The sequence below is a fragment of the Syngnathus acus genome, chromosome 1 (genome assembly GCF_901709675.1).
Source record: "Syngnathus acus chromosome 1, fSynAcu1.2, whole genome shotgun sequence".
Taxonomy (NCBI): domain Eukaryota; kingdom Metazoa; phylum Chordata; class Actinopteri; order Syngnathiformes; family Syngnathidae; genus Syngnathus; species Syngnathus acus.
Window position 1 is genome coordinate 235001 of NC_051087.1, and position 460000 is coordinate 695000.

The 460000-nt window shown below is 50.5% G+C and overlaps 49 protein-coding genes and 5 long non-coding RNA genes across 130 annotated transcripts in view; 25 read left to right on the top strand and 29 right to left on the bottom strand.

Moving 5' to 3' along the window:
- The window catches only part of LOC119120763 (voltage-dependent T-type calcium channel subunit alpha-1H-like), a 13847-nt gene extending 9573 nt beyond the window's left edge, over positions 1 to 4274 (bottom strand). For 3 of the 5 annotated variants that reach the window (XM_037247972.1, XM_037247965.1, XM_037247990.1), the window contains exons 1-5: positions 3631 to 4274; positions 2640 to 2833; positions 532 to 625; positions 263 to 396; positions 1 to 61 (exon numbers count right to left, since the gene is read on the bottom strand). The exon at positions 1 to 61 is cut by the window's left edge and continues 37 nt beyond it. In XM_037247972.1, coding sequence (XP_037103867.1) covers positions 1 to 61; positions 263 to 396; positions 532 to 625; positions 2640 to 2833; positions 3631 to 4090 — 943 coding nt within the window. In that variant the 5' untranslated portion in view covers positions 4091 to 4274. Of the gene's footprint in view, positions 62 to 262; positions 397 to 531; positions 626 to 2639; positions 2834 to 3410; positions 3553 to 3630 lie in introns of those variants that run through there. The other 2 variants (XM_037247997.1, XM_037247981.1) reach the window with 1 other exon arrangement.
- Positions 4275 to 6535: 2261 nt separating this feature from the next.
- LOC119120803 (E3 ubiquitin-protein ligase RBBP6-like) lies at positions 6536 to 16349 on the bottom strand. Of its 2 annotated transcripts, none has more exons than XM_037248020.1 (20): positions 15185 to 16349; positions 14901 to 15000; positions 14769 to 14808; positions 13404 to 13445; positions 13200 to 13288; positions 13014 to 13110; positions 12797 to 12939; positions 12548 to 12720; positions 12353 to 12456; positions 11940 to 12274; positions 11779 to 11872; positions 11599 to 11659; positions 11428 to 11530; positions 10980 to 11306; positions 10793 to 10888; positions 8955 to 10623; positions 7775 to 8838; positions 7624 to 7697; positions 7465 to 7543; positions 6536 to 7392 (listed from the first exon to the last, which is right to left on the bottom strand). In XM_037248020.1, the coding sequence occupies exons 1-20, from the start codon at positions 15348 to 15350 to the stop codon at positions 6597 to 6599; spliced, it is 5652 nt and encodes a 1883-aa protein (XP_037103915.1). In that variant the 5' UTR covers positions 15351 to 16349; the 3' UTR covers positions 6536 to 6596. The 2 variants fall into 2 exon arrangements, with proteins under 2 accessions (XP_037103915.1, XP_037103922.1); XM_037248027.1 differs by having other exon boundaries at positions 11428 to 11485; positions 15185 to 16348.
- A 540-nt stretch (positions 16350 to 16889) lies between these two features.
- On the top strand, positions 16890 to 19910 carry ufl1 (UFM1-specific ligase 1). The gene has a single exon (XM_037248106.1). The coding sequence runs from the start codon at positions 17031 to 17033 to the stop codon at positions 19380 to 19382; it is 2352 nt and encodes a 783-aa protein (XP_037104001.1). The 5' UTR covers positions 16890 to 17030; the 3' UTR covers positions 19383 to 19910.
- Positions 19911 to 20111: 201 nt separating this feature from the next.
- LOC119120795 (general transcription factor 3C polypeptide 1) lies at positions 20112 to 30364 on the bottom strand. The gene is made up of 38 exons (XM_037248008.1): positions 29891 to 30364; positions 29482 to 29664; positions 29223 to 29399; positions 28931 to 29074; positions 28741 to 28837; positions 28556 to 28679; positions 28272 to 28460; positions 27951 to 28066; positions 27722 to 27774; positions 27347 to 27639; positions 27109 to 27233; positions 26930 to 27036; positions 26693 to 26846; positions 26514 to 26620; positions 26281 to 26411; positions 25726 to 25995; positions 25516 to 25661; positions 25343 to 25440; positions 25171 to 25267; positions 24902 to 25085; positions 24739 to 24835; positions 24401 to 24536; positions 24215 to 24296; positions 24039 to 24100; positions 23796 to 23904; positions 23546 to 23688; positions 23334 to 23476; positions 23171 to 23255; positions 22993 to 23105; positions 22858 to 22917; positions 22675 to 22768; positions 22359 to 22531; positions 21930 to 22271; positions 21657 to 21802; positions 21260 to 21597; positions 20843 to 21189; positions 20481 to 20670; positions 20112 to 20407 (listed from the first exon to the last, which is right to left on the bottom strand). The coding sequence occupies exons 1-38, from the start codon at positions 30109 to 30111 to the stop codon at positions 20213 to 20215; spliced, it is 5871 nt and encodes a 1956-aa protein (XP_037103903.1). The 5' UTR covers positions 30112 to 30364; the 3' UTR covers positions 20112 to 20212.
- Positions 30365 to 32246: 1882 nt separating this feature from the next.
- On the bottom strand, positions 32247 to 39545 carry LOC119121361 (axin-1-like). Its single transcript, XM_037248866.1, has 13 exons — positions 39279 to 39545; positions 36763 to 37399; positions 36365 to 36558; positions 36148 to 36294; positions 35871 to 36005; positions 35677 to 35773; positions 35465 to 35602; positions 35021 to 35393; positions 34652 to 34832; positions 34353 to 34523; positions 33308 to 33586; positions 33072 to 33221; positions 32247 to 32814 (listed from the first exon to the last, which is right to left on the bottom strand). Exons 2-13 carry the CDS (start codon positions 37324 to 37326, stop codon positions 32688 to 32690), a joined length of 2556 nt encoding a protein of 851 aa, XP_037104761.1. The 5' UTR covers positions 37327 to 37399; positions 39279 to 39545; the 3' UTR covers positions 32247 to 32687.
- A 174-nt stretch (positions 39546 to 39719) lies between these two features.
- On the bottom strand, positions 39720 to 44054 carry LOC119121266. 3 transcript variants are annotated; one of them, XR_005097644.1, is made up of 4 exons: positions 43340 to 43549; positions 42941 to 43271; positions 40591 to 40673; positions 39720 to 40416 (listed from the first exon to the last, which is right to left on the bottom strand). XR_005097644.1 is itself a non-coding variant. In XM_037248680.1 (4 exons), exons 1-4 carry the CDS (start codon positions 43816 to 43818, stop codon positions 42506 to 42508), a joined length of 855 nt encoding a protein of 284 aa, XP_037104575.1. In that variant the 5' UTR covers positions 43819 to 44054; the 3' UTR covers positions 42356 to 42505. The 3 variants fall into 3 exon arrangements, 2 of the variants coding, with proteins under 2 accessions (XP_037104575.1, XP_037104566.1); XM_037248680.1 differs by lacking the exons at positions 39720 to 40416; positions 40591 to 40673 and adding exons at positions 42356 to 42830; positions 43782 to 44054 and having other exon boundaries at positions 42941 to 43267; positions 43340 to 43505; XM_037248671.1 differs by lacking the exons at positions 39720 to 40416; positions 40591 to 40673 and adding exons at positions 42356 to 42830; positions 43782 to 44054 and having other exon boundaries at positions 42941 to 43505.
- Positions 44055 to 47451: 3397 nt separating this feature from the next.
- Positions 47452 to 50124, bottom strand: thumpd1 (THUMP domain containing 1). Of its 6 annotated transcripts, none has more exons than XM_037248452.1 (6): positions 50010 to 50124; positions 49260 to 49495; positions 48813 to 49032; positions 48610 to 48695; positions 48319 to 48481; positions 47452 to 48225 (listed from the first exon to the last, which is right to left on the bottom strand). In XM_037248452.1, the coding sequence occupies exons 2-6, from the start codon at positions 49467 to 49469 to the stop codon at positions 47651 to 47653; spliced, it is 1254 nt and encodes a 417-aa protein (XP_037104347.1). In that variant the 5' UTR covers positions 49470 to 49495; positions 50010 to 50124; the 3' UTR covers positions 47452 to 47650. The 6 variants fall into 6 exon arrangements, with proteins under 6 accessions (XP_037104347.1, XP_037104356.1, XP_037104374.1 ...); XM_037248461.1 differs by lacking the exon at positions 50010 to 50124 and adding an exon at positions 49832 to 49952; XM_037248479.1 differs by lacking the exon at positions 50010 to 50124 and having other exon boundaries at positions 47452 to 47805; positions 47866 to 48225; positions 49260 to 49819.
- Positions 50125 to 50176: 52 nt separating this feature from the next.
- Positions 50177 to 53191, bottom strand: eri2 (ERI1 exoribonuclease family member 2). The gene is made up of 9 exons (XM_037248361.1): positions 53035 to 53191; positions 52624 to 52679; positions 52471 to 52551; positions 52269 to 52396; positions 52028 to 52190; positions 51867 to 51967; positions 51582 to 51663; positions 51431 to 51519; positions 50177 to 51086 (listed from the first exon to the last, which is right to left on the bottom strand). Exons 1-9 carry the CDS (start codon positions 53055 to 53057, stop codon positions 50343 to 50345), a joined length of 1467 nt encoding a protein of 488 aa, XP_037104256.1. The 5' UTR covers positions 53058 to 53191; the 3' UTR covers positions 50177 to 50342.
- A 237-nt stretch (positions 53192 to 53428) lies between these two features.
- LOC119120917 (RNA exonuclease 5-like) lies at positions 53429 to 57966 on the top strand. The gene is made up of 18 exons (XM_037248173.1): positions 53429 to 53562; positions 54053 to 54310; positions 54372 to 54498; positions 54557 to 54659; positions 54741 to 54848; positions 54933 to 55018; positions 55071 to 55186; positions 55262 to 55400; positions 55462 to 55659; positions 55739 to 55827; positions 55894 to 56002; positions 56125 to 56220; positions 56290 to 56427; positions 56492 to 56584; positions 56709 to 56970; positions 57038 to 57192; positions 57259 to 57368; positions 57440 to 57966. The coding sequence occupies exons 2-18, from the start codon at positions 54069 to 54071 to the stop codon at positions 57507 to 57509; spliced, it is 2241 nt and encodes a 746-aa protein (XP_037104068.1). The 5' UTR covers positions 53429 to 53562; positions 54053 to 54068; the 3' UTR covers positions 57510 to 57966.
- parn (poly(A)-specific ribonuclease (deadenylation nuclease)) lies at positions 57958 to 62603 on the bottom strand. 4 transcript variants are annotated; one of them, XM_037248204.1, is made up of 25 exons: positions 62458 to 62603; positions 62188 to 62265; positions 62031 to 62110; positions 61883 to 61950; positions 61614 to 61695; positions 61460 to 61520; positions 61210 to 61378; positions 61077 to 61139; positions 60956 to 60994; positions 60833 to 60878; positions 60690 to 60770; positions 60558 to 60614; positions 60412 to 60489; positions 60285 to 60328; positions 60165 to 60207; positions 60024 to 60099; positions 59838 to 59948; positions 59683 to 59752; positions 59550 to 59605; positions 59395 to 59481; positions 59071 to 59314; positions 58856 to 58974; positions 58714 to 58756; positions 58500 to 58651; positions 57958 to 58361 (listed from the first exon to the last, which is right to left on the bottom strand). In XM_037248204.1, exons 1-25 carry the CDS (start codon positions 62474 to 62476, stop codon positions 58300 to 58302), a joined length of 2028 nt encoding a protein of 675 aa, XP_037104099.1. In that variant the 5' UTR covers positions 62477 to 62603; the 3' UTR covers positions 57958 to 58299. The 4 variants fall into 4 exon arrangements, with proteins under 4 accessions (XP_037104099.1, XP_037104090.1, XP_037104081.1 ...); XM_037248195.1 differs by having other exon boundaries at positions 58500 to 58654; XM_037248186.1 differs by having other exon boundaries at positions 58500 to 58665.
- A 499-nt stretch (positions 62604 to 63102) lies between these two features.
- Positions 63103 to 66303, top strand: atpv0e2 (ATPase H+ transporting V0 subunit e2). Its single transcript, XM_037248852.1, has 4 exons — positions 63103 to 63337; positions 64017 to 64064; positions 64276 to 64374; positions 64732 to 66303. The coding sequence occupies exons 1-3, from the start codon at positions 63234 to 63236 to the stop codon at positions 64367 to 64369; spliced, it is 246 nt and encodes an 81-aa protein (XP_037104747.1). The 5' UTR covers positions 63103 to 63233; the 3' UTR covers positions 64370 to 64374; positions 64732 to 66303.
- Positions 66304 to 67113: 810 nt separating this feature from the next.
- On the top strand, positions 67114 to 74613 carry LOC119121045 (CREB3 regulatory factor-like). 3 transcript variants are annotated; one of them, XM_037248407.1, is made up of 11 exons: positions 67114 to 67502; positions 69630 to 69695; positions 69764 to 69861; positions 69942 to 70055; positions 70162 to 70482; positions 70542 to 70782; positions 70865 to 71032; positions 71149 to 71338; positions 71431 to 71504; positions 72231 to 72365; positions 72460 to 74613. In XM_037248407.1, exons 3-11 carry the CDS (start codon positions 69766 to 69768, stop codon positions 72561 to 72563), a joined length of 1443 nt encoding a protein of 480 aa, XP_037104302.1. In that variant the 5' UTR covers positions 67114 to 67502; positions 69630 to 69695; positions 69764 to 69765; the 3' UTR covers positions 72564 to 74613. The 3 variants fall into 3 exon arrangements, with proteins under 3 accessions (XP_037104302.1, XP_037104310.1, XP_037104320.1); XM_037248415.1 differs by having other exon boundaries at positions 67118 to 67502; positions 69803 to 69861; XM_037248425.1 differs by lacking the exon at positions 67114 to 67502 and adding an exon at positions 69113 to 69137 and having other exon boundaries at positions 69803 to 69861.
- LOC119121371 lies at positions 67660 to 69119 on the bottom strand. Its single transcript, XR_005097664.1, has 3 exons — positions 69011 to 69119; positions 68449 to 68509; positions 67660 to 68363 (listed from the first exon to the last, which is right to left on the bottom strand). It is a non-coding gene; the product is annotated as an uncharacterized LOC119121371 (long non-coding RNA).
- Positions 74614 to 74789: 176 nt separating the features above from the next.
- Positions 74790 to 79499, bottom strand: LOC119120985 (ectonucleoside triphosphate diphosphohydrolase 7-like). 4 transcript variants are annotated; one of them, XM_037248288.1, is made up of 14 exons: positions 79299 to 79499; positions 78771 to 78852; positions 78532 to 78687; positions 78160 to 78398; positions 77935 to 78085; positions 77602 to 77705; positions 77218 to 77288; positions 77009 to 77161; positions 76762 to 76928; positions 76225 to 76432; positions 76020 to 76139; positions 75840 to 75925; positions 75372 to 75533; positions 74790 to 75283 (listed from the first exon to the last, which is right to left on the bottom strand). In XM_037248288.1, the coding sequence occupies exons 2-14, from the start codon at positions 78776 to 78778 to the stop codon at positions 75067 to 75069; spliced, it is 1842 nt and encodes a 613-aa protein (XP_037104183.1). In that variant the 5' UTR covers positions 78779 to 78852; positions 79299 to 79499; the 3' UTR covers positions 74790 to 75066. The 4 variants fall into 4 exon arrangements, with proteins under 4 accessions (XP_037104183.1, XP_037104190.1, XP_037104199.1 ...); XM_037248295.1 differs by having other exon boundaries at positions 77009 to 77163; positions 77229 to 77288; positions 79299 to 79493; XM_037248304.1 differs by having other exon boundaries at positions 78160 to 78353; positions 79299 to 79491.
- Positions 79500 to 80171: 672 nt separating this feature from the next.
- Positions 80172 to 82753, top strand: LOC119121098 (mitoferrin-2-like). Its single transcript, XM_037248532.1, has 4 exons — positions 80172 to 80605; positions 81664 to 81892; positions 81963 to 82019; positions 82095 to 82753. The coding sequence occupies exons 1-4, from the start codon at positions 80264 to 80266 to the stop codon at positions 82670 to 82672; spliced, it is 1206 nt and encodes a 401-aa protein (XP_037104427.1). The 5' UTR covers positions 80172 to 80263; the 3' UTR covers positions 82673 to 82753.
- A 2976-nt stretch (positions 82754 to 85729) lies between these two features.
- LOC119121475 (homeobox protein Nkx-2.3-like) lies at positions 85730 to 88274 on the bottom strand. Its single transcript, XM_037249067.1, has 2 exons — positions 87663 to 88274; positions 85730 to 86409 (listed from the first exon to the last, which is right to left on the bottom strand). The coding sequence occupies exons 1-2, from the start codon at positions 87985 to 87987 to the stop codon at positions 85730 to 85732; spliced, it is 1005 nt and encodes a 334-aa protein (XP_037104962.1). The 5' UTR covers positions 87988 to 88274.
- A 4603-nt stretch (positions 88275 to 92877) lies between these two features.
- LOC119121089 (aspartate aminotransferase, cytoplasmic-like) lies at positions 92878 to 108906 on the top strand. Of its 2 annotated transcripts, XM_037248510.1 has the most exons (11): positions 92878 to 93095; positions 94125 to 94306; positions 94426 to 94549; positions 94618 to 94730; positions 94844 to 94948; positions 95031 to 95181; positions 95342 to 95507; positions 96057 to 96199; positions 96290 to 96444; positions 102126 to 102127; positions 108895 to 108906. In XM_037248510.1, the coding sequence occupies exons 1-9, from the start codon at positions 92987 to 92989 to the stop codon at positions 96427 to 96429; spliced, it is 1233 nt and encodes a 410-aa protein (XP_037104405.1). In that variant the 5' UTR covers positions 92878 to 92986; the 3' UTR covers positions 96430 to 96444; positions 102126 to 102127; positions 108895 to 108906. The 2 variants fall into 2 exon arrangements, with proteins under 2 accessions (XP_037104405.1, XP_037104414.1); XM_037248519.1 differs by lacking the exons at positions 102126 to 102127; positions 108895 to 108906 and having other exon boundaries at positions 96290 to 96550.
- LOC119120861 (metal transporter CNNM1-like) lies at positions 97698 to 103567 on the bottom strand. 3 transcript variants are annotated; one of them, XM_037248097.1, is made up of 13 exons: positions 102934 to 103567; positions 102380 to 102641; positions 101822 to 102174; positions 101416 to 101749; positions 100265 to 100408; positions 99995 to 100135; positions 99733 to 99902; positions 99492 to 99582; positions 99278 to 99399; positions 98936 to 99215; positions 98693 to 98772; positions 98479 to 98587; positions 97698 to 98096 (listed from the first exon to the last, which is right to left on the bottom strand). In XM_037248097.1, the coding sequence occupies exons 1-13, from the start codon at positions 103366 to 103368 to the stop codon at positions 97987 to 97989; spliced, it is 2631 nt and encodes an 876-aa protein (XP_037103992.1). In that variant the 5' UTR covers positions 103369 to 103567; the 3' UTR covers positions 97698 to 97986. The 3 variants fall into 3 exon arrangements, with proteins under 3 accessions (XP_037103992.1, XP_037103986.1, XP_037103981.1); XM_037248091.1 differs by lacking the exon at positions 97698 to 98096 and having other exon boundaries at positions 98144 to 98587; positions 100257 to 100408; positions 101822 to 101927; positions 102047 to 102174; XM_037248086.1 differs by lacking the exon at positions 97698 to 98096 and having other exon boundaries at positions 98144 to 98587.
- Positions 104145 to 107972, top strand: hoga1 (4-hydroxy-2-oxoglutarate aldolase 1). 2 transcript variants are annotated; one of them, XM_037248637.1, is made up of 8 exons: positions 104145 to 104391; positions 104422 to 104559; positions 105123 to 105251; positions 105394 to 105521; positions 105639 to 105773; positions 106755 to 106851; positions 106916 to 107049; positions 107202 to 107972. In XM_037248637.1, the coding sequence occupies exons 1-8, from the start codon at positions 104325 to 104327 to the stop codon at positions 107349 to 107351; spliced, it is 978 nt and encodes a 325-aa protein (XP_037104532.1). In that variant the 5' UTR covers positions 104145 to 104324; the 3' UTR covers positions 107352 to 107972. The 2 variants fall into 2 exon arrangements, with proteins under 2 accessions (XP_037104532.1, XP_037104525.1); XM_037248630.1 differs by having other exon boundaries at positions 104146 to 104386; positions 104417 to 104559.
- A 7234-nt stretch (positions 108907 to 116140) lies between the features above and the next one.
- On the top strand, positions 116141 to 138265 carry lcor (ligand dependent nuclear receptor corepressor). The gene is made up of 7 exons (XM_037248275.1): positions 116141 to 116379; positions 131005 to 131070; positions 131431 to 131510; positions 132653 to 132791; positions 133941 to 134312; positions 135702 to 135780; positions 137078 to 138265. Exons 1-7 carry the CDS (start codon positions 116283 to 116285, stop codon positions 138183 to 138185), a joined length of 1941 nt encoding a protein of 646 aa, XP_037104170.1. The 5' UTR covers positions 116141 to 116282; the 3' UTR covers positions 138186 to 138265.
- A 12738-nt stretch (positions 138266 to 151003) lies between these two features.
- On the bottom strand, positions 151004 to 164271 carry slit1b (slit homolog 1b (Drosophila)). Of its 2 annotated transcripts, XM_037248054.1 has the most exons (38): positions 164192 to 164271; positions 162176 to 162962; positions 161735 to 161806; positions 161320 to 161391; positions 161169 to 161240; positions 160667 to 160738; positions 160514 to 160585; positions 160370 to 160441; positions 160131 to 160294; positions 159853 to 160000; positions 159614 to 159685; positions 159369 to 159440; positions 158960 to 159031; positions 158732 to 158875; positions 158204 to 158367; positions 157969 to 157992; positions 157458 to 157602; positions 157221 to 157295; positions 156841 to 156984; positions 156603 to 156749; positions 156343 to 156509; positions 156128 to 156269; positions 155975 to 156043; positions 155651 to 155722; positions 155497 to 155568; positions 155351 to 155422; positions 155025 to 155188; positions 154739 to 154869; positions 154511 to 154605; positions 154111 to 154250; positions 153930 to 154017; positions 153657 to 153794; positions 153260 to 153482; positions 153038 to 153168; positions 152687 to 152835; positions 152375 to 152601; positions 152189 to 152294; positions 151004 to 151951 (listed from the first exon to the last, which is right to left on the bottom strand). In XM_037248054.1, exons 2-38 carry the CDS (start codon positions 162370 to 162372, stop codon positions 151701 to 151703), a joined length of 4437 nt encoding a protein of 1478 aa, XP_037103949.1. In that variant the 5' UTR covers positions 162373 to 162962; positions 164192 to 164271; the 3' UTR covers positions 151004 to 151700. The 2 variants fall into 2 exon arrangements, with proteins under 2 accessions (XP_037103949.1, XP_037103956.1); XM_037248061.1 differs by lacking the exon at positions 161169 to 161240.
- LOC119120886 (B-cell receptor CD22-like) lies at positions 158756 to 176964 on the top strand. Of its 6 annotated transcripts, XM_037248128.1 has the most exons (15): positions 158756 to 158761; positions 162718 to 162724; positions 163467 to 163528; positions 164225 to 164343; positions 172842 to 173082; positions 173340 to 173537; positions 173616 to 173948; positions 174156 to 174395; positions 174663 to 174935; positions 175000 to 175260; positions 175392 to 175646; positions 175735 to 175819; positions 176032 to 176056; positions 176325 to 176497; positions 176659 to 176964. In XM_037248128.1, the coding sequence occupies exons 3-15, from the start codon at positions 163468 to 163470 to the stop codon at positions 176726 to 176728; spliced, it is 2334 nt and encodes a 777-aa protein (XP_037104023.1). In that variant the 5' UTR covers positions 158756 to 158761; positions 162718 to 162724; position 163467; the 3' UTR covers positions 176729 to 176964. The 6 variants fall into 6 exon arrangements, with proteins under 6 accessions (XP_037104023.1, XP_037104031.1, XP_037104039.1 ...); XM_037248136.1 differs by lacking the exons at positions 172842 to 173082; positions 173340 to 173537; positions 173616 to 173948; positions 174156 to 174395; positions 174663 to 174935 and adding exons at positions 164842 to 165030; positions 165109 to 165441; positions 165653 to 165892; positions 166160 to 166432 and having other exon boundaries at positions 164225 to 164584; XM_037248144.1 differs by lacking the exons at positions 172842 to 173082; positions 173340 to 173537; positions 173616 to 173948; positions 174156 to 174395 and adding exons at positions 164842 to 165030; positions 165109 to 165441; positions 165653 to 165892 and having other exon boundaries at positions 164225 to 164584.
- On the bottom strand, positions 170605 to 187670 carry LOC119120819 (complement C3-like). Of its 2 annotated transcripts, XM_037248038.1 has the most exons (45): positions 187559 to 187670; positions 187252 to 187266; positions 187143 to 187178; positions 186955 to 187020; positions 186686 to 186721; positions 185976 to 186165; positions 185700 to 185865; positions 185451 to 185521; positions 185296 to 185387; positions 185133 to 185215; positions 184978 to 185065; positions 184773 to 184875; positions 184582 to 184696; positions 184309 to 184424; positions 184105 to 184245; positions 183803 to 184018; positions 183522 to 183713; positions 183282 to 183437; positions 183078 to 183207; positions 182943 to 183011; positions 182581 to 182850; positions 182234 to 182504; positions 182069 to 182154; positions 181620 to 181759; positions 181342 to 181551; positions 181070 to 181130; positions 180897 to 180980; positions 180613 to 180816; positions 180465 to 180540; positions 180234 to 180396; positions 180067 to 180177; positions 179853 to 180006; positions 179562 to 179722; positions 179328 to 179483; positions 179068 to 179127; positions 178910 to 179000; positions 178742 to 178793; positions 178547 to 178634; positions 178372 to 178461; positions 178170 to 178275; positions 177973 to 178062; positions 177798 to 177881; positions 177638 to 177718; positions 177427 to 177574; positions 177099 to 177355 (listed from the first exon to the last, which is right to left on the bottom strand). In XM_037248038.1, exons 1-45 carry the CDS (start codon positions 187633 to 187635, stop codon positions 177214 to 177216), a joined length of 5337 nt encoding a protein of 1778 aa, XP_037103933.1. In that variant the 5' UTR covers positions 187636 to 187670; the 3' UTR covers positions 177099 to 177213. The 2 variants fall into 2 exon arrangements, with proteins under 2 accessions (XP_037103939.1, XP_037103933.1); XM_037248044.1 differs by lacking the exons at positions 177099 to 177355; positions 177427 to 177574; positions 177638 to 177718; positions 177798 to 177881 and adding exons at positions 170605 to 170718; positions 170798 to 170881.
- On the bottom strand, positions 172408 to 174211 carry LOC119121378. The gene is made up of 2 exons (XR_005097666.1): positions 174143 to 174211; positions 172408 to 172620 (listed from the first exon to the last, which is right to left on the bottom strand). It is a non-coding gene; the product is annotated as an uncharacterized LOC119121378 (long non-coding RNA).
- Positions 176141 to 192231, bottom strand: ccdc130 (coiled-coil domain containing 130). 3 transcript variants are annotated; one of them, XM_037248580.1, is made up of 12 exons: positions 191934 to 192113; positions 191709 to 191830; positions 191142 to 191191; positions 191013 to 191066; positions 190838 to 190920; positions 190629 to 190684; positions 190495 to 190555; positions 190272 to 190414; positions 189793 to 189965; positions 189395 to 189536; positions 188734 to 189036; positions 176141 to 176959 (listed from the first exon to the last, which is right to left on the bottom strand). In XM_037248580.1, exons 3-11 carry the CDS (start codon positions 191142 to 191144, stop codon positions 188747 to 188749), a joined length of 1005 nt encoding a protein of 334 aa, XP_037104475.1. In that variant the 5' UTR covers positions 191145 to 191191; positions 191709 to 191830; positions 191934 to 192113; the 3' UTR covers positions 176141 to 176959; positions 188734 to 188746. The 3 variants fall into 3 exon arrangements, with proteins under 3 accessions (XP_037104475.1, XP_037104467.1, XP_037104480.1); XM_037248572.1 differs by lacking the exon at positions 191709 to 191830 and having other exon boundaries at positions 190838 to 190921; positions 191019 to 191066; positions 192015 to 192231; XM_037248585.1 differs by lacking the exon at positions 191709 to 191830 and having other exon boundaries at positions 192015 to 192108.
- ier2b (immediate early response 2b) lies at positions 187610 to 206111 on the top strand. Its single transcript, XM_037248752.1, has 2 exons — positions 187610 to 187621; positions 204910 to 206111. The coding sequence occupies exon 2, from the start codon at positions 205053 to 205055 to the stop codon at positions 205611 to 205613; it is 561 nt and encodes a 186-aa protein (XP_037104647.1). The 5' UTR covers positions 187610 to 187621; positions 204910 to 205052; the 3' UTR covers positions 205614 to 206111.
- LOC119121205 (transcription factor IIIA-like) lies at positions 192290 to 194164 on the top strand. 2 transcript variants are annotated; one of them, XR_005097638.1, is made up of 3 exons: positions 192290 to 192891; positions 193173 to 193935; positions 194017 to 194164. XR_005097638.1 is itself a non-coding variant. In XM_037248592.1 (2 exons), the coding sequence occupies exons 1-2, from the start codon at positions 192415 to 192417 to the stop codon at positions 193755 to 193757; spliced, it is 1062 nt and encodes a 353-aa protein (XP_037104487.1). In that variant the 5' UTR covers positions 192290 to 192414; the 3' UTR covers positions 193758 to 194164. The 2 variants fall into 2 exon arrangements, 1 of the variants encoding a protein (XP_037104487.1); XM_037248592.1 differs by having other exon boundaries at positions 193173 to 194164.
- Positions 194387 to 196709, bottom strand: wdr83 (WD repeat domain containing 83). 2 transcript variants are annotated; one of them, XM_037248650.1, is made up of 10 exons: positions 196502 to 196707; positions 196244 to 196354; positions 196061 to 196181; positions 195827 to 195932; positions 195704 to 195752; positions 195488 to 195614; positions 195292 to 195359; positions 195107 to 195215; positions 194920 to 195034; positions 194387 to 194731 (listed from the first exon to the last, which is right to left on the bottom strand). In XM_037248650.1, the coding sequence occupies exons 2-10, from the start codon at positions 196344 to 196346 to the stop codon at positions 194564 to 194566; spliced, it is 966 nt and encodes a 321-aa protein (XP_037104545.1). In that variant the 5' UTR covers positions 196347 to 196354; positions 196502 to 196707; the 3' UTR covers positions 194387 to 194563. The 2 variants fall into 2 exon arrangements, with proteins under 2 accessions (XP_037104545.1, XP_037104554.1); XM_037248659.1 differs by having other exon boundaries at positions 194569 to 194731; positions 194837 to 195034; positions 196502 to 196709.
- wdr83os (WD repeat domain 83 opposite strand) lies at positions 196780 to 197915 on the top strand. The gene is made up of 4 exons (XM_037248825.1): positions 196780 to 196993; positions 197130 to 197235; positions 197366 to 197463; positions 197626 to 197915. The coding sequence occupies exons 1-4, from the start codon at positions 196944 to 196946 to the stop codon at positions 197690 to 197692; spliced, it is 321 nt and encodes a 106-aa protein (XP_037104720.1). The 5' UTR covers positions 196780 to 196943; the 3' UTR covers positions 197693 to 197915.
- LOC119121279 (syntaxin-10) lies at positions 198912 to 201887 on the bottom strand. The gene is made up of 9 exons (XM_037248697.1): positions 201770 to 201887; positions 201271 to 201346; positions 201108 to 201201; positions 200651 to 200745; positions 200506 to 200568; positions 200339 to 200434; positions 200028 to 200134; positions 199830 to 199924; positions 198912 to 199752 (listed from the first exon to the last, which is right to left on the bottom strand). The coding sequence occupies exons 1-9, from the start codon at positions 201802 to 201804 to the stop codon at positions 199676 to 199678; spliced, it is 738 nt and encodes a 245-aa protein (XP_037104592.1). The 5' UTR covers positions 201805 to 201887; the 3' UTR covers positions 198912 to 199675.
- On the top strand, positions 202458 to 208360 carry LOC119121384. Its single transcript, XR_005097667.1, has 2 exons — positions 202458 to 202637; positions 207946 to 208360. It is a non-coding gene; the product is annotated as an uncharacterized LOC119121384 (long non-coding RNA).
- Positions 208361 to 213465: 5105 nt separating this feature from the next.
- On the bottom strand, positions 213466 to 251863 carry cacna1ab (calcium channel, voltage-dependent, P/Q type, alpha 1A subunit, b). 15 transcript variants are annotated; one of them, XM_037247901.1, is made up of 49 exons: positions 251463 to 251859; positions 250478 to 250777; positions 246301 to 246406; positions 246100 to 246239; positions 243187 to 243278; positions 242965 to 243117; positions 242697 to 242884; positions 242212 to 242315; positions 242025 to 242140; positions 241894 to 241941; positions 241748 to 241813; positions 241265 to 241462; positions 241074 to 241186; positions 240895 to 241007; positions 240567 to 240698; positions 240418 to 240490; positions 240133 to 240253; positions 239950 to 240017; positions 239776 to 239882; positions 239364 to 239499; positions 238577 to 239124; positions 238170 to 238480; positions 237964 to 238096; positions 237767 to 237896; positions 237629 to 237688; positions 237418 to 237524; positions 235843 to 235854; positions 235099 to 235198; positions 234781 to 234941; positions 234559 to 234696; positions 234286 to 234487; positions 234049 to 234213; positions 233483 to 233593; positions 233170 to 233253; positions 231022 to 231138; positions 230883 to 230948; positions 230706 to 230803; positions 230474 to 230624; positions 230194 to 230321; positions 229208 to 229304; positions 223608 to 223713; positions 223275 to 223382; positions 221926 to 222029; positions 220185 to 220306; positions 219676 to 219817; positions 219136 to 219249; positions 215667 to 215871; positions 215367 to 215599; positions 213466 to 214759 (listed from the first exon to the last, which is right to left on the bottom strand). In XM_037247901.1, exons 2-49 carry the CDS (start codon positions 250774 to 250776, stop codon positions 214019 to 214021), a joined length of 7167 nt encoding a protein of 2388 aa, XP_037103796.1. In that variant the 5' UTR covers position 250777; positions 251463 to 251859; the 3' UTR covers positions 213466 to 214018. The 15 variants fall into 15 exon arrangements, with proteins under 15 accessions (XP_037103796.1, XP_037103805.1, XP_037103753.1 ...); XM_037247910.1 differs by having other exon boundaries at positions 238170 to 238438; positions 239343 to 239499; XM_037247858.1 differs by lacking the exon at positions 229208 to 229304 and adding an exon at positions 227767 to 227863 and having other exon boundaries at positions 221926 to 222026; positions 239343 to 239499.
- A 5853-nt stretch (positions 251864 to 257716) lies between these two features.
- Positions 257717 to 270199, bottom strand: LOC119123592 (nucleus accumbens-associated protein 1-like). Of its 4 annotated transcripts, none has more exons than XM_037252807.1 (8): positions 269845 to 270199; positions 266380 to 266533; positions 265583 to 265828; positions 265334 to 265501; positions 264276 to 264684; positions 263918 to 264203; positions 263330 to 263427; positions 257717 to 263257 (listed from the first exon to the last, which is right to left on the bottom strand). In XM_037252807.1, the coding sequence occupies exons 1-8, from the start codon at positions 269946 to 269948 to the stop codon at positions 262938 to 262940; spliced, it is 1785 nt and encodes a 594-aa protein (XP_037108702.1). In that variant the 5' UTR covers positions 269949 to 270199; the 3' UTR covers positions 257717 to 262937. The 4 variants fall into 4 exon arrangements, with proteins under 4 accessions (XP_037108702.1, XP_037108729.1, XP_037108720.1 ...); XM_037252834.1 differs by lacking the exon at positions 269845 to 270199 and adding an exon at positions 269731 to 269820; XM_037252825.1 differs by lacking the exon at positions 269845 to 270199 and adding an exon at positions 268709 to 269266.
- Positions 270200 to 270537: 338 nt separating this feature from the next.
- trmt1 (tRNA methyltransferase 1) lies at positions 270538 to 275513 on the top strand. The gene is made up of 16 exons (XM_037261244.1): positions 270538 to 270716; positions 271267 to 271569; positions 271749 to 271926; positions 272057 to 272244; positions 272313 to 272428; positions 272504 to 272616; positions 273414 to 273562; positions 273655 to 273738; positions 273806 to 273875; positions 273943 to 274077; positions 274151 to 274236; positions 274340 to 274448; positions 274570 to 274646; positions 274718 to 274837; positions 274945 to 275059; positions 275318 to 275513. The coding sequence occupies exons 2-16, from the start codon at positions 271280 to 271282 to the stop codon at positions 275384 to 275386; spliced, it is 1899 nt and encodes a 632-aa protein (XP_037117139.1). The 5' UTR covers positions 270538 to 270716; positions 271267 to 271279; the 3' UTR covers positions 275387 to 275513.
- Positions 275514 to 275729: 216 nt separating this feature from the next.
- man2b1 (mannosidase, alpha, class 2B, member 1) lies at positions 275730 to 282460 on the bottom strand. Of its 2 annotated transcripts, XM_037261182.1 has the most exons (22): positions 282189 to 282460; positions 281384 to 281486; positions 280907 to 281080; positions 280614 to 280807; positions 280318 to 280450; positions 280104 to 280249; positions 279784 to 279983; positions 279597 to 279717; positions 279456 to 279537; positions 279274 to 279383; positions 279071 to 279178; positions 278709 to 279008; positions 278488 to 278585; positions 278297 to 278417; positions 277891 to 278009; positions 277719 to 277820; positions 277417 to 277504; positions 277191 to 277271; positions 276633 to 276857; positions 276397 to 276546; positions 276191 to 276293; positions 275730 to 276048 (listed from the first exon to the last, which is right to left on the bottom strand). In XM_037261182.1, the coding sequence occupies exons 1-22, from the start codon at positions 282306 to 282308 to the stop codon at positions 275945 to 275947; spliced, it is 2982 nt and encodes a 993-aa protein (XP_037117077.1). In that variant the 5' UTR covers positions 282309 to 282460; the 3' UTR covers positions 275730 to 275944. The 2 variants fall into 2 exon arrangements, with proteins under 2 accessions (XP_037117077.1, XP_037117086.1); XM_037261191.1 differs by lacking the exon at positions 281384 to 281486 and having other exon boundaries at positions 282189 to 282304.
- Positions 282461 to 282497: 37 nt separating this feature from the next.
- Positions 282498 to 286496, bottom strand: LOC119128643 (E3 ubiquitin-protein ligase TRIM7-like). Of its 2 annotated transcripts, XM_037261223.1 has the most exons (10): positions 285407 to 286495; positions 285181 to 285276; positions 285010 to 285090; positions 284675 to 284827; positions 284384 to 284546; positions 284209 to 284247; positions 284081 to 284149; positions 283921 to 284001; positions 283086 to 283314; positions 282498 to 283026 (listed from the first exon to the last, which is right to left on the bottom strand). In XM_037261223.1, exons 1-10 carry the CDS (start codon positions 286079 to 286081, stop codon positions 282705 to 282707), a joined length of 1908 nt encoding a protein of 635 aa, XP_037117118.1. In that variant the 5' UTR covers positions 286082 to 286495; the 3' UTR covers positions 282498 to 282704. The 2 variants fall into 2 exon arrangements, with proteins under 2 accessions (XP_037117118.1, XP_037117126.1); XM_037261231.1 differs by lacking the exon at positions 283921 to 284001 and having other exon boundaries at positions 285407 to 286496.
- Positions 286497 to 287487: 991 nt separating this feature from the next.
- On the top strand, positions 287488 to 290373 carry mfng (MFNG O-fucosylpeptide 3-beta-N-acetylglucosaminyltransferase). 2 transcript variants are annotated; one of them, XM_037261262.1, is made up of 8 exons: positions 287488 to 287889; positions 288525 to 288570; positions 288647 to 288749; positions 288861 to 289014; positions 289409 to 289494; positions 289569 to 289734; positions 289876 to 289961; positions 290030 to 290373. In XM_037261262.1, exons 1-8 carry the CDS (start codon positions 287602 to 287604, stop codon positions 290079 to 290081), a joined length of 981 nt encoding a protein of 326 aa, XP_037117157.1. In that variant the 5' UTR covers positions 287488 to 287601; the 3' UTR covers positions 290082 to 290373. The 2 variants fall into 2 exon arrangements, 1 of the variants encoding a protein (XP_037117157.1); XR_005099058.1 differs by having other exon boundaries at positions 289569 to 289961; positions 290030 to 290092.
- Positions 290374 to 290496: 123 nt separating this feature from the next.
- On the top strand, positions 290497 to 327549 carry elfn2a (extracellular leucine-rich repeat and fibronectin type III domain containing 2a). 2 transcript variants are annotated; one of them, XM_037261203.1, is made up of 7 exons: positions 290520 to 290597; positions 293066 to 293236; positions 311159 to 311216; positions 322970 to 323341; positions 323645 to 323794; positions 323860 to 324857; positions 325214 to 327549. In XM_037261203.1, the coding sequence occupies exons 4-7, from the start codon at positions 323171 to 323173 to the stop codon at positions 326664 to 326666; spliced, it is 2772 nt and encodes a 923-aa protein (XP_037117098.1). In that variant the 5' UTR covers positions 290520 to 290597; positions 293066 to 293236; positions 311159 to 311216; positions 322970 to 323170; the 3' UTR covers positions 326667 to 327549. The 2 variants fall into 2 exon arrangements, with proteins under 2 accessions (XP_037117106.1, XP_037117098.1); XM_037261211.1 differs by lacking the exon at positions 293066 to 293236 and having other exon boundaries at positions 290497 to 290597.
- A 3546-nt stretch (positions 327550 to 331095) lies between these two features.
- LOC119128670 lies at positions 331096 to 336046 on the top strand. Its single transcript, XR_005099061.1, has 2 exons — positions 331096 to 331499; positions 332432 to 336046. It is a non-coding gene; the product is annotated as an uncharacterized LOC119128670 (long non-coding RNA).
- A 6336-nt stretch (positions 336047 to 342382) lies between these two features.
- Positions 342383 to 350215, bottom strand: LOC119120619 (GTP-binding protein 1-like). 4 transcript variants are annotated; one of them, XR_005097552.1, is made up of 16 exons: positions 350126 to 350215; positions 349639 to 349824; positions 349029 to 349140; positions 348784 to 348964; positions 348527 to 348710; positions 348297 to 348461; positions 348093 to 348216; positions 347740 to 347854; positions 347511 to 347655; positions 347224 to 347406; positions 347020 to 347155; positions 346600 to 346778; positions 346407 to 346541; positions 345853 to 346058; positions 345639 to 345759; positions 342383 to 343794 (listed from the first exon to the last, which is right to left on the bottom strand). XR_005097552.1 is itself a non-coding variant. In XM_037247673.1 (14 exons), exons 2-14 carry the CDS (start codon positions 349816 to 349818, stop codon positions 345930 to 345932), a joined length of 1968 nt encoding a protein of 655 aa, XP_037103568.1. In that variant the 5' UTR covers positions 349819 to 349824; positions 350126 to 350215; the 3' UTR covers positions 345368 to 345929. The 4 variants fall into 4 exon arrangements, 1 of the variants encoding a protein (XP_037103568.1); XR_005097550.1 differs by having other exon boundaries at positions 342384 to 343794; positions 345639 to 346058; XR_005097551.1 differs by lacking the exon at positions 342383 to 343794 and having other exon boundaries at positions 345368 to 345759.
- A 509-nt stretch (positions 350216 to 350724) lies between these two features.
- Positions 350725 to 352398, top strand: lgals2b (lectin, galactoside-binding, soluble, 2b). Its single transcript, XM_037247723.1, has 4 exons — positions 350725 to 350855; positions 351595 to 351668; positions 351740 to 351899; positions 352065 to 352398. Exons 1-4 carry the CDS (start codon positions 350853 to 350855, stop codon positions 352209 to 352211), a joined length of 384 nt encoding a protein of 127 aa, XP_037103618.1. The 5' UTR covers positions 350725 to 350852; the 3' UTR covers positions 352212 to 352398.
- A 72-nt stretch (positions 352399 to 352470) lies between these two features.
- LOC119120638 (urotensin-2 receptor) lies at positions 352471 to 354916 on the bottom strand. The gene is made up of 2 exons (XM_037247710.1): positions 354245 to 354916; positions 352471 to 354044 (listed from the first exon to the last, which is right to left on the bottom strand). Exon 2 carries the CDS (start codon positions 353957 to 353959, stop codon positions 352952 to 352954), a length of 1008 nt encoding a protein of 335 aa, XP_037103605.1. The 5' UTR covers positions 353960 to 354044; positions 354245 to 354916; the 3' UTR covers positions 352471 to 352951.
- An 89-nt stretch (positions 354917 to 355005) lies between these two features.
- zgc:92360 (uncharacterized protein LOC436988 homolog) lies at positions 355006 to 358456 on the bottom strand. The gene is made up of 11 exons (XM_037247698.1): positions 358143 to 358456; positions 357421 to 357551; positions 357253 to 357344; positions 357026 to 357108; positions 356740 to 356852; positions 356503 to 356649; positions 356340 to 356423; positions 355987 to 356049; positions 355602 to 355673; positions 355151 to 355379; positions 355006 to 355075 (listed from the first exon to the last, which is right to left on the bottom strand). Exons 1-11 carry the CDS (start codon positions 358213 to 358215, stop codon positions 355047 to 355049), a joined length of 1116 nt encoding a protein of 371 aa, XP_037103593.1. The 5' UTR covers positions 358216 to 358456; the 3' UTR covers positions 355006 to 355046.
- LOC119120653 lies at positions 357519 to 357940 on the top strand. The gene is made up of 2 exons (XR_005097557.1): positions 357519 to 357615; positions 357837 to 357940. It is a non-coding gene; the product is annotated as an uncharacterized LOC119120653 (long non-coding RNA).
- Positions 358457 to 361060: 2604 nt separating the features above from the next.
- Positions 361061 to 384381, bottom strand: LOC119120611 (voltage-dependent T-type calcium channel subunit alpha-1I-like). Its single transcript, XM_037247659.1, is given in 35 exon segments — positions 361061 to 363029; positions 364099 to 364268; positions 364418 to 364598; positions 364664 to 364798; positions 364862 to 364996; positions 365083 to 365496; positions 365780 to 365901; positions 365965 to 366043; positions 366253 to 366323; positions 367208 to 367341; positions 368408 to 368517; positions 368606 to 369067; positions 369869 to 369958; positions 370031 to 370156; positions 370453 to 370579; positions 370647 to 370825; positions 372352 to 372420; positions 372736 to 372859; positions 373551 to 373651; positions 373792 to 374230; positions 374328 to 374398; positions 375559 to 375716; positions 375789 to 375873; positions 375940 to 376095; positions 376172 to 376289; positions 376610 to 376795; positions 377512 to 377663; positions 378676 to 378908; positions 378993 to 379311; positions 379627 to 379719; positions 379836 to 380169; positions 380503 to 380662; positions 381166 to 381263; positions 383196 to 383329; positions 384058 to 384381. Coding segments are annotated over 35 exon segments (5934 nt in total). The 5' UTR covers positions 384151 to 384381; the 3' UTR covers positions 361061 to 362753.
- Positions 384382 to 399503: 15122 nt separating this feature from the next.
- LOC119122887 (protein FAM83F-like) lies at positions 399504 to 405880 on the top strand. Its single transcript, XM_037251579.1, has 5 exons — positions 399504 to 400088; positions 402642 to 402809; positions 403103 to 403224; positions 404679 to 405397; positions 405484 to 405880. The coding sequence occupies exons 1-5, from the start codon at positions 399618 to 399620 to the stop codon at positions 405528 to 405530; spliced, it is 1527 nt and encodes a 508-aa protein (XP_037107474.1). The 5' UTR covers positions 399504 to 399617; the 3' UTR covers positions 405531 to 405880.
- Positions 405881 to 405942: 62 nt separating this feature from the next.
- Positions 405943 to 410485, bottom strand: cyth4b (cytohesin 4b). Of its 2 annotated transcripts, none has more exons than XM_037251786.1 (13): positions 410352 to 410485; positions 409309 to 409391; positions 409137 to 409207; positions 408774 to 408837; positions 408289 to 408407; positions 408114 to 408194; positions 407912 to 408024; positions 407660 to 407808; positions 407482 to 407593; positions 407334 to 407410; positions 406988 to 407059; positions 406765 to 406919; positions 405943 to 406557 (listed from the first exon to the last, which is right to left on the bottom strand). In XM_037251786.1, exons 1-13 carry the CDS (start codon positions 410362 to 410364, stop codon positions 406476 to 406478), a joined length of 1191 nt encoding a protein of 396 aa, XP_037107681.1. In that variant the 5' UTR covers positions 410365 to 410485; the 3' UTR covers positions 405943 to 406475. The 2 variants fall into 2 exon arrangements, with proteins under 2 accessions (XP_037107681.1, XP_037107601.1); XM_037251706.1 differs by having other exon boundaries at positions 405945 to 406557; positions 406988 to 407062.
- Positions 410486 to 410969: 484 nt separating this feature from the next.
- Positions 410970 to 413413, top strand: rac2 (Rac family small GTPase 2). The gene is made up of 7 exons (XM_037252321.1): positions 410970 to 411081; positions 412066 to 412137; positions 412226 to 412343; positions 412432 to 412494; positions 412703 to 412862; positions 412934 to 413070; positions 413212 to 413413. The coding sequence occupies exons 1-6, from the start codon at positions 411047 to 411049 to the stop codon at positions 413062 to 413064; spliced, it is 579 nt and encodes a 192-aa protein (XP_037108216.1). The 5' UTR covers positions 410970 to 411046; the 3' UTR covers positions 413065 to 413070; positions 413212 to 413413.
- A 2049-nt stretch (positions 413414 to 415462) lies between these two features.
- On the top strand, positions 415463 to 416972 carry LOC119121487 (somatostatin receptor type 5-like). The gene is made up of 2 exons (XM_037249075.1): positions 415463 to 416325; positions 416418 to 416972. Exons 1-2 carry the CDS (start codon positions 415543 to 415545, stop codon positions 416970 to 416972), a joined length of 1338 nt encoding a protein of 445 aa, XP_037104970.1. The 5' UTR covers positions 415463 to 415542.
- Positions 416973 to 417437: 465 nt separating this feature from the next.
- LOC119123369 (protein CutA homolog) lies at positions 417438 to 420006 on the bottom strand. Of its 7 annotated transcripts, none has more exons than XM_037252688.1 (7): positions 419764 to 420006; positions 419260 to 419425; positions 418991 to 419222; positions 418536 to 418595; positions 418159 to 418204; positions 418041 to 418090; positions 417438 to 417963 (listed from the first exon to the last, which is right to left on the bottom strand). In XM_037252688.1, the coding sequence occupies exons 3-7, from the start codon at positions 419167 to 419169 to the stop codon at positions 417864 to 417866; spliced, it is 435 nt and encodes a 144-aa protein (XP_037108583.1). In that variant the 5' UTR covers positions 419170 to 419222; positions 419260 to 419425; positions 419764 to 420006; the 3' UTR covers positions 417438 to 417863. The 7 variants fall into 7 exon arrangements, with proteins under 7 accessions (XP_037108583.1, XP_037108524.1, XP_037108340.1 ...); XM_037252629.1 differs by having other exon boundaries at positions 418991 to 419139; positions 419361 to 419428; XM_037252445.1 differs by having other exon boundaries at positions 418991 to 419139; positions 419361 to 419425; positions 419752 to 420006.
- Positions 420007 to 426943: 6937 nt separating this feature from the next.
- LOC119123230 (voltage-dependent calcium channel gamma-2 subunit-like) lies at positions 426944 to 440195 on the top strand. The gene is made up of 4 exons (XM_037252195.1): positions 426944 to 427426; positions 433991 to 434074; positions 437507 to 437647; positions 438443 to 440195. Exons 1-4 carry the CDS (start codon positions 427216 to 427218, stop codon positions 438958 to 438960), a joined length of 954 nt encoding a protein of 317 aa, XP_037108090.1. The 5' UTR covers positions 426944 to 427215; the 3' UTR covers positions 438961 to 440195.
- Positions 440196 to 440502: 307 nt separating this feature from the next.
- ift27 (intraflagellar transport 27 homolog (Chlamydomonas)) lies at positions 440503 to 442762 on the bottom strand. Of its 3 annotated transcripts, none has more exons than XM_037251989.1 (7): positions 442613 to 442762; positions 442125 to 442204; positions 441480 to 441539; positions 441330 to 441389; positions 441147 to 441264; positions 440942 to 441051; positions 440503 to 440877 (listed from the first exon to the last, which is right to left on the bottom strand). In XM_037251989.1, the coding sequence occupies exons 1-7, from the start codon at positions 442644 to 442646 to the stop codon at positions 440773 to 440775; spliced, it is 567 nt and encodes a 188-aa protein (XP_037107884.1). In that variant the 5' UTR covers positions 442647 to 442762; the 3' UTR covers positions 440503 to 440772. The 3 variants fall into 3 exon arrangements, with proteins under 3 accessions (XP_037107884.1, XP_037107965.1, XP_037107808.1); XM_037252070.1 differs by having other exon boundaries at positions 442125 to 442209; positions 442613 to 442734; XM_037251913.1 differs by having other exon boundaries at positions 441330 to 441539.
- A 536-nt stretch (positions 442763 to 443298) lies between these two features.
- Positions 443299 to 453113, top strand: LOC119126973 (synaptogyrin-1-like). Of its 7 annotated transcripts, XM_037258634.1 has the most exons (13): positions 443300 to 443666; positions 445674 to 445911; positions 445988 to 446147; positions 449240 to 449362; positions 449449 to 449602; positions 449883 to 449978; positions 450320 to 450422; positions 450778 to 450894; positions 450964 to 451075; positions 451145 to 451289; positions 451387 to 451603; positions 451685 to 451838; positions 452202 to 453113. In XM_037258634.1, exons 1-13 carry the CDS (start codon positions 443565 to 443567, stop codon positions 452425 to 452427), a joined length of 1947 nt encoding a protein of 648 aa, XP_037114529.1. In that variant the 5' UTR covers positions 443300 to 443564; the 3' UTR covers positions 452428 to 453113. The 7 variants fall into 7 exon arrangements, 6 of the variants coding, with proteins under 6 accessions (XP_037114513.1, XP_037114497.1, XP_037114521.1 ...); XM_037258584.1 differs by lacking the exons at positions 443300 to 443666; positions 445674 to 445911; positions 445988 to 446147 and adding an exon at positions 448748 to 448826 and having other exon boundaries at positions 449232 to 449362; positions 452202 to 453111; XM_037258592.1 differs by lacking the exons at positions 443300 to 443666; positions 445674 to 445911; positions 445988 to 446147 and adding an exon at positions 448748 to 448826 and having other exon boundaries at positions 449232 to 449362; positions 452205 to 453111.
- A 1442-nt stretch (positions 453114 to 454555) lies between these two features.
- Positions 454556 to 460000, top strand: part of mgat3b (beta-1,4-mannosyl-glycoprotein 4-beta-N-acetylglucosaminyltransferase b) — a 16060-nt gene continuing 10615 nt past the window's right edge. For 2 of the 3 annotated variants that reach the window (XM_037258571.1, XM_037258556.1), the window contains exon 1: positions 456367 to 457122. The gene's annotated coding sequence lies outside the window, so the exon portion shown is untranslated. Of the gene's footprint in view, positions 454708 to 456366; positions 457123 to 460000 lie in introns of those variants that run through there. The other variant, XM_037258564.1, reaches the window with a different exon arrangement.

The following is a 460000-nucleotide window of genomic DNA, read 5'->3' on the forward strand; positions in this document are numbered from 1 at the left end:
ACGCACGGTGCGAATGGCCGACAGGCTGACGTTGTGGCCGTCCAGCGAGTACTCCAGCATCCTGGAACAGACAACAGAGCCAGAGCGCTGCAGCCTGTTAAGTCCCAGCCAGTGGCGCCCCCCCCCCCCAGACGCACTTGCCTGACATTTCCCTGGCATTAAACAAGTGGCGGCGGGCGGGCGGGCAGGCGGGCGTGCGCACGCACGCACGCACACAAAGCTCCTGCTTAATGTCAGCGCCGCACCAGTGTCAAAAACTCACCCCACCACCACGATGAAGAAGTCCAGCCGGTTCCACGGGTCTCCCAGGTAGCCGTTGTGGCCGATGATCCCCAGCGCCACCATCTTGACCAGCATCTCCCCGGCGAAGAACGCAAAGATGCCGTCGTCCAGTGCCTGGAGGGAGGGAGGCAGGGAGGGAGGGAGGGAGGGAGGGAGGGAGGGAGGGAGGGAGGGAGGGAGGGAGGGAGGGAGGGAGGAGGCTCAAGCTTCACCTCAGCCAAACCTCATTTGTCCTTTGGGCCAAGTTACCTGCAGGAGGACGGGCGTGTCGTCGCAGGGCTGGAACATCCCCAAAGTCACGCAGTTGAGCAGGATGGCCAAGATGCTGACACGCTCGAACCAGGTGGCCAAAAGGTCAAGGGTCACATTTGCAACTTTGACCAAATGACTGAACGGCAAATCCATCTCAAGGGACATTTGGGCACGTTTGCACACCGACCGGAGGAAAACAACGCAAGGCGGCAAACTGCCAATTGTGCTGCTGAATGCCAAACCACACGTGCCAGATTGGACGCACGCACGCACGCACGCACACAGGCGCACATGTTTGCGGCGGACACTTTGCTCTCAAGAGGGCGGCAAAATAATGAGAGCACAATCCTTCAGCACACAGCGAGCGAGACACCGTGAAAAGGAGGGAGGGGGGGGCAGAGGCTAATCCAGTGTCATCCCTGTGCTTACGTTGCCATGGGAACCACACTGCTCTCACCTTGGGACTCAACTGACATGAGTTGGCCAATCGGCTTCGTCTGGGCCGCCGCGGAACAAATGCATGTCAACACACGCTCACTCGCGCGCACACACACACATGCACACTTGGAACATTTGGGGCCCATTGTGCATGCACGCAAAGGGAAGCTCGCGCCTGAGACGAAGCAGCAATGCCGTTGGCTGGCTCGCTCGCTCGCTCACTCGCTTGTTTTTGCCCAAGTCGTCGAGCGCGGCCGCAGCGGGTCGGCAAAAGAAGGAAAGAGTACAAATACGAGTCGGCCGCCGATGCTTTCCGTGAAGGGACAAAGTGACGAGCGACCGGAGCGAGCGGGAGAGCGAGCGGCAGTGTTCCTAGCATGGCTGCCTGCATGGCTGCCTGCATGGCTGCCTGCATGGCTGCCTGCATGGCTGCCTGCATGGCTGCCTGCATGGCTGCCTGCATGGCTGCCTGCATGGCTGCATGGCTGAATGGCTGCCTTCCGACGCTGGCTGTAAAACACGTCCCCTTCCCCTTGTGCGTGCGTCCCCCCTACGTTGGCGGTGCGGGCGGGAAAGGTCAGGCGGATCAAAGCCACTCGCATCACTTGCCAGCCCACTTTCCACGCAAAGCCTTTGCTTACTTAAAGCATGGCGGGCAGCGAGCCCAAAGTCGTTTGTCCGCCCTTCCGCCCGCTTGATTTTGATGCCCACTTGAAATTTGCCTTCCAAAGGTGCGTTTGGGGTTTAAACAAGATTTTGATGACAGCTAAGGTGTCAAAGTGTCTCTGTCACCATTATTGCCTGGGCAGTGCCCCTCAACCGGTTACCATGGCAACACGCCGCAAACACCTTAATTGGCTGCTTGGAGGGAGGGAGGGAGGGAGGGAGGGAGGGAGGGAGGGAGGGAGGGAGGTTGGGAGGGCTGGGCGACAGCTTCGGCCTACTTTGGGCGGCCATTAAGCTCCAGCCCGTTTCGTCAAATGGAGGGATGGAGAGAGAGAGAGAGAGAGAGAGAGAGAGAGAGAAAGAGAGAGAGAGAGAGAGAGAGAGCGGCAGGGGGAGAGAAAGGGAAGTAAGCGGGAAGAAAGCAGCAGTAGAATCCACATAAACAAAAGGAAACACCTTTTCAATCTTTCATGCACTGATGAATAAGTTAGCGTGCGCGCATTTCTCGTGTGACATGAAGCGAGCACCACGTCAAAGTGGCAGGAGGGGGAAAAAAAAAAAGAAAAAAAAAAAAAGGTTGGAGCATTGCAGAAGCAAGCGGCTTTGCGGGCCCAAATTCAAGTTTGGCCGTTTGTTTGGGTTTGAAGCCGCTCTGGTACGCACGCGCTTGGGGGATCAAATGAGCATTTCAAGCCAAACATAGCATTTCAAATGAGATTTTTGTGAACGTTTCAAAGAGGCGAGCGGAAGTGAGGCCGTCACACCAGAGTTGCTAGGCAACCGGGTGATTCCTCCAAAGAGGGAGATTCCCTGCCCGAGCCGAAAACGCCGCTGGGATGGGCTCTGCAATTGGGCCCAGAAGGCAGGATTGGCAGAGTGAGCCTTACGCTGGGGGGGGGGGGGTGGGGGGGGGGGGGGGGGGGGGGGGGGGGGGGGGGGGGGGGGGGCGGCGCTTCAAACGCCGGCCGCCGGAGCCTTTCAAACCAAGGCCAAAAGGATATGGGTGGCACACGGCCCGCAGGCACCAGGACCTGGGCGGGCTGCTCTGCGTAAGCGCCAACAGAACCACTGGGGCCAGCCAGGGGTACGGCAGCTTCTCGGCTTCCTCCTCCTCCTCCGGCGACACGCGAGGCTGCGGCGAGGCCCCCCCACTGTGCGCTTCTGGTTCCGAGGCGTCCGTCATGACGGGGAGCACCTGGAAGGAAGGAAGGAAGGAAGGGAGGAAGGAAGGAAGGAAGGAAGGAAGGAAGGAAGGAAGGATGGCGCAGCGTTGAGGAAAGCCCCCTATGCCATCCGCTCACAAAACGCTTTTGGCAGCCAGAGCGCGCGCGGCCTTGCATTTCCTGGAAATCCGGGATTGATGACAAAATAGATGTTAAGTTCATAAAAAAGATGTGATCACTTTGAATATTTTCAGATGTCAATCAAACAAACTCATGTTTGTGCATGTCCAATGCTGCATATATCTTGCTTTGATGACAAGATTGGTGAGGTCGGCCCAGCGCCACCGAGATCGTGACCGAGACCGCCATCAACTGGAACTCACTCGCCAAAAGCGCCAAACCAAGCAAGCAAGCAACCAAGCAAGCTACCAAGCAAGCAAGCAAGCAAGCAAGAAACACATGACGTGCGCGGCAAGCAAGCAAGAAACACATGACGTGCGCGTGCACCTGAGCGCATTTGCATGAGCACCGTCGACAGCAAAGTCGAGTGCTGCGTGCGTGGCGAGAGGATAAGGGAGAGCAAGCAATGTCTGCTGTCAAATGACTTACAATGAACGAATCCACCGCGGCGCAGTCATCCAACATTGCTCACGAGGAGGAGCAGACACTCCAAAGGCTTTTCATGGCATGCTGCACTGACGACACACCCGCCCGGAGAGCGCGATAGCGAGCGAGCGAGCGAGCGAGCGAGCAAGCGACAGCCCGCTCGCACGCCCGCGTGCGTACAAAAAGTCAACGGCGAGACCAAAAAGTTCCTGGCGGGGCTTACCGGGGAGCGGCGTCCGTCCATCGTTACTGCGCGTCGGCCGCGCGCCCGGAACTCCTGTGGGAGCCTCGGTGCTCCATGGAGACCCCGCCTCGCGCGCGCGCGCGCGTGTGCTCACTCCAAAACAAAGATACGTAAGTACATCCACGGGTTGGATGGGGGGCATCGAAGTTAGGACCACGCGACCCCCGCCTGCCTGCCTGCCTGCCGCCTGTCTGCACGCCCTCTCGACCGCCCGCCCGCCGGCCGGCCGGGGTTCTGGAGTCAGGTAAAGGAGTTGGCCAGCACCGGGGGGAGGAACCGGAGAGTGAGGGGGAGAGACAGAGCGAGCCGAGTCAAGCTGGCTCGCTCGCTCGCTCGCGGCAACACCGGATACACTTACACCGCGAGCTCCAAAATAAGAGCCTCTTAAACTTACTTCCGGTACACGAGGCTCCCTGCTTGATTGCGAGAACACCCCCATCGTGCAACAATGAGCAATCTATCTGCTGCGTTACCTCCCAAGAAACTTTCAACGTTAACTCCTGATAAATGTCTGCTCTGCTCAAGTCTAGTTCATTGACACTACATCCACATGAATGAAGTAACAATCCATTTTTAATCATCGCTAACGACGTGAACGATTAACGCGTGCAAATCTACGAGGAATCCTTGTTCAATCCCAACAAACGAACGCTTGCGCACGACTCGCTTGACCCGCGTTGAGCCACAAGGCTATTTGTAGCATCGTTTGGCCGGCCACAAAATGACAAATGCCGACCGCACATCTGCCAGCCGGGCCCGGCAGGTGTCAGAGTTCGCTGTCACTCCGCGTCGACACCGGAAGGATTACATTTGAACAAGACGCCACGTGGTTCTGCAGCGACGGTCACGATCGCCAAACGCTCGTGTTCATTCAAAGTGACCTCGGTTGATGATCGAGCGATTGATGATGATCTTTATGAAGAGAAGAAAAAGTTGGCCTTTTGCGTTGACGTCGATGCGCGCGCACAAACCCGCGGACTGCTGACAAAGCGTTCAAGGAACTCCCGGCAAATAAAAGTGCTGTTGGTTTGGTTAGCAACAGCTGAGGTTGACTCGCTCGAATATCGGAGGAAGGCCATCCGGCCACGTTACGTAATCCTCAGAGGTACGCTTCCGCCAACTGATAACGATGATCTCACCATCGCCTCCTTCCAGCGTGACTCGCGCGCGCGCGTGTGTGTTCCGTGAACTCGCGAGTCTCTTTCGTTTTGCTTCCGCGGACTTGGTTCATGCATTTTTCACTGCGTTGCTGTCACCGCGCCGTGTTCAGACGTCGTTTTGCACAATAACCCCCCCCTGTTGCCGGTCGGTCGAGGATGAGTATCTAGGCCAAACATGATTAACGCCCCCCGTCTCCCCACATGGGTGCGTTTCCATGGCAACCAGCAAAGTGTCTCGTTTCACGCCGCTGTGACGGAGAAACACAAAGGCTGCGGGTCATTGTGGCTATTGAATCGATAGGCGCTGATCAGTCGGCGGGATTGCCATGGAGACCATCCAAGGGTACATCCCAGTCGTATCAGTACACGCCTTAAGTGGACCGGGTTCGCCACACAAAGCGTTCAATGGAGCACGCACACGCACACAAGGTTCCCCCGAGAGAGAGAGAGAGAGAGAGAGAGAGAGAGAGAGAGAGAGAGAGAGAGAGAGAGAGAGAGAGAGAGAGAGAGAGAGAGAGAGAGAGAGAGAGAGAGAGAGAGACAGAGAGAGAGAGACAGAGAGAGTGAGGCCGTGCTCCTTGTGCAAAAGGCCAGCTTCCATTCATCAGCCAGTTTTGGAATCTGGTGTGTTGTTGCACTTGGGACGGACGGCGGCTCTCCACGACGGTCCAAAACATGCACGTTCGCCCAGCGCACGGCTCCATCTCTTGCTCGACGAAATATGGACGACTAAGTTGATTATTTTTTTTTTCTTCCTCCCCCGGTAAATCTCAAGTACCTTGAGTTTATTGAACCATGCTTGAGTTTCCAAATGAAATGACGGTGAAATGCACGTTTCTTTTACAATTTGTTTGTTGATATCCTTTGTTGTCAAGAAACGATTGTTTTTGGTTATATTCAAGTGATTGTACAAACAGAGGCATTTATTTCTCCATCCAAACTAGTAAGTTTTTTTTTTATGCTGGAACCTGTTTAAAATAAAAAGGGTGGCCTAAAAAGTGGATTACACTATTTGAGAGTCAACAGAAGGTCACGTTTTGCTCACTTTGAGCTGCTGGCAAATTTGTACCGAGTTTATTACGTTTACATTGAATGTTAAATCAAAACAAGAACAAGGGCTTTCCAGGGGCAACACCTTTTAATAAAAAACAAAACAACAAACTGCAACAAGTCCTCAGTAAGAATCCTCAATTTCCGTCGAGTCAAAATCAAACTGGAAAAAACAATGACACTCGCTCAACGCCACTAAACGTTTTTTTTTTTTTTTTTTTTTTTTTTTGGGCATCCAGTGTAGCCTGATTGCACAAGAAGTGGTGGATCGAAGAGTTCTTCTCCTTCCGGAGCCTACAAACAGTTTGGCGTTTTAAGTGCAACGCAACTAAAACGCCAACGCGGAAGGAACCCCGCTGAGATACATTGCAGAGTGGCCGCATGAATTTGAAGCTGTCAAAGTGCGTCTTTACGGGCAGGGCAGGGCAGGATGGCAGCATGGCGGCAGGGCAGGATGGGATGGCAGCATGGCAGGCAAGGCTGCTGCCTGCCGTGCGCTGAAAGCTTGTGTCCCTGATTTACCCAGCGGCGTGCGTCAAGCCTTTGGGTTCTCTCTCTCTCTCTCTCTCTCCTCTGCCACAGCAGCTTTGTTGTTTGTTCTCCTTCCTCTTTTGGAGCTGCAGCACTCAAGTTTGGAGGTCGGCCCTTCAAGCCCGTGTCCTTTGTTCGGCTGCTTTTTTTGTTGGCTTCCTCGGTGTCCTCGTTTTCGCTTTCACATTCGAAGCGGCGGCCGTGTCAAGCTTTGACGCTGTCGGTTCCGGCGGGGCTCTTGGGCCGCTCCTGCTCGCCGTGACCTTCCTCCGCGTCCTTGTCTTTACTCTTCTTGTGTTTCTTCTTCTTGTGTTTCTGCTTGTGTTCGCCGCCCTCCTTGTCCTTGTCAGCCACTTTGTGCTTCTTGTGCTTCTTGTGTTTTTTGTGCTTCTTGTGTTTCTTTTTCTTCTTCTTGTCGCCACCGGCGGCGGAGGAGGAGGGCGAGTCGCTGCGGTCGCCGGAGGGGCTGCTGTCGGAGGCGTCGTCGCCCTCGCTGTAGTCAGGCACGAAGGCGGCCTCGTCTGTCTCGCGGGCCAGGTCCGAACACAGCCGCTGCCTCTTGGGCTCCGGGCCGCTGGGGTTCTTCTCCTCCTTGGCCTCCCTTCCCTCGGCTTTGGGTGTCCTTTGGCCCGCTGCCACTGCCACCGCCACCTTCCTCTCCTCTCGGGCGGGCTTGACTTTGCCGCCTTTGCTCTCGTCCTTGGGCGTCCTCTTCTTCTCCTCCTTGAGCACGACCTTCTTATCAGTTTGGAGCAGCTCCGTCTTGTGGGGAACGGGCGACGGCTCTTTGGGGGTGACTTGAGGAGCCACTACCGTTGGCGCCGCCCGTCCCTCTTCCTCCTCCTCGTCGTCGTCCTCTCGCTCCCACTTGGAGCGAGGAGGCGCCTGAACCAGGAGCTGCTGCTCCCCAGCGCTTTGGGGGCCAGCCGGCGTCACCTGCTCCAAAGTTGCCACAGAGTCGCTCTTCTTCTCACCCTCCAGCTTGGGCTCCTGAGCGGACCTGTGAGGAGGAACAAGGAAGGAAATTCAGTCAACCCTTTGAAAAATACTGTCAAAGGTATCGAGCGCTCACCTGGCGGGCTGACTAGTGGATAAGACCTTGCGACTGATCCTGGGCTTGGTCCTCACCGTTTTGGTTTCTCCCTCTTTCCCTGCGAAGGCGCCAGACAATCAATTCACATCAACCGTCCAAGTAAAAAAAAATAAAAATAATCCATCCATCCAGACTCACCATCTTTGGGAGCGGCATCTGCTTTTCTCCCGGCGGCGGCGGCGCTCTTGGCCGTCCTCTCCTTGGAAGCACTCCTGGGAAGGCCAATACCGACCGCCAAGGGTCAAAGGGCGTTTGAAAAAGCAAGCGCAGGCGGCTTTGCAATACGCACCGGTCCGATCTGGCAGCTTTGTCGGCGGAGGAAGGGGCGGTCTTCTCTTGGTCGTGTCCCTGCTTCTTGCCGATGGCCGATTTCTCCGCTATGGTCATTTTGTCCAAGCAGACGGCTCTTCCGCCAGCGCTTCCGCCGGCGCTTCCGCCGGCGCTTGCGGAGTTTTTGCGCTCCGTCTTCTGCGACTTTTCACCGCCCTCTTTCACCGCGGACACCTTCTTTGAGCTGGATCCAGACGCTCTGTCGCGCTCTTTCTCTGAAGCCAGAGTCCGATCTCGGTCAGATCCCGACGCTTTTTCTCGATCCCTATCAGAACTGGAGGCCTTCTCTCTATCCCTGTCCGAGGCTTTTGCGCGATCTCGGTCCGAACGGTCCGAACTTGCCGCCTTGGCGCGATCCCGGTCCGAACTTGCCGCCTTGGCACGATCCCGGTCCGAACTGGACGCCTTGGCACGATCCCGGTCCGAACTGGACGCCTTGGCACGATCCCGGTCGGAAGCCTTTTCTCGGTCTCGGTCTAAAGCCTTAGCCCGATCTCTGTCGGAAGCCTTTTCCCGATCCGAAGCCTTTTCCCGATCTCTGTCTGAACCTCGTTCCCGATCTCTGTCGGAGCCCGAGGCTTTTCCCCGGTCCCTGTCGGAGCCCGAGGCTTTTTCCCGATCCCTGTCGGAGCCCGAAGCTTTTTCCTGATCTCTGTCCGATGCTTTTTCCCGCTCTCGTTCCGACCGCGAGCCTTTTTCCCGCCCTCGTTCAGAACCTCTCTCCCGCTCTCTGTCCATTCTGCTGTTACTGTCCCGCTCTCTGTCGACTCCCGAGCTCCGGTCAGAGTCTTTGTCGGAGAGCGAGGGCTTGTCGCCGCCAGCTTTTTCTCTGGAGAGCGCCCCGTCAGAAGACGACAAGCGCTCCTTTACGTCCGGTCCTTCGGCAGGTTTCTCGGCATCCGGGTCGTCGGCGGATCGGTCCGCGGCGGTCTTCTCGGTGCCCGACGACGGTCTGTCTGAGACGGCGGGATTGTCTTTTTTTCCAAGGTTGAGAGGGACGCTTCTCTGGGTCACCGGCTTGACCTGGGAAAAAAAACAACAACACAGCGCTCACATGCCAATTCGCACGGCGGGCTGAAACAAACCGGAGCGGCGACGGTGCCGACGGCGCTTCTCGGGCGTGGTGCCATGTGACCCACCGGCAAGTCCATGAGAGGCCTGATAGCGCCTCGGTCTTTGTCCGCCCAGACAATCTCACGGCCCACCAGCACGGGAAGAAGCCCGGGTCTGTCGGCCGGGTGCGAGAACCTCTGTAGTCCCGACTGATGAGTGTCGTGCGGGTGCGAGAAGACCTCCGCTCCGATCGCGGCTCCATCCAGTCTGCGGAGTTTTCCAGGCGGAGACCCGAGTAAGGAGCGGCCCTCCTCACCCAAGCGTGGGGGAGGGCGGTGGAGGTAGGGGAGGGCTTGGTGAGGCAGGGGGATGAGCCCGCCGCCGTGCGGGGGGGGGTCTCTTCGCCCTCGGTTGTCGTTAGGGTGGAGAGCCGGATGCGGCAGAGGCAGGCCTTGGGAGAAGAGTGGGGGTGTCTTTAAGAGCGGCGGTCTTACAGAAACAACTTTGGACTTTTCCTTTTTAGGCAGCACGCTGGAGTTGTGGGACTCTTCGGGTTTGGCTTTGGCGGTCTTTGATGTTTTTGGGGCTGCAGCAGCAGCAGCGGCGGCGGCGGCGGGAGCAGGAGGTGTTGCGGACGAGGGCTCTTTCTTTTTGCTCATCACACAATCGCTGGTCTTCTTCTTGACTTTGTCGCTTTTGACTTTGGAAGCATCCGTCTTGGCTTTGGTCTTTGTCTTCTGAGCCCCCTTGTCCTTCTTGGCCTTGTCGCTCTTGGGCGCTGACTTGAGTGAGGGCTTGGAGGGTGCCGCGGCGGCGGCGCTCTTGGAGCCGGTCGGAGCCTTGGAGCCGGCCGTGGACGACACGGTCTTGGAAGAGACTGGGGGCGTCTTGTTTGGCGACAGGATGTCATCCATGGGTTCATCTCTGACAGGCGTGGCGTCACCCCTGTCCACAGAATTGTGCGATTGCTCGCCGTCCTCTCCGGCTTTCCTCTTTTTGACTTTCTTGGTCTTGAGGAGCTTGCCGCCGCCGCTCTTTGTCGTTGACGAGGAGGACGGCGGATTGTGAGCGGGCGCAACTTTGTCATCTCGACCTCTTCTGGTTCTGCCGCCTTGGGGGGAGTACTCCCGATGGAGCGGGGACACTCGCACTCGCTCCCTTTCCCGCACCCTATCGCGCTCCCTTTCCCTTTCTCTATCCCTTTCCCTGCTACTGCGGCCCCTGTGATAGATGGGCTGGTGTTGGTTCTCGTAATCTTTATAATATTTGTTGTACCATTCTCGGTACTCGCGCTCCCACTGCCGGTAGCTATCCCGCTCCCAGTGTTCGTGAGGGCCGGGGCTGAGAGGCTTCAGCTCATAAGGCGGCGCCGCCGCTGCCGCCGCCAAATCGCCCCGCGGCGGTGCTTTCCGACCGGCGGGGCTGCGGTTGCGGAAAGCGCCCGGAGAGCGCGAGTGAGACCTGGAGCGGAAGGGCGGCGCACCTTCCGCTCCCTCCCAAGCGGCGGTGCGGAACGAGGGCGGCGAACCGGAGCGCCGGAACCCGTAGGACCTGGAGCGAGACCTTGATCTGGAACGAGAGCGTCCGTAGCTGCGTCCGTTGCGTCGGGAGTAAGGCGAGCGGGGATACGCTCGGCCGTGGGAGCGCGAACGCGAGCGGGATCGGCTCGGCGTGTACGAGTAAGACCTCGATCTGGACCTGGAGCGAGAGCGAGTGTAAGAGCGGCTGAACGGAGAACGACTGTACGATCGGGACCTGGGCGAGAGAGAGAGAGAAAGAAAGCGAGATCAGCGCCAAGGTTGTAGCAGCAATGGCAAAAGCGGCTCACTCACTCACTCACTCACTCACTCACTCACTCACTCACTCACTCACTCACTCACTCACTCACTCACTCACTCACTCACTCACTCACTCACTCACTCACCTGGAATACGAAGGTCTCTGCCTCTTTGGTGCGTTTCGGTACTTCATCAGCTCTTTGTGGAAGTCCTTTGTGAACTCATCCAGCTTGGACGTAATGCTGCCAAATGAAAAGGTTCTATTTGTTAAACACAAGGTGAGCCAGCGTTTCAAATTGAGGAGGTTTTTTTGCGGCCGGCCGGTGTAATCACTTGTCTTGTCGGTGGTGGCGCTGTCTGTAGAAATCTTCTTTGGAGAGAGGTGGCTGAGTGAGGGCGGAGGGCAGGGGGAGCAGAGGGGGCTGGCCGCCGGGGGCTCCCCAGGGAGGGTTGACCCCCGGCGGCCCGTACACGGGCTGAGGCTGATAGCCCATGGGCGGCGGCGGCGGGAGGAGGCCGGGAGCGGCCGAGTACAGAGGCGGATAGGGCTGCGGCGGGGGCGGGTACAGGGAGGGCGACACGTAGAGGGGCGGGGCCGCCAGAGGGAGTTGGGCCGTCGGGAGGTGGCCGGACGGGGGCTCGCCTCTGCTTCTGTACGACCTACAAAAGGTACCAAATGATTTCCAAAACAATCGTAAACATGGCAATTTGAAAATGGACATCCATTTCCCGTCCGTCAATGGCTCCAATTCCCAGCAAGACTCAATGGTTTTGTGCTCACCTTTCCCAGTGTCTTCCACCTCGGTCCCTGTGAGGCTGCTGGGGGCGGGAATGTGGGCCTAAAGACAACACAAAGTGAGGCTGCTGGGGGCGGGAATGTGGGCCTAAAGACAACACAAAGTGAGCCATCCTAGCCTTTGGCCAGAATGACAAGAAAGGTGGCCGCGGTTACCTGAAAGATGAGAAGGTAGCCTGGAGGATGGCGCCGCACCCAGGAGAGGCAAGTTGTAAGCCTAGTCAAAAGACGAGAGACAAAAAGCAAGCCCTTTCTTTAGGCTGGACTTTATTCATTCATCCATCCATCCATCGTTAAAAACAACTGCCTGGCTGCCAGACAGACTGACCGACCGACCTGTGACCTGCTCTCTGTGCTTTTGGTCAGGCTGGGCTTCACGAGAGGCAGGGACGTCGGCAGTGGCAGCGGCAGCGGCGGCGGCTCTGCCTCGCTACAAAAGCAGAGCAATTGAGCGCGTGCGTTGCTTGCTTTGGGCGCCCGCTCTGTTGAGAACTCACCCTGGCGGCGGCGGCTCGTCCTGGCTCCCAGAGACCCGGGGAGAAGCGCGGCCCGCGACGGGCGGCCCAACCGGCGAGGCGGCTTTCCTTTCCTCGCTCACGTCGGCTCGGGGAGGCGGCGAAGGCGTAGGGGCGGGAAGCAGCGGCGTCTGAGGCCGAGGGGCTGTCGCGCTAGCGTGCGGCGGCTGGGAGATGTTGGCGATCAGAGGGTCCCGCTGCCTGGACGGGAGAGGCCTGTTGAGGAGGTGAGGACGCGGGGGAGGAGGGGCCGAGGGCTGGATTTGCTTGCGCCCGCGTTTGGTGTAGCCCGTCTCGTTCTTGAAGTTGTTCACCGCCTACGCGGCAAAAGCAGGCAATTTAGTCCACGCGGAAAAGGTCGGACGGCGTCTCGCTTTAAGCTGAGCAAAGGTGACCTGTCGAAGGAACTTGTTGGCAATGAGGTTGTCGGGCGACACGTCCGATTGTTTGCACGTGAAGCAGACGTGCTCGTCAGAGTCCAGCAAGGTCGTGCGGATACCTGGGCGCAAACAAAACAACAGACGGGTTTTGGAGTCCAATCTCGGCCAACGGCTGGCTCTCAATTCGGCCCGTGGCGGCGGGCGCCTCACATTCGTCACAGTAGCTGTTCCCGCAGCAAGGGATGACCACGGCGTCCGTCATCAGATCATTGCAGATGGGACACAGCAGCTCGTCCGGGATGGGGTCCGAATCGTCCTCGGAGGACGAGCGCTCGTGCGCCACGAACGGCGGACGCTCCTTCTTGCCCTGCGCGTACGCCTCCCTGCGTTCAAAGGCACATTTTGCCATCAAGGGCCCGAAAACGCACCAGAGACTCGAGCGGAGACGGCGGGGCGTACGCGTCGATGGCCGGTATGGCGTATTCGCCCGTGCTGGTCAGCATGGCTCCTTTGGCGCCGGGCTCGGCCTTCACCATGAAGCTCTGGGGAATCCCCTTGCTGGTTCTCACCTGCTTGGGACCCTCCATGCTCTTGTCCTGAACCTGACCCAAAAAGACCAAAAAATGCCATCACCTCCAGCACACTAAACGTCTACTCAAGTCAACGCGGCCGTTACCAGGAGCAAGGGGCACTGCCGAATATAGTGACCCGTCTTTCCACAACGGAAACAGAGGTAGTGAGCCGGCGGAGGTCCGACGGCCTTCTTGGAGTAACTACGGCAAAGGGGGGAAAGGGGAGAATGGCCACGTTCAAAGCAACTGCGCCATCTGCGCGTGCACCACAACCGGGCCAGAATGCTCACTGAATAGGGTCGTATTCGTGGTTGGACTGCGTCATCATGGCTTTAATCTTGTCCTCCTCGGACGCGTTGGCGTCAACCAGGTTGGCCGTCTACGACGACAACAAGCAAAAGATAAAAGGGGGCAGGCAGGCAAGCGACGTGCACGCTTATCAGCGGGCCAAAGCCTTTGGCAAACAGTGGCGCGGAACAAGCGGGCGACAATACCTTGGTGAGCTGCGCGAGCGACATAGACGGTGACGAGTCGGTCTGCGGGAGAATCAGAATACAAGACATTCAAGGTGTTACAAGACGAGCTCGCGTCGTGGCCGCTCCCTCAAAGTTGCAAGCGGACGCATTCCTAGAGCCACAAAAGGGAAACCTCGTGGCAAGTACAAAATCAAATCGACCCTCGTTAAGCTTCACGGCATTCGTTTGATTTTTTGGTCTTCCAATGTTCTGAACTACAGCTTGACACGGGCAAAGCCAATTTGTAACGGAGCGTTTCAAAAGGTGGTCCGCCGGCGTACGACTCGACGCAGAACACGAGCCAAAAGGAGATGTGCCGCCATCGCAACAATGACCGCTTTCAGCGTTGGCAACGTTTGAAAGCTCACGCTAGCCTTAGCGTTGTCTAACGCCAGCCAGCACGCAAAAGGGGCAATTTCCATGCGCAAGACCACTTTCAAAGAGAAATAAAAGGGAGGGAACCGCCCGCCCACCCGCCGGGACTGCTGGGCATCTGCGGAGGGAACACACAGGGAATGTGGTGCAAAAGCGACTCTGACAAGTCACTTGAAAACCTTTATTGACAGGCTTCTGCAGCTTACAGGACAACCACGCAGCCCAGGGGGGGAAGGAAACTACGGTTTAGCTCCCTACGCTAGTCTGGAAAGATGGCAAGCCTGGAAAGAGAGGGAGGGCGGGCGGGCGAGTGAGTGAGCGGGATGTGTGTGTGTGTGTGTGTGTGTGTGCAGTCCATGAAACAAGGCAGAGAGCCATCTTGTACATGAGAAAACAGCTGACAAATGTGACCGAGTGACATTCAAAGAGTGGATTCCACGTGCGGCATGGTCAACTTTTCCAAGCTGCCAAAAAAAAAAAAATTCTAACAAAAGAATCCGTGAAGATTCCGCATGCCCCGTTCAGCCAGTCAGCAATGAGTCATTAATGACGTTCCACGCCTTGCCGGCCGGCTTCATATTTTCACAGAAAACACAATATGGTTATCATGAGGCATTAACATTATGTGACACAAAGGTTTGCCCGAACGAAAGCGGGCTACAAAAGCCATTTCAATGTGAAACACAGGTCAGAGAAGTGCACCCGCACTTTGAAGCTAGCAAAGACAGTACAACATGAGAAAAGTGATGCTCCTTGTTGTAAACAAACAATTCAAGCGCTTTGGCGTACCACGCCCTCCCCACCCAGCACACGGAGAATCACCATCAACACAAAAGTGACACAAGGTCATCAGGAAGGCAGGCGGGCGGGAGAGAGAGAGAGAGAGAGAGAGAGAGAGGCGGCAAGGGGATCAGTGAGTGTTGCTTTTGGGGTGTGTTTGCTTTTTTTCGGGTTGGTTTGGTTACATACGGGTCTTGACGATCCCGCCGCAGACGTGTCAGAACGATCTCTGGGGAGACAACATATGAGGCATCGCTAAGTGACCACAGCCTTGATTAGCATCACGTGGAGAGATCAAAAGAACCAAAAAGAGACACATACACTATGAACGTCCTGCCAGCGGGTTTGACGCCGCCAATGGGCGTTCTGCGGACAATCACCGACGAATGCTTGGGGATGTGGGCTTCATCGTCCGTGTATTCTGTGTTCGTAAAAAAGGCAAATGGAAGGAAAAAATGGATGCAAGGAAAAGAAATACATTTCTATAACTGCCAAATTGGACAATTTCCTACTGTGACTCATTTGTTGGAACTACCTTCAAATGTGTGACTATAATGTGAGCACAATGCAAGTGACGTGGGCTGGGCGCTCGCTCGCTCGCTCACCTTCTCGCGTCTGCGCGTTGGTGATCTGCAGGTCGCAGTCTGTGGCCTTGAGGCGCTCCCTGGACATGATCTGCCGCTTCAGCTCATTTAGGGTGATGTGCAGCCCGTCGAACGTGACCGTGTTGTAGTCCAGTTTGGAGGAGAACTTGTAGTGAACACACGACATTTTTGCCACACTTTTCTTTTATCACAACAAGGGTTAGGGGAGAAAGGAGGTTTAGGGTCGGGGATAATGGATGAACGGATGGATGGAGGGAGGGAGGGATGGATGGAGGGAGACACGGGCTTCGGATGACCAAACCAACCAAACCAAAAATAAACAGCGTCAACACTCAAATCACAGGAAGGCAAACCTGGAAACTTTTTAATGCGGCAAAATGGGCTTCACCGGCCCAAAAAATGAAGAAGAAGGGAAAAAAACTGGAGGGCTAGTCAATGACGCAGAGTCCTCGATTAATCCCAACGCAAGGGATAAAAGGTCGGCGCGCCAAACGACGGCGCCATGTGCCTTTTCGTCAAGTCCTCTCGAGTCCAAAACCAAAGCGATATACACAAACAACGCCCCAAAAATCCAAGCAAAGAGGCCTCAAAATAGTCCGAGCTCGCTTCTACCGAGAGAGCGACGTTGTGGACGGCGCTCACGTCCGCCACCAGCAGTCCGTCCGCGGCAGGAGAGGAACGCAAGGGAAGGAAGGCCGCTACGTTAGCAGCTAATGTTGCTAAGCGCAGTCCAGCCAGTGCTTGGTTGGGGACGGGGGTCCCCACCCTCAGTTCTTCACAAAACAGTCCATGTCCATAAAAGAGTCCACAGAACGAGTCCACGGGATTTAGGTCGACGCTAACAACGCCCCTTAGCTGGGATGACAACTTATAGTACACGCAGAGAAAGCCTGGCGGAGAAAAACAATGGCGCCGAGCTAACAAGCTATGGCTACCGGGAGGCCTCCATTCGCCCCGAAACGCTCTCCGGGTCCATCGGGCTGTCCTTCTTCACCTCCTCGGCACGAAAACAAAAACACCAAAAAATGGTAAAAACAGAAAAGATAAAAAGGAAATGTCCTCACAAAAAGCACACGGCGGCGAAAGACGGCAACAGTTGTGGCCACTCTCGTCGCTGTTTCATCAAAATGGCGTCGAACGGAAAGGCCCGTCGTCTAAAGAGTAGCAAGCACATGACGATGAGAGGATGCACGCGTTTCATTTCCGGTTTGGGCCTACAAGTGCTAGCTGGTTCGTCACCATGTACTGATTGGGCAGTCCTTCCTTCCTTCGCGTGTTACGTTCACGTTGTCTTCCGCAACGTTTGAACATCGTTTTCTTGAAGAAAAATATGTCATATAGGAAGCGGATTCAACATACAGGTTACGTTTGAAATGGTTGAAAAGCTTAGGGAAAACAAAAAGACTAGGCAAGTCATTGTTACAGATGCAAGAGCAAGAAATGCTGTTCTTGAATGTGCGCCATAATCGGCAGCGCCTCTGCACTGTATCTATCACGTTTCCGCCTGTCGACATTTGGGAAAAGACGGACGCTTTCAATCCAGCTCTTCAGTCTTTCTTTTGCTTTTCAAGCCACTCTTGACACCGGCGGACGGACGTGTGCGCTCATCCATGTGGTTCACGCGTGGCCAAGGAGATGACTGTAACTATTTGCGTTGTGGGTTGGAGGGGTCAACCGTCTTTTGGTTTTTTTTCCCGCCCCCCCCCGCCCCCCCTCTCACAGGGTTACATCTCGCTCTGCGAATCAGCATTCGTTGCTTCCCCGTGCCCTACGGTGGGTGACGTGTACTTGTCTCCTTTTTCTCTTTGCGAGTGAACGAGCGGCGCTAACGTAGTCAAGCGCAATCATGGCAAGCGAATGGGAAGAAATTCGACGTCTTGCAGCTGATTTCCAGAGAGCTCAGTTTGCCGATACTGCGCTAAGGTTGTCGGAGAGGGATTGCATTGAAATCATTGCAAGACTTGTCCAAGACAAGAAAGTGGAGGTGGTGCACACGATCGACGGAAAAGAGTACGTCACCCCAGCGCAGATCAGCAGAGAAATCCGAGAGGAACTTGACCGCCATGGAGGCCGGGTGAACATTTTGGAGCTCCAGCAGATGATCAACGTCAATTGGGTCGACGTGGAAAGTCGAGCGAGTGACATTGCCAAGTCCGACAGAAGTGTCCAGCTTGTGCTCGGACAACTTGTCGATGACACCTACCTGAACCGCGTGGCCGAGGAAGTCAACGATCGACTCCAAGAAGCGGGCTTGATCGGCATTTCGGAGCTTTGCAAGAGCTACGACCTGCCGGGGGATTTCCTTCACGACGAGCTCGCCAAGCGCATCGGGAAAGTCATCCAAGGGGAATTGGATCAGTACAGTCGGGGTGTCATCTTCACGCCCGCCTATGTGGCCCGCCACACGGCCAAGATAAGAGGGCTATTCAGCGCCATCACCCGGCCGACGCCCGTCAGCGGCTTGCTTGGCGCCTTTGGCCTCCAGGAGCATCTCCTGAATGGCGTCCTGGAGGAGCTTCTGACAAGCGGACGCCTGCGAGGAAGCGTTGTCGGAGGGCGGCAGGACAACGCCGTCTACATCCCCGAAATCTACTCCAAAACGCAGAATCATTGGGTGGACGCTTTCCTCCAACAGAACGGATACTTGGAGTTTGATTCGTTGACCCGTCTGGGCATCCCCGAGCCCGTCGGCCACATCAAGAAGCGCTTCAAGGACCGCAAGCTACTCTTTCTGGGCGCGGCCTGCGTGAGCCAGGCTCTGGTGGAGCAGGCGGAGGCGGAGGCCGAGGAAGCCGTCAACTCGGCCACCTGGAGCGACATGCGAGGCGTCCTGCCCAGCTGCCTGTCGGACGAGGACGCGGCGGCCGCCATCGAGCAGGCCATGAGGAACGCCGACGTGCAAACGGCCGCCGTGCTCCTGGCGGGCACGGTCGTGGTCAGCCAAAAATGGATCGGCGAGTGCCTCGCTCTCTTCGACCGCTCCGTCCAAGAGCGGGCCCAGAAGGAGTTCAAGAGGAACCCCGTCCTGCTGATCACCGAAGAGGATGTGAAGCGAGCCGCCGTGGCGGAAAACGCCAGCGGAGCGTGCAAAAAGGACAAGCGGGAGGTGGAGCGCAAGGGAAAAGGCGCGGCGGCGGAGCCAGCCAAAGCGGGCGGAGGGGGCAACGCCAGAGAGATCCGAACCCGCAAAACCAAGAAGAAAGGCAAGCGAGAGGAAGACGAGGAAGAGAGCCCAGCTCCTCCCAAGAAGCAGGAGGAAGCCCCCTTCATGACGCCGGAGCAAATCCAAGCGGCGCTGGAGGAGCGCCTGAGCGGCGGCGGCGGCGGCGACTTTCCGCAAGAAATCTTGCCCGAGCTGGCCGAGCAATTGGTGCGGCCTTTGAGCAAACGCTACCAGGAAGCGCTGCGGCAGTTGGCGGCGTCCAGCGCCTGCCCGCTGGCGCCGGGCGCCAACAGGAAGTCTGTCAAGGATCTGCAGGAGGAGCTCACCAACCTGTACAACAACATCAGGCTCTTTGACAAAGGCGCCAAGTTGTTCTCCGACGAAACCCAGGCGCTGGTCGCCAAGCACGTCCTCAGAAGCGTGGGCAGCCGCGCCGCCAACATCCTGGTCAACTTCCTGGCCGCCGACCTGATGATGTCCGTGGAGGAGCCCGCCGCCATGAGCGCCGAGCTCCGCGCCAAGATTTTGTCCAAAGTGTCGGACGAGACCAAAGCGCCCCTGATGAAGCTGCACAACAGCCTGAGCGCTAAAAGCACGGCGGACTTTCTGGACAACTTGGAGAGCTCGGCGGAGGCGTGCGGCTTCCTGCTCAAGAAGGCCGACAAGAAAAAAGAGCGAGCGGCTTTCCTGCTGCATCGCCGCACTCTGGCCGAGCAGCTGAAAGAGGCCCGGGACCCGGCTCTGGTCCTCCACCTCACGGGCGCGCTGCTCTTCCAGGACAGCACGCACTGCATCCTGCACGCTCCGGGCCGCTGCGTGCCTCAAATCGTCCAGGTCCTGGCGGGCCGCATCCCCCCGGAGAAGCACGCCCTGCTCACCCTCTATCAGAGCCTGGTGGTGAAGCAGCTGACCGGCCGCAGTCAAGGACGAGCGCGCGACGACCCGGACCGGGCCCCCTTGGAGGGCGATGACCAGGCCCGCTTGGAGGATTTGACGCCGCAAGTCAAGGAGCTGGTGCTTTCCAACAATGAATGACCCCGCTCGGGCGGGGACGCCTTTTGGAAGCGGAGCGGAGCGGCCGCTCGGGCGTCCGGTCCGACCACGGCTTCCCCAACGTCTGCTGTCCGCAGGCCAGCCGGGAGGGAACTCCAAACACGTCTCAATGACATAACGGACAAAGTTGTTTTCATTGATTGAAGTTGCAAGTTGAATAGCGGCCACCCGGCCGGCCAGCCAGACAGCCAGCCAGCAAAGGCCAGCCAGCCAGCCAGCCAGCAGGTGTCTTTCTCTGAGAGCTTTTTTTTTTTTTTTTTTTTGTCAAGCTGCTGCAATTGTTTTGTTTTTGACTCTCAAACCAAGCACAAGTGCTTTTGATGGAAAACATTCACAATTGGACCGAGACGCGATAGACAATAGTTGTTTGCGTTCGGGCATCCAGTGGACAAAAATAAACGTCCCTGCCAGTGAATGAGTGGAAAATGCAGCAAGTTTGTAATTTATTGAAAAGATGGCTTGAAAATGTCACCATTTGGTGTGAATAAAAGCGAGCAAAGAAAAAGAAAAGCTGTTGTGTACTTTTTGACAAAAACCATTTCATTCACATGGGAATTTTGGTAACTGAGCATAGAAAGTAGTCCACAAATTAGTAAGCAGTCAATAAGATTTGTTTTCCCCCAATGTTCATGATATTGTTTTTTTAAAAGAGAAAAAGAGCTCAATTCCAAGTACAGAGTGAATGAATTGTTATTTTTGTCCGACTATTGCGCGCAAAAGGCAAGGCCGAGGACCGGGAGTTGGAAGCCTTCTTGAATTTGAATGTAAATCCGACGGCAACCCAAAGAAGGCGATTGGCCCGGCCAGTCCTGTCAAGGCTGCTTCTTACAATAGTTCCAGTGGTGTTCATTGGGCAGCACCCGAGCCAGTCTGAGGACGCAGTCGACGGTGGGCTCGTAAAAAACGCATTCTTGCCTCTCCGTCGTCACCGGGGGGGGCCCGAACAGCGCCGGCTTGCCTCTCTTGACCAGCGTGCGCTTGACCACGCAGCCCAGCTCCACCAGCGACTGCGGGAGAGAAGGCGGCGTGAGCGGCGAGCCGGCCGCAGACGAGAGAGCGCCGGCCGAAAAAGGCTTTCACCTGGAGCAGCTCCAGCGCCACCACGGGCTGCAGGACCGCCTCGTAGTAGGACAGCAGCCTTTGCCGAGTGATGCCGGGACGGGACATGATGTGGAAGAGGACGGCCTCCAGCATGCCTTTGCACACCTGACTGTTCAGCGTGCCGTCCACCAGGCGCCACGGACGGCTGGCGAAGCTCACGCTCTCGCCGCTTTGCCAGCCCACACAGAAAAGACGGCAAGGTTGGAACGGCGCCACGTCATCGCGCTTGGGAGACAATTGGCCACAAGCCAAGATTGGAACTCCCTCCTTGTCGAATGACTGACTACTTTTAGCTTCAATTCTCAAAAGATGCATTCTCGTTCCAAAAAAGGGAAACTTACCCGTCAAGGTCATCGACCTGTTGCGGCAAAGCGCCTTCTCCGTCTTTCTTCTCATCCTCCTCCTCGGAGGCACGGCACTGCTCCTCATCCACAGAGTCCTGGGCTCGCGGCTTTGCCTCCTGGTTCTTCTGGCCGCTCCCCTCGTCCGTGGCCATCTTTTTGGCCGGCGGCTCCCCTTCCGTCTCACCTGGCCTCTTGTGAAGGAAGGGATCGTCGCCGGGGGCGGCCTGCGTGTGGGGCCAGGTTCTGGGCTGGATGGTAAGGATCCAGGGCGCGGCGTGGCGGCTGAGCACCCAGCGAAAGCCGTAAGCGCCCACCCTGACCACCTGACCTTCCTCCTGTAAATCCTGCCAAAGCAAAATACTCAAGTGTGCGTGCGGGACGTGCCGAGAGGACAGACGCCGCCGGGGGACTTACCTCCAGGTAGCGCTCCGGGCTCGGGAGGTGAGCGAGCTCCCGGAGAAGGTCGGCCTGGTCCACGCCGATTTCTCCCGCCGTGTCCAGGCGCCGGCTCAGCTGGGCGCGGGCTCGCCAGTCCTCTGGGGAGTAGTCGGCACGCCGGGCCGGAGCGGGCGCCCCCTCGCCGACGCAGCGGGTGAGGACGGACGGCAGCAGGGCCGGGCCCGATCGGGACAAGTCCAAAGAGGCGCCGTGGTGGCTCAGCAAGGCGCCGAGGGGCGTTTGTCGTAGCCGCATCCTGACCACGCACGACTCCACCACGATGTTGTCGCTCGTGTTCAGGTTGCGGAGTTGCACTGCCGAGCCACGCGTTGGTTATTGACAGCGACTTTCGTTCTCCTTTCCGTTAACGTACCGATGCCGGGAACAAAAAAGCCTTTCATCAACAGGTACTTTGTGTGCGAAGCCCGGTAAGCGCTGACCCGCAACTTCTTTTTGCCCTCGCACGACACCGCGCCGGCCACTTCGTCCTCGTCGTCTTCGTCCTCCAAAGACGCCGTGCTGAGAGTCACACGAAGGAAAAGTGGCCAGAGGCGATCACGTTGCTAGCTAGCTCTCACGGCACGGCACGGCACGGCACGGCACGGCACGGCACGGCACGGCGTGCGTGCTCAGGCTGCGGCCATACCTTTTAAAGTCATTATCCACCAGGTCGCTGTCCACCACAACCATCTTGTTAGGGACAGACACGTGCACGGACAGGAGTCCCAAAGACATGAGGGCGAGCGACACCACGCACGCTCCTCCGGGAGAGTCCAGAGAGAAGCGCGTCGTGGGGGAACCTTCGGGACCGTGGCCCGGGAGCGCCTCTCCTTCCGGCTCTTCCTCGCCGTTGGCCGCTGTGCGGTTTTTCCTCTCCAGACGGAAGGAGACGGGCGGCCCGTCGTCGCCCGTGCCGTTGTCCGCTAAGGTCTTGAGGAAGCGGAAGGAGTCGCTGCACAGGGTGTGAGGAAAACGCCAGGAAAACAACCTGCCGGGGAAAAGCAGCAGCAGCAGCAGCAGCAGTTGTTGACGACAGCCTGAGAACCTTTTGCTCGTACTTGTTGAAAGAGGATACCTGAAGTAGGACTGCGAGAGCTGGAAGGACATGGGCAGGATGGGCAGCGCTCGGTTCTTCTTGGGTCCCACCGTGTGGCACACGCGCCGACGGTTGACCATGTGACGTTTACGGCACTGAACAAACACCTGGCACAGAAGGTCCTGTGGGTAGTGGCTGTAAACGTGGAACGTCTGACAGCCGGACAGACAGATGCACGCAGACAGACAGACAGACAGACAGACAGACGGGAGACAGACAGCATTAGGGGGCCAAGCGCAAGCCACGGCAAAAATGACACTTGTCAAGAGGCCTTTTCAGCACATTGCAGGAGCACCTGAAAGGATCTGGACTCCTTCATCTGATGGTTGGTCATGGCCAGCGTGCTCTGGATCAGGTTGAACAGCACTAAGGTCTGGATGTCCTTGGTGCTGCAAGAGTAGCAGAAGCAAGCTTGTTTGCCGTCCGTCAGTGGAGGGAGGGAGGGAGGGAGGGAGGGAGGGAAAGACGGGACGCCTACCAGGTCAGGGTGTCCCTGCAGGGAACCTGCTTGTCCGTGGCGATTGTGCACACTTTGGAGCTGAGGGGCAAAAAAGAAAAGAAGGATTAGGACAGGTTCCCGCTTGCCTCGCATCCTTGGGCTTTCCTCACTCACAACGAGAAGACTTGGCTTTTGCTTTCGGGCAATCGGGCGTCGTCGGCGCTGAGGACCGAGCTGAACTTTTGTCGGAGGAGCTCCACGTACTGGGCGAAGGCTTTGGCGCAGTCCTGAGGACCGTGACAAAAGGGGCCGTTGGGGCCAATCGGCGAAGGACGGGCCGAGGTGTCGTTACCTCGGCGTTATTGGGATCGGCGGGCTTGTTGTCCTGCAGCTGCTTCAGCAGCTCTTTGTCCTGATAGATTTCAGCCAGGCAGATCCTGTCCAACCAAATAAGCAGAATGGGATCCAATCATTTGAGCTTGTATTTGTGACTTTTTTTTTTCTTTCATCGGAACCTGTAGTTGAGGAAGGTCTGCGGATTCTTGAGGATGTAGCGAGTGCGCCGCCCGACGGCGAGCGAGGTCTTGTCCTCGGAGATCTGAAACTCGCCCTGGAGAAGGTCGCGCACCAAGCAGTGGGCCACAAAGGTCCTCCGCAACTGAAAGGCAGGCGCCGGCAGAAGATGAGTGGCAAAAGCCACAAAGAGCAAAAGCCACATTGTGCCTACTTTGCTGTTGAGCAGATGCGAGGCCACGGCGCAGAGCATGAGCAGAGAGTCCTCCTGCACCGCCCAGATGACTCGCCGCCTGGTCATCTTTTTCAGCGCGCGGTGGTCGGCCTCGTCGTGAGCGGGGATGCGCTTCTTGGGCTCTACAAAGCAAGCAAGCCAGCAAGCAAACAACATATTTGTTGATTTCCCCTTTGTGCTGAGTATCTTTCTTGTCCTGTCGCTCACTCAGCAGATGAACCGTACACACCTTTTTTCTTCTTGCGAGGAATTTTGACAACTTCCTTTTTGGGTCTCTTCCTCTTGCGCCCCTTGCCTCCGACCACCTCCCGGTTCCTGGACGACGGCTCGACGGCCACCTGCCGGCAAAGACGCGAGTGACAAAGGCTTTCCCTGATGTGGCTTCCTTGAAAAACATCTGCCCCTCTCTCAAAAATTCGAAAAGCATTTTGTTACCACCAGAGCAGGCGGATCGAGTCGTAAAGCTCCTCACCTCCACGGTTTCTTGCGTCACCGCCGACTTCTTGGCGGTCAGGAAGCGAGGCGAAGACGCTCCTGTGGAAAAGACGAGCCAGAGAGCCAGAGAGAGCCAGTGAGAGGGAGGGAGGGAGGGAGGGAGGGAGGGAGGGTGGTTGCCTGGAGAGGTCCGGCGACGGCCAACTCACTCACCGGCTCTCAGCGCCGCCCGCAGCGCTTCTTTACTCAGCAGGCTCATCAGACGCAATTTGCTGTTGTCGGATCCGGCGGGGCGCTGCAAAGGCACGCCAAGGCAAAAAGCGGCTTAGCAATGGCCGTCCCCTCCCTCCCGCTGTCCCCTCCCTCCCTCCCTCCCTCTGTTTGGGCGAGCAGACGTACCCTTTTGTTACAGGACAGCAGGCTGTTGGTCCACAGCCAGTTGCGCTTGAGATGAGCAAAGAACTCGGAGGCCAGACCGGCGGCGCCTCTGCCGTCGCCGGGCGTGGTGCCGTCGTCGCACACCGCGTTGCTGCCCCTGTCCATTTGGGACAATGGCTCATCAAATGGCTTTTTTCAAACTGGCTCTTTTCAAAGGCACTTTTCATTTTCTCCTTTTCACATTGCTCTTATCTCTTCTGACCTGTCATGAACTACGTTTCTAGTAGTTGTACTCGCGTTTTGGCTTAAGCCTTTGAAACTCAAGAGAACGAAGCAGCCGCGCCGTGCGTGGAACCTACTTGAGCAAGGAAGCCAAGCCCAGAAAGAGGGTTCGATCGTTCACAAAGGACGGCGCCGCCTCGTCGTCAGCGGTGCCGCGCTTGGGCCGAATCAAGCCTGACAAGGAAGGGCAATTGCAACACTGGGCATCCACGAGGTGGCGCTGTGTGTGGCGGCACGCACCCAGAGGCGTGTTGAGGCAGATGCTCATGAGGTCAAACCAGTACGAGTCCACGTCGTCGCCGCTGCTGAAAGTGTAGCGACGTCTGTCAAAGGGTTTGTCGGCGGGCTCCTTCGCCAGCCAGTAGTGCGGCTCGGCGTTCATGGTGTCCACGATGGTGGCGTGGCGCTTCAGGTAGCAAAAGAGCTGCCCGCGACATTCGGCGCAGCGGTGAGGCCCGTTAGGAGTCGAGCCGACCCGGGAAACAAAGGTCTCCTCTCCCCGCGCTCACCATGTCTTTCTCCTTCAGCTTCTCCACGGGAGCCAAGTGCAGCAGGCCCATGCAGACCAAGCGCTGGAGGTTCTCAAAGAAGACGTAGACGTATTTCCTGGGAGGGTTAGAGAGCACAATCGGACTCGGCACGGGCGGGCTACGCTGGGCGCCACGGGCGGGCTCCGCTGACCGTCTGAAAAAGAGCTTTTTCCTCATGGCTAGGGGCAGCTGCTGAATCAGATGGTGTTGCTTGACCGGGTCGTTCAAGTACTCCTCCAGGCCGTCCACCTGCCCGCCCGCCACGGAACCGACACGCATGTGGACGCACGTCGCTTTGCTTGGGATGAGACTTTATTTGCTCACCTGGTAGTTGATCTGGATGAGCTGGACGTAGATGGAGAGCGGCAGGCAGAGCAGCAGGTCCCCCACGATCACCCAGCCGCTGCCCCGATCGCAGTGCCTGCGAACGGGCGGGACGAACCTCTTCCACGAATCCTCCTCGCTGTAAACTGATGAGCAAAGGCTGACGGCCCGGACCGCAACAACGGAGAGAGACAGACAATGGTCTCTCACCTTTGATTTCACAACTGGCGTGACTGGGAATTTCCGTCACCGCCTCGTCCTCGGACAAGGCGGCGTCCAGGTCCTTGAGGGTGACGACGCGCTCGTCCGGTTTTTCCGGCGGCTCTTGGACGACGACCTCGGGAGCGCCCGGAGGGCCGGCCATCCAGGGGGGTCTGGGCCCCAGGGGGTGGTCGTAGATGACGTACCAGAGGAAGGAGTGCAAAACACGCAGGCGGTGCATCTTGGGCTGGAAGCCCAGAGCCTTGCCCAGTCCTCGAACTGATGCGGGAACAAAGCAAAGTTGTGCCAATGGGTCAGCATTCTGGTCCATTTTATAAATGTTCAACCAACCAACCAACCAACCAACCAACCAACCAACCAACCATTAACCAACCATTAACCAACCATTAACCAACCATTAACCAACCAACCAACCATTAACCAACCATTAACCAACCATTAACCAACCAACCAACCAACCAACCAACCAACCAACCAACCAACCAACCAACCAACCAACCAACCAACCAACCAACCAACCAACCAACCAACCAATTCACTCACCTAGCGTGGGCTTGAACACTTGGTCCCCCGCCGAGTGTTCCTCCTTGATCTCGGCAAAGCTCCTGAAACTCTTACTGGTCTCCTGCGTTTGGGCTTTGGGGGGCCGCTCTTTGCCCCCCGGCGCCTGCCGGCTGCAACCACGGAGCACGTGAGAAGCGGGCCGGCGGGCACCACTTGGGCGGCGGGCAGGCGGACACCACTTGGGCGGCGCTCGCTCGCTCGCTCGCTCTTACCATGCGGCAGGAAGGACGGAGCTGGTGATTTTGAAGCGGGCCTGATCGATGCTCGCTCTCACCAGCTCGTCGTCGGGCTGGACGGACGGATGCACGTACAGGTCGAGCTGGAAGGACGCAGACGTTATAGACGGCATGTTAGCGCGGGCGCTGCTGTTGCTGGTGCCTGGGCCAGCCACCTTCCTGCTGATGCTGTCCTGGATGACGGTGGTGGTGAACGTCTTGAGCAGTCCTTCTCTGCACAGTGTCTGGACGAGACGCGCCGTGGTCTTCTTGCAGCACTTGGCGGAGAGACCCTGCAGCTTCTCTTCGTCGTTGATCAGCTTCTGCAGGCTGGCGAGAGAGGGAGGGAGGGAGGGAGAGGAGACGGATGGCGGTCACGGTTGCGGGCTAAAACGGCGTCATCGGGGACTGACGGGTAAAGGCCGTCGATGACTTTGAGCTTGTGCACGGCCTCGATGATGAGGTTCTTCCTCCGGAGCATGCGGTAGGTTTCGGTGGACCTGCGGTTGCGCTTGGCGAACTGGGTTAGAGACGTTTGGCGGTTAGCTTCGGCGTCGATCGCCATCGGAGAGGAAGAAAAAAGGAGACAGACCAGCTGCTGGTCGCTGGGATCCACCAGTTCCACGTCCTTTGATGGCGTCCCTTCCTCCTCCTCCTCCTCCTGGCGTGGAGGCAAAGCTCCTTCTTCCTCCTCTTTCTCCTCGACTGAAGCTTCCTCTGGAAGGAAGGATGCAGGAAGAAAGAATGAAGAGGAAAGGAAAGAAAGAAAGAAATCAATCACTGGTGGGTAGCCCCAACGGCCGAGACGCCACTCGTTGCCCCGCCCTGACCTGAGGCGCTGATGGGCTCCGCGTCCGGCACCTCTGGAGTCAGAGCGGCTTCCGCGACGGCCTGCTGGAACGTCTCCGCGGGCTTTGCTGTGGGTTCGGTCCCGACCGGCAAATCCAAAGCGGCGTCACGGCCTTCCTCTTCTGCCCGTTCGCCGGCCGCTCTGCTCTTCTTGGGAGTTTTGCATCGTCGCTTGCCGGCGGCCGAACGGGGCGGGGCCGAGGAGTGGAAAAGCTTTGCTTTGCGTTGCTTCTCTTTGGAGAGGAGCCGCAGGTCGTCACTGCCGCACACGCTCCTAGCGAGGAGGAGGACAAACGTAGCGGAAGCGTAGCGTAGCGGCGGCGAGCTCCGGCATTTGTGGCCGCCAGCGAGTGTACCTGTGGCCGATGAACTTGGTGACCCTCTGGCGGCCTTCGTCCACCATGAAGCCCTGCAAGGTGAAAGGATTGCGACGTGAGGAAACGGGAACTCCTTTCCCAAGAAGTCCACGCGCTTGACTTATTGAGCTTCTTCAGAGTGCAAGTGCAAGGCTGCTGGATGGACGGAGGGAGGGAGGGAGGCCCCTGGGAGGGAGGGAGGGAGGCCCCTCCTTTCCAAGTGTCTTACCTTGACCACGGCGTCTCTCTCCAACTTCCTCCAGACCATGCGAGCCTCCAGCTTGCCGATGTTCATCCTGGACGCGATGCCCGACTGAGGGATTCCCTTGGTGCCGCTCGATACGACTGCGTGGCCAAGCGACAAAATCAGACGGCGGCCAGCGGCGGCCAGCGGCGGCCAGCGGCGGCCAACGTCGCTGGCCAGCGACGGCCAACATCGCTGGCCAGCGGCGGCCAGCGGCGGCCAGCGGCGGCCAGCGGCGGCCAACGGCGGCCAACGGCGGCCAGTGGCGGCCAGCGACGGGCAGCGGCAACGCGCTCGCCAACACACCCAGCTTGTACGCCTGCGACAAGAAATCCGTCTCCATGATCCGGCCCACGGGGGGCAGCGCTCGCCTCTTGTCGCCCTCGTCGTCGTCATCGTCGTCGTCCGCCTTCCACTCGTCGGCGGCGGCGCCGCTCACCGCCTTGCCCGCGTACGGCTTGATGAGCTTCAGGCAGCGCACTTTGACTTTGTTGCCTGAAAACAATTTTTCAAATTCAATCTCAAAAGGCTGCTTTCATCCTACTTGCAATGGCTTGCTTCCATTCTCTTTTTGTTTCATTTCACTTGACCTTTTCTGGTGCGCACGGGTTTTCTCTCTTGGTCCAAGTCCTCCAGAGGCAGGCTACAGTATTCCACCAGATTGGCATCTCGCATGTAGCGAAAGACATGCTTGCATATCACCTCCGGCAGCTCCTACGGCATTTGGGAGCGTTAATGTTGAAAACATCCCATCCAAACAAAGTGAAATCCCCACCAGGTGCTCTCGGATGGTGACCAAAGCAGCCAGCTGCTGCGGCATCTTCTGGAGTAAGTTGGACACGTACTCCATAAGCATATCGTACTTGGACCTCCTGAAATGGACGCCACAGAGCAGTTGTTTTTTTTGCATTCGTTTTGACGTCCTCGAGTCAGTGGTCGTTCGAGCGGATGCGAGCGAAGCAGACCTGACGACGTGGAAGCGATTGAGCAAGAGGAGGATGGAGCTTTGCCACTGCCCCGACTTGAGGCGTTTGGTGCAGGCCTGGGGGCACACCAGGCGATGGCGGACCAGAGGCTTCCTGATGTAGAACAACTTGCGCGAGTCCACCCTGACAAAGACGACACGGGGCGTTTGCGCCAGCTGTATTTGTGCATACCAAACTTTCACCACATACAAATTGTCCAAATCCAAGAAAGAAGAAATGGCTTTGACGCGCATTCGTACTGTTTCAACATAGGAAGCAAGGAACTGCGTACTTGAAAGAGGACTTGTGCAGGTCACTCTGCAGCTCCCCCTGCCATCGTGCCCGTCCCACTCGCTCCAGCATGCAGTAGGACTCGTCCATCAGTTTGATGTCGGGGTCGCTCTCGCTGCCGATGAGCGCGCGAAAACGGCGCCGCCGCGACGCCACCGCCACCAGCTTCCTGCCGTACCTGCGGCGGGGTGAGCGACGAGTGACGCCTCGGACCCACGGCAAGCTGACATGACAGTCGCGCTCGCTCGCTCGCTCGCTACCTTTTCAAAACCTCTTCCAGGCCGACGGGTGACGGAGAACGCAGGCGCGCCGTGACGTCGGTCCTTTGATGGAAGGTGGCGCACGAGCCCTGGAAGCCGTCCTTGTTGTTGTGGATGATGCACAGCGGGTAGACGTCTTGGCCGCCGTCTTCAACGCCGTTCTCCTCGTGGGACATCTTGAACCTGACATACATCTCATTAGCACTTTGTCGACTAGACTACGCCGCATAGGCTTGACTTGAAACCGGAGCTGCAGAGGTTAAAACAAGAATCCTTCCGTGAGTGTAAGAAGAAGAGAGCTGGGAAAGTGAGTTGGACCCCAGTGGGATGGGAAACTCAAGAGTTGTTTCGATTTGAAACATCTCTTTATGACGTTAGCGTAGCTCAGTGAAGGCACGCACGCACGCACCTGTCGTTCAGCACCACATCGTTCCTCTCGGCGGGCAGCAGGTAGAACGTCAGGTCGCTGTTGGCCACCAGCGACCTCCAGACGAGCTCCTTGGTGCCGTCGTCCAGCTGGAGTGGGAACTCGGGCTTCCTATCCCCGAGTCGTATCCACAAAGCAGGGATAGTGATGCCGTCCAGTCCCTCCAAGGCCACTTCATCCTCCACCATGTCCAGCGGATCCATGGCTAGTGACTTAGCGTTCAGCTCACTAGCTAGCTAGCTAGCATGTTTATCTTACGCAGGCAGAAGAGCGTGTGCTCCTACACCTTGACGTGATTTCGAAATAAAAAGAAATGTTCACCACTCCGTTTGGAATAGACTTGTCTTCAACAAACGCTCTTTCGTGGAGTTTGGATTCCAGTTGGAGCTCGCGCCCATGGGTTGCTTACACATGATGCATGTCAAGTTGCAAACCACGACGACTCACTAGACCGCCGCAAGATGGAGCCCGAGGCGAGCGCCGCTTCTTGGTAGCTTCGTCTTCTTCTGTGGTCTTTTTAGAGCGACACCTGGCGCCATCTATTGATGAAATTGGCTCACTACTTTAGCACGACCTCTTTGTTCATCCAGAGTCACTTCTGACTATGGAGCAAGACTACCATTTAGCCAACATCTTTATTTAGGAAGTACCTTTTTTGAAAAGAAATGTACAAGTGGAACCGGCACAGTGACATCTTGCGGTGGCGCGTGTATGAAATGATAATGTACATATTTACAGAAAACCGGATGATAGCGACAAGTGAGCTGGGCACATTTGAAGCGAAACTAATTAAGCAGTGGGAAAATAAGAGTTTTTTTCTATCGACAAAAATAAAGATAGGATAAAAAGGCACTGGTTTTCAGAAACAAAGGACGAGATGTTAGCTAGTGTTTAAAAAAAATCCACTAGCAAGGCAGTTACAAGTACAGAACATGCTTAGTATTAAAATTATTTTTTCATAAACAAATCATTTTTAAAAATTTATAAAGGCATAAGTTGACGTCAGTTTGGGTGGGACGCCGACTTTTTCCAGAGGTCCACACATTCGAATGTACTCTTTTTTTTTTTTTTTTAAATGCTAACCATGACACGCACACAGTGAATGAAAAAAAAAAATAATAATAATAATACATTCAACTTCCCAAATTCAGTTTTACATTCAGACAAATTTGCTGCCTTCAATGACGGGTAACTTTACATCGCTAAACCAATAGATCCAATTTTTTGCGGGGGCCCAAATTTGAACTATTTTTTAAATCTTAGTTAAATAAAACAAAACAGAGGAAATAGTCTAACCTGCGATCTGCACTTTTCATCTGACTCAAGGTAATAGAGCAAATATGGATGCTGTCTGTGAAATAGCATCCAATTTTTCTTCCTCCACGTTTAAAAGTAGGCATGCAATGTTTTGAAAGCGTGTCTAGAGAAAATTTGCAATGACAATACATTTCATTCACTTACAAAAAATGTGGAACATACTGTACATGATTTGAATTGGACATTGTCATCATTTCTCAACAATGAGTCGAATAAGATCTTAAACAGCGCTTTGTCCAAATCATTTTTTTCCCAGGAAGAAATTTGGATGCGCATGCTTGTCTTAAGTGTAGCTAGTAGGCATAACATGTCTTAAAAGCATGTACCATGTTTTTGGACTATCCGTGGCACTTTTTTCATAGGTCCTGCGACTTGCAAAACTGGAGCTCGGAATCAAACCCAAATTAGCTATCGGCGTCCGCCACGTTACTATTTACAGCACTAAAAGGCACACGAGCCGACCAGGATGCGACCTTTGGCCCCAATTCCATGCGGGATTCGAATGAGTTATTTTAAACTAAAAAGAAAATCTTTTCTGTCGTTAGAGGAGGACATTTCGAGCCCACCGCAACTCGTTTGTCGTCGGAGCTCTACCGTTTCTGGTTTCAGTTTTTGTCAAATACATTTCCCCCAATCTACTCTGGAGTGATGCACACTTGGGTATAGTACACCCGTGTAATAATAATCAGTAAAAAAAAAAAATTTTTTATGCAGTTGTGTGGAACAGTCCCCCCAGACCGATACCGGTACAAATACTCAGTTCTTGAGTAGTCCCCAATACCACTAAAACGTTTGCTATGTAAAATGTTTTATACCCAAGTGTTGCAAGATGACATGTTCCTTAAAATGACATGAAATGATTGGCAGCTTTCTAGTCTTCCAATTCCTAGTTGCTACAATAGGGCTGCAGATACCGGGATCGGCCAACGTGGCCAGTACCAATTGGACCGGTATCGGCGCCGATACGATGGCCGCTGTCGATACTCGCCCATCCCTAATTAAGAGACGACAATTTGCAATTTGCGACAATTTGGGGGCATTAACGCAAGGAGATATGTCCAAACTAGGCTGCACGAATAGTACCATACCTTGTACATACACAATTCATAGATCAATTTGAACACAACGCAACAAAAAAAAACAAAAAACGTAGCTTTGGTTGTGTGGAGAACTTGACCGCCCGCCGGCCAGCCGGCCCGCCTCGGGCCGGGCGACGTCCCGCATGACTTGCGTACTTCCTTCCCTCGGTTCCGCCGAGAATCGAGCTGCAGGTTCAAGGGTCGAAGGTATTTCCGTGTTGAAGTAGCAGCATGGTTAGTGACGGTCCGCGAGACGACATCATCCGCTGCCAATTTGTCCAGGGCGGCGGCCATTTTAGACAAAGGTGACAAAACTTCACTTTGTCCATCCTTCTATCTCCACATGCCGCTTCACCTGCCGTGGTATTTTCCCGCCCGACTTTTCAGTCCACCTTCTCCACCTTGCCGATGATCTTCTCCTCGAAGATGGGCAGGATGGCTTCTTCGTCGCGCACCTCCTCAAACACCACGCCGCAATCGAACTCGTCGCTCACCTTCTTGAAGTAAAACCTAGAGGAAAATTCAATGCGACTTCATTTTCAGCCAGCGACAAGAGTCTTGAGACGGACGCTCGCAGAGACACCCAAAGCACAAAGACAACTTTTGTCCAGTGTACTTTGTCACTTTTATGATTGGTGGCACCGTTTTTAAAGGAAAATCATCTCATTTGATAACAATGTTTCCCGGGATTTTTTTTTAAGCGACATACGAGGAAAAAGAGTAAGAAAATGTTCTCGTGAGAACAATGACATTTATAAGGTGCTCACCTGTAGTGGCCCTTTTTGGTGAGCAGCTCCTTGAACTGGCCCAAGGTCACCACCCGGCCCTTGACGGAGGTCCGGTACGGGATGGGCTCTCCGCAGAAGTAGTAGGCCACCGTCATGTTGTCGCACACTTGCCGCTTGCCAGACTTGTGCCTGCTGCGGTGGGTGGAAAGGTGCGTCAGCCGCCGCCGCACGCCCCATGCCCGCCCGCCCGCGCGCGCACACGCCTGGAGGCCCACCTGAGCTTGGCTTGCTGCACGGCCGCCCTCCGCCTCTCCTCCTCCAGTCGCCGCCGGGCCTCCTCCAGCTGCGTGAGCGGGTTGGGCGCCGAGTTGGGCGGCATGGCGGGGTCCTGGACGAAGGGGTGGGAGGGCTGCGCCTGGGCCGCCGAGGGCGAGGAGGGGTTGTTGCGCAGCTGGGCCGACACCCAGGGGTGGACGGCCCCGGGGCGCTCCACCGAGGCGGGGCGCGGCGACTCGCCGCTGCCCCCCGTCCGCCGGGAGCTGCCGGCGCTGCCGCTGCAGAGAGGCGCAGACCATCAGCTCATCTCGTCCGTCGGTCGGTCGGTCGGTCAGGACGGAGTCAACCAAAGCAATCTTTCCGATCTCGGTGCGTTACTTGTGTTGTCCTCGTTCTCATTCACGAGACGAGCGTCTTTTTGATCAGTGTTTGACATGTTTTTGCTATGTACTAGCAATCATTCAGGAGCAAGCACACATCCAATTGTCTTGGACTTGTTTGAGCAATGCAAAACGCCTTCTAGCATATTCTTCTGCCCTCTGGGAGGAGAGAGGTACAGGAGCCTGCGCTCCCTCCCGCACCACCAGACTCACCAACAGCTTCCTTCTCCAGGCTGTTAGGATCCTGAACTCTCTCGCCCCTCGGCTGCGTCGGTCGCGTCCTGTACTTTTGCGCTCTATTCTGACTGTCTGCACACTTGCTCCATTTTTGCTCCTCTTATTTATTGTCTTATTTGTTTATTATTTATTCATCACTCTTATTTATTCATTGTTTGTGCCTTCTTGTTTTTATTTTTTGGTGTTGTTTACTTGTACGTATATTGTGTACTATGTCTTGTCACCGTGGGATAGTGGGAAGGTCATTTCGATTTCTTTGTGTCTTGGCATGTGAAGAAATTGACAATAAAGCTGACTTTGACTTTTTGACTTTGACTCTCCAACTTTCCTGTGACAGCAAAGCTCTTGGCCTCTACTTTCTCCTTTTGGGGATCCACTGCGCACCTGGATTTGTGTTGTCATGTTTGCGGGGTGGGGCGGGGCTCACCCGTGGGAGCTTTTTCTCTGCCTGTCGCCCTCCATCATCCACTGGAGGATCTTCTGGTTCCTCTCCAGGTCCTCCAGCGGCACCTGCGCGTCCATCCCGCGGCCGTCGTCGACTTTGCCCGAGGCGTCCGACGGCTTCTTGCCTCGCCTCGACAGCGTGCTTCCTTTACTGCTGCAAAACAAGGCGCAGCGAGCCCAGTTGGTCGGTCGGTCGGTCGGACGAGGCCGGAAAGACGCGAGGGCCGTGCGGACGGGACGGCCCGCACGGACGGGACGGCCCGCACGGACGGGACGGCTTACTTGTAGCCCATTGCGTCCAGGGTGCTGGCTCCGGCGCCGTCGGCGTAGTTGCGGCTGCGGGCGGCGTACTGGAGGGCCGGCTCGCCGGTCCAAGGGAAGTTGGGTTGCGACCGGGAGCCCGCTGTCTCTTCCGGGCCTTCTCGTGCTCGGTGATGGTACAGCGGCTTGTGATGATGCGCACCTGACACCGAGCCAGAACGGTGGCGGCTTTTTAGTACATTATGTGACAATCAAACAAAAGAAACGACTTCCAATGATTAGCAAGCGGGTCCAGCGACGGTTCACTTATATGGACCCCCCGTGCGAAAAGCAATTGTATCTCTTGATGGGACAGAGGCTTCTGTTGGGTTTGAGCCTGCAGCCGCTCACCTTTGACCCCGGCGGCAGGCAGCCCGTGCCCCCCCGCCCGGTGCGGCGGGCCGATGCCCCCGTCGGGCGACCGTGACGATTTGGGCGGCGTGTGTCGGCCTCCCGAGGCCGCGTTGGTGGCGCCGGGCGACTGGCAGCCCGGCGTCTTCATGACCCGCTGCACGTGCTCGTCCAAGATGGACTCCGGGTCGTCGTCGTCGTGCGCATCCCCCATGGAGGCCAGGCCGCCGTAGGCGGCGACAGACGCCGTCGCGTTCTCAGAGTAGTGGGCGCCGTAGAGGGGCGGAAAGGACGAAGGGAGCGGGAGCAAAATGCCGTGCGACGGCACGGAGGTGCCCACGTCGGCGGCGTTGTCGTCGTCGCCTTCTTCTTCCTGTGCGTGTTGACGTCGGTTAGCAATGGTGAGGGGCTGGAGCGACGGCGCCCTCGTTAGCGCGCGCTCACCAGTCGCACTCGCTTCAGCCTCTCTTCCAGTCGCTCCTCGGCCTCCCGCTCCCGGAGAACCACGTCCAGCCTCCGGATGAGCTCGGCCGCAAACCTTTCGGGCTCGACGTGGATGTCCTTTGGCATGCGATACGTGCGCTGTGTGGCGCGCACAATTTGCTGTCTTTTCTCTCCTTTGGATCTGATGTTTTTTGAGAGAAGCATCTACTCACGGGTATATGAGGTAGGGGCACACGTCCGTTAGCTTTGGCACTTTCATGCATCTCCTTGCGATGCTGCTTGCGATATCGGTACGGAGGAACGCCATCTCTGCACGCACGAGAGAGAGAGAAAGGGGGCAAGGCGACTAACTTGACACGGGTGGCGACGGGAAGCGGGCCCTAACCCTAAGCCGCCACCGACTTACACGCTGCTGTCGGTCAGCGACATGGTGTCGGCATCGCTCGACATGCTCTGCTGCTCGCTGTCGTTGGCGCTGGTGGCGGGGGCGCGGGCGTAACCCATGTTGGCGTAGTACGGGTTCACCGGCTCTCTCCAGGGTCTGCAACAGAGAAAAACACCCGAATTAGCAAGAAGCCGATCGATTCAAGCAAAAAAGAGGGCCAGCCGATGGGGTCCGGGGCGCTGCCGAGCGCTGCCGAGCGCTGCCGAGCGCTGCCGAGCGCAGCCTTCGTTGGGCTCACCTGTACTCGCTGGGGTCTTGCCGCCGCCTGCCGGTGGAGGTCCTGTGCGGAGCGCTCTGCATGAGCAGGCTGTGGGTCAGCCTTCCCGCCGGCGTGTCCTCCCCCCCGCACTGGTCTTTGTCTCGCTCCGCTTCCCTCTGCCCGCATCTTCAACAAGTCACATTTTTGGTGACGATTTTCGTTTGGTTCAAAGCAGGTGCCTGGAGAAGGTGCTCACCTCCACTCCTCGTCTTCCGCCAGGGTGGGCAGGCAGCCGGGCGCGGGCTTGGCGGGCTCTGACGACGGGCTCCGCTCGCCGGGGTTGAGCTTGGGGCTCTCGCCGCCCGTGCGCGTGTACTCCAAGTACAGGTCCGACTTGAGGAACAGAGGGTAGGTGTTCTCTTCCATGGCGGCCTGGATCTCCGTCTGGGCCTGCCGCGCGAGACGGACAACGGAGGGAGTCGTACGTAAACATTTGCGAGTGGGCGTGTCCGTTGCAAAGCGGGGAGAAAAGGAAGGCTGATGTGCAAACAACCAAACACACGCGTCAAATGGGCCACGACTCACTGACAAAGGACAGCGGCAACACGACGGAGCCCTGTCAAATATGCAATTGCGCCGACTCGGAAAACGTGCCTGTTCAAACATGGCGGGGTCGGGATGCGGCTTCCCCACGCAGTCTCGAATGAAGCTCTTGGTGGCCGGCTTGATCTGCCGGGAGACGATGGCGGCGCCGTCCACGATGTACTTCCTGTAGATGGCCTTGGCCAGCTTGGCCCGCTTCTCCGGGCTGGTCTTGCGGAACCCGGAGCAGGCGAACCAGAAGTCCAGCAGGTCGGCGCAGCTTTCCTGGCACAGAAAGTTGCGGAAGAGCTGGATGCCTTCCTGGTCGTCCAGCAGCGAGTGCAGCGACTCGGCCCACTTCAGGTAGGGCGGCGTGGGCGAGGCCGAGCCCTCCGGTTCGTAGCCCAGGTCCAGGTCGGGACGGCGGGGCGTCGCCGAGGACGAGGACGAGTCGGCCGTCTTGGCCGACGGCGGGAGAGGAAAGCCGGGCGTTTGGGCCGGCGCCGACTGGGCCGGCGCCTCCACGTCAGAGCCCTCCTCGCCGGGGACCGGCGGCCGCGGCGCATCCTCCGTGAAATGGGCCAGCACCCCGCCTCCTCTGAAGCCGATCCCGTGCAAGTCCCTGACGACGCTCATGTCTGTGGTTGCGCACGGCGCCAGAGGTCACGCTCGCCCCGGCAGCGATGATTTTGTGGACAAACGATTCACCCTGCAAAAAGAGAGAGGAGAATAGCGGTCGGTGTCACAAAGGGAATCATTTCGTCCCATCTATTCTTATGGCCTTGCCATGGGCCGGCCAGCGCTTGACAAATTGGATAGCTATTCTTACGGCGTTGGTAACAATCCTCTCGCGGCTCAGATTTCCCACGCTAATGTCATGCTACTTTTATCAAGTACTTGAACTCAAATGCCTCAGAAGTGTGCCGTCTTTATTCCTTCCTCATGCATTCTAACAACGTAGAAAGCCTTTGCTCCCTCGTAGGTTTTTCTTCCATGCGCGAGCCAGACGAAACCACGCGGTAATAAGTGCATTGTGCCGGCGGGTTGTCGGTTTGAGTTTCTGGCAAGCTTTCCCCTTAACAACCTTTTGAGCATAGGATAACAACAAGGCTTGTAAGCAAACCAGAACAATGAGTTGATTTGATTTAATCAAATGAATCGTTTCACTTTGAGACAACTCGAGTCAAATCAGCTTTTATCGCCGTGATATATCGTATTGGAAACCGGAACAAATCGTACCCCTAAAAATGACAAAGAAAGTTAACTTGGGACAACTGTAAAAATTGTGAGGGGGGAAAAAAAAAGTCACCCAAGATCTCCATTCCAATTGACTGTACATGAAGATGTTTATCACCAGATTTGGTTGGAACTTTCTTAATATTTGTCTTGGGGAAAGTGACACTTGGAAACCTCCTTAAAGCGCGCTGGCAGTCTTGTAAATTGTCAATCATAAAAATATACGTCTGAAAGCGAGGACGCTGGAATCAAGCTGCCGAGTCTGTGCATTTTAAAGTGCATATTTTCATGAGGAAGACCAGGTAAGCAGGCAAGCAGGCAGGCAGGCAAGCAGGCAAGCAGGCAAGCAAGCAGGCAAGTGTCAGGGAGCTTAAGATCAGGGGATGCTTTGAGAATAATTGTCCATTTTTGTCTATGTGAAGCCCTTTGAAGTCGACTGCTTGTGATTTAGGGCTATACAAATCAACTTGACTTGGCAAGCAAGCAGCCGGCTACCGTGCCGTGTGAAACAAACACAACATGGCACAATGCATACAAGAATAGCCGGAATGCTGCTAGCCTTGCTAAACAAACAACAGCCAGCACGATCTCGCATTCTATACGGTGGTGACAGTTAGCAAAAGTTTGCTGCCGCCGATGAACATTCGAATATGCCGCGTCAAAGACACAAAAGTCAGCAAAAGCCCACTTTTCGAGGGAGCCCCGTTGACGGCAACTCCAAGACGCTGCGAGCGAGCGAGCGACTAAGTTAGGCGAAGGTGCTAACACGCTAGTGCTAGGTGGCTAACTAGCCTTGAAGCCGTGCCCACCAACAGTGTGCCAAGCCTGCCTTTGAAGTGACAAGCTCATTCATCTTGGGCCTGGCGAGAGGGGCGCTCGCTGTGCGGCCTGGGGGAGGGATGGATGGATGGATGGATTGATTGGATGGCCCGGTCTGGCCCGGTCTGGCCTGGCTTGGGGATGGGGTGCTGTACTGTGCTGCGCTGCGGTGTAGTGTGGTGTGGTGTGGGGGGAGCACAGCAACAAACTCCACAACTACAGAAAACGGCCTGAATGAGAATCAAAAAGCAAACACCCCCTCCTCCGCCACATGCACGGCCTCTCATTTTAATCGAGGAAAAAAACAATAAAGGTTCCCAAAAGTGCCCAAAGTGGCCCGCGACATTTACAAGAAACAAAACCAAAAAAAAAAAGAGCGGAGCCGCACGTTTTCCACTCGAGCTGCTGACTCGTTAGCTACTTTAGCATGCTAGTTAGCATGAGCTCCAAGAGACCCCCCCCCCTCCACGCACGCACACACACGGTGTTTTTCTGCTTCACACACGCGCGCGCACGCACAGAAAAAGTCTTACCGTCTCTGAGAGGCTGTTCCCCGTGTCGTACCGCATTGGGGAGACTGCCACCGAGTGCGTTCTCCGCAAGGCGGCATAAGGAAGACTTCATTGGCGTCAATGTTGGGGGAAAAGAAACAAGAAATGAAGACGACGTCTTTGGACCCCTCCCTCCCCTTCAACTTAAACTCCCCATGGTGGCCGAAAGGCTCCACGGCAAGCAATGATGAGCGAGCGAGCGAGAGAGAGAGAGAGAGCGAGCGAGAGAGAGACGCGCGCGTGATTGTGCGCCTAAGTGCACGCGCACGCCAAAGTGGCCATCCGTCGAATTGCGACGTGGAGAACGGAACATTTCTCGTGTCGGTATTTGTTAGTTCGTACTTGACAATTGGACTTATGCACGACTTAAAGCTTCTTTCATTGCCAGGGATGCTACCCAGGATTCAGATTTGTCATTTTTCTGATTTCTGATCGTTCAAAAACGATTTTTGGATTTATTTCGTTGATGAAGTCATATTTGTTTTCAAATTGAAACCATTTTAGGTGAATGTACCTCAATAAAAGCAGTAAATGATATCATATTTTCAATGTTAACGTTGCATTTGATATCTTTTCCATCTGAACATATGTCTGTTTATGATCAATTTCATGACTTAATGCAAGAGCCACATGTCCTCTAATTTGGGGGGCTTCAACTATTGATAAATACAGAAGCCTATGCTGCTAATAATAATAACACCTGTGTCTACGTGACAAAAGGGAAAAAAAGAACCTAGTTGTCAACGATGGTCGATGAAGCGGTAAAATGTCGGTCGGTCGGTCGGACACGTTGCGGTTCTGTCCGTTCGGCTACTCGCCGACAACGCTCCGGTCGGTCAACACGGTCACCCCGCAACCCCGACAGCGAGTTCAAGAGCTGCTAATCCATCCGTGCAGCTTTTGACGAAAAGAAAGAAAAAAAAAGTCTTCTCACCTGTCGTGTCGGACCTGCCCTGCCCTGCCCTGCTCTGCTCTGCTCTGCCCTGCCCTGCCTGCCGTCAGTTGAGAGGGGATCCCGTCCGCTTCCGCCGGGAGCCGGCGCGCCGCGTCACGCCGCCCGCCAGCCTCATTGCGGCTGTCAGTCATTCAGTCGGACGGGCAGAGTGCCATCCCGCCCGGCCTTCATCAGAGGAGCGAGAGAGAGAGAGAGAGGGAGGGAGGGAGGGAGGGAGAGAGAGAGAGACAAAGGGAGAGAGTGCGAGAGAGAGCGCGAGCGAGAGAGACGTTAGACCCCAATGCACTGGCACGCTTCAATGAGGACAGTCCAATTAAAGATTTGAATGGAATGGCTCACCATGAAGCATCAGGTGGGGTCCACACACTTGCACAGGTCCACCGAGCCTGGCTGGCTGCTGTCTCGTGGCGATGGAGCGTAGCCTTTGACAAACAAGCGTACGCACCTGTACAAACACGTGTCGAGCGCCAGTTAAGCCCAAGCGCTCAGCCCATTGGTGGGCACTAAAGACGCCAACGCTACGGACCGTGTCACTTCATAAGAAGTTGGACGGCTTGGTCTCGGCGGGGGCTGCTTTCCGACAACCGCCACGCCATGCCACGCCACAATGGGCTCTCAAATCAAAAGTGCTTCTCCATGTCAGAAGGCTTGCTTGGCTTGATTGGCAGACCTTGGCGGGCGGCTAGCACGCAAGCATCATTATGGAAGTCTATGCACATCACTCCGACGCACGCACACGCACGCATACACACATACACACACACACACACACTAGTGGCGTTGTTATTGTTTGCGGCAGTTGTCCGCGGAGACGAGGCGAGAGAGAGCGAGAGAGAGACAAAGATGGAATACTGAGAAGGCTGAACTTGACCTTTATGGTGTCTTGGTGAGGAAGCGTTGGGGGCACATTGCTACTTATGAATCTATAATGAGCCTCCGCCGTGTGTGTGTGTGTCCGTGTGTGTGTTTGTGTGCGTGTGTGCGTGTGTGCGTGCGTGCCGTCTGAGCTCTGGGCTGAAGAAAGGTCATCGCACCGGGGGGCTTTAATACACCCGGCATCAGTTGCTCTACCTTGAGAACACAACAACATGAATATTTACAGCAGTGTCAAAGTGCAGCGCCCCCGACGCACGCACGCACGCACACAAGTCACGTATGTGCCAGCACAAGAGCCCTTGTACACTGACCACTTGGCGGCGCTTTTTTTCTTCCTACCCTAAACTTTCCAGAGGGCATCTCAAAGTATGCGAGTCAGCACACGGCAGTTTTGGGATCCCCCGGGGAAATCAATCCCAGGGCTCCAAGCAGACGGCCCGACGGCGGGCGGCACACTGTCAGTCGGTCGGTCGGTCGGGCAAAGCCGTCACTCGTTGACCGCTGACAAGCATGCGAGCGCGACTGCCACTTCCAATGAAGATACAAAGCAGCCAGCGAGACACCAAAGTGAGGAGACGGCCGCGTTTTGTCCGGAGACGGACAAGGGGGAGGGATGGGGACGGACGGAGGGGGGGGTCCTTTGTTCCAGCTGCCACTGCAGATTTGGGCATCTGTACGGAGGAGGGCCTGTCAGAAACCAGCTTATCTCTTCCACCCTCCCTCCCTCCCTCCCTCCCTCCCTCCCTCAATCTTCATGAAGCCCAATTGGAGACGAACACAGAGGAGGAGGCAGGTGCACACGCACGGCCGCCCGCGCTCACGGGCGCCCGTGACGCCATTGGCGTTCTCGGAACCCGTACGCGGCCGCCACGTTGCTTACGTCAACTTGCAAAGTCAAATTCTTCAAGCCCATTTCCACAAATGCCGGGTCGGCGTTCCGGATGACAATGGCGCTCGGCCGGCATAAAATGAATTCAACAAAATCGACGCATGAGAATGTCGACTTCAGGGCGAGCCCAGCGGCTCGATCCGTGCGCGTTGTCTGCTTGGAGACGCGTTTGGGCTGGAGCGCTGCCATGCTAGAGGAGTGTGACACGGGCGCGCCAAAGGGGCCGTCACGGCTCGCTAGCGGGCGCTATCGCCCAGCAAACGGAAGAAAGCGGCGCCGACGAGGCCGCCGGCTGGCCCTCCGCGTCTGTCGGCCGGCTCTCCGCGTCTGTCGGCCGGCTCTCCGCGTCTGTCGGCCTTTCCCAGCCGTGTAAATCCGCCACGGCGTCCCGCTGACGCGCATTGTGACGCGGCTGAATACGGCCGGGATGGCCCTCGCCAATGCTGGATTAGCCACACCGGATTAGCCGGCCGCCCTCCTGCTGCTTATTCAAATATTGTTGCCCGCATTGTCATCACGCGTCCGGGAAAGGCTCCCCCCGACAAAACCGTTGGGACGGGATGGGAAAGCCACGTCGGCCGCCGACCAAAGGCAAAGGCGGCGTGAAAGCGAGCCTTGATCTTTGCTAACATGGCGTGCGTTGGTTGGTTGGTTGGTTGGTTGGTTGGTCTGTCTTTTTTCCCCGCTCTCTGTCTCTCTGTCTCTCTCTCTCTCTCTCTCTCTCTCTCTCCCCCTTGTCTCTCCTTCAAGGCTCTTGCACATACACTTGGGAGTCAAGGCAATTGATGTGCTGCCTTTGATGGCAAAGAGAGGCCTATATTAGTGGACCCCGATGAAAGAGGGGCAAAAAAAAGAACAGAAAATGGACGGCAAAAATATGAGCACAGGCGATGGCGGAGATCGGACGACGGCGGAGAGGCTTACCGTGCCAGGCCGACGGCGGCGGCGCTCGGCCTTCCGCCGCCGCACGCTTCCTTCCTTCCTTCCTTCCTTCCTTCCTTCCGCCAGTCATCCCGAGGCCGAGCGACGGGGGTGCCGACGCGGGTGGAGGTTTTCGGGGGACGTCCCGCCGGCCGGCCAGCGGACGCCGTCGCCATCTTTGTCCCGTTGTTGTCTTGGATGTGCCGCTCCTCCTCCTCTTCCTCCGCATCTTCATCCCACCCCTTTCCTCGCCTTTGATGGTGCCTCGCTCCCCTCCCTCGCGATGACATCATCACGCAGCGCATCAAAGGGGGCTCGTCGGGCCGGACCCTGGCTGGGTGGAAATATGGCGCATAAGGAGAGCTCGGATGACAGAGAGCAGCGCCCGTTGGGCGGGCGTACCCCAAGGCCCCCTGCTGAGACCCTTGATGATTTTTTTTTTTTTTTTTGAAGCCTTCCTGCACTGGCAACGGCACCGGCCACTTGTGTGACGCTCCCTGGATGACGGACGGCCACCCCTCCCTGTCTCGCCTCCAGCAAATGGCTACCAGTCTCCACATCCTGTTAGCTGTGTGTATGTGCAATAACACATGTTGCACAAAGTCAGACTCTGACAATTATTTTGAAGATAAAAAGCAAGAGTAAAGTCTGAGTCATATGAGAACATTTTTCAAGTTCCATTTTTCAAAAAGATTTGTTGGAAAGATTTGTTTAGAAAAGTCTCTTTCTTTTTTAGAGTATAAAAAATATCACGTTTAATTTAAAAAAATATGAGTCTTTGGAGAAAAAAGAGCATTTGGATTAAAAACGTTATTTCATGCTAAATAAAGGGCCACTTACTTACCTCCGTCCCTGGACGAAGGCCACCCAGCCCTCCCCATCTGACTTCCAGCTGGGGGGCAGCGGTCCCCAAATCCTGTTAGGGACACCTCTCTCGCTCTGCGTGTGTGTGTGCGCGCTGCACATGTTGCACTGTCACCCTCAGCTGCCAATTCAATCTGATGAGGTCTTGTTGGAGGACAAAGACGTTGACAGAATGAGCTTCATTTAAATGATAGGAGGTAGCGAAAAGTAAAAAACAAAAAAACATGATGACATTTTTGGGGTTTGGGGAAAAAAGTCAGAGAATAATGAGAATAAAAGAAAAGATTGGAAAATGGAGTCAGAATTGAGCTTTTTCAAGACAAAATGTTAGGCAGGCCAATGATTTTTTTCCCCTCCTCGAATGTCTCCACGGTACAATTTGGCCAAAATGGCCACCTTCCCCGTCATGGGACTTGGAGACTTTTGTTTGGACGGAGATGGGGGGTCAACGTGGGCAGAGCTAAACCGTTGGCGGGTCTCTTTGCAACCATTTGGACACGTATGCTGAGTGAACAAAAACGCTTCCCCCATCAGCATGTTAGGAGCGAGCACCTTTTGGCTTTTTGAAGCACTCCTTCATTTCAGCCGCTTTGCCGCAGACAAATTGAATATCCCGTCGACACTGGCACGCGAGTGACCATGTCACGTTGACGATCCCGGTCAGCCCTAAACAGTCATTTGCATGCAAATTGCCGCAGGTATTACGATAACTCATTCGGCCGCATTAATAGCGCTCCCGCTCGGCTTTCTCTTCCGCCACAAATGACTGACTTCCCGCGTAATCCTCATCAACAAAATCCCAATAGACCACCTGTAGCATCGTCTAATAGAGGGCTGCCCAGGCTTGATAAGCATTTTTCGACTGGTACAATCAATTGTCTCTCCTCCCGACCGATTACGCACACCCACACACACTCCAGAATGTTGCCGTCATCCAAACTAACAATGGAAATAAACAAATGTGCAATGTGTGTGTGTGTGTGTGTGTGTGTTTGTGTGTGTGCAGGAAGCCACAGCACCTGCCTGCCTGCCTGCGTGGCTGCCTGCGTGGCTGCCTGCGTGCCTGCCTGCCTGCCACAAAACAGCTTGCGGCTAAATCCCAGTTTGAGCACGTCGTCATAGGTTTTCTTCTTGTTGTGCAGCAAGTTGTCCAGCGTAATTGCGCTGTAAGAAATACAACACACACACACACACACAGGCATGAGAGGTGACTCATTTAAATAACAATGACACTCATCCGCCACTCTATTATGCAAACAAGTGCATAGTGGAACACAGTCTGCATCTGTTACGGCAGATTTTTTTTTTCTATCAAAAAATAAAACCACATCTTCTCCAGAAAAGATCGTGGCAACAAGTCTGCTAGATTTAGTTCTGTATGAATTTATTCATTTATGTTTGTAGAGAAACTGTGAGAGAATCCACCTGTGTTTAGGGTTAGCATTGCAAAATAGACGCCATTTAGCGTCAAGCTAGCGGACAGAGAGGCTAATTACTTTTGTAATGATTGCAGACACACGCACTCCTGGCGGGGCATAGTGCAGAGTGTGCGTATGTGCGCCATCACTTCACCATTCGGCGAGACAAACGAGACCCTGGAGAACACTACTTAGCCGCTCATAAAGGTCAAATATGGAAGCGCAGCGGCTAATCCCCGAACCCCCGGGGATGCCCAAGGATGCCATTGTTTCACGGCCGTGTGACATTTCAACCGGAGAGCGCGGCAGAACGTCGCGGACGTGTCGCCAGCCTCCCCGCTTGGCCCCAGACAGCCCGCCGAGGCTTCATTAGAGGCGGCCTCGGAGGCCAAGTCCGACCCTTGGCTTCCATGGCTGTGTTTAAGCGCGCGCGCCCCCCTTTCTTCATTACTCTTGACTAAGTCCACGTCGTGCACTAAATCTCTTTCGATATTGTTGTTGTCGCCTGAGGATAGTCCTCAGAAGCAAATTGTGTTGTTGCCAGCTCTCACTGTGCTGAAGGCAGCCACATCATTAAAAGTCCACCGTGACGCTAGCTATACTGTACGCTCGCCGTCGCGTCCCCGAGTCGCGTCTAATTGGCTAATCCAATCGGAAAAGTCTGACTCGTCTGCGGGGTGACGCTGATTGGAGGCACGACAACTCTGGCGAGGCGTATTTTGCAGGTAAATAACCCCGAGATAACGGATGCCGGCCGGGTCAGCGACGGTCCCGCCAAAGTGTAACGAGCACCGAGTGAGCCCAAAAGTGGAACAGACAATGATTAAATATACAGCTCTCCTGATGAAATAAACATCTCCCCGGCCAAACCTGAAATGCCACATTTCCAGTTACAAAAGAGTGTGCACATTTGCACTACCACTTGATCCTGGTTAATTTGACCCCCCACGCACGCACACACACGCACACCCCCCAAAAAAATTCTCATTGAGTTAAACAGGTTAAAGGTCAAATTTCTGGTGGGAAAAGTTTTGAAAAGGTTCATTGTGGTGTGTTTTTCTTTTAAATCTAAAATTTAGAGAGGGCCAAGTGGACTTTTGAAATCTAGGCTATCTAAAGTTTAGCATAAAAATGCACTTGTACTATTGATATTGCCCATGTTAACGTCTTTAGCATGAGTATATGTGCGGCCGGCGCGTGGGAACTTAATTATTCACTACAACTATATCAAACAGCTTTACATTTCTACTGCTTTAGTTGAACTAAAATTTGGTGAGCAAAACAATTGACCGCAAACAGTACGTATTTTAACACAAGCTAACCATTAGCATGACAACTAGCCTTCTTACGTGTAGGAAGAGTCGTTTTAAATGCATGAAAACAATACAAGTAGCTCAGTCTGACCATTATCGTCCTGCAACGTCACACTAGAAATGCGTCTATGCGTTTTATAACGTTCATTTTCAAAAAGAAAGAAAAAGGATGTCAGTGTGCTGGTAAATGGAAGTTTTGCGCCGTCTGGTGGCACACGGGAGCACTGCGGCTACCATTGAACTCCAATCGTGATGATCATAATAATGATAGCATAGAGCCAGCCACTTTTAAGGGTCACATTGAAGCTGAACGACAACGAACGGAGGAAATCAAAACGTTATGCTGACCGCCAACCTGAAACATTCCAGTTGAGGGTGGTAAACTTGTCAAAATGATGCAAAGAAAGGTACAACTTGGCTGGCAGTGGTGGAAGGTCTGAGCTGAGCTGAGCTGAGCTCATCATATGCCAACGACTGGCTCTGTCACGCAAGGTGTAGAGGAACTGAAAATGGAGCTGTTTGCCGTTAGGGGGGAAAAAACCTCGCATGAGATTGGGGTGGAAATTGAACCAATGAAGTGCACGTAAAGTACGGCCAATCGCGCATGCAAATGGAGCGCGCCTTCTCTCCAAACACTAAAGGTAGAAGAAAGACATCAGCGTGCCTCCCTTTGTTGACATTTGATTAAACCACACAAGTTAGTCATTCCTGGCCACAAATTAGCATGATGCGTGCTGAACCGTAACCACAAATTTTCATGAGCTTCTTCAACGATATGTCATGTCTGTCTGGAGCTCCCAAACGTAAATTGGCTCATAGAAAGCAGTCATGTATACTCATTTTACAGCTTGTGGAGCAGACGCATAAATAACAATGGCCTCAAACGTGAAAATTAAAACATTGGGGCACAAAAGTGGTCAAAATGTACACGAGTCGAAGCCATGTTTAATTCTGGACCTTTCTTGACAGAAAAACAGAATGTGACACATGTTGACCTATAATCAAATCGCACGAGTACAAAAAAAACACTTTTGAAGGGTTAAAAAGACAGCGCAGAAACGACTTACTAAGCTTGCTTGACCCCCCCCCCAAAATAATCAACTTTGAAAAACAAACAGTTACTCTCCATCACCTTCTGCCTTATTCTGCTGGTCGTCCATTGCAGATTGTTCCTGCAGGTGTTCCTCCGCCAGCTGCATCTCCTCCGCGCTGCCTCCCACAACCGCCGATTGGGTAGCGGCGTCGTCTTCCTCCTTCTCGGGCGCCTGGCTGCCTCCCGCAAGCGCCGGTTGGGTAGCGGCGTCGTCTTCCTCCTTCTCGGGCGCCTGGCTGCCTCCCGCAAGCGCCGGTTGGGTAGCGGCGGCGTCTTCCTCCTTCTCGGGCGCCTGGCTGCCTCCCGCAAGCGCCGGTTGGGTAGCGGCGGCGGCGTCTTCCTCCTTCCCGAGCGCCTCGCGGCCGCCCGCAAGCGCCGGTTCGGTAGCAGCGCCTTGGCCGTCCTTGGCCGCGTCCTTGGCCGCGTCCTCCTTCTTGGGCTCTTCGTCTTTGACCACTTCCTGCAGGTTGTACTTCCTGTAGCGTGTGTACTCGCGGACCACGCTGACACAGCATACGCTCTTGATCACCTCCAAGATGATGGTGAGGTCCGGCTGGGTCAGGTTCACCTTGTTCTTGGGGTTCAGCTTGCCTACCAGACCTGCGAGGGACACAACACGTGGGGAAAAGCCATGAAAAGCGGAGGAAGACATAGACCTCACCCTAACCCTAACCCCCCTCCCCGGCGGCCTACCGGCTATGGCCTTGATGACGTCATCTCTCTTGTTGTGGCTGTTGTTACGCGCCTTGAAGGCGATCTGGTAGGTGGCGTGGTTGGGCTTCTTGAACCAAGGCTCCAGGAAGGTGGACATATACCGCATCATGTCCTCCGGGAAGGCCTTGCACGTGCCCGTGACCTGCGTGGATTTGACACATGACATACATGACCTACATGAAAGAAATGCCGACTGCTCGCTTGCTAGAAGTGCATTGTAGTCATCTTGCTAAAAGTAGGACGCTGTTGTATTGATTTTTTGCTTCTCACCGGCAGCATGCGGAGAATGACGCGCGTCTTTTTCTTCTTGGTGGCGTGCAGATCGGACAAGATGTGATGAACCAGCTTGTCGGACTCTACAGTTTTGAGTAGCAGAAATGAAAACGCGCCACTCCCCATCCGACCATCCATCAGATTTGGACACTGCGGGCAGCCTACGTAGCTGACTTGGACCCAGCATTGATGATGTTTACCCAGATTGCGAGTTCTGATGAAGATGACGTTGTTGGCTCCGCTGTCCAGGGCCTGGAAACGTCGCTCTTGTCTCCCGCCGCCCGCTCGCAGCTGCGCCACCTCTTTCTTCAGAGCGTCCTCCACGTCAACTTCTTCTTTGGCGTTTTCTCCTTCGCTGCATTCTCCGGCTTCCTCTTCAAACTGGCCGCCGGCGGAAAAGTCGCACGTTGTCAATGTCAGCTTAAAAGTGTCATGAAATGAAGATGAATAAAATGCAAGCCATTCGGTCGGTCTTGTTTGAACAAGTCCTTCTGTCTTGTGGAAAGCATGACTTCACTGGAGCAACTGACATTTGAGGTAAAGCTGAGTTGATGTTCACTGTCATGTCAACACTTTTCACCATTCAGTGTAAGAGCCAATGTGACAGACACTGACCTTCCTTCCTACCTACCTAGCTACCTACCTACCTTCTCGGGTCCGTACAGCTTGTCCGCGTACTCGCTGAGCAGGTTGAAGGCCTCCGCCGCGCATTTCCTCTGGTTCATGCTGCATGTGATAAGGATGCCCTGCATGCCCACCTCGAGCTCCCTGGAGCCCCTCCAGCGTTTAGCGTGATGCTGGGCGCCGAAGAAGTGCTTCTTGCCGCGCTTCCGAAACGCGTTCTGCGCCTCCGACATCTTGCCAATGACGTCACTGGAGACAGCTATTAATAAATGGGATGATATTTACTTTTTTTTCTTTGGAGGCTCTGTGTGTTAGCCGCTGAGCTCGGCGGCGGGCTTGGCTGCAAGCTGCGAAACGATTTAAAAGCGACACGCAGTCCCAAAGACGTCGAGGGTTTATCCAAGTCAAGTTGCTAAAATGTGTTACTCGAAAGGTGCGCTCACACTCTGTGACGGAAGGACGCTACTTTCACGTTTTGCAGGGACTCTACGGAGTGCGAGGACGGACAAAAAGCACGCCGTCGAGCTACGCCAAGCAAAGTTAAAAGAGAATTCGTCGAGGTCGTGCACTCGAAAAATAGCGTTTGGAATCTTACCCAAGTGGTGTAAAATAGGAGAAAATGCAATTGATTGACGGACACCTCATTGGGATTAAACGAGGCTTCTACGGCACGAGAGGAGGGACAAACAATTACGCCAAGTAAGTGATCAACAACGTAAGAATGTATTGAGTCACACTTACTGTGAAAGAAATAATGGTCACACGCAACTTACTAGCTCTTTGTTGTGATAAATATTCGCAAGTGTAACTAGGTGAAAAAAAGACACCCCTCACTCACTCACTTCAAAAGACCAGGACTTCTACGGAGGCCTATGAGGGTCAGTATACCAATTTACGCCGCTCTGTCATGTTATGGGGACCAAATAGAGCGGGAGTCGACTCTGTGACATCTTTCTTGTTTATTGGAGTACAATCTAAATGATTGCTCGTTTTGTTCAAAAGTAAAAAATATAAATAACTGCAATACTTTTCCCCCCCAAATCATTCCGCCCCTCCACATCAGGCTTGCAAGCATAATGTGAAGCCCTCAAATGACTTACTGAGCGTTACCAGCTCTTCCTCAACATGGACTTGGGAGGCGGCCGCGTGGCTCTGACGCGAGACGTCGAAATAGACCACCTGGACTTTAGGGCCGACTCCCACTGGAAAAAGTGGCACCGCTTATTTTGGGTTGGCCCCGTCTGCTCGCCGCCAACTGAGCGGCGGCCGGCGCAGCAGTAGAACCCCTTTCCTTGATTGGGTCCCCCGTTGGACACCCGCAGACGCTTGGCGCGTCGTCCACAGTGGCAGAGTGGCGACGTCACCTTCCCATGGGTGGAAAGGGCGGCGACGCCAATGGCGACATCAGGGCCAGGCGCCCTCTCCCGGAGGAAGAAGCAATTGGGCTTGAACGGGCAGGCTTCTTTTGATTTGCTCGCCTCAGGATTCTCCGCGTCGTCGTGCGAAACAAGCGCCCCCTCGGCGCCATCCTCCAGAACCACGTCGTCGTACGTGGACCGCTCCTCGTCTTCCACGGAGAACTCCTCCTCCCTCGAGGTTGGAATTTGCGGGCCGCCAACGACGGAGGAGCACGGAAGCGGGCCGTTGCCGTTGTTCTCTTTGCAGATGCCCCACAGCGGTGTTGTCCTCCCACCCACAAGTGTCTTTAGGCTTTGAAGGGAGCCTCGGACCTGAAGGCTGTTTTCCTCGGTGGACCTTGTTTTATTGATCGCAGTCTGATGGCTTGCTCTGTTGGGGCCGGGGGCCTTTCGGCAATTTTCTCTCAGCGCAGGTTTGGCTGCCAAGGGTGTCTGTGATAAGATGACAACAGTACGTAGGGAGCTTTGAGGAATTCTTCAAAATAAAACCATTCCTGTAAACCTAACAACTCTTTTTTTTTTTTTTGGTCGTATTTTTCTTCTTTACTCTTGCAAAACAATGAATTTGTGCTCCTTAAATTGCCATTTTTATCTCAGAAGAAAACAAACATTTTTATTCAAGTACGGTATACAGCAACTACAACTTTATTTCTGGGGAAAAAAAAAAAAGCCCATCCATACTTGATTCATTTAAAAGAAGCGTGCGCTGGGGAGGACGGTGGCGAGCAAGAGGCGGGAGTCGAGGAAGGGGAACGTGAGGTGGGACGTCCACTCACCCTCTCCAAGCTCCTTGTGATCTTCATCACGCAGCCGTCCCTCATCATCCTGGCCGCCAGCCGAGCCGTGTTCCTGGCGTCGTCCAGACCTGAAGAACAAAATGGAATCGTTACGAGCTGACGAGTCGAGGTGAAGCTCTTGTTCCCGTACCGCAATGTTCTCTGCCAGAGAACTCTATTCCCACGTCTTGCAGTGCTCCGTTCAGACCTCGGGGTTTCCTGTCGTAGAATTTCTACAAGAGAGCAAATCACGTTTGAAGCCACGGGCAGCGCAAGGGGGCGCTCTCTCCGGACGGCGCCAGAAAAGTTGAGTCCAATTCTTTTCGCGCAATAGTGTTGCCTTTTCAGAAACTTTCAATTGACTATTCTCAATGACACAACGTAAGCGTTTCCCCCCCCTAATTTGTTTGCCCAAAGAAGTGCAAAATAAACGTACCCTGTACGTGTCCCTCAAATCGATCCAGCTGTTGAGCACGTGGGGTTTGTGGATCTGCTTGCGTTGACACTCGTAGCGCAAGCAAACGCCGAGATCCCAATCTGATGACGAGCGCCTTCTCACAATCACGGATTGACGTGTTTGGATAGCGAATGTTCTACCTGACCACGTGAGGAAAGCGCAGAGCTTTTGGCCGGGCGGCTGGGCCGAGGAGCTCTGTTGCCGGGCGGCAAAGACGGCACCCTTCTCCAGGCGCAGCTTCTGCAGCCAGCGGCCGAACTGAGACAGACAAATCTGGAGCGGGACCCCCGCCTCCACCTGCATCTGTAAGGCGTGGCTGTTTTTTTTAATTGAGCTTTTTTTTTCTAACAACTCCCGCCGTCCGTATCTGCCGTCAGTCACCTGTGTGATCCCGGTGAGCTCGGTGCAGAAAGTTGACAGTACGGGCCGCTCCTGAGGTTGAACGTACGCGTGAAACTCCGACTCCATCTCACCCGTGCAGGTATCGAGAAGAACGGCCGGGAACTCGACTCGAGGAGAAAACCAAAACAATTACCATGCAAAAACAATGAGAAGGCACTTTTGAAAATGGATGGAAACTTACTTATTTCTTGAGTGAGGTTGTTTTTCTCTCGCCAACATGTGGACTCAAAATCAATGACAATCAGGTATGAAAATATTTGATCTGATACAAAACATCAAACACAATCAGCTACGAAATTCCAAATGAGCGTTCTTGTTTCATGACGTCACTAACTTGACAGCAGAGTCTTCTTTGGCCCCGCGGATGACTGCCTCAGCAGGCCCAATTCTCTGGACACAATTATGTATAAGAATAGCAAGATTCCGTTCAAATAATCACACGTCATCTTTCACAATTCAAACACAAATTGATTCCTCGCCGCACGTCGACAAGTTCAGCAAACATTATTAGCAGAAGCCGATGGTGCTAAAGCCAATACTGCAGCAGCCTTGTTTACCTCTCTCTCTCTCTCTCTCTCTCTCTCTCTCTCTCTCTCTCTCTCTCTCTCTCTCTCTCTCTCTCTCTCTCTCTCTCTCTCACACACAAAGGTTTGACTTGATTGTTTATCACACATCTGCTCGAACAGACATTACAAGTACGTACAATTTAAGGACAATGTGCTTGAGCTCAACACAACATACTCACTTGGCTAGCTTCTTTGTCGACATTTGCGCCGCTTGCGCTTGTCCGTGTTGCAGGATTTCAACGGAGGCAAGCAAACAGCAAATGGCAATGGCGCTTTCTTTTCAAACGAGTCGCATCCATGATTGGGTGCTTGGCTAGTTTGGTCCGCAAGGCAGCAAAATCGAGAGCAGAGTGAAAGCGGATCCGGACACCGCGCGTCCGTATTGAGCTTCAAAATAAAGCTTCACCCGTCGGATTTCACCACGTTAATTCGATGAAACACCTCTGAGAAATATGTATTAATCATTGAAGATGAACTGGATTAGCAGTCCCAAAAAACGGCCATACACCCCAAGCATTGTTATCGATGTGTATGATCTGCGATTTAGTTTGAAAGTAAGCGACTCAAGCCAGCGGATTTGACGTGTCTCCATCGTCAAGTAGCTTTCCTTCCTTCCTTCCTTCTCCGCTCACGCGCTGCGTGTGTGCGTGTTTTCAAGCGTAATTTGAAAGATGTGAATTTGGAAGGTGCTGGAACGTCATAACACGGTAACTAAATGTGCAGTTTCTTTTATTTATTTATTTAGTTTTTATTATATTTTGGTGGCTTAACGCAGCACACTGATGTATTAGCATGAATATTAAACTGAAGTGGTTGCATTTGGTCTGAACTTTTTTTTTTTTAACTTAACAATTTGATCGAGCTTTTTTTAAAATCCTACTTGTTTAAACTTGCTTACTCACTCGTCAACTCGCGAGATGACTTATGAACTGATTTAATAACTCAACTAATTCCCTCACTCGTTCATTAAATAAAGCATTCACCGACTCACTCCATAATCCGCCGCCACCAAATCACCGTCCAACTCATGAACCCACCTATGCTCGTCGTAACCCGCTCATGCACTCAGCCTACAGTCCCTAATTTGCTCCTTCACACCCGCCCGCTTAGCAACAGCCTCATTCATCAATGATGGTAAAAGTCCAGCACGAATTGCGCTGCAAACGACTTCAGTGTTCATTTTGCCTCCACGTCAAGATCGGCCGGCCGCAAAATGGAGTCCTCGCCCTCGAAGCCCTTCAACGGGAAGAAAAGAAAAAAGGATGCGGATCTTCCTCCCGATGCGGCGAAGAGGGGCAGAAGGCAACGCGCCGACGAAAGCGAGCGAGCGGACCCGCTGATCTCTGTGGCTCCCCAACGCCTGCGGCAGCCCATCGCGGCCGAGGAGCTGACGGAGCTCCTGCACTACGCCGCTCTCGGGGACGGCGGCACGGTCGGACGGCCGAGGTCGCCGAGGTTCGCTCGTTCGGGGCCGCCTGAGTGAATTTAGGCCTGAGCGGCCGTGTGTGTTTTGCAGTTGGTGTGATGTGCGCGCACAAAGCCGTGTTGAAGGCGTCAACGTGGTGCTGGTGGAGGGCGTGAGCCAAAGCGACTTCTACAATCACTACCTGACTCTTAGCAACTTGAGGAGCCACTTCAGCAATGTGAGTCCATTCCCTGACTAAGGAGAAGCCACGCTTATTGTTGCCTTGTTTGCGTTAGAGGTTGACCTTCACGTCGGGCGGCGGCCAGGGCGCCCTGCTTTCTACCATCTTCGGCACGCCGGTGGAAGCGCCGCCGCGGCAAGACGGCAAGCTGAACAAAGGTCGGCGAGAAAGGCTGGCTCTTCTAGACCAGTTAGTCGGTCCTGGAGAATGTGTGTGAGGTGACGCCACGGTGTTTGCAGCGCTGAGGACTCACCCGGTGGTGCTCAAGTACGGGACGGGCAAACGGGGCCTGACGGCCTACGTGCTCGGCCAGGAGGAGCTGATCAAGCGGCGTTACCCCGTGAAAGGTGACGGCTCGTCGCCGCCTCCGCCCTTCCTCTGGAGAGGCTGGCGTTCACCCTCCGCTTGGCCGTCGTTCTCGCCGTCGCCAGGGCTGCCCGGCTTCGAGGACTTTGCGTGCGCCGACTGCGTAGACGTGACGGACGCCAGCCCTCTCTTTGGACTGGACTGCGAAATGGTGAGACGACCTGAGCTCCGCCCCTTCCCCAAGTGACCGCAGCCGGCGACAGTGTCTCACCAGGAGGGGCTACGAGCTGACCCGAGTCTGCCTGGTGGACAGCGAGGGGAAGTGCGCGATGGACCGGCTGGTTAAACCCGACGGCCCGATCCTCGACTACCTCACCAAGTAAGCGCCGTGGAGCTCGCCAACGTTTATGAGTTCAGACAAACGCAAACTTCCGAAGCCTGCGTGCGCCGCCAGGTTCTCCGGCATCACGGCGGCCATGTTGGATCCGGTCAAGAGGAGTTTGCGTGACGTCCAAGCCGAGCTGAGGACGCTGTTGCCGCGCGACGCCGTCCTGGTGGGCCACTCTGTCAACAACGACCTAGCCGCTCTCAAAGTAAGCGGGAGGCGCCGGGACAGAAAGCCACAGCGGCGCGTAATTCTCCGACTCCTCGCAGCTGATCTATCCTCACGTGATTGACACGTCGCTGCTCTACGTGAAAGACTTTGGCCAGAGGTTCAAGTTGAAGCTCCTGGCCGAGGTGGTGCTCGGCAGGAGCATCCAGACGCCCGAGCGGGAAGGCCACTGTCCGGCGGAGGACGCCTTGGCCGCTTTGGATCTGGCCAAATACTTCATAAGCGAGTCACCTCTGAAGGTAAGGGTTAGGGTTTGTGACTGGTGACCCCTTGTGGAGATTTGCCGCCGCCGACCCATCTTTTCCATTCTTCTGTTAGCTTGTCGAGGATCACCTGGAGGACCTTTGGGGTTTGACGGCGGAAGAAGACGACGGCGGCGGCGGCGACGAGCCCGCGCCCAGTAGCGGGTGCGCGTCCAAAGCGCGGCTTTGTGTTGCGTTGCTATGGTAACACCCCCTGCCTGCATTGCCCAGGTTTGCCGATGTTTTGCAGCGTCTGGGCAGGTCCCTCTGCTATGTGGGGAAACGCCGTGACATCACCTTACACCCGGCCAATCAGCTGTGGCACAACTCGGACAAACAGGTGAGGCTCCGGGCCTTGGCTGAGTTTCTGCGTCCTAACAAACGGATGGACGGAGGGAAAATGCGAGCGAGCGAGCGAGCGAGCGAGCGAGGGCTTCTTCTCGTCAAGGCACTCGTGTGCAGGTGCTGGCCTCTTTCCTGGGACAGAGCAAGCGGCCCTTCTTCTCGGTGCTCAGCTTTTCCTCCTTCTCGAGCCGCCCTCCATGTCGAGACCACAAGGTGAAGACTCGGCGCACGAGTGTGTGCGCGCTGTCCCACTGACTGTGCGTGCGTGCGTGCCTTTGTTAGGTGAGCCGCCGTCTTCAGCAAATGCGCGTGGTGTTTGCCGGACCGTTTCCCGCCGGCTTCTCCCAGGGAGAAGTGAGGCGACTCTTCAGCCGCTGCGGCTCGGTCAGGGCCGTCCAAATGCTGACCGGCACGCACAGGGTGCGTTTGATTCACACGCCCGAGCGAAATATCCCGCGTGAGATCTGAGGTGGCTTTTGTGCAGGTTCACGCCGCCGTGGAGTTCAAGTTACTGGAAGGAGCCGCGCTGGCGCTGCAACTGCTCAACGGGGCCCCCGTGCAGGGACACGCCCTGAAGGTGGGCTCGCCGAGCCAGCCATTCATTCATTCATTGGATGCCCTATTTTCTTTTACAATTGCAACAGTGGCAATTGAAAAAGAAAAGCCCCCTTGCACACACGCATTTGCTCCGTCCCTTTCAGGTTCAGAGGCCGGTGAGCGAGTCCACGCTGGATTTTGACGTGACTCTGGAGGCGCTGACCAATGACGCCGTCAACGCCTGCCGCCTCTACACGCTCAAGCGCGCTCACGCATGGGACGGCCAGGCTTCTGCCTCCGGCCAGGCTTCTGCCTCCGGCCAACTGAGCCACGAGACCTTGATGAAGACGTTTGGCCGCTTTGGCGCCGTGGAGAGCGTCACGTTGACGGGCAAACCCGGAGGACGGGCCAAACGGGCCTTCATACGTGAGGATGCACGTGGGTCATTTAGGCCGCGTTGGCCTCAACTGTTGTGGCTCTTCTCCTCTTCCAGAGTTTGAGCGTTCCGAGGGCAAACGGGCGGCCGTGGAGTCCGCCGCGGAACTTTGGTCGGAAAAGTACGTGACGTGTCCGGCGCTGACTCCGGCCCACGCCGCTTGCCGAGGGCCGCATCAGCGGAGAGGCCAAACGGAGCCGGAACCTCCTCAGGTGGAGCGGCCGCTTCTCACCTACGGGCTGACTCGGCACTAACCCTCTGCGCTTTCTCCCGTGAAGAACGTGGCGGAGCGTCACCGGATGCAAAAGCTGGACGCGCGCCTCGGCAAAGTCTTCCGCTCTCTCCCAGAAGGCGCCTTGTCTGTGGTGCTGCTGCTTGCTCCCCACAGGTGAGCTTTTGGTTTGTTTTCCAACCCTGCGACTTCTTTCACTTGACCTTTCCTCCTTTGCGTCTCCTCAGCGTCGAGGAGCCGCCGTCACCTGGCCTGTGCTTCTTGGAGATCAAGTCCAAAGTCAAAGGTCTCACATGACGGACGCCTCTTGACTTTTGGAAATCAAATGGATTGGTGTCTTCAAGGCCCAAACTTTCACCGTCATCAAGGCGTTCTGAAACTTTGTCGCAATGAAAATCAGTGATGCTGTTGCTTTGCTGCTGTTGGGCAGGCAAAAAAACAACAACAAAAAAACAACAACCCTGGCCTTGTACTGCGTTTGCCCAGGTGACATGGCAGAAGAAAAAAAATGTGCTGAACAAAGTGACGGACGGAGGCGGTGATTGTAAGAAAATGCTTTAATTTTTTCATCTCCCTGCCCTTTTTTCCAAGGAAATACCGAAAGATTTTTGAACCTCGTAGAAAAACAAGGTAAATATTTGTAACCATTTTGTCACATTTGCCGAACAGCGACAAAACATCTGTACAAAAACAAAACATAGAATCATCACCTCCAACCAAATCAGTGCCATAATAAATGATCACATTGTTTGGTGATATCCTTTCTGTACGTTTGCTAAAACAAGATCATATTTGTTGATTTTAAAATGACAGCATTTTAAATAGACCTCACGCTCAACCCTGATGTTGTCAACGACACTTTCACCTTGCGGCAGCTTAGCTAATGCGCACGCAAGTATAAAAAAAAAAAACTAACAAAACACAAAATGGAGAAGAGCGCACCAGCTCCATTCCGGTTTTGCCCCGTGTGTAAAAGAACTGTTTGGATTGTGCGTGTTGAAGTGTGGGAAAGCGCAACCGTCCATCTCTATGGCTTGTGGGCGCCTCGCCGCTCCGCCTGGCTGGTCCCGAGTTGCCTCGGTGCTACCTACCACACCTCGGGGACCTCAAACGGCGACGATGACGTTCCAGCACCGGAACGAGGAGAAACTGAAAAAAAGCAAAAAGGAATAAGTCTCTTGGCTGCCATCAAAGTACACTCAAGTAAAAATGTGTCTCAGTTGGAGCAGATATTCTGCTTATTCAAGACCCCCCAACAAATGAACAACACGCTGAACTGGATCGGACCTTCAGCTTTCTTCTTCTTTTGACTTTGATGCACCGGCGGCACGACCGCTGCGGCCCGCCGCCAGCAGAGCGTCTCGTCGTCCTTTGCCGACTCTGCGCCTTCGGATCCGTCCTCCCCGGGACTCGACTCGGAGGACTCGGCGGCGGCGTCCCTGCGGGGACCGTCACTCAAAAGGGGCGTCCGACGGACGGATGGAGGAAATGACGGACTTACGTGGTCTTCAGCCACCCTTCTGACGTCTTGCTCTCCACAACTTCTACAATCAATGACAATTTGGTTGCAATCAGGAAATGTCACCAGTTCAGGATGAAATCCACTTCACGATGAAAAGCAAAGCGCCCGCCTGCCCGCCCACCGTCAGTTTTCATCTTCTTGCTCCCGACACAGTCCGAGTACGAGTAGCGAGTCCAGCCGTCGGCGCCGCCGCTTCCCTGCTCCGCCTGGATGGGACTGCCGCTGCGCTTCCCAAGAGCACTGAGACCGTGACAAAAGACGGGTCGCTCTCACGCTTACTGCACAAGCCGGACCCTTAGCAAGAGCCGACGCGGCCAAAGACCTTTGCTTTCGTACCCGGAATATCCAAAGACGGAAGAAGCGGCGTAGTGAGGCTTGAGCCAGCCGTCTTCGGGCCAGGACTCGGGAGCCGGCTTCTCCTTGTCCTTGTCCTGCCGCTTGGCCCGGACGTAGTCGGCGTACGTCCGGATCTTGTAGCTCTCGGCGTAGCGGCTGGTGTTCATGGCTATCTGCACCTGCTCCGTCTGGCTGAGGGACACAAAGGCCGACGTGTCGTCCACCCACGAGACCTGGATGTTTCCTGAGCGGGCGGGAAACCACGGCAGGTGAGCGACGGCCAGAGAGTTGCCGGCAGAACCGCGCCGGCTGCGCCGTCTTTACCAAAGGCACTGAAGAGCTGATAGAGGTCACTGGTCTTCCATTCTTTGGGGAAGGTCACGTAGAGGACGTTGTCCCGCTTGGGTTGCACTGGAACCACAAAGACGGCTCGACATTTCCGGACCACGTGAGTATTGCCGCAAATTGCCAATACTCACAGTCCGGTCCCGTGATGTTGAGGTAGGGGATGTCGATTATCCTCATCAGGAAAAGTCTGCAAGCAAGCAAACAATCAAACAAACGGCGGAGCGGACGCAAACTGGAGCGGCGGCCCGGCTGAACATCGCTCACTTGTTGTAGAAAGGCTCCACCAGTTTGGAGCCGGCCGACACGTGCGCTTTGGGCGGCGCCAGGTAAGAGCCTGAAAATAGAAAAGGAGCGGAGCCATTAGGCCAAAGCCGTCTGGCTGGCTCGGTCCCAAGCTCATCGTCCAGCCGTCCGCCCACCCAGGTAGTTGGCCATGGAGATGAAGCAGCGGCCGGTGATGTAGGCGTCGTAGCCGGCCTCGTGCAACTGCTCCTTGGCCGTGTTGTAGCTGGGAAAGCCTTGGGCGGCCTCTGCGGGAAAAGCGCACCCGTCAAAACACGTCCCACGGTGCGTGCGTGCGTGCGTGCGTGCATGTGCCCGCTCACCTATCTGAGGAGCTTTGAACGGGCTTTCATTCAGCTGCTTCTCCAGCTCGGCCAGAGACGTGTTGCTGATCAGCTCCTGCATGGAGAAGAAGTTTTTTTGCAAAAGATTGCAATAAAAAGGATTCACGCGGGGAGATCCACCTTAAAGGGCTGAGTGGACGCCATCAACTTTGTATCCAGAAGCCTGTGGGAAGAAGACAAAAGAAAAGAAATCACGCAACTGCCGACACGCAAAGCATTCTCCCGTCATGAGAAACGCACCTTGGGAAAACGCACATGGTGACCTCCTTAAAATCGTGAAGATCCTAAGAGCCAGAAAGTGGAGCAAGCGTCAAATGACATGATGACCCCCAGCCCCCCCCCCAAAAAAAGAAAGCTGTGCGCATACTTGCGGCAGAGGGCAATAGAACTGGTGGATAGTGTGCATGACGTCCAGCAGCATGTTGTGGCCCACCACCAGTTTGGCCTGCCCAGCAACACGTTGCGTTAGCGGCGGCTCGCGCTCACACTTGCGCAAATACCAGGTTGACTCACAGACTTGGAGATGGCGTGGATGACCCGGGAGAAGCCCACGGCGTCGTTCAGTTGCCCCTGGCCCAGTTGAAAGACACGCCAATCGTCATGGTCAGAACGATTCAAAGCGAGAGTCTCGTTTTGTTAGCAAACCTGTTCCTTCTCCAGTTTCTGCTGCTCCCTCTTCCTCCTCTCCTCGTCGTCCACCTTACTGACCTGGATGATGCGCTCCTTCTGTCACGCAGAGGGAAGAAAAGGTTGAGCACCTTCATCCATTTCATCTTCTTTCTCTCTACCTTGTCCTCCATCTCCACAGTTTCTACATGGAGCCCCTTTGGAAACCTGTGGGCCCAAGAGAAGCGTCGCGTGAGCCTTCGCACGAGTTCAACAACAAACGCAAAGAGAGACGACGCACTCACTTCCAGTTGAGTGTCTGGTAGATCAACTTCCTCTGGAACCTTTGGACACAAAACAAATGGGAGGACATCGGACCTACCATCTGATAACGTAGCCCGGCGGGCGGGCGTGCGGGCGGCCTACCCGCTGCACGGCTCCAGGTCGGTGCTTTTCTCCGTGCCGGAGAGCAGGGCCTCCACCTTCTCCCTGCGTCGGGCAACGTCAAAAGCACGTCATTGCGCGGGCCACGTCAAAAGCGCGCCACCGCGAGACCTACACGGCTCGGTCGATGAAGTCCTTGTGCTCGTCGGGCACGTGGGCGGGGCCCTTGGAGCAGGACGGCGACACGTAGGACGGCGTTCCCGCGCCGTTGGCCTGCTGGTTTCGCCTCTCCTCCGCCTGCTCCCTCAGCTGGGCCTCCTCCTCGTGGTTCAGGTAGGGGATTCCTGTTGAAGCCGGACGTTAGCACCGGGAGGGAGACTTCGCCGAAAAGTTCAGACCATCTCCCGAATCTCCATTTCACTCACCGTGACAGAAAACCTTGTTGAAGTCAAAGCCTTGACTGGCCAAAAAGTCAATACTGGAACTCTAGAACCATAGAAACAAACAAATACAATTTAATTTTAATCCAGGTGCTCCATTATAGTGGAAACATTCTTAACAGGAAAGTAGCAGACTTACTTGGCAGATAAACTTGATGTCAGGTGACGCCCGGTTGAAAGGTTTCGGGAAGATATAAAAGTTAAAAGTCTTTGTGATGTACCTGCAGGAGAGAGAATGACAGCGACACTTTGGAAGACCAGAATGTTACAAATGTGCCATTTGGGGCAAGCATCTGGATTCAATCAAAATGAGTCAAATAATACTCAATATATTCGATGGTGATTTCGGGGGGGAACATCCACACTCGGGTTTCTATTCCCACTCATCTCTTTTGGGAAAACACTCACTTGGAGTCTTTCTGGTCATACTTGAAGGTGCACAGGCCAAATTGGAAGAGTAGAAAATCCATAGAATGCTTGAAGACGGGGAAAGAAGAGATTCAATTAGCAGGCCGCCCGCGGGGATTGCTCCGAATGTCACAAAAGGTGTGCAAACCTTTTTGAGCTTAGTGTAGCGTTCCTCCGGCGTGTCCAGCCCGTTGGTGAGCGCACTGACGCTGGGTCCATCGCTGATCCCTGGGCAACACAACGCAACACGCAAGCGGTTCGCTCACATCCACGCTAGCCGGCTCTGAGCACGCATTTAGTCATACCTGAAAACTCTCCGTCGATGGCGAGAAAGTCCGCCTCCTCTATCGCGGCGTACACCAGGTTTAAACAGTCTTTAAAAGCTGAGAATGGCAATTTTCGCGTTAGCTTAGCGGGCTAAGGTTGCTCCAAGCACACGAGCCAGCGCTAGCGAGGGGGGGGGGGGGGGGAGTCACAGCGAGCGCAGCGCGCGTCGTTTTCAAGCGACACGCTGCGCTTATAAAATAGCGGCCCGTGCGGATGACAAAATACAAGGGCCGCCGTGTGAGACTTACATTTGCGTGTCACCTCCATCTCGAAGCGACGCTTCTTGAGGCCGCCTGGCCTGCTGACTGTTAACGGTTGCTAGCCGACCGACCCGCCGACCGACCTCGTTTTGCTTTTCAAGGTGCGTTCAGGTGGCGCTGGGAATTTGGGTATTCTCAAGAACGACCCCCTACCATTCGCAACTCCAAGCATTTCCTACAGACGCAAAGATTTAACATTTGCTCGAGTATCTCCCGGACGTTATGATGACTGACTACAAATAACGAGCATTATTTAGACTTTCATTACATTAATTAACCAAATAACATATCGTCGTCTCTTACGTTCAAATACTGGGAATAAGCAAACGTGATTTCAATGAAAAAATAGCACAACAAAAAGCTATTAAAAAAAAACAATCATAGGAAACAGTAAATACAAGTACAAATTTAAGGGATTTTTTTTTTTTACCCCAATTTCCTTTTCCAGCTTGAAATTAAACATTCAAATAAATATCAATCATTCTCTCGGATCGGATAGGAACCTTGCTAGGCAACAACAGTGAAAGGCAGCCATGTCGTCCAATCAGATGCTAGTCCCGCTTAGTGGGCGGGCTGTTTTGGCACTTTAAAGATGGAAGGCGCCCAATACGCGGCGCTCGCCCGCCCGCCCCTCTCTTTGGTCCGCGGGCCCACCGTGACAAGCGATCTGTTCGCCTGTGCGGCAGCCATTGATGCTCCCGTTATTGACCGCCGAAAGCAGACATTTCTGAAGCAATTCGATTTTTTCCCCCCCGACTGGAGCCATGGTGTCGCACTCTCTCGCCCTGCCGATGATCTGCTTCACCACCCTTTGGGCGCTGGTGGGGGTGGTGGCTCCCTTTTTGGTGCCCAAAGGACCAAATCGAGGGTAAGAAGGTTTAGCGGCTAACGCTAGCGATGTTACGTTTCAATTGGTTCGCTCCCTCTTTATCTTTTCTTCTTGCTCGCCCTATTCCAGCTCAATGCTACAATAAGAGCCTTTTTTGTTGTCGTTGTGGTTGCATCACGAAATGTAGCAGTGATGAGGGAAAGTGTGATGATAACCATAAACCCAGAAATGGAAGCGCAAATCATCTGGACAGCATATTCTTATCACGGGATGTATTCAGTGCCCCCCCCCAACCAGGTTCAGAATGTATTCAGTGCCCCCCAAACCAGTTTCATTATTGCCCTTTACAGTCCGCAAGTACATTGGTAGAAGAGTTTTCATTCTTCAAGGTTAATCCAAAGGTTGCTAGTTTCCTAGTAACACCCTTTACTAGTTCCTTCTTCCATGGTAGAGTTTTTGTGGTACAAACATGTAAGGCTCCTCCAAAGGTTCCTATCTGGGGCCAAATCTTTAGTTGTGGGATCAATGCCCTATTTCTTTGGTGATTTCGTCATGACAGGCTCAAATCGCTTGTTCTGGGCAAACTCCCTCGTGATAGGATAAGTTGCTAAATTTTGCGACTTATTCTTTGTCGCACTACAAGCCTGCGAGAGCCTCCAAAGGTGCAGGTAGTTCCTGTGGCGTAAAGTCTCCTGTATTGTGCGACTCTCTTTTTCAGGGTGATTGTCTCCAGTTTGATTCTCACTGCCATCTGCTGCTACCTCTTGTGAGTACTTTGTAACTACACTTGTGTATTTTCAACGTCGTTGTGTTTCCAACCAAATGTATGGACACTTCACACAAGACACCGCCAGAGGGAGCCAAACGCCATCATCCAGTCTGAATTTCGGCGAGCACGTTTGACCGCAGCCTTAATCATGTTTTCATATCGAAGTCTTTGATTATTGTGTGTATTTTTTTTATTTTTTTTTCCACAGCTGGTTAATAGCCATCCTGGCACAGACCAACCCTCTGTTTGGCCCTCAACTGAAGAACGAAACCATTTGGTACCTGACTTACTTCTGGGAGTAGACCAGGTGAGACATGAACATGAAATGTCAACATCCGCATTTAAGTGAGATGTGAAAATATTAGACATTGAATATGAGACACTATTCATATTTCAAAATCAAACCAATATTCTGCACGTATGTTACTTGACACATGGGATATGGTACATTAGACATCAATAAGATTGAAACATGGTACATTGTAGGCACAGCAATTAAATACCAAATAGGATTTGAATGTGCTACATTAGCAGTATATGCTCTGGATATCATTTCAATGTTTTGTTCATTGTGATGCCAATATGGTCCATTAAATATCTTAAGACATTCAAGAATCAATCATGAAAATGAATAATGTCAAATATTGTGTTCCTTTTCTTCCAGGCGGCCCTTATATCGCCGTCATGCACGCACACACACACACACACACACCCCAAGTTCCATACTTTTAAGAAGAAGACTACTGTACTGGTTGATATTTATTTAAATGAGTGCTTAACAAACCTTTAAATGTGCAATGTGTTAGTTCCACTTTTTTTTTTTCATGTGTATTTATAGTTTAATCTGCGAACGTAATGAACGGAGTGCTATGTCATTGTAACACCCCCAAACATGGTGAGCAACCCCAAACTCCTTCTCCTCATCCTTGTTGCCGTGGTGATCCGCTCACCCGATTCACAGCGGGGCACACGTAAGATGCATTTGAGCACGCTTTGCGCGGCAAAATGTACATTCTGACGGATGCATGTGCGTTTGTAAAACAGTTTCAAAAGAAAACACTCCAATCAGAAGTATGACACCAAGTTGTTACAATTGAGCATTTTTCCTGTTGGACATGGTGGAAACAATTTGTTTTAGACACCTGCCATCCTCAAAAAACAAAATACCCCTCCTTGGCGCTTCCTCTGCGATTTGCTTTTCGCTTTGAGCCTCAACCGCAGCGAGGTGTCCTGATTGCTCCTCCCTCTTAATTTTCCTTTAACCAGCGATGCTTTAGCCCAAAAGACAAAGCCAACAAACCCAAAGATTCCAAATCAACATCTAAATACAGCTACTTTTCACAAAGACCAAATTCCGCAAAAAAGACAACGGCATTCTAAGCCCGACCCTCTCGACTCAACTTTTTTTCTTTTGGATCAGGGAAGCAACTGTGGAAATCTTCCAAGTTGTGGCGCGCCACATTCCGCTCGGCAGCCGCTAAGCACTTTGGATAACGTTCCGTGCTTCCTGCTTTTAATATCCGCTCGTAATCCCGTCAATGTGTGTGTGTGTGTGTGTGTGTGTGTGTGTGTGTGTGTGCCCGCGCGTGTGCATGTGGAGTCGCCATGGCAACAACATCCATCACAGCTCTAATTGTCATTGTGACCTGGTATTAATGATTGTTATGTGTGTGAAGAAGTGAAAGAATAAAAAGAGTAACTTCCTTGTGTTGAATTCAACAGTATGGAATGTACGCAGCAGCTCCTGTAGACTTTTCCGTTTCAGACATTTCACAATGACACAGCACTTACAATTTTGGTCTTGCAGCCATTTGAGGTTGTTGGGCTTCAAAAGTACTGCGCATAATCACAGCCTCACCTTCTGTTAGCTTGGTCCTGCTACACAAGGGGGGGGGGGGTATTTTTGTCCTTGTATTTCTACACACAACATGAAATTGTTTTTGCCATTGAACAATGAGCAACTTGAAACTCACAGGTGTTGCACGCCGTGACATATATCTGGTTACTATGGCGATGAGAAGATGATCTTGACCGTTATCAAGTAGGCCGACATGGAGCTGCCACTCCCTCGCTACACTATCTCGTCAGATTCAAAATGTTGCAAATTTATGATTTTTTTTTTATTCTGATGAAAAAGAGACTTTTGTGAAAAGAAAGACCTTTTCCTTCAAACACTACCTTGTTCTCATACTCTATTTGAATTCACAAAGCTGTTCGTAAATCTCAAATGAAATGACGTGATTGTCTCAGACCACTCGTACACAAACGCCTGCAAATGTGGGCTTTAAATGGGATAAATTTGCAGATTATCCTTCTGTAATATTCATAAATAGGCCATGATGTTCCGACGCCTGACTCCTCCCCAAAAAAGAAATCATTATTTATGCACGCATGTATAGGAGACGGCCTGGATGGAGGGATGGATGATTGTATTCATCACCTGGGAGTCGCTGCAGGAATCTTGTTACCGCGTGCCAATTCCACTTGTATATGTATCTCTGTGTAAATGCGGGGATTTAGCTGGACGTATTTCGGGGAGGCCTCGGGTTCACTGGGTTCACATCTGCTGCTGCCTCCCTCTGTCCTTAAACGCGGTCGCGTCACTCCGCCCCGTCGGCCAACCCTGCGTTTGTAAACACACGCCACTTCCGCTGTTACGTGATGCCAATTTAGTCAAGCTCGTGACATGACTACAACCGGAAGTTGCGTGCAATAACAATGCCATTTTGCTCAGAGTCGACTTCCATTGTAAAAGTCCTCAGTCAGAGGAAGTGTCGGCGCTCGCTTCGTTGTTTTCTAGTTAACTTGACCTGATCGTGCTTACCTTGAGAACAAACAAGCGACTAGTGGGGAGGGAAAACGCGTGTTTAAAGTTGAACCGCTTCCCAGCTAGAATAGAATAGAATAGAATAGAATAGATCTTTATTTGTCATGTCACATGTACAATGAAATTTACAGGTCAACAAAGCTGATTTTTTTCCGCGTTTACGTTCGATTCGCTGCTGTGTCACTTCCGCCGCGAAGCCGGGCGGCACCATGTCGCGAGGCCGCGGGGGTGCGTGGCTCTCCCGCCCTCTGTCTGTCCCCCGCCCCCACCTATAGAGGCCCGGGAGACGAGACGAATAGCGGTGCTAGGAGGGGGGGTGTCCACCGATCGCACGTCCGTCGTTCGTTTCCAGTGGGTCCGCCGTACAGTGAGGCGAAGCTCGCCGTGAACTAGCCACCCTCCCCCGGGTTCGGAGCGGAACTTCCCGGCCGAGCAGTGTTCACGGAGGTTGCAGTCTCGCTCGCTCGCGGCGGATGGTGCGCGCCCTCCCCGAAAAAAGCACCAAGCTTAGTGGCGCACACCTCGGCGGACATTTTTGTTTCTTATCCGGGGTCCGGAGGAGCCTTCACTTCACTCCCGCGAGGGGGGACATGCGGGGACACGGAGAGGTAAAGGCCATGACACCTCCGTTACCGCTCCAGCCACTTTATTCTTCTTGTTGTTGTTGTTGTTGTTGTTACGATTTAGTTGACCATTTGAATTGACGACACATGAGACGTTTTTAATATGCTCTCGGTAGTATTCCTGAGAAAACGGTTGTCGACGAGACACTTTGTTGGACATTTATTATTTATTTAAAAGTTGTCTGCGAGTGCTTGTTGAGCTCTTTGAAACATGATGTTGTGTTTACAAAGTGTGGAATGCGCTTTTTGCTTGGTTTTTGGGAAAGGCTGTCTTCGAGTGGCTAAGTAAGTAGTAGCCGGCCGGCCGGCCGGGTCCGTGTACGTGCTCCGGGCCTCGGCCGCAGGTGGACGGACGGCTGATGTCTTTATTTGGAATGATAGTGTACTTGCCTTGTTTTCGTGTTTTGCACACACGCCTGACTTGAAGATGTGTCACTCGTGGAAAGTGGGCGTTTCCAAATGGGGGCCATTCACAATTCATGTTGGACATTTGGTGGCAATGCCAGCTGCTGCATGCGGGCCCTTTTTTTTGCTGCTGCTGCTGCTGTTGTTGTTGTTTAGTTGTCTGCCAGCTCCGCCACGCACAGCGACTGCTTCCCTGTAGGATTTAGTCAATATGACCACGTCCACGCTTGTCGGCTAATCTACATCGTGGAGTCAAAGTGTTGTCGTCATGTAGACTCTCGCACATTTGGGGCTTTCCATGTGTCAGGTTGTCTTTCAGTCGCCGGTCCCGCCTACTTTTGCCCGTGTCATGCGCGCGTCCCCCCGCTTTCCAGCCAGCCCCCTGGGTTCAATGTGGTTCCTTCGTTCACTTTCTCTTTACAATTGAGGCTCCTTCCACACCTCCCTTTTCTTTTCTCCCTCTCTCCCTGGGTTCAGTGTGGTTCCTTCTTTCACTTTCTCTTTACAATTTAGGCTGCTTCCACACCTCCCTTTTCTTTTCTCCCTTGCTGCTCAATTCTTTGTCTGGTCACATGGCCCCCGAGGACCTGGAGTGACACGCACACGAAGAAAAAGCACAGAGTATCATAACTTTCTACGTTGTCCCGCCAGGACAATTGTGGTTCCGAAAATCATGTGATTGTGATTACGCAATGACCTCTGCGTCTCGTTATTTTTCTCCAGCAAATGGCGTTTGAAACGTAAAGTCATGGCAAACGGTGACAACACAGGATTGTGGCGTCACATTCAGCCAGCACAGCAAAATGGCCAAGTCACCAGCGACATACGTACGTATGTACATACGGCGCACTGGGAGTCGTTCCCAAAATAGGCGTCTATTTTGGTAGCTGGCAGTGTGACTTCCTGCCTCACGGAGAGCGTCACGAATGGACGGATAAAACCATTTTGATTCCGGCGCGGAGCCACCGATGAATTTTGGGGCCTCTATTTCAAGTTGGCCGCTCTGTTTTTGCAGCTCGTGTGCATCCGACAACACTGCGGCCGGCGGCGCTTTTGGCTTTGACACGATCGTACTTGATCGTACTTACAGCTGTGGCAAACGCTACCCGCTCGTTTGCCGACTCCCACGTCACTCGCCGGGTCTTTTAAAGCCGTCCGTACGTGTTCAAAGTCACAGATGAAACGGTCGTGGCCCCTCTCCGGCGTTTGCCAAACGTGACTTTTCCGCGAGGCCTGCCAACAAGGCGCTATCGTCGCGACCCCGCCTATCCTCATTTCCTCATTGCGGCGGGCGCCATTGTTCTCCCGAGCGGGTCAAGCGGGAGCCGTCGCTGCTTGTTGACAGGTAGCGAGCGGTAGCCATACCGCCGCTGCGCACGTGATGGTGAAATTGCATGACTCTGTGTTTCATCATCGGATCGGCCCGCTTCCCTGCGGCGGAATCTGGCTTTTTGGCCGGCTGCCGCCAGCCGACTACAAAAGGTGGAGCCGGAGAGCGAGGGGGGGGTCAGTGTTCGCTCGGGTCCGTCCATCCGAGACGACAATAAATGCGTATTCTTCCGTCCCGAGCAAAAAGACGTGGAGCCTTTGCCGGCAAGCGATCAGCGGGGCTCAGATGGAGCTGAAAGGCACTTTGTTGCGGCCTTCCGGCAAAGCGCCCGCCGTTCAACTTCCTGATTGTGTCCTTCCTTTTGTTTCTCTGGTCAGTGAGCTTCAAGGCTCCGTCATGTGAACAAGGCGCGACCTTTTGACCGTCTCCACTGTGATTCCGAGGTAAGTGTGCAAACGTCGTGGCGCGCGCGTGAGGCTCCTTTGGTTTCGGGGTGGCCTTGGTGTTTAAGACATGTACCGGATTGACCGAGCGGCGTCGATTACCGCAGTGGATTTTGCGAGCAGGACCCGAGCCCGCCGTCTCTCCAAGGCCTTGGGCATGCCTCAGGTACGGACTGCGGCGTCACCATCGAGCGGCGATGGCTAACCCACGTGCTCCTCACCCGTGCTTCTTCTTTACCCCCTCAGCCGGGTACGAATGGCATGGAGCCCGCTTTTGGCGAGGCCTACGGAGGCCACCGAGCTCTACTCGGCCCCTACGCCGCCGCGTCGGCGCAAGGGGGTAGGACGGAGTACGACCAGGTGAGGAGCCCAATTCAAAGTTTGCGGCCTCCGTTTGAAGGCTTACGTAAGCGCGACTGGAAAGTCCCAATTCCAAAGGCTGCCTTCCTCCTCCCGCGCCACGCAGAGCATCCTCCTCATGCTGGGCTCGCCGGCGTCGCCCCGCAAACGGCCCTTTGAGCTGCTCAGCGACCTGGTGGACGACGGCGGCCTGGGCGAGGACCTGCACGCCGAACGCTGGGACGTGTCGGCTCTGGACGAGATGGCCCGCTACGCCAAGCCGGGCCTGGCCGTGGCTTCCGAGGACGCCGTGCTCATGGGCCGATGGGGACGCGCTCGCGAGGAGGACGAGCCGGCCCAGAGGACCGCCCGAGACGAGGCGGCGGTGGGGCGAGGACGCGACGGAGGCGCGAGGAAGGGGAACGGCGGGGAGCTGGACGGCTCGCAGGTGAGGGACACGACCCTAAAACATGGCCATTCCAGAGATGAAAAAATGCCGCACCTCAGGTGACGGCGGAGGACCGTCAGAAAGAGATGGCGGCGGCGCCGGGTTTGCTCCTGGAGCACTGCAGCGAGGAGCACAACTACTCCCTCAGCCAGGAAGAAGAGCCGCCCGTCAGCGTCCAGGAGGAGGTGCCGCAGGAGGAGGCACAGGAGCACGGAGAGGAGAAGCTGGACGAGGACGAGGAGGATGACGAAGAGGACGAGACCGCGGCCGATCTCTCCAGCTCATCGGAAACGGAGTGCGGTGAGTTTTCTCCTTCACTTTCTCAGGTTTGGATTTGAGAAGCGTTGTGGGCCTGACCGCTCGAACCGCCGTTGACCCGCAGAGGCGGAGCCCGCTAGGCCGGCGGGCCAGCGGCCGTCCAAGCGCCGCTGCTTCTGGGAGTACCGGCGCTCCCGCGAGTCTGCCGCCAAGAAGAAAATGTGCGCTGGAGGCGATTGGTCGCTGTCGTGGAGCTCCAGCACGCTGCCCAGCACGCTGTACCGGCGCCAAGGTGACACACGAGGGAGGGGAGGAGGCGAGCGAGCGAGCGAGCGAGCACCAGAGACTGAACATCAAAAATGCAACCGAACGGTTGAGTCAAGTCGTGACGGTCGGGCTCATTTGCAGGCAAGAAGGGTCGGCGCAAGGCCCGCAAGACGGACGCCAGCGACTTGACTCCCAACCCGCAGAAGCTGCACAACATCGGCGAGCAGCTGCAGAAGCTCAACGCCGCCATCGACAGCGTGGGGCCTGTCAACGACCTCCCCGCCCTGGCCAGGGCCCGCTCGCGCAAGGAGAAGAACAAGCTGGCCTCCAGGTAAAGCTTGGAGCCGTGTCATTGCTGCTGGGGGGTTTTCCCTCTCCTGCTACTTTTTGTCAAAGCAAGCCTTATTGTGTGTTGCGGCGCAGGGCGTGCCGCCTGAAGAAGAAAGCGCAGCACGAGGCCAACAAGATCAAACTGTGGGGGCTCAACCAGGAGTACGGTAGGTTCAAAGAATAGTTGTCTTTTTGATTGCTCCGAGTTGATTTAAACGGCACGTCGGAAGCCGAATTGCGCCCTGACTTGTGACGGCGCGCGCTCGCTCGCTCGCCCAAAAGCTGCGCTTCTTCTAACGTGGCTCGACGTTTCCCTTGCCGTGGGCGTCCCCACGCAATGTGGCAGCTGCTGCCTCTTTTGCTTTTGTTTCTTCAGAAGAAAAAGACAAAAAGAAAAGAAAAGTGACATTCTGCTCATTCCTGTTGGCTCTACAAGGCGAACAGGAAACACGCTCACATTTTCAAGGCTTCTGTCACGGCCCCTGACTCACTCACATTTTTCGGAGCGATGGAACAACACAAATCAGTTCTTGTCCATTATCTTCCACAACATTGCGACTTTTGTAGTTCTTCATTGTTAGGATGGAACATTTCATATCATCAAAAATATCACCATCCTCTGAAAGTGGAAGGTTTTCTTTCCTTCCCAAAACTCTGTTGCTCTTTTTTTCTTAAGACAATCCCACATTATGGGAAAAATGACTTTTTGGCTTATATCAGACCTGCAGACTGACTATATTCTCCTATTTCAGTTACTTCCTAATAGACGACTTTATCTGGCAGTTGTAGAAAATGTCCGTTTTATTTTGGTAGTCACACAAACGAGCCGTTTGTCTTTGTAAGCCTCCGAGCCGCAATAATCTGCCTTTTGTGTGGCGCTGTGCTACCCTCAGAGAACCTGCTGGGGGCGCTGCTGCGCATCAAGGAGCTGATCCGTCACAAGGTGGAAGGCAGCGGCGGCGAGCGAGAGGACGCGGACGAGCGAGGGATGACGCGGCGTCTGGAAGATATCCTGGCTGAGTCCAGCGGTGAGAAACGCTCTGCACACACACACACACACACACACACTCACCATGCATGCTCCAGACATTTCCAATGAGTGTGTCGCCGTGGCAACCGTAGGTCCTCTGGTGGCCGGGCGGACCAAAGACTTTGTGCAGAGGATCTTGGCGGCCAGCGGGGGCCCCGGCCAGCGCAAGGAGCCCCCCCGGGAGGTGTCGCTCTGAAGCCCCCCTGCCCACGTCCTTTTGTGAGTGGATGCTGCTCTTGTAAAATACTGTATGCCCCTTTTTCCCGCCGTGTGCTGTACTCGTACTCCATCGTGCCTATAAATAGACATTGCACTGTTCTGTAGACGCCGGCCGGCGATGGCTGGGAGAGTAGGATTTCTCAAACGTGATGGGAAGACCAAGCATCCCCCTCAAAAATGAGCGCAAATTTCCCGTGGTAATGTTGCGATACCAAATTCGACAAAAAAAGTCATCACGTGGTGCCCCGAAATTCAGTCATCCGGGTTACAAATTCAGAATTTGGAAGGGAGGGAATCAAAATCATTATGTTATGACAACAAATGATTTTTCTTCTAAAATTCCGTTTTTCTATTTGATTTAATGAATAAGTTATGTTACAAAAAGAAATAAATCCAAAAAGTCATCCTAAATTCAGATTTTATTTTTGAACTAAATTCATGCCAAGATTAAAAAAACCAACTATTTTCATAATATTCAATGTTTGTATTCTAAAGGGCCAGCGCATTGTCACAAGATGATGACTTTTCTTCTCTAAAGCCGCTCTCAACTTTTTTTCTTTTAATTCTCCAATTTATTTCTTTTGTGGAGCCCAATTTGGCAAGCACTGATTCAGAGGATGCGAGGGGGGATGTCTTTTTTTTTTTTTTTTTTCCTCCTTTTCTTGTGTGTGTGTGTAAAAACAATGTTGAGTCCTGATGTCAGAACAGCTGTATGCCCTGCCCCGCCCCGCCCCGAGCTTTAAGCTGCCCACTTCCTCTCCCTCGCCAGCGTGTTTGAAAAGCTGCACCTTACTTCATCCAAAGTGACCAAAGAGAAAAGAAAACACCAAAACCTCGCACGTGGCGCCAATGTTTTGCTTTTCTTTGATTTTGACTGAAGCAACCCCTACCAGCAGGCAGCCCAACTTTGGCCCGATGATGTAGCGCACCTTTGAGAGTAAATGGTGCATGCGGCCGTCCATAGCGTACGCTCAGCAAAATTGGGAACATTTCCCAACGGCCGCTTTCAGCCATCGCTCTGGACACGCTAAGACCACGACAGAGGTCCCATGCAAAGGCCGCATGTCGGGCGGGCATTTTAGCGCCATCCTAAAATGTCAGCGCAAAGTCCAATGTTGGCAACTTGTTGTCTGTTGTTGACTTTGGTTTTGGCTTTGGCCACATCTGCCTTTCTTCTGTGAAGCTTTAGACCGACGGTGTCCAAGGTCTCTAAATGTTGTCGGACATGAGAAGAAAAAAAAACTTTTGAATTGCACTGTGGTTTAAAAACAACGATGCACCTTGCCAGGGGACGCAAAGTCGTCCTTAAGAAAAGAAGAAGAAGAAGAAGAAAAAAAAAAGACTTTAGGCACCTTTCTTTCAACTGAAGCGGGAAGCGCTGAACTGAGCCGACTGCTTTCTGGCACGAGAGCGGCACTGCTTTTGTTTGTCACAAAGTGCCTAGCGTAGCCTCGTAGCGTAGCGATTTTTGGTGTTGACACCGCGTTTCCGAATCGTCCATTAAAATCACGACAAGATTGACTTCCAAGTTTTTGGGAGATCCCAGCTGCTTCTTTGGTAGCGCTACGGCTCGGACAAAAATATTGCAGTGTCGGTCGGTGTTTACAGTCAACGAGTCCTGTTTTCTTTGTCTAAACCAGCAAGTAAATGTCTTTTTTCTTTCTTTCTTTCTTTCCCAAATGCATCTCTTTGGCCAGAAAGCAGTCAGCCCATTTGTTTGCGCGGAGCTTGAAAAGACGTCGCCCGAGCCAATAATTGCAAACATTCCGCCAGCTTCTTGTCAAATAATGTACTTTGTTCGAGTCCCTGAGTCATGGCACGACGACACTACTCCTGCGCTAGTCTTTGAACACATTGACACAACTCCTTTTGTCACACACAGTCAACCTTTAAGGTAGAAAACAAAACAAACGTACAGAAGTGCCGTGAAAATAGAAGTTTGGGTGTGTGTCTTTCTTGTCAACTGCTATAATGTATATTTTAATATTTATATGCAGCCGTTGTATTAAAAGTATATTTTTAAAATACAAGCGTGTGCTCGTGAGAGATTCGTGAGCGCTGCCTGCTGACTTTGCAAACCAGTGTTGTCTTGCGCAATACAAACAGGAAATGCAGCGTTTCTTTGGCCTTTCTAATCGCCTTAAACACTTTTGTCACTTTTCAAATCATATTTTTCTGACAATTTCATTTGAAGGAGACCCAGAGAAGGTGTTGGTTTTATTGGCATGGAATATATCTGCATTCACATTTACTCACGATTGCACCTTGCCCACATTGGACAAATAGCTTTTCTGCTTCACTTTGACAACCAACAAAAAGGAATGTGCAAAAAGGAACACTTCTCCTCCAGGTGCCCAAGAAGAGTCTGCCGCCGCCGCCGCCGCCGCGGCAGCAGCAGCTTTGGCTCAAATCATTTGATCAAGACGACATTTGTAGGGATGGAAAATGCCGAGCCATGACGCGCCGACGGAACCATCATCTCAGGGTAAGAGCACCTCTCCTTCGTCCACCCAGAGCATGTCCAGCGCGTCCACCTGCCGCTGTTCTCGCCGGTGGATGCGTCTCAGGCGCAGGACGTAGAGCAAAATGGCCAAGACCACCACCAGCAGGCACAGAGAGAACAGGTGGTGGTTGTAGACAAAGGACGAACGCAGCCAGCTGGGGTGGCTCTGGCGCAGCGCCTCCTGCTGGAGGTCCCTGAACACCACACAGCGGAGCAGAGCGGCGTGGAGAAGAGGAGACTTTTGAACGTTTTGGCCCCCCGAGGGCCGTTTGCTCAATGTACCTGAGTGGCAGGAAGCGCGTCTTGTACAAGATGGCTCCCAGCGTCCACTGCACCTCCTTGTCGTAGACCAGCTGCGCCGTCCTCAGACTGCGGTAGTCGGCGGGAAAGCGGAAGCCGGCGTGCAAAACCTGGAACATCCACGCCGACTTGAAGCACTGGTACCTGAAGAAGGCACACACACACACACACACACCGTTGGAGCACCAAAGCGGACATTGACCACGAGTGCTCCCTGGCTGTTGTCTCGTCACAAAAGGTGTCGTCGTCGTCGTCTTTTTGTTGTCCCGGCTCAAGCTTTGGAAGGAAATGTCGCCGTCTTCGCTCTCGATATTCCAATTTTGCCTAAGCAACAAGTCAAGCCGGGTCCTCTTGTCCCTCAGAGAGGTTCCAACATGTGCACGTTTTGTCTGCGCTCTCCTTTCTCAGCTGTCTTTAAAAAGCTGTCGGGGAAAAGAAAAGGTCAAATACTTGAGCCTGTCGATGTCAGCCTGCTGGGAGAAGAGCTTCTTGTCCAGACGCTGTTTCAGCGTCAACCACTTGGTGGCGCAGAAGTCCTACATTGGCATCACAAAGACAAGCGCAAACTAGTAATTGTCTTCTTTGTTGGAAAAGAGACGGCGGGCGGCCGGGCGGGTAATGCGTCGCTACCGTGGCGGCCCTGGAGTATTTGGCGCTGTCGTACTGTCCGCCGATTCGCAGCACGTCCTCCATGCAGTAGTAAAACTCGGAGAAGCCGTAGAACTCGCTGTTACTGAAGTTGATGGGCGCCTAAAAAGAGACGGACGAAATGATCCCGACAGCAAGTTTTGTCCTGCCCGAGAGGGGCAGAGGCGGAATGGATGAGCCATCCCACCTGGTAGGTGGCCCCCGCCGTGGTCATGGTGCCGTTGCGGAGGCCCAGTAAGGGGCGGACGGCGTCCAGGCAGCGTGGCCAGTCCCCCTGGCCTCTGAGGTACAAGGTGCGGTTGTCTCGGAGCAGCGTGTGCGACAGGCCTAGGGGCAGGCAGGGGTCCAGGTGGGGCTTGTCCTCGCTCAGCCCCGTCGTCCCAGCGCCCGGGGACCTGAGAGAGAGAGAGCGAGCGCCCTTACTTACTGGCGACTAACAAAGTGCAACCGAAATCTGTCGCTTTGACCGAAAGATGTCCAAAGGCCCGGCCCGGCCCATTGACATAGCAACCAAAGAAATGTGAGATTGCTCAATTGACTCTTTAGCGGGAGGACTGTAACCATTTCAAAGCTTGCTTGGGATCGTTCCAGATGAACGAATCATTTTTCAATGATTTGGGGAAATAAATTCAATTAAGATCAGATGTTCGGGCCACCGATAATGAGCCCACCGCTACAAAATAGGTCTCGGGAGCAAATGATTGCATATTGCTCAGTCCTCCACCTGTTGTCGTCCAGCGTGGTGTTGGCGACGCGCTGGTCGTAGCGCTGTCGGGCCATGTTGCCGCCGAAGCCCAGGAAGGTGGTGACGTAGACGCGGTACACGTGCTGCGTGTGCTCCACGTCGCAGCCCAGGTTGAACTCGGCCAGGACGCTCTTGGCCGCCTCCTCCTGAAGCGCAACCGTTCCAATTCGTGACAGTGGTTTCGGTGGTTAGTCGAAACACGTAGCCGTGAATTGAACTTCGTGACCTCCTGCGGGGACCTGAAGGTGATGGCGCCGGGCACCTCGTAGGCGATCTGCAGCGAAGCTCCGCCCATGTCCATGATGCCCACCGTGCGGCGGCGGCTGATCGGACGCTGGTGCTGCGAGTTGGTGCTCACCTCCACGGCGGCGGCGGCGTCCTCTGCGCCGCACAAAAGGAGAGCGAGGTTCCTTCGACGCCTTCAAAACCGGCGACGGCGTTCTCACCGTTGTCGGCGTGGTCGAAGCGGCCCAACACAAAGTTGATGCCGATCCAGGCGTAAACACCTGTAAACCATGAGTGCTTCTCTGTTATCTGTTCTCGTGCTCTTTCTGAAACACGCTAAAATGCCACAAGATGGAGCCAAAACCAGGTCGAATGGAAACGTAGTGCTTTCGAGCCACAACTAGAGCGAATGCCCCGACAGATGCCACAAGATGGTAGGTAGCAAAGCGCTACTTTCCCCGCAACGACAAGTCTTTGGCACCATCTTGTGGCACGTGGCAGAAAAGAAGCACAAAAAATGCAACTAAGACAAATTACAGTGTATTAATCATGCAATTAATAAGCGATGCCCCACCAAAAAAAAAGTGGGCTCACCTTCCTGCTTCCCAGAGATCACCTCAGCGTGAGAGCGGGAAAACAGGAAGTCAAAATCCAGAGGAACGTCGCTCACCAGGTCGTCCAAGATGGCCGCCTGCTGGCTGCAGCAAAAACAATACTTAGGCTGAGCTAAGTTAGTGCCAGTAACTATCTTACTGACTGTGAGTCCTCGCTGGTGCGGGATCATTTGGCTTGGGATTGGTGAGAACCACGAGAGCGTCGTAAGCCAGCCAGCCAGCCAGCCAGCCAGCCAGCCAGCCAGCCAGCCAGCCAGCCAGCCAGCCAGCCAGCCAGCCAGCCAGCCAGCCAGCCAGCCAGCCAGCCAGCTACCTGTCGGGCAGGAGTCTCATGCCGGCCGTGCAGAGGATGTAAAGCGGCGTCTCCTTGTGTTTGCGCCGGGGTACGTGGGCGGCGGCGAAACTGAGCAGAGGGTGCAGGTAGTCGCTGGCGCTGCTCGGAGAGGTCGCCAGCGAGGAGATACCTGAACGCAAAAGCGTTCCGTCGTTACGGCCTTGGCGTTGGCTTTACTACCGGAGAAATGAAATAGTCAGTCACCCGGTTTAATCTTCTTGACGACCGGCTGTCGGTCCAGGTCCCTCATCTGGCGGATGTCGAGCAGCGTGTGGGGGTTTCCGTTGTGGGGGGGCCAGTAGTACACAAAAACGCGAGAGCCGCTGCTACCGCAGTCCACCACCACGCCGTAATTGAGGCCCTCGTCCTCCACGTCGGTGGCCTCCATGGGGAGGAACCTAGAGGCGGCCGAGGGGTCAGTCGTCAGATGGACGCTACTGTACCTTTAAGACAGGAAAGGTGGGACCAAAAACACCTGCGCTTCTTTTCTGCTAACTCATGGCTGGTGGTGTTGTGTTTGCTCGCGCCAAGGACCAACCAAGACCGCGTGAACATTCGGAACACGTGTTCACTCACTTGCTGAAGCGAGTCCCCTGCGGTCTGCGCGGGTTTCGCAGGAGCCTCTGGTGGGTGCCCAAGAGCAGCAGGACCGAAGCGGCCAGCAGCAGCAGCAGCTTCTGCCTGGGGGCCACGCCGCAGTACCAGGACGCCGGCAGGAACCACAACGTGATCCTGGACACACAAAGGGGAATACTCGTGGACCTTTTTTGGGCTGGGGGGGAACCGGATGCCATGAAAAGCCACGGAGAGCTTACCGTGCCATATGTCCACCACGTGGCCTTGTTGAAGCACACGGTCGTCACCTCATGGTCGCTCCCGCACACCACTCTCGCCTCTCTTGATTGATTGATTGATTGATTGATTGATTTCAATACCCACAACATGAGAAGATTGTTTGCAGTTAAAAGCAACCCTATCACCTGTAGTCTGAGGATTTAGTTAGTTTGTTCCAGTAGGTAATTTATGAGTGGTTAGTCATAACGCTTAACTGGTAAATTGGAGTGAATGGACAGTGTCACTGACGGGCCGCAAAGGTTCGTGAGATTACATGTCAACACTTGAACGTTCACCGGCGTGCATGTTAATACTGAACTTCTGCAGTTGGCATTGCCGAACAATCTTTGTTAATGCAAGTTATTTAAAAAAAAAAAAAAAAAAAAAGCATAGTAAATCGCTCAAAGATGCTCCGGCCGGGCTGAGCTGCACGTCCGTCCGGTCGTGGATCTTAGCACTCGAAAGCCAAAGCAATCCATATGGTGTTGTCTGACGTCATTTAAACCTACCATAAGAAGCCTCTCCTCGTTCGTGATGATACAGTCTGACGGTTGTTGTTTCTTCGACAAGAACAAATTGCAAGCAATGTGGCTTTTTTGGACTGAAACAACTGTGTACCAACAGTGTTATACGGGAAGGCAGGCGTCTGTACAAGCCGTCCTACTTCCGGTCGGCACGACGTCATTACGTCACAGTCTACGTGGACGAATTCGAGAGCTGCATTCAAGTGCCGCAAGAAACCACTGCAGATGACATCTCACTCCAAATGTTGTTTTGAAAATGGACGCAAAAGCCCGTCCTTCGTGGTTGTACCAACGAGCCAGAAAAAGACATTGACTGCTTAAAATGACTTTTATCTTGACGTACTGTGTTTTGCGGCAGGGCAAAACCCATCTCCATACATTCACCAAAATATTTCAAACCTATCTCCATACATTCACCAAAACATTTCAAACCTAACGATTGACAAACGAGCCAATTCGGTGTCTTCAAAGGATCGACTTGGATTGACAAACCGCGTCAAAATGGAACGTTTTCATTGGAGATTGTATTTTGTGTTGTTGTGCGTGCCCGCGTTCCGTAAAGAGCGCACACTGGCCAATGAAAAGGGCTATCGGTGGTTGGCTGTCGTGTCATCCAATCCCAATTAAGGTAAACGTGAGACGTCACACTAATGTCCCGCCCAGCCTTTGCTAACGGTTGCTCAACTGAATTGGCGGCTCCGCATGAGCGAGACCGCGGACGAACGAGCGAGCGAGCAGCCAAGAGCAGCCAAGAGCCAAGAGCCAAGAGCCAAGAGCCAAGAGCCAAGAGCCAAGAGCCAAGAGCCAAGAGCCAAGAGCCAAGAGCCAAGAGCCAAGAGCCAAGAGCCAAGAGCCAAGAGCCAAGAGCCAAGTGCCTGCTCTTTCCGGCTGCCGGCAGTGGCAGCCAGGAGAATAAGATTGGTGGATTCCCTTTTAAATCCGCCACCTAAATGGAAACTGGCGGTTTCGTGACCCGGCGCACGTCGCTGGACACGCCGGGCGTCGACAGCCGGGTTGCAGGGCTCGCCACCGGCACAGACGTTCGATGGCTGGACGGCAGACTGCTGGGCACACTGCTGCGCAGACTGCTGGCCACCGCGGGAGGAATCGTCGGGGTTGTACCCGCAAGGGTGCCCGGAGAGCTGGACTTTTCGCCGGTGTTCTACTCGACCGAGGTGGACGTGGATTATGAAGGGCTTCCCCAGGGAGCCACCACCGGCACTCACATGCTTGCCGGATCCGTGGCTGGAATTCTGGAGCACTGCCTCATGTACCCTATCGACTGTGTGAAGGTATGAAGGAGGTCACGCAATGTATTGATAAAAGCTGTGCAGGCATTGTTTGTTGTTGGTTTCTCGAATTTCAGCGAAATGCTTGTTGCGTAAAGCAGCCCGGCCGCCGGCCGGCCGGCCCTGCGCGACGTCACCCTGAGCTCGACTTACAAGTCACCTTGCTGGCCGACAGGTCCGATCAGAGTCACCACGCACAGCGAGCAGACTGAAGTAGAAAGTTACACTTTATGATATGTGAAATGATTCAATTCACTTTGAGGACAACGGCTGAGTGTGATGTTCCTGAAGTAGGCTGCTAGCCCACATCCATTCTCGGACACGCTATCAATCCGCTTTTGCCAACTCTGTGACATTAGCGCGGGAATCGTTTTCAAGTGTGACGGACGGCTAAACATCTGCGTCATCACAGAGTGCAGTTACAAAAGGAGTCCATTTTCACATTGTCATGTAGATCATGTAAGCTGGCGATCATTGAGTGACGTCAAAGCTTACGTAGCCGCCAGCGTGGTGTGTTTGGACTTTTGAGGCGTCGGAGCAGACTTGAAACAAGAGCTTGTAAAGGTCAAATGTCACCGTGGGATAGTGGGAACGTCATTTCGATTTCTTTGTGTGTCTTGGCATGTGAAGAAATTGACAATAAAGCAGACTTTGACTTTGATTAGAGTGACGACGATATCTGGCGGCGGCAAGTTGAATTGGCTCCGCATACACTTTTCTTGAAGGGGGGGCGGCGTCCCGCGGCGTCAGATGCCCCTTGTCAGATGCCCCTTGTCAGATGCCCCTTCGCGGCGTCAGATGCCCCTTCGCGGCGTCAGATGCCCCTTGTCAGATGCCCCTTCGCGGCGTCAGATGCCCCTTGTCAGATGCCCCTTGTCAGATGCCCCTTCCGCTGTACCGACTTGTCACCATCGCTTTTTGGGAAATAGCTTGTATCGCTCACGTCACCGTGTCATACAGTTCGGTCGGGAAGTAACCTCGCCTTGGAACTTGGGCCATTGGCGCGATGGCGCTCTCCAACGGAAGCGTTTTCAACTTGTCTCTGCCTCCCGTCCCGCTAGACTCGCATGCAGAGCTTGCGCCCTGACCCAAAGGCACGCTACCGCAACGTGATGGACGCCCTGCGACAGATGGTGCGCACGGAAGGCGTCTGGCGACCGGTCCGCGGCGTCGGCGTGTTGGCGGTGGGCGCGGGCCCCGCCCACGCGCTCTACTTCGCCTGCTACGAGCGCATCAAGTTGACGCTGAGCGACGCCATGCACCCTGGCGCCAGCAGCCACTTGGCCAACGGTCAGTGCGGGCCGCGTCTTTGGCTGGCGAGTGTCGCCGTGTGATTTCAATGTGGCTTTTCATCGTGCAGGAGCGGCAGGCTGCATGGCCACCGTCGTCCACGACGCCATGATGAACCCGGCTGAAGGTAGACGCGACGCGGTGCACCCAATGACATCCCAAAGGCTTCACCTCCTTTTTGCTCCCATTTGAACCGGCGCAGTGGTGAAGCAGCGCGTCCAGATGTTCGGCTCGCCGTACCGCGGCGCGCTGGACTGCGTGGGCGCCACTCTGCGCCAGGAGGGTCCGGCGGCCTTCTACCGCAGCTACACCACGCAGCTGGCCATGAACGTGCCCTTCCAGGCGCTCCACTTCATGACCTACGAGTACCTGCAGGAGACGCTCAACCCGCGCAGACACTACGCCCCCGCCTCGCACATGCTGTCGGGGGCGCTGGCCGGCGCCCTGGCCGCCGCCGCCACCACGCCGCTCGACGTCTGCAAGACGCTGCTCAACACGCAGGAGGTGGCGCTCGCACGCGTCTTGCCGGCCGTCCTGCCGCCGGCCGTCCTGCCGCCGGCCACCCTGCCGCCGGCCACCCGGCACATCTCCGGCCTGGGCGAGGCCTTTCGGACGGTGTACCGCACTGGCGGCGCGGCGGCTTTCTTCAAAGGAGTGCGGGCCCGTGTCATTTACCAGATGCCCTCCACCGCCATCAGCTGGTCCGTTTACGAATTCTTCAAATACGTCATCACCAAGCGGCAGCGCCAAAGGTGCCTGCGAGAAAACGCGCACAAATGAGCAGCCAGCCCTCAAGCGCGTTGGCGTAGGGAAGAGTTTTCAATGGCAAAGGGCTTGCGTTCAAAGAGTTGGCCAGCAGATGTCGACAAATAGTCGGTGAAATAATGTGAGGCATCTCAACACGCAAGAATATTTGATTCAAGAAAAGAGTTAAGGGAGTTTATTTTACTCCATTATTTTCTTAAATACCACGAATATATATATATATATATATTTTTTTTTTCCCCCACTCGTGGCACCCGCAACCAAAGTCCAGGTGCCACGCACGCTTGCCTAGAGGCCGCCACGCAGTCAGTCAAACGCACGCACGAGCGTTCGTGCTTCTTACGGAAGCTACACAAGCCGTTTCTATGTTTATAGCGTTAATGAATATTGAAGTAAGCAACAAGCTAACCTCACTTATCCTGGGCTGTGCTTTGGGAGCATTTTGTTCTGCTTTGAAAACCAAAGAACAAACAAAAGTGGGGTCTGAGAGCTATCACTTCAATGTGAAGAAGGAAAACAGCGGCTCCATTTTTTGTTTGCTTGTTCATAAAGTCACATAAGGCAGCTCCTCGCAGAAGCAAGGTCTTCTCTTGGCGCTCGCTCAACTAACGCACACATGTATTTGGCTCTTCATTTCCGCCTTAAATAGCACTGAAATAAAGAGAAGTGGAGTTGATGTGGTCGTATTGCACGAATGTGTCCGCCAGAGGGTGCTGTTGACTGACTGACTACCCATCCCAGAGGTTCACATACATTGCTGGTCGTATCTCAAGTCTTAGCGCGAAGCCCCTGTTTGTTTGGATTTGTTTTTGCACTTTGCCGATTGTGCCTGAAAAGAATATTGTTTTCAAACGACATTCCTCAGCGTGCACCGCTGGCTGCTTCCCACGAGCACACAAAAGGAAGGAACGCGACACCCTTTGCTTTTTCCAGGTGGAAGAAGCATGTTGACCTTGAACCCTGCCATGCCATGCCATGCCATGCCACGACTGCACATTCGAGAAAGGTATGATCACTTTTCCAACCGGGCAACAGTGTCCCATCATCGACTGCACTTGTCGTCATAACCTGGGCCACAGGTGGGTGGGTCAAGGAGATGTCAGAAAAGGTGCTTCACTCTTTTCGATTGACTGGACCGGGAGTGAGTGTTACACGTCATTTCAATTGATTGATTGATTTATTTGGCCCAAAAACTACATTTAGAACAGGATGCGATTTTAGCTAGCTTGTCCTGTAAAACATTTGAAAGTTTTGCATTCATCACGCAGCCTTAGTTTAGGGCAGATATTTAAGAAAGGGAGGAAAAAGCTGTTTGCTGGGGAGGACGTCGAATGCTAGCATTAGCATCGCGACTGCCTGCTGCATGCTGCGTGCGGGCGTAGACGGACACATGAACAAGTATTCCCTCATAGTCAACTGCAAAAACCATTTGTCAAAAAGTTTGCGATTTCTATGTATGTGTGCGTGCGCGTGGTCTTATTTGTCTGCCGTGTCAAGCAAGCCCGTCTTTGCCCTTGACGAGAAGTGCGTGACCTCCTTGTCCGACATGCCGGATCATCTTTCTTCTTTTCCTTCATTTTATCTTTGAACGTGTTTGCTCCTGGCATGCACAGCACTCACCTGAAAAAGATGAGACTACCCCCCCCCCCCCCCCCCTTAGAAAATGGGGTTTGTCGTTTTTAATACAAAATCAGGGTTGCTGTTTTATCTTAACAATGCAAACAAACAAAAATGATAATCTTGTTGACAAAGAAAATCCTGCCAAATAACAAAAGTTTGTTTTTTTGTAATCATGTGAACGAACGACGCCAATATATCTCATATGGTCTCATAAGTGCAAACGGATTAATTTTGTAGAATTTCTTTTCCCTATTTACGCAAAAAGTGCTTTTGTAGTTTTTGTGGTATATTAGGGTACCCTACCAAAATTGCTTTTGTATTTTTGCCAAAAACGTATTTGTAGTTTATCACACAACATTTTCCTTGTAAGCCTGCTCTTCAGCTTCCCTACAATAAAACATGTATTTCTTATAGTTTGCCATGTATAAACTGCCTATAGTGCTTGTGTCGTGTTTTGTGCTAACTCGAGAAATGTCTTTTTTACTAGACCCGCGAACAGCAACCAATGTTGAGCTCAGCCTTGGGAATAAACCAAAATAAACCGCATGCGAGCAAGTGTGACCACTCCCGCTATACTGACCATTTCCAAGCTTAATTGTCAAATTGTATCGCATCCATGCAAAGCCTTCACAATCATTTCTTGAAGCAAAAACATTTCAAATTCATCCTGACGTTTTAATGAATGGGACTTCTGGTCGCATGCATGTTAATAACCTCACTTGGCCAATTAAAGCTGCATTTGTCCCCCTTTGTAATGAACTAAATAGATTGAAGTGCTACCTGCATGTGAGAACAAGCTGTCGGCCGGCCGGCCGGCCGGCCGGCCCGCACTAAGCCCTTCCACAATGAAGCGACCTTTGTACTTGCACTCCCAGCCCTCCTCCCACTGGAATAAATGGTGCAACTTGTAGCAATAATGCCCCTTCTTTCACGAGCAAGACCCCCAGTGGACCGAGAGTGCTCCTCACCCGCTCCCTCACTTTGCACCTCCACCACGGCGGGCCGGCGTCAATGTGCACGCGCGTCTTTGTCTTTTTGCATTACCCCATTGCAGCTGCGGGGTGCTTTTAATGACGCCATTTTCTCAATGGAGCAGCACAAAATGGAGTTGGGCACTCCCTCCGCATGGATTTGGAGGGGGGTTGTACTTTTTGGAATGTCAAGAAAACATAATGAAAAAAAATCAAACTACAACCCTTTATAGTAAAAAAAAAGTAACTTTGCCAAAGGATAATTCAATTTGACGTAAAAAAAGTCATTTTGTCCATTTTCTCTTTCTCTTATTTAATAGAATACACGTGAAAGAACTAACAGCAACCAAAAAAAAAAAAAAAAACGTCAAAAAAACTTCAAACTTGCATCTTATCACGAGTCCTCTCTCTTTGTGTGACGTCAACAATCCCGTCAATGAACCGATTTTTTAATTTTTTTTATTTTTCTTTTTTCTTCCCCTTACCAAGCCCGGGTGCCCCTCTGGCTGTTGTGGGCCGGCAACGAGAGCCCCTGCAGGCCGCCTAAGCTGACGAAGGCGTTGGGGCAGCCTGCGAAGGAGGCCAGCCCCGGCGCCGAGGAGGCCAGCCCCGGCGCCGAGGAGGCCAGCCCGGGCGCCGAGGAGGCCAGCCCCAGCCCCGGCCTCGGCCCCGCCCCCGGGCCGCCGTATGCGCAGCTGGAGTTACTCTGGTGGTACGCGGGGCCTCCGTACGTGTAGGCCGGGTAGCCCCCCGCGTAACCGTACGGCGCAGCGGCGCTCGGATAGCCCGGAGTTGAGCCCCCGCTGCCGTGGCACGGCTTCCCGTCTCGGACGAGCACGGGCACGGCCACGCGCCTCGGCGGCGGAGTTGCGTGGGGCAGGCCTCCCGCTTCCACGGTCCTGGTTTGCCCCTGACGTTTGCATTTGTAGCGGCGGTTCTGGAACCAGATCTTGACCTGGTTGGAGGTGAGCTCGAGCGCCGCCGACAGGTGCTCCCGCTCGGGCGCCGACAGGTAGCGCTGCTGCTTGAAGCGGCGCTCCAGCTCCAGCACCTGCGCCTGCGAGAAGAGCACCCGCGGCCGGCGGCGGCGGCTGCGCGGCCTCGGCTGGACCCCGTCCGAGGAAGCTTCGACCCGGGACGACGCAGTCTCCGCATGCTTGCCTAATAGACACATATAATCGCGAGTTTCACAAAATCTGTTGTGCACGTCCACTAAAAATAAATAAAAATAATAAATGCTGTGTTGAATTTAGTGCGTTTCGTTTCGTCAATGGCTGCACAAAATAAACCCATGCATGCATCTGCATGGAAAATCATCCAGAAGCGTTATTTAAGTAAATCTACTTTCCAAAAATATGTCGAGTAAATTCAACACAAACTTTTTTTTTTGTCTACATCCACTCAAATTTACAAACGAAGGCAATCATAAAGTAAAAAAAAAAAAAAGCACAATCGTGGGGAAAATAAAATCCACAATCCGCGTCACTAAAAAGTGGTTCCAAAAGAAAACGATTTGTAAAAAAAAAAAAAAAAGTGTATTGAATTGACATCGTGTTAAACGTAAATAACACTTAATTTAGCGCAAAAACACAAACGTGCGTGTGCAGATCATCATTTGTGATTCCAAATGATTTTAGTCCAAAAGTCGCAGCACCTTATCTCGTCCGCCTCCTGTTTTTCTTTTGACTGCACGTTTGAACTTGATGCATGTGTTTTTGCCTCTCTTTTTTTCCAGTGCAGGCGCTTAACAATGGGGTGAACGGAAGACCTTTGGAAACTGTAAGTACAGCTTTGCTATAGCTATCTTTCTTTGCTTTTGGAAAAACGCACGGCGGCTTTGCCGTAGACAAATATGAAGTGACGCAGCAAGCCAGCCAGCTCGCTTCTTTGCCCGACACAAATGGAAGGCACTTAGCCATAGAGAAGGGGCGCCTTCCTTCGCCTTGTTATTCGTTTTGATTGATTGAATATTTCAATGATTTGATAGCCTGTGACAAAGATATTGCTCCTTTCCCCCAATGGCGACCATTTATGCTCAACTTCCTTCCAATATTGCAATATTCAAAAGATGATAGCTACGCCTTTCGAGCTTTCTTTTCATGGACATGCATGTGGGCCATCTTCACGCGTGACATGCATGTGGCCCGCGTGTCATATACAACCTTCATTTTTCACTACTCCCGATGATAAATCAACATGAAATATTTGAGTAGATGAAGGAAAATATGAGGCCGCACTACGATGATGCGTTGTGCATGAGGACGTGTCAAAAGTGCACGACCTTCGTGTTCAATGCGGCTGCTTAGTTGTTGGCTGTGCGTGGAAAAGTGCTATACGTGGCCCGTGCATGCGCGACTCTCATTGAAGTGGCTTCCCTTTCCTTTTCCGCGTCTGCCGCGCAAAAGTCGACTTACTGCTCTTCTGCTGGTCCATGTCTTGGGGGGTCCCCAGCCGTCCCCCCCGGTGCGTCCCGGGGTAGCCGTCCGGGGTCAGTCCGCTTCCCGCCTCGCCGTCTTCCTCCTCCTGCTCCTCGTCCTCCTCCGGGTCTCCGACGAGCCGCGTGAGCTCAGGGTCCAAGAAAGGCATCGGTGGCGCCGGGGCGCTGTCCCGGGCCAGCGCGCCGGAGGGCGGCGGGACGCTGTGGGCCGTGTGGACGGGGGGGTAGTCCCGTCCCGATCTCAAGATGTCTTTGACGGAGAAAGGCGTGGAGCTCTGGAGCATCATCGTCATCGTCAACATTTTCAACGGCCTCCCCAAGCCCGGGCGGCCGTGCACGGGTGCGAGCGAGGGAGTCCGCCCGAACGCACCAAAACTGGGAATTAAGGCCGCGGAGGGAGGGGGGGGGGTTGTGTTCAAAGGACGGACCAATCACAAAAAATCCACATGCTTTTGAAAAGTGTGTGTGCGCGCGCGTGTGTGTGTGTGTTGTGAGGAAGCAACCTGCTCCTTGTGATGGTTTCAGCCACTTTTGTTCTTCTTTTCCATGCATGCATCTTTCCACGTGTTTCTTAATCTTCATGTGGTTGTTCCCCCCCCCCCCCCCCGCTTGAGTTTGCGTTCCATTAAGTCTTTGCTTGGGTTCCTCTTGATTCTATTTTCTGCTCCAAGTGGCTTTGGTTCCACTTGGTGATTTGCTTGACCTTGGGCTCTCTGGTTCCAGCCTTATAGATTCCTTTGGTTCTGTGTGATTCTGTGCTCGGTTCTGCGGTTGGGCTGGCTCAGCTCGCTTGTAAGAGATGGGAAGACAAAAAATGGACGTTCTGTTCATACTATTGTGAATACAAATAACGTGCATGTGTGTTGCTTGTGTGTGTCCGTGTGTTGGTTTTGTGTGAGCGCGTGAAGAAAATATCTAGGAAAGGTGACACCTCTTGTCTGCTGTCATTCTTGGAGGCGCCATGCAGACTTGGTCTTCTTTTTTCCCCCTTTTCCCTTCTCCGGGCTGAAATCATCTGCAGCCGTCCACACGGCAGCAGAAAGGAAGAAAAAAAAGATCTGTTTCAACATGAGCCGTAAGAACACAAAAATCGATTCTAAAGCAACATTTCCATTCTTTGCGATAGGAATTTATAAAATGCAGCTTTTATTTGATTTGTTGTCAATAAAAAAGTAGGTACAAATCACCACGGTTTATATTTCCTATTTCATTCTAGACATGCATTTTGCAATGTGATTCTGTTTTTGACTTGAATGTGATATACAAATAAATGGGAGTCGTCATACGCTTTGAATGATTGTGACGAACGCAATTGAATGATATAGAAGGGAAAAAATGTTTACACATAATGTTCATTTTTTTTGGACCAACTTTTTGGTCTTCAACTTGTACAACAAAACAGCAAATAGAACTTGGAAATGATCTTGGCCGCATCGTGTCAAAAAGTACAGCCGAAAATAATGGAGCAGTTTTCTCGATAGCTTTCACTTTTACGCACTTTGTTCAATTCGTTATTTGCAAAGTTTAAAGTCTGCCATTGGAGTTGGACGAGTTGGAATCGAAACGAACATGCTGCAGAGGCCCTCGCAAAGTCGTGCGGAGGAGACACCGAAAAAAGGCGCTCAGCAGAAAATGTTGATTTGTTGACGTTTGGAAAGGTACAATTAGGAATAAGACAAATCTCGACAGTATTTGGAAAACTCCAGAATTTAAGATCAATGATGGCAAGTTACACATTGAGGACAGGAATTAAAATGAATCTATTCTTTTGTCTTAAAGTCAAATACTAAATTGGTTTGATGAAGGAAAATGCACTGTTGTACATTTGTCGTTTGTATGTGAAAACTTAACATGGATGCAATGTTGCTGTTTTGGGGTCTAAAGTGTGTGTGTGTGTGTGCGTGTGTGTGTGTGTGCGCGTGTGTGATGTGTGCGCTCGCTCGCGCTTGTTTGGTTCACATGTGTTACGCGTGTGTGATTGCGCCTGTCTCTGTCAGGTGAGCAGCTAAACGTCATGTGAGTGCTAATAAGAAGCTTGTAATTGATCTCGTAATGAGCTGGCAGGACTTAGTGGCAACAAGGAGGCTGCATCCACGCATGCATGACGCAGCCATAATATCAGGATAACTTGATACACAACTCTGAACAAAAAGTGCTGAAATGCGAGCTAGCGTTCTGACTCGCTCGATATGTTCCAAGTCATCTTGACATGTGAGATGCATGGGCGCACTTTTAAACCTGCACACACACACCCACGCAAATCGCCTCTGGTGCGGGGATGATAACAGAAAGAATGATCTAAAACGGGGTTTTTTTCTCTACATTTGACACACCACAGAGACGAGTTGTGTGTGCATGTGTGTGTCTGTGTGTGACTGTGTTGTGTGTGTGTGCGCACGCGTACAATTGTGTGTGTGTTGTGTTTACTGACATTTGCTCGGGACCTTGTTGACCTGTGCCGGATTAGCAGCTCATCATAACACACACACACACACACAAACACTGCGTGCATTGTGGGAGTACAACAGGTCACCACATGCGATTGAACATGTAAACACACACAGACAAACACCTCAGCAATGTAGCAGGACCCACGTCATGCACAGGCCTGTTCTGCAAGCGTGCGTGTTTGCGTGCATTTGCCATCCATCCATCCATCCATCCAGCCAGCCATCCATCCAGCCAGCCAGCCAGCCAGCCAGCCATTCATTTTGTGACGTATGCAAGGCTTCACCAAACTTACCATCAAATATTATCATGGTACATATGCTAGTATAAATAATCAGCAGTGTGTATTAGCATCTTTTACGAGTCGGGTATATGCACCTTAGCATGCCATCAGCATTGCATTTGCTTCTTCTCACTTATTTCACTGGTTCTCATCACGCTCAATGTCTGTACTTGATATACAGCATTTATTCTGCTCTTTAAAATGTCAGTCAGAAGAAGGTGTGTGCCTTGCCACCTCTCGGCGGGCGTGTTGGTAAAAATGACGCTAGCAGCATGCATTTAGTTTCATATGTTAGCGTTGCGTGTTAGCATTGACTGCACGTGCGCATCCTACTGTGCCTTACCGTGGATGGTAAACGACTCAATTGTGGAGTTGGCTCTGCTTCATGTTGACCGATCGCCATTTTGGCTTCCCCACAATGAATGCAGATGTGGGACCTTTGTATTTTATTTACGGGAGCTTATAATAATAATAATAACAAATGGTGTCCACGGGCGGGCTCCGTCACGCTGTTTACTTCCTTGACGACACGCTGCTGATTTAGGAATAGGAAAGGTGGGTCGTCCGTCCTCGGGCGGGGGTCATCTGTCATAAACAGCGCCGAACCAGTGTATACGTGCTCAAGTGTGTGTGCGTGTGCGTGCGTGCGTGTGTGGTGAAAGCGCACTTCCTGCCGCAGGGGCACAAATAACTTGTGGCCTCTCCCAGGCAATGGCATCTACAAGACTACGACAATTCCTGAATGTAAACATAGCACAAAGTATGTCCACTCCACATTGCCTCTGGCGTGGCCGTGGGTGCTGTTTATGTGTACACAGCAACACGGATCGCTTCCTGCCACAGATCATCTCGATTTTACACACACACACACACACACACACACACACTTGTGTAAATCAGCGCGTTGTGCGCTCACTGGTGACGGGAGGCTGACAAAGTCCAGAGCTCAGGCCACAAAGTGACATTAATGGGAGAAAAGGTGCTGTTAGGTCCCACTTCCAGAAGAATCTTCTCAACATAAGGGTGCTCCCCCCTCAATTTCATCCAGTCTATCTACGGCAGCAAAATGCTGCCAAAAGGGCTCCCGTTTGCACCTGCCCAAATCAAGTGGATCTGCTCAAAAGACAGCAAGAAGTCCAGAGTAAAGAAAATCTAGCAATTAGGTTTCTTGCTTTGGGATCCTCAAAGACTCCATCATCCTGGTCTTTGAAATGAGACCTGAAAATAGCGTCGGCTCGCTTGTGTTTGCGGAGAGCAAAATGGCAGGAAGGACACTTTGGGCTGCTTTCTCATGCGTGTCGGATGGACTTAAGGCATGTCTGTTGACCTCTGTTAGCCTTGCTTGTTTGGACTTTGTAGGTTTAGGTGGCCTCGGGGGAACAATGAATCTTCACGCAAGTACTCATCAGTGTGTGCCATAGCAGCAACGGGCTGAAAGTGGAAGCCATTCATCAAACACTTCAGAACGTCTGACACACCTGAATGTTTAGTTTGTTTGATGCACGCTAAGTTACACCTTTCTTCATTTGTCCAAAATAATAAACAGCCATTTTGGTGAGTACGCCATTTAATACGTTTGCTTTGGGTATTTTAGTGCGAGATGATTGCGTGACAGGCTGTCTGATTATCGAACTGTCAAATGCCTCCCAAACTGCCCCAATCTAAATATTGGATTGTTTTGGCATGGTATAAATTGGGAATAAGGCGGAAGCACTGGTTGGTGCCTCACAGTTCAGAGGTGCAGCGTTCGCACCTTGTGTGGGGTTGCATGTTCTGAATGTTGTTAGTCGCTTAAATGTTGTACAGAGGCTGAGATCAACCGACCGGAGTCAAATTCCTTGTTTGGCATGCACAAACTTGGCCAAGAAAGCTGATTCTGATTCTCCCCGTGCTATAAAAAAAAAAAAACACTCTTACATTCCTATAGGTAGGTCGATTGAGGTGTGACTGTGAGTGCCAATGGTTGTTTGTTTGCGTGTGCGTGTGCGTGTGTTCCCTGCGATTGGCTGGCAACCAGTTCAGGGTGTCCCTCGCCTACTGCCCAGTCAGCTGAGATAGGTTCCGTGCTGCCCGTGGCCCCCCTCCCTCGTCTCGTGAGGAGAACCTTTTCAGACAATGGATCCAAAACACTCAATGCATTCAATTTGTACGCGAGTAAACAACGCGAATGCGCCATTTCGTTCATCCTTGTGAGGTAACACTGACATCTAACGGTTAAACGTTGTTCCTGCGTCCTTGAGTTGCGCTCGCTCCTCTTCGGTCGGTCAGTTGAGCAGGGGAAAAACACATTGAATTCTACAAGTCCAATTGCATTGATCGAAGATGCACGTTTGAATCAGACGCGCCCGATTGGAATGGAAATAGGCATAAATAACGGAGCACTTCCTAGTTGACCTCCCATTGGTTTAGGAAAAGACGTCACAAATAAGGAGGCGTCTCATTGGTGGCGGCTGCGCGCTGCTGACGCTTCGCTCTGTTCCGTCCTCCCAGATCCGTGAAGGTGAACTGCGTTCCGTCGCCGACCAGGTCACCGCTTGCTGCCGCCGTCCTATTGTCGCCACTCCGCAGCCATGTCCGTGTTCAGCGACGTCCCGCAAGCGCCCCCGGTGGCTGTCTTCAAACTGAGCGCCGATTTCCGCGACGACAGCCATCCACAGAAGGTGAATCTCGGGGTCGGAGGTAAGCGAAGCTAATGATGCTAAAAGGCTAGCTGATCCCATTCAGACAGCTTGGCCGAGGTGCGTTCACGGGTCACGTGGCAAAACCGCAAAAGCAATTCTCTGCAATGGAGGCAGGACCGCAAACGCATCACTTCCCCATCTCTCCCAAGATTTTTGCAGTTAACGAAAACTCGTCGTTACTCAAAAAAAAAAGTCAAGTGAAAAAAAACGAAATTAAAAGTTGCAAACTACTATAACTGAATTTTTTTTAAAAAAAAGGTCAAGTCAAGTAAAACGAAACCAAAAGTTACAACATGAGGAACGCGTCCTTTGTTCATGTGGTTGACAATATCAATGCATGAGTTTCGGGTTTGGTTTTAAATGCGTTTGGTTCTGTGGCCAATCACTTAACTGAATTTATTTCAACTTTCCTCAGTTGCCTTTAGTCCAATATAAAAAGAAACGGTGCTTATTGTAAAATACAAACTTGTTGCCTTCACAGTGCCATTAGGGAGCACGAAAGCGATCAAAAGAAATGCCGCGAGTACTTTCAGGAAGCAGCTGCTTTGAAAGCGCGTGTCTGTGGCCATCTTTTCAGAATACACTGTGCTGATACGGGATACGACACACGTCTACGCGCCACGAGTTCCTCGGAGGTCAAACACTCGCGTACGCTCTCAGTTTAGTTGGCTGCGACCTTGACGTATCGGCTCTCGCTCACTCTCTGTTCTTCTTTAAATAGTGGTGAGCAAAACATATTTTGGTATGCTTCCCACTCAAACGACCAGATTTTATGTTTGGTGCCAACAAAGTGAGTTGAGGAGCTTCATTGAGACAAAAGCACTGCTCTGCTGCCATCTTGTGGCGGCGGCTGTAGGTAATTATAGCCCTTAATATTGACATGGCTCCTTGAATTGAAGATTGTCCCACCGATTTCCGTTTTCACGTTCGCGGCACCCGCCCAACCAGAGCAGGACCTCGGACCTTCTTATCCAACGGTCATGTCAGGTGAGGAGAAGTGAAAGTGTTTTTCTGCCGTCTCCTTCAGCCTACCGCACCGATGACTCTCAGCCGTGGGTCCTGCCGGTGGTGAAGAAGGTGGAGCGCCTCATCGTGGACGACGCCACCCTCAACCACGAGTACCTGCCCATCCTCGGGCTGCCGGAATTCCGCTCGGCCGCCTCCAAGGTGGCCCTGGGGGAAGACAGCGCCGCCATCAAGGAGGGCAGGGTGAGTCTGTTGGCGTGCTAGCTAGCTGCTAGCATTTTTAGGGATTCAATTTTGTTGGCGTCAAAGAAGGTCGACTAGTATGTGATGACTTTTTTTTTTTTTTTTTTTTCCTGTCTCAGGTGGGCGGAGTCCAGGCTCTGGGCGGTACGGGCGCCCTGAGGATCGGGGCCGAGTTCTTACGGCGTTGGTACAATGGCGTCAACAACACGGCCACGCCCGTTTACGTGTCCAAGCCCACCTGGGGTGCGTCCATGTTCATACACACACTGGAAGCACGTGCGGCATCTTCCTTTTTTTCCCTTCAATCTCAGAGAACCACAACGCCGTGTTTGCCGACGCCGGCTTCAAGGACGTCCGCCCGTACCGCTATTGGGACGCCGCTAAGAGAGGCCTGGACCTTAGCGGCCTGCTGGACGACCTTGAGGTGACTCGATTTGTAAAATTGCACAGTTTTGGCCATCCGATTGGCTCGTCACGTGTGTAGGAATGGAAATGGCCGTAAGGTTCCACGGTGACGCTTTTGTGGTGTTTGAACAGAACGCTCCGGAAGGATCCATTTTCGTGCTTCACGCCTGCGCTCACAACCCCACGGGCACCGATCCCAGTCCGGACCAATGGAAGCAGATGGCGGAGATCATGAAGGTCTCTTCAGGTTTTTTGGAAGACCGGAGAGGTCTTCACAAATCTTTAATGACATTCCCGGTTGTCTTCTCTCGGTCTCCAGCGGAGGAATCTGTTTGTGTTCTTTGACTCGGCCTACCAAGGCTTCGCCTCGGGCTCCCTGGAGAAAGACGCGTGGGCCATTCGCTTCTTTGTGTCTCAGGGCTTTGAACTCTTTGTGGCTCAGTCCTTCTCCAAGAATTTTGGCCTCTACAGTGAGTACACGCCAAGTTTATTACGGTGAACCCGTTGCTTACTGGGTGGCCGTTAAGGGTGTCCGAAAGGAGGGGGACAATAAGCTTTAGCAAGTTCCACGTCCTAAAATTGGTGGAACGAGTCGACCCCGAACAAGCCGGCTCCCTTACCTCTCCTCAGACGAGAGGGTGGGCAACCTGACGGTGGTGGCGCGAGACGGCGACAACCTGGGCCGCATCCTATCTCAGATGGAGAAGATCGTGCGCACCACCTGGTCCAACCCGCCCTCGCAGGGGGCTCGCATCGTCAGCAAGACCCTCAACTGCCCCAAGCTCTTCGCTGAATGGTACCTTCCCATTATTTGTAATTGTAAAGAAAAGAAAAAAATCCTCTCAAACAGGGGTGTCATTTTTACTGCGGCTTCCGTTAGAACGAAATGCTTGATTGATTGGCTCGCGTGAATACGCGACAAACAGATGATTCATAGTTTTGAAATCAGCCTCAATGATTGTTCAGATGACCTTTTTTTTCATTAAAATGATGATTTTAAAAAATACGATTCAAAAGGGGAACAAAAATTTGGGCAAAATGTCCACCTTATTATTTCTGACATATTCCCAAAAATTGCCCAGTAAGGATCGCGGGAGTTGACAGCATTTGCTTTTGCAGGCCGGGTTTGGGCCCCGCCCGGGCCTACGGTTTGACATGGGTGCTGGAAAATGGCGCTCAAGGTTATCGGCTCCTACTTTGCTTTAGCGACACCTACAGGACCGTGGAAGAATAGTCGCTCAAACTCGATTGTGTCGCGGCAGAGTGACGTGGAAAAGACGCGGGACGAGCCGACGTTTCCGGACGCGACGAGTGCTCGTTTGCCAATGGCTTTGTCTGCCCGCAGGCAAGGGAACGTGAAGACCATGGCCGACCGTGTGCTCCTCATGCGGGACCAGCTCAAGTCCAAGCTGCAGGCCCTGGGAACCCCGGGGACCTGGGACCACATCACGCAGCAGATCGGGATGTTCAGCTTCACCGGCCTGAACCGTACGTCCGCCTGCACGTGGACTCCTTCCCCGCCCGTCTTTCTCCAACGTGACGTGACGTGACCTGTCTGACTTGTTTCTGCCGCCGCAGCCGACCAGGTGGCGTTCATGATCAAAGAGAAGCACGTCTACCTGATGGCGAGTGGTCGCATCAACATGTGCGGCCTCACCTCCAAGAACCTGGACTACGTGGCACAGGCCATCCACGACGCCGTCACCCAGGTCCAGTGAAAGGGAGTGCAGTGCGTCAGGCCAGTAACCATCCGTTTTGTTCAACTTGTGCATTTCACTCCTTCCCACCTTTGCGCTTCCCAACCTTTACGGAGCGATGCCGTGGCGTCTGGCCAAACGGGAAAAAAAAAAAAAAGAAGCATCGTTGGCATCCTCCCTGAAAATGGAGGATTTCATCGATTGTAACGTTGCGCGCAGGTTCACAACGCCTGACGTGCTTTGCAAGTAGAATAGCAAAAAACGGAGCAGCTAAACAAACATTTCATTGCTCTGCCTTTTCCTTACGGATGTCACGTCACTGACAGATGAAAGACAACGCACCATTTGGAGCGCACGCATTGTTTTTGGTGGAGAATCCCTGCTAAGCTACGCTGTGCTACGCTACATTAGTCACCTACTGCTGCCAAGTGTAAACGCTACGTCATCACGGGTCATTTGATGAGTCAGGAATGTGTGTGTTCTTTCCAACTCACTGCTGTTTCACACCCACACATCCACTGAAATCATCACATAAAGACAAATATGATATGGAAAGCTGCTGTATTCACCTCCAAGGTCCTTCTTGAATTGCCGTCTGTAAACGTGTACGCTGCTTGAAATGTTTGTCCTTTTGGGGCAAAATACAGATGATTTGGGGAAAACCAATAAATGACTCCACTTACAAATCACATTTATTCATTATTATGTGTGCACTACTGGATACTGTGCATGTACTTAGGTACATAGGTACATCTTTCTTCTAAAAACGTATTTTCTTCATGTAAACAATTGCTTGTGTCTTTCAACTTCTCCTAAAATTCTTATTTGATGATGACAAAGTCGTTGTGGCCGGCCGTCCGTCCGTCCCTGCCTGACAGGTAAAAGTCACTTGTTGATATCTTATTCAGTCCATCAGTCCACTCCAGCGTTGCTCAGCCTCCGTCCGAGCGGTCTGCAAAACGCGTTCCTCGAAGAACCACGCCCGTAGCAGGTTCCTTATTGCTTTGATGATGGCATGAGCGGGAAGGGGAGGGAGGGAGGGAGGCCTCTCGACATCCATTTGTAACGTGACAAGTCTGTCGTATCAATAATTCATCCCAAATGTTTTTCTTGTTCAGACGCAAAATGCTGCAAGATGTGTGCCGCTGTGTAAAAGCTGAGTGATATTCAACCATGAAAAAAAAGCTTCTTCATTAGATGGTGAATGTAATGATGGGATGCGTATGTGTGCAAGCAAATGAACTCAAAATGTCTCCTTTTTTTAGCTGAGAATAGTTGTTGTTTTTTGCACAGCAAGAGCGACTCATTGGGAAGGAAAGTTTTCATTTCATTTGCATGCACAGTGCATAAAAGTATCAAATCTCTCTAAAATGCTTTAAGTGCTAAAGAATGTATTTCACCAAGTCAAGTGCGATATACGCAAAGAACATTCAATAGCAAGAGTCAAAGTTGACTTTCTGCGCTGTGGCGACATCTTTGGTAGCGCAGAAAAACAGATCGATTCCATTGCAGCAGCGCCCCCTGGAGGGAGGAGCTCGTTAGATGAAACCAAATCGTCTCGGTCAGCCAGTTGCTAAGCTAGCCCTCAGAACTCTCCTCCTGTTCTGTTTCACGGTGTTTCGTTATCAAATTGTCTTCTGGCTCGTCTGTTTTATCGTCTTCTCGTGACTTTTGTCTCTTCCTGTGGCCTGAGGGAGGAGGACACACACAAAAGCAGCGGCGGCAGCAGCAGCAGCAGCAGCAGCAGAAGAAGAAGTCATGCCAGAGGTCAATTGATACGGTGGCCAAGTTAGCAATCAACATGCGCTACATACTATATGGAATGAAATGATGAGCATTGCTATTTTCTGTCTGTTTCAGGCAGATCAACGCTGGAGGAAGAAAGACTCAAGGTGAATAAGGTGTGTGGATTTGGCAAAGTGCACTCGCCCATGCCCCTGTGTGTTTAAGTGTATGCAGTACACGCTGAGGACCAGGGAGGGAGGGAGTAAGGGATTCGGGTTTGCATGTGAATCAAAACTGAAGAAAGACATTGAAAGGGCCGATGAATAGCGTGCGCGTGCGACTGACCGAGTTTAAGTCGGAGTTTGTTTCCCAGCGTGTCCTCGGAGGCGCTGACCGACTGACCGCCGCTGATGAAAGGAGACTTGTCTGTTACCGTGGGAATGCTGGCCACATCTGACACACACACACAAAGGCTGTGGTGAGTTTGTGGCCACCGTTTTGCTGCGCTTCCTTCCCGCTTGCAAGCCAAGGAAATGTTCACCATGGCATAGTTACCGGCGGCATCTCGGACGTAAGGGATCTCGTCCATCCGCAGGAAGACCGAATCGCCGGGACTCGTTTGGCCGTCGGACTTGCTCCCTGTAACATTTTTGACCGCGACACAATGTGTCTGTCTGTCAAGTCAAGTGATGTTTTGGCAACAGCAAAAACAAATGCATGGGGACCAAAAATTGGAGAAAGATATCTCCCCCAAAAAATGCCAGGAAGTCAGGCGCCATCAACATCCTGTCTTACGACTTACTGACGATGCCGTTTCTGCGCTTGAGCACAGTGGTGCTGTGAGGGAGGCCACACTTGGCTTGGAGGCCACACTTGGCTTGGAGGCCACACTTGGCTTGGCGTCCTCCCGTACCGGCGGCCGGGTGTCGACCCGGCTCCCGGAGCGGCGGCATCAGCGCGGTGCCCGCCGCCGCCGCGGCCGCCGCCCCCATCTCTGGCTCGGCCGTGAGGGGTTCGGGCGTCTGCGGCGAGGTGTCCATCTTGGAGGCGCCGAGCGCATCGCGGTAGCGGCTCCTGGTGATCTGCGGCCGGCGGACATGTGACTAATGTGGCCCCATGAGGCGGAGCGCTATCGATCGCTCACCTTGACGATCTGCAGGGGCGTTAGCTGTCTCACAGAGTAGTCGGGCACGTAGACGTTGGCCCCCCCGTTGAGCTGGCCCATGGACCGGCCCTCGGACTCGGAGCGACACGGCGACCTCGAGTCTGAACAAAACAAAAGAATTTGTCACGGCCGAGAAGATTGTGTGTGTTCTCTGCGACTGAATTGAGATATTTAGTTGTTTTGTCCCACCCACCCGCTGGCACGATGGCAGGAACCCCAAAATACGAGAAGGCTCCATTTTCAAATTTGAGACGCTCGTTGCCAAACTCCACCTCCACTCGACCCTGAAGGAAGACGAAAGGCCCTTTCAAAATAAAAGCAGGAAAGACGTGATGACTCAGGAGCCACGGCAAGCGTGGAACCGCAACCCGGAGAAACGATTTGACCCAAAGTGGCACAATGAGAAGGCGGGAGAGACTGATTGCAGGTTGTACCTGCAGCACCAGGACAAAGTAGTCTGCCGCTTTGTTTCTTTGGAACAGGAAGTTCTTGGGCGACTGTTTGTCTTTGTCGTCTAACTCGAGGTCCTGGACAACGCTGGGATGCTTGATGAGCCTCAGCAAGATCTTCTCAGAGATGTAAAGCGGTTTGAAGGGATCCACCTCTGGTTGATACAAAGCATGCAAAGCACTTAGCCTAGCTTAGCATTGGATCGGTTTGGTCCTTTTTCTCCACATTGGCGTGATTGGCCAATACCTGTGGACAGAAAGCGGTGCGTGGCCAGGAGGAGCTGTGGGGAAATGTTGACTTTCAGCTCGTGGTCGGCCATTTTGAAGCTGGAGAAGTCCTGCGGCTTCCTCTCGTGGCGAGAAACGCGACGCTTGCTGCGATTGTCGGCTGTCGTCGCGGCGATCGCGGCCATGGGAAATTGAACAAATCACGAATACGATCAAGAATGCGAATGCAAACATGCAGCTATGCTAACAGCCAGCTAAGCCGTAGCGTCCGCTAATGTCACCGTCGTACTGTAGAGGTCGGTCTCGTCCAGAATTTCCGACTTGATGATCTCCTCGATGACGTCCTCCAGCGTGACGATGCCCATGACCTCGTAGAACGGGTCGCCCTCGCCCTCGTTGTTCACGCGCTGAACGATGGCCATGTGAGATTTGCCTGGCAAGGAGCACATGGCAAAGCACAAACGTCGCTGTGGCGTCAAAGAAAAGCACACAATTTCCCTCTTTTGTCAATGAAAAGGCTCTCGAGAGCAAAGCCCAAGGAACTCAATGGAGTGGCTGCCTGCCTGCCTGCCTGCCTGCCTGCCTGCCTGCCTGCCTGCCTGCCTGCCTGCCTGCCTGCCTGCCTGCCTGCCTGCCTGCGTGGCTGCCTGCCTGCGTGGCTGCCTGCCTGCGTGGCTGCCTGCGTGTCTGCCTGCGTGTCTGCCTGCGTGGCTGCCTGCCTGTCTGCCTGTCTGCCTGCCTGCCTGCCTGCCTGCCTGCCTGCGTGGTTGCCTGCCTGCCTGCCTGCCTGCCTGCCTGCCTGCCTGCCTGCCTGCCTGCCTGCCTGCCTGCCTGCCTGCCTGCCTGCCTGCCTGCCTGCCTGCCTGCCTGCCTGCCTGCCTGCCTGCCTGCCTGCCTGCCTGCCTGCCTGCCTGCCTGCCTGCCTGCCTGCCTGCCTGCCTGCCTGCCTGCGTGCGTGCTTCTCATCACAACGTGCGCCTTTCACTGCGACACACACGCTTCATTCATCTAAGTGGGTCAGTGCAAGCCAAGCGAGCGAGAAAGGGAGGGAGGGAAGGGAAAAAGCTTTTCCGCGAATAACCATTCGCTGAATGCCCAGAGAAAACGCTTCCGCTGTTAGCATTCAACTCAAATTCAACACACAGAAACCAACGCTGCATTTTATCACCAAATCTTGCATGATGTGGCCCAATACAAATCGTGGCAAAGTCAAGCCTTATTCTAACATGCTAGTGTAAATCTATGCTAACAGCGCAGCTCTGCTTACCTTGTGGCTTTGACTGACTCCATTTTGTCATCCAGCCCTGCGGCTGCCCTGCGGCTGCCCTGCGGCTGCCCTGCGGCTGCCCTGCGGCTGCCCTGCGGCTGCCCTGCGGCTTGGGTCATCTTGGGCCTCTGCTTGCAAGCCTAGGCTTCAAAGGCCGCAGCGGCGCGCCGTACCTTTCTTGAAGTCCTCCAGCATGGCGTCCAGCGTGGTGTCGCTGAAGACGTAGTGGAGCGGGCGGCGGTAGAAGCGCGTGACGGTCTGCAGCGGCGTGCAGTCGTCGGGGTCGACGAAGGCCAGGTCCTTGACGAAGAGCACGTCCACGATGTCGGCGCGCGCCTCGCGGTAGACGGGGATGCGCGTGTAGCCGCTGCGCATGATCTCCGTCACGGTGTTGAAGTCCAGCAGGGTGTCGGCGGCCAGCATGAAGCAGTCGCCCAGCGGGGTCAGCACCTCCTCCACTGTCTTGCTGCGCAGCTCCAGCGCCCCCTGGATGATGTTCAGCTCCTCCTTCACGAGCGAGCACACGCGCTTTTGATTGGGCTCCACGGCGGACGCGAGCGAGCCGACTTTTGGCCGCACCTTGAGCAGGTCGTGGTAGGGGTCGGTGACGCGCAGCATCTCCAGCAGCTTCTCCCTGGTGTAGAAGTTGGAGATCTCCTGGTGCAGGATGAGATCCAGTAGCTTGCTGAGCGGGTAGGACACGGGGAAGGAGAGCAGCATGAGCAGGCGCGTCAGCCAGATGCTGCGCGCCGCCATGGCCAGGCCGTGGCGCGAGGCCGCCGAGTGCGGCAGGATCTCGCCCACCAGGAAGATGCCCAGCGCGCACGTGGCCGTCGACAGCCAGGTCATGCCCAGGATGCGGCACGTCCACACCGCCAGCGAGGCGTTGATCAGCGCCGTGCCCAGCAGCAGCGTGCACAGCACGTAGTTGCCTGGGGAGGGGGTGGGGGGATTAGGCCGGGGTTCTCCCGCCTTTTCCCAACACCGCCCGAGGTCTCAAAACCTGATTTGAAACCCTACCTAAGACCGCAAACCTTACCCAGGCCTTGGAAGCCAAACCTGACAAGCGAACTTGAAACAGCGGCGGCTTCAAAGCCTGACTCGGAATCAATCCAAGCCAACGCATTGGGCACTTACCGTGACGGCGCACCGACTCGATCTTGCGGGCGTAGCGCTGTTCCCGGTCGGTGCCGCTGTTCTGCAGAACTTGCAGCTCCACCGGGTCCAGCGCAAGTAGACTGAGGTTGAGGCCGCCGAAGAGCGCCGACAGAGCCAGCAGAAGCACCGACACCAAAACCTGGATCCAAAGCTCGGGCGCCTCCCCCGAGCGCTCGGCGACTGCCACCCAGAAGTCCCGAGTGCGGTGGTGCTCCCACTTGGACCCGTCAAAGGCGCACATCTGCGGAAAAAACTCGTTGAGCGTGGATTCCGCATAGCTCCCGCTACGCCTTTTGTGCTCAACGCGCTGTGCGTCAGCGTTGAGTCTCGTCTCGTCTCGTCACGGCGCAGCGCAGCGCAGCGCAAGTACAAAAGTAGCACGAGGAGAGGAAAAGTTGACGACTATGTCCCACAAGTGGGTTGAATTGTCAAACAACATCCAGAAAGCATTGCTTTGACCAAGTTGTGACGTACGTCCCTCGCACCGTGCACGGGCTGGCATGCGGTGCGGAAAGGCTTACACACCCACCCACCGAGTAGAACTTGATGCTCTCCCCGTCCCGGAGCTCCTTGGCCAGCAGCTCGACGAGGACCGAGTTGCGGCTGGAGGTCGACTTGAACGAGCCCAGCACCTCGATGTCGGACGTGCGCGCGCTCTTGTCCGCGCACATGTTGCGCGCATGGGGACGGGGACCCGGGCGCGGCGGCGGGGGGGGCACCTCGGTTCCGGGCTCCTCGATGAAGGCGATCCACGGGGCCGCGCTGGTGGCCCGCGTCCGGTTGAGCTTGTGCTGCGGGGGTCTGGAGTAATAGACCCGAAGCGTGAAGCGCGTCCCCTCGGTGGCTTTCAGTACCCCGTCCTGCACGGAGAGCTCCGGGCCGGTTTCCTCCGGACGGAAGCCGAGCAGGGCGAGCCCCGACCGGGGCAGGATGAGGAGGAGGCAGAGGCGGAGAAGGAGGCTCGCCATGATGATGATGATGATGATGATGATGATGAGGTGAGACGCCCTCCTCGATCAGCTCTGGTGTCGCGTGTTTCGGTCCATGCGCTGAGACGATGCTGCACTGACGCGCCCACTCTGACGTCACGGCTTCTAATTATAGAACCAAGTGAGAGCCACTGCTGCAGCAGCAGCAGCTCAGCAGCAGCAAGCAGCTCAGCTTCCCCTGTTTACGTCGCATTGCATTTTTAACATCTTTTTTTCGTCCGCTTATCCCCGCCATACACTTGATTCTTTTTCAAATTCAATTGGAAATGATTTCAGAAAAGCAACTGCAGGCAACAAAACAGCAATAAAGCGCCTTTGTTGTATGACTTCATTTTGCCCCATGTAACGCATCCCCATTTTCTTCCATTTAATTGGTATGCACCCACCGTTGCATTTTTACATATCAGAAAATAAGATTTGAGCAATTTAGGAATGACAAAAGATTTTAAAGCACATGGAGCAAAATTGCTTTTTAAAGGTACTTCACCAACTTGGTATGCAGCGGCCGTTGTTTTAAAGTGCTCTAGAAATAAAGTCGAAAGGCAACTTTAATGAATGCAGATTGATAGATTTTTATTAGTATTGATAGTCGCGACGATTAAAGTGAGAAAAGTCCCTTTGACAGCAGCAGCAGCAGCAGCAGCAGCTTTTCTTTCATATGTGGCTCCGAGTTGACCAATTGTTGATCCTATTTCAGCAATCAGCCCCTTGGGGGCGCTAATGCGTCACGTATCTTAATTCTCAACCTACGTGGAAAGGAACAAAAACAGTGAACAAGTTCGGTCAACATTTGAGCCACCGAACGGGTCGAAAAGCACCAACCGTCCGTCGTCAATATTTAACCAGGAGGCTCACACATTAACTGAGCAAAAGAACCACAGTCCAAATACACCAGCGAAAAGAAGCACAAGAGCAACTGCGGCGGCGGCGGCAGCATGTTGATTTCCGGGGCCCCGATGATGTCGTTCCGCCGGCTGTGGACAACAAGTGCACGCCTCGGCCGAGGCTCCAGGCCGAGCGGGGCCCGCGGCCTGAGTTCGGCCGCCGGCGTCCGGCTCGACCTGAGCGGCGTGTACCCTCCCATCGCGACCCCCTTCACCGTGCAGGAGGACGTCGACTACGACAAATTGGAGCACAACCTGCGCAAGTACGCCACGATTCCATTTAAAGGTCAGAGCAGCTGGCTGAAGCGTCATCCCAAAACACGTCCACATTGGCTTTTTCTTTTCACATTTTCCACACTTTAAAATCGATTGAAACGCCGAGCTCTGCGTCGAAAACTCGCTTTCCAGCAGCATCGACGTTACGTTTTGGATTTCAAAAATGTCTTCCCATTAGAAAAATACCAGGAAAACACATTTTAAAGAAATAAATTCCTATCATTCCATCTTTGATCAAAAGTGAATGGACAAAGAAATTTCAGAAAACATTTGAGGTTTTTTCACTTTTCAATGTCATTTAATGTACTGTGCTTTTTTCCTTTTTTTTTTGTAACACTATTTTACAGCGTTCTTAATTTATTTTCAACCCACTATCATGCTGCATCTTTTTTCTTTCGACCTTTGTTCATTCCTGACTAAAACAATATTTTTCCTGTTATGTTTTTTCCTTTTGAAAGCCATTTCATGTTGGCATGTATGGCTTTACCGTACTTATGTTGTTTGTATTTCTTACACAAAAACACCTTGGTGCTATATTTCTTTGCTTTGAAAGCATTTCTATTTTGTCCGCAGGTCTGGTGGTGCAGGGCTCCAACGGCGAGTATCCTTACCTGACGGAGGAGGAGCGCGTGGAGGTGGTGAAGAGGGTTCGACGCTCCATGCCCGCCAACAAGCTGCTCATCGCTGGCTCTGGCTGTGAATGTGAGCTACAGTGTGTGTGTGAAGCTGGAAGTATCCAAGTGCAAATATTTCCCTCCCGTAGTTTACCGTTCTTACTTTTGAGCGGGGGTCGGTGATTTGGCGAGTGCCGGAAGGTCATTTATGTTCTGATGTTGTCGTTTAGCCACGAGAGCCACGCTGGAGCTAACGGCCAAAATGTCAGACGCCGGTGCCGACGCCGTCCTGGTGGTCACGCCGTGCTTCTACAAAGGCAAGATGGACGCTCGCGCCCTGGTCCAGCACTTCACCAAGGTCAAAGACTAAAACTACAAAACGCATTGAATGCTCTTTTTTTCTTCTTCTTCTTTTTCTTGTCCCCCCCCCCCCCCCCCCCCCCGATTGACGTCGTCGCTTTGCCTCCCCCTTCAGGTTGCGGATGGCAGTGCGGTCCCGGTGATCCTGTACAGCGTCCCGGCCAACACGGGCCTGGAGCTGCCGATGGACGCCATCGTGCATCTGTCCCAACATCCCAACATTGTGGGACTCAAGGACAGCGGCGGAGATGTGAGGAGCGCTTTTGACTTGTCTTTTTGTTTGTTTGGGGGGAAAAGAGGGTGGTCTTTCCTTAACCGGGGCACTGAGAGAGGGTGCAGAGAGCTGGCCTTGTCACCAGCCACTGGGACCAAGTGGGCGGGACTTTGAGCGAGGGAATCTCCTCTTTAAGGAAAATTCTAAATAAAAAAACAACAACGAATAAATGCAGGGACAGAAAGCCAATAAAGAAGAAGGTTTCCAAATCAGAAGTAAAAAGTTAAAAATGGCAAAGCAGCGTGCGCTCGCTCGCTCGCTCGCTCAGCAGCCAGGAGGTCAGCCGACGCGTCGCGTTTGAGGCCGCGGGGGCAACAAATAAAACCACGCTCGGGCTGTGTGGGTGGCGTCTGACTGGATTTGCGATTTGGGAGGAAGACGACGGCGCTCGACCCCGCGGCCCCTCGCCCACGCCGCCGTCTCGTTCGTAGGCGGGAACTGGCGAAGCAAAAGGTGAAAGGTTGCCAGACAGATTGCCGGAACAATTCTTCCCACTGTCAAAACGTCTGATGACAAATCTGGCCACTCAAATAACTTTTTACCGACTGTGGATGCTGGCGAGAGGCTGGCTTCTTTTACGTGTCTCTTTGGGGGTCGGTCGGCCGCTCGCTGGCTGGCCGGCTGGCTGGCCGGCTGGCTGGCCGCTCGCTGGCCAATTTGTCAGTCGGCGGCGTATTAAAAAAATGTTGTCATCCTCTTTGAGGAGCTGTGATCATCCAAGGCTGTGACGCCCGATTGACAGCCGCGAAGCTATGAATACGCACTCGGTAGGCGGAGCCTATTCCCTGCGGAGTCCTTGAATAGCTTTGCAGACGTCCAATGGAAGTGGTTGACCGACACATTTATTTGTAGCGTGGCGCCTTCCCTCTGCTGTCCAAGTTGGGACACAAATTGTGACGAGTAAGGAATGAACAGTCGCAGACGTGCGAGCTATTTTCTCATGTGTTTCCTGCGCAGATCACCCGGATGGGCCTAATAGTGCACAAAAGCAAAGATCAGGATTTCCAGGTTCTGGCGGGCTCGGCCGGCTTCCTTATGGCCGCCTACTGTGTCGGTGAGTTGGCAAATGCTAGTAGCGGCTAGGAGTAGCGCTTTAGCAAACACTGGTTGTGTTTCAGGTGCGGTGGGCGGAGTATGCGCGCTGGCTAACATTCTGGGCCAGCCGCTTTGCGACTTGGCGCGTTTGTGCTCGTCAGGCCGCTGGGAAGAAGCCCGAGAGCTGCAGGCGCGACTTATTGAACCCAACGCTGCTGTAAGGACGCGCCAAAAAGTGTCCATTGTTGCGGCTCCAACTTGGCTCCCCAGTTGCCTAACTCCTCAAGTCTTGACTTGATGTGACTTGATTTACTGGGCTGGAAACGTAAGAGTCGGTGGGGCTGACTTGCTCCCTCCCTCCCTCGCTAGGTAACCAGGAAGCTGGGCGTGCCCGCCCTCAAGCAGGCCATGGAGTGGTTCGGCTTCCGCGGCGGCGCCTGCCGCTCGCCTCTCGGCCCTCTGCGCCAGGAAGAGACGCAACGACTCCGACGGGACTTCTCCTCCAACGGGTGGCTCTGAACAACGTGCGTACGTGAACAATCAATCATACACTACTCACAAAAAGCGGGGAAGCGGTGGGTTCAATGGGAAACATAAAATTGGGCAAGTACTTTTCAAAAAGAGAGACAGAGGTGGGTGTCACAGAATGGCATAGGCAGTGATGTCCTTGGAAATAAGGAGGGGGGAAAAAATCCTGCCTGTTCAGCTCCTTGTTCGAGAAGGTCCGTCGAAGTTCGCCTTACAGTGCTTTCTCGATTTATTCACAAATTTGATTGCAAACGTTTTGAGAGAAGATTTTCAAATTTCACCAAATAGAGTTCATTTCAATTTCAGATATTTCATTTTTGACACACATTGAACTATTTCATTCATATTTTTAAAAGCGTTTTATGAATTGGTGATCAAAACTGTTTTATACCATTTTTTAATCATAAACCTGACAAAGTGAAGAAATGATCAAAATGGTCTCGGGAACCACGTGACTACCCGCAGCCAATCGGTGACCAACAATGCTTGAATACATTTGTTACAAATACAAAAATGGAAGAGAGAAAAAGAAGCAATTTGTCAAGATTTGCATTTCTAATGTAATGTTAGACTTTAGACAATAACATTTCAATCAAATAATCGATGTTGTGTCCATCCTTATGTTTTGTTGTCAGTTACACATTTCAAAAAGTAGTTGCAGTTGCTTTTAACTTCCATTTCCACTGCTACGGCAACACTTTGAAGTGGATGGATTACCTGCAGCAAGGAGAAAGCCTCATGTTTTAGTTGCTATTTATCGAAGCGCTCTCTTGTGTTTTGAAAAGCAAGTATCCCAGCACCAGCACCGAGGTTTGATCCACACTAATGATCTTAAACGGTTCATTTCCGATTAAAGCGTGCACATAAGCGGGTCCCACTAGCAGCGAAAATTGGAAGCAATGGCTGTGGTCCGCCTCAAAGCCAACTTTCTAGATTCCATCTAAATTGTAACGTTATCTCTAAGCTTGAGGATGCGATGCAAGTGAGGCATCTTCCAAACGTTGGTTGGATATGCAAACAAGGCTCATTGTGCTACCCCCCGTCCCGTCCCATCCCGTCCCGTCCCATCCCATCCCATCCCATCCTCCTTTGCACTATTTACACATGCACCGCCATCATCACGCCTGCAGCGTGCGTGGGTGAGAGAGAGAGAGATTAAAATAAAAGCATCAAATTAAAGCAGCCTTATGGGACAAGCGATAGCGTTTTAGTGCAAATTGAAAATGTGACTCTGGGAATAGATCAAATATTATAATAGTATATTGACAAATATATACATAGTATATGGATATATATAGGGTTATAGAAGGTGTATACAGTGCTGTAATATTTCCTCCCACTGTAAATGTAGGTTCAGACTGACATTGACGCGCACAAACTCTCTTATATCCTGCAGTGCACAGTGAGGCGCAAAGCAATTAGACACACATATACGTGTGTGTGTGTGTGCTGGTTACATGTTTCATTTTGATTGCATCTTCTCAGCATGTGCGCGGTTTTGTCCTCTCCAAACAGAAAGGAATCTTTTGGGAAGCTTCCTTCCCTGATAAGATGACACAAAAGGCTTCCCCCACACCTTCCTCATTTTTACACAAGAAGCATAAAAATAGGCGCGTCCTCCCCGTGGAGATGGATTAACAAAATGAAGGATGGAAAAGACATTTGGGACTCGGGGAGCATGGCTTTTGTAACTCCGACACACATGCGCAGACACAAATAGACAGGAATCAAAACACATTTTTGACTTGACTTCCCTGCAAAAAATACAAATGAAAAAGTTGTTCTCCCTCAAAGGAAGGGATTAGCAAAAGCGCTTCTCCCCAAAAGTTGTTTTGATCCCTTGAACACACTCCCACGCAAACCGAGCCGTCCATTGAAGGAATCATAGCAATAAGAAAACTAAGGGGAGATGATATTTAAACAGCTTGCCATGGCAACAGGCTGCAAAGCTAAAGCGCCGCCGCCGCCGCCGCCGCTGCACTCGGGATGGAGATGATACAAATTAAAGGCAACTCTGGAAGGTTGCCGGGGAAACGCAGCAGGAGGAGGTTAAAGTCCAACCCAAACACACCTTGAAGCTATTTCAGTGACACTGGCTGAGGGAAGAGGCTTGGGGGAGGGAAAGACACCCGGCCGGGTTGATGCCAAAAAAATAAATAAATAAACCACTCCACCCGGCAGGTAGTGTGGTCCCACTTGAAAATCCTCCATATACTGCTGTGTGTGTGTGTGTGTGTGTGTGTGTGTGTGTGTGTGTGTGTGTGTGTGTGTGTGTGTGTGTGTGTGTGTGTGTGTGTGTGTGTGTGTGTGTGTGTGTGTGTGTGTGTGTGTGTGTTTGATGTGGCACAGCAATGCAAAATAAAACACTTTGCTTTTATGTGGCTGCTTTTTTACTGCCACCATTCTTTTTAAAACTGAAAATCATGACTTGACTGCATTCTTGCGAGAGGTTTTTTTTACGCCTTTGTAGGGATTTTCTGACTGAGCCTAAAACTTTTTTTTCCTACAAAATTATAACATATGATACTTAGGAAATACAGTTTTTTTTTATAGTTGCTAAAATAGCCATAAGAGAATTGTATTTGATGTATTTATTTCATAATTATAATGATAATAATTATTGTCTATTTATACACATGAGCACATTTGGAGTCCTCTTTTGTTGGGATGCTGTGCAAGCAAGCGGCTTGGCTGGTGCTTTTTCAAGGGCTTTTCGTGATCCTCTGCGAGTTGCGCAACGCAAACACACAAACGACAAGCGCGCGCGCGCGCGCACACGCAGGTGGAGCCGCACCAGTGTCGCGTCGTCGGGGCTCAGATCCAATCCAGCCAATTAAGAGTGTGATCGCCCCCCCATGCAAAGTGCTTCCAAAATTAAACACAGATAATCATATCACTGACAATAGACTCGAGTCTATCTGCTGTTTAACACGCACGCACACACGGGCGCGCGCACAGGCGCACTCCACCCACACACAAAGACATACTGCACATAAATCCCAGCAGGCAGGCAGGCAGGCGGGCAGGCAGGCACGTCGACTTGGTTGGAACTCTTCACACGCCTCGCAAGTGTCATAATAAAACGCTGAGGGCACTCCAAATGGAAATGTGGCCTAACAAGAATTGGACAAAAACCTAGTCTTACCTTTTTAGAACAAAGTTGTGTAACAATTGTTAAGCATATCAATATGCCACTTCAACAAGCGGAATGAAAGTGTGAAAAGATCCACACTCCATTTTAAGCTTCGGTTGACATTGCCATTTGGATCCGTTCTGCAATGCCCTCGCTTGTGTGTTTTTTTTTGTTTGTTTTGGATTTCGGCGCACGTCATATCAAGGCCGGACTTGGACTTGAGTCAGCGACGTCGCCTTTGTGTTAAATGTTAACCAAACTCTGCGTTAATGCTTAACGCCAAGACAACATTTCGGACGCCGCATTTGGCCACTCCCAAAAAAAAACCCCCTACCTCTTTAAGTGTTTGACAAAATATGCTCGTTCCTCAGCAACAGTCGATTTGTGTTTTCGTCAGCTGGCAACGGTCCGCTTTTGGTGGGCCAGGACAATTTGGATTTCTTTAGGCCAAACGAATAAGCCGCAAAATTAGCTGAACGTGCCCACTCGTAGGGAGAAGGGCCGACTTGCGGGCGTGGCTTCTTGAGACTTTTTGGTGGGCCCAATCGTGACCTGGCCAATTTCACGTTGCTAAGTGAAACTGGGCTTGGGAGGCTGAGCAAAGCAAAGCAAAGGAAAGGAAAGGAAAGCAAAGCAAAGCAAAGCAAAGCAAAGCAAAGCAAAGCAAAGCAAAGCAAAGGAAAGGAAAGGAAAGGAAAGGAAAGGAAGGCGCCGTGTTGTGCGTGATCAAGACAGGATTTTCTTTCTGACATCTCTGGAGATTATTTTTAGAAACGTGTTTCATAAATGCTAATAAACACGCTGTGACTTTCTTCTTCACGAGCAAAGACCAATTGTATTTTCTCTGTTTTGTTTTCATTTGCGTGTCACATTTGAGCTGGCAAAAGAGTGACACCTCCTGTCACGGCGGTCTCCGAGCTGTCCCGCGCCACCTCCCCGAGGTGGGCGCTGCTGACAAAACCGCTTTGCTGCCACCTTTGGCGTGTGTGCGCGCTGGTAGGCTAACGCCTGCGTTTGTCCTGAGACTGAGTGACAGCAAAGGCAACATTTGAGAGTTTCCTTTTTTCAAAATGAGCCTCAAACATGAAGAATGGACTCTGAAGCAAGCCTTGGAATTCCCGCCAAAATGTCGACTTCCGATCCGTGTGGCAGGAATGCAACCGGAAGTCAGCCATTTTGGGAAGATGTTGCTGGCAGTTTTGGAGGGCCGGCCTTCACGAAGGTTACATTGCGAGAGTTTTGCGTGTGGGCAGAGGAACGCAAGCGTCAAAGATGATCACTTTGAAGCTTCGCTGTGGAAAAAGGAGCTGTTTGCTGTTCACATCAATGCACGACTGGATGAGCGCCTGTGCGTGTGATGAAGAAAGCCCACTCATGTGAAAGCGGCTGAATATTCTCATTTGCCGTTCGAATATATTCCCAGCGGGGCACCAGAGCAACGAGCACTTCTCGTTAGCAAACGAGGCCGATAAGTGGCCGCGGGTTCTGAGCGAGGAATGTGATTTAGTGGCGTTTAAAGGGGCGGATCGGGAGGGAAGGTGGCTGGCTGGCTGGCTGGCTGGCTGGCTGACAGGGGAAGGGGCTAGCTAGGTCAAAGGGGTGTTACACAAGGGGGAGCTTTATAGCGGGCAGACAGACAGACACACACACAGCCAGTTTGCTAATGGCAAAGTCAATTAAGGCTCCATCTGTCAGGAGAGTGCGCTTTGCTCTTTAATCTCAGCGGGCCATTTGGACCAGAGATTTGGACAAACTAAGTCCAGATCTCTTTGCTCTCCTCAAACATCATGGGAATATGACACGTAGAAGTGTGTCAGGATCTAACGGCGACACTGTTGCTAGCCAAAGTGCCATTCCCGCAGCGCAAGTGGAGCTTTTGCCCATGGAACCAAATGGGTCTTGGACGCCTGCTCCCATTTGGGGCTCATTTTGGCTCATTCCAGAGGAGGAGTCAGGCTAGCCAAGTGACCGAGCCACCTAACAAACGGAACGGAAAGAGCGACTGCGTCGCTAGCTTGTGGAGTGAGTCAGTGAGTGAGTGAGTGAGTGAGTGAGTGAGTGAGTGAGTGAGTGAGTGAGTGAGTGAGTGAGTGAGTGAGTGAGTGAGTGAGACAATGAGACAGTGAGTGAGTGAGTGAGTGAGTGACTGACTGACTGACTGACTGACTGACTGACTGACTGACTGACTGACTACCTTTGAAATGACAAAGTGAGCGGCTTAGTCGCTAGCTGTGGCTGAGCAATGAAGCTGCTTGGCTTCCTTTTTGTTGTCATTGCCTACTGAATGTTGTGTGGTGACAACACGGCAGCCAAAGCACGAGGCGGCGGCGGCGACGAGCGTATGTTCGCGGGTGGCCGCCTCACACCTTGGCGGGCGTGTTGAACCTCGCCCCAAAATGCTTCAACGACAACAAGAAAAACTCCCGAGGAGAAATCGGGGCTGAGGTAGTGTGATGGCGAGTCCCGCCGTGCGACAGATGGTGCGTACGTGTGCGTCCTTTTCTGCCTTTGCGTCGAAACGGAAGGCCTTTGCGCGCTGCTGTCACCATTCAACCTGTCCCACAAAGATATTCTTTCTGCAAAAAGGAGCTAGCGTGCCTGTGGTGTGACCGTGATAATGAAGATGATGATGGTGAAGTTGAGCCGGGTTAGGATGCAAGCGACATTCAAATGGGCCTTGCCTTCTCGCCATTCCCCGTGATATTCTTCAGCGCTCGAGTACGTGAAGGAACCTCGTGTCAGGGTCATGAAACCTGTACGCACACGCACAAACTCATCATCGACATGGAAGCTCCACCTTTCAAAATGCTCATTTCAGACTAGAATGGAAACGGCATTAACCCGTTGCAGCAGTTTTTTTTTTTTTTAAATAAGTAAAGCAAGTACTCTCCAGTGTTGTGTTTAAAACAAGATAGAGTCGTAATGAAATAGAATGCAAATAAAAAAGAAAAATAAACTAGCAGTTTATGCATCGAGATAAAATGCTGCATTCCAATTCACTGGGCCGGTCCTCATGCTGTGCTCACCGTAGCCACCAGGGGGCAATAAAGTCAAGAGGACATAAACGAAGAAGAACAACAGCGCGACTTCTTCTTCTGTGCGGCTCATCGTTCTTCCTAGCGGCTAAAGAATCCATCCACGCCTGTGAGTATTGTTCTCCATTTTGGTGTTGCTTCCATGCTAACATTAGCATGCGAATGGCGTTTTGTATTATTTGTTAACATGAAGCGACGCGGACATTCCTATGCTTGTTTGGAAACGTGACAAAAACAACACCAATTGAAATCAAATAGAATCTTTTTTTTACCTTTACTCCTGGCAGAAAAGTCGACCCATGGAAGCTGAATTCTGATTAGACAATCCAAAGACAGAGTTAAATAAATGAAGACAATTTAGTTTTAGAATTGAGGTGTTGCTTGTGATCCAGCAGAGAGGCTCTTGTTGGCCTTGACCGCCCGCCCGCCCGCCCGCCACTTCTCTCTCCATGAGCTTCTTTTTTTTTTTTTCTTTTTAATTTTGCTGCTAATTTTCAGGCCTGTGCTTTGGTGTCTAGCTAAATGAAAGGGTGTTGATGATCTGTTGAGACACGCACGCACGTGAGACATTTCCTTTGTTTTGCTTCACTGTTGCGTTGTCACCTTCTTTTTTAAAATGTCTCCCTCCGCCTTGCTTTGGCCGAAAGGGAACGTGAACCGTTTGGCCTTCTGCGACCAGCTTTATTGTTTGCCAAGTGCCATTGTTTGTTGCTGTTGTGTGATGAGCTGAAGAGTGGACAAGGAGGAGGAGGCGGCAGAGGAGCGTCTCCTCCAGCGTATGTTGCCACAGTAACGGCGCCCCCTTTAAATCCTGCCGGTATCGGGACGCCGCCTGCCCCCAATCCATGCACGAGCCAAAAGACGCACACAGAGCAGAAAAATGAAGGTGGCGGAAAGGGCCGACTCGCCTGTCTTGCGTCTACATGGCTGAACGCAGCCCTGACGGATGGCGGAAAGGGGCTGCGAGCGGCTACAAAGTACAGTAGCCTTCCCCTGAGCTGAGCCGACGCTCTTTGCCCGCCAGAAGTCCCGTCAAACGCGGTGCCAAGACGCCGCTCCCCCATTGGGTCTCCCGCCTGAGCGGCCATTCAAGCTCGGCTCCCGTTGGCCGGATCGCGACGGCGCGCCCACATATTTGTGGAGGGCGGCGGGTTCAACCACTTAATTAGCGGGAGTGCTCTCCTCTTTAAAACGTTTGCCCTTGGCAGCTTTTTATGTGCCACAGGATGACAAAAGGGCACCGAGCTTTCCCCCCTTTTAACGACACGGTGCCGTTTTGCCTTTCAATTTGGTGATTAGGGCCGCCGCTGCCGTTTTTGGTGACTTTTATGGAAGTCCATTTAGCCGCACAGAGCTTGCGACAAGATGGCGCGGACGTTCAAACGGACAGCCCCACGGCCTTCGTCAATTCACGAAAAAAGCTGACTACGATTTTTTTTTTCTCTCAAGGTGACCCAAAATAAAAAGCACACCATGACTTCCTAGAGATTCATTAAAGCGGGCTAGTGATTACCAGTCCGTTTCACATAACAGGGAAAGGGTTCTCCTCGGGACCCGTGCGGCGGCATCTTCCACGTCAAATCTTGGACCCTCTTGAGAAGAAAGAGAAGCGGCATCAATAATAAATCCACATCAAACGTTGGGATTGGGCAAATAAACATGGTTTTTTTTTGCCTCCAGAGGTGACGAAAAGCATGCAAGCAACGAGCGCTGAGTTTAACGTGATTATTGAAGCACATTACGGCATTAACAAAAGGGGCCTTCATAAGAGAAGTTAGTCATACCTAAATTGGCCACACGAGTGTCACCAATGTATGAATTCTTCCCTGACAGAGAGCGATAAAAATGGAAGGAAAAAAAGCATGTTTTCCGCATGTGACGGTGGCGGCGGCCACGGATCATACTCCAGCGAGGACTGCGGGCAGGAAGGAAACGGAGCGCTGCAGCCAAGTGGAGATGTGGCACAAAGGGACCGGCGGCGGCGGCGGCGGTGAGGTAAGCCAACGTTAGCGACCTGACTGTGTTTTGCCACCAAAATTCTACTTTCGGACATTTTTGGACTGCATCTTTGCGAAGAATGGAGGCTATGTTCCCCTTCAAAGATCACGAAAATGCCAAAGGCACCTTTTACAATGCAGTGGGGGATTTGATGTCACCCACTAGTGGCTCGGCATACACATTACATCATTTTAGCTTTTTCTTTTTTGTGTGTATGTGTAGTTTGCAGTCTAGTCTTTATGTACAAAGTGAAAAAGGCAAATAAAACCATGATTAAGCCTACATTATGATATCCTCACCACATAATGCTGGCACAACAGCAACAAGCCCAAAGACCCCTCCCTCCATGTATGTTTATTTATTTCTATTTGGTGCGGACGCGCTAACAATGCGCCTTGTCTCAATGCTTTCAATCCGCCCGCACCTTTGACACATATCGGCCAGGCCACATTTGGTGCGCATACACAACATTAAAAGAGAGAGAGAGCGCGAGAGTCGGGGGGGGGGATCCCTGAGGACGACCAATGGCTGCAGAGATGCTGGAAGGGAAAGGTGGAAACGGCCAGGGAGGGGGTGGGTGAGTGGGTTGGTCGGCTGAAGAGAGAGAGAGAGAGGTATAGAAAGGGAGATGCTGCAGTCCCGTCCACTCACATCTCACTCCACCCAGCGTCAGAAGGGCGAGCGAGCGAGCGAGGGAGGGTGACGGACGCGCGCGCCCAGCACTATGTGCGCGCCCACGGGAGGGGCCGACAGAAAATGGCGAGCCTGTGCAAGCGGCAGCAATGCACACTAGAGAGGCGCGGCTTTCGGCAGGAGCTTGACTCGTGGAGGCACAAACTCATTCACTGTGTAGGTAAGCTCGCTTGAAATCGCGCGCGCGCGCGTGAGAGAAAGCGACTCCGAATAGCTGTCATAATTGTTTTTATTGACGTGGAGGCTCAAGAACTTGTTTCGTGCGCGTGTGGTGCTGTCGTCAAGCGCTCGATTCTTTTTCCCCGTGTTCACTTGATTTATTTGATATTTTATTCTTACGCGTTCCGCTGTTTATTTATCGTAGCGTCACGTGCTCTCACGGAGCCGCGCCTTAGCCAATCAGCGTGGACACTGTTCCCTCGTGCCCGCGCCGCGGCCGGGCTTTTGGGTAACAGGGAGGAGGACGTGCGCGCTCCCGATCTCCAAACATGACCCCCCCCCCCTCAGTCTCTGGGCTCTTCTTAATAGCGTTTGGGAGGCGCATTGCTGCATCGGGGAACGTCGAGAGATGCTCGCTTTCAAGTGTTCCTTTCTTATTGTTGTTGTCGTATGTATTGTTTTGATTTTGGATCTGCCGGCCGGCCAGCCAGCCAGCCGGCCAGCCAGCCAGCCCCTTTGCCGGTCCTCCGCCCTCCCCCGCCCGCCCGCCCGCCCGCAGCCTCCATTTCTGGTGTATTTCATTAGCTGTCGTTTTAATCCGGTTACATGCAGCCGTCCCGATGTTATGTCAAGATTATCGTCCACTCCACCGGTGATCCCGCGACCTCGCCGGCCTAATCCGCCTTTTACGGCGTCCCCAAGTGGGAAGCGGGAGTGCAGCCCAGCCAGCCCAGCGCAGCGCAGGTGGCGTTGCTGGGGATCGACACCAGTTGTTTTTCTTTTCTCTTTTCCTTTTGGAGCAGTAGTGTCCAGATGTTGCGCATGGAAGCGTCACCTACTTAGTGACCGTTCAGCCCCTTCTTCTTCTTCTTCTTCCCATCTGATTTTTAGCCAGCAAAGCTCCCTGTGAGAGGATGAGGAGGGAGTGATCTCTGTGAAGAGCCTCGCTTTAATTCCTCATCAATGCGCAGCTGACTGAATGCATGTAGTCCCTGTATGGAAGGCACGTTAGGAAAACCTCTGTCAGTGTCAACATGTTTGATCATCTCCATCCTTTTGTATGTGTTGGTTTGGACGTAGCTTCAGTCTGTCTGTAACGGCAAAGCGGCGAGCCGACCGGCGCTTTCTTATCTTGTCATTTGTAATTGCACACGAAATGAGCTCTTTATCGGTCCGTTTGTCTGTACCTCTTTGCAATAGATAGCGGAAGATGCCAAGCTAGCTAGTCTCCTCCATTCCTGCTCAGCGCGGCAATTTCCGCGCCGGGCCAAAGAATCGCCGCCCTGCGCCTGGCCGGGCATCTGACGTGAAAACTGTGCCAAACAAATCCTGCAAGTGAGTGGCGGCGGCGGCAGCAACCCTGACGGGGAAAAGCTTATGGTCACTTCTTTGGTCAGCTGTGCTGATTCTTAGATGCGTATCAAGTGTCCCATCTGTCGAAGCTCAGCTAAGCTTTCGTCTTTGTATGCTACGCTAGCTAGTAGCTAGCTGCAAAGCTACCACACACTCCACTCTCCATTGGTTGAAATGATTCCAGTTTTCAATCATGTCGCTCGACCTATCGGGGTACAAGAAAGAGGCAGGTGTGAGCCACATCTTGGTTTGGAAGCGCTTTCTTTTCTGGGCTCACGCACGGCAGGTTCACCTTTTCCCTTCCGCTTTGCTTTTCTTTCTTTTTGTCTTCTTATCTATGAATTGTGACTTGTTTGAGGGCTAATTAGCGGCCAGGCGCAGGCTCACGTGGACTCCGGCGATGAGCGCTAAAGTGCTAGCGTGTTAGCTCGAGTGGGATCCTTGGACAAACGGACGCGAGGCTTCTCAGTCTCTTGACTTGTTGTAAATTAGCATGAAAGGATTTTCACTTGGTTGGTCAAATTGTCACGCTGCTGCTATTCTTCTTCTTCTTCTTCCAATTATCGATGACTGTAACTGTTTCAAAGTGAAACACTCTTTGTCCTGGAGGACGGGCAAACGTCACAGCGAGCCAAACGGGAATGCCTTGGCTTGCACTCGTATGTCCAGGCCTGATGAAATGGTGCTGCCGTATTGCTGTGCTTCAATTCACTTTTTGCTTTCCTTCCTCGCCCCTCTCTCAAGTACTTTCAACGCAACAAATGCACGTTGTAAACTTGGAACTGCATCTTAACTCCTGCCAACTTGTGTGCGTGCGTGCGTGCGTGCGTGATTGGCAGATTGTCTTTCAATTGTTTTTTTTTTTGTTTTTTTTTTTTAGATCCTCAACACCTCCACATCTCCTCACGCTGAATTAAACAGTCATTTCACGCCTTGTGTGTGCGTGTGAACTGCGCACACACACTTAGCGTAACGTATTAGCAGATAAGACGGCAGCTAAATGTCATCCAGAGCATGCTATGTTAATCATGAAGCAAAGTGGCAGAAAGAGGGAAATTGGATGGCTTCATTTGTGTGTGTCATGAGCTAACCGTCTGGCTTGAGTGGAATGGATGGAGACAAAAGCCCCAAAGTCACTCCCTTCAAGGTCCATCCCTCAGTTGCAGTACAAATGCTATCGGGAGGGAGGTCTTGGAAGATCAAGTGCCTAGCATGCTAGTCAATGCTAGCTCTTCTTTGCATCTTGTTTTATAGGAAGCTACATGAATGACGTTGTACTTTTTGTGCTATTATCGGATTGTGCGTGGTGGCTAGCTTTCTTTATTTTATGGAAGACGAATGAATCTTCTGTTTTTGTAGTTTTGCTCTCGCCGGCCAAGCTGCTCGTTCCGACTTTTGTAAGCTAACGCCCTAGCTATGGCACTAACTCGGCATTCCGTTAGTCATCTGCGGCCGTGTCCTAATTGGTAGGCCGGTTCCTCCCTCCAAAGGCTGCGTGACATAACTACCCGCACACCTGGACCAGATTGACACAGCCTTGGAATTTGAACATGAAAATCTGGCCTTTGTTTCCATGGAGACGAGCTACTTTGGAGCGCACCTTTGTAGCTGACATTGCTCCGCCCTTTGCCCGTCCTCCAGGATGCAGCCTCCACGTTGGGACACAGTTTGTGTGTTGTTCTTAGAACATGATGACTTTTTCCGTATTTGTCGTTGTGAGTCTTGTGTCAGGTAACATGTTAGTTTCAGGTTCTGCAAGCTAGCATGCTAACTAGCAGTAACAAAGCTTTACAGTTGATGCAAGACTTTGATATTGGGCCCCCCCCCCCGCCCGTTCCATCAGCTCACTAGCCAGTTTGAGGTCTGGACTAAGTAGTATGCTAACACAGCTTCGATGAGAGCAAATTTCCATCTTCTCCAATGGCACAAATGGCGGATTTGTTTGATCGCACTGTTGTGCATCCCCCATGTCGTTAACGGGATACAATTTGGCCCGCCTCCCATGCTTTCCATCGAAATGCACAGATGGAGCCATCCCCACCCCCCACACCTCCACATCGGCAGCCACCCTCTCATCTGCTTCCGTCTTTGAAAAAACAAAACAAAAATGTCCACGGTGAATGAATTAGAGTGGGAGGTCTCTACACTGTAAATCTTTGCACTGACTGCTCATTACATATACACACACACACACGCATATATATATCTATATATACCATAAAAATTCATATAAATTATAATCATGTAAATGAATAAACAAATAATAAGCCACATGCTACAGAGCGTAAGCTAATTCCTGGCTTCCTTATCATTTGTCTGCCCCAAATCTATGTAAGGCGTGGGCACACGTGTGTGCGCTTCTTTTGTTTAGCGAGTTGTGTGAACCCTGCCTGCGTTTGGTTGGCTTCTTCTTTGGACATTGACACCTTGTGAGCTCATGCGAAGTTGGAAGTATTTTGACTAAACACACACACAAAGGCACACACACAAAGGCACACAATGCACAAAATGTTGACTCGCGCCCGCCCAGGTTTTTGCTTCATTCCTTTTTAACATAAAGGCCTTCTTTGTATGGAGGGTCATATTTGAGCTGCTTTTTTTCTCCTCAGCGCTTGATCATTGTCATGAAGCGTGTGCGTGCGTGCGAAAACCAGTTTGGGACACAGTGTACAATCCAAAGTGTGAGTGTGTTTTGTCTCTTGCGGTTTGTAGATTGCGTTAACGTCGGGAAGGATTTGGTCAAGAATGTGCGCTATGCCACCAAACGGGCCGGGGATTTCTGATCTTTGTTTCAGATTGTCCGACCGATTGAATGATAAGAATACGTACATGGCGACAAAGACATCCCGCATGCAAGGTGGTGTGCACCTTCAAATAGGTTCAAGTCAATGCAACTGCACAAATGTTTCAAATGTGGCAAAAGTCTCTGGCTTCGGCCCGCTCCTCCCCTCTCGTCCCGCTTCCTTGCGCTTGTCCTCCGCGGCCAAGCGGAGCGAAAATTGACCGTTAATGAAATTACAGGCGGCGTCACCCGGATGTCTGTGAACAATTAATGAATATTAAGAGGCGGTGCGTCGTGCGCTAAGCAGACAATAATGACAAGAACGGAGCTGAGTTAAAGGGACAGGCCTGGACCCTGGTCCTCAACCCTGGCTTGCAACCAGGGGGCTTTGTTTGCTTGTGGAAAGTTCAAGAAAATACCTCCGCACCTTGCATCTTGATGCATTTGAGCAAACGCCACCAAATGTTGCAACGTCAACAAAGCACGTGTGGCTAGTTTGCGGTGGATCGAGATCTGCTCCAGATTGTCCGTTCTATCACGTGTACACACACGTCCATGCACGCTTCAGACACCCGCATCTGTGTCCAAAAGCATCATTTGTTTGATCCAGATTGGACGTTGGGACGCAATGTCAACTTGGCACATTGAGTCGCTTCCAAATTTCCTCACTGGGTTTCTCTCCGTCGTCACCGCTTGTTCATTTGTGGTAGTCGTGTTGCAAAGTGAAGATGCAAGAATGAAAAAACAAGCGTGTCACTGTCATGTTTAAAAATGGCGTTCACTTTGCTAGCAAAACGTTCCAAAAGGAAAAGCAGGTGTTCAAAAAATGCTTTTGTTGTGTACCACCACCATTGTTCTGATCTTCAGCTAATTAAACACTATGTCAAGCGCGCACGACACCAAGCCGAGGTGCTAATGGAACCGTATGGAGGCTGTCAATCAAACCATCACAAAGCAGTGTTATGGTATTCAAGTTTTTTTTTTCAAAATGAGAAATGCCAGTCTTTATTTGGCCACAAAGTGGGGTTTTTATTCAATCCAATCCGGAGCCGATTGAAACGACATGAAATGTAATCGGCGGCGACCATTTGCGGGGCCACGCTAGTTGCATTGTTGCGGATGGACGCAAACCAACGCGGCCAAGAGCTTGTTAGCAAACCCGCTCCACTTGCTCTCACGTCGTGGCGGCTCCCAACAGAGTGCGACGCCTTGGCTCTCCTGCCGCCGATGGTGTTCACGCTCTCGGATTGAAACATCAAACGGCTGGTAATGAGTGCAAAGTGCCGCCGCTGGTGGATGACTCCCAATATTGACTCTTCCTGACAGTCATTATCTTATGGCTCTCTTAAAGAACAATCGTAGCCTCAACCCGCCTTTCCAATGCCTTTCCATGATGCTACACGCACAAAGCAGATCGGGCCGGGATTCGAATACAAGTTTCTCTCGCTCTCTCTCTCTCTTTCTCTCTCTCACAGATTGTGTTTTGTTGCTGTCATAGTTGGATTCAACCAGTTGTGGCTTAAGGCGAGTTTCCACTTGATTACGACTGCAAGGCTTTTTTTTTGGCTATTGTGTTAGCTGATTGCTAATGTCACCTAAAATGTGACATTGATCTACTTTAACCGTACTTACACTGCAAAAATAAAGTCCTCGGTATATAAAATCCGAACGAATAATAATTATCAATAAATGAAATCTGGACTTTCAAAGTTTGTTGGACGGACGTCTTTGACATTTTGATTGCGCTCATGCACAGTGCGTGCGTGCGTGTGCACGTTTGTGCAGCTGCAGACGCTCTCAGCACTTAATTGACGCGTGGGCGCAGCCGCCGTACGTATTTTCTCGTTGCCGTCAAATGTGGCCCTTTTTATTTTTAACATAAACGCCTCCTCCGACATCGAATGTCAGCCACCGCATGCCTTGGCTTGGCTTGGCTTGGCTGCGCGTCTTCATTCGTGCTTGACGATTTTTGTTTTTCCCAAAATTGTGAGTCTGTCAGATTTGTAGCTTTATGAAGAGGAGGGCGAGTTTGAATCCTAAATTGTTTTTTGCGCCGAGTTGAGCGCAAGTGAAGGCGGGATGAGCGTGAAAGTCAACTTTCAACAAACAATGTGTGCTGCTCGAGTGTGTCTTCTGTCACGAGAGGATTTTGACTTCCATCAGCCTTTTTTCCCCAGCTGTTGCGTGTAACGTGTTCTCTGCGCTACTTGAAGACGCTCTCGCGCTACAATGGCCGCCGCGTGCCGCATGCCGCACCGCGCCGCGTCCCTCGCCTCGCCTCGCCTCTGCTCGTCATTTGGAGAGAGCGCATCAAGCCCAAATGTTCACTTCACCCTGACCTTAAGCCCCTCCTCCTCGTTGTTGCGCATGGAAGCTGAAATAAGAATCAGGCGCGTCCGCCTTGAAAATGTGTCTTTCTTATCTCTGAGGTGTGTCTCACGCACTCTTTGGACCTGACTGACACCTTTGGACCTCTCGCACAAACACTCCCATGCGTGTGTGGCGCTGCAGTGAAGAGAACATTCCTCCGAATTACGGCTAATAAATATGTCCTATTCATGCAGGCAGCCTCCTCTGCTCCTCCTGCGTGTCAATATTATTAGACTGGAGAGAGCCTCCCCCACTCCTACAAGCCTGCGCGCTTCATCGCACACACACATGCAGCAGCAAATTAAAAGTAGAGCAGACCTTTGATTTTCCGAAAGGGAAATATTTATGACTAGTTCTATGCGCGGGCGGGCGCGCGTCTTTGTCTATGTGGGTCTGGGTCAGTGATATGTCAGACATTGTTCTGGGCATGCTCCCTGAAGGCGTGTACCGTGTGTGGGTGTGTACTGTGTGTACTGTGTACTGTGTGTGTGTGTGTGTGTGTATCACGTGCCCCATTAAACTCAGTAAATTACTCAAGCCTCCAAAATGTCTTCCGCGGTCCCGCTGACAAGCTGCTTGTACGTTACTAAAGCAAAAAAGAAAGCAGGCAATATTTGGAAGAGCGAGATCCCAACGTAGGTAGGCACTTGTTTGCCAACATTCAAAAAAGACTGTTTGGCCAGTCAGTGCAATTCGTTTTGGGATCATGCTCAGAATTCGACGCAATGAAATGAATGGAAATGTCTGTTCCGCACCAAATCAACTCCAACTTTTTCCCCCAAAGAATTAAAACAGCACTATATGCTCTCGTTCGCGCTTTCTAAAAACATGGAGCAGTGACAGTCCTGTTAAGACGAACTAAACCTGTTTGTGTCGCATGATTGACTCATTGTGGCTCCTCCTGACGTGTGTGTGACTTGGCCTTTGGGGGGCAGCCGTGCAGTCAAAAGCGGAGAAGAGTTTCATAACTGCCAGCGCCGGCCGCTGCTGTCATTAATTTTGGTCATTTTGCGTTGCGTCTGATATGCTCTGTCTACACGTGTTGCCGCACACATTGTGTCGCCGCGGCTATCCATGCACTCTTTGCTTTTCAGTTATGTGTTAGCATTAAGCTAACGACGGGCCGTTGTAATTCTTCATTTAGTTTAACATTTTGCGCTGCAACAGCTCGAAGCCTCGGTTTTAGTTGATGTTTTTGAGGGGGGGGGGGGCTGTAATTGAGAAGTGGCTTTTGGATTTATTTCATTGGGGGAATCTTGGTTTCCCCCCCCAAAAAATAATGATATGTAAGCGCATCACGTTCTTCTCTGCATATTTGATCTTGGTCTGTTTCCATGCTGCCATCTGGCCGCCACCAAGCGCGCTGCGCTGCCCGTGAGCGAACTGCCCGTGAGCGGTGCGTGCGTGTGCGTAGTCGCAGCAGTGGGGTGCAGCGACGCTTTTGCATATCGGTCAGAATTGACTTGCCTAATGTCCAAATGAGTCCAAGACATCCTCCGAGAAGACAAAGAAAAAGAACATTGTGCGCTTCTTTGTCCTCCGCCTGCAGCTCTGCTTCATGTGAACATCATATGATAAGCGGAGCGCGTGCACGCGCACACACACACACGCACGTCTGTCCAAAATATGTCTTTGATTTAGCAGCTCGGGGCCCCCTGACCTCGTTAGCTCACCCTCATTTCAGAAAATCCGCCTGCACAGCTGGCTGACAGCAGCCAGTGAAAAAACACCTTCAATTAAAATACAGAATAAAAAAAACACACACCAAGAGCATCCAATGACATGATGAAAATATGGCCCATAGTAGCATTAAACAAATGCCCCAAAAGCCATAGAGTGACCGCACTTAAGACAAACCTGCAAATAAGCAGTCTTAAATATGTTCAAAAAGTCATGACAAGACGGCTATCAAACACATATTGAAACAAAAGGGACCCACATTCATATGTATAGAACATGCTTCAAAACATACGCAAGGATCAAAAGTGAAAAATAAAAAAGCTCAACACAAAAGCCATTCGAAAAGATGGACAAAAACAAAATGTGAACAATCCAAATATGCGCCTGCCAAAAATGCCCCAAATTCAACACACCATAAGCAGAAAAGAAGAATGGGAGAAGTTTTGCATATTGACCATACGTGGGCTTTTATTTTGACTGCTTTATTTCATCTTCTTTGGTTCTGTGGGAGTCAGTGGTCACCCTGCATGCATGCTCTTCTTAGCCCTTTGTGCGTGCGCCTTTGTTGTTGCCGTGCGCTCTCGCGTACCTCTGTCTACGTGCGTGCGTGCGTGGCCTTTGTGCCACAGATCGGAACATGTGGACTGGCGGCGGGAAAATGCCTGGTTTCCGTGACGACGGGAAGCTGCAGAAGGAACAGATGATGAAAGCCGACGAGGGCGGTGTCAACGTGATCCAGACCGGGAGGGAGGGAGGAAGGGAGACTTGCAAGTTGTGGCAAACTTTGACTTTGAGATATCCAAAACTACATCTATCTTCCAAAATGAGCCTAAAAATGGCCGCTCCCACCTCCTGATGTCATCAAGTGGAACTGGCTTTTCCCAAAACATCAGGGAGCATCAAAACAAAACTTGTTTTGTGGCTCTATTGACGAATTTCATGCGGCCAAGTGAAATGGGCATCAGCAATAGTGTGGGGGGCGCCCAGCCCCTTTTCTTCTCGCGTGCGTTCTCCTTTGTCTCATCCCGAGGTTTGAAATCCCGGCAGGAATTTACCCACGTGCCCCGGCGGGAGCTTTGACCCGACGTCCCAGAAGCTCGCGCGACTGACTCTCTTAGGTTCCGTATGGGTAAAGAAGAAATGTCTCTTTTCTTCTTCTTTGGCATCAATGGCACATGTCAACATTGTAGGGATGAACTGTACCTTCAATTTGGTCTCTCTATTTGGAGTGAAAATGATAATAACAAAGAAAATCATTGGATAAAAAGTAGTCGTCAAATCGTCATCTTTCCATTTTGCCTGACACAACAGGAGCAAAATCCTCTCTTTTGTATTTGAAAGGGTCAAGTTTTTTGAAATTGACAAAATAGGTTATGTTTGTGAAAGCCATCTGCATATGTTTTCGTCTGGCCTTAGCTGGCTGGCGGTCTTCTCACCTCTGCCTCTAATCAGGAGCTTTAAAGAGCGAAGGCCCCACCCAGGGCGTGGCCGCCGTGTTAGGTGGCCGAGGTCCTGCCTGCACAAATTGGATTTTGTACTATCCACTCGCTCAGCGTGCCTGCTGTTTGCATGGCTTGCCGTGTGTCACTTGTTTGAAGGTTTTTAATGAGCCCAACATTGCAAAGAGTATTGAAGAATTTTGTCAACAAACAATTCAGCACCATCAAAGGATACGAAATCTACAAAATGTGTTTTTTGTCTGCAAAATATGCGAGCGGCGAGAATGCGAGAAGCGCGTCAACCTGCTGCTCACCTGGGTCAAAGTACTTGTCGGCCAAAGGGAAAAGGCAAGGTCGCCCGCCCGCCGCTTTAGCTTCGGCTATAGAAATGCTTTTGCGTTTTTCATTTGGCGTCTTTTCATTGGAATCATCTGTTCTGCCGCCTGAATGCAATTTGAAGAAGGTCGTCGCAAGAAAAAGAATACAAAAAATGTTACCTTGCTCTCCGGGCGCCTCGCGAGCTCGTTCTCCTTTGAGACTCTTCAACGAGTCTCGCGGCCAGCGCAGCCACGCCACGCCACGCCACGCCACGGCCGCCTCCACCCTTTGGTGCTTCCTTTTCTTCTTCATTTTTTTTTTTCGGTGCAACCTTGACGCCATTTGACTTGCGAGTCCCGTGCTCTTGTTTGTCGTTTGAAGTTCTTGCTAGCATTTAGCGCTAGTATTTAGCATTAAGATGGCTTGCGTTGCTGAATGACGTGAGCATTTGGGGTGAGGTTACCATTTTGCATTTGTTGCCATTTAGTGGTCTTTGCTGCTATTGTGAGGTTAGCGTGCCGAACAACAGTTTGATGGACGCATTCAGCACTGTTTGGCGTTTCACCGTTTTCTTGTTGAATGGCAGTTGGCTAAACTAGCACTAGCTAAGGAACAATTATCTATATGCCGTATTTTATTTTGACCCAGTGACAATGGTGTGACATTAGCGTTCAGCACTATTTTGTCAACACTGGATGTCGCCTCGGTAGCACGTAATCAACAGTGAAATTGGGGGGGGAAGCTGCCAAGCTAGCACCAGAGACATCGCTGGGATTTCTTTTGAATAATCATGAGCAAAATTAGCCATCACTTAATCTTCTTCCTAAATTAATTGGCACCGAATGAAAGAATGCACGTGTTAAAGCCGCCCACTTGAGCTCCCCACCGCTACACCCACCTCGCTGCTAATTGCTATCAATTAGCTTCTCATTAGCACGTTCGCGCGCACGATGGGCACGTCGGTTTGGGAGGTTTAGTGGCGGTTAGCGCTGGGCGGCCTCCTTCCCGGTCCTCACCGCATAATTATCTCATTAGCGCAATGATTTCGCTCAAATGACCAGCAGCTGTGTGTGTGTGTGTGTGTGTGTGTGTGTGTGCGTGCGCGTGCTTGTGTGTGTTGTGTGAGTGTGTGTGTGTGTTGATTTTCCGTCTTTTACGAGGCACAATCCTATTTTGCTGATGAACGACAGTAGCATGACATGAAGTCATAACAGATGACAGTTGAGCGCTCTTTTGTTACGGAACAACAGTGGCATAACATTGTGATTCAACGCTATTTTGGCGCTATTGAACACTGATCGACACACACGTGACGTAAGGACTATTTTGATGTCGTGTCACACCGGCATCTGGTGTTATTGTGTTGTCCGACGACATTCATCTGATGTTAGCATTCAGCGATTATTTGTTGCAGAAAACCAAACGTGTGACGTTAGCGCCTTTTGGCCTTTATCGCAGTAGCGTCAAGCATTGAACAGTATTCTGTCTGTGAAAAACAGTATTGAACATTTTCTTTTCGGTAGTGCGATGTTAGCGTCACACACCTTTTTGTTTCTGTAGCATCGACAACGGCAAAGTTAGCATTATTTGCTTTCCTATTGACAATAATAGTGTCATGCTGCAATAGCATCTAGCATTGTTTTGTTGCTCAACCAAAGCATATCTCGTATCCATTTCCCACTCGTTTGCGGCCGATTGTTTAATTCTTTGTTGCGGTTGCTGCTGTGTTGCCGTGGTAACGCCACATAAGGCAACACCAAATTGTGCTGCTCGTGAGGGGCGTGGTCTTGAATTACTGAGTCGATTTGCACAATTGATCGCAAACGGCCCACTGAGTGTTTGATTGCAATTCTGAGTGTGTGTGTCTGTCTGTCAGCCTCCTTTGAGCTCATCCTGCTTTTTGTCTTGAGAGAAAAAGATGAGATGAGATTAGGGATTTGGTTCACTCACAAACACACACCTGACACCTACATCCACAAAAAACATAGGTCCCCCCCAAAAAAACAAATGAAAAAAATCTGCATTTGTTCAGCACAGATGTTATCGTTTTGTTCCATTTTATGGTCTTGAGTGTCTTGAAAGTACAATATGTTTCAGTACACAGCAAAGGTTGTGCGTCTAACGTAAATGATTATGTCTGTGTATGTTCTTCTGTGGGTTTTTAGCTTGTTTTTTTATCTTTTTATTCTATTTATTTTTTATCGCATGCGCGGATCGGTTGGCACTTTTTGAATTTCGTTGTGCATGTGACAATGGCAAATAAAGATCTATTCTATTCTATTCTGTTCTGTTCATGTGCACGGAACGACGCTTAGTGCCCCGGAACACACATTCCAAACGATAGGAGGACTCGCGCAGCAAATGATTCTGCTGCTTCTTTCCGCTTCAAGCAGCTATGGAAGCGCAAACGTACGTGCCAAGGAACAGCGCGTCAGCTGACGCCACATGTGGCGTGGCCGTGTCATTAGCAATTTGGACGGCGTTATTGTCGCACATGTTTTTCCAATGTTGCGGTTCGAATCGGGCACAAAGGTCGCCCTGTGATCCGTCGGTCGGGTCGGCTAAATAAAAGCAGCTTGGGGCTAGCGCGTCCAGCCCAATTTGATGCCGACTTCCCTTGAACGGGTTTTGTGCCTTGATCCCCCCCCTAAAAGGATGCTAATGCTAACAGCTAAACGAGGCATGTCAATAATGAATGAAGCTGAATGGACGTCAAGTGCGGTTGCGACCTAAGCTCAGCCCGCTCTCCAGCCCTAATGAGCTATGGATTGGCCGAGAACGAGGCTTGGGTCATGCTGAATTATGAATGCTCACGCTGCGCTATATTTAGCTGTCGTTCCCTAGTCACAAGAAACGTCAACATTCCGGACTCTTCCTCCATACATACACACGAGGCTTCCTCACTTGGAACTCTTGAGAAACGCCGCTGTTTTGTTTTTTTCTTAACTCTTGGGCTTATTTCACTCCCTTTCGTGTGAAGAATAATGCCGACGTCAACATCATTACGTCTTTGCGATAGTCCGTCCATTCAGCTTTTTACTTGAAAAACGAGGAGCCCAACCTGAGTTTTAGAGTCAAGCTTCAGTTTTGCTACTTAGTTACAAGGAGTATTTATATCCTTGTTCATTGCTTAGTGACACTCAATGCACATAGTGGCGTGGAAAAACACAACAGTGCCATCGTCTTCCGCTACAAATGAAGAAGTGCTCTGCTAACATACGTACCTGTGTGTGGGCGTGCATGCGTCTACATGCCTACGTACGTGCGTGCGTGCGTGCTTCCGTGGATGTTTTTGTGGATTTGGGTTGCGTCTACAAGCTTCCGTGGATGTTTTTGTGGATTTGGGTTGCGTCTACATGCTTCCATGTATGCTTTTGTGGATTTGAGTGGCGTCTACATGCGTTGTGTGACTTGTCAGTCCCTCCATGCATGTGGAAAATGGCTCCCTGTGTGTGTGTGTGTGTGTGTATGTGTGTGTGTGTGTGCGTGTGTGCGTGTGCATGTTACGTTGCTGTTGGACTGTGAAGTGAGAGGAAGTGACAGCTTTGTGTTAGTGAGCACACACACACACACACACACACGTACATATGTACATATGTATTGTATGTACGCACATGCAATATAGATGGTATACGTCTATACTGTATATATGTTTATTTATATGTATATATATACACACACACACACACACACACACAGGCACTGTGTGTCACCGTGTGTGTGTGTGTGTGTGTGTGTGTGTGTGTGTGTGTGTTTGTGCGCATACGTACGTGCGTGACCTACATTGGTAATCTTTTTTTGCCTGTGGCTGGCTGTTATCTCATCTGGCCAATCCCATCTCCTAATAATATCCGTATTGTCTCTTCCGTGGATTACAGTTGATGCAAATGATTTTTGTTTTTTGAACATCCGAGCGTAAAAACAAGTCGCGAAGCGTCGTTCATAGCCAAGAGCCGTTGCCAAATGAGCCAAAGCGACACACTTTGCCTTGCTCGCTGAGAGAGAGAGAGAGAGAAATGTCAGGCTTTTGGTTGCCCCGATGATGTGGTTTGTTGTATTTGTGAGCATCGTAAAGGAAGAGATTTTGTTCATTAGCGAGAAACAAACTGCGTGCGTGCGTGCGTGCCATATGAACCTTTTTGCATTTCAACACATGCGTCTTTGTTTGCCTCTGCTTTCATTTCGATATGGTGGAGGCGGCTGGGTGGGGGAGGGGAGGGGAGAATCAATCGTGGGAGGTGTAGGTGGATTTTTTGGGGGGCGGGGGTGCCATCTTATGTATTTATGTCGGACCGTATGCGGTCGCTAGGCAACTGTGACAGCAAGGTGTTTACACTTAATAAAATGGGAGTGACTTTAGCGCACTAGTGTCCTAGCGCTAAAGAGAAGAAAGACTGCGTGCATGTGTGTGTGTGTGTCTAGTAATTGGCGCAAACACTCGTTTGCGCTCGCTCTGTCAGTCTGCGTTGACACGATGGTGCAGTCTGTGTTTTATCATGATTGCGAGTTTTCATGAACCACACAAGGACTTTGGATACACACGCGCACGCGCGCACACACACACCTAGTATATATAAGGTGTTGATTCCCAGACGAGAAAGTGTTTCTTTCTCAAGTGTGATTTTAGCTGCGGTCACATGATTGCCAATGTGGACGTTAACGCGATCTCTCGTTTTGTCGGCAGGGTTCGAAAGCATCCTGGAAGGCTTGTTTGGGCCGGGAGTAGTCCAAGATAGCCCCTTTTCCCAAGGTAACGCACGCACGCACGCACGCACGCACATGCCGCCGTTTGCTTTGTACTGACGGATGAGTCCACTTGTCCATTTGTGAAGGGATTCTGGAGGACAAAAGGCGCTCCTCGTCGCCGTTCCTTTTCTTGACACGTCTCCCTTTCTTAACGTGTCAAGAAAAGGAACGGCGAGAAACGGACAAACTCGGTGTTTGGACGGAGGAAGCGCCATCCTAAGCGCTCCAATGGCCATGTTCATCTCTCAACTGATGATCCAAGGACAAATCGTGCCTCTTGTTGCAAACTCGTGTGCCGTAAAGCTTTTCCCAAAAAAGCACATAAAAAAAAACGGTTGGAAACAAAGCGATGTATGTTTTGCAGATTGCGAGCCAGAGGAAGTGTCTGACTGGTCCTTTGATGACAACTGTCTCTTCTGCTGCCTGCGAGTTGATAAAGTCAAGGTAAGGCCGAGGGAGCTTCTTGTCATTGCTCCAAACGTTTTGCCGTCTTTGGATGGAGCTAATAGAGAAGCTGGCAGATTAGCAGTCCACACTTCAATTCCTTTATGCCTGTTCAAATAACAATCATCTCTCAATTAGCATGTTAGCTTTGAGCATCTCGGCACGCCGCCGTTGCTAAGCTACTTAGCTGGACGTCCAGGCCCCAAAGTAAGACAGTTTAGCCGTGAGCAGATTGGAGCTCGAAAATTGCACAAATGTGCTCTTTCACTTTTTCATTTGTATTTTGACAAAACGTGAAAATATGTCAGCATCTTAGCTTTTGCGCCGTTTGCCGGGCGGGGTGGGGTGGCTGCCGCTTGCTTCCTTTGAGGGAGGGAGGGAGGGAGGCTTAAGACGAGTACAATGGTGGAGCGGGCCTTGTTCTCCGACGTGACCCCGCTCTGACCTCCCAGGTTAGCCATCTGCCTCCTAAAAATCTCCTCCAAATCAAAACCTCCCTCCCTTTTGTCCTACCCATCTGTCCCGCAAAGAAGCGTTTTTTCCTCTCTTTATCAAAGGCAATTCGCACGGATCGTAAAAGGAAGATGGAAATCGATGTCAAAAAATAAGAGCCCTGTGGCGGCCGGGAGAGAAGCACAAATAAAGCAGCAGCAGCAGCAGCAGCGAGGCATTCTCGTCTTTCTGCGTTTTGTTTTGCGCCAAGGATTATTGATTGATCGATTGGAAGGCCGATGCCCAATAGAGAGCCAGGCACTTCAATTACAGCCGCTCGTTTTCTTGCAGCGTTAATGAGTGCGCGCGCATGCTGACAGTGTGTCTTCCTTGGCCAAAGGAGCATACTTGGTGAGTGAGGGAACCAAATCAATTTTGGATTCAAACAAATCATATCAATCTCCAAGTAATCGGATCCCAATTCATACAAGTAGTCATACAATGACGCTCATTGTTGTCTACAAAGTCAAAGTTGAACAGGAAGTCGGCCATCTTTTCTCCAAAGAGCCACTTTGCAGGCACCAGGAAAGTTGATCATAAGAATGATACTAAACCCGCCAAAAGGAGCTCCGAACAGAAGCTCAGTTGGCCAACGCAAGCGGGGAAGCGCTCGCTAGCTAGCTACAACGGTGCCTGGCTTTTTCCCGCAGGATCACCGCGCCGACGACACGGTCGCCGGCGACGGCCGGCCGCCGGCGGAGGGCGACCACGCAAAACGGGAAGAGAGCCGCCTGGGCCGGCTGGAGAGACAAGCGCAAGACTTCCTCAATGCTGTGTTTCACAGGAAAGGTACGCACCAACGTCAATGTCCTTCCTTCCTTCCTTCCTTCCTTCCTTCCTTCCTTCCTTCCTTCCTCCCTCCCTCCCTCCCTCCCTCCTTCCTTCCCTCCTTCCTACCTCCCTCCCTCCCTCCCTCCTTCCTTCCCTCCTTCCTACCTTCCTTCCTTCCACTGGGAAATGAAGCCACACCATCCCATTTCAGGAGTGCCAATCATTTTGCCTCCCGTGTGGAGATGATTAAAATTCCATTTTTAATACCTTTCTCCAAATTTAGATTTTCACTTTTGGGGGTGAGCGACTCATCTGAATGTTTGACTCGCTCCCAAGTCACGTACCAGTCTATATATTTTTTTCTCTTCCCCCCTCCTCCACACAGATGAAGCGCTTTGCCTGCAGGTAGACGTAATTAAAGTAAATTGTTTTAAGTGGGCCACGCGAGCCACCCGCCTGCCCCACTTTCCTGAGCCCGACGGTACTTTTTGCCAATGCCAAGCGTGCGTGTTGACTTTTGAAGACGCTATTGAGCCAGATGGGACGTGACTTTGTACGTTGCTTTTGCGGTTGAATCAAAGCGGCCGGCCGGCGCTGGAATGAGATGGACGGCGACAATGAACATCCATTTTGGAAATAGAAAATATCTGCGTTGAGCAATGACGACGAGTCATCGTTCCGACACAACGTTGGCGGGCGGCAAAAGAGGATTTATTTATGTATTTATTTCTTTGGCGGCCCCCCCGCGTCGTGGCCGCCTGCTGTGAAATAAAGGGATTAAAATGAATTTGCTTCAACAAACCAGGGCGATTATTCATCTGGACGGGCGGCGGGCCGGATGTCCCAAAGTGGCTTTGCCTTTGACAGCCGCCGGACGGCGTGTTGCCGTGCGCACGCTGTATTTGTGTGCAAAGGTTTGGCACATGGCATTGTTACGGCGTGAAAGCCAAACTCATTTGAGTTTGATTTGAAACCGAGAAGTGGCGCTCGCTAATCTGGTGTCAAGGGCGGGATTAGAGGCTCTCGCTGCTGATTTTTGGGATTATTTCAGGATCACACCAGGATTATGAGCGCGGGATTCGGCTCACGCTGCCACGTCAACATCTCGCAATGTAAAATACGATTGCTTGCTTGCTTCATGACCAATAGTCCCTTGGTTCTTTTCAGACCTCCCAAGTTTGTCGGACCCCCACATTCCTCTAGTGGCTCGTGAGATCATGCAGCGAATGATCCGCCAGTTTGCCGCCGAATATACCTCAAAAAGCACTCAGGACGCTCCGCTGCCGCCCAACGGAGCCATGAAGGACCAAAGCCTGCCGCCCTGCTCGCCGGCGCCCGGCTCGCCACCCTCGCCCGCCTCCTGCTCCTCGCCGTCGCCTTGCCTCAGCCCCCCCGGCAGCGAGGGGCCAGCTGCCGCCGCCGCCGCCGCCTCTGCACAGAACCCCGTCCTCAGCAAGCTGCTCATGGCCGACCAGGACGGCCCGCTGGACCTCACCGTCAAGAAGAACCCGGCCGAGAGCGACGCGCCCGCCCAGCAAGGTGAGATGCAATCAAAGTGCCACGCTGCATTTTGGGATGGTGCCAGAACCTTCCTCGCTCCCTCCCTCATGTGTGTGCAGCTGAAAATGAAAAAGTACAAAATGAATTTAAAGAGGACAAGAGAGAGGAGCAAAGTCACCCTCCCCACGAGGGGTGTGACCGCCGCCCGCCCTGGTTAAGATTTTAAGAGCGGCTTTTAGGAAGCGGCTTAGCTTAGCGCGCCGTAAGCTTCCTCCATTTCAAAAGAAGAAATATTTGGGCTTTTTGCGTCCAACCTCCCGCTGGCAGGAAGCTTTCAATTAAACATCATATCAAATCATTCTTAATTCCATATTGGTATTTGATGTTAATGCCAATAAAGTTATTAGGCGTAATGGGAGCCCCAGAAGTTGGATCTCATGGAGGAAGAATCCACATAACTGTGATTGATGTTTTATTTGCGCCACAATGTTAATCCTTTACTTTGTCATTCCAGTACCACCTTAGCTTTTCTCCTTTTTTTTTGTGTGTGGCCGTGATTAAATGCTAAAAGCTGAGCCTGAAGCTTAGCGTTAGCTAGCGTAGCATGGCGTACGTAGCGTAGCGTCTCGGTGTCCCATTAAAGGGTCGGTCGGTTGCTTGCTGGCCGGTCAGCGGGGTCAGCTGCACTTTAGGGATTACCAAAGACACAAAGCCCAACAGCTCGCTCTGCTCAATCGATGATGCATCATCGCAGCACTCAAACAGCAAATATTAGCTCTTTTTTAATCACGCTAAATGTTTTCATGCCATTGTTATTTTGTTGGTGATAACGGAACACATTTGTAGCCTTTGAAATGATTTCATTCATTTCCGGTCTGACTTTGTGATTGCCATCGAAAAAAGGAAATCATCATGTTTGAAGTCACCACTGCTAACTTAATGGTTTCCGCCCCCAAAAGGTTACAACAGCAATGATGTGCCTCATTTTTGCATCGATTGATCCATAGATTTGCAGCTAAAGTTTCTTTGAATTTTCAAAGCGTGTCGATTGATTGATTGATGGATGGATTGAGTGATTGAGCGAGCGAGCGAGTGATTGATTGAGGGCCGCTGACTAATGCTGCCTATTATGGAGCGGTCCCCGCTAATGAGCTGCCAAGACATTAGCGGTGGCGGCGGTGGCGAGCTAAAAGGCCGCAGCTGGAAAGGCTTTGGCCCTCGCAGCAGGATTTCAAAGTTATCCTAGCAACTTGAAAAAAACACTTTCATCATCTTCCAGAAAGCCATGCCCGTGTTGAGAAGGAACAAATGGAGTTTTTGCTGTCGGGAGAAACCAGAATAGAAAAGAACAATTCCAAAGTTTAATATTAGGGAAAAATATGTCCGCGAGATGGTTTTATTGATTGATTTTTTTGATTTCTTTTTCAGATGGAGTTTTGGATCTTTCCACCAGGAAGAACCAGAATGACAAGCAAGGCTTCTCTTTGTCAGAGCACGGACTCAAAGGGTAACGCAGGCACGCACACACACACACATGCACACACACACACACACACATACACACACGCCTCACCCGTCCGTCGCTCTGACAATTTGAAATCAGGACCGAAGCAAATGAAATTTGGCTTTTGAATTTTTGCCTTTCCAATGGGGCCTTGAAGGCCACCGAGGGAGACAGTGCTCGCCGTTCACAATTGTAAACAAGCGTTTGGCTCGCAGATTTCAAATCCAGGTTAGGCTTTCAGGCCTGGATTAAGGAACAATTTGTTGTTGTTTGGGGTCACGGCCGAGGTTTCAAAGCCGCTGGGAGGCTTCCCAGCAAGGCTAGCGGACTAAAAAGTCAACTTTAGGCTTTCACTAGAAGTTGATGGATGCGCTCAGGCTCACCGTGGAGATTGCAAACGCCAGCCGACTAGCGGGATGGGGGAGGTGCCTCTCCAATCTCAGAACAGGAATCTGGATCCAGCCCGAGGGCTGTTGGGTTCCCCCTAAGGCAGCGAGCCCCAGTGGGACTCTCTAATGATAGGCTCATGAAATATTCACCTGTGGATGAATAGGCTCCTCCCTCAGCAGCTCGATTGTTTTTGTCTGAATCGACATTAGCATTAGCAATACCATCTTCCCACTTCTATCTATCTATCTATCTATCTATCTATCTATCTATCTATCTATCTATCTATCTATCTATCTATCTATCTATCTATCTATCTATCTATCTATCTATCTATCTATCTATCTATCTATCTATCTATCTATCTATCTATCTATCTATCTATCCATCCATCCATCCATCCATCTATATCCATCCATCTCCATGTATATGTTCTATATGATGAGCAAACGTCTCCTTTTCTACTGGAGCCCGGTCGGAGCTGGCTCTGTCGCCATCTCATCAGATAATGCCTCAGCGTATGCTGCTATGGCCTTCCTCTTCTCCTTCCTCATCCTCTTCTTCTATACTTTTTTTTTTTTCTTCCTTCTTATGCTGTTGCCATGGCAACCGGCCCTCACTTAAGCAGAAGGACTTTGCATCTTTCATCTGGCCGCCGACACATTTACATGCCGCCGCCGCCGCAATGCTGTCTCTTCATTTGACATTCGATTGAAAACGATGGACAAAAGTATTGGGACCGAAACTGACAGCTTTGGCTCTGTCTATCTGACAAATTGCCAGAAGTGTCCAGGAGTTCCAAAGCCACAATTGTTGCTTCTTTCCTGACTTGAGAGTCTTTGATTCTTTTTCCTTCAGTATGGTAGAAAGTCACCATTTTGCTGGGTGTGACCGGTTGTTTTCGTGCACGCAGGCACCCGCCGGCCAAGGCGGACCATCGGGCCGTGGCGGAAGCCAACGAGGAAGACGGCGCGCCGCCGGCGCCGTGCTTTCGAGACGGCTTCGGGGACGACGGCTCCTTCAAGCCGCCGCTGGCCCGCTCGCTGCGCATCAAGGAGGAGTTGCTTAGCCAGAAGCACCGCCTCCTGGGCCAGCCCGCCGCGCTGTCGTTGGCCAGCCTGGAGTCGTCGGCCGCTCTCCTCAATCACGGTCAGTCGCACTCCCTGCTGGGCCAGAAGGGCTCCTCGTCGTCCTTCTGGGGCAGCAAGGCCCACCTGGAGAGTCTGATGAAGCTGAAGCAGGCCAGCCCCGGGGACCTCAAAGACCTGCCTACCTTTCTGGAGAACCATCACAAGCACCACGGAGCCTTCTCGTTCAAGAATTCTCTGCTTCAACACCACCACAATCCCGTCTCCAAGACCCAGCATCACCGTCACCACCATCACGCCAAACGGGACCACTCGCCTCCGGTGGACCTCAAGATCCCGCAGGTTCGAGGCATGGATCTCTCTTGGGACTCCCCGGCTTCGGAGCTGTACGCTTTCGGTGGACCCGGCGGCGGCGGCGGCAACGGAGGACTCGGCGAGAACGCCTTGAGCCGGAAGCTGAGGGCCATCCTGCCCAAGCAGAACCGGCGGGGCGGGAGCTTGGGAAGCCTGCTGGACGGCGCGGCGGAATACTGGGCCGCCGACTTGGAGCACTCGGCCTCCGGGCCGGCCTACCCCACCTCGGACGCGGAGGGGGACCCCAACTCCAAGCAGCCGCGGAAGAAACGCGGTCGCTATCGGCAGTACAACAGCGAGATCCTGGAGGAGGCCATCGCTGTGGTGATGAGCGGCAAAATGAGCGTCTCCAAGGCGCAGAACATGTACGGCATCCCGCACAGCACCCTGGAGTACAAAGTCAAGGAGCGCATGGGTACCCTGAAGAACCCCCCAAAGAAGAAGCTCAAGCTGATGATGAAGACGGAGGCGGCCGGCCCGGAGTTCCCCGCCACCGACGCGGACAATCCGCCCGCCGACGAGGCCGGGCCCGCCGAGCTCAAGGCGGACGTGGAGGAGGAGATAGAACCCGTCCAATAAAAGCCACCTGCGGAACCACCGGGCTTCTTCACGTGTGCCAATTTCCTTTGCGGTATCCGGGCCGAGCACAAACGCAGGGATGGAAAGCGAGACGGGTTGTCGGAGACCCCAAGCATTTTGAACAATTTGATGACAATTCCTCGAGATGGTGGGGGCTGCAATTTTGGAAATAGCGCTCGCTCAAACACCTTTCCGTTGGCCTTCAGGTCCACTCAGTCACCTGCAACATTTTGCCCAGCCCGAAAAGCCTCCCGCTTCTCTGGAGCAGAACCTCAGCTGCTCATGAAGGCAGTCTCTTGGGAACATTCCACTTTGGGCGGAGAGACAAATGGGCAGAGTTGAATCACAAACAAAACCATTGGGAAGGGACCATTTTCGTGTACGTATGAATCAACATCTTCGAGATTGGTCGTCAGGGTTGCGAATGGAAACCCGCCTGCCAGGTAGCCACCATGCTTTAACCGCAAGACCTTTCTGCCCGCCCCGCCCGGCCGCGCCGCGCCGCAACGCCCCGCCCGAGTTGCGCGCGGAACCAGAAGACACACAAAAAGTCATTCAGGGATGCATGTTTGTGAGTTTTGCGACAAACTACTGACTGGTGAGATCATTTTTCTCCTCTTTTACGTTTGATTGAGTTTGCTTTCTTTTGCACTACACTTTGGGTCCGGCGCTTTGGCGGACGGACCGGGTTACCTCGGCATCGTTGCCCCTCGCATCATGCACTTATTACGGTCCGTCTCACAAGCCGGGTCGGGAGGGCCCGCCGTCGCCGCCGCCGGATCCGAAGGCGGGTCAGCGGCGCCGGCCGGCCGGCGCTACCTCATGGACCTCCGTCGGTGTCCGATCGCGGAAGGCCGGCACGCTTTTCGGCCTTTCGGGACGGGCGCCAAGCTCGGCTGCTATCCGCACGAGGAGCTCCCGCTCCTATGCTAATGTCTTAGCGGGGCTAACCGCTAGCTACAGTAGATAGCCTGGCCTTAGCCAGGATACTTTGCTCTCCTCCTTTTTCCTTTTTCTCTTCTAATCAAGCTCAACTCATGGAGTTGCTCTCCCGTCCAATTTCAAGTTTTAAAGGCAGTTTACTACTATTACAATGTGCATTTATATGGGGTGGGCTTCATATGCAGTGGGGGCGGGGCGGGGCGGGGCGGGGGGTTAGCTGATAGTCAGATTTAATATATTATAAATTATTACGACTGATAAAAGCCAATTGTTTCTTTTCTGCTGGTTGTGAACTCAGGGTGTAACTGAGACGTGGTTCGCGGTCCAATGAGACTACTTAGCAAAAACAGCTAGCGGTGCAGCCACCGAGCTCACCTGACACACACACACACACACACACACTGCAGCGCAACTCCCCTAAATGGAACAAAAAAGCAAAAAGAAACACGACACTCCCAACTCTCCTATTCCACGTCATAGCACTTTGGGACGTGAAAGACACCAGGTTGTGCTTGGAGCCTCGCTATTCTGGGGCGGGCGGGCGGGCAGGCAGGCGGGCGAGGGCGGGCGGGCGAGGGCGGCGCTGACCTAGCTTTAGCGCAGCCAGGTCCCACTTGGCTCCCTCCCGCTGGAGGTGCTTGGCTCAAGTGTTTTTTCCCCAGCTCTGACAGCGCTAACTGGATGGATGGATGGAAGAAAGAAAGAAAGAAAGAAAGAAAGAAAGAAAGAAAGAAAGAAAGAAAGAAAGAAAGAAAAGGAAAAAAACGCTCTTGTTCGTAGCAGCCCCGGTGGGACCTGAGGAAACTTTGATATGGACATTTTGGTGTGCACCATTGGGCGCCTCCAAGACGCGGCACAAACGGGCACACACTCAATGCGTATTGTGGCCGCAGCGTCACTCCCGTCTGGAGCTCCCTTGCTTTCTTTTTTTGCTCAACGTTCTGAGCAACTTCTCTTCAATGTACGTTTTGCTCTAAAACGGCACGCACCGCTTTGACGATTGAGGCTTCTTTACGCCTAGCCTAGCCTAGCAGTTCCTTACAATCACTCGCGTCTGGATTGGCAGCAAAAAGACGTCCCGCATGAAATGCGTCCACACTTTGAACAATGCCGAGCATTTTGAGTGTCTAAAACGAGGTTTTGGTTTTAGCGTGTAGCATGAATTTGTGTTTGAAAAAAACAGAATTGGCACTTACTTCAAAGGAGCAGCACTTATCACTTTGTCCAAAAGGCTCTTTTGCAGTGCGACCACAAAAACACTCCAGTGTCTAAAGGCGAGCGTACAAAATGTACAACGAGCATTTCAAATGACGTAACGGAGCAATGCATGCTTACGTTCAACAATTGGCTCTGGAAGCAAAATCGAAAAAGGTTTGTCGGCAAGCAAAGGCCCAGGAGGAACATGTTTGTTTTCGGGGCACCTATAAATCGCAAAATCCTGCTCGCTCAAATCTTTCCGGAGCAAAGTTAACAATCGTGAGCACGGTTTGAAGTTTTTCAAAGAAAAGAAAAACAAAGTGAACATAGTGAAATTGACACTGTTCTTCCTCAATGCGACCTGCCCCCCCCCCCACAAAAGGCCGAAGCGGTGCGTGCCCTTTCTTTGAATGTTTGGACTGTCTACGCTCACAACGGCGCCGCCCTCGCACGATCGGAACAATGTCTTTGACTGGCTCTCACCTTGAATGTAGAAGAGAACGGTAGCCTTCAGTACTGTAATCGTCTCAGGATGCAGCCCAGCCGGCGGCACGGGGGCAGCAATATTATGTCAGTCGGGAAAAACAAAACAAAAAAAAAGCGGCGAGCGCACACACATAACTACCTGCAGCAGATGTTTAGAGAATATCTGGAAAGAATATGATGTACGGACGGACCACAAGTTATACCTCAATCTCACTCAAAGGACTTCTTTGCCGTGCCTCGTATCCTAGCGACGGGAAACCGCCGCGAGCACACTTTCTTTTCTTTTTTTTCTCCAAGTCGCCTCCCCCTTGCTGAGGGCCAGGTGTCAAGTCTCTGACTGACCAATATTTGCCACCCTACCTCATATTTCTGTCTTCACACACACACACACACAGTCACAAGACAACCTTTCGAGAAGTGGTGGCGCGGATCCTAGTGGGATGGACGCCGAAAAAAACCTTTTTGGGTGGTCAGGTTTCATCCTCCGGGGTGAGGAAAAGCCATTCGACCGAGGAACCGGAGACACCGGGGGGGCGCGAGGCGGGAATATATGTCACTTTTATGTTGTTTGTGCTTGGCTCCACCATCTTGTTGTTTGGATGTTTTTGTCTCCGAGACTGCCAGAAAAACAACAACAACTGCGCTAAGCTCACAGATGCTGCCGCCATTTTGTCCACACCCGTTGTGGTGGTTTCCTCTTGCGGTTGTCGTGGATACCTCAGGTCTGACCACTTTATCCAAGCAGCTGATTGTACAATACGCACACACACAGTCAACACATGACAAATCAGGAGTATTAGTGCCGCTACTTGACGTCTTTGTAGGCCTTTTTAAAAGCGCCTACCTGTCAGTGTTGCTGTTTTCCTTCTTGTTGAGGACAAAAAAAAAAAAAGTCCTTTAATCCAACGTCAGGTTTGCTGTCGTATTCCTTTGAGCAAACACTCGTCAGGTAGCCAGCCATATGCTGGCTGAGTGGGCGGCTGGATTCCTTGCCAGAAGCGGACGGACGGACGGACGGACGCACGCCTTTGTTTGCTCGCTTTGTCGGCAATGTCAAAAACATCAAAAGGTTGTGTAGTGAAAGGCCAAACCATGTCATTAAAGTCAACTAGCTTAATGCTAGCATATCATGTGAAATGCCATAGATGTGCTAGTGAGGATTAGCGTCGGGATCGTCTCGGTGCTGCCTGGCATGTTGGAAGTTGAGCGACTCTCAATGGAGACTTGCCTGTGGAAAGCTCAGAGTAGCGCTTGAATCAAATCAACGTCGAAACACAAAATATTGCAGAAACACTCCAATGTCGCTTGCTCATGACTTTGGCCGCTTGCTCGTTTGCTGTAGAGTTAGCCTCCCCCCCTTCAGCTCAGAGGAGTTCTTTGGCGACACACACCATGGCGCCAAAGCACTAGTTGTCCATCAAACATGGGATTTCGGGCTCTCGCGGCGTAATGAACAAGCTGAGAAATGGAATTCAAGAGGCTTAGATGAAGGCCGGCCGATGTTTTGGTCTTTTCGCCTGCCGCCTTTCAGGCCGTCTTAATAACTAACAATCAGCACGCGGCTAATAGAGCCTCTCGGACGCTGGGGAAAATGTCAAAGCCATCGAGCCGACTAAATGCGCAGCTTCAAAGGCCAACTTTTCTCTTGTTCAGAAGCATTTGCGTGCTTACGGACGTTGGCCAAGGCTGGAAATCGGGGACAGGCTTGAGGCTTGAGGTCCTCCGTCGTTCAAAGAAGGCTCTCTGAGTGCATGGCCACAGCAACACCATCGTCCACCGGGAGGCGCCTCCTGGCGGTGGCTCGCCAACCGTCCGCCGACCCTTGTGTTCTTCTCACGGGGGCTTTGTTGATTGACAGCGCTGACCGAGGGACAAAGCGCCCGCTCAACCGTCCGTCCGTCCGTTCAGCATTTGGCTAGCTGGCGGTGGGCCGTCTTTTCTGCGTTGAAGCGCCTTCTCCCTCCCCATTTTTGTTGTTTTCCAGCCCAAACCTCTTTGAGTGCTTTAGGAGGCGCCACGATTGTACACATCCGCTTCACCTCAGTGGCACACCAATTCCCAAATGTTAGGAAAGCTGCTCCCCCAAGACCAAAAATGGACGTTTTGGAATGTCTCAGCAAGGGTTTTTGTTGTTGGTGTTGTTTTATGTGCAAAAAAAAGAACGTATAGGAAGAAAAACACTGAATACCTCAGAAAATAGTGGCGGGCAGGAGAATCTCACCTCACCTGACCTCACCTCATTTGACGTCACGCTCTTTAGCTTGTGTTGAAACCTTTGACTCAAGTTGTGAACGGAGCCAATTGGTAAAGTGATTGCTTCCTTTCTCGCTTCACTCCAGCCGTGCGTCCGAATGTCCGTCGGTGGCGCGACAAAGATGCCGTTTCAAGATTGGGACTCTTTGCGGGCCACTTTGGAGAGCAGAAAAGATGCTTTTGTCTGCCTTTGCCATCCACGCGTTGGTCCATTTGCTCTTCTTCTCTCACTGGCGTCTTTGTTGGCACCGATCTTTGAGTTGTTTTTTTTCCCCTTAGCGTTCCTTCTGGCTTGCAGTATACCTCTTGATCCGCGTCAAGTGAATGTAAACACATTGAACCTCACGCACGCACGCACGCACGCACGTCAACCTTGTACATAGAAAACATGTCGAAGAATAAAGTTGAATCTTGAAGCGGGAGAGGGCGGTGCCTTTTCCGGTGACCATTCAGGGAAAACGTTAGTTCCGCGCAGTCCGTTGACGTGTCCAGTCGCTAGCTAGCTTCTCCTTTAGCGAAGCCAACGGGGGAGGGGGGGGCGACACAAAAGCGGGCGCCGCTGAGGAACGCACGCTTGCTTGTACATAAAAATGCTTTACCTACCCTCGGAGCCTGTTTACCCCTCAGGCTGAGCGAGCGTACGCGCTTTCATTTTCTCCACTGATATTTTTGCATGCTGGTGTAGATAGCAAACGCCGCCCCCTTCAGGCCTTTTTGTCGGACCCAAACGTCGGCGATATCGAACGTCGGCGGAAACAATCCCCTCGCCGTTGAGCCCCCCCTCCCGAGTTCTTGCAATCATTTTTGTTTTTTTCCCGGTCGTGTATGTGACATTTGCGCGCGTGCGAGACTTAAATTGATTTTCCTGACTTTCAATCAATGGTTTTTAGCGTAACTCCACAGATGTGTCGGGATGGGGGGGGGAAGGCCTCAGGGACCCTCAGACGCTTTGTTCAGGTATATGAAGTAGAAAAAAAAAAGTCAAGGTCGTCTTTTTACAATTTTCTAAAAATGATCCTTTCTCTGAATTTTGACCGTCAGGCTCTTTTCAGGTGGTACATTTTGGATCCATTCCAGAGGGAGCCCCTGCCTGGAAATTCTTGTTCAATCAGAATGAGGTCAGATTAGCGCAGCTGCAGGGTTGGGCTTCTTCTTGTTGATCCTGCTAATTAACAGTCAAACAAAATAGTTGGCAAACTCATGAAGCAGCCAGTGGCCGATTTTGCCCTTTGATTTGCATTTTGCTTGGATTTTGCCAAACGGCTCAGTTCTTATTCGCTTCAGGGACAACAAAGTCAGACCTCGGAAAATGTTGCCATGGTGATTGCAAATGTGATTCCGTTTTACAAAAAAAAAAAAAAAAAAATTCAATACCTCATGTTCGAACATACAATTTCCCCAAGGTTTCAAGCGACTCCCAGCCTTCGCAAGCAGCTTGCGACGTTTGTGTTTTTGGAGTTTTTCTTTTTGATTCTGGTCTTGTGGCGTTGCAGTCTACTTACAGATCATCCCGTTGATGATTTTTTCGTTTTTCTTTTCTCTGAATCTTACATTCTCTGGGTTTACAGTGTGGTTTGGCCATTTCACACTAATAGCTTTGCTAAGTGAGCTCACAAAATGGCAACGACGCGGCAGCTCGGTCACGTCTTCTTGACTTCGTCAACGCCATGTTTCGGTGTCGGAAACGAGATCGTTGGAATTCAGAATGTCGATAGAGTTTGGCTAACTCAATTCATTTGTTTTGTACCCAGCGGTCAAACGATCTGGACTGCTTCCGAAAGTCCCTCTGCACTTATCGTTTGCATCATGTCGCTAAAATTTCATAAGCGCTAGAACCTTTGTTTTTTATTTTATTTTGTTCTGCGTGTGGTTTTCTTGGTTTTGTTTTTCTGTGATCTTTTTTTCGGAACATTCTGAATGTGCCCCTGGAAGGAAGCTTGCTGAGCGCACTGCGTCACGGTCACGCGTTAGCTTGCTTTGGATGGACAAGCAACTTTTTGTTTTTGTTTTTTCTCCATTCTGCCTGTGTTGATTTTTGCATTGTGACAAGTTGCCATTTTGATACGCAGAAAATTGGAAGATTAGCTCATTCAGCTGACTGTTATTTGTCCAGAACATTGACAACAACACTTTGAACTCCTTCCGACATTCTGGAAAGTGTCCTAGCACTGTCTGCGTTTTGGTTCTTTTTTCCAATTCTGGCAGCCTGACGCTGTTTTGTTTCTTCTTCTCTCTCTTCTTCTTCTTGTCGTCTCGTCGTTTCGGGTTCGAAGATGTATAGAAATACCTCATTCCTTCCGCCCAGGGGGCGCTGTGCCCCTGCTCAGGACACCCAAGCATCCCTTCCACACTTTACCTCACACACGCACGCACACACACTCACACAAAGGTTCACACCCCCTCCAAAAAAAAAAAAAAACTCAAAAAGGACCTTTCCTTTCTTTTGATGCTGTTTACAGTTTGACGGGGGGAAAAAAAGTCACATTTTAAAAAATGTTTTCTCAAGTAGTTTTATTTATGTACAATAAAGTTTTTAGTTTGTTTTGTACCTTGTTTGTGACTCATAGGCTTCTCTTCTGAGTGCACGTGAGCACTTAAAGTCACTGTCCATTAGTACTGATTTCTGATTGGTTGGTTGATTTCTGACTGACTGACTGACTGACTGACTGACTGATTGATTGATTGATTGATTGATTGATTGATTGATTGATTGATTGATTGACTGCACTGTTTTACTTTTCTTGTTTTGTTTGTATGCCAAAATCTGATTGGACGACAATAAAACGTCTCATCGTGTCTGTGATTTTCTATTTAATGGTCTTTATTTTGGAGACAAAGAAACAAAAACAAGAAAGCAGCATTTGATCTTTTTTGTTTCCCTTCTTTTCTCCGCTGATTAGATCTGTCTTTGTGCATGTGTAAAAATTTATGATTCTTCTTATGTTACTTTTCTCTTCAAATTTGCTAAGAAAAAGACAAAGCAGAAGGAAAAGAAAGCAACGTTTCACATTTCAGCTGTGATGTCGTGTAAAAGGTCGTATTCACTGGATGCTAGAACCTTCTTTCCAAAACCACTATTCTTCTAATAAATGTGGTTGTCAAAATAATGTGTCCAACTTTATTGTCACAAATTCATTTGCTCAAGTCGTTTGTGGCTCACGGGACACCAACTCATATAACAACGTAAAACACACACACACACACACATATATATATATATATATATATATATATATATACATACATACATACATATTGTCATATAAAGCAGTTAACCAAATGTCTGATTTTTATGTTTTGATTGGCGAATATAAATACAAGGGTTAGGGTTAGTGATTCGTTCTTTTTTCAGTTCATATGACTTCAACCAGTAGGTGTCGGTAATGCACATTGAAGCCGGTGTCACCACGCCGTAAATCAAAACGAAGAAGAAAATGACGTAACTTCCCGCTCACGAACGAGTCGTGAATTGCATTTCCCGTTCACCAACGAACGAATCTGTGAGTGAACGAATGAGTGAGTGAGTGATTCGCATTTCCAGTTCATCGCGCGAACGGACCAGTGAGGGAACGAATCGTGACTTTCCCGTTCGCGAACGAGTTCATGGGTCAACTGCCTTCCTTCCTTCCTTCCTTCCTTCCCGTGCGTGCATCAACGGATCAGTCAGTGAACGGTGTAAGCCAGAATGTCGAATACCATTTGCCAAGGAAAGAAAGAACAGAAAGGATAACAATATATCTACTGCAATTTCACATTAGATTGCTGGTTTTAAATGTACTATTATTATTATTATTTTAATAAACATTAAAACCAGTTAAAACTTGTCTGGTGTTTTATTCCTTGTTTTCAATTTTTGGGGCATGAAAACCAAAATCTGACATTTGGTTAACTGCTTTATATGACAATATGTATATGTGTTTTACGTTGTGTAATATGTGTTGGTGTCCCCCCAAATAAAGAGCAAGTAGTCAAATACACATTCTTGACACGTACAAAAAATGCATAAAGTTATTAGGTACACCTGAAAAACCTAATGGAGTGTCCGTGTGACGTCACAGATCAACCAGCCAATCGGGGGGTGGGGGTGAGGGCGGGTGTGGCACTTTTCACTTTCAGTTCAGCTTTGGCCATGATTTTTCCCTAATGAACTGGCCTGTTATTAGGTACACTTGAAAATGGCGGCGTACCTAATGGAGTGTCCGTGTGATGTCACGGATCAAACAGCCAATCAGAAAGTGGGGGTGAGGGCGGGTGTGGCACTTTTCACTTTCACTTAAGCTTTGGCCATGATTTTTCCCTAATGAACTGGCCTGTTATTAGGTACACCTAAAAATGGCGGTGTACCTAATGGAGTGTCCGTGTGATTCCTTCGTTAAGCGCACCTGCGTGAAAAGTTTTAGCTCCTGCGGAACGTGAAAATGACCAAAATCTTTTCACGCAGGTGTGTTTAACAAGGGTAACTTGGAAAACATATTGGAACGCGGCCCCAAGGACTAGAGCTTGACACCTGTGACCTTTGACCATGATATTTCCCTAATAAAGTGGCCTGTTATTAGGTACACTTGAAAATGGCGGCGTACCTAATGGAGTGTCCGTGTCATTCCCTCGTTAAGCGCACCTGCGTGAAAAGTTTTAGCTCCTGCGGAACGTGAAAGGAGCTAAAACTTTTCACGCAGGTGCGCTTAACGAGGTAATCACATGGACACTCCATTAGGTACACCGCCATTTTCAAGTGTACCTAATAACAGGCCACTTTATTATCTTGGAAAACATGTTGGAATGCGGTCCCGAGGACTAGAGCTTGACACCTGTGGCCTTTGACCATGATATTTCCCTAATAAAGTGGCCTGTTATTAGGTACACTTGAAAATGGCGGTGTACCTAATGGAGTGTCCGAGTGATTCCCTCGTTAAGCGCACCTGCGTGAAAAGTTTTAGCTCCTGCGGAACGTGAAAGGAGCTAAAACTTTTCACGCAGGTGCGCTTAACGAGGGTCACTTGGAAAACATGTTGGAACGCGGCCCCGAGGACTAGAGCTTGACACCTGTGGCCTTTGACCATGATATTTCCCTAATAAAGTGGCCTGTTATTAGGTACACTTGAAAATGGCGGTGTACCTAATGGAGTGTCCGTGTCATTCCCTCGTTAAGCGCACCTGCGTGAAAAGTTTTAGCTCCTGCGGAACGTGAAAGGAGCTAAAACTTTTCACGCAGGTGCGCTTAACGAGGGTAACTTTGAAAACATATTGGAACGCGGCCCCGAGGACTAGAGCTTGACACCTGTGGCCTTTGACCATGATATTTCCCTAATAAAGTGGCCTGTTATTAGGTACACTTGAAAATGGCGGCGTACCTAATGGAGTGTCCGTGTCATTCCCTCGTTAAGCGCACCTGCGTGAAAAGTTTTAGCTCCTGCGGAACGTGAAAGGAGCTAAAACTTTTCACGCAGGTGCGCTTAACGAGGGTAACTTTGAAAACATATTGGAACGCGGCCCCGAGGACTAGAGCTGGACACCTGTGGCCTTTGACCATGATATTTCCCTAATAAAGTGGCCTGTTATTAGGTACACTTGAAAATGGCGGCGTACCTAATGGAGTGTCCGTGTCATTCCCTCGTTAAGCGCACCTGCGTGAAAAGTTTTAGCTCCTGCGGAACGTGAAAGGAGCTAAAACTTTTCACGCAGGTGCGCTTAACGAGGGTAACTTTGAAAACATATTGGAACGCGGCCCCGAGGACTAGAGCTGGACACCTGTGGCCTTTGACCATGATATTTCCCTAATAAAGTGGCCTGTTATTAGGTACACTTGAAAATGGCGGTGTACCTAATGGAGTGTCCGTGTCATTCCCTCGTTAAGCGCACCTGCGTGAAAAGTTTTAGCTCCTGCGGAACGTGAAAGGAGCTAAAACTTTTCACGCAGGTGCGCTTAACGAGGGTCACTTGGAAAACATATTGGAACGCGGCCCCTTGAGGACTGGAGGTCGACACCCCTGGATGAACTGAAAAATGCCATTTATTGCCTGTTATTAGGTACACTTGAAATCGGCGGTGTACCTAATAGAGTGTCCGAGTGACGTCACAGCGCAAACAGCCAATCAGGAGGTGGGGGTGAGGGCGGGTGTGGCACTTTCACTGAAAGCTTTTTCCCTATTGGCCTGTGATGCACATCACTAGTACAAAACAGTAAATATGACCACAGCTTGTCATATCGAAACAGCTGACTGGTTAGTGACATGGGCTCTTACTGGGTAAGTTCTTGGTTCGATCCCAGGTGCGAGACAATGCTTACATGTGCTTTTATTGTGCAATTAACCCTTTATTTGTCTTTTTTTTTTTTTTTACCTCGTGTAGTGTACTTATTGAAGTGTCCATGAGGTGTACTTACACATGTTGTCATGCTAAGCAGTTAACCAAATGTCTGATTTTTATGTTTTAATTGGCGAATATAAAAACAAGGAATAAAACACCAGACAAGTTTTAACATAAATGTTTATTAAAATAATAATAAAAGTAAATTTCAAACCAGCAATCCAATGTGAAATTGCAGTAGATATATTGGATAATAATATTCAGGCGTATATATGCATCCACGTTATTTGAAGTGTTCTAAAATCAAGATGACCCAAAGAGAAGCATCATCTCCCCGTTGTTGCATAACGGGGCATCCCTTCATGCAATAAAGTTAGCCGTTAGCTTGGAGAAAACGTGCATAAAAGAAGTGGTGTTTCAGTGAGTGGTTCTTTCTTCTGGCTTCCAGAGTTGACGCCAGGAGGGAGACGACGCAACACGTTCACTGACTGATCCGTTGATGCACGCACGGGAAGGAAAGCAGTTGACCCATTGACTCGTTCGCGAACGGGAAAGTCACGATTCGTTCCTTCACTGATCTGTTCACGCGATGAACTAGAAATGCAAATCACATACTCGTTGACTCACAGCTCCGTTCAGTAGGTGAACGGGAAATGCAATTCACGACTCGTTGGTGAACGGGAAGTGACGTCATTTTCTTCTTCGTTTTGATTTACAGCGCGGTGGCACCGGCTTCAATCACTTTAGGAAGTGATTCGTTCACTCTCGTTCACTGAAAACAAAATCGTTCTTTTGAACGAATCGTTCACTCACGAGCCAACACTAACAGCAACACACACATAAAGTGAGTATGTGCCGATGCCACAACATGAAATGTCAAGATTCCCCGATTTGCCACGCATGCACGATTAGCAAGTGGGTGGCCAGGCCTTGCGCTAGCTAGCTAACTGACCTGTGGTTCGGCGATCCTGTTTACAATGCGCTCGGTATTTAATGTTGGACAATTTCTCACGGCACACGGAAACACTGCTCTATAAAGTCAAACAATCAAATGGTTTTGTGACATTTTTTTGAATAATGCACAAAAAAAATGAATTAAAAAAAAATCTCATTTCCGTCATGAATTGACAGCAAAATTGTAAACAAATTGTGTGTGTGTTGACAATGCACGCACAATGACCTTTCGCATACACGCACATGCGTGTACACGCACACACGGCTCCACACACGCTGCGTGAATGTCAGCGCTCGGCCCTCCCACGGCGCCCCCCCCCCCCCCCCCCAGTAGGCACCCCACCCGGGCCCAATAATTAATGGACGCACACAGCGCCTCGGCTCAATTAACACTCACCCACTGTGACTGACACGTGCACAAAAACACCAAGAACGAGGGTTAGGGTTTTCTTTAACAAAAGTTCAAATCATCAGGTGAAAAAAAGGCCCGTTTTTCTTTTTGTTACTGTGATGAAAGGCTTTTTTTGATTGATAGGGCTAGAGTTAGGGCCAGGGGGCCAGGGTTAGGGCCAGGGGGCTGGGGCTAGGTTTAGGGTTACAGCCAGGGGGCTAGGGTTACGGCCAGGGGGCTAGGGTTACGGCAATCAAAGGCAATGTAACACAATACAACAGGGGGGGGATCAAGGTAAAAGGGAGCAGCTTCGCTTTATTTCAATGTATTTTGTTTCAATAAATTAATCCCAAAAAGTTAGAAACTAGCAAATAGCGTCAACATATAAAAATACCATGAGCGCGTCATGTTATCTGACAATCTACGATTAGCTTGTTATTCTTTGTGTGTCCAAAGAGCTACCATGGATTATACAAAAGCAAAAGAATACAAAAAGTTAATAACAAATGTCATCTTGGTCTAAATCATTTCAAAGCTACATTTATTGTTGATCACAATGGCCTGCCTCATCACAAAACTGAGGAACTCCTCAACCAACAAAGACACACAATGTGTGTCTTTGGGTGGCAGACTCACAGATTTGGTTTGGTTTCATGTTTGTATTGTGTGACTGGGATTTCAGCATCTTCTAACCTTAAGAAATACAAACGTCAAAGACAAGTCACACGTTTTGGGGGACAGCCACATAGTTGTTTTCAATTACACATAAACGTCAAAGCTCATTTGAAGCCTACGACCAACTTGCCATTCAAGACATTTGGACTCTTCAATGCATTCGCCTTTTTGTTAGCATCAGACAATTTGTGCTTTCACAAACATCCAAATCAGTTCATCCTTCACTTTGTCTTAAACTTCACGCATTTCCTCTTCACAAATGTTGAAGACATCTTTGCGTTCAATCAACGTATTGTGTGTGTGTGCGTGAACTACACACACATTTTGCATCCACACTCGAGCGGCTTCTCCACATCTTGCGTCACAGACGTTCCGTCGTCGCACAGAAAGCTGATCCGACGTCGCCGCAGCCTCAGCGGGGCGCAGCAGGTCGGGGAACCCCCCTCTGGCTGGCAGCGGCCCTGGCACTCCACCCAAGAGAAGGTCTTGGAGGTGCGGCACAAGAGCGCCCCACGCTGGAGGCGGTGGTAATCGCGCACGGGCAAACCCAAACACGCCGAGCCTGGAGCAGGAAATGACAGCGACGAGACGATCAGTCAAAAACGCCTTCATGTCTTCAAGAAACATCTCAAACAATTTGCTCTCTAAAGAACTTAACACGTACTCTCACAAATATCAAATTTGTCTTCAACAAACGTAAGAACCTGACGGACATGACTTCTTTGGACCAAAACAAAACAACAACATGTAACGGCTCTCAGGTTTGTGCACTCTTCACAGACAACGACGAGCGAGCAACCTAAAGCTTCAGGAGCTCCCGCAGCGTCGACCGCACCCCTTGCTTCTCGGATTGGCTGGTCACAGTGGGGCCCCGCCCACCCCGACTGGCACACACACTGCACGCCCTGAGAGCAAAAGAGACGAAATTAAAAAAAAAAAAAAAAAAACACCCAAGCGAGCGCTCTTAATTGCTCGCTTGTGAGACCTGTGCGCCCCCTCCTGGTTGGCAAGAGCCATGCACGCAGAGGAGCTCGCGGCAGGCGCGGCACCCCGGCAGCACGCCCGCCTGCATGTGCCCTCGGGTGAAGTCCTGAAGCTCGTGGTTGATGTAAAGGTTCCGGATGCAGCCGTGGAAACCCGACGTGTTGATGGCGTGCGAGGACAGCGACAGCAGCGAGGCGGCGGCGGCGGCGACTGCCTCCTCTGGAAGGCCTGGAAAGAAGAAGAAGAAGAAGAAGAAGAAGAAAAAAATCATCTATTGACAGTCTATTTGGTCTTGTTTGCTGTGGCGACCCACCTCCCACGTAGAGCGGCGCGTCCGTCCCGCCGGCTTGCCGGCGTCCGTCCAGCGTGGCCGCTTGGCCTCCGTCCACCGACAAGTTGAGCGTCCGCTCCAAGGTCAGCAGCTCCACCGTGTGGAAGAGACCGTCGTTCACCGTCTCCGAGCTGAAGGCAGGCGGGCAGGCAGGCAAGCAAGCGCCACCCACAAAAAGCATTTGCTCCAAAGAATTGCTCCAGCCCATCCCCACGTTTTTAGGCTTGACTTTGCATCGTCTTTCTTGCTTGTTTGAATGAACTTCTAATGTTGCCTTCAATGAAGCTTCATTTGGGAGCTCAAAAGGACACAATCACTAGTTCTCAAACACACCTGTAGATGGCGGTGGCGGGCTGGTTGCCGGGGTCATAGGTCACCCTGATGTGACCTTGATGAAGCTCCACAGCGATTGGCTCCTTATCGCCATTAAACAACAAAATGCCATTGTCATCCCCAGTAGACACCTGAAACATAATTGGTTTCTTTGACATAGTGATTCTTTTTTTTTTCCTTTTCAAAATTCATTTCTTTGACATTCCTAATGAAGCATCCCACCTGCATGGTGATGTTGGCTCGGGGGAGGTTCTTGACGTCGAGCAGTTGGACGTAAGCGTTTGCGTTGACAAAGTTGACGCCGACCAGCTTCTCGCAGGCGGGACCCTCGAAGCCCGCCGGGCACTGGCACAGCGCCGCTCCCGCCTTCTCCACGCAGGGGGCGCCGTTTTGGCAATGGGCCAGCTGGCAGGGCGAGGCCGACGACACCTCGCACAAATCGCCCCTGGCAAAGGAGGAAGAAAAATGTATACCCACTTTTGACCTACTTTATTCCATTTGACTGACTTTGTTGAATTTGTTTTTCACATTTGTTTTTAAATTATACTATTAATGATGCTCCTTTGCTATGTTCCCCCCCCCCCTTCCTCATGAATGGATATTGTGGCGTGGGACATACGTGTATCCCTGGGGGCACACGCAGGTGTATCCGTCCAGGTGGTCCACGCAGCGCGCCGCATTCTGACAGCGGTGGTCCGCGCACTCGTCGTAGTCCAGGCCGCAGTCGGGACCCACCCAACCCGGGACGCACACGCATCTCACCCAAAATGGAGGAAAGCAAGAAGTCAGCATCCATCAGAAAAGCTCAGCAAAATAAAAGCATAGAAAAACGATGAAACAATCAAGTGCGTCATAGACGGATCGTGCGTGCGTGCGTGCGTGCGTGCGTCACCGGTGTCCAGCGGCTGTGGCGACACAGGTGGCCTGATTCTTGCAGGGGTCGGTTGCGCAGGCGTCACGCTCTTCCTGGCAAAAGAGGCCTGAGCCGCCAAGCGCAGCACATGACATGACATGACATGACATGACATGACATGACGCCAGCTGCCGCCGTGCCGCCAGCCGAGCGGTCTTACCGTCTCGTCCCGGGGGGCACAGGCAGGTGTAGTTGCCGGCGCCGTCCACGCAGGTGGCGCCGCTCTCGCAGCCGTGGTCCCGGCAGTCGTCGGCGTCCACCTCGCAGTAGACTCCGTGGAAGCCAGACGCGCACGCGCAACTACGCGCAAAACGAGGAGGAGGAGATGACAAATGAATGCAACTCCCGCTAGCTCATTAGCCGCCAGATGAGGCCGACTCATTAAGTGGCGGCTGGGCCTGTCAAAACGGCGACATCACACGTTTAGCACTTGACAACACGCGTGTGAAACCAACGACTCCACACCACACACGACGGACGGGATAGACGGAAAATTCCCTTTGGAAAGAAAAATCACATCTTGTTTGGCAAGTGGCCCACTTGCGATGTTCCTTTGCTACCTGAAGCCGCCCGTCTGCTCGTCCCGGAGACAAGTGGCTCCGTTGACGCAAGGGTTACTGGCGCACGCGTCGGCGGGACTCTCACAATGTTGGCCCTGCCAACGCACACGTCGCAGATGCGGCTCGTTAGGTCACGGCGGGCGGGCGGGCGGGCGGGCGGGCGGGCGCAATTTTGGGGCACAACTGAGGGCTGTGGGCGGGCTCCTTGAAAGGTAGAAAATTGCGTACCCTGAATCCGTCCTTGCAGGTGCACGCGTACGGCGGCGAGTGCGAGCGCAGGGCCCGGCAGAGGCCTCCGTTGAGGCAAGGCGAGGACGCGCACGGGTTGCACTTGGCCGCCACGCTGGCCTCAACCGAACCTGAAAACACATCAAGGAAGGGTTTGCCCAAGTCCTAAACCCACTTTCTTTTTCACTGTTATATTAGCCCTTTTTTTCTTTTTGATATGTGCAGCGCAGCAGGTGGCGCAGTGTCTCCCTGCCTGCCTCCCTCCCTCCCTCCCTCCCTCACTCACCCTGACAGAGGAAGCGTTCGGGCGGCGTGGTGAGCAAGAGTTTGCCCTCCATGGCGGGCGGTCCGCTGCAGCGCGCGATGCCCGGCTCCTTGTAGCCGCTCTTCAGCCACTCGGACAACCACAGCAGGCGGCAGTCGCAGTACAGCGGGTTGGAGCCGATGGCGCTGGAGCGTCACGTCATCGAAAAGGCACACACAGCCACAAGACACGCACTTGGACACCCTCTCTAGTTTGAATCCTACCTTCTTTCTTTCTTTCTTTCTTTCTTTCTTTCTCGGAGGTGGTCGAACCCGATATTGATCATCGCCGTCATCTACGGCACTTACAGGTGCGAGAGTGACGCGACGTCGTCGAAGATTCCTTGCTGCAGCTCAGAGATGTCGTTACCGTGCAGAGATCTGAAACACAAACAGTGTGCACGTTTACCGGCACCGCTGACGCGCACCGTGCGTGCGTGCGTGCGTATACTAACAAGAGCCTCAGTTTCCGCAGGCCTCCCAGTGCCAGAGGAGGAATACATTGTAAAGAATTGTAACTGAGGATCCTGAGCACAACAACAACAACAACAACACATGAAAAGGATGGAGCGCTATCCCGTTAATTGGGTAAATCATTCTGCTACTCACAGGGTGGTGAGTTGGCTCATGTTGGCAAAGGAGTCGTCGGACAGGGAGCTGATTTGGTTGTTGCTTAGATCTCTGCACAGTCAACACACACAGGTGCGACTTGGTATCAATTGGCAGCAAAAAGGGAGCAAAAGTCTCGAGCTCCCTCTGCCGGACATTCAGATAGGCAGAAGGCTCCGTCAGTGCATCGAGTTGGCAGGGAGGAGAGAAAAGTTGTCCGCACAAAGTAAAGGTCAACCGGAAGTAGATAGAACACGTCAAAAGGATGTGAGCGAGCGGGTAGTCAAAGTTGTCCGGGCCGGGAAGGAGAAAGGTGGCGCTCACATAAGCTGCAGGTGGCGGAAGTTGCCGAGGTGCCCGGGTACTCGCGTGAACCGGTTCCCGTCCAGATATCTGCCAGGGTGAACAGAAGGGATGGATGGATGGATGATGCTATTGGTTTGAAGGGGAGCGACGCGAGTCGAGTCGGGCGCCCACAGTTCGGTGAGGTTAGCAGGAAGTCCCCTGGGCAGGGCCTGCAGGTGCTTGTTGCTGCAGCGCACCACCGTGTCCACGCAGGTGCAAGCCCCGGGACACTGCGGGCCCAGACGGCAGCCGGCCGACTCTGCCGCCGGAGAGCCTGAGAGGACACGCGGGAGGGAGGGAGGTTGGTCAAGGCTCGCTACGGGGGAAGCCATATGGCGGCCGCGCACCGTCATCGCAGCGGAAGTCGGGCGCCGCCACGTCCTGCAGCGGGATCTCGCGCAGGAAAGCCGGCCCTCGGCAGCGAGGGTTTCCCGTCACGATGCGCCGGCTCCTCAGCCAGGCGGCCAACCAGGACAGACGGCAGTCGCAGTTGAACGGGTTGGCCAGCAGGTTCCTGCAAGTGGAGAGCAGCAGCCTGGCTCAGGCCCGCCCACGGCTGCCGTGCCCACGCCAAAAAACACAACAAAAGCAAAACGCTTTGACCCACAGCGTGGAGAGGTTGGGAAGCGCGTCAAAGGTTCCGGGCAAGATGGCGCTCAGTCGGTTGTCGTAGAGCGACAGCAGACGCACGTTGGCCAGGCCGCCGGCGAAGCTGCCGTTGTGCAGGCAGTCGATCTTGTTGTTGCGCAACATCCTGCACACAAGGCAAGGCAAAGCAAAGCAAAGCAAAGCAAAGCAAAGCAGTTCACCTTTGGCTCCATCGTGCTACGAGGGCTTTGGCTTACAGCATGCGCAGCGAGTCCATCCCTCGGAACATGGCCCCCCGCACCGCCTCCAGGTGGTTGGCGCTCAGGTGTAGCTCAGCGACGGCCGAGGCGCCCTCGAAGGCGCCGTCCTCGATCTCCGAGATTTTGTTGTTGCTCAGGTTTCTGGAAGGGAGGGGAAAAAGAAAAGAAAAAAGAAAAACACGCTTTGACAATCGGATGAGCTTGGAACGCAATTGAAGGCAACAGCCGCTTGAGCAGCGGCCATGTTGTTTTCATTGCCGTTGACGTTTGAATCGCCCCTACCGCCCGCCCGCCCGCCCGCCCGTCAGACAAAAAGCAGGACGCTTGTCACTTTTGTGCAAGTCACTCAAGCGTGCATTCAGAGCGACACGACCTACATTTTCTTGAGCTGCGAGAGGCCCTTGAACGCGCCCGTGGCCTCCAGCAGGGTGAGGTCATTGTTGTTGAGACGCCTGAGACCATCATCATCATCATCATCATCACCGGGGCAGCCCAAGAAAACAAAAGAAGAAAAAAGAAGATGGTTAGCAGAGTAGGCATGTCACGCGTCCAGTCGCGCCACACACACACACGTCAACATGGATACATGTTATGTATGCACGTGCGGGTCATACAGTTCCTCCGTGGCCGGCGGCAAGGGTTGGGGGAACTTGGTGAGTCTCAAATTGGAGCAGTCCACCACGTTGGCCTCGCAGCGGCACTTGCTGGGACACGACGGCTTGCCGTCGCAGCCGGAAACCCGCCGGCGGTCCTCGGCCCCTGGTGAGGCACACGCGCGGCTAAATGGCGCTCTCTCCATACGGCACATTTTGGAGCAGCGCAGACGGACGGCTTGGCTTCTACACGACAGGCTGACAGAGGGGCAGAGAGAGAAGGTCCCCTGCAAAGCCGCAAGCCGTCCTTTTGTTTGACACCGACGGGTTGTATGCTCATTTGTGTTAGCCTGTTGATGTCACGTAGCTTTTTGTTAGCATTTGGACTTTATCTTAGCTTTAAGCTAGTAGCGTTTCATGAGGTCATCGACGTGAGCAAGCGTGAGAAGAAAGGCTGCGAAATACTTTTGATCAAATGTGTTGGACTTGCTGGCTCATACGTGAGTTGGGGGCGGGGCGATGTGTTACGCACCTGGAACGTGGTACTGCTCCTTGGCTAAACCATGAACACAAAGAAAAGTCCGTCAATACATTGATTTTCATTTTGAAATCATTTGCTATCTTCTCGATCCTGGCAATCAACAATCGAAGAATACTATCTTAAAAAGACCAAAATAGCCACCGATCCAATTGACATGCGCTCGACACCAATGACCAAGAAAAACGTAACACAATATCGAGTGCTCATTTCCTACACACAGACTGACCGGAGCATCGGAACTTGCTGCTTTTAATTTGCGCGATGCGCTTGTTGGCGAGGCGTCGCGGGCTGGCGCAGCGCGCCCCGCTGGTCTCGATGGGGTTGGCGCCAAGGAAGTCGGCCAGCCACTTGACGTTGCAGTCGCACACAAAGGGGTTCTGGGCCAGGTGGCTGATGATGGCAAAGCACAAAGCGCTCACAAGATGGGGGACAAGAAGGAGGCACCGCTCGAGTCAGCGGCGCTCATCCGTCATGTTCACCACATGACTGTCAATCTTGTCTCTGCCTTGACATTGCTTCAAAGGCAGCAACGTCAATGCTAGCCAGTCTATGGCATTAAGCTAGTAAGCTTTCCAAAGGCCTTTGTTGTCAATATTGTGACATTGTCTCAAATGCTGGCAGCAACGTCGATGCTAGCTTCATTAGCTAGTGTGGTAGCATTAAGCTAGTAAGCTTTGACAAGGCCTTTGCTTTGCTAATGCGACTTGAGCAGCATCGATAGGAGGAGAGCACGCGTGGCGGCGGCGGCGCTCACAGCGTCTGGATGCCTCGCAGCGAGCCGAAGGTTCCTTTGGCCAAACTTGCGATCTTGTTGTCGTACAGCGAGAGCAGCGCCAAGCTCTCCAGATCCTCGAAGGCCGAGGCGCGCACGCAGCGGATCTCGTTGGCGTTCAGCAAGCTGCCGGAGGAGCAGGCCACGCCACGCCACACGCGTCCTTCACAGAGCAAGTCACAATCCCGGCTGGCGTCCGCATCCACTTACAGCAGCTCCAGCGAGGACAGGCCGTCAAACACGCCGGCGGGAAGCTCCGTTATCTTGTTGCCGTACAAAACCCTGAACAAGAAACGCACCAGGGGTGGAATGCTTTTTCACTCCAGCTTGCATTTTAAATTGTCTTTTCCAAATGAGCAAGTTAATTTGGGAAAATGCTTCAATGCTATTGTTGTGTATTAACGCAAAGTAAATAAGGACTAGGGATTGACAAAAACAAGAGTTTGTCTTCGAAGATGGTGAGACTGCAATTCTGGGAGTTCTTGATTTTTCAAAGCATTCTGATTTGTGTTTTACATCATGAATGAAAGTGCTTTGGGGGGTTTTCCGCTCCAACTGTAGATTCATTCATGGAAGGATAATAACCTTGGACCACCCACAAGTAAGCAGCAATACTCACAAGGAGTTGAGAGCTTTGAGGCCTTGAAAAGCATCTGGAGCAATCTCTGAAATCTGGTTGTTACTCAGGTCTCTACACAAAAAGGAAATGCAGAAAACAAAGAGAAATGAAGCAGAAAAGTTGGTTTTAATATGGCCAAAAAAGGAATTGTGGCCGTAACAAAACAAAATGTGCATTCGTGTTCTGCATGTCATCAAAAAAAACAAAAAAACATTTGCTCTTGTTTGAACGCAAGTTGAACTCACATTCGCCGAAGCTTCTTGTAGGAGGTGAAGGCACCTGGAGGAATAGACTTGATGCCATTCTGTTCCAGACGACTGAAAGGGGGCACATTTTGAAATTCAGTCCCTGAAGCCACTGAGCAACATGAAATTCGCCGCACAGGTCAGGCTAAGCGTGTCAACCATGAGCTGACCCACAAAAAAGCTCTCAAAGGAAGCCATGGCATGCTGGAAATAGGCAGCCATTTTGGCTCGTCACTCACATCTCTGCCATGGCCTCCGGGAGGTGGGCGGGGATGGCGGTCAGGCCTCGCCCCCGGCACTCCACGATGTTGTTGGCGCACGAGCACGTCGGCGGACACGAGCCGGACGCCAGGCTGCACGGCTGCACGAAGGCGCTGCCGCTGTGGCCTGGAGCCCAGTCCAAGTTTGGATGCATTTGGACACAACTGTCTGTGACCTCCGCCACACCGAGGGAGGGAGGGAGGCAGGGAGGGAGGGAGGGAGGGTGGGAGGGAGGGAGGCAGGGAGGAGAACTCACCTGAGCAGGCCAAGTCGCTCTTGCGCAGCTCGGCCAGGTTGAGTCCCCTGAGGGCGGGCGGGGCGCTGCACTGGGTGTAAAGGCCCAACGCCGGGCGCTGGCGCAGCCACGGGGACAACCAGGCCAGGTGACAGTCGCAGCGCAGAGAGTTGGAGTGGAGCCGACTGGGGGGGCATGACAAATGCAACTTCATCCAGTCAGATTTGACAGCAAATTGCGGCGGGCAGGGCAGGACTCACAAAGTGCGCAGTTTGGGCATGTGGTTGAAACTGGACACGGGAATGCTGCTGATGTTGTTGTTGTTCAGCGTCCTGCGGACAAACAAGCCAGGCTGGAAGGAAGGGGGGTTGCTGAAGGAAGGCACGGCGCCAGAACCTACTCACAGTACTTGCAGAGATCGCAATGCTCGGAAGGCGCCCTCCTCGATGCAGCCGATGCGGTTCTTGTCCAGCTGCCTGTCAAGGGACACACGCTCACGTACCGTACGACCACAAGGGGGCGCCGCCTCCCTCCTCCCTTGAACATTTCCAACTTACAGATTTTTGAGGTCGGCGGCTCCTCTGAAGGCTCTCCTGGGAATGGCCCGGATGGCGTTTTCACTGAGGTCGCTGCAAACACAGCGAGGCCGAGCTTGAAGTGTTTCCGCACACTTGACCGCGTCACGAGCCCCCCCAAGACACGCGAGCGAAGGCGTCAGTTGCGAGGTCGCGACGACAAGCCCCGAGCACATCGACGGATGCTTTCCCAGCGAGCGGCTCGTCAACACTGCCGTTGCCGGGACGCGACAGGTCAGACGTTGACCCCAGCTGGTCGCAGCTGGACGCCCTGGGCGCTAATATTTGATTTGCTCTCTGAGTCCGCTCGCTTTTGTTCGCGTGTGAGAAAGGTAAACTTTCCCACTCGCTTTGCCTTCCTTCGGAAACTCACTCACTCGCCTTGCCAGGACGCGAGCACGCGCACGACTTGAATTTTCACCATGGCGGCTTCATGCAATATCAAAATGCGAAGGAGGGCAGTCGAAGGAGTTGGCAAACTTACAGTCGCGATAAAGCTTCATTCTTCTGGAACAGAAGCTCCGGAATTTGCGTCAGACGATTCCTGTTGAGACGACTGAAGGCACACGCACGCAATAAATACACAAACGAACAAACAAACAAACACGCTGTGTAGTTAAGTTGCGCACACTCACAGTCGTTCCAGATCCTTCAGCTCATCCAGAGCGCCTCGCTCCACCTCTCGAATTTGGTTCTCCATGAGGTGACTGCCGCGCGCGCGCACACACACATACACACAAATTCCAAAAGGATTGTGAAAAATATTTCCTGACTGACAAAAATTCAAACATTTTCGAGAAGAAAACTATTTGCCTCCACAAACATATCACATTAAAAATGCATGAATATTTCCAACAATATCTTCAAGTATACTGAAAAAAGAAAGCTGGGTCAAGCGTTGCCTTCTGATCAGACTGCCCAGTGCAAAATTCCAAGTGCTTGGGAAACGAACTTTGCGCGTTTGGGAAAAGGCCGCGGTGTCGCTCTGCACCTCGGGCATCTCGTGCGACGACAACGCCGGATGAAGCTACAACAAAGGAGAAGACTCACAGCGCTCGCAGATGCTTCAGGCCGGAAAAGTCCGACTTGCTGATGATGGTCAGGTTGTTGCCGTTCAGGTCCCTGCAACAACAAGAAAAGCGGGAAATGGAAATCCTCCAACACTTAGCATGCCGGCGGCCTTTTCAATTTATTTGCTCGCTCGGAGCGTAAAGCGCAACGGGGAGCGGGCGCCACAAATTTCCCTCCCTTCTCGATGCAAAGGAGGAGGAAGGCCATCAATTATTTACGCAGAGTCAATTTGATGTGATCATTTCTGCTGCATGTCAGGAATGCTTCCCTCTGACGTTGAAGTCAGGGAATCTCGCTCCAGCCGCTAAAGCTGACCTGTCCAGTTTGCCACTTTGAGGAACTTGCCAGCGCAAGCACGCGTGCCCGCCCGCCAAACTTGTTTCTTCAACACATGCACACATGCACGACGCACATACTCACAGCCTTTCCACTCCTCTGGGGATGTCGCTGGGCACGGTGCGGATCCCGAGGCCGTGGCAGTCCACCGTGTTCCCCAGGCAGCTACAGGGAGCCGGGCAGGCCCGCGCACTGCCGCCTCCTCCAACCCCCGACACCACGGCCAGCAGCGCCAGGAGCCGCAGCGACGCCCGCCCGCATCCTCTTGACCTCCCGCTCATGACAGATACGCAGATGCGGGAGCGCCGCTGCTTCCTCCGGGAAGCCGATGCGCAAGGAAGGAGCGCCCAGGTAGGGTGGGACGACCAGAAGCAGATGCCGCCGATTGGGGGAGGTCGGCTTGGGCTCCGGTGCACTGTGCCGACTGACTCGTCTTCTTCCTCTTCGCTTGGCTTCTTCCTCTCATTGAGTCATTGTGCGGCGTGGATGCCAGCCACTGGTGGGGGGTCGGGGGGGGTGACTCCCTCTCTCTGTCCCTCTCTCTCTCTCTCCACATGCACAGAGCAATCATCCATCAAAAGCTTTTCCAAACAACAGCAGTAAGACTCCGCCCCAGCAGCTCCCAGGGGCAAAGTCATCCTCCCTGTCCTCGCTACTGTAAGCCCCGCCCCTTCAAAGTGTGTGTGGGGGGGGGGGGGGGGGGGGGACTGCGAACATGATGGGGGGGAGCAAATAGAAGCGACGCCAAAGCATCCAAGTCAGCAGATTGGCGGGAAAGCACAAGTGCGCTGGATGTCATTTGTCTTTTCATTGTCTTCCTCCAAAACGTATTTCTGTCCAATTGCTTGCAAAGGCGTCAACTGGTTCAGATCTGGATTCAAACACGTTATGGCAACAAATCAGACATCAATTGTCCAATACCATTTCAATCATTTGAAATGTCTGATCTGGATCAGATCCGGATCAACACATGACCGACGAAGCGAATCGTTATTACATTGTGCATCGACAAACGCGTGACCTGGATCAGATCTGGATCAAATCTGGATTAAAAGACATTTTGACAAAGATGGAAGAGATTGAACTCCATTTTCCATTTGTCAAGGAGCTCATCATTTCCACGGCTTCCGGAGTAGTCGACACCTTGTTCCTTCCAAAGGCGCGCTTTGGATGAGGCAAGGAGATACATCGACAGTCGGGGGAGGAAAGCCAAAAGTGAAAGTGCAACACATTTGCTTATCTCATCTCATCTCATTTCTTTAAGAGTGTGCTCATGCGTGTCAGTGAGGGGAAAGAGGAAGAAGGCCAGCTGTCATACTTCATTTGGTTTTCGCACACACGGCCGTAGACGAGAGAGAGGCGACGGACTATCAAGTATGCGCTGGACGCCACAAAAGGGATTGGGCCTGTTCGTGGCCTTGCTCTTGGACGTACAAGGTACGACGTTTGGCTCACAATCGATTGCAATGCCGACTTTTGCCATTTGATTATTATCGTGCTTTCATCGACTGTAATCCGGCCACGTTCGGCAGCGCTAAAAACACCTTTGCCGGACATTTGCTCCATCTGGATCTGATCTGGATTTACATTTTGAAAGGGCGACACGCTCTAACATTGAATTGGCATGGCTTTGCTTCCTTCCAGATGCCTAATCTGGATCAGATCTGGTTTCAAACACAATCCCAGCGATATTGTCTGTCAGCCGCCCGGCCCGGCCCGGCGTGTCTTCAATCACTTCCAAATAGGTCATTGAGATTAGATTTGCTCCAAATGCGTTTGACGTGTAACATTTGCATGGCTTCGAAATAGTCGTCGGAACAAATTGGCTTTTCAAAAGTTTTCTTGGGCTTAATAAAAAGGAGCAGGAAACGTCGACCGCAGAGAGCAGAAGGAAGAAGCTTGCGCCCGTCTCACGGTGCGTCTCATTTTCTCACACTACAAAGTTGTGGTCGTGCATGTCAATGAGGCAAAGAGGAAGAAGCTCTGAGACGGACGGCCTCGTAGTCGCTGCGTGCCATGCTGGAGCAGAGCAGATCTGGATTCAAATATGGTTGCAGTTTTCAGTGCCCCCTCCCCAAAAGGAAAAAAAACAAAACATACCTTGATCCAAGAGTACATTTGCATGCTTTTCAGTGCTGGCGACGGATGACTGGGGAGGGGACTACACTCTCGGCGCCGTCTGTGGCCTGGAGGGAAGCACGGTGGAGCTCCAGTGCACCTTCTGGCACCCGACAACCGACAAGGGCCGAAACATTTACACAACGGCGACTCGGTGGCACACCGAGACCAACTGGCCCGGTAAAACGCATCCCGAAGATTTGCGTTCGGACCCCCGATACTCCGGTCGAGTGCGCGTTGAGTGCCAACAGAAGAAGTGCAAGTTGGTCATCCGGGAGCTGAGACAAAGCGACGCGGGCGAATACAGATTCAGATTCGTCACGTCAGGTGGAAGAGGCTACAGCGTCATTCCTGCAGTCACTCTGAGTGTCACCAGTAAGGATTCTTACGCCAATGAATGGAACGCGCGCGGCTTTTGGCGCAAGGGAGTCGGCATCCCTGCGGGAAACTCCCGCGAGGTCAAATGTGTGAGCGCCAGCCTGGAATGTCAGAAGGCAGAGCAAAGCTGTTGTGCGCTGCCCTGCTACTGCAGACAGTGCACACGCACGCACGCAAAAGCGAAGCGGCTCGGCGGGAATGCAATCGAACACATTTACAATGAAATGGTTTGACACTCTTCTTGACTAATTCAGATCTCAGCGTACAAGCGAAGACGAGGACCACACTCAAGTGTGAGAGCAAGTGCTCTCTGGGGGCTTCTCCTTCATTCATCTGGTACGAGAATGGAGAGGAAATCAAAGATGTGCCTACCCAATTCCACTATTATTCCAGCTACGCATGTGCTCTACCAGACTATGAGCAGCTTGCATCTCCTCCCGTGTGTGAGTTAGCGACTCCCGCCGCTACGGTCCGTAGCACCTAGCTCCTTGCTAAAGCTAAAATGTTGTTCAATCTTGCAGGTGTGCCAGGTTACACCTCATGCTACAATGTGGTTTACGACAGCAGACGCATGTGCGCCCTCAAAGGCTCGAAAGTGGACATCGAGTGCTCTTACAGCCCCTACAGCCAGGTCAATTCCAATTTCTGGTACACAGACCAATCGCAACCTCGGGACCTTACGTTGGACAACCGCTATAAAAGTCGTGTCAAGCTCTTTGAATCAAGCTATGGACGATCGACTCTGAGAATCAACAACGTGACGGAGAGCGATTCTGCTGAGTATCGCTTCAAATTCTACGCATCAGGTTTTGAATGGAAGGGTCGTTTGCCGGGAACCACTTTGACAGTCACAGGTAACAGTGAAAGGTAGCAGAGAACATTTACTGCAAAAACAAGGTGCAGGGCCACTTGAGGTTCTTGGCAACAAAAGTAAAGATGGAGATTTGGTTTCGGGGATGTGAGCAGGGGCAGAATTTGAACGCATTTCGCTTCTGTGATGCTCTTTCCAGCCCCTCTCCCTCTCTCCCTCCCATTGATTGCCATGCACGCACCTTTTGCCTCCAGCTGCGCAGGTGCAGGTGACAAACGTCACAGGTAGACGCGCATACGTCATCGCTCAGCTGGCGTGTCACACGACATGCAACCTGGAAGTTCCTTGGTCTTTTTGCTGGTTCGTGAATGGACGCCAAGTGGGCGACTGCGAGTCTTCCCAGACGGCCAAACCTCGGGAAATCACTTTATATCGCGGAGACTACGTCACCTGTGCTGTGAAAGGAAAACCACTCAGCATCTCTTCTCGTCTGTGTGAGGGATTTTTATTTTTTACTCATTCAGTTCACTAAACCGGCCCACTGAGCAATTGATTGATTTATTGTCAATATCCATCCGTTTTCATGACCGACCGCTTCATCTTCATTATTTCCCTTGGTCACTTGGCATTGGGAGCAGCTCACTGTGCTCGAGTCATTACTGCCACCCGCAGGACAGCAATTGAACAGCATTACTGTCATGACTTGTCTACCCTCTACTGACTGACATTGTCTACCACCACCTTCTTCCCTCCTCGTTCAGATGCTCTGGCGGCCCCCTCGGTGTCCCCGAGCGACTTGGGTGATGGTATCTTGAAGGGTCAGCGGCTGACTCTGACCTGCACAGTCGACCCATTAGCATCATGTACATATGGGTGGTTTAAGGAGACCGGAAACTCAGGTCATCAAAAAGTGAGTGACAAAGCTGTCCTGGACTTCCCATCCATCAAGTCTTCAGACTCTGCGGAATATTTTTGTACCGTGGCAAATGAGCTGGGGGAGAAGCAGTCAAAACGCATCAAAGTCAATGTGAAATGTAAGTACAGTCCCTCACGTGCTGGTTTAGGACTCGTCTCGTTGAGGCCAATTGTGCTCCTCAGATCCTCCGGAGGACGTCGCTTTGGAGGCCATTCCATCAGCAGTCCCTTGGGAGGGCCAGTCTGTGAGTCTGAAGTGCAGCAGTGCCACTAATCCAAAGGCTCGCTACGCGTTTTACAAGGACAACGAACCGGTGGGCCGGGATCCGGGCGGATTTGTCAATTTCAGTTCTATCAGCCCTGAAGATGCCGGAAGCTTCCACTGCCAGGCCTGCAATGAATACGGATGCGTCAATTCTACAAAGGTTCTCCTAGACGTCGTATGTAAGTGGACAAAGTGGAGCTGGAGACTAGCTGAGTCAATCTCCAGATTTCAACCCTAGCGAGCGTGCCTTGTGTTGACGTTCCGTTAAGCTTTTATGCCAACCAGTTGTGTTGTTTGAAATCATCCAAAGCGTTTTCGCCCTAGACGGTCCTCGGCGGCCCAAGGTCTCAGCCACACCCTCGGGTTCTGTCGGCGTGGGCTCTTGGGTCAGCCTGACCTGCAGCAGTGATGCCAAGCCCAGTGTCATGTCTCGTCCCCAGTTCTGTGTCTGTGTGCTTGCCCCTCCCTTCCTGTGTGCCCTTGATTTGTGTAATCACACGCACCTGCCTCTCGTTACCTGTGTCTTATTTAAGTTCTGTTTGCGTGTCACTCGCCGTCGGAGCATTGCACGAGATGTGCGGACAATGCATGTCTCACTGTCACGCGGTTTGTTTTGTTCCTGTCTTTTGTTTCACGCTTTAGCGGTCAGTCCTTTTGGTTTTGTTTAGTCACGTCAGTTTGCCGGGTTTGAATTTTGAGTTTTCTGCAATAAACCCTGGTCCAAGCTGCATTTGGTCGTCCTCGCTCCATTCCTCCACCCCGAAGCCTGACACCCAGCTCTTTTCATAACTGCATTGTTCCGCTTGGTCAGGTCCACTGAAGGTGATGACGGTGGTTCGCGTGCTGGCTGGCTTGCTCCTCCTCTTCCTGATTCTTGGCGCCGCCCTGCTGCACAGGTGGGTTCCATTTTTTTGTACTTTATTTACATATGGTTAGGGAATTTTAGAAAAGTGTATTAAAAAGCCGATTTTAAAACGTGAACGTTTCTAAATTTAGGAAGAATACAAATGACAAAATAATGATCAGAATATAAAGTGAAAAAGATTTAGTTTCAAATGTTTTGTGGCCAAAGGTGTTCATTTCATTTTGTGTTTGTTTGATATTTTAGGAAAAAGATGGCACCAGCAGCTCAGGTGAAAAAAAACTTGCATGACATCATCATGTAGTATATCTTATTTGGATAGGACTAAAAATGTCAAAAATGTTCATGTTACTCAAGATTTTGTAACTCCATTTTGTCACAACAGTTGAAATACTTTAAGGGGAAAAAAAGTCATGACACACTTTGAGATTTGAAATGAAAACACATGTATTTTGGAAGCTGTTAAAAAGTCGTGAAAATGTTACGAAATTAGAAAAAAAAGGAGAAAAAGTGTAAACCTGATCCAAAATGTGCTCAGCCAAACGCAAGCGCAGAAGACAGCAGGGGCGGTCCGGACGAGCTGCTGAACTCCACGCTGGCTTTCTCCGAGCCCGACGCCATCTACGCCAACGTCGCCCGGGCCGAGAGGCGCCGGAGCGAGGATCGGGACGAGGGAGTGGATTACAGTGCCGTCAACTGCCGCGCCTCCAGGTGACTTTCAATTTGGCTGGAAAATACTGAAATCTGCCATGGGTTCTGACAAAAAAATAAATCCTCCTCAATAGACCTGCAAAAATATAACCGCTTCACCTTCCCCACAAAAAATGGGGTGGTCATACTGGATGGTCTCTCTGGTTGTCTCCACCCGCAGGCCCAGGCCGGAAGCTGGAGAGGACGCCGACGCTGTACAGCCAGTCAAGTCAAGTCAAGTTGATTTGTATCGCCCTAAATCACAAGCAGTCTCAAAGGGCTTCACATAGACAAACAATTGACAATTCTTCTCAAAGCATCCCCTGATCTTAAGCTCCCAAAAGGGCAAGGAAAAACTCCAAAAACCCCTACCAGGGGAAAATGAGAAACCTTGAGAAGGGACCACAGATGGAAGGATCCCCCTTTCAGGATCACCAGGCTGCAATGGATGCAGAGAGGGCACAAATAATACATCATATGAAAAGCGAAGGGAGCGAAAACAAACTCCGGCCGAATCGGCCACTACAGGTTAATTAAAGGCCATATCATAGAAATGTGTCTTTAAACGTGTCTTAAATGTTTCTACTGAGGTAGCAGTTCTAATATCCATTGGTAGGGCATTCCAAAGCTCTGGAGCCCGTCTAGACCCTGCAGACATTTTCTTGGCCCTCGGTGTCGCTAAAAGGGTCGCGTTTTGCGAACGAAGGTTACGAGATGGAACATAAGGAACAACTAGGTCGACGAGATATGAAGGCGCTAAGCCATGCAGTGATTTATTTATAGGTTAATAGAAGAACCTTGAAGTCACATCTTAAATGGACCGGGAGCCAATGGAAGTTGGCTAATATTGGGGTAATGTGATCACATTTTCTTGTCCGGGAGAGCAGCATTTTGTACTAACTGTAGACTTTTGATGCGGGACTTAGGAAGACCAGAGAATAATACATGACAGTAGTCCAGGCGCGACGTGACGAACGCATGTATAATAGTTTCCGCATCACCGGTCGAGAGGATCGGACGGATCTTTGCAATATTACGAAGGTGAAAAAACGCAATTGTGGTTATATTCTTAATGTGCTTTTGAAAGGAGAGCGTTTGGTCAAATATTACCCCGAGATTAGTTACAGTATCGCTCTGAGTGATAGTACGGTTATCTACAGTTATAGTGGTTTCCTTAACTAAGTTTTGATAACGACTTGGACCAATTATCGACATCTCCGTTTTATTGATTGATTGATTGATTGATTGAATATTTATTGATCCCCAGGGGTGGGGAAATATCTGGGTTAAGACGAAGGAAGTTGAGAGACATCCATTGCTTGATCTCTGCAAGGCACGCCTCAAGATTACAACAATCCCGCGGATCTGTCACCGATAACGGCATGTATAGTTGGGTGTCATCTGCGTAGCATTGAAAACTAATATTATATTTACGTATTATGTCCCCAAGCGGAATCACATAAATATTAAATAGAATTGGTTCGAGTAACGATCCCTGTGGGACACCACACGTAACATTACAGAGCTCCGAGGACGTATTGCCATGGACCACTCGGTGAGTCCTGTCTGATGGATAGGAATAGAACCAGCCTAGTGCTGACCCTGAAATACCAAGACAACTTTTAAGACGCCCTAATAAAATATCGAAGTCTACAGTGTGGAAGGCAGCGCTGAGATCGAGTAGTAACATTCCAGATGAAGTGTTTGAATCCATAGCTATGAGGAGATCATTCGTCACTTTAGCAAGTGATGTCTCCGTGGAATGATTAGCTCTAAAACCAGACTGAAAAGAGTCATATCGATTATTGGCGACCATGTAATCAATAAGCTGCTGCGCTACTACTTTTTCAAGAAGTTTTGCTATGAATGGGAGGTTTGAAACTCCAGCACCGTGCAGTCAAAGCGCATCTGACCCAAGCAAGCAAGCAAGCAAGCAAGCTTAGCCTTGGCAGCCAAAACGTCAAGCCAGATTCGGCTGGTTTTAGAGCCTTTCTAGATACTGTATGCAATATGAATACTGTCATCAATATTTTTCACCCCAGCCAGCCAAAAAAAATGGTTCTTCTTATGAGGGGGGGAAAAAACATTTCAAGCTTTTAGGAAAAGTTGTCATTTAAAAAGACTTAAAGGTGCTGGGTTTTAAATGGGCCACATTTAGCTGTGCATTTTGTCCCTGCCATTTTGAGAACGAAATTGACACTAGTTGTTTCCTCGAATGCCTTTGCCCCTCCTCCTTTGCGGGAGTTCACCTCATGCGCATGCGCGTTTGACGAAAATACCATATTGAACTCAAGCGAAGCCAACACGCAGCGTTTGACGAAAATACCATATTGAACTCAAGCGAAGCCAACACGCACAAAAACAAACAAACAAATAAACCCACAAATGTTGATATGAACGTAAAGGAGCCGCATGAAACCCGGCAAGGAGCCGCATGCGGCTCGCGAGCCGCGGGTTGGCCACCCCTGCGCTAAGTGGTGTTCCTCAGCCCCCGCCCTCCCACTCACCCAGTTTGACGACTCGTACTATCTCCAGCTCGTAGTTGTCGTAGTAGCTCTGCTGGACGCTCAAAACCTTGACCAGGAAAACTGACGGCAAACAAGGGGCAAAGGTGGCTTGTGATTCAGGGAGACGCTACCATTGTGCCTGGGAGTGTCTGGGAAGTACCGTGGTGCAGCGACTTGCAGGCAAAGGCCTCCCTTTCGCCGGCACCAAAGCGCTGCTCGTCTGTTTTGGCCACGCAGCAGTCGCCTGCGCAGACCGGTCCGCAAAAGGCTTAGCGGGTCGGCGAAGGAAGGCACGGCGCCAGAACCTACTCACAGTACTTGCAGAGATCGCAATGCTCGGAAGGCGCCCTCCTCGATGCAGCCGATGCGGTTCTTGTCCAGCTGCCTGTCAAGGGACACACACTCACGTACCGTACGACCACAAGGGGGCGCCGCCTCCCTGCCTCCCTCCTTCCTTGAACATTTCCAACGTACAGATTTTTGAGGTCGGCGGCTCCTCTGAAGGCTCTCCTGGGAATGGCCCGGATGGCGTTTTCACTGAGGTCGCTGCAAACACAGCGAGGCCGAGCTTGAAGTGTTTCCGCGCGCCGGACACTTGAACGCGTCACGAGCAATGTTCCCTCTAATTTTTCATGTATCTGGGCATACACACAAGCTCCCTGAGCAAACTGAGGACTACTGTGAGCAACATCAGATATGCACGCTTTATTTTTAAGTAAGTCATTTGGTCCACTTAAAAAAAGACAAAAATCTGAAAAATGGGATGTGTAGATGTTATACAGTATGTGAGAGTCCTGCTTTGGCCATGGGAAGAGTCCTGCTTTGGCCATAGGAAGAGTCCTGCTTTGGCCATGGGAAGAGTCCTGCTTTGGCCATAGGAAGAGTCCTGCTTTGGCCATGGGAAGAGTCCTGCTTGGGCCATGGGAAGAGTCCTGCTTGGGCCATGGGAAGACCTGGATCAGATCTGGATCAAATCTGGATTAAAAGACATTTTGACAAAGATGGAAGAGATTGAACTCCATTTTCCATTTGTCAACGAGCTCATCATTTCCACGGCTTCCGGAGTAGTCGACACCTTGTTCCTTCCAAAGGCGCGCTTTGGATGAGGCAAGGAGATACATCGACAGTCGGGGGAGGACAGCCAAAAGTGAAAGTGCAACACATTTGCTTATCTCATCTCATCTCATTTCTTTAAGAGTGTGCTCATGCGTGTCAGTGAGGGGAAAGAGGAAGAAGGCCAGCTGTCATACTTCATTTGGTTTTCGCACATACGGCCGTAGACGAGAGAGAGGCGACGGACTATCAAGTATGCGCTGGACGCCACAAAAGGGATTGGGCCTGTTCGTGGCCTTGCTCTTGGACGTACAAGGTACGACGTTTGGCTCACAATCGATTGCAATGCCGACTTTTGCCATTTGATTATTATCGTGCTTTCATCGACTGTAATCCGGACCTGATCCGGCCACGTTCGGCAGCGCTAAAAACACCTTTGCCGGACATTTGCTCCGTCTGGATCTGATCTGGATTTACATTTTGAAAGGGCGACACGCTCTAACATTGAATTGGCATGGCTTTGCTTCCTTCCAGATGCCTAATCTGGATCAGATCTAGTTTCAAACACAATCCCAGCGATATTGTCTGTCAGCCGCCCGGCCCGGCCCGGCCCGGCGCGTCTTCAATCACTTCCAAATAGGTCATTGAGATTAGATTTGCTCCAAATGCGTTTGACGTGTAACATTTGCATGGCTTCGAAATAGTCGTCGGAACAAATTGTCTTTTCAAAAGTTTTCTTGGGCTTAATAAAAAGGAGCAGGAAACGTCGACCGCAGAGAGCAGAAGGAAGAAGCTTGCGCCCGTCTCACGGTGCGTCTCATTTTCTCACACTACAAAGTTGTGGTCGTGCATGTCAATGAGGCAAAGAGGAAGAAGCTCTGAGACGGACGGCCTCGTAGTCGCTGCGTGCCATGCTGGAGCAGAGCAGATCTGGATTCAAATATGGTTGCAGTTTTCAGTGCCCCCTCCCCAGAAGGAAAAAAAAAAAAAAAAACAGACCTTGATCCAAGAGTACATTTGCATGCTTTTCAGTGCTGGCGACGGATGGCTGGGGAGGGGACTACACTCTCGGCACCGTCTGTGGCCTGGAGGGAAGCACGGTGGAGCTCCAGTGCACCTTCCGGCACCCGACAACTGAAGAGGGCCGAAACATTTACACAACGGAGACTTGGTGGCACACCGAGACCAACTGGCCCTATGGAGGGCATCCCAAAGATTTGCGTTTGGACCCCCAATACTCCGGTCGAGTGCGCGTTGACTGCCAACAGAAGAAGTGCAAGTTGGTCATCCGGGAGCTGAGACAAAGCGACGCGGGCGAATACAGATTCAGATTCGTCACGTCAGGTGGAAGAGGCTACAGCGTCATTCCTGCAGTCACTCTGAGTGTCACCAGTAAGGATTCTTACGCCAATGAATGGAACGCGCGCGGCTTTTGGCGCAAAGGAGTCGGCATCCCTGCGGGAAACTCCCGCGAGGTCAAATGTGTGAGCGCCAGCCTGGAATGTCAGAAGGCAGAGCAAAGCTGTTGTGCGCTGCCCTGCTACTGCAGACAGTGCACACGCACGCGCGCAAAAGCGAAGCGGCTCGGCGGGAATGCTATAGAACACATTTACAATGAAATGGTTTGACACTCTTCTTAACTAATTCAGATCTCAGCGTACAAGCGACGACGAGCACACTCAAGTGTGAGAGCAAGTGCCCTCTGGGGGCTTCTCCTTCATTCATCTGGTACAAGAATGGAGAGGAAACCAAAGATGCGCCTACCCAATTCCACTATTATTCCAGCTCCCGAAACAGCTACGCATGTGCTCTACCAGACTATGAGCAGCTTGCATCTCCTCCCGTGTGTGAGTTAGCGACTCCCGCCGCTACGGTCCGTAGCACCTAGCTCCTTGCTAAAGCTAAAATGTTGTTCAATCTTGCAGGTGTGTCAAGTTACACCTCATGCTACAATGTGGTTTACGACAGCAGACGCATGTGCGCCCTCAAAGGCTCGACAGTGAACATCGGGTGCTCTTACAGCTCCTACAGCCAGGTCAAGTCCAATTTCTGGTACACAGACCAATCGCAACCTCGGGACCTTACGTCGGACGACCGCTATAAAGGTCGTGTCGAGTTCCCTCGATCAAGATATGGACGATTGACTCTGAGAATCAACAACGTGACGGAGAGCGATTCTGCTGAGTATCGCTTCAAATTCTACGCATCAGGTTTTGAATGGAAGGGTCGTTTGCCGGGAACCACTTTGACAGTCACAGGTAACAGTGAAAGGTAGCAGAGAACATTTACTGCAAAAACAAGGTGCAGGGCCACTTGAGGTTCTTGGCAACAAAAGTAAAGATGGAGATTTGGTTTCGGGGATGTGAGCAGGGGCAGAATTTGAACGCATTTCGCTTCTGTGATGCTCTTTCCAGCCCCTCTCCCTCTCTCCCATTGATTGCCATGCACGCACCTTTTGCCTCCAGCTGCGCAGGTGCAGGTGACAAACGTCACAGGTAGACGCGCATACGTCATCGCTCAGCTGGCGTGTCACACGACATGCAACCTGGAACCTCCTATGTCTTTTTGCTGGGTCGTGAATGGACACCCAAACGGCGACTGCGAGTCTTCCCAGACGGCCAAACCTCGGCAAATCCCTTTATATCCCGGAGACTACGTCACCTGTGGAGTGGAAAGAAATCCACTCAGCACCTCTTCTCGTCTGTGTGAGGGATTTTTATTTTTTACTCATTCTCTTCACTAAACCGGCCCACTGAGCAATTGATTGATTTATTGTCAATATCCATCCGTTTTCATGACCGACCGCTTCATCTTCATTATTTCCCTTGGTCACTTGGCATTGGGAGCAGCTCACTGTGCTCGAGTCATTACTGCCACCCGCAGGACAGCAATTGAACAGCATTACTGTCATGACTTGTCTACCCTCTACTGACTGACATTGTCTACCACCACCTTCTTCCCTCCTCGTTCAGATGCTCTGGCGGCCCCCTCGGTGTCCCCGAGTGACTTGGGTGATGGTATCTTGAAGGGTCAGCGGCTGACTCTGACCTGCACAGTCGACCCATTAGCATCATGTACATACGGGTGGTTTAAGGAGATCGGAAACTCAGGTCATCAAAAAGTGAGTGACGAAGCTGTCCTGGTCATCCGATCCATCGAGTCTTCAGACTCTGCGGAATATTTTTGTACTGTGGCAAATGAGCTGGGGGAGAAGCACTCCAAACGCATCAAAGTCAATGTGAAATGTAAGTACAGTACCTCACGTGCTGGTTTAGGACTCGTCTCGTTGAGGCCAATTCTGCTCCTCAGATCCTCCGGAGGACGTCGCTTTGGAGGGCATTCCATCAGCAGTCCCTTGGGAGGGCCAGTCTGTGAGTCTGAAGTGCAGCAGTGCCACTAATCCAAAGGCTCGCTACGCGTTTTACAAGGACAACGAACCGGTGGGCCGGGATCCGGGCGGATTTGTCAATTTCAGTTCTATCAGCCCTGAAGATGCCGGAAGCTTCCACTGCCAGGCCTGCAATGAATACGGATGCGTCAATTCTACAAAGGTTCTCCTAGACGTCGCATGTAAGTGGACAAAGTGGAGCTGGAGACTAGCTGAGTCAATCTCCAGACTTCAACCCTAGCGAGCGTGCCTTGTGTTGACGTTCCGATAAGCTTTTATGCCAACCCGTTCATCCAAAGCGTTTTCGCCCTAGACGGTCCTCGGCGGCCCAAGGTCTCAGCCACACCCTCGGGTTCTGTCGGCGTGGGCTCTTGGGTCAGCCTGACCTGCAGCAGTGATGCCAACCCCAGCGCTAGCTACATTTGGTACCACGAGAACGCTCCCATATCCAACATGACCGTCTTCAACATCAGCGACTACCGAGCGGAGCTCCACGGCGACTATTGCTGCCAAGCCTGGAACAGAGTGGGGAGCCGGAACGCCACACTGCGGCTCTCCACCGGGGCCAGTAAGTTACGGTTCTGTCGGTTCTGTTCTGCATTGCCAGCTTTGCTTTTCTTTTTTCTTTTCATAACTGCATTGTTCCGCTTGGTCAGGTCCACTGAAGGTGATGACGGTGGTTTGCGTGCTGGCTGGCTTGCTCCTTCTCTTCCTGATTCTTGGCACCGCCCTGCTGCTCAGGTGGGTTCCATTTTTTTGTACTTTATTTACATATGGTTAGGGAATTTTAAAAAAGTGTATTGAAAAGCCGATTTTAAAACGTGAACGTTTCTAAATTTAGGAAGAATACAAATGACAAAATAATGATCAGAATATAAAGTGAAAAAGATTTAGTTTCAAATGTTTTGTGGACAAAGGTGTTCATTTCATTTTGTGTTTGTTTGATATTTTAGGAAAAAGATGGCACCAGCAGCTCAGGTGAAAAAAAACTTGCATGATATCATCATGTAGTATATCTTATTTGGGTAGGACTAAAAATGTCAAAAATGTTCATGTTACTCAAGATTTTGTAACTCCATTTTGTCACAACAGTTGAAATACTTTAAGGGGAAAAAAAAGTCATGACACACTTTGAGATTTGAAATGAAAACACATGTATTTTGGAAGCTGTTAAAAAGACGTGAAAATGTTACGAAATTAGAAAAAAAAGGAGAAAAAGTGTAAACCTGATCCAAAATGTGCTCAGCCAAACGCAAGCGCAGAAGACAGCAGGGGCGGTCCGGACGAGCTGCTGTACTCCACGCTGGCTTTCTCCGAGCCCGACGCCATCTACTCCAACGTCGCCCGGGCCGAGAGGCGCCGGTGCGAGGATCGGGACGAGGGAGTGGAGTACAGTGCCGTCAACTGCCGCGCCTCCAGGTGACTTTCAATTTGGCTGAAAAATACTGAAATCTGCCACGGGTTCTGACAAAAAAAAAAATCCTCCTCAATAGACCTGCAAAAATATAACCGCTTCACCTTTCCCCCCAAATAATGGGGTGGTCATACCGGATGGTCTCTCTGGTTGTCTCCACCCGCAGGCCCAGGCCGGACGCTGGAGCGGACGCGTGCAGCGCGCTGTACAGCACCGTGCAGTCAAAGCGCATCTGACCCACCCACCCAAGCAAGCAAGCAAGCTTAGCCTTGGCAGCCAAAACGTCAAGCCAGATTCGGCTGTTTTTAAAGCCTTTCTAGATACAATATGAATACTGTCATCAATATTTTTCACCCCAGCCAGCCAAAAAAAATGGTTCTTCTTATGAGGGGGGGGAAAAAACATTTCAAGCTTTTAGGAAAAGTTGTCATTTAAAAAGATTTAAAGGTGCTGGGTTTTAAAGTGGTAAGTATTGGTGACTATTTGCATCTTTTCCCAAAAAACACGAAGTGACCGACGTGTGAGGTGAATGAGCGGCCGGCCCCCAATTTAACAGTCGGAGTGCGAGTCGGGGTGTGTGGACTTTTCATCGGCAAGCAATGATGGTTCTTGATGGGAGGCTTTTATTGTAGCGGATGTGTCCAAGTGCTCATTTGCCATTTTGAAGCGGCCGGCGGCACAAAAGTAAGACAAAAAAGTCCCGTTGACGCCGACGAGCGTCTCACAAGCGACACGCGTTGAGCGACAGCTCGGCGGCGGTGGCGGCCAGCTTGGCGCATTTGTCCCGCAGCGTTTCGCCGGCGCATTGGTCGGGCGACGGCCAGCGCTCCAGCCACGTGCCCGCCCCCAACGTGTACACCAAGCTGGCGAGGAGGCACAAACGTGCAGCGATTGGGTTTTCGGCCAACGCACGCTGGCGGTCAGGCGGACTTACCTGTCGTTGTCCGTGTCCACGTGCCAGCGCTCCTCCTTGGGTCCCATCAGCAGGTATTGGGAGCCCACCACCAGGGCCAAGCCGTCCCTGCAGCCGGCGTGGGACACAAAGGTCCTGCTCTGACCCGCCTTCACTCCCGCCTCCACGCCTGCAAGCGCACCGGCTAAGTGGTGTTCCTCAGCCCCCGCCCCCCCCCCGCCCTCCCACTCACCCAGTTTGACGACTCGTACTATCTCCAGCTCGTAGTTGTCGTAGTAGCTCTGCTGGACGCTCAAAACCTTGACCAGGAAAACTGACGGCAAACAAGGGGCAAAGGTGGCTTGTGATTCGGGGAGACGCTACCATTGTGCCTGGGAGTGTCTGGGAAGTACCGTGGTGCAGCGACTTGCAGGCAAAGGCCTCCCTTTCACCGGCACCAAAGCGCTGCTCGTCTCTTTTGGCCACACAGCAGTCGCCTGCGCAGACCAGTCCGCAAAAGGCTTAGCGGGTCGGCGAGCGCCGCCCTGCCCCGCCCCGTCTGGCGTTGCGAGCGGGCCTTTACTTTACCCTGCGTGCAGCGGCAGATGTTGTCCTTGCAGATGTGCGTCAGATGCTCCTGGTCCCGAGGGGGCTCGTAGGTCTTAGTGCAGCGCTGGTCTAACGCCGACAAATATTGGGATTTATTCGGGACATCATGAATGTAACAATTGCTTCGATTTGAAGTGAGAATAAGCGGCCGGCAGCTGAGCCGAGCCGTACCGTACCGGGGTTGTAGTACTCGTACACGGTGACCGAGGAGGGCTGCAGGAGGCCCACTTTGAAGTTCTGCTGGAGTCTGAAGATCAGGATTTCCGGTTCCTTGTGGGACACCTGAGCCCAGAAGAAGAGCACACCAAGTGAGCCCAGCCCGGCGCCGCGACCGGAAGGGACCGGGTCGGAGCGCCCGCTTCCGATTGGGCCGCGTACCTTGAAGAGGTGGATGAAGAGGGAGCCCCTGTCGCTGAGGTTGTCCACCATCTTGAAGTTGTTGATGTAGCGGTCCACCGAATTGGACAGCTGAAGGCAGTTTGGTGTGAGCGTCAGCAGTAGCAGCAATAATGCTAGCGCTCTTTCAAGAAGAAAAAAAAAAAAAGAGGTGTACCGTCTCCAGGTCCGAGTTTTCGGGGGTGAAGCCCGTGGGCAGGCTAACGTCCAGCACCACCATCCTGAGGTCGCTGGACCCTAACGCCCTGTGCCCAGCCGACACATTTGATCGCGTTGTCAGGAGCTGCTTTATCACGGCGTTGGCGTGTTTGGTTCTCCCGAGGTGCCGGAACCTTCCGACGGGGGCTCTCACCTGACTTTGATGGTCATCACGTAGGACTTCTCTACATCTGCTGGGGGCTTTTCTGTAGCATTTCAAAAAAAAGAGGTTGAATTGAATTGTTTGATGTAAGGCAGTTGTAAGCATGCTAACGCACGGGACCATCACACGGTAACATTTGAGTAGCGTAAAGCCGCTCACCGCTGGATTCCTCAAGGTGGACACTGAGCTCAAAGTTTTGGCAAGGTGTCTTTTGGTCCACCTCATGCAGCTGGTTGTAGTATGTCACCACCTGGAGTCACAAGTTGACAGATGCGTCGGCGGCAGCCACCTCGGCGTCGGCGGCAGCCACCTCTTACCTCCAGTATCCCCTGCCCGCTGCCTGTGGCCTCCACCGTCAGGTCCAGATTAGCCGGAAGCTGTGGAGAACCACACAAAGCAGGCTGGCTGAATAACACTGGAAGGCAAAATTGAAGGGAGCACTGAAAGGCCTTAGCACTAGTGCACCTGTGCTCTCCTGTTCAGTCCCGCCCCGCCCCGCCCTATCCTATCCTATCCTATCCTATCCTATCCTATCCTATCCTATCCTATCCTATCCTATCATGTTTGTGTTTCTCACCCGTGACGAGTGGGCGGCGTAGGCGGTCCTGGCGTCGAAATGGTACCGGACGTCTCGTCGGCCCGTCATCTTGACGTCCACGTTCAGGGTGAGGTCTCTGGTGACCCGAGACTTCATCAGGTACTCGGAGAGCGCCTGCAGCACTACCATGGTGGCCTGACGTCAAAGAGAAGAAAGAGTAGTTTGAAAGAAATGGCCGATGGAAACGATTACTGAGGAAAACGTAAGCCTTACCTGAGTAGAACCGTAGCCTCCGCCCAGCCTGCGCTGGCCGTTGATCCACTTGAAAACTTTGGCGGCCTCCGGCATGCGAGCCATCTTGACCAAGGCCAGCAAGGCGTAAGCGCTCGCCTCCAGCGAGAACAGATGATTGTGAGCGTCTGGCCAGTGGCTGCCTGCAGGCGGGCAAATCGGGCACTTGACGCTGGGGGACTTTTTTGGAATCCCAACACTGGGCCAATCCTCTCGCTAAACGTCTTCTAGCTTCATGACAATATGCTAATCACGGAAATCAAGCTTCCCAACCGTCGGGAGACGCCGCGAGGAGCTGTGCGACGGTGCGCTCGGGGTCTCTTCCTGCCGAGGCCAGCGCGTAGGAAGCGATGGCCACCGTGTACGGCCGCCGGCCTGACGTTGCCAGCGCCTTCCCCAGGAAGGCCGCTGCGCTGATGATGGCCTCCTGTAGGGGGCGAGCGCCGGCTTAGAGCGGCCTCTGAGCGAGTGAGCCAACGTGACCCACCTCCTGCAGACTTTGCTGGCTGCATTGGATTCCTGTCTGCTTGGCCTCGGCCAAGGCGATGAGGACAAACGCCGTCAGCGTGATCTCGGGGTCGTCGCCGCGCACGCCGCCCTAAAAGGACAGGAGACGTAAGAGCCTGGATTCCGAGCCTGGCCGGCGCATCTTACAGTCATGGTGGTACTGTAGACGGGGTTGTCCTCCACAAAGCGTCCGTCGGGCAATCGGAGCTTGTTGCGCACCAGGAAGCCCAGCGGGTCGCACACTTGCTGCGGGTCCACGCCGATGACCGAGTAGGCCATGGAGAACACCTTCACCACGTACGCCGTGATCCTGCGCGCCGCACAAGGATGTGCTTTGTCATTTTCCCATTAGGATGCGTACGCGCGGCCGCCCTGTACCAGGTGCTTGCGCCCTCCCTCCTGTAGGGGGGGTAGGAGCCTTCGCTCTTCTTGTAGACCAGCTGGTTCTTATAGCCTGAAGGCAACACCGAGAAGAAAGACATTGTGACGCCAGTCTGTCCGAGCAGAAGCCCCGCCCCCCGCGGACCTCTCCTGATGTATTTGAGGGCGTCGGCCTTGCGCTCCACCCCCACCGCCTCCCAGTCGTCCGTCTTCTCCAGGTAGACGGTGGCGATGAGCGGCAGCGTGATGGTGGCCAGGTTCTGCTCCACGCAGCCGCCCGGCATGCGGATCAGAGACGCCAGCGAGTCGTCGGCGATGGAGTTGTCGATGCTGTCGGCCAACACGTTCCCTGCGGGAGGAGGGAGGGAGAGGCTCCAGACGTCGCGTGGCCACAGTTGCCCCCCCCCCGTCCGCCGAGCGGCGCCTGACCTCGTACGTTGATGAAGGTTTCTGGCGTGGAGTTTGGCACCACGCCCTCCAGTTCCACCTTGCCCACCCGGACGCTCTGCTTACCTGTGTGAAAGGGACGACGCAAAAATCCAAAAAAGCTGTCCTTTTCAACAGCATTGGCAAATGGTCACGGGTGAGTGAAAGGCCCGCACCTCCTTCGGCCGCCGGGTTCAAGACGGCACTCCAGACTTTGGTCTTTTGGACGCCGTCCATCTGTTTGGGTGCAAATTGGGAACAGATTGAAAATGCAATCAAATAAACGGAGGTGCATCCTCTCCGAGGAATTCTCAGACATTTCGGAAAACAATTTGAATGGCCAAATTGTATTGGCTAGAATTGACGGCTAAATGTAGGAGGATGAGGTTGATCTCCGTGAATTGGAGTCAATGTGGAGAAACGATTTGCAGCCAAGCGGCTCGCTCACCACCACCCGCAGGAGTTTCTGCACGCGGTCTCCGCCCATGGAGTCCCGGGCCACCGCCATCACCTCGATGGGGAGGCGCCCCACCGCCAGGGGCATGATGGTGTAGGCCACCGCCTTGGACGTGCCCGCCGCCAGCGTGACTTCCTGAGTGTGGCGCTCACGGAAGGCCACGCTGCACATGCCTTCCGTCTTCATCAGCACCACCCGCACCTGCGGGGGGAGCGAGGGTCAGAGGCGAAAGCTTTTCCTTCTTCCTTCTAGACGGCGCCGAGACCTACGTGCAGCTCGTCGTCTCCGTAGTTGTGGATGACGGCTTTAATCTCCACCTGCTCGTTCCTGGCCACCGAGTACGGAAGCTTCAAGTCCACGAAGAAGCGCTTCCACGCCTTGATGTTGTACGGCTCGGCCACGCAGAAACCTGGCGGGCCGCGGGCAAATCCAACCAAAAAAATAAAGTCAGAATTCAGAGCGGAAATCATTCAATAATCACCATGGATAATGAGCAGGACAAACGGCATGAAATAAATAAGAAATGTTGAGGTGAACTTTCAGGACAGACTTCAAATTCCTGATCAAAATTGGCCCATTTTCCAAAAGCCATTCAGGAAACATCGGTATGAAATGAAGAAATTGTGAAATAATGCAAATGCCATTTTTAGAAAAACCAACAACAACATTGAGTATAGCCCAAACCCACGACGGGATTGAAACGAAGCCACGAGGTTACCGGTGTTTGGCGAGGAGCTGACGGCCAGGACGCCCCATTCGGTGATGCTGTCGGGCAGAGGCTGGCTCAGCTCGGCCGACGCCAACCTGACACGCGCGCAAGCGCAGGCTTTTCAGTAAACACCGCGTCAAAGCTCACGTTTGCTTTGCCGCCATTCCGGCTCACCCGTCAGCGTCGGCCTGATCGGGCAGCCGGACCTCGGTCCACAGCCACGACTCGTAGAAGCGAAAGCGCAGGTACACGTCCCGCTCCTCCAGGTACACCTCCTCCTCCTCCTCCAGGTACTCGTCGTCTCCCTCCTCAAAGCGCTCCGCTTGTTGGGTGAGGACTTGGGTCTCCTTGGCGATGGCGAATCCCCTGGCGTAAACCCTGGGCGACAAGGTCTTGTGGGCGTCGCTGTAGGCGACAACTTCCACCGTGCGCCTTCCTCCCCAATCTGCCAGAGTAAGTCAGTTAAGGAAGGAAGGAAGGAAGGAAGGAAGAAGACATGACAATCGCGAATGACGATTTACCAAAGATATCTCTGCCGAGGTGGAGGCGAGTGGGGACGGGTCGGGGGGTGGTGGTGGGCGGCAGCGGGGTGGTGGTGGGCAGCGCCGTGCTGGGCATCTCCGTGTCCAGCGCTTCGCCTCGGTAGCTGGCGCAGCAGAAGCGGAAGGCCCGGATGCACTCCCAGCCCTCGGTGATGTAGAGGGAGCGCCGCGTGCACGAGTACGGCATGCGCACGGCCCGAAGGCCGTCGTTGCAGCAGCGATGCGACAGCTTCTCCTTGTAGTGACTCTCTGAGAAGAGAAAAACACAAAAGAACACATTGGCACTGTCGAGAACGACCGCACAGGCGGTCAGAAAGGGGCGGGCAAGCAAGCAAACGCACCCAGCTGAGCTTTCCTCTGCAAAAGTTGAGCAGAGCGCCTCCTCCTGGTGCTGACGGGGCAGCGCAAGTCTGATGAGAGAGGCCAGTTGACGTGGTTAGCCTTGACCATTAGCCTGGCCGTGAGTGAGCCCTGACCTTTCCTGGTGTCGGTTCTGACTCCGGTGCTGGATGCGTAGAGCAGGCCGGCGTCCCCAAAGAGCCTCCTGGCGTCGCCGCCTCCCCCGCGGGTGCAGCCCAAGTCGCCTCGCTCCACCGTCTCCCACACCTGGGCGGCAAAAGCAGCAGATGGGTGACTTGATTCAGCCAGGCCCGACCCGACCCGACCTGAGCTGAGCTAACCTTGCTCTGCGTCAGTCGCTCCTTCTTGAGCAGAAACACAGAGTTGTCCACGGCCAGCAGGCTGACGCCGGCCCCCGGCGGGCCTCGGAGCCGCAGCCGCAAGTTCTTGCCCGGCGTGTAGTATGGCGGCCCGACGCCGACCGGGCCCACGCTCAGCTGGCGACAACATTTCACAAGACAAAATCTTTGAACGTTTTCTATCTTTGCTGTCGATTGGAAGGCGGGCCGTTGCCCACTTACATCCGGGAGGCAGGACGAGGTCACGTCCACCCAGATGGAGTCGGCCACCACCTCCTGGGTGGGCAGGCTGTAGAAGGCCACCACGCGGAAGGACGGCATCAAGTCGGCCGTCACCGCCACTCGCGCGCTGGTCACCAGCTGACCGCTCACGTCCACTCGCTGAGCTTCCACCAACCGGCCTTTGTTCATCACCTGGCCGGCCGGCCGGCCGGCCACAAACATCGCAATAGGAAAATTGCAAGTCAGAAAAGAAATGACGAGCGAGAAGGCTGGACTCGGACCAGGTAGCTGATGTGCTTGAGGTGTTGCCGGACGTTCTGCTCGGCCGTTTGGACGGTGAAGGTGAGAGCCAGCGTGTCGCCCGGAGACGCCGCGTTGCTGCTGCTGGAGATGTACAAGTAGTTGGGGCTGTGCGGGGAGAAGCTGGCGTACGGCGACAGGAGCATTTGGGCTTTGGCCTGCCGCCGGGCCCCGAGGTCGGCCTGCTGGGTCTCGGCCTGAAGGCGCAAACGCAACCGTCACGCCGTCCGTCTGAGGGCAAAAGCCCCAAAGCTGCCACTGGTGCCAGCTCCAAACTTCTTACCACCAGGGCTTGGCTGTGACTTTTGGGCATGTTGGCGGTGAGCCTGGCCGTGCCCGAGCTGACCATCACGGGATCCTGCAGGAGGTTGACCTTCACCGGGACGTTGCGGGCCGGGGAACCGTCGTGGTGGCTCACTTGGATCTGGACACGGGTGTACATTTTCACGCCGAGGTTCCGGGCCGATGAACGCAAAGACAAACTTACGGTGAAGTCAAAGGGGAGTCCCGGTTTGAAGTATTTGACCGTGTCTTTAAAGGTCAGGACGTAAGGAGAGTCGACAATCTTGATGCCCGTCTTCTCAGCTTCCACCAGGTCACTGCCTGCCCGTGGCCAAAAATAAAGTCCATCAACGCAAAGCGCTTCGTCAAATGTTAAAAGCTGAACATCTGGAGCTTGCGATCCGGTCTCCAAAAACCTCGAGCTGACCGAAACGCCGCAAAGTCTTCTTGGTTTCTCTGAAACCGTTGGCGTCCTTACCCGTCTTGGTGAGAACAGACGCTTTGACGTAGATGGAGTTCCCCAGCAAAGTCCCGACATCGGGGTAGGCCGCCTTCAGCTCGTCCACGCTCAGCTTGACCACGCCGCCCTCCAGCTAGATGGAATGGAGAAGGAGAACCTGAGCCGGACGCCGTTTTCGGCCCCCGTCCGGCTGGACCCGAGCCACTCACATTGGACACCTGCTTGACCGAAGGCAACCTTCTCATCTCCTTGTTGACGTTCAGGCCGAACGACACGTAGGCCGTCCCCTGAACCGGCTCCCCGTACAAGTACCTGCGACGGGATTGAGAGAATACACTTGGCATGGAGCGCCGCTTCGTGATTTGACGCAACAAGGGCGCCGCATTTCTCGCCAAAGGCGTTATTTGCGTGTACCTGGCCCAGACCTCCACCTCCAGTTCGTTGTCATCCAGTGTCAGGAAGGACTTGCTTGGCACCAAGGTCAGGTTGAAGGCAGGCAGCACTGCAGCGGAAGGCGCCCATCAAAAGCCGGGACCGACAACGGCGCTGGGAAAAGGCGGCGCACGTACCGTATTTCTTCACCTCAAAGTGGGAGGTGAAGGTGTTCTGCTGCCAGTGGTCCAACTTGGCAATCACCTTCCACATGCCCTCACTGCGGAGACATTTCGAGCCGTGACGCTTCTCTTAAGGAGTCTTGAGCGGATCTGGAGATTGCAATTTCAAACGACTTACTTGGCCATTTCCGTCAGGTAAAACGAGTCGGAAAAGATGCCGGAAGAAGCCCTGGTCCTCAGGACCTGCTTGAGCACCACTCCTTCCGGGTTCTGTCAGAAGCGCACAAATCAAACCCATTCTGCGGGCCCAGTTCACCCAGGCATTTTGCCCACCTGGATGTCGACGGTCAGAGAGCTGTTGGAAGCCTTGAAGGAGAGCGACGACACAAACGCCCGCAGGCGCACTGAGGAAGGCGCAAAACGCAAACAAATCAATCCATCATCAAGACAAATCAATGAAAAAAATAAACAAATGAATACAAAATAAACAAGTAAATCAATGAAGGAATAAATAAGGAAGGAGCACAGGGCCATCAATTGCAATCGGCAATATTGATGGGATTGGCGTCAAAGTTGCCGTACCCTCGTCTCCGGGGTTGTAGATGGGCTTGTCCGTCTGGATGAAGATGTACCCGGAGTGGAAGGACACCAGGACGGTCCGCTCCTCCACGTGGTGGTCTCCGAATTTCACCTTCACTATCACGTACTTGTTCTTTGTCTCGTCGCGATTCAACGGATCGGAGGGAATCTGAAGCCCAACGAGATTGTTGAAAGAACGAGCCGCCGCCTTCTTCGACGGCCACGCATTTGCCTCGGCGCGGAGCTTCAGATGCATCCCGCCTTTGAATTTGCAACAACCTGGACAGACTTGAGGGCGTGGAAGCCGTTGCTCCGATCCAGCGTGACGGTGTCTGTGAAGAGCATGTTGGTCTTGGTGAAGTCGGTCACGGTGACGACCACCTCCACGGGGCTGTCGATGCTTTCCGCCTGCAGGTAGATGTTCTCCGGGCTGTCGGTCCTCAGCAGGTCCGGAGCCACCAGAGTAAACCTCAAGGGATGAATTGAAGCATTTTCATTCGCAACAGTCCGCTATTATATTTGCCGAGATAGATAAATCAATCAACTTGATCTCATGACATCATCAGTTAGTTGATCGAGTGCAACATTAAAAAAAACAAAAATGTTGTTCCAAAACATCAGTTATTCACTTTTTAAATGATATATAAATCTTTTACTGTCAATAAAAGAAAAGCAGCAAAGAAAGATGAATCCATCTTGTATTGCATTCATTTGATTAAATGTACTTAATAAGATGCACTTTTATTTCTCCGTTTATTTGATCAAACCGATATTTCACTACAGATAGGCACCGTAGGAATCTCAAGCATTACGATCGGCAATGTTCAAAAACTATTGTCGATATTTGACTTGATTTCTGTTTGACCTCATCCGGAAATGAATGACCTTTCCCATGCACGAGCTGATCTGCTCTGCTCTGGCTCACCACATTCACATTGGCTTTGAAGGACAGAAATGTTTTCAGGAGAGCGGCGTGATGGACAACATACCTGGGAACGTCTACCACTGGTGGCTCCTGTGGAATGCTGAAAAGAAAGCTACATTATAAAAAAAAACAAATGGATACACAAACACAGGTGTATTTTTAGTGCCGCCACATGTTATGAACAAGCTATCCTCTGTGATCTTACTGCATGTGGACTTATATACCCTTAAAACTCAAAATAAAACACGCTCTCTCTAATCCTACTTGGAAACGTTGATCACATGTCAGTGAGAAAAAAAGAAGTCTCTTTGGGTGTGGTGGTTTGAAGCGCACCTTGGAGGCGGTGGCGGCGGCGGCGGTAGTGGTGGCGGCGGCGCCGGGTCCTTCTTCTTAATCACCCTGAAAGCAAAGTGAGCCCTGTTAGCATGACAGACAGAAAAAAGGTTGGTTATGAAGCCATCAACTTCCTGTGTGGCCTTGAAATGTTTTTGGCCAAGATTACTTTGTGTGGCGTCACTCACCCGATCTTTTGTAAGATTCGTTTTGGATTGAGAACTCTGCACAGGGAAATCACAATTTCAAATGGTGCCGCCATGGCATGGCCGCCACCTGAAAGCCCCAAAGACGTACCTGGAAAGTTTTTTTCTGCAAAGAGCGCACAGGCGGATTAGCGAGGTGGTTGTTGATGTCAAGTGTTTGCCCAGTGGCAGGCAGTGCATTTGCGCCTCTGCTTTTTTTTTTTTTTTTTAATAACTACCAAGCTTTGATACATTATCAAAAGTCCTGTCATGTTGTTTGCATTGATTACATGGATTTAGATTTGATTGATCTCATGATATTGAATTTGACTTTTAAAATATAATACTTGGTGAATCCATATTTTAATGACTAACCCTAACCGCCCACCACTGGCTTTAGCGTTAGCGTGTTAGCTCACCTGAAGCTGCCCCGCGCGGCCACGCCGCACAGAAGGTATGCGATGATCATACAACGTAGAAACGTCCGTCCGGCCATGGTGAGTGACTCGAGTGGACTGTAACCCCCCCAGGTTGGGAACTCGACGACTACACTACACCAGGAGCCCCCCCGCCCCCGATGAGAGGCGGGAAAATGTTTGTCAACAAAATGGTGGACTTTGATTTCAATGGTGAGCTGCCACTGTTTGCCTCAGCTACTACCGTTAGCTTCAGTTCAGGGAGAATCAGTGGATAAGCTCTTGGGTTTGTTGAGTTTTGAGAAACACTCGTTCCAAAAAGAGACGCTAGGCCGTTGTTTGCTAACATTATTTGAGAGGCGGCCATTTTGCTTCCTCCTGTGGTCGGAACATGGAGGCATCTCTAGGTTGATTTATCCATTTGAAAGGGGGACGTTGAACGTACTGTATGTTTGTTGAGTGTACCGTATAGGACTTTTTCGTTTGAAAGAGACGTCTCTCCGAGCTTTGACCTCGAATCTCAGGAAAGGTTTTTTGTTTGTTCATCAGGGGGAACGATTGGAGTGGCCTTTATTTGGCCGCGTGTGTGTCCATTTCGAAAGTTATTTGGGGTAAGATGAGGAATTGATTTATATGTTGGTCTCAGCTTTTTTGTCAAACGTCGCCGTTTAAGGTGAGCCGTTTGACAAAAAGAGAGGTTAGCGTCAGGTCGAAGCTGCGAGGTGATGAAGAAGCCGAATCTGTCCAGAGTGAGACGTTTACTTGGTATGTTTTCAAATGGGACAAACATTCAAAAAAGCCTTTGAAACATTTCACATTGGAAATCCAAACATTGAACAAGCAACGTGACTCAACGGCGGAAAGTCCAGAACATGGTTACCAAATGGTGACTTGCACAATCTGGACTTGGACATTGTGCATTCATGCTTACTGGGATGTTGACCGGCCCCAAGTTCAAAAAGTACCAATAGTCTGTGTTTTAACATTGTTCTGTCATTTCCTGTAGCAATGGTTTTCAAATTGCAAATAGGACCGAGCCCTTCATCTTCCTGACTGTAAAAAAAAAAAAAAATCCCAACAATCAATCAGTGGGAGCAAAATTGGTATTTTTTTTTTTGTTTGCGCCGTTTGTTCCAAATGGAACGCAGGAATATCCCCACAATCTGGTAGCAAGGCGTCATCAGATAAGGTTCACTTGCCGTCAGAGTCCGAGTCGCTGTAACTGGGCACCAGGGAGCCGGAACCCCTGTCCGGCTCAGCCCTTGATGGCTCCCGGAGGTCTGACTTCCTGCGGACCAGGGGGGTCCGCGGGGCGCCCAGCGCTTTGGCCACGGCCGCCGCCTTGGCCTGCAGGCCCAGCTTGCGGAGCAGAGCCTCGGAGGCGCTTGCGCCCGAGGCGGGAGTGGTGCCCCCTGGAGTGGAGCTGAACCAGGAGCGTGTGGCGATCTCCTGCCGTTTGCTGCGTTGCTTGTCCTCGTAAGCTGAGTGCGAGCACACGAATAAATAAGCAACTTTGACGTAGCGCTGGATGTTTGCGGCAGTTGTAAAAGTGAAGCATTTCATTCAAGAATAAAGTCGGATCGAGTCAGAATCATAACAGAGAAGAATGAGAATGCTTGTGTTTTCGACGATACAGTGAACCTTCCAAAAACCAAACTCAACTGAGGACTGTTTTATTGCTTTGGCGCCATCTTGTGGCCTATTGCTGCAAGATCCTGCTCTATTGCAGCCATTTGGGGCAACTCGAGGCAATTATTGGGAGCGTTGGACAGGGCTCGGTCCTTGGCGGAAAACTTGAAAATTGCCCAAATGAGTTTTGTGTGTGTTTTGGAAACTCACAGTCAGGCGGCGCCTGTAAGCTGAGCAGCGCCGCCAGCCTCTTGTCCTCCTCGCGCTCAGGCAAGAGCGGGATGTTCAGGTTGGTCCTCGCCCTCACAGCGTCATCCTTCTCCTTTTGCTCCACAATCCCCTTCTTCTCCAACTGCGGCGTAAAGGTACAGCGCGACCTCAGCGTACATTCTTTTTTCTCCCCAGACCCAAGCACTCCACACAAATAGTCCTTTGCCGAATGACAACGTTGGTTGGAAAGCGTGTGCGAGCTTTGGTGGAGGATGACCGAAATGTGAGAATCTTGCCTGCTAAGAGGCAGAAATTCTTTGATTATCCATGACTGACTCATTAGGCCACGCCCCTTCAAGACAACACACGCCCAAGGCAGGAATACTGCTCGTCTTTACCCTGAACTTCCTGCGCAGGGCGCTGTTCAGCTGGAAGTCGTCCTTCCATGCGGCCCGGTAGTCCTGCAGCTCCGCAAGTGAAGGAAGAGCCTTGTTGAGCTTCTCCTTGTCCTTGCCGCCGTGGTCCAGCTTGAACATGGCGTCCGTCTCCAGCTTCTCCTTCTCTTCTCGCTCTGGCGGGAAGACAGCGACCACATTCATGTTGGCCTTGTCTTTCTGTCCTTCCTTGCCTGCTTCATTCTGACATCCTCCCTCAAGTCCTGCCCTTTCTTTCTTTCTTTCTTTCTTTCTTTCTTTCTTTCTTTCTTTCTTTCTTTCTTTCTTTCTTTCTTTCCTTCCTTCCTTCCTTCCTTCCTTCCATCTTCCCCTTCTCCTGTCCATACCTCCCCTCCCATCCCGTCTTTGGTTCCTCGTCGCACCTGTGTTCTCTCCCTCTCGACAAGCGTGTCAAATGCTTGCGAAAAGTGCCACTCAAGTACCAGTAGTGAGTATCTGCTCGTTTTCGGCCATGTCCCATCGCTCCTCCTTCCTGCTGGCGCCGCTGACGATGACGTAGTCGCAGGCGGCCGGGTCCGTCTGCATCTCGATGTAGTTGACGCACAGGTGGCACTTCATACGGAATCTGCCGGGGAGGGATTTCAATTAGGGTTAAGCTTCATGATGACATTTATTTCATTAGCGTTGCGCCCCTTTGCCCCTCACCTGTAGATGGGCGTCGTAAAGTAGTTGCCCACTTTCTTCTTCTCCGCATTGTACCGGACGCCTGAAGGACAATCCACCGTGAGGACGGACGGGGCCAGATCGTGAAAAAAAATAAGGTATAGGTGCATACGTACCCATGCCGATGTGGTTCTTGCAGCCGTCACACCAAATGTTGTACGGCATTTCAAACCTGCAAACAGAAAGAAAGAAAAATCAATAACTTGGACCACGATGGGCCAAATGTGGGTGGTCGGAGGCTTCAGAGTCACAGAAAATGCCTTTTGGGAACAATGCGAGGTGACCATATGAAGAGCATTTCTGATGCCTTTGGGTAAGGACAAACCTGATGATGAGGATGCCTTGGGATAGCTTCCTGGCCCGCTCCCGCAGGGCGTGCGTTTTGTGGTAGCCATTGAGAGAGCCGTGCTGGATACGACGACAAACAAACAAATGTCCAATCGATGCGACAAACAAAAAAAACATAGTTCATACAACAACAACAACAAGATCTTAGTCACCTTAGCCGGATCAAAGTCCGGCGGGTAGTACTTGTTTGTTCCTTTTCGTTCTCCCTACAAGACAACATAAGAGAGTTTGCAGTGTTGGAAAATATCCACACTTGGCTGGAGCGTGACGCCCGATCTCACCATGTTGACGACGACGACGACGACACCTCTGCACGGCTCACAGATTCAGTCTGTTTAGAAAGAAAGAAAGGAAGGAAGGAAGGAAGGAAGGAAGGTCAATACTTGTGAGTCATAATGAGCCAGAAGGTGCCGAGACGGGAATTCTGCCTGGGGTGCACCCTTTGGGACAGCCATCAGACTCCAAACCTAATTTAGACTCGTTACAATTATTGGGCGGCTAAAGAGTGTGTGTTTTTTTTTTTTTAAACTGTATCTGAGAATAGCTATGATATTGTAGCGTTTCAAAGACTCAGGCACGTAACCCTAACTGGCTCTTTATTTCACGCAACAAAGAGGAGTTGGAACATCCGCGCTCGGAGACAACAAAGTCAATTATTGTCGTGACTAAATGAGGAGTTTAGGGTGGTAACAAGAATGATATTTCAAGCAACACCAATAAAACGTTTTGGCTGACATGTAACGTCAACACGGCGAGCAGTGAACAAACACGCAAATGCGAGATGACTTTCGAGCCATAGGCCAACTTTTAAAGCTCGTTTAGGTGTAATATTAAGTTCAAATACTTACAAATGATGATGTAAACGACCAGCAGGCGCTAAGAGATGTTTTGTGAAACTGTTGAACGTAGCGGCTAACTAGCTTTAGCTAGCTTACTTCACACGATGTCCTCCAAACGTCACGAAAGGTTTCTTCAATAAGAACAGGAGAAGAAAAGGAAAAAACGGCAGCTTTACTGGTGCGAAAGGGCTTTATACTACGAGTACGATCAAGTTCCCTTGAGTTGATTCTAACCCCTTTATCAACGCGAACGTTTTAAGGAGACTCACAGCAGCCGTAAAATGTGTCATGTCGCAAATGTGTAGGCATCCAAACACATTGAAGGGCTGAAATGTGAACGTGGTCGAAGGAATTGGTGACATGATCATTCACAAACACGATTTCACTTTGAAATGTTGTCATTTCGGTCTTCGGGTTGTGCCTAACGACGCCGTAAATCGCTGTGAATTGTCGCAAACAGTCCAATGTCGGTCTTCCTTTTCAACGCTCCATGGGCGTGAGGGGACTTAAATCACTGACATGATTAGGAACTTGTTTTTCTTCTTCTCACTTCTTTTTATCGATAGTAGTAAGTGCGTCGTCGATTGCCTCTCTTCTTCACAAAACATCTCTGGTAAGTGACGTTTAGCGGAATTGACGACACGCGCAACAACGAACGGAGGATTGTGGGAAGGAAGACGCATGGCGTCCGGCGTGACAACGTGTGAGTAGAACGATGGAGGGAGCCGCGTGGCCGCGCAAGCGCTACATCTGCTCATTCCCGCCGTGCACGGCGGCCTACGACAAGCAATGGAAGCTGGACGCCCACCTCTGCTCGCACACCGGCGTCCGGCCGCACGCCTGTCCGCAAGAAGACTGCGCAAAGTCCTTCTGCACCCCGCACCACCTGGCCCGCCACCAGCTCACCCACAGCGGCCTGCGCCCCTTCGCGTGCACGGCCGAGGGTTGCAAGGAAGCTTTCAGCACCAAGTCTGGCCGCGCGCGGCACTTCGGCCGCATGCACGCCGTTCGGTCGGAGAGCAAGTTGTACGCGTGCACGGCGGACGGCTGCGACGCCGCGTTCAAAAAGCACCAGCAGCTCATGGCGCACATGAGCGAGAGCCACCACACGCACTTGCCCGCCTACGCCTGCACGCACGACGGCTGCGGCTTACGATTCAACTTCCCGAGCCGCCTCAAGCGACACCTCAAGGTCAGTGGCGGGAAGGGACAAAGAGGGGAAAGCCAACCCCGTGTTATGTTCCGAACACGATGAGTGGGTACTACCTCGAGAGAAATGAAGCTATTTGACCCGCTTCCATTCACTTCGTTTCTTGGCTGAAATATGTGAACCATCAGACAGACAGACGGGCTCATGGAAATGTCGGATACGCTGCCAACGATGCTGACCGTGCTCATTTGTTGTTGTTGTTGTTAATTAAACTAGTTCTACTGGAGCACTAAAGGCTTTGCTGTCTTTGCCGTCCGTCCAAGGTTCATCAAGGCTACCCCTGCAACCAGCCGGGCTGTACCTTCACAGGCGCCACCTGGACTGAGTTTGTGAGGCACCGCAAGGCGCAGCACCAAACTCGAGTGTTTTGTCCGGAATGCGGCAAGGCTTTCCGCGACTCCTGGTTCCTGGAGCAGCACGGGCGCGTGCATGCCGACACGCGGCAGGTGTACCGGTGCTTGCGAGAGAACTGCGGCCGCGCCTTCACCACCCCTTTCAACCTGCAGAGCCACTTGCGCTCCTTTCACGACGGGCTGCGACCCTTCGCCTGCGACCACCCGGGCTGCGGCCGGACCTTCGCCATGAAGCAGAGTCTGCGGCGCCACGCCGTCGTACACGACCCGCAGCGGAAGAAGATGGCGCGGCCCAAGAGGAGGTCAAGGTCACTCATGTCCCGCTTGAGCGGGTGCAGCGACCGGGTGGCTGAAGGGAAGGCGTCCGAGACCCGGGAGGCGTCCGAGGCCCGGGACGCTCCTGAGCCGCTGGAGCTGCTCCATCTCCTGCGGGACACGGCCCTGTTGGGTGAAAACCCTCAGGAACTGTCGGTGGCGCCGACGCTCATGCTGTAGATGAACGCTTTTGAAAGTTAATAAATCCTCCAAATATATTTGACTTTTCTACAAGGATGCACGAGTGTTCACTGACCGGCCCCTCCCAATGACGTGCTGGCTAATCGGGAGAGTCGGGACTTTTCCCGGAGGGCCGCTCCAATGTAGGGGCCATCATTTTATCAAAGCCTGCTTTATTGTCAATTTCTTCACATGCCAAGACACACAAAGAAATCGAAATGACGTTCCCACTATCCCTATTTATAGGCTACAAGTTAAGTTTTATTCATGTTTTTCATTTTCACCATATTAGGACCTACAACACTCACTGAAATTGAGCTTGTGCGCCTGGATGACGACGCCCGTTGAAAGGAAAACGCTACGATATGGGGCCGGGAAGTTCCAAATAAAGCTATTTCAAACCTGAATTCATTGTGTGGTCCTAGGTATAGTACGTCATATCATAGAAGTGAATAATGACATTCAAAACACATTGTATGGCTCATTTTTCAGCCACTTATGGAAGAGCGCAGGCTCCATCCACTCACTTGTGCATCGAAGACATTGGCATGTTGGACGCTTAGCGTGTTTCTCATGGCAATTCTTGGCTAAAGCACAACATTATCAGCTTTACAAAAGGGGAGTCGGTGGGAAGTGGTGTATGGAAGGCAAAACAAAATTCATACTTGTCATTGGATGAAATGTGCCACATGGTCCACGAGCGTCCAATCAGATCAAGTAATGTGATGCCATTCGTACAAATCTGCCGCGGTGGCTCAACGTGGTTCGTTGGAGCAAAAGGGAAAAAGTCCACACGTGTGCAGGCGCTATAGGGCGGCGCCGCCGTCGTCGTCGTTTGCGTCGGGATCTTCCGGCTCGGCCGCCCACACTTGGACGCGGCCTTGGCTGGCGGTGAGGAGACGCGGCTGCGTTGGATGGAAGGACAAGGACTGGACCACCGCCTGGCCCACGGGAAGCTTCAATGACAGACAACCCTGACGCGCGCAGAGACCACAATGGGAACCGAGAATTCAAGTCCGTACGAGTGCTATGCTTGTGAGTTTCTAAAACTGCGCACTGGCTAACCAGGAGCTGTTTACTTTTTGCATTTGAGCGCTTTGCGGAAGCATGGCCGCTGGCTAGCGTTAACCCGCTCGCTACGAGCAATGGTTTTGCCACTGACCTCCACCAGGTCCCAGAAGTAGACGTGTCCGTCCTCGGAGCAGCTTAGCACGTGAGTGTCTTTGCGGGACAGGCAGCATTCCAGCTTGTATCCCTTCATGGTGTGTCCCGTGTACCTGCGGCGGCGCAAAGGCACAACTGGAGACGGCCGCCCCTCCCGCACGGCTACAGAGATGGGCGCCACTCACTCTCCCAGCATTTCTCCCGTACTCTTATCCAGTAGTCTGACGGTGGAGTCCAGGCTGGAGCTGAGCGTGCACTGGCCGTCCTGACTGAAGCATACGCATGTGATGGGACCTGAAGGAAAACACGTGGCGCAAAATGACACGGTCGGTGACAAAACGACAGCGAGACAAGCGCAAAGATGTCTGACTGTTGAGGAAGTCCACGTGGAGCTCTCCCATCCTCAGGTCGTAACGTCTCACTCGGCCGTCGACGGACCTGAGCGCAATTGTCGACAATGTTAAAACAAAGTTGCTTCTATGGCTTTGCATGTGAAGCGTCCTCGCGGTGTTCTTTTTTGGGGTTTTCGGCCGGCCGGCCGGCATCGGGCTTGTGAAAAAACCCACCCGGTGAGCAGCTCGTGTTTGGACACCTTCAGGCTACTGACGCTGTCTCGCGCCTCATCCAGAACTTGGATGGGCTCGTTCTTGCGGGACCTGGTGTCCCAGCAGCGCACCGTCCCGTCCAAGGAACCTGAATCAGACGCGAGACGCTTGGATCAAACCGGCGGCCCCGGGAGGCGACCCGACCGGGGGGGGGGATTTGTGTTTTGGTAGGCCTACCCGACAAGATGACGCTGGCCTCCTCGTTGAACTGCACGCAATTGATTTTCTGCGCCGTGAAACAGCAAAAGCAAAGGTCAAAGGAGAGGGGAAGAAAAAAAGGGAGGCGAGGCGGAGACGTACCGCGGCGTGCCCTCGAAGTTTGCGAGCCACCTGACCCGTGGCCACGTCCCAAAGGATCACCGTCTTGTCGGAACTGCACGAGCAAATGTTGCTGTTGTCGAAGGAGCTGCGCGCACAAACCGGACGAGAAGAACCGAGGGCAGTTCAGCTGCATTTGCTCACCACGGCTTTTTGAATCCACGTGTGTTACCAATGAATATGAATGAGCACATTCATCGGCTGACGGTGACTCACCTGTCGGCATCCAGCACCTCGTACCCGTGGCCGCTGTAGGTCTTGAGCAGCGTCCCTCGGCTGCCGCTCCACAGCTTGAGAGACTTGTCGGCGCCGCAGGAGAGCAGATACTGGCCGTCCACTGATGGAATCATGACAAATAGAAGCACGTGACACCAAGTGCGTTGTAAATTCCATGCTCACCGTTGAAGCGCACCGCTCGGACGGCTCCCTGCTGACAGTCGATGGTTCGGAGCAGATGGTGAGGAAGCTGGGGGGTCTGCGGTTTGGGGAGAGGGAATGACATGGTGCTTCCCAGAAAAGGTCAAATGACACCAGCTGTGAGAAGAAACATCATTGCAACATTGCAGCTTTCGCGCTATGGGAAATTGAATAGTAACGATGACAATAATAATGATATCCATTTTGCCCACATGCAACCATGATTTAGAATGTACTTACTCCAAAGCTGAGGCGTTAGAAATGGATCGTGGAGGTGAACGTAATGGCAATTGCTGCAAGTCAAAAACGACGTAAAACGTGCTCACGTATTGCTGCTTTTAGTGAACTGACTTTAACCGCGGCAATTTCACATTGGCACGATGAAGAAACTACAGAAGCTTGCCTCGTCTTCTTCGTTCCGCGGTTGGAGCGGAAATACCAACGTCACTTCCGCTAGAACGCGTGGTGGCTACTGGGAGAATTGCTACTTTTCAAAACAAAAGGTCACAAACGTTTCTTCCCAATTGAATGGATTCCGTTCTTAGTCTTAGCTTTTACTTTGAAGACCAAGGGAAACTCTTCTCACTTCAAGTCCATTCCCTCACGGACGGACGACCAACAGCATCTCAATCATCAAGCTTCCTAAAACAATTGTGAGCGAAGTAGCACTTGGAGTGTAAGAATGTCCTCGAACAACATGGCGGATCCCAGGAGACAAAACAAGATATTGCGGTGAGTTTCTTGATGTTTTGCTAGGGTGTCGCAGCCAGCCGGCGAGTTCAGATGATAAGGTGGCTAACTAAAGAGATGACATCGTTTGGAAATGGAATGCAACGTCAAATGTCCGCGTGATGACACACTGTGGCAGGTACAAGCCCCCCACTACGGAGTCCAATCCCACACTGGAGGACCCCACCCCGGACTACATGAACCTGCTGGGCATGATCTTCAGCATGTGTGGACTCATGCTCAAGGTGACAGACACAAACACGACAGGAACGAACACGCAACGCAACACAACACAACACGCGTGTGTGTGTGCACAACACACAAGCAGACACCAGCGGTAGCAATCCTTACGTGGAATGTTTTTGGACCTTGAAGCTGAAGTGGTGCGCATGGATCGCCGTCTACTGCTCCTTCATCAGTTTCGCCAACTCCAGAAGCTCTGAGGACACCAAACAGATGATGAGCAGCTTCATGTAAGTGATGGTTTTCAACCACACCAGATTGTTAGCGTTGGAATGAAAAAAGGATTATGTATAGTATATTCAAGTATAAAATGTATGTATGTGGTGATGCATTGTCCACAAATGACTTCCTTCTGATTGGCTAAGACTCACCTCACGGTTTTGGTGTTGCAGGTTGTCCATCTCAGCCGTGGTCATGTCGTACCTACAGAACCCTCAGCCCATGTCGCCGCCGTGGTAAGCGAGAAGGAGGCGCGGCGCGGCCACAGAGTCGGAAGCTGTAAACAAAGGAAACCGCATGGAAAGTTCAACGAAAACGAGACGAGACGAGAGGGACGCCCGGCCGGCCGTCCGTCCGTCTCGCTTCCACCTGTTTTGGGTTCTTTGATGTTTTGCTACTTAATACATTGGAATACAAAAAATAAAATATCACACTTGGTCACATGGGCATTGATTAAGGTTTTAAAGTGGCTATTTTTCGGGGTTTGGAAGTAGAGTTTCAAGCAAGCGTTGTGGTTTCAAAGTAGGGTTGCAAACTAATTAAGGTTGGAAGACACGTTTGAGGTTTTAAGCTATGCTTTCTAGCCAGGTTTGAAGGATCAAACGAAGGTTTTGCCTATATGGGACGAATACAGGGACTTCTTGGCTTGAGGTTCCGTTATGGTACGAGTGTAGGGTTTCAAGCCCGAGTTTGGATTTGACAATGAAAACAAGCTCTAGAAATGCCATGATGCTCTTTTTTTAAATTATTTTCAACATTTAAAACATTCAAAACAGCATCGATTAAAATGCAATAAAAAAGATCAAATACATTTTTCTGCTTGATGCATACAAATGATGACGGCTGACCAACAAAAGCGACTGAAATGTTAGACGAAACACTGTCATTCAAGTTGAAAGAAATTGCAGTATCGCCGGCCGCCAGCAGGGTGCGCGCTAAGGTTTAAAATGGAACATTGTGGCAGTAGCAACGCAGCAACCTAACTCATGTAGAAAAATAGATTTAAGGCATCCAGGCAGTGTGTGTGTGTGTGTGTGTGTGTGTGTGTGTGTGTGTGTGTGTGTGTGTGTGTGTGTGTGTGTGTGTGTGTGTGTGTGTGTGTGTGTGTGTGCGCGCGCGCGGACTCAAGAATAACCAACATGAATGATAAATAAGTTCATTAGGATTTGTGAATTTGAAGGAGGCACCGTCACTTTAACACATTATCCCGCCCCATTCTGATAAAAAGGAGTTGCTTGCAATACTTAAACAAAAAATACAATAATACAAATTTTTCCTGTAATTTAACTATGTACCTGTTCATAGAAGAAAGTTTTCAAAATACTGTACAAAAATTATTGTAACGTCTCGCAAAAACAAAACTAACAGTTTAGATGTTTGTGGGATTTTTTTTCCAATTGTGCAAATGTGTTTGCCAGTATTTTATGACTTTTTATTCAAACAATTAAACGTTGTATTCTTTTTTGCCACATATAACTATTCTTGTAATATTACACCGTTATTCTCATATTTGGAATTATTCTTGTGGCATTTTTCATGCGAAGAGCCTGACCTGTTCAAGAAAATATGACCTTCCTCCCCAAATTTTGAGACTATGGGTAAGATAGTCGATTTTTTGTCATTATTACTTTTAGATGAAATTTGAGAAAATCCTCTCTACCTCAAAATATGACTTATTTTGCAAATTGAGTACTATTTTCTATATAGCAATTGTTTATTGTTTTGTCAATAATTTTTGTTCTAAAGAATTACACATTTAATTTTTACAAAACAAATTATGAATTGTTCTTTGAACATTGTGACTTTATTCTTGAAAAATGTTATTTTACCATAATGTCCTGACTTGTTTTTTGCAAAACTACAATTTATCGTTTCATCTTTTGTACTTGTTCCTTGGAAAAGGCTGACTGAAATGTTTGCTCTTGTCATAATATTCCAACTCATTTTTCAGCGTGTTCTCAACAAAAAAATTCTCATATTTTTGTGACTATTATTAAAAAAATATTTACTCAAGAATGGTACTTTTTCTTTTTTTGAGTCTCAAACTTGGACTTTCTTTGGCCACAGCGCCCCTTGCTGCTCGGAGTCACAACCTGCATGTTGGATCCCTACCGGACATTGCAAGTCAGCAGCTTGCTTTTTGTTCCTTCTGTGGGTCCAGGGTTAAACAAACAAACAAACAAACAAACAAAAAAAAAAAAGGGGCCCTCGGCGTCACTGGCGTCAGAGGGCGAAGAAGAGGATGAGGACAACGATCATGATGGCCACCAGCACGGCGATAGCGCACCACTGACGCCGACCTGCCCAACGACACAGGAAGCAGTCAAAATGTGCGAGCGCACGTACACATGCGTGCGTGTGCGTGCGTATTACGTACTACTGGTCATATGTGAGACCTTCTCCATCTTTTTGAGCACGGAGTCCATACGTGACGATGTCTGGTCCATCTCGTCCGCAAAGTCCCCCAACATGCTAGAGGTGGGGGAGAGGGGAGAAGAAAAAAAAAGACTAAGCGGGTCGGTTCATTTCCGTATAATTGCATCATGGGCAAGGGGGGGGGGGGGGGGGGACTCACATGGTCTGCTCGTCCAGTTCGTCGCCGATGCGTCCCGACATGTCTTTGAGGACCCGGATGCTTCCGGACACAAGCTCCAGATGATCGTCCTGCTCCTGCATGATCAGCTACACGCACGCACACATCTCTCAGCCAAGATTCCTTTCCTTGCAAAATGATTCCATATGAACTTTTTTCTGTGGTTGTTCTTGATTCTACCAGAATGACTGTTGAATGATTCCAATTTCCTCTTTGAAAGTAAAAACAACAATATCTTCACATTGCTCTCATCCTATTGTTGCTGTTGTTCCTCAATCATCTGCATGCGTTACCTGCTGTTGTTCCTGCTGCTCTTGGATGTATCTGGAATTGGCGGACACCAGGTGGGCATCCAGTTGCATCGAGCGGTCCGCTGAAGCCGGTGGCGCCTGAAACGACATGAATCAATCATCATCATCATTTGCGTGTGTCATGTGGGCTTCACGGTGGTGTGTCCAACCTGCTTGTTTTTTTTCTCTGCCTGAGCCACAGCAGATGGACTTGACAACTGATCCTTCATCTCCTGCTCACAAAAAATAATCCGTATGAATACAAAATAATCATATACATGTGCGTGTGTGTGTGAGAGAGTGTGTTGACTTGACCTGCACAGACTTCCTGGTCCTCTCCACAAAGTCTCTCCGCTCCTGGAGCTCTTCGTGGCCCAGGCGGAACTTTCCCGGGTTTGACTCCACGATACCTGAACCGCATGCTCAGGACGTAAACAAGCGTCTACATACTTGATATTGGGACCCTTTCTCACGATATTGCCCAAAAATGGTTTTCCTTTTTGTGCTCAGAGTTGTTTACCCATATTTCAACTTTCTTACAAAGTCTTTGTTAAACTTCCCATAATACCACAACGTTTGCTCCCAAATTTTCAACTTGATTCTCTTAAAACAGATCTAGTTACGTCATGATGCGAGTGGTTTCTGCCAAATTACGACTCTTGGGAATGACTCACAATTATTGACACAGGCTTTAGGGGCTGACTAATTCCTGGAAGAGAACAGAGCTGGCGTTTGTTTGGCAAACACACGTGACGCCGGTTCGAGAGGATACTGATGGTCTCGCTCAGGTCCTCCAGGTCCCAGTCGATGGCCCGCAGGCAGTTGCGCAACTCGTTTGTGCTCCAGTCCAGCTCATCGCGACTCACCTGAGCAAATAACAATAATAAAAATATGATTGCTCATCGTTTATCGAATAGCATGAATGACGGTCTTACCTGAGTTCCATCCTGCAGAAGCTCCTCCCACCGATCAAACAGGCTACGTGCACGAGCCGTAGCCTTCTGCACCTCCCTGCACACAAACATGTTGTGAGTCCAACATGTCACTTGCATAGACCATTTTTTTTACCATCTACGTATTTATATTTGCAAATCAAACAAACACACAAGCTAACTTAGCAGCCTCTCGTCAAGCGACCCGCTTCAAAACACAGTTCTAAAGGTCCACAAATAACACAGCAGGTGAAACAAAAGCCAATATATTTAGGCGGAACTGACTTTTGTTTGCTCAACGTAAACAGATAAAGCCCAAGACCAAAAATCACTGCATGAATTGGACGATAACGTCGAAGGCTTGTCAGCCACCGCTCAGCGTTCAGCCATTTCCGCTGGGGTTCTGCTTGCCCGGCGGCCCACCGAGTGACACATATGTCCAATGTGTATTCACTGAGTGGCTTTGCTGAGTTTTAAATGGGCTTTTATTGCGTTTTCTCACCCTTTCACCACGAAAAACGGGTCCTCCAGCGACATGCTGTTACTTCCGGGTGCGTCACGCTGCCGCGCAAGCGCACTGGCCGCGCTTCGTTGAGCAGCAGTCACATTCTTTCGATAGATCGCGAGGAGAGCGAGAGAGAGAGAGAGCGAGAGAGAGCGAGAGAGAGAGAGAGAGAGAGAGAGAGAGAGAGAGAGAGAGAGAGAGAGAGAGAGAGAAAACCCATAAAATAGCAAGAATAATAATGCCATGTAAAGTGGCAAAATCGGGGGGAGACGGACGGACACCGTAAACAACAAATCAATAACAAATATAACGACACGGCAAAAATAGATAAAAAAAATATGCCACAAAATAGAAAACTGACAAGACGTTTTAAAATAATAATTTATAATCAATAATAAAGCCATCGTACTTGATGTATTAAAATACAAATGCCGTGGATAATATATATAATATATTATAAGTCCCCAGTCTAAAAAGCAGAAAGCTTGTGTCAAATTAATTTCCGCTTGAAAAAAAACCCAAAATATGGACGTGGGCCACACAAAGTGTGTTTTTATCCCTGACAACTGAAGGCGTGAACGCTGATTCATTCCTCGCACAGAAATGTTCTTGTTGCTACAAGCCGGACAACATTTGAGCCGCTTTGTTTGCCTTCCTACTTTTGTGCCACCGGAGCAAAGTCAAACACAACACTGCCGAAGAGACCCCAAAAAAAGTGAGAAAAAGGTGCCCAAAGCAAGGACGTAATGTGGAGCACTATATAAATAGACCCGGTGATCCTTTCCCTCACAGTGTCTCCAAGTGCTCCTTGTATGGATGACCTACTTTGCGGTGTGAGGGAGCAGCAGCAACATCACACAGCTTGGTAAGCTGCTTTACACACAGTGCACTTACACAAAACCAAAAACATTCTTTGACGGCGACCAAAAAGGTCAACAAGAGCCGCTGTTCGTGTGCAGCTCAACGACGCACTTGACATTGAAATAAGAACAATCAAGCGCAGTTTCAAGTCATTGTTACCAAGTATTCCAGAAGTACACTGTTGTACTCGGTGAACTTGTGTTTTTATACAGCCAAGGACACACACAAACATTCCTTGCCAACCATTTGGCCTCAGGCGGAGGCATTGCAACTACACGCACACAAACACACACACAGACACACTCACACACACGGCGTCACCATAGTGACCAGTCGGGCGCCAACACCAAGCGAGGTCACAGCGCCTTTTTTTCTGGTAAGCTAACGAGCGCTTATCGCCGTTCAAATGTAAGAATCGTGCTGGCAGATACAGATTGCCAGCATTCCAAAACAAAATGTGTCTTATTTATTTCAAAACAAGTTGGAAGGTTGGAATTCTATGGAAAATGAATCCAGCTATTTATGCCATGGATTAGCAACAGACATAACAAATTGTCTAGGAAAAATGAATGGCAACATGATGATCCAATCCTCACCGGCACCTCTGCCGACCTGAGGCACCGGGCAGGAGCTCAATAACAAATTAAGGCAAAGTCAAAGTCAAAGTCTGCTTTATTGTCAATCTCTTCACGTGCCAAGACACACAAAGAAATCGAAATTACGTTTCCACTATCCCACGGTGACAAGACATAGTACACGACAAAGGCAAACAAATAATGGCACTAAAACGCTACGGAAAAGAAAGCAACTGGCAATACAATTGTGAGATAGAAAAATAGCATTTTCTAAGTATGAAAAAATAATTGGTGACTGTGAATACAAAAATGATTGCCTTGGCAACAAGGACAAAAAAAGCATTTACTAAGTGATTGAAAAGATACAATAGTTTCAAATATAAAAGTAATGAATGAAATGATATCATTTGTTCGGTCGTGACTCCAGAGGTTATTTAATATTAGCATAAAAGTACAAAATAGCTGGGCCTTCGGTGACAGTATGAATGCTACGGGTGAGTTTACATAACACGTGTTGCCTGGCGTGTATTAGCGTGTCTATTTTTGCAGCTGTGTGGCTGAATAGCACACATACCAAAATGCAGGGATGCAGCAGCAGCAGCAGCAGCATGCAGCATGCAGCATGCAGCACACACACAGATGGCAAGAGTTTGAATCCTCGATACTCTTTTCTTTGCTTTGTTCGGGTTAAAAAAACAACAACAACATTATGACTCAAAAGGTAAACAATATTTAAGGCTTAAATATTCAGGTATGGACTTTTTTCACTTTTCCTGAAAAAGCGCATTTAAAAATCAACTGCAGTTGTAACAATGATCATTTCCGACCGACCGTGAAGGCGTCGTGACATGACGTGATTTTTGACCCGCTGCCCGGTAACCTTGGTAACCTGGCTAACCTTGTTTACACCGGCCGCCGCCCCATATATGGTGTTCTGGTGACGTCACTACAGCTGGTGAGGGAGAAGGGGGGAGGAGTAATGACGTCCTGCTTTTCCACTGCGCGTATTTCCCCCTCCCTCCACAGCCACCACGGGATTTTACAACCGGATAGGCCTTATATGGCGGGGGAGTGACGTAGTGAGTCATACGTATGTATGTGTACGCGCGCGCGCGCGCGGAGAGAGAGAGAGACAGAGAGAGAGAGAGAGAGAGAGAGAGAGAGAGAGAGAGAGACTCCAGTGAAATTTGAGACGTTTCTTTTTTTTTTTTTTTTCCTCTCACTTCCTCACCCACACGCGAATTCTATGAGTGTCCCGAGTTACCAGAAGATAAACATGTGACATCATTCGGCGAAACTCAGTCATGTAAAAAATATTCCAAGTCAGTCTCCATTATCTAGTTATTGTGTGAAAACGGCTTTGAATAAATGATTAAATACGTAATTCTTTGACACGTCATCTAATTCTCACGACTCAATCTAAGACAACTCTTTTGCTTTTACAATTCAGTAAACTTCAGAGACGTTTGTGAAGCGCGCAATGCGGAAGAGAAACTAAAAGTCGAGAAGGGTGAGAAGAAAACGGGCTAGACGGAACAGATGGCGCGTGCGCGCGCGCGCGAGTGTATTGCGTGCGCGTGTGTGGCAGGTGTGGGCGGTGCCTGCTTTGTCACTGGCTGAGGAATTCGGCGTGACGTCAGAGAGTAGATAAATGGCCTCCCTGCCTCTTACGCACAATTCTACGCGCGGCAGCGAACGTAGAGACACTCAGCGTCGCAAACGAAAGCGTCCCGTCCCGAACCGAGACCGAAACTTTTTTAACTCCCCATTTTGTTGTATTTTAGAAATTGCTTTCTAAATCGTCAGTCCGCTTCGTGACAAGACGGACGTAAGATCTCGAAACAATGAGTGACACCACAACAACGGATACAACAATGGAAGTGAACGCGGAGGCTCGGCGGATTCTGGCCGTGTCCATAAGCAAGTTGTACGCGTCCCGGAGCCAGCGAGGCGGACTGAGACTTCACCGGAGCCTCCTGCTCTCTCTGGTCATGCGCTCCGCCCGGGACATTTACCACTCATCGGCGCCTCCGGCCGAGCCCATGGAGACGGGCCCCGGAGAGCCGGCTGAGCTCGACCTGGAGTCGGGACTCCAGGCGGACGAGCCCCCCGCCGAGTTGAGCTCGACGGCAGGGGGAGGTGCGCACCAGGAGGTCGAGGGGGAGGAGGAAGAGGCCACCGAGGACAAAGAGAACCGGAGCCCGAACAGGCGCTCCAGGAAGCGGCGGGGGAAGACTTCAGTGGCGCCCCACTTCCTCCCCAGTAAGAGGGCGAGGCTGGAGCCCGGGGAGGAGCGGCACGCCGCGCCGCCGCCGCCACCGCTACCGCTACCGACCAGCTGCCGAATGGGCCCCGCCGAGTCCCTCACGTCGTTCTCCCTGAACCGGGTTGTGCCGGCTTGCTGAGAGGGCGCGCGCGACACGGAGGCTCCACAGGACTTGGAGCGCTGTTTCCGCCTGCACACTTGGAAGAAGGGGCCTGGAGGCCACATCGACTGTCCCGGGACGGGAAGGTTCCCCAGCGGACACGAATGGGGCCCTGCGCGGAGGGTCTTGGGTCCGGATCGAACGAGCGACCCAATAGACCGACTCTCCAGCTGAGTCACACGCCGTGGACCGTTCACGAGCCAGGACAAATACGCGCAGTGACTCCTAGCGGACGGACGGAGGGAGTAAGTGAGGTGTTTACCCGACACACTCGCGCAAGCACGCCACGGCACGCCACGCCACGCCACGCCGCTGTGTGGACTGACGACGGACGACACGGTGCTACCAAAACAAAAAGAAGAGGCTGTTTTGCATCGACTTTTTGTCTATTCCATGAATGTGAAAATGACGTCATATACCTCACATATGTAAGGCTGCTTTCTTTGGTGATGTTAATAATAAATGAGTTGAAATAAGCGCCTCTCTGCTAGTTATTGTTGTCCAGACAGCATGTTGGCAATGTAATGTGGGTCAATCCTCAAGCATGTCTGCCGCCAGACGGCCTTCTCTAATCGCACACGCACTCAGTCACACCACTTCCTGTGGATTACAACAGAATTATGAATCACATCCTGCCGGCGTGATCCCACAACCCACGCACCAGCAAGCCACTTCATTTGGTACACCTTCTCATCAAAGCCACGTTTCTAATCTCATCTCTTGTGGAGGATGGTCAATAACATGGCAGACAAAATCAACATATTTGACTGTATATTCCTTCAAATCAATATAGTCATGCTTCATGCTTGGACACTGAAGAAATAAGATTCCCCCTCATTTGGCCATGCAGGACTCCATGAAAATTGCGCCCGCTCACACTGTCAAAAGTGACAACTATGACCTTTGACTGTACACTTAACCACGCCTGGTGTGTGTGTGTGTGTGTGTGTGTGTGTGTGTGTATAAAACAGCTCACCACGTGACGTGTATCAAAGATGCGGGAGCGCGCGCGCGCACACTCACCAGGCGCCGCCGTGACGTCCGGCGGATGCTAAAAATAGAATAGCAGGAAGGAAGCTGAAGCTGAGTCGGCTCGAAGATGGACAACAGCATCTCGCTGAATTTTCCATCAGCAAAGGAGAAAAACATTCTGAGTTGGTGAGGGGGCATCTAGCATCGTCTTGGTCGTGATAACAAAATCAATCCTGCATGCATGTTGTTTCCAAGACAGAAAACAAGACGCATTCTTGAGGGATGCCACTCGATTGCAATGTCCATGCCAAAACAGTGCATCGAAACAACAGTCAATCATAAATAGAGGTCATTTGCTCTCGTTATTATTATTATTTAACTACTGGATCACATTTGAGACATCATGAAGTAGCTGGTGAGAGCAGAAGGACATGTGATGTACAGGAAGTGAGTGTGTTTGCCTGGAGAGGGCAGGAAGGAGCCGATACAATGAATGTGAACGAGCAAGTGTGTTTTTCTGTGAGACAGGAAGTGATGCGTTGTTGCAGCAGAACGTGTGGGAGGGGTCTATTTTGGGCCCTGAGTATGGATGCGTGAGGAGGAGGTGGGCGACGGACAGACACATGTGAACAGGATGGATGGATGGATGGATGGAGAGGGAGGAAGAAACGGCCAATAAAACGTGACGTAAGAGGGAGGGGGCGAGACCGTGCGTTTCGCTGGGAACATTGGTGACGTCGCAGAGGACGCAGATGAGGAGAGGAGGAGGAGGAGGAGGATGAAGGTGCAGCTGATGGCGAGAGCGAGGACGAAGACACCGAAGCGCAGTGCACCTTCGCTCGCTCGCAAGATGGATTGCTACGCTTGAGCGTTTACGGTTCACGTCGACTCGCGGCGATGACGTCATGAGGATGCAAACAACAACAGCTTAGCTCGTGGCCATTCGGTCCAAATGAAAACAAACTGTTCAAACTTGCTGGTTATATTTATGTCCGGAGATTTGGTGCCGCATGAAAGAACATGACATTGTCCAAATATGACCTCTGCCGAGGAACTTCTTTTTTCTTTGCGGAATGATACCAAAGCTGGCGTTTTGGTGAAGCTGTGAATCAAAGAGCGTATCCAGAATCTCGCCCTTCTCCAAATTTAAGCATACATTCATATATTTTAGAAAGCCTCACAATAAATGTTTTTTTTATATATATATATACTTAACAACTTGAAAATTTGCCAGTAAATAACTAAAAATGAACTGATAACATTTGCAAATTTCGGCTTAGAGTTCATCTTGGCGGGGGTCTATAGATACATACGTGTGTATATATATATATATGAACAGAAAGGAGTTTGCCGGGATGGAGTCGAGTCATGTGATGCATGACAGGAAGGAGCAGAGGCGGGCCTGGTACGATGCATTCGCTCTGCTTTTATTCAGCGTCGTTAGGAAGAGTCGTGTTTGGAAATTACACAATGCACTGCGGGTAGAAACAGCACAGAAAGATCCACAACCCAAAGAGAAAAGATGGCGAGCGGACAGACGGACGGACGGACGGGCGGGGAGAAAAAAATTAAGGAGAGACAGAGCACAGGAGAAAAGAAGAAGGGATTTCATAGGCCAGGAACAAAACATCACCAGATTCAAGTTCAGGCAGCTGCTCACACTCCATATTTTTTGTTTTTCCCTATTTTATTGTTCACGTGCTCCGGTTGTTCCATGGCATGAAGTAACAATCATTCTTTGAGCTCATTACCAATAACTTTTTTTGGTGGTTCTTTTTTATTTATTTAGATTTTTTGGGTCCATTTTAAAAAATATTTTTCTTGACTTTTTTGTTTTTAAAAATAGAAGGAAATAAAGAAAGACGTTGCTCTTAAAAACATCTATGTATATATTTATTTTTACATATATATCGTTTTTTCTTCATATACAGTATATATATATATATATATGTGTATATATATATATACATATATACGTATATAGTATATAATAATATAATATATATATATTATATAATATATATATATACATATATAATCTATATATATATATTAGTAGTAATTCCTGAAGTTTACCCCACAAAGTGGCATGCACGTCGACATGCAAAATCTGTAATCAATTAAATACGATCTCTTTTTCACTTCAAATTGCCATGAATGTTTTTTTTTTTTCCTCTCTATTTTTCGAATCCCCTACTTGCTGAGTAAGTTTCTATTTTGGCACTGGCTCGGGTGGTACTGCGTCCAGTAGTTGCTGTGGTGATGGAATGGAAGGATGAAAGAAAGGAATGATGGATGGGTGGATGGATGGATGGATGGATGGAATTGTGGAGAGATGGACGCAAGTTGCTTCTTGCCTTTGTCATTTTAAGTTCAAACATTAGGCTCAACTAAATGTCAATTTAAGCCCTCCTTTTATGTTGCTCTGGGTCAAATTGAAATATTCTCAAGTTTAACCCACCCACATTTTTATGCTAAATGTTAAAAAAATGCCACCCTCGATTGTGTTGTGGGTCAAATTGCCTAATTACATTTAAAAATCTATAATCGATGTCTTTTATTTATTTATTTATTTATTTATTTATTCATTTTTAAAGTTGTGAACGCGGATGTAGTACCTCAATACAAACCTAAAAAAATGACCCAAATTGCTTTTGTTTCTTTGTACGGTCAAGCATTGCCATTTTTGTCTTAAGAGGATGTGATCTGTAATTTGTTCCAATCTAAAATGAAAGAAAAAAGAAGCAACCAACTATTAGAGCTGTGCAGTTGCCATGGTGACACAAGGAGCCATACTGGCGCAAGTGTCAAATATTGCGTGGGAGGTCTCACGCATTGCAGCTAAAGACCACCCTCGTGTGGCTAAGAAGAATATTGCAAGTCTGTCTTTTTTTTTTTTTTTTTTTTTTTTTTTTTAAATTGGATGAGAAGCAAGACGAGGCCAGAGACGTCATTGATCTCCATTGACAAACTTTTATGCTTCAAATTGTACAGGACAATTTGCAGAGTCGGCGTCGACAATGGGGATGGAGGGTGGTAGCCGGGGGCGGGGTGGGGGGGGATTAGGGCTTGTAAATTGAGGACACGCGCACGCACGCATACAACTTTTGAACCTCAAAGTGCGGCGTATTTTAGTGCCTTATTAAAGGCTGGAAAGAGTTACTGCTTTTGTCTGGGTTTTAAAGAAAAATCGGAAATTAATAAATAAAATCAAACTTGAAAAAGTGATCAAATAAAAAGTTGCCGAATAATCTTTAATCATAATATTACACTTTTATTTGCTACAGTATAATCAAAGAAATCTATGAATATATTTAAAAATAAATTGAAAATATTGTAAAATACATTTGCCAATAACAACTAATCCAAAGTAAATTATATATGGCCTTTGGATAATAGAGGCAATGCTGCTCTGCTTTTTAATACTGTCCCTTCTATATGATTTTGATCATTTTTTTCTTTTGAATAACACATCACAAACAGCTGCTTAAATATGACAAACACACACACACACACACAGTGAATCCCCATGTGGCCGTGATGTCACTGTGACGCGCTGATGACATGGCAGTGGTGATAACGACATGTGTGATGACATCGTGCGGGTATGGTGGTGGTGGTGACGACTCGGGCATGACCGATACGGATTTGTTGACAACAATGCCGATTCGTATTTGGCGGAATACAATTCCGATTGCCAATTAATTTACAAAACACTAAATGACTTAAACAATGTCTTTTTGGTCCCTTGACAAAGATACAAATTATAGCCTGAATACGTGACTGTTTTACAATACTTGAGTATTTGTTAAACTTTGCTGTAATAAATTTGTTAAAAGTTGGCAAAAAGCTGGCTGATGATATGCGGATTGTTTTTTTTTTTAAATTGAATGTCATTATCTTGATCTTACAGTATGTTGTAATGTGTTGAGGGAAAACAAGGGGCAAAACATTTTGAACAAATTGTCAGATTTTTCCTAGTGATGACATCATGGTGGCGATGACATCATCGTACGTGGTGCCTTTTGAGTGAAATGACTGTTGACCCCTCCCTCCCTCCCTCCCTCCCTCCCTCCCCTAACGGCCTGGAATGCAGCCGCTACCCCCAACATGGGACGCTTCCCTCCGGTGCCCCCTAACCCCGATAACCCCGCCCCCTCACACGTGCATGCCCGCATCTAGCGGCGTACACTGGGGGCGAGCGAGGGTTGAGCTACATAAGCATGACTTTTGGCAGCACTTCAAGTGTACAAGAAATTCCAAGTGATGTTTTGCAGAGAGCCCTTGAGTTGCGCGTTTGAGCACACACCGCTGACCCGCCGCCATGCCACGCATGCTAGGCTAGAACCTGATTACCGCAACGCAAACAACAAAGGCGGCGACGCTTCCAGAAGGGCTTCTCAAACTTCTCCCGTGATCCCCGAGATGATAGTGTGTAGAAATGAAGAGAGGAGCTTCTACGTATCAGAAAGGCCATCATTAGAAAGCTGTGTGTGGGGGCATCAATTACATGCTTGTGGAGTTTTGTGGTTTTAAGGTAACCCTTGCAATTTGGGGGGGGGGGGGGGGCTCAAATTCACCGCCCTGGACACCTCCACTTGTGGTAGATCCTTTGGCTTCCATTTTGAGTGATGGCTGGGAGCTAGTGGGACTTTGGGGTGTTCTGGACCTTTATGAATGCGCCATGGAGGGGCTGGGATGGGTAGCAGATGACTCATGAGACTCAGATACAGAAGGCACTGCGGAAGGCTCTGTCGGGGTCCAGGATTCTGGGGGGGGGCGGGGGAAGTTACTGCAAACCGACTTGTGCCCTTTTCTGCTACCAAACCGCAGCGGAATTCTAGCAGACGTCTGTGCTCTACTCGGAGACAACAAGACAAAGCGGGAGGCGGCGACAGATGCGGGTGCTCTCGCAAGTGACGTCACCCGTTCTGTCAGGGATGCGGGTCTTACGGTTCCTGCGGAAACTGTATGGATGATGCTCATGAGGTCTGCATAGAGTCAAAAGACATGGACTACGGGTCTGGGGAGAGATCTAAGATCTGCAAGAGTGCAAGTTTAAGAGCGGCAACCGAGAGCTCTGGAGAACTGCGGCTACAGTTATGAGTCGGGAGATCATCTGTAGAATATCCCGTACAAATCAGGACCAAAAGAAGGCCATCCGGCTGACACCTTGTCCAAGGTTAGTTAGTCTGACTAAAAGCCGAGCGGCAACCGAAGCAGGGTGCTGAATCCTGACGCCCGTTTTTGGCAGAGGGGGACTCGGCTGCGCTACAACCTCGCAAGGTACCTGGTACCTAGTCCGGACCTGAGAGGAGGGCTTGAGCTGAGGAGGTCACCGTTGGCACAGAAGGGACCAGAGGTGGTCGACGCCTCCTCAAAGGGCGAGGGACCAAAGCGGGCAGTTGTGCTGCTCAGTTGGCCGACAACGCTGACAACAAAAAGGGTGCCTGCGCCAGCCTCACAAGCCATCCTTTTTTTGTGTCTTTGGGTGTCGGTGGGATGAGAACCAAAAGAAGTCCCTGACCTCCACCGAGCCGGCCTGAAACCTTACTGCCCGGCCGGGCGGGGACTCGGGCTCGTCAGCGTAAGGCAGGGGTGTCCAAACTAAGTCTGTTTGTTGGTGGCCCTCATCTCATACAAAATCCACAATTGTTGCTGAAAGTGTCTTTACCACACTGAGTGGCAAGGCAGGAGAAGCGCAAGAAGAAATTCGTTCCCGCCGTCGGTTTCTTTCAATCACGCGTGACTAAAATGGCAAGAAAATGTCAATTGGCTCTGCCCCGAGGACTCAAGACAATTCTGATGCAGCAATAAATGACAATGGTCGGCCTTACGTTTTGACCCAGGTTGCTGGCTCCGAATGCTGAAAATGCTGAGTACAGGGGCGGCTTGAGTCTAGTGTGATATCGGGCTGCTAAGCAGCCAAAAATCCAGACAAAAGCCTTGAAGGTTTGAGCTGTCAGCAGGCAGTTTTATGACAACACATACCTACTTACAATAATGCATGGGTTCGGTGTGTGGATTTTTCGGCCTTGGAGGAAAAAGTTTGGACACCCCTGGCTTCAAGGATGTAAACAAGATGGACTTGGCATACTCAAAGGGATAACAAACATGGCAACAAGTCTACAGCAACAGCGCTAACAATCATCAACATCATTGGCATTCTGCATGGACATTTTTATCAAGACTATCATCATGAACAATACTAAATAGCGGGCGGTAGAAGCTCGCTTCCCGCTGCTCTGTCTCTCTCGTGGTGAAGCCTTCCAAATCCCAGGCGTCAAAGAGAGACAGGCTTGGAGAGATGAGAGCTTCTTTTTGTAAACACAAATGCAAAGTTCCTCCCTCGTAAAGCGCCCCGCCCTGCCCCGCCCCAGCCCACCCCACCCCACCCCCCTTAGGTCCCAAAACATAGGGTTCGCTTTCCTCTCTAGTATGTGTTGAATCAATCATGCAGGTTTCCATCCCAGAAAGGAGCGAACATAAACAGAAGAACCGAGCTTCCAATGTCCAAGAAGAACGAGAAGTAATCAAGAGAAGAAATACTGAAGAAATGAGTCTGTCCTTTTTTTTGGAACTCCTCTGCCCGCCCGCATGATGCCACTTCCTGTCAGGCTATGCTTGAGCTTTGCATCCCACCACCAGACAGGAAGTGACGTCATACTAGCACAGAGAAAGTCTGTAACCGTAAACAGAGATGATAAAACTCATCAATTATCAGCCAGTGCTGTGATTGGCTGTTTTTTGCAGAATAGGCAGGGCCACCTGGTTCTGTCCTTGGAAAAAAAAAAGTTCAAGACCAAGTGGTTTTACTCCCTTTTTTTCTCCTCATGTAAAAGTTTTGTTCTTCACTGTGTGTTTTTTTTTTTTTTTTTTTTTTTGTTTGTTTTCCTGGAGGCAAAGCTTCTCATGTAAGGGTCTGGTTGCGGAGAGGGGAAAGGGCCTGGCTTTATGGGAACTCATGTCCTTTCAAAAACGTGAGCAGCAGAGCCCGCTCGGAAAGTTGCCAGAAGCAGACCGGCCAACGAGTCACCTGAAGAAGAAGAAGAAGAAGAAGAAGGAGGATCAGCCAATCGCGACGAGCAGTTTCGGCCTCATCAATCCTGACCGTTAGTCAGGGACCCTTCATTCGAAGCACATGCTCCAAGATTTCCGCCGGCAGTTCGGCTTCCCAGCAAAGGATTCTGGGGAGCGTAGTCCTGGTGGCCTAGGCCTTTTTGGCCGTTTGTCAGTCGACTTGAAGCACCGTGGTCTCTGCCCCGCAGTCTGACTCAAAGAGCAGGGACTGAGGGCAAACTCCCCAGGAGGATGTCCAGAGCCTCCACCCCACCCCATCAAGTCTACTTATGCAAGGCCAGAACCCTGGAGGAGGCTGTTCTCCTCCTAGCGTTTCCGTCCGAATCCGGTTGCTAGCACCAGTCGTCCTCATCTGTCTCGCTGTAAGGTTCGTGCAGGCTTTTGCGAGGTGCGCGGGCATGAGGGGGTCGGTGGTGAGGGTGAGGTGCCCCGTGCGGCCCTCTTCGATGCGGAGAAGGTGAAGACGAGCGGTAGCCATTAGGCACCCGGCGGGGATGCGGGTGAGGGGGCGGTGGAGAGGGCCCGTGGCGGGCAGTCCTGGGCGAGCGGGGGTGCGGATTGCTCGTGTGCGGGTTTGTGTGGGAAAGGCTCTGTTCGTAGGCGGGGGGCTCGTGGTGACGCTCGTACTCGTAGTCGCGCTCGTAGAAGGGCCCGCCCCCTTCCAGAGTCTCCCCCAGCGGAGGTCCGCTCCAGCGGGCTCGGTGCGGGGAGCACGGCGAACCGTGAATGGGTGAGCGGGGCGACCCGTGCCTGGGGGAGCGGGGCGACCCGTGCCTGGGGGAGCGGGGCGACCCGTGCCTGGACGAGGAGCCCCCGTGGTGGGGAGAGGCTTGCCGGGACGGTGGCCGGTGGTGGTAGCCCCTGTCGTGGTCTGGCGGGGAGAAAGGTCGCGGAGAAGGCGAGCGCAGGCGGCCCGGCCCCGGGGGGCCGTAGCCCGGCTTGCGGACAGCGGGGGAGTAGGTGACGTGAGGACGAGGGACGGCCGGCGTCTGGGGCAGCTGGCGACGGCCTTTCCGCGGCGTGCTGGTCCCCGAAGTCGAGGGGACGGGGCTGCCGCTCACCGAACTACTGCCCTACGGCAAAATGCAAACAAGGAAAATCAAAACGCCGCACCGCAACAAGAACAGAGACCAGAGTGGGGAGGTTGGACGGGGCGCGGCGGTAGATGAGGCGGATCGATAGCAAGATTGGTAAAAAAACAACGATGAGGCAAAGAAGTCACAACAAGAAGCGACGTCATGATGAAGAGAGATGGAAAAGCAGAAAAAAGTAGAAATTGCCATCCATCCATCCATCCATCCACTCTTGAGTGGACAGTACTAACTGTGGCAGCTCCATGCAAGCCTACAGGTCACTTCACCAATTCAGAGCTGGATAGCAAAGCTATTCATTCCATCCATACTACGGCTCACTATGTATGTATATATAGTGCGTGCTTATTCTCCTAGGGTAAGCTGGAGTCAAGCACAGCTGACTTTGAGAGGCAGGTTACACCCCAGACTGGTCGCTAGTCAATCATCATGCACATCAGTTTCTCAATCGCTTTTGGCCCCGCGATCCCTTACAGGGGAGAAATTGTGAAGCAAACCTGCTAAGCATACCAATAAGTCAGTGGAGGTTGCAGGCTTGTGCTATTAAAACCCTGGGGTGGATCCATTCCTGCGTGTTACTGTGGCCCACCTGTCTGTGGCAGCGTCCGTCCGGACCCTCGCTGGGTGAGCGTGACCAGTGTCTTTCGCGGGAGTGTCGGTGGGCTAGGTCGTGTCGATCGTAGCGCTCTTTGTCCACGGAACCGTGGTGATGGTGGTGGTGGTGGTGGTGATGATGGCGCCGGTCCTTGGTCCTGCCCCGGTCCCGCTCCTTGGGAGGCAGGTCGCCTGATTGCGTGGTGGTGCTCAGGTCTGTGCCAAGGCCTGGTGGGGCAGCGAAAACAAATTGACGTAGGCATTGAAGTCCACAAAGTGGACCAAAGCAACTCACCAGTGTCTGCGTCTGTGTATCTGGTGAGGGATCGCTGCGAGGTCCGATGACTTCGGTCCCTGTGTCGGCGCCCCCCGCCGCCGTGACGGCCCTCCTCAGACACCACCCTCTCCAGGGAGTAGTCATCCAGCCGGACACCTCGGCCCGAGCGTCCGTGAACCAGGCTGGAGGTGGAGCGTTGCATGGGACGGGTGTCTGTGATGGTCTGAAGGACCCGGGACGACGTTGCGGATGTGGAGGAAGACAAACAGACGTGAGATGTCTGGATCATTGATCTTCTTTTAGCCTGAGCTGGTGCCAGTACCGCTTGGGGACCAGATCTCTGGTTTGGTAAACCCGGTGCTACAGTATGTTATGGTCACCTGCATATGGTGCAGACACCAGTCTGGTTTCTAAGTGCAAAATGGTCAAATACTTCAGGCCACTGATGTATTTCCGTAAAGAGTCGGTGCTCCTGTGGCCCAGTTTAGCCGGCCGGGCGCAAGTGATAACAACGCCGACGATTTTGGCTCCAGCTCAGCAGGGAAGGGGTTCAAAACCCAATCCCAGTCTTGAAACCCCAATCACAAAGCCAGGTTTGAAACCTGGATATTGAGACCGAAGCCTGGCTTGAAACACTTTCAAGGAACTCCATTTTTAGAAACCTAAACCCAAATCTGAGATCATATATCGAGCTTCAAACCTTAACTTGAAACCCTTTCCCAACCCTGACATTCTACGACCTAACCCAAGCTTTAAAATCCAAGCTAGCTGAACCCATGCTTCAATCCCTTCTTTGAAATCCTACCCCCATCTTAATAGCTTAAACAACCCAGACTTGAAAGCCAAATTCAGAATCCTAACCCAGACCTGAATTTAAAAACCTGAACCTTGTGTGAAGCCCCCCTCTCTAGCCGTGAAGCGGAACTGGCACCAGATCAGTATGAAAGGGTTGAGCAATCTTCCCGGTGAGCCAGATGGGTGTCCACCAACCCGAGCGGAACATTCTAGCGTCGACCATCTGGCTCACACAACAACTTCAATTCTTTACAATCCTGAAACACCGGTCAACTGTTACTGGCAGAGCGGCCGAACGGAATCACGACCATGCTTCCCCGGTGAGTGGGACGAGCAGAAGCCAAGGGAGAGCTAACGTGACGGTGTTGACCATGCTTCCGCATGTACAAGCCACAAGACGTGTCTTGGATTTGGTCACAAAATGACATCAAGCAACAATGCGCTAAAAGCATCAAGACACTCAGTAACGTCCAGCTAGCGCTTGGGGCAGTCTAAGGTAATAAAAGAAAGAAAAGAAGGAAAAGGATTGGAACTTCCCATGGACATGTGGCATTAACAAAGAAATCTAGTAGAATTTTTTTTTAGTAAAATGAAAGAAAAAAAAACCTCGACCGAAGCGGGCACTTGAGGAGGTCTACTTGCTGTGTTTTTGTTTTAGCTGTCAGTTTGTTTGTCTCCAAAAGAGGCACACGAAAGCCAGAGTTTGGAAGAACCCCACGTTGGACGCCACAGTTTCACCGAGTGCCCACATCACGCATCACTTGGGCCAATCCCGTCATCCGCTCTCGCCGTTCCCCGCTCCATTCATGCCAATGGCGTTGTTCATTGCGACACACATTTGACGACAGAACATACACCCGCAACGAAAAGACAGCACACACCAAAGACAACGAAAGATAGCAAAAGATGGAGATGGGATAAGCAGGGGACGCTTGATTCAAAGAGCGGGCTGCACCAGATGGGCGGGGCTCACTGCAGGAGGGCCATTCCGCCTGCTTCGAATGTTTTGAACGCAAGACGGTTGTATGTCACTGCAGATAAACCAGTCCAACTGTCATTTCATCAAGCAGAATATCATAAGAGGATACAAAATAGAACAATCGATTGAGGAAAATCACGTCTAAATAATAACGATGAAAACAAACCAAATGTACAACTACTCAAACGAAGAAATGATCACAATACTCCGTGATGACTGTCAATGAAAAGAAAAACAGAACGTAAAATAAGTCATGATGAATATGAATAAAAGACACCGCTGAAGAATACAATTTAAAGGAGTAACACAAATAATTGAGTTGAACAATTGAAGAACAGGTCCCGCCCGCCCTGCTGCAGTTGCAACCCCAACAACACGGCGACGGACGGACGGACGGACGGCGAGCCAAAGAGAGTACATACGCTCAGGTTATTGCCGCGAGGTCGCTGTCTTCTCCGCTGCAGATTGAACAAAGGGGCCGGACGGACGGCCGGCCGGCCGGCCGCACACGCAAAGCAAAGCGGTTTGGTGGTCAGTGTGGGAGGGAAGAATGGCGGAAGGGAAGCAACACACAAAGAACACGTCGTTGAAGGAAGCGGAATTTGCGCTTGGCACTTTCTAGCGGCGACCACTAGGGGGGCCACACGGCGCAGCAGACAGACACACCAAGGACTGGATGGAAATGAAGCGGGGACAGAGAAGTGTTCCATGGATATGGACAGATAGATGGGAGTTGAGTAAAATATCATTCCAACCTGGTTTTCGTTGCCAAAACATGCAATTGTTTGCCGCCACCTTGTGATTGCAAACAAATGGATGACAAATGGATCACTTGGAAGTTGCAAAGCCACCTTGCAAAAGCAGGACCCGACCCATTAGTCGGCCAACTGATTTCATTGATTGACATTCGTTCTTCTACAATTGGCATTTTCCCCGCATTAAAAAAAAAAAAATACAACATAAGAAAGAGACCATGACATTAAAAAAAAAAATAATCAAATTTATGCAGGATTGCAGCTATGAAAATGAAGAGGAGTGTTCCTTCTAGAAAATGGGCCAAATGGAAAAGACCGGGAGCGGGACAATGGAGGGAGCCGAGTGAATTTCAAGTTTCTCAAAGAGTTGACCTCTACCAAGAAGCATCGGCGCAACACTGACAAAATTTAAATGATCCTCATATTCAACTCCTTGTCTCTCCAAATAACTGTGAAGTTATTTTTTGTATTTATTTATATTTTTGTTTCCAAATGCCTTGCTTGGTCTTGCCTGTAACCTTGTAAAATGTACCATGAAAGACTTTTTGTGTCGAAATAAATACAAATAACAGGACTTTAAATTGGGATGAAAAAAGAGAAAAAATCTTTTTCCTATTTATGCAATGCTGCACTAGTTAGCGAGCAGTTACAATTTAGAAATACTTTTTTTAAATGATAGATTACCGTAAAATCTTTATTCCTCTATTCTGTATAATTATAAAATTAGAAAAAAAAGAAGTAAAAGTTAAAGTTGCATCTTGAGGCACCAGCGTACATATTTTGTGTGATACCCCTTGGTAAAACATCAACAACCTGCAGAGACTTGCGAGGGTGGGGGTGAGGGTGGGAGGAGTGGGTGGATGGAGGGAGGGAGGGAGGGAGGGAGGGAGGATGGGAGGGAGGATGGGAGGGAGGATGGGAGGGATGGTTTGATGGATGGATGGATGGAGGTGCTCACTTGGTTGTCTGCTGAGAGGCGGGGCATGGAGAGGGTGCGCCCGTGCCCATCCACTGGGTGACAGGGCTCGGTGTCCGAGTACCCGTCCCGCCCCATCTCCCGCATCTCTACCGTCTGCAAGGACACAATGAGAGTTGGCGTGACCAGGGGGGGGGGTCGCTCTAGCCAGCGGGGGAGGGCGGCTCATTTCATTGACATCAATGAAATAAAACAAAAACTAGCACACTAGTTACTTCCGAATCCTACAAATGCTACACAACAGAGGGAGGGAGGGAGGGAGGGAGGTAGTGTGGAAAATCCCGTTTGTGCGTGTGATCCATCAGCACCGCAACGAGTACGTGCTTTGTACTATGCTAATGTTGCTAACAGTTTGCAGACAAATGCGATACTTTGCTCAGTGGACTGGAGATGACATTCAACACAAACGGCGCTTATCTCACAAAGCTCGGTCGGGTCTCATTCGAATGGCGCACAAAGAAAAAGCCCATTTCCGCTTCGGCCCGGGCAGCGATGCAACGCTGCCGCGCTCGTCCCAAATACCTGCGGGTTGTGGCGGGTATGGTGGAGGTCGTCAGGGTACGGCCGGTCGGGGCTCCAGTTGCCCGTCTTTTGGAACATCTCCTGGGCTTTGGTGGTCATCCACGACTGGCTCTCGGTCATGGCGCCGCCGCCTTCCGAAGGTCTGTAGGGCACAGGGCGACTAGGTGAGTCGAAGTGGACGATGGTCAATTCACGCGACCGCTCAGTGAAGTCAATCAGCTAAGAAGCAAGAGATGAGCACCGAATCAGCCAAATATCCATCGGTACGGCCGCTCATCCCATCGGCCCATAATCGAGTCATGCAACAAACGACTCGGGTTATCGATGGAATTACGGGCTGAGAGTTGAATGGGCAACTTAGAGACTTACGAGAGCGCTCGAGCCGAGTCGGCCGATTTGCGATTCGTGACCGCTCCATGGGTCGAATCGGCCGATCGTCAAGTCTCGACGAGCGGAATAAACCAACACTCGAGTGACGTGAGCGGACGATGCGTTGTCCGACTACTCACAGGCTGTTGACGTTGTCGGGCTGAGTAGCAGGGAGGCTGTCGAGTCCGGGCCCTCCGAGCCCATCCGTGGCGTCGTTCTCTGGCGGCGGTTCCATTCGCTCAAACATTAACGGTGGTTGGTTCTGTGTGGGATACACCGCAAGCGGGCTCAATAGGGAAAAGAAGGAGGCGGGGTGGGCTTGAGACACATGGAAAACACCTGCCCTCGCGAGATGAACCCACACAGGAGCGTCATCCGCACTGAGGACCTGTGGCCGGGTGACCTTTCCCCAGTACGTGGCTGATCTGAGATCAGAAGCCATATGCCTTGTTTGAATCCTGAAGATCTTTTGCCTCCTGCCTAACTCTACCAGTAGCAAATGATTTTTGGAATAAACCAGATGAATCAAATCTTGTTATCTGAGGAACATTTGGATTCAGAGGTCCTTCTCACCTCGCATATCGAAACATGGAAATTGAATGATGGACATCCAAACGATCGCCACCGGCTGTTAGCCGGGAAAAGAAATGGCCGAATGAAACGGTTGTTAGCGCACGTCACGCAAAATGATGACATGCGAGACCACTCGACATCCCACAGGACAGAAAGACAGACTGACAGACTGACAATCAGACGCCAACGAGCGACACCCACACGACCGTTGAGCTGGACTGACCAAATAAGGAGATCCCACCTCATCCTGGGGGGAGGGGGTAAAGGGAGATGGTCGGTCGAGAGACAACAGAAGAAAAGCAAGAGCAGAGCAGAACCATCAAAGACAAGAAGCGAGGCTGGACGAGCACAAAGACGGCGAGGCAAAACAGGTCGACGAGTATCGGCGCATTTCCAGTCCAATGAAGCGGTTGCTGCATTCAGGCGCAAACATGCGTGCCCGCCCGAACAAGGCTTGGCTTTACGTGCCAGAGCTTCGACGACAGCAAAAACAATCATAATCCTGAACCCTTTTGTCTTGAGCATGCGGAGATGCTATTGTGAGAATAAGCTGAACGACACTAGCGCTCAGATCACCGCTTCTCCGAGTGACTCGGGCAATATGGTGACCATATACAGTGCAAATCCAAAGACATGCAAATCCAAAGACCATTGCGGCTATTTGGTACGACAGAGCGAGATGTGAAAGCGAGTGCAACTGGACCACATTCACGGAAGGTGCGGGGGCAAAGCGATCGCGGCCGTTTAGGATCGTCAAGGCTCAGAACATCACCAACGCAAAAAGGTCAGCATTGGACACCGCTAGCTTGCTAACAAAGACCGGGACGCAACATTTGGCCAATAACTTATGTGTTTTGCGTTCATCACACTGCTCATCAGCGCTCGGATCTTTCGATCGGATTATTGGAACGGGTGAGTGGTTTTAGGCGTTAGGATCTTGGGTTTAGGGTGAGGGACTCGGTCCTTTCAGTTGGTTTGGCTTTCAGATGGGAACGTCACAGAAGGGGAAGGGTTCTTCCAGAAACAGAAGGCTGGTTGGGGTTTCGGCTTAGGCTATCTCTCTTGGGTGCTCGAGAGAAACCGAAGCTGCACAGTGGTACTATTTGCAAAATATCCGCACAATGCCTTTGTTTGTGACTTCCAACATTGTTGTTAACAGCTAGCTAACGGGGCCAGAACTGGCGCAATTAGCTTGTCGGTTTAGGAACACGATGCTGGACCATTTAGCAAGAGGAGCAAGTCAAAATAACAAAGAAGGCCGTTTGCCCGGGAAAGCGAACCGGCAAGCGTCATCGGGATCCGCTCTACCTGTTCCTCCCGCATGGCCTGCAGCTTTTTGGTCTTGCTCTGCCGGTAGTATTCCATGATCATCATGGCAGCGTAGATTTTGCCCACCGTCAAGTCTGTGGCTGCTGAGAAAATGACAAGTTACCCTGGAAGATTAGACCCGGGCGAAATGGGACCCTGCGCCTTGGGGGATGGGAGTAGGGGGACAACACAAGTTCACAAGAATGCTGCGCCACACACTGAGGACAATTCTGTTTCAGATATATTTGCACGGTGCTAAAACCAAACCATCAAGTTCCTGCAGTAGGATATGTGGCGGGGTTTTACGGTCCGCCAAATGGGACAAAGTTTATGTCTGTGGGTTGGGGCTTGAGGTCTGGCTTAGGCCTGGGCCTTTTGGGTTACATTTAGGATGAAGGCTTAGGATAGCACTTGTCGGGTTAAGCCTTTGTGCCGGCTTGAATTAGGAACTGGTGGTGGTTCGGTCTAGTAGGTTGGGGGAGAGGTTTCTGTCGAAGGTTTCGGATCGCATTAGGCTAGGAGTTAGGCTATTTGCTACGATAGGCTAAAGGTTAGGGGCAGGCCTGGTCATGTTCCCATTCAGCCAGCTCACGTTGTCCTCAGAGAACTGAATGGATCGCAACTCGAATGAGTCTCAGTGGTTCGTCTAGAAAAACAAAAGTGACCTCAGCATGTGGTGTGCGCCATCCAGATACATTGACGGTACAGTTGTCAAGACAGCCTTTGGTCTTTTCACAAGCAGATGCGGCGGCAATCATCCAATCGCTAACGCAATCGTGCTTGGAGTGCGTAGCCATCTTGGGCTCCGAAACCTCCACACCCTGGACCCAAGGCAGCGTCGGTACGACGACACGTGAGAAAAACATTGAGCTTGCTTGCTGGCTGGCTGGCTGGCTTTGGGGCGTGGCTCTGCGGCCCCATGAGCACCTTTGCGTCCATCTCGCCTACCTGCTTGATGAAAAATGGCATGCACGCTGCTTCGTCATTGGTGCTCATCTTTTTTGCTCCAAGTTTGACTATTGTGCTGCTCGAACTGTCGTGAAAAGACTCCTATAGAGGATCTTCTATAGTTGGCACCCCCTGATGGCAGGACAGAATACAAACGTTGTGCAAGTGTGTGTACGTGTGTGTGTGTGTGCGTGCGTGCGTGGGAGAATACAACGTACGAGCGCTGTATTGTCATGTTGTGAGTGGGAAAAAGGAGTGTGAATTTGGCTTTTTCACGTTTGGCAATCGTCTCCTTCTGATCAGGGGATGCAAAGCAGTGAGCGGCTGGCTGAAGCTGCCCTCTTGGTGAATGGGGTGATCGGACATCCAAATGCCAACGCGCCGGCTCTCGCGTCACTTACCCTTGTGGGGCGTGACGAGCAGGTCCAACGTTTTCTGCGACAGGTTGGGCCAAATGGCCATCATCTCTTTACGCAGCTCGGCGTCCATTTGCTGCTTGTCTGCACCACCTGCGGGAGTTCCGTGTGGAAGGCATAGGGAGGCACAACAAAGTAACGTTACGTCTTAAAGGGTTGGATTTCCACTATTCTTTTCCTCCAGTGTGATAACGGAAGCGTAGAAGAGCGCTGAGGTTTGCCAATCAATATGTCAACTACAAAAGTGACTAAATTGGAATTTGCGGCGTGTAAATCCTGCCCGGCTGAGCGAGCGAGACCTAGACTCTGGACTTGTACCCTTGGCGATCTTGATATCCAGCGCCGTCCTGATGAGCGCCATGAGGGTGGAGTTGAAGTGGACCGTGTTGTCGTCGGCCACGGGCAGGTCCATACGCAGCAGCCTCTGCGGAGAGCCGGGCGGCAGGACAGCGTAAGAATGCAAACGCGTCCTCGCCACATCGCAGTTGCGAACCAAGCTCCGCGGAGGGGCGGGACTTGGGGTAAGAGAGCTCCATAGATAGTAGCCAATGAGAGTGGGGCTTTGCGAGGGTTACTGCCAATCTGCTTCGGCTTCAGTGGCAAATGCAACGGCATTTAGCGAGCGGAACGCTAACTCAGCGAGCCACTTGCGTCTCCTGATGTGCCAGTGATACTCGACAAGAAAAAAAATGTTGCTGGAAAAAAAAAAAAAAAAAGGTCATTTTTTTTCCAGAATATTTTTTTTCCTTTTGCTGGAGAAGAGGTCACTGAATTACGAGCGTGTCGTCGTCAATGAAAATGGAGTCCATCGCCAGAATAGAATGTTCAAATTAGAGAACAACGAAAATCGAGTTGTGGCTTTTCTCTTTCGAGAAGTAAAAAAGCATCGGAACAAAGTTGTGCTATTTCAATATAAAAGTTCAAAGCTACCTTTGGGAAAGCTTCTCGTAATATTACAAAGTTGTCGACAAAAACGTAGTCGATCAGGAAGGAGCGTGTATTCATTTGTTTGTATCATAATTGGACTTGGGGTTTTTTTCTTCTTGAAAACAGTATATAGCAAGACGAAAGCTTGACTTTTCCAAATCAGAAAATGAAGAGGACATGAATTGAGCTGTGTCGTTTTTTTAGCATTATGAAGAATGAAGTCATTTTCCAGTCATATATTGGTCGAGAAGAATTGACAACATGACGAAAATAGAGTTCTGTTTTCAAGGCTAAAGTCCTATTTTTCCAAATAAGAAAATGAAGAGGACATGAATTGAGCTGTGTCCTTTTTTTAGCATGATGAAGAATGAAGTCATTTTTCAGTCATCCATCGGTCGAGAAGAATTGACAACATGATGAAAATAGAGTTCTGTTTTCAAGGCTAAAGTCCTATCTTTCCAAGGAGGGGGAGAGGGGAGGGGCTTTGTTCTGCTAAGCGAGCCCGGAACCACCAGGAGGAGCGATCGGGAGAGCCAAACAGCCTCCGACCCAACCTGTGCCCATGTTCCCGAAATGTGTGAATGCGCTGGCACATTCACACATCGATGCAAGAGATGGAACAAAAGTACACTTACACACAAAAATCTGCACACACTTCAATTAAGTTGAAGCTTAATTGCGGTCCAACAATCAAAAAATAACGGTATCACTGGTGCTTTTCCTCAGGAGACAGCTTTTTTTGTTGTCAAGTCACTCTGGTATGTTCTATAGAGCTCCCCCTACCAGTCAGGAGGTTCCCTGCATAGCTCAGGTAAATCCGATGGAGGAGCCATTGGATAGAGCAAGCGCAAGCCATCCGGGCGTTGGGGGGGTGGGGGTTTGGAATGGCGGCTTGCGGGCGGTTGCTATCGGCAACGGCGGGCGTCCATCGGCTTTACCTCCGAACATGAGCGTTGGGCACGCACGGCGGCAAGCACGATGGCGATTGGTTTCGTGGGCATGCTTCGGGCGGTTGGCGGGCAACATCAAGCGTGCATGCAACACCCCCTGGTGGACCACCCGACACACAGCATGCCAATGTCCCTTCCGCATAGAGCGCAAGCGGCCGTGCATCCGCGCAAAGACGATCCGCGACACCAAAATGATGATAGATGCCGCTCCACTCGATTGAATTTTTTGGCTTGTCCAATTTTGATTTCCTAGATCCGATCGGACGGGAAGTCAAGATCTCTCTTAATGCAAGACGGGTGGGTGTCAAAAAAGGGGGTGTCCGAGTTAAAAAGGAAACAAAACAAAAACATTGGTGTTGTGTTACATCCTACCAAGAAGACGGACAAAAACAAGAGAAAATCATAGCAATGATTTGATGTTCTTTGTGTTTTTCGCCATCAAGGACCCTTTTGTTGAATCGTCACGGCAATCGGTACTTTGCCCAAGTTCGGGCCACACGCACCAAAAAAAAATCCCGCGAGAAGAGTATCTATTCAGTACATTATTTTTTGGGTGGGGGGGGTAAAAAAGTTACGAAAGGAATTTGACAAAGGAAACGAGAAGGAATGACATTGTCAAGGGAAAAGGAAGGAGGGGTCATGAGATGTACTTGTGGGCAAAAAAAGGGGACGGAGGGTGAAGATGGCCTCGAGCGTTGCGACAACACCAAAGGGAGAGCAGGAAAGTGCACGTGTCAAGAGCCCAGGACGGGGGGGGGGGAAAAAAAAAAAGGACAGAGCAAGACGAGACCGAACGACACTCAAGTCAAACCGTGAAACCGGCCGAGGCTTTCTGACGGGTCGCTCAGAACCACAGCCACAGCTGAAAAACTCGAATGCCATCCATGGCCGACGTGGAAACGTGGACCGGATGGACTCGGTCCGCAAAGATGGAGTGAGGAGGGCCAAAACTAAGATGACGGGACCAAAGGCCATCGAGTGGAGGAAGCGCAAAAACGTCAAGTGGCCCAGATGGGACGACGGACAAGTGTTCACTGACGTCTGCTCCGATACGCGAGGTGGCATCGAGTCCGGTGGCGAAGACGCCCCCCGGTGCGGACCTACAGCAAAGGTTTTGCCCGCGCGGGCGGCTATTGCGATAAATTTCTGGCTAGCTCCAACACATTTGGTCGTTTGGAGTATGCGCTGGATCTAAATCTCGACGCGACTTGCCGGGTCAAATCCTTGGCCCGATGCGCCGACTGGCCACACTAAGCTTGCGTGCCAACCGCTTGACCCCATCTTCTGAAACCAGGCCAAATGGACACCTTGCTGCTCCAAAGCACAAAGTCTCAACTTCCCCCAGGCTCGCTCAAAACAACAAAACAACCGAGACCAGAATGTGTCAAGTGTGTGTGTGTGTGTGCACGATTAGCGCCATCCATCCACAGGAACCAGAGAGCCAGAGGGCCGAAGCCAGGCGCACTTTGCCGCTCCTTCTGCACCCGCATCGTCAGCATGGAGCGTTGCCGTGGAAACTTGGAATTGTTGCTTGTCAATCAATGGAAGGTGCGTGTGCGCGTGGTTACATTTGCGTCCGTGCAGGTTGCAGATGGACCGGCGAAGCTCCCCATCTCTGTTCCCTCGCTCCTGCGGCCTGACGGCGGGGCTGGCAGGTGACACCAAAATAACAAACCAAAAAAACAAGAATGATCCAGAGCCCCGGACGTGACGCCGGCAAGGGAAGGATTCGATTGTGGCTGCGAATGACGACTCGTGCGTGCGTGCGCAGGAAATGCAAAACGGCGAGGACCTTGGCGACTGACTGCACTCTCTTGGAGCCAAGACGTCTTGAGTTGAATAAGATTTGATCGTTTTGTCATCACTCTTGCTGAGAGAGACGCTTTGAAGGAGCTAAGTTTAGCCTGGGTCGTTAGTGGAAATTCACCTGCATTTGGGTTTTTTTTTCTCGCTCTAAATCAAATGATTTGTTTTGAAATGGGATTGAACAGGCTGCAAATCTGCGTTGGAACTCTCAACTTTTCTGGAGGTGTTTCCTTGCTGCGGTGCCGCAGAGGTGAGTAGGTCCGCCCTTCCTGTGTGAAGTTTGCATGTTCCCCTCCGAGCCTGCGGGGCTCCTCCCCCGCCCCAAATTGCCCGCGAGTGCAAACGCTTGTTTCAGGCCAACCTCGTGAGGAGAAGCGCTTTGGAGGATGGATGGATGGATTTCATGTGCACCTTATTCATTGGCGTCAATTTGTAATTTGTGGCCACAAATGAGTACTTGGTGCTCTTCCAGTTTCTCATTGTGTGGGCACAAAGTAGCACGTTAGGCACACGTGAGCTATAGAGCGGCCACAATTCAACTTTTCGCCTTCCTCGTCACGTCTGGGGCTCGCCATTCAAGTCAAATCAAGTCCGCAAATAATAAAATATCCACAAAGTCCACCGTCACACGTCACTGCAACCACAGAAGCCGCAGCCGGCCGCCCGGCCGGCGCCCTCCGATCCCACGGCAACAGAGGACAGCGCGCACCACCACCACCACCAGCACCACAACCACCGACCACAGAGGGAGGACAGGAAGTGGAAGGACGTAAAGGAGGGGAGGGCCAGTCTACCTTATAGGCGACCCGGGCGGGACACCTCTTCCCGAGGCCTAGCGGCGGACACATGTGTCTTAGCATCTGATACATGTCTGTGTAAGTGATCCGGCCGCTACACACACATTCACGCATGCACGCACACACACGCACACACACACGCACACACACACACACACACACAATCACCCCGACAGACAAGGACAAACAATGCCGGGGGGTCAAAAGGATGAAGGGGGGGACAAAGAGGTGAGGAAGAAGGCAAAGCAAAAGGACACAAGGGAAGGAAAGAGGGAAACAAACATACACAAAGGTTATTGTTGTTGTTTGTCGCCGTGGTGATGAGCGTGCAGTTGGTTGCTATGGCGAGGGGAGGAGAGGAGGAAAAGGATGAGAGGAGGGAAAAAGAGGAGGAAGAGTTTGGCGTGTCCTTGGGGCTCCTTTTCCACACTTGGCTACAAGTGAATGGCAGCACAAACAAAGCAGGTGTCTTGGCTATTTACGTTTTGGGTTTGGATGTTTACGTCTGCTACTTGCTATTTGTTAGCGTGCTAATGCTAACGCTAAACGGGTTTGTCTTCTCTGTGGGCCGAGTAGCCCGGCCTGTGGTCCAGCTTGCCTGTATTGGGTTGCATTCCAGACCAGCACAGTTTCAAAATTCCTACAGTCTTAGTTCGTGCGAATGCAACACTCGCATAGCCTAGCCACAATGCTAATGCGGCTAAAACACGAGACGTTAAAAAAAAAAAAAAAAGTCCATTTCAACTTTAAAACATCAAATTAACAAATACCGTCGATCCACTGATGTGTAGGGCCCGGCTACATTCCTTGATTAGCAAATTTGGCCCAACTGAATTTGTAATTGAATATAGAAATAGCGCATAGCATCACATAGTCTGATTAGCGGCGCATTTGGTGCGTGTTCTTTGTTTTCCCGTTTCCATGTTTAGTTTTACAGCGCTAACTTAGCACTACCAATATAGAGCACCTAGAAGAACGAATTATGCGTCAGAACGCTGCTAACCGCTAACACGGCTAGCACTTTGCCCTCTTTGCCTGCATCTCTGAGCTAACCAACCAAAATGGATGAATGATGCATGTCACCCCATCCGCCCCCCCCCCCCAACGCTGCCCAGGCAAAAATCAGACAGCAGGCAGAAATGAAAGAAACTAAATGACATTTTCTTGCCGGTTATGTCAAAACATCACCCCCGCCCGCCGACAACAGCGAGTGCAGTGCACCATCGCATGCTTGTGTGTGTCAACAAGTGACCCCCCCCCCACGCAGTCCCCCACCCCTGAAAAACCACAAATAGATGGCGAGATGAAAACAAGTGAGTGAAAAGAAAACCCATCATTCATTCCAGTCTGTTGAAAAGGAAAAAGACGAGCGAGCAGGTTGCGTTTCTTAAGAAGTTGCTTTCATGGGGGGAGGAGGGGGGGGGGGTGCAGTCCAAACCTTGCAGGCCACCCTATGTGGGCATTTCTTGCCAAGGCCCAGGGGAGGGGAGATAACTCGCAATAAACTGTACATATCCTTATAATGTATGCGCCCACTGCAAGAAAGATACAAGGGAGGGAGGTTAGGTGCACATCACAAGAAGAGGAAAGAAAGAGCATTCATTCACAGCTCCAACCAGGGAGCGTGGAAGATCAATGCCTTCCTCACAAACCACCCAAAGAAGGGGGAGGGGGCTGGGGTGGGGGGGGGGGGGAACATTCATTTCATGTCTCAACGTTAACATGGAACAAGAAGAGATCCCACAGCGCCGGCCGGCCGGCCGGCCGGGGAGGAAGGAAAAGCTCATTCTTGCCTGAACGCGGCTAATGCTAAAGGCTAACTTCTGACTTACCTGGGGAGGGTGCAATCCTCTCATTCTTGATGTTTTCAAAATGATACTAACGCAGATGCAGGCTCAGGATTTAAGGCACGAGCACTTCTTGACTCGTTTTCATGACAGTATTCAGAGAGGCCGATAATGCCGCCACCAAGCCAAACAATCGCCGAAGCAATCGCTGAAGGTTCTGGATGGGGCCGTGCGGCGCGTTCACAAGGTCTTTTGAGACCTTGACAAAAATCAGCAATAACGAGCAGGAGATTTGGAAAGAAATCAACTCCAAAAGAGTCGTTTCGGCTGGTCACGAGGCCTGTCCGCATCGTCATTTAGGACCAGCGAGGGCCCGTTTCAAATCGGCTAACTATTACGCAGCTACTTTACATCCATGAACATGTTACAATAACGACGTTCAAACACTTATTTTTAAAAATATGCAGCAAAATCTTTCAAATATTTATTATCATATAATGTTATGCTAACGTTTTGGCTCATGGCTGCAACATTTGTTTATACTGCGACATAAGCTACTTGTTGTTGACACAGACCTATACGCTAGCTCATCTTAGCATCTTCATTTGTTTTGTTTTGGGTCAACGGCTCGACTCACCAGGCGGCGGGGTCGTACTCGGCCCAAATCCTTACGTACTCGTCCAGGTGGTGCGGCCCCAGGATGGACGAGTCTCTGGTCAGGTACTCAAAGTTGTCCATGATGACAGCCACAAAGAGATTGAGCATCTGCACACATCGCGGCTCATGAGCGCCACCTTCCGCACGCCATTATTCTCCCCCCCCCTAAGCGGCTAATTTTGGGTAAACTTGTTTTTTTCAAGCCTTTCTTGGATTGACGTCGTTTACAACCAATTTTGGATGTTGCGTGTGGCGCTCACCAGGAAGGAGCAGAGGAAGATGAAGGAGACAAAGTAGGTGTAAGCGAAGGTGCTGCCGCATTCGGGCTCCGTGTTGCCCGAGGCCGGGTCGCACTCTTTGCCTCCGAGACACGACAGCATGATTTCGTGCCAGGCCTCGCCCGTGGCGCTCCTGCACGGCCAACCAATCAGCGGTCGCAAAGCCGAGCGCTGCGCGCGAGCGTTGCACGCAAGCACGCGCCGCAAAGGCCACCTGAAGAGCAGCATGAGGGCCATGACGAAGGTCCTGAAGTTGTTGTGATGGTCGATGGCGCTTTCGCCCTCCTCCTCCAGGGCCAGGTTGCCAAACAACTACACGTACAAGCTTTCATCAGCGGCCGGCCGTTGGTTGGTTAGCATTGGCTTCGCGCTTACGTCTTTACGGGCTCACCTGCATGCCGATGATGGCGTAGATGAAGAAGAGCATGGCGATGAGGAGGCACACGTACGGCAAAGCCTGCAAAGTCGAGGTCCGCACGCGTCGGTCACCGCCGGCCAAAGGCTCGCTGTCGCCGCCACGGCTCGCTTACCTTGAAGGACTGCACGAAGGTCCACAGTAGGATGCGGATGGTCTCGCCTTGGCGCAGCAGCTTGATGAGGCGAGCCGCCCGGAACAGGCGCAGAACGCTCAAGTTGATGAAATTGTTCTAGGAGAAGAAGGAGGCCAGTCAGCGTGCAAACTCACTGGATGAGCTTAAAAAAAAAAAAAAAAAAGAGAACGCTGGGGGGGGGGATTTGGGGACAGCCACAGAGGACGCGAGGGAGGCTTTGAGAAGAGAGAGAGGAACAAAAGGCGTCAAACAAAATAAAGGTTATCATCCAATCTGGTACAGGAGATTTAAATTTTTTTTTTTGGGGGGGGGGGGCAAATGCACTGATCTCGGAGGGACAAGCAGGCCACACAAGATGGAGGAAGGAACATCTCGAGATGCCAGCGAATGCCACGGCCGCAAGGGAGGGAGGGAGGAAGGAAGGAAGGGAGCCCCATGCAGGAATTTGGATTAAAGCGTTCCATAAAACATGCTAGCCATGCTAAGCAAAGGCCATTTTTCACTTTTAATGTCTCAGCGACAAAAAAGTCAACGTCAAAGATTTTTGGGGAACAATTCACTTTGTCTAGTTAAGGTGACGTTTTGTTTTTGTTTCTGTTTTTTTTGTCGTGGAATTTGCACGTCTTTTTCCCCGGCATGTAAACTTTTGTATTTGCGCAACGTACGACCTTTTTTTCTCACGTGTTGCTTTTGTACTTTTCAACGTTTTTCCGCTATACCTCATGACTTATGAGACACCTTTTTTTCATAGCATGAGGTTTTCGCAGTGGGCAATTTCATTCTCGTAGGATTTCCGACCGACTCTTTTGTTGAATGTTTGTTTTTGCAAGACTGTCATAGTGTTCCAACAACTTTGGGCGTAATATTCAACAATTATTCTCGGAATGTGACATTTTGCCTACTTTGTAACGTTAATCTCGCAATGTTTCTAATCTATTTGCCGTTATTTATCCTGCGCTTAATATTGAGAAATTCTCCTTTCTGTCATAATAGTAGGGCATTTTTTTTCCCCCCCCTTGCAAAGCGACAAACCCTTATGTGGTGGACTTTTGTGTTGGATGAAACAAACGTTTTTGGAGAGTTTCTCGTAATATTTCCTTTTTCTTTTAAGCTTGAATTCCGATTCTCTACATTTATCATCTCGTGCAGTTTCCTCCAGGCAGCGCATGCAGAGGGTTACCGGGCCGGGTCGGGGAGAGGGCACGCCCAATGAGGATGCAGAGGAAGCTTTGAGAGATAAATTACAAACCAACCAGAGTCTACATGTGCGATGATGTCGAGGGATGAATGGGAAGGAAGTCGGGGGGAAATATATATTTATACAGATTGATAGATAGATATATATTTAGTTGTTGTGTGAGGCGATTGGGGCACGGGCACATTACAACACGTGACATCATCATCATCATCCTCCTCCTCATCGCCAGCAACACAGATGAAGGACAACACGATGAAGGGTTTCATAGTGCATTTTCCGGGGGAGGGGGTAAAATTGTTTTATCAGAGAAGTTCAAGAAAGACATGAAGGCGGAGAAGAAGAACAGCGAGTCATTCGTAAGGCTGGAAAACGTCACCGTGGCAACAAGACAACACGTTAGCAGGGTCCTCGGCAGGGAATCGCCCACGACAACTCACTTTTTAGCTTAGCTCTAGCCGAATCAAGTTGTCTGTCCGCAGTGCTACCGTGAGCGCTAATGGTCATATGCGCTAGTCTTGCTAGCGCTGCTGCTGCTGCTGCTGCTGCAACATCATGTCAAAGTAGCACTTTGGCGACTTGATTTGACGTCATATTACGAGACATTACATCTAATACTGTGAAAACAAGATTTTGTAATGCTATATTTACTAGTTAGCTCGCACTTATTTACATTGAAGTTATGAGACTTTTCATCGATGGGAAAGAGAAAGTGACTGTTATGAATACATAAAGAATACAAAAGGATGTTATTCTCACCATATTTGATGAAACGTATACGTATTATTTGAGAGTGGACACCAAAGAGGGACTCCAAACGGCATAGTCCACAATTATGACGCTTCTGTCTAAACTTGGCGGACAACCATTCACCATTCACACAAACGACGACATAACAAAGGCACACTTTCCAGCTATTTTCGCCCACTTACCCCTAATTTGGTCACCAGAATGTCCGTGATGCTTCCGAGCACGGAGACAAAGTCAAAAATGTTCCAGGCGTCTCTGAAGAAATTCTGTTTTGGACAAAGGGGCATGTTAGTAGTCATCCAAAGACTGCTGTTGCCATGGAAACAAGGCAAGGAACAGGGGATGTCAGTTGGCGTGCGCATGTCGGGGGTTTTCGGGGACATGGTGAACACGCTCCAGATCTGTCTACCAAAATAAACCGGCCTCATGAATCAGTGATGAGAGCCGAGATGCGAGTGTGTGTGTGTGTGTGCGCGCGCGCGCTTGCGTGTCTACCAGAGGGCCGAAAGCGACGAGCTTCAGGATGGACTCCAGGAAGAAGAAAGTGGTGAAGACGATGTTGAGGTTCTGCAGGACGTCGTCGTACGTTTCTGAGGCGCCGTCAAACTGTACGCGCGGGGTAGCAGATTAGTTTAGCAGATTAGCATAGCCTAGCGCCACAAAGTGGATGCAGCAGTTTGAAGAAAAGAACTGAAATGCTGCTGATCCGTTGCAGCCCCAGCCCCGTCCAGTCCAATGTACTTGATAAAAACAGACAATAATTGAATTGATGAAGTGTTTTTGTCAACTCCTCCCAGCAAATCATTACAGTTGTTCTTCACAGAGGATAAATAATACACGACTGCGAGTAGCGTTTATATTGTCGATCGACATAGCTTTGTTGCCTCCCTCGAGGGTCGTAGCGTTACAACATGGGTACTTTTTAACGTAAGCATGAAGCTAGTGGACTGCTGGCTAGGCTAGGCTGGGCTGGGCTGGGCTAGGCTAGGCTAGGTGTTTGTTTAAAATTCTTTTGATTTTAAGTCTGGATTTTTTTCACTGCGGCGGCGGCGGGGACCGACCTTCATCATGAGGACGATGGTGTTGAGCGCGATGAGCGCCATGATGCTGTACTCGAAAGGGGTGGACACCACAAACTGCCACATGCGGTACTGGAAGCTGAGCTTGTTCTTGGGCATGTGGCGAGTCAGGGGCTTGGCGTTGATGGCGAAATCGATGCAGGCCCTCTGGAGGGAAGAACAAGTGTGAAGCTCACCGCACCGCACCGTGCCGCGCCGATTCCGCGTCCTTGTCCTCACCTCGTTCTTCTCTAAGCTGTAGTCCTCCATCATCTTATCGCCCTGCTCTTGGAAGGTGATGATGATGAGCGCCACGAAGATGTTGACGAAGAAGAAGGGGAAGACCACAAAGTAGACCACGTAAAAGATGGACATCTCCATGCGGTAACCTGGGCTGGGACCCTGGTTCTCAAAGGTGGAGTCCACAGAGGCCTTCAACACCCTGCGCAAAAGAGCCAGACGGCGAGTCCCAAAGAAAGCTCGTGGCAAAATAAACAATAGCGTTGCACTCACTGCGGCCAGCCTTCTCCGGTGGAGACGGTGAAGAGCGTGAGCAGGGCCCAGGCCACGTTGTCGTAGTGAAAATTGTACTTCTTCCACTCCCGCTTCTGAGCCCGGACCTCGTCCCTGTCGTACATGAGGAACTCGCCCCTGCGCGGGGACAGCGCAGCAACGTGAGCGCGCGCGCACGAGACGGCGAGCGGCGGCGAGTCGCGCGGCTCGGCTGGCTGCCACCTGCAGTCGCGCTCAAACTCTTTGGACACGTCGGTGCAATAGAAGAAGCGGCCCTTGAACAGCTGCACGGCCACCACGGCGAAGATGAACATGAAGAGCATGTAGACGATCAGGATGTTCAGGACGTTCTTCAGAGAGTTCACCACGCAGTCAAACACGGCCTGCGGAGACGAACGAACGAACGAGCGAGAGAGCGAGAGAGCGAGACAACAGCGGCAAAGGTTATTTTTTGTTGCGTCAATATTTTTTGTATTTAATTGCTGTTTAAAACGGATTCATAGACAGATGAATGGTGAATTTGTGTATTGAGAGCATTACCTTGAGCTTGGGGAGTCTTTTGATGGTCTTGAGAGGACGCAGAACCCGTAGCACTCGCAGCGACTTGATGGTGCTGATGTCTTTGCCCTTACTGCTCCCTCTACAGGCCAGACGGGGAACAACAGCAATGTTACCACTTTGAAACAAAAAACAGCTCTTGTAGCGCAGAGCAAGTCAAAGTCAAACATGAAACGGCACACGTTTCATGGAAATCATCATCAGCCAGCCCATGTCCACAGGCATCTCCCGGCAGAGTGCCAGGCCAAACCTCTTTCTTTCTTTTGCAAGAATCCAAAAGGTTCTTCTGTGAGCCAACGCGCGGCGGGCGTCTGCGGTCATGCCATGCACACGCACGCGCGTGTGGCATGGCATGCCGTCGCCAACGCCGATGCAAAGCCGAACGACAGGCGGTCGAGGTGGCGCTCCGTTCCGGGGCTCCGGATGCCAACAAACTGACGACAACACGTTGGAGTCGCCGTCTGTCCCGACACGGAGCTTTGGGTTCTACTCCACACGACGGGAAGCTCGGCTCGCGGTCCGGATCACCAAATCATTCCTGGAATGGCGTCTTGGTCAACGTTTTGGCCAATTTCAAGCATCGAGTAAAAAAAAAAATATATTTTCTCTCCAGCACGTCAGGGGCCCAAATGCTGCTTTTCGGCAAGCAGAAGAACACAGAAAGAAAGAAAGAGCGAGAAGCCACAGTGTTCCCGTTCCGCAGGGAGACGAGGAGGAAAACTTTACCGGGTGCTGCTCCTGCGATGGCGGTTAGGGATCGGAGGAGGACACAAAACGGCACACAAGACGAGAAAAGATTGAAAGAGCACCGGAGCCACACACAAAAGCTCTCTTCAATTGTTTTTCATGCGCCCAATGGAAAGCACTTGGCGATGCCAGATGGCCGCTTTTCTTATTTGACCATTGTATATCTTTGCTCCTTGCCAAAGTTAAGGTCAAAGGTGGCCAGCTGGCTGCAATTCAAAGAATACATACGAGAGCACTTCTTTCTTACACGACCCGTTTTTTCTCCCACAACACGATTTCAGTGAGTCCTTCTCAGCGCACTGAAATTGAAAGAGCCATCACCATTTTGAGCTTCCAGGAACTAGTGTGCTCCAAAATCTCCCATTTTTTGAGCTTCTCCTAGCAAAAGTGGTATTTCTGAAAGGATAGCTTATTACTACGCTAATAAGAGTCCGCCCGGCTAGCAGCATGAGCTGCTAATTAGCACAGTCAAAAAAGGAGTGGACTGTTTTGTTTTGAATTGAAATGCATCATTAAAGAATCTGATTTGGGGCTTCCAGGAACTCGTGCGCTCCAAATCCTCCCATTCTTGGAGCTTCTTCTGTCAAAAGTGGCATTTCTGAAAGCATAGCTTATTGCTACGCTAATAAGAGTCTGCATGGCTAGCTGCATTAGCTGCTAATTGGTTTTTTTAATCCAAATGCAGGACAATATTGTTTTTTGGCGCAGCACAAGCCGAATAACATGGAAGGGTAGGAGGTCAGGGGCCAAATGGAGAAGTGAAGTCATGTCATGTGATGTCAATCAATGCAAAAAGAGAGAACGGGATGACTCACGGCCTGCTTGGCGGGAAAATCGTAGCGCCGTTGGAGGAAAGGGGGCGGGGGGGGGACAGTTTGGAGAGTGAGTCGTGGTTCCACGGAGTAGACACAAATTGTGAATGAAGAGGCTTAAGGCTCCCCCCTGAAGGTCTTGATGGCCAAACTCAAAGCACCTCTGCCAAGGCGTGTTTGTGTTTCATTTGCGAACAAGAGGTTTAACCAACTACAACAGAATTATGAAATATAATTCAATGCATTTTTTTCACTAAACGTCCTCGTATTTACTACACATCATGTGTTTTGTGTTTGTGACCTCTCCCTTGAGGTCTTTGCTAGTTTTGAAATGCAGAGTAATGCCCATTACCACCACCTGCAGGACTGGAGTGGAAATTGCAAAAATATGATTTTCTTTCTTTCGATTTTTTCCACACTAAAAAAAACATAGCTTGTCAATTAAACCTAAATTAACATTTGATTTGGGCAACTCAAGCCTTGGCAGAAGTCTGTGTGGTCTACACAAAATGATAACTGAAGGTGGCAGCGGAAAGAGAGAGAGACAGAGAGAGACAGCGAGAGAGAGAGACAGCGAGAGAGAGACAGAGCGAGAGCGCGCATTTGGAGGAGAAAGTGGATCAGTGTTGTGATGTGCTTCACCAAAGCATCAACCTTGGGCGGACATTTGAGGGCAGGGTGTGTGTGGCGTGCGGTGAACGTGACGGCGGGGGGAAAGGGGAGGGGGGAGGAAGTTACTTACGTGAAGGCGAAGGCCACCAGAGCACCACTAACCACTATAAAGTCCAGAATGTTCCACAAGTCGCGGAAGTAGGAGCCTTGATGGAGGAACAGGCCCAGAACCACCATCTGGAGCGCACACAGCACGTCCGGTGGTCGGTCGGCCGGTCGTCATGACAACGCAATCGCTTATGCTTGCAGGATAAAACGCAGGCAAAGCGGCATCGTTGTACCTTGATGAGCATTTCAAAAGTGAACACGCCGGTGAAGACGTAGTCAAAGTAGCGCAGCACCTGAGGACGGCGTGAAGGACAGGCACCAGTTAGATAGACGGCGAAATCGGCAAGCGGACTCGCGGCGCCGACGCTTACGTTGTTTTGCGGCGAGTCCGGCGACACCGGGTCCTCAGCCGCCAGCGCGATGCTACTCATGGCGATGACAGACAGGATGCTGAACTCAAAGTATTTGAGGGTGAGGATGTAGTGGCAGCACCTCCTGAAGCTGGAGAGGCCACCAAAGGTCAACAGGCGCCAGGCCCCGCCCACAAGACGTTTTGGCCGTCACTCACGGGTTGGTGGTGGACAAGATGAAGCAAGAGCTGAAAGGCGGCATGGGCTTGGGGCCGTCCTCGTCGCCGTCCTCGTCGCCGTTGTCCTTCTTCTCCTCGTTCTTCTTCGGTTCCGTGTTGGCGTTCTTGTTGACTGGGGGGGAGGGGGGGGAAGGGCGTTCGGGAGCGTTCTGTGGTTTGCGCGCACAGCAAAAACACATACTGACCTTGCAGGACGGCGTTGGTCGACGGGTAAGGGTAGACGGGCGGCAGGTCCACGCCGGTGTAGTCCGGCTTAGCCATGCTGCTGAGGATCAGGCTGTCCATGCTGCGCAGGAGGGCGTGGGTGTCGGCGGCGTCGCAGCGCTTGAGCGGGTTGTCGACGTGCTGCGGCCGACTGGCCAGCTTGCTGTTGTTGCGCAAGTTGTCCAGGTCCTCCTCGTCTTGCCGGATGGGCCGCGTGGTGGACAGGCTGGGACCGGCGCCCTGCTGCTCCCTGGCGGAACCCAGAGAAGGAGGCGACGGCGGCGGCGTCAGCCTGCATGCAAGCAATCACACGAGCCAATGGCTTTCAAGCGTCGCCAATCCAGCTCATCAAAAGTCATCAGAAAACAGCAAAGGTCCATCCACTGACTTTCTGGAGCGACGTCCTCCGCTTCTTTCCTGATTGGCGTGACGATGGCGCCTGGCCTTGCGGCCCTCGCTGTCTTCTCCGTCCGCCTGGGCTCCCTTGGACCCGCGCCTCCTGCCGGGCTCGCCCTTGCAGTGACGCCGGGCTCTGCGGTGCTCGTCGTTGCCCTCGCCGCAAGCCTCGCGGTTCCTGCGCCGGTGGCCCCGGTGGCCCCTGTGTCCGTGCCTCTCCTCCGGCCGCTGCCCCTCCCGGTTGCCGGCTTCTGGGCCCACCTCGTCCCCCGCCGCCGGTTGCTCCCGGTCGGGCGGTTCCGGCACCCTCTGGTGGTGATGGTGGTGGTGACGGTGGTGGTGATGATGATGGTGGTGGTGGTGGTGGGGGGCGGCGCGGTGGGTGCGGTCAAGGTCCTGCTGTCGGTATTCCTGGTCCAGGGGCAGCTGGCCTGGAGGAGTCTTGTTGGTGTTGTTGTTGCGGTTGTCCTGCGGGTTGACCACCAGGGGGCGGTCCAAGTGGGTTTTCACGTCTCCGCGGCCTTTCCGCGCAAATGACACCTGGGAGAGAAGTGCCAGATGGGATGAGAAAGCTGGTCCCGCCCACCTTGGGCTGTGTCCCACTTGATCTCATTGACTGCCAACGCGATCTTTGACGTCTAGAACCGTCAATGGCACCGAATGAGTTACTAAGAATGCAGCACTGACTTCCCATGTAGCATTTGGGCCCGAATTAGCTAGCTAGCTAGCTAGCGAGGCTTCGGGGATGGAGTCCTCACCTCGTCTCCCTCGCCTCCCACCTTCCAATCGTCCTGCTCCAGCTCGTTGTAAAGCGCCTCTCGGCTGGTCATCAGGTTCTGCCGGCGGATCTCGCTGGTGCGCTGCTCCCACACCGACTTGCCGCCCGGCTTGGCGTGATTCTTCTGCTGCTCTTTACTGCGGCGCACACGCATCCACATTTACGGACTCGACACGCGCAAAACGGCTCGGGGACGTTCGGCTGCGGGCTGAACTTTCAAGATGGACGTAGTACGTACGCCGTGAGCGTCAACACGAGTGGAAAGGAAAGGTTGTTTTGCTAGAAAAGACGAAGGCTCGTTTCGGGTTCGTCCGCAAGCGTCACCCCGGAGCCCAACATCCGAGAGTTGTCGGGCGGCAGTGGCGGCGGCGGCGAGCGAGCCCAGCCCGTGATGAGGCTACCCATCTACTCACGCGGCGATGGAGAGATTGGCGGCCGAAAGCGGGCTGACCTCGGCCACCTCTTTGGCCTTCTGCAGCGCCGTCTTCTGATTGGCCGCCTCCTCTTGCTCCTCCTCGTCCTGCCACGAGAAGCGTTTTGAGGCTGAGGCCGCCGTTTCGGAGCGCTCGCTGAGCGCTGCTGCTGACCTTGGTGAGCTCCTGAGCGTTGGCAAGGTTGTCCACGGCGATGGCCAAGAAGACGTTGAGCAGCGTGTCTGAGGTGCGCCGAGTTAGGGATCGCAACTCCCCAAAGACATTTCAAGCCCAGGGAGGGGCCGGTACGCCTTTTGTCGTGCGGCATTTGGCCCAAACGAAAAACAGAGCGGATACAGTTGCCGAAGAGGGTGAGGACGATGAAGAAAATGGAGAAGATCATCCCCTTGTCGTTGACGCCCCCTTGAGACTCGATGCCGTCGTACATGACCATGTTCCAGTCCTCTCCCGTCAGGATCTGCGCGACACACCCCAGAAGGTGTCACTCAAAGCGGGCTCCGCCTTCTGGGCCAGTCGAGGCTCCGCCCGCCCCAACTGCCCGCCCCCTCCCAGTTGGTTAGATGCTCAAATTTCACCGACAAGCTTACTTGAGGATTTTGTACGTCGGCCAAAGAGCCTTACCTGAAACACCGTCATGATGGCCGCCGCAAAAGTGTCAAAATTGGTGGGTGGCGTTCCATCTTCAAAGTTGAACCTGAGGAGGGCACAAGGCGGTCGGAAGAGGCCGCGTCAAAGCGAGCCCGCCGGCGCGTTTACGCGAGAGCACCGACTGTCCGCCGAAGAGCTGCATGCCCAGCAGGGCGAAGACCACGATGAAGAGAAAGAGGAGGAAGAGCAAGCTGACGATGGACTTCATGGAATTGAGCAGGGACACCACCAGGTTGCGCAGCGGAGCCCAGTACCTGAACAAAAAGCAACAAAGGAGACCCGGAGCGAGTTCACGAGCAGAGACAAAGGCGGGCGGGACAGGACCCAGAAACCACTGCGAGGAACCACAAGCAGTTCGGAACTTACAGAACCTCACCAGAACCCAAATGTCTGCTTGATCCTGAACTTTGAGATCCTAATCAAAGCACAAGCTGTGAGGTGTCCACTCACTTGGTGACCTTGAAGATTCTCAAAAGTCTCAGCGCTCGCAAGACGCTGATCCCGAAAGACGTGCCTGGCTTGATGGTGGCCCATATCACCTCAAAGATGCTGCCCATGATCACCTGCGTGCAAATAGCAGTGCTTACAATGGGTGTGTGCGGCGTGCGTGTGCCTGCGCGCGCTCTCACCACACAATCAAAGCAGTTGAAGGAGGAGTGGAAGTAGGGCTGAATGCCAAGCCCGTACATCTTGATCAGCATCTCAGACATGAACAAACCCAGGAAAATAAACTCTGCATAGACTGCACGGGGAGAAAAGGACATTTTGTCGACGGCCAGCGGAAGCCAGAAGGCCGCCCGCCGCTGGGTCGACAACTCACACAGGAAGTCGGAGAGCAGCTCGGGCTGGTCGTAGTGCACGGCCGCCACGCACATGGTGTTGAGGCCCACCAGGCACAGGACGGTCCAGTAGAAGGCTTGCGTCTTGACCATCTTGCGGATGAAGAAGCGCAGACGTTTCTCCTTCTTGCCGTAGCCCGAGCCGTCTTTGCCGCTCTTGATGCTGGAGCGGGCGAAGCCTGAGCAACACGGCCCGTCGCCCGTTAGTCCGGACGGAGCAGCCGGCCTTCCTGCTGTCTGTCTGTCTGTCTCTCAGTCTGTCTGTCTCTCAGTCTGTCTGTCTGTCTGTCTGTCTGTCTGTCTGTCTGTCTGTCTGTCTGTCTGTCTGTCTGTCTGTCTGTCTGTCTGTCTGTCTCTGTCTCTGTCTCTGTCTCTGTCTCTGTCTCTGTCTGCCTGCCTGCCTGCCTGCCTGCCTGCCTGCCTGCCTGCCTGCCTGCCTGCGTGCGTCTGTCTGTCTGTCTCACCTTCCTCGGCGTTGAGCAGCTCCGTCTTGTTGTTCTTGGACTTCATGGGCGGGCGGCGGCGGGAACCTAGCACAGCAGAGCAGAGCAGAGCGCTGGTTCACACGGTCTCTTCCCGCACGCGGCGCAACGCCACGAGCGCGAGTCACCGTCGAAGCTGCCGGCGCCGCCGTCCTCCTCGGCCAGGATCACCTCCTCTGCGAAGGAAGGAGCGAGCGGGCGAGAGGTCAGAGAGGGTCGGCGGCGTGGCGGCGTTTGGCTGGCACGGCGCGCCACTGACCCGCTTTGCAGATCCACTCCAGATAGCCGTTGAGCTCGCGCTCGATCTGCTGCTGCCGCCGCAGCTTGAGGAACTCGCTGCGGTTCTCCACGCGTTCTCGCTCTTTGGCAAACTCGCTGGGCTCGGCGGGAAGCGAGCGCACGTTAAGCGCCGCCAGTCGGGCCGGCTACGAAGAGGCGAGGCCTACCCGGAGAGGACGCCCAGCACCAGGTTGAGCATGAAGAAAGAGCCGATGATGATGAGCGGGATGTAGTACATCCAGTTCCAGGCGCTGCCCTCCACGTCGTTGCTCTGAGCAAAACATGCTTCGTTGAGAGACAACACGTGGGCCAAACGGAAGCCAAAACCGCTCGACCCGACTTGTCCAGAAAAATCCAATCGAAACGACCCGATTCCGGCGCGATCAAATCCACCCGAGGATCGTTGGCCCCGATTCTGTCTTTTTGGGCCCGATCGTCAGGGTGGTCCTTTTCCCTCGTTCGGGTTCTGCAGCGCCGAGCGCTATTAAACTTAAACCGAGGTCGGTCTCCATCCCTCAGAGCGTGAGATGCACGCGCTCGGGAAGAACGACTTCCATTTCATGAATGAGGTGGTGGTGGCGGCGGCGACGAAAAAAAGAAAGAAAAAAAAAAAAGAAGCAGTTTGGAGAATCAGCAGTTTGGTATCACTCACGTAGTAGAGCATCTCGGTCCAGCCCTCCATGGTGATGCACTGGAAGACGGTGAGGACGGCAAACAGGATGTTGTCAAACTGCGTGATGCCGTAGTTGGGCCCGATCCAGCCGTCGCGACAGGTGGTGCCGTTGGGGCACAGCCTGGACGGCAACTTGGAGCCGCACGGAACCTTGTCCACGATCTCACCTGGCCGCAAAAGGCAGAAAATGCATCAAACCCCGCGCCGCCGACCGATCTCCAGGATCGCCGAGCCGACCCAGGCTCACCCGTGAAGTCGTCGTAGCAGGTGGTGTGGAACTTGCCCATGTAGAACTCCAGGCCGATGATGGCGAACATCAGGATGGCCACGAAGAGCAGCAGGCCGATCTGCAGCAGCGGGATCATGGCCTTCATGATGGACTTGAGCACCACCTGCAGGCCTGGAGGACACACGGCACACAACGCGTCCAGCAGGAGGGAGCCTCCCATCCGACGCCAACGAGACTTACTGGGAATTCCCGACACCAGTTTGAGCGGCCGCAGCACCCGCACGGCTCGCAGCGTCCGCAGGTCGATGTAAGAGCGCAGAGACGATAAAATGCTGTTGAAAAAGATGACGACGGAATGATTTGCCATATTGCCATTGAATCCTGGTTGTCACCATTTGCAAACCTAAACAATAAATAAAGCTCGAATACAATTGACAATAGTTAGTCACTCCCTCGCTACCTTCCGTGGGTGGGCCAGGTCTCTCCCCGCTTCGTGTCTCCGTTGCCACGGCGACCATCGAGTCCTCTCCCCGCGTTTCCACGGTTACCGGCCTGCTCTTGAGTTACCACGGCAACGCGGCCCGGGCTCATTGATGGAATTTGCCCATCGCCGTGGCAACGACGACAGCAAGGAAGCGGGGTCCCCGAGCCGTGGATTTCTTTTTTCTCGAGTGGCCGGCCATCCCCGCTCGCTCCAGCCCCATTCTTCCGCCTGCACGCAGACTTCCAGTGTGTTGTGTGTCTCCCATGCACACGTACAGCAGATCAGGTAAGGTGTCATCACCTTGTGCCACGTGTGTGTAAACGTTGTGGGAGTGCCACGTGTCAACACAGTGTGAGCTTGTGTCATCACCTTGTTTCCGTGTGTCAACGTTGTGGGAGTAGCACGTGTCTCGGACTAACGTGAGCAGCGCATCCACATAGACACAATGGCTAACAAGGTCCAGAAATGAGTCTCATGCATTTCTTTTTTCAAAACTAAACACGCGGCAATCAACCGATGGGCTTGCCAACCGTTTGATGGCGCCCTTTGTGCTCCGCCGGCCGACCGGGACTGAAAGGAAGGAAGGAAGGAAGGAAGGAAGGAAGACTTGGGCGTGTCTTCACAAAGCTTTCACGGGGCGGAAGCACTCTGCCGCTCCCGACCGCATTCTCCGTCCTCTTCATTTTCTCACTCGGCCATTACTGCTGAGCTCAGCCCAGCGCAAACACACGCACGCACACACACACACACCTCCTGTCGTCAGCCTGTTCCCTAATGGAGACGTGGCCGAAGCGCCCCCTACTGTCGCTTTCAGAGTGAACGTAGGCGAGACAGGCAAAGTGATGCCACGCTAACAAGTCTCCAGAACCCGTGGCTGAAATTAAATAGAACCTCAGGGCATCCGGTTTTGATAGAGCTGGGGCATCAAGCTGGAAAAAGTTCCATCCAATCCAAGTTGAAACTCATCTCTTTTGTCTAATTGGGGCATTAAAGCTGGCTGATCATTTGGGAGGATTCTTTTCGGAGATTCTGTGGGTGGCAACGGCGCGCAGGCTCCAGAACAGGAAGCGTTGGCCCAAAAGTGGCAAGCTGGCCGTTTTGCGCAAACTGCAAGCTTTTAGCGGAGAGGGGAAGAGGAGCCGACTGGCGAGCAATAAAGCTAATTGAAGTGATGGCAAAGGAACAATTTCGGTTCTCGTCCTTTCTTCTCCTCCCTGACCTCATTTTGCCGGACGTCACGTCCCGGGCTACCGTAGCCACGGCAACCCCTCGGACGCAAGTTATTCACACTTTGGCCCGATGAAGGGTTAAGGATGTCCATTTTCGTTTGGCTGCCCACGTGAGAAACCCAGAAACCACGAGCCAACGGGCCGACCTCAACTTTAGGACATGCGAGACGCTGCCAATGAGCAAAAAGTTTGAGAATTGGGCCACACAAAGCCAGCAAAACATCACCCAAACACCAAATCCTAAAAAAACCTTGCCGGCTGCAACATTCTGAATAAACATGAAGGTCCATAAATTGGCCACGCGTAGGAAGTGTGCGACTGACTCCCTTTGGAGTGTGTGCGTGTGCGTGCATGTGTGTGTGTCAGGCTGGAGCTCACGAGGAGCAGGCAAAAGCAGGTTACTGCAGCACTCGCGCCCTCCCCCATCTTTGCCTGGCCTCCTTCCTCAGATGCTCTCCATCCATCACTGGCTCCTCCCCCCTTCCATCCTGTTCCATGCGCTCTTCCTCAGCCAGCCTCCTCTTCCTCGCAGTGTTATTTACGCGCTCGCTCCAGGGCCTGATTGTATCTTGAAATGGCTCCCGACGCAACGAAAAAGGTCGCAGTGCCCCCCCCCCCCTCGCTTTTAGCTTAGCCTAACTTAGCATCTTGCTCGTTCTACGCGGTCCAAGGAGTGCTTTTCGGAGGCGACGATCGTAAGCGCCGCCCCTCTCCCGTGTCCCCCTGGCCGAGTTGACATTTCACTTTGGCCCGGTGGACGCTTCCCGCGGCGCCGCTCAGATCACGCCGCTGAGGGGGCGTGTGCGCGTGCGTACACGCTGGGTCCTCATTAGAGGTGCGCGGCCCGGCCCGGCCCGGCCGGCCCGCCCGTCACGCTGTGTCAAAGCTATGCGGATGGATCCCCTGACAAATGTCGTTCCCTTCCACCATCCTACCCGCTTCTCTCCTGGGCCACCATATTTCGATCACGCAACAAAGACACACACTCGCGCAACAGAATCAAGATGGCAGGCAACGAAAGGAGCAATTCAAAGCACAAGAAAGAGGAAGAATGAAAAATGAGGAACTGGATAGGATTTCTTCTTCTTCTTCCCTTTTTTTTTTTTTTGCTCACTTTGGATGAGGAGCGTCTGGCCTCATATTGCTTTGACAGCATCCAAAGACGATACAAACATTTTGGATGAAACTGTCCAAAATTGAAGAAAACATTTCAAGTCTACAGTAGATTAGCAATTTCCAATCTTTTTGGAACTTTGACCAAGCGAGCGGTGGCAAAATCACGGCGACGCTTTCCGAATAGGGACACGTGCGCTCGACAGCAGGATTGTTTTTCGTTTTTTTTTTTTTGAAGTTCAAACCTAACAAAGAGAACAAACGCATGGAGTGGGGATACGACGGGCTGACTGACGCAAATGACCGCCTGGCATGGAGCCAACTCACCCGGTGAGCACCACCACAAAGTCCATGACGTTCCAGCCGTTGCGCAGGTACGAGCCCTTGTGCAGCGCAAAGCCCAGCGCCAGTATCTTGATGCCCGACTCGAAGCAGAAGATGGCGATGAAGTAGGGTTCCGTGTCCTCCTGCGGGGCGGGGGCAAGCGAGTCAAGGGCAGCCGCCTAGCAAAACGTTTGCGGGCCTTACCAGTCGCTCGGACAGCGGCGTCTTGTCGTCGTCGGGCAGGTGCTGCTCCAGTGCCAGCACGATGCAGTTGGCGATGATGGTGGTGAGGATCATCCACTCGAAAGGAGTGCCGCTCGGGTTAAGGGCAAAAACGCTTACGCGGGCAAGTTGGGGGTGAAGGAAGGACACTCGCCTTGCAGTCAGTCATCAACGGAAACATCTTTTGCTAGCTTTTTGCTGCCCCAGTCTACTCGTGCCGAGCGAGCGCATTTCACATTGTCCAGCAAATTCTGGGGCTCCAAAATGGTGGAGGCGCTACTGGACAAGACAAAGGTGCCAAACCAATCTCCAAACCACAATCAAAAGCAAAATGGCTGACTCCTGATCACAAATTCTTTTCCACACGAGCGCACAGAACCAGCATCCAAAAGTTTTGTTGTGACGTGTGGAAAATGTGCGAGTCTGTGCCTGAGTCATGGGCGCCGGAGGCGCTGGCGTGACTGGATACATCCAGACAGATCAAGTCTGCGCCTAATTGCTCAGTCATTAGCCTGTTAGCTTAGCACGCACGCGCGCGCGCGCGCACCAGACGTCGAGGTGACGCTGACCCGACGGCCCGGCCCGAGGATGTTTGACGTGACAGGATGAGACAGCTTAGATGCTAACAAGCGGGGCCAGGGCCAGATGAGAAGCTTGCGGTGGTCTTGATTTTCATTCCCTCCTTCAATCGCGTGTGCCTGCGCGACATGCTTGCTAGCTTGCTTTAGCATCAATTATTCACGAGCCACTCTGCTGGCCTAACAAGCTGCTGAAAGCGGGAGGTAACACAGCCGAGGCACTGCGACTTTCTTCATTCATGCCCTCCCTCCACCGCCGTAGTGTCCGCAAGAGATGGCCAGCGAGGACATCAGCACCTTGGACATTAGGCAGGCGGGCACGCACGCACGCACGCGCTCGCTCCACGTGCATGCATACAATGCCGCGGCGGTGACTCATCAAGCCAGTGAATCCGTCAAGCCTTTTGAAATTGTCTGCACACCCCGGTTCCTGCCAGGAAAACAGTCCATCCAACACCTTCCTATGAACTACAAGTGAAAAGAAAAATCTTTGAGATGGGAAAACAAAAACTATTTTGGAACCGTTCGTCTCGAGACTATTGGGTTCTCATAAAAAGCGTTTGGACGTCACGGGCGGCCGTTGTTGTTTTGTGCCATTTCCATGTCACTCATGCAAATAGGTCCAAACGTTTAGCACGCAAATCCAACATCCTTTTTGAAACATTTGGATCATGGCCAAAATGGCTGACTCGACCTGAGTCTTTGGGGGCGTGGTTTGTTCCAACTAGTGGCGCTACTCATGACAGACATGTTGACCAACGTTGCCAAGTGAAATTGGCTTCTCAATTTAAGAAAGAAAGAAAGAAAGAAAGAAAGAAAGAAAGTTAGCCTCCAGCTTCCGCAAAGAGCTCATCTGTTTTCGGCGCAAACGCAGAATCCCAACAAGCTTAAATGATTAAAGCTCTTAGCGTGTTGCTAACGCCTTTATCGCTCGAAGCTCTGCCATCCTCCCTCTTTTCATTTTTAATCCATTTTCCGCCAAGCTGGGTCGCCGTCATTCCGCTCGCTAACGTTAAATCCGCCTTACACGGGACGAGCCAGGGGCGAGCGGGAATCTCCGCCGGTCCCGCCTTGGTCATCTCGACGCTTCCCAGGTGAGCTCAAAATAATTAGGCCAAGTGTGCGGCTCCTCAGTCCAGAAGGATTTAAGAGTCTAATTATTGTTGGGGGTTTTTTCTCTTTGTGCAGCACATACAGTAGTTTCGAGCTCAAGGTTTTCTTAGTCTTTTGCACACAAAATGCGAAGGTGCTAATTGGTGGGGGAAAACAGTTGCACACAATAATGAGCAAAGCCAGACCTGAGAATTAAAAGTGCACGCGTGACGATGCAGGCAGGCAGGCAGGCAGGCAGGCCGGCCGGCCGGCAAAAGAACGGAGCCAATCGTTAAGAACGTCCGTAAGGCCGAGCGGCGGACGTATCGACGCTCGGAGCCCATCGCGCCGTAAAAGTCGTTGCTGAAAGCCCGGCGGCCGAGCGTTAACTAATTAAAGTGTCACTTATCCATCTTCTCCTTCCTCCCCTCGTCTTCATTTCATCCTCCTCAGCGTCTTTGCCCGCCGGGAGGCGGTCGTGATTGACAGCCTTGCTGACCTCAAACCCCCAGCCCAGCCCAGCCCAGCGAGTGACAGGGCCAATCCGCCGCCGTCTGGGCCAAGTGACACGTTAGCCTGAGTGGCGGAGCGCTGACGATGCAAACGGGCGGGCAATCGCAGCCTCTCGTGGGATTCTTTGCGTAACGCCATCAACCGCTGACTTGTTCCAACGTGACTTTTGGTCAAAATAATAAAACACGACCGATATGAGGACGTGCTTCTTTGAGGGGCGTGGCCTCGTGAGTCCCGTCGCACACTCAGGTCACCGCCATTGCGTACAGGAAGGATACGATTTTGTTGTTACCCATCACAAACTGAATGCGAAAAAACTTGTAATGATGTGACTGGAAAGGGATGCTCGGTGTCATAAAATAGCAGGCAACATTTGAACAAACGCACGTCCCAAACACACACACACACACACCAGCGTGTGCACCAGAGTGTAGTTTCCATAGCAACTGAGCCGATTAGTAACGGGAAACATCGTGACGGGATCATACGCGAGCGAGCAGGGTGCACCCGATGATGACACTTGGAGTGTGTGTGTGTTTGTATGCATTGCCCACTGGAGCGCAAACACACCAAATGTCTCCTTTGATATCTGCCAACATGCGCACACTGCGCGCGCACTCGTGCACACGCACACACACACACACACACACACACTCGTGTGGTTTAGCATAACCGTGTCGTTAGCATCTAGCTTAGCATGTAATAACTTGTTTGCTATGGCGCGTGATCTTTGTTTCGTTCCAGAGTCGAGGTGGTCGTCGCAATACACCAGAGGGTCGTGCCAGCTCAAGCCAGGCAGCCATGTTGCATTCACGCAGCAGCAGACATCAAGAAGATGGCGCTATTTCTCAACGGCGGCGCCGCGCCGCGCCAGGTTACGGGCCGCAACATCATCTGGAACTCCCTCAAGTCGCAAATCAACTTTCACATACAACTAATTACATTTTGTACTTTTCCCAGACGACAGAATGTTCCGACCGCTCCTGTCCTGACAATTAAATCGTTCTCTTTTTTTTTTTCCCACCGGGGCCGGGCAGCCGGCTGGCGGGCCGCTTCCTTATATGGTCACGAGTAATTAGAGAGCGGACTCATTTCCTCCCTCTCAGCACAGTGCTGACATCAGCACTCAAGCTCCGCCGTTGGCTCTGGGCTGGCACGCGCCCGCAATTCACTGCCAGGTCCAAGCGAAATACTCCATGTTGAAAAAGTTGCATCATTGCGCACGCTGACATCATGCTCACGCGCTACATGCCATTTACTACAACATACGGCGGGGCGGGCGCCACACTGAAGCGCGCCGTTGCTAGGCGCGTTTCGGCTAACAACGAATGAGGGAGGCCGCTTCGAGAGACTTTGGACGGCCCTCGAGGTTATACAGCAGGGGTGTCAAAGTCATTTTTATGTCGCGGGCCGCATTGTCGTCATCGTTTCCCTCAGAGGGCCATTATGACTGGCAACGTCTTTGATATACAGTATAGGTTACTAGTTTTGGAATCCGAGACTAGGAAGAAAAACGGTTCAAATAGCTTCAAAAGATTCATGAAAATTGCTAGTAATATTGGTATCTTTTAAAGGTGAAGACAATTTGAAAGTTTAGTACTGTAAAATGAGTCTTGGCAGGCCACCTAAAATGATGTGACGGGCCGTATCTGGCCCCCGGGGCTTGACTTTGACACCCGTGATATACGGCAACACCGGGCTACTAGCACACGGGGCAAGGAGACATTTTTGGGCCCAAACCAATGAAGCACGCATTTTGGGCCCAAAGCAAGCCATGCCTCTGCCGCTGAGAGAGAGAGAGAGAGAGAGAGGGAGAAAAAAAAAAAAGCGAGGAAAAACTTTTGAAGAGAAAACAAAAAAAAAAAAAGCAAGGAAAAACTTTTGGAAAGAAGCGGCCCAAACCTGACTCGGCAAGCGGCAACTTTGACCGGGAGCAAATTCCAGACGCGAGAGGGCGGGCCATTTTGAAAGGATATGGCCACTCGGTGATCTTCTTGGCGTACTTCCTCACCAGGTTGTCCTCGCTGAAGAGGAAGAGCGAGCGGTTGACGGTCAGGCAGCTCTGCCGCACGGGGATGGGGTTGTACAGTGCCATGGTCCGGGCCCTCTGGGCCATGGACTGCTTGTACATGCGTTGCGCCCCGGGGGGCCCCCCTTGGCGGCTGCCCCCTCGCCCGCCGCCGGCTCCTCCCGGCCCGCCGCCGCCGCCGCCTCCTGCCTGTCCCCCCTGGCCTCCGCCGTACCTGTTGGGGAGCTCGTCCCCGTAGCGCGCCATTCTGCAGACAGCCAAGGCCGGAGGTTAGAAGGAAGCTCGGAGGAGAACTAGCGGCCTCCTCCTCTCGCTCCAGACGCGGTGGCGGGGGGACACCTCCATGCGGGTGGGCGGGGAGGCGCTTTATCAACGGCGCTTAATGACCAGAGCTACTTCCAAAAAAAAAAAAAAAAAAATACAACGCAAATCAACTCCATTTGCTGGCTGCATAGATGATCATCTCCACTCGTGCGGGAGACTGCGTCGCTGTCCTTCCCCCACCTCCTCCCCTTCTCTCAGCAGCCTACCGCATCCCGACAGCATCCGCAGTTGGTTTCCCCCCCGTCGGTCGGCGTACCCCTATCTGCCACCACCCCCTCGTTTATTTCATTCTCTCACTTCTCTGTGCAAGAAGAGGGGGAAAACAAATGGAGAAAAAGAAAAAAAAAAATCGGCAAAAGCTGAGGAGCGTTTTAATAATTGATCGACGGCGTGCCTGGCAAATATCCGCAATGTTGCCGCGCCAGTCGGCTTACGCCGGCTGGCGGGCTTCCCCGAAAGCCTGCTGACATTTGTTGATGTTTGATGATGGACGGTGCGGCACCCCCCCCCACCCCCCTCCACATCTTTTTCCTCCTCCTCCTCCCCAGCACCGAGGCGTCGGTCGTCGCTTTTTGGGCGTGATTGCTGGGGCGCTCAAATGTCCTCACCTCTTGGTCTTTCTGCTCCTCCTCCTCGTGCAAGTAGAAACTCCTTGGCCAGGATCATTTATAATCCATAACGCAGGGAGGAAGCGGAATCCTGGCCAGAGACCGAGCGGAGGAGGACATGGTCCTCAACGAGGGGAAAAAGGAGCGTCGAGGCGCTCGTCTTCATCCTCCTCTGCCGCCAAAAGGTGCACGGAGGAGGCAGCCCCCAGCCCAGCCCAGCGCCATCACTCCTCGGACCACAAGCTGGCTGGCTGGCTGGCTGGCTGGCTGGTTCCTTCTTTTTTTTCCTCCCCTCAAGCCCCCTTTCAATCTGTTTCTTCTTCTTCTGCACTCGCGGGGGCTGTCGTGTTGGCGGTGCGCGCGCGCGCGCTCGCTCAGCATCTGAGCTGACGAAAGCAGGGCGAGCGCCGCGCAGAGCGGCGGACAGACCTGGCAACGCGCGCGGCGGGGGGGGAGGGGGGTGCCTCCCCCAGCGCACCCCCAACGCCTCCGCCTCTCGCCCGCTGGCCTTTCCTGCAAGCACCCCAAAATAAATGCATTCGGCTTTTGCGGGTGAAAAAATGGCATTCTTAGAAGCCAGGGGTGTGGCCCAATGAACGTTGGCTATAAGAAAGGATTTAAAGGATAATCTTGCTTTGTGTGCGTGCGTGCGTGACGAAAATGCTTTCCATTCAGTTTTTGGGTGGCCGACGCTAATTGCAGAATAAATGACATTTGGTTTTTGAACAGGGGTGTGTAGACTTTTTATATCTACTGTGGTTAACGTCAGACATTTCAAGTTCTTGTTTTTTTGGGGGGGGTTTTCTAACTGTGGGAAATCAACAGTCATCAGTGGCGAGTGACTTGTTTGAAATTGATTTGCTCCATCAAGCGGCGCAGACAGGAAGTGACGCCGTCCGCCGGGATGGGGAAGGAGAGTGACAAAGTGGCACATTCATGTAAATCTCAAAAGGTCACACGTATGACCTTAAAAGGCGGTTAGGCCATGATGTCACAAATGTGTGACGAAAAAAGGGGCCGTGTCCAGTTGACATCAGACAGAAGGTTGTTTTTAATAAGAGGGCCACATTTTGGAAAAGTCTCATTTGAATGTTGCAAGCTCCCACGCAGACATTTTATTTATCAGTATAGAAATGCACTTTTAACAATTTTAACGTTAAAGACATCACCTCTAGTTGCCATTTTAACTGCTAAAAAGTCAACGCTGTATCATATTACAGTACGGAAGATATTTGGACTCAAAAACAAAAGCTTAAATCGAAATACATTTTTAAAAGCAAACACAAAAACTTTCCGTTTTTTTTCCTCCCCGCACCCCACCCCATTGCAGTTCCTTGGTGAGCGAGTTTGCCGCTGAAAAGCAAGTTTGGGCGAGTTTTGTTGGTCTTTCAGAGACCGTGCAGTTATTTTCAGGAATTGTTTTTTGCTTTTCTTTTTCATTCACTCAGCCAAGCCTTCTGCTAGTCTGGCTGCACATCTGACTGCTGTTTGAAGCATCCCAAAGAGGCGCTGCCGCCCGCCCGCCCGCCAGCCAGCCAGCCGGCAATCTGCTGGCGCTCCACACCAAAACGCAGCTCTCGCTCAGACCTTTTGCTTTATCCCTCCATCAGAAAACAAAATTAAATAAAAAAGGCGGCCAACGGTGATTTCAGCACAATTTTAGAGTGTGCTGACAGCGTTCCAAGGCCCCCCGGAGCTGCCCGAGGTGCTGAAAACTTTCACACGAGCAGGCGCCATCTGGCAAACAAGCGTCAGCCGGGCAGGTGACACAAAGTCAAGTCAAACTTCCGTTCCCAGCTCGTTTGCAAGGAGAAAACCTGACTTTTTGACCTGACATTAGCTCATTTCCATCATTCGATTTTTTTTTTTCTCCATGGCGAATTGATGACCAATCGGATCAGATGGAAGACAGGAACCTTCCGGGAACGTATAACGAGAGAGAGAATTTGCTGCCTTAAAAAAAGGAGCCGTTTCCTGACAAGCGTCTGTTTTCCGCGCGTGGAGCTTGCGTGCGCGCCAGGCCACTGCGTCACGCGATTCCCGTCAAACGCCCGCAGGCGTGATGAAAGCAAGCCCCTTGGCATGCATGGCCACTGCCGGAAGCGCACAGCCTTGTCGGGAAAACTCAGGCAGAGGAGGAAAGCAAGCGAGCGTGGGGAGGTGCGCCTGTGTGCGCGTTCACGCAGGCAACCCCCGCAGGAAGTTGTGGTAGCTCCCTGCTGGAGACCGCCCCCGCATGCTTCCTCCCTCCCTCCCTCCCCACCCATCTCGCCCGGCAGGCGAGGAGCACGCGCGCGCGCGCATACACACGCACGAAGGCCTCATTTTTGGGGTCGAAGTGTAACCTCATAATTCAAAGGCAAAAAATATTTCAAAGGAAATTCCGAATCGAAATTGAAATAGGGAACTGGAAGTCGTTCGTTAAAAGCGTCAATTTGATGTCCAAGTTTGTCTATGCTTAATTCCTCTCTGCATTCATTTATTAAAAATGTCATTTCGTGTTTTTCCTGTTGTTTGTAGACATAGAAATGTTAATAAATGTAAAAAAAAGCTAAACTTTTTTTAAGTAATTGATGAAAAAGAGTGATATATTTTTAAGGAATGAACTCTTGAATGGGAATGCAAAGAAGCAAAGTACCCAAAAACTTGACAACGCGCACAGACACGCGCACGCGCACACAGATCACCTTCCAAACTAAACTCGGCGGTTGATGTTCGGAAAGTCGAGCGTTTCCGACAATTTACGAGGACCGCTGACGTCGGCGGAGGAATTAACTAATTGCTGGCGTTGTCATTGGATTCCGGCAAAGGCGCTGTCGCTGCACCGAGACTATTAGCTGATTGTGAGACGGAGCCGCGAGAGCGCAACGCCATCGGCGCAACGCCATCGACGCGACGCCAACGACGCGACGCATCAGCAACAACCAGGCGCAAGATTGAAGAGCGAATAAAATGAATGTGCTGTCAAGACAAGCGGCCAAATGTCTCATTTCATTTCCTTTGATCGTCTAATCTCATTTAATCTTCTTAAAATGCACTAAAGACATTTAGTCGGAAATCCTCTTTGCGCCATCGCTGCGTGGTGAGCGACCCTGGTCTTTTCTGCGAGTCTCGCGACATCTAGCGGTCGGAAGGAAACCTGCATCGCCACATAGGTCTGTGTGTGGCTCGAGAGTACAAATTCTTTTCAGAATGACATTTTGTTCTTGGTTTATTCCTCCGCTAAATTTAATGAATGAATTCACATTTGAATACATTTCTTATCAAACGCTCATTTTACTCATGACACAAAGCAGATTTCCATCCATTTCCATGATTGGCATTTGTTTACAAAAAGTACTGATTCAAGTTGGTCGATTTCATTTAGAAATGTATTTAAATGAAAATATACATATATGATAACTTGTTGAAATGTCACTTCAGAATTTTCGCACCATTTCAAGAATATAAGTGATGAAATCTTGCACTAACGGAAACTAGTGAGTGGATGTCACGCATCACTTTCATCACATCATCGACAAGACCCAAATCGATCGTGAATTTATCAACCGATTCGTTTTAGAACGAAAGAACTAAACCAAGTCATAAAAGTTTCGAAATACACACGCACACACACGCTACTACAATGCGCAAGCACGCACGCGCACACACAGACACACACACACACACACGTGTTGAAAATGAAAGGGTGTTACTCACTCCCAGCGCTTCCTCCTAGCCTTGGGTGTATTGAGCCGCTTGTGCTCCTGGTGGGCCAAGATGACGTCACGCTGGGCCACCAGCGCCCCCCTCCTGCGCACCGGCAGGACGGAGGGCGGCGCGGGGCCCACGGCGTGGAAATAGGTGGGGTTGGGCCCCACGCTGCTGCCGCTGATGGGCGGCGGCGGGCCCGCCGAGCGGGGCCGCCCCGTCGTGACGTCTTTTTGGCTGCGGGGCCACATGGAGCTGCACAGCAAGCCAAGAAACACCATGAGACAGTCCTTTGCCACCCCCAAAATTGTGCTGATTTAAGCTGGCCGTCCGTCGTATGCGCTTGAAAAAAATCCTTGATTTTGTAGAGAAAATGAAGAAAAAAAATCCGCCACTGAAACAAACAAGCTGCTGTCAGTCTGTCTGTCTCATCGATTGCCAGTCATGAGAAACGCAATCGTGTTTTTTTTCCCCCCCTGCTCTGTGTGCGTGCGTGCGCAACATGCACTGGCTGCTGCTGCCAAATCAGAACAAATGCTCACCAGTCAAAGTCTCCACAAGGGACATTGATGAGACATTGTGCACGCTCAGGACTGTGCCTCAGGGTGGCCGCGGCCGTGGCCGTGTGTCAGAGTACTGCCCGTGCAGAGCAAAGGCAGCAGTCAGCCAGAGAGCCTACAACAGTCCATACAAAAATGGCCGCTAATGCTAACGGTTTCAAGCCAGGGTTAGGCTTTCCATAACTGGTTAAGGTATCAAATGATGTCTCTAAAAATCAATATGGCTTTGAGAATGATTGGCAAGGGCTTCAAACGAGCGTTTCAAGAATTGCTTCAAACAAGCCTTTCAAAGCGGGCTGAAGGTTTCAAAAGAACGTTGCTTGCCATTTCAAGTGGTGAGTGTGAAACTAGAGGGTCTTCAAGTAGGCTTTCCGGACATGGTTTTGGTTTCATGACAGGGTCCCAATTCAACAATTGCTTCAGGTTTCAAACAAGCGCAGAGCTCACAAAGTCAGCTTTCCAACAAAGCTGGTGCTCGCAAGCCAAGTTCCCCATGAAGCTGGACACAATCAAGTACGCTACCACGTCCGCTTGCGTCTGGACTTTGTCCTTTTGCGACAGGGTCTGGTCTGGTCTGGTCTCTGTCTCTGCTCACCAAAGACACGCCTGCCTGCCTGCCGAATTTCAGGCGTCAAGGGCCAAATACACTGCAGAGGGCAGAAAATCAAAGTCCAAAATGGGCTCGTCAAACTAAAATGGCGCCTGCCTGCCTTCCCGCTGAGAGACTCGAGTGTTTTGCGGGTTCTTTCATGATTGACGTGACGAGCAAATGTCACGATGCCGAATGAAAAATGCCCTCGATGGGCTCGAGCTCGACGCATGGCTTCTACTCGCGTTTGACGTGCTTGGCAAATTTCATGGTGCCAAGTCAAAGTGGCTTCGGGGGCTGATTAAACAAACAAACAAACAACCAACCAACCAACATGGGACGGGCACTTTCTAATCAGACAAATGGCTGCTTCTTACCTGTCTGTCAGGTGCTCTGCTTCTTCTTCTTCTCGGCATCGTGGAGGTTGACGCGTGGAGAGGATGAGCCGCGGCCGCCGCACAGGCGACGAAGAGCAAGTCCATGTTGCTCACGTGGGGAAGGAAGGAGGCTCGTGCCGTGCACCCCTCAGCTGGGCTTTGAATGAAGCTGTTATGACGTCATTTGGAAATTCTATTTTTGTTCAATCGTTACTGTGTGTACAGCGTACGATTCATTTTGATAAACGACGAGTTCCTTTTGGTTTTAAAATGTGTTTTAGATTTGAGTTTAGTCATTTACATTGGCTCCAAATATAAATCTGTATTTCTTGCACAATAGTCGCCAATCTTGGCACATCTGCCAAATTCCGGCGTTCAAAGTATCGGCTCGGTGGAGGTCTGCATGCCATCATTCCGAGGGAGCACTTGCGTGTGCGCTCCGCATCTTGGGTGCCGTCTAGCAACTGCACGCACGCTCGCTCGCTCGCTCCTCACGCGTGTGACTCAGCGCACGCATCCTTGTGTCTGTCGCCCGCATGCACGCACAAGGTTGAAGGAATGGGGTCAGAATCGTTTGACCTCATTCCTTCAAGGTCAACCCAATTTAATGGTCAAGCGTGCGCGTGTAGTTTAGCTAGACTTCGGAGCGCTAACAGACTTAAAACGCCATTGTAAAACTATCATCCGGTCCTGGTCTTCAAATGCCAAACGGTGACCCGGGCATGAAACCCGAACCATTCATTGGTGACGCCAAAGCGACTCCGGCACCGCGAAACCTCTTGGAACCCTAACACTAAACTGATAACCCTAACCCTTTTGCTGCAACTTGAAACCCCAATTCAATTTGGCACGACGCACAGTAAAAAGCATTTGTGGGCAAAATAACAAGGTGACATTTTTGACCACACGGTGGCAGCAAAACAAAACACGTTCCGTTACAAACATTTGATTTTATTCAGATCGAATCCTCGTTGTTCAGTCTGCTTTCTTTTCGCTTTACATTAGGTAATGTGCAATTATCATTCATTCATTTCTTTCTTTTTTCCCCCAAAAGTATTATGATCAGTACTGGTGGGTCACAGTTGGGAATTCACAAGTCATTGGTACTTTGAACACATGAGGGGGCAGGGCTTCTGACATTCTGGTCGTGGTATTTGTTACTGCATTTACTTTTATTTGCCTCAAATGAACGGCTCGCCTGACAAAGAAGAAAAAGATCATGCTGCAGAGTGCTGCCACACTTTTTATATACACGTACTGTACATTCAAATTGATCAACAAGCGATTTATTCGACATAGCGGACGTAGGGGACAAAGAACACCAGAGACGAGCGTCCTTCACGGTTGCTATGGCGACGTGTGAGGTAAAACAGTGTTTTGCATGGACTCACAGCAGGCAGGTCAACGTGTCACTTGTTTAAGGGAAGAAGGAGAAGGGGAAAAAAGTCTGTGGAGGTATTTTTACAAAAAAAGACAAGACAAAAGGGTATTTTACTTGATACGTCTCATATGAAATATTGTAAAATTAGACAATTTGATGGATGGACGTCTTAGCGGCGGTGAATAAACCAGATTCTTTGGGAGGAAATTGAAATTCACCAATAATGGTATTGAAAGACAGAAAATCTCAAAAGTAATGAATTTACTAGAGAAAATCTGAATGAACATTTGAAGCGGAAAATTTGAAAAAAACATTCCAATCCAATGAGCATAAAATCGGAATGTTGCAAGTTAAACAAAAAAAATCATCAGACAGAACTACACACAAGTTGGACTATTAGAGGGGGAAAATACTACTTTTTAGAAAATGTTATCATTTCAGAAAATACAATACCACCAAAAATTCAGAATTTCGCAAAGTGTCAAACCATTATGTGATTTCCCCCCCCCCCCCTTAAAGTAGAGCGTGCGCGTTACCTGCCATTGCAAATGGCTGAGAGCTTCCGAGGTAAAACTTTTTTTTTCCTTATTGCAGGAAACAAAAACTGCACGAGCATGCAAAGCCGAGCGCACGCACACCCTGAGGGTGCGCGCGCTCCGGCTTCTTCCGAGGTTACCACGTATCTAAAGAGCGTGTTTGTGTGATTTGTCTCTGGCGGGTCGGGCCGCCTTTCTCAAGTTTGACCAGCTTTGATTTTTTTTTTCTTTTTTATTTTTAAATGGGACATTCACCACATCGCCACCAGGGGGCCGTAACAAGAAAAATCCACCCCACGCCAGGAGAATTTCGAATCTAATTGAAGACTGACCGTCCACTTCTGCCGTTTGGACAAATTGAACTTTGAATGAAGGTCTTTGTGTTGGGGAAAAAAAAACAACTGAAACATTTGAAACTTTAGTGATGACCTCAAAGCAGTGCAGGCAAATTTTCAATCTACATTGGGAGTGAGAAAGTTCAGAACTGTAACGCCCCCAAAAAGTCTCAAGACCCCTCAAAAAAGTCGTAAAACTCGCCATTTTACAAAAAGTTTCAGCCAGTCTAAATCGGGATTGACCGTGTTTGCGGGGTGGAGTTTTCCTTTGACATTCCTTTCGCAAAATGTTATGGCGGTCATCCGAACATTTTGGGGTTTTTTTGGCCTCTATCGTACGACAACAAAGAAAACTCGCCACCTTTTCCCACACATCGGAGGAAAACGACAAATTCCACCTGATGTTGGCTCTCGAGTGTCCTTACTACAGTTAACACAAGGCATCAAAAAAAAGACAAGTACAAAAAGATACAAGGTTAAAAACTCAAAGTAGAAAAAGCACCACCCTGCCTGCCCCAATCCTCAGACCTTGTCCCGTTACAGCCTCCAAAAAGGAAGCGACAAATTGAGCATGCTCACAAAGGTGCAAGGGGTTTTAGTGCCATCTCGGGCTTCCCCAAAGGTGATTTCTTCAAATCGAAACAACCGCTCCCTTTTGTCACCTCCCAGCGAAAGGCCGGCAACAAAACAGACGGACGGCGTACAATTTCCCCATATGGTCTCTATAGGACGTGTTAAGGAGTTGACAAGATCACATTAGCGTTAGCGCTCTGCTTTTAAGGTGCGCGCAAGAATACAGTGATAGACTTTTCCCCCCCCAAAAAAACAAATTACAATCAAAGCTACAGGGGACATCGCCCTCCGGTCGCGGCGAGGAAAAACATTCAGGCAGCAGCGCTGATTTCAAGTCAACTCACTTTGGATTCATTGATTGTATTTTTGTTTGTTGGCCTTGATTCGGAAAAACGTTCAGTCGCCTTGCAGCTTTGCCAACAATTACGACGATTCTCCTTAATAATATACTCAAATCAAAATTCGCAAGCTTCTGACCTCTCAGTGATACAAAATGCTTGAAAATCAAGCCATCGTGTCAGCTCATTTTTTTTGCCACAATAGTCTTTAGACCTCAGCACTCAAAACCCCGACTTGTCCAGCGCCGCTACACCAGAGTCAAATTTACCAAACTAACCTTGGAAAGAATAAAAGCAAAAAGTCCTAAGATGACAAAAGTTCTGAGTCGAGTCCACTATATTCTCGTAGCATTGCAAGGGAGTCATATTTCACAATGCTGCTGCTACATGATGACGAAGAATAGTCGCAATGGGAGAAATCCACATTTAAACGAGAAGCAAGTCAGAAATGTGTCAAAAGTAAGGTGCGGATTTCTCTTTTTTTTATGCTGTAGGAAACGAGACCCAAAACATTTCAGTCAGTCCCAATATTGTACGACTGGAGTCATGAGAAGAAAAAAAAAAAAAACAACCCCAAAACAATTTTGGCTTGAATAATTAGTTCTAAATTTTGTGAATTTGAATCAAGTTGAAAAAAGGACAAATTTGGCAATTTTAAAGGAAAAAAAAAAAGCGTAATGAGGAAAAAAGCCATCACAATAAAATTGTACTTTTTGCAAGACAAACGGTGTCATCTTGCAAGAAAAAGCCTTCTCATTACAAAGATAAAAAAAAAACAAGAACATTTTGACATCCCAGCATTACAATCGCTACCTTTTAACTAAAGACTCTTCGATATTCAACACGTTGGACTTTGTAAGGGGAGAAAATAAATGTCATTTGCAAGAAAAAGTCATCGGACATGGCAGTCGTTTGTCATTTTTGACAAGTCGTAGATTAGCGCAAAAAGATTCATACCGTTTGGGGGGAAGGTGCAAAGATGCGAGAATTGTGGTTTTCAGGAACATTCAAAAGGATGTCCGCCCGTCTCAGCACCACAATTGCAATAAAAGCGAAAGAAAAAAAATTAAAAAAGCTAAAATCATTGTACAATAACCCCGCCCCCTTAAGGATGCAAAAATACGTGCTTCTTTCTCTAAACTATGATACAACTAAAAGCGGTCGGTCGTACGCATGTTAATCGGGAGTAGGATCTCGCTTCTCCACAGCTACAGGTTCACGTGTAAACAAATCGTACAAAGACGTTTTAGTGAAATGTATAGAACGAAAGCTCTTCAAAACGTCAAGTTTGATGTCCAACTTTTTGGCCAAATATGTGAAATGAAGACGGATCTCAAAGGGACATTTCTGCGAAAGCTACAACAAATGCTTTTTTTTTGGGAAGCTCTGCGCGCGGCAATAATCGCAGGATTCATGCCAACGCTTTCCGACGTTTCAATTTCAGCCTCCGTTAGATCACGTTTAAAAACCATCACAGCGGCCACCATTTCTTTGCTCCTTTCTATTATGTTACTGTTGTGGACCTTTGTCATGGTGGTCAGCATCAGATTGCAGCGTTTCAAAAAGGGTCCCTTGCGTTCAGATTTTTAGTGCAACATGAGCGCAGGGCAAAGTTTTTTTGTTGATGTTTTTTTTTTTTTGGGGCGCCCTCGGAGCGTCCATTTGGGGGGGGGGGGGCTGCAGAGGTTTACGTAAACAAACATGCAGTGCAGGTGTTTAAATTCGAGAAGCTTCCTGCTTGCGTCTGGATTGCGACTGCCGCAGTGGCTCTTCGCCTGTCCTAGGAGATTAACACACACCCCTCCTCCTCCTCCTCCTCCCTTTCTCCTTTCCTTCACGTCTGGCACGATTAGAATTCGCTCGGTTCAACGGTCTGGTCGATATCGCGCTTCCGATTGTGGGTGGAGAGAGGACGGACAGACGGACAGACAGACAGACAGACAGACAGACAGACACCCTCCCATCCTCATTTTTTCCCTGCCTAAAAAAAAAAAGAAAAAAAAAAAGTGCATTAAACCAATCCCCAAAAACTAACAGGCAGAAAGTTGAAGGATTTGGGATGAGGCTCGTGACGTGCACGTTTTTAGCATTGGAGCTCCATTTAAAAGCCATCGATGAAGACAAGGCCTTATTTGTACATTCAAATGGATATGAACGTGGTTTTGGCGCAGAAAATGCACACGCGAGTACGTACGCGCGCGCGTGTGTGTGTGTGTGTGTGCGTGCGGCAGACAAAAACAAACATACCGCCCACGCAGTATGAGCATTCAACGTGCACGCGATGACACTCTGTCTGACACACGCCATAAAAGGAATGTGTGAGGAGACGCATGAATATGCGCACTCATATGCGCACTCATATGAGGCAGTCATAATGTCTTGGAGGGGAGGGGAGGCGGCATGGCATGGCGGGGCGGAGCGGGGCCTCACTCTGTCCTCGTCTTCCTTGTCTGTATATTTATGGTGGTGCGTTTAAATCAGCGTACTGGAAGAAATGTGCCCCCCCCCCCCCACACACAGGTGTACAGGGAGGGAGGAGGCACTTATTCCATGAAACCTCTTTGGATTAAAAAAAAAAAAAAGTCACAACAAATCATAGAAAAGAATTGTAAACACTTTAGTTTTAAGATTGCGCTTAGCTATTAGACCAGATAGAAAAGACTGGCTGGCGTCGATTGGTAGAGGAACTCGAATCGCTTGCTTTTGTTTTTTTGCTGCCCTCTCAAACGCAAAGCCCGGTTGGGGATAAGGTGCTCAAATGTTGAAAACATGACGTGGAAAAGGGAGTCGGATCAGAACCCAAAAGACAACTTTGATGAAACTTGTGTGGAGGATTTGGTTCCCATTGCAACACTCATTAGCATTGCATTGAAGGAAAAATGGGTATGGCACGAGCACACCCACGGGAGGAAGGGCCGCCCGCGCGAGATGCGCGCGAGCCACAGGCTAGACGGGAGAAGAATCCCGGGGTTCTGGTACATGCTGCGTTGTGCGGGCCGGCAAAAAGCGAGGGATGCTGAAGAGGGAGAGAAACACGGCAAGCGGCCGCAAGGTGGGCGACCGCCTGTCCAAACATCCGTCGCTCCGTTCACTCACTTAAAACAAAGCGCCGCCGTCGTCTCCTCCGGCACCGCCGCTGTCCTGGAGGGCCTCGCCGGACGTCGCCCCGCTGTCGTCGCCCCCGGTCGCCGCCTCCATGGAGGCGCCGTCAAAGCCTTGCTCGCCGCCCAACCCGTCGGCGTCCATCTTGACGTTGTCGGCCAGGAAGGTGGAATAGGCGTCGCTGTCGGCCATCAGGAGTTTGAGTTTGGGGATCCAACTCTTGCGGACCACGCGCCGGGCGTTGGTGCACATGTCGGCGGCGATGGCGTTCATCTCGCTCTCCCGGAAGCTGGGCGCAAAGTTCTGGCAGTAGACTGAGGAAAAAGAGGACGTTTAGGTGGCGAGCGGCGCAGCGCGCCTGGCGAGGCCGCCGGCAAGCGGCTCACATTTGACGGCGTGCAGCACTCGGTTGTCCAGCGGCTTGCGACTCGGGTCGTTGGTGGACGAGCGGATGCCTGTCCCGCAGCTGTTGGCCAGCGTGCTCCTGCGTGTTCACATAGCGAGAGAGAGAGAGCGAGAGAGTGCGAGAGAGAGAGCGTGCGAGAGAGAGAGAGAGAGGATTTTTTTTTTAAAAAAACAGCAAATGTAAGTTCATGGATATAGAAAAAAAACACATTTTAAAAAATATAGATTTTATTCCACGTTTATTGATCAGTGACAAAAATGTCATTTCATTAAAAAATAGTAGAATGAAAATAAAAGTGAAAACAAACAATTTCAAATAAATGTCAACCATGTCGCCATACTATTTTTAAAAGATATTTTTTTTCAATTTATAAAAAAATAAAATGTGTGCCAAACATTTTAATAGCTAAGTATTTGGTATATATATTTTTTTTCAATAAAAATGATCCAATGGATGACAGATAAAAATGTGACTTCAATTGTAATCATTTTCAACATATTTACAATTTTGAAACCCTTTAAAAAGAAGGAAGGCATTTAAAAAAAAACAAAAAAAACAGGTCACTCACCTGTCAAAAAAGGCGGCCAGCAGCCGCCTGAGCAGAACTTTGTGCCGCGTGCCGGCGCTGACGTGGCAGTTCATGAGCTGCGCCCGTGAGATGAACACGGCGGTGCCGCTCACCAGCTCCAGCTTCTCGGCCGGGTCGCCCTCCTCGTAGAGCTTGGGATGGCAGCGGTTGCCGATCTGGCCGATGAGCTCCGACGGCAGCGACGCCAGCTCCTGCCGGGGGCGCCCGCCCCGCCGCCCCGCGTCTGGGGCGGCGTCAGGCAGCGCCTCCACCTTCTCACCGGACACTGTGAGGGCCAAAGGAGACATCAGACCTACTTGAACAACCATAGCGGCGTGGGAAGTGTGGCGGTGCTGACCTGCGGCGTTGGCGTTGAGCATGCTGTACATGGTGTAAATGTTGCAGATTTGCCTGTACTGCTCTTCGGCGCTCTCGTCCGTCATCTCGTCCTCTTCCTCGTCGTCGTGGTAGCTGATGGGCGAGTCGCTCGTGTATAGACTGAGGGTGCCGGGACTGGTGCCTTCAGGGGTTCCGCCGTTATTGCTGCTGCTGTTGTTGGCGGCGGCGCCCCCAGGCAGTAACGAAGGGGCGGACCCCCGCCCGGAGCAATCCTGGGCAGCGGCGTTGGAGCTGAATGAGGAGGAGGAGGAGGAAGAGTAGCGCGCCGCCTTTCTTTGGGCGCCTCCGGAAGCGCCCCCTCCGTTGCCCCCCTCCCACAGCCGCTTAGCCACCGGGATGCAGACCACCGAGTAGGGGAAGCCCTCAGGCTGAAGACAAGGAAAACCATTTGTTTGCTTCAATTGAATTCAATTGGGAAGAAGTGACGCAATGATAGCTCTGTCTTTCATGATAGTGTTTGACTAAAGGGTCTTCCGCCACAACCTCTTGGCCCCGTTGCAATCGTGAAAGTACCCTATTTTCCGGACTATAAGTCGCAGTTTTTTTTTTCATAGTTTGGCCGGGCTGCGACTTGTACTCAGGAGTGACTCATATGTGAAATTATTAACACATTATTACTTACTCATTAACACATTACTTACTTACTAGTATAGTTGATCACTTCATGTTATTTTCAGACTAAACCGCACTAAACCAGGCCTGTGGACTAATTGGAACCCCAACTGACGATGAGTCAGACGTGAGCGCAGCATCTACTTCCGGGGTTAGCCGAGTTGTTTATAAGTAACACCGAGACCAAAGATATCGATGGTTTATATATATATATAATATATATATTACTATAAAATCAATTTATTCCCATTGGTTTTATCAAATACATTTCCCCCAAAATTACGACATACTCCGGATGCGACTTATACATGTTTTTCTTCTTCTTTATTATGCATCTTATGGCTGCTGCGACTTGTACTCCAGAGCGACTTATAGTCCGTAAAATATGGTAGTCCACCCTGTCACCTGTTGCGATGGAGGAGCGGCGGCCGTCTGCTCCGTCTTCACCTTGCAGGCGGCGGCTCTGGCGGCAAGCGGCGTAGCGCCGGGCCCTCCCGCCGTGGGAGTGAGGGGACTCTGCGGCTCCGTCTCCTCGACGTGGAGGCCCTGCGAGTCGCAGCTGGGGGACGAAACCTGCCAAAGAGAGAGAAAGAAAATGCAGACTTTTGCCGATGCGCCGTTTTGACGGACAGCCCGACGGCGTCCCGCCGGCACCTTGAGGAAGAATTCGGTGCCCTTCTCCATGATCTGCTGGATCTGCAGAAAGCCGGCGGTGTACATGAGCAGGAACTGGTCGCCCACGTTCATGCTGAGGCGGCCCGTGTAGCAGAAGGCCAGGATTTGACGGAAGCTCTGCGGCTGCACGGCCGCCGGCAGCTCCACCACCGAGCTCTTGCCGCCGCCGGCATTGAACAGGTCGCGGAAGTACGACGAGCTGGCCGCCAGCACCGCGCGGTGGGCCTGCAAACGCAATTTCGTCAGCAAAGAAACGTACCAAGAAACCGACCGGGCCCGTTCGCCGACGGACGCAAAATTGCAGAAACGAAAGCTGCGCCTAATTTTTACCTCACTTGAGCAATGCTGTTGTTCTTGTCTTTATTTGCGCCGTGTGATGGCAAGCAAACCGCCCCTGGGGGTGGGGGGTAATACTCGGAATTTCGGAAGACGCGAGAGGGCGCAGACAAAACATTTAACGTGGCTCCGAGTGCAGCGCGCTATTTTCTTATCTCGCCGATTGAGCGCCGCGACAATCACTGAGGGACTCATTAAGCCTGTTGTCGGGGGGGGGGGGGGGGGGGACGATTCGCTCGAGCGAACTCTCGGAAAATGAGCACGCGGATTCTTTGGCGCAAAGGCCAACGAGTTGACAAACGAAAAATGCGGCAAACTTGGTGGAAGGTGCGAGTGGGCACTATAATGCCGTTTTCAGTTTTTTTAAACGAGCACGGGCTCGATACGGACAGTCGACACCGGTGAGTGAGAAAACGAGGCGGTGTCGGCGTGCAAAGGACCTTGAAGGCGTGTCCCTTGACCACCACGGAGACGTCGCAGTAGAGACCCTGCAGACGCTGCTCGTTCAGGCACTCCAGGACATTGTTGCCAAAGTTGGGGATCGCCATCTGCAGCGTCTGAGCCATCACGCCGGGCCCGGCACCGCCAGCGGCTCTGCGCAGAGGACAAAGCAAAAAATATATATATATATATTGCCTCAGCCAGCGTAGTCCAACTCTGTGGCATTTTCTTGGATGCTTTGTGGCCCACTCTTGCATTTTCCCCGGCGCTCGGTCAATGCGGAGCCACTTATGTAACGCGTCTGTTTCCCACGTCACAGCCAGCCGTGATCAAAAAGCGGAGCGACGCTCGACGGCACACTAAATAATCCGCTCTTCATAATAGATTGTGTTCAAGTGTGACTCACTTGGCCATCCACAAGTGAGTGATTTGTCCAATTGTCCTTAAATGTCTCATCTATCCATCCTCCGTGTGTCAGCTGTTGCCTTCAAGGACCTCGGGAACACGGCAAACGGCTCAAACCTGACAGCTTCCGCACTCGTTATTTGTGTGATGAGTGTTGATGCTAGCGTAGCCAAAAAAAGCCAAATCGGTTTGAGCCGCAAAACCGATGTCAAAATGCGCAACGGGTCGCGGCCGCGATCCGCCATGTTGACATTTTGCACTTTGGCGACAGTCGAGACGACGGCGCGGCTTCCGGGTGTAAATATGTGTGGCGGCGTGAATAAAAAGCAGACGGTTGCCATGACGACAAGCCACCGTGCCTCATAAATTAAAGCCCGGCGTGCCGATAACGCGCGTTGAGAAGCGTTGAGAGTCGAGACAAAAGGCGCAGATCATTCCAGACGTCATCCGAGGACGCGGGACGGCGAGGTTGTCCGGGAAGCAAAAAAGACAGTTCAATTGGCGTCACTTGACCTTTGAACCAGGGAGCGGGGGCCCCTTGTGCCCCATTTGAACAATGAGCAGCCACTCACACACAGACACACACGCACTCACACACACACACAATGAAGAAGGAAGTACTGCAAATGTGGAACGTCAATGTCATTCGGAATACGGATGCCGTGATGGCACAAAATCAAGTGACTAAAAGGAGATCCGGGAGCCCTTCTTAAAAATAGCGGTACACTCTATAAGACTTCGGGGACATCTGGAGAGATGTTCTATCGCTTGTTTTCCTTGATTGGCCGTGCTGTGACAGTTTAGTGACGGGAGCGCGAGATTGGCTCGCGACCTCTGTCGCCCCCAAAGCCAATTTGCTTTTCAGGATTGCCAAGCAGCTAACAAAGTCTCGTCGTCCGAGTTTACGAAGCTCCGACTGCACCTGCTCAGAAGCTTCATGATGACGTGGTATCGGTGCGTTAGTATCAGAGCACAGGTCAGCATCCCAAAATTCACATTTCAAACATTGCCTCAGCCTTCCAAATACAGAAGCGTAAACGGGATCCGGCTCACAGACACACAACGTAGGGTACGAAGATGATTTACTGAAGCGGGCCAGTCCTGGTGATTACACGGTCATGGCAGAAAGATCTCAATCCACCATTTTGGAACTTCCCTCCAAAACTCTTGCACGGTCCTCATCGTCAACTTTCCAATTGAGCCAAAATGTTGTATTATCAGTCCATCACCTTTGGTGTCACCTTCATCGGAAATCACAGCGTGCAGCTCCCTGCAACGAACCAACCCATCATTCCAAATCTACTTCTCTGTCGCATGCGTTGCCTCCTTGAGTATTCTGTTATCTATGCCTCTAGATGTCATCCAAGGATACTCGTCTAAGCGCTCGCTGCCTCCCCCCCTCCCCGGCGGCAGTTCAACCGGGGTCACCTCAGCATCCAGGAAACGTAATGAGGACAAATTGCCACCACTTGACCTTTGAACCCGGGCCCCCGTGCTCCCTTCAAAACAGCTGAACCTTGCCATAAGACGAACACTTCCACGTGTCAAAGTGTGAAAGGTATTGCACGGACTTACTTGGAGAAGCTCATGAATCACTCAGCTCAGTTTCCTGCTTTAAAAAGGGTGGCCTGCCGATGTTGTTAGCACGTAGCGAGCTAAAGCTATGGCTAACGTTGCTGCCACCACACACCTCTTCACGCATTTTTTAAAGCTGCCTAAATTGCTTGCACGACAGCAATACAAATCCCCTAGGTGGCTGATACTTTCCAAGCCAAGCTCCGAGGCGACGTGCTCAGCCCTCGGCGGCGGGCACTCGAGCGCTGAAATGTGGCTAGGTTCCCCCCCCCTGCCCCCCGGCGGAACGCGAGCGCAAGAAAACTTAACCCCAAAATCAAGCCCGTTGAAAGGGAGAAATTGCCTCACTTGTGCGAGTCGAGCGCAGCCAACGTCTCGCCAGAGGAGGAGGAGCAGACGGTACCGAGAGGAGGGGGGCCACCGAACAGCGTCAGGGAGCCGGAGGACCAGGGCAGAGGGGGGAAGCGAGCTGACGTGACGGTGCCCCGCCGTGTGCCAGCCAGCCAGCCAGCCAGCCGCGGGATTTGGGAGTCCTCGGCTGGCCCGGGCCGGGGAGGGAGGGAGGGAGGGCGGGAGAGTGGTGAGAGAGGAGAGGAGAGGAGAGGAGGGGAGGGAAAGGAGGAAGAGGAGGGGGCGGCGACGAGACAGAAATGAAGAGACCAAAAAAAGAGAGGAAAAAGCTCCTCTCCTTTTTGTTCGCATTCACTCACGCGTTTGAGTGGAAAATGGTCGAGACGATGAAAAATGAAGCCGCTACCCGCTCCTTCGTCGCCGCCGCATTCAATGCGCCCAAAGGGGCCACCATGAAGCACCAGAACTGGACCCCCTCCATTTTAATGTCGCGTGCGTGCATGCGGTACTTTCACGTTGATGACATAAACAACATTTCTCGTTGACGCGCTTCGACCGACTCCCGCATTTTGCTAGGGTGGTCGATATGTTGAACCGCGACATCAACAGGTCATTCCGGGACACAGACGGACGATTCCACGGCGTGGCGAGACAAGAAGCCGGGCTCCCCCAGTTGAAGGGAGTCGAAAACCCTCAAATACTGTCCAAATTGCCTTTATTCTCGTTGATTACATTCGAACATTTATACAGCAACCTTGTGGAATGCGGTAGGATGAGTGGCGGACTCGTGAAGCCACTCACCGCGAGAAGAAGAGGCGGGGATGGAGGGGGATTAGTGGGCTAGCCCGCCGCCGCCGCGACGACGACGAGTCCGTCGGTGCGATAAAGTTTGCCCACTTTCCACTCGCCCATCCCCCCACTGCACACGGTAGCTAGCTCAACTTCACTTTTAAGTAGTGTAATAATTCAAAAGAATGGCTTCTTCCATACCCACACACACACTTAAAAGCGTCACCTACCATCCACTGAATTCGTTCAACCCACCCCCAAAATCGAAGACCAGGGAAGGAAAAGAAAGGGCATCGCACCGCGCGTGTGCGTTGCTGCTGGGCGGCGTGTCACAAGTCACTCACCCCCTTGGCCGCTGGAACTCGTTTGAAGAGGAGTAGCAACGGCGGCGCCCGGGAACCTCGCTAATAGTGATGGTGTGTCCCTCCGCCACGCCGCAGGCAGCCATTCATTGCTGGAACTCGACGCAGCAGCAGCATCATGAAGGCATGCACGCACGCACGCACGAACACACTTCGCCCGGAGGGGGGGCTAACTGTACCGAAGGAGCAAAGCTTAGTTTTCTGCTTTCTGGCTTCCAGACACAGCACAATCATCGATTACCCAGACAGACTGAAAATGATTTGGAATTGCATGAAGCTATCGATCGGACTCAGGTGTTGTGTCAGGTGTTGCCTTCAGGGACGGTGTGAAATCACACTTTTCCCGAAGAGCAGCTAGAGATGACGTTGTCTTCGTCAACAGTCAGAAATCACCCCTCGGAAGTGATTGTTCCAAATGTTTTCTGAAGGCAGTATCCAGCCCATTTTTCCATTAAAAACTTTTTTTTTTTTCGATCAGAAAATTTCAAAAGTTATTATTTGTTTTGGATTATACTAACTACTCTACTTTGACCTACCCCCCATTTATTTTCCCGTTTCTGGTGCCCTAATTCAGTCAACAACTTCTGACAACTTTTCACTGTCAGTGTTTAGCTCCTTCACCATTCTGGAGTTTGCCGATTCGTTTTTTTTCAAGCTGCTGTACGAGCTTCCGTAGACCCCCCCCCCCCCCCCCAATCAACATGGCGGCCCCCGTATGCTAACGTGACAGCGACTGTTTTTTCTTAGAGAAGGCATAACGGCGAAGCCCCCCCATTAAACAGTATATACATCTAAAATCCGCGACTGAGTTCCAAGTATAGCAAAAGTGTGTCGAGTGTGACGCACGTATTACGGTGAGAGCTCTTTTTCTTCAATGTGGCGGGGCCATTTTACCGAAGAAGCCCGCTCCCAAGAAACATGTGAAAAGCGGTCCGAAATGCGACATTTAGAAGGAAGCACATTCAGTAAAACGTCACTCATTCTGCTGCTTGTTAGCGTAAGAAATGACGCTTCTTTGTATAATGTTCCCAAGTTTTCTTGTGCCCTTGTCAGGATCATTTTCGCATTCAGGAATGTTTTGGGTGAAAACACGTGTTGTCTAATCTGTGTCATTTCGTACTGACCAATTGTTTTCTCCGTATTTGAACTCTCGAGGTGAAATTCAAGCCGAATCCTGAAGAACGTTCCTGAATGTCTGCATTGATAGGTTCGAAGTGAGCGCAAACCATGGTGCCAATACAAAGTTATATTACAAACTCATTTTACAAGATGATCCTTCAAAACAAAGGATTTGATTATGAAAAGAAGGATACTTTGCATCCTGTAAAAGTAACAATTACTACTTTCCTATGAATCATTTGATGACGTTTTTGACCATGGCTTTCTAATGAACCCTGGGTCCAGGTGTCGCACCTTCATGCTGTGGCGGGCCGCCCGGCTGTTGGAAGTTATCGTCACCCCCCGTCGCCTGCCCCCGCCCTTCGCAGCACGTCGGAGTTGTGCGGGTTGCGCCATGGAAACGCCTAAAACAGCCGATCCGGGCTCCGACGTAACTAACGCCGAACCTGTCGAGAAGCAGGAGGAGCCGCCTATCGTCGGGCTGCTGGCGGGAGAGACGGTGGTGAAGGAGGGCAAGGCGGCCATTTTGTTTCCCAGTGCCAATGAGGTGTTTTACAACCCGGTCCAGGAATTTAATCGAGACTTAACGTAAGTACAAGTGATATTTTTATCAGCCTAGTCTTTGGTGAAATCTCGCAGGATGATTAATGCCACGACGTTTTGTTTCCACTCTACCTGGGAATGGCAAAAACAAAACAAAAAAATCAAAGAAGTGGTTTGATAAAGATGAATGAGTCCTCCAGAGTTCATCTTGATTTCTTGGCCAGATGTGCGGTGCTGACCGAGTTCTCCAGAGAAGTGCTGGCTCAGCGCGGCGTTCAGATTGCGGTTCCTGGCGAGAAAGAGCCAGCGGTGGCGTCTCCGCCCGACGAGCCTGCCGAGGCACGGGACGGGAAGACCGACGTGGAGGGGCCCGCTGTCGTCACGGCAGGGCAGAAATGTGAGGTAACCACAGCGCAGACCTTCCGCCCGTAATGGACACTTGCGTTTGTGACTCGCTCGATTTTCGCCACCATCGCTCGGAACCGTCTGGAAACTTTGAAGTTGATGGGTTTGCGCCGCTTTGTGTTTCCAGCGCGGTCTTCGCGTCCTGGAGGCTTTAGCCGCGTCGGGTCTGCGCTCGGTGCGCTTCGCGCTGGAAGTGCCGGGCCTTCGGAGCGTCACCGCCAACGATTTCTCCCGCAAAGCCGCCGCCCTGGTCGCCAGGAACGCCGAGTACAATGGCGTGGGCCAGCTCGTCCGGGCTAGCTGCAAGGACGCCAGGTGAGGACGAACGTGGCCTTGTCGTGACTTTGCGTGGTTTTCTCTCATGCGCGTGCCGTGCCGTGCAGCATGCTTATGTACGAGATGCGAGGGAAGAACGATCGCTACGACGTCATCGATCTGGATCCCTACGGCAGCCCCGCCTCGTTCCTGGACGCCGCGGTGCAGTCCGTCGGCGACGGAGGTGGGGCCGCTTCATGGCTGGCGTTGGCGTAGCGATGCCCGGCCGCGCCGCCAACCAGTCTTTTGCGTCCGGCAGGCCTCTTGTGCGTCACATGCACCGACATGGCCGTGTTGGCGGGGAACAGCAACGAGACGTGCTACAGCAAATACGGCTCCGTTTCCATCAAAGCCAAGTCCTGTCATGAGCTGGTTAGTGGCTGTCGCAAAATAGAAATAATCAAATATAAAAAATGAAATCAAATGTCTTTGCAGTAAAACATTGATGTCAAACTCAAGGCCCTGATCCGGCCGCCCACGTCATTCTATGTGGCCCGCCAAGCCAAATTTTGCATCGACTAAAATTACAAATTGTCTTCACTTATAGAAAATAGAGACATTGCTAGCAAGTTTTATTAGAATAGAATAGAATAGATCTTTATTGTCATTGTCACATATAACGAAATTTAAAAAGTGCCAACCGATCCGCGCATGCGATAAAAAATATATAGAATAAATAGAATAAAAATTACCATTTCAAATGAAGAAATTTAATTTAAAAATTTCAAATACTTGAACAATTTTTTGGGAGTTGGTTGGAGTTCATTTTATTATTTAGCTTTAAAACGTTTTTTTTTTCCCAAACATGATTTTTATTCTGAAAGGCATTTTCTGGAATCATTTTTTTGGGAGTTCATTTGAGTTCATTTTATTATTTAGCTTTGAAAACGTTTTCTGTCCCCAAACATGCTTGTTGTTCTGAAAGACATTTTCCACAATTATTTTTTGGGGAATTAATTTCGTTATGTAGCTTTAAATTCCCAATATCATTTCTAGTCCTAAACGCACCGTAAACTGCACTCAATTGCTTCTGTCAGTTTCATATGTTCTTACCTTGCAGTGAGTTGTTACTTTGTGAGTTGTTACTACTAAATGTGCCTTTTTGGCCTCGATTGGCAAACAAAGCCGCGTCAACTGCAGCATCCAAGAGGCTTTGGGGTTCTCCGCAGGCTCTGCGCATCATCCTGCACAGTTTGGACCAGCGGGCCAACGTGTACCAGCGCTACATTCGGCCGCTGCTGTCCGTCAGCGCCGACTTCTACATCCGGGTGTTTGTGCGCGTCTTCACGGGTCAAGCCACCGTCAAGAACTCAGCCAGGTACGTCCGCTTTGGGCCGCCCATCCATCCATCCATCCATCCATCCATCCGCCCGCTGGCCTCGTGGCTTGAGTTGATTGAATGTGTTGCAGCAAGCAGGCTCTGATCTACAACTGCGTCGGCTGCGGCTCGTTCCACTTGCAGAGGATGGGCAGGAGGACGGACAACGGCAAACAGTGAGGCCCGCTACTTGGGAAGCCGCTCTTGCCGCTTCCTCAGCCCACCGCCGTTTATCCCTTTCAGTACCAAGTACTCGGCGGCCACCGGGCCACCCGTGGGACCGACGTGCGAGCACTGCGGACAGAGGCATCAGGTGACCTTTGCCCTCCATGTCCTTTTGTGACGGTCATTCAACTCTCCGCACTTGGCGGTCTTCCCAGCTGGGCGGTCCGATCTGGGCGGAAGCCATCCACGACCGGGCCTTCGTCCAGAAGGTTCTGAGCGCGGTTAGCGGCAACCCGGCTCGCTTTGCCACGTCCAAGCGCATGGAGGGGATGCTGAGCATGGTGACCGAGGTAAGCTTGTCAATTCGTTGGACGTGGCGTCCCCAGTCAGTCTCACGCCCTGGGCGCCGTTTGCGCTGCGCAGGAGCTGGAGGACACGCCCCTTTACTACACGGTTGACGGTCTGAGCAGCACCATCCACTGCAACACGCCGCCATTGCTGCAGTTCCGGTACGTAGCGTCAATCTGGGATGTAGCGGGAGGAGTTGCTCAACCCGGAAGCCGAGCGCCGTCCGTCTCTGAGCGTGCGCACCCGACCCTACCTTGTGTTCAGGTCGGCTCTGCTGCACGCCGGTCACAGAGTTTCCCTCTCGCACGCCTGCAAAAACGCCATCAAGACGGACGCGCCGCCCGCCGTCATCTGGGACGTCATGCGCTGCTGGGTAGCTGGAATTGTCAATACACTAGCTAGATGAACAGAGAGGCATTATTTGTCATCAAATTAAAAAAAATCCTTTTCAGAGCAATGAATTGAAATGGAATGATTTCCCGTCCCGCCTGCAGGAGAAGAGCAACCCGGTAAAACGTGAGAAACTCTCCGAAATGACGCCCGCCTTTAAGATCTTGTCCACCGAGCCCAGGTGAGACGCCGTTCTCTCGTGGGCATCGCCCTTTTGTTCACTTTAAAAAAAATAATAAAAATGCCCCTTAGCTTCGACGCTTGTTTCACCGTGCGGGACGACGCCAACCCTCAGTCCCGTCAGCGCCACTTGACCCGTTTCCAGGAGAACCCGCAAGCCTTCTGGGGACCCAAAGCCAGAGCAAAAGCAGGGTACGAAAACCGGCTTTGGAATCCCCCATCAAAAGAGTGTTGCAAGTTGGACCCCAAAAAGTAAAGAGACGCTTTATCTTCTGCGTTGTTGTATTTGCGCCCCCTAGCGGCGGCATCTCCGACGACCTGCAGCTGAAGCGCATGAAGAACCAAAACAAGCGCAAGGGCCACATTACGGAGTCGTCGCAGATCAAGAGCCTCCCGTGCAAAAAATTCAAACAGGTCAGTGGAGTCATTGCTCCGCCACCCGTGCCCTCGTTGTGCGTGTCGTCACTTTTTAAAAGATGTTTACAAATTAGATTTGGCAGTGGTATGATCTGTAAAATGCCCGATTGGAAAAATCATCAATGACAAGGAAACGGCTGTCGACCCTAAAAGCGTCTTTGCATCAAAGGATAAACATTTGAAGCAATTTGAAACGTTCTTTTTTGCCATCCCGTTTTAGCAGCGCTGTCGTTTAACATTTGTCTGTTGTTCCAGGGCACGTGCACCTACGGGGACAAATGCTCATACTCCCACGACTGCGCCACGGAGGAGAAAATGGAATAAATTAAGATGATTTTTGGTTTTACTTATTTTACTAAGTTTCACAATCAATCTTTTTTTTTTTTTTTTTTGGTGGTGAGGGGCTTTGACTGTTGTAACGGTCCAATAAAGCGCAACACGTACGGAAATTCTTCCCCCAGTGGTCATTTTTTCGAAATAGTCGACTCCCGGGACGCTTGCTCGGGCTACCATTTTACAGTCAATTAGAAAGATCTATCTATCTATCTATCTATCTATCTATCTATCCTGCTTGTACGATTATTTGACTTTTGACGTATTGTTCAGTTGGCATTAACATACAGAGCTGAACACGAAGGTTACGAGCGAGGGGAAAAAGTCTCACATATCGGAAAGCTAAAAATGTTGCTTTATTTTCCGCTGCTTTTTTTTGGGATCAATATAAAATCAATATATAAGCATTCATCACATCAGGTGAAAAATGGAAGCTCATGTCACTTTTCTTCTAGTGTCCCAAGAGATTTTTCCCCGCGTTTCGAGGCTTCGGGAGTCGCTGGAAAATGGCTGCCACTTCTGCGTATTGACCAAAGCAAAGCTGGAGCACTATCTGAAGTTCGCTCTGAGCAGGAAGGTTCGGATTTCCATCGGGTGCAAGGTGACCTCCCACGCGGAGGGGTCCTTAAATGTCTTTTTCTGGGGCTTTTCAACTGGAGGGGGGAAAAAAGACAAGTAGAAAAGTTAGAAAAGAGGGGGAGACGTATCATAAAGTAGAAGTTACATCTATTTCAAGAAAAAAAGAAGGCTCTCTGACTGAAAATGTGCGATTGGCTCATTTATGCTAGTGCGTACCCGTCTGCGAAGTCCAGTGGAAACGCTTCATCTCTTCTTTCCACTGATTGGCTGACAGGTTGAGTTCAGACACGCCCACCACCTCCAGGGTTGAAAACAACTTCTGCACACAACAAAATCACCAAACGGTGCTATGAAAGTGGACATTGCCAATTCAGAGGAGCCGGTGTTTGTTGTTGAAATATTTTGTCGAGTCGTAGTCGAACCTGCAGGTCCAGCGTGACCGGCTCCGAGTTGATTTTGCTTTCCCAGCTCTGGAACTGATGCTCCAGCCTGAGCAGGACCGAATCGTCGTCCCATTGGCTCAGTGTCAGCAGGTGGACAGCGGGGGGCAGCGCGGCCTGTAGCCCTGAGAACTAAGCGGAAGATTGGCAAATCTGAAAATCGGACCAAAAAACGACAAAGCAATTCTGAAAACGCACTTTGCATTTGCAGGACTCACCTCCAGTCGAGTATTTGGGTGCAGGTCGCCCTCGGTGAATGTCAGCAGCGGCTGCAGTACCGCCTCCTCGGCTAGGGGGCGGTGCACGTCGGCGGCGATGGCCGGGCGCTCCAGGGAGAGCAACAGGCGCCCGCGCACGACCAGACCGTCCGGGAAAAGGTCAGAGGTCTCGTTGAGGGCTTCGGCCACGCCGCGGACGTCGTCGTACAATAACCGGCGGTGGAGCTGTTGTTGGGAGATCCCAAGTATGTTAACTTTGTTTTTCTGGGGTTACATTTGTTGTGGACATGTGTTGGCTTACAAATAGATACGGAAGCTGCCCGCCAGTGTCGAAAATATTCCGACTCGTCATACATCGGAACGTACTTGTCGGCTAAATGCTAGTGTTGAGCGTGGCCAACCCAGGTGACATTATTCCTTTTTTTTTTTTTTTAACCTCCTTGCATGTATGTGTGTTTTTAGGTTTGCCTTTTGTTAAATTTGTGTTGATGTGCTCTTTTGTGTTGAGCATTTCCATGTAAGGTGTTTGTGTGTACAGCTATGCGCATTGGATCTGACCATGATCTCAAGGGAGCCATTGTGAATGCTGCCTCCGCCCTGAGAGCGATCCGTCACCACAGTGAGTTGGTCCTTGTCGTCCTGGCAACACACACATCCACATTTTATCCATTGTGTTCCAAAGTATCGCGCACGCCATACGTTAAAACATTGGCCACCGAGGTGTCAAACAATTCCGTTTGTAGATTTCCAATTTTTGGAGGATCGCATTTTGCATGCCAAGCACCTTGATGAAGGCGCGGGAGTTGATAGGGTAGTAGTTTCCGGCGACGGGCTCCGACTGCTTCAGGTTCCAAGTGGGTCGGAAGTCTTTCCTGCGGCAAACATTTCCATTCAATGTCTGCCTTCAAGGCGCCAGCCACAGTTATCAATTGCTTTAGACTCTGGCAGTCGCTTGAAAACAATTGACGGCGATCAGAAGACGACGGAAAAGATTGCCAATGAATTGAAAAGGCCAGATTTGCACTTTGAGCGCATACTTCCTTGTCAATGGATTGAAAAGACAAGTTTTCCACTTTCAGCGCATACTTCCTCTGTAGAACCTCTCTCCCGTTGGAGTCGGTGTAGAATATCCCCGAAGACTCGACGTCCGTGTCCAACCGAGTGATCACCTCCTTGCCCAAGTCGTCGCTGACGGAAAGAAAAGGACAACGTGATTTAGCGGACCATTGTACCGAAGCGAATCTCAGGCGCCACTCACTGGATGGGGATGGGACCTACGGTCCACTCCAGCTCCAGAACCCGGCTGTCGGTATGGAGGCGAACCACTTGAGACGCCCACGGCGCAAACTGCTGCCTCACCTCTTGCGTCAGCGACGTCTGCGAAAGAGACGCCAGCTCAGGTTTGTCGCTCTTTAGCCGTGCGTGCGTGCGTGCGGCTCTACTTGCGATCCATTTCATGTTGCCAGTGAACGACGTGTTGCTAACGAGCTTTGGGGAATGAGCCCATTTTGGCTCCAATTTTGGATCGATCCAAATTGACTTCAAACTGGGACTCGCTGTGACTCCTTCAGACTTTGCGCTCGGCCTGTCCAGCCAGCGCATTTCTCGCGGTTTGGCTAGCCGAGCTAAATTCCACAAAGCGTAACGATCGAGTGAGTGAGTGCCTGTATTGTCTCCGTCTTGGCCGTCGTGCTGATGACAAACGGCGTGGAGGAGTTGGGTCTGAAGATGTACGCCCCAGAGGGCTGCTTGCTCTTGGAGTTGTTGCCATCGCTGGCGTTGTACCTGCAAACGTCCGCGTTAACCAGGGGACTGACTGTCCATTCATTCATCATGACTTTCAGTGACTACTAACCAGTAGAAGTTCTGTGTCAGGCTGATACTCTGTTTGGTCTCCAAGTTGTCCAGGCCACTTAGGAGGCCCGTCTCCGGGTCAAAGGTCACTCGTAGATACTGCAGATATGGGAAAATGGGTCGTTTACCGACAGCGCAAATCAACAAAACCAAATACCAAAATGTCCAGTCAAATGGAGAAGCGAGTTCAAGAACCAGAGGAGCAAAATGTCAACGTCATACCTTGTTCCAGATGGATTTGGGCGCACGGGATCGCACGGAGGCCGGCGGAGGCCCGTCCTGGAGCAGGGACACCGAATAGGTGGAGAAGCCCAGCGCCGGGGCCCGGGCGCGAAAGAGCAGCTCGTTGACTGCGAAGCCGCGGTTGCGCCTCACGTCTCGCGTGGCTCGTGAGACCGAAACCACCTCGCAGTCCACGGACCTCCCGTCGGCGTCAGACACCGAGTAGGCCGTGCCGTTGACCGGAAGCCTGACGGGCCAGGCCACGGGCCGAGCCAGGGGGTTGAAGACGTTTACGGAGAACTGGAGGAGGAAGCCGTGCCTCAGGAAGGTTGACGACAACAACGCCAAAGTCTGCTTTTTACCCTTTGGCTGGACTCGGTGATAGGACACACGCTGACGTTGAGGCTATCGCAGTACACGCGCTCGGCGGTGGATCCGCTCAAAGCGGCCAGACTGTTGCTGACCACAACCTGGAGAAGAGGAAACCTTCCTTCACCGGTGGATGTCGTCGGAAGCTGCCACTTGAGTTGCGTGCGGTTGGGGAGCCACAAAAGTCTAAGCCTACCTGGCAACGTTGCCAGCCGTCGGCAAGTCTCCGGGCGTAGTCGTTGGCCACGTGCTGCTTTTCTGTGCCTGACACGGCGTCGTGGTGCTGAGCTACCGCCATGGCTCTTTCTGGACCGGGTACCCAAAAAGTGCTCAGATTAGGTGCAGGCAAAGGGAATCCCTCCCTTTGGACCTACTTACTCAAAGCGAGACTGTCGCCCTCGCCGAAGGGTCCGCTCGTAGAAGCCCGGCCGCCGCCGAGAACCTCCAGCTGGTTACATGTCTGAAAACAAGGCCGCATTTGAGCGCCTTACAGACTGCGGATCTCATCCGGGAAGCCACCTGTAGATTGCTGTTGCTGAGCCTCTCGTAGCGCTTCAGCGCCGGTCTGCTGCTGAAGTAGCCCGTCCAGAAGTCGTGGGCATCGTCCGCATACGGGAAGAAGTCGTCGGTCTTCAGGGCCCTGCGCGGGAACCCGCAACGGTTGGACGACGCGGTTCCCGCTCGTGGACTAGCGTTTGGGTCCTACCAGGTGAGGTTGGACCGGTGCAACTCTTGGAGGTAACAGGAGGGCGTGGAGTAGAGGACGTTGACCCGGCTTCCGTTGGACTGCCGGGCGTTGACGTAGCGGATCAGCTTGTCCAGGTTTTTGTACCACAGGTTGGCGTTCTCGTACTGGAAGTCCGAGCCCATGGTCATGATGATGTGGTTGGACTTGTACACCAGAGACTGAAGCAGACCAAATCACTTGTTCGGATTTGACGGGCCCAAGCACACGGGCGAGATTTTCGGTGAGATACTGCGCCTCCCAATTTTAAAAGGAGTCCCATTTTGAAAACCGAGGCGCACCTGAGCGTTTGCCACGTTGAGGAAGCGCTCCACCACATCGTCCACGTTGTAGTCCTCCAAGTCAGGATCGTCCTTGATGGGCGGGTCGTCACAGGACTGGTCCCAGCAGAAGCCCTCGGGGGGGTTGTAGCCATTGGGGAGAATCCCTGACAAGGTGCAAGGCCAACCAGGGCTGTCAACGTGCGGAGTCTCAAACCGGCACGTCGTTCGTTACCGGTGAAGAGGTCGGCCATTGGCGGGGTGAGGCTGTCGGACGCTCTCCACAGCAGCTCCTGCTCCTTGGCAAGCATCCGCCGGTAGCGGTCCTGGTAGTCCACTCGGCCGAAGAAGAAGCCGTCGTAGCCCATCTGGAGCGGGTTGACAAATAACATACTAAAAAGCGCTAACATTTTCTTGTTTTTGGCAATACGCCAAACTCCCTTTGAAAAGCTTTGAAACGATCATCTTGGTACCGTTTTATTTTCAGATCACCAAAATCTGGCATGTCAAGCTGTTTTTTTGGGTGACTACCTGCGCAAACATGGAGGCGTGTTCGCGGGCGTGTCCAAACGGGTCAATGTGCCAGGCCACCCGGGGCCGACCGCAAGGCCCGAATGTCTGGTTGAGGAACCGGAGTCCCATGGTCATCTGGTCCAAGACGGCGCTGTAGTGAGTGGCGGCCTCGTCGCTCATGCACCAGCCGCCGTTGACAAACTCCAGCCGGCCTGGCGGGAGAAAAGAGGGCGGGGCGGGGCGGGGCGGGGCGAGGCGAGGGCCGCTTGTCAAGGTTGTTCCATTTCAGGGAATCCGAGCGGGGGACGCACCCTGGTTGACCAGCCGCTTGACCGTCTGCCGCACGTCGGCGCTCTGGCGGCGCCACCATCGGTAGAAGAAGGCCGTCTCCACGTAGATGAACCTGCGGTCGGGGTTCTTCAGAAGCTGCTCCACCACCGAGTCCAGGATGTACTGCACGCCGGCGTGCTGGATGTCGTTACGGTCTGCGCACGCACAGGAAAAGCGCATCACGGGAATGTCGAAACAAAGAGTGAGTACGCCCCCTGGTATCGATCGCTCTGACAAAAAGTGCCGTTGAACAATTTGCGAATGTGTACCTTTGAGGTAAAGGCAGCTAGCTACTGCATTGGAATAAATCAAAGGTCGTCACAAAACTGGTGAAAAAGTTGATGGAGCAAAAGTAGGAAAAAAACGCCAAAAAAAGCACTTGATCTGGGACACAAACCACAACGACCGTTTGATGGCTTTGTTTGGACGCAAGGATGCGTGCGTGCGTGCGTTCGGACCTCCATAGAAGTACTGGTCCACGGTCTTGAGCCAACCCACGTCGTCATGCGTGTGCGGAACCAGGTGGACGTTCAGCATGGCCGGCTTCGTCGCGTGACATGACTGCACGCAAACGACAATGTATGCAGACACAGATGTAACATACATGCCAGGCACCACCGACTAATCAGCACACCTCGTGGATTTTGCTTTTCAGCCCCCGAGGTGAATCTTAACTTGTTTTTACACTCCTACGCCGCGAATGTTAAATGTTGACTTTAAACGATTACAAAAGATTGTGAAAGCGTTTGATCAGAGTTATCTCTATTGACCAAATGGAATTTGTCCCGATAGTTGGAGTCACTCCAGTCTACGCGATCACAAAAAGTATAAATTGAGGAACAGCCTCATGAGGGTTGCTTACTACATAAGGCCCACTTTTTTAGAACGCCACTACATGGTGTTTTAATAGAGGACATTGCATAATGAACATTTGCATTTAAAAAAAAATCAATACTTTGCAACAGTGCTATCATACTAATCAATAACAGTATTGTGCAAGTGATGAGGAGTGCAGATTGTGTTCAATCTTTGAGATTCACGCTTTCTTTTTATAATAAAATGAAAATCAGAATTAAAAAAAAACATCCTGATTAGATATGACTGATCAAAGTATTTTCCAGGATGCATATATGTGGCAGGACCAAACAAATATTCAATATTTAAATTTTCTTTACGAGCTAAAAGCAACGTCCCCGTTTCCCTGCAAGACGTGGGCCTTGAACCCGGCATGACGTCACTAAAACGCGTCCAGTGGCGTCTGACCTGATAGCCGCACTTGTCGTCGTCGTCTTGTTGTTTTTCGTGGCGCTCGACTGGCAAACTCGAGCAAATTTCACAGAGGATGAAAACGAGCGAAAGAAGCCGCCAGCAGCCCGCCGCCATCTTGGCAACAATAAACTAAAGTCATGTGACGCGCGTTGAAGTTCCCAGTCGTCATGTGACAAGGGTTTTTTGCTGAACCCTCACTTTGGTCTGACAGGCTTCAAGAGGTCCCTTGTAGTTGACAGGTTCTTGGTTTTTTTTTGGGATGGACTTTATACTGTAAGTTTGAAGACACACAAGCAACACGTATTTCACGTACATTAACGTTTAGTATTGCATCGTTTTCTCTTTTCTCACTTTTACACAAAGTGCTATGGCCAAACTGAAAGAAAAAACTAATGTAAGAAGGTCATCATTTACAATATTAGTCATATATTGTTTTTAGCGATATAAATCCATGTTAATGTTGTTAGTAATTGACTGTATTTTGAAAATTAAAATTGGATTCTTCCATGTTCACTGCGCTGGAGGAGGAGCATCCTGAGGGCAGAGGAGCAGGGTGGAGTCCAGGTCCAGGCGGAAGGCCGGGTAGATGGGCTGCGAGAAGGCACATCGGAAGGTATGCAGCAGCACCATGCTGTCGGACACGCTGTAGAAGGACAGCGCCCCCTTGTGGCGCTCCAGGAAGACGCCGATGCGCGGGCACGGCGGCGCGGCCACGGTGGTCTTGCGGTTGTCGTGCCAGGCGGCGTAACCAGCGTGCGTGCAGCGCAGTCGCCACGAGTTCTCGTTGCGGCCCAGCAGGCACGATTTCCCGCCCCCTTTGCGCCCGATTCGCCTGCGAATGGCCCGTCGTCACTTCCAAAGGAAAGGGCTCTCTGGAAAATGAAAGGCTACCTGTAGGTGGCGCCGATGTCAATCCATCCTCCGCCCCGCCACTCCACTTCCCAGTAGCCGGCGTCGCCGAACTGGCCCTGGCCGCACAGGACCTGAGCCACCGAGTCGAAGCGCTGGGGGTGCGCCGGGTACGGCTGAAGCTCCTCGCCGCAGTGGGCGCCCTGGCCGCCGTCAAAGAGGACCAGGGTGGGGTGGGCCGTGTCCGGGTCCAAGGACAGATGACAGGAAACTGAGATAACAAACAGGCGGGAAGTAACCTCAACATTTCTTAGCTGGAGGTGGGACAGGAGAATCCCCTCTGACAAGAATCCTAAAGCCAACCCCGACAAGATCCACCAGCGAGAACACCGACCGCGTTCCCGACCCCAAACCCTTTGACGAAGCCCAAGCGAACCCGGCGCTGTGTTGAATGTTGTCAGCGCAAACGCCCGACATGACACGCTTTGTCTTTCCAGTAGGGATCCATCAGCCAAAATTCAAAGTCTTAACAATAGCGGGACTTTCAACAAGAAAGAAGAAAGAGTACATTTGGCCAGAGTTGACAAAAATCCATTGGTTTTGAGCAACTTGTATCTTGGTGGGGATACAAAGTAGGAAGATCGAGGCAGAACATTTTTTCCCCCTAAAAATATTACTTGTATAGACTTTTTCAAGGTAAAAGCAAAGTTGGACCTTTAATTAATATCATCCCACCCCCCTTTGAATGTCAGTCTGAATCTGGAGCGAATATTTCTGCTACTCTTGTGGCAACGGATGGCGATGTGAACACAAACAGGGTCGCATCGCAGCACATATGGACAGACAATGGCATTTTTTCTGGGTGAGGAACACTTACACCTGAGGAAGACGGCCCTCATCCTTTGGTCGGCCGGCTGCAGCGGCAGCGAGGACGCCGGGAACGACGACGACGTAAATGCTACGAACGCGCGCGCACACACAAGACAAGGACAAGTGATGGCATTTTGGAAAAAAGCTGGCGCGCACGCAACACTCACCGTGCGTGTCATCTTGTCTGGAATGTCGAGGAGAAGGCTTGACGTTGGCGGCGGCCGCGTTCACGCCGCCTTCGAACACAGGCGACATTTTCCTTTCAAAGCTCACCCCCTGGTTTGAGCGAGCTCACCTTTAACTCCCTCGCCAGCCCACGCGTTGTTCTCGTTCACTGCGAGACAAACCCAAGCAAGCCTTGTCAAACGTGTCAATCTCCAACCGCCGTCAAGTCGACCTTTCCTGAGGCCCTTTGAGACTTGTTTGTGATTTAGGGCTATAGAAATGAACTTGACTCGTCCTTGGTTTACCCGCCCTGCTGATGGAGTCCACCTCCTCCCTGCAGACGTCCTCCAGGCGGCTGCGGAGTCTCCCCAGGGCCCTGCTGGCCCCGCCGAAGGCCTCCGCGGGGGGGCCGGACGTCACCGAGGGCCGGGCGGCGGCCAGGACGGGGAGGCACAGCAGCGGCGCCGCCTGCTGGCGAGAGAGCCGCACAAAAACAACAGAATGACTGAGCAAAGGTTTGAGCTCAAGGACCACCTTTGTTTTGGATCATTTCGCCCTGCAGTTCCCCGTGTGGCCTGTAGGGTGTGCTGTTTGACCTGCAGAAAGTGTCCGTTGTCCTGAGTCTGAAGAAGTTGCGCAATCTCCAGGTCTCGCCTGCGCAGTTCTTCCAGATCTTTCCCCAGCGTGTCGGCATCTCGCTGGGCGCGACCCACCAACGCTCGCTCGCGAGCCTCCACGCGCACTCGCACCTGCAGCCAGGAACCCTTTGACCTCAGCTCGAAACCCCAATTTGAAATCTCCAAAAGCTTCATTTCAAAGCCCGGGTGCCGAGCTTCAGAAGCAAATTTGAAAGCCGAGTTTGGAAGCCTAGGCCAAGCTCGAAGCAGGTTGGAAAACCTGAACTTTGTTCTTTGAGAGGCTAACAAGTCACCTCGGCCTTGGTCTTCTCCAGTCGTACTGCCATGTCAGCAAAGAGCATCTCGCTGTCCTCCAAAACGGCCGAAGCGGACGCCTGACAATCACATGCAGGTCATGTCCTACTTTCCAGAGGTCCGGGAACCCTTGAACACACCTGATTGGAAGCCAAGTCCAAAATACGCACCTTGAGGGCTTCCAAACTCTGCTGGAACTCCTCCAGCTCTCGCTCGCAGCTTCGGATTTTGCACCGAACCGTCCTCTGAGACTCCTGAAGCTGAACCTGGACGCCGACAGAGAATTTGGATGTACTTTGTGGATTATGTCTCGTCGTCTGGTTTGTTTGTTTGTTTGTTTGTTTGTTTGTTTGTTTGTCTGTCTAGGAACTTGCCCATGCAGCACTCCGTCCGTACCTGTCTCCGCGCCCTCTGCGCCTCCGCAGGGTGCGCCTCCTCTCGGTCGGCCTCGCACAGCAGACAGTCTCCGCTCCAGTCCGCCGCGGCCTCCTCCGGCTCGTCGTCGTCGCTGCAGCCGCCGCCGCCGCCGCCGCCACCGGCTCGCGGCTGCAGTCCGAGGCGGTGCTGCGCGCACAGCCGCTCGGCGGGACACTCCACGGCGGCCACCAACTTGTGGCGCCGCAAGGTGCTCACTTCCCGATGGGGCAAGACGTGGACCTCGCAGAAGGAGGTCAGGCACACCAGACACGACTTGGCCGCCGCCAGCTTGCTCAGCGGCGGGCAAAAGTCGCACGGCACCTGGCCCGCGACGCCCAGGTAGAGCTCTGGCGGCGGGGAGAGCTCCGACGCGGCTGCTGCGGCGGCGGCGGCGCCGGCTTGCGTCGGCTTGAGTTTGGCCACCACCTCGGCCAGCACCGTGTTCCGGCGGAGTACCGGCCGCGGGCTGAACGCCTCGCGGCACTGCGGGCAGCTGAAGTGCGCCGGAGGCTCGGCCTGGTCCCAGTAGCCGTTGATGCACGCCATGCAGTAGGTGTGTCCGCACGGGATGGACACCGGGTCCTGGAGGACGTCCAGGCAGATGGGACAGCGAAACTGGCTCTCCGTCACCGAGATGTTGGCGTGACCCTCCATCGGGACGGGGCGGCTATCTGCCGGAGTCCGACTTCCGGTTAAGCTCTCTCTCCGGGTTTGTTTTGCGCCAACGGGAGGTAGGGAGCGAGGGGCCGGTCTGGGGCACCGGGAGCAGTCATTGTCCTAAAATAACTCTTCCGCTCCGCTCCGTCATCCATTCCGTTCGAACATGGGGTAGCTATGCCCCTGGCGTTGACTGGCAAGGCAATGTGGTCGTGACTGAAATCAGTGTTGACTTGTATTTTGAACGACAAGAACTCCTTTCATTTGAAGCGCTCACCTTTTTTTTGCATGTATAGGATGTGACATGTGACGTCACACTGCCTATTTAGTGCCGATCGCGTCATTTGAGGTCATACCGCCACCAAGGTGATATTTATGATTGAACGCAACAGTTCAAAGCATGTCAATATCAATTTAGGGCGTGTATGGTTCATACGGAGAAGCGCACAATGTGCATATCGCTCCCGGAAAGCTCTTAACTCCATTCTGCATGACTCTGTTATAACTCCATTCTGCATGACTCTGTTATACCGCCCCTGGTGGCCAAGTTGCATGCACCAAAATGTGCCATAAACAATGGTTCAAGCTGCACAAATGGTTTCTCTCCATTTGATCTGTTTATTTCTTACTTTTTACAAAGTGAAATATTGCACAGTTTGTGTGCTTATTCTCATAGAGACATTACAAACGTTGATTTGTTTATTTTTAGCGCAGGCACATTGTTCAATTTGTACTTTTCAATCATTTCATTCAAGCCATTTTGTTGCCGAGCCGAAGGCGTCAGACGTCAGTCGCTTGCTTGCTTGCTTCCTTCCTTCCTGTCTGTGTTGAACAGACGCCCACAAAGAATGACAAACTTCCATTTCGATTGATGAAGCATTTTGTAATGATTGCCTTCTTACTGGGCGCCTTTCAAGTTCGACCAGTTGTTGCGTGATAATTGCTCGTGGTTTAATTAAACTAGGGTGACCAGATTTGGGTTGCTGAAAAAAAGGACACCTTCTCATATTTTTGAGGACGCCGAGGTGGTGCTCGTGGTTAAATGACAAGGTGTCTATATATCAGTATCTGTATATTGGTCAATAACGCAAAACAATATATGTACAATAACAACAACAGATGTACAACGACAAGAACATATTTACACTAGTAAAATATGCACAGTAACAATTTTTAGTTTTATAGTAAAAAAAAAAAAAAAGTAAGTGAAAAAAAACGACAAAAGAAGTACGACTATCGGTGCAGCATTTGAAAAAAAAAAAAAAAAGGGCTTCAGGACCCTGGTGAAAGCACGCCCAAAAAAATCTTTAATTCCTCCGTAAACGTGCATTTTCGTTTCGGCATTTTTTGTATACACTCGCTGGCAAGCACTCGCCTACTTCCTCCTCACACACACGCACGCACACACGGACATATTTTGGGGGGCTGAAAAGTAGCACATGTCCGGGGAAAAGAGGACGTCTGGTCACCCTAATTAAACTCATGATTGTTTTGGACTTGTCCCCATTTGTGGTGCCATGAAGAAGAGATGGCTGGCTCGCAGGTTGCTGCTCTTCATCCTCGCCCTCTTCGTGCTGCTTTACGCCAACTTTGAGCGAGACGGCGGCGACCGCCTCTCCGTCTCGGGGATCTCGCCTGCACCGGCGGCTCGTCGTCCCCCTCCTGCGTCCGAAGCCCTCAGGCGGAACCCCCAAGCCGAGCTGCGGCTGGAGGACATTTTCATATCGCTCAAGACCACCGGCAGATTCCACGGAACGCGCCTGGCCCTCCTTTTGGAGACCTGGATCTCCACAACCAAGTCGCACGTGAGTGAGTGAGTGGCTGCTAATTTGAGTGCGAGCGTGTTTTTGTTTTAGATGAAACATTTTATTGAGTAATAAGCTTTACGGGGAAGAACTGAATGCATGTTTAAAATTCAGACACCTCGCCGACGATTTAATATCCCACATATCCGTCCGTCATCCAAGAAAGCATGCATTCAAGCATGTGTCCAATTAGAAAGTGTGAAATGTTACTTTGCTGCCGAATTATTATTATTATTATTATTATTATTTGCAACATTTATTCAAATGCGTCGTCAGTTATGTCCAATCGCCACGGTTACGGTTGCACTTTCCAAGAATTCATTCTTGACAGCAGAAATGGTTCCTATTAGCAAAAACTAGTCGTCTAAGTTGGTTGGGGTTTGGTGCAAAATTGCTCATGCAGCTTTACAGAGCGCTGTCTGTCTAGCTGTCACAAGACACCGACAGGAGTTGACAGGAAGCCGAGCCTCTCGACATGAAGCGGAAGTGCAGAACAGGAAGTAGTTGACACAAGCCGACCGACCCCATCTTCTCACTTCTCACGTCACGTGCGGCGGCGCCACCTCGGCATCATGACATACATGTTCTGTCGTCAATCCACACGTGGTCATTTTCTCCCCTTTTTCCTCTTGCAGACGTTCATTTTTACAGACAAGGACGATGACCACCTGAAGGCCCAAGGTACGAGAGGGAGGTCAAGTTTAGGTCCTAAGTCAGCCCACTCCACTCACAGAATGTGATTTCTTTTCTACCGGAGGCTACAACGTGGTCGTGACGGGCTGCCGGTCGGACCACAGTCAGCAGGCCCTGGGGTGCAAGATGGCCGCCGAGTACGAAGGCTTCCTGGCGTCCGACAAGAGGCGAGACGCCAACGCATGCTGGATTGCTTTCGGGAGTGCCGGCACAAATCCCGCGCGCTGCGTGGCGTCGCTCGGCCGACCTGCTGACGTTTGTTTGCGGGCGCTCCTCAGGTGGTTTTGCCACGTGGACGACGACAACTACGTGAACGGCCAGGCTCTCGTGGCCACGCTGGCCGACTTCCCGCAAGACGGCGACATCTACGTTGGCAAGGCCAGCCTGGACAAACCAATCACGGCGCACGAGCTCATGGAGGGAAACCAAACGGTACACTGAATATGAACACGTATTCATTATAGCGCTCATGTATTATACTGCCCCCGGTGGCCAAGGCGGGCAACCACAAGTAGCAAGCGACACAATCATTTGGATTGCAGCATTAATGCGCAAACTGTTTAACACGTCACATTGAATTTAATGATGCCATTTTTTAAATAAACTCCATATTATTGAGTGTGATTTTTCCTTATTTCAAAACATCAAACATATTTGAGTGGAGAGCAGGCACCGATATATTTAGAAATAAATCTCTGAAGTCACTTGATCAGGTCTTGAAGGACAGTTGGGTTTTTTTTTGGTCTGACATAAAAACAGCAGCATATTTGTCATTTTCGTGTGTGTGTGTGTGTGTGTGTGTGTGTGTGCGCGCGCGCGCGCGCAGAGGCAAGTGAAGTTCTGGTTCGCCACCGGAGGAGCAGGCTTCTGTTTGAGTCGACGTCTGGCCCACAAGATGTCCCCCTGGGCTCGGTACTTGCGGACTCTCCGTTCATCTCTCACTCGTGTCAGAAGCGGCCTTCGATAAACGCTGCGCGCGCATTCAGCGGGCCTCGCTTCCAGGAGACGTCGGCGAAGATCAGCCTGCCCGACGATTGCACGGTGGGCTTCATCGTGGAGGAGCGCTTGGGCGTCTCCATGGTGCACTGCCCTTTGTTCCACTCGCACTTGGAGAACCTCATGCTGCTCGACCGCGCCAGCATCCCGCAGCAGGTACGTGCGCGCTGCCCTCTAGTGGAGACACGCGGACATGCAGCAAGGATCGTATCAGCACCTCCGTTCACTGTGCAAAAAGAAAGAAAGCGCTTTCCACAGCGCGCGCGCGCGCACGCCATAAACTGCTTTGGGCGTTAGGTGACTCTGAGTTACGGGCCGCTTGGGGACAAGATGAACAGTGTGGAGCTGAAAGGAAGCTTCTCCAAAGAAGAAGATCCATCCAGGTCAGTGGTCAATCATTGATTTCAAATAAATACATAAAAAAGGACAGATAATAGTTGGTCCTCATCAGGTTCAAGAGTCTGCACTGTTTGCTGTACCCGCTGACCCGATGGTGTCCCTGAAGTGCCCTCGGGGAAAACCGGGCTCACCTCTTCAGAACCTCATCATGCGCGTGACTGTCTCCTTCGACGAGGGACTCGTCAAACGTGTTCTTTGATTCGCTTCAAGTGTAGCCTACATAGGCTGCATTTGTGGAAAAAAAAAGAAAACAAGATTGCAATTCACATTTCTTCTGGAACGCATAATGGTGAAGACATTATGGCATCCAAAAGTTGAAAAAGACTTTTGAATGACAGCAACTGCCAATCATTGAAATACTTCTGTCAATAAAGTGTATTGATTTTCATCATTCAATTCAGTCTTTACTGCTTGCTAGTCGCCAGGTGGCAGTAGGGCGTGTCCTACCTGCCTGCAGCAGCAGCCAATCATATTGCAGCGGGGCGTGCCCTCGACTTGGCGGGAGGTTACTTCCGATTGCAGATGGCGGCCATGCTGTTGCTCGTCGCCCTACCGTTCCCTGTTGTCGCAAACGCCAGACAAGAGCCAAAAGCTACACAGCTGCAGTCAACACCTCGATGGTGAGTGAGCGTCTTTCTCACATATGATTGCTCAAATGCGGACTTATGTATTTTCGCTGCCCGATGTCACGAGCGGCTCGAACACGGCCACCTTGTCACTTATTTGATTCCAATGCTTAAAATGTTTGCAGCTGTAAAACAAGTGTTATTGTTGTTTGGGAAGTATTTATTCACTGCAAATCCAATTTTATGATTCAAGTCGCATCATATTTACACGAGCACGGGGAAAGTAAGATGTAGGGCCACAAGCAGCCGCCAGAGGGCGACAGCACGTCATGTAACGCTTCTAATGATACGTTCTTCCGTGGGCAGAAAGTGAGTTCATTGTGTGTGCTCGAGAATGAGCACACGTGCATGTTGACATTGTTTGCACATGCATTTGTATCGAGTACAGTTTGCGTTTCAGCTTGTTTTGTTTCATTTCATTTGTTTTGCATTCAGTCTTCCAAATTCAAAGACGGCCTTGTCAAAGTGAGACGAGTTGAAAAGCAGTGTCGCCCTCTGCTGTCTCGAGTGTCACTTTGCCAGCGTCACGTGAGCAGATCAGAAGAGGTGAGCCAAGATGCCCGAATGTGGCTTCATGTGCTCATTTGAGTGGCTTGTACGGTTCCAAATGTGAATGCGTGTGCTTGCACGTACCTGTTGTGTGCAGTGGTGCCGCGACACGTGCCGGTGTGCTTTTTGTGCGCCATGTGCATTAACGTGCATGCGTGCGGATGTAGATGGATTTGTCCGGTGTTTGCGTGTTGACAGCTCAGCGGCTCACTGATCCACCACCTGCTTGCTTGTTTGCAAGCGTGCCCCATGAATCCATCCGTCTTGCCACCTGAAGCGGCGTTTTCCTCAGCTGTGCGTGTTCTCGTCGCTTTTTTTCGTTTTGATCAACATTTTGGACATTTCCGCCTCGGGCAGCAATGGCGGCGGCCACCAGTGAAGCCTCAAGTAGCATGTTAGCTAGCATTAAGCGGTCACATTTGTAGACAGAATTTTGGGGAGGGAAATGCTGTTCGTGTCATAGGTAGGAACGGACGACTTTGAGGGGAAAGATTTGATGATACTACGAAAAGCTTGCGTGAATTTGTTACGGCCACGAGTAGTATTTGTGCTGGTCTAAGAGAAACGCACGCACGCACGTGCGCGCTCATCGGGCCGAGGAGAGACGGACGGCGCTCGCCTCCCTGCTGTTGCCATGACGACAGCAGCCAGAGCCGCGCTTGAGATTCCCCGCGTGTTCCTAAGCCCCCCCCCCCCAAGCGGACCACCCCATCAACGGCGCATCTTCATCCTTGCTTGACTTCCTCTTGGTCTCTGGAAGTAAGCGCAGCATCTTGGATGCCGTCACAGCATCCTCCAATCAGCACGGTGTGTCGCTCCGCCCGTTTCCATAGGCGACCCGCTGCCTTGGTAAACGATATCTTAAATCAACTTAATTTATTTTTGGAATTTCTTTCCCTTCGGGGGTCAGCCAGAGGGGGCAGTATTTGGACAGCCCCCCTGGCCCGCGCCGATTGGTTGATTCATGACTTTGCCGGCCGGTAATTGGGCGCTGACAGCGGGGCGCGAGTGGTGCCGAGCGATGATTGATGGCTGCTGCCGTCCGTCGCCACCTCGCCTTGTTGCAGCCCAGATGTACTGTATGCGCTCCAAAATACCACGTCAACTTTTTCCCATTCTCCCCAGACACTGGATTAGGTACACGGCCAAGTCACATCCAGTACCAAATGTGTGTTTGTGTCATTCTGGGATCTGTTCCTAATATTTTGAGCCCATTTAAAGATGATCAAATCTATATTTTGAAAAATCTTCGGGGAGCAATTCATCCCAATTTTTGGTTTGGCAGAATGTGTCCATTTGGTTTTGCAGCCTTCAAAAATGAAGTTGCTAATAGTTCTTGACTGATGGATGGGATCCATATCGCTCCCGGTCGTCGTCCTCCTCGTTACTGCCACTTTTCTCATCCCGTCTGCATTTTTCCCTCCTCTGTGACTTTGCCGCTGTGGATTAGTTAGTCTTTGCAAAGCTGTTTGTTTTTTTTTTTTTTTTCTTGAATTTACAAAAGGGAGATGACGGACCCCCCCCCCCCCCCCCCCCCCCCACGTTTTGGGTCCTTGGACAAAATGTTGACTTGCTACCATCCTTGTTTTCTTTCCATCAGCACCTTCCATATGTCTTTGTTTCTGTCCTCTCATTTTCCATCTTTCTTATTTTGTCGGCATTTTTTTGTTTGCATACCATTTTGTCGTTTTATCTTTAACCTTCATTCTTCACACCATTTAGGTTCTCCCCCCCCCCCCCCCCCTTTTTTTTTGGTGGTTTTTTTTTTCTCCTCTCCTGTGCTTACTGTACGTGTGTCAGCGCCGCAAGTTGGGCAAGAGGCTGTTAGCCCCAATTCACCAGCACCCTCCATCCTGACCCCCCTCCCTCCCCTCCCCTCCTTCCCCTCCCCTCCCTCCCTTCCCTTCCAGCAGCGAGCGCACCGTCTCTGCCATCACCGCTCCTTCCTTCACTCTCGCCTTCCTCCTCTGCTGGAACGCACCGAAGCTCTTCCTCCGTTGTGGATCGTAGCTCGGCCAAGCGGCGACGGACCTCCCCCCCCCCCCCCCACACACACACACGGCCACCCGCCTCCACCGGACAAGGTAAAACAGGCGCTCACATTATGTTGAGCATTTCTTCACTTTTGGGCTGCGGAAGCGTGAGCTGCATGCACACAGATGCCGACCGGACTGCTTCTTTGGGGGGGGGGTTGCGCGGCGCGGCGCATGGGTGTGTGTGTGTGTGTGTGTGTGTGAGTGCGTGATGAAGACAGAAGAGGAAGAAACACGTGCGTGCCAGCCATTCCATATTGCGGCATTGGTCAGGAGGAAGCACATCTGCTTGAATGCGTGTGTGCCTGTGACATGCGTGCGTGTGCCTTTTGATTGACAGCTGAAGGAGGGGGGGAGGGAGGGAGGGAGGGAGGAGGGGACTCGTGAGGGTGGGGGGTGCGTCCTCCTCAATTGACTTGATTGATTGGCTTTCGGGCACCCTTCCTCTCACTGCTGGTCACATGAGCGGCGGGCGAGCTGCTGTTTCGCATGACTGATGGATTGAGCTTTTCATTTTTGGCCGCTGAAGTTGTTTGGCTGAAGGGGTGGCCGTGAGTCACATCACTGGGAGGGGGAGGCTTCCAGGGGAAGGTGCTAGATTAGGGCGCTTGTCACTCTGGCCCAGTTCGTCGGACTCTGCGGAATTGTGACTCAACTTGCGAGCAGACAATTTTGGGTGCTGACTTGGCTCAAATGGGATTCCTCAGGGTGCCACCATAAGTACCTTTTTGTTCCACAATTGGAATTTAGTTTTAATATAATAATGATTTATATATTTCAATGTCTCTATACAGTCTATATATATATATATATATATATATATATGTGTGTGTATGTATGTATGTATGTATGTATGCATGTATGTATATATATATATGTATGTGTATATATATATATATATATATGTGTGTGTGTGTGTCTATATTCTTTTTAATTTTCTTCTTTCTTTCGTGGCCTGTACCTTATCTAATCTTCGAGAGCAACACCTTGACCTTTGACCGCAGGATTTTTTGTCCCGGTTTGCGTTGGGCTTGCACTCCATTTGTCGCCGCCAGCTGATTGGCAAAATGCAAAGAAACACATCACACGGCGTGCGTTTGTGATGTCGCCGGCCGGCGGGAAGCACGGAGGTTTCCAGGCTCCCACTTTCAAAACTGTCTGCCGGGAATCCGTGACAGGTTTTTGCGCGTGGCGTGTTGTGGCTTCGGGATTACACACAAGCGAGTGAGCGGACACCAGACTGGAGAAAAAAAAAACCAATCTGTCACTTTTCTCCTGTTTTGTTTTTCGTGATGAATAATTCCTCTTGCAGACAAAAACAAAGGAGCGTCGAGAAGTTCAGCGCGAGTGTGGCGGACGGGCGGGTGGGTGGCCGGCGTTTTTCCTCCAGTCGTGTTTTGCTTTTTGTGTTCAAATCCCTGCGTGGGCTCGCTAAGCCAACATTTCCGCCAGGCGCCGGTTTTCCCGCCCAACTCAACTCGGGGACATACCTTTGCGACTTCCTTGCATTCTTCCAGACTTTGCTGGCATTCTCTCCATTTTTTCCAGATTTCCTTGTGTTCTTTTGAACCTGGTTGTGTTCCTCTCACCTTTCTTTTAGCTTCCTTGCGTTCCGTCATTGCTGCGCTCGTCAGTCCCTTGAGCAAGTGTTTACGTAGTCTTCCGCCCACACCCCCCCATGGCCCAATTTCTCCAAAGGGAACCATAAAAGTTTCATTTCATCTAATCTAAGAAGCTTGTAATGGAAATGGGACGTTTCCCGCATCCTGTCGAAACGTCCAAATTATTTAAGGTGTTGGCTTCCTCGGGGCGCACGCGGGCTGGCGTATTGGACCAAAACAAGTCGGGAGGGGGAAAAAAAAAAAAATTTGATTTCGTCATCTGACGATGAAGAATCAGCTCCATAGATATTGTTCCCCAAATTTCAAGCACGCGTAGTAGACGCCGAGTTGTGACAGCAAAGATGTCTTCGCCGCTAATCAGGAAAGTCAACTCCATCAGGTTAGAGCTCGGCCAAACGGGATTTCAGCGTAAGATGTGTTGATGGCGCCCGCCAGCTGCTGCCATTGTGCTCACGCCGCAGCCGGCCGGGCCGGGCCCAGCCCAGCCCAGCCCTATCCTGACAGACGTACGCTTGCTTTCATGGCCGCTTTCCACAGACATTCACTTTAAATGACGCTTCAATTATTCAGGCGGCTGCGTGGGAAGATCACATACACACGTGCACGTGCATTTGGGACGAGGACAACAAAAGTTTTCCTCAAGTCTTCTCGCGGTCATTCTGAAGCGGCCACGGTAACCGGAAGGCACGTGTAAAGTGTGCGTGCGGGAAATAAGAATCATTTGAAGAAGAAAAAAAAAACTTTTTTGCAAAGTCACATTAGCCCAAAGCAGCATGCAGACAGTGCGAGTGTGAGCGCGCATCCCATTTAGGGATGGGCTCATCCATAAAGCGCCGCCGTCTCCTGCATGCTGATGTGCCTGCTTGCGTGAGCGTGCGTGCGTGTGTGTGTGCGTGCGTGAGCGTGCGTGCGTGCGTGCCGGTCCAAATGACATCCCCAGTGGGATTTTGATGTCATCAAATGAATTTATTTGGCACCAAGCGGTGATCATCTTTACTTTCTTACAAATCAAGACGCTTCTCTCTTGGAAGTTGAGCATTTTCACGCGTGGCTACAAAATGGAGTCCACATTAGAAGATACTTTGTTTATCAACAAATAGTTTTTTTTTCCCCCCCTCTAATGACCTGATCACAAAATGCTTCACAATCATTCAAATGTTATTTAATTGCAACATTTTTTTTAAGTGATTCCAAAATTCTAAGATTTTGCAATCAGCTGAGAAGGAAAGATTATATTGCGCTTTTCAATCTTATTTGAAACAGACAACAGTTGTTTGCATGTAGAAACTTTACTTCTTTTTTTTTTTTTTTTTAATTATAAAATGTTTCCATTTTTAATTTTTTTTTTTATAGTTGGCTTACGGTCATCGCGAGCATGTAATCGGTCAACAAGTCGTCACCCTCTTCATCCTGCATCAGCGTCATTTTTCTCCGGCCGACTTTGACTTCATTTAATTTTCTGCGCCATTAAAAGCGGGCCGAGGCGCCGTGGGCCCGATTGGCCAGCCTTTTCTTTAAATCTCACAGCAGTCGCGGCGGCAGGTTGACGGGAGGAGAAGCTGATGGATGTCAGCGCAGATGGAAAAATGGGCAAAAATGAGCTTGGCCTAAAGGAAGACACACACACACACCCACACACACACACTGGCTGGCTGGCTGGCAGACTCAGCCAAGCGGGGTTCTGGCTGAGTAGAGATTCTGGTAATTGACAGTCCAGGGTGCAGCATCCATCCTTGCATGAAGTGCAGCTTGTCTTCAACAAGCTCTGCTGGGCTCAGATAGCCTCTCGCACACACCATAAAAAAAAAAAAAAAGCAGATTGGAACCAGCTTTGGAATGGATATAATGCGACGCAGGCGTCAGATGCTTTGGCCCCCCGGGGTTTGGGTCTCAAGTTTCACTTACGGTTTCAAACTCAGTTCAAATCAGGATTTCCGAGTTCTGTTGCGTTAGGAGCCCAAAAGGAGGGCTTAAGAAGGCTTAGTTCGGGTTCCAAACGTGCGGACACATTTCACTGCAGGTTTTGTTGGGCATTTGGGCTGGACTTTGGAGCCAAGAAGAGTTTGTTTGCATCTGGGCTTTCAAACAAATAATCGGCCTCCCTTCAAGTTGCGCGTTCAGACCTGCTTTAAGATTTGAAAAGAGCTGGGCTCGGCCTTCAGGTCGAGTTTCAAATCAAATGAGGCTTTCCAGTTAACGAGCTTTTGGGCTTGTTGTCGGAGTGCAAAAGTATTGACGGCGCTCCCAACGAGCACCTCGGACGCTGTTAACGGCAAGAAAGTGAGAAATGACCGCCGATTTTCTCACTGGCACGGCAGAGCCAGTCTCCGTTTGAATCCATTTGCTCCCAATCGATGCGCTAATTGCGGCCGCTGCATCCGTCTGACTGCGCTTCAGTCGGCGGGCCTAACGGCCTCAGCTGCTACGAGCTAAGTCAAGCAAAGTGAGCTATCGCAAAGAAATCAAGTCTAGCTAGCCTAACATTAGCGTTAGCATTTTGCACCGACTGCGATGTGTTAAATGCAAAGTGCTTTGTCATTGGTTGACTGCGAGATCAAAGACGAGGAAAACAAAGAATGAATCCTATTTAGGCGGCATTAATATCATAAAGTTTGTGTGCGTGTGTGGGGGGGGGGGGGTCGCTAGGCTAGAGGCAAGAATGGCTAATTGGTTGTGGATTACTCGCGCTCAGGAAGGCAGGCGCTGAGGGAGAGAGCGGCATGCTACAGATATTATAGTGTGACTTGGTAAGGCTATAAATATATAATAATAATAATGACGATGGGAGAATAATGATATATGAAGGACAAGCGGGCGAGCGCAGGGGACTGACTGTTGATGGAGAAAGTAAGACCCTTTTGGATTATTCAGAGGGCACCTGCCATACACAACATACCTGGACTGAGCTACTCAACCAACAGAACCATTTTTTTTTTTTTCTGACCTATCTGGCAGTTTACAAACTGCTCCCACCTGGCTAGCTAGCTAGGTGGCAGCTCGCTCGCTCGCTCGCTCGCTCGCTAGCCTATATGCACCTTACGTGCCCATCTACTTGCTAGGAATGCGCTCCGAAAATTAGCCTCGTTTGTCAGCCTACTCCTTAACGAGCCATCACCGGGCCCGCCCGAGGGTTGTTTGGAGCGACGGCCGTGCTCCCATTTGTTCATTGTTTGACTTCATTGTTTCCCACCGGTGAATAATACCTACCATGAGCTTTTTCCTCCATCGCTCTATTGTTGGTTATTACGTGCTGAAGCATGGCGCGGGACTCTGCCGCCATTCGTCTTCATTTGTTTGACACGCCTGCGCACGCTTGCGCACACGCATACAGACGAGAGCGGCCTCCGGGATTTTCCGGGATCCCCGCAAAGCCTCCGGAGCCGATAAGGAATCGCTTTCCTGACAATTAAGAGAGGAAGTTAGAAAAAGCGAGCTATCAATTTATGCGTCCGTGATGGAGGAGGCTAGGAAGAGCAATCCCAGTGAGAGGGGCTAACTGTGCTACTTAATGTTGCTAGCAAAAGCACAGTTGCTTGATTGAATTCAAGTCGCTCCACGTGCGTGCGAGATAGCCAACTAGCACTTGCTACATGATCATTTCATTTAAGCAATCATGCTGTCGTAAAGAGAAGGGAGATTTATTTTCAGAACTCTCTAATCCTCTCTAATTAGCCTAGCAGCATCTGGTGATTTAACGTCTCCGCTGCTAACCACGCTCATTAGCACGTTAGCATTTCATTTTTAATGTCAGAGAGAAAAGCCGGATTTCACGTTGAGCTCAAGTTTGCGTGTTCTCTCTATAAGTCAGCGTTTGGTGCTTTTTCAACGTAGACTCCATAACTAGCCTACTAGCTTGCTAACCACGGTAGTTGCGACCTAAAATGTGATGTCATAAAAGTATGCGCGTACGTCAGCTCTTTACAGAGTCTGTTTTCATTGCTATTGTTTATCCCCTCGGCTTTTCATCCTGATTGTGAGCGCCGTGTCTTGTTATTGCTTTGATTTCCCGCAGTCTGGCACTCGCTCACACATTCTGTCTTTTTCCCGGACGCCTCCATCAATATTTCATGATGTTTGGCCACCACCGTTGGTCACCAGGGGGATCCCGCTGCTGCCGCCGCCGCCGCCGCCTTCTCGCTTTTATGTCCAAACTTCTCACATTCGTCATGCAACAAGTCAGCGCCTTTTCGGCAACCCCTCGGGCATTGGCATCAGTCAAACGTGAGGCTTGAAGTGGTGGCGTGATGTTCGTGGTGGACCGTGTCGTCTCGGATGTGTCTTGCAAGCCGTCGGCCTTCTCAATTGACCACGCGCGCCCAGGAAATCTTTGATGTGTTGCCAGGCGACCTGATTTGAATGAATTGCCCGTCAAGGTGCTCCGATACGCTTTGTGTGTTGGAGGGAAGCCAACGGGCGTGTTAGCATGCTAGCACACGGCGCCGGCTTTCAATGGTCGCCCGTCGACATGTGTATGCGGGCAAACGAGTTGAAAAGCCAAAGAATGAAACATCCGTCTGCTGATGCAAAGCGTACGTTTGCTCGCGCGCCAGACAGGTGAGATGCTTAATGCTTTAGCTACACTAAAGTGCAGCGCTGAGTCGACATTTTTTGTATCCCTTCCCACTTAATTGTGCGGTGTGAACCCCTCCTCTGGCTTATCGGCGGGCAATATGTTCCACAGCAGCTGACGCTAACGGCGTCCACCACGGCGCCGCCCGAGCCGCCATTTATTTGACGCGACGGCTGAAAGAGACGCGGCGGAATGAAGCGTGGCTCTTAGCTGCGCACGCCCGGCGGGCGGGCGGACAGAAGCTCCGGGAGCTCCTTTTACGAGCTCACTGTGCAAACTGAGAAGAAGATAAATGGAGGCTATAAATCCAATGAGAAATGTCTGTTCGCACCAAAATGGTGTGTGAAACTCGGAGGAATAATGTTGTTGGGATAAAAAGAAAAAAGAAAAGCACAAGAACTAACTGAATGTGGGCTAAAACGTCCTAGCAAAGCATCAGTGATTTTAAGACTCTGTGCGACTCGCTAGCCCGCAGCTAGACGACCATGTTATATGGATTCGATTCTCAATCTGATTCCAAGAAGTCCTCCGTCCGTCCGTCCGTCCATCCATCCATCGACATCTAGAAGCAAAGCAAGCAAGCAGGTTTCCACTGCTAACATGATCGTTTGAGCAAAAGCTGAAAATGTTTGTCTTGGCGACATTTGGCACAAAATGCGAGTTAGCACGTTCAGCACGTCTGACTTCACGGCCCAATGCTAGTGGGCTAGTTAGCATAGTAGCGACACCAAATAGAGGAGAGCAACAAGGCAAAGGAGGGCCCACACTCAGGTGTGTGTGTTTGTGTGCGTACTTGTGAAAGTCAGAGTAAATGCAGGAATCAGCAGAATGCAAATGTTGCGTTTGTACTAGTGTGTAATGTCAGCACATCCTGTGTGCATTCAAGTGTTGTTTGTGTGTGTGTGTTGGGTGTGTCCAACTAATGAATGCAAGCAAAGTTCTCTAAATACACAAGTGTGTGTGTGTGAGAAGTGAAAAGTTGATATTCATGATCTTGTTGGAGCGACAGCTTGTTTGAAATCTCCGCTGATGGCGCTGAGCGCTGTCACTTTGCTTCTTTGTGAAGAATGAAAGCGCGGCACTCGGCGGGCACTTCATTAAGGACACAGGCTCCAATAAGAAACAAGCATCTTTTGGTTCTGGCGGAAAGTCTCAACGGCCTTTCTGGATTTCTTTGTATTTTGAAGGCTGTCAAAGGCCAGGCGGCTTGGGGGTGGAAAGGTTTTTAGTTTTCGGCGCAACTTGTTTTTGTTTTCTTTTTGGGTCAGCGGAAGAAACCTTTCCATTCTCAAGCTGTCAAAGGCAAAAAGATGGCCGCCGGAGCGCCTTGCTTGTCAGCGCTCGCTCGCTCGGCCAGGCAGCTTGTCATTACAAAGCGTTTATTTGGGTTGAACTCATATCATCGCTGGGCTTTTGTGGAGGGTGACCAGACGAAACGCAAAAGTTTTGGGCAAATTTCAATCGAAACGATGACTCGGCTACCCATCCATCAATGAAGTCATCCATTCATTGTACATTAATCCATGAACTCTTATACCTCTCCTAATTCTAGACCTTAACTATCATATTGTTTTAATTATGACCCAGCGCGTGCGTGAACATTTACATGCTGACGACTGAAGTGCGACAAGAGGAACTTATGATACACCCACACATACGCTGTGCCAGGACACACACAGGTTTGAGTTGTGCGTTGAGTGCGGCGCCTTGGCGACCGCCGCTCGCTTGAGGGAGGGAGGACAGGAAGTGGAATTTCAAAGGTTTCAAATGTCAGCGCGATGACCTGCTAGCATTTGTCGGTCAGCACTGTAAGCTTGTCGCCAGCGCTCTCTTTGTTGTTGTTGTTGTTGTTGGTTGGATGCCCCGCGGCCGCCGCCCACCGCATCCGCCACCCGAGCCGACGCCCCTGCCGGCGTTTTGGCCGCCGGCGCGGGCCGAGCGTGCCAACGCGCTTGGCCGGCGACCGTTTCGCGGCGATTGCGGAGACGCAGGGAGCCGGCCGGCTTGCCGCAACAACAACACGATGTATTATATTATATCATATCATATATTATATCTTATATTATATCAGATTTATTATATTTGATGATGTTATATTTGAAGTCTCGACAAACCGAATGGTTTTTTTTTTTCCCCCTGAACACGTCTCTTGGCCTTCTTCTTTCCCACCTCTCGAGGTTCCCAAAGTCACGACACGGCACAGAAGTCCAAGTGGCACTTTGCATTCAATGCGACGAGCCGCCGCCCGGGCCGAGCGCGTCCGCTCCGGACCCGTATAGTGAGCCTTCAAATGTGCTCGGCTTCTCCCTCAAGTGTGTGTTCCTCCCCGAGAAAATGGCTAAAGGGTAAAGATGGAACAGAAAAAATAAAGTGTTTAGGAAGCAAAATACCCATGGTTCACCTACTAAAGGAGCAGCAGTAAAAAAAAACAAAAAAAAATCCAAGCAACACACTTTGCATGTGGCAAGAGCAATAAATGCGGCGGCGGCGGCGGCCATCTGAGGTGAGCGAGCGGCCTTTGACAAAAAGTGCAACACAAAAGCGCTTAATTGGACCAAAAGGGATTTGAATGGCTGCACGACTCGCATTTGCTTCTCGTTTGTTGGTTTCTTAAAATGATTGCCGCTCAATTTTTCATGTTTTGTTTAAACATTCGTGACACTTTGGAGTCTTTGGCAGGAACCCAAAAAAAAAAAAAAAAAAGCCCTTCATTGTGTCCACCTAAATGGGTCTTTTATGTTGACAAGGTTTCTCAATGCTCATATTTTGTCAACATCAAAGACACTTGCAAGCCTTCCAACATTTTCAATGGCCAACTAAACAAACAAACAAAAAAGAATCAATGTTTTTGTAAGCAATTTTCAAAAAGGAGTCTAACTAGCAATACTACCAATTGTGTTTCGTAAACCTCAAAGACGATGGCGTGTTTTGGCAAAGCTGCCTTTGAATGTTCAAGCAAACATCAAAAGCATCAATTTTATCTACTTTTGTAACTGTCAGCCATTGGAGAGTCTTTGAAAGCTTTTTTCTTGGTTGTATTTTTTTTAACACTGGAGTCTTTGATGAAGGCATTTTTTTTTTACACTCGGTCGAAATCACCTTTAGTTCCGATCAATTTTCAAGAGAAAGGATCCTGTGCCAAACCTGATGTTTTTGTAAAAATCACTTTGTCCAATCTCGGATCTCCGTCATTTGATGGATTTGCGTCGTCAACAGCTGCAAATGGTCTCCCTCGTTCATTTTTCGCCTTGCTGCCTTGGTGCTTGCTCCGCCCCCTGCCTCCGTCCCATAATATCCATCTCCCGCCCGCTGATGGATGTTGGCCTCCAGCTGACTGCCGGATCAAAACATCATTTTGGCTCATTTGTTTTGGCCCCGATCTAAGCGGCGCTCTTTCTTTCGCTCGTTCTTTGCCTTGGCCGCCATTTGTTTGCTTGACAGCACACAGGCAGGCCTGTTTAGTTTGAGGTTGTTGTTGTTTATTTTTGATGGTGGTTCATTCCCTTCATTGCACCTGCCAGCTGCCTTTTTATGTCTTCTCGTTTTGTCAAGTCAAAGTCTGCTTTATTGTCAATTTCTTCACATGCCAAGACACACAAAGAAATCGAAATAACGTTCCCACTATCCCACGGTGACAAGACGTAGTACACAATATATACATACAAGTAAACAACACCAAAAAATAAATAAAAACAAGAAGGCACAAACAATGAATAAATAAGAGTGATGAATAAATCTTGTGGAAGGGAAATTTGCTTGGTTATTTTGCCTCGTGTTGATTTCTATTGTGCAAGGCAGCAGTTAGCATCAATAATTGGTGTTTTTATTTCGACTTGTTTGGTTTATCGTGCAAAAAGGAACCGAAACACGCATGGTGCAGCAACACAAGTAGTCAGACAATATGTTACATACAGAAAGGCGTTTATTCTTTATCCTCTGCAACAAAACGACTTTTACTGTAGATGACGGAGTTTTTGAGAGATACAATGTCCTTATCCCAAGGAGGGGGGGGGGGGGAAGCCTTTTTGGACAGATGAATGGTATTTCCATTCATTTGAGTGGGGAACGATGATTTGAGATACAACTGCTTTGAGTTACGTGGAATTACCATGCGCACGTTATGTTTTTGTGGTCACTAAGGTGACATTTACCGGCGATTGTGCTCCCGCCTTCCTTTATACCTGCTCGGCTGCCCTAACCTTTACTTTAAGGATAGAAATGCAGATGGCGTTTAAGAAAGAAAGAAAGAAAGAAAAACGCAGAGGCCGCCCGTGTCGCCGTTGACCTTCGTACGTGCCGCCGCTGACATTCTCTCGGGCGGGAGAGAAACTATTTCCGACATTTTTTCATTTTTTTCTGCCGGTGGGAAAATGTTTGCACGGATCAGCTGCCGTCGCGAGGTTAGCGTGGGATGACGAGAGAGAGAGAGCGCAAAGGTTTTTTTTTTTTTTTACTGTAGCCATCATCTGCGGTTTTATATTGAAGACGGATGGGAGGGGTTCCACCAACTTTGATCTCCCTGGCCGTCTTTCATCAGTTAGCGGCGAATTTGCCGTGGCTAATCTGCTTTTTAGAGTTCCTGGTTGAATGTTTGGACCTATTTGACCAGAAGCCTCTTTTCAATTAGGCGCGAGTCGCCGTCTGCTTCATTTCACTCCGGCATTGATTTGATTTTTATCTTCAGCCGCCCGCCCGCCCGCCCACCTCGGCTCGGCCCGGCTCGGCTGTCATCAGACTTTTATGACTTACGACTCGTCCGTCAGCTCCCGAGACTTCCCGCTCTCGTTGCGGCTTTGGCTCGGAGGAAAAGCTCGCTCAGGACGTTGCTCGCGGTCGCAAAGCCAAGACCGGCTTCGTCTGGCTAATCGGTGAGCGCCGAAACGCGACATGTTGTGCAAAGTGAGAATGGCAAAAGAACACAAATCAATCTTTTGCCATCTTTTGTTATCGCTCAAATCATGCAAAGCAAAGTTTGCACGCTTATCAGCGGGCAACTTTTGTCAGCGCCGACTTTGCTCTTTCCCCGTCGACGGCCAATGAAAGCCGAGCTAATTTGGGAGTTGAAAAACTCATTAAGATCAAACGAGCCACTATAAAGAGGCCAATTCTGTGTTGTTCGACGGACAGCGGTGGCTGCCTTTTATTGGATTTCTTTCTTTTTTTTGGAAGTCATTTCTCCTGTCGCTCGGCGCCACCTGTCAGAGAAAAGGCATTTGGGATTATTTGTGTCAAGTTCTTTTACGGCGGAAAATGTCTCACGATAATAGCGATTTAAATCAAACTCTGTCTCGAGGCGTTTGCGTGACAACGGCCTTCAATATTTCATTTGGTTCTCCGGACGGGCTGCTGCAGACGACCCAAAGAGGAAATGACGGCGCGAGCAATTTAAAGCCGACCCCTCTCAATCGGAGGCCACGGCAGACGGGCCGCTAGGTGGAGCGAGCTCCTCCAAGGGCCGCCGGCGTCATTCGGGCCCGACGAGTTGACCTCCGAGATGCTCGGAGCGGGTTTCAACTCGGGGCCCGTGGACTTACTTTGTTGGGTGCCGAGGTGGTCCACCGTGAAGAAAATGCTGCCTGCGCTAAGAAAGAAATGCAGAGGTCGCTTCACCTTGAACACGCTGCCGCCCGCCGCTTATCTGCAAATACGCTTCTTATGAGAGAGACTCTTTTCCTTCATTAGCGCCTTTGAGCGTAGCAGAATTTCTATTTATGATTGAATGAATTTCTATTCATTCCCCCAGTAAAGCTTTGGCGTGCGCGCGGCTCTCCCATGTAGTATTCAGTTGGCTGGCTCATGCTAATATTATGCAAAGCGGCTGATGAATATTCAATGAAGGCCCTCCCAAATGGTTACAGTAAATGATGGCTGCCGTGATGCGAGTCAACAACTGGAAATATCTCCACGATGATTACAGATTGAAGTCGCCCGGCAAAGTGGGCGGGGCTATTTTGCCGCTGTCCAAAGTGCTGGAATTGTCCAGCAAACCGTAACCAAGCAAGCACAGCACGTTAGCTCTTGAAATGGTACTGAAACGTCTTTTTTTTTTTCTTTTTCTTCTGAGGCCAAGCTTTCTTCATAAATATAGCCGTGATGTACACGACCATTTATTAGTTTCTTTGCTTGGCTAATAAATCAACACTGTCCCATTTAATGAGTGAAATCAATCAAGGCCGGCTTGTAGGAGCGGATGTCGTCATGCCGGCTGCTCCCCGTCGCCTCGCGTTAGTTAGCCGCGCTAACGCTCGCGGCCAGGGGGCGGGGCTTACGATCCCTCCTCCGTCCCGCGGCGAGAGAGAGAGAACGAGCGAGCGGAGGCATTAGCCATGCTAATCTCATTAAAGCGGACCCGTGAGTGAATCCTGCGGGAGCGTGCCAGAGACGGATGAGCCGCTTTATTATTAAAAAGGTTCAGGGATGGAGAGAAGGAGAAAATGACAAAAGGGATGACACTTTTTTCCCAATGCAATCCAACATTTTCAGTTTCTTTGACAGAACCGTTGACTCATGAAGCCCAACTCGATCCGATATAATACAAAAAGCTTTTCAGGTAATCTCCCAAAAGTCGTGCAAAAATTTGAAGAAAAAAAGTCTGGCTTCTCTTGGTCTTTCAAGTCTATCTTTTAGTTGTCTATTCAAGTCCCAATCCAAGCTCTTTTTTTTCCTGCTTATCTGCCGCAAATCTGCGTTTGACACTTGCTGTCTCCTCCTTCCTTTGTCTGCTTTGTCTTTTTTGACGCCGTCTGTCTGCGCCAGTCCCGAGTGTGTTTCCGTATCTTCGCGACCTCCTCAAGCGACACCTTCAAAGACGAGCTTTTCTTTCTCGCCCGAGCCGTTTTCCCCCATTGCTGATGGCATTTGGGAGGCTCGCTGGGAGACGGCGGCAAACGAAGCCATTCGCTTTTTTAAAAGAGCATTGACTGCCGCCTTAGCCTTTGCGCTACTGTTTGGCCCTCCGACGTAGCCCCCGACGTCAAACATCCCGCCTCCGATTGGAAATGGAGATGGACACGTTTCACAGGCGAGCATATGGCTCGCTCAGAACTTTGGAATATGCTAGCTATGCACACTAGGTATATCCATTCGGCCAAAGGTCAGCCGCTAAATGGATTGACATTGGTCCCATTTGTCTTGGCGGCCGCGCACTGACTGGACTCTGGCCCAGGTCCAATGCTTGGATTGCTGCTTGAGATGCTCAGCAGATCGTTTGCTAACCGCAGGAAGAAGGAGCATCAGCATATATTTGTGACCTGATACAGACAATTTCTGTTTGATTTGTCAAGATGAATCGACTAGCCACAGCCGCTTGCTGTGGTGACGTACCTTCTGTGATTTACATATGATTGCAAACTGCTTCGGAAGCCCTCCCCGCTGCACGCTGGTGCTTTCGAACCATAGCCACCGTAGCAACTACTCTTGATCTCATTTTTTCCCGTTTCTCAAGGGGCCACACAGACTGTGAGTTTATTGTAGCGGCAAGAGATAACGACACACTCGCGCACGCACGCGCACACATCGCAGTGTTTATGCGGCCGCTGATCGGGGAAAGCTTAGCGAGCCTTGCAGTCCACATGAGATCAGGATGGATGATACCCTGTGGTGCACTAGGGTACACGCGCACACGCATAAACACACACGTTTATTTAAATTGAAATTTGCCACATTTATCAGCATTTGTTGGAGCTAGCACGCAGCTAGCACACTCAATCTTTGACAGCTAGTATGATGAGTGCTTCTTATTTCTTCGTCAAAAGACTGCTTTTGTTTGACTCTTTGGCTGAGAACAACAAATGGTCACGATGCATGAATCATCGGGACTTTTACGGCACGTGGCAAGCCCGAGGACACAGGCTAAGCTAACGTGTACTTCAAACACTGGCTTAATGAAGCGGGTAATAGCGGCCCAAAAAATAACGACGGGCCCGTAAAGCGATAATGTGTCGGAGGCTGAATAATTCATGGGGCGTGCCTATATTTACACACGTGGGTTAATCAAGCGGGTTCGTGATTAACACTTGGTTAAGGAATTCAACCGGTGGAGACTTTGTTGATGAGCGTGAAACCTCTCACGTTGTTGTTCTTGCTTATTACTTTGATGGGAACTGATGCTAATGTAGGGCAATCGATGCAAGAAAGCAGCTTTTACGTTGCGGCTAATACGTCCCGCTAATCAAAATCAAAGATGCTTTCGTTATATCACGACCATATCGTCATAAAAAATACAAAAGAGCTCATTTTGCAACATATTGATATTGTCCCAAGATACCCATAGCGTTATGCTACAATATTAGCGCAATCATTTTCTAATAGCATCATTTTCAAATGACTAAATGTAAGCAATATAACATTACATCAAAACATTTTTCCCCCCCAAAACAGACGGTAGCCTTTTCAACACTATCCTTTGTGTTGTCGAGCTAACACCTGTTCACATATTTATTATGTTAACGCTTTTTTCCCCCAATTCTCTGTCCTCTCAACAGCAGTGCTTTTGTAAACGCACTTGAGGATCATTTGGGGAAAAAAAGCACTTCTCTTCATCAGCGAGCGCAAAAGCAGGGAACCCAACATTTTTTTTATATTTTATAAGGAGCCATCATAGGCTGTCAGCGCTCGTCTTTTTTTGATTTTGCTCCAATTTTGTCGGCAGCCCGATGGCCGCGGCCGCCCTCGGCACCCTAAATGGACTCTCCTCGCCTTGTCATGCGCCCCAAACCAACCAGCCCCTTCCTTCCTTCCTTCCTTCCTTCCTTCCTTCCTTCCTTCCTTCCTTCCTTCCTTGCCTTGCCTTGCCTTGCCTTGCCTTGCCTTGCCTTGCCTTGCCTTGCCTTGCCTTGCCTTGCCTCTAAAGACCAGACCCATTTAGGCAGCACGCCTCAAACTTTTAGCAGAACTTTTTTCATTTTACTGCTGGCTAACATGCTAGATGCTGGTTGAAACGCTAACCGCCGCCATTGCTTGCCTTTTGTCACTTTTAATGTCATGCTATGATTTTGTTTTCATTTCAAGAATATCAAGTCCATTAAAGCCGCCACGCGTGAGCGATTCTTAATTAATTGTTGTACAGTTGTTTGTCATCTCTTTTTGACTTAGCTCTGAAATGTTGTTGTGCTTCCAAATGATTAGATTTTTCGATGAAATCATTACTTTTTGACCGTTTTTTGCATTTAAAACACTTGAGGAACAAATGTTGACTTTTCTGGCAGGACTATCCCAATGGTCACCACAGCGCATATTTCATTTTATTTTCCAGACTTTTCCAACATGGACAAAAATGCAATCCGCTCCATCAAACGACAACTTTAGTAAGCCTTAGTCAAAAGTCAGCATTGTGTAAGCGCCATTTTACTTTGGCTCCATTGAGTACCTAATGAAGTGTCTGCCATGGGTGGCCACTTGCTGCATGCGTGTGCGCGTGTAAGAGATACACCCGCAAAGCAAGTACATACAATTAAATTGAGACAGGCACATATGTTTTTTCCATTAAATGTTGTTTCTCCATGGTGTGTGTGTGTGTGTGTGTGTGCGCGCGCGCGTGCGGACCGCAGATAGGGAGCTTCATTAATGCTAGTCATTAACAAGCCCCGAGGACACGCACGCACGCGCGCACACGCGTTTGCACAGCTAAATGAGACCATTTCTAATTTGCGTGTAAAGCCTCCGGGTGCTTGTAGTGCATTCGTGCACGTCTTTGGCATCGGCGGACCCTGAATGCAACACAAGGACGACTTTGACTAACGAGGAGTCATAGAAAAATGTTGGACTTTTTTTCTCTCACTTTTTTTAACTTGGCGGTAGCTCAGCTGATTTGCGATCAAGTGCTGTTTTTTTTTTTGAGGGGGGGTCATATTTGGCTGCAATGGAAGAAACATGCGATGACAATCTACAAATACATTTTTTAGTTTGAAAAAAAATCTTTATTTCAACTAATATATATATATATATATATATTTGAAATAAAGATTCTAAATATATATATTAGTTGAAATAAAGATTTTTTTATATATATATATTGATCTCCTTTCTTACAACTAAATGGGGCATATCACAATTTTAAAATGGATATTGTTGCCGGTTCTATTGGATCTTCTGTTTGGACTCAAACAGCACCTTTTGGCCTTGGGGGAGGTACAAAAACACATCACGTGTCCAAATATACTGTCTGAAAATGTTAAGGTTTTACAATTTTTATTTTAATCGTCAGAAATAAGAATTTCTTTGTGTGTCACGCACACTGCTCACCATTCAAACGTCCGTCCTAGCGGCTCATTTGGGTTTTTTAGCGTCGTCATGGCGACAGATGCTACGCAAGATGCTGGTTTCCATGGCGCCGGCCCAGCCTGCTTTCTTTCCAGTGCGCTTTGACGCCGGCGGTCCAATTTTCCTAACGTGTTGACGAGAGCGACAAAGTCGACTGAGCGTGCGAAAAACAACGTGACGCATTTGGCTCAACGGAAAACAGGCCAGGCTTTTTGACTTTGTGGTTTGGGCCTCCAAGCCTGGCTTAGGATTTCAAATGATGTTTTGTAGTTTCGTGGGTGTTCTGATCAAGGGTCCAGTTGTACTCGACCCAAACACACACACACACGAGTGACCCCGCCCCCCAAGAGGCCAGCGCGCTCCCATAGGGTCGTCGTTTTGGGCCTGACTAATTGGCCGCTTGGCACGGCAGATGACTTTTAATGTATTTGGACACGGCCCTAATTGGAAGTCGTCGGGACGCCGCCGATTCTCGGCACCGGCTCGGGCCGGGAGGAAAAAAAGAGAGGAGCGATTGGACTGTGATTGCCATCACCTAGTCGGGCGGACGGGCGCTCGCTCGCTCACCTTGTCACGACGGCTCCTCAATGGCCGCGTTTTGGGCCTTTCAAGTGCTTCACTGGCCCGAGCTCGTACGAGAGGGACGGACGGCGACCCCTTCAAGCAATAGATACACAAAGTCAGCCATTTTGGTCGGAAGTGCTCATCTTCGGGCCCTTCTAAACTTCTTGGTAAAGTCTCGCATTGCTTCTGTAATTTGCAAGCCAGTTTTACTCTGCCCTGCCGCATGAAATTTGAGACCCGCAAAAGTCCTGGCAGAAAAGAAAGATTTCCATTTCCGTCTCATTCGCAAACATTTGGAGTTTTTGTCCGACATTGCGCTCAGGTTTGATGACTTGCCATCAAATGTCCAGTGCACTGAAATGACATTCCAGTTGGAGCTACAATCTGTGTGGGCTCAGCTTAGCCGCTGGGCTAACGGGCTCCGTCCGTGTTTGAGCACCAGCTGGGAAAAATAAAAAGGTCAAATTGTCGCCCCTTTATATCGGACCCGCTTTGTCATCTTGGGCCAGTAAAAAGGGAGGCCCGGTCTAATCCAATCGGATGGGTCGTCTTGTAACCCAAGGTTATTTATTTGAACAATTTTTGAATCGCCCAATTGTTTGCAGAAGAACTTGGTCAAGCAGCCCGAGGTTGTTTGTTTGTTTGGCGTAAACAACTGCAAGTTTGTCCAAATGCCAACGGGAGGTTAGCCTCGAGGTAGTCTGAGGACAAAGCGCACATTTGGCCTTGAAAGCAACACTTCATTAGCGGAATGTATACAACGCGGGCAGGCGGGCCGCCATTAGCTTAACGGCGTTCCGGAAGGGAAGCCGACGACTCTGAGGCCGGGCGGCGGGCCAGGGTGCCGTCGTAAACATGCCGGCGGGCGCTAACAAGCTGGGATAAATAAGCCGCTCCAGTCGCAGGGCGACTTAGAAGCTACAGCCAAACGTGACCTTCTCCTCTCTTTCTTTCCAGGTGTCGGTGACTCCCTGGCCGCCCGGCGTGGACGCCAACTTCGAGTCTCGTCCGCGAGGTAAGAAAATTGGTGCTTCCTGTTCTGTCAACGTCCTTTAGCTAGCACATGTCCAAACACTTGAAAATCAAAGATGGTTTCCCTGGTGGGGCCATTAATGACTCCAATAAAAATGGATGGCTGGCCCCGTCACATACACACAACAGAATCCAGTGATAAAAAGATAAACCGAATTATTTTGAAAGTGGGATTGGGACAGAAAATATTGTAATATCTTTCTGTAATTAAAAGAAAGACAATTTACAGTTTTGATATTTTAATGAGAAACATTGAGTTGACGCACACGTTTTGACTTTACGGGAAACATGAAATGATGTGGTGGGCCTCGGGTTTGACACCTGCGCTCAAGATGACGGGGGCTTCAACTTTCCTGCCACGTCCTTTTTGCTCTTCGCCTTTTTGATACTCCAAGTGCAATTTAATGTGTCGTTACTTTCCCCCGTGAGCCAAACGAAGCCCATAACATTTTGGTACGACTACAGCGGGAAGGTCGAGTGAGGTAAATTTGTCATCTTTTTTATTATTACTTTTTTTTTATGCTAGCTGAGCAGGGAATGTGGAGGAGGGATTTTCTGGCCGCCGAAATACGCCGGCAGAGCGAGCCTTCGTTACTGCAATTAAGCAGCGGCAAGCTAAGGCGGGTAAACACTGACTGCTGCTATTCAAGCGCAAAGCTATCAAACTCCCACAGAGGCTCACTAAACACTCTGTGTAGATCGTGTGCGTGTTGCTAATTTCCTGCAAATGTTGGATTCAGCCACTCAGCCGTATAATCAGGCAAAGCCAAAAGGGATGACATTACCAATCATAGTCATCCTCTTAGCTGATGGTTGGGGGGGCTTAAAGAGGCCATTTGACAATCACGTCAGGTAGCATTTTTGTGTAAATGATCCCTCGCAGCAGCCAAAAGCAGAAAGTTGCTGTTGTTTGACTTGTCTTTGTTTGTGATGAAGTAGTTTCGCTGCTTTGTTGCACCCTTCAATGTTTTGGTCTTTTGCAGCGAAGCTAAAGGCGTAACATGCTAGGTGGCTTTGACTTCTCACACAGGCGCATGTCGATTTACGTGCGCTGTCAGACGTAGCGGCCAAATTAAAGACGTTTGAGGCGCGCTTAACTTTTAGCGTCGGCACGCAAATTGCCAGCCAAACGTCGGAGCCGCTTTTGAGCGACGGCTGAGCTAACAGCAGCGATAAATGGCGGCAAAGCGGGAGATTAGCGACACTGAGATGGAGACGGCAAGAAGCCGCAGAGCCGGCAACGACGGAGAATAAACATGAGGGAGGGAATTCTAGAGGCGGAGCGCATGGCAGGATCCATTCCAAAAAGAAAAAGCCCAATCGCCGTCAAAAGCTGCTGGAAAGTCATACAAAGTAGCCAAAATGGGAAAAAAACACTCAAAGTGGAGGTCCCGTTGTACGGTTCAAATTCAATTAGGTTCATGACTTTACTCTTAGAAGCTAACAAAGCTAAAAGGCTGTTATTTGCTCTCACAACATGTTTTCATTTCATTTGAAGCGCCCATGTGCAACTAGTTTGATAGCGTTGCTACGTTGAATCATAACAACGTGACGTCGAAATGATTACAAAAACAGATTGGACGTATATATATAGAATCAAAGAGAGTCTTGTTGAAATGGAATATATATTTACACAGTGTACAAGACTCAGACAAAATGATTCATGAGCTGCGCTAAATCCTGACACGTGCGCACTTTTGACAGATAATTGAAGCAATGCGTGGCACGCTCAGCGTTTCACATTTGAAAGGAGCCCATGAGCTAGCCTGACATCTTCTCTTCCATCACCGGGCGGGACGCTCCATTCTTCCTTATTGTCTCTCTTTTTTGAGCCGCCACCTGAACTGTCCACGACCCGTCGGCGATGCGTGCGTGACTCGCCTGCAAACTTTGGACTTTTCATGGCCCTGTGTTGAAACCCCTTTTGGTACATTTCCGTCACACACACACACACACACACTCTCTCTGTGAGGTTCAAGGAGACAAATGGAGATGTCTTTTTTTTCCCGCAAGTCTAAATCTATGGTATGTGCGGGCGGGCGGGGCTTTCTTCTTGCCAGGCATTCATCAGCATCCTGGTCTTTTGGTGGCCTTTTGGCTCGCCGACAGCCCGACTGCGCATCCCGGGCCAATTAGCGCGTCGTTAAGGACGGTATTTAGCAGGGAAGATGGACGAGGTTGCGACGGGGCGGGCGACGTGACGTGCGACGCGTCGGGGACGAGAGAAAGAAAGGTCAGCCCGTGACGGATGGAAGCCAAACGTTTGACAACGAGCCTCGGGTGGCACTCGTCTAATCTTCTTTGTCGTCTTAGCCTTTGCTAGCTCGCTGAAATTCTTCCCGGAGGAAATCACGCAAATGGAAATAATATGTCGGCGTCGTAAAAACTTTATTAACCGGACGGGTTCTTTTGTTAAAGTAACATTTTGACAAGGGTGGCAAAAAAAAGATCCCAAAAAGTAAAACGTGTCGTTTGCACTAAAAAGGGAATTTGAATTGGGCCACGTTACGATGCTTCGATATTTGGCATGAGGAACTTATTCCAAAATATATGTATCTTTTTTTTTTTTTTTTTTAAATATTTGATTTTTATTTTGGTATTTTCTTCTAGTTTTTCCATTTCCATCTAGTGATTTTTTTTTCTTGACCATTTTTTTAATATTTGTATTGTACTTTTTCCCATTTGTTTGTTCTGTATTTTCAGCTGATATTTTTCTATAGTTGCCATCTAATATTTTTTCATCTCCATATTTGTGGACAAAACATCTACAAAAGTGGTCATTATTTTTTTTTTAGATTTATTTGTTTTGATTTGATTTGTCTTATTTTTTGGGTGGGGGGGCAGTAGCAGGTATATGTGGTCCAAAGTTCCTTGAAAATGTGCAAGCCTTCCGTCCATTGAGTGCTGAGCCTTTTTGTGCAAGCTAATGGGCCGCTGGCTCTCTCTCTCTCTCTCTCTCTCTCATGCACTCATGCACGCACACACGCTTCACTCTGCTTGTTAGACTTGAGCAGCAATCTGTCAGCTACACACATATCCCATTTTCCTCCCTCGTCGTCTCACATCAGCGCTTTGGCTTTGAGCGTCAGGCAGCCTAAAAACGGCGTCTAATAGGCAAGAAGGACACGCCTTTGAAAATTTCAACATGAAATTTGGCAGGCTTGCCCATCTTGAGAAGACCTCCGTAAATGAAAGACCTCACCGGACGTGTGGCATCTTGGCTCAAAGCGGCAATTTGTGGCTGGTTTTCAACCTTTTTGTTCATATTGGACCAAATTTGAAGCGCAATACCAAATTGAGCAGTTTTTGTCCTTGCAAGTGGGTGAAGCAGAACAGCACTCTGATTGTTTTATTTATTTAATTTGATTCAATTATTTAAAAAAAATATAGATAATAATAATATATTTATTGATTTTATTGAGTTTTTTTTTTTTTTTTAAATTCAGTGTCCTCTGAATCTTCTTTGTCCACTCAACACCCAAATCCAGTTTCAGAATTTGGTCGGCATGTCCGTCACGAAGAGAGCCACAAAGAGTGACGAGAAGCCGTGCCTGACGAGGTACTGCAAGTCGGCCATTTAAGAGGCATTTGGGCGACATTCGCAGGGTCCTTAAGTGATTTTCACTTCTGGCCGCCAAATTCCAGCCGTGTGTACGAGGCAAATGGGCCTCGCCAAACTATTTAACGCTTCTGCCGAATCGCCTATAAAACGGCAAACTCCGAGTCAGCTCCACAAGGTCAGAGCTTAACGAAACGGACGTAAAAAGCATCATCGACTTTCATCTTTTGTGCATCTTTCCATCGTCGTTGGCGAGAGAGAGAGAGAGCGACTTTGCCCACGAAAGTCACTGGGTACGCTTTCCCGACTTGACCGTCCCATTATCGCTTGAGAGGAGGATAAAAACAAGCTGAGAGAGTTGCGGGCGGAGAAACAACAGAGCGCTCTGAGCGTCCGGGATAATTGCCATCCCGAGCTGTCTCTCCGAGGACTCAAACAAACTGTTATTCCGTCTATTGATTTGTCGCGCAAAGAGAAAGCTCCTGTCCAACCTTGCAGCACGAAAGAAGGCCGTTTAGCCGCTGCCACACATTTGGAATGTGCTTTGGAAGCCAAAACAAACTCAAGTTCTCAGCAGTGTGAAACGAGTCGTATGCTGGATAACAGTTTTTTTTCAGGTCAAAACGAAACCAAATTAATGAAAATGTTTTGCGTGATGCTTTGAATGGAGAGATTCATCCTGGTGCTTGGATCCAGCCCCCAATCAAGGGCGAGCTTTGACAGACGAGTCCGTCCGTCGGAGCGCTATCGAGCCGGCGAGGTGAGGAGGCTATTTTTAGCTGGCCGCCGTTGTTGTTTACCCAGCTGCCAGTGGAAGCGTGACACGGCCGTCGCCGCCTCGCCCGGTTGGGCGGGCCGCGTCTGTCGAGCTGTCGAGCGCGACACTTGAGGTTTTATCTGCGTGGTGGCGGGGCGAAGGACGACGGGCTAACGCTCACCTCGCACCTTCTTCCTCGTGACGGCGTCCGGGTCAATCAAAAGAGGAGCTGTTAGCGGGCTAGCGCTTAGCGACCCGACCTTGTGTGTCAGGGGAGTGAGTGCGTGTTATGATGTGTGTGACGCTGGCCGGTCTTTTCTTTTTCATCGGCAAGGTTAACGAAGCTCGGCCTGGAAGGAGTAATAACTCACTATGTATGTTTCCACACAGTTCAAATGATTACAAATGTAATTTATTCCAAGTCGTGCCATTTTAATGACTCCTTCTGCTTGGGATTCCCACAATGCATTCCCAAATGACGTGTCATTTTAATGTAGCGACATTTTCCCCCTCAGGCTGTAGTTTGAATGCGTGATTGTGGCGCCCGCCGCACGTCATAAATCATAAACGACGTCCAAATGTCAGCCACAAAAAGCAATTGAGTCGCTACGCCCAATTGAAATGTCTGTGAGGCGGCGGGCCGGATCCCCGACGATGACGCCCGGTGAGCGACGTTCCCGAGATGCGACAAAAAAAGGAAAGGATCACCGTGCTCACGTACGTGACGTGGAGCGCATTCCAAGAAAAAAAATCGGATTTAGCAGATGGAGTTTCCTGGAGAGAGGCGGCGCAATGAAGGCCCAATGCCCGTAACGAGCTAGCAAATGAGAAAGATCGGATGACCGGTGGAGAAAAATCAAATCAAAAAAGCTTTTTTTTTTTTTCTGGTAACCAATATTGTGCACTCAGAGGTCGAGATGAAGTTTTTTGGTGTGTGGTGCCACCTGAATTTTCTTATGTGTTTGACTTGGGATCAATTTCCTCATTGCCGCCAGAACCGCTGGGGGAAAATGACACTTTTTACTTTGAGCCTTGTCCTTTGCAATGACAAAGATAACAACTCAAAGACAGCGAAATTGCCTTGAAAACAGCCTCGGGCTCCCGGGGGCTAATGCGCTACGACTGCTAATGCCGCAACATCTTGAAAAGTAAAGCGGCGGTTAGCCCGGTGCGTAAACGCGTTAGCCGTCGCTAACCTTTGTCCGAAGAGCCCAACCGTCTTGGTTCAAGTAACATTTGCGTTCGTTATCCAGTGGCCCTTGCCTTGCCAGAAATATTGCCGCAGTGTTTTTCTTTTTCCATATGCGAGTGATGGAGGTGAAAAGAAGAGCGTCTATTTTTAGCTAGCACGCAGACGTGATCAAAACGGTGCGGTCAGCCACATTTGTACGCGCGCGCATTCGGAACGAAGCAGCTGCTTGTTGACAGGTCTGAAGTGGCTGCGGCTCATTAGGCCAGCTAGCAGATTGGTTGCTATTTTTAGAGCCGGCAACACGGACGCGTTTGAAGCGTCTCCAGCGGGCCGCGCTAACGAGAAGCCAAAGTGGCGGGCAGAGCAGAGCGCTTTCTCGCGTCCGACGCTGACTTAGAAAGCGGGGACAGAAAAAATGTCCAAACAGCTACTAGCTAGCGTCCATCACGACAATGATTACAAAGTCCATTTGTCAAAATGTGGCCAAAAAATGTCCAAATAGCTACTAGCTAGCGTCCAACAAATACGACAATGAATACAAAGTACATTTGTCAAAATGTGGCCAAACAAATGTCCAAACAGCTACTAGCTAGCGTCCAACAAATATGACAATGAATACAAAGTACATTTGTCAAAATGTGGCCAAACAAATGTCCAAACAGCTACTAGCTAGCGTCCAACAAATATGACAATGAATACAAAGTACATTTGTCAAAATGTGGCCAAACAAATGTCCAAACAGCTACTAGCTAGCGTCCAACAATACGACAATGAATACAAACTAAATTCAATCAAACATTTAAAAAAAACAACAGCTACTAGCTAGCGTCCAACAAATGCAACAATGAGTACAAACTAAATTCAATCAAACATTAAAAACAACAACTAAAACAAATAAAAAGTACCAAACACAGTAATTTTATAAAATGTTTATTTTCATGAACAGATTTGTTTGAATATCGACATTGGCGATTTAGACGACAGACAAGACTTGATGAACTTTTAATTTCAACAATTCATTGCAAAAACACTCAAGCCCAAAAGTTTGCTTTTTGTTGCCAAAGTGAAGTGGATTTCTCTCTCCCCTCAGTGACTGACTTTGGCGCTGGAGTGCTCTTAACGCCGCGCAGCCATTGTTGGATGTGTCACTTTGCCGTCTCGCGGGCTTTTGTTCCTCCTCCGGCTTGAGAGGGGACATTTTTTTGGTGTCAAATCTGTCCGACGACGTTTGAATGGCGACGTCGTCAATCATCCCGTTTGCTCGCTTGAAGGCTGCCTGTTATTTTGCAAAAAAATAAAAACTCGTGTCCTCCAGGTCGGATGCGGTCAACATAAATCAGCTTCTGACAAAAAATGTCTTTTGGAAAAAAGCAGTGCTTTGCCGGCAACTTTCTGTGAAGGGTCATTAGCTTGTGATGAACCAAGAACAAATAAGTTTGATTTTCACAAAGCCGAAGATTGGCTTGGAGTCATCGTTTGAAGCCCGAAGGCAAACACAACATTTGTTTTTCCTATATGCGCATAAAATGAACACACAGAGCAAAAGCTAAGCCCTGAGCCGCTTTCCAATCATCTGCACAATCGGCACACGAGCTCCTCCGCTGCCTAATTGCGACCAATGAAATGCTCGCCTTTTTTTTTTTTTTTTTTTTGGACGGGCCAGCTGGGAACGACCCCATTCGGGCTTCGTCCCGATGCCTGTTGCTCAACTGGACTCGCGTGTGTGTGTGTGTGCGTGCGTGCGTGCGTGCGTGGCAAGCTTTTTGTTTTAACGGATATGAACTCCTCCAGGGAAATTAAAAGCGGAGGGAACATACGGCTCCGTCACACTCGCCTCTGTGTGAGGACCGGAATGGCCCAAATATGTTTCCACGGCAACCGTGGTTGCTAGCATTGTGGTGAGCCCGCCACATTGCATTCCAGCAATATTGACATTGAATTTTTGTACACGGCACAAGAAAACATTTTTTCAGCGTCATCGGCCATCTTGGGTGTTTCCCAATCAATCAATCAATCAATCAATCAATCAATTGGCTTCTTGGCACCCAATGGCGGCATTCGCTTATTGAATAGCTTTGAACGTCTGACAAATGGACTCAGGAAGTGCCGCTCATCCTAAGTTGATCCCCCTGAGGCACTGCTGCTTTTCTTTTTCCTTTTTTTGTTGAAGCTCCCACGCTCAATTGAAGAAAACCTTGAATGAGGGGAGCCATTTTTGGGGGGATTGAATTTGGAATCAGACTCAACAGTATCAACAGTGAAGTATTTGCACTTTGTATTTTTTCTTACTGCAAAACAAATGTCATGGTTGCGCTAACGAGCGTTTGTGACGGCCATGGAGATTCTCGAGAAGCAATCGGGTGCCTCGGAAGGGATTTAAGATGGCCGACTGGAAAGCCTCGCCTCGGCCGGCCGGCCGCCCGGTTGTCTAGCGCGACTTTGATGCGGTCCGGCGGGAGATGACGACATGACGCGCAAACAAAAGACGAATATGTCCCGACGGCCTTGGCCAGCAAAGAAGGAGAAGCGGCGCCAGCCAACTGGAGCAAACTCGCCGCCTTGATCTTCGGATCAAGTCAAAGAAGAAATACAATTTGATGGAAAAGACCAATGAATGGTGAAAACACATCCTTGGCTGGTTTTCCTTCTCTCGTCATTAAACAAGATGTATTTTTCACAGGACTTGGAGGATGAACTCAAGTAGTTTTTTTAAAACTTGACTTTTCTCTTCATTTCATCTCTGAACTTTGATTCTTTTGGTTACGTTGATTCCTTTCCGCTTGTTAAAGCGAGCTCTGGTGAGGAACGTCCATATCTGACGTGACGGCAAAGTTTTTGTGCAACTTTTGCACAAAAATATTCAAAAAATATTAAATGTATATATATATATATATGTAAATAAAAATATTTATTTAATATTGATCATATATTTACTTATTTTTAAAATATATATTTATTTATTTTAATATATAGTAATATATTTTATTTATATATATTTATTTATTTTAATATATAGTAATATATTTTATATTTGTTTTTTTTTTTACTTGCGTGTATGAATGAAATTTGGACCGAATGCTGCACTGTAATTGGCTTTCACCACCCTGGCCGGTGCTTCTCCTCCTTCTTCTTCTGCTGCTGGCCTGTTTAAAGATTAAAGCTCGTTTGGTTCCTCGGATCGTCTTCATCATCCCCTTCGCTCTCATTTCTATGCAAAGGTCAACCTCCAAAAGAAATTCAAAGGCCGCCGGTGGTGCCGTGGAGACGGAGAGGAGTAATTAAAAGCGATAAATTAAGGCTACAACCCCGCCCAATCGCCCTCGCGCTCCTTCTCGCTCGCTTTGGGCGTCCTCTGACGGCAGATAGATATCTCCGCTTCCTCCAACATGGACTGTTTCGAAAAAGCAAATGTGTAAATGGCGCGGATGAGGGCAGCCTAGGAAGGAGCTCGGCACAATTTGAAATTTCCACCAGAGTATCAAAGAGCCACAGCTGATTGGGAACGCTCTTGGCGTTTTTTGCCATCGCAGCATTGTTGTCGTAAGTCACGGAGGGATGGTTTGCTTCTTCCGCTGCTTTTGTGGAGTCCTCCACGTGTCGCTTACACTTTGCGTGGAAGCGCTTTGCTTTGAACCGGAGCGGCAATGCGGCGCGATTCTCATACGGGATCTCCTCGCAAAGTGGGGAGCTTCTGAGTCTCAAGAAAGACAAAACAAAAAGGAGCAAAAAAAATCCCACAGAAATTGTGTCAATGTGAATTTAATTTGATGCTTGGTAAATGCTTTGATGCAGCCGTGCCTTTGCTCTTGGAGAAAAACTCTCACGTTTCAACTGTGAGAAAAGTTTGAAGCGAGAAAAGTCATAATACACTTGGCGAGTTCGGCGCGCAATTTGCTTTGAATTACGTTTGAATCGGGGGGGGGGGGGGGGTGGGAGAGAGAGAGAGAGAGAGAGAGAGAGAGAGAGAGAGAGAGAGAGAGAGAGAGAGAGAGAGAGAGAGAGAGAGAGAGAGAGAGAGAGAGAGAGAGAGAGAGAGAGAGAGAGAGAGAGAGAGAGAGAGAGAGAGAGAGAGAGAGAGAGAGAGAGAGAGAGAGAGAGAGAGAGAGAGAGAGAGAGAGAGAGAGAAAACCCTGACAACATTTAATTAAAGCACTGCTGTGACAGACAATAATTAAGCACAAAGAGAAGTTCATTTCGAGGAGAAAAGGCTTCCTGTCAAAATAAAAGCAGACATAATAAAAGAGCAGCGGGGGAGCCACACAAAAGGTGCGATTTGGCGCCAGATAAGTCGGATGAAATCAATGCGAGCAGCCAAAATAATACAGTCGGCTTCACCATGGCAGAAATTCAGCCAGTGAGCGAGCGACAGTCAGTCAGTCAGTAAACAAGGGAGCGTTTAGTGGACTCATCGTTCACGGCAGCCAGGCGGAATAAATGTCATATCGAGGGGGGGGGGGGGACAACTCCAGACATCGTTCACACGCCCAACCGGTGTTTTCCGCCCGATCGTTCCATCCAGTTGTCACCACGCGCAAGCCATACGCCGATGGAGTAGCCGAGATTCCTTTCCGTCATTCAGACAGATGGGCCTGTCGCTTTTGGACACCAGATCAAACGAATAGCGTTAAATTGCATGAGTCAACTGAATCGTCAAAGTCTGCGCTGATTCTGAATCGGGTCGCTCACCGGTTGCCATTGATTCACTTGTGTGGCGTCAGCTGACTCCCAAGAATCAGAATCTGCCGTGTTTGCGGCGTGCTTGCTAACTGACCTAGCGTCACGCTTTGGCTAAATCGTCGGAGTCTTCGCTGTTTCTTGTGTATCTGGTGATTCGAGTCACTGTCCCGATGGATCCGAACCATCTGAGTTTGCAGCGTTTCAAGCAAATCCGCTGAATCGTCTCGGGTTGCGGCATTTCCGATTGATGCCAGCCAATGAACGTAATCATCCAAGTCTGACACGTTTGCTAAGTCAAGGCCTTCGCCCAATCCAACTCAATTTAACTCCGCTAATTAGAGTCAGTGCATTTGAGCCACTTTCGTTATTTGGAATGAATCCATTGACTCGGATCACTTTCCAAAATCAAGTCAATCAATCATCCCAGGTTTCAGTTTGGACTTGAGACGCTGACTTGAGTCGATGAATCGTCATCAGAGTCTTTCCAGCGAGTCACGTGTCTCGATTCAACGGAATCTTCTGAGACGAGGTGGTTGTTTCCGTCAGTCCGCTAACTCACCTTTGCGCAGTCAGCGGCAGATGCCAAGTTAATGGAGACTTCAGGCTGGCCTTTGCCTTGATTCAGATTCCAATCATTGATCCACGGTCGCAAGCGCGAGCTGGCCGAGGCCCATTTGAGACGTTTCGTTTCCGGAGTGTTCTCTCGAAAGCTCCGTCGTCAATCCGGTCGTTCGAGTTGGCCGCGGGAGGCAATCTAAACTATTAAGAGTCGGTCGGCATCGTCGCGATGAGTAGTCTCATCATATTTTACGGCGGATTAGCGGCTAATCCGCGGCTAATCCCCGCAAGGAAGGTAAACAGCTAAATGTCAGCAAGCATCCTGTTCAAACATGCAAATTACAAGAAGGCTCCCGTTTGCCTGTTTGAGATTTTGGGGGGGGCAAATGATGGCGTTGCAGCGGCCATCTTTTGTAAAGCGCACGTTGATGATGAATCCCCACGTTGCAGCAAAGGCCAACTTTCCATTACAATTTGTTTGACCTCTGGGCTTTATTATGATTTAATGGCACAATTAGTGGCCGCAAATGGTGCTGATTTTTTTTTCCAACCCCCACTTGTTGTCGCTTGACATTATTCCGAGACTCAAGTACCTTGGACGACAGGCGATGCGGAGTCATTTATTTCTTAATTTTCTTTCCCACAATTGAAACCTTCCCGGGCATCTCACCAAGAGCTCTCTGGCAAAAATCCCCAAATCATCTGTTTTGTAAGCGGCAGTCAGTTTTCGGTGCGCTGCGTCTCACCTCAAGCTGAGTGCAGCTTTGCTTTCATTATCGGGGCGTTGCGACATTTAGTGAGTGCTGATGTCACACTCCTCTGGTGTGGCACTTTCACCAAATGGGGCCTTATTGGAGACTTTTGGAAACTCTCTTAAGCACTTGGGCAAAGCCTCGCTGATTTCAATTCACACTTAATGGAGAATTTCTCGACAAAAAGTTCGCTCTGCGTAAATGGTCTTTGTGGTCACGTTTTCCTTCCGTGTTGCCGTAGAGCAGCTGCGGACTGTCGATCAGGACGCGGCCTGGTGCGAGGCCATGAGTAGCAGCTGGCGGGAGCCTCCGCAGAGCCTTTCCAGGTGGAGCACCTAAAATGGGGACCGTGTCGGGAGCCGCTTTCTAATCGTTGCCAAGAGCACCCCTACCTTTCCGGCCCCGTCAAGATCCTCCGAGCTCCCGACTGTCCGTCCTGACAATGGCGCCACGCTACCTCCTGCTCCTGCCGGCGTTACTGCTCCTGCGGTCAGCCACCGTGGTCAGCGGAGACTGCTGGCTCATCGAGGGGGACAAAGGCTACGTTTGGCTGGCAATCTGCAGTCAGAACCAGCCTCCTTACGAAACCATACCTCAGCACATCAACAGCACGGTCAGTAGCACTCGATGGTTCTTTGCGTTTCCGTGTCTTTGGGAGTCGGTCGGTGATCCCCTTTAGCAATCGGTAATAGGAACCGATCCATGCTTTTCTATTGAGGCTCCCCAAACTCCGGTGGCTGACACAGCCGGTTGACGAGTGATCGGATTTGTTTACGTTATTTACGACTGGCTTGGGACATTTTGTTATTGTCCTGTTTTCTTTTTCCTTTTCTATTTTACCGATATCTTTGTCCGTTTCGAAATAAAGTCGATCAATCAATCAATCAATCAATCAATCAATCAATCTGCTCGACAGGTTCACGACCTTAGACTGAACGAGAACAAGCTGAAGGCCGTTCTCCTCACCTCCATGTACCGCTTCACCAACCTGACTGACCTCAACCTCACCAAAAACGAGATCAGCTACATCGAGGACGGGGCCTTTGCCGGACAGGCCAACCTCCAGGTTTGCCAGCGCCTGTCCAACTTGCGCTGTTGTGGGAAAGATTGTAAGTCTGGCGTTCCTCTCAGGTTCTCCAGCTGGGTTACAACAAGCTGAGCAACCTGACGGAGGGCATGCTCCGAGGCCTGGGTCGGATGCAGTGCCTCTTCCTTCAGCACAACCTCATCGAGGTCATTGCCGCCAATGCCTTCTGGGAGAGCCCCAGCCTCAGTAGCCTGGACCTGTCCTCCAACAAGCTGGCCCGCCTGGACCCGTCCACCTTCACCGTCCTCAACCGGCTGCTGGTGTGCGAGCTGGCCGGGAACCCCTTCCACTGCGGTTGCGAGCTGTACACTTTCCTCACCTGGCTGGAAGCCTTCAACAACGTCACGCACACCTACGACCGGCTGCAGTGCGAGACGCCCCGCGAACTCAATAGCTACCCCCTTCTGGGCCCCTCGCCGGGACACGGGAGGAACGCCCGAGTCATCCTTTCCAGCAGGTGCCAAGACGGCGTCATCATCCCGGGCATTTCGCCCGGCGGGCCGGAGCTGGACGGCTCCGGCATGGGTTTGGACAACCCGGACCACCCCGGGCTGTACCACCGGCCCAGCTTTTCCTCCACCCCGGACCCGACCTACAACCACCAGATCTCCATGAAGCTCCAGAGCGTGTCACTCTTCGGCGCCTCGGTGGTGGTGCAGATCCCGCGACCCTACAGCAAGATGTACGTCATGTCGCAATACAACCGCACCTTTGTGGCCGACGTCATGCCCCTGAAGAACAAAAGGGAGGTGGTGCCCTTGGAGAAACTGCGGCCGCACACCAACTACACCTACTGCGTTGCTTCGGTCGGCAAATCCCAGCGCTACAATCACACTTGCCTGTCCTTCACCACCCGGGCCGTGGGACCGGCGGATCCCCGCGGCAACCCTTCCACCACCACGCACTACATCATGACCATTCTGGGTTGTCTCTTCGGTATGCTCATCGTTTTGGGCTGCGTCTACTACTGCCTCCGACGACGACGCATCCAAGAGGAGAAGGAGAAAGCCTTGAGTGTGAAGAAAACCATTCTGGAGATGAGGTACGGCAGATCTTACACCAGTCTGTTTGAAAATTTGCGTCAGTGTCCAAAAGTAGGTGGCGGCCGGCCGGGCGGCCAGCCGGCCATTGCGGTCATCAAAATTCAACTTGGTAGACTAACGTTGAAAAATCACTGTCAATACGGCGGCAATTTGAAATCAGACGCTAAGGTTTGACACCTCGGGCGGGGTTGTTTCCCCTTCACCGACGATCGATGATATCGTCGGCGGGCACCGCAGAGACAAATTTGATGGTGACTGAGAGTTGTCAGATCCAGCTATGTGTAGACAAGCAGTTCACTGAATCCCAAATAACAAAGCGGGATATCCTCATCCCCCCCCCCCCCCCCCCCTCCAGGTACGGCCCCGAGGCGGCAGCGGCCGTGGCCAATGACCCGGCCGCCATGCAGCGCCTCCAAGATCCGGGCCACCACCAGCCGCACCACTTGGGAGGGTCGGCGGGAAGCAAGCTCCCCCCGTCAGCCTCCTCCAGCACGGGCATGCTCCACGGCTCGGCCAACACCACGTCCTCCCGCCTCTCGGCATTGCCGCAAGTGGAGAAGCTGGCCAGCGCCTTCTCTGAGGCCACGGGCGCCAAGGGGAGCTACATGGACGTCAGGACTGCGGGAGGGGTCGGCGAGGCCAGAGAGGCGGAGATGGGAGCGGCGGGCGGGGAGCTTGTTTTGGACATGCGAGGCAACGGAGCTGAAAACGGGGCCGACGCGGTGGAGGATTCCGACGACGACCGCGGCTCGGCGTCGGAGATCTCCACCATCGCCAAGGAGGTGGACAAGGTGAACCAGATCATTAACAACTGCATCGACGCCCTCAAACTGGACGCTGCGGAGAACGCGAGCGCCCTGGCCCAGCCGCAGCCTCCGGTTTGCATGGCGCCCCATCCGCGGAACCTCCTGCCCCTGGCTTCGGGAGATCAAGTCATGGCCTCTTCCCCCAAGGTGCATCCCAAGTCCCATCCTCAAGCTCATCCTCAGCTCCAGCAGAAGCACCTTCCTCCCTCCATGGCGCCGGTGCCCCTGGTGGTGCCCCTGTCGGAACGACCGGGTATCAGCGGCGGAGGCTTCCTCTCCCCTCCGTACCGTGACCCGCCCCCGGCCAACGCCGTGCGGCCCCTTCAGAGGCAGTTGAGCGCCGACACCGCGGTGGCCAAGAATCGCTCCGGCGGAGCGGTCAAGAGCGGCCGGGTGTTGGCTGTGGATGAGAAGCGGAGCGACCCGCCCAAGTACCCGTCGGAAAAAAGCAGCCCGGCGCGTAGCGGAGGAGGGGGCGGGGTGATCAACGGCGGCGGGGTGAACATGAATGGCGGTGGCATGGCATGTAGTAACGGAAGTGGAGGTCGAGGTGGGCCGTCTGGTCCTGGTCTGCTTCTGCAGCAGCAGCAGCACCACCTGGAGGTTCAGCCCGATTACCACAGCTCAGAACACCGCCATTCCTTCCCCGCGCTCTACTACGAGGGTGGCGGCGGCGAGTCGCCCTCGCCGGCCCAGAAGGCGTCCTTCCTCAAACCACGAGGGCGCTCCAAGCGGGAGGCCGCGGCGGCCTACTCGCAGCTGTCGCCCGCCCGCCACCACCATCACTACAACTCGGGGTACTCCTCCAGTCCCGAGTACTCGTCGGAGAGCACACTGCGGATCTGGGAGCGATTTCGCCCGTATAAGAAGAGCCCCCGGGAGGAGGCGTCCTACATGGCGGCGGGCCACGCTCTGCGCAAGAAGGTGCAGTTCGCCAAAGACGAGGACCTTCATGACATTTTGGACTACTGGAAGGGCGTTTCCGCACAGCAGAAGCTGTGAGCAGAAGCTGTGAGCAGAAGCTGTGAGCAGAAGCTGTGAGCAGAAACTGTGAGCAGAAACTGTGAGCAGAAGCTGTGACAGCGCTCGGATTGTATCCAAGGAAGATTGGATGCCGACTCCAAAACGGGGATGATCATGTAGCAGGACACACATTTTCACCAAGTTGAAGGCAGGGTGTAGTATATTTTCTTTGTCAAATGTTTGGATGTTAATCCGACCTCCTCCCCCAGGGCACTTTGGTCCTCGCAGGTGCAAGATGAAACTCATTTTGGTCACGTTGTGGTTCCGGGGCCGTTGGAACTGTGAATACCGCATCGAAACACTCACCAATGTCCCAAAATGAAAAGACCAAGAGAAAGCGTAAGGTAGGCACACGTCATTAAACAAACGTTACGTCCAGCAACAGGTTGGATCCGGTTCTTCAACAAAGTTGATTTTTTAAATTTTTTTATAAACTACCTCTTTACTGTTGAAGCCGAGCTATCTCTCCGCCAGCTTGAGCTTAAGCTGACGTGCTCGCTCGCTCGCTCGCTGGCGCTCTTCCCTTCTAATTCCATCAAACGGACGCGGTGCGCCCAAGAATGGTGGCGCCGTGCCGCACCGCACCGCACCGCCGACACCTGCTCCTCCTGCACAAGCACCATTTAGCCAGATAATGAGTGAGCAGGATGAGGAATTAGGCGTGATTGTTGGAGAACAGTCGTTCGTTCGTTCGCTCGCTACGATGCGACGGCGGCGAAAGGACGGCAGGCGATAGTTATTGAGCTGATTGTTGTGGCTGCTAATTAGGCTGCCTATCGATTGGGGAAACATACCTGATGTCGCCACGGTCCATGTGTGTTGCAGGAAAGCAGGACTTGGTTGTCTGTTGCTCTTTTGTTTTTTTAAACTTTTTGGGACATGGAGAATCCCCCCGAAATGATCATGTCGGATTCAAATCAAAATGGCCGACTGTTTGGGTACTTTTTGGCGCGTACACACGCCAGCCCGCTGCGGAGCAAAGTGCCCTCTGGGATGCGTCCATTTCACTTTGGCGGATGGGGACGAATTCTCTGACTGCTCCCCTTCTGAATTGTTGTTGTTGCTAGGCAGGATTCACAACATCGTTTGCCAATCACGCCCAAGTGCAAATCTGCCCCGAAGCACGGTTGTATTTTGACAAGCATAATTGGATTTTTCTGCCAGTTTGTTCTGGTGTGGCTCGTCAGGAAGCCAAGTTGAGCTCTCAAAATGAATCTGTGGTTGTGGCTGCGTTTGGAAATGTACTCCAAGCGCTCTGCTTCACTCACCTTTGTTTATTCCGAGCATCCTCAAAAACAGAGCAGAGCAGAGCGGCTTCTCTGAAAATGCCTTCCTAGTTTGTCAGCTTTTCTTTTCTTTGGCATGCACACTTTGACAGGTCCAAATGCTGGAAATTCTTGAATGTTTTGTACTGGAGGTTGGCCAGGGGGTCCTCACTGGCGTCGACACGGGAGAAACACCTGACCCCCCCCCACCCCCCAGCAAATGTAGCGGCTCGTTTATCACGCGCTGACATACAATATGTAACGTGGCCATCTCATCCGAGGCGGCCCTTCTCCAAGGCCGCGAGCTGGCCCCACAAGAGCGTCGTAAACGCCCCGGCCCGACCTGAATAGATTGATTATCCGGGAAAATGGAGTCGATCCCCACAATTTGCGGCAAAAATACCTTCTCTCTGGTTTGTTTGTTTTATAGATTGACCCTTTCAAATCACGTGTTGCTAATCGATTGGTCTTTGAACCAAGTTTCTTGATTTTGCTACAAAAGCTCAATTTAAGATTCATCTTCATTTTACCGACACGGGTCGATGCGACCCATTTCAAAATCCCCGCCGGCCATTTTGTGTCCACAACGTGTCAATTTGATCCTTTGTTAGTGCACGAGAGCAGTTTAATTGGACTCGTTTCCGAATCCTCACAAGTCGCCTTGATTTTACCACAGCGGGTCAATTGGACCCATTTTTAAAACGCACACAATTCCTTTTGTCTTTACTAATACGGGTCGATGTGACTCGCACATGAAAATGTAATTTATTTTGGATTCACAATTGTGAGTCAACTTGACCCACAAAACAAAAGGAAGGTGCGAGGCGCTGCTTAAGCCTCCCACTGTGTTTTTCTTTTCTATTACACACCAATGATGTTCATGGGTCAATTTGACCCGGTGTCCATCATCCAAATAAGGATATAAAAATATAGGGAGACAGTACAAATTGTGTTTGTTTTCAAGGCGTTCCACAACATAATGGGAGGTTTGTCGGAATGTCAAATGAATTCTTTTCCGCCGCCGACCTCGGCAAAAGCGCTTGCTAATGACGACGGACATGATGAAGTGGGATTGAAAGGAATGATGCCTGTTTTTTGTTGGACGAGGCCTCTGTGACTCGATTAGGACATGCCCTGGGGGAGGTAACGCCGCCACCTTGACGTGTTAACCCCCAAGTCTGCTTGACAGCAAGTGTGAAATGAGAACAGATGAGCCCGACTGGGCCCAGCGAGTGAGCCAGCTGCTAATTCTCTCCGTAGTGCAAAATTGACTCGTGTTCATTCTATCGATAAGCGTAGGCTGTAAACAAAAATTGGAATTAGACCAAAACTCCAAGAACTTTGATTTGAATCATGAGTAGCCCTGATTATTGAAGATTGAATGATTCTTAACTCATTCAGTGCCATTGACGGTCGTAGACGTCAAAGATATTAACTGGGTTGGCAGTCAATGAGTTAAGCTATCTCCCTGTGTGTGTATGTGTGTGTGTGTGTGTGTGTGTGTGTGTGTGCATGCGTGCGTGCGTGTGCGTACCTTCAAATCATTGCCCCCACCTGGCCCCTTTTTGTTCTCACATTGCCGTCAACATGATTTTGGTTGTAAACGTTTATGAGCGCTTGCTTTATTCGCGCAATATCCTTCATCTGGTTGAGCACAGCGGTTAGCGCTCGCTAACGCCCGCCACTGCATTTCCCCACTTACCAAACAAAACAGCCCGAGTCCAACCACCATCCGGAAACCCCAATGTCCCCCGTTGATGGCTCCCTGGAGAGACCAGTGAGGCCTCCCCGCCCCCTCCCCCTCCTGTTTTGAAGGTTGACTGTGAACGCTGACTTGTTGGAGCTGTGAGACCCAAAGATGGCACGTGGAGGAGGCCGGGACCATGACCCCCCCCTCAACAGGTTTTAATGGACCGCAAGGACGCTGTGAATAGGACTGACTGATGGGATCTGATTGTCATCACCCTGACAGCATTGTCCGTTTCTGTTGTAAACATGTAAAATACACACTTTGCTTTACATGACACCTATTTGGTGCGGCCGACAGCGTCAAAACCAGGGTGGACCAGTCCTGCTTTCAAAAGGGGACTGTTAAGACAATGAAACTTTTGGTTGTGGAGAAATGAAAGAATCCACCACATGTTGGACCTTTAAAAGTGTGACAAATTGTGTCGCTCAGACTCCAAAATGCTATCAAAAGTGTTGCCTGTTAGTTGTCACCATTTTAAGCCCGAGCCCGCAATGTCTTGCCTTTAATCTGGACATGCAGACTCAGTCACGGAAAAGAACATCCAAAATGGTGTTAACCAACCAACCAACCAACCAACCAACCAACCAACCAACCAACCAACCAACCAACCAACCAACCAACCAACCAACCAACCTCATGTTGTTACTAGTTTGTCCATTTGGGTTGTTTGCCACGCAGGTTTGCACGCTAAAAGAATCCAAGCCAAGAACATTTGACAAACCACAAGACTTTAACGGCAAAATGGTCGCTCCTTAGTTGAGTTGCTTTGTCACCAAGACTTTGAGTTCTTCCTTTCTAATGGGTTCAAGACTTTGGAAACAAGATTTGGGTTTTGATTTCTGCTTCTACTGATGGTCACTGGTTCAAGAAAGTAGAAGGATGGTTTTTCATTTTAGACCACTGCGGTTCGTTCCATAGCAAGGCTCCTTGGTTCAACACCTTCATATTGATGGTTTTGAGAAACAGCTTTGATAATCATGGTCATCCGTTTCGAAAGTCGCTTCTCTTGAGGTTTTCTTCACTAAGTCCATTAAAAGTAGCTCTTGCAAGGGCGGCCATTGGTTAAAGACTTCAGAACCTGACTTTGGATTGAGACTCAAGAACCGCTGACACCCCAACAGACAAACGTCAACTAAATTCATTTGATTTTCCAATCATGAGGTGCTCGTCGTGCCTTGCTTGATTTTTCGCTTGCTGCCGGATTAAGTCTGCCTGTCCAGAAAGGTCTCAAGTGAGATGCTAATGAAAAATGAGCCGCGAGCCCGACCTGGATCGGAGCTCTGAACACAGATGGGGATTTGGTTTGTCTGCTGTTGAGGACAATGGATCCGTTTTTGCCCAAATGACGACAAAATGGACAGAAGATACCGGACGACTTTGTACCGGAGTTCAACTGTGACACACACACACCACACCTGCACCTCTTTCTATCCACGTGGGTTTACAGACACTTGTGGTCTTAAAAGTGCCAAAACGCTGTGTTTTGCAGAGGCGGCGTCAAGCCAAACATCTGTAGAAATGAGTTTTTGTCCCTCCCTTTGTGTTTTTTTGTGTGTGGCGACGTACGGCTCGGAACCACAAATGTCGACGCGGGCTCCTCGTGGCTCCTCTCTGATGGAAAGCTTCTAAACGTTTGGCCGATTCTTGTTGGCTCATGACTTGAAAGATGAGATTCTCGATTTGTCGTCTTTGGTTTAGGACTGAAAAGATAATTAATAGCCTTGTGATTGTTTTGATACCACCCAAAGTGGCTTGTGTGTTGATGGAACACTTTTGGCTTTTACAAAACAAGCTTCTGTGTGGATTTTCTTTGCTTCAGACTTAACAAGGAAACTTTTGAATGATGCTCTTTGGACTGAAACCAGCTTCTACTACACTTTGATGCTCATTGGTTTAAAAACTTCCCATGAATGGGCTTTGGTTGATGACAATTAGCTTCTCTGGCAATGCTCGTGGGTTGAAGACCACAGAAAGTGGCTTCTCTTTCCGTGGTCATTGGTTTAACGAGTTGTTCTATGCCAATTAATTAACTGCAGAATTTCTGGGCAGAATTTGATTATAGCAACTCACTACTACGACAATGTTTGAAGCTTTTGACGAACGACTTTCTAATTACCGGTGGAAGATCCGACAAACGAGCTTCTCTTAGCTTAGTCTTAAAAAGTAACACGGTTAAGGTCGAGAAAGTAGCTTCTGGTAGACGGCCTTTGCTTTCACACGTCAGAAACCGGCAACGAACCAACTTTGTGCATTGTTGTGGCCAGTCTTGAGGCATGGGCTCTTTCAGTCCACACTGCAGTCTGCCGGCGACAGACGGTATCAGGAATTGCGCAAGTGGCTTGCGCAATTTGTCTCGGGGCGGCGTGATGACTGGAAGGCAGCTTATTAATTAGTCTGCCCTTCAGTCAGAAGGGCTTCTCACTACGGCTCCCTCCCTCACATGAACGAGCACACGTTGGGTGAGATGTAATTGCACGCTGCCAGTTGACGGCAAAGACAATAAGCCAGCCGGCTGACGGCGACACTCGTGTCCCGTTTCACCAGACACGTTGAAGAGAGTCCTCGGTGACCGTCCCTTAGCGACACTTCATCCCACAGATGCTCTGAAGTTCACGCTTCTCCATTCATGTCCTGAGACTGACATGCCGCCGCTCCGAATGAGTGCATTGATGTCGCAACGTTTCTATCTATGAAGTCTCCCATCGGATAGTTTGCAGACCGTCTAGAAGGCAGCGGATTTGTCACTGACTTTCTCAGGGTTGAAAATCCAGCGTGTCGTCGGCTGGTCCTCAGTTCACGTGTCGTGATATGTTCGGGACAGCTCAAACGGGATTCCCATTTGTGGACAAGCTTCTTTCTCAAACTTGTCATGGGTTTAAGATCACAGAAATGTCCTTCTACCGTGACCATCATGTAGCAATGGGCATTGCTTCAATGCTTTTGACGCACAGCTTCTTCATTTAGGACTGTCAAGAGTAGCTTTTACCGACGTGCGTGGTTTGAGACCTCCGAAGCTCTCCTTTGATTGGTTGTCTTTGGTTCATGACTCTGAAAGTGACTTCTATGACAACCTTCAAGAGCCGCTGATGGTTGAAGACCACTCAGAGTAGCGTGTAGACATATATCAATGGTCGTTGGTTTAGGCCGCTGAAACTCGCTTCTGCCTCAGTTGATAATAGTTCGAGAGCACATAAACCGGCTTCTGATAGATGGTCTTTCGTCGTGGCTAACACAGCTAGCGTCATTTTTGGTTTCAAGACATTTGAAAGCAGCTTTTGATGGATGATCTTTGTTGTCTATAAAAAGCCCTTTCTGTATCAGCCGTGTTGGGTTTTAAGACCTTTGAAACTACCTGCTGATGGATGGATAGATGGATGGCTTAGGGTTGCTTTATGACTTTAAAAAGTAGCTTCCATATCGACGGCCGCAGCTTTAAGACCTCAGAGACGACAGGAGCTCCTTGCCGAGCGTCTTTTGTTTATGGAACACAGTAACCGAGCCGACGCGGATGGTCACGCGGTCTCCTCGTGACGTTATAGCCGCAACGCTAATCAATGAAAGATTTGGCAGCGTAGCATTTCTTGCCATTTCCCTTCAGAAACGTGTCAATCAAATCAATCTGGCGACTCAGTCGGTCAGCTCGTTTCACTCCGCCGTGTTTCTCATTTGGTTGTCCTTTGATGTTTTACACTTGTGGAATGCAGTGACGCACTCCCAGCAGCAGATCCGTTGATTACAGGCGGCGGCGGCGGCGGTTGCCCGAGGCGACGGTGAGTAAGAGTCAAGGTTGCTAGGTAGCAGATAAGAACACAAGATCTCATTAATTGCTTCTCGCGGTGCGGTGCGGTGCAGTGGGCGAGAGTGCAGGATGGCGGCCGTGGCTGTTGCTGCGGGATGCCCGCCCGCACGTCAACAATTTACTCTGCGTGCTTGTTTTGTAAATTAGCATGCTTTTTTTTTTCCATAGCAACAAACTTGGATTGTGTACAAATCATCCGTTTTGTAATTCAAGGGGTTGGATCGCACATTCCGCATCGGAGGACTCGGAAAATGAAACACGTGGGGCCACCGGTGATTTTGCTGACTTGGCGCTCAAAAATCCCGCATCAGAGTACGGCAATTGACTCACTCGTAAGTGTTCAAGTGCTCGCCGGCTGGTGGAAATGATCAGGAGATGCCCTCCCGTGGCTCGTAATAACGGCACCAAAGCGCCCGCGGGTCCTCCTAGTTCAACGATGAAATCGTTCCCATGAAAAATACATCAAATGCTACATTTTTTGGGCTCGTAAGCCAGTTTTACTTTGCGAGATGAAATTTGGTCGACATGTCCGCCATTTCCAGACCCACCAAAAAGTCTCAAGAAATCCGAAAAGATACGCCAAGGGTCATTTCCCCGAAGAAATTCTGCCAAAGTCAAACAACGACGTCACTTAGCGCAAACGCTAAACCTTTGAAGAGCCACCCTTTCATTTCAAGATTGTCCAATTAATAAGATTCTCGCCGTTTAATTCGGGCGACCGCTTCCCATCGCCGCCATCTTAATAAGGGAGCCTCGTTACTAATGAGCGCCGCAATCTTTCTATGAATTGCTAATCCATTTATCAGCTAATCTACACTCGCCACGTAAGCGTCTCAGCCTAATGAGTGGCTTTTGGTCGTGCTGTCGCCGCGCTCGTGCTTGACGTATTTTCTCACGCCAGCTCAAGCTATCGCCCTCGTCCAAACAATAGTTCACCTTTTTCTTTTCAAAAATGATTCTTATTTATTTTCCCCAGCAACTACCTTTTCCTCAATCATTAAAAAAAAAAGACGTTTTTCTTGTCTTTTTAATCTGAATTTATTCTCACAATGATGGTAGAATAAATATTTATTGGATTTTTCGACGGCGAATTTCCAAAGTGTACGCCGTTGGGGCATTTCAACCCATTGAGCTCGCATGTTGACTTAATGGAATTTGCGTTAGCCGTTTGTCCATAATCCGGATGGTTTTGCCTTAATGAGGATGCATGGTTATGACATTATATTCACGCCATGTGTGTTTGCTTTAATGAGCCCTAATTAAGATCAATTGTACGTATGCATAGTCATTATGTGGATGCCATTAATGGATTATATAGTCACGTGCACTGCTAATCTACTAATGTGCACATTAAAGACGCTCGCGGCCAGGAGACGAAAGCAGCAAAGCCGTGCGGCCGTTTTTTCCCACTTGAACCGTCCTCATGTTGTCGTGCATGGCTAAATGTACAAAACTCTAAGAACACTGCCAGGTTGTATTGTGTCGAAAGCCTTGTACCTCGCCCCCTTTGACATAACATTCTCATTTTTCCCCTTCATCAATCCTACAAATTTGCCGCCAACACGTTAGCCGTGTGCAACGCAAGCATTTGTCATTGTTTTTGTTGATGAAACACTCCTTTGAGTTGCAGTCGCTATCTCGGCTAGCTTCATCCTTCGCTAAAATTGCTCGCTCCGGTGGCTACCTATCACTGCCAGCTTCCGTCGCAAGCTATCGTCACTACCTATCAGCGCTATCTTCCATTGCTAGCTTCAGTCGCGAGCGATTCTGGTTAGTTGTCATCCGTCGGATCAGAGCGGAGCCACGGCTAACTGAGCGAGCGCCCGTTTGGTTTCCTACTGACGTTTGGCTGCCGCCTCCACTTGAAATCTGTGAATTTTGTACAAAAAGAAAATGTAGGAAGATTTTTTCTTTTTTTTTTCTACCGAGCCTGTTGTGTAGCTCTCTGTGTTTTGTTTGGCAGAGTGCGGCGGGAAACGGGGCCTTCAATTTTCTGTACGCAGTCGGGAATTGTGCAATGGCCAATTGTAATTTACTGTTATTATTCTGATTATTATGAAGAGAATTAGAGGTGGAGAAGTGAAATAAAATGTTATATTTGCATGATTTCCTGTATTTTCACCAATCAGATTTCTATACATATACACGAGTAAATATATATATATATATATACACGAGCCACACGTACAGTATATACGTACTGTCGTGTATTCTGTATTCTGACATACTGTGACTTTTGTCTGTCAATATAAAGATGCACTTTTTCTAAAGTCTCTTTGTAAACTTGTGGCGTGCGGTGTGCAGTGTTTGGCCGGCGGCAATGGAGACGAGGGCCAACATCTGGCTTTTGACGCACGAGTCACTGGTGTAATGCAAAATTTGACATTCATCTTCAAATCTAAAACCGGAAACTCTGCAAAACCAGCAAAGAACATGTTGACAAGATTTGGATTTTAAGATTAGAACTTACTGTTTGATTGCTCTCAAGAATTTGTCACTTCTTGTAATATTGACAAAAAGCAAAAAATATCGATGCTAGCATCAATAGAAGAGCTTGTGTGGGTCTTTTCTTTTTCCTCCCTGGAATCCCAGAGGTCTTTGAGCCGCCTTGTCATCTTGAATGGCCGCCACGTCTTCAGACGTACGACCAATCGACCGCTCGCCGCTCATCCAGCCGGCCATTAAAGAGCCGCGTCGATCGATGCCGCCATGCACATTTCAAGGTAAATAATCTGTGTGCGTGGAAGGGAGGGCCTTGCTTGAGGACAATCTATAACGAGAGAGAAAAAGCGGAGTGCAGAAAACAGATTCCACTTGACTTGGCAAGCTCGACTTTGATTTGGCTTTTCGCCATCCAATTTCGGGCTCGACGCGCGACGTTACTCTGATGCAGGCCAAGCAAATTTCTATCTGCTGATGATGACAACAAGGCTTATTGTGTTGCTTGAAAGCCGGGGCCTGACTTCTTTAAACCCCGCCCCTCATTTGAAACGCTATCTCTGGTTCAAAATCCGAATTTGACAACCTAACCCTCATTCAAAGCATTAATATGAAACCTTAACTCTGCTTTAACGCCGCCATTTGGAAGCCTAATCCAAATTTCAAACTGTGTGTTTCTGATTCTGGGCTTGGGTGGAGTGGCGCTAGATGACAGCCGTCGTGACATGTGTGACAATGACAATAAAGATCTATTCTATTCTCATTAGCCGAGGCGCTAACCCCCAGGCGGCCCGGCTGAAAAGCGGGGCAAAATCCAAGCCGTGCTCCTGCGTGGCTTGAACATTAATAATACATGAGACGCGCTCCGGTGTGTGATTCATTCAAGACTTTGACAAAGAACAACGGCGCAGGAGGGGGAAAAAACTCGAACACAGAGGTGAAATGATTTGTGTAAATCAATTTTATTTTCAAAAATGTTACAATTATTTTCCAATCTCGCGGACCACTTGCAATACCGTCACGGACCACGAGAGGGCCGCGGACCACATGTTGACAATGCCTGCGTTAAGGCGGCGGGCGGCTTTGCCTCTTGAGGCGAGAAGAACGTCACTTTTGCTGCGTTCTCTGCCCGCTAGTTAAGCGCTATCTGCCTGCTAACACCTCATTTGCATGCGCGCTAACGAGGAAAAATGAGAGCTCATTAGGGAAGGGAATCCGGCAGAAAGTCTCCAAGGTTCAAACATTCCGGAGGAAAAAAATCTAAATAATCACGTTCTTCATGTTTGCTAATTCCTTTCATCTGCCAACAATAAATAAGACTCAAAACATTGAGTAAGTATTAGTGTTGGCTCGTGAGTGAACGCTTCGTTCAAAAATACGAATCTTTTCAGTGAACGAATCACTTCCTAAAGTGATTTGTTCCTATTTTCAGCTCATATGACTTCAACCAGTAGGTGTCGGTAATGCGCATTGAAGCGGGTGCCACCTCGCCGTAAAACAAAACGAAGAAGAAAATGACGTCGCTTCCCGTTCACGAACGGGTCGCGAATCGCATTTCCCGTTCACCAACGAACGGATCTGTGAGTGAAAGAGTCAGTGAGTGAGCGATTTGCATTTCCAGTTCATCGCGAGACCGGATCAGTGAGGGAACGAATCGTGACTTTCCCGTTCGCGAACGAGTCAATGGGACATCAGCCTTCCTTCCTTCCCGTGCGTGCGTGCGTGCATCAACGGATCAGTCAGTGAACGTGTTGCGTCGTCTCCCTCCTGGCGTCAACTATGGAAGCCAGAAGAAAGAACCACTCACTGAACCACCACTTCTTTTATGCACGTTTTCTCCAAGCTAACGGCTAACTTTATTGCATGAAGGGATGCCCCGTTATGCAACAACGGGGAGATGATGCTTCTCTTTGGGTCATCTTGATTTTAGAACACTTCAAATAACGTGGATGCATATATACGCCTAAATATTGTTATCCAATATATCTACTGCAATTTCACATTGGATTGCTGGTTTGAAATTTACTTTTATTATTATTATTTTAATAAACATTTATGTTCAAACTTGTCTGGTGTTTTATTCCTTGTTTTTATATTCGCCAATTAAAACGTAAAAATCAGACGTTTGGTTAACTGCTTAAGACAACATGTGTAGGTACACCTCATGGACACTTCAATAAGTACACTACACGAGGTAAAAAAAAAAAAGAATAAATAAATAAAGGGTTACTTGCACAATAAAAGCACATGTAAGCATTTCCTCGCACCTGGGATCGAACCAAGATCTTACCCAGCAAGAGGCCGTGTCACTAACCAGTCAGCTGTTTTGACATGACAAGCTATGGTCATATGACATGTTTTGTACTAGTGATGTGCATCACAGGCCACGGGAAAAAGCTTCAGTGAAAGTGCCACACCCGCCCTCACCCCCACCTCCTGATTGGCTGTTTGAGCTGTGACGTCACTCGGACACTCTATTAGGTACACCGCCGATTTCAAGTGTACCTAATAACAGGCAATAAATGGCATTTTTCAGTTAATCCAGGGGTGTCGACCTCCAGTCCTCGAGGGGCCGCGTTCCAATATGTTTTCCAAGTGACCCTCGTTAAGCGCACCTGCGTGAAAAGTTTTAGCTCCTTTCACGTTCCGCAGGAGCTAAAACTTTTCACGCAGGTGCGCTTAACGAGGGAATGACACGGACACTCCATTAGGTACACCGCCATTTTCAAGTGTACCTAATAACAGGCCACTTTATTAGGGAAATATCATGGTCAAAGGCCACAGGTGTCAAGCTCTAGTCCTCTGGGCCGCGTTCCAATATGTTTTCCAAGTGACCCTCGTTAAGCGCACCTGCGTGAAAAGTTTTAGCTCCTTTCACGTTCCGCAGGAGCTAAAACTTTTCACGCAGGTGCGCTTAACGAGGGAATCACACGGACACTCCATTAGGTACACCGCCATTTTCAAGTGTACCTAATAACAGGCCACTTTATTATCTTGGAAAACATGTTGGAATGCGGCCCCGAGGACTAGAGCTTGACACCGGTGACCTTTGACCATGATATTTCCCTAATAAAGTGGCCGGCCTGTTATTAGGTACACTTGAAAATGGCGGTGTACCTAATGGAGTGTCCGTGTGCTTCCCTCGTTAAGTGCACCTGCGTGAAAAGTTTTAGCTCCTGCGGAACGTGAAAGGAGCTAAAACTTTTCACGCAGGTGCGCTTAACGAGGGTCACTTGGAAAACATATTGGAACGCGGCCCCGAGGACTAGAGCTTGACACCTGTGACCTTTGACCATGATATTTCCCTAATAAAGTGGCCTGTTATTAGGTACACTTGAAAATGGCGGTGTACCTAATGGAGTGTCCGTGTGCTTCCCTCGTTAAGTGCACCTGCGTGAAAAGTTTTAGCTCCTGCGGAACGTGAAAGGAGCTAAAACTTTTCACGCAGGTGCGCTTAACGAGGGTCACTTGGAAAACATATTGGAACGCGGCCCCGAGGACTAGAGCTTGACACCTGTGACCTTTGACCATGATATTTCCCTAATAAAGTGGCCTGTTATTAGGTACACTTGAAAATGGCGGTGTACCTAATGGAGTGTCCGTGTGATTCCCTCGTTAAGCGCACCTGCGTGAAAAGTTTTAGCTCCTGCGGAACGTGAAAGGAGCTAAAACTTTTCACGCAGGTGCGCTTAACGAGGGTCACTTGGAAAACATATTGGACCGCGGCCCCTCGAGGACTGGAGGTCGACACCCCTGGATTAACTGAAAAATGCCACACCCGCCCTCACCCCCACTTTCTGATTGGCTGCTTGATCTGTGACGTCACTTGGACACTCCATTAGGTACACCACCATTTTCAAGTGTACCTAATAACAGGCCAGTTCATTAGGGAAAAATCATGGCCAAAGCTTAAGTGAAAGTGAAAAGTGCCACACCCGCCCTCACCCCCACTTTCTGATTGGCTGCTTGATCTGTGACGTCACTTGGACACTCCATTAGGTACACCGCCATTTTCAAGTGTACCTAATAACAGGCCAGTTCATTAGGGAAAAATCATGGCCAAAGCTTAAGTGAAAGTGAAAAGTGCCACACCCGCCCTCACCCCCACTTTCTGATTGGCTGCTTGATCTGTGACGTCACACGGACACTCCATTAGGTACGCCGCCATTTTCAAGTGTACCTAATAACAGGCCAGTTCATTAGGGAAAAATCATGGCCAAAGCTGAACTGAAAGTGAAAAGTGCCACACCCGCCCTCACCCCCACCTCCTGATTGGCTGGTTGATCTGTGACGTCACACGGACACTCCATTAGGTTTTTCAGGTGTACCTAATAACTTTATGCATTTTTTGTACGTGTCAAGAATGTGTATTTGACTACTTGCTCTTTATTTGGGGGGACACCAACACATTTTACACAACGTAAAACACATATACATATTGTCATATAAAGCAGCTGATTTTTTGTTTTCATGCCCCAAAAAATAAAAACAAGGAATAAAACACCAGACAGGTTTTAATGTTTATTAAAATAATAATAATAACAATAATACATTTACAAATGGCGGTAACAAATGGCGGTGTACCTAATAGTGCGTCTGAGTGACGTCACAGATCAAGCAGCCAATCAGAAAGTGGGGGTGAGTGGCACTTTTCACTTTCACTTAAGCTTTTTCCCTAATGAAGTGGCCTGTGATTAGGTACACCTCATGGACACTTCAATAGGTACACTACACGAGGTAAAAAAAAAAAAGAATATATAAATAAGAAAGTGTAGCGAACGATTCGGTGAACGATTCTTTTGAACAAATCTTTTGAGTGAGCCGATTCTAAAGATTGAGTTCATTTAAAAGAACTGGAATGCACATCACTAGTAAGTATCTTTCAAAGAGTTGAAGTTGGTGATGTCATTGATGCACCTCGTTGATCATACGGCGAGAGAGCCGCTGGTGTGCCTACCCGAACGCTTACGGGAGGGAGGCAACAGGGCCCAGTTAAAAGCCCGCGTCCGTTTACAAGTTGTTGAGCCGGCGGCGAGCTCATTCATTTTTCAGCCTTGAACAAACCAAGTTGTGTCTTGTAAATATTTCACCGATCCCCGGCGGCGTCTCTTCCTTCGTTCCTTTCTTCCTCCCCCGCCTTCTCGCTTTCACCGCCGAACGTGTTGGACAACGACGTTGTCGCCGGGCCCTGACGCGACATCGGCGGCGGCGCTATATTTTTAAGACGCGCTGATTTATTGATGGCTTCCCCCCTGGAGTGCAACACGGCGAGCGTCTTGTACCCGTTATATCGCCATCTGCTGGATGAGGTAGAGCACCGCGCAGCCAAGCGACCAGTCAATTGACGTCCGAACCAAAAAGCCAAGCCTAGCAACCAACAAACCCAATTTTCCTGGCCTGTAACTAGTAACCCACCAAAACGACCTTATAAATAAAATGTATTATTATTATTATTATTATTAAAACGTCTCGGCCATGAGAGATGACACGTCGGGTCTCGTTTTTGTCACTCTGCCGTCGGGGCGACTCCTCTCCTCATTTGCATGTTGCTGCTCGCGCTCCGGGCGTGTGTCAGTTCCTTTAAGCCGGGCTTTGAAAGACGCTGGTGTCGCTAACCTGCGTTAGTATCGACGATACGTACGTGCTGGAAGGCCCCGCCCTCTCGAAAACGCATCTCCTTCAGTGCAATCAACAAGAAAATGAGAATAAGTGCAGCCATTTAACGACACGGGAGGAAGTGAAACGGCGCTACCTGTGTACTCGCAATTGCGCGGAAGCTCGTCAAAGCGTCGCAATCTAATTAAACACATTGCTTTTCCTCTGGACTTGTTTATTTGTTTGCTTGCGTGTTGGATTGCTTTCATTTGCACTCAACGGGAAAGTAATCACGCACATTGATCACCCGCATGCGCTACAATATTAACGCTAGCGCTAACTTAGCTCCCCCGGTGTATCGACATTCAAGAGTTTTTATTCGCCATGTTTGAGCGTGCCAAACAAGGAATTTGACTTCGGTAAATCACAGCCTCTGTTCAACATTGAGGTGACTAACAACATTCAAAGTCCAAAGCAATGTTTAATATTTTCGTTTGTTGTCATTGATTGTATGGCCGACATCTTTTTCAAAGTGGCCAACAAACGGACGGCGGTTGGCCAACTGGCGCTATGAGCGGCGCGGCTGCCACGTTGGCGCCGTCCGTGCGTGCGTTGGCGGGCCGGCTAACACGCTAATGCCGTGATTAGCTCTTTGTGACTTCATTAACTTTACGAGGGCTGGCATTGCAAATAAACGTCGGAGCGCTTACCAGACGATTGTGGCTGCAAGCTGCTGCCTGTTTTACAGCTCCGACAATGAACCACCTGCGAGCGCGAGTGTGCGGGCGGCCGGGCGTGCACTGGGTTGAAACCGCCGCCAATCAAAACCAAATTGTGGGGAGAGAACGTCGCCTTTGGATGGAGGGTCGAGCGCTAACGCTAATGCTGCCTCATTGTGTCTGAACCGGCCAAAGGTGAAAATTCCCGCAGCAAGCACACAAACTGAAAGAGTTTGCTTTTTCCTAGGCTTTTCCAGATACAAAATGGAGGACCATGAAAGCGCCATGTGAGTTTTGTGCCTTTAGCGGCCAAGCGTTAATGGTCAGGACTGGTGAGCCAAGAGGCTGCCCCCTGGTGGCCGTCCACAACCATGCATGCGGGACAAACGGGTGAATGAAAACAAACACGAAGAAGCTCTTCCTTTGTCTGCTTTTGTCCCATTTGTCGTTTGTTTGAAGCCTTAATTAGCGAGTCCACAAAACGCCTTATGAGGGTGACGGTAGGCGAAAGAATAGAAGCCTTCAAAACTGCACGGGAACAATCGTTCCAATTATGCCACCTTTTGTCTTTTTGCCGCGAGGACGCTGAGGCTGTTGCCACGGTGACGCTGCTCTCTTTGCCGTGAGAAGGCTTGCGATTGGGAAAGAGGAAAAAAAAAAAAAAAAAAAAACCTCATCCGCAGATAAATGACAGCTTTGCAGGCTTTCACAAAACTGCGCTGAAGCGTTTTAGCCAATTCTAGCTTGCAACGTCTTTTCATGATTCCCAACACTTGCAAGGGTCAGGGGTCAAAGAATAGCGTCAGCACTCATTAGCGCTCCAAATTTGGCAGCTAAGCGACATGACGCTGAAACAATTAGTCGATCAAATACATTTCACATGGCTTTGTCAGATAACCCTGAGAATGAAAACATGTTCATTGAGTACTATAAAAGCTCCAAAGCATGTTTTAGTTGGATCTAAAGTTTACTTCCTCGATGGTTCTGATGTCTTTGATGTTAACGAAATGGAGTAAATGTGCTCAAAAGGAGGTTAACAAAATGTCTTTGAACACTCAAAATGGTCTCCGGTGAAAACATGGATGTTGCTGTCAAACCCTAACCCTCGTTTTAAACCCTACTTTGGAACCCAAACTCTAGTTTGAACCCCTAACCCTAGATTCAACCCCTAGTTTGAAACCACAGCCGCTGAAGCGTAGCTCGGGTAGATCAAATACGTTGATCTGTCGTCTTGTTTTCGTCTCGTCTGGCGTTTTCAAGCAACCTGTCACACTTGCGTCGAGGCACAAACGCCTTCTCTGGCTTCTCCTTTTCTCTTGGCTTCTCCGATGGTTACTCTGTGTTTCTCTAATTGGTCTTCAGCGTCCACCCACCAGCTGTCTGCTAGCAGGGAGCCGCGCCGCTCCAAGCTAACCAATTAGCGTTCGACCCGCCGGGCCCTTCCGCCCCCTCCCCACCCTCAGACGGCCGGCGCCTCGCCGAAGAGCCCCTCGCTCCGGGTCAAACGGTTCCCTGTCGTCCAGCGTCAGCCTTAATGGACCTGAAACAGGTGGAGACGAGAGGGTCAGGGTCACGGTTGCACATCCAAGACAAACATCAAAGCGTGAGCGGCGACTAATGAAGAGCATTTAACGTCAGGCACGGCCCATCGATTTTTCGAAAGTTATATCGCCTTTGAAGTTTACAAAAATATATTTGCCTGTTCTCCAGATCTCCCATGGATGATAAAATGCACTTTGTGGAAGAAACACAAGCTGCTGCCTTCAAGGTTTGTTTATTTATTCATCTGGAAACAACTGGGGGTAAAATGGCTGCCGGCGTATACTTTAATCAGCAAACTTCTTTTTTTTTTTTCTCTTCCTTTCTTTCTACAGTAGCAGCATGATGAATCCAAACCGCCTTGTTAGCACTTTCTTAGCACTACACCAAAGAACCTGTGTGTGTGTGTGTGTGTGTGTGTGTGTGTAGTTTCCAATGGCCTTCACGCAGACATTTGCTAATAAATGAACAAATAGGAGCTTAAATGCATAGCTACGTGAATGCAAACACATAGTTTGAGTGGAAAAAAGGATTTTAGACAAATGGCTGAAGCTGTATCAGTAGGAATGATTTCACAAAGGTCCCGGACAAATTAGATGCTTAAACCGCATAAAAATACAACTTGGTTCTGTCTCCATTTTTAATTGGCACCATTTCGGAGCGGAGAAAAATAACGTTGTGTTCGAGTCATTTGTTACCCTTTGATTAAATTTGCATTCAGAGAGAAAGAACGTCGTGACTACACATCGCCATCAATTTTTATGATATGATAATGACAGTAGAAATGAAATACAATCTGTATTTGTATCACAGGCAAACACTGAATATTGATTAGAAATTGCGCAGCGATGCCACCTGCTGGCCGAAAGACAATTAGCCCTAGAAAAAAAATAATGTTCCCACTCATCGCTCATCAGGAAATCAAAGCACTTCAAGTGGTGAATATTTCAAAGGATTCAAACTAGTGAGGACAAAATCAATTATTCTAATCGGAGCTGCTACTCTTACCGCCTTTTTATATTTTTATTTTTTTGCTGAGAGCCTAATTCAATTATGCATGTGAGTCTTGATTTATGAAGACATTCATTTTGCGCTCCGCCAGATTTCATCCGCTTTTTTGGGGGCTTGTTTACCTCCGAGGCGGCTGATTAATTGTCGCATAATGTCGTCTCGCATCGCTAAAGACGTCGACGGAGTTGGATAAAGTTTGGGCGCAAGTTTGGCAGCGCTGGCAAACTTTCAAAACGATACGAAAACGACTGCAATCAATCATCATCACCTCATTCATTCAAGTCAAATTTATTTATATATATATATATTGTAATATAAATAAATTGACTGCATCTGTTTGTCAAAAAAAAGAATGCTGGCATTCATCCCAAAAGAACAAAAGTCATCAAAATGTCATGAAATATAATTTGTTACTTGGTTTTCCTGAAAAACGAAGACGATCATTCCATTTTCGAGGGGGTTCGCTTGTAAATGTAACCAACGAGATATCCTCAATTTGGAAGATGAGGAGGGAGAACACTTGAGAGAGGATCAAAAGCTGAAAGTACAAACAAGCGCTTGGCTTGTTTGTCACTGCAGCTTTATTTCAACGCATTGACAAGCCATTTCACTTAAATGCTGTCAATTTGACATACAAAGTGTGTCTAAAAACGCCAACTCTTTTTCTTCTTTTTCAAACATCAGGGCTGAACAAAGAACCCAGATTGCGTCATCTCGGAGAGGGGACGAGCTCCAAAACGTTTCACATTTGTGGACTGTTGGTGCATACCAGCAAGTTTGATGCATTCATTTACTGGTTGTTTTATCACAGACAAATGATTTAGCTTGAATTACCTGACATGTGTACCCCCGCCTTCATCAGTGTCACTGGTGTAGTCGTTGTGATGCGTCCTGATCAGCTGATGAATGAAGTACACGCCGAAACATGTCAGGGAATTCAACCTCAATCATTTGTCTGTGATCAAAGAACCAGGAAAATAATCTACAAGTGAAGACAAAATGAACGTAGTACAACTAAGTTTGATGCATATTTTGGCAGAAGAAATACTTTGCTGGTGATTTCTTGCGTTGACTTTGGCTGTGGTGCTACTGTGTTGGACGAGTGATGCTGCTGCGTATTTGCGTCTAAACGAGGCCCGCCGCCGCCGCCGCCATCGCGGCGCACACGGGCGCTGTCGTCGCCAGCACGTTGGCGCCTCCTTTCCCTCGGTGCCGCTGGCCACCCCGCCGTCGTCCTCCGCCTCCTGATTTGAGCTGGGGACAATCCCACAAAAAAAAAAAAGCTGACTTACAGCTCAAGTTGGAAGAAAATCTATTTTTTCCCCCAACCAGACTCTTAGAAGCCCACTTCTCATTTAAAAATGATATTTGAAGAAATATATAAGTATGGAAATAAATGGTTCATTTCATTCAAATAGGACTGTAACTGTAGGATTTTTTTCCGAATGGCTTATTAAAGAAGTCAGCACCTAAAAATGGACTTGAAATTAGAGCGTGTCAAGTCTTTTTTGTCTACTTGGGGTCGCCATTCTCACACTGGATAAGGTTTCCACAGCAGCTCCTCCTTGCAGTCTGAGCCTTCATTCAGACACGGTCACTTACCGGAAGCGCAGCAGCAGCGCCACCGCCAGGACTGGGCGGCCGCGTTTCCTCCGTGCCGTCCTTGTACATTTTCTTGCCGGCCAGCAACTTGGCCTGCTGCGCCTTCGCCGCCTGCGTGTTGACCGACTGCAGGAGCTGAAAGCGAATTTTTTTAGAGTCGGCGTTATTCAACACGGCCCTTGTGACAGCTCACCTTGGTGATGGTGCCCACGGCTTTGGTGCGGCCCTCCCGGAACACCAGCTTGTGCTCGCAGTGCAGGTACTCGGGCGTCTTGATGAAGCGGAAGTGGACGGCCGCCTTGTCGCCGGTCCGCAGGCAGTCCTTGCTCATGCTTAAGATGGTGGCGGTCTGACGGATGCTGCCGCAGTGGACTGACAGCGGGCAACGGAGAAATACTTCAATGGCATTATTGCGCAAGTCAAGATGATTCCGGAAGTGGCAAAGGCAAGGCAAGGCGGCGCGACCCCCCCGGGCACTCACCCGGGCACTCACTCGGGCACTCACTCACTCACTCACTCACTCACTCACTCACTCACTCACTCACTCACTCACTCACTCACTCACTCACTCACTCACTCACTCACTCACTCACTCACTCACTCACTCACTCACCCATGGCCTGGTAGCGCGGGGATATGGTGGTGGGGTGGTGCAGCACCAGGATCTCCGCCTCAAATTCCCAAGTGGCCTGCGGCATCAGTTTGGGGGACACCATCACCATGCCCTTGCGTATGGACGAGCGCTTGATCTAACAGGGCGAGTTGAAATGAAGAAGGTGGCAGCGAGTGGGCCGGGCTCAGACCTCCTCCCTCTCACCTTCTTGAGCGCAAAGGATGCCGTCTGCCCGCCGCGCACCTCCTTGACAGGCATTCTCTTGCGGTGGATGGACTTGACGGCGATAGGGATGAAAACGCCCAGCGGGTCGGGACCCAGGAGAAGCGTGTCGTTGAGTCGGATCACGCCGCGTAACGTCGTGCCCGACACCACCGTGCCCACGCCCTGGCGAGAAACCAGAGTCAGCAAATAGATGCGATCGTTCCTTCCTGCCACTAGGCGGCAGTAGTGGTCATTGGAAGCTTCCCAGTGTGTTTTTCCCCTCGCACCGGTACGGAATACGTGTCATCGATTTGGAACTCGGCGGGCTCGTCGTCGTTAAAAGCGGTCCTGGACGAGAGCAGGTTGAGGAACATCTTCAGGAGGTCGATGTTCTGGCCCGTCACGTTGGAGATCTGGAAGATGGGACACATCCTGGAAGACAACAGCGGGCACGGCCCATCTTTCAAGTGTTGATAGACACACGGGCAGGGACGGCGCGGCGCGGCGCGAGCTCACCTCTCCGAGCTGAAGTTGGACGCCGTGACGATGACGTCGTCCTTGTTCTGCACCAACACGGGAATCTTTCTGCAGCCGGGAGATTTTAATAGCCGCTGGAGTAATTTCAGGGTTTCTGGAGTCAAGAATAATAATGGGAAGTTGGACCGATAAAAGCTCTGGCGGTTCAGATTTGACCATGCGGAGTAATCTGAAGCTATCATTAAAAAAAAAAAAATCCACGCATTTCTGATCAACCCATTTCGTGTCCACATTTTTGCCTTTTTCTTCTGTATAATTTGCAACTAGTACGTGTATGGATCGACACGAAATGGCTGCATTCCACCAATTGCGCACAAACCACGCCGACGCACCTTGCAGTATGTTGGCCGGACACATGTCGATCTTGGTGACCACGGCAAACACGGGCACGTTTAACGCTAGCGCCAGACCCAGGTGCTCTTTGGTCATGCCCACGATGCCGGCATTGCTGCCCACCTGGAAACAAAAAATGCAGAGTTTGGATCTACGCACGGCACCAGCGAGCGGGAAAACCTTTGATCGGTCAGCAGCCTCACCATGAGCATGCAGAAGTCGGGCAGGTGTCCGGTCATGCCGAAGACGGTGGTCTTCAGGTACTTCTCGTGGCCCGCCAGGTCGATGAAGGTGACCACCTTGGAGGACTTTTCGCAGATCTCGGTCCAGTCCAGGCTGCCGCCGTGGCTGTCGGGCTTGTTGACCACCTGGGGCGAGGCTTCGGAAGGGTGGGTCGACTTGACGAGAGACTTCACCGGGCCGCGTACCGTACCTGTCCCTCGTGGTCGAAGCCCAGGATGTCGTTGCCCACGCTGCTGGTCCTGCCGCTCTCCATCTCGTGCTTGTGCCGAAAGAGCTTCTGGCGCGCGAAGCCTCGACCGTTGTCCAGCTCGCCGTGGGTCAGCACGCCCAGCAGCGTGCTCTTGCCGGCGTCCACGTTGCCCACCACCGCCACTCTGCGCAAACAAACCCGCTTGGCTTGATTTCCGTGGCACCTGCAGCGAAGCTAAACATTAGCCTGGCTCCCACCTGACTTCCAGGAAGTCCTGCTCGCCCACGCGGCGGCGGATGAGGAAGTCGCAGATCTTGCCGCCCACCTCCGTGCGCTCCCTCAGCAGGATGAGGTCGGCCTCCACTTGCTCACACAGCGATTGCACGGTGGCTACCGACGCCTCTGTGTCGCGGTCGCTCAGACCGTAGTCGCCGCCGTCTGTGGAGCACGGCATGGGAAAATCCGCCACGGTGTTACATTGGATCAAGTTGGACAATCTTACCCGAGCCCATCCCCACGACAAAAATGGTCTCGCCGCAGCCTTCGTCGAGCCGCGCTCGTAGGTGTCGCTGCAGCGCGTCGTACTGCTCCCCTGTCGGACTCACCAAGACCATCTGGAAGAGAAGAATGGAGATGAATTATCTGCGTACATCAGCAAAAGAATGATGAGAATCAGCATGGAGTGACAACAATCAGATGGACCAATTTTGCCATTTTTAGTTTCTATATCACAAATGTGACAGGAAAAACAACCATTTGAAATGTCTTTTGGGGGGGAAAAAACAAACTTTTATCATGCGTTTAAAACATTTGACAATCTTAAATCTGTCATTAGCTGACGTGGCCACACTTGCAACTCTGTCCTCGATTCAATGAATTGCCAATCAATACATTACTCATTATGAATGATTGCCCAAGTATGTATGTGCTACAACACCAGGGGTCTCTCGAGTCCGACATGTGGTGTCCCTCATAATTTATCAGGCGAGTGGACGTGTCACTTGTCTCGTATTTCACTGCCAGCACTCAACATGTGACGTGAACATATGGAAAAGTATTGGACAAATACATCCATAACACTGAAAAAGTTGATCATCTGAAGAGGAGCCTGCCTTGTTGCTCAAATCCAAAACATCGTCGGTGCCCTCGGGATCCTCGAAGCTCTCTCCCCCGCATGCATGGACGTCTGCGGCGGCGGCGGAGAAGCCCCGATCCGGGGCGAACATGGAAGCGGGCACCGTGCACTCGGCGGCGGCTACTGGTGCTGCTCCTGTCGTCAGGGACGACGCCATGATTTTCTGTCACGAAAAGAGCATGAGAAGAAGAAGAAAAAGAAAAAAAAAACTTGATAAGCCCACGGCCGCCCGCTTTTAGTCCTTAGCCGCTATTTCGCTTAGTATTTGCTCAAGTTCAGTTAAGTTTAGCCAACGAGCTAATGTTACACACACTAAACAGGATTAAAAACTTGTGGTGTCATTTCATGTCAGTTGCTTAGTCACTGATTAATGTCCAAACAGTTGACGAATCGACACATAAGTATTTTTGGACTACTTTGGGTTTGAATGGAGGCATACTTAAAAAAAAAAAGTTGTTAGCTACCTGCTTTAGCTTCAACTTGTTTACTAGCTTGGATCGAGTGCCAGTGTGAGTTGGGGGCTAAAAAACGCCTATGGTAAAGATTAGCTCACACCATTGGCTGAAATATCCTTGGGTAACGCCCACTGTCTTTGGGATCAGCCAATGAGGTGTAACGTGAAATTCAGACTTTTCGGCGCATGTTTGTTGACAGTTGCGTGCGCGCTTGACAAAAAAAAAAAAAAAAAAAAAAAACAGGAGTAAAAAAACTAGATAATGAAGTGAAACAAAAAAAGTGACCACATAGTACCTTTGGGTGACGCCCAGCATTTTGAGGTTGGTGTCTCTGGCTTGTACGTGACGTCAGAAATCCGCCGACCGCCTTTCAAGCGCACCAATGTGAAGCAAAATTTAAAAATAGCAATTGAAAAATAGTACGACAAAAATTCAAGCTTTACCTATTTTCCAACAATACTGATTAGACTCATTGTTTCATATTGAATTTTATTTGAAGTATCTAGCCTGTCACTTTATTTCATTGACTTAAACCCAATAGTGTATGTAATGTAATACTTTTTCTTGACTTTGACTGGGGCCTGGTTGGCAGGAAAATGTTTTTTCTACCTCGACACTTCATGCCCCCCACCCCTCCCACTTCCCACATCACCTGCGCTATATAAACCTCAGAAGCGGCCATCGCGGTCTCTTGTCACTCGAGTCACGAGCCGCTCAAGAACACCAAGCAGCCAAGATGGTAAGTGGTCCACTCGTATTCATTTCGGGCATTCCTCGTTTTGATTTTCTCTAATAATTCATCTTGAATTAAAAAGGAATGACGTTCCCTTTTCCATAACATAGGCTCCGTTGAAGGAAGTAACTGTTCATTTCCCAATGGTGATGCTAATCTCAACGGTTCTCTCATCGTGCGCTTCATTTTCCATCCACCCATTTCATTCATTCAAACATTGTGAGGTGGATGATCTAAAGTGTTGAACTGTCAGTAAAAATTCATTGTAAATACTCCCCGATAATTAGGAAAGACTGCATAAAGCCGTAGATCCAATCTTATATGTGAGTGCGGTCCAAGAAACAGCAAAACAATCAATCAATCAATCCGTCAAATATATAAATAAAGCATGAAATATGTTATAAGCCTGGAAAGACCCAATGTAAGCTAGTATATATATTGTTATAGGTGGAGCACAGATGGTTTATGTCTTTATGGTTTTATGTGATGCGGTGTACAAACGGCAAGTTCCTGTTTCCAGAGATGATTATGTGGTGACCTGGTTGATCATCAACACGGATGATAAGAACACCTTGCGTAAATATTAGCGGACAGTAGAGTTGAATTGTTGCCCTGAGCACGCGGGCATTGGCTCAACTCATGTGAATAGAAGTAGAATCCGGGTTAAGGTGAAGAAAATGCACTGTCCGTCTGTCCATCCATCCATCCATCCATCCATCCATCCATCCGTCTTTGTCCATCACAGAAAGTCATGGGCATGAGCTTTAAGGAAGGGCAGGAGTTCAAGATCCGTGTCAAGCCCAAAGATGACTGCAACAGGTCAGTCCCCCGAACAATCGACCGGATCCAACACAGTCGCTTCGGCTTCACGTCTTTTCACCATCTTTCAGATTCAGCATCAATATCGGCCACGACTCGGACAACATCGCGCTGCACTTCAACCCGCGCTTTGACCAGAGTGCCATCATCTGCAACTCCATGTCGGGAGGCTCCTGGGGCGACGAGCACCGCGACGACAACTTCTGCTTCTCCCACGGCGAGGAGAGCAAGGTACCGCACGCAGTGGTTTTATTAGCCTGTCGCGCAACTATGCTAGGTCAAAAGCCACGTGATCACACCCTACTTTATTGGGCCATAAAAAGCCCTTTCAAAAGCTACAGTCTCATTTCACATTTCCAAGTTCAGTAAGGACTTTTTTTCCCCCTTGTCTTCCAGTTCTACATCAACTTCAACAACGAAGAGTTCATCATCAAGTTGCCCAACGGCTCCACAATTACTTTCCCCAACCGGCTGGCCGACGTCAAGTACAATTACTTTGATGTCGCTGGCGAGGCCAAGATCGTCGGCATGAAGATCAAGTAGAGAGTCGGTGGAGGAAAAAAACCCTAACGTGACTCATCGTCAACCATCCTGGCTCTCCTGGACAGCTTGGGAGGATGTCTTTGACCTTGGAACCATCTTGTAATGACAAGAAAACGCCACAAGAGGAAGTCAGACAACGGCCTGGTTCAATAGTCGACAGGTTTGTGAATAAATACGATTAAAATTGGACAAAGTCTTTTGGTTTTTTTTTGTTTTTTTTACACACAGGTCAATCGCAACATAGTTATTGTTAAAGTCAATCATTTAACTTAATTTACTTTCAAATTAAAAGCGGGATTAAAAGTAATAAATGTGTCAATGTTGTGCCCAGTTTTGGCTCCATTTTAGGGAGTAGCTGGGAAAAGGCTACCCTGGAGGGCTTATTCAGTCGTGTTTGCGTTACGTGACAAAACAAACCTGAGAGAAAAAAAAAACAACCAATGGGCCCGTGAGATAATTAGCAGGAGGACTCCAAAGAGTGGGGAGAGGCCGAGGAATGTAGCACAGCGTGATGACATTCCCGCAAAGAAGAATGTATGTGGGAAACTCAAACACCACTTCAGCAATCTAATTTAATCGGCAATATTTTTCGTCACAGAAATGAACAGTAAAATGTTACATTGCAAAAAATAGATATATAAAAGTGACTCATTTTGCAAGATTCTGAACTTTTTTTGCCGGTTGTCAGTCTTGGGATTGAAATAGATGAGGTAAGTCAACTCAAGAGAGTTTTCAAGCCTTCAATGGGAGTCCCGAGGGGGCGGGCTTTCGCTCATCTGGATCCTGCTGCCGCTCACTGTGGACTGGCTTTTGTGCGCCAGGTAATCCTTGTAGTTTCTGGTGAGCAGCGTGTAGAGGAAAGGGTTGACGCAGCTGTTGCCGTACGTCAGACAGGTGACAAAAAAGTTGACGTAGTTGTGAGTGGCCGGGGACAGAGCCTTGAGGGACTCCGGCGAGAAGAGCTGAGTCAGCTGCCAGCCCCAGAAGGGCAGGAAACAGGCCCAGTAGGCCAGCACAATGCTGAAGATCATGACGGCCACACGCTGTTTGAGGCCTCGCCGGCGGGCCGAGCGTCCCGCCAGCCGGGCCTGCGTGGCCCAGTAGCGCCTGGCGAGGCCCGCGTACAGCGACACCATGACCAGACCCGGGACCAGAACGCTGGTCAGGAACAGGACGCCCGCGTAGGCCTTGAAGGCCTCCCGGGTCCACGTGGGGAAGCACATCCGCTTCACCACGCCGGCCGGAGACGGCTTGTCCCGCTTGAGTCGGATCATGACCATCATGGGCAGAGTGAGCGCGAAGGCCGTGGCCCAGATGACGGCCGCCGCCGTCTTGCGGCTGCGCGGGGACGAGTCGCGGGCGCTCATGGGCCGCGCCACGGCGCGGTAGCGCTCCAAGCTCATGGCCGCCAGGATGAAGACGCTGGCGTGCATGGTGAGCAGGTCCAGACTGAGCAGCACCCGGCAGCCGGCGTCCCCGAAGAGCCAGTCGTGGGCAAAATAGGTGACCACCACAAAGGGGATGGTGGACAGGTAGAGCAGGTCGGCCAGCGCCAGGTTGGCCACGTAGATGTAGACGGAGCCCGTGCGGCGCAGCGCCGCCGAGCGCGTGATGGCCAGCGTGTACGCGTTGCCCGCCGTGCCCAGGAGCCACATGACCGTCAGGGTGGCGCCCAGCAGGGACGTCACCCACAGGCCGGCGCCCTCTGAGGGGCCTCCCGACGACGCATTGCTGCCATTGGAGTTCATTGCCGCTTCGAATCGGATGACGTCATCTGGGATGAAAATGCTTCCGAGAAAACCTGCACACTAAATCCTACATGCAAAGAAATAGCTTGTAAATATGGGTTTTCATTGAGCAATGTCATATGGTGATAATTCCCATTCATTTTTTTCATAGAGTCGTTTTACTGCAGTTGCCTTTTTTTTTCATTTGCAAACTTTTTTCAAATTCTACACTTTGCAATAGTGAGCATTCTACACAGTGAACGACAAGATAACAATGACACCGTCAAAAAGTGCGAGGAAAATCACCGTGGCGGCGGCAAGCGCGACGAGTCCCGATCATGTCCGATTTGTGGCTTCGTCCGTGCAATCTTGTGGCCCCGTCCGTCACCTCATGGGCTGCGTCTCCGCTTGACTTTTGTCGCTCGCTCGCTCGGGTGTTGAAGCGCCGTTGCTGCACCGGCCCCCCGCCCGCCCACCCGCAGCTCACCAGCACCAATGGCAACTTTGGGACAGCCTCAACTCTTTGTTGAAATATTTCGTTGAGTATTCGAGGAATGCACACCGCATAGATTGAGTTTGCAAGGGTTAAAAACAGGTAAAACAAACCTCCCAAAAAGTTGTATTAGCGTCATGACTTTTTTTTTTTTTTTTTTATGAAACAATGGTTTTATGTTATTCACTGCGCTTGCTCTCGCTCGAATTCCATGTTAAAGCTGTCCCAACTCCAAAATTACACGTTGCGGCTATATTTAAATTAAATACGAACATAATGCACGATTGAAAAGAAAACATGTTTTAAATATTTGATTCTCTGGCTAATAATTAGGAACAGGGACCGCACCCCAAACAAATGTAAAAGCCGAGAAACTGCTTTATTAAGTTTGACTTATTAATATGTTTACAAATAAAATGTAAGAGCAACTCCTCCAAAAAGTAATACAAAAAAATCTAAAAAAAAAATGGGGAAAGACTTAAGGGTTTAAAAAGAGCCACTAGGTGGCACTGTTGAACGCGAGCGATGAATGGACCACTTTTTGCCTTTTATCGCCAGTCCGCTTTTTTTTTCCTTAACACCAAAATGTTAATGGGCAATCCGCTGCTGGGTCAATCAATGTCTGTGCTTCAACAAAGCCTCCACTGGAAAGAGAACACAAACGTCCAAAAATGAGCTGATATATCATATTTCAACATTTGGCGACAATTGGCTCTTACTGGTGTACTCCTGGGGGGACATCTGAGCGCTCATGACGTCATTGAAGAGCTTGAGCCAGTCGTGCTGCTCGGCCTCCGACTCGCAGGTGAACAGGAAGCAGCGGTCGGGCGTGACGATGGTGATGCCGTGCCGCCAGGCGCCGTTGCAGTAGGTGCCGGCGGGTAGGCCGGCCGAGACGCTGTAGTGCTCCTTGCTGCCCAGGAAAACCTCGCCCTTGGCGAAGGCGTCCTGCGAAGGCAAAACAGGCTCACAGCCGACTGCTTCGAGAAAGGCAGTCGAGGGAAAAACAGCAACATTTGCAAAAACATTGCGCATTTAGCTCAAAATGCTTTTCTCACTACACTTCTGTGACTTTGCCATTTTTTTTTCCAAAATCGGTTTGCAAAAAGAAAATCCAACACAACGTCATATCGTGAAATGAAAATTGGATGAAGTGTGTTGTTGGCCTACCAGAGGGTCCTTGTAGTACATGAGTCGTCGCTGGTCCAAAGTGAACCAACGTTTCTTGAAGCCTTCAGTTTGCTAGCAAAAAGGCAACCAAAAACAATAACATCAATCGGAACGCAGCCTTTTTTGTCATTTTACATTTCAAGTTTGCCGGCAAACGTTTAGCGCCGAGCTCGTCGAAGCCCGAATGGAACATCCGGAAGTGGTTTTTTTTTGGTCTGGCACATAATGGCGTCTTTACATCGACGGAGGGGGAATCTGAGTTTGAGTTAAGTGGCGGTTCAGGTTTCTCAAAGGCCAAATGTTGTGCAAGTCCTCTCAGGTTGGACTCGCTTGCTAGATGAGCGACACAGTCCAAATTCTTGTGCAATATGAAGAGTTGACCTACCCTGGGACCCGTCTTCTCCATGTAGCCCTCCTTCAGGAAGTTGCGGGTAAGTTTGGGGACCAGCTGAGAAAAAAAACAAAAAGTTGTTTTTTGGAGGCAAAATGGCTGCTTCAGGCCAAAACGGATGACTTCCTGTTCAACTTGGGCCTTGAGACTTTTTCAAGCGAAATGCCCACCCAGCCACCCAATTTTGTGCAAATAAGTCAATTGTTGTTGTCATTTTCCAGCTGTCCCAATGAATTCATCTTGAAAATGGCCAACTTCCTGTTCAATTTTGCCTATGTGTTCCCACAAGTTTATTTGGCGCGTCTTGACAGGTCCACTCATGGGGGCGCTATTGAGCGCATACAGACCTCGGCGTCCGTGGCTCCGGGAAAGGCCACCTTCATGTAGTGAAGCTGGACGGCTCGGATGGAATTGAACCAGTTGACGATCTCCTGCAAGGACGAGGCGAAGAATCAGGCCCAAAGCGCGAACCGCCCTGCCCCGCCCCGCCCCGCTAACGGTGAGGCGGACCTTGCCGCTGTCGTGGTAAAGGAAAATGTTGCGGGTGCTGTAGTCTTTGAGGTACGTGATCTGCAGGCCGTTGGGGTGGCCGATCTTGTCGGGCTGGAAGGTGGCGTTGATGCTGTCCACCTTGATCACCGCTTTGGGCTCCTTGGCCTGCAGCCAGAGCACAGCTCAAAAAAGCCATCTCAATCCTTGCCAGAATAAAGTTGGATTTTTTGTCATATGGCATGCACGTTTGCTTACATCGTGCTTGGTGAAGTACTTGAGCGTGCCCTCCCTCTCGGAGAGGACGAATCGCCTGCTGAGGAACTGCCCGTTGTCCCGCCCCCTTTTCATCAAGGCGCCGTCCCTGGTGGCTGCGGGGCCAAAGGTCATGCTAAGCACTGCTGTCACTTCTCTCCCAAGCTCAAAATAAGCATTTCATGACCACAAACATTGTCAAAATTCTCATGATTGCTACTTTTTAAAAATGGATGCAATATTAGAATTTTCTTTTTAAAAACGCCTTGATTTTTGCGCGTTGGCTTGCCTTCCTCATAGGTAAACTTGTTGCCGGGTTGGCTGAATTCCTTGCGCTCGTACTTTGCTCGTATCCATTGCTCCTTCAGGACCCTGATGGCATGAAAGCGACGTTACGCAGCATCAGAAAGCAAGCGCGAGCTCCTCACAAATCCGTCATTGGCAAATGTTGACTTAGCACGCTAGTAACAACGCTAACTCTCTCGCCGAACGATTGCCGACAACGTCTGTACTCACTGGCAGTCTTTGTGCGACGGCTTGTAATAGTAGACGGGAACGGCCGCCTCGTATTTGCTCTTCATCCGCTCGTTTCCCTTCTCCGCCATGAACTGTCCCGCAAAAAATAAAAAGGCAAAACAATATGAACGTGGACGGAGATGAATAGATGGGAAATGGTGTCGTTACCTGGATCTCGTGGTCCTCCCAGTGGGAAAGACTCAGAGACTTGACCTTGCTGACGTCGAGAATGTTGCGGTGGATTCCGGAACAGGCCAGACAGATGAAAACCCCCAACGAGGTGGAACCCCAGTCGGGATCTGCATGCAACAGACAACTCAGAGAAGGAAGGAGCCCAAGCTCTGCCCCCCCACCTCGAAATATGTTTTGAAAGCCAAAGTGTTATGTGTCCAAAATGAAGTTTCAGCTTTTGTAACAGGTTTTCTCACGATGCTCGTCACATGGCACCTTTTCCAACCAAAGCAAGTGTTTGAACTTGAAGCTTCATTGTCAAGCTTGACCAAATCTGGCGTGTCGGCTTGGACTTAAAGCTAAGACGTAATCAATGTGACGCAAACGTACTCCAGTGTCCATTTTTCAAGAAGGTGACGTGGTTTTTTTGGTCTTCCACCCACCAGCAAATATTTCACCGTCTGGCCTAAATATTTCCTTCAACGCCCATTTTGAAAGGCAAATCTCATTTTGATGTGGAAGAAAACGGAGGCTTCCTCGGCATGCCTGCACATATGAACCCAGGAGGGCGTGTGCAGCGTGTCCGGACTCGCACTAAACTTGAAATCCTTTTGGTGTTTCCACGTCGCATAACCCCCCTAAATGTTTTCCCACTCCAAAATGTTTTCTGGCAAGAAAAGTCACACAAGCGTTAGCAGAAAGAGAGTTGTGCTTCTCACCTGCTGCCCCGCAGTCTGCACAGGTGCCATTTCCTGGCCTCTGCAGGATTTCCCTGAGTGCCCGAGCGGACATGGTGGACAGACAAAAGTTTCTTCGTGCTAGAAGACAGAGAGAAACAAATGACGGTGGTCTGTGCAGGATGGTGGTGGTTGGGTCGGGGCGGGGAGGGGGGATTCTCCCAAGGTGTGTCTCCTCCTGGCTCCCCCGCCGGAAGTGCGCCTGACTGGACGAACACGATGACAAAGTCCTCACAGGGGACGCGCGTCCATGCTGGAGAGATGATGGCTGCGTAAATTCCACCAATGACGCAGCCTGTGAGCGCGCGCGCGCGCGCGTGGGTGGGTAACCCGATACCGTACAAGGAAGTGCATTGCAAAGGGTTGCAAGACTTGCTCCCCCCTCCCTCTGCTTCCCAACATGCATGTTGCACCTGAGGCCCAACAAGAATTTCAAATATATAAATAAACAACTTTAAATGTAAAACGATTCAATAGTGGGCCTCAAAGATGAAGTTATGCATAAACTGATAAATGATCCGTGCATCTCTTTGATGAATGGTTTGCTACCTGGTACATGTACAGCCGCCCCTGTCCGGCCACGTTCGGGATCCTTTGAGCCATCAGTAAAAATGAATGAATACCCTAGCCTAGCACTAGACTTCCTTTCTAGATGTCTTTCAGGCACGAATCCCTTTTTGTTAGTGCTTTACTTTTCCACGACACCACACTTCTGCTTTTCCCGTCACCTGACCAAAAGTCACCAATCAGGAGCTAGCAGTTTAGGCGGATGCAAGTGAATGAATAAAAGTGTAAATCATTTTCAAACAGGAATTTAGATATGTATTATAACAAATTAGCTTAATTTTCATACATTTCCAAACCTTACACGAGTACACTATGTAATATCACATGCGGCCAATAGGGGGAGACAGCGCACCATGTTTGGATTTCAACGGTGTCCGCGAGGCGCATTTATACATATAGATATAAATCATCACTGTTTATCATAGGACGACATTTTTACATCATCAATACAGACACATATTGAAGGAAATGAAAGGCACAGACAGTCCTGTCAAGCCATGAAATCACTTTAGATTCACACGATCAAAAGAAAGGCCCAAATCGATCAAACTCGTCTTTCATTCAGATTAAAAACATGATTTATTCCGTTTATGAGCTGTCACAGCGTCTTCATACGGAGGAAATGACATGATTCTTTTCCCGCTTAGCGAATCAGCTTGAGTGTCAGCTAACACATCCATGGTTCCAATCCAAGCTGTTGTCAGCTGTTATTCAATGAGAAATAGGAATCCGTTTTTGCTGCCCGCCCGAGCATCCTTCCCTCTGGATGATCCACCTTCACCCTGCGAGGCGGAGCGTTTATTTATTTGTTCATGCTGCTGGTGGAGGGCAAATTACTGGTCGTCATCTTGGTGGTGGGCTGAGGCTTAAAGCCGATATGATACTTTTTTTTTTAATATATTGCATGCGTGGCAAGCCTACGGTAAGCGCACCGCGTGGGTGTGACGAGGCGGATATCTTTGACCCACCCGTACGTGGTGAGGGGCCAAGTGCCAAGCTTCCTTTGGATTTCAAAGACTGACCCTGCGGCAACCTTGGGAGGAAATGCAGTGGGATGGACCACTGACGTTGGAGTTTCCAGAAAGCTCCGCCTCAAAAGTCAGACGGACGGACGGACGGACGGCGAGAAAATCACCTCGTGCTTGCAGATGTCGCGTGTTGAAACCTAGCTGGATGAGTCTGCACTAGAAGTTTTAAAACATTTTTTAGGAAAAGCATTGTCGGGCCATGAGAGCGACTAATGACTTGATCCAAAGCATCGAGGGAGCGAAATAACAAGGCGGGCGAGCGAGCGATCGACTTTGACTGGCAGTTGTGGGCGAGCCACGGGCCTCCGTCGCCGTGACAACCGGAAACTGCGCGCGCTTGTCAAAACAATCTTTGCGTGGAGCGCGAAGGCAGCTCGCCCGCTGAGCTCGTGGATGACTCCACTTAACTCATGACTTGATATTCGAGACGATAGCAAATGTCAGAGAACAACACATTTCAGCACCACCAGTGTGCTGAAATAGAGAAGGACGGAACTTTGAACTGGACACGTGAATGCTCCGATGAAAAGGATGTTCCAATCAACGAGCGACTTAGGCTCCTGGTGGAAGTGCCGACTCGAGGAGTGGACGTTAGACACTTTTACGCTAGGCCTTCTAGGATTTTCCTGCACTTAAAGATCTTGAAATACTCCCTATATTAAAACTAATCAGAACCGAACCATAAAATAAAAACAATTGCCAACTCAAACGAATTCAACTGTAAAAAAACAAAATGTAGCGTCATATAAAAGGATTCCAACGCTGCAAGTCAGAAAGCGTCTTGGACATGAAAATGGCGATGATGAGCTCACGACCCGATCCGTCCCAGCCCAGCCCGGCTCGCAGGTCTCGTACGGACAAGCTCTAATTGGCGGCGGAGGTCTCTCCCGTTCATGTCTTCTTCTTTCCTCTCGACCTGGCGAGCATCTGCTTCATTAGCGGCCCGCATCTGCCGGCCGGCCAGCCGACTTTCACCAAAATGACGTCGTCCACGTTTGATTCTGAAGACAGAATGCTGCTACTTCATTCTGATCGAGTGCTGACTGGAACTAGAACGTTTTTTTCTGGTGGATGAATTTGCACCATCAAGTCTCTGAGAAGGTCCAAAATGCTTCTGTTGTGCTGCCCTGGTCCTTACTAGAACCAGCAGGGCATGTTTTTGTTTTCATAATATAATACCATTTTCACAATATTTTTTTTAAATATACACGTGTAGTTTTTTCTTTTTATAATATAATATTTCTCCAATATTCTTTTTAAATAAACGCGGACGGTGTCTGGAATGATGCCTCGGAGACGCTCAGCTGCTGAAAAGCTCCTTTTATATGACACCAGAGTGACATTCAGGAAAACAGAACGGCACATGCAATTTGGGGGAGGTGGGATACACATCACATGTAACAATGCCACCCTTTCTGTGACCTTTCAGTCTGGCATTTGAATCCAATGACATAAATATGATCTCCATTCCCCGAGCTCTACTACAAGGACGTATTGCATATCTCCAACGTGGTGGAGGCAAACTCGATGCTATACAATATTTAATACTTGCAAAGTCTCCGCTACAAAAACACATCTCTGCGTCATGCATACATGTACGGCTCACAAAAAAAAAAAAAAAACGCGGCGAGACCGCCGGACTCTGTACCAGACCCGACCAGCCAACGGCAACAACGGACAAGGCAAAGCGGAGTCAGAGTTTGCTCGGCGCCGCTTGCCGTAGTTGATTTGCTTTGTTCTCTTGCTACACGCCGGCAGACCTGAGTCAGATGAGCTGTTTGGTCATTTTCAGCAAAAAAAAAAAAAGAAATCTATGTCTTTGCACTTTTTGATTTGTGCATCCAACAACATTGCAGCTCTGCTTATCTTTTATCAGGTGATCAGAATTGATTCCAAAGCCAATTTCCATAACATGTCCCCTTTCAAAAGCACTCAACTCAATGGGCAAAGATGTCAAACTAGGCTGGAAAGCTCAGCTGGGATGGAGCCTGGGAATTCCAGGCCCACCAAGGCTGACAGTACGTACGAAGTACATATTTGGCCCGTGCCGGCACTCCGCCATTTTAGCCCTTTTGGTGCACCGCATGTTTTTGTTTTGTAATCAGTCGTCTACATTCAGACACTAGCAGCTCCAAAGTCCCGTTTCCACCAAGCGGCGCCGAGGTACGGTACCAATGCAAATCCATTTGGGTTTTCGGGGTCAAACGTCTCGACGCGCCCACCGAGGAAGTCACGCGTACCGACAAATAATCATTCCTAACCGTGAAGGAAGTGAAAGGTACAAACTTATGACTCATCCAATGTCGCAATCGGTGAGGACACACAAGTTCTGGTTTTTGGTCTTCACCTGACCGCCAAGGGAACAAAAGGTGGCAACATCATTGATACCAACTCCAAATTCCCAAATTTGGCTTTGTGGCACTCAAAGCGCCAACGTTGTCCAGAGTCTCGACCTAACCATGAAGCTAGTCAAACAAACTGACGTAGTAGTGAGCTAAACAACTGGAACGGGCTCACTTTCAGATCCAACAAAATCCCAAGACCCGTTTCCAGCAAGCAGCCGTACGCTTTGCTCTTCCTTTGTCCTAAATGTCGGCCAAAAGTCAAACACGGGTCTCAATGTCGACAGTGCGTGGCCGCTTGTGGGAAAGGTGTCTTTGGAAGACAGATGCACACACAAGATCGCAGACCAGAACCTGGTAATGTCCCAGACCCGACAGAACGCACTCGTCGGTCAATGCTGTTGTCACCAGAAAAACGTGGACCGGCCACGAGGCGGTTCTTCCCCTTCCGGCGAGCGTCGGCAGGAGGTCCTAGAAGCTTCGGCGACATTTTCCCCGTCATCTTCCGGAGCCCGATTTCCCCGAATGGGGAAAGACAGGTCGCGCTTTCGACGACCGATCCCGAGCAGTCGAGTGACGGAGAGCAGACGGTTCAAAGACGAGAGAATTGGGTCATCACAGAACGAGTTCTGACACGATGGGAGGAGAAAAAGGTTTCATCTGTTTTTGCGGGAGTTTGAGTCTCTTTCCAGGCTGCTTTTTGCGTTCGTCTGCTGACGGCTCAGCGAGAGGCCCGCCTCTTCATCCTGCTGGGGGTGGAGTCCTTTCGTGGGCGGGAGGTGGGGAGTAGAGTCGTACTTCTCATTTTGGACCCGAGTGACATTGGACGGGTGACCCCGAGGTGGAGAGATGCCGAAGCCGAGGCCTTCTTGGAGCGCCGCCCTCCCTTCGGGACTGCCGGCGGCCGATGACGAGTCGCTCTGGGACGGGTGCTGCGGACAGACAAACTTGAGTTTGCGTCAAGTCCGAACAAACAATCCGTAATGTGACCTTGAGCTCAGCGATACCGTTCCATCCTAATGAGCAAACACAATCATTGTGCAACTAACCAATGAGATAAGACAAGCTGACAAACAAACAAGCTAACAAACAAAGTGAGAACCAAACTAGCCAACAAGCAAGCAAATTGCGCAACTCACCAGACATCACGCGGATGACCAACAGAAGACTGACGTAAACTAGTGAGTAAACAACCAAGCTCGCTAGCTAGCTAAATAACCAAAGCTAATCAAGCAACACAAGGCACAAATGAAAACAATTCATCAACAAATGAAATTGGAGCTTTAAAATATCCGATCTACCAAATATTACGGAACTGTATTTTTCTTCTGATCCTAGTTTGTTTTGTATGCTACGCCGTTTAAGCTTCACGTACGAGCACCCCGCCGCCCCCCAACGCAAATATATAGAGGGCAGAGATGGAGAGATTGGGGCAAAAACAATCAAAAGAAGAAGGGAGGAAAGAGCTCTCCACAACAAAGAAGAACGCCCTCGTGACGAGATTAAGGAAAAACATGATAACCGGAGAGAAGAATGGCAAAGCGAGCGCCAGCCAAGACCGACAAAGCTGAGCGGCAGCCGTGCTAATTAGCTCGGCACCGAGCGCTAGCGGATCACAGATGCACTGAGCTTTACAAAGCCGCCAGGTAGAGAGCGAGCGAGCGGGCGTGAGGGAGGGAGGGAAGGAGGGATGGGTCGCCATGGATACACAAGAACGAAAAAAGACCGGCGGCCCTTTGTTCTTGTTTCAGGCCCACGCCGGCGGAGGGAAGCCACCCCATGCGCATGGATGCATGCGGCTTGCATGCTCTTCAAGCTAAGTTGGTACATGCCGCGCTAGTTGGGGAGGCTACTGGGCCAGTTAGGCCCAGGACTCCATCCAAATGGAAATTTGCACCTGGATGAACACGTCTGCACAATTTCCGGGGTGAATTTCTGACCCCGGAAGACTTTGGTGAAGATGTCAATTCATCCATCCATTCATTCATCCGGTCTTAATACCCGTGAGTGCGTGGACCCGTTGTTTGCTCCGGGTGAGCGGAGGGACGCCCAGGAGGCCAACCGGGACGGAGGCCCGTCTCCGGGGCCGGCGGCAGGGTGAAAGAAGTCAGCCGGGAGGTAGAAGAGCGGCGAAGACCCCAGGCCTCCGTCCACGCCGCCGAGGCGCTCACCTGCAAAACGCAATCCCAGTCGGCTTTTCGGGTGCTCTTGGCTGAGTTTTCTTGCTTTTCTTTGATTTCATTGCTTCAAACTGAAATCACCATTTGGAACCTTCTCATCCCTTGACGGAATATTGTGTAGTTGTGACGCTCTACGGCACCTGTGCAATGCGCCGGGCTTTGTCGTTCCACTGAGGGCGGACGGACGCTGGTCTCGAAAAGCTGGTGGACCGCTTCCTCTTTGTCTTTTCCTCCGGAAGGAGCGGAACCAGGGAGCCCCTCGTATTGCCCCTCGTTTGGCAACTCACCTGAACTGTGGGAGTCGCCGCCACTGCTGCCGCCCTGAAGGAGAAGAGCCACCGTGATGATGGAGACTTTTATGTGTGTGTGTGTGTGTGTGTGTGTACCTGGCTTCCTCCGATCAGCATCTGGTAGCCGGCGTGTTCATCCAGGCTGAGATCATCGGGCAGTGCTGTAGACGATGATTTGTCAGACAGCTGCTCCGACATCAGTGAGGTCCGCTCCACCTCCGCCAGACGGACCTGAGAACCCCGGCACCGTCAGCCCCTGGATGTGTGTGTGTGTGCGAGTGTGTGTGTGTTTACCTCCTGCGTGTGCCCGTCACAGTCTTTACAAACAGGAGAGTAATGATGGAAGACAGAGCCAGACAGGTTGTCAATCATGTCCCCTTCCATCGAGTCTTTAATCAGCAGAGAAACACTGTCCAGCCACTGGCTCTCCTGTGACACCCAAATAATGGAAGCAGGCCCGGCCGGGCGAGCGCTTTTACTCCAGCAGCGGCAATGACGCTAAATAATATCATTACCTGAGCAGGAGAATAAAGTCGACATCTGTGGTTGGTGTGTCCGTCCTGAGGAGCGGCACCGCCAGACCCTGCGTCCTTTGGCCCCGCCACGGAAGGTCCGCCCGGGTCCCCGACGGCGGCGGCGGCGCCTACCGCGCCGGTGGCCCCCGCGATGGCCCCGATGCCTCCCATCATGCAGCACAGGCCGCCCTGGGCCAGCTCCAGCTCGATCTCGGCGTCCATCTCGGCGTCCTCCTGCGCCTCCTTGTTGGAGTCGTCCAGGTGTTTCATGAGCACGGCGACCACCACGTTGATGAGGACAAACTGAGCCGTCAACACGAAGGACACAAAGTACAACGGAGAGATGAACTGGAGCCCCGCGTGGCAGCCGTAGTCGCTGCTCGGACGCCCCGGCGGGCACTCGCGGAGGGTGTCCTGAGGAGAAGAGGAAAGATCGACCATCAATTTCATTGGATGCAAAGTCCCGTGTTAGCAGAACGTTAGCGTCACATGGCTGAATTCAACCCAGTGGGGAACTGATATTAGCATTGGTTCAGCAAAGTTCCTTTCGAGCATCTGTAGCTAATGTTATTACTCAAACCGCAAACTGATAAGTGTCATAGCTATCGTTAGCGTCATACATGCTTCTGTTAGCATTGCTAGCTAATGATAAAGTTGAATGTCAATTGTTACCACAGAGGCTTTATAAAATGTAAACCTTCATGATGCCGTTCCAGTTGTCGCCCGTGGAGACCTGGAAGAGCGTGAGGAACGCCATTCCAAAGTTCTCAAACGTGGCGTGACGGCTCATGCCCTCGCACGGATAGTCAAAGTTGCACACTGAGGATGGAAATTTTGGATCAAAATCTTGACAGCGTCCGTACGGGCCGTGGTACTTCTTACCCAGCTCTCCAAAGAGCTCCACGCCGAGAGCAGCGTAGATGAAGAAGAGCAGCATGAACAGCAGGCCGAGATTTCCAACCTGACGCACACAATCCCGATCATGTCTGTCACCCTGCAGCAACTCAAATCTTGATGGCAGTTTTCAAACTGCAACTCTACGGTGAAGTTTTCCAAAAGTAAGAACATTTTCTGTTGACCCGACGTTTCTCGGGAGAACCTCCTCGGACAGTGGCCACCGATCGTTCTGTAAATGTTAATCAATTTCCGGGAGTTCCCGCAACTGCTCACCTGAGGCAGAGCTTGGACGACAGTATCCAGTAAAGCTCTCATCCCGGTGGCCATTTTAAGCAACTTCAACACTGCAGAGGGAGAACACACACACACGCACGCACGCACACAAAGTGGAAGATTACACACTGGCTAGAAAAGAGCAACCGGGACCAGAGAGATTACGAGCGATTGATCAAAATGGGCACTCTCCAATTCCCGCAGGCCCAATTTCTAAAAGCTACCAACGGCTAGCGGGAAGAGAAACAGTCGAGGGAATTAGTGGAAGTTTTTTTAAATTCACTTTTAAAAAGGAGACTTTTATGTATATATATTCCATTCTTAAAATGACGACTTTATAAAAAGAAAAAAGCCTTATCATTATGACCTCAAAACATACAATTGTTCACTTCAGGTAAGTGTCAAATTTAGCACAACATCCAAGATAAGCTAACGTTTCTTTTTTAATATGCATAAACAGCACCAAAAAAATGGCGGGATCAGTCAGGGAAGGAGCTAGCGGGTGAGCGCGCTAACACGATCTCCCGCAGGCCCAGACAGACGCTAAACATTAGCGTGGGTGATAAAACCGCAAGATGGGTCGCCGGTTAGCCTCCAACTAGCCATCAAACCGCCACCCGGCTCGCTCATTAATTACCGCCAGCTGCCGTTTGATTAGCGCGCGGCGGCCCCGTTCTGCGCAAAAAGGTCGCGGGGGGATCACGTGCGATGGCCGTAATTATCTCTTATCCAACTCATTTCCGAGTTAAAGCGGCAAAGCCCGCCGGGCCCGGACGCCGATTGCCAACTCGGTTGGGAATTGAGATGCTAATGCGGCAGATGTAACAAAAGCACAATGTCAGTTAATCCCGCTAGACCTGAGCTCAGTGAGCATCCAAGATTTCTCACATTTGTTCCAACAGAGCAGAGAAGAAGAAGAAGAATATGTCAATGTGTCATGTGTGTGTGTGTCTACCTCTCGCTATCCTGAGCACCCTCATGATCCTGATGATGGTGGGATTAATAGGGAGGGAGGCGTTGATCTCAATCTCCTCTAACGTGATGCCCATCACAGACAGCAAGACGATGGCCAGGTCCAACTGGTTCCACCTGCAGGGACACACCTGCTGTCAACTTCATCAGAAGTAGCGGCAAGTGGATTGCGAGAGTCATCCAGGTTAGAGGCTGAGGAGCTCTCTCTTTCCATTATGTTCATTCCCCCAATGAATATTAATGCTAACGATAGCATCGCGCCCGAGGGCCGATTCTCCGCTCATGAATATTTAGGCCCGTACGGCGAGGGCGCCGTCGCACCCGCCGAGGACCCGGGAGCTCTTTACCTTGTCATCATTTACCAAAGAGATGACATTTGACTCGTCCTTTTTGCCTTTGATGAAATAAGACCAAGACGGACGGGCAAGTGTGCAGCCTTCAATCCAGCAAAATGTGAAACACGCAACAACAGAAAAAGCTTGCTCTGGAGCGCCCGCCTTTCTAAAAACGGAGCAGCAGATGTAATCATGAAGATTTCCTCAGTGAGAACTTGCGCAGCAGCAGCTGCTCCATGCGGCGGACGGCAAATGACTCTGTCGATATTGAGATCCATTAAGTTCTATTTTTTGCACCTGCACAGCTTTGGCGTGGGTGTAAAAAAATAAATAAATAAATTATATATATATACACACACATATATACACACACACACACACACACACACACACAGACATATGAGTCCTGCACACACACAAAAAAAAGGACAACACAAATGTCATCACCAGTTTGTTGCCCAACTGAAGAAGACATTTTGGTCCAAATGGATGAGTCACACGTGGCTTTTAATCATCCATCTCTGAAGCTGAAAAACAAATGCTTAAAAAAATCTCAAATTGAAAGCAGCGCGCACCCCCGCAAGTCAGATGAGCTGAGGATTCCAGTTTGTCCTTTTATGGCGAGTCATCAAATTTCATGGCCATCTTCTGCCCAGACTCAATTAGAAGCGCTGAAAATCTTTCCAATCTGCTCTTTCTAATTTGATCATGATGAGAACACTCCAAATGTGAGAAAAGGCTTTTTTTTCTTTTTCTCGGCCACGATTGGCTTCGGGGGACGACTAAACTCGGACTTTTTCAAACCGCTCACGCCTGACCCGCCCGGCTGAAACCGGTCCTCGTCATACCTGTCCTTGAAGAAACGTCGAAATCCAAAGGCCACCAGCTTCAGAGTGGCTTCAATGACAAAGGTGGACGTAAAGAAGTAGTTGCAGTACTTCAGCGCCGTCTCCAGAGACTAAGACAAACAAGACAGTCAGGAGGGATTGGCTGCAGGGCCCGGAATGTCGTGAGATGTTGGCTCCTTCAACCACATGATGGATTACCTGAGGTTGGCTGTAGTGCTCCAGTGACATGGTGATGACGTTGATGCAGATGATGAAGGTGATGACCAAGTCCAGGTAGTGGCTGGTGCACAAAGTATGGATGGACAGTCGAGTCGGCCCGTAGGAGGCGTAGTAAGGGAGCTTCTGGGCTTCTGCACACAATGGAAAGAATGTTGCAGTGGCGGAGCTGCTCCATGCTCTTTGAGGAACAAAAATTGCTAGCTACTGTTTGTGCATGTGTGCTAGCATGTTTTTCAGTGTTTTCTTACTGCGCCTCTTCTTCTCCATGCGCCGATGGCGCTTCTCCTCGCGCCGCCTGGCCTCCTCCACCTCCTGGTGTTGCCGACACTTGTGGAAGTTCTCCACCACCACGCCCACAAACATGTTGAGCACAAAGAAGCTGACGATGAGCAGGAAGGAGATGAAGTAGAGAAGCATCCACGGGTTGTTGTTGATCACCGGCTGCAAGTGAGGGCGACAACGGCGAGTTAAGATGCATACGGTATGTTAGGCTAGGCTAGGCTCCTTTTTTCATGAGCGTGATCATTAAGATTGTTCAGGATCCTCGAACCCTAACACACCAAACCCCTAAAATGAATGACCTCATTGTTACGAATGCTAAATGCCAAACCTCAACTAGCGCTAACACCGGCGCTAATCGTGATTGTAAACTCCTCGACGTCATTCATCGAGCTATTTGAAAAAAGGAAAGTGAAATTGCTACCATAGCCGACTACGGAGCCAATCCTCACAAAGTGAAGGTGGACCTGGGAAACTTTTTTTTTTTTTCTCCTCCTCTCAAGTATGCCGTATAATATGCTATCCCGCATTTCATCTTTTTAAAAGTCCAATCACTGTCCGGTTTCTATAGAAGTGTCAGCCAATTACCTAAAGCCAAGCGGCCAGCCCTGCGCCAAAAAAAAAAAAGGCATCTTCCATTGAAATATATAATTTATGAGCATATAATACATGCAGAAGATTGGAAAAGGAGCGGGTGAAAGTTATTACGCTGCACCATTAACAAACAACAATCCCGGATTGAGTGTCACAAAAAAGCGGCGGACGTGCAATTGTGTGAGAACGAGATGAAAGCTAAAATTGGATTCGTCTCTTTTTTTTTTCCTTTCTTCTGACGGACGGAAGAAAGGACGTTATTTCCTTCATGGCCTCCGCTTGAGGGTTAGGTAAACAAACGTTCAGGCAACTTTGGCGAGCGTTGACATTTCCAAGTGGCGGAATATTTGCAATTTCAAATGAATTCACCTGCTGGTCGATGCCCACCGCGTCCAGTCCGTGATACATGATGTTCACCCAACCGTCTTTGGAGGCCAGAACAAACAAGGACATCAGAGCCTTTGGGACGTGAGGCAAAAGCACACGTCGGACTCGAGTTCTTCAGCTCTCAAAGAATCCGTCGCTTCGTACCTGGCCGAGATTGTCAAAGTTATATTTGTGATGCACCCATCGGTAGCTGGCAGCCAGGCAGTCCGACTTGTTGGTGATGTTCTTCACGTCCGGCCCCACGCAGTAGTAGAACTTGCCTTTGAACAGCTGCACGCACGCACGCACAAACACACGCACACACGCTTGTTGTTGTGGCTTTTTGTGAAGCGCTTCCATAATTAGCAGCCGACGCAGCAGCTCCAGCGCACACATGAAAGAGTCCGACTGAGCGACAGCCTGCTTTTCCCTCGTGAGGAGGATTGTCAGTCAGTCAAAAGCGCGATGGAAACGCTGAGAAGAAAAGCAGGGTGGCGCCGGGCCGCAGAGGAAAAGCAACTTTTCAAGACGGAGGCTCAACACGGACCCTCTACGGCCGGCCCATTCCCTCGCTCTTCTCCGTCTACCTGAACTCCGAGAATTCCAAAGATGATGAAGAAGGCGCAGCAGATGAGGACGATATTGCCGATGGGCTTGAGGGAGGTAATGAGGGTCTCCACCACCAGCTTCAGACCGGGAGCTCTGCTAATGACCCTACCAGGGAGCAGAGAGAGCTTGCGGTGAGCTTTGGTTCAGGTTAAGCGCACCTCGGGATGCCGACCTGAGGGGTCGCAACGTCCGCAGTAGTCTGAGGACGCGGAGCACGCCGAGGATTTTAGCGCCGCCCGCCATGGACACCACGATGTCGACGAGCGAGACGAAGACCAGGAAGCCGTCCAGGATGTTCCAGCTGCTCCGCAGGTAGGCCGTCTCGCCCAGGTACAGGCCCATGGACACCACCTGCGGAGACGATGAGGAGAGCAAGCACGGCGGGTGAGACTACGTTCTCGTGTTAACGTCTCCTTTCCAGATTAGGCTCCGTTTTTTTCTTTTGTTTTCTTTCACGGTGCTCGATGAGACGCAGGGCAGCGCACGACGTGGGAGTTTAGAAGAGACATGAAAGCAGCTTCTTTGTATGTGAGACTTTGGGGTTCGGGAGCTCGTGGAGAACATTTTAGAAAATCACCAAAACATTTGCTGCCAGGCTCCACTCAGACCTTAGAGGCGTCATTGGCAGCGAATGGCTTCAAAGTCATTCCTATGCTGAAAACATTTTTCTCTTGATTTCAGAACTACTTTGAGTCCAATGTGGCTGACGTCAAGTGAGTCAGATGCAATCGTGGCAGGCTGTTGGCGATGCAGCAAAAACTCCACAGTTGACGGCGGGCACGCACGCACGCACGGGCTTCTTTTCATCCCGTCTTTCTTGCCAAGCTCACGCAGACATCCAGGCCATGTTACAAATCCGTCAACATTGAGCTCACGTGAGCGAGGAATAAGAATATCCTGGGGAGCCGTGCGGGCATCCCAAAGACTGTGACGGGGGGGGGGGGGGAATAAAGGCTTTTGTTGGGGACGGGCGTCACTTGACACCTGCCAACGCTCGCTCGTGAGAAAAGTGTCAAGCGGGAACGCAACGCTGCCTGCTTCCTCCGGGGGAAACAAAGAGAATGGCGGAAAACGACGACGAATTCTGTCACGAGGTTTTTCGGGAAACAACAGTCAAACTTTTTTTTCTTTTCTTCAAATGTAGCATCACAAGCACACGCTCTCAAATGCACAATCGCAGCTCAGCTCAACGACCATTAACACACTTTGGCTTGCGGATGTGTTAAAAGCATCTTTCTTTGCTTTTTCACTTGAAAGAAGCAAAATAAAAAAATGCTAGAGACCTTCATTTAGTTCATCTTGATGAATTTCTCTCTTCAAAGGGAGATCAATGTGCTCCCACTGTTTCGAATTAGAAGCCTGCGTGCGATCGAGGCTGTGCGCATCATTTTGCAGTGTGTGTGTGTGTGTGTGTTGATAGCTTTTGTGTTTTGAGCTTGATATTGAAGTGAAAGCTTTGTAAAATGCTGTCGTCAGGAAAAATAGCCAGTGTGGCCTGGGAACGCAGGATGCTAACAGGATGCTAACAGGATGCTAACAGGTCGCTAACAGGTCGCTAGGTCAGCGCTCGGCAGGATTCAAACAAACGGAGAAGTCGCCTCGCTGTGTTCCGGGCAGCGTTACGAGAGAGCAACCTCGACAACCTCGCAAACATGCGAGGAACAAACTTATTAAGGACGTGCTAGCAACCCGTGAACTTTGCCTCGCCTCCCGCTACCATAAACATCTCCCGCCAAGAATTAGCGGCGCCCTTGATAACGGATGAATAATAGATAAGAGCGCACTTGCCGGATTAAGAGTGTTTGCTGCCATTAGCGGGAGAAGCTAAAGAGGTGCGAGAGCCCGCTAATGCACTTGAAGAATGGATGGCCACTTACCTTGAGAGTCATTTCAGCCACAAAGATGGCAGTGAAGGCGTAGTTGGAAAGGGTGAGGAGAAGCCGTTCCTGCGACACACAACGAGAGCTCAAGTGAGAAGGACAAATGGAAAGGAAAAGCATGTCGGCATACAAAAAAAAAAAACACGGGGAAAATAGCTTTTTTTTTCCCGAAAATGCTTGTCAGCCGAAATGGACGTGACGACGGCCTCAAGAGAGCGCCGGCGATTAATATCGGCAGATACTTTGAAATAAGGTCCATTTGGGCCCGCTGCTTCAGGCCACACCAGCAATTTTTAGCCTGCGGATCAAAACAGATGGACCTCCAGCCCAGCGGACGTCCAAAGCGATCAAGTAAGAGGCCATAAGAGTAAATCACGTTACCAGGCTGCCTTGAAGGATCCTGGGCCTCTCCAGAGCCACCGTGATGCAATTGAGGAAGATGAAAACCAGGACCACGTAGTCAAAAAGCTTGTGAGCAATGATGGACTGGCAGAGGGCCCGGAACCTGGCCGGCCGGCCGCCCAGCGGGCAGGGGGAGAAAAACCACAAGAGACAATCCCAGATTTGTTCCTTTCGTAACATCGAAGATGACATCAGGCAACTCGGATGGATGGATGGATGGATGGATGGCTTTTCATCTCATCAAGATCGGATACCATTGCGCGGTTGGAACAAAGTTTACCATACCATGCCATGTGATACCATGCGTGACAATTGTGAGCAATGAGACGGAATTTGGAGAAAGAAAGAGAGAAAGAAAGAAAGAATAAGCCACCACCGGTGTGTCCCCGGGTATCGCAGACAGGATCCCCTCCGACGTGGCATCGTTTGTTTGCCGATGGCACGAGCGGATGACAAACACGCCATAAAATAGCACCTCGACAGATGGCGGGCGCCAGCGAGCCAAAGGCAGCCCGCCTGCCCGCCCGTCTCCCTCGAGTGGCCCTGACGCCAAGCCTTGGGGGGGCACTGTGGAGAGGAAGCCATTTTGATTGTTTTCAAGGTTCCCAATTAGAATCCCAAAGGCGGGCTTTTAAATGAGCTTGACGCTTTGGAAAGCTCCTCCCGCCGACGTCGGCAGGTGGCAAATCTCAAGAGTTTGCCGGCTGATTTGATCAAAGACGAACAAACGAGCTGGCTGATGATGACAATGATGACGAAGATGATAGAAAGCGTCAGCAAAACGTCCGGCTCACTTGTTTTGCGGGGAGAAGAGGTAGACGGACCAGTCCTCTCGGCTTTGGCACCAGTCGGGCTTGTACACCTCGGCCATCTTCTGCGTGCGGAAACAAAGACCCTGCAAAAAAAGGACCGACTTTGACTGCTTCCAGTTGAAACTTGGGCTTTTGGCTTTCACACCCATATTAATGCTTCAAGTTGGGCTTTGTGGACAATTCCGTTTCAAACAAAAGTTGCCCTTTCAAACAAAGCACCCACATAGTCCGTCTCTTCATCCAGATCTGCTCGTTCTTTGCGCGCGTTGACTTGCGGGAAAACGTCAACCATCAGCCGGCCGTGAGGTCCCGGAGTCTTTCCGTTACAGTCCCGGCGCTCCGTCCCGCCGCCGCCGCTCCCCGTCCCGGAAGCCCCCGTCACCGAGCCCCTGCTGCTTCTCTTCCGGGAGTCGGCGCGAGCCGGTCGGCCCCCCAGCTCCGGCAGCTCCAGGGACAGAGCCCGGCGCTCCCTCCCGGAAAGCAACAGTCCGGCCGCGGGAGGACCGTGAGGAGGCGGAGCTTGCTGGGCACGCGGGGGCCGAGAGAGGAGGGACTCTTGCTCGGCCGCTTGAGGGGTGCGGCTGCCGTGAACGCGGAGGCTACCCCCCACCAGAGGGGCCCCAAAGCCGTAGTTCCTGCGGCCCAGGCTGTTGGAGCTGGACCTTGGGATGACGCGAGAAGCAACAGGATTGACACCAAAGCTTTCCGACCATGGCGGCTCTTGAAAATTCACCACGGGAAACGGTCGTTGCTTCTTACCTGCGGCTCCAAGCAGAATGAGGATAGAAGGGGCGCCCCCAGTTGTGGTAGTTGGAACTGCGACCGTGTCGCTAAAATGGGACACAAGGTGAGGACAATCGACAGGACGCGTTTACACTGCCTCCAGATCAGATCTGGATGAAGCTGTTTTTCATCGACACTGCGTACAAGTCACAAAATTGGATTCAATTGGACTGTTTGCAAAAGCGACACAAGGAGCGCTGGCACAAATTGAAGGCCCGGGGGGTTTTCACGTTACCTATGTCAGTCCGTCAGCGGTCGTCGTCGTCAAACATTTCCAACGCTCAGCAAATGAGGTCTGCTCGAGCGGGGCCAATCATTTTGGAATCAACATTTCAAATGAGGCCGCCCTTAGAAAATGCAAAAGCCCACCCGGCAAGTGGCCACCCGGTTTGATTTGTGGAGAAAGAGAAGGCAAGCAGCCAGCCGGCCGGCCAGCCAGCCAGCCAGCCAGCCAGCCAGCCAGCCAGCCAGCCAGCCAGCCAGCCAGCCAGCCAGCCAGCCAGCCAGCCAGCCAGCCAGCCAGCCAGCCAGCCAGCCAGCCAGCCAGTCAGCCAGCCAGCCAGCCAGCCAGCCAGTCAGCCAGCCGCGTTTGTTTCGGCGTGTCTAATCCTCTCAGCGTGATGGACCTAATTATATGTTTTAGCCTTGGCTAAGACACCATCCTGAGAGAAAATATTTCCATGCGCCCGTCGCTATGGAAACAGTAACAAAGTGTGCCGCACGGGAAGTTAAGTCCCGTGTGTGTGTGTTTTAGACAGCGCAAATTGCCGTCGGGATAATTTGTTCCGCACTGGATGCCGCGAGCCACGGGCGACAACCAAGACGACAACACAAACGCCATGCCGGGACCTGTTTTTGCGTTTACGTTTCCTGCTGGGATATTTTCAGCTACTGGGTTGCACATTTTTGTCTTTACTGCCCCCTAGTGGCTGTGAGCAGGACGGCGAATACTTCAGCCTCGTCGACATCTTCACCGTCTCGACTACGGAGGAAAAATTGAAAAAGCCAGCTTGTGGCGCGCAGCTGCGTTTCAATCAATCGGGCCGGCGTCAGATAAAGTCCAATTAGGACCGGCAGCTGCTCTCCAAACTGATGCTTGTGTTTAATCGTTCATCATTTACTGGCCAGTGCGAGTGTGGGAGCCCCAGTTGAGATTTGGGTTGCTTCAACATTTTTGGGCAAACGGGGTCCAACGGAAGGCACGCACCAGCGAGAGGGAGCGTCTCTCTAGGCTTCCCTTGCCGCCGCTGCCGCTGATCACGCTGCTGTTGCCGGACCCGCCGGGGAAGCTCCGCCTCTCCCGGGACCCCGCCGAGGCATCTGGCTCCAGGTGGCCGTTTGGCGTCAAGGTGCAGATTCTGGGCTCTGGAAAGCAGACATGGAGAAACGGTTGACCTTTCCCCGTCTGTGACGTTTTGCCAGCACGGCCAATCTCACCCGACAATTTGACGGAATCCTGCTTGTCGCTCTCGTCAAAGTTGGAGGAGGAGCGCTCGTCGGAATAGGAGCGATTGGCGTCGCCCTGGCGGGCACGTGAGCAGGTGAGCGGGCTTTGCGAGGTGAGGCGAGGCTTGACTTGAGGCCTTACCTCGGCCTGGAAGCCTTCCACCAAGATGGCCACCAGCAGGTTGAAGAGGACGTAGTTGCCGAAGGTCATGAGCGCCACAAAGTAGAGCGCCGCCAGCGGCGAGGTGGCCGCCATGCCGTTGTACAAGACGGCGTTCCAGTCCTCCTGCGTCAGGATCTGCAAGCGCACCCAGGACAAGCAAGCCACATCAATAGTTCATTTTGCTGGCGACACGGCGGACCCGACCGATTACCTGGAAGACGGTGACGATGGCCCACAGCAGCGAGTCAAAGTTCTTCCTGTCCGGCACCGTGTCGCCCGTCTCCGTCTTCAGGCTGAACTTGCAGCCAAAGATGTGCATGCCCAAAATGCTAACCAGAGACAGAAAGCAGAGAAGATGATTTGCGCCCGTGTGGTTCCGGGTCCGGCGAGTCGGCCCTCGGCGTGCTTTTGGAGTGTCAGCTCGTCGGAGCGTGACGCACGGCACGGCACGGCACGGCCTCCGGAGTCCAAAAGAATAATTGGGCGCTCTGATTCTCAAGGCCGGCAAGTTACACAAAAACACTCCACGCGTAATGGCTGCCTGGCGGAAAACACTTGAAAAACAAAATGTCAATGACTAAAGTATTGGGACACGCAACATCTTGAAGTTTGCCGTTGAGGGCTCACACACAAATATGCTCGGTCTTACCTGAATATGAAAATGAAGAGCATGAGCAGCATGCAGAAGGTGGCCACGTTGTCCATGGTCTTCATGAGGACCACCAGCTGCCGCCTCAGAGCCGGCATGAACCTGACCAGCTTGAGGACCCGCAGAAGACGGAAGGTCCTCAGCACCGACAGCCCGCCGTCAGACTGGCCCAAGATCTCGCACACGCTGAATGGATGGATGGATGGATGGATGCGGCAAAGCAGAAAAAGATGAGCTGTTTTATAATTACAGAAAAATTGTCAATATTTGTCAATTGTTTTCTTTTTAATTGGACATAAAAAAAAAAGACGATATTCAAAAAGCCTTAAAGAAAATTCTCAATGACATTGGGGCAAAAATATTTCAAAACAGTTCTGCTTGCAACTCATACTTTATGTTGTAAGTTGAGCTCGTTATATATATTTTTGAATTAACCGGCAGATCAATTGCAATTTTTCTCGGCTAAATATCGAAATGGGCCTGAGACGAATCCCTTTGTGTCGGCTTCTTTGTCCGGAATGTCCATCATGCTGACAAATTAAAGGCGGGTGCAGTCCCCGCCTCCTTCGTGGCAGGAGAAAGCAGAGCGGCGACAATGGAGCGCCGTACACTTTAGCGAGCGCATTGAGGCGCGCCGACAGCGGCAAATTGGAGATAAGGCCACGATACGGCGTGACGGCCTCGTTTGATCGGGGGGGGGGGGGGGGCCTTTCATGTCCAATCAAAGGGGGCAAACAGGAAACGCATAAAAAGCACCTGAAGCCTGACAAAAGACCAAAAGGGATGATTTGACGCTCTGGCATTCAAACACTTGACAAGGTTCCGAGCAGCTGGAGCTCAGGCAGCAAAATAAATAAATAAATAAATAAATCAGAGGGATGCCATTTGTGGAAGCGTCTCACCTGATGATGACGATGATGCCGTCAAAGACGTTGTACGGGTTGCGCAGGTAGTTGAAGCTGCCGAAGGCGGTGACTTTGAGGAGCATCTCCAGGGAGAACATGCTGGTGAAGACGATGTTGCAGATCTCCAGAACGTTGGTCAGCTCCTCAGGCTGAGCGCCACACACAAAGACGGACTTTCAGAAAAGGGCTCGACCCGGCCCCACCCGGTGCCGCCTCCCTTCAGAACTTCCAGGAATGGCAGGCAGGCAGCCAAGCAGGCAGCCACGCAGGCAGGCAGGCAGGCGCTAATAAGAGCTTAGCGGCAGGCTAACGACGCTTGCCCACCCGTTTGGCTAACGACGCGAGCGCGGCTTTGTGTCCCGGTCTCATTAGAGGCAGACCGGGGATCAGATGCAAAGACCTTACCGGCGACGGCTCAACTAGATCTATAACGAGCGCGCGAGGGAACGGACGCTGTCATTGCACGGACAAAATGTTGTAAATGTTATTTATTTATTTATTCTATTTATTTATTTGGCCTCGGCCTGCTCACAAACAGGTGAATCGTTGGCAGCTGTTAAGAAACAGTGATCCACATGCTGCTTCATCTCCTAATTGAGGCTAATGGCATGGTCATCGGAGCAAACCTATTGCAATCGTTGCATCACCATCGGCGATAATCCCATCCCATCACAACCAAGTGATATCCTAATAGGACCCAATCGCATTGGAGAGTGTCTAGGAATCGCAATGGAGTGAGTCCCTAAAGTGATTCACATGGCCAAAGGATCCGCTCGGATGGGAACTGGGGCCAACCGTCCGTGCCGACGTGTGTTTTGTCTCGTTGACAAGAGGGTGAGGAGCAGCGCCAGTGTTTGGTCTCCATGGCGACGCAGGTGCCGCGTCAGATTGAGCCAGTTCGACTTTGGCCCCGCTGGACGTCTTCCCGGTTAGAGCGCCGCCGTCGCCCGACTATTTTTAGCCGCCGCGAATCGAGCGCGGCAGACGTCGATAGAAAGACAAAGCGGGGACGGGAAAAAGAAAACAAAAGAGGGCAAAAGTCACGTCTTCTTTCCATTGTCGCGTTCGCTTCGATTGTGTTTTCTCCGATAGGATCAGCGTTAAAAAAAATGAGCCGAACCCTGACCCCAAGCCAAAAGTGAGCACGCTTGCAGTCCGTACCTGCTGGTGATGCTCGATGCCCATGCTGATGGTGTTGATGAGGATGGCGATCATGATGCCTCTGTTGAAGTATTTGCTCTCCACGATGGCCCACAGCTTCCTCCTGGTGGCGTACCACAGCCGCCCGCAGCGCTCGCAGCTGTCCGCTTGGCCTCCCGCCTCGTCCGCGGCGGGGAGCGGCGGGGGCTCGCCGCGGGGGGCGTGCTTAGTTTTGTGGCGGTCCGCCGCCGGGCCTGAGCGCATTCAGCAAAATCATTTTTCCCTGAATAGGATCAAACTCGAAAGTCTCGCAAGACGATAAATGGGCAGGCGCTCACCGTGGGGCAAAAGGTCACGACGCTGACGAGCTCCCCTCCCGTTGGCCTGCGCCGGGCGCCGGCCCCTGGCGCGGAAGCCCCGGGGTTTGCCGCGCAGGGCGTTGAAGAGGGCCACCACGTGGCGGCGGGCTTTGCGGAGGACGTGGCAGAGGAGCTGGAAGAGTTCCTCGTAGCAGTCGCCGGGCTCGCTGGCCAGCGTGGACGAGGACGAGCGGCGCGCCCGCTGCTCCTGCATCAGCTGGTGCTCGCGCTGCTTGGTCTCCGAGAACTGCGTGGCGATCACCACCAGGCACAGGTTGATCATAAAGAAGGAGCCCACCTTGAAGAGTCAAGCGGGGCATCATAAGTCGACACACCCTGGAAACAGACACGCTCGCGCCGAGAAATGACGACTTCATTTGCAAAGAAAGGCGGCTGATGATTAGCAAGCCGGACGTCCTGCCACCTTCTTCCCTATCAGCCATCAAAGCAGTCCATCCATCCATCCTCGCTCATCTTCATCATCTTGACTTCCCAGCTTTCATCTCCCCCATCTTCCAGGCCATTTCATCACCCCCTCCCTCCCTCCCAGGAATCCCAATGAGCCATCAAGCGAACCATTTCCACGCTGTAAAAAGAAATTGCTCAGACTCACAATGATGAGCAGGATGAAGTAGATGAAGTTGTAGAAGGAATGTGCGTCCATCACGTAGTACATGATCTCCACCCAGCCCTCCAGCGTGATCACCTGCACACACACACGCGCACGCGCACGCACACACACACACACACACACACACACACGCCCCGCCCGAAACGCATCAACACACACACACGCGAAGGCAAGGAGCGTTCGCCACGTACCTGGAAGATGACGATCCAGGCGTAGGCGATGTTGTCGAAGTTGATGGCTCCCTTGTGCGGGTTGCTGAATCCGGTGTGACACCTGCTGTAGTACTGGTTCCAGTTGACGCACAGGCCCGTCGAGCCGTTGAGCGGAGGCTCGGCGCCGAGGCCCAGCGAGCGGCGGCGGAGTACGTCGTCCTTGTCCAGGCAGCAGACGCGGCCGCCCTCGCGCCGCGACGGCACGTCCCGGCACGACATGATGCCGTTGTCCATGGGCAAGGAACAGATGAACGGACGCTCGTCGTCCTCGTCCGCCATGTAGTACGGATGCGGCAGGCGGACGCCCGTCGTCCTGATTTAGCAAAGCAGCAGTTGAGATTTGGTTCGCATGTCTAGCGCGAGGCAAGCCACAAAATTGGTAGCCATTTTAGATGGGGGTAGCCATTTTAGATGGGGGCAGCCATTTGAACTCATTCCCTGCCAACCCAGTGTGTGTGTGTGTGTGTGTGTGTGTGTGTGTGTGTGAAAAAAGTCAAGTGGGTCAGGGCGTTGCATGATGGCTTTATGTTAATCTTCAAATTGGTTGCCGTGGCAACGCTTTGACCCTCCCGGGAACTTTTTTTTGAAGCCACTTCCTACGTGAAGCCAACCACCTTACGGACGGACGCAGACACGGCACACTCACAGCGTGAAGTTCTCCTCCGGGTAGCAGCGGTTCCTCAGCAGCCCCGCCCATAACTGAACGCCGATGATGCCAAAGATGAAGAAGACAAAGAAGCAGAGCAGCAGCACGTTGCCCAGCATGGGCAGCGTGTCCAGCAGCAGATTGACCAGGATGCGCATGCCTACGCAACGCAACACACACACACACACACACAGAGACGGACGGGATTCGTGAAAGTAACCAAACAATGATTGGCGTTTGTCTTGTTTCATTTCAACGTAAAATAAAATGAAATGACATCATCGTTAAGATTTTTGGATCAAGTCAATTGCAGTCCTCGCTCATTAAACCAAATACAAAATAAATAAAATAAATGAAATGCAAATGAGTCTAGAATCCAATTAAATATGATTTTAGGGGAAAAAACTGTCATCAATAAAACAAAAAATAAATCAAGCAAGTTTTTGGGAAAATTCGGTAAGAGCCTCAAAGTTGAATTTAACGACACTTTTTCCACATCACAAAAAAGATTTCGCCGCTGTTGTGTTTTAAAACCCTCGGCTAGCGTGCTAATTTTAGGCTCACTTTGGTCATTTTTGGTGGCAACAACCTCAAGGGGCTACATTTAATTTCTGGTCATGGAGTTTTGGTGGGTCAAATGAGCTCGACGTTCTCGCGACTCACTCGGCACTCTGTTGATGGCTTTGAGCGGTCGCAGGACTCGCACCGTCCTGATGGCCGTGAAGTTGATGTTCTGCAGGTCCAGCGAGTACTCCACCATGCTGAGGGGGGGAAAAAAGAAAAAAGCGCTGGATTATTTTGGACCTTATTTTCAGGACAAATTTGAAAAGACCTCAGTGGGACGTCAAGAAGAAACAAAAACAAAAAAATCATCAGAACAATTTTTTTGGAAGGGAAAAAAAAAGTTCCCATGTGAAGAGAGCCTCGTTGTTGGCACTCTCTAAATTTGTAATCATTCAAATTTGATGCGCGTGTTAAGAACACTCTTCTTCTCTGTGACGTGTCAAATTTACAATCAATATTTCATTTGGCCCACCGGCGACCACGTGAGACGCCAACCAGCGTATTCTCAACTTGAGAACCTGGCGAGATGATGGAGCGCAATGATATGACGGCGCCGCTTCGGGGGGATAATTGCCGGGCTGAGAAGAAGAACTCCCAGCTCACGTGGAGATTGGGTGTCAAGATGTCAGGAACCCGCAGAGCGTATTGAAATTAAAAAGCGCCGTTCCGCAGCCAGATTCCGATGAGGCGGGAAAAAAAGAAAAGTCCGTCAAAACAGTCTGGAGTTGCAGATAAAGACGCTCCATCCCCCCCCCCCCCGGGTTGGAAGTTCCGGCGACGCCTTCGCCGCCCGTCATCGGCCGCGCAAGCAAGAAAGGACTTTGACGGCAGCTGCAGTCCATAAATGGTAGCCGAGATGTTCTTTGCTTTCGTCTTTGTCAGAACTCGGACGAACCTTCGTTGGTCCGATGAGTCACGACATGAAGTACGGAAACAAAATTCATACGTTTTTTTTCTTTTCTAAATAGTCGTTTGATTAATCGGCTATTTTTATGCCAATTGGCTCCGGCCTAAAAAAAAAACATTGAGTTTATGAGTTTAGTATCACGCAAAAAGCCTTTTTTAAAAATGATGACAACACGTGACTTCTTTCTTCCGTGTTTGTTTGGCCTCATGGGGGTGCTTGGCTGCTCAGCCATGTTTACTTTCTCCTCGTGGCCCCGCGTGAGATTCTCCCAAGGGCTTCTGGAGCGGAACGGCGGCGCCGGGACGCGCCGACGCTTTGTGTTTGTCGAACAGGACGCCAGAAGTGAAAAGAAAAACAAACACGCAGTTGCGGCGGAATTGGATGTGTCGGCTGTCATTTGATCGTCGCTCATCCAAATTGGTTTAGCCCAAATTGAACAAATATAAACAATTAACAGTAGTCAAATGAAAATAAATGGCAACAGCGCTAAAGGCAAACAATTATCAGAAAGAATGAACAATTCAAATGATATGACACGGTGTTTGTTTATTTATTGATTTAGCCACCTCGCGAGGTCAAACATCAACATCGGGACTAATGAGGGTCAAGAGGGTCGGACGGCCAACGACCGGCGGGCCGACCCCACGGCGGCTAAATGGCATTTAATCAGCGGCGGCAGCCCAGACGCCTGCCATTAACTCGGTGACCTCACGCATCATCCGACGATTGGGCCCGCGCTAATTAATTTCAACAAGCACGCAAATGCAAACACAGGCAAATGCAAGGTGGCGACACACACACACACACACACACGCGCACACGCTGCAAAATCAGGTTCAATTCAAATGGCCACAATCAAACATTTGCTGTTGGAGAATATTTTGAAGTTAGTTTGAGTCTGTAAACCAGCTTGAGGAAAAACACGCGCACACACACATGCGCACACACACACACGCACGCGTGCACGCACACGCTCATTAAAAATTCTGTCGTGTGCTTTGGCGGGCTGTTTTCCGGTCACGCTGGCGTTCTCACGCACGCGCACAAGTTTGAGGCGTAGACACTTGCTGCTCGCGCTAATCCCTTCCCCGCAGTTCGCCCAAGTTCCCGGGGGTCTTTTTATGGCGCGGGTTGCCCGCGGTGCACGAGTGTGTAATTGGCCGTGCCGCCTCTGCCGTGCCCGATGGGAGGAGGATGAAGAAAAGCAAGATGTCTGGCTTACCCTGCCATGACGATAAAGAAGTCCAGGCGGTTCCAGGTGTCGCCGAGGTAGCAGCGCCGGCCGAAGATTCCCAGCGCCACCATTTTGATCACCATCTCCAGGGCGAAGAAGATGTAGATGAAGGCGTCAAAAGCCTGCCGAGACACATTGTTGCTTTGAGTAAACATCAACAAGGTGATTGGATTAGCAGTCATGTGCGCTAAATGCTAATACTCATTTTACAGTTAGAAAGAAAAAAAAATCAAAGACAGTTCCTGTTTAAAAAGACACAAACAAGTTTCCCCAAAGACAACGTTGAGTTTCATTTCAGAAACATCAAAAGCCATTTAGAATCGACAGTCAAGTAGCACGCTATGCTAACAGATGTCAAGTCAGCTTTCGTTTTGTGGCTCGTCACGTCTCCGCCGATGCTTGGCGTCAATCAAATGAGATGCCAACGGACAGCTTGCATGTGCGTGGCGTGTTGCGTAAGCGCTAACAGGCTGGAGACGTATGCCTGCGCACAGCACCCACTCGTCCACCTTTGACACGGGAGGGGGGGGTGCTCGTCTGACAAGCGAGATGCTCACAAGAGCATGAAGACCACATGCTAAGTTGGTGAGTCACGGCCGGGAGCTTCTAGTGGGCGTCGATCCGAGCTAGAGCTGCGTTGAGAAACGCAAACCACGCCAGGCTGCTCGATGGCGCCTAATGGAACTATCGGCTTTTGGACCCCCCCCCAGGATTCTTTGTAGCCACTCTCAATTTCAAATGTGCGTGTGTGCAGTTTAGTGTCAAGAGTCCGATTAGTTTTTCAAAGTAAGGTCACTGAAACCAAAATCTGCATTCCAGTCATTGCAATGGAACGAAAGGTAGAACTTACCGACAGGATCTGGCATCGGTCGGAGGGGCAGTCCATGTTCTGGCAGGGTTGGTACATGCCCAGCGTGACGCAGTTGAGGAGGATGACCATCATGCTCACTCGCTCGAACCACGTGAAGACAAACGGCCGGTTAAGGGAAACTCTGAGCACCGATAGCAAGATTTGCAAGTGGCGTTCCCCAGGGCTCTGTAGCGAGACTCCTCAAATTTCATTTGTTTACAGCAACTATGCTAATCTTCAGCGCCACCATTCACGCGGCTTCATGGCCTCGCCGCAGTCAGGAAGAAGGTTCCGGATGGCTCCGAGGCTCTTCCCGAGCCGCGGGCCACCAAAAGGAGGTCACCGGCTAAGATGGTAGCGGGTCCTCCCAGGGTGATGACACCCTGGGAGTTCCTGCTCAAGCTTTAGAATTAAAAAGGCTCGTCTGTCTTTCTGGATCTCGGGAGGCCCGCTTACGCCGGGAAAGCCCGAGGGACAGGTCGGAGCTCCTCCCGAAACGTGTCTCGCGAGCCAAGCCTCAGGTCCGGCGGTCACAGTCGGCTGACGCCTTCTGGCTTTGACAGCCGTTTGGGTTGACATTTGAAGGCACTATGCCATTTGTGGCCGGGTCAGCATTTTCCTCCACATACAGCCAAGTGCACCTGATGAGCCCAAAGGTGCAAGACCATTTCAGCACCTCCTCCTCGTTTTTTGGGGTTTACGGTTGAACTACATTGCAATCTCATTAGAATAAAGTCCGATTTTATGAGGCGCTTTTGGCTCCACGCCATCAAAATGAAAAGCCACGTGAATTTTTTATTTTTTTTTTAATCACTCCTCATTTGAACTCGAAGGTGCTCTTTCAGCCTCAACATAGTAAAAGCCTATTTTCCGCATTCCATCCGACTTTACATCTCCCACTCAGCTGCCACGGGAGTCCGTCAGACTTGTTGCCATGACAACCAGCACACAAAAAATAAAAATATAGATAAATCCGGAGTGTGCACCCGATTTAATAAGTCACCATTTGGCAAATCAGAAATTGGCGCTAAATTTATGAAAATCTCAAGCAGAACATTTCGTGACACACACACTCACACTCACACACACACACACACACACACACAGTAGGGGTGGGGGGGCTGTTCAGTGAGATTATGAAATGCGCTCATTTAGCAGTCCATCAACTTGCCTGAGGGAGGGAAAGCCAAAACTCAGCAGGCTGACAAACTGACAAAGCTCGTGTGTGATGACACCACTACAGGGAACGACAACCTGTACAATGGACACACACACACACACGCACACACACGTTCTTTTAACTGGAAGTTCTATAGTAAGCTTTGCTTGGTTTCGAAGACCCTTCTGTTCTGTCCCCTTTAAATGCTGAAGCGTTAAAAAAAAAAATATATATATATATATATATATATATATATATATATCTCAAAATAAAATATAATATAAAATAATGTATAAAATGACAAAATATAGTACTTGTATTAATGGTAAAAAAAAGTCTAGCGAGCCCGCATGGTTCGGATTGGACCATCTGCTGGGCTCTTTTTCCTCTTGTGTGTGTGATGTAGCTTGATGCCAACTTTGAGTGGGTAGCTTTACTTGGAGTGCCCACCAGCAGTTGAAATAGACACACACACACTCGCACAACACCCAACACAGGACTCCACTGGAAGCCCAAACTAAAATTTTGGCTTGAAACCTTAACTTGAAGCCCCAGTCGGTGACTTTGCGTGTTCTGTTTTGCGCAACACGCCATGGTGCAAACATAGCCGCTGGCAAGCTAACAGCGCTGTAGCTATTCAGCGTGCTCGCTTCCACGTTCGCCATCCACTTGCACTTTTTGCCGGGAGCAGAGAAGCAATTATCTCCTCGGCACAAATGTTTTAAGGAAAACATTGAAAATGACAAATCGGCTGTGACATTTTAATAGCTCGCACGCGCTACATGAAATGGCCTCTTTGTCATCGTCGCCGAGGATTTTTTTTCCACATCCCTGGAAGGCCTCGCGCTCATTCTTTTTTTTTTTTTACATGGGCAAAAGCAGCCAGCCATATGTTCAATGATCACTAAAACGAGTCTGCTCCCAACCCAAACACCGAGCGAACACGGAGGCCGAGCGCTGCCGAAACATCCGCCTCCAAATAAAAGCCGCCCGCCGCTGCTCGCACTGAATTATTGATGAGAAAGAAAACCTGCCTGCCGGCCGCTTTATTGAGGGTGAGGCCCCGAGAACAAATGAGCTTTCCCCACTGTAAAAAAAAAAAATATATATATATTAAAAGCTGATGACAGGAAATCAGCAATTAAAACAGCTTGATGAGATTTCAGCCTGTTGCATGATTCTCAGCCTTTTTTTTTTTTTTCCAAACGGCTCATTAAAGAAATTTCATATCAAAGTGCGGCAGTCTTGCTGCCAGACTCAATCTCAAAAGTTTGACGTGTTGTTTGACTGTGAATGAACTCATTCATTGCCAACCCAGTTAATATCTTTGACGTCTATAACCATCAATGGCACTGAATGAGTTAAGTAGGACAAAAATGAAGACTCCTCAAAGTGAAGCGGCCAGGCAGGATCTTTGCTAAAGATAGTTTTAAAAGCGGATCGCGGCATTAGCATGAAGACTGATAGCCGCATTAGCATTGAGCTGGAGGGAGCTCAGACACGAGTCCAAAGTTCAACAAAGATCTAAAAAGGGAGTCTGGATAAAAACAGATTTTTAGTTGGCTTCATTTTCAAAATTGGTGCTCCGTGTTGTCCGGGTTTGTCTCATTTGTTTTATGCTTTGCTGACTTTTGTGTGTTTGTTAGGTGCTCTCAAATAGTCTGTTTTTTGGGGGTTTTCCTCATTATTTGGTCTCATTCAAACTTATTTTGGTTGCTTTAGATTTCATCTCAGTGTAGTCCTCGTCTTATCCTGATTAAGACAATCCAAAGAGTTCGAGCCTCGTGCAGACTGAAGCCAAAGAGAAAGTCGCCGGGAGTACATCGAGTTTACTTTTGGGGATTCAGGTTTTTTTTTTTTTTAAATGCCAATTCGGGGACAGCGAGCACATGAAGACGGAACGGTCTGTTTGCGCCGACGAGGTAGCGTGTGTGTATGTTGAGAGCGTTGCAGATGTCAAAGTGATTTGATTTGAGGGACTATAGGCCAGTATGAAAAGCCCCGCCCCCTCCCCCCGGTGCTGCTTCAGCTTTAAAGATTATTCATTAAGTGGAAATCATTCAATGTTACGCCCCCCTGGAGCCGTTGCGGCGAGTTGATGAAAATGAAATGAGCGAGCGAGTGAGCGAGCGAGCGTGTGCGTTATGGTGGGCCCATAAAGCCATGAATGAAGTGTTGTGGTTAATTATTAACATGACGTTGGTGCTTAATGCACCCTGACATGTACAATTTTTCAATTCTGCACAATAATAACTAACTGACCCTCACAATGTGTGTGTGTGCGTGCGTGCGTGCGTGCGAGGTATCAGTATTTTGGTCTGTGTGTGGAAGAAATGTGATGCATGCATGTACATTGGCAAGTACCCAAAAGTACTCACAAGTACTTGTGGGTACAAGTACTCACGCATTTATGATGTGATGGTGATGATCATGATGATAAAGATGGATGAAGATGAAGATGAGAAGAAGACGATGAAGATGATGATGAAGATGCATATGATGATGCAGATGATGGAGTGGGTCAGAGAGCGGGACAACTCAAAGGAGATTGGTCGGACTGCTTCGGTCCCCATCGGTGACGAGCTGGCCTTCACGCTGCCGCGTTTGCCCAAACACCGAGGTCGGCGACTATTTCACGGGCAGGAAATGTCAAATTGGACCCCGACCCAGCGGCGTCTCGGCCCAAAAGAAAGTCAAAGGATATGGACTGGAAACCAGGTGGATGCACCAGCTGCGGGGGCAGGTGGTCTGCTTGAGGCAGAAGAAGACCACTGGGACCAGTTCAGGATGCGGGACCACCAGCACGCTGGTGGCGCTGCTGCCGTCCACATCGTCCACTTCCTCTATGTCGTCCTCCTCCTCTTCTTCCTCATCCAGATGGTACGGGTGGGGGGAGGAGGGGTGAATGACATCATCGACCCCGGTCGCCACCGTCGAGGGGCCCTCCTCCTCCTCCTCCTCGCTCGTCATGGCAACGCCGAGGTCTGCTCGAAAAAAGACGAGAGTTTTTTTGGGGGGTTTTCAAAATTGCTCGACTATTGACTCGGGTGCAGAAATCGATGACGTGAGCGGCGGGGTCGCTCCGGCGCCATTATGGGACCAAAATGGCAAAGGGCTAAAAATACACGCGTTGGATTTCGGAAGACGAAGAGCGGTGGCGGCGGGACTGCCACGTCACTTGTTCGAAGCCACGTCGCTTTGCGCACTCCGTGTTTTAATCGGGACCGCAGCGCAAGGTCGCTTGCTTTCTTAGGCGACTAACTACTTTGCAAATGTCGTGACATTTCATGGCCGAATGCCAAATGCCACCTTTTGATTTCAAAGTGGACACACTGAAAAGCAGTAGATGTGAAAATATCAGAAAATCGGTACAAAAAAAACCGGGATTTTTTATTGATAGTATTTTGCAAAGAAGCTGAGAAATTGAAAAATAAAAATTAATAAGAAATTTCAAAAAAATGCATCAAAAAATGTATTTGAAAAATTAAATCAGAATTGACCTGAAAAAACTCCCAAAACAAAAATATTGATCAAAAATACAGATAAAACTGTAAACGGGACTGAAAATAAAATCGAGGCGAAGCAAATGATCACACTGCACTCGGGGACCTTTTGATTGAAGCAGGTGGTGAGAAAAATGACGAAAAGCAATCATAGCGCGTACATGACATATGAATTGATTCCCTTTGATTGAATAGCGCGTCCATTACACATGAATTGATTCCATTCTCTTTGATTGAGTTCATAGCCGCGAGTAGTCCGACACCGTGTCGTTGCGCACACTCGCTCGAATCCCAACGAAGCGTCACGCAAGCGATGACACGCCGGATGCACTTTGACCTCTCGCCATGATAAGTGAGCGTGGAATGCGGAGATCAGCGTCAACAATGGAAATGTGGAAGTATTGGATTTGTATCACGCACTTGATTTTCCCTCTCTTTGTTGGTCGACATTTGTCTCACTTTGATTTCATCTCCTCATTTGCGTGAATAGTTTCAATTACAATCGGAGCTTGCTTGTGTTTGGCAAAGCGGCAGTCTCGTTCACACTCGCCGTGTTTGTTTTGCCGCTAATCGCCCAGCGCGGTTCGCTCTCTGACGTTTGTCGAACAACTCCCAATCAAATACGTATGAATAATTCAGCTGCAGCGCTACAAAAGTCGTCGTATGCAAATTGAGAGCATCAGCCGCGCCACTTTTTCCAGACAAAAATGGAGTGAGCGGCCCTGAAGCCAGTTCGTTCCACTGAGCCAAATGGAATTTTAATTTTCTGCATGTGTCTCTCATGACAAGACCCACAAAAAAGTCCGGAGGAGCCATGTCTCAAAAGACACAGGACATTTACCATTTTGATTTTAAAGTTTGACTCTGAAGCACACCTCGACACTTTTGCTCAAATTCAACCCCCAAATGCAGTTTCACAAGTTAGCAACGTAGAATTTGGTGGACACGTCTATCATGACTAGACCCACAAAAAAAATCAGCAAAAAGCTAGACTGTAAAATGCACAGGAAGGTTGTCTTTTTGATTGAAATTGCGTTGCTAATAAATAAATAAATAAATACATAAAAATATCAAGGCCTGAGCTTGACGAAAGAGACTTTAAAGCGGCAAAGGCATGGATTGACAAACTAAGCCCTCAGCACCCAAATTTTTGCTAGCGTGTGACAAAGACGTATCGTGCATACGCATGTCTTAACTAGGTTGCGTATATTTATACTTCGTTTCAAGCCGGGGAGTCAATGAGGTGATTTGTTGCTGCGCCGCGCCGCGCTGGGCTGAGGCTACATAGACAAATGGCGCTAAGGCTAATGCTGCGCGCCGTTTATTTTTGCCAGCAATAGATCCTCACGCTCTGCTACTGTCATGCTGAGCTCCATGCTAACCATGTGATGTATTTCAGCTCACACGCTAATGTAAGCTAACACATTAGCGCACCGTGGGCTAGGCCATGGTCTGCTAGCGTGAAGCTGCAATGCGATAGCGGACAACCATTTTGTTGAACTTTTTACGCATGTTGCCGTGTCTGTTGTGTGGCTTTGATGTATTTTTACTCTTAAGTGTGTGACAACGTGTTGTTTCCTTTCTGGGAAGTTAGCAGGGTGACATTTAGCGCAACAAAGGGTCTCGGAAGCAGAAGTATTTTTTGGCGGCTGTGGACGGCAGCAGTGGGCGGACGCGGTAGCGGGGATGAAAATAGCGCTCGCCGCAACTTGAAGCTCTGGCGGATTAACGGCGGAATCCGTGAACGAGGACCAGGCCGCCTTTCCGGATGACTTTATCTGAGAAACAGTCAAGCCTGGAGTTGCTATTGTACTGGTCTCAAAAGCAACTCGGCTGCTGTGAGATTAGAGCACATTTTAATGCAGGGGGAGAAAAAAAAAAAAAAAAAAAAAAGAGAAGCATAAAAAAAGAATTGCCATTGAGGTGGGGGGCCGCCCATGGCCGTGAGTGGACACTAAGTGCGGCCCTGCTGTGTCCATGAAAGAGCACAAAAGATGTACCGGCCTGGTGAAGATCACGTCATGCAATCAATGCTCTTCTTTTGCATGCACCTTCCTCCTCCTCCTCCTCATCATTCATTCAGCGGTGTTCAGCGACTTCAACTGAGTTCAAAAGCAAAAGCACATATCCCATTTTTTGTGTGTGAATTGACTCCTATGGCGCTTTCTTCCTCCGTTTTCTGGTTTAACCTAATCATTTCATCCGTCATCTTTCAATTCTGAGTGGTAATGTCTTTTCTGGATCGAGTTGAAAAGAATTCATTGAGTTGATAAATACACGTGTGATTTTGTGATGTTCCATAACCTGGCCAAGGAGCATCATGTAGATATATGAAATACAAGTGGGCCAAGAATAGACCCCTGTGGGACCCCATGTGATCTTTGTTCGTTCAGACTCCTATGTACTGATAAATCTTATTCCTAGGATGCAATTACGGCAGGCAGCTTGTTAAAAAAAAAAAGAAGTGCCACAGCGAATCGATGACTTGCTCCAGATTCTCCACAGCTGCACGGCGCTCGTGTTCATGTGCTACTTGGAATCATCTACACTACAAACATAAGCATTGTTCTTTTCGTGACTTTTTTTTTTTCTTCTTCTTTCCACCGCAGCTATTTTGACACAGTAACACGGTAACTGGAGTGACACATAAAAATGGCTTAATTAGGGTTCCGTTCCATTAAGCTTTAAGAGGGTCTGCTAAAGCTAGCACGCTAAATAGGTGACACTCATAAAAGGCCATTTGCAGTGCTTTGGCTTTTTTTTTTTTTTTTTTTCGGAATCCCCTCAAGGAAGGAAATCCAACGAAGACGGCATCCGTGATTGTGATTCCACCCGATGATGCCTCGGCTGTTTACGACCAGCGTAGTTTTGTTTACGAGCAGCGAGCTATGCGGCGGCTTCAGTGTAGCCCGGTGGTTGTTTTTCAAACTGTATACAAGCGCTCCACAAATACCTACTGCCAGAACAATGAGCCCAAGCATAAGTCCACCCCCAGAAAGCTAACCCCGCTTGAACGCAAAGCACAGACCTGACGACAACCACCTAGCCCCTACGGCTAACGCTAAACAAGCTTTCGTCTCATATGGTATCGTATCGTACATAAATCCTAGTCTTGTCAAATACTTGAGGGTTTTTTTTGTCCTCATGTTTATTTCCCACCGCGCTGGCACACTTCCCTGTCGCTTTTCTTCCATTTCGTAGCTAATTAATCCTAGCTCGCTCTCCCGCCCGGCTTGTCGTTTCCAAGCCGCCTGGCAATACCGCCATCATTGTTTACGGCCCCGCGAGTGCATTTGTGCGTGTGCTATTGTTCGCATCGACGGGTGTTTCCCATTGTTTATGTTTACGGAGGCGTGTGATTGCGTGCTGTTAAAATATGAATGTGTGATTCGGTCGGTGTGTGTGTGTTGGGATAGAAAAGTGTGCGCACACCTGGCTGTCAGAAACGTTTAAGGGCTGCCGGTGGCTGCGGTCGATAATTAAAAAGGAGGAAAGACGGCGGGAGCGAGGCGCCGTGAAGTTGAGCGTTACTTGCACTGGTGCCTCCTTAACACGTTTATCTTTTGGCATCATTTTGTCTGTCCGCCACCACGGGCCCGAATCCCGCCCACCTTTGCTGGAAGAAAGCGAGGCTGCTATTTTCTGCCTCGCAGTTTGCGTCTTACTTAACGTGGTTACATTAACAAGTTAGCGCCGCGGGCTCCGGGCCGGCAGGGAACGACGACCTTAGCCTCAGCTACCTCCTCATAGAATTCCAAACGAAATTGTTTCTCATGCCGACAGTGCGGCGATCCCGCAACGTGTGAACAATTTCCCAAAAATGGAGAGACGTGTGCCAAAATAAAGCAAAAATACCAGCGCCTAGTTTGAGCTTCGTTGCTGTGGCTAGGCCGGCCGGACACCCCAACAAAGCCGCAGTCATTATTGGTCATCTTATTTCCACAAAGTGCCCCCCCCCCCCCCGACTGATGTGATTCTCAGAACGGCGAGCGAGCGGTCGCGATTGAGCGGCGCCCTCAGACGTGCCGCCGCAAAACATCCAGCGGCGGGTAAAGCGCTGAATTGAGAGCGGCGGATATTGGAGCCATTCGTCTTTGAGTGCCGCTGCTCGCATGGCGAGTCAAACCCAGATGCTCTGGAGACACAAAACGAGGAAAACTTTCCCATTTTAGCACGGCAGGCTACGACGCTCGAGGAAGCAGCAGGCGGCGCAAGGTTATTCTTGTTGGGATCACAAAACAAAACAATTGTTTGCAATTTTTGTTGTTAGCATCAGCGCTAGTGCTACCGCTAAGAGCAGCATGGCTAACTCATACAAAACGATCGAATGATCAAAATGTAATTTGTGCCTTTTCTAAAATTGAATTCAGGCCTACATTGCCAAACTCTTACCCCAAAGAGATGGGAAAGAAAAACAAACAAATTGATTCTTTAAGAAAGTTGAGGCGGGAGAAGACGCATTAGCAATCTTCAGGCTAATCGACTCCATTGGGTCATTTGCGCTAAAGTGAAGCATTTAGGCCAGGAACTAAAAGCGTGGCGCAATTGCGGCAGAGCTGAGTGGCGGCGGCGGCAACCAATTGGACGGCAAATTGGAAGCAAAGTGGAATGAAAAGGGAGCAGGTGCGCTTGTGCTCCACTTTTTAATGACGTCTCCATCGCAACGCAAAGACAGCGGGGAGATTTGGGCTAACGTTGAACATGGCTTCCTCCGAAAATCATCCTGATTTTAATTGCTTCTCAGAATGAAAATAACCAGCAATAATCATAAAATAACCAATAATAAAAATAATAATCGACCACATCGTTTTGACTTTGCAACATTCAGCGGAACCGAAACATCTCTCTGCCAAAACTCATGGAGAGACAGCAAAAAGCACAAATGCAGAGTCAGCACTTTGGCGCTCGCTGAAAACGGGATGAATGAACGCACGTTGGCGGCTGCGAGTGATCCGTCTGGGCGGCGGCGCCCCGCTCGCCGCCGCCTCGGCTTCCATCTGCTCGCCGCCATCTATCGTTTAGCCGTTTGCTCAAGCTGTGCCGCAAACGAAGACAAGACGCTTCGCTGGCTTCTCAGATGCTCTGCTTGGCGGGAGGTAACGAGTTCCGCCTTGAAAAGAAAACGATATAATGAAGAGGAGAGCGGCGCCTCGGCTTTTCGAGGGCAAAACCGACTGATGCCAATTTATTGTTGTAAATATTAATTGCAGAAAACTTCGATAGGTGAGCTCGGTCCGTTGCAAAGCAAAACAGGACATCAACTGTCTCCATTTGTATCCCAACAAAACAGGGTCTGCGTCTGCAGTTAAGTAAGTATGCTATTTGCGGAAATACGGTGGCTTTTGACATTTATAGAAAGAGATGGTTGGTGCGCGTGCCTGCCTGCCATCACCAGGAGGCAGTCAAGAGCGGCGTTCGGGGTCAGGAAGGGACGCCCTGAGTTACGAGGCCGTATGGATGGAGGCGAGGTGCGCCATGATTGAGGGTCGCTCGGGGGCACCAAGCAGTAGGAAACAACATCAGGTGACGGGATGGAGTTGGGTTTGGCCAATCGGGTTTGGGATTGGGAGGTGACTGGTTGCTCGAGGTTCAGATTTACGTTTGAAGACTCGAGTCTTGCAATTGCTTTTTCTTGAGCTTTTGTCAGCTTTTATCAAACGTGTGTTTTTCAATTTTTCATTTTTTTGGGGAGGATTATGGGCTTGGCAGTTTTTGATGGAACATGTATATTGGAGATTCAGCAGCATATTTGGAAAGACAAAAAAAAATTGCTTTCTGACCCCACTCAGTGTATTTTAACGGGAACCACGAATGTCACGGTCTATCTCTCGCATACGTTGTGTAGTTTTAGGTTGTAATGCCACCATTCACCTCTAGATGGCAGACATGGCTTAGTTACTGGCGCCTCAATAATCTCGTACAAGTTGATTTAAGTAAAAAAAGTCTTTGCACTGAATGTTGCTTTGCTGTTACAAACACAAATAATATTTCAATTTTTGGTCATACATCTGGTTAGAAATTGTGCCCCCGGCTCCCATTTAAATTGTCCATCCTGGGATGAATTGTAAATATTGATCAATTTGAAGCTTCCACCTTCAGCGGTGAGACAAACCGCGGTGACATCTCCCCTCCGAAAATCAATTGCGCTCTTGCTGCGCGATGCGAAGCCGCCATCATCCCCGAAGGGATGGCAAGCGTGTCGCGCGAGCGGAGCGCGCCGCCGTTGCTCGCTGATGCAGCTCTATCGACTTGCCCTTTCATTCCATTGTCGAGTTTCAATATTTACTACCTGCACGTGAAGAGCCACAAGAATGTAGTGAGCACTTGTGATGGACGCTTAGTCAACTGTTACACGTTGGATTTGGCGCCATCTGTCGGCAGCAAGCGTGATTATAATTTAGGGCTTTTGTGAATTCAAAAAAAAAAAATACACTGATCATTCATTTTGTTCCGGGAGTAGAAAGTAAATGTTTCAGAAAAGTCTGGATTTTGTAGGCACGTTTTTATATTGAGATGTATTTGGAGAGGTTCTGAAAAAAATGTCACAACCTTGGAAAAATCTTTTTCATTTTTCTAGAGTTGGCACCATTTTTCTTCAGAAAGGCAATACCTTGCATAAATGAAGTCACATTTTCTAGGTTTAAAATCTGTTGGGGGGTTTTCAAAGTCAAATTTTATTTTGTGATGAGAACAAATGACTTTGGGGATGAAAAAAAATCTAATTTTGTATCTTAAAAGAACATTTTTAGACTATAAATGTCTGTTAACGTTGCTTAAGAAATCTTCAAAAACAAAGTTCCTTTTTTGAGGGAAGGGGAGGGGGGTGAATTCTGACAAAACGTATTTTCCAGTCATGACATCATCCTACAATATGATACGGACAAACTAATGAGATTTCTGGAATGCCGTCGGCGAGCCCTTTAAGTGGACATGTGACATGATATAGTTTACTAGCATGCCATTTTCAACCTTGTCCTAGAAGATCCTCTTCAAATCAAATGTAATCACCAGAAAAATGCAAACAACTTGAGTGTCTTCATACTGACTACATGTCCACATGAGGGATTTTAAAATTTTTCACAATGCATGCCGTGACCTTCAACTTTCAACTAATCCTGACATGCATAACCTCTGAAACCCCCCAAAACAACTTCGGCCACCTCCGTTCTCATTCCGCTCAAAAAAAGCAACCTAAACATCAACTGTGGCCATCCAAACTCCAAATTGAGATTTTTTTTTTTCCAAGTGTTCCTAAAGAAGTGACCTCATGTGAGCGCGGCTTGAGCCGAAAGAGCGCCCCCTGTCGCCACCTAAATCACTCAGCGAGGCGTCATTTGATTGACCGGCACACGCGCATGCACATCCAAAGTGGTCCCGATCCAGATGACGTGAGCAAAAAGCAGCAAAGAACGTTGATGAATAGGACATAAGCTGTTGCTTACCTTCTCCTTCGACATGAAAGCTCCACAATCGTGCTGCAAAAAAACACAACAGCACTCGGAAGAAGAAATCCTGCTAATCCGGAATGAGGGGGAGAAAAAGATCCGGATTCACTCTGGAAGTCCGGATCGGTTGTGGTGCCAATCCAAAACGGGTTCTCCTGTCAGGTATTCCATGCGCACGAGCGTCCCAACACTCCCGCTTGCTTGGTATCCTGTTGCACGTGCCGCACACTTTTCTTTGCACGTCTGACTGCGCGTGCGTGCGTCCGCAACGGGGCTTTGCTCGTCTTCTTCAGCGGCGAGTCGCCGTGGCCGCGAACAGCGGGAGCGGGGAGTGTCTCCTCCTCCTCGTCGCCCCCCCCTCTCTCACCTCGCGATCCGCGTGCGCTCGGCAGCGTCATCGGCGGAGCCGCAGGTTCGAGTTGGCCGCAGATGCATCCCCCCCCGTCCGTCCGTCCGTCCTCCCCCTCCCACCTTCTCCTTCTGGCTTCCAAACTGTGGGAATTCCTCAAGTGATGCGCGATTGAAGCTCCTCCGCCTCGCCTCCGCCGTGCACACAAATGTCAAATAAAAGCAGGAAATGAGGCGTTTATCACAAGATCGCAGAAAAGATTTGAAAGAGTCGGTCGGGCACATTCATGATCACAAACATGACAACCGCAATTTTGACACCAACAAAAATCAAATCAAAACATTTGGGTCAAATCGAAAAGAAAAGATACATATGTTCAGCCTAAAGTCTTTTTTAAGGGTTCTTAAAAGATGCAATCACCAAAGGTTCGCATTTAAAGTTCACAAAGAAGTGAGGAAGGGCAAGATGGACGCTTGGACGGAGGTCCATGGTGTCACAGCGAGCGGCAGTGTTCTAGCTATTGGGTCCACACCGTTTTGGGTCAGTTTGCCCTAACATTGGATTAAGAACACACAATTCAAATAGCAGGTGGCTGAGGAATGCCCCGCCCACATGTGGGTTGGAAAAGCCCCGTCCACTTGCTAAAGGACTGCTAAGCGGGCTGATCACCGAGCATCGATCCAAATGTCAGCTACGCCGCAGCAGCTACGCCGCAGCAGCTACGCCGCAGCTAGCCGGCGGGAAAGCGGCATCACGTCCTAGCGTTGGTGCTGCTTTCCAAACGGCAATAAATCGGCTTCCAAATAAGTGTTGTTTTTGGAAAAATGCTAATTGGTGCAGTTTTGGGCTGCGGCTGGCATGCGGCCTACACTACAATGGAAGCCGAAGGAGGTCCTTTGCATTCAATTCCTTCCTTTCATTACTTTTACGGCGCCGCGCTTTCTTCGGGCGGAAGCGTCCGTTCGATATTTCAACGCCATAGTTTTGTCATTTCATTTCACAGCCGTCGACCAACGGCCACGTTTACGGCGTCTTCTCACTTAAATCAAAAGCTTGTGTTGCAAGGCACGTTTGGGCGGCTCCTCCCAACCCATCCTCCCTCCCTCCCTCCCAGCCAGCAAGTCAACACTCAGCCCACGGTTACCATCTCCTGCTGCTCCTCTTGGGTTTTTTGTTTTCTTTTTCCACCTCCTTCAAAGAAACTTTGAAGCCTTTTTGTGCCACAAAGATGACACAAACAAACACTAAGGAGGTTTGGCATTGGTTTGCAATCAATGCTCAATTAACCGTGATGGTGTGAGAGGAAGGAAGTTGAAATACAGCAAGTCCATCCGTCCATCCATCCATCTTTTTTATAACGTAAATTTTGCTCAAGGTGAGAGGTAAGCTGGAGTCCATCCCGGATGGATGACTCAGGGCCAAGACCGAGCTCCTCTGAATCAACCTCCACGTGGGCACTTTTGTCCACGTCAGTCTTTGACAAAGGTGTTCTCGTCGTTTATGTAAATATATTGAAGCGGACGAGTGTCGAAAAAGTCAACCTACACAAATGTGGGACGTCGGGGCCCTTTTAAGGTGCAAACTCAAACCCTATTCGCTTCCTTCCTTCCTTCCTTCCTTCCTTCCTTCCTTCCTTCCTTCCTTCCTTCCTTCCTTCCTTCCTTCCTTCCTTCCTTCCTTCCAGAAGCTCATTTGGGTCTTGGACACCGATAATGGAGTCAAGGCGACCGACCCCTGTTTAATTTGCTGTTTGTCACCGTCACCACCACCGTCACCACCACCACGCAGAGGCTCCGAATGGCTGCGAGCGTGCGAGGAGGCTAATGACACGCTCTTGCATAAATAGCAGCCACGCACGCACGCACACGTAAGTCTGAGGGCATAATGAGGTGGTCGCTCCTATCCATCCCCGACCCGAGTCAATTAAAGCATGTTTACGCTCGTCGGGTTTAGAGGGCGAGCGAGGCAAACAAACCATTTTGGTGGATTTATGTTCAGCGCGCACAACACAATCAGATACAGTGCAAGGATTTGAGCAAATGGTCCGCCTTTGTCACTCAGTTATCCATCCATCCAAAAATATAAATAGTTGCTGTAGTCCTTCATATTTTTCTGCTATCTTACTGTCCATAAAAACAAAAGTCAACATCGGAATAAACGGTTTAAAAATGCAGTGTGTCCAATGTATTTTTCTGCTCCCCTCATCTCAGAGAGAAACTCCTATTTGCAATTTGTACACATAAGTACTATAAATATAACATTGATAACCGAGTGAGTGCCTGGTCGTAAACTTGAAAAGTTGCGTTCTATTTTCTTGTATTTTGCTGCCGTCTGGTGGCGCACAGAGTCATTACAGCATGGTGGCGTTTTAGGATCAATTGAATGGAGCACGGTCTACGTATATTTGAAATAACCATAAAATAAATAAAATGATAAAAAAGAAACGGGGGAGGCAATGATTACATAATAAGACTAATGACTTGGAGACGTTAAGCAGCATATCACGCATGACAGCAACACCACTGGAGCTATTAGCTAACCACAAATGATGCTGGAACAATGAAGTCCAACTCGTTGGCATAACGTAAACACATTCAAGACACTTATAGATAGGACATTTTGAAAAAGCCATTAAAGGAACACGTTTGGTTTCAATGCATCCATTTCCACGAAAGCATGTGACGTTTGTCACGCCCTTCCCGTTTAAATGTGAACTTTGCTCAGTTTTCATAATGTGCTGCACATCAATAATAATAAAAAGTACACGACGTCAACAAAAACCAAAAGTGGTGCGTTCGGGTGCCGCTTGGAAATGTGTCAAATTGGGCTTTCCTTGAGACCGAGTAGCAACGTGGATATGTTGAATGCTGAGAACGTGAGGAACTAACACGTGCTGTTTGTTTGAAAACTTTCTTTACGACGTGTTCATTAGGATAGTCTAAATTCCGCTTGCCAGCGAAGGCAGCACACCCGGCCGCGCCCCTTTTCCACTCCCCCGGCCTCAGGTAACTTTGTGCGCTCGGGCTCTCTTCCTACTGCGCGTCGATTCGAACCGGCCGGCCGCAACTCTCCTTCGGGCCAAGCGCACGGAACGGACAGCAGCCATGGCCGAGTCCCAGCTCGTGTGCATGGAGGACGGCCGAATCGGCGTCCAGGTGGCCGAGACGCGGCCGGAGTTCTACTACAGCGAGGAGCAGCGCGCCGCCGTCGAGGAGCTGCTCAAGAACGGCGACGGCGCGTTCAAAATGCGCCTCAAGGACGACAACATGAAAGATTTTTTATCCGCCAGGGAGGTGAAACTGCTCACCAATAACTTTAAACACTACGACGCGGCCGGGGAGGGGGAGCGGGAGCGGGAGGCGGGCGCGCGCTCGTCTCCGTCCTCGGACTCCGGGGTCCACTCCACCTACTGGCCGCAGATGTCCGACACCGAGGTGCCGCCGCTGGACATTGGCTGGCCCAGCGGGGGCTTCTTCAAGGGGGTGACCCGGGTGGCGATCCACACGCACCCTCCCAAGGACAACGGACCGCATATCAAGGAGGTGGTGCGCAGGCTCATCCAGGGGGCCAGCAAGGTGGGTGAGCGCGCGCGCGTGCGCGCATGCATCATCATCGTCATCATCAAAACAAACGATTACTAATTGGAACGTCCCTGGAGTGCCTTATTTTGCGGATCCCGACAATGTGGTCGGCGAATGATGGTTTTGCAACCGACCACCGATTTTGCATATAAATGCAAATGATCGACCGAGCCGATCGGATCTGTCTTAAGTCGAATAGGATCATAAGTGGCATCATGGTTAAATAACTGCACTGCATTTACAAAGTTTGACTTCTTGAATCGCTCTCCTCCCTGTTGTAAATAATAGATACTACCTTGCGCCATAGAAATGACCCGAGCGACGAGACATTCGGTTTAAAAATTCCATCCACAGTCAAAACAAAACGTCCCCGTCTAACGCCACATCTGATCATTGAGGTGAGTCAGTTCAAGTCAGGGTTCTTTGCCAGTTTGTCTCAATTCAAGTCGACTTTATTTGTAGAGCCAACCATAGCTGCATACAAAGTGCAAAAGAAACCTTGCACAATAGAAAGAAACATGTGATTATTGGCGTTTATTTACCAAATTCATTCCATTTTAATCATGATGTGGGCCACCACGATTAAATGAATTTTGCACTCGAGTGTTAAACAGTAGTGCAATCAAAATACACGTTTTCTCAACGTCATGAAGAATTTTAATGAATCATTGTAATTACAAAAGTCCCCCAAATATGGTCCTCGTCCTTTCATTTCTTTATCTCTGCCAAAGAGCTTTATATGTTTGCATAGGGTGGTTTTTATTTTATTTTTTTAAGCAGCTGTAGGTCAATAAGAGCCTTGAATAAGTTACCGTTGCGGACGTGCATCCTGGAGGTTTCGTGACATACTTTTTTGTTTTCTTACTAAGGCTGCCTGATCAACTGGTTTCAGCCATTAATTGATCTTAATTGCTCAACATGATTACCAAATAAAAAAAAAAGGGGGGGGGGGGGGGGGGAGTGATTTTGGAGTTGTTTTATTTTTTATTTTAAACAAAGAAACTGCTTGCTCCTAAGCTTTTTTTTTCTTAATCAGGAGAGGTCCCAGAAGGCGAAAAAACCGAACTTTTGAAACCAGTCACTGTCAGTTGCTTTTTCAAACGTGCCAGAAAAGAGGCCATTGAAATGAGACATTTGTCCAAACATATCCTCCATGGCAGTGCTCATCTTCTTGTGTGCGTGCGGAAAGCCGGCTATTGCACAAACGTGCCAAGTTAGAGACCGACACGCGAGCTGACGTCACACCAAACATGTTTATTTCCTTCATCGGCCGGAGATGAGGTCACCGCGTTGCTATGCTGCCGGGGCATTTCCAAAGTTTCATTTTTGAAGCTCGACGCCCGTTTGGGAAAAATTGGTCAGGTGGTTTGTTTTTATTTTGGTTTCAATTCATTTGTCACTACAGGGCAAAGCTTTTGCGACTGACGACAACAACTGTTTGGTGTAGTCTCCAACTTCGGGGCAGTCAAAACGCAACAAGGCCTCTTTCATTTCATGAACGTATCCACTTCCTGTCGGCCATTTTGGAAGTGATTTATGAGCACGGCTGGCGTACGGCCTCGTATTGTCTCGCAATCGTGTAATCAATAACGGTTTGGTTGTGGTGCTCGAGGCCGCCGCAAACGCGTCCCGGCGCGCACGGCAAATATTTGAGCAGGCCACACCGGCTCAGACTTGTCAAGGTGTCAAGGCTGAGGTGGAAAAGGGCAAAAATGCTAAGGGGAAGTTGCAGGAAAGAAATCGGAATCAGCGGACTTGATTGCCTGCCCGACTGGTTTTGTCTTGAAATTCCCCGAAAGCAAAGCCGTGTTGACGATTTGCGCTCTACGTGTTGAAAAAGTCCAGGCGCTCATCGAGGGCCAAAAGCGATGAGTCGGCACTCGGAAGTCCATATTCATTTGTCGTTAAAGGAAGAATATGATCCATTTTAGCATTTGCGAGTACGTTCAAATGTTGTTGAAAATACGTTTGAACATACATACAGGTTGTCACTTCCAGGGTTCCGTAGTTGTACGATTATTTGCTTTTGCGTCTCCTTTTTTCTTTCTTTTGGGAAAGGCTGCTTCACAATCCAGCCGGACGCCCGGAGGCTCTTTGAGACTTTTTTTTTTTTTGTGTGTGCGGGCATACCTAATGTAATGGCCGCTTTGAGCCTTCTCTTGGAGGAACGCCAAGCTGTCAGCGACAAGTTCAATGCAAGAGCAACGCTCGTAACTCCTCTGGGGAAGGGGCGGGGGGGCATCTTGCTCCACTTCAAATTCTAGAAGAGTGCTCGGAAAGGAGAAGCCGAAAAGTTTCCACCATTCATTAGGTTGCGCAATAAAGGCGGGCAGTGAAAGGGGGGGGGGGGTGAGTCAGTGGTTCACTTGTGTGGCCTGCTGAATACAACTAACTCATTCAAATTCAGTCATCAGAAGTAAATGATGAGGGGAGGGGGGAGGCCAGTCATAAGTCATGACATCCATCCATTTTCCCGGCCTTCACCACCACCCACGTCTCGGCCTTGGCTGAAGAGTTTGCGTTGTGCCCCCCCCCTTGTCCTGGTAGGTGATCGCCATCGTGATGGACCTGCTCACCGACCTGCAGATCCTGCAGGACCTGATGGACGCCGCCTGGCGCCGCTCGGTGGCCGTCTACATCCTGCTGGACCAACACGGCGTGCCGCACTTCCTGGACATGTGCTCTCGGCTGCAGATCGGCGCCCAGCACCTGCGGGTAAGACCCTTCGTGCTAAGCCCTTGCCGCTTCTTGCTTTGGTCCGGATGCAAAAGGTGGACTTGACTGGAAGAGGTTCTGAATTTGCATACATTTACCTCCAGCGGACACCTGCAGCTCTTCTTTTTTTTTTTGCTCGGAATCATTTCCTGGTACGGCTCACCGCAAAAAATGCGGGACGCCGAGCCAAGCGCAGGCTGACATTTGAAGCTCTTGAAACGGCTGACGTGTTGCAACTTCTCGTTTCCGGATGGTAAAAATGTTTGTCGTCCCAAACTGCGTGTGAATTGCAGAACATTCGCGCCCGGACCCTCTCCGGGGTGGGCTTCAACTTGTCCTTCGGCAGACTGCCCGGCTCCTTGTGCTCCAAGTACATGCTGGTGGACGGAGACAAAGTGGTCTTTGGATCCTACAGGTGAGAAACTCCAACGTCCCCAGGAAATCATCTCCCATTGGTCCATGTGACGATTTACCATTTGCCTTCTACCTAGCAACAAGTTCTACATTTGATTTTGTTTTTTTTTAAAGCCAGCGTCCGAAGCCAGATTCACTTTGCAATATGAAATTTGATGGTGCGAAATAAAATCATCCCCCTCAAAATTGTTCACTAAGATAAACAAGCAAGCTAATTCAAGCCAGAGCAAAGGTCAAAGTTCAAACAAACAAGTGCGCTTTGAGCCAGCCCACTTTCATTTCACTGCTCCGCCACACCCAGCAAGCAAACCTGCCTCAAGACTCGAAGTTCTTGTTTTGAACAGCTTAAGTGCTTCGTCATTAGCGTCCTTCCATTGACGCCAGCGAATTACAACAGGTGTCGGTTCCGCCTCGGCTGTCAAAGTGTCAGCCGGGCCTCAAACTCATTAAACTCAAGAAGCTGTAAAGGCCTCGCTCCCAATATTTGGGATAAAGCAGCGCAGATCGACATGCAAAGTGAACATTCACATTCCTCCGCATTTTCACGGTATCAATACTTGCATAATCCACATTTTATTGATTCGGATGATGACTGAATCAAAGTTCAAACGCAACATAAACCCCAACAAATTGAAATCCTTACGCGAGTGAACAGTTGTCGCTTTACGACCAACTATATTTATTTATTCGATATAATTTCGTGGTTATTTCACATTCATGCCGTTAAGACTAACGTCGCAAAAGTCAAGGCATTGTCTTTGCCCACATGAACGATGAACTCGGTGACAAAAGTATGAAAACATTTACACTGCAGCGACATTCCAACAATGTACACGCGTATCTTGCCACTGACCGTGTGAAGACACTTTGCTCGGAAGGAATTTAAAAAAAAAAAAAAATCACTCACCATTTGGTGGCGGGCGGCGTCTTCGTGCCAGCCGGCCGGCGTCTTCCCGCCGAATTCCGAGTCCAGCGTTAAGAAAGTGGCACCATGTTGGTGGCGTTGTCCAAAAATAAAGTCATTTTCAGCGAGCAGTGTTGTGTATTTTTCGAAAGACGAATGTGGCGACGAAGCCGATTCGGGCGACATTGGTCGAGGCCAAGAAAGAAAGTCGCCCGCCAGCCCGCCAGGTGCCCTCGGCTGTCAAATTAACCTCCGACCGGAAGTTTCGCAAGGGTCATCTTTTATTTCCGGTGTCAGCAAAAAATGTTTGGATGCTTTATGCTGCTGTTGAAGTGTGCCAGCAACACAGTCATTTCATTTAATTAATAAATAAATGAATGAAGAAATAAATAAATATGAAACCATATTTTAGGGGCAAAATGCCCCCATTTCAGGGCATTCTGGAGCCATGACAGTGATTCATTTGATGATTGTTTCAAAATCGTTCAGCCCTAACGTAATGTCCCGCAATCGTCATGATGTCACACTGACAAGTCTTTCCCACGCGACAGTTACTCGTGGTCCTCGTCGCGCATGGACCGCAACACCATCACGGTGATGACGGGCCAGGTGGTGGAGTTCTTCGACCAGGACTTCCGCGAGCTCTACGCCGTGTCGGAGAAGCTGGACCTCTTCCGCGAGTTCCACGTGAGCCCGCCGGCCAACACGAGCGCCAGCGTGCGCTCCAAAGCGGGCCCCAAGCGGCCCCCGCTTCCCGCCACCACGTCCCGCTTCCAAGTCAGCCTCGGCGACCCCCGCAAAGTCAATAACATCGAGGTGCCCGCTCACAAGTACTACAACCCCAAGTACTTCCTCATGTTCCCGGACACGCCGCAGCCGCCGAGGTCCCTGCAGGGGCCCACCAGACCGTCCGAGCTCTTGCGGCTTACCGTGCCCCAGGAACAGATCACCAGCAGCGAGAAACTGGACCGCCTCAGCCCGCTCCCGTCGGAACCGGTGGAGTTCTTCAAGAAAGCCAACGGCGTCCCGCAGGAGAAGAAGAGACTGACGCTGAAGCAGAGGATCACCAAGAGATTGTCGTCCAGCAAGCTGTCCCTCAACAGCGGGAGGGCCAGCCCCGCCGAGTCCACGGGACACCCGGGGAGCCAGGACCCCCTGGAGGTCAAGGTCAAGTCATCCACCAACAAGCTCAAGCTCCTCAAGAGGCCGTCCACGCTCGGGCCCAGGACCGACTCGGTGCAGACGTTAGACACCACGCAAGACAACAGCAGTGAGTGATGTGGTACGGTGGATGGAAAAAGTCCGCTGGGCACTTTTTGAATCTTTCTTCTTTTTTTTTTGCTGTTTGTTCCGCAGGCCTGAAGAGTCACCGCCGACCTAAGCAAGTGTGCAAAGTGTCCTGAGGTAGACAAGCAGATTGTTTTTCCTCAAGTATATTCCAAACGGTTTACAAGCACTAAATTCACTTTTGTTAGCGGGCCTCAGACGTCCTGCCGCTCGCTGGAAGTGGCGTGCTAGCTCAAGGGCTGACCAATCAAGCCGGCTAAAAAAAGCCACACAAAAAAAAAAGCCCAGTGCCTTCTTTGTTGTTACCCAAAAATAAAATCACTTTTTATCCTTTAATTTGTGTTCATAATGCGGATTCTTTGAGGTCATGTTAAGTAATGAGGTGCAATTTGCACAAAGGTTGTACCCACTTCCGTGTTGCAGGTACTAAATCAGTTGAAATAAAATGTTGCAGTTCAGATCAAAACAATTACTTTTCGTTTGTTTTTACCATTATTTTAGCGAAAGAAAAAACGCAACAAGAAATAGTCTTGTCTTTTGAATTGGTTTTTTTTTTTGGCCACTTGAGGGCAGCAAAGAACACTTTGATTCACTTTTATATTCGGAACAATGCTCAACATGTAACATACTTTTACACAAAGAGCCATTTTCAGGCATTAGTCATGAAATGATTCAACGGCAACGTGACAAACCCAACAAAATCTTTTGTATATTTACAAGTATTTCTGAAGCAGAAGTCGACTCCCCGGCAAGAGGAAGTGATGAATGGTTCAATCCTGAAAGAGGTGCACCCTCATTTGTCAGCAAACTTCCCCAAAAGACACATTCCTAATTTCGCGGCGTGCCACGCTTTTTGAGCCTGATCAAATCTTTGGGCTTCATTTCTCCGTCGGATGGCGCCACTCCACTTAAGGCGGGCGGGCGGGCGGGCGGGCTCGGGCGACCGTGTTCAACAACTTGGGTGGGAGCCCAGCCCGGCCGGGCACCCGCTTCCGTCAATAGGAAACGATTTGGATCCAAAATGTCCGCCGGCGCGTGAGTTCTTTTGACCGGTGTCTGGTTCAGTCCTGCTGGTTCTGCTTGATTAGTTTCTTCTTGCGCTGGGACACCAGGTCGTAGAAAGGGTCCCTGGTGATGCTCGCCCTTTTCAAAATCAACACCGAGACGGACCGCAAATGAGCTTTGTTCTGTTGGTACTACGAGAATATTGTTTGATTTGCCGATTGCAAGATGGATTTTTTTAGAAAGCCATCAAAAAATATTGATTAAAAAATAATAATAAAAAATAATATCAATACAATAAAAAGAATGAAACAAAAACAAAATCTGCTATGTGCGGGCGTGGGGTACCTGATGGCGTGGATCCAGGAGTCTCTCTCGCCGGCGCTGGCAGCGCAGATGGCGTACGATTGGTGTTTGCCCTCCACCACGCGGCCGTCCGTCTCCGTCTTGCACGCTTTGATCTTCTGACCTCGACTGTTGGGGTTGTACAGCTCCAGGCAGTACTGGACGGCAAATTTCCATCCAAATTCAAAATACAAATCATATGGAGAAAAATGGATAGAAAGCTCACAGGTTTGCGGGGAAAGGGGACGTCCCGGACGCACAGGTTCTCCAGAGGGATGATGCCTCGAGGCTCTTTGTCCTGCTGGCAAAAGTCAACCATCAGGAGTGGCGAATGTGAAGAGATAAAAGTCTACACACCCCTCTTATAGCCAGAGGGAGGATGCGAGTCGGACATTATGGTGGAAAATTCATCTTGGTCTCATTTGAACAGGGGGGTGTAGACATTTGATACACACAGAGAGAGACAGAGACAGAGACAGAGAGAGAGAGAGGGAGAGAAAGAGAGAGAGAGAGAGAGAGAGAGAGAGAGAGAGAGAGAGAGAGAGAGAGAGAGAAAGAGCGGGAGGGCTTACGGTGGTGAACTCAAAGTAGTAGAGGCAGTTGTCAGTGAGGATGAACCATCGCCTCTTCCACGTCTTCACTCGGCCGCCTTCGGCCCCCCCAAAAAAACAAATGGTCATGAAAAAGGCCAAAGGAGGAAAGAAGAGAGCGCACATTTACCCAGCTTGAGGAGCCATCCTTCTCTGTCGGGGTTGAAGAACGTGTGCGTCAGGTCGTTGCCGTCGTCCTCGGGAATCTTGAAGGGCTCCTTGCGGATGCTCTCGTAAAGTTTCTATGAGGGGAAAAAAAAAAACGTTTATTGACACCACCACAAAAAGGACGGAGCGGCGCTTTTTACCGAGAGCAGCTCTACGGGGAGGTCGCGGCCGTTGTTGATGCCTTTGTTCATGCAAACAAATCGCTCCAGCGTGGTCTTGTCCTTCACGTTGGGGTTGTGCAAGCTGGTGTTCAGCATGATGATGGCGAACGACAAGATGTAGCACGTGTCTGTGCACAGGAAGTGACATCACGGAAGAGGCCCAGACCAGCAGAAGTATGGGTCAATGCTCAAATGAAAAGGTTCTGGTTCCGGTCCTGAACCAAAACTTACCGGTGGACTGGAAGACGTTTGCGTTGCATTGGCAGTATCGCGCGGCAAACGCCTCCATCATGCGGTCGATCTTCTGGGCCTCGCCGGGCAGACGGAAACTCCACAGGAACTGTCTGCCGGCCGGCCGGCCAGGTGAAATGAAATGTGATGGACGTCATTAGTATGATGTCATAAGATGACATCAGAGCGTGTGGACGCAGACCTCAGCGCCTGGACCAAGTTGAGGTCGGAGAACTCGTGAAGTTCCACAAAGGCCTTCAAGGTTTGCAGGTGGAGCTCGTCCCTGATGAAAAAGAACAACAATTCATGGTCCTTGGCTGAATTTTCCAGAAAGTCTCCGCCCAGCAAAGATTTTGGAGGTGGACGCGGTCGTTCACCTTTCTCCCAGGAACTCTCCGATGGCCGTCTTGTTGAGGCCCTCCTCCTTGTAGAGGAAGTCGGCGATGCATGCAGCGCTCTTCTCCAATAACTTGTTCTCCACCAGGTAATTGATACCCTGAACCACACACACACACCTCAAGTGATGACAAATCAAGGTCAATCCAGATCTGATCCAGATCTGCTCCAGATGGCACATTGTAAACGCAACACGCTCTGCTTTTGCATGTTAAAAGCAGTGCGCTCTGCTCAAAAGGGAGTCTGCATGGAAAAAAAGTTCGTTTTTGTCCCTCTCGTCCTTTCACATCTTCAAATGATGCATTGAGGTCCACGTTTGCAGTACACAAACAACTGCTGCGATGTGTCGAGTGTGGCGGAAACAGCACAGGCGGCGGCGACACGCTAAACAGGAAGTGGTCGCTTCTCCGAGACGGCTCGGGCAAACAAAGGCGGCAAAAAAGCACTTGGACTTTTTGCCGCTCACCTTCTTAGGGTCCATGTTGAATTTTTTCTTCCCATTGGAGAATTGTTTCCTTCCCATGCTTTTGCTGCAAGAAAACACAAAACACTTTTTGATGACAAGTCACCAAAACAACAGCTTGGTTTGGAAATTTGGAGTTGCCTGGCTGCAATTGAACCAAATGCCGAGGACCTGTTTGGTCCCAAAAATAGCCACTTCTGACCAAAATGGCGGATTGACTTTGTTTTGCCAGGCATGGCTTTGTGAGACTTCATTTTATTTTATTTTGGGATTTCTTTGTGTGGGTCTACCATATGTCAGATTGCGAAGTAAAAGTTTCCAAAATATGCTCTGCCATTTTTTGATGCTCACGCTAGACCGGCCTACCTTTCCTCGGTCTCGGCCAAGTCGAAATTGAGAATCTCGGCCATTACGCTGTCAATCTCATCCTTGAGTTTCTGCACACACACACACACACGCGCGCGCACACACACACGCACACCAAGAAAAGTCTCCATCAAATGTCCAAGATGTCTTTTGTCATGATCAAAGATGGTACCTGGATGTCATCCAGAAGTCCTTTCTTGTGCATCTTGATGCTCTCCAACTCCAACATTTCGGCCGTTGTGAAACCCGACAGAACTGCAACAGCCCAGATGAAATCAAATCATCCAAAATATCAAATATGTGACAAAAACAACAATCTGGCTGATTCTGGAACAAAAGTGGCCTTCTACTTGATGGCCCACATTGTATGTGAGCTTCTGCATCAGTAACTTGATTGCTGTGGACTAACGAAAGCGGACGGAGGTGTGATCATGTGATCGTCACAGCGCCCCCTCGTGGCGCATGCTCGCTTCTTGTGAATGACACGGTGAGCCAAACGCCCTTCCTGTGTGCTGCTTGTGCAACACGCACGCACGCACACACACACGCACGCACGCACGAGGAGAAAGAAGAAGCAGCGTTTAAATAGTCGCCATATGGAGGAAATGAGAGCACGCTTGACTTTGCTCTGCTCAAAAATGTAGAGACACTTTCCCATTGAGGAGCATTAGAAAGCATCTCTAAAGATTTGCAATGACTATTGGCTCGCTTTGAAAGGAGGTTTGCATGTTTACATTTGTGTCTCGGTTCAAGTTTTAGGGGAAATTGAAAAGAACCGAAAGTTAAATTTGGAATTCAAAATAAAGCAGTGGCAGAACGACTCAAATGTGGGTTTGAACGTCATTTTGGTTTGTACTGCCTCTCTCTGGTTTAAAAGGACTATTCTTCAAACGCTTTGTATCACATTTATATGACTAGAATATTGTATCTCAACATACACGTATTATATTATATTTTTTTCATTCTAAACTTAAAATGTCATTTTAAACTAAACAGCTATCAACAAACATTTTTAAATGCAAAACAAATTTGTAATTTATTCAATGGCCAGGGGGAAAAAATCAAGTTATGTATAAATTCAAAACTTTGAAGTAAAAAGAAGGAAATAAAATCAAAATTCTGAACATTTAAAAGGCAACCCAAAATGTCAAAGGCAAGGGGGAAAAAAAACCCCAGGAAACAAATATTTAAAAAATAAAATAAAATTCATCTTACCCATGTCAGTCATGAGCTCCACCAAAATAAAAAACGCAGCGTGACAAAAGCAGAGTGAGCTGGTGTGGATGCTGCTTCAGCACAAAGCGTCCAAAGTGACACTTGAATGACAGACACATTCACCCCCCACCCCCAAGAAAAATAACAGGAAGTCACCCTTTCAAAATAAAACCACTGAATGGACATCAGGAAGGAACATGATGTGCTGACATTTTTTTAATCAATCATATGTCATGTTCCAGCAGTGATGTCTTGAACTTCCTTTTCTTGTCCAAACACATACAAAAAAAAAAAAAAAAAATTAAATTAAAAAAAAAAAAATATATATATATATATATATATATGTATATGTGTGTGTGTGTGTGTGTCTGTTAGTCTGCATGCATATATATATATATATATATATATATATAATAGAATAGAATAGATCTTTATTGTCATTGTCACCTGTACAACGAAATTTAAAAAGTGCCAACCAAAAAGTGCCAATATATATATATATATATATACATACGTATATACAGGAAGCTGAAAACAAGCGACTGCGACACCTCAACCGCCTGCACAGCACACACATAAAGTGAGAAGTGCGCATGTGTGTGTGTGTTGCATGTGTGTGTTACAGCTTCCTGTGTTGTCACACGGTATCTCGTCTTTGAGTGTGTGTGTGTGTGTTGAGTGTGAAGAGGCGCAGCATGCAGGCCATCAAGTGTGTGGTGGTCGGAGACGGGTACGACTTTTTTTATTCATTTATCACGCTTTTATTCAACTTGATCAATCAATCTAGCACTTTTATTGTTTTTATTGGCATGATCGTTTGGACACTCTTGCCATTACGTGTCGACGATGAGTCGATTTACACGAGAAGAGTATGACTCGAGCACGAGGGCGCAAAGTGTCGGCGGGCCGCTTCGTCGCCGGCGAAGGAGAGAATGTTCTGATTTGTGTGTCCGAGCGTGAGAGACAACTTTGGGCAAGTTCCTTTTCTGTCCACAAAGTGGGCTTCGCAAGCAAACATCTCTCGCACGGTCGGTGGTGCGCCCGTCGGCTCAGAAAATGGACCGAGAGGTCCCCGGAGACACAAAAGTCCCACTTCCCGCGACTCCACGGCTTTATTCTGGCTGACCCACCGGTTCAACCGACTCAATGAGAGACGAGCTGAGAGAGCGTGTGACTGTCTGTCTAACTAACTAACTAACTAACTAACTAACTAACTGGCCTACTAAGCAACTTGCTCACTCCTACTCACTCACTCACTCACTCACTCACTCACTCACTCACTCACTCACTCACTCACTCACTCACTCACTCACTCACTCACTCACTCACTCACTCACGGCAAGCAACTTGCTAACTCCCTCGCTAGCACCCCCCCCCCCCTTTCCAACCCAATTGACCAAACTAACGAAAACCCTTCATATTAACAAAAAGCGAGTGACTTCTGCAAAACACATTTTGCGTCTAGAGTGTTTGGATGATTCTGTTGACATCATCAACGTGCATTGAGCGCTAATTTGCCATTTGCTTGTACAAACGGAACCTCATTCTTGCATCCTGTGCGGTCGTTTGAAAAGAAAAAAGAAAAAAAAAACTGGAGCTTGTGTGTCAGGTGTGACGCCAACGCATCCATCTCCCCACTTCCTGTTTTCAAACACTTCACTTCCTCTTTGCACGCACTCTTCATTTGACTGTTTTAAGCGTGTGTGTTTTCCAGGGCGGTGGGCAAAACATGTCTGCTCATCAGCTACACAACCAATGCCTTCCCGGGGGAATACATCCCCACTGTGTGAGTGTCCACACACACACACACACACACACACCACGTCATGAGAAGGCCATAAGAGTCCAATTGCTTTTTTTTCGTTGACTTTGAGCTTTGACAACTACTCGGCCAACGTGATGGTGGACAGCAAGCCGGTCAACTTGGGCCTGTGGGACACAGCGGGCCAGGAGGACTATGACAGACTCCGGCCGTTGTCCTACCCGCAGACGGTACGCGCACACGCGCACACACACACACACACACACACACACACTCCTGGACACACAGGCTCAGAGTCACATGTGTGCGTGTGCACAGGACGTGTTTCTGATTTGTTTCTCCCTGGTGAGTCCGGCTTCGCACGAGAACGTCCGAGCTAAGGTACGTGCTACGTATCGATGACAACAATCCGATCCTAAAATCCGACCTCCAAACGCTAATCGGGGATTTCAACTTGAATTTGAAATCCACTGCCTGTCTTGATTTAAAACCCGACTTTAAAAGCCACGTTGAAGGCCTAAATGGAATAGCTGGAACGTTTAGCGAGGTCCCGTGTCGCCGTGGTAACGATGCGGCGTTTACGCACCAGTGGTACCCAGAGGTACGCCACCATTGCCCATCCACGCCCATCATACTGGTGGGCACCAAGCTGGACCTGCGGGACGAAAAGGACACGGTGGATAAGCTCAAGGACAAGAAACTGGCGCCCATCACGTACCCGCAAGGTCTGGCGCTGGCCAAGGAGATCGGTGAGGACCCGACCCGTGGCTGCGGCGCCCCCAGCTTTGCTAAGCGTTTTTTTTGGGTTTTTTTGGCGCAGACGCCATCAAGTACCTGGAGTGCTCGGCGCTGACTCAGCGAGGTCTGAAGACCGTATTCGACGAGGCCATCCGAGCCGTTCTTTGTCCTCAGCCCGCTAAAGTCAAGAAGAAGCCCTGCGTGCTCATCTGACCTCAGGTGACCTTTGACTTGAAAATCAGGACCACAACAGCAGTATCATGAAATAGCACTTATTGTCTTTTTACCAATTGTTTGTTTTCTTTCATATCTAAGCCAGAAAACTGTCAAATGTATTTTTTGTTTTCCATCATGAGGCAGAACAAAGTCCTTCATTTTTCCAATCAGAAGATTAGCGCAAGCAGGTATCGACCGATGGCCTTCCTCAAGAACGTCGAACGCTTGAACGCACGCGAGAAATGCCAGCAAAGTGGACGGACATGAAGCTAAGCTGTGTCAAAGCTGATGCTCACGCAAACGGATGAGAAAATAAATGCTTCTTGCTGTCATTTCAAAAAGAAAAGTCAAGGCCTGCAAGCCCCTCATTCATCTCCATTTGACCTGTGTGTGTGTGTCTCCGTGTAAGAAAGTTACATTGCAACTTGAAAGTATACGACATCAAATTTCTGGTCACATGACCTTTAACTAAGAAAATTCCTAAAATATATTTTTTTTTTCTGGAAAATGACTCAAAAAAGAAAGCAGGTGAAGAAAATTGCAATTTTTTCCCTCCCAAATTATTGAGTGACTTTTTTTTGCTGGACTTTGGCTCGCTTTCCGACCGTTTGACATTGAGAATGCGTGCCGATTTGGTATGTATAGCGGCGCCTTGATCGATACGCTCTTAGCGCGTCACCAGAAAAAAAAAAAAAGGGAGTTTGGGAGGGAGCAGCTGAGCGGATGGAGCGTGCTTGCCTCTGGAGGCTGTCTGGCTGTCTGTCTGTCTGGCTGCATCTTCACGCCTGCTCCGTCATTTTGGACAGGGACTCTCAATCGGAACAGGTAAGTCTTTTGGATTCCCTGGTAAACACTTTTGGGAGTATCATTAGGAAAAAAACATGATGGATTTTGGGGTGACAAAATGTTTCAACTGGAGCAGGAATTTGATTCTTCACACATGGGGAGACTTTTTTGTTTTTCATTTAAATTGTTTATTTGCAATTTTTGTGCTAAGTATGAAAGCATATTGGATGATGTATTTCAACTGTATTAATAGTCTAATTAATATTCTATATCTGCATTCTTGTATTTATCAGACACGCTATTTTGAATGATTGGATTTATTTTGGTCTTATAATGAATGCATTCAGTATGCATACAAGTGATTTGTGTCGAATCATTTGGAATGTTTGTCACATCATTTCATGAGTCCCGTATTGCATTGACTTTCTGTTTTTATGGATCATTGTACCTTTGTATTGTTTCTATTGCATTGTTATTGTCTTTATTATTAAGTGCATAATGAATCATTTTTCAAATTCTGTTATCATCCATTTTGAGGATTTATGTTTCGTCTCAGGTGTTGCTTGAAATGAGCAAAAATGTATTTTTAAAATATTTGTTAAACTATTTTACATATGATATTTTTATCATGAATACTATATCATGATGGACAATGTCTGGCGTCTGTGTTAACGTGAAAGCGTTCAATCGCGCACTGTCCCTCGTCCATGACAGGACAGCGATTGATTATTTTGGGCGAATTTACGATCTCATCAATATTGAGGCCATCTGAGAGAACGGAGCAATTTCCCCGGCGTACAGGAGCAAATTGATTCAAATCGACGTTGTCGTCGATGAATCGACTTCTGCTCGTGTACGCACACGTCGAGCCACCTGAGCGCTACTTGATGCCCAATGGCCGTGCGTCACGTTGTCATTGTGTTGCTTGTCACCCAATCGGCCCCGTGTCGTTAATTAGCGCTGGGCTTGATCTGGGAAAACACCCAGCATGCATTATGGTGGCATTTCTTTTTTTTTCTTGACCCATGCGTGGTAAGTTCTCGCTCCCGTAGTTTTCCCTTAGCGCCAAATTACATCAAGGTTGACAAGATGCAGGCCAAATTGTCGGAGAGTTTTTTTTTTCTTGTTTTAGATAGAGAGTTTCAGTTGTTTGAGAGTTGTACTTTACTTTTTTTTTTTTTCTTTCTTCCACATGCACTGGCGTCCAGTTGGTCAGGGTTCACGGCGGTTGTTTATCCTCCCTATGTGGGAACATTTTATCCCCAGCCGAGCGGCGCCAATTATCGGCCATTACAAGCAAAGGCCGCGGGTGTGCCTGCGCGCCGCGTAGTGACCATTAGCCAGCCTTGTTTTGGTTGTGATGGCGTCGGAGCGCCAAGATAATGAGCGCCTTACCATTCAGCTGGCCTCCGTCCGCTTCATCTATTGACATACAGAGTGGAAACATCTGGCAGGCCATTTAAAGGACGACAAGACCATTGTTTGCCTTGTTTGACGGGTTATGCATTTGACCAAAAAAAAAAGAATTTGGTCAACTCTAGCGGTAGGTTATTCATGACGCAACTTTATGGAAAATAAAAACATCACCTGCGAGTGGCTGGCGACCAATTCAGGGTGTCGTCCGCCTTTCGCCCGATGTCAGCCGGCCGGGATTGGCGCCAACATCTCCGGCGACCCTGAACAGGATGGATGGATGGATGGAAGTCGCAAAGCAAAGTGGCTCATTTTCTGTTTTCACCTGACGGAGCGCGCAGGTTTCCCGAATGCCAGCCGACGGTCCCCATGGAGCTCCTTCCGATTAGCCAGGACGTCGTCCCCTCTGCCGCCTGGTCCCTTTTCAACGGCACCCACAACTTGACCGGGGAAGCGCCGCCGAGGTCAGAGGGACCCCTCCCGGGCCCGGCGGGCGTCTTGATCCCACTCATCTACGGCGTGGTGTGCGCTGTAGGCCTGGCGGGCAACACCCTGGTGATCCACGTGGTGGTCAACCACAGCCCGGGGTCGTCGGCCACCAACATCTACATCCTCAACCTGGCCGTGGCCGACGAGCTCTTCATGCTGGGCCTTCCGTTCCTGGCGGCCCAGAACGCGCTCCTCTCCTGGCCCTTCGGCTCGCTCCTCTGCCGGGTGGTGATGACGGTGGACGCCATCAACCAGTTCACCAGCATCTTCTGCCTCGCCGTCATGTCCGTGGACCGCTACCTGGCCGTGGCGCAGCCCGTGCGGGCCGGGCGCTGGCGGCGCCCCCCGGTGGCCAAGGCGGTGAGCGCGGCGCTGTGGCTGGGTTCCTTCGTGGTGGTGCTTCCGGTGGTGGCGTTCGCCGACGTGAGGCAAGGGGACGGGGACTGCGGAATCGTGTGGCCGGAGCCGGTCGAACTTTGGAAGACCGTCTTCATCGTGTACACCTTCGCGGTGGGATTCTGCGGCCCCCTGCTGGTCATCTGCATATGCTACCTGCTCATCGTCATCAAGGTAAGGAGTGCTTCGGCAAGCGTTGACGTGGCCGCCGTAAAAAGGAAGGGATGGATCATTTTGGTATCGATAACGGATCGTTTGGTCCTCAGGTCCGCAGCGTCGGCAAACGCGCTCAGGCGACATCGTCGCGGCGCCGTCGTTCCGAGCGCAAGGTGACCCGCATGGTGGTGGTGGTGGTGGCCGTGTTTGTGCTGTGCTGGCTCCCCTTCTACGCCCTCAACATCGTCAACCTCTTGGTGGTTCTGCCCGGCGACCTGCGAGGCCTCTACTTCTTCGTGGTGGCCCTGTCCTACGCCAACAGCTGCGCCAACCCCATCCTCTACGCCTTCCTGTCCGACAACTTCAAGCGGGGGTTCCGCAGGGCTCTGTGCCGGGCCTCACGCCGGGTGCGCAGCCACCAAAGGGTGGACTCGGACGGGGGGCGGCGCCCCACCGAGGACTGGGGCGGCATGGTTGCGCGCGGGCCGGGGAGCCGAGGGGAAGGGGCCGAGTGCGGCGAAGCGAGCCCGCAAAAGAACAGGACGGAAGGTCCGCAAGGTTCTGGGAGAGAGGGGACTCCCGAGGAGGAGAATGGAGGAGGACGGGAGCAGGGAGAGCCAAAGTCACAAAATGAAAAGTCGGCGCTGGAAATCAGCTGCTTGTGACTGGCGTGTCCTTTGCGGGTTTCAAACTTAATGTGTTCCCTTTAGGAAACACAAAACTCCTCAATGATGTCAAGAGACCAAAGAGTCTTTTGTACTCCATTGGAGACCCAACTGTCACTTTCAAAGCCTTCATTTCACAACCTAACCCTGCCCTCAAAGCGTCATTAAACACCATAAGTAAAAACTTTCAACTCAACTGGATGTGCGTCGGCGCTAAAGCTAAGCGCTAATGCTAAGCGCTAATGCTAAGCGCTAATGCTAAGCGCCAATGCTAAGCGCTAAAGCTAAGCGCTAAAGCTAAGCGCTAAAGCTAAGCGCTACAACTAAGCGCTAAAGCTAGTTCAACCTCAGTGTGGCTGCTGCTAATATAGTTATTGTTGTCTAGATATAGTATATGTATGGTTAATATGTGTAAAATATTCAAGTGTTATAAGGTATTAACAAAAAAAAAAGCTGAGACTTAAGATAAGAATTCAGTTTTATTGTATTCTTTTTTTTTGTGGTGCAACTAAGCGCGACATTGTGGAGATTGCAGTGAAATCCTATTGTGTATTTATTGGACGCTGGCATTTATTTTTTTACATTATAAAAAAAAATCTAGATTTGAAAACAGGTCAATTTGACTGGTTTATATAGTAATTGTTGTAGCAATTATTGTATGCTTTTGTGTTTGTTATGACTATTTTCATAGGATAGCCGCCATTTTACGCTACCGTATTTGTTTGTACAAAATAAAATCACAATTGCCGTTCGATGGCTCTGTGAAATCAATTGAAATGAAGGAGCGATAACGCCTCCTAGAGACCAAAATACAAACTTGACTACAGCCATTTTCTTTTTTTGGCAGGGAGTAATTAGCATACTAATCACCTGCCCATGAGTACCGCGTCCTCATTCGGGCACCACGTCGGCGATCCACTTGAGGTAGGGCGGGTTGCCTTGGTGGATGGGCAGGCTGATGACTTCGGCCACCTCGTACGGGTGGTTCTGACTGCGAGCGGCGAGGAACAGCGCGCTCGTTAAAATGCAACAGGGCGCCCCCGATTGACGCACGACTCGAGGACTTACCGCACGTAGTCGGTGAGAGCGAGGACCTTGGAGCTTCTGGTCTTGATCATCTAAATGGGCCGAAAACGCGCGTCAAACGTCTCGACGTGCATTTTGAAAGGGCCGCTGGCTCGCTCACCAGCAGAACCTCGCTGTCCTCCTGGATGGCCCCTTGCCATTCGTACCTGGCGATATTAACGACAGCAAAGTTTGACCTGGGCGAAGAATATCCTCCGAATAATCGTGTCGGTGGTTCTCATCAAATACCACCTGAAAAAGTACTTAGCTGCTCAATAAATAATAATACGAATCTTGTATTGGGACAGTAGGTAGCATTTACCAGCAGAGGAAGCCCAGGTAAAGGGCCACACTTTTGAGAATAACTAACCCAAACTACGAATGACGGATCTTTGTAAAAGTATGATCAGATTGTCTGACGTTAGTTCAAGGTTGCTCCATCAATGAGAGAAGTGTCATTTTGTTGTGAGCAGCATTGCGCGCGAGTGCGACACTTACACGGATGTGACGGCTGGAACAATGTTGACGCAGGCGGCCAGCTTCTGCTGCACGATGCCCCTGCGCCAGCAACACAAAACAAACAACACATATTGAGAAAATGTTTTCTTTTGTTTACACTCTTCAAAGAGCACCAATAATATGTGCATTTTTATCAGCAATTATATGCATTAGACATTTAGTATACATTTGATCCTTGTTAAAATATAAAAAAAAAAATCTAATATCTATTGTAAAATATTAAAAAAGATGAAAATAATCGGCAAAAGAACGCAATTTTTTGAATTAGAAAAAGATACTGGAAAAACTAAATGGAGTGTGGAACAGAATGTAAAATAAGACTGAGCAAAAATGCTTCCTGCTGCGTCACACACCACACGATGAAGATCAAAATAAGACTGAGCAAAAATGCTTCCTGCTGCATCATACACCACACGATGAAGATCATGAGCAACCTGGCCAAGTCTTTGGCCACCGTGTCGTTGGGGCAGGTGACGAAGGCGGCCGAGTGCGCGCCAGACGCATACGTCTCGGAAGCCATGGAGAAAGCCCTCGGTCCCACGCTCCTCAGCAGCTGGAACATAAACACGCTCAGCAGCACCGTCTGACCGAGGAGAGGAGAAAATGAGGTCATGAGAGCAAACACTTTTGCAGACTTACTGTGGGGAAAGGAGCAAAGAGCGCAGCCTTTTAATACTAAAAAAAAAGGAGCAAAGAGCGCAGCCTTTTAATACTAACTTAATAGAAGATGCAGACTTTCTTCATAAATAGTAAAGTTACATTGACGCACAAGTCTTATAGATTGTACAGCTTGTACACACTAACCAGAAGCCAACCTTGCAGCGCCTCAAAGCGGGGATGTCCAATACGCATGCCCCAAACACGTATGGCTGCTTGGGACAAGACACAAGCACATTCGTTAAACAAACACCACAACTAAGAACGTAATGTCGTTCTCTCGGGACTTTCAATAAAAACATCTAGCTTACACATTTGCATTTACATAAAAAAACAAGTAAACACATTTTAATCATGCTCAAAAAATGTCGCGTCGAAAGTTTTGCTTCACCACCTGTCACGCCTCCTTTGTCAAAACAAGCGGTTAGCGTATATTAGCCCCTCAAAGGCAACTCAAGGCCTCTTTATAGGACGTATTTAAAGAGTATATCAGTGCCATAAGATAAAAACGATAGTGTTGGTGTGTGTTTTAACGTACGTGTCAATTTACCTGCTGTTTATAGCTAGCGCCAAGCGAGCGAGCGACGACACTGCCGTAACGTCGAGAACACGAGAAGTTCTACCAGCCGACAACTGATAGTAAGAGATGACAGACACGGGCTGTGTTCAAATATATTCACTTACTAATCACAATAAAGGGATTATTTATACTGTGAACTCGACTGTTCACTTATACTCAGGAGAAAATTTGTTTTCCAGCGCTAGTTGATCGCGCAGTTAAATACGTCATTATGTCGTAAAGTGTGACAACTGCCGTCAATCGTAAAGCCGCGACGTCACTACAAATAAATAAATCGCGTTGGGTTTTGCGACAGATCATTGACATTGACGACACCACACGTTTGTTTTTAAGGTGGGGGTCGACTTTATTTGTAAAATAAACGACATATTTCATGTTTTTCTCCAGAACGTCTATGGCTCAGTGGGTAACGGATGGATAAAGTTGAAAAAAAAAAAAAACTATCCCAGAAAAAGATCTAAAATGTAAAATATCATTTTTAATTTTATTTTATTTCTTTTAACTGAGGACAGCGAGAGCCAACTTGAACCGTGCCATCAGGCTAGCGAAGCGAAGCCACAGTCGGAAAATTCAGGATTGTTTCCACGACGCCAATAACACCAGGAGTATGTGGCAAGGCATACGGGCGATCACGGACTACAACTCACCCTCCCCCCCGGTGGGTGAGGTTGATGCTGACTTCCTAAATGGTCTAAATAACTTCTTTGGGCGTTTTGAGGCACTGAACAGCACTCCGGCAGTTAAAACTGTTCCCCACCAGGAAGAGGAGGTCCTCTGCCTTGACTCAGCCGACGTGTGGAAGACTCTGAGAAGAGTCAACCCACGTAAGGCCCCAGGCCCCGACAACATACCTGGGCGGGTGTTCAAGGAATGTGCAGGCCAGCTGGCTGGTGTCATCACAGACATTTTTAACATCTCGCTGGACCAAGCCAAAGTGCCAGTGTGCTTCAAGGCTGCCTCCATCATTCCGGTGCCGAAGAAACCTCAAATCACCTCATGGAATGACTACAGACCTGTGGCACTGACTCCCATCATGATGAAGTGCTTCGAAAGGCTGCTCAAAGATCACATCGTCTCCAGACTCCCCCCAACATTCGATCCGTTCCAGTTTGCCTACCGGCAGAACCGCTCCACTGAGGATGCCATCTCCTCCGTTCTTCACCTGAGCCTGGCTCACCTGGAGGGGAGGAACACCCACGTGCGGTTGCTGTTCCTGGACTTCAGCTCAGCGTTTAATACCATCATTCCACAACATCTGGTGGAAAAACTGGAACACCTGGGCTTCAGCACCCCCCTTCGGAACTGGCTGCTAGACTTCCTCACCAACAGACCTCAGTCAGTCCGGGTCGGACAGAACACCTCCGATGTCATCACCCTCAGCACAGGCTCCCCTCAGGGCTGCGTCCTGAGCCCCCTGCTGTTCACCCTGATGACACACGACTGCGCCCCCAGGTTCACCACCAATCACATCGTGAAGTTTGCAGACGACACAACGGTGGTGGGCCTCATCAGGGACAACAACGACCTGGACTACAGAGAGGAGGTGGAGCAGTTGGTGGGCTGGTGCAGAGAAAATAGCCTGATCCTGAATGTGGAGAAGACGAAGGAGATCATCGTCGACTTCAGGAAGAACCAGCCTCACCACGCTCCACTGATCATCAACAGCTCAGCTGTGGAGGTGGTCAGCAGCACTAAATTCCTGGGAGTCCACATCACAGACGACCTCACCTGGTCTGTGAACACCACAACACTGGTCAAGAGGGCACAGAAGCGCTTGTACTTCCTGCGGAGGATGAGGAGAGCCCACCTGCCCCCACCCATCATGAGGACGTTCTACCGAAGCACCATAGAGAGCATTCTGACAAGCTGTCTCTCGGTGTGGTGTGGAGGTTGCAGCGCCTCCGATTGGAAGAACCTGAGGAGAGTGGTGAGGACAGCAGAGAGGATCATCGGGGCTCCTCTTCCCTCCATTCAGGACTTGTCATCCCAGCGCTGCGTGTCCCGAGCCCGAAATATTATCAGTGACCCATCACACCCCCACCATGGACTGTTCTCCCTGCTGCCCTCTGGGAAGAGGTTTCGCAGCATCCGCTGCAGGTCCACCAGGTTCTGCAATAGTTTTTTCCCTGCTGTCGTCAGACTGCTGAACATTCAAACGTAGCATTCCTCTGCACACTTGTAAATACTGCTTTTTGTCTCCTGCACTGTTAACATACTTTATCACTGCTGCACTTTGTACTTTCATATTTTTATATAGAATGTCACTTTTTTTTTTTTTTATAACCAGCCGAAATACCTCTACATTGCTGAAAGCCGTATGCAACGAAATTTCGTTTTGTACACACCAGTGTTGACAAAATGACAATAAAGTTCTGTCTAAGTCTAAGTCTCTAAGTCTAAGTCTTAATGAAAAACCGTGGGTTTTATCAAACAAGCCGTGACGTCCATTATTGAACATGCAGTGGCAGTATTGGCCACTGGGTGACGACATTTCGGCACTTGTCCGTGGAAATTCGTGGGAGCATCATGCCCATCACCTAAACACACGCACACGCGCACGCACGCACGCACGCACCCACTGATTTATTGCACGTGCACGCAGCCACTCTGTTTGATAACATTCCCTTTTCCTCCCTCACACTGCTCTCATTGCCTCCATCTTAAATGAAACTGGATGAGCGTCTCATAACCGCCGCACACACTCAGCGCACATGCAAAAAGACAGACAAACGCTTCCTGCGAGTGCACGGATGCACATCAAAACGCGGGAAGACACATAAGCGGCTGCTTTTCGCAATGATGGCAGCGCCGAGAGGAGGCGGCGGTGGTGCGGGTGAAGGGGGGGGGGGGGATGCTTGTTCCCATGGAAACTGTGCAGTCAGCACATCTGTACGTCCTCCCTCGTCGGCATCCGTGGCCTCTCGCCACCACAGCTGGACGTGACACGCACGCACACGTATACGCGGCGCCCCGACCGCGTTGCCATGGTGACCACCTGGCCCTCCGCCCATTGCGTGTGCATGTGTACTACGTGCAAACTCTTTAGTGTTTTATGAGCTGATTTCATCCTCTTCTCCCTCTCCGTGCCTGTCCATCAGCTCTTCCTCCTCCTCCTCCAAGCATGAGGAGAATCGATATGTTTTCAATTTGCAGCAGAGCCGTCCTCTTCTGCATTCTAATCAGCTCTCGCCGCCGGCCTTTTAAGTGCACGCCGCGTGGCAGAGGACATTGACGCCGACTGCAGCGTCCCCACTTTCACCCCCCCACCCCTTCTGTTTCAGAATGGCGTGCCGCAGAGTTGTTTCATCCTGAAGCGTTGGAGGGCCGCAGGGGAACTTGTTGCTTTTTTGTCAAATTTGCAGCCAAATTCATTCTTTGGTCTCATTCAGACAAACAAAAGTGTGTGACGGCTCGATTCGTTCATGAAGGAAACACCTGAGAGTGACAATACAGCCGAGCGACACGTTAAAAGCCGCAAGTCTTGATGCTAACGTTGCACGTCGGCCACTACAGGGGACCTCAAATGCTGTCAAAATGTTCCGTTTGCTTTTTGGAAAGGCGGATTTGCTGCTACGGTAAAAGTGCGGTCCCTCCATTCGAGTATTTGCGTTTCTTCTCAGGACCTCGACCAGATTCCGTCACGGAGTCGATCCATCCATCATCATCCATCACGCCGTCGACTGACTGTTTGTGTCTGTGTGGACAATCTTCCGGTGTTTGACCTTCAGATGCCAACGTAACAACAAGACGTTTGACATGATGGAAGGCAGGAAGAAGTGTCGGCATGAGGAGGCGGAACAGGACGAGAATGTTAAACATGTCCTTTAGACCCCCGAGAAGGAAGAGGAGAGGAGGGAGCCGTTTCTTGGTGGCCACTTGAACCACCACGACACCGCCTTCTATTATTCATCATTCCACAAAACGACTTGCTGCGTCCACTTGAGATCATCTCAAGTGGGATTATCCATGGCGAATGCTCACCCTAACCCAAAATGTTTTGGCAAAAGCAACCCTCAGCAACCCTAAAATTAACTCCAACACCAACCTTCATCCTGGATTTAAAGGTTGGCGTTTGAAAGTGCAAGCAAGAATTAAAGGTAGCCTCACGTGATTTATGGTCCTTCCGAGTCCTGACCAAAACTACGGCCCTCGGTCAAACACGGCCGTTACCTAAAGATTAGAGAAATGTAGTAGTATTTATATTTGTCTATCCAGCTTCACAAAAATGGCAGCGCTAGCAATACTCAGCTAGCATTAGCACTACAAACTAGCCAGCGTTAGCCAGAGCTGCTATGTTTTGGTAAGCATCATTTATTCGTAACGGGGTGTTAGTTATCGGTGTTGTTTTTGGGACTGTACCGAAAAAGGAGCAAAAAATAGTTGCTAATGACCCGGCCTTCGTGACACAGCAAAAGTCGATGGCTGAATCCTGAAGTCGGTCGGACAAGAGTACGAGCGTCAGGCTGCAGTGGACGGCCTACGTGTGGGAGGGACGTCAGCTGCTGGAGTTCAAACGCCGCCTCTCCAGGCTAAAAGTGGACAGTGGAGCTATTGAAGCCCAAAAGCTTTCAAATGCTGTGTAGGATGGGGCGCTAGTCCTCGTAGCACAATGCGTAGCCCGCAGCTAACTGCTATGGGTAACGCTGCATGTGTCAGAGAATTTGCTCTCATTGGAGTGCAGATACACAGCAGCATCAAAGACACAAGGACCTCAAGAATAACATGTTTGTTAGAGCTGTTGAGGATTGGAGATTGTCTTTGATAAAAACAAAAACTCATTGCCAGGTTCATTGAAGGCTGTACATTTTCCGTTAAATTCACTGCCAACCTCTGGCGGAGCTAGGGGGGGGGTGTCCGGGCACTGCCCCCCCACCTCCCTCAGCTGCCAGGTCAAATTGATTGATTTTTTTTATTTTTTATTAGATTTTTGGGGATTTGCAATTCCCTCGGGAATTGCTTTCCACACCTGTAGGAAACATATAGCGAATGTTTACATGCGTTTTCTGAAGAATATTTTGTGTTGACTTTTGCAGACCACACGAGACCCCCCCTGGGAAAAAAAATCCTAGCCCCGCCAGTGTTCCGTACTTGTACAATACTGGAACTACATTTCGTTGACTCTTGAGTTGTCTTCGATGCTAATAAAAAGCTACTAGCGACTAGCTAGCAGGGCATAGCTGACACGGGATGGTAGGATCCCGTTAGAGAAGTTCAGCAGTGAAGTCCTCCCAGAGTCAAGTGAACCCAAGCACGCAGGCCAGTAGGAGCACTCGACGTGAAGCGGCACAAAGGCAACGAAAACGAGAATTTGCGCCGCGGCCGCTAGCCGTTAGCATGCGCCTTCATGTGTGGCACAATGTGAGAGGAGAAAATACAAAGTGTGTGCAGTGCAGTGTAATGGAGCGTCGCTGCGGGCCAGCCGGCCACGGCTCGCCACACTGCGCTGCTGCTCGGCGTGCGCATCGTTGTCACGTGATGACACTGGCAACCAATCAGAAGGGCAAGACAGCCAGGAGCCGTCCGTGTCAGCGGCGAGAAAGAAAGTGGTCAACGGTACATTTGCTTTGTCCTACTCCTGACAACAAAGTGACATATTTACCATGGCCGCACTTTGTACGACTAATCAAATGGCTCTAATACGCCAAGTTCAACTTCTTTCGGGAGCCTGCCACCGACCGATCTGTTGCTTAATTGGGACTGTTCGCAACAACAAAGAGTGCGCAAAAAGGCCTGGCTACTATTAGCGTCGCCAACAGTCAAGCTCACACCTTTGATCATGTGAGGGGCACCCAAAAAGTTCGAATCAGCCATTTCCATGCCAGTAACAACCACAGATGGCACAGCCGCTGCCCAAAAAGATTGTGTTGGTTACTTTTAATGACTTTGTAAGTGCACACCGCCGAGCTAGCATTAGCATTGGGCTTGGGAAGACTAAAAAGTGTAAAAGGGCGCTTGAGACTGTGCAGAAGGGTGCCAACATTTTGGTATGCCTCCTTTCAAATGAACTGCTCAAAAACGCGATTTTCCACCATTTGTAGTTGTAAAACAAAACCTTTTTTGTTGGGGCTTTTGCTTGTAATAAAATGCTTGTATTGTTTCGCAAAGATGTGACGAAATGTCATTCTAGATGCAGTGACTTGTTGAGAAGGACGTTTTTATTTATGAACCGTCAGCCTCCTCCTCCTCATTGCTTGTGTCGATTTTTTTTCATCCTTAGCTTCTAAGCATCCTCTTCCTCCTCCTCCTCCTCCTCTTCTTCTTCTCCTCTCAGTTTCGGCGAGAAGACGAGCGAGAAAGCCGCGGATTGACGTGTCGCTGGAGCGAGATTAAAAAAAAAAAAAAAAAAAAAAAGGAGGGGGGGGAAATCAAGTTGGGCAGAAAAGACGCTGGATGTTTTTCACCGGAACGCGTCGTCGTGCGGAGACCGACTGAGGAGTGTCTGGATGCGGCAAGGCTCGCGTATCGTCCCGCTAAGCCTGCACCATCTCCACGGTCGCCGCCGCCTCCTCTTCTTCTTCCTCCTCCTCCTCCTCCTCTTCCTCCTCCACCGCTGCCTCCGCGCTCCGTCGGCCGGCTGCATGAGCGCCGATGCCCGGCCTGATCGCCGCCTGGATGCGCCCCTCCAGGAGCCCGCATGGAAACCGGGGACCAGAATATTAGGAGGAAGGCCAAGCAACTAAGCAGGCTGTGCGCTTTTATCCACCCCCATCTTCCTTGGCTTCTCCTTTTCTTGGATGGATTATTTTGACATGTGCTGAGGGGCGTCCATGGTGGGCTGGCTTCTTTTCAAAATGGCAGTTTGGCACCCAAAGAGTTCGATGGCATATATCATTTAAAGTGGTATATTTCGGGGGGGGGGGCGGGTGGGGGGGCGCCAAAAGTGACAACAGAGCGGTCGGTCGCAACCTGATGTTGAGGTGGCCCGTATCTTAGTCCATGTGCAAGCTTGTAAAGTTTCTACTGTGTGCGAGTGTGTGCGTGTGTGCGTGCGTGCTTGTGTGTGTGGTTGTGCTAGAATAGCTTGGTCAGACGCCCCAGTCCTGTTATTGGGGGTTCGGCCTTCACAGGGCTTCCAAAGTAGGCCTCCTTCCTGTGGGATCAAGTTTGGTTTTTAGGTCGCTCACTTGTTCCACTTTGGCGCCTCTTTGACCGCCCTCCTACTCCCCCCCCCCGTCCCCTTTTAAAGGGTTCAACTTATTTCTTACTTGCTGGTCGGCGACCCCCCACCCAAAACCAACCATACGATTTCCCCCGAGCTCCCCTAATTCCCCCGCCCCCCCCTCAGCCCCCCGCTACCGCCGCCCGCCCGCCGCCGCCGCCCACCCCCCCTTGTCCGAGCTGGCGTGGCGACGCAAACTCACAAATATTTACTTCCTGTACGTGAAGAGGAAAGGGGGCCCCCCCTTTGTGGAATGCGGCAACATGGGCGTGTTTGACCGCGGGGTTCAGATGCTGCTGACCACGGTGGGGGCCTTCGCCGCCTTCAGCCTCATGACCATCGCCGTGGGAACGGACTACTGGCTGTACTCGCGCGGCGTCTGCAAGATCAAGAGCAACAACGAGAACGAGACCAGCAAGAAGAACGAGGAGGTGATGACGCACTCGGGCCTCTGGAGGACCTGCTGCCTGGAAGGTGAGGCACAAATCCATGGCTCGCTCTTTGCTCCATTTGGCGTGAAGGCAATTTGAGGCTTTACTTGGGCCTAGCGTCAACATCCGAGGCACTTTGGGCTTTTTGATGAGCCCAACATGAATTTACCATGTAAACATCAACGACGAGCAATAGAAGTGTTTACTCCTGAGAGGCGTTGTAAGCCTGATGGACAAGTTTTCATCAGCACCGTCAGCATTTTCGAGGCATCGGTGGGCCTAACCTACAAGTTGGAGATGTTTTAGAGCAGGCAGGGTTGTCAAACTTCATTTTGTGGACAGCCACTTTGTAAATGCGGTCGTGAAGCCAAATAAATGCGTAATCGTCTCATCGAATGATCATATATGACGCAAAATCATCAAATGATCATATATGACACAAAACAATGATCGGTTCAAAGCTTTCAGATGTCAATGATAGCGGTTTCTTCAATTACCGTTCAAGTGATTGTAAATGAACAACATCATTTATTGCGAATGAGAAACATTTCACTCAAGATTTTAGAGAGGGTCATGACAGACACGATTTGCATTCACGGGCCACATGCAATGATGCGGCGGACCGGATCTGGCCCCCGGGCCTTGGGTTTGACACCTGTGTTTTAGAGGAGGATTCAAAGGGATCACTGTACCCATCTGGAGTCATAATTCAAATTTGGATAAGACAATTCAGAGGCTGTGAGAAGTTTTTGTAGGGGATCAATATCAAAATATATCATCAAAGACATTGTAGATGGACTTTGTCTTATAAAAATATGAAGTTTGATGTCCAAGGTTTTGCATTGGATCTCATCAGAATGTGTACCTTGTCTATTGAGTCTAAAAGTGAATCAAAACTATTTTTATTCTTTTTCGGAATTTACCTTGAATTTAGTATTCACACAGAGCCGTTCATAAAGTAGCGTAACATCATTGCCTGGCCTGGCCTGGCCAACGTCGGCGGTCCAGCTGCCGAGTCCGTCGGAGCTCCCGTGACGGATTTGCCCGTGATGGATCTGTCCCCGGGCCGCAGTCTGGTTCTGAGGCGCCGGGCCCGGCAGCCCCGAGGGCTGGCGGGCCGTGACAGGTGGAGCTCAGCGGGCTCTAAGTGCCGCTATTAATCTCCATCACGCCGCCGCCGTGTGTGTGACAGCAGATATGTTTCTGGGAATGAGATGTGAGCACGTGTGTGTGTGTGTGTGTGTGTGTGTGTGTGTGTGTGTGTGTGTGTGTGTTCATCATTTTTCTTACAGAGGACATCTGAAGCCAGTGAACCTCGCAAGGTTAAACTCTTTTTAAGCTGTGCAGACACACCACAATGTCTTTTATGCGTTTCCCCCCCCCCCCCTTTCTCTTTCTTAACAGCTTTATAATGCAGTGCTAGATAGACTAGCTAGGATATAGCATTCAGAGATAGTTGGGATGGTGGGATGTATAGGAGGGTGAGTCCATTTTTTGATTAGTATGTGGTGAATTACAACAAGCTAAAAATAAACAAAAAATGCTGTTGATGAGTAGGCTACTTCCTGGTTTGGTTTATGAGCAATGACAGATGGGAATATACCATCTGAATTGTGAGGTGGGGATAACAATCAAAAGAGCTAACAACATTTTAACAGTTGGAGGTAAATAAGTTACTTCCTGGTTTATGAACAGACTGTACCATTTTCTGTTTTGCAGAGGGGAGCCATCGGTTAAAATTGTAAAAAGGTAACATTTGTGAGTTTGCAGGCTACTTTCTAGTTGATGAGGAGTGACAGACTGGACTGTACCATTTTTTTTCATGTCGGGGGCTAGCATGAAAAGTCAAAATAGCTAAATTACTAAAAAACTTTGGTTGATAAGCAGGCTACTTACCGGTTGATGAGGAATGACACAGCAGACTGTACCATTTTCAATTTTCTGGTGGTGAGAAAAAGGCCTGCTGATGTCCTAAAAACAAAATGTTTGTTGGTTTGTTTAGCAAGCAAGCAAGCAAGCAAGCAGCTTCCTGGGTTACGAGGAACAAGAGAGGGATGGGACTGTACCATTTTTAATTCTGAGATGAAAAGAGCTAAAAGCATTTCAATGTTTGCACCTCAAATAAATGCTTTCTATTCTTTACCCGAAGAAACGAATGAGATCAAGATATGGTCATTCAATGCTGCTTGAACATAGAAGTAAACAAGGCAACACTTTTTTCTTCTCCCGAGAAATAAAACAAGAGCTGATTGATTTTTTTTAAACACCGATGATCTGAAATTGAACATTTCAAAAGTAAACGCCGCTCCTCAAAAAAAAAAACAGGTTACAACTACAAGAGAAAAGAACCGGGTTGATGGTTAGAAAGAAAAAAAAGCGTAACAAATGAAATGCCTGGTTCCTCTTTGACTTCAACAAATACACACCATACTTCAAATCAACACTTTTCTGATTCTCCTTTGAGGAAAACAAAACAGGCCATGACAAAAAAAACAAAAATACAGACGTGTTGAAATAAAAACAAAGGTCATGTGAAAAAAAATGAAAAGAAAAGCAGGAAGCGCAAAAAACACTCACCTGATGCTCCGTGTGTGTGTGTGTGTGTGTGTGTGTGTGTGTGTGTGTGTGTTGTGCTGGCACCTCCCTGCGCCCTCTTTAACGCTTGGCGGGAAGGTGCTGACAGGCCGCCTGTGCCGTCATCCCACAGCCAAAGCGAGTGACCTCTGTGTGTGTGTGTGCGTGTGCGTGTGCATCTCCACATTTACTGTTGTCGATCCCCAAAATCCAAAACGCAATATCTCTGTCAAAAAAGCCATCGATGGGATCGAGATTGGTTGCCGATACCGGCGACAGATACAAAAGGCTAAAAAATGTCCCGCTAGTCACTCATTAGCACGCAACGCTTTAACGTATCGGTGAATCAGAAAGAAAGGTCGTTATGTGCCAAAAGTGCAAGCAGTATCGCTAATGGAAAAAGAAGCCCTATTACACCATACTCGTGAGATCTTCACAAACAAAATCTCCTCATCCTATTGTCAATTAATCCGCTATTCCCACGCCTTCCAATAAACAGCAGTAGTTGATGAGGGAACAACGTAAGCGATATGAGGCACCAGCATGTGTGTGTGTGTGTGTGTGTGTGTGTGTGTGTGTGTGTGTGTGTGTGTGTGAGTGTGTGTCTGTGTGCGTGCGTTATACGAGACATTAGCCTATTGATTGTCAATGATGCAATCAGTAGGGAAGAACAAAACGCAGACACACAAAGACACGTGGGCATCTACAACATTGCTCATCGAGCACAAAATTTTTTTCTTCTCGTCTGATGATGAGGTGCTCAATAACGTAACAATAAAACAAACACGTGATTAAACCTCGGCTTCATCGGCAACGCACCTGAAATAAACGCAATCAAAAAATGGTCTTTATTTAAAAATAAACATTTAAATTTAAAAAATGTATGTGTCTGTTTCAAAATTCTGTTCGTCGTCAACCTTGAGGAAAAAAAATAAACGCTGCAACTCAAATAATCATTTGTTTTTAACAGGTGATGATGATTAAAAAAACAAAATCATGGACAAATGTAACGAGAGTTCGTCCTAATCATAACCATTCATGAAGTTCATTATTGAAGGATGATACCGGGAAGATTTACCGACTCGACCCGTGAGTAAATAATCAATCGGCTAATCGGCCTTGAACCGTAAAATGCCGACTCGGCCAAACGAATGATAAAAAGGAATCCGCTTGGCAACTTCTCAATGCGTTGACCTCGAAAACTTTTCAAAACTGCAAGCGGTGGGTGGTGAAACCAAAATGGCCGCCTTCTGCTTCAATTTGGGCCAGAGGTCCCGCAAATGTTTTCATCGGTTCCGTTTTGTGTCGATGGGCCAAACTGGTGACGGGGGACTGATTTCATTTTTGAATTGAAGACGTCACATTTGCTAATTGTAGCAATAAGCTAACAAGAAGTTGAGTTGAAATTTTCCGCAAAAAGACGCCCGAGTCTTCACGAGTGTGTTGCCGTAAAAGACGTAATTCCACTTCCCTTTCAAGGAGATAAAAAAAAAAATGGGAACAATCCGCCAGCAAAGGAAGGATGGGGTGAACAAGAGGTTGACGCCAGATAGCAAAGGATGAGGAGGCAGAAAGGGAAGGTGTGATGGTGCGGGCGGGCGGGCGGAGGAAGAAAAGAAGCTGGAAGAAGGAGACGGGGAAAAATAACATGCGGCGCTCATCAAACGCTTCGTCCGTGCAAAAAACTCAAACGTCCGTCCGCCTCCATGCGCCTTTCAAATTTGACAGGAATCGGACATCCGAAAATGGCGGGCCACTTTTTGCAATTCCACCCATGTGGTTTTGTGCTTTTATTTTCTTTTGTGTCTTTTGGCCAGTTTTGCTTGCGAGCGGGAAAACGCCAGACGACTCGCAAGCTATTTTTGTGGCTTTGGTTGACCAAATTTCACCAGACAGGCCGAACGGGATGAGCCCCCCAAAACGATGAAAGCCACGCATCACATCATCAGAGGAAGCAAAGAGGGTCGCCCTAAAATGACGACTGAGTGTTTATAGGCCTGCCAGTACGCTACGCTCTCAGCGGCGGGCGGTTGCTATGGACCTATATGAGCCTTTGAACAGCCGTTGCTACGCAGCGAGCGAGGCAGAGCAATGAGCCAGAGGCCCATGCAGTGGATGAGTCATAGCCCCCCCCCCCCCCGCTCCAACTCAGACCTCCCTTCACTCAACTCACACTTGTACCCCCCTACTGCGTTCTTCACACACACACACACACACACAAAGGAGGACGAAGCTCCCGGCGTTCTCGCGGCGTCCGAACCTGTCGAACATGGCTGACGGCGCCAATGCACACACACCTGGATGCGGCGGCATTGCAGAGGCACACACACACACGCTCATTGTAACCTGTTGTGATGTGTGCACTGTAGCCTGACACGCCCTCCGCTAGCTCAGCATGGTCACGTGACCTGTACTGCAGCTTCAGACCTCCCGGGGACATTTTGTGCCTTTGGGAAACGGACGTGAAACTTTTGCCAGACATTGTGCAGATTGCATTTTCTTCTAAAATGGTTCATTGGAAATTTGGACTTGGAAAATTCCATTCTTTAAGGCTCCAATCTGAAAACTCCAATTCGTATGTCGAGCGGAAAATGATTTGTATTTTTTGACCGCAATTGAGGACACAAATGCGAACAGCTGAGTCAGCGCTGGTCTTCTCCCTGCGCCATAGCTCGGCGGACAATAAAAGCGGCCAAGTGGGTCGATGGACAAATGAAGGCCATTAAGATCAAATTAAGATGAGTCTAGATTCACCGTGTCATAGAGCAGCACGGGGATGAGAAAAAATGCAAAACCGAAAAAGCCAAACATTGCCGCGCGCAACGCAACGTTGGGACCCAACGAGGCCAAGGTGAAGCGGTCGGATGAAAGAAATGATCAAATTCTTGAACCCATGGCCCGTAAATGTCCGAGTCCATTCATCTGCGCTTCCATCTTGCGTGGAAACAAAGCCGTGCCGTCAAATCGCAGTCTCGTTGACCTCGTTTTCTTCATGGCACTTCAACAGGAACGACAAATAGGATTTAGTTATTGGATTTATTTTTGATCCGTGATGACTTTTGACCAATAATATTGGTGTTTGGAGAAAAAATCTGAAGGAATGCCATTTTTACTGCGATGGAAACATTTAGCAGGATGTGGGGAAAAAAATCATTTCAATAACAAAAGCGTCCGATGAAAGTGTAAGAAAATATCCCATGTTGATATTGGCCGCAAAACGTTTTAGTGGAGCGGAGACGCCGGTCGCTGACCGACTTTGGGGGTGGGGGGGAGCATTTGTGTGTTTTCCCACCACAAAGGGCCACTTTGTATCAAGTATTCAGCGGCGACACTAGGCGCCGGTGTGGGCGACGTGTCCGACGTGGGACGGCGACGTAGCGACAACTTAGCCAACTCCCGAGGTGTGAAACGCACACACGGATGATGCCGTGCTTTTTATGGAAGCCGCCGCCGCCGCGTGTTTTATTCAAGAGGGCCGAATCCTCCGCGTATCAGCAAACGGTCCGCAGCCGTCGTCTTTCATATGGAAGTATCGTTCACTTGGCCTTTGGCCTGGCGACAAGCTCCATCTTCATGTTTTCTTGCTGTTTAGCAACAGCAGGAGCAAATCCTTGTTCTCTTGTTGACGTGTTAGCAGCATTTGTCTTGCTTCGTCACTTCAACTCTTGTCACGTGATCACTTTAGCTAGCCAATCAAGCTAGCCGGCCGGATAATTGTTATTTAAAAATGACTCTTTCAAAGAGCTCGCGGGATTAGCTTGAAGCCAAAATCATATCCGCGGGCTCTTGATCGCTTCAGCTAGCAAATCAAGCTAGCCGGCTAATGCTCGGCCGGGCTCGGATGCGCCGCTTGTCCTAATTGTTATTTCAAAATGAATCGAGTCTTTCAAAGAGCCCGCGGGTTTAGCTTGAAGCCGAAAACACGTCCGTGGGCTCGCGATGGGGTCGAAGCGTCGTTAGCTACGCCGTCTGTCCGCGCGCCTTTTCCCACTTTGCTTTGGTTTCAACGATATTCTTCTTCTGTGTCCGTCAGGTTCCTTCAAAGGCATGTGCAAACAGATCGACCACTTCCCGGAAGACGCCGACTACGAGGCCGACGCTTCCGAGTACTTCCTACGTGAGTCGGGCCCGATCGGGTTTTGAATGTGCTGTCGGGTTAGCCGCAAATCTTTGCGTTTGGTCGCTTTGGGTATTGTCCAGGTAGCGATTTAGCATTCAGCGATGTTCGCTTTTACGTGTCATCGTTTGACAAAACACGTAGATTGACTTTATTGTCATTGTACAACTGATGTCAAAGATCCTTCTAAAGTTGCTGGACGCTGGTAAAAGTCCAAAGTGAGCGTGGACGAGCCGAGGACTGCGTGACGGGAGGCTCACGTTTGGGGAGGTGAAGGGCAAGGAGGAGGCCGGCGAGCCTGCCGCCGTCTCCCAGCGGCCCGCCAATTAGGACACTTGGCTCTATAAATACCAGCGGGCGGCTGCGCGAACTGGGTCAAACCTCCTCCCCGGTGTCCTCCCCGGTGTCCCCCCGCCCCCTGCCCATCTGTTTGTGCATCCCCGACCGGCCGGGTCTGACAGCTGGTCCGCGGCGGGCGGGCAAGCGAGCGGCGGGCGTGGGCGTCGACAATCCACCGGGTGAGAAACGTTGTTCGAACGTTATCCAGAGTGGCCCAAAAAAACGGGACTAGCGGAGCCCGCTGGGGCAGAAGAGCGAAGAGAGTTGAAGGAGAAATTGAGGTGAGCTTCTTCTAAATGGAAGACCAAGGAGGAGGGAACGCTATTTAGCATCATGTTAGCGGCGTAGCTACGCAAATGTCAGCTGCTGACAACATCCTGTCATGGTCATGTTTAAGCCACAGAAATCGTTCAGGCGTGCATCCGTATCTGCGCCGACGATATGATGACGCTTCCTTTAAACGTCTCTTTGGCTTCCAAATTGAAGTAGCCGTGGTGCTCGACCTTGGAGGCTGCGCTGGGGCGTATCCGTGCGGTCATCTCGCGTGTCAAGCGAGTGCATTTGGTGTCGGCTGACCTACATTGGCGCCCAAGCAGATGCGCCGCAAACGCTGGAGGGAAAAGGCGAGCTGAGCGCCGCCGCCGCGGCTGGGCCGTTGAAAAAGTCAACGCAAACGTCAGTCTTTCCAATCTCTTGCGCGAAATAAACCTAAGGCCCTCGTCGGTCGGTGAGCATACTCGGTGTCAACGTGTCAATTCGAATGTGACACCGTTGCGGAAAGTCAGCGATTCAATCCATCCTCAACAGCGCTCCACCCATTGGATCGTGCGCTCGGTCGTCATTTCATTTTCCGGAGCGTTGTCATCATTATCAGCATCATCATCATCATCCTTCAGCCTCTCCAAGTGGTTAAACACGCACACGCACACACGGCCAGCCAGCCTGGTGAGATGTGTACATGTGGATATTACGTAAGCGAGAGCAGCGTGCCTTTCGAAGAGCACTGAGGGAGAAACACAGTTCACCCCCGACCGACCGACCCTTCAGTAGGACGCAACGAACAAAAATGTTAAGGAATAAATAAGGAAACAAAGATTTCATATTGTTATTAAATTGTCAATGAAATCATTTCTTATCTCCCAATCAGATGAAACGTTGACACGTTTGGAATAACGTTGTACTTTTGCCTCTTTTGCGCTAAACGCTTGCGATGGCTAATCGGCGCCGTCTTTTCAGATGAGTCCAAATCAGGCTACTTTACTGACATAAATCCTCTCTTGACCTTTAAAGCGCATCCATCTCACGTGACGTTAATCCGTCCAAACTGACGTCAGGAAAAAAAATCGTTCCGACACAAACTACGGCTGCTAAAATTAGACGGCCGGCCTGATCCTGGTAGCATCAAGCCGCAAATTGGAAAGGGGGGTGTGACATCACCGTGTGATGACGTCACTGCTCTGGCTGATGTCACGGCGGGCTATTTTGGTGGACATGGAGGCATATCACCATTTGCACCAGTAATGCGGCTTGATAACCACTGACGCACGCACGCACGCACGCGCGTGTTGACATGTTTGCCATGCGGACGGAGCGTGACATTTGTGAGCACGCTGCAGAATGTCAGCGTCACTTTCAAACAGAGCTCCAAAAGGAACAACGTGAACAGGAAGTTGGACATGGAACATGCACACAAGCGGTTGCGACAATCCTGTAGCGATATTTTGCAGCCATTTTAACAAGCGCATGTTCTTTGCCGCTCGCTGGGCTCTCCCACGTGGGTGGCGGCGGCGGACACAATGCGTTGGTAGTGCATAGTGTGGACGGGAAACACCACACAGCGAGGATGTGGGTGGGCGGCATCTGATCGATCGATGAGTGCGTGTCTTGTTGTGTTGGATCTTGCTCTGTGTGTGTGTGTTGTAGAAAGCGAACACACACACACACACAGAGAGAGGGAGCTCCCATGGCGCCCCCGCCACTCCCTCTATAATTCAGCCACAATTAAAAGGCTCGCTTCTACCGTAGCTAATGAAACCATAAGTCAAGAGCACACGCACACACACACAATGCAGCATATGTGAGGGGATGGAATGGACAAGTGGGAGGTGTTGTGCAACATGTAGACTATATTGTAATTCGGCGTACAACAGCATTCACATTGCGACGAAAAAAGTCAGAGGCTGCGATGTAAGTTGGCACACTTGTGTTGGCGATTGTATGAAAAGTATCAATTGTATCATATCATATAAAAGTGAATGTATTTAAAAATAATACATCCGTGACTTGGTTTTTAATCAGAATGCATCGTGCGTGATGAATGATCCAAATTTGCATTCTCTACGTTTTGTTCTTCAAATGTGTGCAACTTTTTGAAACAATCAACACAAACTCCACCTTTGATTAATGCTTGGTTGTTTGCAGCATACAAATTCTCGCTAGATTGCACCAAACCGGATTGAGACCTTCCGCGTGTGTTTGGCTTACAATGGAATCCAAACGTGAGGTGTCAAAAAGGCCTTTCATGTTATTGCATGCTGTCAAAAGGCAACAGGTTACAAATGGGATTGAAGCGTAGCCAACCTTGCTCGTGCGCGCGTATGTGTGTGCGTGTGTGTGTGTGTGTGTGTGTGTGTGTGTGTGTTGGGCGGCCCTCGGCCACCTTGAAGACAATTTGCCGCGACAACACGTCAATAAAGAAGAGGAGATGGGGTTCAAACAAATAGGATGAAGGGGAGTGTGTGTGTGTGTGTGCGCCAAGTGTGAGGTCACCTTAAAACGTGATGGGGGAAGACGGCCGGGCGTCTTTGCACGTTGAGGTTTTTGCCAAGTCATCTTTTGGTCTCTTGATGGTGTTTTGGCGCTCTTTCAATCTTTGGAAGAATCATCCAAATGATTACAATGAAACAAAAAATAACAACCAGTTTTTTGTTGTTTGTTTTGACCGGACCTAGAAAGCTAGCTCTGTCGTTGATTTCTCTCTCTCTCTCTCTCTCTCTCTCTCGAGAACGTTGAAGAAAAGCCAAGGCAGACGCTTCCAAATGGAGCTGTGAGCGATGCTAAGGAGCGAGGCTAACGAGCAGCTGTGTTTTGTAGGTGCGGTGCGAGCCTCCAGCATCTTCCCCATCATGAGCGTGATCCTGCTCTTCATGGGGGGGCTCTGCATCGCCGCCAGCGAGTTCTACAAGTCGCGCCACAACATCATCCTCAGCGCCGGCATCCTCTTTGTCTCAGCGGGTAAGAACCTTCAGGAATGTTTGCTTTTCGTGCTTCATTTGGGTGCTTACAATACAAGGATGTTTAAAAAAAAAACACACACACACACAGCAACCCCGACGATCCTGGCTCCTGTACCGGATCGAGAACAGTCTTTCTTTGGGGAACCGGACTGGACCACCCTTTTAGTACCAATTTCGGGTCATGTCAACAAAACTAACTAGCTTTGTATCGCTACGATTGTTTTGGCGCCTTCCACAAATGGGAGTTGTAAGCGGAACCAAACTGCAAGTAAAGGCTAAATAGAAGTGGGCTAAAGTGTGAGGAGTGTGATTGAGACGTATCGGAGCAAAAAAAGAAAAAAAGAAAGAGGATCAGGGACACCTTATTTTTAGCGTGTAATCCCAGTGGCTCCTCTTAGCCTAGCAACAGGGGCGAGAGAGGCAGCCATTGAGGGCGACGAAGAGAAAGAGAGAGAGAGAGCGCAAAAGCGTGACTTGGAAGGGTTAGCGCGATCTAGCTGGTGCAGCCCACTGGGCCGTGGCCTAGAACCACGGAAAAAGCTCACAACATGGCCGCCTTTGGGTGCCCTCTGTCTCTCAGAATGAATGTGGAGGCAACGCTGCTCAATGTACCACCTAGTGGTCAACGTGCTCCCAACGTGTGAAATATCTAGGGCACCCTTTCGTCGTTGGCGCCGTACGGCTGCTTCCGTATCCACCCGGTCGGTGCCTTGAATGCGGAAATGGTCGTTTCCATCCCTATTGTGCCTTTTCTGCAAGCCTATCCTCACCCCGTCTCCTTTTTGCGCTTCAGGCTTAAGCAACATCATCGGCATCATCGTGTACATATCGGCCAACGCCGGCGACCCTTCCAAGAGCGACTCCAAGAAGAACAGCTACTCCTACGGCTGGTCCTTCTACTTCGGCGCGCTCTCCTTCATCATGGCCGAGATGGTGGGCGTGCTGGCCGTGCACATGTTCATCGACCGCCACCGGGAGCTGCGCGTGGGCGTGCGGGCCGCCGACTACCTCCAAGGCGCCGCCATCACGCGCATCCCCAGCTACCGCTATCGCTACCGCCGTCGCTCGCGCTCCTCGTCCCGCTCCACCGACCCTTCGCACTCGCGCGAGGCCTCGCCGGTGGGTCTCAAGGCCTTCGGGACGCTGCCCTCTACCGAGCTGTCCATGTACACGCTGCCCAAGGGCCAGACGGGCACGCCCACCTATAACTCCACAGAGAGGGACCACAACTTCCTGCAGGTGCACAACTGCATCCAGAAAGACCTGAAAGACTCCGGCAACCCCGCCAATCGACGTACCACACCCGTATGAAACTGACGCTGAGCGACACTCCCCGAGGTCGTGGGAAAATGTCAAGGTCTAACCAAAGCTCCGGCCGGCACTTTGGTTTCTGTTTGACGGAAGCGGATGAAAAAAAGGGGGGAAAAAAATGCATAAAAGCAAAGGAAACATGCATGATTTTTCCCATCTTCCCTTGTTTAACAATTTGATGTTTGTAACGATTTGAATGGGGTCAAAAGAGGGAACCGGGGGCGGCCTGTCCCATCCAAAAGGCCCATTTCTATTTTTTACTCTTCCTCGGTCTGGTGAAAAATGGCGTTTGCCCCCAAGCTCCCCCGACAAGCCCCAGTTTGTCTCTTTAGTTTCATTATCTTCCCGATTTTCTTCTTGATTTGCATAAATACTGTGAACCACTGCGGTGTGCGATTTTAGCAGGGAGCACTTCAAAGGCCGCAAAAACAGCAAAAAAAACAAAAAAAGAAAACCTGTATCAATGATATTTATTCAACATGAACATACATGTATACCTGTTAATACGTCATGACCACTTTCCTGACGCAAAAGAAAAAATAATAATTAAGTAGCGATGCTAAGAGAAATGGAAACGGAAAAAGGCTTAGTGTGGGTTAATATTGCCGCATTTTTTTACAACAATTATAACAAAAAAATTAAACACCAAAAAAAAAAGTGACAACCTTTTGGCCTTGGCCAAAAGACTGGCTGCCATCTTTGTTCAGGGACAATGAACTGCTGGGGGGGGGGGGGGGTACCTCTGAGCCAATGAATGAAGACGACTTTGGACAATGTGACAGACGACATGACAACATGGAGTCCCTAAAAAGAATTTTCAAAAAACTAAAAAAAAAAAGATGAATTTACATGCATGCAAATCCAAATCATCCAATCTGCTTTCAAGGAACTTCTTGTTTTGGAACAATGATGCCGTCCGTCCATCCATCCATGTAAAAGGCAGCAGCAGCAGCAGCAGGCGGGATAAAGTAGAACTTAATGTTACAGTATTGTGTCTTATTTTTCATTTTCTTTCTGGATTTTTTTTTTTTTGGGGGAGGGAGCGGACCAAGCTTCGGACAAAACCAGAAAGCTATGAAGAGCTTTTCATTTCATTCGTTCAGTTCTGATTCTCCAACTAACACAGCCTTATTATTCTCATCCAAACGATTATGATTTGTCTCATTTTCTTGTTCTTTGGTTCTTGCGTTGTGTTGTTGTAAATGACAATTTAAAAGAAAAAGAAAAAAAAAGAAGTGAACAAGTTGTAATGTCTTTCAAGGTGCCAAAACTGAATGATTCTGAACTTGGATGCATCAAGTCCTGATGTTGAATAAACACCGCAGCCCCCTGTAGGGAACGCAACGGCTCTCCGCGTGCTCTTAAAAATACACAATGAGTGAGAAGAGGAAGTCAAAGCAATGTCTGGCACAACACTTGCATGTCAATGTCTTGCTTCCGCCATCTCCGACTCCCCCCCCCCCGTCTCAGCGGCGGAATAAATGTCAGAGCAGAGCGGTCTTCCCTCCCTCTCCCCGGCGGCCCCGCTGCATCACACGCCTCCCCATCTCGTTCGCCCGCGGCCGTTCCCGCTCTCCCCCGATGCAATGATCACAGCGGCGGCGGCATGTCTCTCTGCAGTGCTGCTGTGATCAGAGCAGAGGGGGGAGGGGGCGGTGCGAACATGGCGGCGGCAACAGCCAAGAAAGGATGATTCAAAATGGCGCCACACTGCCCACCACTGGAGCGGAGGCTCAAGAGCGTTCACCTCAATGTGCGGTACGTCGGCTGTCTTTTCAAATGTATTTAATGAGGACAATTTTGTCTCGCTCTCTAGCCTGGACTCAGGTTCTGTATGGCCTCTCTGCGGTCCTGGTAGAGCGAGTGAAAGGCCCGGGCTAGGCTGAGGAGCGGCGCGTCACATTTCTCCATCTCTTTCTGCAACGGACACGACACGTCAAGCGAGGCCGACTTTTGCGATCCTACAAAACGGTGAACTCACAGCTGACGTTTCGTAGTACTCCAGCCCCTGGTTCCGGGCCCACTCCTGGGCCACGGCCGCCTGCACTTCCCTCCTGGCTGACAGGTCCGACTTGTTGCCCACCAGAACCCCTGACAGAAACAGGCATGTAAACATGGATTGGAGCATTTTGGATGGGGGGGGTCAGGCTAGACTAAGTTTGCGATGCCAGGTCAGCCGGCATTACCGGGAACGTGGCGCCCCCTGCAGTGGGCGCGGAGCCTCTCCATCCAGCGGGCACAGTTGGAGAAGGAGCGCTCGCTGGTCAGGTCAAACACCAGGCACAGCAGAGACAGCTCCCCCCACTGCACGCAGACAGCCCACAAGCGTATGACGGCCATGGAAGGACCTACATGTGTTTGGGTCTCACCATCTTCTCATTGGCTTCCACCAAGGATTCCTTCCCCGCAGAGTCGATGATGTAAAGTTCCTGTAAGGGAAAATATTTGCGCTCGCTTTTCAACCTATTGCGAGAGCGGTCGAGCGCCACGACTCGACGGCGAGCAACGAGCGGGCTCACCACGCTGTCGCCGCTCTCGGGGATGTTGACGCTTTTGATGAGCAGCTCCACTCCCGTTGTCTGTCAAAGAAAGACAGAAAGAAAGACCTTTACATGACCTTCAAAAGCTTGTGTGGTTTACATGATCCAGTTTGTGATTTTTCTCAGTCACACACACACACATTTACACACATACACTGCGGCAGCGCTCTAATGAGCTAGCACGGTGTGCAGTAAGCCTTTCTCTCTGCAGAATGCCAATGACGTTAGCGGCAAATACACGGGGAATATCGCTAACGGCCCGGCTGACATTTTCAACAAAAAGGAGGACGTGAGCGGAATGGCCGGCGGCCCACTCTGGCCTTCTTGGCGAAGCGTTGAGACTCAAGCGGAGATTGATGAAGCCGGTGTTCGCATTTGTCCGGGTGTGAGTTGGAGCCTATAGCAGCTCCCTCCTTGCGAGTGTTTGACCACTTGTCCACATCAAGAAATGGCTGAGAGTGCGTGTCCTTTTATTTTCACTTCACTTGAGCTTGCTTGTAACTCAAATGTTGTCTCATCACACAGTGACAAAACGGACCAAGCAAAAGCACAGAAGCCGAGAAGCTTCTGTAATGTATCGCAGCTCTGAGGTCGACTGTATTTAATCTGATGAATTGTTCTCACCATGCTGTAGTTCTTCTGGAAGAGAGTACCATCACTGTGAAACATCTGTGAGAGGGCACTTTTGCCCACTGCTGGATCTCCTGTACTCAAACACACAGAGACATATTGGGATGAATCAATCAACGAGATCGTACAAAATGGCTGACTACAAACCTGGTTAACTAAAGGTATTACTTCTATGTAATGTACAGTCAAGTAGTAGACTAAAATTAGTCTGACGGCCGGATTTCACACCGAGTAAGAGACTAACATTATTTCAATGCGTGACATTTTAATTTGTGCCTTGGCTCAACAAAGACTGCAAACGCTGTTGTTGTGTAGATGTTAGAAAAATACCAAGAAGGGCATATTAAAAGATCAGGCGTAAATCCCAATTTTAGGCAAATTACTAGCAACAGCTAGTTAGCTTCAGCTTTGCTAACACAAAAGACTAACTTCTGCTTAGCTAAGCCTCAAAATGACGATAGGCAAGTTAAAACTCCACATACCGACCATCAAACACCTCGCCCTCAACCTCACCATAGCGAATGGGACTGAATGAAATGTTCGTTAATTCCAAATGATTTCATTTGAATGCTTTTCAGTGGTATTTTCTGCGGAACGCCTCGTCGACATGTCTCCTAGCAACCGTTCATGGAGAGCTCTCATTGGTTACGTTAAAGACTGCGTAGGCGCCTGTGTCCTTCATCATTGGTTACATATGAGAGCACTATATCGGTTGTTTTTTGCCCTTGATTTTGCCTGCCAGGCTAATTGTGCCCACACACATCCGCTCTCGTTTTAATATTCGGGAGATAAATGTGGTATTTATGACGTCCAGTTCCTCATTTTTACGCTCATGCACGCGTTTGTCGTGTTCCCGGGACCATAGAACGTTGAAACTGCCTTACGTTACCTGTATAATAGATAAATAAATAAATAAATACATAAATACATAAATACATAAATAAATAAATAAATAAATAAATAAATAAATAAATACATAAATAAATAAATAAATAAATAAATCTGAAGAAGTTCAATTGAAATCAATTATTCATTATTTAGCCTTATTTTAATACTCTTTTCATTTCTGTGCTGAAAAATGTCACGAAACTTTGTTTAAAAGAAAACCCTTGAGGCAAGTCAAATTGTGACGTCAGCAAGCGAGCGCGTGACTTCATGTGAGGACGTGCGCGTGCCCGCCTTGCGCGTCCCGAGCGTGACACCGGCTTGCGTGTTCACGCGCTCCGTAGAAAGGCAGCCGTCCATCACGCGCACCTTTCGCCCAACACGGGGATTTTTATTTTTTAGAAGTGAAATCAACTCCAAAATTCTCATCATAAATATCAATAACTAGAAAAGGTGTAAGGTCACGAGTTGGAGGGATTTGTCGGGGGCTTGATCCAGCAGCGAGCCCGGGAAGGAGAGGAGCAAACCAGGCGGGGGCGGGGGGGCGCCATGGATGGGATGCAGGCGTACGGAGCCGGGAAAGCCGGAGGAGCCTTCGATCCGGTCACCTTCTTCCAGCAGCCTCAGACGATACTCCGCATCGTGTCGTGGGTGAGTGATATATTCGCTTCTCATGAAAGCACTTTTGAAAGCAATCGTCCTTTCTCCCCCTGACTGTTCATTTTCAAAGACTGTGACAATGACGGCCAGCAGTAAACAAACATGGCAGGAAGGGAGCGTCCATGGGGCAATTTCACACGAGAAGCATAAATAGGATCTTTCTTTGGAGTTTTAATTCAACAAATGGACATTGGTGTATTAGGTGCCATAAGGTGGCAGCCAAGCAGTTTTCCCACTAAACAAGGCCATGGCCTGTTTAAATGAAGCTTCCTCTCCTCACCTTGACTTAGTTCCTTGCCCCAGAGATGCCCCAATATTATATTTACCATTCAGCAATGAAGCGGGCGTCTGCGAGGAATATCAGACGATACATTTTCCCCAAAATACCCAAACGGGCAAATTTGCAAATGCAATCAGGAATTGATCTTTTCACAAATGACTGTTGACACCCAGCCTGTTGGAACTGCCATTTTGACTGCTTCATCACATTAAGTAGGGTTAGCATTAAGGCTAACGACTGTTGCTCAGCTACACAAAAGCAAACAGCGGCGCAACGCAGCAACATTCTGACAACTGGCCGTTAACATTTGCTAGCGCTCGCATGGCGGAATTTAGCCACGCGACATTATTTACATGTTGGAGTTCTCATCCTGGGTTATGGTTTTCACCAAAGGTCAGGTTGTAATCAAATTGAGTTACGTTTCAAATCGAGCAATCGGTAGCGTCACTAGGTTGCTTTTCAAAGATACTTTTCAAGGTAGCAACAAATTAGGCTTGGAACACACACACACACACACACACACACACACACACACACACACACACACACTCGCCCTCCTGATGCTCACAAGACTGAAGGCCCTCATGTGGTCCTGCACAAGACCTCCTTTCATCCCTGCTGGGATTTTTTTTTTTTTGGTGTAGTGGGTTCTGACACAAAGCCAGGGAAGGCTCGATGTGAGTGCGCCAGCCTGGACTAAAACATCACATGGTCGCTCGGTCGGTCGGCTTAGCGCAAACCAGGAATGTGTCGGCTTGCGCGTTGCCGAGGTTTTGGGTTTTTTATTGTTTGTGCACACTGGGCAAGACTGGCTTGGGGTTAGGGTTTTGAGTGAGGATTCTGGTTTTAAGGTAAGGTTAGGATTTTAAGTGAAGCTTTAAAACCAGTGTTATGGTTTCAAACAATGGTTAGCGTTTGAAATTTGGGTTTCAAGCCTTGATTTGCAGTTTGGGACTCGACGTCGAGTTCTGCGCCAGTTTAGGGTTGTTGTTGTTTTTTTTAATTTGGGTTTTAAGCTTTAGTTGGTGTTTTAAACAGCAGTCAAGTGACAACTTTAAGCCTTGCTTTGGGTTTCCAGCCTCGGTCAAGGTTTCAAACGGGAGTTTGTACGAGCTCAATCTTCACTGTTGTCATGAGTGTCCACTCACGACGGAGATGGCGGCGTTGATGATGCAAGTGCCCGCTCTATAAATAGCCCCGCTGCCGCCGCCGCCGCCCCTCAGCCAATCGTCCTCATCGCCCCGCCTAATGAAGAAGCTTGCGGGCAAATGGTGTGCGAGGAGGAAGGACAGGTGAAAAGCAGAATGACGTTGCGTGCCTGCCCTTCACGCCAACCCTAACTTAATTTAAAACCCTACCCTAAAAACCCTAATCCTGTCTTGAAATCCTTATCTAAAAGCATTTTTGGGGAAAAATTGACCGCTTGCAACCTTAATTTAGTGAAGAGTAGCATAGCAAAGGCTAGCTAGCGGCTAAGCTAAGAAGAAAGCGCCTTTTGTTTACAGCTCAGCCGCAAATGTTGTCCATTGAAAGTGATGAAACAAATGCGGCGTGACACTTAACGCCACGTTGCCGCCTCTCTGTGCGTGTTTCGCCTTCTCTCTCACACACACACACACACACACACACACACACACACACACACACACACACTGAGCAAACGACACGGTGTCGACACTTGGCTATTCCGCCTAACCTTAAGCTCGCCCTGGTCGCAGCTCTTCTCCATCGTCATCTTCGGCTGCATCGCCAACGAGGGCTACATCAACCGACCCGACGAGGTGCAGGAGTACTGCATTTTCAACCAGAATCCGAACGCCTGCAACTACGGCATCTTCATGGGCTCCGTGGCCTTCCTGTGCTGCGTGGCTTTCCTGGCCCTGGACGTCTACTTCCCGCAGATCAGCAGCGTCAAGGACCGCAAGAAGGCGGTGCTGGCTGACATCGGCGTGTCGGGTAGGACACTTTGTCCGAAACAGCGCTCAATTGGTCGGACTTCCTGTTCACCGGCCGTGTCACTTCCTGTCGGCAGCCTTCTGGTCCTTCATGTGGTTCGTGGGCTTCTGCTTCCTGGCCAATCAGTGGCAGGCCACCGACCAAAACGACGACCCGTTGAGGGAGCGCGGGGACGCCGCCCGAGCCGCCATCACCTTCTCCTTCTTCTCCATCTTCACTTGGGTACGTAACAAGGCGTGTCAAAGCTGCGGCTCCGGGGCCATTTTGCGGCCCTCTGGAATGAAATGAGCAGATTGACCAGTCCCGCCCACTTTGGCGTGCCAGTGTTTGATCTCCATTCATGTGTGATGCGCATGTTGTTCCCGACAGGGCGCCCAGGCGCTGTTCTCCATGGAGAGGTTTAAGAACGTGTCCTTTGAAGAGGAATACACCAAGTTGTTCCCACCTCAACCTCACCAACCGCTTGTCTGACTGACGCTGCTTTGTTTTTGTTTTTTAAAAGCATTTTCCAAAGCTTGCATTAAAACCACTGCGTGAAGCTTTACAATATTTCTCTTCCGTGATTTTGAAATGATGAATGTGAACGACACTTTTTTTCATCATAATGAGTGGTACTCAGACTAACTAGTCTAGTCTGGCTTTCCTTCACTTTTTTGTTTCCTCTAGCTGTGCCTATACTTTTGTCCGATGATGCGTTGGCAAAAAAAAAAAACCCCGAAGAGTTTGTGAGCGACGATTTGTGCCATTTTATGCATCATGTTCCTGTGCAAGTTCAGCCAGGAGATGCTGAGCTGGGGAAAAAAGCTTTTCTGGCGTTTCTGCTGCCACTGACTAACAACTCATGGACTTTCTGTGCTTTTCCCGCCAACTAATCAATGTTTTCCTTCTCTGTCCTTCGAACACACTTTCATCTTCTTCTTCCTCTGTCGCTTCTCCTCGGCATCCTCTCTCTGGCATCAAACAACCGCTCGGCCTATCCAAGGCGGCGCAGGGCTTCCTGGGCTTCCAGCGCTACAAGCTGGGCTCCGACTCGGCCCTCTTCTCGCAAGAGTACACGGACCCCAGCCAGGATGCGGCGGCCGACGGCGGACCTTACACCTCCTTCGGCGGAGACGACCTGGAGAGCCCGCCGGGCGGAGGGGGGGGAGGCGGAGGGCCGGCGGGAGACAGCGTTTTCGACGACACCGCCGGATACCAGCGTCAGGACTACTGAGGGAGGTACACGAGAAATGGGATCGCTTTGGTAGAGAGGCGGGGAGGTCTTCTTCTAGTAGACCAGCCATCATCGTCAAGTGGTGGTCCGCGGGCCTCTAGTGGTCTGTGGTGGTATTGCAGGTGGTCCGCGAATTTGGAAATGGAAAACAATTGTAACATTTTTAAAAATAAACTTGATTCATTATTTAGACTTGATTTATTTTTCAGCTAATTTTGCGAATAACCTGCCCATTCAAATTGTGTCAAATGTAGCTGAGATTTCCAAAATTGACATAATAAATAGCCTGTATAGGTCTACCCTCCTTCGGGGCAAAAGAAAATAATATTCCGCCAAAGCAGTGGTCCCTGAGTTGCTTCTTGATTATAATGGTGGTCGTCTGGACAAAACCAGTTGAAAACCCCTCTTCTCAACTCACTTTCTGTTTAAATAAACCACGCTACATCTGTTTTCAGACCAGATTTGCAACGTGAACGCAAAGTGGCCCAGAGCCAAATTGACAACCTGGATCCGCTTTCACTTTATAAGCAGTCATTTCATTGAGAATTTAAAAGACCATGCGAAAATACCGACCTTACCTCAGAGGTAGTACTATAAAAAATGACTTTTATATACTGAACTCAAGAAACACTCACTGACTTTAACATAAACAGCTTACGTATGATACTGCATTGCTGCATTTTAAACTAAATATATTTAAATAGTGTACGTAAACAAATAGTTCAGTAGATGGGTGTTTGAAATTATATAACTTTATTTTGGGCCATTTCGGTATCAGGAAAAAAAAAAAGTGAACAGAAGGAAGATTTTGGTGATCTGTGTGCCTCAACCTTTTTCTGTTGTGTCAGGAGATGGTTTTATTTTGGGGTCATAATAATGAGAGTAAAAATATGTGTGTACACGTACATTTGTGTACTTTATACTGTAGACGTACACATGTGTGATGTTGCCTGTCGAATATGTTAAAATAAGAAAAATAATCGATTTGAAAGGTATTGTGTGTTTTGGATGTTGCTTTCAAGTTCAACCAATGAGAATAAAGCCAGAAGAAAAAGTGGTGTGTGTGTGATGTATCATTTTTAACAATGTTGTTGTCGTCATTATCTAGATGGAGCTCTAACACTATCATGCGTGAGTTTCTATCTCATTTGGAAGTAAGTCAACAATCTGTATAGCATTCTGAGAGTCTTTTTTTTTTTTAATGAGGTGCGTGCAGAGATTTTGCAGTTCTAACTCTTGCCATGCGATGGAGGTACTGGCCAAAAATAAAAGGCCGACTCGCAATCCCGAAGTGCCATTTATTGTGTGTTTTGCTTTTGCCTCGTTTGAAATTGAAAATCTCGTGATGCGGCAGGAAAATGATGAATGAATACGAGTAATAGCATGTAAATGTGACGATAAATTTGGAAAATATCAAACTTGACTCAGCTGATGTCTCCTTAAGGAGCTATCGGAAGTTATAGACTTCAAACTACTGTGCCAATTATTAATGCCATAAAACATGACTGGAGTGATATAAAACCCTCATTAATTCTTTCAAACCGCTTATTCAAAAATGATCAAGTTGTTGTCACCGCAATGTGAAAACATCCGTCGAAAAAAATACCTGCTGTCACTCGGCAAGCCAGCATGCGGAGCTGTACCTGAACGCAACCTGCCCACTTCCAACATGGCGGCCCAACGGAGGAATTTGAAGCAGAGTGTAAGTGTAAACTTTGTGCTTCCTCCACGTCTTTGGCGAATAAAGGTCGAATGTTAACGCCTCGTATGTATTGTAAAACACTTCACATACTCTGCTTGATTGGTGTTATTTGTTCTTTTGTACGTTTCCGTGTGTTTTGATGGAGTTCCGCGACACAAGCTTGCGCTAGCTAGCTATGTGGCTAATATACAAGCACTACTACCAGGTGATAAAAACCATTCCAAACTGGTTTCTAATACGTTGGGTAAAGTGTAAATGTCAAGCTACAATGCTAGTGATTCGTTACATGGAAGAAAACTGAGAAGATGAGGACGTCAATAAAAGTTTTTGGTGCCTTATTTCGGCTGCACAGAGAGGGTCCGACTAGGAGCATTTGTCAATGTGATGCTGCCCTTTTTCTCGTAGCATCAGAGTTGGACGGACGACCTTCCTCTGTGCCAGCTCTGTGGCGTTGGCACTGCACCCAACTGCGAGTATGGCCCCGATGGCAAAGGCACGCAGAGCCACCCCAATGAGGACACGCATCTCCGTTTTAGGTGAGATGATTGCAATTGTTCTTGTGGAGCCTCTTTCAAACAGCAAGCCCAAGTGATCCAAATTCATCTTGCGCTCTTCTTTCCAGGAGCGAGGACGGCTGCTCCCTGTACGGCGTCTTCAACGGCTACGACGGCAGCCGAGTGGCCAGCTTTGCGTCGCAGTGTCTTACGGCCGAACTCCTGCTGGAGCAACTCAGTGCCGACCACAAGGAAAGCGACGTGCGCAGGATTCTCACGCAGGTTGGTTCTGTACCGCCGACACGGAAGGAAGGAAGGAAGGAAGGGTAGGGAAGGAAGGCAAGTCTCACACTAAAAAAAAAAAAAAAAAAAAACACAGCCGCGCACCAGTCATGGTGTGAAAGCAGAATTTTGTAAATGAGTTCTCAATCAATAAAAGAATTATTTCAAGCTTTAAAGAGAATTGATTCCACTGCCGTCTCGGTGCAACCGACGCCGATCGTTGACGGGCTGCTTTGGTCTGTTATCGTGACAACGTGTGTGGTTGATGTCGTTTGTGCAGGCATTTGAAGCGGTGGAGAAAAGCTACCTGCACACCATTGACGACGCTTTGGCAGAGAAAGCTAACCTGTCTGGCTACGTGCTACCACATAGCGAGGTGTGTACCGAAATGATGAAAGTGGACGGAAAATCTCTCAAACTGGAAAAAAAACAAAACCCAAAACTGAAAATGCATAAAAAAGAAGTACCTGTTGCATTTATATTGAAATCAATCTAATCTGTATTTTCATTCAAATAAAAACAAAAATGTCTCAAAATTTGAAAAAAAAAAAACCCCATCTAAAAACTAATCAAAAAATGAACTGAAAAAAAACCCAACCTCTAACAAAATGAGACAAAAATGAACTATAATGAAAAACTGAAAGATTTGATATGACCCTGACGGACATTCAGTGAAAGTATTGCTGAACTCTTTTTATTTTGCGGGGGCCTTGACAGAAGCTGCAGGAGCGCTTGAAGGAGTTGGAGCAGGAAGTGTCGGGAGGAGCCATGGCCATTGTGGCGCTCATCCTTAACAACAAACTCTACATAGCCAACGTCGGTATGAATTGGCTTTTTGACTTTCTCTCCAGCAGGTGGCACACTTCCAATCATCTTGAGCAGGACATCCTCCACTCAGCCATTTCAAAAAGAATAAAAAGTCGGCAGTTGAAGTAGCTCACACGTTTGGATTTTTATTTTTATTTATTTTTGTGTCGAGCTCAGTACTGCCCCGTATGTTGTGGCACAAAGCGGTACTACACCAAAGGGGAAAATGCCGCAATTTAGTTGACGGTACACTGAAATGTGCGCATCTGATTTGACTTTGAAATGAAAACAGCCAAGTGAGTCTTTGGCAAATTCAGATATTTTTGTGTGTGCGCGCAATGATCAATAATTGACTTGACGTTTCTCAGGTACCAACCGAGCTCTGCTGTGCAAAACCACCAGCGACGGCCAGAACCAGTTCTTTCAGCTGGGCCGACCTCACAGCACCGATAACGACGACGAGCTGCAGAGACTGGCCGCGCTGGGTGAGCTCAAGCTTTTGTCTTCCCGCCGTTGGTTTCCGGTAATGTTTCTCCCGTCCGCCCTCATTCCAGGTTTGGATTCGGCCCGCGTGAGGCAGGCGGGCCAGATCGCCGGACAGAACAGCACCAGGAGGCTTGGAGACTACCGGGTCAAAATCAACTACAGTGATATCGACCTGCTCAGGTACGCTAGATGTCATATTTATCATGGCTGATTTTTTTCAATCGTTCCAAAATTGCGCATTTGCTTCAGCGCGGCCAAGACGAGGCCCATTATAGCCGAGCCGGAGATCCACGGCAGCCAGTCGCTGGATAGCGTCACGGGCTTCCTGCTGCTCATGTCGGAAGGACTCATCGACGCCCTGGAGTGCGCGCACGGGCCCGAGCTCGTCAACAAGGTAGCCGCCACCGCCGCCGCACGCCGACCAAAACAAAGTGCAGCCCCAGATGTTGACTCGCAAAAGTGTTTGAGCTCCAAATGACCCGCACTCTTAGGAAATCGTGGCCATGGTGGCGGCCGAGCTGGCGCAGCAGAGCACCCTGGAGGCGGCGGCCCAGTCGGTGGTGGACCGCGTCAAACGGCTGCACCACGACGTCTACACGTCGGGCCGCCAGAGGGCCACCTTCTGCTCCCGCCACGAGGACATGACCCTGCTCATCCGCACGCTCAACTACCCGCTGGCGGACGGCGCCGCGCAAACGCCCACGCAAGGTGCCGCCCGGCCGGCTCAACTCGAGAAAAGAAAAAACGTGCTCTGAATGGCTTTTGCTGGCCCCTGTTTGTTGCCGCCAGGCGGGCGCATCTACCCGGTGTCGGTGCCCTACTCCAACAGCCAGAGCACCAGCAAAACCAGTGTCACCCTCTCGCTGGTCATGCCCTCGCAGAGCACCCTGACTAACGGGACCAACACTGGCTCCACCTTGGAGGAGGGAACCCCCACGCCCGGGTAAGGACAAACCATTCGTTGCATTTGCGATACGACGGCCGTTTTGATCAAACTCCATTGAAAAGGCACTGCCATTTGATTCATCCAAAAATCCGATGATTTTCCGAAATCATTCCCAAATTTTGCCCGTTGATAATAATCAACCCCCCAAAGTTGGGATACTGCTTTCTAGCCACAGCGGCCATGTTGAAAAATGCCTTTGACTGCCGCAGTTGACCTTCTTGTCTTACCGCCCGCCCGCCCGCAAACCAAAACAAGCAAACAAACAAACGATAGCGGCTAGTCATCCACGTCCCTCATCCTGACCGGCATTCTTCTTCTTCCTCCGCCCCGCCCCGTCCGTCATCATCGGTGCCCGGCCAGTAGCCAGAGCCCCACGGCCACGCTGCAGTCCACCAACACGCAGACGCAGAGCTCCAGCTCCAGCTCGGGGGACGGCAGCCTGTTCCGCCAGCGGGGCAGCCAGGCGGCGCAGCCTGACGAGACGGGACGCGTGCCGCCCTACGTGGACTTCACGCAGTTCTACCGCCTGTGGGGCGGCGAACACGGCGACGGACAGATGGCTCAGGGCGTCCCGGGACCTCAGTGAGGCCAGCCGGCGTGGCCGCCATTCGCACTGCAAAATGGCCCGGAAGCCTCGGCCGCTTGGAATTTTGCTTCCAACACGGATCGCTCCAAACGGTTTGTGCTCGCCGCCATCTTCAAGTGTCAAGGGACGGACGGACGGACGAACGGACTCGCTCCAAGCCTTCCGGAAGGATAAAGGTGTCGCTATCAAAAGAAGAAACTTGGATTTTAGCAAGAAATCAATGCTCACTTTGGATTGGCACCATTTAAACATAGGCATTATTTGTTGCCAATATTTTCACATGCTCATGGAAATGACTTTGTCCTCCCAAAATTGGACCCCCACCCCTTGAAAAACAGACAATGGCTGTGATACACAATAACTTCGAAAAGATCCAACAATTTTTTTTTTTTTGCCAACATCGAGAAGACATTTTTGGCTGGCAAGTACGTCCAAAGGTATTTGTGAGTACGTTCAAATAAATGTTGATTTGGACCGGTCCTGACCCCGCAGCTCGTATGCCTGACAAATCGATTGTATATTGGATGTCGGGCAATGTATGTACCTAATATTGTGACCAGAGGGAGGGTATGTCTCATTTAAATGGATTGCAAATGATATGACCTGGACTTGTTTTTACATTTGAATGCTCAATGTACTTTTTTTGTATTATGATTCTATAATAAAGAGATATGTAGAATACATCACACATGTTGAGAGACTCTTGCCAATTTTGCTATGTAATTGACATTTTAGGTTCCATTTTGTTTCTTCAAAGGCAAACTTTCTCAAGTAAATTCAGCCCTTAAAAATTGTTTCAGTTAGTAACCCAATAAGTCACATAAGGAAAAAAAGGCTGCCGTTTTGCGGCCATTTTAGACTCAAACCGGCCATTTTTTTTCCTTCAAAGATGTACTTGTCAAGAATTTTAAATGTTGATTCATTTTGGTGCAAGTGCAGGATCTCGTGACGGCATGATTTCAAGTGTCAGCTATTCTTGCTGTACTGCTTCCTGTTTTCTAGCGGCGGGCGGGCGGGCGGTCGCAGGCAGGAAGCGAAAAGGGCGGCGGGGGTGGCGCAGCGTTTCCATCAAGACCAAATTGGCCAAGCTGGCCGTTTGAAACGCACTCACCGACATCGAACACGTCCTGATCATTTGATCCACGAAACAAAAATCCTGATCTTACTCCGTGAAGTAACTTGAAACCATTATGACTGACTTGTTCAGCAATGCCATTAGGAAAAAATAAATAATAAAAGCAACATTAGCGCCTGTCATCAGCAGCCAAAGGGCTGCCGTCGGACTGGAAGGCCACGCATGTTGCTAATTGCTCCGTTTAGACGCAATTGCTGTTTTCTTTCCACTCGGGCCGTAACCCAATTCTTGAAAAGTGCCTTTCATTTGCCTAATTGGCACTGGATGAGGAAATGGAGAGATGTTGAAAACGGCCCCGGAGATTGCAGAGACGAGGTCAAGTCGCAGTTACGCCACTGGCCGCTTTCAAGTCTGATTGCGCTCGTTAATTGCAATTACGATTCCCTGGCGAGTGTTGAGGCAGGACAAAGCTGCCTGCCTGGCGTTTTCTGTGCCTTCCAACACAAGACTGGCCTGAAAATTTGCTCCGATTGCTGACAAATTCAAGGCGTGGGGGTTCAAATGCAAAAAAAAAAAAATTTGTGTATATGCCTGGCTAAATTTTGACAGACAAAAAAAAAAGAACATCACAGGTTTTGTTTTGTTTTCCAACTTGGCCAACAATTGCAAGATTTCACTTCATTGACACTGCACAGCATTTTGCAGTCGTTTGCAAGTTGGAAGGTTTTGTCGCTAGTCTTGTTTTAACCTGCACTCGCTTTATCATCGCAAATATGTTGAACTTTTTGCGGCCAAATAACCGATGAGTCGGCAAACATTGAATCCATTTCAGCTCGCCTGGCAGGCCGAGACACGTTTGGATGGCACCGTTCTTTCTTTATTATACATTTCTTTCGCTTGATCATATCATTGCATTTTTTGCCTCGCCAGCGATTTTCCACTTCCTCTCTCCACTGTGACAATTCAAAACATGACTTTTGCACCCTCGCTAGATAGACAGGTGTGTAATATCTGCAATTGGCCACAAGCTCCTATTAGGGCGTGCCCGAGAGTGCAAACACACGCACACACACAGACGCATGCTACCCTTTCCGTCTTTACTAGCACAGTTGATCCGAGTCTTCTGGGAGCAACATCAAGCCGAGGCGAGGTGAGGCGAGGCGAGGCGAGGCCTTGAGCCCAAGACGAGGCGGGTGCTCATAGAGGTAAACATTTTGGACTATTTTGTGCGTGTGAAGGACACAGCGTGTCAAACATCTGCTGTTGTGATGAGGTTGAGAAGTAAAGCCAAGTCATGAGGTCTGTTGTTTTGGAGCAGGGGTGCGCAACCTGCGGACCGTGGGCCATCCATATGCGCTCCATAAAAACAAGTCCCAAAAATATTCTTGTAAACAGAGAAAATAAATATTCTGCCAACTTGAAAAAACTTGGTTTTGTAACAAAGAGTAGAATGAATGCTTCCATCCATCACTCTTTATTAGACATGCCCATTTAATGAACACAGGTGTCTTCACTTAGATCAACCAACACATAAAATAAAAACAATACATAATTGAGAGCAGAACTCAACAGGAAGACCAAAGCGGCTTCAGACCATCATCATCATCCTCTTATCAGCGCCTAGAATCTTCTCCCACAAGGCTGGGGAATCACTCATTCATCCTTTTGCAAAAGTAAAACCTCAGTTTTGCATTATTTCAAACAAAGATCAAAATCAGGATATGGTGTCAAACAGTAGCTTGTGAAGAAACTAGACTTCAAACAAAAACAGAGCAAAACAGAACCAATCAACCCTACTTGGCTAATAAATGACCCGCTTGCAGATACCACATCACTTACGTACAAGGACGAGGAGCCTTGAAAAAATGCCTGTGTGGCCTCGGTGCGTACGCGTCACGTTTTTTGAGCTCATGTCTTTTCTTTGCTCGTATTGCGGTGAGGTCAAAGGTAGGGTTGTGAAAATGGCCGCATTATTGCCGGGCCATAAAGATTTCCCGGCAACAAATGGTCCAACGTGCGTCTGCTAAACATTAGCGAGCCCGCGGGTCAAAAGTGTCACACGCTTGGCATGTTTCCGAGACCCGCCACTCGCTTTGGACACGTTCTTTGCCTTTAAACGTGGTTTGGTGACTTTTGACAGCGCCTTCTTTCACTTGTCCCGAAAAATGCTTCTTTTTTTTTTTTTAATGCAACGTAGGTTGATTTCAAAGTAAATAATGCAGTTGCATGTATGAGAGCAACTTGGTAGTTCCCAGGGAAACCAGCAGTGTATAATCTTGGGTTACAAATACACACATTTACACTAACCTAAAAAAAATACAAGAGAAAAATATCCCAAAATAGAAAAATATTCAGATGGAAGTATGACAAACGAACTCCAAAAATCATTGGTCAAAATAACAAAACTATCAGCAAAATGTGCAACAAAAAAATGTGAATTATTTCTTGGAAATACCCGAACATAATAAGTTCCGATATGTTTTTAAAGCCCAAATATACTGTATGTATGTATATAGGGCAGTATTCCGCCTTCTTCTTCGGTGCCTCCAGGGTCACACACTCTGCCATGTTAACCACCACTGGAGGTAAAAAAAAAAAATCCCAAAATAGCACTGGGCTACTCATATTCCCATCATGTGTTGGACTCCTGGTGTGTGGTTGAGTTCGTGGGATGAGGGAAGGAGGGGGGGGGGGTCTTTCCGATTATCACATGCTGTTGAGGTGTTGACCTGGGCTGGAAGGGAAGTCTTTGGGGGGGGGGGGGGGGGGGAGCTATGGATGGTGTGTCATATTCTTCACAAGATTTTGCATTTGGGACAATATAGGTCACCCACTCACCTCGCCATCATCACCATGTTGAGGTGGGGGCGAGGGAGGGGGGGCGTCCTTCCAGATTTGACTGCTCCGCTCCTGATCACAGAACAAATAACATGGACGTTCATTGCCTCCTCCGCCAACCCCCTTCTCCTATTTCTGCCCCCCACCTTCCGCCTGTGGTTGGCCCCCCTGCATCCACCCTTCCGTGCAGCCCCCTCCCCTGCCCTCCCCTCCATCGCTTATCCGCGGCAGCGTGACGGGGGAGGCGGAGCTCCCCTCTCGCTGAGCTGCCTTCGCCGCCTTCGCTGCCTTCACCGCCGCCGCCGCCGCCGCCTTCGCTCGCCCTCCTTCCAACCTGCAGCGAAGATGATCCGTCGCCGCTGAAGAGCAAGACGAGCAAGGACTATTTTTTGGTTGCGTTTGCACGGCGGGGTAGAAAACGCAGAGGCCGGGAAGGCGGAGGTCCGGGAAACACGCACCCAAATCGGCCCGAGAGGACGGTGGACATCGGCGGTTGACACCCCCGCGAAGGCGCCCCCCCTCCCCTCCTCTCCCACCACCGCGTCCCGCCTCATCCCTTCCATCCTCGCGAATTCGGAAAGAAGGGATTATAGCCGCCGTTGCCGCCGCCGCCATCGGCGATCCCCCCCCGGATTTGCAGCGTTCCTCCCCGGCCTCAGCAGGGTCCTCCCTCCTCCCAGCCAGCCGGGGATGCGGCGCCTTGTGCGGGATAGAGTCGGACGAGCAACCGGGCTCTCATCCGCAGTGGACCCATGAAAGACATTTGACACGAGCACAGATGGGTAAGAGGAGATGATGCGTGCAGCGTGTGCCTGTGCACGAGCGAGTGCGCGTGCGTGTGATGTTTCTGCTGCTGCTGCTGCTGCTGCTGGATGAAGTTGACTTGATCATAACAAGAGGCACAGATGGCCTCCATGCACTGCCTTGCCGTATATACAGCACATAATGAGGGAGGGAGGGAGGGAGGGAGGGAGAGGCTGGCTGTCGAAGGTCTTCATAGCACGGTTTGCTTTCGTCTTTAGGCCAACATCATTCAAACACATTGAGACAGTGCAGGAGCAATCGACAAAACAAAAAGATTGGATGGACAGTGTGGGAGTACACTGCCCCACAGTAAACTAATCTTTTTTTTCTTTCTTTAAGTAACACATTTATCATCTCACTAATGCCCCAATCATCATGCCCAAAGATAGATGGACTTTCCAAAAGGACCCTCTAGCCAGCTAGCCAGCTAGCCAGCCAGCCAGCCAGCCAGCCAGCCAGCCAGCCAGCCAGCCAACCAGCCAGCCAGCCAGCCAGCCAGCCAGCCAGCCAGCCACTTTCCATAAAAAGCAGGATTGCAGAGGATTTGATGTTTTCTGCTGAAATATTCTCTTTCTTGACAGAGGCTTGTTTTTGCTCAAACGCGACAATGATTGTAAAATAAACAGAAATGCGGTTAAGTGTCCACCGAATTTGTGCTCCAATGGCAAAACATGCTAAGCTAAGCCAGCTAATGGCTTCCCATCACATCCTGCTTCCCGTGGCAATGTCCTGGCAGCTCCACACCAGGAAGCTGGCTGCGCTTACGCTGTTCCTGGAGAGAATCAAAAGATATGGCTTTCCACTTTTTGGAATGTTTTTCAACAGTTTCCCAAGTAGATTTGGCTTTGGCTCACACAAGCACATTTTGAGGACGCCGTGTGTGTTGCTCCATCTCCTTCCTGTTGTTTTGCCCTCCCGCTGACCCCCGAGTGCTCAGCCGGAACGTCCAAACACGTGAAAGCGGGGCCCGTCACGGCGCAGCGTTCAGGAAGCGGCCTCGTGTCGTCGAGGCCTCGCTGATAACATTTGTCTTCAATGGACGTATTATTGCCACGAGCAACCAGCCGCATAATTGGCTGATTTAATGAGGTAGTCGCCTGAGACGCTCAGGTCCCGGAAGACAGATACAAGTCCGATAGAAGACGGATAGACTATGTTTGTTTGGGAAATGGTCGTAAAAATTTGGCTTGGCAAGGTTCGGCTAGTGTTTTGAGAATCCAGGCCTTAAAGCAACATGAGATTTGGCTGGCATGTGGGGAGACCCACCCAAAAAGTCTCAGGAGGCTTGAAGGTTTGAAATTGCATTGAGACTTATTTTGGGCTCCCTGGAGTTTGAAAAAACAAAAATAATCATAAAAAAATCCACCCCTGAATCCAGCTTCATTCGGCACCATGGAATTTGGTCGGCACGTCTGCGGTGAAAAAAAGTCTCAAGAAGCCCCGCCTGAATAGAAACATGTTGAAAATGGCTGTTGTCTTGTTTACTTCCTGTTTGGATTCCATTGGGATCCCAGTTTGACAACTTTATTTAGACCCTTTTTTAAATTGAAACTGCTCATTTAGACAAAAGTGGCATTTTGGACTGGACAGTCTTGTTTACTTGCTGTTTTTTTTCAGCTTCCTGGTTGTTAGTTGACGCAATAGACAACGACGGCACTAAAAAGAAAAGTGGCTCACAATTGTTTTTGGTTGCAAAATGGAGATGGTGGAAAAGTGGTGGCAAAGTCGAAGCGGGTGCAAAGAGGCCTCCTTTGCCAAACACAGGAAAAAGGGGAATTCTCTTCTTCCTTTTGGTTCACTTCCTGTTTTGCATCCCGTTTAGGCAGCCTGTTGGGGAAGTCCTGTTTTGTTTTTGTTGTTGTAACAGAACAGCACGGTTTTGGCCACTCATTCACACAAACATACTCGATGCGCTCAGTGGACGCCCCCCCACCCCCAAAAAAATAAACACATTCAAGCCGAAAGCAGTGCGCACACTACCGCTCTTTGTCAAGGTCATGTTGTCGTCTGATGGGAAGCCAGCCATCCCACCTGATCCCTTCCGCCGCCATTGGCCTGCTCCTTCTTCTTCTTCCTCACAGCGCCCCCCCTAAATAAGCCAGGCGTCGCCCCCACCCCTCCCTCACTCCTGTCAGACAGTTTGCCCCAGTTTAAGCGCGGCCAAAATAGAAAAGCGCCCTCCTTGACGGCGTCTCCTCCGCCATGTCGTTGCTCACCCGACGCTGAACCCCCCTTCACTGGCAGTGTCGCTTTACAGTGGATGAAAAATGCCAGGCTCAGAATGTTGCTGGGTGATGTGGCTCGCAAAGGAGATCCAACAGAACCCAACCTTTTATGTAGAAGGGACTTTGGACTGCCCCCCCCCCCACGTGCTTGACTAGAACTTTCTATGATGCTTTTATTCTATCTATCTATCTATCTATCTATCTATCTATCTATCTATCTATCTATCTATCTATCTATCTATCTATCTATCTATCTATCTATCTATCTATCTATCGCTACCTAGCTAGCTAAAAAGATCGCTAGCTAGCTAAAAAGATCGCTAGCTAGCTAAAAAGTTAGCTGTCTAGCTAGCTAGCGCAAAGATAGCTAGCTCGATCGCTAGATTGGCGACTCATTGCAGTACTTTTTGAAGTTTCTTTCTGTTTCACCAAATCTTGCTTGTATTCTTACACACAATATGCTGTGAGGTTGTAGCTTTTCGCCCCTTTGTGCAGTTTTTTCCATTAAATGTGCCGTCGTTGTAAACTTGAAGGTCACCTACACACGCGTGCCCCCCCCCCCCCCCCCCCCCCACACACACACACACACACACACACACACACACCACACGCTTGTTCCAGCTGTTTTTTT

Excerpts from the sequence above, each read along its gene's own strand:
- lcor (XM_037248275.1), top strand. The coding sequence starts at position 116,283 with ATGGCGAGCCTGTGCAAGCGGCAGCAATGCACACTAGAGAGGCGCGGC. Across the intron at positions 116,380-131,004 it reads CAAACTCATTCACTGTGTAG|GGTTCGAAAGCATCCTGGAA; the intron begins GTAAGCTCGCTT and ends TTTTGTCGGCAG. Across the intron at positions 132,792-133,940 it reads TGCTGTGTTTCACAGGAAAG|ACCTCCCAAGTTTGTCGGAC; the intron begins GTACGCACCAAC and ends GGTTCTTTTCAG.
- LOC119123230 (XM_037252195.1), top strand. The coding sequence starts at position 427,216 with ATGGGCGTGTTTGACCGCGGGGTTCAGATGCTGCTGACCACGGTGGGG. Across the intron at positions 434,075-437,506 it reads CGCTTCCGAGTACTTCCTAC|GTGCGGTGCGAGCCTCCAGC; the intron begins GTGAGTCGGGCC and ends TGTGTTTTGTAG. Across the intron at positions 437,648-438,442 it reads CATCCTCTTTGTCTCAGCGG|GCTTAAGCAACATCATCGGC; the intron begins GTAAGAACCTTC and ends TTTGCGCTTCAG.
- hoga1 (XM_037248637.1), top strand. The coding sequence starts at position 104,325 with ATGTTGATTTCCGGGGCCCCGATGATGTCGTTCCGCCGGCTGTGGACA. Across the intron at positions 104,392-104,421 it reads AACAAGTGCACGCCTCGGCC|TGAGTTCGGCCGCCGGCGTC; the intron begins GAGGCTCCAGGC and ends GGGCCCGCGGCC. Across the intron at positions 106,852-106,915 it reads TATGGCCGCCTACTGTGTCG|GTGCGGTGGGCGGAGTATGC; the intron begins GTGAGTTGGCAA and ends GTTGTGTTTCAG.
- LOC119121475 (XM_037249067.1), bottom strand. The coding sequence starts at position 87,987 with ATGTTGACGATGACGATGATGCTCCAGAGCTCCACGCCTTTCTCCGTC. Across the intron at positions 86,410-87,662 it reads CATGGACCAGCAGAAGAGCA|GCAAGCATGCGGAGACTGCG; the intron begins GTAAGTCGACTT and ends TGTGTCTATTAG.
- LOC119123592 (XM_037252807.1), bottom strand. The coding sequence starts at position 269,948 with ATGGCTGCCTGCGGCGTGGCGGAGGGACACACCATCACTATTAGCGAG. Across the intron at positions 265,829-266,379 it reads TCAAGGGACACGCCTTCAAG|GCCCACCGCGCGGTGCTGGC; the intron begins GTCCTTTGCACG and ends TTGCGTTTGCAG. Across the intron at positions 264,204-264,275 it reads GCTCAACGCCAACGCCGCAG|TGTCCGGTGAGAAGGTGGAG; the intron begins GTCAGCACCGCC and ends TGGCCCTCACAG.
- rac2 (XM_037252321.1), top strand. The coding sequence starts at position 411,047 with ATGCAGGCCATCAAGTGTGTGGTGGTCGGAGACGG. Across the intron at positions 412,495-412,702 it reads ACGAGAACGTCCGAGCTAAG|TGGTACCCAGAGGTACGCCA; the intron begins GTACGTGCTACG and ends TTTACGCACCAG. Across the intron at positions 412,863-412,933 it reads GGCGCTGGCCAAGGAGATCG|ACGCCATCAAGTACCTGGAG; the intron begins GTGAGGACCCGA and ends TTTTTGGCGCAG.
- cyth4b (XM_037251706.1), bottom strand. Across the intron at positions 409,208-409,308 it reads GACTTCTGGATGACATCCAG|AAACTCAAGGATGAGATTGA; the intron begins GTACCATCTTTG and ends GTGTGTGTGCAG. Across the intron at positions 406,558-406,764 it reads TCCTGGATCCACGCCATCAG|GGCGAGCATCACCAGGGACC; the intron begins GTACCCCACGCC and ends GATTTTGAAAAG.
- LOC119121361 (XM_037248866.1), bottom strand. The coding sequence starts at position 37,326 with ATGAGCGTCGTCAGGGACTTGCACGGGATCGGCTTCAGAGGAGGCGGG. Across the intron at positions 36,559-36,762 it reads ACCCCGCCATGTTTGAACAG|GCCCAGACGGAGATCCAGGC; the intron begins GCACGTTTTCCG and ends CTCGCGCGGCAG. Across the intron at positions 35,774-35,870 it reads TCGCTGACCGACAGCAGCGT|AGATGGCGTTCCTCCGTACC; the intron begins GTAAGTCGGTGG and ends TCGTGCGTGCAG.
- LOC119120861 (XM_037248086.1), bottom strand. The coding sequence starts at position 103,368 with ATGGCGAGCCTCCTTCTCCGCCTCTGCCTCCTCCTCATCCTGCCCCGG. Across the intron at positions 102,175-102,379 it reads CGAGTCGGTGCGCCGTCACG|GCAACTACGTGCTGTGCACG; the intron begins GTAAGTGCCCAA and ends CCCCCTCCCCAG. Across the intron at positions 100,409-101,415 it reads GCTGGAGGACTTCAAGAAAG|GCAAATCTCACATGGCCATC; the intron begins GTACGGCGCGCC and ends GCTCCTTGCCAG.
- LOC119120803 (XM_037248020.1), bottom strand. The coding sequence starts at position 15,350 with ATGTCGTGTGTTCACTACAAGTTCTCCTCCAAACTGGACTACAACACG. Across the intron at positions 13,289-13,403 it reads CGCTCGCGCAGCTCACCAAG|ACGGCCAACCTGGTTGACGC; the intron begins GTATTGTCGCCC and ends TTGTCGTCGTAG. Across the intron at positions 10,889-10,979 it reads CGCCACCACCGACAAGACAA|CATTACGTCCAAGCTGGATG; the intron begins GTGATTACACCG and ends TTCATTTGGCAG.
- LOC119121279 (XM_037248697.1), bottom strand. The coding sequence starts at position 201,804 with ATGTCGCTGGAGGACCCGTTTTTCGTGGTGAAAGG. Across the intron at positions 201,202-201,270 it reads TTCTGCAGGATGGAACTCAG|GTGAGTCGCGATGAGCTGGA; the intron begins GTAAGACCGTCA and ends TTATTTGCTCAG. Across the intron at positions 200,135-200,338 it reads AGCAGCAGGAACAACAGCAG|CTGATCATGCAGGAGCAGGA; the intron begins GTAACGCATGCA and ends GCGTGCGTGTAG.
- wdr83os (XM_037248825.1), top strand. The coding sequence starts at position 196,944 with ATGTCCTCGAACAACATGGCGGATCCCAGGAGACAAAACAAGATATTG. Across the intron at positions 196,994-197,129 it reads AGACAAAACAAGATATTGCG|GTACAAGCCCCCCACTACGG; the intron begins GTGAGTTTCTTG and ends ACACTGTGGCAG. Across the intron at positions 197,236-197,365 it reads TGTGTGGACTCATGCTCAAG|CTGAAGTGGTGCGCATGGAT; the intron begins GTGACAGACACA and ends TGGACCTTGAAG.
- ufl1 (XM_037248106.1), top strand. The coding sequence starts at position 17,031 with ATGGCAAGCGAATGGGAAGAAATTCGACGTCTTGCAGCTGATTTCCAG.
- LOC119120638 (XM_037247710.1), bottom strand. The coding sequence starts at position 353,959 with ATGAACTCCAATGGCAGCAATGCGTCGTCGGGAGGCCCCTCAGAGGGC.
- LOC119120985 (XM_037248288.1), bottom strand. Across the intron at positions 77,706-77,934 it reads ATGAGACTCCTGCCCGACAG|CCAGCAGGCGGCCATCTTGG; the intron begins GTAGCTGGCTGG and ends TTTTTGCTGCAG. Across the intron at positions 76,929-77,008 it reads CCTTCAGGTCCCCGCAGGAG|GAGGAGGCGGCCAAGAGCGT; the intron begins GTCACGAAGTTC and ends GTTGCGCTTCAG.
- trmt1 (XM_037261244.1), top strand. The coding sequence starts at position 271,280 with ATGCTGTGGCGGGCCGCCCGGCTGTTGGAAGTTATCGTCACCCCCCGT. Across the intron at positions 272,245-272,312 it reads GCTAGCTGCAAGGACGCCAG|CATGCTTATGTACGAGATGC; the intron begins GTGAGGACGAAC and ends CGTGCCGTGCAG. Across the intron at positions 274,449-274,569 it reads GGGACGTCATGCGCTGCTGG|GAGAAGAGCAACCCGGTAAA; the intron begins GTAGCTGGAATT and ends TCCCGCCTGCAG.
- ccdc130 (XM_037248572.1), bottom strand. The coding sequence starts at position 192,101 with ATGACAACATTTCAAAGTGAAATCGTGTTTGTGAATGATCATGTCACC. Across the intron at positions 191,067-191,141 it reads TCGTCGTCGTCGTCAACATG|GGAGAACGAAAAGGAACAAA; the intron begins GTGAGATCGGGC and ends GTTGTCTTGTAG. Across the intron at positions 190,685-190,837 it reads CAAGGCATCCTCATCATCAG|GTTTGAAATGCCGTACAACA; the intron begins GTTTGTCCTTAC and ends TTCTGTTTGCAG.
- mfng (XM_037261262.1), top strand. The coding sequence starts at position 287,602 with ATGAAGAAGAGATGGCTGGCTCGCAGGTTGCTGCTCTTCATCCTCGCC. Across the intron at positions 289,735-289,875 it reads GCGCCAGCATCCCGCAGCAG|GTGACTCTGAGTTACGGGCC; the intron begins GTACGTGCGCGC and ends TTTGGGCGTTAG. Across the intron at positions 289,962-290,029 it reads AAAGAAGAAGATCCATCCAG|GTTCAAGAGTCTGCACTGTT; the intron begins GTCAGTGGTCAA and ends GGTCCTCATCAG.
- ift27 (XM_037251913.1), bottom strand. The coding sequence starts at position 442,646 with ATGGTGAGGTTGAGGGCGAGGTGTTTGATGGTCG. Across the intron at positions 442,205-442,612 it reads GGCGAGGTGTTTGATGGTCG|GAGATCCAGCAGTGGGCAAA; the intron begins GTATGTGGAGTT and ends GTTTGAGTACAG. Across the intron at positions 441,540-442,124 it reads TCCAGAAGAACTACAGCATG|ACAACGGGAGTGGAGCTGCT; the intron begins GTGAGAACAATT and ends TTTCTTTGACAG.
- LOC119128643 (XM_037261223.1), bottom strand. The coding sequence starts at position 286,081 with ATGGAGGGTCACGCCAACATCTCGGTGACGGAGAGCCAGTTTCGCTGT. Across the intron at positions 284,150-284,208 it reads GGCTGGCGAGGGAGTTAAAG|GCGGCGTGAACGCGGCCGCC; the intron begins GTGAGCTCGCTC and ends CTGTGTTCGAAG. Across the intron at positions 284,002-284,080 it reads CAGACAAGATGACACGCACG|CATTTACGTCGTCGTCGTTC; the intron begins GTGAGTGTTGCG and ends GCGCGTTCGTAG.
- LOC119120819 (XM_037248038.1), bottom strand. The coding sequence starts at position 187,635 with ATGGCCGGACGGACGTTTCTACGTTGTATGATCATCGCATACCTTCTG. Across the intron at positions 186,722-186,954 it reads CCGCCGCCACCGCCTCCAAG|CATTCCACAGGAGCCACCAG; the intron begins GTGCGCTTCAAA and ends CTTTCTTTTCAG. Across the intron at positions 183,208-183,281 it reads AGCGACTGACGCAGAGCAAG|GTGTGGGAGACGGTGGAGCG; the intron begins GTTAGCTCAGCT and ends TTTGCCGCCCAG.
- parn (XM_037248186.1), bottom strand. Across the intron at positions 60,879-60,955 it reads TACCAGACACTCAACTGGAA|GTTTCCAAAGGGGCTCCATG; the intron begins GTGAGTGCGTCG and ends TTGGGCCCACAG. Across the intron at positions 60,329-60,411 it reads TCTATTGCCCTCTGCCGCAA|GATCTTCACGATTTTAAGGA; the intron begins GTATGCGCACAG and ends TCTGGCTCTTAG.
- LOC119121089 (XM_037248510.1), top strand. The coding sequence starts at position 92,987 with ATGTCCGTGTTCAGCGACGTCCCGCAAGCGCCCCCGGTGGCTGTCTTC. Across the intron at positions 94,307-94,425 it reads CCGCCATCAAGGAGGGCAGG|GTGGGCGGAGTCCAGGCTCT; the intron begins GTGAGTCTGTTG and ends TTCCTGTCTCAG. Across the intron at positions 96,200-96,289 it reads CAGCTTCACCGGCCTGAACC|CCGACCAGGTGGCGTTCATG; the intron begins GTACGTCCGCCT and ends CTGCCGCCGCAG.
- LOC119120886 (XM_037248128.1), top strand. The coding sequence starts at position 163,468 with ATGCGCTGGACGCCACAAAAGGGATTGGGCCTGTTCGTGGCCTTGCTC. Across the intron at positions 173,949-174,155 it reads AACCACTTTGACAGTCACAG|CTGCGCAGGTGCAGGTGACA; the intron begins GTAACAGTGAAA and ends TTTTGCCTCCAG. Across the intron at positions 176,057-176,324 it reads AGATGGCACCAGCAGCTCAG|CCAAACGCAAGCGCAGAAGA; the intron begins GTGAAAAAAAAC and ends AAATGTGCTCAG.
- LOC119120917 (XM_037248173.1), top strand. The coding sequence starts at position 54,069 with ATGGAGTCCTCGCCCTCGAAGCCCTTCAACGGGAAGAAAAGAAAAAAG. Across the intron at positions 54,849-54,932 it reads GCGGCGTTACCCCGTGAAAG|GGCTGCCCGGCTTCGAGGAC; the intron begins GTGACGGCTCGT and ends CGCCGTCGCCAG. Across the intron at positions 56,221-56,289 it reads CTCCATGTCGAGACCACAAG|GTGAGCCGCCGTCTTCAGCA; the intron begins GTGAAGACTCGG and ends TGCCTTTGTTAG.
- man2b1 (XM_037261182.1), bottom strand. The coding sequence starts at position 282,308 with ATGGCGGCGGGCTGCTGGCGGCTTCTTTCGCTCGTTTTCATCCTCTGT. Across the intron at positions 280,250-280,317 it reads AATGGCCGACCTCTTCACCG|GGATTCTCCCCAATGGCTAC; the intron begins GTAACGAACGAC and ends GCACCTTGTCAG. Across the intron at positions 277,821-277,890 it reads GTAGGTCCCATCCCCATCCA|CGACGACTTGGGCAAGGAGG; the intron begins GTGAGTGGCGCC and ends TCTTTCCGTCAG.
- LOC119121205 (XM_037248592.1), top strand. The coding sequence starts at position 192,415 with ATGGAGGGAGCCGCGTGGCCGCGCAAGCGCTACATCTGCTCATTCCCG. Across the intron at positions 192,892-193,172 it reads GCCTCAAGCGACACCTCAAG|GTTCATCAAGGCTACCCCTG; the intron begins GTCAGTGGCGGG and ends CGTCCGTCCAAG.
- thumpd1 (XM_037248452.1), bottom strand. The coding sequence starts at position 49,469 with ATGTCGGAGGCGCAGAACGCGTTTCGGAAGCGCGGCAAGAAGCACTTC. Across the intron at positions 49,033-49,259 it reads AGCTGTACGGACCCGAGAAG|CTGACATTGACAACGTGCGA; the intron begins GTAGGTAGGTAG and ends GACACTTTTAAG. Across the intron at positions 48,226-48,318 it reads CGTCATCAAGGCCATAGCCG|GTCTGGTAGGCAAGCTGAAC; the intron begins GTAGGCCGCCGG and ends TGTCCCTCGCAG.
- LOC119121098 (XM_037248532.1), top strand. The coding sequence starts at position 80,264 with ATGGAAACTGGCGGTTTCGTGACCCGGCGCACGTCGCTGGACACGCCG. Across the intron at positions 80,606-81,663 it reads ACCCTATCGACTGTGTGAAG|ACTCGCATGCAGAGCTTGCG; the intron begins GTATGAAGGAGG and ends CCGTCCCGCTAG. Across the intron at positions 81,893-81,962 it reads CAGCAGCCACTTGGCCAACG|GAGCGGCAGGCTGCATGGCC; the intron begins GTCAGTGCGGGC and ends TTCATCGTGCAG.
- cacna1ab (XM_037247840.1), bottom strand. The coding sequence starts at position 250,776 with ATGGCGCGCTACGGGGACGAGCTCCCCAACAGGTACGGCGGAGGCCAG. Across the intron at positions 234,942-235,098 it reads AAAGACTCCCCAAGCTCAAG|GCCGTGTTTGACTGCGTGGT; the intron begins GTAATGCTCTCA and ends TCGTCTCCGCAG. Across the intron at positions 219,818-220,184 it reads CCCGACAACGTCAACAGCCT|ACCTTCGGAAGGCGGCGGCG; the intron begins GTGAGTAGTCGG and ends TGTGCCCTACAG.
- LOC119122887 (XM_037251579.1), top strand. The coding sequence starts at position 399,618 with ATGGCCGAGTCCCAGCTCGTGTGCATGGAGGACGGCCGAATCGGCGTC. Across the intron at positions 400,089-402,641 it reads TCATCCAGGGGGCCAGCAAG|GTGATCGCCATCGTGATGGA; the intron begins GTGGGTGAGCGC and ends TTGTCCTGGTAG. Across the intron at positions 405,398-405,483 it reads CACCACGCAAGACAACAGCA|GCCTGAAGAGTCACCGCCGA; the intron begins GTGAGTGATGTG and ends TTTGTTCCGCAG.
- ier2b (XM_037248752.1), top strand. The coding sequence starts at position 205,053 with ATGAGTGACACCACAACAACGGATACAACAATGGAAGTGAACGCGGAG.
- elfn2a (XM_037261211.1), top strand. The coding sequence starts at position 323,171 with ATGGCGCCACGCTACCTCCTGCTCCTGCCGGCGTTACTGCTCCTGCGG. Across the intron at positions 323,342-323,644 it reads CTCAGCACATCAACAGCACG|GTTCACGACCTTAGACTGAA; the intron begins GTCAGTAGCACT and ends TCTGCTCGACAG. Across the intron at positions 323,795-323,859 it reads CCGGACAGGCCAACCTCCAG|GTTCTCCAGCTGGGTTACAA; the intron begins GTTTGCCAGCGC and ends CGTTCCTCTCAG.
- LOC119120619 (XM_037247673.1), bottom strand. The coding sequence starts at position 349,818 with ATGGCGTCGTCCCTGACGACAGGAGCAGCACCAGTAGCCGCCGCCGAG. Across the intron at positions 347,855-348,092 it reads TCCGGCCAACATACTGCAAG|AAACCCTGAAATTACTCCAG; the intron begins GTGCGTCGGCGT and ends TCTTGACTCCAG. Across the intron at positions 346,059-346,406 it reads GCGCTGCTGCTGCGCTTCCG|CTCAAATCAGGAGGCGGAGG; the intron begins GTAAGTGACCGT and ends GATTGTCCCCAG.
- LOC119121266 (XM_037248671.1), bottom strand. The coding sequence starts at position 43,818 with ATGGGGAGGGCTGGGTGGCCTTCGTCCAGGGACGGAG. Across the intron at positions 43,506-43,781 it reads GCCTTCGTCCAGGGACGGAG|CTAACAGGATGTGGAGACTG; the intron begins GTAAGTAAGTGG and ends ACATACACACAG. Across the intron at positions 42,831-42,940 it reads GCCGCCGTCGGCCTGGCACG|GCCTCTCTTTGCCATCAAAG; the intron begins GTAAGCCTCTCC and ends CCACTAATATAG.
- LOC119123369 (XM_037252629.1), bottom strand. The coding sequence starts at position 419,408 with ATGCGTATTGGACATCCCCGCTTTGAGGCGCTGCAAGGTTGGCTTCTG. Across the intron at positions 419,140-419,360 it reads CGCTGCAAGGTTGGCTTCTG|ACGGTGCTGCTGAGCGTGTT; the intron begins GTTAGTGTGTAC and ends CTCCTCGGTCAG. Across the intron at positions 418,205-418,535 it reads GTTCCAGCCGTCACATCCGT|GTACGAATGGCAAGGGGCCA; the intron begins GTAAGTGTCGCA and ends TAATATCGCCAG.
- wdr83 (XM_037248650.1), bottom strand. The coding sequence starts at position 196,346 with ATGTCATTCCCTCTCCCCAAACCGCAGACCCCCCAGCTTCCTCACCAT. Across the intron at positions 195,933-196,060 it reads GAGGTGCTGGATGCCGACAG|CTCCTTCGACAACAGCAACA; the intron begins GTGAGTCACCGT and ends TTGTGCGCGCAG. Across the intron at positions 195,360-195,487 it reads AAACACGAGCTGCTCACCGG|GTCCGTCGACGGCCGAGTGA; the intron begins GTGGGTTTTTTC and ends AATTGCGCTCAG.
- LOC119120795 (XM_037248008.1), bottom strand. The coding sequence starts at position 30,111 with ATGGATCCGCTGGACATGGTGGAGGATGAAGTGGCCTTGGAGGGACTG. Across the intron at positions 25,996-26,280 it reads AGTGTTCAAGCCCACGCTAG|TTCGAGGACTGGGCAAGGCT; the intron begins GTGAGTGAATTG and ends TTCCCGCATCAG. Across the intron at positions 21,598-21,656 it reads CTTTTTTGTTCCCGGCATCG|TGCAACTCCGCAACCTGAAC; the intron begins GTACGTTAACGG and ends GTGGCTCGGCAG.
- slit1b (XM_037248054.1), bottom strand. The coding sequence starts at position 162,372 with ATGAGCGGGAGGTCAAGAGGATGCGGGCGGGCGTCGCTGCGGCTCCTG. Across the intron at positions 161,241-161,319 it reads CTGAAGGATCTGGAACGACT|TCGTCTCAACAGGAATCGTC; the intron begins GTGAGTGTGCGC and ends GTGTGCCTTCAG. Across the intron at positions 152,602-152,686 it reads CGCGCCGCTCTACGTGGGAG|GCCTTCCAGAGGAGGCAGTC; the intron begins GTGGGTCGCCAC and ends TCTTCTTTCCAG.
- LOC119121487 (XM_037249075.1), top strand. The coding sequence starts at position 415,543 with ATGGATGGATGGAAGTCGCAAAGCAAAGTGGCTCATTTTCTGTTTTCA. Across the intron at positions 416,326-416,417 it reads ACCTGCTCATCGTCATCAAG|GTCCGCAGCGTCGGCAAACG; the intron begins GTAAGGAGTGCT and ends TTTGGTCCTCAG.
- zgc:92360 (XM_037247698.1), bottom strand. The coding sequence starts at position 358,215 with ATGTCCGCTCGGGCACTCAGGGAAATCCTGCAGAGGCCAGGAAATGGC. Across the intron at positions 356,424-356,502 it reads TTTACCACGACAGCGGCAAG|GAGATCGTCAACTGGTTCAA; the intron begins GTCCGCCTCACC and ends TCGTCCTTGCAG. Across the intron at positions 355,674-355,986 it reads TGGAGAAGACGGGTCCCAGG|CAAACTGAAGGCTTCAAGAA; the intron begins GTAGGTCAACTC and ends CCTTTTTGCTAG.
- lgals2b (XM_037247723.1), top strand. Across the intron at positions 351,669-351,739 it reads CCCAAAGATGACTGCAACAG|ATTCAGCATCAATATCGGCC; the intron begins GTCAGTCCCCCG and ends ACCATCTTTCAG. Across the intron at positions 351,900-352,064 it reads CCCACGGCGAGGAGAGCAAG|TTCTACATCAACTTCAACAA; the intron begins GTACCGCACGCA and ends CTTGTCTTCCAG.
- LOC119126973 (XM_037258634.1), top strand. The coding sequence starts at position 443,565 with ATGGATGGGATGCAGGCGTACGGAGCCGGGAAAGCCGGAGGAGCCTTC. Across the intron at positions 443,667-445,673 it reads TACTCCGCATCGTGTCGTGG|CTCTTCTCCATCGTCATCTT; the intron begins GTGAGTGATATA and ends CCCTGGTCGCAG. Across the intron at positions 446,148-449,239 it reads ACTTGGGTACGTAACAAGGC|TTGGACGGACGACCTTCCTC; the intron begins GTGTCAAAGCTG and ends GTAGCATCAGAG.
- atpv0e2 (XM_037248852.1), top strand. The coding sequence starts at position 63,234 with ATGGTGTCGCACTCTCTCGCCCTGCCGATGATCTGCTTCACCACCCTT. Across the intron at positions 63,338-64,016 it reads CCCAAAGGACCAAATCGAGG|GGTGATTGTCTCCAGTTTGA; the intron begins GTAAGAAGGTTT and ends TCTCTTTTTCAG. Across the intron at positions 64,065-64,275 it reads GCCATCTGCTGCTACCTCTT|CTGGTTAATAGCCATCCTGG; the intron begins GTGAGTACTTTG and ends TTTTTTCCACAG.
- LOC119121045 (XM_037248407.1), top strand. The coding sequence starts at position 69,766 with ATGTACCGGATTGACCGAGCGGCGTCGATTACCGCAGTGGATTTTGCG. Across the intron at positions 69,862-69,941 it reads AGGCCTTGGGCATGCCTCAG|CCGGGTACGAATGGCATGGA; the intron begins GTACGGACTGCG and ends TTACCCCCTCAG. Across the intron at positions 71,505-72,230 it reads GGGGCTCAACCAGGAGTACG|AGAACCTGCTGGGGGCGCTG; the intron begins GTAGGTTCAAAG and ends TGCTACCCTCAG.
- eri2 (XM_037248361.1), bottom strand. The coding sequence starts at position 53,057 with ATGTCGACAAAGAAGCTAGCCAA. Across the intron at positions 52,680-53,034 it reads TCGACAAAGAAGCTAGCCAA|AGAATTGGGCCTGCTGAGGC; the intron begins GTGAGTATGTTG and ends AATTGTGTCCAG. Across the intron at positions 52,552-52,623 it reads AAAGAAGACTCTGCTGTCAA|ATCAAATATTTTCATACCTG; the intron begins GTTAGTGACGTC and ends GTTTTGTATCAG.